This window comes from Mugil cephalus, chromosome 16 (assembly GCF_022458985.1).
Source record: "Mugil cephalus isolate CIBA_MC_2020 chromosome 16, CIBA_Mcephalus_1.1, whole genome shotgun sequence".
Taxonomy (NCBI): domain Eukaryota; kingdom Metazoa; phylum Chordata; class Actinopteri; order Mugiliformes; family Mugilidae; genus Mugil; species Mugil cephalus.
In genome coordinates, this window is record NC_061785.1 from 1,740,328 (window position 1) to 2,305,746 (window position 565,419).

General features: G+C 43.3%; 26 protein-coding genes, 1 long non-coding RNA gene and 1 pseudogene across 53 annotated transcripts; 11 read left to right on the forward strand and 17 right to left on the reverse strand.

Annotated features, from left to right (window-relative positions):
- Positions 1 to 11,977: 11,977 nt before the first annotated feature.
- Positions 11,978 to 13,927, reverse strand: ch25h (cholesterol 25-hydroxylase). Its single transcript, XM_047608126.1, has 2 exons — positions 13,457 to 13,927; positions 11,978 to 13,142 (listed from the first exon to the last, which is right to left on the reverse strand). Exons 1-2 carry the CDS (start codon positions 13,877 to 13,879, stop codon positions 12,810 to 12,812), a joined length of 756 nt encoding a protein of 251 aa, XP_047464082.1. The 5' UTR covers positions 13,880 to 13,927; the 3' UTR covers positions 11,978 to 12,809.
- A 1,842-nt stretch (positions 13,928 to 15,769) lies between these two features.
- Positions 15,770 to 27,689, forward strand: LOC125022318 (interferon-induced protein with tetratricopeptide repeats 5-like). The gene is made up of 14 exons (XM_047608855.1): positions 15,770 to 15,913; positions 16,714 to 16,884; positions 18,655 to 18,809; positions 19,616 to 19,786; positions 21,558 to 21,712; positions 22,518 to 22,688; positions 22,801 to 22,990; positions 23,121 to 23,312; positions 23,535 to 23,759; positions 24,087 to 24,210; positions 24,294 to 24,420; positions 24,519 to 24,660; positions 25,631 to 25,678; positions 25,864 to 27,689. Exons 5-14 carry the CDS (start codon positions 21,708 to 21,710, stop codon positions 26,056 to 26,058), a joined length of 1,419 nt encoding a protein of 472 aa, XP_047464811.1. The 5' UTR covers positions 15,770 to 15,913; positions 16,714 to 16,884; positions 18,655 to 18,809; positions 19,616 to 19,786; positions 21,558 to 21,707; the 3' UTR covers positions 26,059 to 27,689.
- A 121-nt stretch (positions 27,690 to 27,810) lies between these two features.
- On the forward strand, positions 27,811 to 36,029 carry LOC125022316 (interferon-induced protein with tetratricopeptide repeats 5-like). Its single transcript, XM_047608854.1, has 10 exons — positions 27,811 to 27,880; positions 31,295 to 31,474; positions 31,622 to 31,811; positions 31,898 to 32,089; positions 33,621 to 33,842; positions 33,995 to 34,136; positions 34,426 to 34,549; positions 34,669 to 34,810; positions 35,044 to 35,091; positions 35,395 to 36,029. The coding sequence occupies exons 1-10, from the start codon at positions 27,876 to 27,878 to the stop codon at positions 35,590 to 35,592; spliced, it is 1,443 nt and encodes a 480-aa protein (XP_047464810.1). The 5' UTR covers positions 27,811 to 27,875; the 3' UTR covers positions 35,593 to 36,029.
- Positions 36,030 to 38,258: 2,229 nt separating this feature from the next.
- On the forward strand, positions 38,259 to 43,498 carry LOC125022317 (annotated as a pseudogene).
- Positions 43,499 to 46,903: 3,405 nt separating this feature from the next.
- LOC125022315 (interferon-induced protein with tetratricopeptide repeats 5-like) lies at positions 46,904 to 55,142 on the forward strand. 3 transcript variants are annotated; one of them, XR_007114427.1, is made up of 11 exons: positions 46,904 to 46,956; positions 47,673 to 47,852; positions 48,000 to 48,189; positions 48,274 to 48,465; positions 48,874 to 49,107; positions 49,971 to 50,112; positions 50,583 to 50,706; positions 51,380 to 51,527; positions 51,669 to 51,716; positions 51,822 to 51,964; positions 53,821 to 53,933. XR_007114427.1 is itself a non-coding variant. In XM_047608852.1 (10 exons), the coding sequence occupies exons 1-10, from the start codon at positions 46,952 to 46,954 to the stop codon at positions 54,016 to 54,018; spliced, it is 1,461 nt and encodes a 486-aa protein (XP_047464808.1). In that variant the 5' UTR covers positions 46,904 to 46,951; the 3' UTR covers positions 54,019 to 55,142. The 3 variants fall into 3 exon arrangements, 2 of the variants coding, with proteins under 2 accessions (XP_047464808.1, XP_047464809.1); XM_047608852.1 differs by lacking the exon at positions 51,822 to 51,964 and having other exon boundaries at positions 53,821 to 55,142; XM_047608853.1 differs by lacking the exon at positions 51,822 to 51,964 and having other exon boundaries at positions 48,886 to 49,107; positions 53,821 to 55,142.
- noc3l (NOC3-like DNA replication regulator) lies at positions 55,019 to 65,802 on the reverse strand. Of its 2 annotated transcripts, none has more exons than XM_047608851.1 (21): positions 65,654 to 65,802; positions 64,780 to 64,984; positions 64,210 to 64,333; positions 63,962 to 64,116; positions 63,801 to 63,878; positions 63,584 to 63,714; positions 63,322 to 63,483; positions 63,024 to 63,117; positions 62,747 to 62,922; positions 62,533 to 62,661; positions 62,203 to 62,334; positions 61,043 to 61,123; positions 60,791 to 60,891; positions 58,605 to 58,677; positions 58,432 to 58,495; positions 58,088 to 58,159; positions 57,816 to 57,997; positions 57,589 to 57,717; positions 56,738 to 56,835; positions 56,082 to 56,166; positions 55,019 to 55,603 (listed from the first exon to the last, which is right to left on the reverse strand). In XM_047608851.1, exons 1-21 carry the CDS (start codon positions 65,660 to 65,662, stop codon positions 55,448 to 55,450), a joined length of 2,436 nt encoding a protein of 811 aa, XP_047464807.1. In that variant the 5' UTR covers positions 65,663 to 65,802; the 3' UTR covers positions 55,019 to 55,447. The 2 variants fall into 2 exon arrangements, with proteins under 2 accessions (XP_047464807.1, XP_047464806.1); XM_047608850.1 differs by having other exon boundaries at positions 64,210 to 64,336.
- A 762-nt stretch (positions 65,803 to 66,564) lies between these two features.
- On the reverse strand, positions 66,565 to 69,895 carry LOC125022659 (zinc finger protein OZF-like). The gene is made up of 5 exons (XM_047609507.1): positions 69,517 to 69,895; positions 68,929 to 69,088; positions 68,774 to 68,832; positions 68,587 to 68,689; positions 66,565 to 67,985 (listed from the first exon to the last, which is right to left on the reverse strand). Exons 1-5 carry the CDS (start codon positions 69,736 to 69,738, stop codon positions 66,964 to 66,966), a joined length of 1,566 nt encoding a protein of 521 aa, XP_047465463.1. The 5' UTR covers positions 69,739 to 69,895; the 3' UTR covers positions 66,565 to 66,963.
- A 358-nt stretch (positions 69,896 to 70,253) lies between these two features.
- LOC125022654 (zinc finger protein 665-like) lies at positions 70,254 to 75,586 on the forward strand. The gene is made up of 3 exons (XM_047609495.1): positions 70,254 to 70,641; positions 72,034 to 73,584; positions 74,095 to 75,586. Exons 1-3 carry the CDS (start codon positions 70,521 to 70,523, stop codon positions 75,324 to 75,326), a joined length of 2,904 nt encoding a protein of 967 aa, XP_047465451.1. The 5' UTR covers positions 70,254 to 70,520; the 3' UTR covers positions 75,327 to 75,586.
- A 282-nt stretch (positions 75,587 to 75,868) lies between these two features.
- Positions 75,869 to 220,251, reverse strand: LOC125022655 (zinc finger protein 37-like). Of its 3 annotated transcripts, none has more exons than XM_047609498.1 (3): positions 219,834 to 220,251; positions 80,357 to 80,887; positions 75,869 to 78,070 (listed from the first exon to the last, which is right to left on the reverse strand). In XM_047609498.1, exons 1-3 carry the CDS (start codon positions 219,952 to 219,954, stop codon positions 77,112 to 77,114), a joined length of 1,611 nt encoding a protein of 536 aa, XP_047465454.1. In that variant the 5' UTR covers positions 219,955 to 220,251; the 3' UTR covers positions 75,869 to 77,111. The 3 variants fall into 3 exon arrangements, with proteins under 3 accessions (XP_047465454.1, XP_047465452.1, XP_047465453.1); XM_047609496.1 differs by lacking the exon at positions 219,834 to 220,251 and adding an exon at positions 81,489 to 82,803 and having other exon boundaries at positions 75,875 to 78,070; XM_047609497.1 differs by lacking the exons at positions 75,869 to 78,070; positions 219,834 to 220,251 and adding exons at positions 78,820 to 79,913; positions 81,489 to 82,793.
- On the forward strand, positions 83,936 to 88,060 carry chmp6b (charged multivesicular body protein 6b). The gene is made up of 8 exons (XM_047609510.1): positions 83,936 to 84,153; positions 84,999 to 85,108; positions 85,529 to 85,616; positions 85,818 to 85,904; positions 85,988 to 86,053; positions 86,426 to 86,506; positions 86,605 to 86,677; positions 87,278 to 88,060. Exons 1-8 carry the CDS (start codon positions 84,091 to 84,093, stop codon positions 87,325 to 87,327), a joined length of 618 nt encoding a protein of 205 aa, XP_047465466.1. The 5' UTR covers positions 83,936 to 84,090; the 3' UTR covers positions 87,328 to 88,060.
- baiap2b (BAR/IMD domain containing adaptor protein 2b) lies at positions 89,669 to 155,381 on the forward strand. Of its 7 annotated transcripts, XM_047609505.1 has the most exons (17): positions 89,670 to 91,396; positions 92,807 to 93,212; positions 109,519 to 109,594; positions 113,482 to 113,568; positions 126,046 to 126,057; positions 126,583 to 126,644; positions 127,971 to 128,042; positions 129,920 to 130,057; positions 138,741 to 138,893; positions 141,358 to 141,594; positions 142,331 to 142,535; positions 143,916 to 144,117; positions 144,205 to 144,285; positions 145,420 to 145,588; positions 146,815 to 146,852; positions 152,593 to 152,634; positions 152,889 to 153,024. In XM_047609505.1, the coding sequence occupies exons 2-16, from the start codon at positions 93,138 to 93,140 to the stop codon at positions 152,612 to 152,614; spliced, it is 1,629 nt and encodes a 542-aa protein (XP_047465461.1). In that variant the 5' UTR covers positions 89,670 to 91,396; positions 92,807 to 93,137; the 3' UTR covers positions 152,615 to 152,634; positions 152,889 to 153,024. The 7 variants fall into 7 exon arrangements, with proteins under 7 accessions (XP_047465455.1, XP_047465461.1, XP_047465457.1 ...); XM_047609499.1 differs by lacking the exon at positions 152,593 to 152,634 and having other exon boundaries at positions 89,669 to 91,396; positions 152,889 to 155,381; XM_047609504.1 differs by lacking the exons at positions 152,593 to 152,634; positions 152,889 to 153,024 and adding an exon at positions 147,397 to 148,260 and having other exon boundaries at positions 89,671 to 91,396.
- aatkb (apoptosis-associated tyrosine kinase b) lies at positions 156,802 to 202,716 on the reverse strand. Of its 5 annotated transcripts, XM_047609489.1 has the most exons (14): positions 202,075 to 202,716; positions 178,774 to 178,907; positions 173,340 to 173,481; positions 167,291 to 167,370; positions 166,743 to 166,861; positions 166,486 to 166,573; positions 165,684 to 165,817; positions 165,290 to 165,374; positions 164,627 to 164,748; positions 164,172 to 164,321; positions 160,500 to 163,926; positions 159,317 to 159,446; positions 159,015 to 159,224; positions 156,802 to 157,633 (listed from the first exon to the last, which is right to left on the reverse strand). In XM_047609489.1, exons 1-14 carry the CDS (start codon positions 202,154 to 202,156, stop codon positions 157,605 to 157,607), a joined length of 4,932 nt encoding a protein of 1,643 aa, XP_047465445.1. In that variant the 5' UTR covers positions 202,157 to 202,716; the 3' UTR covers positions 156,802 to 157,604. The 5 variants fall into 5 exon arrangements, with proteins under 5 accessions (XP_047465445.1, XP_047465446.1, XP_047465448.1 ...); XM_047609490.1 differs by lacking the exons at positions 178,774 to 178,907; positions 202,075 to 202,716 and adding an exon at positions 174,818 to 175,010; XM_047609492.1 differs by lacking the exons at positions 173,340 to 173,481; positions 178,774 to 178,907; positions 202,075 to 202,716 and adding an exon at positions 168,662 to 168,924.
- A 1,100-nt stretch (positions 220,252 to 221,351) lies between the features above and the next one.
- LOC125022660 (zinc finger protein OZF-like) lies at positions 221,352 to 224,572 on the reverse strand. Its single transcript, XM_047609509.1, has 2 exons — positions 224,383 to 224,572; positions 221,352 to 223,986 (listed from the first exon to the last, which is right to left on the reverse strand). The coding sequence occupies exons 1-2, from the start codon at positions 224,501 to 224,503 to the stop codon at positions 222,893 to 222,895; spliced, it is 1,215 nt and encodes a 404-aa protein (XP_047465465.1). The 5' UTR covers positions 224,504 to 224,572; the 3' UTR covers positions 221,352 to 222,892.
- Positions 224,573 to 227,689: 3,117 nt separating this feature from the next.
- LOC125022658 (gastrula zinc finger protein XlCGF57.1-like) lies at positions 227,690 to 232,065 on the reverse strand. The gene is made up of 2 exons (XM_047609506.1): positions 231,158 to 232,065; positions 227,690 to 229,813 (listed from the first exon to the last, which is right to left on the reverse strand). Exons 1-2 carry the CDS (start codon positions 231,276 to 231,278, stop codon positions 228,171 to 228,173), a joined length of 1,764 nt encoding a protein of 587 aa, XP_047465462.1. The 5' UTR covers positions 231,279 to 232,065; the 3' UTR covers positions 227,690 to 228,170.
- Positions 232,066 to 232,393: 328 nt separating this feature from the next.
- st6galnac (ST6 (alpha-N-acetyl-neuraminyl-2,3-beta-galactosyl-1,3)-N-acetylgalactosaminide alpha-2,6-sialyltransferase) lies at positions 232,394 to 244,915 on the reverse strand. 2 transcript variants are annotated; one of them, XM_047609519.1, is made up of 10 exons: positions 244,466 to 244,915; positions 243,961 to 244,223; positions 240,378 to 240,657; positions 237,274 to 237,439; positions 236,477 to 236,708; positions 236,255 to 236,393; positions 236,068 to 236,171; positions 235,904 to 235,987; positions 234,749 to 234,848; positions 232,394 to 234,536 (listed from the first exon to the last, which is right to left on the reverse strand). In XM_047609519.1, the coding sequence occupies exons 2-10, from the start codon at positions 244,119 to 244,121 to the stop codon at positions 234,366 to 234,368; spliced, it is 1,437 nt and encodes a 478-aa protein (XP_047465475.1). In that variant the 5' UTR covers positions 244,122 to 244,223; positions 244,466 to 244,915; the 3' UTR covers positions 232,394 to 234,365. The 2 variants fall into 2 exon arrangements, with proteins under 2 accessions (XP_047465475.1, XP_047465477.1); XM_047609521.1 differs by having other exon boundaries at positions 236,477 to 236,651; positions 244,466 to 244,913.
- Positions 244,916 to 246,409: 1,494 nt separating this feature from the next.
- Positions 246,410 to 274,603, reverse strand: cep131 (centrosomal protein 131). Of its 5 annotated transcripts, none has more exons than XM_047609515.1 (30): positions 274,437 to 274,603; positions 273,463 to 273,657; positions 273,248 to 273,342; positions 271,797 to 271,908; positions 270,694 to 270,824; positions 270,264 to 270,368; positions 268,644 to 268,802; positions 268,431 to 268,548; positions 268,204 to 268,320; positions 266,214 to 266,406; positions 265,506 to 265,600; positions 265,195 to 265,320; positions 263,832 to 264,024; positions 263,641 to 263,735; positions 263,372 to 263,551; positions 262,352 to 262,543; positions 262,135 to 262,272; positions 261,917 to 262,042; positions 260,839 to 260,955; positions 260,602 to 260,631; positions 260,134 to 260,236; positions 257,552 to 257,753; positions 256,458 to 256,565; positions 255,681 to 255,798; positions 254,898 to 254,972; positions 254,406 to 254,548; positions 252,467 to 252,644; positions 251,664 to 251,860; positions 249,332 to 249,392; positions 246,410 to 248,178 (listed from the first exon to the last, which is right to left on the reverse strand). In XM_047609515.1, exons 2-30 carry the CDS (start codon positions 273,643 to 273,645, stop codon positions 248,107 to 248,109), a joined length of 3,762 nt encoding a protein of 1,253 aa, XP_047465471.1. In that variant the 5' UTR covers positions 273,646 to 273,657; positions 274,437 to 274,603; the 3' UTR covers positions 246,410 to 248,106. The 5 variants fall into 5 exon arrangements, with proteins under 5 accessions (XP_047465471.1, XP_047465469.1, XP_047465468.1 ...); XM_047609513.1 differs by having other exon boundaries at positions 263,832 to 264,015; positions 271,797 to 271,944; XM_047609512.1 differs by having other exon boundaries at positions 271,797 to 271,944.
- Positions 274,604 to 274,807: 204 nt separating this feature from the next.
- rnf213b (ring finger protein 213b) lies at positions 274,808 to 311,974 on the reverse strand. Its single transcript, XM_047609511.1, has 65 exons — positions 311,641 to 311,974; positions 310,788 to 310,939; positions 309,968 to 310,707; positions 309,713 to 309,868; positions 309,153 to 309,322; positions 308,780 to 309,063; positions 308,447 to 308,694; positions 307,859 to 308,059; positions 307,569 to 307,782; positions 307,435 to 307,490; positions 307,194 to 307,359; positions 306,959 to 307,108; positions 306,190 to 306,288; positions 305,627 to 305,758; positions 305,278 to 305,443; positions 305,023 to 305,190; positions 304,785 to 304,934; positions 304,074 to 304,702; positions 303,569 to 303,728; positions 303,269 to 303,486; positions 302,453 to 302,596; positions 302,216 to 302,368; positions 300,102 to 301,341; positions 299,409 to 299,593; positions 299,173 to 299,325; positions 295,159 to 298,947; positions 294,936 to 295,072; positions 294,581 to 294,679; positions 294,388 to 294,500; positions 294,177 to 294,290; positions 293,504 to 293,559; positions 293,256 to 293,409; positions 293,016 to 293,151; positions 292,215 to 292,403; positions 290,892 to 291,025; positions 290,627 to 290,802; positions 289,158 to 289,361; positions 288,871 to 289,058; positions 288,668 to 288,788; positions 288,015 to 288,115; positions 287,521 to 287,697; positions 287,290 to 287,435; positions 287,065 to 287,164; positions 286,860 to 286,971; positions 285,969 to 286,173; positions 285,691 to 285,878; positions 284,798 to 284,920; positions 284,399 to 284,500; positions 284,076 to 284,318; positions 283,207 to 283,291; positions 283,093 to 283,127; positions 282,897 to 283,000; positions 282,661 to 282,805; positions 281,556 to 281,712; positions 281,375 to 281,469; positions 281,051 to 281,290; positions 279,818 to 279,950; positions 279,649 to 279,732; positions 278,626 to 278,809; positions 278,309 to 278,510; positions 277,553 to 277,630; positions 276,820 to 277,017; positions 276,578 to 276,667; positions 275,921 to 276,099; positions 274,808 to 275,455 (listed from the first exon to the last, which is right to left on the reverse strand). Exons 2-65 carry the CDS (start codon positions 310,887 to 310,889, stop codon positions 275,320 to 275,322), a joined length of 15,336 nt encoding a protein of 5,111 aa, XP_047465467.1. The 5' UTR covers positions 310,890 to 310,939; positions 311,641 to 311,974; the 3' UTR covers positions 274,808 to 275,319.
- A 5,356-nt stretch (positions 311,975 to 317,330) lies between these two features.
- On the reverse strand, positions 317,331 to 333,565 carry nploc4 (NPL4 homolog, ubiquitin recognition factor). Its single transcript, XM_047609517.1, has 17 exons — positions 333,370 to 333,565; positions 330,906 to 330,986; positions 329,033 to 329,142; positions 327,795 to 328,055; positions 327,670 to 327,718; positions 327,495 to 327,589; positions 327,281 to 327,404; positions 325,973 to 326,152; positions 325,801 to 325,887; positions 324,326 to 324,397; positions 324,123 to 324,249; positions 322,057 to 322,217; positions 321,899 to 321,970; positions 321,716 to 321,808; positions 320,910 to 321,026; positions 320,715 to 320,817; positions 317,331 to 319,215 (listed from the first exon to the last, which is right to left on the reverse strand). Exons 1-17 carry the CDS (start codon positions 333,382 to 333,384, stop codon positions 319,049 to 319,051), a joined length of 1,914 nt encoding a protein of 637 aa, XP_047465473.1. The 5' UTR covers positions 333,385 to 333,565; the 3' UTR covers positions 317,331 to 319,048.
- A 1,136-nt stretch (positions 333,566 to 334,701) lies between these two features.
- LOC125022671 (gastrula zinc finger protein XlCGF46.1-like) lies at positions 334,702 to 339,387 on the forward strand. The gene is made up of 3 exons (XM_047609529.1): positions 334,702 to 334,830; positions 336,148 to 336,194; positions 337,865 to 339,387. The coding sequence occupies exons 2-3, from the start codon at positions 336,191 to 336,193 to the stop codon at positions 339,064 to 339,066; spliced, it is 1,206 nt and encodes a 401-aa protein (XP_047465485.1). The 5' UTR covers positions 334,702 to 334,830; positions 336,148 to 336,190; the 3' UTR covers positions 339,067 to 339,387.
- Positions 339,388 to 340,068: 681 nt separating this feature from the next.
- On the reverse strand, positions 340,069 to 343,027 carry pde6gb (phosphodiesterase 6G, cGMP-specific, rod, gamma, paralog b). Its single transcript, XM_047609534.1, has 4 exons — positions 342,907 to 343,027; positions 341,367 to 341,579; positions 341,244 to 341,284; positions 340,069 to 341,152 (listed from the first exon to the last, which is right to left on the reverse strand). Exons 2-4 carry the CDS (start codon positions 341,510 to 341,512, stop codon positions 341,076 to 341,078), a joined length of 264 nt encoding a protein of 87 aa, XP_047465490.1. The 5' UTR covers positions 341,513 to 341,579; positions 342,907 to 343,027; the 3' UTR covers positions 340,069 to 341,075.
- Positions 343,028 to 346,865: 3,838 nt separating this feature from the next.
- oxld1 (oxidoreductase-like domain containing 1) lies at positions 346,866 to 348,740 on the reverse strand. The gene is made up of 2 exons (XM_047609711.1): positions 348,722 to 348,740; positions 346,866 to 347,977 (listed from the first exon to the last, which is right to left on the reverse strand). The coding sequence occupies exons 1-2, from the start codon at positions 348,738 to 348,740 to the stop codon at positions 347,676 to 347,678; spliced, it is 321 nt and encodes a 106-aa protein (XP_047465667.1). The 3' UTR covers positions 346,866 to 347,675.
- Positions 348,741 to 362,108: 13,368 nt separating this feature from the next.
- Positions 362,109 to 373,286, reverse strand: gprc5c (G protein-coupled receptor, class C, group 5, member C). 5 transcript variants are annotated; one of them, XM_047609523.1, is made up of 6 exons: positions 373,007 to 373,285; positions 369,566 to 370,598; positions 366,260 to 366,379; positions 366,040 to 366,140; positions 364,353 to 364,450; positions 362,109 to 362,899 (listed from the first exon to the last, which is right to left on the reverse strand). In XM_047609523.1, the coding sequence occupies exons 2-5, from the start codon at positions 370,569 to 370,571 to the stop codon at positions 364,373 to 364,375; spliced, it is 1,305 nt and encodes a 434-aa protein (XP_047465479.1). In that variant the 5' UTR covers positions 370,572 to 370,598; positions 373,007 to 373,285; the 3' UTR covers positions 362,109 to 362,899; positions 364,353 to 364,372. The 5 variants fall into 5 exon arrangements, with proteins under 5 accessions (XP_047465479.1, XP_047465478.1, XP_047465480.1 ...); XM_047609522.1 differs by having other exon boundaries at positions 373,002 to 373,285; XM_047609524.1 differs by lacking the exon at positions 364,353 to 364,450 and having other exon boundaries at positions 373,002 to 373,286.
- Positions 373,287 to 378,779: 5,493 nt separating this feature from the next.
- On the reverse strand, positions 378,780 to 392,477 carry gpr142 (G protein-coupled receptor 142). Of its 2 annotated transcripts, none has more exons than XM_047609531.1 (3): positions 392,345 to 392,477; positions 385,780 to 385,934; positions 378,780 to 382,613 (listed from the first exon to the last, which is right to left on the reverse strand). In XM_047609531.1, the coding sequence occupies exons 2-3, from the start codon at positions 385,916 to 385,918 to the stop codon at positions 381,655 to 381,657; spliced, it is 1,098 nt and encodes a 365-aa protein (XP_047465487.1). In that variant the 5' UTR covers positions 385,919 to 385,934; positions 392,345 to 392,477; the 3' UTR covers positions 378,780 to 381,654. The 2 variants fall into 2 exon arrangements, with proteins under 2 accessions (XP_047465487.1, XP_047465486.1); XM_047609530.1 differs by lacking the exon at positions 392,345 to 392,477 and adding an exon at positions 391,190 to 391,357.
- Positions 392,478 to 398,786: 6,309 nt separating this feature from the next.
- btbd17a (BTB (POZ) domain containing 17a) lies at positions 398,787 to 404,265 on the forward strand. The gene is made up of 3 exons (XM_047609518.1): positions 398,787 to 398,921; positions 400,243 to 400,546; positions 402,527 to 404,265. The coding sequence occupies exons 1-3, from the start codon at positions 398,843 to 398,845 to the stop codon at positions 403,599 to 403,601; spliced, it is 1,458 nt and encodes a 485-aa protein (XP_047465474.1). The 5' UTR covers positions 398,787 to 398,842; the 3' UTR covers positions 403,602 to 404,265.
- Positions 404,266 to 404,945: 680 nt separating this feature from the next.
- Positions 404,946 to 438,163, forward strand: map2k6 (mitogen-activated protein kinase kinase 6). The gene is made up of 12 exons (XM_047609532.1): positions 404,946 to 405,798; positions 419,491 to 419,554; positions 420,511 to 420,559; positions 420,904 to 421,017; positions 421,735 to 421,854; positions 423,141 to 423,257; positions 423,372 to 423,423; positions 424,598 to 424,725; positions 426,031 to 426,108; positions 427,563 to 427,702; positions 428,986 to 429,031; positions 430,964 to 438,163. Exons 1-12 carry the CDS (start codon positions 405,708 to 405,710, stop codon positions 431,039 to 431,041), a joined length of 1,077 nt encoding a protein of 358 aa, XP_047465488.1. The 5' UTR covers positions 404,946 to 405,707; the 3' UTR covers positions 431,042 to 438,163.
- Positions 438,164 to 479,054: 40,891 nt separating this feature from the next.
- On the reverse strand, positions 479,055 to 485,177 carry kcnj2a (potassium inwardly rectifying channel subfamily J member 2a). The gene is made up of 2 exons (XM_047609527.1): positions 483,824 to 485,177; positions 479,055 to 482,106 (listed from the first exon to the last, which is right to left on the reverse strand). Exon 2 carries the CDS (start codon positions 481,881 to 481,883, stop codon positions 480,600 to 480,602), a length of 1,284 nt encoding a protein of 427 aa, XP_047465483.1. The 5' UTR covers positions 481,884 to 482,106; positions 483,824 to 485,177; the 3' UTR covers positions 479,055 to 480,599.
- A 2,748-nt stretch (positions 485,178 to 487,925) lies between these two features.
- kcnj16 (potassium inwardly rectifying channel subfamily J member 16) lies at positions 487,926 to 501,106 on the reverse strand. Its single transcript, XM_047609528.1, has 2 exons — positions 501,003 to 501,106; positions 487,926 to 491,560 (listed from the first exon to the last, which is right to left on the reverse strand). Exon 2 carries the CDS (start codon positions 491,548 to 491,550, stop codon positions 490,267 to 490,269), a length of 1,284 nt encoding a protein of 427 aa, XP_047465484.1. The 5' UTR covers positions 491,551 to 491,560; positions 501,003 to 501,106; the 3' UTR covers positions 487,926 to 490,266.
- Positions 501,107 to 553,068: 51,962 nt separating this feature from the next.
- Positions 553,069 to 554,393, forward strand: LOC125022766. Of its 2 annotated transcripts, none has more exons than XR_007114480.1 (2): positions 553,069 to 553,895; positions 553,985 to 554,393. It is a non-coding gene; the product is annotated as an uncharacterized LOC125022766 (long non-coding RNA). The 2 variants fall into 2 exon arrangements; XR_007114479.1 differs by having other exon boundaries at positions 553,069 to 553,823.
- Positions 554,394 to 565,419: the final 11,026 nt, after the last annotated feature.

Sequence of the window (565,419 nt, forward strand, 5' to 3'; positions counted from 1 at the left end):
CTGGAATGCAGTGTTGGTTCATCTCCAAACATTTAAACCAAACTATTCTACTCTGGTCTCATCTGTCCACTAAACATTGTCCCAAAGGTTCTTTTTGGACAGAGAGCAGTGTCTTTTCCAGCCTGATGAGGACTGATCCAACATATGTCATATGTTCTGGTCCCAGGTTGAAAAGGTTCTGGGCCACAAATTTTAGAACTTTCTCATCCATGTATAATAAAGATATGTAGCAAAGGGGGACTCAGTTAAAAGCTTAATTAAATGCTGGATCTTGAGCTTGCCCTTAAAAACATCAGCAGTCTCAGCAGCCCTGAGGTCCAGAGGCCCAGAGGCCCAGAGGTCCTGGCCCTGGTCCTGGTCCTGGTCCTGGTCCTGGTCCTGGTCCTCCTGCAGGCTGTTCCTCAAGCGTGGGTTGTGATAATAAATGAGGCTTTTCTATTAAAACGCATTTGTCAGTTTCCAGCTTGATGACTCATTGTTTCATTTTGTTGCTTTTGTTTATATATTGCTTTTCCCCAGTGGGCCTGTCCTTTTCCTTCCTTTTCCTTGGGAATTTTTTTGCTTTAGTGAAAACAGGATTTAGGTCCAAGTGAAAGTTGTTGCAGAAACATTGCACAAGAAAATATATATATATAAAACTAAGCTTGACTCTGATGAATTGATCAGATTAAGTACGATACGATGTCCATCACACCGTGGTTGTTGAGTGGATTCATCAACATGAACATCAGCCAATGTGAGAGAGGCCTTTAGCTGCTTAGAAGTTCCCCTGGGTTCCTCTGGTTCCTCTCCCACTATGATGGAGTGATGTTTGTTGGTGGACCACTCCTGTGGAGGGGAACAGTCGTCTTCAATCTGTCTGACTCTCTGTGGATTATTTGTGGCTTCCAGACTCTTTAGAGATGTTTGTGGAACCTTTTCCAGCCTGATGAGCACTGATCTGACTTGCCCTAGGTGTAAACAGGTGCCAGCCAACATATGTCATATGTTCTGGTCCCAGGTTGAAAGAGTTCTGGCCCAAAATGTTTAGAACGTTCTCATGCATGTATAATAAAGATATAGAGCCCAGTCCTCCTGCAGACATATTTGGTGCTGCACCAGGTGAAGCACAACTAAGAAAAGCAAGGAAAGCAACTGCATTCTCTTCATTGTTGGCCACGAGATTAATCTTATTTAAGTATTAAAGGCAACATCTCATAAAGGATCGGGAGAGGAGGTGATGGCCACCTTAAACTACAGCAGCTTAGATTTACGTTGCAGTAAGAGATACTCTAACGTCTGGCAGCCCTTTATTTCTCACTTTGAACATGAATTTCCATCAGCTCCAACATAATTCTGGTTAATTCTATTCTGGTGGTAGATGATGCATCTTGTTACTGTCTTGTCTGTAGTTTAGACCTGTATTAATGATGTACTGATGATGTATTAATGATGTGTGTTTTGAGTCCTATGTTGAATTGAATGATTGTCGTTTGAATTTCAAACTCACAAAGCTTCAACCGAGGCAAATCAAATCAAATTGAGACAAATCAAATTATTTAAAGGAACTAAACGAGGAACCGAGTCTCGTCACATTGATGTAAACTCTTCTGGAAACATGGACTCTGATTTGACCTTGAAATTAGCATGTCGAGCTGCGCCTCCCTGTTAGGTAATGTCTTGCTTTCCTTTCTTTGTCTCCCGTGTGAAAATCTGGTGATATGAATCATTTTAATGAAGACATGGATGTTATGTGATTGCGAAGGGCACAAAAACACCTTGAAGTTGACTCATTGAACATATTGTATCTTTGGCCTGTACCAGATAATGACAGTTGTTCTGGGTTGTTTCAACATGACTCTGGCTCTGTCATGTTGGCACTCATTTGATATCAAAAAAAAAAAAAAGAAAATAATAATAAAAAAAAACACACGTACACCTCTAGTCTGTGGGCGGAGCTCCTCCAGCTTTGACTCCATTGGTTCAATAAGAAGCTTCTACAGTATCACCAGATTTATTTCATCCAGTGAAGACGATGTCAGAGTCTGATCACTGATCAGAGCTTCTCTGTGGGGTTCAGGTCTGGACTCTGGTCTGGTCTCATGCTCCCTGAACCTCTTTCACCATCTGAGCCCCATGAATCCTGGTGTTGTCCTCCTGGAATATGGAAGAAAAACTCCACGGATGGAAGAACCTGGTCTTCAGCGTCCAGTCTTTGTGCTGCTCCCTAGCAGACTGGAGCCTTTTTTCCCGGTTGTCCTCCCTGATTAGTGGTTTTCTGTTCAGTCCCAGTCCCTTGAGTTCCCTTCACATTGTCCATGGTGTGAAATGCTCTTCCTTCCACTATTAAACACAGCCCTGAGTTCTACTGCTGTTTTTCTACATTTCACCATCAGTCAGGATTTATTTCTTCCTGGTAGACAATGATTCTCCACCATCCTTCCAGTCTGTCTCTGGCTCTGAATTATTAGCTCAATTAAATCCAGGTGTTTGTTTTGGCCAGACTGTGTATTTGACCACTAAATCTTTTATTATGTTATTTGTCAGTGAATCAGTGTTGCACTGGAACTCAATCTAAGTCCTCGGTACAGACGTCATCAGCTGCTCTTTGGTTTGAGAGAAACCGACAAAGAGTCATTTGTTTAATCCTGATTTCTCAACAGTTGCCTTTGTGCTCACGACCAGCTGCAGGAATTCTAATTTCTTTTTAAACAAATAGAAATCCATTTCTATCAAAGGCTCTGAGTCTTTCTGCAGCCACACATGAAGAATGATTGAAAGTATTTGATTATGTCAAACGTGGATGAATCTTCTCATCGTCCATCATGATTACTGTTTCAATATGTGTCTAATCAGATCAGTTGCAGCATCAAATTAGTTCTGTCACAAACGGAAAAACAACTGAGAAAAGAAAAAGACTTGAAGCCACAACGTGGGAGCGTTCCCTAGAAATCTGATACCACTATTTTCTTGAAATCCGCCTTCACTCAGCGCAGATTAAACTAATCAGCACTGTGTAAATCTCTCTGCATTTCTCTGAGCGTCAGCCTGGGTAAATGTTCCAGCGTCTGAGCATCAACAGACATGTCTGTTGTCTTACATGATCTCAACAATTAAACCAAAAATCCCCAGGACAGCAGCCCCGTAGCATAAAACATATGATATGAAAAAGCTTGAGCCTGCCCTTAAAAACATTCTCAGTGGCCCTGAGGTCCTGAGGTCCAAGCTGTTCCTCTGGGCCGTAAAAATAAAATGAGGCTTTGCCATTAAAATGCACTGAATTGTTTCCAGCTTGATGACTCACTGTGCATTAGTTCCTTTTATTTACAATTGCTTTTCCCCAGTGGACCTGTCCTTTTCCTTAGAAATTTATTTTTGTGTGTCCATAAAAGCGAAGACAGGGTTTAGGTCAAAGTGAAACTAATCACACAAGCATTTCACAAAGAGTAATTAAAACTAAACTTGACTCTCTGAGTGCTCATTAACTGACCAAATTCAATGTGATACGATACGATACGATACGATACGATACGATACAATGTGATACGATACGATACGATACGATACGATACGATACGATACGATACGATACGATACGATACGATACGATACGTTACGATACGATACGATACGATACGATACGATACGATACGATACGATGGGCAGATACCTGTTCACGAGTGTGAAGGACAGACTTAGTCCTGTGTCCAGAGCCAACATGCACAAGTACAAGGACCTGGACGTAAAGGTGAAACAAGTTACAATTAAAAATGAACCTGAGAGGCTACAGATAGAGAAAAACACCAGAATTCATTTTATTTATTTAAATAAGAAACAAATATTGCAGGCGTTTTTATTTTAAATTTGATTACTCATGTGTTTAGAACATTAAGCTTTATTAAGTTCCTTCCTGCCGTCTGGATTTGCTCTGAGGAAGTTTTTGAACTTTCATCTCATTACAGCCCAGTGACCCGTCCAGTTCCCTGCAGACTTCTCCTGTTTGTGAGCTGGCTTCCTCATATGCCCCTATCATTCTGCCTCCTGTCATCTCTGTAACCTTTTGTGTTTCCCGTAACTGATAAGTGATAAAGAATACACAGACTTTTTCTTAATCGCTCCTCCATAGAGCGCGGTGACTCACTGAAAGCCGTTGACTCAGAATGCGCTTGTCTCTAATCAATCTCTCTTCTGCATGGGGGCAAATAATAAAAGCACCGTAGGTTTCAAGGACATAATCGGAGTGATCTGCTTATTTGCTTCAGGTGATTCAAACACGCACAAACATGACCTTCTGCCCTGCTGACATCTGTGAGATAAAATGTTTTTCCACATTAAAACATTAGTTGGGACTTGTTGTCGTGCGCATGCATGATTACTTTCTTCTTTAATGTACGACAAAAGCTTGTGAGGAGAAGATTTGCAGCACAGCAGCAAGACGTCTGCTCACTCTGCTCCTCTAAACCTGCAGCCAAGTATCAAACGTAATAGACTTGTTATTTTAGTTTATCCACAGGAAGCAGAATTACGGCAGGAAACGACTGCGTCATGTCTCTGAAGAGTTTCTAAGTAACAGGAACACATTTTCATTCGTCTTCTTTAATCGCTCACATGCTTGAGTAATTTTTATCTCCACAGGAAGGTTAAAAAGATGAGTCAGTGTTCCTCTTCTCTATTTTAGATTCACTGCTGCTGATGGTCAACATAATTTTGTGTGACGATGGTCTAACAAATGGAAAATTGTGCGATTGGAATCTGTAACACGATGAGTCAATGTTTACAGCTCTGAGATATGAGATGATTTTATCCGTCGGCCTGTAGCTCAGTCTTATCTGGACATTTAGACGCGGTTCAGGTCCATCAGCTGATGACCCCAAAAAAAGTTTAAAAAGATTAATTTGAGACTATTATTATTATTATTATCATTGTTATTGTTATTGTTATTGTTATTATTATTATTGTTATTATCATCATCATCATCATCATCATCATTATTATTATTATTATTATTATTATTATTATTATTATTATTATTATTATTATATGACTTAAGTGACTTTGGATGTTGATCTCCTGGTGGGTTAACAGAGAAAGAGCAATGGAGATGAATGAATGAAAGAAATAATTATTAAAAACAAACCAGCAGGATAAAGCTCCACGAGTTTGTTTTAGTGCAAAAAAAGAACAAGTAACTTAGGAGAAAGTTTACATTCAATAAACTATCCTTTAAAAAAATGAAATCACTAAGTGTAAATAAGTGTAATTTGGGCTCATTTCTGTGGACGAATTAGACAAAGAAGTTATTTTAATTGGAAAATCGTAGTTTTTCATGTAACTTGCTGTGGGCCAGATTAGACCATCTGGAGGCCATGATAAGAATAAAGTTTGACATAAAATAATTAGTCTTTACTTTTAAACATATTACAATTTAAGACAAATAAAGAACAAAAATACAACCATCGCTCTATTTTAAACAAAGCAGTTAGAATCATTTCTTAAGATCCAAAATCCTGTTTCTTTTCTTGTCTCTTTTTAAGTTGTAACTTAGATGTTTGTTCCTCTCAGCCGTTCACTGAACTCATGGCTGAATAGTTTCATTTTCTTAAAAACGTGATGTTGCTGAGTGTCGTCCGTTTTCGTGTCAGAACAGATCCGATAATTCGTCTCCAAACAGGTTTTCCGGGCAAAGTGTCTTCATCTTGTTGACATTTAAGTTGTTGTGGTGTGACCACAGAGGTTTTCTCCACAAACCGAACGTGATCAGACACGAGACCTTTATGTAAACTAAGACATTTACATATCAAGATAAACAGCATCAGAGCAACAACTAAACCAAACTTCTCACCAGTGTCTCAGGCAGCGATGAGCACATTCATTTAATGCTGTCAGTCTGTTGACTTTAGTCTGTTTACTTGTCAGCACTAAAATACAAAAAGTGTTTTTGATGCTGAGTAGTTGTAAATGTTCCATATAAACACCACAGTGAAAATAAACAGGCCCAAACTGAGAGAGGCAGAATATTCGACCATGTAGACGGTGACTCTGAATGAAGCCAGGATCCGTTCTGTCCGGACGTTAACTCCCGTTTGAGGGACGTTTGTTTTTAACAACAACCCTTTATCTCACGCTTCGATGGTAGAAAAAAATACAAATATTAAATTGTTTAAAGGGTCCATCAAAAATGAATTGAAGCGGACATAAACTGAAGTGTGGAACAAGTTGAGAACCGTAGGAAAACCCTGAGGGCCGACTACTATGAGGGTCAACAGCACAGTAGCAAAAGTGGAAATGAGCCCACAAACTCTCCGAATCAAGCTGTTGCTTTAAAAGTGTAAAAACAATCGTAACCAATATGCAGATGAGACGAGGGATCAGTCACATGATGTTTTTACATGTCAGCATCAGATCAGAATATATCACCTCACATGTAAACAGCTGAAACCTTCCAACCCTGTGCAACAAAGCTGACAAACTGCTCTAACCTGAACGCCCACTTTTTATTTTAAATCACCGTCACTGTTACTTAAAACACCAACATCCTTTTGTCCCTCAATTCTGCAGAACTTTAATACTAATTAGTGCATTAATTAGTCAAACCATTAGAGTGTTTAATCAGATTAATCTCAGAGTTGCTGTGGATTAATTTAGATTCATGTTAAATCTCATGAGCAAACAGACTCCAGACAGAAGAGAATATATCTGCACTAATATGTTGATGAAACACCTTCAACAACATGTGTCCACATGAATGTGTCCCTGTTGCTACGGAGACAAACTAACTTGTGGACATTGTCCAACCAGAGGAGAGCTGACGCTTCTTATTGAGAACAGTGTCTCCCAGTGAACAGTGGCTGCAGGAGTGGACACATATTAGCAGCAGCATTGGCAGCTTGTCTTTGTCCTGGTTTGTCTTGGTTTGTCTCCAGCTGTTAGCCGCGTTAGCCCAAGTGCTAGCAGAATCCCCGGCTAACGTATGCTTGGCTTGGTTCATGTGCTGTTTGAAGCTGGAAAGAAAACTGTGATGATACTTTATGTGTCTCCACTGGTCCCTCTTTGTTTCTTTGTCCTCAAATGTCCCATGGAGAGGACCAACGTGCTGTTTAGCGTCTTCCATCTTTATGGGTTGGTTCTGCTGCCTGTCACTACCGGATCAGCTGGTGCTAACGCTAACGCTACTTGGACAAACTAAGACACGTGTCACACTTTCAACAAGGTGTTGGGAACATTCCTCCGAGGTTTTGGTCGTTCTGCTGCAGATGCTTCATTTACGAGGGATAAAGTAAAGTGTGTGTGTGTGTGTGTGTGTGTGTGTGTGTGTGTGTGTGTGTGTGTGTGGCGGCTTTAATCCAAATCTAGTGGCTGCTCCAGATACCAGAGCACTGACAGGACGAGGTTTCTTTCATAATGATGGATTTACTTTTTTGCAGCCGAGGGCTGGAATGTGGAGTCAACAAGCATGTGTGTGTGTGTGTGTGTGTGTGTGTGTGTGTGTGTGTGTGTGTGTGTGTGTGTGTGTGTGTGTGTGTGTGTGTGTGTGTGCGTCTGGTCTGTAATCACATGTTTTCTGAGAAATGAATCATCCAACTCCTACACATCTTGTCATTAGAGGAACTTTATCTGCTCTACTATTATTCTTGCAATTACAACCGAAGCCTGCTCCCAGTGCATCTAGACAGAAAAAAAAGATGAAAGAGCTTAAATAGGTCTATAAAGATAATTCTATTATATAAAGCTTCTGTATTAATGTATTTGACTTGTTTTAAGTGACAAGAGTTTCTTATTTCATCCCTGAACATGTTAAAAACACAGAGTTAAGTCTTTGGTTCTTTTACTTGTTTTAAAATATCTCAGGAAGTCAGATGTTTTCGTTCCGCTGTTGGATCCTTTAGCTCATTCCTTCCTTCTCTTTTTTGCAGTGTGTCGCAACAACTGAGGTTGAGCTGCATGCAGTGATGGTGCCGAATGTAGGTGTCTGGACGTAATTGTTTCCCGTATGTGCTGAGAGCTTCTCCTGATAAAATGTGTGTGGTCACTTCTGGTCAGTCGGAGGAATCTGATCCCGTTCCTCAGAACAGAACCAGTTGAGTTGTGAGATGTTGGTGGTTTCTGATGCTACAACATTTCTGTTGAATGAAGGTCATGACTTTGACTTGTTCCTAAACATTCATCTGGTTCTTCTTTAATTCAAACATTCATGGACATATATATAAAATCGTCCTCTGATTACACAATAGTCACAGAATAAAGCGACGATAGTTAATAAGAAGAAGAACAGAACAGAATCCGGTTTTCTACTGAACCATAATAACTCACATCTGAGACGTGTCTTTGAGACTTTGGTCCTTTTTACAGATTCTTTTTGCACAACAATCTGCTCTTATGCACTTAACAGTTACATTATATTCTATTCCTTTTTTTTTTTAGCATTATTTTCTAATACGTCCAGTCAGACTGCTCTTATATTTCTGTATATTTTGTACATTTTTGCAAATGTAATAATATCTCTTATTGTTTTTGTATATGTTTCTTATCAATGTTAACAACTAATGCAGCACTAACAGGAGAAATGAATAGTTATTGTGACAAAAAGGCAATAATTGGTTTTAATGTAGAACAAACTGTCACTGTTTTTCATCGTTAACAGAAACACTTCTGGACTCTGACTGTAATGACCTTGTGACCTACGAGTTGGTCGTCTCTGATTTGTAATATTGGCTCCGTCTTCCTCATGAATCATCAGGTTGAACAAAGCCGAGGCGAAGGGACCTTCCACGGATTTTATCACCACTGATGAAGCAACACCTGCAGTGACTGCGCCTTCCTTAGGTATGTTATGCTTTCAACAGGGAGTTCATAATGAGTAGAAACACAGCGTGTCGTCATCCGCCGCTCTAAACTCCAGAGCTCTGTCAGTTATTAAGGACACGCGTCAGGTTAGAGAAGAGAGAGATGGTTCAGTGAAGGAGGAAACGCCAGTGAAATAATCAGCAGCCGAATACTTAAAATGAAGCAGCAGCGTGACTGTGTGTTTCTGCAGAACTGGTTCATGTTGCTGCTGTAGTTGAGTCAACGCGACTCATAGAAGATCAGTTCTAATAAATGCATTTAATTGAATTAAATTATTAATTAATTAATAATTAATAATTAACATGTGTAACTGTGCATAGTTTACTTATCATTTACTTCTCTGAAGGACCTTATGAAGCACTGAAATAACCGGTTTGTAAATACTACAGATACCAATGAATAATTAGAAATAATTGAGAATATAAAGTCACCTCCGGAGGTTGTTGCCTTTGGCTCGACTTTTATTCTGCATTTTACTTAAAATTTATAAAAGCTTTTATGCGCTTTTTATATGTTATACAATCGTATGTCTGTGTGTGTGTATATATATATATATAGTTGTGTCTTTTGTGTGACTCTCAGGAAGCTCCTGTGTGTTTATGCACAAATAAAAGTTCTTGATTCTTAAATAAAGTGGATTTAACTGGAAGTGGAGCTTCATGAAGGATGAATTAAGCAGAAAACGTGTCAACACGGAGCCACATCGACTGAATCGATCTGAGGATGAAGCTGTTATTATTCATTGGTTTCACAGGCTATAAATAGACCTTTGGTTTGCATCATGCCGGATGTTTAGCAGCTGCTCTCGCGTGGGAGAAGGTGAGATTTAGTTTTTTATTGTGGGCAGCCTTGCCCAGATCATTAATGAGTTCAGGAGTAATTAGAGCAGAATGGGAGTGTGTCTGAAGTGTTTAATGAAGGCGTGACTCAGCCAACTGACAGATTTTAACACTCGGCTGAGGATGCAACTAATCGGCTGAGGATGGGAGAGGCTTCATTATCACTGTCACGTTTATTAGCATTAGCATTAGCATTATTATTAACCAGCCAAGTCTCAACCACAGATGAAACCTCCTCAGACGTTCTCATACTTACAGCTCCGTCTGTTGGGAACGTGTGTTGTTTTCAGAACCAGATTTGATCTTTGAGCAGTTTCTCACAAAAAAAGTTGAACACAATGAACACTTTCTGTTTCCAAAATGTCTGAAGGCGGAACGAGGAATTTACTGGAGGAACTCCAGAGAACAGGCACATACTTTAGTCTTATTGTAGATAGATAGATAGATAGATAGATAGATAGATAGATAGATAGATAGATAGATAGATAGATGGATGGATGGATGGATGGATGGATGGATAGATAGATAGATAGATAGATAGATAGATAGATAGATAGATAGATAGATAGATAGATAGATAGATAGATAGATATCTCTTTCCTTCCTTCCTTCCTTCCTTCCTTCCTTTAGAGATGAATCACAGCAGAAAGAAATTAAATGATAATTCTCCAGAACGTCTTCCAGATGTTTGCGGGTTTTTGTTTTGGGATGAAGCTCTGACAGAGCCGGGTTGTTCTGCTCAGGATGTTACGAAACCTCTTCCCAGAGGCGATGTGGGAGAAGGGACCATTGTGGAGCTGAGTGGGGTCTCGGATGATGAGGTGGACTCTTTCAGATTCTCATCACTCTCAGCGGCTCCGGTGTTAACGACAAACGATCGTAGCAGAGGGGAAATGACGGTAAACACCTCGGTGTCAGGTCTTATGTCAGGTGTTATCGGAGGTGGAGAAGCCTGAACACCCTCTCACCAGACGATAGACTCCACAGAACGCTACAGGAAGTGAAGCCATACGTCTGTGGCTTGTGACAGATGCGCCATGTGCCACTTTATTAGGTACACCTCGCTAGTAAAAGGTTGGACCCCCTTTTATCTTCAGAACTGCCTTAATTCTTGGTGTCACACTTTCAACAAGGTGTTGGGAACATTCCTCAGAGGTTTTGGTCCATATTCACATGATGACATCACACAGTTGATATTTGATCACATCTATGATGAGAATCTCCTGTTCCACCACATCCCAAAGGTTCCTCTGTTGGACTGAGATCTGGTGACTGCGGAGGCCGTTGGAGTACAGTGAACTCATCGTCATGTTCCAGAAACCAGTTTGAGATGATATGAGCTTTGTGACATGGTGCATTATCCTGCTGGAAGTAGCCGTCAGAAGATGGTCCACTGTGGTCATAAAGGGATGGACATGGTCAGCAACAACACTCAGGGAGGCTGTGGCATTTAAACCATGACCCCCCCCATCATTACACCACCACCACCACCAGCCTGAACCGTTGATACAAGGCAGGATGGATTCATGCTTTCATGTTGTTTAAATTCTGACCCTGACGTCTGAATGTAGCAGCTGAAATCGTCAGACCAGTCAACGTTTTTCCAGTCTTCTCTGAGCCTGTGTGAAGCGTAGTCTCAGTTTCCTGTTCTTAGCTGACGAAAGTGCAACATCCAACAACCAGACCACGTTCAGAGTCACTTAAATCCTTTTTCCTCCTCATTCTGACGCTCGGTTTGAACTTCATCACCTCTACATGAAAAAAAGCACTGAAATGCAGCCATGTGATTGGCTGATTGGCTGCTTGTGTTAACAAGCAACTGAACAGGTGTACCTAATAAAGTGGCAAGTAAGTGTAGAACGTATGGTGTTCTATCTGTGTTTATCTATCAATTTTATGATGTAGTTGTACCTTAAGCTGTGTTGAAGGGGTCAAATTATTGTACATTATGGGATTTTTGGATTTATTGATCATACAGAGATTATCGTACAAATACGATAATTATCGTACAAATACGATAATTATCGTGCGTCTGGAAACACTGAGGACTGTTCCAACCAGACAGAGACCGTTGATATGATTCAGACTCAGACGTGATATTAGAGACAGTTTGTCTGGTTTATTTTAATGATGAGCGATGAGGCAATAATGATTCCACACACTGGTCCGAGATAGAAATATTTAATTAGACTTTCACTTTCCACTCCGCTCTCCTCGTCTGTCTCATCTTTCCAAGCGTTCAGGTTTTTCCAGGTTTTGTGTCACATATTTGTTCAAAGTTAAGAGGAAAAAAAAAAAGAAAACAGGATCCGAGACCAGTTTGTTCATATTCTTCACTTGTTTTATTCTTGGATTAGATTTCACATTTATAAATATTAGAAAACAAACAAAAAGAAAAAAGAAAATATAAAAGAGAATTCAGGTTTGACATTCCACAGTCACATTTTACTTTTTACTTCAAACAAACCAACCAAGTCATGACGCATTCGTTTCCTTCTCATAGAAATATTCACACTTTCATTTTACTCTCTGTATATTCGTCCTCCATCTACGCCTCCATCTCTTCACACGTTCACTCTCTCTCGTTTCACTTTCCTCCTGCATCCTTCCATCCTTTCTTCAGCTTCGTACAATAAAACCAACTGCACATAAAATAAACACCTCTTTACAAACTGTGGCTCATGTGTAAGTTCAATATTCAGTAGATATGTTCAATGTGAAAATTTTTCTCTTGTTTAAACATCATCTTTGTCACTCATTTACAACGCGTTCGACTCATAACAGTTCAAAATTAATGCCCAAAGCTCACATCATCCCACACATTCATTCCCACCCTCCTTCTTCCACTCTAGTGGTATCTCCTAAACTTTAGTGCAGCGACGCGTCCAAACCGACACGACGCCAGGAGCTAAACGTTAAACATAAATATCTGAATAAATAATAGCTTTGAATATTCTGTATAAAAGTGTAAAAGTCTTTTAATGTAAAAGACGATGTGAGGTGAACCAGTTCATCTCATCAGTCCAGAAACTCCTCCAGGAAGAATCCAAGAACCTTTAAAGGAATCCGTGACTTTTCTCCGCCATCATCACACCAGTCCTTCAGAGTCCAGACCCCCCCCCCCCCCCCAACCTCGTCCTCATCGGTTCAGTCCTGTGTGCACAGGGTCCCAGCCAGCCGGTCCCAGTGGGTGAAGTAGGGGGCGTAGTTGCACTTGGACTTGAGGTGGTGGAGGTCGTGGTGGCGAGCACCCCCGTACAGCCCGAAGGGCACCAGGCGGTGAGTGGCCCAGGGCAGGTCGTAGCCGCAGTGGTCCTCCACCGACAGCCAGATGTTGACCACGAAGAAGGCCAGCTCGGTGAGGGGGTGGCAGCCCAGCAGGAGGGGGTTGGAGGCGGCGAAGAAGCCCAGGCTGAGGGTCTCCCAGGCTCCGGAGTACTCGGCTGTGAGGGCGGAGGTGGAGGTGTAGGTGTGGTGCACCTGGAGGAGGAGGAGGAGGAGGAGGAGAAACATGAGAAGCTGGACAAGAACACTTTAACTTTTTCTGTCTTTTTTATTTTATAAATAAACTTTACTTTATTTTACTTTATTCCAATAGATTTCTACCTATATTTATGCTACTTATTTATTTGATTATTTTTGTGCAATTATTACTGTCTTAATTTTTTTAACCACTGGCTGCAGATACTAAAATGCATTTTACGTGCATGTGACATTTTATCTAAAATCTAAATTCTAATCCAAGAAAATAAATCTCTTCATCATCATCATCGTCGTCATGGCGTGGTACCAACCTTGTGGAAGGTGCGGTAGAGCCAGGGTACTCTGTGGTGTAACAGGTGCCAGGCGAAGCTCTGGAAGTCGAAGAGGAGCAGGCAGACCAGCACCTGAGCCAGCAGGCTGGGCAGCCCCGGGGCGTCCCGGGGCAGGTGGACCGGCCGCAGGTACCAGTGCAGCACGGTGAGGGGGAAGATGAAGACCACGTGGTTGTAGAGCGTCAGAGCCAGGCAGGTGCGCACCGAGCTCCAGGACACCGCGCTGTCCGGCTGCAGCTTGAACCTGCGCACCAGGGAGCAGCGGGAGGACAGGACGTCCAGCAGCAGGAAGGGCAGACAGAAGGACAGATACACGGACAGAGAGAAGAGCACCGGGAAGAAAGGCGAGTGCAGCAGAGACGAGTGTCCCAGCAGGAAACTCCACAGAGGCTGTAGCATCATCGTCCTGTCGCTATGTCGGTTCAGTCTTTAGTGCTGCTCTGAGTGGGAGCGATGGGGATTTATTCCAGCTGAGGCCCGCCCCAAGACCATATATGTACTGCTACTCCTCTCACCCTCATGCAGACTGGAAACAGGGCAGAGCGACAGTTAAAGCCCTGAGACAAAGAGTCAAAAGCCCAGTTAATTAAAGTGAATTATCGTGGGTGCACAGTTTCTGTCTTTACCTCCCACATCATTTCAGCGACACTTTCTTTCATTTGTGACCTGAAACACTTGGTCTCCACTTGTGGTTCTTAGGAGTGTTTCTTATGCATTATTTCTTGTGGATGAATAAAGTCTAAGTCTAAGAGACTCAATTAAGAAATAAAGACAACTATGAAGAGTAGATGAGATGATCCCTCATTTGCGGTGCAGCAGCAGCAGCAAACAGTCTAAGCAGTGAAAGGAAAGTGAACATAAGCATTAGTTGCACATGTGTGATCTACTGGGAGCAGGAACGTGATAGATATGGTATCAGTGTGAGGGCTGGTTGACGGAGCTTACAATAAACACAGGGAGCATTTCTTTGTCTTGTTTCCTGGTTCTGTGTTTCCATGCAGCAGTTAAACATCTGTGACATTATCACGGTGATTTAAATAAATCCTGTTAAAACTGAAACGTGATTCTAGTCTCAGCCTGTCTCCAATGCAGTCTGCTCATCAATGCATATTAGAAACTAAAATCAGCTGTTAAATGCAGCTCAGACTGTTTCTGGTGAGTGTTTGCGCGGATGAAGAAGAGGATAGAAACTGTGCAGCACAGCGACACCTGGTGGTTCATTGAACTCACAGCCTCTCGGACTCCATTCATATAGTGTAACACAGAGACACTGACGCCAGAATCAATGAACCCAACCAGGATGTGTTGGGATGGTGGGAGGGAGCTGGAGAACCTGGAGGGAACCCACACCTACACGGGGAGGACACGGGAACTCCACAGAAATATGTGTTTTCATTCTCACCTGAAACTAAACCTGGGAAACCTGAACGACAAAAACAAGGAAAGTTTTCCAGAGTGGAAAATAAAATTTCATGTGTAATTAAATAACCATCAAACCGCAGCATTTAAAACCAGACAAACCAGCCTGTGTGATTATTATTGCATCAGCACTCGTCCCCTAAAGGAACCAGACAAACCGTGTCTAACATCACGTCTGAGGCTCATCCAGATCAGCCGCTTCTCTCTGCGTTTGTGTCCTGATGATCTAAAGTCATTTCTTCACTTCTTCCAATCAAAGGGTGTTTTGTTGTGTACTTCAGGGACTTGTGGTTTGTTTTGTTGCTTTTGTCTGTGGTGGAAACTGAGACGCTGCCGTCCAAGACTCCACAATGGTCAAAGAAAGACTCACAACGCTGAGCTGATTCAACTGTTGTGTAGAAGTTATCACCTCCTGCATTTAAAAAAAGGTTTATTGCATGAAAGAACAATGTGAAAAACTGGAATCTGAGGGAGCTTCAGGTGAGAATCTCCTCTCGCTCAGCTCCAACTCTCACACATGGTCAATGACCTTTAACCTAACAACTTTAGGAGGACAATATACTACACAACAAGAGAACCACAACCAGCCTGTGGGGTTTAATTTAATCTGTTTCACTGTGCGTCTTATGACCAGAAAGTGACTCAAGAGGTTACACAGACAGAAAAATGAGCTCAAATGACACAAAATAAGAATAAAGACACAAAAAAAGCAACCAAAGAGAGAAACGAAAAGATTTACAACAGACAAACAAAAGAAAAAGACCCAAAGAGGCAGAAAACAACCAAACATTTACTTATTTCTTAATTAATGACGTTACAATCTTCGTCCTCTCAGCAAAGTCTCGTCTTTACATGATTTCAGGGGGAGCCGTGAAGGCATCACCCGGCCATTCTTTTAGTTTCATTTCTTCGTGGGTCTGAGTTTCTGTGCAGCCTCTGATCATCACTAACTTCATAAACTCATCACCAGTGAGGAGGCCTCTGATTTCCAGCTGAGCCTGAACGTCTCAACATGAGGTCAGTTTGCTCCAGTTGTTAAATGAAATGAACCTTAAAGAAGTTGATTGTTTTACTATTATTATTACTGTTGTTATTTTTATCCTTGTTATTTTTAACCTAAACTGATCTAAAATCAATAACTTAACTCAGACCCAGGTGAACTCAGCTGTGGGTCTTTAATAAGGGATTTGAGTCATTATTCACTAATAATGTTACGGCTCACTTCCTGTTACAGCCTCGGTGCATGCTGGGAAACGTAGTCGTTTCCACAGGGAGAAAACTGGACCATTATCTAGATTATTCTGATTATCAGAGATTAAAAAACATGATTTCAGTCGGAAATGTAGATGATGTCGGTTTATAGAGCTGTAATTATTCTATAACTCCCCGTATATGAGTAATTATAATTAGTTATTATAATTAGTTATGCCAGAAATAAAGAGTTGTAGTGTTCAGTTAATGTTAAGTTTTTTCCACCCATTACTGCACATGTAAGTGAAATGTTATTTCATCTTTTGTGTCATTTCTTTTTTTATTTATATGTTTGTATCATTTGCATGTTTCATGTTTCCCCCTTTAGAAGACAAGTCTGTTCACATTATAAACGTGTGTAAAAACCATATTCCATTTTATTTTACTGGATAACACTTCTGTTTTATTTGATTTTAATCTTCTTTTTACCTGTGGTTTTTAATGTTGCTCTCTGCTCAGGTGCTGGATTTAGGGACGTGAGCATCAGCTCTGTTTGTAGATGGTGTCGGTGAATTGTCGTCACAGTGGAAACGTTTTTTTTAATCTTTTCCTCACACTAACTGCAGCAGCTCCCTGAAGTCCAGACTGGGGCGACTGCAGAGTCGGTTCACCTGGGATCTGAAGGGGGAGGACATGGACCTAGAAAACCTCAGCACTCGACTCCAGGAGCACATAGATCTCCGGTTAGGGAAGCGCGGAGCCGTGGCTCGATCTTACGGCTTCTTGGCCTACGTCAGGTACAGTGGACTTCAGCTTCTATACAGAGGTCTGCAGCTTCTCCATTTTTACAAAACATGGATTAAGATTATTTATTTCACTAGATTTTTACCTATAATTCTTTTTATTTTATTATTTATTTTCATTTTATTCTGTTGCATTCCTTTTTATTTTATCTTTCTTTGTACTTGTGGTTCTTAGGAGTGTTTCTTATGCATTATTTCTTGTGGATGAATAAAGTCTAAGTCTAAGAGACTCAATTAAGAAATAAAGACAACTATGAAGAGAAGATGAGATGATCCCTCATTGCGGTGCAGCAGCAGCAGCAGCAGCAGCAAACAGTCTAAGCAGTGAAAGGAAAGTGAACATAAGCATTAGTTGCAGATGTGTGATCTACTGGGAGCAGGAACGTGATAGATATGGTATCAGTGTGAGGGCTGGTTGACGGAGCTTACAATAAACACAGGGAGCATTTCTTTGTCTTGTTTCCTGGTTCTGTTTCCATGCAGCAGTTAAACATCTGTGACATTATCACAGTGATTTAAATAAATCCTGTTAAAACTGAAACGTGATTCTAGTCTCAGCCTGTCTCCAATGCAGTCTGCTCATCAATGCATATTAGAAACTAAAATCAGCTGTTAAATGCAGCTCAGGCTGTTTCTGGTGAGTGTTTGCGCGGATGAAGAAGAGGATAGACACTGTGCAGCACAGCGACACCTGGTGGTTTGTTGAACTCACAGCCTCTTGGACTCCATTCATATAGTGTAACACAGAGACACTGGCGCCAGAATCAATGAACCCAACCAGGATGTGTTGAGATGGTGGGAGGGAGCTGGAGAACCTGGAGGGAACCCACACCTACACGGGGAGGACACGGGAACTCCACAGAAATATGTGTTTTCATTCTCACCTGAAACTAAACCTGGGAAACCTGAACGACAAAAACAAGGAAAGTTTTCCAGAGTGGAAAATAAAATTTCTTGTGTAATTAAATAACCATCAAACCGCAGCATTTAAAACCAGACAAACCAGCCTGTGTGATTATTATTAGATCACCACTCGTCCTCTACAGGAACCAGACAAACCGTGTCTAACATCACGTCTGAGGCTCATCCAGATCAGCCGCTTCTCTCTGCGTTTGTGTCCTGATGATCTAAAGTCATTTCTTCACTTCTTCCAGGCAAAGCGTGTTTTGTTGTGTACTTCAGGGACTTGTGGTTTGTTTTGTTGCTTTTGTCTGTGGTGGAAACTGAGACGCTGCCGTCCAAGACTCCACAATGGTCAAGGAAAGACTCACAACGCTGAGCAGATTCAACTGTTGTGTAGAAGTTATCACCTCCTGCATTTAAAAAAAAGGTTTATTGCATGAAAGAACAATGTGAAAAACTGGAATCTGAGGGAGCTTCAGGTGAGAATCTCCTCTCGCTCAGCTCCAACTCTCACGCACAGTCAATGACCTTTAACCTAACACCTTTAGGAGGACAATATACTACACAACAAGAGAACCACAACCAGCCTGTGGGGTTTAATTTAATCTGTTTCACTGTGTGTCGTATGACCAGAAAGGGACTCAAGAGGTAAAACAGACAGAAAAATGAGCTCAAATGACACAGAATAAGAATAAAGACACAAAAAAAGCAACCAAAGAGAGAAGCGAAAAGATTTACAACAGACAAACAAAAGAAAAAGACTCAAAGAGGCAGAAAACAACCAAACATTTACTTATTTCTTAATCAATGACGTTACAATCTTCGTCCTCTCAGCAAAGTCTCGTCTTTACGTGATTTGAGGGGGAGCCGTGAAGGCATCACCCGGCCATTCTTTTAGTTTCATTTCTTCGTGGGTCTGAGTTTCTGTGCAGCCTCTGATCATCACTAACTTCATAAACTCATCACCAGTGAGGAGGCCTCTGATTTCCAGCTGAGCCTGAACGTCTCAACATGAGGTCAGTTTGCTCCAGTTGTTAAATGAAATGAACCTTAAAGAAGTTGATTGTTTTACTATTATTATTACTGTTGTTATTTTTATCCTTGTTATTTTTAACCTAAACTGATCTAAAATCAATAACTTAACTCAGACCCAGGTGAACTCAGCTGTGGGTCTTTAATAAGGGATTTGAGTCATTATTCACTAATAATGTTACGGCTCACTTCCTGTTACAGCCTCGGTGCATGCTGGGAAACGTAGTCGTTTCCACAGGGAGAAAACTGGACCATTATCTAGATTATTCTGATTATCAGAGATTAAAAAACATGATTTCAGTCGGAAATGTAGATGATGTCGGTTTATAGAGCTGTAATTATTCTATAACTCCCCGTATATGAGTAATTATAATTAGTTATTATAACTAGTTATGCCAAAAAATAAAGAGTTGTAGTGTTCAGTTAATGTTAAGTTCTTTCCACCCATTACTGCACATGTGAGTGAAATTTTATTTCAGTTTTTGTGTCATCATTTCTTTTTTTATTTATATGTTTGTATCATTTGCATGTTTCATGTTTCCCCCTTTAGAAGACAAGTCTGTTCACATTATAAACGTGTGTAAAAACCATATTCCATTTTATTTTACTGGATAACACTTCTGTTTTATTTGATTTTAATCTTCTTTTTACCTGTGGTTTTTAATGTTGCTCTCTGGTCAGGTGCTGGATTTAGGGACTTGAGCATCAGCTCTGTTTGTAGATGGTGTCGGTGAATTGTCGTCACAGTGGAAACGTTTTTTTTTTAATCTTTTCCTCACACTAACTGCAGCAGCTCCCTGAAGTCCAGACTGGGGCGACTGCAGAGTCGGTTCACCTGGGATCTGAAGGGGGAGGACATGGACCTAGAAAACCTCAGCACTCGACTCCAGGAGCACATAGATCTCCGGTTAGGGAAGCGCGGAGCCGTGGCTCGATCTTACGGCTTCTTGGCCTACGTCAGGTACGGTGGACTTCAGCTTCTATACAGAGGTCTGCAGCTTCTCCATTTTTACAAAACATGGATTAAGATTATTTATTTCACTAGATTTTTACCTATAATTCTTTTTATTTTATTATTTATTTTCATTTTATTCTGTTGCATTCCTTTTTATTTTATCTTTCTTTGTACTTGTGGTTCTTAGGAGTGTTTCTTATGCATTATTTCTTGTGGATGAATAAAGTCTAAGTCTAAGAGACTCAATTAAGAAATAAAGACAACTATGAAGAGAAGATGAGATGATCCCTCATTGCGGTGCAGCAGCAGCAGCAGCAGCAGCAAACAGTCTAAGCAGTGAAAGGAAAGTGAACATAAGCATTAGTTGCAGATGTGTGATCTACTGGGAGCAGGAACGTGATAGATATGGTATCAGTGTGAGGGCTGGTTGACGGAGCTTACAATAAACACAGGGAGCATTTCTTTGTCTTGTTTCCTGGTTCTGTTTCCATGCAGCAGTTAAACATCTGTGACATTATCACAGTGATTTAAATAAATCCTGTTAAAACTGAAACGTGATTCTAGTCTCAGCCTGTCTCCAATGCAGTCTGCTCATCAATGCATATTAGAAACTAAAATCAGCTGTTAAATGCAGCTCAGGCTGTTTCTGGTGAGTGTTTGCGCGGATGAAGAAGAAGATAGAGACTGTGCAGCACAGCGACACCTGGTGGTTCATTGAACTCACAGCCTCTTGGACTCCATTCATATAGTGTAACACAGAGACACTGGCGCCAGAATCAATGAACCCAACCAGGATGTGTTGAGATGGTGGGAGGGAGCTGGAGAACCTGGAGGGAACCCACACCTACACGGGGAGGACACGGGAACTCCACAGAAATATGTGTTTTCATTCTCACCTGAAACTAAACCTGGGAAACCTGAACGACAAAAACAAGGAAAGTTTTCCAGAGTGGAAAATAAAATTTCATGTGTAATTAAATAACCATCAAACCGCAGCATTTAAAACCAGACAAACCAGCCTGTGTGATTATTATTGCATCAGCACTCGTCCTCTACAGGAACCAGACAAACCGTGTCTAACATCAGGTCTGAGGCTCATCCAGATCAGCGGCTTCTCTCTGCGTTTGTGTCCTGATGATCTAAAGTCATTTCTTCACTTCTTCCAGGCAAAGCGTGTTTTGTTGTGTACTTCAGGGACTTGTGGTTTGTTTTGTTGCTTTTGTCTGTGGTGGAAACTGAGACGCTGCCGTCCAAGACTCCACAATGGTCAAAGAAAGACTCACAACGCTGAGCAGATTCAACTGTTGTGTAGAAGTTATCACCTCCTGCATTTAAAAAAAAAGGTTTATTGCATGAAAGAACAATGTTAAAAACTGGAATCTGAGGGAGCTTCAGGCGAGAATCTCCTCTCGCTCAGCTCCAACTCTCACGCACAGTCAATGACCTTTAACCTAACACCTTTAGGAGGACAATATACTACACAACAAGAGAACCACAACCAGCCTGTGGGGTTTAATTTAATCTGTTTCACTGTGCGTCTTATGACCAGAAAGGGACTCAAGAGGTAAAACAGACAGAAAAATGAGCTCAAATGACACAAAATAAGAATAAAGACACAAAAAAAGCAACCAAAGAGAGAAACAAAAAGATTTACAACAGACAAACAAAAGAAAAAGACTCAAAGAGGCAGAAAACAACCAAACATTTACTTATTTCTTAATTAATGACGTTACAATCTTCGTCCTCTCAGCAAAGTCTCGTCTTTACGTGATTTCAGGGGGAGCCGTGAAGGCATCACCCGGCCATTCTTTTAGTTTCATTTCTTCGTGGGTCTGAGTTTCTGTGCAGCCTCTGATCATCACTAACTTCATAAACTCATCACCAGTGAGGAGGCCTCTGATTTCCAGCTGAGCCTGAACGTCTCAACATGAGGTCAGTTTGCCCCAGTTGTTAAATGAAATGAACCTTAAAGAAGTTGATTGTTTTACTATTATTATTACTGTTGTTATTTTTATCCTTGTTATTTTTAACCTAAACTGATCTAAAATCAATAACTTAACTCAGACCCAGGTGAACTCAGCTGTGGGTCTTTAATAAGGGATTTGAGTCATTATTCACTAATAATGTTACGGCTCACTTCCTGTTACAGCCTCGGTGCATGCTGGGAAACGTAGTCGTTTCCACAGGTAGAAAACTGGACCATTATCTAGATTATTCTGATTATCAGAGATTAAAAAACATGATTTCAGTCGGAAATGTAGATGATGTCGGTTTATAGAGCTGTAATTATTCTATAACTCCCCGTATATGAGTAATTATAATTAGTTATTATAACTAGTTATGCCAAAAAATAAAGAGTTGTAGTGTTCAGTTAATGTTAAGTTTTTTCCACCTGTTACTGCACATGTAAGTGAAATTTTATTTCATCTTTTGTGTCATCATTTCTTTTTTTATTTATATGTTTGTATCATTTGCATGTTTCATGTTTCCCCCTTTAGAAGACAAGTCTGTTCACATTATAAACGTGTGTAAAAACCATATTCCATTTTATTTTACTGGATAACACTTCTGTTTTATTTGATTTTAATCTTCTTTTTACCTGTGGTTTTTAATGTTGCTCTCTGGTCAGGTGCTGGATTTAGGGACGTGAGCATCAGCTCTGTTTGTAGATGGTGTCGGTGAATTGTCGTCACAGTGGAAACGTTTTTTTTTAATCTTTTCCTCACACTAACTGCAGCAGCTCCCTGAAGTCCAGACTGGGGCGACTGCAGAGTCGGTTCACCTGGGATCTGAAGGGGGAGGACATGGACCTAGAAAACCTCAGCACTCGACTCCAGGAGCACATAGATCTCCGGTTAGGGAAGCGCGGAGCCGTGGCTCGATCTTACGGCTTCTTGGCCTACGTCAGGTACGGTGGACTTCAGCTTCTATACAGAGGTCTGCAGCTTCTCCATTTTTACAAAACATAGATTAAGATGCAGAAGTGATTATTTAAGGATTGAAACAACCCTTTTCCTCAGGCATCTCCAGGGTAAACCAGACGAGGCGCTGTCACTTCTCAGCCAATCAGAGGAGGAGACCAGGGAGTGTTATGGTGAGGACTGTGAGCGGAGGCTCATCGTGACGTACGGAGACATGGCCTGGCTCAAATACCACACCGGAGACTCCACACAGTCACAAAGCTACTGCCAGAGAGTGGAGGACATCCTGGTAGGAACTAGTGCTGGAAGGTTCAGCTCTTTATTTAGCATCATTCTCACTTTTGTTTAAAATTTAATTCACATTGAAAAGAATCGACCTCTGGTTTGAACTGTGATCTTCATCCTCTGTCTCTCTACAGGTGAAGCATCCCACCGCTTCCTCAGCAGATCTCCACCCAGAGGTGCTTGGGGAAAAAGGCTGGACCTACCTTAAGTTCTCCAGGCCCTATTACCCCAAAGCCGTGGACTGTTTCCGTGAAGCGGTGAAGCTGCAGCCTGAGGACAGCGAGTGGAACGCCGGCTATGCTATCGCCCTGTACCGCACAGAGAAGGTCAGAACACATTTCTCTTAGTAAAACAAACCGTGAGACATCCAGCGTCACTGGGCCTTCGCACGAAGCTGCACTTTTTTAACATTTTCTCTGTTCATATTAAGTGTTTTATCTTTGTGTGCCTTTAGGCGCAAAGGAGCAAAATTTCATTATGTTCTCCTCTTTGTTTTGTTTTTATCTGAGTAATTCTAAGCAGTGAACTGACAAGAGTTTAATTTACAGAGGGTTTCAGCAGCACGTGAAGATGAGGAGTCGCCTGCGATGAATCAGATTCGCCGAGCCCTGGAGATCAACCCTGAAGATGCTGTTCTGCTGTCCATGCTGGCTCTGAAGCTGGCCGCCTACCAACGATGCCAGGAGGCCGACAAGCTAGTGGAGCGAGCCCTGGAGATCGACCCCGAAAACCCTCATGTCACCCGCTACATAGCCATATACCTTCGTAACCAGGCACGTCAGACTTGAATCAACTCCTAAATGCTCAGAGGCTCTGTTTGTCGGTCCCAGTGGTCGCAGGCTAAACAGATCCTCACAATATCCCCAAACTAGATGAGAGGTAAAATCCTTCCAATGTTCAAAAGCAACTGAAACACTAAAATGTTCAAAACATTAAATAGCAAATCCAAACATTTCTGTTTGGAGCTGTTCCACCTTTATTTACAGTCTATGAGCCTGAATTCCCTCCAGGGATGCGCCACTAGGGGCCTCTGTTTCTATCTTTTCTGGCTGATCTGGTGTTGGAGTGAAACCTCTTTTGTTTCTGTCCTTTCACACCAGGGGAAATGCAATCGGTCTATTGATGTGCTGCAGCGAGCGCTGAAGAGGTCCAGTCAGTCAGCTTTCATCCACCATCAGCTGGCCCTCTGCTACATGATAAAGAAGCGCGGCCACAAACCAGGAAGTACATGCAAACATAACGTATAAATGTACTTTGTTATCACATGACGGATGCCACATGAACCACGTTTAATTACACTCCTCCAGATGATGTGCAGCAGTGGAGGCGTCAGAGTATTGAGCACCTCGAGGAGGCTGTCAAGATAAAACCCTCATTTCACATCGCATTGGCTGACCTGGCAGAGCTGTGTGTAGAAGACGGAGATTTCACCAGGTACTCACATCATGCACAAACACTGTAGTCCCTTTATTCTTGTCTTCTAGTTTGAAAAGAAACGCCTCTCAGGGCTTTTCTCTCTGTTTGTGTCCAAGAGCGGAGGCGTTGTTCCAGCAGGGACTTCAGATGGCACCAAAGTTAGAGAAAGACATCAGTCAAAAGTTCCACTTCCGCTATGCTAAATTCCATCACTACCACACCAATAACGAGGCTGACGCTATCTCTCACTACACCAAGGTAGGTTTCGAAGGGGCAGAGTCAGAGTGGGGGATAAAAACTCTGTGGGAAGTTAGTGCAGACATTTCTTACTGGAAAGTCAAAACATGACTACGTACATACCATCACTGCATCCTTTAGTGTCTCCTGCTGTCTGTTAGTTAAATGTGAGGGTTTTTAGATACATCATGTAGCTGTAGAATATTTGGAGCTACAAGCTGGAGCTTTCTATTTTAGAGAGTATTGATATGTTCTCAATTAAATTAAAGTTTGTTAATGTCATGATAACAGACAGTTCATAGGCGTTGAGTTTCAACGGACACAGAAAAAAAAAAAAAAACCTCTGCATAAACTGGATGTTCCTCCAGCCAATCAGAGACATTCAAACTAACATTCAGCCCAATTTGACGTCAGGGAGCCCAGAACGGTAACATCACGACACAACAATCTACCAACAACTCAAAATTCTTCCGTTTGTTCTTGGTGCAAAGACGAACAGGTACATAAAGTATTTACATTTAATGAACTGATCCTTTTACAAGACAAATCCCAGAGCACTGCTGCCATCTACTGTTCAGTTCTGGGTCTCACTGTCCTGTTATATTTACATCTTTTCATCATATTGAGAAAGTAACCACTACTACTAATATTCACAACACACGACATATCGTAAAATGGCAAAAATCAAAGAATTCATTATTCTCTTTCAGCATAAAAGTTGTCTTCTTCATGGCATAACATCTATTAATGTCTCTGAACCGCTGGCCCACATTAGGCCACATGTCCATGAGAGTTTATGTCTCAGTTTGACCGAGGTGGTTGGATATAACCCCAAAATTAAAGGTTCAGGATCAAAGGGAAGCTTTACGCCCAACACTTTTTCGTATAATTTGTGAGATCTTCCACCAGAAGCTTGGATGAATGACAGTCTTAACACTTTTCAACATGTTTTACAAACCAGTTCATCAGTTGTTTGTGTTTGAAATTTCAGGGTCTGCTTTTAGCAGCGGATACGGGGGACGGGCGACAATGTGCAAAGGTGAGGTGAATATTACAAATCCTGAGGGTGGACAAAAAACACAATCATCGTATCCCCAACCAGCTTTAACGCCATGGATCAAAGCTTCACGCTGCCATGAGTCAGGATTCATCTGAATTTCATCTGAAGACACCTTGAATAGACACAAATTAACCTTGAGATGTTTCTCTTCTATTCTCCTCCAGAAGCTAAAAGAGATTGCAGATCAACGCCTTGAAGGAGACAAGGATGATGGGAAGGCGTTCGCTCTGTTAGCTGTGGTGGCCAAAGCTCAGGGTGACAAGAAGGAGGCTGCAAACTTTTACGAGAAAGCTTTGGACTGCGAAGAAAACGACGAGTATCTGTCTGCTCTGTGTGAACTGAGGATGGAGCTGGACTGAGAAAAGTCGAGAGCCACTTTTAAGAGTAGATCTTCATCAGTTTGCTGTCATCGCTGCTCTGTGTCGTGGCTCTGTGTCTAGGGTTTCCCCCCTTTTGGTTGCTTCATTGGTTTCTCTTTGTGTGCTCTGCCCTGGTTCGTTTCACCTGTGTCTCACTGGTGTAGATATAGGCCTGTCTTTCAATTAGTTTCCCTTGGATCTGGGAGTTAAATAAAACTCCATGTTAATAAGCCATGCATGACTTTCTTTACCAAACACCAGAGGCCGGTATCACGAAGCAAGCTCAACTTATCCGGCTTTACTACAACTTATCCAGCTGAACCCATCCAGAAAAGTGACGATCTGGATATCATGACGCTGGTTATCAGCTCACTAACTCAATCCAGGTTTGTCTTGTTGTGAATCATATGAGGGCGGGTTCCAAGGCAGCAGAACAATCACAATCATGAGGCTGATCCACCAGCAAAAAGGAGCAAAGACTGATTCTCCTCAGATATGAAGAAGAAAAAGTAAATCTCACTCGAAATCTCGAAAAGTCAAACATTGCTGCTGCACTGAGGAGACGCCATAAGGCATGCTAAAGGACTGCCGATTGCATAAATGCGCAAATTACACATCAATGGCTCAATTAGTTTAGAGTTAATGAAGGCACGAATCCCAATCACTGCGCTGCATAGACGAATCATGTGTATGACAATTAGTGTCATTCCCCCAGATGTAAGAAGAACGTGGGAGCAGATAAAAACCAAGCACAAAAGCATCATTTCATCTACTTAATTCTATAATACTACATCGGTGATAATAAAGCTGGAAGCTGATGCCCCAGTTACATCATATCAATACATCAGGTTGTTGTCCTGAATGAAATGATCCTGGTTCTGAGCTGTGTTTGAGCTAAAACATCCTCTTCTTTGAGTGATTATCTCCTGGAAGATGCGTTCTTCTCGCTCTTCTCGGGGTTTGGGCTCATTGACTGCATATACTTTGGGCTTCAATCTCAATCGGGTTTTCGATGAAAGGGCACCTGATTCTTTTCCTGAACAGCTGATTGGCCGGTGGGTGGAGGAGCCTTTCATGGGATTCAGATAAATCCTGACAGTCATCCTGACCCGAAGCAGGTTAGCCGTTCGGAGTAGGTTACCGTGGTAACGTAGCTTGATAAGAATGAATTCAGTTTATCTGATACCGGAAACCCAGGCTTAACCCTGAAGTTACCTCGCTAAACCAGTAATCCTGCTTCCTGATACAGACCTCTGGTGATAACATAACAGACATGACAGCGCATCATTTGGCTATAATTATAGACTCCATGATTCCTACATCATCTGCACCGTGTTCATGCTTAGTGGGACCTTTTTGACCTATTATATGTGTCTTTGTGTCATTTCGCGTCTCCTTGCTACATTTTTGTCTTTTTTGGTTGTGGTTTGTCTGAGCTGTGTCTCTTTGTGTCATTGTGCCAGCTTTGTTGTTTTTCTCTAAGGCATCACTCTGAGCTTCGCCTCACTACCTTCAGTCACTCCGTTCATTCAGAGGTTCGTCTGAACATGACTCCAGTTACAAAAACATATACACTTGATATTTGTGCTAAATTGTACATGTTATAATTAAACTCAACTTATTTTAAGCTGTTTTGCTCCTGTTCTTGACTATTTTTACTTATCTGAGGCGACAGTGAACTCATCGTTACTTCTGTCATCATCTGCCCCAACCCTACTTAACTTTTAAGTTTCATTTCTCGCTCACTCTTCCTCAGTCATCGACTCAAATCACTGCACAAACTCCATATAAAGGAACCAGATTTTTCAATCATTAAAATGAGGTAAGTTTTCATGTTCCAGTCTCATCTTTATGTGTAACTGTCTCGTGTGTAATTATATTATTATATTATATTGTTATTAAATGTGTTACATTCAGTAGATGCTCAGTGGATGATTTAGATGACTTAATGTGTACTTGTGCATGTACATGGGTGTATCTGTTACTTTGTATATGATGTCTATGAATAAAACTTTGTTACGTTCTTCATGACTTTTTCCTTTAATAAAAAAATACGAGCTTTGTGGGTTCAGCTCTCCACACTGAGCCATTTTTCCTGACATGTCTGAGCATGAACGTTAGATGAAATAACAAACAATGGTATTAATTATTCAGCTTACCAACGGTTTGATCTGTCACGGGGCTGATTGTGTAACTTTTGTGAAATCACTCTGAGCATGGTTCCCACACATTTCAAATTAAATCATCTGGTGAAGAGCTTTATGTGCGTGTGAGTGATGAGTGATACGTATGCAGCGTTCCCAGTCTTCTCCTCGCCAATGTCCGATCACTGGCCAACAAAATGGACGAGATTCGGCTGAGGATTGTCTCGCGGAGGATGGACAGCTGTGTGGCCGTCATCACGGAAACCTGGCTGGACAACAACACACCCGACGCCGCGGTGGAGCTGGCGGGACGCTCTTTGTTCCGAGCAGACCGGACTGCAGCCTCTACTAAATCCAGAGGTGGAGGACTTGCGCTCTACGTACACAACTCCTGGTGTACAGCCACTCACGTCATCGGAACGCACTGCACACCTGATCTGGAATACCTGGCTGTGAAATGCAGGCCATTCAAGACGGTGAGAGAGTTCTGCTCCATCCTGATCATAGCTGTTTACATTCCACCGCGGGCTAACGCTAAGCTAGCGCTAGAGGAGCTGTACTGTCTGATCAGCAGGCAGATGAACTCCAACCCAGAGGCAGCTGTGATTGTGGCTGGAGACTTCAATCATGTGAATCTCAAAGCAGTGCTTCCAAAATTCTACAAGTCCATACACTTTCCAACCAGAGACATAACACACTGGATCAAGTTTACTGCAACATCTCAGGAGCTTACAAGGCTGCAGCAGCTCCTCACCTGGGCTCATCTGACCACATCTGCGTGCAGCTGATACCAGCATACAAACCTCTGATCCACAGGACAAAACCAACCACCAAAACAGTTCAGGTATGGACTGAGGAGGCTTCTTCAGCACTACAGGACTGTTTTGAACTCACTGACTGGGAAGTGTTCAAAGATGGCTCAGACCTGGAGGCCTACACATCATCTGTCCTGGACTATGTGCAGTTCTGCACTGATGCTGTCCTACCCACAAAGTCCATCAAGGTGTTTCCCAACCAGAAACCATGGTGTGACAGCACAGTGCGGTCTCTACTCAAAGCTAGAGACGCAGCCTACAGGTCAGGTGACAGGCTGGCCTATAGCAGGGCCCGGAGGGAGCTGAAGAAGGGCATCCAGCAGGCCAAACACAGATACAAACAGCGCATCGAGGAGCACTTCACCGACAACAACCCGCGTGAAATGTGGAGAGGCATCAGAACCATAACAGACTACAGGAACAGCAACCAGCAGTTCAACCACGACCCCCTTCTGCCTGACACTTTAAACAGTTTCTTTGCACGCTTCGACACACCTGGCAGCAGAGAGACTGTCCAACCTCCACAGCCAGAGGAGCAGCCCCAGCCCCTCGTCCTGCAGCAACACCAGGTCAGCGCCACGCTGAGGAGGATCAACATCAGCAAAGCTGCAGGACCAGATAAGGTGTCAGGTCGGGTCCTGAAGCTGTGTGCCCATCAGCTGGCTGGAGTCTTCCTGGACATTTTCAACCTGTCCCTGCAGCTCGCTTCAGTTCCTGTCTGCCTCAAGTCCTCCATCATGTGCCGGTGCCAAAAAAATCCGCTGTCACCTGCCTCAACGATTACCGTCCTGTTGCTTTAACACCGGTAATCATGAAGTGCTTTGAGAGGATGGTCTTAAGTCACATCAAGGACGTTATCCCTGCTACTCTGGACAGACATCAGTTCGCCTACAGGGAGAACCGATCGACAGAGGACGCAGTCTCATTAGCACTGCACACGGCCCTGACTCACCTGGAGCATCCTAACACCTACGTCAGGATGTTATTTGTGGATTTCAGCTCAGCTTTCAACACTGTGATCCCAGACAAGCTGACGCTGAAACTCCACAACCTTGGACTGTCTGCCTCTCTGTGCTCATGGATTAGAGACTTTCTCACCCACAGGCCACAAGTGGTGAGAATTGGGGACCGTACATCATCTACACTGGTCCTGAGCACAGGGACACCGCAGGGATGTGTGCTCAGCCCGGCCCTCTTCACCCTCTTCACACATGACTGCACTGCCGTTCACCCCACAAACATGGTTGTGAAGTTTGCAGATGACACCACCGTAGTGGGTCTCATATCGGACAACGACGAGACTCACTACAGAGAGGAGATCCAGCACCTGACAGGATGGTGTTCAGACAACAACCTTGTCCTGAACACCAGCAAGACCAAGGAGGTCATCGTGGACTTCAGGAGATCCAGGAGGAAGGAACACACCCCTCTCCTCATTCATGGGGAGGAGGTGGAGCGGGTGGACAACATCAAGTTCCTTGGCATCCACATCACATCTGACCTCACTTGGTCCACGCATACATCTCACCTGGTGAAGAAGGCCCAACAAAGGCTCTTCTTCCTCAGGAAGCTGAAAAGGACTGGACTCTCCTCTCAGCTTCTACAGAGCCACAATAGAGAGCATCCTCTGTCTGAGTGCAACAGTGTGGTATGGGAGCTGCACTGTACAGGACAGGAAGGACTTGGCCCGGGTGGTGAAAACCGCACAGGGGATTGTTGGGAGTCCTCTCCCACACCTGGACTCAATATATGACAGCCGGGTCCAAAGGAGGGCTGGCCGTATAGCTGCAGACCCCACCCACCCAGGCCACGAACTGTTTGTGCCTCTTCCCTCCAGGAAGAGGTTCAGGAAAATAAAGACCAACACAAACAGACTGAGACACAGCTTCTTCCCCAGAGCTGTGAAATCCATCACCCCATCTCCTCACATACCCCCCCATCCAGAGACTGAGCATTAAACCCCTGCAGATGCCAGATAGACTCTGATACTGCACTGCACCTTGTCTAAACATGCTGCTATACATGCAATATTCATACTGGTCACTTTAAATATCCTTGATTGCACTACTACCTCTCATCTCATCTTATTTTATTCTTAAATTCTATTTTTTATTTTAACTTGTTATTCTGTTTTATATTTCCTATTCTATATTTATATTATTTATATATCTCAGGTCTGTACATTTATACCAAGAGCTGCTGAACAGAATTTCGTTGTGCCTTGCATAATGACAATAAAGATTCTTGATTCTTGATTCTGTTGTGCTGGTGCTGCAGTGATGCTGCTGAGGATCTGGTCTGCAGGCTGGAGAAGCTGCAGAGTCGCTTCACGTGGGACCTGAAGGAGGAAGACCTGGAGCTGGACGACCTCAGCAATCAGCTGCAGCACGATAGAGACCTGAAGCTGGGGCAGCGGGGGGCCGTGGCCCACTACTACCGCTTCCTGGCTTATGTGAGGTATGCAAAGTTGTATTCTGATTCACAAATGGGTGGACGACCAAGTCCCCGACAGCCTCCAGATAAAGTGACTGTTCTGAAAGTGTTGAGAACGAAGAGAAAGAAAGACGAGGAAATGAGAAAGTGTGTCCTCCTCTTCCTCCTCAGGTATCTCCAGGGTAAACCAGACGAGGCGCTGTCACTTCTCAGCCAATCAGAGGAGAAGACCAGGGAGTGTTATGGTGAGGACTGTGAACGGAGGCTCATCGTGACGTACGGAGACATGGCCTGGCTCATATACCACACCGGAGACTCCACACAGTCACAAAGCTACTGCCAGAGAGTGGAGGACATCCTGGTAGGAACATAGACTCAGACCTCTGTCTGATAAACATGTTGCATCAAACAGAAATGTAAAAGCATGTTGGAACTGACTCTCTGCAGGAGAAGAATCCAGCCGATTCCCCTTCTGACCTCCTCCCAGAGGTGTATGGAGAGAAAGCCTGGACCTTCCTCAAGTTCTCCATGTCCTACTACAAAAAAGCCATTGCGTGTTCACTCAGGGCCTTGAAGCTGCAGCCGGACGACTGGGAGTGGAACAACTGCTACGCTATCGCCCTGTTTCGTACAGAACCGGTACTTTACTGACTCCTCTTATGGAGCCTCATCCATCCTAGTTCACGCTAAACACGAACTAGTTAATTTCAGTTTGTGACCTAGTTCAAGTTCATAGTTTTTCATAGTTTTTCACATTTTGTAATTTTTTAACATACAGGCCCCTCCAAAACTATTGGAACAACAAGGCGAATTCCCATGCTTTTGTTGTTCACTGAAGACATTTGGGTGGAAGATGAGTATAAGGCCAGAGTTCAGCTTTGATTTCCTGGTATTTTTCCTGCTCAGTTGGGTTAAGGTCAGGTGATTGACTTGGCCAGTCTAAAACCTTCCTTCCCCTGATGAAGTCCTTTGCTTTGTTGGCAGTTTTCTTTGAGTCATTGTCCTGCTGCATGATAACATTCCCCCCGATTAATTTGGATGCATTTCTCCGTAAACTGACAAAATGTTTCTGTACACTTCAGAATTCATTCTGCTGTTACCAGCATCAGTTACATCATCCGTAAATATTAATGAGCCTGTACCATCACGCCCAGGCCATGACATTACCTCCACCAGGCTTCACAGATGAGCTTATGCTTCGGATCATGAGCAGTTCCTTTCTTTCTCCACCCTTTGGCCTTTCCATCACTGTGGTGGAGATTAATCTTGGTCTCCATAAGACTGTGTTCCAGAACTATTGTGGCTCATCTCCGTTCTTTTTTGCATGCTTCAATCTGGCCTCTGATTCTTCCTACTGATCAGTGGTTTGCATCTTTTGGTTTGGCCTCTATATTTATGCTCTCAGAGTGTTCTTTTGTTCTTCTTTTGTCTTTTGATGTTTTGGGGTTTTTCTTCACAACTGTCACAACATTTCTGTCATCAACTACTGTTGTTTTCCTTGGCCGACCTGTTCCACGTCTGTTGCTCAGTTCACCAGTAGCTTCTTTCTTATTCAGGACATTCCACATTGTTGTGTAGCTTTACCCAATGTTTGTCCAATGGCTCTGATTGGTTTTCCTTCTTTTCTGACATAGACAGCTCTCTGGTCTTTATGTTGGTTTATCATCTTTAACAAGAAATTCATACTTTATAGGATTCAACCCAGGCCAAAAAGTAGACAAGTAATGCAGCCATTTAATGTTTGAACAATCAACCTTAAAGGCAACACCTGGTCAACAAGAAACACCTGTCAGTCACATGTTCCAATAGTTTTGCAACAAAAACAAGGGAATTTGCCTTGTTGTTCGAATACTTTTGGAGGGGACTATAGTTCATAATTACAAAATATGAACTGTGAACTTGAACCAGCATGCATTCATTTTTTTCCTTTTTGCTTTTTAAAAATAACCCTTCCCCTAATCCTAGCACTCCAGTGTTTGTGTGGGTCAGTGTATGTCCACAGTTGGCAAAATCATGTTCACAATTCACAAAAATACCAACACGTTCATGCACAACACTGTCCATCCCCATCAGTGAAATGATTTCACTGGCTAATTCTGCCTCATCTGTTGCATGAACTAATGTACTCATCAAATTGTCTCCAGCCGACTAACTGAGGTCTTTTATGCAGAACGATTTAAAACGGTATCCTGAAGAGTCGCCAGTCACCACACAGCTTCGTCGGGCTCTGGAGATGACCCCCAACGATGGCGTCCTGCTCTCCTTGCTGGCTCTGAAGCTGCTCCACTACCAGAAACATGAGGAGGCTGATGGTCTGGTGAAGAAGGCCCTGGAGGTCGGATCCAGGGACCCTCAAGTTATCTACCATGTGGCCAAATACTATTACAAGCGGGTAAATTCACACATCATCTGTAGTTTGGAAGTGGTCGTTGTTCCTGAGAAGCTGGATGGATGATGTTCTACACAGTCACTGAAGGAAGGAAAGTGGTCTTGTCTTTCTAATGAATGACCTCTCTGTTACCTTTAAAACCGCCTCTCTTCCAGCGCAAGCTGGATCAGGCTATAGATCTTCTGAAGGGAGCGCTGGAGAGAAATAGTCGGTCAGCATTCATCCACCATCAGCTGGCCCAGTGCTACAGAGATAAAAAGAAGGAACTGTTCTCAAAGAAGCCCAGACCAGAGGAAGGTACTGTACGACTACACTGTTCCACTTCACACTCTGTTCAGACCCAGACTCCTGACTTCTGCAGGCAACCAGACTGAAAGAGTGGTCGTCTCTTTGTGTCTCTTAGGGATGGGCAGGTTAAACGTTTATTTATTATATAATTTGTGGTTTTGATTATTTTATAAATGTTCTCAGTTAAAAATGTCTGAACCACAAGTTTCTCCACAAACAAGTAGTGTAACAACACAACATCTGTCACTAAATAATGTGTAATGAGTAACTGCTCAGTAAAAGTGTTCTTATCTACCAGAGCTGCAGCGTTTCAGGCGTCTCAGTATTTACCACCTGGAGGAAACAATCAAGCTGAGGAAGGGCTTTAACCACGCCAAGGCTGATCTGGCTCTGCAGTACGCAGAGGACTCTAACAGAAGGAGGTGAGTATTTGGTTCAGTATTAGACAGACAATCACAGAGACAAACAAAAATCCTGAAGACACAGGAGCTAAAACTATCAACGAGGTGTAGGTGTGTTATTTTGTATACTGTCTTTTCAGAGCTCAGGAAATGTTCAATGAAGTTTTGGAGACATTGGAAGAGGAGTCTGGGATCATCTACCAGTTCATCTGTCGGTCCTACGCTGAGTTCTGCCAATACCACATCACTGACTGGGATCTTGCCATCACCTACTATAAAAAGGTACAGCTGGCCCTAACCATAACTGGCCCTACCAGACCCTAACCCTACCAGACCCTAACCCTACCAGGCTCTAACCCTATCAGGCCCAAACCCTACCAGGCCCTAACCCTGTTACTGTGGGACTTTAAAGTCAATCCAGCACCCACAAAGAAGAAGACAATAAACAAAGACACAAGGCTAAAGGGATACACATATTCATCTCTCTCCATATTTTCCTGTGTTGTTTCCAACAGGCTCTTAAGTTCAACAGCTCCACTTCAGATGGACGATGGTGTGTCAAGGTTTGTCCCTTTCTTACTGCTGCTCACGCAATCTTTCATTATCTTTCTATAAAACACTTTAAAAACAACACAGTTGGCCAATGTTCTGTACACATACAGAACATCATAGATGTCAGAGTCTCTTGCTTTAGGCAAGAGACTCTGACATCTTGTTAAATGAGAAACCCCTCTATGATGCAAGCTGTGGCATCACAATGATTCTATTGAGAGAAGTTTTGAATGGCCCTCAACTGTCTTTGATAACATGCAAACATGTGACTCTAGCTCGTACCGTTAAACTGAACAGGAAGTATCATTCCACAGAAGCTGAAGCAGATAGCAGAGCGACGTCTCGATAGAAGGCCTGGAGACGCCATCGCCTACGGGATTCTGGGAGCTGTGGCCAAAGCAGAGGGTCACCTGAAGGAAGCAGTCAGATACTATGAGAGAGCTCTGGAAAGAGACGCAAGTAACACAGAGTATCTGTCGGAGCTGTGTGAGCTGCGTCTGAACCTGGACTGATTCCTCGAAGGGTCCAGAGTGAGAGGTTCGTTATCTCGTGTTTGACACCACTGCACAAACCAGTTATTAAAACATAGACTGCCACTTGCTGGAAGGCACATTTCAGGACAGGGATGACTGCAAATGAAATAAGTCTAAATTGACGCTAAATGATTGTATTCAGATAAAATGCCCCTTGCAGCATATTCATTGTGGTTGTGGCATATCTATGATTTTAGATTTTAGATCAGTGTCTCATTTCATTTAACAAGTTTTAAGTTTGCATGGAAATATTAACAAATCAATGTGATTTTATACATGTCATATATGATATTTACTATGGTTCTACATCATCTCTGGGTGATTGGCTTGTTGTGTGCTTCTCTTAATAGGTCAGATTGAAAAAATCTGTCAAAATGTTTAACCAACAAAATGAAATAAAGAAATTCTGTTTCATATGTTGTACTGTTCCATCTGGTCTTTGCTTCTTCCGGCCAATAAACACGACTCTGTCACGATGGTGGGTTTTATGGGAGAAAACATGTGACCAACAGATCGGGGCATGAAAAGCTGCTGGCCAGCAGACCTGCCTCCATGGCTGCCTCCCTGTTGGGGCCCTCGTGGCTCGGTGAGGGCCGACAAAAACTAGCTGGAATTCAAGTTCTTGGTAATAAGAAGTAACTCGGGACAAGAATGACGCAACAGCGGTTGGAGAGCTTCTCCTTTTAAAAAAAGTAAAAGTAAAAGTACCTTTTGCACTATGTATATACTTGTAAGAGAAAGTTAGAGAATTGCTTGCTCTAATACTTGTCTATCGATATGAGCTTTTTGTTTGTATAATCTGTCCCATCTGCCATTATATAAAATCACCACTTCCCATGGTCTCACAGAAAAACAAACCAAACAACAACAAACAAGAAAAAATAAAAATACCTTCTTAATTCAGTTGATTGTGTAGCTCTCTTTGTATTTGAGGATTTTGCGCAGGTCTTTGTGGTAGCGTTGTGTCTTTGGTTGTGATGATTCATCAGGGCAGTCCCTCCTGTCCCTGTGCGTGTTGTCAGACTTCCCCTGTTTGTTTCAATTCCACGTGTTTCTCTCCCCAGTCTGTGTTGTGGGTGTGCATTGGTTGTGGTTACTCTCCCCAGAGGCCGGTGTCACGAAGCAGGATTTCAGACTTACTTACGTTTCTGGTTTCATGAAGCTGGATTCATTCTTATGTAGCTACGTTACCATGGTAACTTACCCTGAAGAGCTAACCTGCTTCAGGTCAGGGTAACCTTCAGGATTTATCTGAATCCAATAAAAGGCTCCGCCCACCGGCCAATCAGCTGTTCAGGAAAGAATCAGTGCCCTTTAATTGAAGACCCGATTGAGATTGGAGCACAAATCATGAGAAGAACGTTTTGACATGAACGCATCTTTCAGGAGATAATCACACAAAGGATTTTTAGCCATTTGTCCCCGCTGAGCTCAAACACAGCTCAGAATCAGGATCATTTCATTCAGACCAACAACTTGATGTATTGATATGATGTAACTGTGGCATCAGCTTCCAGCTTTATTGTTGCCCAGGTAACATTATAGAATTAAGAAATTATGTTTTTGTGCTTGGTTTTTAGCTGCTCCCATGTTCTTTTTACTCCAGGGGGGTCACATCTGGGGGATGAGACTAATTCATCTATGCAGCGCAGTGATTGGGATTTGTGGCTTTGTTAAATGTAAACTAATTGAGCCACTGATGTGTAATTTAGACATTCATACAATCTGAATCCTTTAGCATGCCATTTGGCGTCTCCTCGATACAGCCGCAGTGTTTGACTTTTCAGTGAGATTTACTTTTTCTTCTTCATATCTGAGGAGAATCAGTCTTTGCTCCTTTTTGCTGGTGGATCAGCCTCATGATTATGATTGGTCTGCTGCCTTGGAACTCGCCCTCATACGATTCACAACAAGACAAACTGGGTTGAGTTAGCGAGTTTTAACCAGTGTCATGATACCGCTTATCCACAATGTCATTGTTGTGGATAGGTTCAGCTGGATAAGTTGGAGGAACCCCGGGTAAGTTGAGCTCGCTTCGTGATACAGGCCTCTAGTGTCTCTACATTCACCGTGTCACAACAAAATTCTTGAATTTGGGACTATTGGTTCTGATCACAGTGGAAACCATAACATTTGGTAACTTGTTGAGTCTTATTGTGTGTAGTTTTCTGTCTCTATTTTCATTTTGTGTCTCTTTCCAGTATCTTCTTTTGTGCCTTATTGGTTGCTCTCTTGGTTTTGTCCTCCTAATGTCTCTTTTGTGGTCTTTATGTGTCTCTTTGCAGACTTTTGTTGTCTCACGGTGCCAACATTGTGTCTTTTTGTGGTCTCCTTCCTATATGTTTTGTCTTTTTTGGTTGTGGTTTGTCTTAGCTGTGTCTCTTTGTGTTTCATTTTGCCTGTTTTGTTGTTTTTCTTTAAGGTATTACCCTCAATCACTCCATTCACTCAGAGGTTCGTCTGAACATGACTCCAGTTATAAACATTTACACTCAATATTTGTGATAAATTGTACATGTTATAATTAAACTCAAGCTATAATAAGCTGTTTTGCTCCTGATCTTTTTTTTTTTCTGAGGTGACAGTGAATGCATCATTACTTTTGTTTCTACCCCCACTCAACTAACTGTTCAGTTTCATTTCTCCTCACTCATCCTCACTCATCGTCTCACATCACTGCTCAAACTCCAAACGTAAAGGAACAAGATTATTCGGTTGTTAAGATGAGGTAAGTTTTCATGTTCCAGTCTCATCTTTATGTGTTATTATCTTATGTGTAATAGTACATTATTACTAGATGTATTATATATTATATATCAGTTTGAGAGAAGAGTAAAGGAAGACAAACCTCCCTCTGAATGAGGAAGGTGGATAGAGATACATTCACAGTAAATGAGAAATGAAACTTGATCAATCACAGTCCAGAATCTCCATGCCCTGGATGACTGTGATCTCATCTCATCTTCTACGGCTTAATCCTAGCTAGGGTCGCAGGGGTTGTTGGAGCCTATCCCACCTGTCATTGGGTGAGAGGTCTGGACAGGTCTCCAGTCCATTGCAGGGCTAACACATAGACAAACAACCATTCTCGCTCACACTCACACTTAGGGTCAATTTAGAGTCACCAATCAGCCTAACGAGCACGTCTTTGGAGGTGGGAGGAAACAACACGGACACAGGGAGAACATGCAGGGAGAAAGGCCCGAGCTGGACTCGAACCCTGTTATTCTCACTGGGAGGCATCAGCGCTAACCACTCATCCAATGTGCCGCCCATTATGACTTCAATTCAATTTTTTTTATATAGCGTCAACAACAATACAATTGTCTCAAGACACTTTACAAAAAACAACCTGAAACCTCCAGAGCAGCCTCAGGGCGACAGTGGCAGGAAGAAACCTTGAGTAGAACCAGCTCATATGGAGGAACCATCTGTCTAAGGCCAGCTGGGTAGAAACAGAGACTTCCTCAGAGTTGTTCGATGTTTTGCTGGACTGTCTGTAGGTACAGAGTCTCTGGCTGTCTGCGAATGTTCGGGTACCGCACCGCTTGAGGGAGAGTGATACTGTTCACCTGGTAACCTTGACGACCTTTAGCACCACCTGGTGTGATCGGTTGGGCCGGTCAAGGTGGACCTTTGCAGTTGGTGTGGTCACCATGTTGACACTGGTCTGGGTCTGCCGGATCGAGTCATGCAGAATGGTGAGGTCCAGTTCTTTGCACGTCTTGCAGGGGGGCCTCAAATTAGTAAGTGGCCAAGCTTCAAGTGGCCAAGAAGCACTTGATACTTATATTGCTCAGTCAGGCGTCCATGACTGCCCATCAGGTTATCCAGGGCCATCTTGAGAAAGACAAGGTCACTATCATGGTCATGTTCGAATACTGGCAGTTAACAGCACTGCTGGTAAGATGTGGTACTGCAGTGGGTCCTGAAGTGGGCTGTTGTGGGCCCAGATACCAGGAGTAGTCACAGAGACTTGGTGTGACATCGTAGGGAGCTCAGTGTGAGTAGGCATGATGTGTATCACCTGGTAGCGGGTGCATTGCAGGAGCAGTGACAGTATGTTGAGCTGATGGAGGCTGTATGTTATGTGGTGCAGGAGGAGGCACAAAAAGAGGCAGCTGGAGTAAGTGTCCTGGGTGTGATGACTTGGGCATGGAAGCTATGTGCCCAGGTCTTTCAGTTCTACAGGGCTGTGAGCTGGGTGGATTATAGGGCGACTCACAATGGCAGGATGGTTAGAAGGTGGTGAAGAGTTAGATGGTTGGATGATGAAATGCGTTTACTCACGTGACAAACTTTGGAACGTAGGAGGACTGGGTCAGGAGTATAATCCTCACTTGTTATCAATAACCTGTCATCCTGCTGTTGTGTTGGTGCTGCAGTGATGCTGCTGAGGATCTGGTCTGCAGGCTGGAGAAGCTGCAGAGTCGCTTCACGTGGGACCTGAAGGAGGAAGACCTGGAGCTGGACGACCTCAGCAATCAGCTGCAGCACGATATAGACCTGAAGCTGGGGCAGCGGGGGGCCGTGGCCCACTACTACCGCTTCCTGGCTTATGTGAGGTATGCAAAGTTGTATTCTGATTCACAAATGGGTGGACAACCAAGTCCCCGACAGCCTCCAGATAAAGTGACTGTTTTGAAAGTGTTGAGAATGAACAGAAAGAAGACGAGGAAATGAGAAAGTGTGTCCTCCTCTTCCTCCTCAGGTATCTCCAGGGTAAACCAGACGAGGCGCTGTCACTTCTCAGCCAATCAGAGGAGGAGACCAGGGAGTGTTATGGTGAGGACTGTGACGGAGGCTCATCGTGACGTACGGAGACATGGCCTGGCTCAAATACCACACCGGAGACTCCACACAGTCACACAGCTACTGCCAGAGAGTGGAGGACATCCTGGTAGGAGCATAGACTCAGACCTCTGTCTGATAAACATGTTGCATCAAACAGAAATGTAAAAGCGTGTTGGAACTGACTCTCTGCAGGAGAAGAATCCAGCCGATTCCCCTTCTGACCTCCTCCCAGAGGTGTATGGAGAGAAAGCCTGGACCTTCCTCAAGTTCTCCGTGTCCTACTACGACAAAGCCATCGAGTGTTCACTCAGGGCCTTGGAGCTGCAGCCGGACGACTGGGAGTGGAACAACTGCTACGCTATCGCCCTGTTTCATGGAGAAGTCTGTACAGCCACTCAGTCCATCTGACTCCTCTCACGGAGCCTCATCCATCCACAGTGTTGTGCAAGTTCACACTAAACAGGAAGTAGTTGAGTTCAGTTTGCACAGATTAAAGCGAACTAGTTCAAGATCATAAATCACATTTTTGAGTCTATGAACTATGTTCCTCTTTCATCTTTTAGCTGCATCAGTCATGATGTTTGCCTTAAAACCGCACATCAACTGGCAGCTGTCGTAAAACCTTTTGTGTTTTTCTTGAATGGTGGTGAACATCGTTATTTCCTCCAGATTGAGTGAAACTCACGTCCACGTTCACAATAGGAAAAACCATGCATTCAGTTCACAATTCAAACAAATACGGATGTGTTCATGCACAACACTGTCCATACCCATCAATGAATCTGGATTGAATCTGAATTCTGTCTCATCTGTGACTGTTGCATGAACTAATGTACTCATCAAATTGTCTCCAGCCGACTAACTGAGGTCTTATATGCAGAGGGATTTAAAACGGTATCCTGAAGAGTCGCCAGCCACCACACAGCTTCGTCGGGCTCTGGAGATGACCCCCAACGATGGCGTCCTGCTCTCCTTGCTGGCTATGAAGCTGCTCTTCTACCAGAAATATGAAGAGGCCGATGGTCTGGTGAAGAAGGCCCTGGAGGTCGGAACCAATGACCCTCAAGTTATCTACCATGTGGCCAAATACCTTCGCAAACAGGTAGGTTCACACATCACCTGTAGTTTCGAAGTGGTCGTTGTTCCTGAGAATCTGGATGGATGATGTTCTACACAGTCACTGAAGGAAGGAAAGTGGCCTTGTCTTTCTAATGAATGACCTCTTTGTTACCTTTAAAACCGCCTCTCTTCCAGCGCAAGCTGGATCAGGCTATAGATCTTCTGAAGGGAGCGCTGGAGAGAAATATTCGGACAGCTTTCATCCACCATCAGCTGGCCCAGTGCTACAGAGATAAGAGGAGGGAACTGTTCCCAAAGAAGCCCAGACCAGAGAAAGGTACTGTACGACTACACTGTTCCACTTCACACTCTGTTCAGAACCAGACTCCTGACTTCTGCAGGCAACCAGACTGGTTGGTCGTCATTTTGTGTCTCTTAGGGATGGGCAGGTTAAACGTTTATTTATTATATAATTGATGGTTTTGATTATTTTATAAATGTTCTCAGTTAAAAATGTCTGAACCACAAGTTTCTCCACAAACAAGTAGTGTAACAACACAACGTCTGTCACTAAATAATGTGTAATTAGTAACTGCTCAGTAAAAGTGTTCTTATCTACCAGAGCTGCAGCGTGTCAGGCGTCTCAGTATTTACCACCTGGAGGAAACAATCAAGCTAAGGAAGGGCTTTAACCACGCCAAGGCTGATCTGGCTCTGCAGTACGCAGAGGAATCTGACAATAGGAGGTGAATATTTGGTTCAGTATTAGACAGACAATCACAGAGGCAAACAACAATCCTGAAAACACAGGAGCTTAAACGTTCAACGAGGTGTAGGTGTGTTATTTTGTATACTGTCTTTTCAGAGCTCAAGAAATGTTCAATGAACTTTTGGAGACATTAGACGAGGAGTCTGGGAACATCTACCAGTTCATCTGTCGGTCCTACGCTGAGTTCTGCCAATACAACATCACTGACTGGGATCTTGCCATCACCTACTATAAAAAGGTACAGCTGGCCCTAACCATAACTGGCCCTACCAGACCCTAACCCTACCAGGCTCTAACCCTACCAGACCCTAACCCTACCAGGCCCTAACCCTACCAGGCCCTAACCCTATCAGGCCCAAACCCTACCAGGCCCTAACCCTGTTACTGTGGGACTTTAAAAGTCAATCCAGCACCCACAAAGAAGAAGACAATAAACAAAGACACAAGGCTAAAGGGATACACATATTCATCTCTCTCCATATTTTCCTGTGTTGTTTCCAACAGGCTCTTAAGTTCAACAGCTCCACTTCAGATGGACGATGGTGTGTCAAGGTTTGTCCCTTTCTTACTGCTGCTCACGCAATCTTTCATTATCTTTCAATCAATCTGTACTTATAAAACACTTTAAAAACAACACAGTTCTGTACACATACATCAGAGTCTCTTGCTTTAGTAACGACATCTTGTTAAATGAGATACCCCTCTATGATGCAAGCTGTGGCATCACAATGATTCTATTAAGAGAAATTTTGAATGACCCTCCACTGTCTTTACTAACATGCAGACATGTGCCTCTTGATCTCTTACTTTAAACTGAACGGGAAGTATCTTTCCACAGAAGCTGAAGCAGATACTAGAGAGGCATTTCAGAACACGTCCCGAACACAGCATCGCCTACGGGATTCTGGGAGCTGTGGCCAAAGCAGAGGGTCACCTGAAGGAAGCAGTCAGATACTACGAGACAGCTCTGGAAAGAGACGCGGGTAACGCCGAGTATCTGTCGGAGCTGTGTGAGCTGCGTCTGAACCTGGACTGATTCCTCGAAGGGTCCAGAGTGACCAGAGTACCTATCTATGAGTTTAGGTCATTTATCACTGATACATTTTAAGTTTTAAGTTTGCATGGAAACAAATAGATGTAATATTATACATGTCATTTATGATATTTACTGATATGATATTTACTACAACTACATATAAATGTATATTTATATGTATGTATTGTTCCATCTGATCTGTACTGCTTCAGGTCAATAAACACGACTTAACATGTAGTAACCCTGTAGCTGCAGCTTTATTTCTTCCTAATTCGTCCCATTTAATCGTTAAACACAGACTGAACGCAAAGATAGAGAAGGTGGACTGCGGTTTGGTTCACGGCCAGATAAAACGTGCGATTTAGTCGTGTAAGGGTTAAAAAGGGACTTGAGCAACATTATTATGCAACATCCTGGGATGCAGATATAACCCCCTACATCTGAGTTTCATGTGGGTAAACAAACTCTGTGTGCAGTATGTGGCTGGGTGTCCCCAGCCACCTGCAGACCCCCAGGTGGCTGGGGACACCCCCAACACTCCCCTGTGATCCCATGGACACAGCCTTTCAGGTAGAAGCTTCAGAGGCAGATGGGCCCCCACAAGGCTGTGGGCCCAGACAGCGTATCCCACATTTTTAAATCCTCCATCATTGTACCAGTTCCAAAAACAATGGACCACATGGTCCAAAGCACGACCGACCCCCTCCAGTTCACCCACCGCCCCAACCGATCAGTGGCCGTTAAGTCTACATCACATCCTGCAACATCTGGACAGCAAAGGGACGCTGTCAGGCAGGGGAGTGGAGGTTTTAGGTGAGGACCCAGATGCAGGACTATTGATGAGGCAGGATCTCCAAAACAAATGCAGGCATGGACTGCCGGTGTGGCGAAGGGCTCAGGAACGGTCCGGGGTGCAAGCCCTGGGACTGTGGGGGCAGGTGCAGGAGCAGTGATCTCCCTCACAGCGGGGAAAAGGTTAGCGGAGGCGGTCGGGTGGCAGGCAGATCGGCCTGTCCGGAGCTGCATGACCACAGGTCTGCCTTCCTGGCAGCTAAGAGGGATCTGCTTCCCAGTTGGAGCCCTGCTGGCCAGGCGAGTTCCCTTAGACAGGGGCTGGAACTCCGGCATGAGCCAGGGCTGGCTCCCGAGCATACGTTCTTTGTAGTACTCACCTCATTTGCTCTGCCTTATCAAAAATAAAGTCTGCTGGGTCCATACTGGTTGCGTCGTTTTGTCAGGTAGGGGAGTTGAGATTGTAGGTGAGGACCCAGATGCAGGGCTATTGATGAGGCAGGATCTCCAAAACAAAAAGATATTTAATGATTAACAAAAGGCGCTGCGCACAGCAAGTAAATTCAAAATCCAAAAACCAAAAGAAATCATCGAACATGGCTAGGTAACATGGAACAAGACGTGGAACAAGAACGAGGAAACATGGAACATGAGAAGGAACATGACAAGGAACGTGACAAGGAACATGACAAGGAACATGACAAGGAACATGACAAGGAACATGACGTGGAGACATGAAGGTAACATTAACGACACTACAAGGAACAAAGGGAAAGGCAGGGCTATAAATACACATGAGGACTGAGGGATGACAAGACACAGGTGAGACACATGAGGACAATCAACGCAGGTGAGACAAATTAACAATCAAGAGACAAGGAGGCACAAGACTTGAAACTAGGAAACATGACAAAATAAAACAGGAAACTTCTAAACGTGATCACAAAATAAAAGACAGACACAGAACCTTGACAGGCGCACGTTAGGACACTTTTAGTGGATCACAGATCTGCCTTTAATACCTGATGTAACTGTTATACTTAGTCATTAAAGTCTGACTTAGTCAGACTTTAATGATCCACAAGGGAAATGGCTTGGTCAAAGTAGCTTAGTCGTTATAAAAAGATGAGCTGTTCTCCAGCTGGACAGAGTTTGGTTTAAGAGAAGTTCTGTAGTGTTCACTTTGAATTAGTCTGATGGAGAATGAGCTCCTCTGACCCTCTAGTGTTTGTCCATAATGGAGTGCAGTTTATTCAGTGTCCTCCTGTCCCTCCCTGAGACAAGTGTCTCCAACTCTCTACCGATCACGTGTCCAGCCTTTAGGATCAATTTGAACTACTCCCCCAACAGACCACAGCAAAGAACAGGACACTCACTACAACAGACTGGTAGAAAGACTCTAGTAACTCACTGCACACGTTGAAAGACCTGAGCTTCCTGAGGAACTAGAGTCCACTCAGGTCCTTCTAGTCCACAGCATCACTGTTGTCCCTCCAGTCCAGTCTGTTGTCCATGTGGACTCCCAGGTTCTTGTAGGGGTCCACTACATCGACCTCCAGGCCCTGGATGGTGATGGGCTCCACTGGTGTCCTCTTCCTCCTGAAGTCAATGACCATCTCCTTTGTCTTGTCCCAAACTAGGAACACATGCAAGCCTTAGTCTGTTCACGCAAAGAGATTTAGTTTATCTGTATTATTCATTTATTATTTTTGGCGTGGTCATAGTTCTGTACGGTATGAAGAACACCTGCAGAAACAGAAAAAATAAATCTGGAACAGGTGGAGCTGGACATTAAAAGGAGACTTTAAGTACCACACAAGATCATTTATTGGCAAAAAATCTGAATTCAGCACTGAAGTTGAGGACAAGATATTGGTTATATATTACTCTCTGACCAATCGGTAGAATAGAATAGAATAGAATAGAATAGAATAGAATAGAATAGAATAGAATGTCCTTTATTTTCATTACAGTGTATAACCAGACTGGAGAGTTTCTTCTTTTCAGTGAAAAACACAAGTAGCTCTACACAAACTAGTGCAAAAAGGTTCTATGTACTTTACAAGAGAAGAGAGTTAAAATACTAATTAAATCGTGTGAAATATGTTTTTTTATATATATATATATAAGATGTAAACATGTCCTGGACACGGTTGGACAAGTGTGTGAGACTTCAGGTTGGCGATGGCTCTTAGAAACAAACGGTCTCTGATGTGTGTGCAGCGCCTCCTAGAGGGCAACAGCTCAAACAGCTGAGAACTGTCACCACTTCTCAACAACAAATATAAAACCAGCTTTCTAATTCAGTGTGTTGCTTTGATTGCGCAGGTTTTAATCTACTTGTGGACTTGACGCAGCTCTTTGTGGTAGGGTTGTGTCTTTGGCAACTTATTGTGTCTCATTGTGTGACATTTTGTGTCTTTTTTGGGTGCTCTCTGTCTCTTTGTGCCACAGTCATTCATTGTCTCATGCTGCCAACGTTGTGTCCTCTTGGTTGCTCTCTTGGTCTTTGTAGTCCTGATGTCTGTCTGTTTGTGGTCTTTATGTGTCTCTTTGTAGTCATTTGTTGTCTCACGGTGCCAGCATTGTGTCTGTTTTGACCTGCTGTGTCTCTTTTTGGTCATTGTACATCTTCTTGCTTTATTGTTTTGGTCGTTCTGGTTGTGGTTTGTCTTTTCAGTCTTGATATCTGTGTCTTTGTGTGTCATTTTGTCTGTTTTGTTGCATTTCTCTGAGTTGGGCTCCACCAACCTCAATCACTCAGCGGTTTGTCTGAACACGACTCAGTTAAAAACAGTTACAGGCGACAGCGAACGCTGTTCGTTTCCTGTTTCCTGTCCTCACACAGACTACACACACAACAGGAACCAGATTATTCAGTCATTAAAATGAGGTAAGTTCATGTTCCTGTTTTTAATTGAATTGTATTTATTTTTAACCTTTAGGTCATTACTAAATTTTAATTATAATTCATAAAGTTGTTTTAATCTCCTCAACTTCAAAGTGGTGAGGCTGGGATACCGTTACTCATTGTGTGTGTGTGTGTGCTTGTACAGCTATCTTTCTGAGAACCAATTTGTGCAAAGTGAGGACATTTTGGCCGGCCCTCACTTCTTTGGTTGTTTTGAAGGTTAAAACTCAGTTTTAGGGTAAAGGTTACAGTTAGGTTATGGTCATGGTTTATGGTTAGGGTTGGGGGCTAGAGAATGCATTATGCCAACGAGTACCCATACAAGAACGTGTGTGTTTACATACATGTGTGGCCTTTTTTGTTGTTGTGTTTATGCAAAGCATAAATCAACATCTTTTGTATGAAAAGTGCTTCTGAGGACAAGAATGTCCACTTGAAGGAGTAAAGGCAGATGAACCCCTCTCTGAACAGGGGGGGTGGATGGAGAATCATTCGCCGTAAAACATGATTATAGATGAGAAAGGAAACAATCACAGGCCAGAATCTCGTTAGCAGAGTCTCGTCTTTTAGAACCGAAGACAAGTCCAGTTGTCGTTGTTTTATCTTAATATTTCAATCTACCATGTCCTGGATGACATAACATCCATAGTCACATGTTATCAATAACCTGTCGTCCTGCTGTTGTGTTGGTGCTGCAGTGATGCTGCTGAGGATCTGGTCTGCAGGCTGGAGAAGCTGCAGAGTCGCTTCACGTGGGACCTGAAGGAGGAAGATCTGGAGCTGGACGACCTCAGCAATCAGCTGCAGCACGATATAGACCTGAAGCTTGGGCAGCGGGGGGCCGTGGCCCACTACTACCGCTTCCTGGCTTATGTGAGGTATGCAAAGTTGTATTCTGATTCACAAATGGGTGGACAACCAAGTCCCCGACAGCCTCCAGATAAAGTGACTATTCTGAAAGTGGTGAGAACAAAGAGAAAGAAAGACGAGGAAATGAGAAAGTGTGTCCTCCTCTTCCTCCTCAGGTATCTCCAGGGTAAACCAGACGAGGCGCTGTCACTTCTCAGCCAATCAGAGGAGGAGACCAGGGAGTGTTATGGTGAGGACTGTGAGCGGAGGCTCATCGTGACGTACGGAGACATGGCCTGGCTCAAATACCACACCGGAGACTCCACACAGTCACAAAGCTACTGCCAGAGAGTGGAGGACATCCTGGTAGGAACATAGACTCAGACCTCTGTCTGATAAACATGTTGCATCAAACAGAAATGTAAAAGCGTGTTGGAACTGACTCTGCAGGAGAAGAATCCAGCCGATTCCCCTTCTGACCTCCTCCCAGAGGTGTATGGAGAGAAAGCCTGGACCTTCCTCAAGTTCTCCATGTCCTACTACAACAAAGCCATCGAGTGTTCACTCAGGGCCTTGAAACTGCAGCCGGACGACTGGGAGTGGAACAACTGCTACGCTATCGCCCTGTTTCGTACAGAACCGGTACTTTACTGACTCCTCTTATGGAGCCTCATCCATGCCCAGTTGCAGTGTTTCCATCTAACATCTAGAGCTAAAACATTTTTACTATCTCATGAGGTGGTTTTTCAGACATATTGATATTACGTTAGTTGACCTCTTCTTGCATCTCTCTCGCTCTATAATTTCAACAACTTTGTTGTGGCGCCCCTGGGTAAGAGATATTTTGCACCGAGATATTTCATGTGTCAGCAGCCCACTTTTAGTTTTGTCCTAAGGCTGAACATCTTTAATACCTCCAGGCTGAATGAAACTCACGTCCACGTTCACAGATGGAAAAATTATGTGTTCAGTTCTCAATTCACAAAAATATGAGCATGCACAACATTGTCCATCCCGGTCACTAAAATAATTTCACCATCTAATTCTCAGTCACCTGTGCAGAGCGATTTAAAGCAGCATCCTGAAGAGTCGCCAGCCACCACACAGCTTCGTCGGGCTCTGGAGTTGACCCCCAACGATGGCGTCCTGCTCTCCTTGCTGGCTCTGAAGCTGCTCCACTACCACAAATACAAAGAGGCCGATGGTCTGGTGAAGAAGGCCCTGGAGGTCGGATCCAGGGACCCTCAAGTAATCTACCGTGTGGCTGAATACTATTACAAGCGGGTAAGTTCAACATGCAAACGTGCAGTACATAGATGACTGCAATTTTTCAATGCAGCTAACTTCTCGTTGTGATTTAGAGAAGTAACTTTGATCCCTTTCGGATGACCCCCTCAGGGAAACTGTATTTCCAGCAGGTATACACAAAAAAAGAAATAAGAGAAATAAACGATGTACAATAAACAGCCCCCTGCGACCCTAGTGAGGATATGCCGTAGTAGAAGATGAGATGAGATGAGATGAGAATAAATAGCAAACTCTTAACAGATTCAATTACAAATAACAAATATTGCACAGTAGGTGGGTGGATGGCTACCACTACTCCTTTCCTTCTGTCCTCTGTGGTCTATTTCCTCCTCCCACCGAGTGAGGAGTTGTAGAGCCTGATGGCATGAGGAACAAAGGAGTTCCAGAGTCTATTAGTCCTGCACTTGGGAAGGAGCATCTTGTAAACCCAACCCTAACCCTAACCCTAAGTACCTGAAGTGACATGCGTCGGCCAGTGCAAACCCTTAACTCGTCATTCCAAACACCTGCCCGGGGTGTAGCATCGAGATAATCTCTAAGACCTAACCTTAACCTCCAACCCCGTATTTGTAAACTGTTTTACTCAGATAAGTGGACAGAACACACACTGAGATCCAGGACTAAACAGCACCTAAAACAAAAGGAAAAATTTGGAGTTGTCCTCACTTATAGGTTATTATTCTGTTGTCTGGCCCACTTGAGATCAAACTGGGCTGAATGTGGCCCCCAAACTCTATAGTATAGTCTGTACATTCACTGAAGAGACACTTGGAAGGAAAGTGGTCTTGTCTTTCTAATGAGTGACCTCTCTGTTACCTTTGAACCCGCTTCTCTTCCAGCACCAGCTGGATCAGGCTATAGATCTTCTGAAGGGAGCGCTGGAGAGAAATAGTCGGTCAGCGTTCAACCACCACCGCCTGGCCGAGTGCTACAGAAAGAAGCAGAGGGAACTGTTCCCAAAGAAGCCCAGACCAGAGAAAGGTACTGTACGACTACACTGTTCCACTTCACACTCTGTTCAGACCCAGACTCCTGACTTCTGCAGGCAACCAGACTGAAAGAGACGCTATTGTGTGGTCGTCTCTTGATGGTCGTTTTGCATCTCTTTGGAAGTGGGCAGGATAAGTGTTTTTATTTACTACATAATTAATGTTTTTGATTATTTCACCAATGTGCTCAGTTAAAAATGTCTGAATCACAAGTTTCTCCACAACTCTGTCACCAAAGAATGTGTAATGAGTAACTGCGGGTAACTGTGGCATCTGGTGTTCTGGGCATGTCCCACCGGTAGGAGGCCATGATGGAGGGATTACATCTCCCGTCTGGCCTGTGAGTGCCTGGGTATTCCTCCAGAGGAGCTGGTGGAAGTGGCTGGTGAGAGGGCCTGGATAAGCAGAAGACGACGAGACGAGACAGGAGTAACTGCTCATTAGTGTGTTCTTATCTACCAGAGCTGCAGCGTTTGAGGAGTCTCAGTATTTACCACCTGGAGGAAACAATCAAGCTGAGGAAGGGCTTTAACCACGCCAAGGCTGATCTGGCTCTGCAGTACGCAGAGGACTCTAACAGAAGGAGGTGAGTATTTGGTTCAGGATTAGACAGATGCTGAGATTTGTTTCTTCTAGAAAGGCAATGAAGCCATCAGAGAAACCAATCCAATCCAATTTATTCACAAAGCACACTTTTAAATAAACCCGAAGGGTTACAATAAAGTAATTTACACACAATAAAACAAAGAGAGACCTGAGAGATCAGCTGGGTGTGTAGGGGTGCAGAAGCTCAGAGAGGTGCAATGGGGGAGGGCCATGTAGGGATTAAAAAGCCAATAGAGGGATTTTAAAATGAATTTTGGGATGGACTGGTAGGCACTTTAGTGAAGCTAAAATCAATTAAATGTGCTCAAACTTTCTTGTGCCAGTTAAAAGACGTACAGCTGCGTAGGCTAGATGCTGTACCAGTTGAAAGCATGCAATAGATCCATATAAAGGGCATTGCAGTGCACTTTGCAGTTTACTGGAAGCTACTTGCTCATTTTCACCACAGCTTTAATATGGCCTTCGAGCTTAAGATCTGCATCTACTTTACCCCCAGACCACATGCAATAAGTTTGATATACGGTGCCAAGGAACAGACAAAATAACCACGGAGGCAGACAAAGACACAGGAAGTGGTTTAAGAGAAGTGAAACTATAATCTGGGTGACTTTCAGTGTGGCAAAGGTGCATTAGTTTGTATACTGTCTTTTCAGAGCTCGAGAACTGTTCAATGAAGTATTGGAGACATTAGAGGAGGAGTCTGGGAACATCTACCAGTTCATCTGTCGGTGCTATGCTGAGTTCTGCCAGTACCACACCACTGACAGTGAAAAAGACCTTGCCATCACTTACTATAAAAAGGTACAGCTAACCCTAACTAACTCTAACCTTAACTGACCCCAACCCTGTTACTGTGGGATTGTTAACATTTGAAAAGAACAATAATAATAAGAAGACAGAGAAAGACATGAGGCTAGACGTTGTCTGTGTTGTTTCCAACAGGCTCTGAAGTGCAACAGCTGCAATTCTGAAGGAAAGTACTGTGCAAAGGTTTGTCAGCTTCTCTTTCCTTTATCATCTTTTTACATTTGAATATTTTCCCAGTTTTGATTCAGTGTAACTTTGCATCAGAGCTTTTTTCTGATCATATTTCAGCCCAGTGGTGATTTTGTCTTGGAAATTCTGATGGGGCCATGCAGAAAAATGTTATAATCCAGAAATGCCATAATCAACAGCCTCACAACAAAAAAACACAGTGGCAAGGGAGAGAGGGGTCCACAGCACCCAACAACAGACAGGTGACAACAAAATCGCAGCTGAATAATGCCATCACACAAACGACACTAATCTGATCACATAACATATTTGATCAGATTGGCGTATCAGTAGCACCACCAAATGGCATTGTTCAAAATCTCACTACAGTGGAGGAAATAATTATTTGATCCCTTGCTGATTTTGTAATTTCACCCACTGACATAGAAACAAACAGTCTATAATTTTAATGGTATGTTTATTCAAATAGTAAGACATAGAATATCAAAAAGAAAATCCAGGAAATCACTTTAAATAAAAGACATAAACACCAAACATTTTATCGAGTGAAAAACATGGCAAAACATGACTTAGTACTTGGTGGCAAAACCCTTGTTGGCAAGCACAGAGGTCAGACGTTTCTTGCAGTTAATTACCAGTTTTGTGCACATATCAGAAGGAATCTTGGTTCACTCCTCTTTGCAAATCATCTCCAAATCCTTAAGGTTTTGAGGCTGTCGCTTCGCAACTCAAAGCTTCAGCTCCCTCCACAGATTTTCTATGGGATTAAGGTCCGGAGACTGACTTGGCCACTCCATGACCTTAATCTGCTTCTTTTTGAGTCACTCCTTTGTTGCCTTGGCCGTATGTTTTGGGTCATTGTCGTGCTGGAAGACCATTGCACGACCCATTTTCAGTGCCCTGGCGGAGGGAAGAAGGTTGTCACTCAGGATTTTACAGTATGCCTGTAAGGGGTTGGTCCCGTCCATCTTTCCATGCGGTGAAGTCGTCCTATCCCCTTAGCAGAGAAACACCCCCAAAGCAAAATGTTTCCACCTCCATGCTTGATGGTAGGGACGGTGTTCTTGGGGTCATCGTCAGTATTTTTCTTCCTCCAACCACGGCGAGTTGAGTTGATGCCAAAGAGCTCAATTTTGGTTTCATCTGACCACAGCACTTTCTCCCAAGACTCTTCTGAATCATTCAGGTGATCGTTGGCAGACTTTAGATGGGCCTGTACATGTGCCTTGTTGAGCAGGGGGAGTGTGGGCACTGCAGGATTTTAATCCATTGCAGCATAGTGTGTTACCAATGGTTTTCTTGTGACTGTGGTCTCAGCTGCCTTGAGATCATTGGAAAGCTCCTCCCGTGTAGTTATTGGATGATTTCTCACCTTCCTCATCATCAGTGATACCCCACGAGGTGCGATCTTGCGTGAAGCACCAGAACGAGGTCGGTTGATGGTCATTTTGTGTTTCACGACAAATGGCAAACAAAGATTGATTTGGAGTGAATCCCAATCATGGATTTGTAACGTAATGACCCTGTTCCTTTAACCAGACACATCGATTTGGGGGGAACATCACCTTAGAAACATATTTTCACAGTGGACTTTGGAGCAGAAGCTCGATCTTGTGAGGAAGAGCCGGTACTAGCTAGTCTGACCCAGTTCTAATGTTCAACTTTTAAATATTCTGTCTAGAGAAAACATCTCAAAATCAAAGAGATGAAGTCCAATACCTCATTTGAATGGTGACACGTTAAAGCTGGCGGTCTTTGAATTACCGCAATTCACCAATATTTTGTACTATTGACAAAACTGTGTGGACTGTGTGACATCGCAAGGGCATAACTAACTTTGTTTTTTTTTTTTACCAACAAATTCCTCCAAAAAACTCTCTCTTCCTGTGGCTTTTTGTCCATTGGTGAGTTATGGTAATGTTTTTTATCTGCAGGTGGATGTGTAGGTCTTAAAGGGTTGAACGGTGTTTTGAATGAGGTTGGAGGTCATTGAAGGCCTAGGTGGAAAATTCATGGTCCTCCACCATCTTTAATGACGTGCAAACATCTGACTTTTGATCTCTTACCTTTAAACTGAACGGGAAGTATCTTTCCACAGAAGCTGAAGCAGATAGCAGAGCGACGTCTCGATAGAGATTCTGGAGACGCCACCGCCTACGGGATCCTGGGAGCTGTGGCCAAAGTAGAAGGTCACCTGAGGGGAGCAGTCAGATACTACGAGAGAGCTCAGGAAAGAGACGTGGGTAACGCCGAGTATCTGTCGGAGCTGTGTGAGCTGCGTCTGAACCTGAACTGATTCCTTGAAGAGTCCAGAGTGAGAGATTAGTTATGTTGTGTTTGACTCCACTGTATGAATCATAAATATCATGAACCTCTTCTCATTCCAGCCTGTTTAGGACGTAGCCAACGTAACTGAATGATGTTCATGAACATTTTGGAGCTCATTCATGGTCTTGGTCTCTTTGAAAGTCAAGACTGTTGTTGAGTAATCAAAGGTGGCACACAGTTAAAAAAACATTTTTAACATTTGTTTGTTTTGAAAAAATGTGTTGGTTGAATCTTATAATGACTTTCAGAAGAAAATCATGTATTCCATCATGACTATTTTTGAATGTTTGTATTCAGATAAAACATTCCTCGCAGCACATTTATTATCCATCCATCCACTTTATCCTTGATCTTAGATCAGAGTCTCATTGTCAACATCATTTATGACATTTATTATGGTTCTAAATCATTTCTGGGTGACTGGCTTGTTGTGGAGTTGCCTTTACAAGGTCAGATTAAAAATCTGTCAGAGAATGTTTGCCCAAAATAAATAAATAAACTCCCTGTTTTCTGTGTTGTATTGTTCCATCTGATCTTTACGGCTTCAGGCCAATAAACGCGACTCATCATGTGGCAACTCTGTAGCTGCAGCTTTACTCTGTGTTTTTACTCGAATCTACCGTCTTCTGACTGATAATAAGAAATATCTTTTTAAACATGAAGCATGATGTGATGAGATACTGAGCCCGGGAATAAATTATAAACAACCTGTCCTGTATTTAAATGAGCAGATGAGACATCTTTGATTTATTAAACATCCTTCATGATTCTCAAGAGACAAGACGCAGGAAAACGTTTGGTAAAAAAGTAAAAACAAACCCCAGAGACATGAGATACCAGAAATACGGTTCAGGTTATTTGTGGTGTAATTTTTACTACGATTCACACATTATTAGATTACCAGAGGTCCACATTAAACTAGTCCTGTGTTAAGAGGATTTTAAAAACATAAAACCAACCATGTGAGCTTTGGTACGCAGAGAGTTTCAGGTTTATTTTGTTGTTGGTTAAAAACAGAATCTGAAGCATGAATACTATAAAAAATAAGATTTATATCCTTATAATACAGAACCAGCTTCCATCCAAGTAAAACAAATATAATAAAAGATAAAAAGATGATTCTTTTACATCAATATAATTCTGTTTAAATATCAGACTTCATCGTAAGAACCCAACTCTTTATTAATACTGCGGCTGTTTCTTAACAGCTCCGAACTTTTGAATTGAAGTTGGTTTTGACTCCGTCAGGATAATAAAAGACAAATTAAATTATTCAAAATTGAAAACAGACATTTCAGTCTTTTGTTTTGTTAGTTGTTTAATTACCAAAACATTTCCTCTTTAGAATCTTTTTACAGAATCACTGATCCGGCCTGGATGCACCAGCGAGGGTGTCGCTACGACAGCGTGTGTGCGATTGTGTGTGCAGTTGTTTTCTTGGTGTGTGTTGCGGTAAAGTCCAGCTGTGCGTCCTCAGCCTCGGTCAGGACTCTGTTCACTCGCGTCTGCAGCTCGGCGTCCAGAAGCGAAGAAGCTCCGACCGAGAAACGATCCTGGTGGAGAGAAACAAACAAAAACACACTGAGAAAAGATTCACCCAGACGGTAAAATCCAGGTCTGAGCCATGAAGCCCAAACAAAAAACTGCAGTTCATCTAGTTGCCACTAGATGCTCCAAAAGGGAGCAAATCCCCATAGACCCCCATGTTAAAAAGCCCAACTTTATATTAACCATGATTACAGCCTGGTACAAAAAACGATTTTGGTGTCAGTGGTTAATTTCACTATGTGTGACGACTGTGCAGTCAGGCAGCTTTCTCAACATCCAGGCTGCTTAAGCTTGATGTCAGTGCAGAATTGAAGTTGCAGGAAGAAAATTTGTCAAATAGGCAATAATTACGCTTCAAAATGGGGCATAAAATGTTTGTTCATGCTTCAAGGATAGAGCAGAGGATTTGTAAACCTTGAGATGTGCCTTTCCTGCAACTACAACACTACAACCACCAGAATGTAGCGCGTTTGATTTTCCTACCTTCTTCTTGGAGCCGGGCGGTGCTACAGGGGGGTTAAATGTCATGTCTTTGACACTGTAGACATCAAACAGCTCCACCGGCGACCTGCAGAAGATCAGGGTCAAATTTAGATTCAAGATTCTTTCTGGTAAAAGACGTCACATCTACACAACTACTCATAAATATTCTACTGCATGATTCTTCACATCTGGATTCACATCGCTTTGTGTGTGGGGAAGGTTTGTATCCTGTACCGGTCCTTCTGAAATGTGTTTAAAGAATGAAAACATACAAACTCTGTCCAAAAGCTTATTTTTAAGGCATTTTATTACATGCATGTTGAGACTGAATAAAAATAAATGAACCAGCATAAAATAAATAATAAACCAGTGGTGTGGGGTCTGTCAGGCCTTTAATAAAACGCTATGCGTGGTCAGATGCTGAATCTAATTCCACGTTGACCAGTCTGCATCTTTAAAGCTGAAGTCCAGTCAAACTTTTGGCCTCAGACATTTTGAATGTTCACTTCCATCCATGCAGCTATAGAGCTAAGGAGGCTAAGCTAATTAAAAACTCACTGGCACCAGATCAGTCTGGTTATTAGCATTAGCATCAGCACCGTTAACATTATTTAATGTGTTTGTGGTTAAAGGTTGAGCCCCTGATGTGTCTGTACCTGCGACTCAGCTCCACGCTCAGCGCTGCCGATCCTTCACTGGGAGCGCCACGACTCAGGTGGGACGCGAACCGCCGCACCACCGGATGGTAATGTCTCTGGAAGGAACACACAGGGCGACGTCACACGCCAGTCTCACTTTATTTACGAGTCCACTTCCAGCCAGTAAAAACATCTCTGGACCAAAGCTCTCACAAATCAGCCACTTCTACAAACTCATTTCTATAAACTTGCTTTTATGTTTGTTTCATTTCTATTTTTAAATCACAGTAATAGATATTTGACAAACTCCTTAAATAAAAATCTGAAAACCTGCCAAAGAACAGAATCAAAGTCCTAATATGATTCTGTTCTATAGAATTTAAGAAAAATGGACGATTGGTCAAACTGATGCTAGTATCCTGGGGACACAGGTGGCGTCATCGTGATATCTTGATCAAAGCTATGTTGGATTATACGCTAAAAAGTCAACGTTGTCAACGGCAACTGTTGATCATGATGTCACAATCAAAACCCTTTAGAAAAAAAGGTGGTTTAACAAACATCGACTTTATATCAACTACCTAAAATGACAGAAACCATACTTGAAAAAAAGTGATTTGACGTGAATTTTAGTGTTTCAGTTTCTTTAGTCCTGCCCACTAACATGGAGGGGGCGGGGCTTATGCAGCAGATAATTCAGCTTCCTGCCACCAGGGGGAGCTTCACAGGAGCTGTCAGATCTTCTCAAGATAAATAGCAGTACGTAAATACATCGTGCATGTTTCCGTTCAGCAGGGTCACGGCTCTGGGATAAAAGCTGTTTCTTAATTTGTCCTGGTCTTGATATTTCCAGACGTGGCTGCGTTTACCTGCAGGGTGTGCAGCTCCCACAGCGCTGTGTTTTGAGCGTTGCAGTGTTCGGGTTCGTCCAACTCCGGCAGATAGAAGCCGCTGCCCTGAATCTCGTTGTCCAACAGGAAGTCGCACTTAGGGAAGGACTGAGGCACAAAAACACAACAAATAATAAACATTTACTCATCTCGCTGCCTAACTGTAGAACAGTCGCATCTAATCTGCTGACGCTCTCAGGACTCACGTGCATGGTGGCTCTGTTGGCGGCGAGGATTCCCACGCTGGCGTTGGGCAGTACGTGCAGACTGAGCATGCTCAGTCGCTTCGTAAACGCCATCGCCCTCTGCAGGCTCACCTGCTTCTTGCGGCGAGTCAACATGGCGTCCAGGCACCGCAGCACGATGGCGATGTCGTCATTGGACGCCCCTGAGAGACGCAGCAGGTTTAAAGGACTCAGAACACAGTCACTGAAATGTGAAGTCAGCTCATCTGGATGTTAGCGACGCCTGAACTGACCTGCGTGGAGCCTCGGCAGCATTTTGTAGAGCTGAGAGTAGAAGTTCAGAGGGTCGATGTTCAGGACGTCACCTGAAATAATGAAATAAAAACTTTAATCACCGACTGATCCAGGTCAGAAGCGTCAAATGTCCCTAAAAGGTCTGAAACTGGTTCCCCTCTGTGGTAAAGACTGTTTAAATCCAGTTTTCTGTTCCTCAGGGGAACCTGTGGTGATCAGAAGGATCCAATAATGATGGGCTGTGTAGTCTTTACTTTTTTCTGTCTCATTAGAGCTCAGTTTGGTGTTCTTAGGTTTCGGATCCTACGCTCCTTTTATGTGAGCGACCCATCTTGTTTCTGACCTTGTCCTGACAGGATGGTGAAGACGGTCTGGATGCAGTGGAGACTCTCCTTATGGGTCAGATCCTGCAGACATCAATCAACCAATCAATCAATCAACCAACCAACCAGTCGAGTTGAAAGAACAAATGAACCTTGTGGACTTGTGAGGAGGCGGGATGACATGAATACTCACTCCTGATTGGATGAGGTTCTGCAGCACGTTGAGCAGGTCATCAAAGAACTCCAGATTGATCAGGTGAGCAAAACTGACAGGAAGTGACATCACAGTCAGTATTACATACAATACATACAGTGGGGGAAATAAGTATTTGATCCCCTGCTGAATTTGTAAGTTTGCCCACTTCCATAGAAATGATCAGACTCTGGTTTTTATGGTTGTTTACTGGTTATGGGTATAGACAGAATATCAATCGAAAATGCATAAAAAACACACAATCTAAAAGTTATAAATTGTTATGTATTTTATTAAGGGAAATAAGTATTTGATCCCCAACAATTCACTTAGAATTCAGGCTCCTACAGATTGGCTGGTGCGCATGTGGCACACAGCTGTGCTCAGTCAACTAATTACCAATACTCCTGATCTTAACTCGTCATTTATATAAAGCACACCTGCTCTAAGAATCAGTTTCTTACATTCCAACTTCTACAGCACCATGGGCAAGACCAAAGAGCTGTCAAAAGATGTCAGGGACAAGATTGTAGACCTGCACAAGGCTGGTATAGGTTACAAAACCATCAGCAAAAGGCTTGGTGAGAAGGTGACAACTATTGGTGCCATTATTCGCAAGTGGAAGACCCATAAAAAGACCATCAACTGTCCTCGGTCTGGAGCTCCCCGCAAAATCTCGCCTCATGGAGTGAGGATGATGATGAGAAAGGTGAGGGAGCAGCCTAAAACAACACGGCAGGAGCTTGTTAATGATCTGGAAGCAGTTGGGACCTCCGTCACCAAGAAAACAGTTGGCAACACACTGCGCCGTTATGGTGGAACTCTTGCAGTGCCCGCAAGGTCCCCCTGCTCAAGAAGGCACATGTACAGGCCTGCCTTAAGTTTGCCAGTGAACATCTAAATGACTCAGAGAAGGCTTGGGAGAAAGTGCTGTGGTCTGACGAAACCAAAGTTGAGCTATTTGGCATTAACTCGACCCGCCGTGTTTGGAGGATGAAAAAACGTGAGTATGACCCAAAGAACACCATACCCACGGTTAAGCATGGAGGTGGAAACATCATGTTTTGGGGCTGTTTTTCAGCAAAGGGTACAGGGCAACTTCACCGCATTATGGGGCCAATGAATGCAGCCATGTACTGTAACATCTTGGACAAAAACCTTCTTTCCTCAGCAAGAACACTGAAGATGCCTCATGGGTGGGTTTTCCAACATGACAATGACCCAAAACATACTGCCAGGACAACAAAGGAGTGGCTCAAGAAGAAGCATATTAAGGTCATGGAGTGGCCTAGTCAGTCTCCAGACCTTAACCCGATCGAAAACCTGTGGAGGGAGCTGAAGCTCCGAGTTTCCAAGAGGCAGCCAAGAAACTTGAAGGATTTAGAGACTGTCTGTAAAGATGAATGGGCCAAAATCCCTCCTGCGCTGTGTGCAAACCTGGTGACCAACTACAAGAAACGTCTCATCGCTGTGCTTGCCAACAAAGGTTTCTCTACAAAGTACTGACTTGTGTTGTGCTTGGGGATCAAATACTTATTTCCCTTAATAAAATACATAACAATTTATAACTTTTAGATTGTGTGTTTTTTATGCATTTTCGACTGATATTCTGTCTATACCCATAACCAGTAAACAACCATAAAAACCAGAGTCTGATCATTTCTATGGAAGTGGGCAAACTTACAAATTCAGCAGGGGATCAAATACTTATTTCCCCCACTGTATATACAATATGACCTGTTTCATGTGGATATAAACAAACTCTTTATGTCTCTGCTGCAGGTCAGAGGATAATTTACACTTTCTGGCAGCTTTAATTCCAATAGATAATAAAAACATATTTTTGATGTTATTGTTCCCCAACATCTGTCCACACTCTGATTTATTAAACGTCCTTCGTGATTCTTAAGAGACAATAGGAAGAAAATAAACCAGAATCAAACAAAAGTCTCAGAAATCTCAGAGATGCTGATTCTCACTGGATTAGTTTTATCTGTGTTACTAGAAACAGAGTTCAGGTCATTTGTGGTGCATCATAAATATGGACAACATTTCTACAAATTACCAGAGGTCCCAGATTTAACTGGTCCCGTGAGAATAGGGCTTTAGCTTAGGAATGTGGTTAGAGTTCAGAGGTTTGGGTCTTTTCACAGAAAGAATGATGGGTTTGTGGGTGTGTGACGTACTTGGCCAGCCCCTCTAGTACAGCAGGTAGAAGGACCGATTTCTGAGCCTTCTTCAAAATCCTGAAGTAGCAGAGGAAGACGATGTTGAGAGTCTCCGTGTGCTGATCATGATGATGATGATGATGATGATGATGATGATGAGGAGGGAGGGGGAGGAGGAGGAGAGACAGAAGGTGGGAGCAGAGTTAAGTTTCCTGTGACTCCTGTGTAAATGTTCCTGTTCACATTTTGTCCTCGGTGTTTTCAACTCACCAGTTTGATCTTCTTGTCTTTGCTGTCCGAGGCTTCGGCCTCCATCAGCTCCTTCTCCAGCTTCTCCTCAGCCTTTTTCCACTGCACAAAACACACAGTCACAGCTGAGCTCCGACTTCAGTAGAAGATCTGCAGGCGGCTTCTACTTCTCTGCTTTCAAAGCATTTATCTTGCTGAATGTTCATCTCTGCTCCACACCAGGATTCAGCATGAAATCATTTTAATAAATAAATGAATAAATCTTTTATTCAGCACTTCTATCCAGCACGCATCCAGCATGTGCTAAGGTTCTAACTAAGTATTGAGGAGTTACAGTGACGTCGACCGCGTGGGAGGATTTTTCATTCAAGTCCAAAAAAGACGTTGCAGCTGAGTGCAAAGCTCGTCATGCACGAGTTTCCCGTGGTCGAGCAGCCGACCGACCTCATCGCACATTTGAAGCAGCATTTTCGCTTTTGCAAGACAACGGAGGTGAAGAAACAAACCTCTGTTGTCGTCTACTGTTCTCTGTTTAAAGCCTTTTCTAACATTCTACATGACAAAATAAGTAACAAAAGTGTGTACGATTTGTGGTCGTATCATATCGTATCGGTATCGGCCAACGCTCAAGGCCACAATATCGGTATCATATCAGAAGTGAAAACGTTGTATTGGGAGACTCCTGAACATCACACATAATAACACAGTAGAAAGTAATGAAATCTATATTCTTAACCTGAAAACATAATGTTACGTCTCACACAAAAGAAGCTACGGAGGATTTTCCTGAAAAGGAACTGAAGCCTGATGTCTCTCACATGGTGCATTCACTGACATCAAGGACAAAACACACACTCTACAACCACAGCAACAACAGAACTAATCAATACTGTGCTCTGCGGATATGTTTAGTCTTTAGTATAAATCAGCAGTAGTACCATCAGTAGCATTTACTAGTCCTCCACTTTAGTCGTATTTAAGGACTGACATGTCTCCTCACCTGTCTTCTAGGAAGCGTCCATGTTGTTACTGTCATGTCATCAGAAACTAGTCGACTCCCTGCTTAAAGCGCCCGTCTAATGTGCACAACCCCTAGTTTGGTTCTTGATCAGACCGGAGCTTCTGGTTATTACTTCAGTTAGAATGAAACCTGATGGATAAACTATGACTGGTCTCTTTACCTTCCTCTGCATCCTGGACAGGTTCTTCTTCTTCTCTTTGTGATTCATGAACTTCTTCTTTGGGGCTGTGGACTCTATGTCCTTCTTCATCTCCACCTCCTTAATCCTCAGGCTGAGCAGAGTCAGCAGCACCTAACGAGAGAGGGGTAAAAGTGAGTAAAAAGTCCAATATAGACACTAAATAAAAGCGGTAGATGTGAAAGAATAAAATTAAGTGATAAATGAAACGTAATGAATAAAAACAGCAACACAGCAGCTTGAGTTTGTTACAATTCACTCGGCTCCACCAGAGTTTAGCTTCTTCCACAGGTGTGAACCAGGATTCGTTACCTCGGGTCTGACGTTGTAGTTGAGGCTCTTCACGAGGCCGGAGATGACTCGCACCGTAGCCAGGGAGGCCACGCCCATTTTATCCTGCTTAAAGAGCTTCTTGACCGCATCGCAAGCCATATCCGACACCTGTAAGACGCAGACATGTAAACGCATCGCAGCACATCCGTGACACCTGAAAGCATCACGAAAGGAGAGGAGCAGCGTGTCTCACCTTCTTGGCCGAGTCGTTCATCAGCGGCACGAGGGCGACGATGATGTTGTTGTGGAAGTTGAAGTGAGGCATGGCGAGCAGCAGCTCACACAGGCAGCGGATGGCGACCTCGGCCAGGCCGCGGTACGACTGGAATCCCACCGCCTGGCTGCGCTTCTTCTTCTTCTGCTTCCAGTCTGGAGGCGAAAGGCGGCGGCCGTGAGTCTGCGTTCGCTCGGCAGCGTGAGGAGGAGGAGGAGGAGGAGGAGGAGGTCGGCGTGTTGCCGCGGTGACGTACCTTTGATGGTCTGCTCCAGGTCCTCCAGGTAGAACTTGTACTGACTCACGAGACCTTCTTCAAACTCTCTGAGCTGCTGAGTCTCCTTCTTCACCTGCAATACAACCACGATGTGAGAGGCTGAACAGAGGCTCATCTTAGCCCTCCTATCACCTTCAGATTTACACCTTTTATCCTTGGGCTCATTTGACTGCAGCAATTTACGTTCAGCTCAAGTTTACTGACGTCCCAGAGAACGCCCCCCCATGTACTGTTCAACACCAAATGTTGAAGAACAGCTGACGTGGATGACTGGTACCTTTGTGGCCTTCTCTTCGGCCGTCAGAGGTCGGATCCTGTAGGTGGGGGCGATGTCTTTGAAGATCTCCATGAGGGAAACCATCACCAGCTTCCTGACGGTCACCGCCACGCTGGGGTCGGCCTCCATCAGCATCCCCCTCAGCTCCTTCACACGCTTGATCTGTCACACATGGCGTCACGTTACTGCTGGGTAATACCACCAAGGGTCTACGCCCCCCGCCCGCCGCCGCCCCCCCAGCCAACGAGCCGCCCAGCCTTACGTTAACGATGGGGTCTGAGACGATGGCGGATCCCAGGCTGGCTATGGTCAGCCTCTTCTCACTGATCTTCTGAGCTCTAATCCGCTCCCTCTGTGCCTCTGTCAGCTGTGGGTAGATCTGTGGCGCCACCTCTGGACAGGAGGACACATTACAGCCGCATCAGTAAACCATAAATAGCTGGGACCATTGCGTTCAGATACTTTTACTCATCTCGTACCGTTTTCCACATGCTCATCTGCAGCAGCATCGTCATCCTCCTCCTCTTCTTCCTCCTCCTGCTGCTGGTTCGTAACAACTTGAATCAAACAGAACGATGTCATGTTTCCTGCATGATTCGGTTAAATCAATCGGAGGATAAAAGGTGTGTGTGTGTGTTACCTTTCTCCATGCTCTGCGGGATCAGACCCCTCTTGTCTTTGATTGGCAGCAGGTGGATGACCTCCTTCTCCTCCGTCCTCACCAGCTTCCTGGGAACCTTCTCGTAACTCCGGATGACGTCCGAGCTCCGCTTCTTTCCGCTGTGCACCGGTGCGCTAAAAAACGTTTAAAAAAAAATGTATCTCAGTGAATATCGGCGGACATGTAGTCTGATTCCAGTAAACGCGATGTGTTTGAGGCGGCGTTACCATGACGACAGGTCTCTGGTGATGAAGGAGGCTTTCCGAGCCATGGCGGCCATCTGATGCATGTCATCTTCCTCCAACATATCCGTCGGCAGAGTCTCCAGAAACTCGTCTTCATCCTCCTCCTCCTCTGTGAAGACATCAGTGAAGAGTTTCTGAACTTTTCAACTCTCGGGGTCCCAGGGGACGTTTCACTGAGCGGTCGGCATGGCAACTGGTGGTCGCCATTATGCCACATGCCACTATTGACACTTGAACATTCATCAACTTTATATTAATTACCTAAAATGACAGAAACCATTGTTCAAAAAAATGATTTTAAGTGTATTTTAGTGTTTTATTTTAGCCAACATGGAGTGGGCGGAGCTTATGACCTATACTGCAGCTTCCAGCCACCAGGGGGCGCTCCACTTGCTTTGGCTTCAATTTATTGGAGCTGTTTTCAGTCCATCTTTATTTACATTCTGTGATCAATACCAGAATAAAAAGTCAAAGGTCCCAGCAGTTTTCCAAAAGTTTGACGTGAATCTTTTTTAACGTTAGTTTCTCATCTCCATCGTGGCCAACTCTCACCAGGCCTCTTCCTGTACGTCTCCAGGGGGCGGGGCGTCCTGATGGAGGCGTCCTTCACCGCCTGCCTCAGCCTCTTCTGTTCCTTGCGTTGCTTCTTGGCGACGTTCTGCTGCTTCATCTGACGAGTCTTCAGCTTGTTGTCCAGCTTCATGCCGCTCGTCTTCAGCAGCCGCCGGAACGTCGGGCGACGCTTCTTGGAGCGAGGCTGCAGGACAGGAAGGAAACCACAGTCACAGTGTTTCTACTTTACCACAAATAACCAGTCAGGAAATCCACAAGCTGACTAAACAGGCAACTGGACCACTGAGTAACTTCTTCAGTGCTAAGGCTCTGGTGTGGAGTCAAGATGTTTCTGATCAACATCCACTGGACTGAGAGTCACAGTTACACCTCATGTTCTCACCCCATCATGTAACTCTGTCCCTAAACTCTTCAGCTTTTATTTGAAAAGATGACTTTGTTTTATCACTTTTTTTTTGTCTTACAGTCAATAACACACGTTGCAAAACCTGTTTAATAAGACACATGTCTGATTACTGCAGTCAGTAGTTCTCAGGTAGATATTGTGACAGAACTAAAACTAAAAATCTGTTTCCTTCCCTGAAAACACAAAAAACTTAAATTTGCAGAATTCTCTATGGAGTCTGGTGGCAGGCTGATCAGAAACACCTATCATTAACGTTACCCTTTGGTTCTCTAGTACAACAGTATTTAAGTTAACGCATGTGTAAATGAATAGTTTTTTCCACATTGAGGCTGGTGTCTGACTGGAGAAACACCAGAAGCTGATGTTTCTTTTTACTGGACTCGACCAGCGTGAAGCTCCTAAACCAGGCTCCGTTCTGTAAAACGTTGATTTAACGGTTTAACTCACCGGGCCCATGATGAGAGGTTTACGTCTGTCTCTGTGGGAGAAATACGAGCTTTATCGCTCCTGTTTCAGCGCAGAGAAGTGTGTCGGTGTGTTATGGTCAAAAGTCTCCGGTTTGTTGCCGCACGCGTGTTGACTGGAGACCCGGAAACATTAAATCAGAACCGGCAGTGTGGATTTACCGGCGCCCCCCAGCGGTGGGAGGACAAAGGGGGGAACGACACTGTAAAAAAAACAAGTAAGGATTTTACAAAAACTAAAACCTGCTCTACAGTCACAGAAAAATGTTAATAAACAAAATCCTCACCGCTTCGTTTCTCATATTTCACACCTCTTTGTATTTTAATATCTATTAAGTGATCAAATTCTTTAAGATATATTCCATTTTCAAAATGATAACACATTTCCTCTCCATTTTAACCCTTTACACTCCCTTTTCACCTTTTCGTTTGGGTCAATTTAAACCTCCAGAAAATGATTATAATTTAAAAACAAATTTATGTGTCAGGTACTTTAAATTGGAAAGAGATTTGTTCAAATGACTTCATGTCATTTCTTAGTAAATATGTTTGTTCTCTATAACATTTGAAAAACTATGATCATGATTAATATTATGTGTTATGACTTTTCCTCATCAAATTAGGAAAAGTCATTAAATATGAAGCAAAAAACAAAAAACATGTTAATTGTATATTTAGTGGCGTTAAACAATGAATGGGGTCAAATGGACGTCAAAGATAAATAAGAGGAGGATTAAAAGGTTTATTTCAACTTTATAGTTGAGGATATTTTCAGTAAATGTACTATCAGTTCTGCACTGGCTGTGGTGTATTTTGTATATTATTTGTAGGCAAAACACTATAATTGTGTCTTTGAAAATTGTAAATAATTCCCAAGTTAAAACAGCACCGAGCTCCTTCTTCAGATGTTCAAAAGGTTTAATTCATATTTTTCAAACACGTGAAAAATATAATTTATAAAATTACAAAATTCAACAATGTGCATATTTACACATTTACAGGTTTAATTTCATTTAATTTCACGGTTCCAACCAACAGAAGTCATCGTGTTTAAATGAGTGGGGTTCATATCGTCGTGCATAATAGTATTTAAACTGAGGGCACAAAAACTGGCCCCACCCACTTTGACAACATCATCTTTTTTTTTTCTTTTTCTCTTTTGATAATCTGGGGAAAAAAAATCTGCCTGAAACAAACATCATTTCGTGACATTCAACTCGTACATTGTGCTCTCCGCATGTTCCAAACTCCACTTCCTGATGTGCTCGACTGAGCCCTGGATGTGTGCGACAGTCACGCGTAGCCGCACTTGTGCATCTTCAGGTTGCGCTGGTCTGAGTATCTCTTTCCGCACTTGTCGCAGATGTACTGCTTTCCACCGGCGTGGACGTGTCTCTTGTGCGTCCTCAGGTGGCTGCCCTGGCTGAAGGTTTTCCCGCAGATGTCGCAGCTGTACGGTTTCTCCCCCGTGTGGACGCGCATGTGCAGCTTCAGGCTGTTAGTGTTGTTGAACTTCTTGTCACAGGAGTCGCACTCGAACGGCTTCTCTTTGGAGTGGGTGCGACCGTGGGAGATGAGGCTGCTCTGCTGGCTGAACGTCTTCCCGCACTCCTGGCAGCTGAAGGGACGCTCGCCGGTGTGAATCCTGCGGTGGATCTTCAGGTTCACCGCCTGGCGGAAGCTCTTCCCGCAGAGGTCACAGCTGAACGGACGCACGTCGCTGTGGATCCTCTGGTGGTTCCTGAGGTTGACGGCGTGGCGGAAGGTTTTGGGGCACTGCTCGCACTCGAAGGGTTTCTGCCCGGTGTGTATGAGCTGGTGCGTTTTGAGCGTGACTGCGCGCGTGAAGCCTTTGCCGCACACCTTGCAGACGAACATCTTCTCGCCCGTGTGGGTGTGCGCGTGGCGGTGCAGGTTCTGCAGCAGGTTGAAGCGGCGGCCGCACACTTCGCATCCGTGCGGCTTCTCTCCCGTGTGGATGATGGAGTGCGTCTTGAGCTGCGCCTGCTTAGAGAAGCGCTTCCCGCACTCCGGGCACTCGAACGGCCGCTCGCCGGTGTGCGTGCGCATGTGGCTCTGCATGCTCTGCCGCTGGCGGAAGGCTCGGCCGCAGACGACGCAGGAGAACGGCTTCTCCCCCGTGTGGATGAGATGGTGCGACTTCAGGTTGCTCTGCGACGTGAAGGACTTGCCGCAGGCCGTGCACATGAAGTATTTCCAGGTGACGCTCTGCAGAAGAAAGTCCGGTGGTTTTGGAACCTTCTGCGGCGACTTCTCCGGGTCAGTCACCGGCTGAGCGGCTTCGACTCGAGCTCCTGCAAGAAAACGCACCAACGCTGCGTTTTAACTATTGTCTGGAAATGCAGCCACAGGAGGAAGAACAACACAAAATAAACTATAATGTAAAAATGATTATTCCTGATGATTGACACTAGTTTAATTTACAGCAAATATCAGAATATTAGGAAATTATGAAAAAAACTCTCCAGCAAGCTGAGCTGGAAAATACAGAATCTGTAAAAACTATATATAAATACAGACATTTATCCTAAAAAATTGTCTTGCATGAAGATTATATTAACTACCGAAAATGACAGAAACCATCCTTGAAAATAAAATTATTTGACATGTATTTTAGTGTTTTAGTTTGGGACAAGTCCCGCCCACTAACATGGAGGGGGTGGAGCTTATGACCTATACTGCAGCCAGTCACCAGGGGGAGCTCTACTAGCTTTGGCTTCTGTCTGTGGTTGAAACGTGTTGATCTTTTGCTCTTGTGTCCAGTGTTTTCATTAGAACGAGACTTTCACAGCAGTACAACTAATCAATTAATGCTTCTGAAGGTTATAAAGTTATTATATATATTATAATATATTATTATATAATATATTGGTTATGTTCAGACATTAAACTCACTCTCAGCGATGGCTCCCAGGTTGATGTTTCCATGTTCATCTTTAACAGTGACTGCCAGGACAAACGGAGTCTCCACTCTCTCCTGCTCCTCTGCTTTGGTTCGCTGTAACACAGACAGACAGGCGTCACAGTCAGGTCAGTGAATGCACCACGGACGCCCCGGTGAGTCAGCAGTACGGAGTCTGACCTGAGATGACTGGTCTGAGCCGCTGGTCTTAAGAGGGACCCCGTACGAGTGTTCATGCTCTGTGGCAGACACATCACAGTTAGTACGACATCATCACGCCACAGCTCTCCTGATTGGCGTCTGACTGGCGAGGGGGGAGGAGCCCGCGTACGTACCGACTCGTGTGTCGTTGAGGACGTTGAGGACGCTGGTCTGCGGCCTCTTGCCGCCTCTTCCCGACTCCAACTCCACCAGCAGTTGGGCTTCACTCACAATGTTCACGATCTTCCCCAGAGCCTCGTTCCCCAGAGTCTCCATGATGGAGGCAAACAGCACCTGAGCAGATCACACACAATGAACCCTTCTACTCCTGGTATGACACAAAAGAGTCGAGGTCTGAGGTGCAGCCTGAGGGCCGAAGGGTCCCGGGGTCGTGCTCATGACCCCGGAGGCTGCAGTCCACCGCTCCAACTGTGCACACGACTGTGTGAATGCACGAGTGGCTCAAATGCAAAGAAGAAATTTCTCCATGAAGGATCAATAAAGGAATAATAACAAAAAATAAATAACTGCAAATGTCTCCCTTTGGTTTTGTGCAAACTGTGTGAAACTTTGGAATAGGAGTTACTTTTATTGGAAAAACCACAGTTAATGTTAGTTTTGCACTTTGCAAATTCATCCTGTCACGGGTTAAAATGTGAAAACAAACATCACGGACCTGAAAAATAAAAGCAGCTGATCTTCAGGAGACCAGTTTTCCTCACCGTGCACTGCCGGCTCTCCGCCCGCATTCTGGCCGGATCCTGTCCGCTGGTCCTGGAGCTCCCGGTCCCGGAGCCCCCGGTCCTGGACCCCCCGGTCCTGGAGCCCCCGGTCCTGGAGCTCGGGCCGTCCTCCACCAGCTTCTTGAGCTCGGCCACCGCAGCGTGGACCAGAGACTCCATGACCGTGGCCAGGCGGGTGTACAGCCCCACGGAGGAGGTCATCCTGCGGGAGCATGAGCTGCTTTCACCCGATGTTAGTAAAACGAGTAAGAATCCGACATGAAAATAACAGAAACTAGTGTTAAATAACCACAGTTTGTGGTCCCCGAATGACCACAGCCGTGAGAGACACACACGACAGGAAGTACTTCTTGTTTCTGATCCGGGTTGAACCGGAGACAGCTGAAGCTGGTTCCACCTGGGGCTCCCACACTCCAGCAAAATAAATAAATAAATAAATACTAGTACTAATAAAAATAAATGATACAAATAAAAAACAAATAAACTGATAAATAGTCATAATATAAATAAATACATAATATCAATAAAATTAAAAATACTACTCCTATAAAAATAAACAATACAAATAAATAACTAAATATATCTTGTTTTATACCTTCTTTATTAAAGATCGTTCAATAACAAATTGACATCAGCCACATCACACAGTCGAAACAATAATTCCAACCAGCAAGAACAAAAAAAAAAAAAAAAAAAAAATAGAAAATAAATAAATCCAAAATAAATACAATAAATGACAGGGGTTATACAATATATAAGTTAAAGAAGATTCGATCATTTTAAGCCACTTCTATTCTCCAATTTCAATAAAAGAATAAAAGAATAAATTTAAATCGGCTCTGTCCGACAGCGGTAAACAAACATGGCGGCCGTGCGTTGCCATGGTGACGCGGTGTAAAGGCGTCCGTGTCGGTGCCTGATGAGAACTCGTCAACAACTGACGATACTGTCCGGTTTATTTCTAAGGGGCGAGCGTGGACACCATGAACCAAGTGGATTATCTCCACCAGCTCGACACTGGGAGTCTGACTTTGGAGGAGAAGCTGGAGATTAAAGGTCTCGGTGTCCATCAGCCGCAGGATGTCGGTAGAAACCAGACCACTGGTAAGAAGAGCCTCACATTTAACGGGGCTAACGGCTACCTGCTAACACACTGAAGTCAGTGTTAAGTTCACTAACACACGTCCAGTTCCTCACTGCTACTGACAGGACATTAAAAAGATGTACAGGATTCCCTCTGTTCATGTTCACATCTTACACACATAGAGTCATGTTGACCAAAAACTACCATGAAGCTTAACCCAGGCCTTTCAGATCATTTTCCCTTCAGGTAAAATAAGTCAATCATTTACATGGATGGGTGGATAAATGGTTTATTCATCCTGAGGGGAATTCAGTGTCCAGGGGTTTGAAAACATAGGATTGAATAATAATTATAATGATTATTATTCATTAAATAAGTGAAAGAACATTCAATAAGTAGAAAATGAAAGGTTGGAAATTGTGAGTTTAGTTCCTGTAATTACATGTAGTTTTACCACAACACAACATCTGGATTGCAATAGTTGATTCCTGAGAAGGTTTCAGTCAGTGTTTAATCCAAAGGTCTCTTGAGTTTAGCTGGGTGCAGATCATACAAAGAGAAAAACAACAAGCATCTGACTAGACCACAGGTGTCAAAGATATGGCCTGTGGGCCAAAAGTGGTCCGTCTGAGGGTCTAATCCGGCCCGCAGGAAGAAAATGAGCCCAAATTACACCTACTTTTTTAAGGATAGTTTGTTAATTCTCATTAATTCCTATTTTATTTGTTCTTCTTTGCACTAAAATAAATGGAAAAAGTCTGGAGTTGTCGTCACTGACAGGTCATTATTCTGTTAAGTTATTGGTCTGACCCCTTGAGATTAAACTGGGCTGAATGTTGCCCCTGAACCAAAATGACTTTGACATCCGTGGGCTAGACACTTGTCGGGCTACAAGCTCCAGTCGTGTACTGCGGCTTGTTGCAGTTCACACTTTTTATTGCCTGAAAACAAGCAGCACAATACAAGGAAACAGAGGGTGGCAGGTCGGATAAGTTCGACTGACTTGCTGCTCGTTTTTTCTCGTTCTGCTTTGTGTCCTGTGGTTGTGTGATAGCTCAGATTTACTCAGTGATAATCTATGATTTGGTTCCCGACATGTCTCTTTCTGTTAAATCTTCTGGCATGTACCAGTAAAGATGGAGCTCCATGGTGATGTTTGGCATCTGTCCTGGATCCTGGCTTCCTATCACCCATATTCACCCATATTTACACTATGATGGTGTAGGCAACTTGTTTGGCCTCATTTTCCTCATGGTGAAGGAGTTTGACCTGAACCTGCTTCAAACCTTCAGGGTTCCTGCGACAGCGCTCTGTGAAATGTTCTCATGATGGCAGATAGCCAGTTAGTGCCCATGTCTCTGTGAGATTCAGATATAAGTCCATAACACATAGTGTGTTTGTGTTGCATGCAGATGTCCAGCAGCTGTCGGCGATTAAAGAAGAAGTTCCCCCCGATCTGGACCAGCAGGACCCAGAACTCCTCCACATAAAGGAGGAACAGGAGGAACTCTTGACCAGTCATGAGGAACGGTTCCCATTCGCTGTTGTTCAAGTGAAGAGTGAAGGTGATGAAGAGAAACCTCCTCTCTCACAGCTTCAACTAAGACAAACTGAAGACGAGAAGGAGACAGAGTCTCCAACCAGCAGCTCAGCTCCACAGATGAAAACAGAAGCTGATGAAGAAGAACCAGCTCGGAACCCAAATCCAAACAGCACTAATAAAAAGTCTTCGGACTCTTCTGAGACTGAAGTTAGTAATGATGATGAAGACGATGACGAAGGTGATGGTTGGCAGAACCCTTTGTCAGATTGTGAACTTGAAAATGGTGACAGCGTTAGGGTGAAAACGAATGCACCTGAGTCAGGTGAACGAAGAGATGTGGGCAGTCACGCAGTCAGAAAACCCTTTAGGTGCTCCGAGTGTGGTAAACAATTTCTGTACAAGCAGTCGCTTCAGAGGCACCTCACACGTCAGATCAAATCAAACAAGAGATCTTCCAGCAGCTTGGTCACTAAGAAGTGCACAGGAATATATCAAAATGTAGATCTACAGACGAGAGTCCACACAGAAGACAAGCCATTTGTCTGTGATGTTTGTGGACAAAGGTTTAACCAAAAGGCAAATCTGAAGACGCACACGAGAGTTCACACGGGAGAGAAACCCTTCCACTGCGAAGTCTGCGGCGAAAGATTTGGACATCACCATAGTTTTAAAACACATATGAGAGTCCACACAGGAGAGAAACCGTTCCATTGTGATGTTTGTGGTGAAAGATTCAGACATCAGTATAATTTTAAAACACACATGAGAGTCCACACAGGAGAGAAACCATTTGGCTGTGATGTCTGTGGACAAAGATTCAACAGAAACACACTTCTTAAAACACACATGAGAGTTCACACAGGAGAGAAACCATTCGGTTGTGATGTTTGTGGACAAAGGTTCTATCGAAACACGCACCTTAAGACACATATGAGTGTTCACACAGGAGAGAAACCATTTAACTGTAATGTTTGTGGACAAAGGTTTAACAGAAAAGGAGGCCTCAAGACTCACATGCGAGTTCACACAGGAGAGCAACCGTTCGGCTGTGATGTTTGTGGAAAAAGGTTTAAAAGGAAGGGAGGTCTCAATGCGCATACGAGAGTTCACACCGGAGAGAAACCGTTTTGTTGTAGCATCTGTGAGGAAAGATTTAGACATCAGTCAAATCTCATTCGACACAGAAGGCTTCACACGGGAGAGAAACCGTTTAGTTGCAGCGTTTGTGGTAAAACCTTTAACCAGAAGATTCATTTTAAGAGGCACCTGAGAGTCCACGCAGGAGAGGAAGTAAGCGCCAACACCGTGGACGAAGAGGACGATCAGCAGGACACTGACTCTCAGCAGGACGCTGAAAGTCAGGAGATTAAACACCTCAGTGTCCATCAGGCGCCGGACATTGTTGTCAACCAAATTTCCGGTGAGAGTAAATACAGATGTAATGTGGAATGTTTCTGTGGAAGAACCAATGAACTCGTGAACTTTATGTGACCAGAGTAGACCTGTGGTCAGGACGATTAGTCAGCATCTGAAGTCAGTGGTCTCCAGATCTCAGTGGTTCTCCATCAGTCTGGCCTCAATGGTCGCGCAGTTTAACAGAAAAAATGAAGAGTCAGAGATCGATGATGACTTTATCAAACAGAATTTAAGTGCACTGAGGGAATGAGGAATATTATTATGTTCTGATGAGAACCCAAAATTATTTTTGCATAAATTAGAGCATTATGTTTGTTATCTGACTAACACCATCCCATCAGTGAAGCACGGTGGTGACAGCATCATACTATAGAGTTTCTAAGGAGCAGAGACAAGGAGTTGGTTGAAAGTTGAAAGGCTGAATGCAGTTAAATGTTAGATTTCCTTCTCTCTGTGTGTTTTTATTGAAATTGCTTCATGTGCATTAACACATCTGTGTTTGTGTTTCCTGCAGACGTCCAGCAGCTCTTGGTCATTAAAGAAGAAGTTCCCTCTAACTTGAGCCCCAGTCTGGAGCAGCAGGGACCAGGACCCGTCCACATAAAGGAGGAACAGGAAGAAGTCTTGTCCAGCCAGGAGCAAGAACAGCTTCATGTGCTGGAGGAGGCTGATGTCACCAGGTTCAAAGACTCTGCTGTGAAAAGTGAAAGCGACCAAGACAAACCTCCGTCCTCACAGCTTAATCAGAGCCAAACTGGAGACACCGCGGAGACAGAGACTCCGACAAACATCTGGACTGAACGGATGAAATCAGAAAGAGGTGGAGAAGACGTCGGTGCACGGGAACCAGCCAGGAACTCAAACCCAAACACTCATTTCCAGCCACATGCTGATGAAACCTCTACTGAAACAGAAGGTAGCGATGAAGACGACTGGCAGGAACCTGTGTCAGATTCTGGACCTGAAAACCAACACAGTGACGATGACCTCTGGGAACCCGAGTCAAGTTTAAATAGTCAGAAATCCCAGAAAAACAAGTTGTCTCTTCAGAGATGTTTGGTTAATAAAAACGGTTTTAGATTTAAGAAAAATGTAGATTCACAGATGAACGTTCAGACGGAGGAAAAACGACTTGGCTGTGATTTGTGTGGACAACGATTTAACCAGAGCTGTCACCTTAAGGCTCATAAGAGACTTCACACAGGAGAAAAACCATTTGGCTGTGATGTTTGTGGACAACGATTCACCCGCAACACACATCTTAAGACTCACATGAGGGTTCACACCGGAGAAAAACCATTTAGCTGTAATGTTTGTGAAAAAAGCTTTGGACATCACTATAACCTTAGTAGACACATGATCGTCCACACAGGAGAGAAACCATTCGCATGTGATGTGTGTAAGCTAAGATTTACAAATCAAGGAAGTCTGAGGACGCACACAAGAGTTCACACCGGAGAGAAACCCTTCGGATGCACAGTCTGCGGCGAAAGATTCAACCGAAATGGAAATCTGAAGATCCACATGAGACTTCACGTGGGAGAGAAACTCTTTGGCTGTGACGTGTGCGCAAAGAAATTCACACAACAGGGGAATTTAAAGAGACACATGAGAGTCCACTCAACAGAGAAACCGTTCGGTTGTGACGTCTGCGGTTATCGATTTGTAAAAGAGAGTAATTTAAAGACACACATGAGAGTTCACACTTTAAAGAAAACATTTGATTGTGGTGAAATATTTCCGTGACACGTGGACTCTGTCACATGTGATCTGAGTGACTCAGAGATTTAAAACTAAATTAACTGAATGTGAAAACGTGAATGAACTAAAGCTGGTTGGTTTCTATTGTCCCGGGTGTTGATGTATTGGTTGAACTCCAGGCTTGTTCTGTTTGTTCAGTGGTGTTGTACAATCAGTCCATATAAGTAATATTGTTACCAGATGACTTATTATTGCAATAGTATTAATGAACAGCCTCATATCAATAAAGATCATTAAGTGAGAAACAATCTCGCAGCTTAATTTTTATTTACTGATTGAAAACCTGATCTTGACGAACGTATTTATTTAGTTTTATAATTTCCTGTTGTGTTTTTAGATCTGTTGTCTCTATATCTTCATGTACTCTATACCGCCCAAACTATACAGCATGGAAGTGCTCCCAAACAAACTTGTGGGACCAGTTTAGGGATGAACCTGTTCCTGTTCCAGAGCACGAACCAAGGTCCATAAAGACCTGGATGAGGAAGAACTGCTCAGAGTCCTGACCCCCGTAGGACCCCTTTGGGACGATTTAGATGAAGACTGTGATCCAGACCTTCTCCTCCTCAAACATCACTAATGAGCTTCTGGAAGAACGGTCCAAAAACTCCCATCGACACAATCCTGAATCTGTGGAAAACCTTCCTAGAAGATCTGAAGCTGTTAGAGCTGCAAAGGCTGGAGACGTCGTATTAAACCCTGTGGATTAAAGACGGGACGTCACTTAGATTCATACGTTTGACACATTTAACGAAACACATTCACTAACGGCCACGTGATGAACGTAAACTCAGCTTAAATTTGATACACATTCATTTGGTATCGTATACATTTAGGAAGAAATCAGCTTTGTTTCTGAGCCCAGAGATGGTCTCTGTCCCTCAGAAACAGGAATCATATGAACCTGGAATCGACTCCAGATCTTCTACCTGACTGAAATAGTTCACACCTGCCCATGAAACAGATTTAGACTTTGAGTCCCTGGAATAAGACCATCTATGCTTTAATCACAAATTTATTATAGTGTTTATGAGCCAGTAGCTCTCACAGTGTAAGAGTCAGTAGAGAGGCATCGTTTCATCAAGTAAGAAGCATCTTTAGAAAAGAGATAAAACTTTTGAACATTGTTATGATCAGACTCAGATAAGAAACTGATGGTTGACTCAGTCAGTGTGAGGTAGAGATTCATATTCAGAACATTTCATTGGTCCACAGGGAACGAAACACTTAAAGAAACAAACAAAAATATAGTAAAAACATGTTGTAGATGTTTAAACTTTGCAAACTGTCGATGTTTACGTGCGAGAGCAGCAGGACAGAATTATAATGCATTTAAATACTGGAGAACACAAACAATATGTCAAAATGTCAGAACGTGGCTGTGATAAGAGGACGAGGATCATGGAAATAAATCCATGTGTGGTCTCAAAGTCAGATTTCCTGAACAGACTTTAATCTTTAACATATTCTCTTAGTCTCCAAACCGAAAACAAAGACACAAAACATGAATTTGTCAAACTAAGAGAAAAATATATAGAAAACAAATGTTGATTTAATGTCTCGTTGTAGAACATTTTACCTCGTGGAGACTTCACCTGTTACGTATTCAGGTTATTAAACGCACTTCAGTGAACATGGTTCCATGAAAAACCCTCCTGCTGTGATTCTGCTGTTCGTTCAGTGAGAGAATAAAGAGTCGACTCAGAAAGAAACGGTTTCTCTCCTGCGTGAACGTTCGTGTGAACCCTGAGATCATGGTGGTGAATAAACTCACATCCACGGCGTTTTCCTCGTGTGAACAGTCATGTGAGTTTTAAGATGAGCCTCCCGGTTAAACGTCTTCCCACATATGCAGCAGCCGCATGGTCTCTGCTGTGAGTGGACTCTCATGTGTTTGGTCAGGTTTGACTTTACAGTGTAACTGTGACCACAAACGTCACAAGCAAACGGTTTCTCTCCCGTGTGGAGTCTCATGTGAATCTTCAGAGTTCCACTTCGGTTAAATCTTCCACCACAAACGACACATGCGAAGGGTTTGACTCCGGTGTGAACTCTCATGTGCATCTTCAGACTCGCTCGATGCTTAAATCTCAGATCGCACACGTGACACGCAAACGGTTTCTCTCTTGTGTGGACGATCATGTGTCTGCTGAGGTTACAATCACGGGCAAATGTTTTTTCACAAACATTACAACTGTATGGTTTCTCCCCAGTGTGTCCCCTCATGTGGCTGTTAAGGTTTACGCCCTGAGTGAAACTCTGTCCACAAATATCACACACAAGAGTTTTTTTTCTTCTGTGAAGTCTCATACAAGCCTTGTCACCACCTTCTGTTTCAGTGGAGGTTTCATCAGCATGTGGCTGGAAATGAGTGTTTGGGTTTGAGTTCCTGGCTGGTTCCCGTGCACCAACGTCTTCTCCACCTCTTTCTGATTTCATCCGTTCAGTCCAGATGTTTGTCGGAGTCTCTGTCTCCGCGGTGTCTCCAGTTTGGCTCTGATTAAGCTGTGAGGACGGAGGTTTGTCTTGGTCGCTTTCACTTTTCACAGCAGAGTCTTTGAACCTGGTGACATCAGCCTCCTCCAGCACATGAAGCTGTTCTTGCTCCTGGCTGGACAAGACTTCTTCCTGTTCCTCCTTTATGTGGACGGGTCCTGGTCCCTGCTGCTCCAGACTGGGGCTCAAGTTAGAGGGAACTTCTTCTTTAATGACCGAGAGCTGCTGGACGTCTGCAGGAAACACAAACACAGATGTGTTAATGCACATGAAGCATATTCTCACTGTCACTTTGTGTACGGTATTTTTTGTTGCTTGTTGCCTGTTTAATGTTGTTGTCCTATTTAATTCTTTAATTTCTTTCTGGTCGCTGTTGTGCTGCTGTAAAGTACTACCTGATTTTATCTTATCTTAAACTGCACAGACTGATGGCTCTGTTGAATGTCTCTCTATATCAATTCAGTTTTATTTATATAGCGCCAATAACAACACAAATCGTCTCAAGACGCTTCACAAAAACCAGCCTGAAACCTCCAGAGCAGCCTGAGGGAAAAACTCCCTTTAACAGGAAGAAACCTGGAGCAGAACCAGCTCATATGGAGGAACCATCTGCTGAAGACCAGCCGGGTAGAACCAGAGAAGAAGAACAGGAGGAATTAGTTTTCCTGGGTAGTGAACTTTCCACATGAGGCTCATGTGCTCCTTTGTTTTGCCAGAGTTCAATCTAGTTCTTGACAAAAGCCACTTTTTGACTAATTAATTACAAACAGGATAAACCTGATGACAAACTGTGATACAGCAAAGAGGTCTCAGGTTTAATGAGAACAATTTCTCATGATGAGCTACCGGAAAATTTCATTCATTTAAAACTAAATTCACATGAAGAAAACACAACAGGAAATTATAAAAACTCGTTCTAAAAACCACGATAGGTTCATCTGGATAAAGTTTTCAATGAATAAATGAAAACGAAACGAAGAGACTGTTTCTCACTTAATGATCTTTATTGATGTGAGGCTGTTCGTTAATACTACTGCAATAATAAGTAATCTGATTACTGCCAACGATGTCTCAGTAACCGTCCAAACACTATTACTTGTAGTGTAATGAGTAAATTTTATGGACTGATTGTAGAAACCAACCAGCGGCTCAGACAGCAGCTTCAGTTCATTCAAGTTTTCACATTGAGGTAATTAGGTTTTAAATCTCTGAGTCTCTCAGATCATATGTGAGAGTCCACGTGTCCCTACGAACAGACCGGTCACGTGATCGTCGTGTATATTTCACGACAATCAAATAGTTGGTTTATAGTGTGAACTCTCATGTGTATCTTTAAATGACTCAGTTGTTCATATCGATAACCGCAGATATCACAACCGTACGGGTTCCCTTGTGAGTGGACTTTCATGTGTCTCTTTAAATTTCCCCGATGTGTGAATTTCTTTGCGCACACGTCACAGTCGAGCAGTTTCTCTCCCACGTGAAGCTTCATGTGGGTCTTTAGATTTCCATTTCGGTTAAATCTCTCACCACAAACCGAGCATCCAAAGGGCGTCTGTGAACCTACAAGTCTGAAACCGTTTTTATTAACCAAACATCTCTGAGGAGACGACTTGTTTCTCTGGGATTTCTGACGATTTAAACTTGACTCAGGTTCCTTATTGACACTGTGTTGGTTTTCAGGTCCAGAGGTTTTATGAGCATGTGGCTGGAAATGAGTGTTTGGGTTTGAGTTCCTGGCTGGTTCCCGTGCACCAACGTCTTCTCCACCTCTTTCTGATTTCATCCGTTCAGTCCAGATGTTTGTCGGAGTCTCTGTCTCCGCGGTGTCTCCAGTTTGGCTCTGATTAAGCTGTGAGGACGGAGGTTTGTCTTGGTCGCTTTCACTTTTCACAGCAGAGTCTTTGAACCTGGTGACATCAGCCTCCTCCAGCACATGAAGCTGTTCTTGCTCCTGGCTGGACAAGACTTCTTCCTGTTCCTCCTTTATGTGGACGGGTCCTGGTCCCTGCTGCTCCAGACTGGGGCTCAAGTTAGAGGGAACTTCTTCTTTAATGACCAAGAGCTGCTGGACGTCTGCAGGAAACACAAACACAGATGTGTTAATGCACATGAAGCAATTTCAATAAAAACACAGAGAGAGAGAAGGAAATCTAACATTTAACTGCATTCAGCCTTTCAACTTTCAACCACCTCCTTGTCTCTGCTCCTTAGAAACTCTATAGTATGATGCTGTCACCACCGTGCTTCACTGATGGGATGGTTTTAGTCAGACAGTGAGCTCTGCTCGATGATAAACTAAAATAATGGTTGAATTTATGCAAAAAATACTATATATTCTGTGTAACATTTTGTTGATATTCCTATAAAATCATTACCGTGACATGAATGTGTAGCTAAATTCTATTCTTATATAAGATGAATTACTTTTAATTATCTAATTTCAAACATATTTCATTGGTCACTTTGCCTCATTCTCCCACAGAAACATTCCTTATTAAATCTGTTATCAATCCCACCTGAAATGTGCTTGATGGAAACGTCCTGCGCCTGATGGACACTGAGGTTTTTAATCTCAACATTCGAGTGGTGTCGATAATAATCCTCTTCGTCCGCCGTGTCTGTGCTTAGTTCCTCCTCCTCATCGTCACCATTTTCAAGTTTATAATCTGACGAAGGGCTCAGCCAACCATCGCCTTCATCATCAGCAACTTCAGTCTCAGAAGAGTCCGAAGACTTTTTATTAGTGCTGTTTGGATTTGGGTTCCGAGCTGGTTCTTCTCCATCAGCTTCTGTTTTCATCTGTGGAGCTGAGCTGCTGGTTGGAGACTCTGTCTCCTTCTCGTCTTCAGTTTGTCTTAGTTGAAGCTGTGAGAGAGGAGGTTTCTCTTCATCACCTTCACTCTTCACTTGAACCACAGCGAATGGGAACCGTTCCTCATGACTGGTCAAGAGTTCCTCCTGTTCCTCCTTTATGTGGAGCAGTTCTGGGTCCTGCTGGTCCAGATCGGGGGGAACTTCTTCTTTAATCGCCAACAGCTGCTGGACATCTGCATGCAACACAAACACACATATGTGCTATCGACCGTGACTTAAGGGATATCCATCGTAAGGTCACAGAGACATGGGCACTAACTGGCTATCTGCCATCATGAGAATCACAGAGCGCTGTCGCAGGAACCACGAAGGTTTGAAGCAGGTTCAGCTCAAAATGCAGCCAAACAACTGTTCTGCACCGTTTTTGGGGACTTTTTGTGTTTGGCTGTGCAGAGTGACCGTTGTGTCTGCTGGTGTATTCAAGAGATCAGCTGCTAGCGCACAACACTGAGACCCAGGACTAATACAGCAGAAAAGCAATGAGCCCAAACTAAAATTATTTTTATTAAAGGAAAAATAATTTTAGTTTAGTTTATTAATTCTTATTAGTTGCTAATAAAGTTGAATCAATTCTGAATCTGAATTGTCATATCTAACTTGTTTGAAACATTTTTAATATTAAAAAATAAATAAAATAAAAAAATACACACATGTGACGTCATCTGGAAGCGCCGGATAATCCTCTTGCCGATCTGATACTTACCTGCACCGTTACCGTGGTTTGTGACTCTACAGCGAGAAAAGTGGCTTTTTCCTTCAGCCTTTTCAATTTACCTGCGTAATTGTGGTCCAGAGTTATGCGGCGGTGAACATCTGCCGGATCCCACACGGCTTCATACATCCGAGCTGCTGCATCGGGCAGTTTGCACAGTAGCATGATCCCGTCCACCGTCTCCTTTCTCGGGCTTTTATGGGAGCGCTTCACCATCGCTTCCCGGGGCCTTTTAGAGTAGTTGTGTGGGAAGACCGTCGGCACAGCATTGTCTCTTAGCCTCCGTTTATCACCATCGGCCCCCGTCGGCTCATTTGGGGGTTGGTTAAAGGCCTGAAATGCGACCGGCACGAAGTGGAGAGAGTAGAGCCGCGGCTCCTCGGGACGCTGCGCATTTTCCAGCTCTATTTTCCTCTTATTGTCACTAGGAACTTTGTGGATACTCACGTCAGTATCTGCGTTGCCGTTGGTCTTGCAATTAGACCCAAAAACAGCAGAATGTGGCATTGTTTTACTAGCTTGTTTGTCTTCTTCTTTAGATTTGGAACCAGCTTTTAGGTGCCGCCACCTGCCGGACTGGAGTGTGGATTAGTAGTATTTGTAAAAGGGGGAAAAAAAACTTCAAAAGAAAAAACAAACAAGTAGAAATAAACTAAATCCTGTGCATTAGCCCTGTTTCCTTCTGGATCCTAATCAGATGTTTGTACGTTATCTTTCTCTTTTTCTCAGAAGGTTCTGTTCAGTAAAACCTAACTTAGCTTTTTGCGCTGTTGTTTTCAGCTCGTTTTTCTTCTTCTTCGTCTTCGCTTTCTTCTTCTTGGGTTTCTTGGCGGTAGCGAGGTGCAGGTCGATACTGAAATCTCGATACCTCCGATACCAGACCTTTATGCTCTAAAGTCGATTCTTAAATCAAAAATACTTTTGATACGTCAGTCATTTGAGGTAATGCGTGTCATTAACGGGGAAATAGTGGAAAGGAACTAAACTTTTGAGTTTTAGCAACACAACAAACCTTGGGAACCATCTCAGGTTAAACCACAACTCAGAGTACGAGGCATTTATGATGAGAACAGAAGAGGAGAGAACAGAGTTAAATTTCAGAACAAGTCTCCTTATTTTGTAGTAGTTCTTAATAATTAAATTGATTGAACCCTTTGTTTCCTTTTGTTGTTGTTGTTTTAGCTCGGCTATATAGTAAAGTACCTCACTATACCTCCGAGTTTAAAATAAATAAATAAATTACTCTGATGTCCTGTATTCTTTATGATGCTATGATTTTAAATACACGACTTTCTTTAGATTCATCAGTATCACCGACACCACCTGAATTTTACTCAGTATCGGATCAGAAAAGAAATCAGTGGTATCGAACATCACAACTTTTAGGTGCATTACCGCCACCTCCTGGACTGGAGTGTGGAACAGAATGTAATATGAACTAAAAATCAATTTACAAGCTCCGTTACTTCAAAAAACCTGAAAATCGCACCAAAACACACCACCCCCTGAATTTCTCCTCAATAAATCTGCTGCATTAAACGGTATCTTATTTCTTTAAAATGCTGCTTTTAGTGAGAGTGTCTGTGTTTGGACACTCGAAGAGGATATGTTCTACTGTTTCTCTTAGTCCACAATGTTCACAGTTTCCTGTTTCTATGGTGTGAATAATGTGCTATTTAACCCTGGATGTCCAATTCTCATGCCTTATATGATGCTGCATCTGTGATTTTCTCTAATTTCTCCAACACTCTTTTATATATTGTAAAACTGGCAACCTCTATTCTCTCTGTCCCATTGTTTTTGCCATTTTTTCTTCATCTCTGGCTTCACCATGTTTTTAATCTCAGCTTTACAGTAGACTAAGTCACAACCACATTCTTGGCATACTTATTTGCTAATTCGTTCCCCTCTGTTCCTCTATGTGCTGGTTTGTGGTATTTCCTGTTCTTCTTCTTGGGTTTATCATTATCATAATCAGATTTGCTAGTTTTACCAACACACAATATCTGGATTACAGTAGTTGATGCCTGAGAAGGTTTGAGTCAGTGTTTAGTCCAGAGGTTTCTTAAGTGTAGTTGGATTCAGTTCATATAAAAAGAGAAGCAGCAAGTCTCTGGCTGGACCACAGGTGTCAAACATGCGCCCACCAGAGGCTCTAATGTGGCCCACAGCATGAATTTGCAAAGTGCAAAAATAACACAGAAGAAAGAAAAGAGGAAAGTGGACAGAGCACAACACACAGGAGACCCAGGACTGAACAGCAGACTTATTTTTCTTAAGAAATTCCTTTTTTAAAGGATAATTTATGAATTCAAATTAATTCCTAATTTAGTTGTTCTTCTTTACTCTAAACCAAATGGGAAAAGTCTGAAGTTGTTGTTACGTATCTAGGTTATTATTCTGTATAAAATCTATAACAACAACAACAACACCAACATTAGTAATGAGTATACTAAATTATCTTTATAACAGAGTTTGTTTCCTCATTGAACATTTTTGTCCCTGCCCGGACCCCGTCCTTCCGGGTGTGGGTGTGGCTTACACAGATAATGGCGAAGGAGCTACAGGCGTTAGCGTCCTGAGAGAATAGTTGCAGCCAGAAACGGGTCAACACTCCTCCGCTGGTCCCCTGGTCGCTGCCGGTGGCTGGTATGCTGTGGCAGGATGGGAAACCTGTTTGGAAAGAAGAAACAAACCCGAGTGACGGAACAAGACAAAGCGATTTTAGTGAGTTTCACACGGCTAGCTGGCTAGCATTATGCTAACTAAAGTGATAGTGCTGCCCAGAGCAAACTGCGCCCAACCGCTTTGAGAACTCCGCTGATTTAACGACTTCAATCTTAGGAGTTATTCACAGACATCATAATGAACATAATTTCAACATTTAATTACTATTCCGGAGCTTCTCTTCAATTCGGCCTGGCTGTATTGGAAAAATAACTTAATTAAACTTGCATTTGCTGTCACAATCTGAGCCTTAGGTTGTTAGTTTGATATTTCTTTTATCAAACTTGAGCCTGGTTTTTCTGTCTCAACGTGACTGATGTTTAGTATGTTTGACGGTAAATATTCAGATGTGACAGCTTCAGCATTCAAACCTAAAATAATAATAACGATCAGCTGTTTACTAATGGATAAGCTCGCAGGTGGGTGTGTAAATATATATATATATGTACACAGCGGTGAGCCTGGTTTCTTATTCTTTTGCATGTTTGTCACACTTAAATGTTTCTGATCATAAAACCAATTAAATATGAGACATAGATAACACAAATCTACTCGAGTCCCAAAGCTTTAGAGATGTCTCTGTCACCTTTTCCAGATCAGAAATTGAACTCTGGTTTGATAAACCACAGTTAAGTTGTGCTTTAATAATAAAAACCTTAATTTAAAGACTGAATTTCGTGTTATCTTTGTCTTATATTTAAATTTGCCTGCTGATCTGAAACATTAAGGCGTGGCAAACATGCAAAAAGATAAGAAATCCGGAAGGAGCACTTTTTCACACCACTGCATATTATATGTATTTTCCAGGTTGATGATTGATTGTGGACTCTGTTCCCTCATTGCAGCAACTGAAACAGCAAAGAGATAAACTGAGGCAGTATCAGAAGAGGATCAACCTGCAGCTGGAGAAGGAGAGACTTTTAGCCAAGCAGCTGCTGAAGGATGGAAAGAAAGAGTGCGTATGAAACAAGAGATCAGAAATATTGTGTGTTTATTGCACCGAAAATATAAATTATCGCTCATCTTCACGTGAGACTAAAACTCTAGAGAAATTATCTTTATCTTCTTTTGTGACGGAAGCAGATAAAGAATCAGATAAATTAGTTGAAAATCCAAATGTTCAGGTTATTTGAACCGATTTTCGTCACATTTTAATTCAGTTTGCGTAGCGCAGTAAAGATCAGATCACGCTTTGCTGTGACCACACTTTAAAACCTCTGAATGAAGAAGGAGTCAGTCTAGTGGTGAAACCTTCTGCACATCCTGAAACAACTGAAACAGCAGTAGATTTTAAATAACTGGTATTAGTTTAAGGCTTTTCCTGTGTTTTTACTCATTCGTTTTTCATTTAATTTCTTATTTTTCCTCCAAACAGCAAAGCTCTCCTCCTCCTGAAGAAGAAGCGCTACCAGGATCAACTCCTGGACAAGACCGAGAACCAGATAAGCAACCTGGAGCGCATGGTGAGCGACGGCAGCGCTGCCCGGACCCACGGCCCGGACCCACGGCCCGGACCCTCGGCCCGGACCCTCGGCCCGGACCCACGGCCCGGACCCAGGGCCCGGACCCAGGGCCCGGAACCTCGGCCCGGACCCAGGGCCCGGACCCTCGGCCCGTAGCTGAGAACGGTCTTAACGCCTCCTCTCTTTGCTTCTCGTTTCCAGGTTCAGGACCTGGAGTTCGCTCAGATCGAGAGGAAAGTCATCGATGGGCTGAAGGTTGGAAATGAATGTCTGAAGAAAATGCACGAGGTCAGTGATGTGGAGGCAACGTTCCAGATGTGTTGAGCCTTTATTCCAGATGTGGAGCCGTGTCTGACTTGTTCTCTCCTCAGGTGATGTCGATTGAAGAAGTCGAACGGATCATGGATGAAACTCAAGACTCCATCGAGTACCAAAGGGTGAGTCCCTCATTCTGAACTCATGTCTGAAAAATAAAGAGCTCCTTCTTATTCAGTCAAAACGTTTGTACACATCAAATAATAATGAAACTGTGCAGGGAGGCAAAAAAACCCGGTGGGCTAATTTGAAGGCTCCACCTCATAATAATATTATAATATATTGACTAAACTAAAACAAGATTAAAATACTACAACAGTCAAACGGTAAAAACAATAAGAACAAACATCTCAAACTGAGTTAAAAACCAAAGAGACAAAATAAACGTGTTGTAAGAGAGGATTTAAAAAGAAGGGGTCGTTCTGGGGCAGATGTCTCCTCTCAGCTTCGTTCAGTGTCTGAACTTATACGTTTTCCTTCTTGTCGTCCTGCAGCAAATAGACGAGATGTTGGCCGGCTCCTTGTCCCAGGAGGACGAAGACGCTGTCCTGGCTGAGCTGGAGGCCATCACTCAGGTGAGTCTGATCACGTCTCATTACTGGACCTCGCGTCACCGACGGGACGTGAGACCAGGACCCGGTCTGATCTGTTTCCGCTCTGACCCGTGTCTCAGGGAGACGTGGAGCTTCCTGAGGTTCCTGAGGACGAGCTGCCAGACGTCCCGTTGGCCGTCGACGAGAAGCCAGGTGTGTTGTCTCAAGTTTTTCTCACAAGTCAGACTTTTAAAGCTGCTGCTGTCGTGTTATGAACCGGAAACAAACCTGCGACAGCGAGAAGACGAAGGACGGACCCACGGACAATCTTGATGTTTGTCTGTCTTTGTTTCTCTGACCTGTTCTGGTCGGTTTACATTCTTGTCTTCAGACGTCTCGTCTCACAGGTTCCCAGAAACTGAAACTTCTCTCTGCTGCATCTGATCCACTGATAATCTGGATGTTTCCAGAGTTTAGTCTGGTTGTCGGTTTCGTGGTCTGAGCCTGGGAGACGTTGTGTTGTTGTGTCTTCATCAGACTCCAGAGCAGGTGCTAATGGTGAAGCTAGCAGCTAGCATAGTTCTGCTCATACCGACCGCTAAAGCTAAAAAAAGGTAGATTTCCATGAACCTTCTGCACTGAGCGGTTGTTGGTAAGCGTTAGCAGTGGTTAGCATCACAGCTAAAGGTTGTGGGTTCAGTGCCCCCGGCTGCCTGGGTCTGGTTAGTCTCAGAATGTCTAATGTGCTCCAGGTTGGTCTCAGGTCTCAGGCCGTGGCCTTAAACTGACCCGTCGTGTTCTTTTTGTTTTCAGAGCGGGATCGTCCCAGGAAGAAGCCGGAGCGGGAGATGCTCGCCGCGTAGCCGCACGTCCCGACGTCGCCCGCTCGAGACGCTCGCCGCTGAAGAAACTTCACCACTCCACAACAGACAGCACCGACCATCAGCCGGAGATCTCTGCGCTTCAGCGGCCGGCCGCACAGATTCCCGGGCTCCCCTCAGGACGTCCCGGCCGAAGGGCCGTCCGGATCACGGCGGCCCCTCCACACATCGAACCATGAAGACCTGTGAGATCAGATACTTGTGCCTAACCTTAGCCTGATTAGTGTTCTCGCCCCGTGCCTGCATGTTCACGGAGCTCATTTTTAACTCGTTGCCTCAAGGGTCACGTCACCCAAATTACAAGACTTGAGTTTTATTGGGTCGTACTGTGGTTTTATTGCTCAACACACGAGGTGAATCCGGTTTAAATGAAAAGTGAAATAGAAAAGCTGCAGCAGAACAAACGTTAACAAACTCAGCTTTTAGTCTGTGGGTTGAACGGACGGTCGATGTCGACCTGGAGCTACAGCAGCAGCTTCTAGTTTCTTCATCTGCGTCCAGCCGGTAGAAACCAGATCATTGTCCCTTCTCTTCAGATTCAGATTTAATCGCCTCTGACCGCAGCACATCTCCTCTCTTTTATATTTATCTTTCAGATTTTGGTTTCTCTGAGGTTTTTCCCTTATCTTTGCATAATCAGAAGACATCAGATTTTCCCCCTTTTTTTTTAACTGTTTAATTATAATAACATAATAAAAAGACTATTGACAAGAAACCCTGACCCAGCTGCAGTGTTGACAGCTAATCGTGTTTCCTTGTGTTTTGTCTGAGCCGACTCTTTAAAGTCTCCTTCATCCCGTTCATACAGAACGACGGAGACGAAGAGTCTGCGTCCACACTTTAACGTTTTTCTGGCCGAAACGTTCACGTCCGAACCGTCTCTGGGCCTGACTCCTTCTCAAGCTGCTGAACTAATCTTTCTGTTTGGATTAGTTCGGTGTCATTGGAGAGAGGTCTGGTCGTATTGTGGGACGGTAACAGCTCAGGACAGACCCCGGGCAGAGGGAAGGGGGAGGGGGGTTGGTGGCGTCCACCTCCTGAGATGTTATTAGTGAAGGTTGTGGATATTTCGCTGAGCTCCTGTACGTTTGAATATCCATCATCAGATGAACTAATCTGTAAATCAGATAATCTGCCAGCGCGGTGAGTCACACCCTCGTCATTTCATCAGCGTCCAACTGGACAGACTGGATCTCAGACTGAAGTTGGTTTGAAGTTGTACCTCGATCTCTGTCCAAAGTTTCCACCAAGACTTAAAAAGTCTGAAATATGATAATCCCAATTTAAGGCCTTAAAAACTCTTAAATACGAGTATAGTTTGCATTGTAGGTCTTAAACTACTTTTAGTCAAGTGTTAAATCCTCACATACATTAATTACCTCTTCCTCTGCAGTATGACCCCCCCTCCCCCCGGCTTCTATTACGGCCCCCGCCCCCCCCCGGGGACGTCCTGAGGTGAATTACAATCAATATTCAATATTTTGAAAGTAATTCTCTGATTTTCCGTACTACTTGTATACGTATAAGTCTTAAATTTAACTCATAAAGGTCTTAAAAAGTCTTAAATTGCACTTGTTCAAACGCACTCCCCCACCCCGCACTCCCCCACCCCGCACTCCCCCTCTCTGTACATTCTTTTTACAATAAAAGTGTTTTTAGTGTCGCTGAGATTTACCCTTATTATTATTATTCATTGATTGAACACAAGGTGGCGACAGATCTCTGCGGATGCCGTTGTGTTGGGCAGACTTGGTTCCAGTGGTTGTGCAGTATCACACTCGCTCGCCAACTCATTAGGAACAGCACTGAGTCCATTCTGATGTGACAGTCCTGCAGTAAATCCTCCTTCATGATCGTTCTACTGTTCAGTTGAGGATGGAACAGGCACCTCCTTGGTCCTGGTCCTGGTCCTGGTCCTGGTCTAGGTGGGTGCTACATGTCTAACTAACATCCACATGAATGAATGTCAGGTCCAAAAGTTTCCCAGCAGAAACACTGAATTATCACCAGATGGTTTAAATTTTATTTATACCTCCTGTCAGTGGTCATAATGTTGTGGCTGACCGGTGCACAGCTACCAGTTGTGACCACTTTGTTAATTTATAACCGCATTAAATCCACAAACAGCATCCAAACAGGTGTTGATCAAAAACACAGCTCCACCTCAGCTCTTCCTCAGCTCTTCCTCAGCTCCACCTCAGATTCCTCCTCAGCTCCTCCTCAGCTCCTCCTCAGCTCCTCCTCAGCTCCACCTCAGCTCCTCCTCAGCTCCTCCTCAGCTCCTCCTCAGCTCCACCTCAGCTCCTCCTCCAGCGTCTTCGGGAAAATGAGGCTCTTACAAAGGTCGGGTTTCTCTAGAAAGACAGAAACTCAGACAATATGAACTCCCACTCTCTCTGGTTTCACCATAACTTTGCTTCATCATCAATAAATATTAATATAAATGTAGATGTAGATGTAGATGTCGAGGGGTATTTAACAGCAGCACAATAACAACGAGGAGACGAGAGGACGTTGTTTCTATCTATAACCAGATTTATTTCAGCTCCGTTGTTGAGGAGCCCAGAAATAGGCTGAATTCTGTCCACCACCACGCCACTTGAATCCACTTCACGTCGCTGTCGCCCCTTTGAATGGACCCACTCTGGACCCACTCTGGAGCCGGCTCTCTGCGAGCTGCTGTGTGGGAGTGGGCGGCTCACAGACAGGAACCTGAATGTCAGAGCGCTGATGAATCACAGACGTGGATCTGAGGCCGGCGCTGAGTGGGCTGAGCTCCGAGAGGAGAATAGACGTCTGTAGGTGTGTGAGTGTGGGCTGCCCACCCGGCTACGCCTCTGCTTCCTGCCACGGTAAACGAGGTCACGGTGACGTCCTCCAGGACACATTCAAGTGTCTTCATGCCTCACTATGATATGGATTTATGTGGAGCTGGGCCATGATGTCAGCTACCAAAATAACACGTCTCACTGATGAATATTTTAAAAAAATATCTATTTAAAACATGAGCTTGTCGTGATTTAACGTCCAAACTCATTTCATGTTTTGGGTGCAGGGACACAAAGTCCCAGTATTCAGTCCTGGTTCTTGTGACCTGTCGGGTCGTCGCTGTGGGACGGTTTATAACCAGGGGACACGTGCAGCTTTTGTAATTCTTCCGGGACAAATCCCAAGTCTCAGGTCCGGATCTTTCAGTTCCCCAAAAGCTGATTAAATACTTTGAGCTCGGCATAGTTTTGGTTTATTCATTGTCAAGTGGGAATTAGTGTCACAGCAACTAAAATATGAGTCATTGTGACTCGAGTCTGACTTGTGAACAGTTTTTAAAAGCTTGTTAAAAATGATCAGGTTTATGTTTCTTGGGGCTGCTTGTCCTCTGGAGGGTCAGGGTGAGGGGACTGAACCCAGAACCTTCCGGCAGTGAGGCGTTATTCTCATTATTAGTTTTAAACCCATCACTGCTAAGCCTCATCAACCATCAGGATCTTAATTGGCTGGTGTTTCTCTGAGATGTGTTGGCGTTCAATAGAGGAAACAGAGTGTGAGGACCCGGCTGGTCACAGGAGGATCGATGGGCTCCTTGATAGTCTCCAAACATGCCTGATTGATTTTCACTAACTGCCTCCAGCTACGGCCTCCTGGCTTTAATCAGAGGTGACGATCAAAACAAAACAAGTGTGTTCTGGAGGAGAGCGCCGTGCTCCCACTTTATTATCCGCTCCGCCAGATATATCTGAGTTATCTCGCTGCAGGAAAAGAAAAGAGAAGAGAAGAAGAGCCGGGCCTGGTCTCCTGTTGTCCTCTCTCATCCACGTCGTGATGCACTGAGATGAGTGGGATTCCCTCGGCCCACCACGCCGGCCTCTGAAGTCCAAGGAAACGTGGCTCCGTCCCACTCGTCCCAGCCAGAGCCCACTCAGCCAGAAACCACACAAACACAGAGCAGAGACGTGGAGCGTAAGAGTTTAAGCCCCGCTCACAAAAACAAACTGGATCCTCGTCCTCCTCACGCAGCTGATCACACAGCAGCTTTAAAATGGTCTCAATACATGTAGGTACCAGCTAAGTTTAATTTATTATGTTTTTCACATTTATACCTTGATAAGTATATGTTTTTATATTCCTACTGTGGTACCTGTAGTACTTTTATTTTACTACTGGATACAAAAATACATTTCGACTTAAAAACCTAAAATAAAATGTGGGAGGAGTTTTTTTTTTTTTTTTTTTAATAAATGAACATCCTGAATATGTTTTTGTTTTTTTTGTCGGAGTGGAGATACCCAGTCAGGTGAACGCTTCTCAATGGTTTCTGCGTGGCTTCTTTAAATGGTAGGCTGCGTTTACGGACTACCCTGTAAAGCGCGGAGAATCCAGCTTCGCACTTTCACAGGCTCATTTGTGAAGAACAAACCAGCTGAGTCAGAGAGACTGAACCCACGGATCAGGACTCGTTTAAAGACTGAACTGTTTGTTCGAAGCTGGATTACCTGTTGGGTAAAGGGATAAAACGGTGTTAACTTTAGGAAAAACTTCTAATATGGCCTCTGAGGCAGAATATAAATGCATTATTATCGGGAGCTGAGGTTGTTTTTTGAGGGTTGAGTTGTAGCTACTGATGTAAAAGTGACAAATTTCACATTTAAGATCTTTATTAATGAAATATTTTCCTTATTTGTTTGTAATCTATCTACCTTTACTAACTGTCCATGCTGCATATACCCATATATGTGTTAGTTTTACACCTTTTATTTACTGTTAATTTAAAATAATACAGTAGTAGCAGTTTATTTCTCATTACTGAGTTCATTTAGTTAAAAATCCAAGATGCAGCAGGGTCCATGTATCATTGCTGGACTTTTTCAGTTCATCACAGTTTTACACATTTTGTCTGTTTTCAGGCTTAAAATCAACACAGAAAGATTCTTCTAAATATTATATATACAATAAAGTAAATTGACACTGAAAGTTATTGATAAATATATTGTAGTAACACACGTGACATGTGATGAATCCACACCTGACTCACACACTGCTTTATGTTAAATTACTAATAAAAAGGAATAAGAAGAACCTGGAGCAGGTCATGTGATCTGGATTTAACCGGCTTGTTTCTAATGAGTAACTCAAGTTATTTCTAGGACACAGATACAAGCTGTTATTTTCCACATAAAATTCGATATATTGCCAAAAAAAAAGACACATCCGTCCATGATTATCTCAATTTAACAAAAACAACACAATCAAAACTGTGTGTGAATGATTGTTTAGCTGATTAGAAGGTGGTTGTTAGTGAATTCATTGACATCTCAGTGATATCTAGTTATTTTTTATTAATAAATTATCGTTTCCACTATAAATAACTATGGATTTTGTAAAGACACGATAATAATGAATTTACTTTTAATAAAAATGTATAAGATATATCCCATGGCCTTCAAATGTCCCTCTGTTTGTACAGACCGAGTGTCAACGAGGTGGCGTACACTCTGGTGTAGCTGAGGTCTCCAGTTCTTCCATTTCCCACCGCCAGTGAACGCAGCACCGCCCATCTCCGCCTCTGCGCTCCAACCGGGAGGCACCGACGGACTGAGTGGCTGCGTGGGGAGCCGGTGTGGGCGCAGCGGAGGACTTTCCTATAAAAGCAGGGATCCCACGGACAGACGTGTTCGTCTCTCTCAGTCCGCGGCAGACACGATCCACGCTCCACGAGCCACGAGCCACGCTGCCTCCCCTTTTCTCTCATCACCTCAGCCTCATCCAGAAACAAAAAGAGGAAAATCTTTAAGTCTATGGTTCTGACTGACGCACCGACAAGGATGTCCCGGACCGACGAGGTGCACCGCATCACGGAGAATGTCTACAAGGTAAGAAGCGGCTGCGGCGTCCGCGCGGCGAGTGTGTCTCCACGGACACCTGCTGCACGGGTGGACACACACACGCGTGGAGCAGAGAGCAGGGGACAACTTGGACTCGGATGACCCGACTGCTCTGTCCCTTTAGTCTTTACTCGTCTTTCCGCTCTGGACGCAGAACTGGTCTCGTTTAACGATGAGGGGGAAACTAAAGCGGGTTCATTCGGTGCGTAAAGGTTGAATTAGTCTGAAAAATGATTAAAAAGGGGCTAAATAAGGAGTCAGGGGTTTGATATTTTCAAAATCTACAAATCTAAAATCCTCTAATTCTTTCATTGGAGAGTGGAACTTCTCCATACAGGTGATTTGTTCTTTTTATGAGCAGTAACGCTGAGTGAACCCATCATTCAAGTTTCAGTCTGAACGTCTGGACCAGTTTGTTCCGGGGTTCAGCTCAGTTCAAAACCTTTTCTGAGCTGAAGTTTTCAGCACTAGAGGTTAAACCCTTCATTTATGGAGCATCTTAAGAGTCCTGAGCAGAGAGGACTGTGTGAGCTTCTCTGACTCTGAGATGTGAGAATAATCATCTGAATCAGTGACTGAGCTGAACCGTCCGGCACAAAGAGTCAAAAAGAGACGGACGCTGAGCCGGGGAGGAGTTGGTCTCAGCTCAGGGGCAGATCTCCAGAGACCAGGGCTTTTCCTTTAAGCTTCCTGGGCTTCAGAGCTGGAGGAGGAGGTGGAGGCGTTTGATGGGGGTCGAGTCAGTGGGAGTTCACGGTTCCTTGTGTGGCCGAGGACAGAGCAGGGTGCATGGATGAGTGTTTGCCGTTCTTAGCGTCTCGAGTGCCACAATTTTTACATGAGCAAGGAAAATGTTCAAAAAGGTGAGGTGACAGACGGCGCCGCTCAGGGGTCAAGTTTGAAGATGGCCTCATGCAGAAGAGCAGTGCTGGGCTGTCTTCCTGTCAGCAGCAGGACGCATCATTAAGGAGCCAGCGGGAGCCCGTCCTGCCGGCGGGAAACCTGCTGGGGGCCGAGTGCAGGAGCTCGTCGGTGGGTCCTCGAGCCCCGTGCTGGGGTGAGCTGGTCTGAGCTGGTCCAGAGAGGACGCGGAGCTTTGTGTCGGTTTTTACCGCTTCATTAAAAGACTCAACATATGTTTCTCCACCGAGGAGAGAATTAAATCCTGCAGCAACATAAATTACGCCCTGAGCTCCTGTTTGACCTTCATTAACTGTTCATCATAGATCATAAGTTCTGGTTCCTCTTCACCGAGGCAGAACCCTAATTCTGACCTTTAACCCCTCAAATAAACCTTTAAAAAGCTGCTTGTTATTCCAGGTTGCGTGGTGACCCCTCCCTGGAGGAACAGTGGCTTTTGTTTTTAATTGTGTTTTCAGTTTAGTTTGTCGGAGTATCGGCTGCCAGAATAACCTCAGCGCTCGGCTGCTGAGACGAGGGAAGCTGAATGTAATTTCTGGATGACTCACACGGCTGCATGTGTGTGTGTGTGTGGGCAGTAGTGTCTCACGACTGTGTGTGTGTGTTTCGCCTCGTTGCAGCACACATGCAGCACTGTAGCGCCGCTCTTCATCTTATCAGAGAATGCAAATTCCAGCGTGAATCTTCCGGCTGGTGTCGTCGTCCTCCTGGACTCACTGTGGAGGTTCAGACGCCGTGTGGAGACGCGTTCGGTAGCGTGGGTAAACTGCGTTCCCTCAGGTTGTCGTGGTTGCTGAACAAACAGCATCTGTGTGTGTTTGTTAGGGGAGTGTATTCAGCCGAGCTTTGTCATCTCTGCAGAACCGCCGGCTCAGTTTGTTGAATGAATGAAGCCGGAGAGATCACAGGGATGGATGGTGGACGCATCCTCCGTCACGTGGCTTCAGGTGTGGCTGCACTGACATCAACATGTCACAGCGTTCATTAGGTGCACTGATCATAAACTAAATGAACTAAATCCTCCTCGATGACTGATCTAATGCTGAGTTGATGTAGAACCAGAGTCAGGAAGGTGGTGATTGACCTGGAGGATCATGAATGCGTTTTATTTGTGGGTGCCTTTCAGAGCCCTTAAGGTCACCTTAAATAAAACATCGTGAGAATAGAAGCAGATTTAAGTACGTAGAAATGAGATGAGAGGGAAAGCGGGTTAGAAGAAGTAGGCAGTTTTAAAAAGATGTGTTTTGAGTCTGGATTTGAAATCTGTCAGAGTACGGGAGGGTTCGTACGATGGAAGACGGTGAGACGGATATGATGGAGCTTGGTTGTGAAGTTGCAGGATAAATAATCTACAAATTACGTCAAATCCACCCTTGGTATCAAGCATCAAAGTTGAGGAAAGATGTCAAACGTTTCCATGAATCCTGCTTCTCTAGAGTTGGCTTGACGCCACGGACACATTAATAGACTTGAGATGAATTAACAGTGGAAACAAATGACACCTGTGTCCCTGGATGCGCTGTAAGATAAATATTTTCTTGTGGGTTTGTGGCTTAATAACGTTCTTCGAGTGGCGTTTGTTTTCCTACTAAACATCCTTTGGCGATGCAGATTAATTATGTATGAATGCCTTCTTGAATAAACGAGGTTGTAATGTAGGAACCCCCGAGTTTCCCGGTAATAATTCAGCTGATGAAAGCAGCCCTCATTTCTCTGGTTATTGACGGAGGCTCTCAGTTCAGTTCAGGTGTCTCCAACAGCATCAATCTCTTCTAAAGAGGCTGCGTTGGTATTCAAATTGCCCGACTATCTCCGAGGAGCCTCCTCCAGCGAATGGAGTCATAATTCCTCCCGTAAATATTGTCATATTATCAAGTCCAACCTCTGCAAGACACGAGGCGGCGGTGGAAGCGCTCATGCAGAGCCAAAACTATTTGTTCTTTCTCCAGGGAGGGTTTGTGGTCCAATGTGTGTGGGGGGGCCGTGAGTAATGCTAGCGAACACTTTATCCCCACAGTCACACGAGTACAATCTGTTCAGGGTTTTTTTTTTTTTTTTTTTCTCGTAGAACGGCCTTTTTATTTTGTAGTGGAAAGAAATGATTGTGAACAGTTGTAGTTTTCCAGCTCTCTTCTGTACGGTTTCGTTAGACTCTCACTGGACCTGCGGTGTGTGTGCGTTATCTGTGACGCCGTCTTATCGGTTGTGTTCTCCAGCTCAGGCGCGAGCAGACAGATGTTGCTGGAGGATGAGCGCTGCAGGTGGGAGGCAGGGCATCTGGTGGGGGAATGACGAAGTGGAAGGAGGGAGGGGTGGAAAGAGGCTCCACTGTCAGGCAGGTGGAATCACTCTGGTCTGTTTGAGGTCGCATCAAATAATAAAACCCGAATTCTGACGCTTTGCTCGGCCAAGATTCCTCTTCCCTCATTGGTCGCGCTGCTTTTTCCTCCCGTCCTGAGTTCTTCCGCTGGCTTTCGTGCTCGTGTCCCTGCTGAAAGCCGAGCCCCCTCGAGCTCCAGGGGTCTTTCTAGCTTCGTGCCTGGCTGCTGATCTTTGAGCTGCAGCATCTGCGAGCGTCACGGTGACGCTGTGTGACAGTGGTGTGGGTTGCGTGCTTTGCGTTATGTAAGAAAGGGAGCAGTGCAGGTAGCGCAGGGCGCAGGGGTCCAGCCATGCAGATGTGCTCCTTAACCATTCCTGTTACGTGAATTCCTGATGATCAGCAACTTTACAGCTCCGCTCATCCGTGGCGCCGCATGGAGTCTGTGATTATGGTTCTTGGATGGTTGGTAGCTTTTAGCCACGAGATGCAAATGCGCTACGTCTGACTGAGATGGCGATGAAGCAGAACGTTACACAGCTGAGGAACCACAAGCTACGAAGGATTTTCTTCAAATTTATCGAAGCTTGAGCACAAACTGATGTCGGCCGTAGCCCACATCAACCCAAACTCTAGCGCTACCTAACTCTATCTCATGGTGCATTCACTGACATCAAGGACAACAACCACACCCTACAAACACAGCAAACTAATAGAACTGAACATAAAGACATGAGGTCATCGGTGCCGTGAGATGCAGATATGTTTAGTCTTTAGTATAAATCAGAAATCCAGTGTGTTATAAGGATAAAATACTGCAGCTAAAGCTCTAATAACTTTATCAAATAGCTGATGTGCACGTGATGTTCTCTCTGTTACCGCAGGATGTTTGTGGAAGTTAACTGACTGATGTCCAGAGGATTTGGACCGTTCCTCTGCTAGCGTTAGCCTTAGCATGTCTTCTTAGCAGTAGTTCTTTAGTTGTTTCAGGACTGACAGGCGTCATCTTTAGTGAAGAATTTCCACACACTTGATGAACCAACAACCTGCTGGATTCCTCACGTGTCTTCTAGGAGGCGTCAGAGTTGTTATTGTCACATGATCACTGACTAGTTGACGTGATGCTTAAAGCGTCATGGTGCAACAGTGAAGTCCACAAACTGACTAGTCCACTTTTTTATTTTATGCATTTGACAAAGGGAACAAACATTCTCACCTGCAGATGCTTCATTAATCAGAATAGTTTTCCGTTCTATAATATCACATTTTCTTGTACTGAATTAGTCCTTCATGTACCTGTTCATTTAGGGATTTCCTACATTTCCCAGAAAGCCTTTCACCAGCCTTCAGGCAGTGTCCTTGCGTTGAGTGACCATGTGGATGGATACTGATGAGATTATATTGACTATGTTAGCGTCTCTGTGTCATCTAAATTAGATGAGGTGAGGGAATATTCCTCTGTTTGTTTTTGTGCATATGTTTGACTGGAAACGAATGGAATTTAATCCCAGGTCAAGAAGAAAGATGTTTCTGTTTGTATTTGTGCTTCCAAGGAAACGAGGTATAGAGTTAAATCAGACAGTTTGAAGCTTATTCTGTGTCTTGCTACTTAACGTTCAGGGTTCTGAGCATACTTTACTTTACTTTACATATTAGTTGGACGTTTGCCTGTAAACCTTATGACACAGGTTCAACCAGCACACGGATGAATTCATGGAGCTATCCTTCATTATTCGGGTCCCTCCGACCGCTCTCTCTCTACACACAACACAACCGCTGGCATCGGCTGCACGTGTGCAAGACGTCAGCATCCTCTAACACATCAGTAAGTTATCTAACTTGAGCTGGAGGAAGGCTGAGGGGAGGGGAGGGGAGGGGAGGGGGGGGCAGGGTTTGGCAGAGGATGAAAGGAAAGTTACTGGGACGGATCTCCAAAGACAGACGAGAACGAATGAAAGCAAAGCGAGGAGACAAAGGCGTGCATCCACTGCTCCTCTCTGAATGTAATTAGACTGAAACGAAGGGGGAAAAGGCCTGAGAGGGGAAGGGAAGCAGGAAGTTCATGTGTGCGTTTAATTGGAGCTGCTGTACCTCCAGAGTGACATTTAAAACAGGAATCTGCACTGGGGAAGAGGGGGGAGAGGGGGAGAAGAAGGGATGAAGCTGCGCTCCGGGGATTAAAAGCAGGAACAGGCTGTTATCTCCCATGCACCAAACCTCCTGTAAGCTAAACAGCACCTCCTGGCACGGCAGCAGATACCTCCTCTGAGGGGACGACGCCAATGCTTGTGTTGGGCATATGTGTTTGCGAGAACACATGTTGCGTCACGTGTGAAAAGGAAGATGCATCACTGCGAGGGCGATGACGATAGCATCGCCTCGGTTCACGCGGCGGTTGTGGAGACTCCCTCCTCTCCTCTTTCCTCTCCTGTGGTATGAGCTGAACGTGAGGTGAATAAAGATGGGTTACCCCGTCAAGAGGAGGGTGGGAGATTCCAGCACTTCCAAATAAGGCACCCGGAAGTCCCCCCCCTCCCCTCCCCTCCATCATCCACCTCCTCCATCCACCTCCTCCTCCTTCTCCATCTACCTCTGAAGTCTGTGGAATAGGGGGCGCTGACTCTCCCTCCGCTCGCCTGCACACAGATAAGAGCTCATCTGAAAGGGAAATTAGTTGAGTACACACACACACACACACACACACACACACACACACACACACACACACACACACACACACCGGTGAGTGTTCGTCTCCTGAGGGCGTTGAAGCGTTGCAGCCTCAGCATGGTGATTGTCACACTGACTGAGCGGCAGCAGCAGCAGATGAAGTGAAGTCCAGGAGAAAAATAATAATAATAATAATGGTAATAAAAATGATGAGGATGATGGACACAATAACACCCCAACACAAAGCTGCTAATGCAGTGGAGATCCGGAAATTGTCTCTCTCACATTAGCAGTAATGCGTCTGCACCGCCTCTAATGCACAGGGGATTCACAAGGTGTACAGCCGTAACATTATGACCGCTGACGGGAGAAGTAACATTTAAACCTTTGGACCTGGTATTCATTCACTCACCTAGACCAGACCCCCCATCCTCCATCCACAGAAGCCCCTCCCCTCAAAGACCCATGTCCGTTCCCTGATGAGTCTCCACAATTAAGACCTACTCAATATCAGGCAGGTGGTCATAATGTTATGCCTGACCGGTGTGCACCATTACCAGGACAGATGTGAAATCTAATAACTGGAGCTGGTTTTTGTCGTCTGCTCGTGAGAAGAGTCCGTCAGCAGCTTTTTATTCTAATCAGTTCATTCTGTCTCGGTGAGAGTTAAACCACCTCTGAGGTTATCAGCAAAACTCTGAGATAAAGTTTCGCCCTAAACCGGAGGAATGTTTAACTAATGCTGGAGTTAGATAACACTCGGAGTAGAAGCTGACTTCTAGTGTGTTTCTTCGTGGCAATAATAATGGCAGTGTACGACTTATCCCAGGATTAACTAACAACTCTTTTGACTATGCTTCTTTCTTGGCTTTAGAATCGAACGTTTTATTGGTTATTTTACAATGAAATTAGAACCAGCACATCTGGATTAAAGGAAATCAGTGCATTGAGACATAAAACCAATAAATAAAACACATAAAACACTATGACGAGTACTTTTAGATTTAAACTAGTTTTAGATACGTCATTCTGTCCTTTTTTAATTTATAATAATAATTATTAATAATAATATCAGCGTTTGACTGAAACATCGTGCGGTGACGACAAACTGCTTCTGTGTTAGTGTGTGAGTGATGAGTTGTTGCACCAGCTGGTGTCAGGATGGAGGACGTTGTGCGTTTTCATGCCATCACACACAAACTTGATGACGAGAGGTCACCTTGACCCCGCCCCCCTCCATCCACCCCCACGCCGACACGGCATGAGCCCTCCCTGTTTCCATGGTGACCAGCGCATGACCTTACCCCGTGTGAGTGTGTCAGTGTGTAATCAGGTTATTCTTTAGTGCCTCGAGCAGAGGTCGCACACACACCTAAACGGCAGCAGCAGAACAAAGCGTGAACTTTGCGTTATCAGACCCGGAGCTTGTTGACTTTGTGGCGATGGCGGACGACGCTTTCAGAGGGGAAAAACAACCTCCGTCTCGGTCACGTGACGGGAATTCGAGACAGATGGAGCAGCATCCAGGCTTCGGTTCATCAAGCTGGCATCAGTGCGTCATTAATAGCCTGATATTTACTCCCAGATTAACGACGTTAAAGCCGTTTCAGTATCTGTCCAGACTTTCAGAGTCTTATGAGGCTTGTGTAGGTTTGAACTAGAGGAGAAAAGCTTTGGAAAATAAAATATATGCTTTTGAGAAACAGATTAAACACAGTCTGAAGACAAAAAGCCAGTAGAGCTCCCCCTGGTGGCTGGCTGCATTATAGGTCATTAGCTCCACCCCCTCCATGTTAGTGGGTGGGACTTGGGCCGAAATAAAGCAAGTCAAATATTTTTTTTCTGTCATTTAATATAATGTTGCTGGATGTTCAAGAGTCATTTTTTTTTTTTTTTGTAGAAGTTTCGTTTTAGTTTGTTATTCGTTGCTATAGAACAAGATGTGACATAATGGCGACGACCTGTTGCCATGCCAACCACTCTGTAAAACCAGGGGAACAGTAAAGTATCTTTAAAAATACATTCAATGTATAATCCAACATTTTCGTGTAGCTGGTGAAGGAAGAGCAGAGCGTAGGATTAATTAAATGAAAACACCAGTGAGTCTGGAGGAAGTGTGGGCGGGGCATCAATATCGTGGCTCCGCCCTCAGACCGTACTGATCAGACTTTGGCTACAAACTCACAGAGTGATGTCACCAGTATCCACGGGAAAATGGCATCAGTTTGACCAATGAGAGGAATTGGACACGTGGCGTCCATATTTATATACGGTCTATGGAGGAGACGTGTTTAGTCCATATTTTATCTAATCGGTCTATTGGGAGAGACGTGTTTGCTACAATCACAGGTATGTACAGTACCAGTCATATTTGATGAGAATGACGTGGTCCATATTTATATACGGTCTATGGAGACGTGTTTAGTCCATATTTATATACGGTCTATGGAGGAGACATGTTTAGTTCATATTTATATACAGTCTATGGAGGAGACGTGTTTAGTCCATATTTATATACGGTCTATGGAGGAGACGTGTTTAGTCCATATTTATATACAGTCTACGGTTAAAAGGTTTTCTAACTTTCCGTCTTCCTTCCAACTGGAACCTGTCGAACAGTGAAATGTTGAAAACAAATACAGCCCAAAAATTTACATACTGAGATGGGATCAAGTTGTGGACACGTGGCAGATAAGAAGAGCTCATTTACAAATGCAAAGACGACGCCCAAGCTGGACGTGGTCGGCATCCAGACTGGACTCCAGATACGGATCACATGTTAACGCCAGGTGTGAACGGAGTGGAAGCGTGAGCGTGTTATCTGCCCGTGCAGCATCCACTGCTCTGGCTTCCTGTTGGCTGTGCACACCCTCCAGTGGGCTGAGATAAAACAATCATTCAGCTCTGCTGCTTCCCAAATGTTACTGGACTGAAAGGATCAGTGGGAAATAATAACAGTGATTTTGCAGCTTGGACAAAAAAAAAAATGTCTTTATTGTTTTCTAGTGACTGTTTTTGGCCCAATGTTTGTCACAAAGTCATAATTACGTAGTTTGACTGCTACTCCACCATAATCTACCCAGAGTTTGTTCTGTAGTTAATTCCCAAAGCTCATCTTTGTTTAAATTCAGCTTACTGCAGTTTTAAGTTAGTGAGAAATGACACATGTGCTGTCAAAAACACTGGCATATAAAGGGTTAAAGGTCAAGAAATAATCAAACATTTGCTATTTATGATCAGGGCAGAAGTGGATTAAAAGATTTATGTAAAAAAAAAAAAGAGTAGAAAGTATTAACGTGCTATTTTTAGGACGTTTTTAATGGTAACAACGTAACAATTTTAAAATCAGGGAATGAGAGTTAATGTGAGAAATTAGGCCTGACGTGAATCCGTCATGTATTTGACTGATTGTTTATTAATGTGCACTGTCCTCATCAAATAAACCCAGCATCAGTGCCCATCCCAACCCCGACCAGAGACCTGAACCAGTACATGATACCTTATAAAAAGTAGATTTAAACTAGTAGTAGACGCCTCATTCGGTCTTTATTTAGTGACCACTGTATAAATACTGATCATTAATCCATTCTGTGAGCACAGTTTCCTCCTCTTTGTCGTTATTTTTACTTTCTTTCTCTCTTTCCTGTCCCCGTCCCTCCCTCCTCGGTGGTTCTGCCAGGTCTCCTCTCGCCGTTTAATCTGTTTGGCAGCGAGAGGCGCAGCAGGTCCTAATGGCGCCACATGGCCGGCTTGGCTTTACAGTAATTTACGCCCCGACGTGATATAAACCCGCTGCTGCTTGTGCAGGTTCTGACTCAGCCACACTGATACGTGAAGCCGGAGCCAGCCGGGTCACGGCGTTCACGACGCTGTACGGGCGTTGGTAACGGATACGATGGAGGTTTTATTTTCAACATTCCTTTTCTCTCTTCCTCCGTCTCTCATACTTCTGTCTAGTCTTTATTTCCTTTCCTTGATATAAACCAGGACATCCCTCTAGATCTGCAGAGATTTTAAAGTTTACCACTTTCAATGAGCTGTTGTTACTAATTCAGATCTTGTAAAGAATTCCTTCTCTGATGCATCTTAACCTTTATTCTTCGGTGCATTTGAATCCACCTGAACTACTTCTTTTTTTTTTTTTATCAGATAAGTGTCAGTTTCATCGGGTTCATCCCCCGGTTTGTTCTATTATTAATAGCTTGTATAACCTCTGGCTCCGGTCGCCATCGCCCGCCCGTCGTGGGACGTGGTGACCATGAGCTGCCATGTTGCTCTGATGGATCTATTAACCTTGGAGCTGAAGGGGGAGCCGCTACCTTTTCAATCTCCCCCCTCCTCATACGAGCCATCTGCTCCGGACACATCAGCTCTCAGGCTGAAATACGGCCGGATGGTTTCCACGTCTCACGGCTCGGACGGATCTGAAACGAGAGAGCGCGACTAACTCACCGCAGGATCTTTTCTCTCAGGATAAAGAGCTGCTCTCAGGCCGTGAATGTGGGAGTTATTTGACATGTTGGAAAGCTGGTTTAGATGTAGCGCGATAGAGGCCGAGGAGGATTGCATTTCATCGTCTCTCAGTAGCTGCACAAACTAAAAGTTCAGGTTCCAAAAAGACTCGTAAAAGAATCTCTCCAAAGCGAGTGTCGAGTTCTTTGAGATGTTTGGCTACTCGTCTGAGCAGCTTCAGTTCTTCTAAAAGAATCCGAGGCTGATGCTTTTAACCAGGAGGTCGACTGGTTCTGCATCAACTTCACCAACTTTGATCAGAGTCATTTTTCAGTCCTTTTCAGAGAGATGTTGGTGCAGAGCTGGTTTTACATGGAGCCAAATGTTCTGATTATAAATGGCTCAGAAGCTCAAACCGAATGAAACTTCATTCTAATACATTCATGGTGTCGTTGTTGTACCGTCACTCTTAAAGACGTGAGTTAAATGAACATTGACCACAAAGACAGAACTAGATTCATTTTAATTGAGTTTAATATCAAAAACTTTCATAGAGAGAATAAATATGTTGATATAAGTAAACAGGGCTGTGATGTTTTACAGTGTAGCCTCATCAACCCGTCCCGCCGCAGCATCAAACTCGATCTTATTCCAGAGTTGTTCTCGTACACAAACACTTTGTCGCGCTCCACCGACCCTCGACCGTCCGCGCAGGAGCTCGTTTCCTTCCCACCTCTAGATAAATATTTCAGACGCTGGACGGACCGAACACATGTCGGAGGATTATTCACGTGTCTCATAACGTCCCACGTGACCTGAACGCCTCGTGGGCTGAGACTGGGATCGTCTGATGAAACATTTTGCATAATCTGAACCTTTAAATTGTTTTAATAATGAAACAGTTTCCCTCTTAAATTAAAGGGCACTCATTGAAATGAATGAATGAATGAATAAATGAAAATGTATTTTTAAAAAGGAGATCAAACACACAGGATTCTTGTTTTGTTATCAGAGTCAGAATTAGTTGATTAACTCCAAAGGGAAATTAGTTTTTGTAACAGCAGCTTCTAGTCAAAGTGAACCAGTGATAGAGCCAAGCAGGAAATAAGAATAAGTAGGAATTAGACTGAGAATACACACATCAATATAAAAATATATAAAAATACGTACAACTATAAGTTCTGGATGTATAAACCAAATTATGGTAGAAAATAAGTAACTGGGAATATGAAACGTTCTAATAATATAATAAAATTCAACCTCCTAATTTCTATACTTGTCTAATGTGCAACTTTTAAACTGCTTCTTAAACAGAGCGAAACCCTAAATTGGTATTTATCGTAGAACATCAGAAAACTTTTTTATTTTTCTGAAATATTTCAAAGTTTTTAAGTTTCATGTATTAAATCCAGATGAATGAATGTCTCATGTCTGGTTCCTGGTCTCATGTCTGGTTCCTGGTCCTTAAACTAATGTAAACATGTATTTAGAGCAGAAGAACATCATCAACATCATAACATCAGACAACATTAGGACACTTGTTCTTCTTCATGGTTCCTAATAAACCCGTCAGAGGGGGACCTTGTAGACCACATTAGATCTTCTTGATCTTCTCTGATTGGCTCAATGAAAAACCACGTGACAACAAACCTCACTGAGAGGAACCAGGACATGGTTCCTGGTCTCTATAGAGGGTTAATGCATTCAGTCTGTTCCCGACCTGGAGCCAGAACATTAGAGATCAGAGTGTTCATGTTTGACCAGGACAGATGATGGTGTTGGTGTTTGTTACCGTGCTGATGTACTGGCTACGATCCTCGTGTTGTTATCCAGCTGTGGCGTTTATGATTAAGTGTCTGATTAGAGACTTGGAAGAAAGCTCAGCTGATTGAGTATGGATCAACCAGATTAATGATTCAATTAAACCAACTCTTGAGTTTCGTCCTCGTGCGGTTTGATATTCGCTCTGATGGTGATTGACGGGTGACCGGAGGAGTCTGTGGACTCGGCTGTAACGTGGTTTACGGCCGTGAAGGGCAGAGTTATAAAACTCTTCTCCTGACTGAGCGGAGTTTGGAATAAAGGTCGAGGACTTGGCTCTGAGCTCGTGTTCAGTGAACTTTCCTCCTCTGTTACTGGAGACATGGATATTAGAGGCTGCATAAGTTAGAGATAAGTTAATCTCCTGCTGAGAAAGTCCAGTTCCCAAATACACCGATCAGACATAACATTATGACCACCTTCCTAATATCGCGTAGATCACGTCCAAAACAGCTGTGACAGCTTATGACAGCTCCTCTAAAGTGAAGCCGAAGCTAGTAGAGCTCCCCCTGGTGGCTGGAGGCTGCAGTATAGGTCACAAGCTCCACCCCTTCCATGTTTGTGGGCGGGGCTTGGGGGAACTGACTAAAATATACATCAAATGCATTTTTTTTCAAGGATGGTTTCTGTCGTTTTAGGTAGTTAATACAGTATGGAGACTGTTTTTGTGGCTAGTCATTGCTATTGGGTGGAGGGTGGGGGGGTCTGGTCTGGTCTGGTCTGGTCTGGTCTGGTCCAGGTGGGGGCTACATGTCTAAGTAAATCCACATACCAGGTCCAAAAGTTTCCCAGCAGAAACACTGAATTGTCACCAGATCACCGGGTTTAAATGTGATTCACTTCTCCTGTCAGTGGTCGTAATGTTGTGGCTGATCTGTTCACATGAAAATATGCGGTTCACACGGGTTTTTCTTTGCTGTTTCTCGTGTGCCCTTCCTCTTTAGTCAACAGCTGCTGACATGTGAAACTCCAGAGGTATTTTAACTAGAGCCGCGGCACCATGACAGAAGAATGTGGCGCATGAAGCTGGACCAGTCTGACGGCGGTTACATAACTGCCTCCATCACTCAGCCGCTCACAGGCAACGAACAAACCTCCAACGCATGCATTCACACAATCACTCAGAGTCCTTCCCAGGTCTTCCTCGCGTACATCCGTTTATTTTTTATTGTCCCTTTCTATCGTCTCCACGGACTCGCTGACACCTCCCGTAAAATACACCCGTTAAAAAGCACTTTTAGTTTTTTCCATTTGCTAATCATGACATTTCTTTGTGGCAGTTGAGGCAAAAATTGGAAAAAATCCTCCCTAGAGTCCACAGCAGGGTGCTTTTAATCACAAGTTTGACCAGTTTTTCGTCCAGAAAACGAGCTCAGATGATTGTTTTCAGTCCGTGTTCGGTCGCTGCTGCTCTTCTTCACTTCTCCAAACCTTATTCTCGCACCTTGAAGTTGTCTTCAGTTACCGGGCACTCGGCCTGGTTTCCTTGCCCCCCCTGCGCCGTCCTGTCCCAGTTCCATCACTTTTTCTGAAGTCATGGTCACGTTTGTACAACAAGGTGACTGTTGTGCGTCAGCCGAGGTCACAGCCATGAAAATATGCGCCCTGCTCTCCCTCTGCCTTACACTCTTTAATCCAGCCTCTATTTCCCCTTGTGTTTACCTGGTTCATCCATAGACTGTATGTAAATATGGACGATGCATCCCCACTTCCTCTCATTGGCCAAACTGATGCCTTTTTTTTTTTTTTTTTTTTTGACAATTTTGCAACTTTGGAGCCAGAGTCTGATAATGATTGGTGCTGTGATATCGATGCCCCGCCCACACTTCCTCCAGACTCACTAAACTTATTCCTGTTACTACAACATCAAATAACGAATTAAAACTAAGCTTATCAGCCATTATAAGCCATTTATCAAAATTACATTAACAACCTGAAATGACAGAAACCAAACCTAAAATTATTTGACTTTAATATTTTAGTTTGGCCCAAGCCCCGCCCACTGTCATGGAGGGGGTGGAGCTTATGACCTATACTGCAGCCTCCAGCCACCAGGGGTTAGGGCCACTTTTCTTAGAAACAAGAAGGGGGACAAAAGTTTGTGAACCACTGCCCTAATACTTATCCCAGACTATGTCACTAAATGATTTTCCCTTCATGTGTTGCATGTTCTTGATCCTGACAACATTTATTTAAAAGAAATACGACCGTACAGGGATGAAACCCTTTAATAGGCTTACTAACCATGCCTTTCCCTCATGAGGAGGGCTAATGAGCGGAGATGACTTCCTTCACTCGAGCAGAGTTGGATGTGTCAGCTGCTCACCAGTGCTGTGGGAGGTGCTGTTTTTAAACGAGGTTGATTGATCCTCGAGGCTGCTGCTCGTTAGATATTTCTTGTTAAATCTCTCATCTTTTCTTCTGTTGTGGAGCCTCCTCTGACTCATCCCTTCGCTCGCTTCCTTCGCCGCCTCCCGGCGCTGCTTCTCCGACAGTCCTGCGAGTGAGGAGAGAAAGTCGCCTCGGAGTGGAAAGTTGTGTTGTTTTAAATTGTTGCTCTTGGACCAGAGATGCAGCAGGAGTGAAAAGGGCAGCTTGGACTGAGGGGGAGTTCTGACACACTTTGTGCTTCGTAACGAGGGCTCGGGCCTCTGCTCGTTGTTTGTTCCCATTGTGGACACACTTCCTGTGAGCTCACTGCTACTTTGCCATCTGTCGTAAAACTAAATGTCTTTATAGGACTTCGTATCTGTTGAGGAGTTGTGTTGCCTGAACCAGCCCGTCACTGCATCAACTGCATCTTCTTCATTAATTCATCTCTCTGCCAGAACCAAAGATTAAAAAACATTTAATTTGTCTTTGCCCTCTTTGCTGATCTCGATCGAGGATCAATTGCCCAGTTTTCTAATCTGATAATGTGTCTCAGATGCAGCAAAGCTTTTTTTTTTTTTTTTGCTTTTTTTAAAATTTCTTCGTACATTTTGGCCATAGACTGTGTGAAGATGGACGGTGGAACAGCTCCTCTAAAGTGAAGCCAGTACGAGTAGAGCTCCCCCTGGTGTCTGGAGGCTGCGGTATAGGTCATAAGCTCCGCCCCCTCCATGTTAGTGGGCGGACTTGGGACAAACTAAAGCACTAAAAAAAATACATGTGAAATATTTTTTTATTAAGGATGGATTGTGTGATTTCACATAGTTTGGATTTAATTTGTTATTTGACGCCATAGAAACAGGATGTGATGTAATGGCGACCATAGAGTTGCCATGCCAACATTTCGAAGTGGGGGCGGGGCATCGGTATCGTGGCTTTGGCTCCAAACTTACAAGATGGCGGCGCCCGTGTCCCCGGGAAAATACCGTCAGTTTGGCCAATGAGAGGAAGGGGAGACACATTTTATATCCATGTTTATATACGACCTGTGACTGTGACGGCCGCCTACTGCTCCTAGCTCCTCGTATGTGTCCAGAACAAGATGATGTATAATATAGTTTTAAATAGTGACCAACGCTTTTATTTTTTTATACATTTCATTAATTCAGATCACAGACTTCAGGGTTTGTTTGTTTCCTTGGTTGCGTCTATTAATGCAGATTTATGTTTAGATGGATCTGTCTCTGAGATATTCTATTTATAATCCAGGTGAGTTAAAAAAAAAAAAAAAAGCAATTAGCAGGAACAGTTTGCCAGAGTCCAGTGAGTGTTTGTGAGACCTGGGGAAACAGTGACGGGTCCAAGTCTGCTGCTGAGCTCAACGAGTCAGCAGCCAAAACCTGGTTTTATTTTAATAGATACAGCAGGGGAGGCGCCGTATCACCCCCCAACTCCTCCTCCCACACCCTCATCCCAACTCACCACCACACAGCCTCACCTATTTCATCCTCCAGTCGACATCGTTAGGACACGTCTGGTCCTTGCTGCTCTCCTCGTCCTCGTCCTCGTCCGCGTCCTCTTCCTCTGCTCATGTGTACCACTGTGTGCGTCCATGTCCCAGTAATGAGTGGCGCTCCGTCCCCGTCGCTCATGTCAGTGATGCTATCGATCTCTTTCCTGCTTCTTTTCTAACTAAACGTGCTGTGTGTGTTTTTTCTTCTTCCCCTCGTCCTCCTCCAGTCCATCATGGAGCAGTTCAACCCCTGCTTACGGAACTTCATAGCCATGGGGAAGAGCTACGAGAAGGCGCTCACCAGTGAGTACAGCAACCATTTTTCGTTCACTTGTCTCGTCTCCGTCCTCCGTTCACGCTCCCTGTCCCGATCCAGCCGTCCAGGCAGAGGGCCAGAGCTGACCCGATGCTTGGCGCTGCTTTCTCTTAGCCTCCTGATTTCTGTCGAGTAGGGAAGGAAAAGGCGTGTTGACGACACAGACGTTCACTCATTTCTGGGGGTGTTACGTCGGCGCTCATCAGTTACAGAAGCTAGTTTGTTGCTCTGTTGAGAAACTCGCTGCAGCCTCGTCCTTCTGCAGAGACGGCGGCGGAACAAGTGTCCGAAAATAGTTTAAATAGTTAATGAAGCCCTGTGAAGATGTTTGCTCCTCTGTGATGGTGTCCACACGTCTTCCTCCCTGCCCCCCCCCCGGCTCATTGATCTTAAATGTCTTTGTGTCATTGCTTTTTGTAGCTTGCACAGGTGCGTTTGCATGGTCACGTTTGTGTGTAAGTGTGTGTGTGTGTGAGACGGAGTTAGACTGAAACTGAGACGTACATGCAGCAGCAGTGAGTCAAGGTTGAGGACAAAGCACTGGAGATGTCTTGGGGGGGTGGGGGTGGGGGGGCTAAGTGGAGCATAAGCCAGTGGTAAGTAGAACAGGAGGAGTCGCAATAATAATAACACTCCCTCCCTCCCACCCACCACCCCCCCGGGGGCCGAGGAAACGAGAACAGGACGAGCCGGTATCCAGGACAAGAACGTACAGAGCAGGAAGATGGAGAAATGAGCCCAAACACAAATGGACTTTGAGAGGAAAATGTGTTGCGTGAACTTTAAATTAAAGTGACCGTGGTTGGTATTTGATCCACATCTCTTAGATAAGACGCCTCCGAGCATGTTGAGCTCATTTATTAGGAAGAAAATGTTAAAACCTGTTAAAAAATGGAGTGTTAAGAAGTGCAGTGTCTATTTGAGTGGCCGGTGGAACTGATGATGATGATGATGAGATTGTGAGGAGGGAGGAGGAGGAGGAGGTTATCAGGAGCCGGGTTATATTTCCAGTGATGCTGCAGCAGATGGTGCTTGGTGCGCTGCACCCGGGGTTGAGCCGACTCTCCGTCGTACGCTGGGAGGCGAGACGCAGGGAAGACTCAGCGGCGCACAAGACCAATAAAAGAGGCCTCACTCCAGTCTGATAGATAAGGCTAAAAATAGCCCTGCGACTCCCTGAGTGGGGATTACACTCCATCAATGCCAGGCAGCGGCACGCAGGCAGAGTTCAGAGTATGAGCGGTGCAGAGTGAGGCCCGGCGTCCAGCGAGGAGTATCATGTCGTCAGTGGAAAGATGCCAGGGCAGCCTCTGGTTTTAAGGAGATGTGGAGGGTGGGATGGGGGGGCATCGGCTTCACATCCCTGTGAGAAGCAGCGTGAAGCAGGAAGGAAGCTGGAAGACGACTGTTGGGTTTGAGTCTAGAGGCGTTTGGGTTTGATCACAGGGCGGTTAAATCCTTTACTGCAGCTCGGTGCAGACGTCTGGTTAAATACTGAGAGAAGAGAAGAGCAGCGTGAGATAAGACGAAACCGCACCTGACAAATGATTACTTCAGTCGTCTCTTTTTGTACCCAGGTCTAAAAAAATGATTAAAAAAAAGACTGTTTCTAATATTTATTGTTAACTAAACTGTTTCGACATGTTGTAGCAGGCAGCTGTGTGCGCTGACGCTAACGTACTCGCTAACTTTTACCTGATTATCAGCTGTAAGATGGTGGAGGACTGACTGGTCAGACTGATGTTTGATGAGGTGTTTCATCATGTTACAGAATATATTACACAGCTCAAATAACACTTGAATCTATTCACATGATTAAAAAGAAAAGAATCGAATGAAGTTCTCAGTTGGTGTCGGTATCGTTTTAAGGCTACTGGTACTGGTATCGGTACTGGTATCGGTACTGGTGTATTAGTGTTTGAACTGTTTCTCCAACCAGATGATTATTTTATCGTTAATGCTAAACATTTTCTCGAGGACCTGATGACGTCTGAAGGGTCTCAGTCATGGTACAAAGACAAAAACCTGCTTCTACAAGTCCATTTTTTGAATGTTCAGATGTGTTTTGAGCTCCATATTCTCACAGGGATGTATTTGATTGAGACTGTGGGCGGCTTGTTTGTGGTTTGCATATCACCAGTCTCAGCTGATTAAGACTTCTTTCTTGTTTCTGTTTCATTTCCTCTGACACTCTCCGCTCTCTGTCGGCTTTATATCGCTGGTCTAATCTATTCGCAGGCCTCCTCCTCCTGCTCCTGCTCCTCTGTCGTCTTCTTCTTCTCTCTCTTTTTTTTTGCTGCCTCCGTCACTCTCCGGCTGACAGACAAAGTCCTGGCTCACCTGGCGCCGCCGCTCGCCTCCTTCGCTGAGATTTCTCCAGACATCGATTAAATTAGCCTTTGCTCGCCCACAGCCGTCGTAGCTTCACCTCCATCCGCTCGCTCTCCGCTACATCCCACCCGGGCTTAACTCAAGCCCGGCTTCAGAAAAAGCAGGAAAGGGGTCTTGGCTTGTGTCTTTTTTTCTAGCTTACCAACGACGGCCGCTCCGTGTCTGTGTCAAGACTTAGCGGCTTTTATTCCAGTTCATGGTTTTTATAATAGAGTATGTTTACAGACGCCGTCTTCCCTCTCAGAACAATAACTTATATAGTGGTTTTTCAATCACTCAGTCTCTGCGGACTCCACCAGAACAACTAGAACTTAAACCCAGAATAGATTTCTATTGTTTTCCCTGTGGAGACGTTGTCATCTCCCCCTCCTCCTCATTGTGGGATGGTGCATGGCAGCGTTACAGAACAAACACGCATCAACCTGAAGGCCTTGTGGTAAACTCGGCCCTCATCCATACGTATCTCCTGACTGGACACGTGTCCTCTGTCATTATGGCTGTCGGTCCCATGCTCCGCTGACCCCTGACCTCCTCTAATTTACCGTCGCTGCTGCTCCAGTCCATTTTTAAAATCTGAGTCATTGTCATGTCTCAGCCATTGTCTCTGGCTTGTGTGGCAGCGCAACCGCAGAGAGAAACGCCTCATGTTCAGTGTTTGAGTTGCACAGTGAGTTCACGTCATGACATGTTGTCAAGTATTAGAGTTGGTAAGATGCGAGGTGCCATTAAGGGCTTTAAAGATTTAGCTCATGCATATAACACTTTGCAATGCTTCAGGTAGCACACATCAAACTCTGGGATCTAGAGTTCAGATTGGATTAGGGTTAGGACTAAATCTGCATCCTGTCATATCACAGCTCCAGTGTCAATGTTAAGCTTCTAACTTTCTCCAGATATGGAGAGGTCTGGCTCAGAAACGAGAGGTTATCTGGTAGATCTGAGGTAGGGAAGCTTACATCGTGATTGTCGAGTGGCGTTCATGTTCAGAGAGACCACACCACTGCTCTGTCTGCTTTAAATTACACGCCTCCATCTGTTTTTGTTCTGACTGCCAGCTCCAGTCAGGATAATTCTTGCCTCAAGCTTTGTTGGAGAGAATTCGCAAGCTCACACAGAGCAAATTATCTGGACTGTGAAGTTACTCAGTGGTTTAACACAGATGCATCATCAGGAAGCGAAAGTTTCCTTCTGTAATTTGGATAAATTGGTTCTTTAAAAAACATTTTACTCCCAGTAGTTTGTGCCAAAGCTTGAGTCCTTGAGGTTAGTCCCAGCAGCTTCCTCTCTGTTCGCTGTAGTTGTCTCCATAGAGCTTTTTCTTCTCCTGCCTGGTCTCCATTTCCGCCTTTCGCTCTTTATTTCCCATGCCCAAGCCTTGCCTCTCTGGGGGAGGGGAGGGTTCCAGGGGATGGTGCAGAGCTGAAGAAGACATCATTTCAACTCGGCACCCTTGATCTGATGCCCAATGCTTCCATGTTTCCAGGTGTCACATATGCTGCAAAGGGCTACTTCGACGCTCTGGTGCGGATGGGCGAGATGGCCAGCGAAAGTCAAGGCTCTAAGGATCTTGGTGAGTCCTTGTAGCGGCTGTAGCGCCCCTTGCTGGGGTGGAGGGGGGTTGAACAAGCAGATGGTGGATGGGATGGCCCGTGGTGTGGAGCAGAAGCAGCTGATGACCAACCTGAAACGGGACATGCACACAGACGCAGCCACCGTCCAGTCATTCCTCTCAAAGATGGTCTGAATCCTCACAACTTCATCTCAACCCCAGTTCACAAACTGATTTCCCGTTTGGTTAATCCCTCGTCTCCCTGACATTCAACAAAGATAATTGTTTTTAATAATAAATTCACAAATTCGTCTAGTATTTGATATTCAAATATTTGACACACACACACACACACTGAGGTGGATTTACTCTCTATTCATAGTAAACCCTCATTATATTTACTGTGGTAATTACATTCTCTCCGTTTGAATGCGGCTTCCAGAAACGTGTTCGCTCAGGTCTAAATATCGGCGTGTTGTCTGGTTTCGGTTGGGTCGGCTCTGGTTCTGCTCACTGTAGACGTACCTTAACTAAGGCAGAGGCGATGACACAGGAAGGAACATGTGTATGAACGCTTTAAACCGAAGGACGGTGGAGAATCGTCGGCATTAGTCCGGGATCGTTGCATCTCCTTCGTTCCTTGCCCGTACGCGACTCAAGGTAGCAGGAGTGGAGGGAGGGATGGAGAGATTGTGAGAGGAAGGTAAAACAGGGATGTCTGAGGCGAGGAGGAGGAGGGGGATATAAAAGCTGCATTCATTATTCATGGAGAGACCTTTTTCTTCTGGAGGGTCATCATCATTGTCTCTTTTTTTATTATTTTACCCCCGTTGTCTGTTTGATGAATGCTTCATTGAGCTTGTGTGTCCACTGTAATTTGGAAAAGTAAAAACCTCATTAGTTTAACATTTATTCAGCTTCACGGTTTGTTAAGTGATCCTGTCCAATCACGTCCAGATCTCTTAGACCTGAGAGGTTAAACGTGTGATTATGTCATTAGTTAACTTCCTGTGTTTAAAAACAACTGACAGGTTTCAAAAACCCTTCATGAGCACATTCCTGGACGAGATGTTCCATCATGCATCCATGCATCCATCAGCCATCCCATGTTTTCTGTGCTTCTCCAGTCTTTTGTCTGCACGCGTGCTGGAGTCGCTTGTTTTGTGTTCCTTTTTTTGGATTTTTCCGGCAGCCGAACCATGACTCAGCAGCCCTTTATCTGGGTAAAACCTCCCTCCGCCTCCAGAGAACTAGGCTGAGCAGAATGAATAGATATCAGCTGTGGTCTGTGCCGCTGCTTATTACTTTGTGGACGCTTTAGCATATTCCATCACTTGTGTTGATCCTCGCGGCCTCAATCAGCGACCTGACAACGAGACGGTAAATAGTAATTCTGCGAGGAGCCACAACTTGTTGATGGGAAGTCGGGCTCTTTTCAGAGATTCGGCTCTAATAGCTCAGCTCCCAAACGGCTCCTCACCTAGTTTCACTCTGAGACGTCTGTTTCAGCCTAATTTAGCCATTATGAATGGTTTGTGTGTCGGTAAGCGATTATTCATTGTTACCAAAATAAAAAATACTCTTACAGTTGTTTATCATTTAAATCAAAGCTTTAAATGAACGACAGAACCACAGCACAGCAAGCCAAAGTCTTAACATGATCACACTTTAGATGAAACTCTTTAGTGCAGGTTGGCCTTTGTTCATTTCTTCACCTTTTTCCGGCGCCTTTGCATTTAAATCCGTCAGGAATCGTCTGTTCTCGTTCGGTGCAAAGAGTCGTATCTGAAAGTCGGCTCGTTCACAAACGAGACATCACTAATCAGAACTCACGTTTTGGTTCGGTTTATATTGTTCGTCACGTACGTAGAAGCTCTCTCAGGAAAAGATAGATGACATTTGTCCTGTTGCTTTTTCCAGTCAGTGCAGGAACCAGCATCTTTAGTCGTTCAGTCGTTTCTAATAATACGGCTCAATGTCAGGAATAACGAGAGGACATCGTGGACATAATGACATCAAATATGGCAAAATAATGCATGGTTACAAAGTACATAGGGTGGGATGATGGGAGATAATATCCTAATTATGTCATTATGGCCTGTCAGTGATGTGTCAGGACACAAACAGCCTCTATAATGTCAGGCCGGGGTGGTGGTGGTGGTGGGGGCTAAAAGTCAGGGGGGGAAACTGAGCACTATTGTTCTGGTATAATGTGGAAAAATCCTCAAGCCTGCTGGCTTATTAATTAGCAGATAACGAGGATTGTGCATTTGGTTGCGTGTGAACTGAGTTTCTTCAGCACGTGTCTGTAGCTGTGACCAGAGCTGAGTGTTTGTCGGGGATAATCACTCACCCAGGGCTTTACCTCGCGCTCCATAGTGGATGAGGACGGAAGGCAGATTTGTAAAATCGGTCAGCTTGTAATTGTTCATTTAATTGGGTTTTTGCTGCAGGGGGGAAAACGTCCGAGCGGCAGCGGCGGCGGAGCTGAAATAACAAGAGTTGGACTTTAAACTGCTTGAACTCTCTGAGTGAATTCTGGCAGAAAGGCCGAACCACCTCAGACTGTACTCCCCGAAACAATGGGATTAATCAGAGCTTTACAGCGAACAGTGGCTAATGGCATTAGCACACAAACAGAGGATGTGTAGCTACATGTGACAGCGTGAAATAAGCAGAGGAGGAGGTGGATTTGAGAGATGGAGCTCAGTGGAGAAAGTGATAAATATCTACAACAGCTGATTGTCATTGATCTTCTTGGAGGAAATATTAGGGTTAGAGTTAGTTTTATACAGTATGAACTTTGGTAGTGAATTAAATTCAAGAAGATTAATACTGAGTCTGTAAACTGGGCAGCTGTAGTCCAGACTTTGCAGAATATGACTCCATGTGGATTTCATTATGAGGCGTATTTCAGACACAGAGGGAGTGAAACAACCTCTGCATCATCTGGACGGTTCTCCAGATGATGCAGAGACATTTTGTTGTGAACAAATTCAACTCCACGACTCCCGACTACGCTGCTTTCACAGTGTGATTGGGCAGATCTTTGCAGGAGTAGAATCAGTTCTCAACTGAGGATTTCTGGACCAATTTTCAAGTTGGTTTGACCCTAATAGACACTTTATACTTCTGAGTTATTTGAGGCTGTACCTGACGTATGCCTCCATAGAAATGTAATGTATTGGTCAGGATGTGAACTGAGGAGATTTGGAGATGGAGACATTTATATGACTCGTATTCGGAGGAATTTCGTCCGAATTTAGCAGATCCTCTAAAAGCACATTGAGATTTGACATTGTTTAGGTTTCATTGATTATTTTAAAAAGAAGAAGCTTTGTGGAAAGTGTCCAGGAACTTTGTCGTTACGCAATGACTCTGGTTTAAAAAATAATTTTCAGTTATTCTCTGCATAAGCAGGCGGGAGGAAGGCTACATTTCAGGCGCTGATCTTTGCTGGTGTGAAGACGGAAGCAGCACAGTTTCAGATCTGACCCAGGAACGCACATTTCCTTTCAGAAATTAAATAAGTATAGTTTAGCTCTGGATGTTCGTGAGTTGAGGCGAACTTCGGGAGAAGTCTGAGAAGCTTTTAGAGAGAAACGTCCGGGTCTAATTTTGTGCAGTGAGTGAGTTTAGGAACAGCAGCAAAGTCACTGAAACAGTTTAATGGTCGTTTACACACAAACACAATCTCACAAATACACGCCACGTGTTGTAGGAGCACACAGCCCACGCACGCCGGAGCCTAAACTGAGTAATTACATAAAAAAAAGAAAACCCTTACACGATTATTATCCACTTCTGCAGCCCAAAAATAAACTGACTCACATCTACTCGAGTGGACGCTCATTTGTGGATAACTGTGTTGTGTGTCACTTTGCACAGCTGACGCCACACGGAAGAGGAAACGATCGCTCCATGTGCTTCATTCACCTTTTCTTTTTAAAAAAAATAAAATAAAACATTCACACTGATGCTGACTCCCTGTGCAGAGTGGAGCATCGTCCCACTCGTCCACTCTCTGTTGTCTGCTAACGCCCCCGCATTGAAGTGGGAGCTCAGGCAGCCCTGGGAGAACACGCCAACTCTGCACACATTTCTAAAAATAGACCGAAAGAAACGCCGACTGGAGCAGCGCTGAAGGAGGAGGAGGAGAGACGGAGTACGATGCTCGAGCCGAAGCCCAAACATGGTGTGTCGGTGATGTCAGTACGGCAGAAAGCGGCGTGGTCCGTCTTCCGTTTCCTCGATATGGGCATAGCAGCGAGAAGAAAAAATGAAAAAAAATAGGAAGCTCCTGCAGTTCCGGTTCCCCTCTCTGACCAAATAAGGGCTTCGGCTTTCAAATGCAGGTTTTGGTGACTGATGGTGTTTGCTCAGGTCTGTGCTTCAAACCTGGAGGCAGCACAGGCACGAAGAGAAGCACCTATTAATAAAATCTATCATTATACTTCATTATAAACCAGTATTTACCACATCCAGACCGTTTGGCTCATACGTCTCCATCTTTCCTCTCACTGTGCAGGAGTCAGGTTGTTGCTTTTCGTTCATGTGCAGCAGCGACACTGAGTTAACAACATATAACACAAAACACCACATTAAACGATAAGACTCTATCAGGATTAATTAACTTATCTCAGGGAAATTTAAATGACTACAAACTCAAACTGCATCAGACCAAGGGCGACAGCTGTTCATTTATATTTATGTATTTTTCTCTTTACTCATTAAAATTATTAATAAAAACCAACAAAGTAAAAACGTTATGATTCTGCTGTTTCTGTTGGATTCTGCATGAGGATGTTAAGTATCCACATAATCCGTTTGTCTCATCGTATAAATATGGAGCCAAACTGTTCGTACTGCAGAGCTCCCCCTGGTGGCTGGACGCTGCCGTATAGGGCATAAGCTCCACCCCCTCCATGTTAGTGGGCGGGACTTGAGCCTAGCTAAAACACTACTTCTATAGTTAATATAATGTTGATGAATGTTCAAGTGTCAGTTTCTTGAAGCTATTGAAACAGGATGTGACATAATGGCGACCACCAGTTGCCACGGCAACAGCTCCGTAAATCTGGAGCGGGGCCCAAGTGTGGGCGGGGCATCGATATCATGGCTCCGCCCATATCTCCGGGAAAATGGCATCAGTCTGGTCAATGAGAGGAAGTGGAGACGTGTTCATGTTTCATATAAAATCATGAGTTTAAGATAATTCAACCTTTGGTTCATTGATTCAGTGCAGCGACTTTAAAGGCGTTTGTTTTCCTCCATTTCATCCCACGAAGGCTGAGATACAATCAGAGATATTACAGACTCCGTTAGACGGCAGCAGGGGAGAAAGTCTGAGGGGGTCAGAGAGACGTGGTTTTTCTTCCCCGCGGTTCAACGTTCATCGGTGGATTTGAGTCTGGAATTAGTTTTAAATGATTACCCTCGGTTTGAAGGAGCCGCTGCTTTGAATCACCTCTCATTGTTCACGGCAGCGACGGAAATATGAGAAATAACACCGAGGCAATAATGAACGAGACGTGAAAATCAACATCCTGTTATGATGTTGAGTCACCAAACATCTCGCTCTGGGAAATTCTTCCCCGGCATTCGTTGCTGCCGTCCGTCCAACTCTCCTGAAATCTGCTTCGGCTTCGGTACAAAACTTGTCGACCTCGTTATAACCTTCGTTTGTCTGAGGCAGCACAGACTGAATTTCCCCCGAGCGTCTTGGCCCGATCTGAATTCAGCCGGCATTTGTTCTGGGTGGAGGGAAACTGCAGCGAGAGCATTCTTTCAGAGGGTTGTTTTCTTTCTTTCCCTTCCCCTCCGGCTTTGTCATCGCGCTATTTAAAAATGCAGAAGCTCTCCCACACACTTATTATGACACATTAAATGGATTGATGGCTTCATTCTGACAGCGTAAACAAAGGGATATTCCTGGCGTTTGGGGGACAATGGACGCAGCGGCTCAGGTGATCATGAGTCCCACTTGGGTTTTTCCGTCATGTATTTTAATTTGTGTCTTGGGTCAACTCACTATTTAATTACCAAAACCCAAGTGACCGACGTGTGACGGGGTCTTCACTCATCAGAGCAGCGCTACCAATTTATCTTCCTCTCCGTGATTCTGCCCTTTTTTTTTTAGAAAAGTCCTTGTCCTCGAGTCACCCCTGGTGGTGCAGAGAGAGGAGAGGGACGAGGGAGGAAGGCGAGACGGAGAGCGATGTGTTCCCGGCTCATTAGCAGCCTTCAGTCTCTGGTCAAATCAAACCTCAGGGCCCTCGGAGCCGCGGCGCTTTGATCAGCCCGGCCTCCATTCATCACTACAGCCCACACCACCTGTCCACACTGCTCCGCTCATCAACCCTTTCAGACAAGCCCTCTTGTCAACAGTCTTTTCGAGTGCCAGTCAAGATGCACAAATAGATGAGTGAGGGCCTGTGTAGTGTTTAATTTACCTAATGAAGGTCACGGGGAGGTAATGTGGCTTTAATTACTTGATGGATTCTGTAAAACGTCCTTGAGGTGACGCGATGGCCTTGATGTGGAGCCTTCAGCCAAACGATGACTTAATGATGCTGATGATAATGTGAAGTATTCACGCCCTGATCTTGATGGATGGTTTTCCCTCTGCCCAGTCAGTACGTCGCCGCTGGACGTCCTGGTTCTCAGTGTTTGTTCGTTTCTCAACGTCTTGTCACCAAGCTGCAGCGTGAAGCTGTCGAGGAAACTTCACAGTTTGTTTTTTTTTGTCCGTGATGCTTTTTAAAACAAAGATTCTTTTTGTGGATGTAGTGGTTTGTTGGGACAGCCCCCAAAGTCGTGTTTTCTACTCGTAGAAATTGTAGAATCCAAGATTGCCACTATTAGCCCTTCTGATTAGTTTTTATTGCATTAAATAGACAGTATTCATCCACATACATATGTTGAAATGCTGTTATAGTATAATTCATGTGTTATATGGGAACTACAAGCCTATATCAAGCTAACAACGGCTAAAAACATTAGCCTGGTAAAACCAAAACAGAGCCAAACACCATCGTGGCAAACTGGGATTAAACTTTAATTTCACTCAAAAAATGTAAATACTGAACACACCAAGTTATATTCGGACATCGTAAGAGCTCTTATGGACACGGCCATTTTGTTTTCCGACTTCTGTAACTGGAACGCACCGTATGTCCTGCCTCTACTCTGCAGAGACTAAAAGCTGTTACGTATTCTGCGAGAGGACTAGGAGGACTGCAAGAATAAGAACAAAGTTCCTTTTGGTCAGGTAGTTTATATTTCACGAGGAACTCGATTGCTGAACTCTAGGAAGTCCTCACAGGCCCCTCCCACTGCAGCGTACATGCACTAAGCATTGTGGGAGAGACGCTTCTGATTATTTTCAGTTTCCGTCCAATCGCAGAAGAGCAACCAGACATGAAATGAGAAAAAAAGTTCTGTCCGGCCGATGTGTCGAGAACCAGCTGCAGGAACAAAATGACGTTTTCTTCTCGCAGAACAAACTTAACGTCTTAACAGTGATGAACCAGGTGATGAATCACTTAAAGAAAACCGTTTTAAAAAAATCTTTACTTGCTATTTTCCCCGCCTGGTGCCCAATTAGAGGCCAGAAATGATGAGTTTAACGCCAGGAGTTTGTATTGACCTGGTCAGGTCATTCACAACATAGACAGCGATCAGGTTTTACCTCCGTCACCCCCTCAAGCCCTCAGTCTTCATTTAATACTGACTCCAGCCAGTGATTCCTATTGATTCATTTTTCTTTGAAAGAAGCAGTAGAAGTGAAGACATCAGACGGAGCCCAGATAGGAAACTCTTTTTGTCCCCAGGCTGCGAGGATTTATGTTGGTGTAATTTATAAGAAGGAGCATGGAGGAAACATGCTTAGCCTGAACATCTGAGACTCCGGCGCTCTGCAGGATTACGTTTTCCTCATGCTAAGCAGCAGACGAGAGGCTGATAAGCCCAAACTGCAACGGCAGGAAAAAACTTATCGCCACTTTAAAGCCTCGTACAGTAGATGCTCACACTGTAAATACTAATGAGGCGTTGTAGCAACTTTTGTTGAAATCTGAGCGCGTGTCCTGGAGGGTGTTAATGTGTGCAGTGTTTAGCACATTTAAAGACCCAGTAACAATACCGGTGTCAATCACGGGGCTTTGAGGAGGACAAATCTCCCTGCAGCACCTTGTACTCCCTCCACTGCAGCTTTCTGGGGATTAGAGCTGCTTGTTTGCTTTCAGGCTTGTATAATACAGTCCCTGCAGAGATGCACACCGCATAAAACACCTTCCTTCATACGGCCATTAACTCCGGCTCGCCCCCTCTCACTCGCTCTCTGCTGAGCCCAGGAGTTGCATAGAGAGGAGGTGGTGGTAATAAACCCAGATGTTCGCACTGCCCTTGGGTTAGCCACGTACCATACCCGCAGTCAGAACTGTTCACGCTTCCCATTTACTCATGTGTGCACGGAGCAGGTGTGGCCTGGTAGTGGTGTAGTTAGGCTTTTAGCTGTTTTATATATATCTCTTTTTCTAGAATGAACTTCGCCCTGGTTTGTTTTGTCAGCGTTTCTATCCGAGTCATTATTTCTCAGCTGTAATTCTGCGAGCCGTTTTTTTGGAAGCTGCTGTTAAGTGCTTATTTTCTGCCCACGTGTGCTGTAAACCTCTGAACCTCAGACTTAATAATGGATCTTGTGGGCATTAGACAAACAATAACGTGCTTTAACTTAACTGGATTAGGTTGTTTTGCTGGTTTACTAGATGAATCTTTCAATTACAGTGTTACAGTCAATTCCAGACACTAGCGATGAAATGTCAGCTTCAGACCGGGTGAATAAATGTTCAGTGAGGAGCAGGGAGCTGGAGGGAAGCTTTAGCGTTGGTTTGCGTTCTTTGTTGTTGTTTTTTCGCTAAAACAAAAGCAGCCATTGTGCGTTGTTCGATCGATCCGGACCTTCGTGCACAGAGTGGCGACAACAATGTGCTTTGCTCCCGTTTAAGCCTCAGATGTTGTGATCTGCTCTGATTAACCGTAAGCAGCTTATTTCTGCTCGGTAGAAGTCTGATATTTCACAATGCACAAGGGGGACAGATTTTGGATTAGATGGGTGCAGTGAAACAAGAACATCCAGGAATTTGGGGATGTTCCAGGAGATGAAAACCTGCTGGACAACAGCGCTCATTCAGAACTAGTCCCACAGACCGACGCCATGTATTTCCACCTGTTATCATCACTCTTCACTGCGGGAGACAGAAGATGGATCAAAACAAAGTGATTCACCAAACTTATTTTTCAAGTAGTTGATAGTGGTTCAGCTTTGACCTTTTGTTCATGCATTTGATTGTGTCTTAGGGTTAAGATTAGGGTTATGGGTCAGGTTAGGGTTATGGTTTTGGGTTATGGGTTAGGGTTCAGCCCAGACCCTGATTCCGTAGCCTATAACCACTGCTTTCCAGCTGCTTCTCCATGTGCCCAATAAAGATGGAAAACATCGAGATCAGATTAACTGCGGAGGCTCGGAGATACAGAGATTTGTACGAATCGTCTTTGGCAAAATTTAAGCGAAAGTTTCAGTCGCCGTTGTTGAAAGTGAAGCAGGAAGTAGAAACAGAAATTAACCCGACTGGTAAAAAAAGACACAGCGCCAACTAGTGTTTGGGTGGAGTTGTTACAGAGTAAGACAGACCGACGAGGTGCAAGTAGAAAGGTCTCGCTCCGGCTTTGAATACATACGTAGAGTTACTCTCAAAGAAGAACGTAAACAGGTTTAAACTTCGTTCCACTAGAGCCTCAAACACATTTACATCAGATTTGAGTTGCGTTTCTCTTTGTGTCCCTTTGCTCCTGGACTGAAATCTGGTCTCCGTAGATAAATGATGGAACTGTGAAACTAAGACCCAGATAATTAACAACCAGAGCTACAGTTAGAAGCATAAATGATAAAAACTTGACTAAACCATCTACTGAGAGTGAACTGAAGAGGTGGAAGCTGATCTCTGACTTTCCAGAGGAGGAAGACAAAAGAAACGAGTGGTTTTCTCCTGAGGATCGATGCAGAATAAACGTTAATTAGTCTATGGATGAACACATGTGTTATAAAAGCCATAAATCACGACCCGTCCTCCATAGTGTGAAGTCCTTCGGCTGAAGATGGAGGAAGGATGAGACTCAACTGATGCATGAAAAAAGAATGAACAGACTTTGATCCGTTATTGTGTGTTCGTTTGCTTTCAGAAGCACATTTTAAAAGGAACAGTCCAGGAAACATCACACTTGTATTTAAATAAACCCACAACAGCAAAGAAGGCGTGCACCCTCTTTGACTCCCAAAAGAAGAAATGAGTTTTTATTCTAAAATGCGGCGCCCTGTTCGCCTCCTGGCTGGAATCAGGGTTTGTGTAATCGTGTGTGATAGAGTCATAGCTTTCTGGTGGCTGTGTGTGTGTGTGTGTGTGTGTGTGTGTGTGTGTGTGTGTGTGTGTGTGTGTGTGTGTTGGGTGCCCTCCAAGAATCAAAGGAGAGTTTGAAAATACCCGTCGGTGCATTTATGCCCCGTCCCACAGCGTCCAACACTTTCACGGTGTCACAGCGGCTCCATAAGCAGAATCAGAATCAGAATCAGAAGTCATTTCAAAGAAGATATGCAACGGACTTCGCAGTGAGCGTTTGGAGCCAGGTTAAGAAAGGAGCAGCATCATTTCACGGTGTCATAAAGAAGCCTGAAGGCCCCGGGGTGGGAACGGCTTTGAGTCCATTTGTCTGAGTTTTGAGGCGTCTTCTGTGTGAACTGTCCTCTACAAAGGCTGGAAGGATGGAGGTGCTGGTCTGTGGGATGAGGCCGCACACAGGAAAAGATTTCCCTGTGCAGATTTCACCCGTGTGCGTGTGATACATGTTTTTAGATGAAGGAAGCTGAGGGTCAAGTTCAGATGTGAACTTTTATCAACGCTCAAATATGACGAGTAAGAAAAAGCAGAAAGATGGAAAAAAAAGTTACTTCAGAAACGTGATGAATCACTTATTACTTGTTACTTGTAATTTCAAAGTAATTAGTTACTTTATGATATTACTGTCTTTGAATTGTGAGGCACTAAAATAGATCTCATCACATTCAGTGTAGCTCATTTCCAAATTTAGGTGCATTCACATTGGAATCAGTATTAATAGAAGCTACTGCTGGATATTATAACCGAGCACCTGAAGGAAGCTGCATGTTTAATTTAATCGTCTTGGTTCATGAGGCCCAGAGATGTTTTGGTTTCAAATTGAACTTAACTCTGATGATCTTCGTCTCCTGAAAATAAAGACGACTCGTCTTCTAACCAATCAGCTGTTCTCTAGCTCTAACCGGAAGTTAACGTTTGATTTCTTTTGTCCTCTGCTACAATTCGTATAAAAACACAACTTAATTAATTTAATTAATTTCAGGTTTAACTGACATTTGTACCAAGTAAAATATTACGTTATTATTACCAGGTTACATTACTTTTGTATTATTACACTGGATGGAGGGAACAGATAAATCCACCTTTCTGAAGTATCAGCAGCTCTGAACCAGACTCGAGTCCTTTCCTTCCCTCTGCCCCGACCTTTCCTAAATCCCTTCTTCTCCATCTGCGTGACCGCAGGGCTTCCATTAAGCCCATTAATCCTGTCCAGGCGGCCCACTCTCCGCGTCCCCTCTGCCTGTCCACTGTCCACTGTCCACTGTCCACAGGTCCAGTCAGAGCTGCAGCAGCGCTCTGCGTTATCTGACGCGGGACGAGGACGAGTCTTATTAATGTTTGACGCTGCTGCTGCTGCAGCTCCACAGTCTCAGAGACACAACACGACGTCCAGTTAACTGCATTAGATTAATATCATCTCTCAGCACATACAGTGTAAATACGTCCCATAAAAAAAGCCACAGTTTGTTCTATAAGATGTGATTTCATCCATAATTGAGCCTTATTTTATGAATAAGTTTGTATAAATAGTGATGTATAAATACCTACAGTTCATTTATTTTATGATATTTGTAACATTAGATGACCTGTTTCACTTGTATTAGCATATTAGCATATTAGCATATATTGTAGAGCTCAACAGAAACTGGATTCTCGTCACAGGAATGAACATTTGAGATTTTTAGATCTGGGCCATTTGTGTGAAAAGCACAGAATTCAATCAATCGCTGAGGTAGAAAAGGCAGGTTTGTCCTGAGTGTGAGGGTTCCAGTCTCTGTTGGGACTCGACCCGGACGTTACCGGCCGTGGACACTAGCGGCCGTGGACGTTACCGGCCGTGGACGCTAGCGGCCGTGGACGGTGTGTGTGCGCGGACGGGGCTCTGACTAACTTCCTGTCTCAGTGTGTTTCTGTGTGAAAACCTGTCGTGTCTCATGTTTCTCGGGGTAGTTTGATGTGTCTCTGTGTCTCCAGGTCTCTATCCCTCTGTTCTCTGCTCAAACTAGATCTTTTTGTTCCTTTTTTTTTTACATTGCATATTCAGAAGAGGCAGCATGTAGGTATCTTAAAACGACACGCTCCTCCCTGGCTGCATGAATCATCCTCCTTTTATTTTTACTTCCTCCTGGGTTCTGCTTCTTGATGTTCTGTCGTAGTTCTGACACATGATGAAACTCTACAGATGTTCTTTTCTCATGCTCCTCCTGTGTGTTTATCCTCAGTAGCTCTTGGTAAAATGGAAAAACTCTTCATCATTTACAGTAGTTTGGTTTTAGGATGAAACGTTCACTAGGATTCTTGATTAACTCTTTGCTTCGTTCTTCATTCGTTACGTCCGTGCTGCATCCTTTTTGATTTTGGAGTTTGCTTCGTCTGTGTCCCCTCGTCCATCGTCCTGCCTCCACTCAGACTCCTGTCTCTCATTTTTTCCATGTGGCTGCATGGTTTGGTATTTATTTTTTGCACGCTGAACGTTGCTCTCACAGACTTTGAAAAGATTTAATGCCACTCTCTCTCTTCTCTCCCCCCTCTCCCCTCCCTCCCGTTGTTTATTGTGCCTCTCTTTGTCTTCTCTGTGCAGGGGAGGTGCTCTTTCAGATGGCCGAGGTCCACAGACAGATCCAGATCCAGCTGGAGGAGATGGTGAGCATGTGGTGGTGGTGGTGGCGCTGCTAAAATCAGAACTTCTTAAGCCGCGAGTTGGAGGCTGAACAGACTGTGGGTCTGTCGACATATTTTAATATTTAATATTCATTCCTTACTGGGACTTAAGCGGCGTCGGCTGCTTCTCTTCCTGACGGCAGCGTCTCAGACTCACTTCACATTTATATGAAAATAACAGAATGATTCCTATTTGCATTTCTAATTTGTGTCCTTATTCTTTGTCATGGGCGTCGAACGTAACAGTCTAATATAGATTCAGGTTGAGATTTAACTAAACTTAAAAACTAAAAATAAAGGTATTAACTGTCCATGTAGGATGTAAACAGTAAAGTGAATGAAATGTAAACAGGAACTACAGGGATTATATATTTACATGGTTTGCAGAGATAGTATGAGTAATATAATAAAAATTATGATAAAAATGAAAATAAATAAAATTCTCAAATAAAAATGAAATTAATTAATTAATTAAAAATAAAAATAAATCAAAGTGCCTGGATGTAAACATGACTGAAGTGAATGAAGTGCAAATGTAAACAGGAATTACAGGGATTCACATGTTACTGCAAAGGTAACATAATAAAAATAATGATAAAATAAAAATAAAATAACCCTAATTAATAATTCATTTTTATTTTTCATTTTAATTCATTGAATTTATTTAAATAAATTATTAAAAACAGAATATAATGATTATATATTTGCATATTATTGCAGAGGCATCATGGGTAATAAATACAAATAAAAAAATAAAAAAGTAAGGTGCTTAATTTAATTTAAGTGGAAAAACTAACTTTAAAAACTCTGCGGTGGAGGATGGTGGAGGCTTGTTGAAGAGAATATAAATCAGGCGTAAAGCAGGTGGTCACATCTCATCTCCTCAGAAATGTGACTTTTATTACGTGAACCCTTGTGTGAAGGGTTCAAACCTCGTCGTGTAAATTATCTAAATTTTTAAATCTCTTGCTCAGTGATGAACAAATGGAGCAGATGTAACAGAAGGAAATGCAGCGAACTATCTGCACTTTGTTCTCTCTGCACACACACACACACAGCGCACATACCGTTCATACAAGACAACAAATTGCCTTGGCGTGCTCTGCACATGCCTGACATCCTCCCTTAACCCTCAGGGTGTGACGTTTCCGAGGGAAACGCAAATATGTCCCTCCGTGTTATTCTTGCACCGCAACGTTGAAACAAGCGCTTCATTCCCCTCTGAGCGCGATCAGCTGTGGTTGACAATGTTGTTCTTGGGTTTAGCCTGTTGTAAGCTTGTTGCGTTGTTGTTTGTGTGTCTTGCAGCTCAAGTCCTTCCACAACGAGCTGCTCACCGAACTGGAGAAGAAGGTGGAGCTGGATGCGCGCTACCTGAATGTGAGATTCTCTTCTTAATGCATGACTGTCCCTCCCTCGCACTAAAAACTAGGGCGGAGGACGAGCACGGTGACAAATCCAGAGGGTTTTCACTGAACTCAGCAGCTCTAAGGAGCCTTTGGCCTCTTTTAACCCTCTATTGTTCCTCTGTGTGGTTTACGGTGTTTGAGTAAATGCTGCATGAGGCAATATGTCATTTTATTCTGGTTTCATTGATAAAAATCATAATAGGATTCAACCAACACATTTATTCAAAATAACTTGTTATTTTTTTTAACTGTGTTTCAACTTTGATTCCTCCAGAACTAAACCACTTAGAGAGATTCTGACTTTTGTGATAGAAACTTCAGAGTCTTGTCTTTAAAAAGAGACCAAGACTATGAATGAGCTCCAACATGTTCATTAACAGCGTTCAGTTTACTTTGTCCTAAATAGGAGTTTTTTTTTGTTCTGGAGTACCACAGGGATGTGTCCTAGGCCCACTCCTCCCTCCACCTATAACACTAACACCACCACGTATTAACTGGTTAAATCACCATAATAGGCCTCATGTCAGACTGTAAAATGGAGGTTTATACTCAGCAGCGTTCTGTTTACTTTCCTAGATTGGTGTTTTTTTGCAAACAGGCTGGAATGATGAGAGGTTAAGTCACTGTTTTGCATTTACGACACATTAGCTTTAATTCAAACTGCACTCAGCAGCTATTCTGTTGCGCTGATAAACCTGCTGCTCATCACAGGTGCATTTAGAAAAGTAGCTGCTGGAGCAAGTGGAACATTTAGCCGCACAGATGTTTGGTGGAGAACAAATGAAAGCACGAAGGGGAGTGAACAGGTGTTACCCATGATCCCCTTTTATATACGTTCTTCTGCCCTCTAGTTTAAAAAATAAGAAGATAAAGTAGCTGTTTAGATTTAGATTTGAGTCCCTGCGTGTTGGATGTTCCTCATAACTAACGACTCCAGATGAAAGTATTCATGAGTTGCTGCTTAAGGAGCTCATGGCAGATTTATTATGTAACTGAGTACCTGATCCACTGTAAGCCTGAATAAAACTCCACCGCCGCTGTCTCTGCTCCACTTCAGCGGTACCCCGGGGGGGTGGGGTGGGGGGGTATAGTTAGAGGATACGGTGCGAACCAGGGCGCTCGTAAAAATCTTTGGCTTCGAGACAAAATGCAGCAACGAACGCTCTGCCTCTAATTTTCCAGCAGCTTTCATCCGAAGCACTGCAGCAAGTTACATAAATTACTTTGTGCTCTGACTCACAGTTCACGGGGCTTCCTGTGAAAATGAGGAGATCGAGGGAAAGAAAACAACTCATTTATGGCGACGAGGGGTTTGGAATCGGTCCCAAAACGTTTAGTAGCTCTGGACAGGTGTCTGAGGCTTTTAGATGAATGTTGTTCTGATCATTACAGGCTGCAGAGTTTTTAATGGACTCAGGCTTTAAATTCAGATTTAACCTGTTTGCTGTTGCTTCCTGTGCGTAATCCAGTCAACACAGACGGGGGGTTAATGCTGTGGTGTCAGTCCTTTGCTGATGAGTTGGTGGGAGGGAGATTTTGACACTAGAATAAAAAAAAAAACTAAATTTAGAGGTAAAATCAAGCAGGTTAGGATCATACATTGCTGCACTGTATGAAACTGTGACGCGTTAATTCCAGATTTGGTAATTATTGCAGATGATGGGTGCACGCCACCAGATTTAAATAAAGTTATCAAATGAAAGAAGGAGAAATGAGCTAAAAAGAGAAATAACATCCTAATCCCAGAGAACCGTCGGAGAGTAGAATATCATCTGCGGATGCTGACACTGTGTGAGCTGTGCTGAGCCCCCGCCGTTCCCCCCGCTGACTGTGTGCTGCCCCCCTCAGGCTGCCCTGAAGAAGTACCAGATGGAGCACAAGAGCAAAGGGGAGAGTCTGGAGAAATGCCAGGCGGAGCTGAAGAAGCTGCGCAGGAAGAGCCAGGGCAGCAAGCACCCGTCCAAGTACGGAGACAAGGAGATGCAGGTCAGTCTGTTCATGGTCCAACTAAATGATGATGATGATGATGATGATGCTCTTTCACTGGACAGTGAGGAATAAAACAGATCCCTGATTACAGCATGTCAACATGAGCACAGCTGATTTATTTTATATACAGGAACAGCGGCACAGCTCAGAGTGGGATAAGTCCCATTATGATCCCATTCCTGGATTCCTCCATTCGTCGCATAAATTTAAACTTTAAATTTCTTAAAACTGCTTTGAATGTGCTCAGTCCTGCACTGACAAACATCCGGCTGACTTTTTAAATCAATGTGCATGAAACTTTCAGCCTCTGTCTTTTGTAGCTTCACCACAAAAGTTACAAAAAAAGTGCTTATGCTCTACGATAACACTGTAGGTTTTTGCAAACATTTCAATGAGAAAAAAGAGTTAAAATCTAAATGAACAAAATGCAAAAAATGCATATTGCACAACAATGCAGAATAGTGTCAGACTAGAGTCTGTTTCATTCATTCCATTTGTATTTCTTGTGAGGGAACTCACGCTGTTGCTCCTCCTGATGAGGTTTTAGTTCGCCTCGTACTCCGCTGCTGCTGTTGCTGATGGGATGGGGTGCGTTGAGCTGAATGGGACGCGGCCTCTTCGTCAGTCTGCAGAGCTTCTCACAGCGAGAGGACGGTGGTGGAGGTTAGAGGCTCAGGGTGTCAAACATCCAAGAGACACTTGGTTTCCAGATGCATTAAACACAGGAGACGGGTTCACTGGCCGTGGCTTCATCTACGTCATCAGATAAAAATACTGCGGTTCAGCTACTGAAAAACAAAATGAAAATCTGAAAATGTGCAGGCTTTCTGACTCTGACGGTGCATTCGTTAAACTAATTCATTGTGAGCGTTGTGTAACGTTTGTTTGTGTGTGAGGCAGGTGAACAGGGAGGTGGGGGAGGCGTTTTTCTCTCATCTTCCGGTGACTGATTGAGCGGAGGAGTGATCAGACTCTGCGCGTCCTGTCTGTAGGTGTCGAGGTGACACATGGTGGGCGGACCCCTCTTACACAACCTGCACAGGAGATGCTGCTGTTAGCCGTTAGCCGCTAGCTGCTGGCATGTGTCGCCTGCGTGTTGGGATGTGACCCTCCGTGTTGTTAGCTCGGCCGGGGGAGGTGTTGATCTGAGCGCAGACGTCCATATGTTAACGGTGATTAGCATTCAAAACTGAACAAAAAGCAGCTAAATCCACGGGCTGAGATATTCAGCATGTCCACAGCTGCCTGCTCCTCATGCCCCGCGCTGGTTCTCACCTTCTGCACGTTTCTATGTGTGGCAGCAGGATAATTACCTCCGTGCATCTGGGGACGATGGCCTTTCTGAGCTCTATTGTTATATTTCAGCCTCGTCAGCACTCAACGTGTCAAATGTGACACAAACCATTAAATTTACATCGGAGCCGACCTGGACTGCACGATGCTACGTGCAGCTGCACTGGGGCGTCGTACGAGTGCAGAGCATGTTCCCCTTTAAAAACGAATTACTCTGTCATGTCAGCGACCGATGTTTGATGAGGAGGATTTTCGTTCCTTATTGTTAAAGTCAAGTAAAATGTTTTATTTTTTCAATTCTTATCTTTCTACTTAGTCCAAAAGGCTTTTAAAAAGGCAACTTAGCAGATTCTTCTGTTCTAAGAAATTAATGGAAAGTTTAAGTGTTTTAAATCAGAAACCCACAGAGTTTCTTATTTAAACCTCAAACTTCCCTCCAGTCTATTAGAACTGAAGAAGCTGCTCAGATGAAACGTCTTCTTAAAACTCTACAAGTCCAGTTGAGTTTTCAAACTCCTTTTGGATACAAACTGTGACCTGGACGACTGAGAACCTTCACAGACTTTCTTTCTACTTGATATTTTAGTAGACACATGGTCTAAATCACACAGGTATGACAGGGACGTTTTGTATGTGGTTGTTAAACTTCTCCTTCAGAAAGAGTCGCTTCCTGTGCCTTTGGGTTAAGGAATGGTTCTGATTGTTGTTTGCACTTATGCACTTGTACCCAACCTTTTGTTGGAGGCTCTAGGACGAACTTTGGATTGTGTCCTAACCGGGGACACCATTGTCCTGCTGGGAGACTTCAGCGCTCATGTTGGCAATTTCTGATATTTGCAAATTTCTACTCAAGAAATTGAATGTTTGTATTTTATTTGACAAACCTTAAAAATCTACTGTTCAGATCATTAGATATGATTCTCTGTTCCATTAAGGAGCACAGACATGATAAGTCTGACTCATTTTAAAAAAGTTCTTTTGAAAGTCTTCAGTCAACGTTGGACAAATCCGATCACTCTACGTTGATCTGAGATCCTGGATTCAGATCTCAGCTGATCGGTTTTCACATTGGTTCGTTCCATCGCGCCTTAGACGTAAACTGTCGGGGAGAAAGAGGCGTTCTGTATCTGAGGCCACTCTGAGGTTTTAACTCATCATTACAGATCGGAGGAAACGCGGTGTCAGAGGTTAAGGGCTAATTGTGCAGCACTTCCAGAGGCTGCAGCCGTCGGCCCACTCCGCTCTGCAGGAGCAGCAGGGGAGGTAATTATTGTGTAATTGTTAGTGTTGTTGCGGTGGGTGGCTGCTGGAGCGTAGTCGCTCCAAAAATCGATGCAAGGAGCCACGGTGGTGGTGGAAGGGCCCGACGTCCTGCAGGTCCTCTGGGCTTTAAACACTCACTGGGTGTGAACCATAATCTAGACTTTATTATCTGCAGCAAGAAAGTAATAACTTGTGTGTTTGCCAGACAGAAGGACATCTTAGAATCTGAACGGTGATCCTCGTACTCATGGTTTTTAATATCTTATCAGAGCTAATTTAAGGTACTTATCTTTTCCGCCAAGACGCCAGACTCCTGCTTCATGTGGGTCCTCATGAGAATTAGATGTTGGCAGGAAGTGGTGACACCAGTCAAAGACGAGCTCTGCCTCGTGGAGTATCCACAGAAGAGCGTGAAGCTCCAACGCGTCCTCTTCGCTTCATGTCCAACTTTTAATGAAGCGACGCCACAGCTCAGTGACTGGCGCCTTTAGGAGCAGCAGGAGGGAGGAAATAATTCACGCTCGCTTCTGCTGCTCATGACCGATGTTAATGTTGACGGTGCACGTGGAGCCGTGAATTTTAATTAGTTGCATCTAGATGGTGGAAAGTGTCGGGTTCCATCGTTTCTGCTGCAGAACGTTCTCTTTCCTGTTGAAGCTGGGTGCTCAGATACATGTAGAATATTAATCACTGGGTTTACAGCCTGGATTAATTAATTAAACATTCAAGGTAGTGGTTCCTGACCCCCAAGAGGTAAAATAATGGATCCAAGGCTCACACTGTACCTGGAATATGAAGTAAGATCATTTATCTGCTCATGATTATTTAGGGTTTTCTTCTAAAATGCATTTAACTCATGCAGGCCTGTAGTTTTTTTTCATTCTGCTTCTTTCCATCTACTAAAATATGAGGACTCGCTGCCTTTGTCTGTTTTATATCATATCAACCTGCAAAATTTCACAGAACAAAGACAATTCATCTCCAGTGCAGCCTCAGCTGAGTCATGTTAGCACCTGAGCTGTTAGCGGTGAAGTGGCGACGGGAGTCGATTACGAGGCTTCAAGGTGGAAGAAACGGTCTGATTTCTGTCCTCTTGTTCCGGCAGAAGACGCGGAGCTCCGGCAGCGTGTCCTCTAGTTTCACCAGAGACACCGAGCAGCTCTGCAGACGCTTTTTAACGAGACGTCTCTCCACATGAGGCGGCTTTATGGCTGATCTTAACATTTAATTACAGTTTCCAGCGTGTGAGTGCAGAGCAGCGGCACAGGTCAAACATCATCGCAGGGCTAGCGAGGGTTTGTTGGACTAATTAATCCTTTCTTTCTGCTGACAAGTCAGGTTCATGCAGATGTTGCCGAGTTAGTTTATAGCTGGATAAAAGTGTTGTTCTGTCGTATTCTGATACTTTTAATGAATTCGTCTTTGACTCGGCCCCAGACATTCAAACAAACATCAATCCGAGGCTACAGGCTGCAAATCTGCTCCAACGAATTCACTTACAGAAACGATTCGTCAGCTCGTGTCACTGGATGAATCTGTTCGGATGTTCATCGTTTACACTTTTATTTCAGTAACTGAAAGGTCGAAGGACTTCATGCAGGACTAACCCTAATGGGGGACGGAGGACTAATCCTGACCCTGACGTATCGATAGGAAACGTCTTAACCTCCTGAGACCACAGCTTTTGTTTGCTATGCGTTTTTAATTTCTCCCATGTGTTTGGGATTAGTTGAAAGCATAAAAACTAATCGTCACATTTGAACAGGAAGTTAAAAAGAATGATGTCCTCACATGTGGACACTGAGATTATTTCATTATTTTTATTAATATAATAAAGTTACCGTCATGTGTAAGTACAAAACTACTTATTTCAATACCTGAACCTGGCTGTGCAAAGACAGAATTAGAAACAATGAAATCCCAATGTCTTCATAGCTACTGGCTAGTTAGCGACTAGAAAAGTTAATCAGCACAAATAAACTGTAAAACTTGATGAGGCTTTGAACCTTTTCCCGTTTTGTCCCACGATCGCCTGCTGAATGAAACAGCATGAATTTTTAAATTTTCCCCCACAAATTTAAATTTCTTTAAATACACATTAACATGAATCCAACATATTTCAGTAAAGGGATAAATGGAGGCAGAAGACGTTACCGAAACCAAACCTAAACTTTACTGTCCCCATATGAGGACGCAGGGTCTCAGGAGGTTAAAGCTTCACATTCAACACTGAGGACTTCAGATGAAATAAAAATCTACATGCATGCACAGGAGTTACCTTCCAGACCGTCCTGAATCCAGGATGTGATTGAACTTCAGGACACTTTTTAAAGCAAATTTACACGATAGTCTGTTACTTTTCAGCCTTTTACCTTTTACTCTGTTTAACCCACCTCCACCACATCATAAAAGTCTTCAGCGTGTATAATTATGACGTGTTTTTTTTTTTTAATTGCTTGTTTCCACCGCTCTGTGAAAGGTTTCAGACTCAGCAGACTTGGTCTGCACCGACGGCTCCGACCATCTACAGCGTGAAAGGAGTCGATAAATAGCGGACAGGCTCCTTGTGCCTCCGAGCGGACTCTGAAACGCTGATCGCGTTCTCTGTCAGCAGAAACCACGAGCGGCCGCTGCTCACATTTATATTTTGTGTAAAGGAAGCACTTTAAGATGAGGAGTGGCTGATTGGCAGCAGCTTGAAAGGCCCGGTCGGAATCTAATTAGGGCTCCGTATCTGAGACTGATCGCAACATGTACTTAAGGCCTGATTTACTGGAGCCACATGAATCATGGGAAAGGAACCGGATGGTGGCGGATAAATGCACTTTAATGCACCTAATGTACTGGTTTAAACCGTGCTCTGCTTGGCCTAAACGTTGGTTCTTGGTTTTAGATCGTCTTTTAAATGCCCCGCCTCCAAACTCACGATGCCCCGCCCACACTTCCTCCTGCTCTACCTCCACCTTTTATAAGAAAATGTTGGATTATACACTGAACTTAATTTTACCAGTAGTTTTTTTGTTTTGTTCTTTGTTTTTTAGAAATCTCACAGTCTTATGGGATGTATTTCAGAGCGGTTGGCATGGCAACTGGTGGTCGCCATTATGTCACATCCTGTCTCTATAGCGTCAAATAACGAACTAAAACAACGTTTATCGTCCAAACTATGTAAAATGACTGAAACTTTATTTGGGGGGAAAAAAAGACAAAGAAATTGACGTGTTTTTTTAGTTCGGCCCAAGTCCCGCCCACCGACATGGAAGAAGGTGGAGCTTATGACCTATTAGGCAGCCTCCAGCCACCAGGGGAGGCTCTACCACTTTTTTAGGAGCTTAACTTTTTAAAAGCTTTTGTCTGTCTTGGACTAAGGAAAAATAAAATAAAAAACATGAATGTATAATAAATGCATTAAAGAGCCGCATTAAAGAGAGACACTAGCGCAAGAATAAAAAGCTCAGGATTTAAAAGAAGAAACGCAGTTTTCAGAGATGAAACAACTGGCCCACAGCCAAATATTCTGTTATATCCCACATCGTGTGAATAGCTTATATTTACTCGTAGAGAGACAGGTTGGGCAGCTTCTCCTTTCTGGTTGTGCTGCTACCGTAGTGTTTGGTTTCGTCGTTGGAGCCTGCAGGGCATTCCAGAGCGCTCGTATAATCGAGAGGAATTCAGCAAAACCAACAAACAACGTTTAGACATGAGCTCCGAGGGGTCGAGCCACCTATTAATCTCCTCCTCATGGCTCTGTGTCAGTCTGAGGGATGATGTAAAGGTGACTGCTGATACCTGAGAGACGCTCCACCTCCAGCGTTCGTTCCGGTGATTCATACCTGGGTTTCATTCTCCTCCGCTGCCTCTGCAGCTTGTCGCCGTTTAATATTTCAGTGTGGGGGATTTTAATGCATGTTCAGTCCCTCGTGTGCCCACGTGAAGGTGATTGTACTTTCCTGCCTCAGCCGACCATATTCAGACTTCCTTTAACTTTTCATCTGGTCGTATTTTGGTCTCTTGCTCCTACCAGAGGTTTGTGAGCGTCCAGCACTGAGAAGCAGGTTTTAAAGAAGTGTGACACTGTGGCTCCTCCAAGTGGCCCAGAGAGAAACCCACCAGCATCAGAGACGCTTTTCTTTTCTTTTCTTTTTAGATATTTATAGAAAACAAAATAATTCTCAATAATTTCTCATATAAACAGAAGAGCTGTGATTATTATCAGCTACAATTTAACACATTTTACTCTTTAAATACGATTCTGTGATTTAATTTGAGCACATAGAGACCTTGTAGAGATTATATATATATAAATAAATAAAAAAACTGACGTTATTTTCCCAGGACTTTACAGCAGCTGGTTGTGTTTCTATAGTGTCAAAAAACGAACTAAAACGCAACTTATCCTAAATACTGTCACTTTTACATGAATCAACGTCATGAATTACCTAAAACGACACAAACCATCCGTCTTCACGCTGTCTATGGTCCAGACTGGTTTTCCAGCTGTAATTAAAGGTTTATTTGGAGAAAACAAACCAACTGAAGATAGTTTCTAAAATGCACAAGAACAGATTCGACCTCTTCTCTGTCAGAAATTACGTTAGTATTTTACCCTTTTAATTCTACATAGAGTCTAAAAATGCCCAAACTTCTTATATACATCGCAGGGAAGTGAAACATTGCTCATGTCTGAGCTGTGTCTTTAATTAATTATTGTGTTTTTCACTTCTCTCGCTGTGACTGGTTTCGCATCGTGGAGCGAAAGAGATTAATTGCTGCGTCTCATCCGTCTCAACTGTTCCAGTCCATCGCTCCTGAAAACCAGCGTGTAACATCGTCGACAGACAAAACAAAAAAAAACGTCCTGATAAACCCTGCAGCAACTTTTTAGAGTGTAATGTTGTGGTTTAGGGAACATTTAATGAACTATACTGTAAAAATCTGCCAACATGAGCCCTCGGACCTGGAGAAAACCCAAACCCAGCTGTGTTGAGGCTGGTTCTTATGTGCATTAGATTACAGAGGATGGGTGATATTTATATCCACTGATGATCTTTTAATTACATCTCTCTGCATCCACAGCGCCACAGTTACGGTCTAATTAGCAAGCTTACTGTATGAAGGAGGACTTCGTGTCCTCGTGACGTGATCCAGACTTGATCCGTGTAGATCTTTCTGCACAGAAACGTGGATGCTGAGGAGGTAGATGTCTCCTAGATGAAGTTGGAGTTACTTATTCATCATAAAACTCAACAGATCTTTGTTTTTAATGATCTGGAACCGCATCTATTGCTGTGATTTCATGTTGGAGGGCTACAGATGAGCCTTTTTGGTGATTCAGATACTTATTCCTGGATATGTATGAGGCGGAGGCAGAAATATTTACCAGTGGATGATTGATTTAGATTAATTAGTTGTCTAATTAGCACATCTGGTGTTGCTTTACGTGTGTTGGTGGTTCTGGCTCAGTGTTGCGTAACTTAACTTTTGCCACTAGACTTCCTGGAGCCGAGCTGGTGTTAGTTTGATCCGTCAGTCACTTCTGACGGAGCGTAGGTTGTCCGTGCTCGGCCATTAACACCTCCCAGAGGAGCTCGGTGCTGTCTGGCACATGGAGAAAGATGCTTCACATGATCCGACACCGTGGGAACCTTCAAACGCTCTCGGTTATATAAACAAGATGAGCTCTGTAGCATTAATGTGCCTCGAGGTGGATGCGAGGTGAGGATGAGGAGTTCGCTTCCTCCTGCACCCTGATTCAAGCGCCAGACGATGGGCTGAATTATTGGTTTGAGTGGGGGCGTGGCTTCTTTTCTCTAATTCGCGGTTTTCAAGTGTGATGTGCTGTGACATTTTCCATTTAATTCTCGAGGCATCACATAAAAGCACCGTTAGTCCGCTCATGATTATGATGTTTGATTCCTTCACAGCACCGATTGTTCAAGAGTTTTACACAACAGATGCTTTTAGAGCATCCACAGAGATGATTCACATGAAGAGATGCTACCGCTGGATGTTTTAAATGTCACTTTAAATGCTTTATTTCTTAAGTTCAGGTCAGGTGAGATCACAGCTGCCCTTTAAATTCCAGATCTGTATCTCTAACCTCGAGGTGGGTTTCTCTCTGCAGTACGTGGAGGCCATCAGCAACAAGCAGGGCGAGCTGGACAGCTACATCGCCGAGGGCTACAAGAACGCTCTGTCTGAGGAGAGGAGGAGGTACTGCTTCCTGGTGGACCGTCAGTGCGCCGTGGCCAAGAACAGCAGCTCCTACCACGGCAAGGTGAGGAGCAACCGCTTTGTTACGAGCAATTTGTCTAAACCCCTTTATCGTTCCTTTGGGTGGTTTTTGTGACAGCAGCATCTTTATGAACCAATCAGAGCTCTGGACTCCATGAGTTGTGTTTGAGTAAATGCTGCATGATGAAATATGTAATTTTCTTCTGGTTTCAGTGATAAAAGTCATTATAGGATTCAACCAACAACTTCTTCTTTTTTTGAACCGTGTACTAACTTTGATTTCTCCAGAACTAAACCACTTAGAGAGATTCTGACTTCTGTGATAGAAACTTCAGAGTCTTGGCTTTAAATCGAGACCAAGACCATGAATGAGCTCCAACATCTTCATGAACAGCATTCAGTTTATTTTAGATATGTCCGAAATTTTTTTTTGTTCTGGAGTACCACAAGGACGTGTCCTGGGTCTTTTTTTTTTTTTTTTGAAAGAGGGCTGAAATGATAAAGGTTAAGAGCGTTATTTTAACATTTCAGTCGCTCTCTCATAAGGTCATTTGTCTCATAAATAAGGTGAGGGGAAGTCAACGGATCAGCCAAAACATTATGACCACTGATAGGAGAAGTAAATAACATTTAAACCATTTAAACCACAATTCAGGGTTCTGCTGTGAACCTTTTGGACCTGACATTCATTCTTGTGAATGCACGCTATAGCAATGAGACCATGTGTGTTCACATACATCACATACTTATAAATCTATACCCTCGCAGGATGGGAGCACTTCACAATGTGAGGGAGGGATGTGGAGGAGGAGGCGGTGGGAGAGAGAGAATGACCTACTTCTGCAGGAACACTTGGTTCAGACCGACTGTGTGTGGGTGCGAAAGTGTCTGAATGAGTGATTGATAGACGGAGGGAGGAAGGACAGGACACAAACTGTGGATGTGGTGATGGAACAGCAGGAAGAGAAGATTTAAAAAAACACTAATTACTGGCGAATATGTCGACTTTTTAATGTTTCTCTTCACCTCTCAGCGGAAGGATTTGGAGCTTGATTCATTGAGTAAAACAAAGAATCAAAAACCAGAGATGTGGGAGTCAATAGATGGATTCATAAACAACTTTCTGACAGTTCGATGACTAAAAGGAACCAAGAGAAAAATAGCACCTTCATTTATGATAAGTTGTACCCCTGACTCTGAATAAAAGTTAAAACTTAATATTTATATACCAAATTATGGATCATTTACTGTCGATGGCTTGTTGTCAGGTAGTTGCTTCAGGAGAACAGATACAAGTAGGATCAGCATGACAGTAGCTCCTTCAGTTCAGAAGCTCAACAACTTGAGGGTGAAGGTATCAAAAGAAAGAAACGAATAACCTTTAATAATGGAGAGAACTGTCACATATAGTCACTAAAACTAAAACAAGTCTGTGAACGGATTAAAAGAAAGAGTCTTCTATAGTTGATTCTCAATGTCTGGTGAAAGCGCCCACGCTCTACCTTCGCTGTCTGAGAAGCCAACCTGGGTCATAATGACTCATCCCCCCCCCAACCCCCCGAGCTGCAAGATGCACAGAGAAGGATGTTGTTAAGCACACGTAGAAATATACAGCTGATAATGGTTCTCATTATATTCACAAAAGACGGACGAACAATGTTGAATTTTCTCCTTCTGCTTCAGTATTTGACTAAATCTCTTTCTGAGGACGGACGTAGAGCACGGAGCTGAAGGAACGCTGCTCTATTTGTTGTTTGTCTTTGTTGTGCTTTGTTATTCGTGCATGTGTTATTTTATCTGATCATCCCGCCCACGTCCTGACACCTGACGCCCCGGCCCACGTACCCCCAGCAGGGGCCAGACAACCTTGGCGCCAACGCTGTGTTTGTCCTCCACGCCGGCCTGCTGCAGAGAAACAGAACCTCCTCGCTGCCTCCTCGTTATTCATGGATTCAGAATGCCATCATTTATTCACTCATTACGAATTCAGATGAGAAGCATCTTTACGTAACTGCCCCGCTGTGTAACGTACGTAGGGGATGCAGCTCGGCCCTTCGCGCATCAGCTGTGAGCTTCTCAGATGAGTGGATTCACAGAGGAGTCGTATCTCCGGCTTCATCTCGCCCTCTCATCCCTCTTCTCGTCTCTCGTGGCTTCTTCCTTTGCTCATCTTTTCTAAGTGTCATCACTTCTCTACTTCAGGATAATGTGTTCCACGGGGAGAATGGCTGAACGTCTAAAATGTGCCGGACATTTTGCTGCATTCGATGTAATTTAAAAAAATTAAACAAAACATCTTCAGTATTTATTTAAATGGTAAACATATGTTCACTGCCTGCACAGATGACCCACTTTAAGGATAAAAAACAATCATTAAAACCATTTATGAAAGTGAAAAGATTAATAATAAGTGTGAAGTTTTTGTGTGCTATGGAATGTAACAGTATCTTACGATAAAACACAAGCCCAGCCTTTAACCGTCCTCGTCCATCTTTTATCTTTTCCAGGGGAAGGAGCTTTTATCCCAGAAGATCCCTGTGTGGCAGCAGGCATGCGCCGAGCCTAACAAGCTGCCAGATCGTGCCATGTTTCTGGCCCAGCAGATGAGTGGTGCAGTGAGCACGCTGCCTCCTGGTGCTCATCATCCCGGCATGCCCATGTCTGAATCCATGCCAGGAGCCAAACCCCTGCCGGTGCCTCCAGAGCTGGCAGCCCTCAGGGCCAGTGGAGTCATGGGACAGCAGGTCAGTTCCTCTACTGTACCTAAGTGGACCTGAGCACCTTCTTCTCTTTATAGCCATTTTTTTGATGAGGGTGGTGCAGTGGGGTGCTGGTTAGTGCAACAAGGTTCTGGGTTCGAATCAGTCTCCTCCCATCGTCCAGAGTCATGCCTGTTAGGTTCGTTGATTCGAAATTGTCCGTAGATGTAAGTGTCTCTCCTGAGTTAGTCCTGAGATAGACTGGAGATCTGTCCCGAAATGTCCTTCCCACACACACACAGGGGTTTGGTTTCTAATAAGGAATACGTCAGGGGGTGTTGACCCCAAACATGGCCGCTGCATCCTGAAAAAACTTTGATGAGTGCAGATGAAGTCATTATGAAACCATGCTAATTAGCGTAAGCGGTGTGATGAGAGTCTTGAATTCCTTCCACCCCCCTACTCTCCTTTCTCCTGCTACTGGGAGGAAAAACTTTCAAGATTTACATGAAAGCCGGTTTGAGTTTGGTCCTAGATTCTAATTACCAACCGTGCTGCACATCTAGTGTTTTTGTTTTACTTTGAAGTCCTCCACTTGTTCCACATGTTTATCTTTCTAGCAGCATCCTCAAATATAGCATTTTCATTAATCAGCGTTCCATGCCCCAGATCCTCTCTCCTCCGTCTTCATTATTAATAACCATGAGCCGCAAGATGTTACGAAACGGCTTCGGTTGGTGTAAAGGGAGGAGAGAAGTGTTTTAATTCCTCATGTTTGCAGAGGCTGATGGGAGGTGTGGACGGAGGGATGCCGGTGATGAACGGCACCGCCGGCGCCCACGGAGGAGAGGACTACCAACAGTGGATGGAGGGCAAGATCGCCCAGGGCAAGGCCTCGCCTCAGACTCAGCGGCACGGAGGGGAGGTCTACTCCAACACCCTGCCCGTCCGCAAGGTCGCCCCGGCCAAGAGCAAGGCCACGCTAAGTAAGGACGCACACTGTCCACCAACATCCTGCACTAACATCCAGCACCAACATCCTGCACCAACATCCAACACCAACATCCTGCACCAACATCAGCATCCAGCACCAACATCCTGCACTAACATCCTGCACCAACATCCAACACCAACATCCTGCACCAACATCAGCATCCAGCACCAACATCCTGCACACTCACACACATCCTGCACCAACATCCAACACCAACATCAGCATCCAGCACCAACATCCAACACCAACATCCAACACCAACACCCAGCACCAACATCCAGCACCAACATCCAACACCAACATCCAGCACCAACATCAACATCCAGCACCAACATCCAACACCAACATCCTGCACCAACATCCAGCACCAACATCCTGCACCAACATCCAGCACCAACATCCTGCACCAACATCCTGCACCAACATCCAGCACCAACATCCTGCACCAACATCCTGCACCAACATCCAACACCAACATCCTGCACCAACATCCAGCACCAACACCAACATCCAGCACCAACATCCAGCACCAACATCCAGCACCAACATCCAGCACCAACATCAACATCCAGCACCAACATCCAACACCAACATCCTGCACCAACATCCAGCACCAACATCCAGCACCAACATCCTGCACCAACATCCTAACATATCCGAGTACAAATAAGCATTTTTAACTGGTCACTACAGGGACTTTATATCATGTAACTCCTGGTCTTCAACAGAACTTTTTAGCCAGTTGGTTTGTTTTGTTACAGTTCGTTTGTCTTTGGGTTCTATCTTGTGACTTTAATCTAGTTGATGTTTTCAGGAGTAAAGCACCAGAGAGAAGAAAGGAGACGTAATCTAGTCCCCAAACAGAGAGAGATATGTTTCCGAGGAGGAAAAAATCCTCATTATGTTCTGCAAATTTATTAAGTGGCAAAACCTGACTCAAAATGACAACCGCGTCTTTTTCTCATCTAGCAGACAGACAGAACAACCAGACATTTGCCTCTGTTCATTCTGCATAACAAGCTAATAAGCCAGAATCATTTCGAATGGAGCCCCCCGGCTCTGAGACGGCATTCGGTTTGCACGTTTCTTGCAGTCTATTGCAGCTCATCAGATGTAGAAGCTGAGAGGACGCATCCACCTGGTGCACATGTGTGTGGTTTTAATAAAAATGAGGCCAAAGCAAACAGGAAAAATATGCTTTGTATTAAAAATGAGAAAACTGACAGAGAACAGGGACAGAAAGTTCAGAGGATATTAGAGGAAGGATCTATTGAATCCATCGTATGGTTACGTGTTTGTAGCAGGAACTGAAATAGTTTGCGTCAGGCCAAATAAAGACCTAAACCCTTCCTGCTCCTGTCGTCTCTATCAGCCGAGACCCGTACGCTGCCCCGGTCCAGCTCCATGGCGGCAGGTCTGGAGAAGAACGGGAGGACCCGGGTCCAGGCCATCTTCTCCCACGCAGCCGGTGACAACAGCACGCTGCTCAGCTTCGCCGAGGGCGACGTGATAACCCTGCTGGTCCCGGAGGCTCGCGACGGCTGGCACTACGGAGAGAACGAGAAGACCAGGATGTGAGTGCAGCTCCTGTGTTGGTTTTTGGGATTTTCTCTTGTTAATGAATGAATTGTTGTTCACATCTGATGACCCCTCCCTTCCAGGCGTGGCTGGTTCCCCTTCTCCTACACACGGCTGATCTCTGACAGCGATGGCGACTCCATGAGGCAGCTACGAGTACACAAGTATGTGTTTGAGGTTTCGCTTTAGTCCTTGTTAGGGGCGAGGGAAGCAACATTAAACCAGACTGAAGGTTGACACAAAGCGCAGCACTAAGACTGGATCGAGTGAAACAAAATCTTTCTAAAAATGAAATCTCAAAAGAAAAACCAAAGCAAAACACATCAGTAAACAACACCCCAGTCATTAATGTGTTAAGTCAGAAGTCCAGTTCTTAGGCAACAAAGCAAAGTGCTTCAATAACAAAGTTCTACTTCTATTTGCACCTTCATGAAAGTTTCAATGAACCACTGGTCCTTCAACACCTGGGAAGATCTGAGCAGCAAAGTAACAAGGTTTCCTCTCAGAGGGAACTGTGTGATCCCTCATAGATCTAGAAAGGCCTTTAGTCGACCGAGAGCTTCTAAACTCTGGCATAAAAAACCCACTGATGTAAGAAACTGCACCTCTTACAATATATTTAGTGTTACCTGAAGGAAGGACCGGCTTCTGAAGAACCAAATATCTGATCATCATTAGTTGCTCTGAGCTAGCTTAATGGCTAATGGCTGGTTTTTATTTACTTTGTAATTTGAACATTTTTTTCTAATGTTTTTTGTTTGTTTCTGGTAATAGTTATTTTTTATTAATTTTATTATGCTGTGAGACAAGACAATGACATGACAAATACAGTGTGAACTGGATGGTGATGGCACTGACAAAAATATAATAATAATAATAATAATAATAATAATAACAACAACAACAATACTACCACTACAACTACTATCAATAATGAAGAAGAAGAAGATGATGATGATGACAATAAAGGGGGACTGAGGAGGAGGGGGTGGGAGAGGCAGCGTCTTTTATATTTACTTGAGTTGAATGTAAAGTTGCCCGAGAACCATGAAAAATGTTCTTAAATCCTCTCATCAAAAGCACTACAGTTGTAAATTAGGCATCAGGCCACTATCACGACCACAGGCACATTTACTATTAAACTGATTAATGAGCAAACAAATAAAATGATACGTCCAGATCTTCTACACAAACATCCAGAGAAACCACACAGTTGTTCCTGGGGAGTTTCTGCAGGTGACATCATGTTTCCTGTACCCTCATTTGTTTTTTGTTTTTTTGTACCTGTGCGTCTCCAGCCTCCACCACGGGAAAAGCAGCAGCACGGGCAACCTCTTAGAGAGAGAAGACGCGGCTCTGCCCCTCCCTGACTACGCCATCCACTCCCGTATGGCGGCACAGAGCGCCGCCACCCTGCACAGCAGACAGCAACGCCCCTACAGCGTGGCCGTGCCAGGCTTCTCACAGGTGGGGGGGGCCTGCAAAACAACAACAACACACACGCACGCACACTCTGGCATCTACCCACACACGAGTTCACACATGACACATGAACTGAGCCGTCGCATGAAGGCTGCCAGGGATCTGTCCTCGTCTGTCTCCGAGCGTCCTCGCCGCAGGAATAGTTCTGCTTTGACAGACAGTCTCCTGCTTCTCTGCAGCGTTCGTCTGCATAAACACAGGACTCGGTTCTACATCACTTCACACGTTCCCGGTCGCAGAGGCTCGGCTGTGAGACATAACGCTGCAGTCTTGTCTGTTTGCCTGCATGTAGCTTTGATCGTGTTGTCTGGAGCTTCAGCGGGTGTCACATCTCACATTTCACATATTACCAGCACAAACCCAAACGCGTTTTAAACTGACATGTGAATAAAAAGCGTAGAAAAGCAAAGATGTGGCCCGGCTCTGTCTCTCATGACGTCAGCGTTTCCCTCGGGCCAAGAGGAGGAGGCAGCGGCGTCAACGAGGGACCGAGGCTCTTTTTTTTTTTTTTTCACGAGGCAAAATCTGAAGTAGACTTACACAACGACAGAAACTCTTCTCCGTGGGCCCGGCTTCCTGCCCACGCTTCACCTGGAACATTACATGTGGGCGATGCCTAATTGCTCACTAGTCATAACTTGAAATGTTCTTTCCGTCGTCTCGGGCTGGCATTTAAGGAGAGCCGTGTGGCATTTGTAGATGTTGAAGTTTGCAAAATGAAACTTTACCACTGTTAAGACGTTCAAACACGTCTTAGAAACCACCACAGTGGATTAATTTCAGTAATAAAGTATTTATAAAGAGAGAGCCGTATCGTGGGCGCCATGTTTGACATCCAGTTCTTCCTTTTAATCTTCTGCTCCATAACTTTCTCTGTTTTTGTTCACTGGGGAAACGGTGGAGTTTCCTCCGTGTTTTCCTGTGCTGGAGCCGTAGGCTGAGCACTGTGGCATATTTTAACTTTTAATCCAACTTTATTCTCTGTTATTGCCACTTCTCTGTGGGTGAATATTGGTTAGATGTATCTAACATGGCGCCCATGAAACACGTGACCAGCCCAGAACCAATCAGCATAGAGGGACAGATCAGACACTCCATCCCCTGGTTGGACAAACTCTCTCTGATACACGTCTCTGGATACGACGTCTTTTTGGTGCCACCTGCTGGTCGTCCAGATGTACTGACGTTCTCTTCTTCTTCTGTCCTCACAGCAAGGAGCTGAAGAGTACGAACAACGCTTCCCCACGAGGTAAGAGCCACAGCTTTGACTTTATTCTGATGTCAGGTAAAGGTGTGTGGGGGGGTGAGGGACGTTTTCCTGTTGTCTTAGGTTCAGGAGAATTAGATGAATTAGACAGAAGAAGACGGAGGGAGAGGGAATGGGTCGGAGATAAGAAACTCAAACTCAACACACATTTGATTTGTGTTATTTTGTGTTGTTTTCTTTGTCCTCTTTTGTGTTTCCATCGCGTTCTGTTTGACAACAGGTTGTAGAGTTCACGTATGTTATTAGTTACTTTGCTTCCTGGGTTAAGTTTTCTTTGCTGTATTGGTTTATTAATATAGATCCATGCTTTGACCCCGTCCATCACCCCTGCCTCCCATGCACCATGCAGCTCTCACCCCTCCCCTCCCCTCCCCTCCCGCCTCATTCAGGGCAGGTTTCTTTTGGTTTGTGTGTCTGGAGTGCTGGAGGATAGACGTGGTCTCAGCGTGTCCGTGTCCTGGTTGTGTTTGCTGCTGTTTCTCTCGAGCCGGCCCACCAGGAAGCCTCTCCCTCTCTCTGTCCACAGTTCCACAGAGGGCAAATTGATTTCGACAGTGTGAGGACAGACAGACAAACAGGCCCAGACTCGGCCAGACGATGCGATAGGAAAGGCTCCTCGACCGGCCCCCGTCCCTCATCCTTAACCCCTCTTTCCTGCCTCCCCACCTCCTGCTTACGGCAATAAACCTATTGATTCCAGGAGGAGGAGGAGGAGGAGGAGGAGGAGGAGGCTCGGGTCTCTGTCCTCCCCCTTCCTCTTCCACTTCCCCTCTGATCTTCCCTCTTCCTCCTTCTTCCATCCGGCCCCGAGCGGCCAAACCAGACCAGACCAGAGCGGACTCATCCCAGTAATCACAGTCCAAGTGATGGATGCTTTCTTTCCTCCTTCCTTTCTTTCTCTGAGGAAAATGTATCTTTTGCTTGTCTTTCATGCATGTACATTTCTTTTACATATCACTGGGGGAAGGGGGGGGTCACTCCTCCCCACCAACGGGACCCTGGTTTATCACAAATGTCCGTGCTCTCCACTACAATGTAAAAGATATGTAAATGAAAGTTGTTGATCCCAAAGAGGATTTTCATAATGTAAAAAAAAAGAAAAGAAAACAACGTTAGAGTCAATATCTTTACTGGATCTTTCAGTATTTAACTTTCATGCTGTGAGGTTTTTATTCCTCTGAGATGACGAGGGAACGGCGGATGTTGTAAATGTTTTACCGGAGGAGATGTGAGGGGAATGTTTACTGTACATACATGTGTCATACGGAAGTGCTTGTCATACGATAATCTATGATCCGTGAGAAAAAAAAAAAAGAAGCGCACCTTATTGAAGTAACAGCCAACGCTTCTGAACCTGTGTGAACAGACTTTTCAGTGTCTTTTCAGTGACTTTGGGGGGGTGGGGTGGGGTGGGGTGGGCGGGGTCACTGTGCTCAGATCATAGGCTGTATATAAATATGGACGTGAAGCCAAAGCTAGTGGAGCTCCCCCTGGTGGCTGGAGGCTGCATAGCTCCACCTCCTCCACGGTAGTGGGCGGGAATTGTGTCAAACTAAAATTTTATTTTTTTTATCAATGATGGATTCAGTTATTTTAGGTAATTAATATAATGATGGATTTTTTGTATAAGTTTTGTTTTAGTTTGTTAATCGACACTATAGAAACAGTTGCCATGCCAACCGCTCCGTAAAAGAGTTGTAAAAATAACATTTTTTTAAATAATAAGTATTGTGTACAATCCAACATTTCCTTGTATCCGGTGCAGGTTGAGCAAAGCGTATATTGATTAAATGAAAATCAGATCCCGCCCGTATCCCCGGGAAAATATCATCAGTTTGGACCAATGAGAGACGTCTTTAGTCCATATTTATATACGGTCTATGTCTCAGAGACACCAGGTGCTCGGGGTCCTGACTTTGACTTTGTGTTGCGGTGAAAACCTGCCAAGGCTGAATGGGGTCATCATCTAACCCTCGTCCCCCAGAGACGTGCGAGGCTCCGAGTCACATTCAGAGCTGAAACTTTGTCCGTCTCTCGTGATGTGACGCGTCAGAGCTAATTTATAAAAACACAAATGCCAAACATTTGCTGCTTTTCTATGTTTTATATCACAGAGAAGTTCATTTTGGGGGTTTGGACTGTTGAAACAAGTAGAAGAAACTAGCGTTTCATTTTATTTAATTTATTTTTTGACAGAGTGAATAATAATTTTTTAAAAATCGTTCATGCATGAAAGAAAAGACAACAGGTACCTTTTTTTTTCTTCTCAGTGCAAACTTTTAAACCATTTTAAATATTTTTTTATTCATTATTTTTTTCAAAATAATTTCACATATGCAATTTTTTCAGCTCACGATGAGAATTAATAATCACATTTTCACAGCTATAAAAGTGTGGAATAAAATTAGATTTTTTTTAATTTTATTTTATTTTTTTTTGTATGTCTTTACATTCAGTGCCTCTACTCTCTGAACGTCAGTTCAAGTTCTTGTCATGCTGATGAACGTCTGGCTCCAGAGGTTCACATGAAGCGTGAGCAGTGTTGTGACGGTGACGCGTTAAAGTGGCGTTTAGACCCACAGACTCTGAAGCCTGCGAGGGGAGAGGAGGGACACCGCTGTCCAAACCTCATTCAGCCTTCCTGCACCGTCAGAGGCTCGGCTTTGAAGCCTCGGCGAGCGAAACCGCGTCGTGTTTTTGAAGATAAAAGACGTGTTTGAGTGATTCTCTCTCTGTGCTGAATAAAGACGCTGGTCTGCTTGTCTGTATGTCGGCCCAGTTTGTGCCTGTCTGTACTAACCGCTGTCACTCTGTCGACATCTGCCGTCCACTAACCGGCTCCCTGAGGACTGTTTTTAACCTAAAAATCTCCCCTGAGGATTTTCTTTGGGAAACAGAGGAGGTGAACGTTTAACTGTGCTCTTCTCTCATGGCTCCTACACTGCAAAAAGATTCTTTAACCCTTTAACATTCCTCTGGTGGTTTATGGGACAGCAGCAGCTTTTTTTAGCCAGTCAGAGTAAATGCTACGTGATGATATATGTAATTTTCTTCAAGCTTCACTGATAAAAGTTTTTTTTTTTTTATTTTTTTAAACCAACTTTGATTCCTCCAGAACTAAACCACTTAGAGTTATTCTGACTTTTGTGATAGAAACTTCAGAGTCTTGTCTTTAAAAAGACACCAAGACCATGAATGAGCTCCAACATGTTCATGAACAACACTCAGTTACTTTGTCCTAAATAGGATAATTTTTTTTCTTCTGGAGTACCACAAGGACGTGTCCTGGGCCCACTCCTCTACTCCCTCTTTACCCTGCACTGTTCCCCCACTTATGATGCTAACACCACGGCATATTAACTGGTTTAATCTCCATAATAGGACTCATGTAAAATGTAAAATGAAGTTCACTTTGACTACGTCCTAAATAGACATTTGTTTTTTGTTTTTTGCAAAAAGCCCAGCCCAAAAACTTTCTCATTTATAACGCATTTCTGTTGCATTAACTTAAATTCAAGCTGCAAGAGACCAAGACCAAGACCATGACTGAGCTAAATGTTCATCAACATCTGGAATGTTAAGAGGTTAAAGATTTGCCTTTTAAACAGTTTGACGTGGGGATGTGACGGAAAAACGAGCCTCTCTGCACTGTAGAAATGTCGTCTCTGCACATGTCTGCCGTCTCCTTGCTGTCTTCTCTGTTTTCTCTGTCGCCTTCCCGCTCAGCTTTTCCAACTCCCCTCTCTTTCGTTTCTGTTTTTTGGTGAATTTAGAGACAAAAGTCGAGTGCAAACGACTGGAAGCTGCCAGTGTTTCTTCTTTCTCCACTAAAATAAGAGTCCAAGGTATGAAGAGAGATAGCACCGATCACCTGTGGCCAAATAACTCCCACATCTGCTGGTGTGTTTTCATTCTGAGGGTTGTATTTTTATTTTATTTTTATTATTTTTTTTGTCAAGGAAAAACATTAACTCACTGTACAGAGACTCTTTATGGATTTGCATGCTTTGGGGGCACCAAGAAGTGTAAGATTGATGACCTCAAATGTATGGTGGATTTCTACTCTAAAAATCTATAAAATAAATTTATTCAGCTGGACGTTTTTGTCGTTTCTGCTCATTAGAACTGTTCAGTCAGAGAGAATTCGTCCTCTCTGAGGACAGAGTGTGTTTCCTTCCACTTATTCTAATCTCAGTGTAGTTCACACCAGAGGCAGCGCCTCTTTGAGCTCTTTCTTCTGAGTTTCATCCTCCTCCGAGAAGGTTTTGACGTCTTCCTAACAGAAGACTGAGCGCTGCCTCCTCGTCGTTAGCCGGCCAGCGAACATCATCCTCCGGCTCTAACTCATTAACCAGCGGCTCTTCTTCTTCTTCTTCTTCTTCACATTCAACGTCATCCCTCATGTCGGCATCACACCGAGAACCGAGAACACATCATAGCCTCCCACCGGCCTCGCTGCATGTCCACTGTGTTTGTTCTGTGCACGGTAGTAGTTACACTGCATCCTCCTCCTCCTCCTCCTCCTCCTCCTCCTGCTCCTCCTCCTCCTCCTCCTCCTCCTGCTCCTCCTCCTGCTAACAGCAAAGGTACATTTCTCAATCCTCATCCGTGAATGAGTCTCCTCATCACAGCAGAATCATCCTCTCCTTGTTCTGTTTTTATGTTGTTTTTTTTTTTTAATGTTTTCTGTTGTAAATGTCTGTTTTCTTTCAGTTCTCCTGCGTTTATATTAATATATATTTGCATTGTGATGTACGTGTGAGTTTAGTAGAGGTGTAATGTGTTTTATAAATGTATTCTTGTCTAATCTGATCCTCTGCACGACGTAACCTCGGCTACATTCGAGGTCGATGCCATGAACAGAGATCATCTCTGAGCGTGAGTGGCGGCTTCTGCACATCTACAAAAAAACAATAGCACTAAAAAACAGCTTCGATTTGAACTCGTACATATATTTAAAATGAGTAAAGTTCAGGCTGGTATCGGCGATACTGATCCGATACCGATACTAATGTGTCTGATAAACCTAAAAAAGTAGAGTATTTAAAACCATAGCTTCAAAAAGAATACAAGAAATCAGTCATTTATTTATTTATTTATATTGAGGCAGTGGCCTCATTTACTATGTAGCTGAGCTAATACAACAACAGAAAAACCAAACGGAGAAACAATCATACAACAAATAATAAGACCATTAAAATAAATGATGGTTTAACTATTAAGAACTACTGTAAAATAAAAGCTTGACCCTGTTCTCTCCTCATCATAAACGCCTCATATTCTGTGTTGTAGTTTAACCTGAGGAGTTTCACAAGGTTTGTTGTGTTGCCGGAACTCAATAGTTTAATTACTTTCCACTGTGTTAATATATCACCTCCAATGACTGAAGTTTCAAAAGTATCGATATTTTGATTTGAGAATCGATTTTAAAGCATAAAGACCTGGTATCAAGTATTTAGTCGACTTCTCTAGTTCGGTGGAAACATAAAACCTGGTTCAGTTCATCTCCTGGTTTTAAATTAACGGCCTAGTTTCAGTTTTCACAGATCAGGACCTTAAACGAGCTGGATACGTTTTAAAAGGAGGCCTCCAGTCACCTCAGTCATGGTTTCGTCTGTTTGCATCCTGTGGATTTAATAGTTTACAGCTGATGTGATGCAGAGAAGATCTCGGATCATGTTCAGAGTTTAACGTGTCAGCTGGGACTGTTTCTGCCTTTCAGCTCAGATTACGCCCGATTTTGAGCGACCGAACCCGCGGTTAAGTGAGTGACTTCATGCAGCCTCCCACCTCCTCTTTCACTTTCTCTCCATCACGTAAACCATTGTTGTGACTCTGGGAGTTTTGGGGACTTTCCTTCAGTGTTGGTTGTTGCATGCAGCGTCTTAACCTCCGTCTCTTCTGCACGACTCATCTGAACAAACCTGCTCCGTCCTCTTCACTCATTCGCCATTTTCCTTTACGTCTTTTTGCAGTTTTATGCGTATTTTTTTTACAACTTACTGTTTCCCCCCCCAGGGATGACCCCCCCATGGTGCCCACCGTGGAGGCCCCGGCCAAACCGCCCCTCTCTGATGACGAGGAGGAGGAGGAGGAGGAGGAGCAGGAGATGGAGGAGGAGCAGTTTGACGAGGTCCACTATGACTCGGTGGAGAAGGCCTCGACTCCTCCGGAGGATTTCTGAGTCCTGCTTCGCTTCAGACCAGCTGGGGAGGCTCTGGTTCAACCTCAGCGTTTAAAATGAGCATGAAACGATACCAGCTGCTTCATGACGCAGTGCCAGAAACATTAACGTTAACAGAGACAGAGGTTTATATCTGACCTTCTAGGGAGGAAGATGTGATCACTTTTAGATGTTAGGACGAGTTTCACGGAGCATGTGGTGTAGAATAAGAAGAAGAACAGATTAGTTCTAGTTTCACTGAATCATTGTTAAAACATGAATCCACATGACTCCTTGTAACCGAAGGGTTTTCCCGTCTTCACGCTGTAGATCTTCTCTGGTGTTTCCACCTTTTAGCCTCTTAATGCTGCCTTCTCTTCAGGGTTAAAGCACAGCAGCGAAACAGGAAGAAGAGACGTTCCTGAGCCAAAATGGCCGCTCTGCAGCAGGAAAACAGACCGATAGCGTGAGATGAGCTCACTACATCTAGACCTGCATCATCAGCTAACTACAGTATATTGTCTCCTGTTCAGTGTTTAGAAGTGAACCTGCAGAGGTTTCTACCCGAACATTCACATTGATTTTTAAAGTCGTCTTAGAGCAGAATGAATTCACTCGGAGCTGATTCTTGACTGAACTGCAGATATTTTCCTTTTAGCTCAAATCCTTTTGGTTTCTATTTGTTGGGTGATTATTTGTGATTCCATTCAAACAAAATGCATCGATGGATTTTAGGTCTTTGTTTCTTAAAGCGCAGAAGAAAATTGAATTTAAAAGTCTGTGGATGATTTTATTGCTGTTAGAATAAGATTCTGTGGAGACGTGTGGACTGAATCTGAACATCTGGAATAAAAAAATAAATGTTTAATGTTTTTTAATGTTTGCTGGATGTAAATCAGTTTATTTAAAAGAACTATGAGGTGAATTCTCCTTCACTGTTGATGATCTGAGGTCGAACTCATCTCACAACTCACAGAATAAACCAGAGACGTTCCCATTCGTTTTAGTGCAAAGACAAATGTTTTTAACGTTTATTTAACTTTTCTTTTAGAGAAGTTTTTATGAACCACTAGTTTTCTGCATCATGTCTTTAGTTCCTGGTCTGATGTTCACAGCTTTGACTAAAATGGGGCAAAATTATTGAATAACTACAGTGAATGTCTCCTATGTCATCTGACTGGACCCTCTGTGGGACCACGGGCCGCATGTTTGACCCCCAGATTTAAGGTTAATTAAAAACTTCTGAAACTGATTTTTAACATAAAAGATTTGAGCCTCTGATTTATATCTGAACATCAGCAGCGTGAAGGTGGATTCAGCTCATAATCTTTTTCTTTGTTGACTTTTTATTTTGCACTTTAAATCTGGTCGTGGAGAAGAAACGTTACTGAGCTACAGGTGAAATATGTTTGTGATCGTAGAGAAACTAACGTTCCACATGTTATTTGTTGAAATAACTCAGAAAAACATTTTATTTCAAGAGCTTCAGACTTTCCTCTTAATTGTATCATGTATATTTATATTGGAAAGTGTTTCCAAGAAACTCTTACAGTTTGGAAATTATAACTTTAATATTTATTATACTTAAATAATAATAATAATTTTTATACTTACATATTTTATATTTATACTATAATATATTATATTATATTTACACAATAATTATACGTTTAAGTGGCTGCAATTCTTAAGAAATTAAATTGTTCCTAATATTAATAAGTTAATATTTGTTTAACTTTTGGTCCAATCTCATGTTTCCTTAAAGTTTTTTTTTTTTTTTTATATAAAACAAACATACACTACATACTGGTTTAAAGTAGCGTGTCAATTATTCAATCTTTTTCATTTATATAGTAGATCATTTCCCCCAAGAACAACATGAATTTAATACTAATGATAATATAATAATAATAATAATAATGATAATAATTTATGTTGTTCTGAGGGAAAATGATCTACTATATAAATGAAAAACATTAAATAAGTGACACTCCTCCTAATCCTGTATCTAGTGTATATATGTTGGTTATTATAAACACTTTTTAAAACCACATTAGATTAGAAACATTAGAAACATTAGATTGACCCAAATATTATTATTATTATTATAAATAATATTAATTTCTTCGATGCCAATTTATGTTGAGAATTTCTTGGAAATATCGTCGTCTTTACAGCTGAACATAGTTGCCAGGAAACGATATGAGAACGTTTCCAAGAGATTATCTGAAAAATATATAAATATATGTGTGTGTACTGTATATTTCTATAAATGCTGTTAGAACCTGTTTAATGACACAGTGTCTGTTTTACAAGTTAATTTTGAGAATAAAGAATCAAGTATTTGACCACGTTGTGCTCCATGGTCTGTTTATACTCAGACACTACTACTACTACTACTACTACTACTACTACTAATACTACTACTAATACTGGTACTACTACCAATACTACTACTACTAGATGTGTAAACCAGAGTTTATTTATATTTGATCGACGGTACAGAAAGTGATGATGTGACCAGGTCAGATGTGACAGTTTCTCCAAATCAAACCTTCTCCGGCACATTTTCTACAATCAGTTCGAGGCCCGAGTCGCCTCCTCCGCCTCCTCCGCCTCCTCCTCCTCCTCCTCCTCCTCCTCCTCCTCCTCCTCCTCCTCCACCTCCTCCTCCTCCTCCGCCTCCAGTGACGTCGTTCCTGCTCCTGGACCACAACACAACATCTCTTTGGCAACAAGAAACATAAGAGATATCTTTTTAAACGCTTCCCTCCTTCACGGGTACAGTACAGCAATACTCTGAAAAGTATTTTTGTTCGAGATACAAAAATATTACGGACATCCATCGAGATGGTTCTATGCTAAACTGTTACAGAATATTAAAGCCTCTGGAGGCAAACAAACACTTAGAAGACAGCACGTGTCGATCGGCCGGTGTTTTCAGAGGCTTTGAAACAGCGGACCAGCAACCTGTCGCCTCCTCCACTTTAAAAACACGCAGAAAGCAAAGCATCAGACTCAACACGACATGATGCTCAACGGGTTCAGCCTCTAGATGGTTCAGATCCAGGCTCAGATTCCTCCTCCTCCTCCTCGTCGCCTCGTTACAAAGAAAGTATGAGGAACTGAAAGAAACCGAAGCAGAGGTTCTAAGGTTCTCGGCTCCTGACGTCACAGAACGGGTCTGTGTGAACTCAGAGTCGCCACAATCCAGCAAGTAACAGTAAAGTCAGGCTCGTCTCCTCCAAACACGGCAGAAATGAAGAAGATCTGGTGCGACGAGCAAATACACATAAATACATGAGAGCCGTTTAAATTCTCTGGTGTATTTCGGACCTGCGGGTTCAGGCAACGTGAGAACACACCTTCTACCTGGGCACCGCATCATCCACCACTTCATCATCACGGTGAACTCCACTGCTTCCTACCGACGCTGGACTTACACTCCTCATCAATGTGATGAAGAGCTTTGATTTGATTTTAAAATTTATTTCGTTCCTCAAAAGGAAGTTCCAGAAAATGTGCAACATCACTAATATAATATAAACCATGATAGAAGGTCTGGTCCATGTTGCCTGATCCTGCTGCTCTGCTCTTATTATTATTATCATCATCATTATTATTAGAGGGCTGGTGTCAATCCTCAAAGTTTCTTCTGGATGAGCAGCAAGAAAATGGATTCTCATCAAATTTACGTTTCATCGATGGTGTTTTTTAGTTGCTTGAGTCATGCATTTCAAATATATATGTATATAAAAAAACAAAAACTAAAATAAAAAACTTTTAATAAAAATTCAAATCTGAAATCCCTTCTTATGTTTGTAGGAGAGAGGATCTGGTGTTTGGTAGAGACAGAGGGAGAGGGCGATACAGTACAGTTCTGGTCCTGATGCAACAAAGAAGAATCAGAGTAAATTATTAGGTCGGGAGGGTTTGATCAGCTGTTTCCACCCCGAAAAGAAAAGACAAGAAAAGAAAAGAAAAGAAAAGAAAAGAAAAGAAAAGAAAAGAAAAGAAAAGAAAAGAAAAGAAAAAGGCAAACCTCCTTTCACACGTCTCCAAATTAACCCAAATATTACTTGTGATACCTCGAGAGTTCTTGTCTATATTCGTCGATACAAGTGAAACCATTTCCTAAAAAGTACAAAGTCTGTGGAGCTGCAGCGTCCGGGTCAAAGTGCTGAAAAAAGTCCAGGCGGCTCCACGCTTTTATGAACTCTACCGTCATAAATAAATAAATTAAAGAGATGTCAGATGCTTTTCCCTCCACGTCGTCCCTTTCATCCACTCAACAGACAAGTGTCCCCTGGTTTCATAAAGTCATTATACATACGGTTTATATATTAATACTCTGGAAACGTTATATATTAACCATTCTTCTTTTTTTTTTTTCTCTTTTTCTAAACAGCAGAGGTGGAGTCGTACCGAGCCGGGGTAGGACGGACCGGTCCAAAGTGTCCACAGGCGATTCGAGGCACTGTTTCTAAAACCTGACGTTAAAACTGAAATCAGAAGAAGTCATGCTAGTGGTCGGAGAAGAGGCAGTGGAGGCAGAGAGTCTCCACGGCTCCTTATTCTTTGTCCCCGTCCTCGCTGCTTCCTGCAGAAGACACAAGGCAAAAAAAATGAAATTTTATCGTTTCATTTCCTCTCACAGGAAACTGTTCATTCAGCTCTACTCCGTGTTTAATGTCACAGGCTGAGATTAAATCTAAATTAAATACAAGATTAAAATACTTTAAGCTTAAACCAAACCTTAAAAGAGTTAAACTGTAAAGTCCTGTTCTCTAATTCCATCTGGGACCCCTGGTACTCCCCTCCCACTCTCATGGACCCAACATCAAAGTAAAAAAAAGGTAAAAATACTTTGCTGCATCTTTTTAAAGGCAAACTCAAGACCTTTTAAATTTTAATTGAATCTCATTTACATATATTTTACTGTCTCAGCTTTTTCATAGTGTTTTTTATGATCTTAAGTTTGATTTTTATTTATTTTTCTAATTTAATGTTCTAAGTTCTATAAACTATTTTAAGTTTTCTCCCTCTGGTGTTTCCACAGTCTCTGCTCCCGTTCTGATGAATATCGTTATTGTATAGAGCAGCTACTTTTATTTTATTTTATTTTATTTTATTTTATTTTATTTTATTTTATTTTATTTTATTTTATTTTATTTTATTTTATGTCTTCTATTCTACTTGGCAGTAAAGTCTGTTCTGATTGGGATTCTGGTATTTATACTAATATTGTCCCTGATCTTAAACCAGTGTGAATCGTCCGTGTCTATGATTATTTGTAAAGTAAAAACACAGAGGCCCTGAGATAAAAGTGTGAATTTGTGTGGGAGGTGTTTTTACTTTTTCAAGTCTTTTGTTTGATTCTCTGCTTTTTTTTTTCTGCCTATTGTCTCTTAAGAACGAATTAACATGTTCATCTTCAAAGGTGGAGCTGGTTTAAATACTGAATGTTCATTCGTTATTTGTTCCCTCGGATCAATAGACTCAAAAGTATATTTTCTATTATCAATTAGTCTTTGCAAAGTAACTAAAGTTGTCAGAAAGTATAAATTATCTTGTGTGAATAGGATTAAAGAGTATTTTTATCATTTGCAGCGTTTAAAAGACTAACAACCAACACCAGCGTTTAATGACGACATTTCACAGCCACAGGATGAAATTAGTCAAATTATTTTAATCCTCTGCTCTGGAAATCAGGTCATTATTAGATTTTTGTGATTTCACAGCTTTTAATTGTGACTTGAGAGAAAATAAAAAGTTGATGATGGAAGAAATTAAATTATTTTCAAGTTCTTTTAATCTTCTAAGAGAACTCTCAGCTTAGTTTTTTTTTGTGAAATTGTTAGTTGTTGTTGTTTGTATGTTTCCATGTTTGACCTCTAGGTTTCTCCTGCAGCTTTGATCCTTTTAAAGCATTTTCAGATCTCACTAGTTATGAACCTGATATATCTGAGCCTCAGACCCACCTCCTGCAGACTCCATGTCAGAGTCGGAGATGTGAGTGATGGAGAACCTGGACACGGTGGAGGGCGACACGGTGAAGCGGGAGAACTGCACGGCCGGCCGGGGGTCCGGGGCTTTGGTGACGGAGCGAGGAGGCGGAGGGGAGTCGGACGATGCCGAGGACGTCGGCAGAGGGAGCAGAGGAAAGTCGTCCTCCCACTCATAACCTGCACCTGAGTGAAGACGGTGAGACACAGCTGATATGTTTTCTAGATGCTGACAGAAGTAGATGAATCTCATTCATTCATATATAAACTGTACTCACTCTCCTCGGAGACGTTCCCATCCGAGGAGTCGTCAGAAGCGTTAACCTTCTCTTGAGACTTCCCTCGGGAACTCTGGCCTTCTCCCCCTAAAGGGAAGCCATGCTCAGCCAGCTCCTTAGTGGGGCTCTCCTGGTGGTTTTCAGAGGGAGAAATTAATCCGTTAGATCCTTGTTCATTGATTTTGTTCAGTGGAGGAGCAGAAAAACATCAGAGCAGGCTGGTGAAACACATCCGCTGACAAACCACGTACTAACGACTACTAACAGATGCAGAGCCACGTTTCTGTTCCACTTACAAATGTTATTTAATGTCCAGACTTTTAAGTGACACAGGAAGTGTGAAGATATTTTAAATAGTCGCAACTGAAGGTTAATTAGAAAGGGACCATGTCTTTTCACGTGTGAGACATTTATACTTGTGCGCTCGTCAGTAGCTGCAAAGTAAATTAAATTGCGCTTTGTACGTGTTTCATAATATGTTTTAGCTTTAGATATTTGAGAGGTTTTTCGAAATGTAGGCGTCTCCATTACCAGTTATTTATTGATATTTGGGTTTTGCGCATTTCTGGGGGGAATGGAAACACAATAAGTCTGTCTCGCTCTGTAACAACTCCACCCAAGCACTAGATGGCGCTGTGTCCTTTTTGCCAACCAGCTTAATATTTGTTTGTACTTATTGCTTCACTATCAACAAAGCGACTGAAACCTTTGCTTGGAGAAGCAGCCAGAAATACTAAAGAGGAAACACGTGACTACCAAGCGGACCAATCACAGCTCTTGCGCTCACAGAAGCTAATGTGCAGTTTATCTAGCATCGTAATTTCAAGCAAGGGCGACAACACCACCAGCATGAAGTATTTGTGCATGATGCACGTATTAAATCCTGGAAGTAGTGAGGATCCAGTGACCAATTTCCTATTTGTTTTCTTACACAAGCTCTTATCTCTTGTTTAGAAACTCATTAAAATTTCTGTTGTTTACACGAAACCATGAACACCTACTTTTTCTAGACCAAACATTCACAGGAGGAATTAATGAGGGACTCAATAAAGAATCGGATCAATAAGCAGAATCGATAATGGAACTGGTATCAATAAAATCCAATTAATGCCCATCCCCAATCCTAGGTTTAATCAGTACTAAATGACTTTCACAACATCAGTGTTCCCCTCCTTCCACTCACCTGATCAAACAGATAGACGGTAACATCATCAAAGAAAGACACCGTCTTCTTCTTGCGCTCCAGCTCCTCCTCCAGACTCTCCGCCGTCAGCAGGGTCGGCATCTTCAGGAGGCTGCGGAGCTTGTGGGCCTCGGAGTCGTCGCTCACCACGACGGGCACCGGGTGACACTCGTCTTCGCTCTCCTCACCGCCACTCTGCTGCTGAACGCTGTAGGATCGCAGCTCCTCGTCTGACTCGTCGCTGTCGTCCGTGTCGGCGTCCTCCTCGTCGGCCTCCTCCCCGTCGCCTGAGGAAGCTCGGGCCTCCGTCGCGGGCAGCGGAGGGGAGGAAGGAGGCGGAGGAGAGGAAGAGGAGAAGCGTCTGGTGTTTGCCGTGTGCTGCAAGGCCACCTCATCTTTGGGTAAGGCATGCAGGGTTTCACCGGACATCCCCGATGGCCTGTGATGAATTGTTTTCACTGCTGGCTCTTCAGGGTCTTTTGGGTCCTCTGCTTTCTCTTCATCTATATTGGAGGCACAGTCTCCATTCAGCGCACCAAGAGCTTCTTCCATGGCCCCCACCACCTCGGCCGCCCAGTCTCCCATAGATGAGCTCTCTTCCTGGGACGGCCATTCATCCAGTCCTCCCTCTGTTACTGAAGCAGTGTCTGAGGTCTCCAGAGGAAACTCAGAGATCTGGCAGCACTCCCCAGCCTCTGGTGGAGAAGAGGATTCAGCTGAGTCCGTTGCTACTGCATCCTCCTCGTCATTCTCATTTTCTCCGCCGTGCTGGTCTTTTTCTTTTTCTTCGTCTGTCGTTTCTAACTGGAGCTCTTCTCCCTCGTCCTGAGACCGTCTCTCATTCTCATAGTCTGAAAAGTAGGCAGAATCTCTGTATGGCGTTTTATCACTCAGCGGTAAAAGAACGGGGTCACCTGTCTGTGAGGACCCTAAGGCCACATCTTCACCCACATTATCCTTGGCTTCATCCTGCACCTCCTCCTCCTCCTCCTCCTCCTCCTCCTCTTCCTCCTCCTCCTCCAGACTTGCATCAAGGGTTGTCTTTCCCTGAGCTTGTTCTCGGGGTTCATGAGGCTCTTTGGGGACAAACTCGGGGCTCTCGTTATTCTCTGTGTCATAGCCACTGTCCATAGCTTTGGGTGAGCTGGACGGGTGGGAGGATGCGGGGCTGAAGCCTTCACAGGACCCGGCTGCAGATGGCAGATCGATAGAATCCATGGAGTCAGGAGTTCCTATCTGCTTCTGCAGAGACTTAAAGGCAGGAGAAGCATTGAGCTCGCTGGACTCATCCACGAAGATTCCCGAGGTAACGTCGGTGATGTCGTCCGTGATATCGTCATCCTCGTCGTCGTCGCTGCAGTCGAGGATGTCGGCCAGGCTCACGCTGGAGCCGCCGCGGTCGACGCCACTGTCCCCGGTGGGACTCAGCTCTGACTGTGGATCCGTGAGGGCCACCATCACGTGCATGTTGTCGGCAGGAGGCGGAGTGGTTTTAGTCATTGTCATGGTCACCTCTTCTATCCTGGGCTCTGGTGGGTTTTGCATGATTACATTTTCCTTGATTACATCCTCCTTCTTCTCTTTGAGGGGGGTGTCGCCAGTGGTGAGATCAACATACTGGTCTACAGTCTCCTCCGACTTTCTCAAAACAGGTTTGGCGACAACGGGACCCCCCGGAGCCGGGGACAGATTGATCATCTCCTCGTTGCTTGGGATGTCAATGACCTTATCTCTGATGTAGTTGCTGTGATTATAGCTGTGACAGTAGTTGTTGTTTCTGACCAGTAAGCCAGTGAGTGGGTCAACAAACTGTGAGTGGCAGCACTCTCCGGAAGCTGGAACCTGAGTCTCACCTTCGTGGCACAGGTAGATGTAAGGGTTGCAGTTGTCAGAGGGAATTATAGGTGGATGTTTGCTCAGACTGAGGCAGGCACTGTTATCTTTAGCCTGGTGTGGCTCTAGATAGTCAATGGGTTTGGGTAGAGAGTGGAAGGCCCGGCTGTGGTCTTCAGGCCAGGAGTCTTCGATATCTGTACTCGGCATCGTGTAGTGGAAATCCGCGTACGTGTCCTGTCTGCAGCTGTGGCTCGCCCGTCGGTGGTGGCTGCTGTGGCGGTGTTTCGAAGGCCAGGTGTTGCAGGTGTGTCTCTCAACAAAAATGTCCTCCTCCTCGTCCTCCGTGTCGGTGTCTCTGTGTCCGATGAAGAGAGCTCCTTCGGTCTCCATGTTGATGCTGACCGAGTGGCTGTTGTGCCTTGTGTGGCTGGGCATGGTCTTCCTCAGGGAGCCCATCATGTCGTAGTAGCCCCCAGTCACGTTCTTTCCTATGACCGAGCCCTGACTTGTGTCCAGGTATGGGTCCCTGTAAGCCTGCTGAGGAGGGTTGTTCACAGAGGGGGATATACCTAAGGGGTGGTCCAGCTCCCCTAAAGCCTGACGCAGGCTTCTTGACCCCCAGCTCTCCTGATGAAACTCACTGGGCTCTCCTCCAATCAGATAGTGATCTATTCCCAAAGGTGGCGACTGTTCGTAGTAGTAACCCCCATCTCTGTCTTTATAGGACACGTAGTGACTCGACTCCCAGGGTTGGAGGGGGCTGCTGTCAGACACCTGCCCTAATAGGGGCTCCATTGTCAGAGAGATGGCAGGACTTGAGTCGTTGGAGTCGTACACATCAGATTTATGGATGTCTGCGGACCAGTAGGGACCCATGTTTTTGGTCAGGGATGGACAGGCCATGCACTCACCTGAGTCTGCACTCCCGGTTAGGAAGCTGCCACTGCTGCCCTGGTAGTCTGGGCTGTAGGAGCACATGGTGTAATCTGGATCAATGGTACAGTCTGCTGGTTCCTCGATGCGGATGTAGTACTCGCTGCTCACCGAGGGGCTGTGGGCACTGAGGACGGGGAGTACACCTGGAGCGTGTAGATGTTTAGCTTGATAGTAGGAAGGAGAAACTCCATGATTGAGGCCCTCCATGGGGCAGCCTCCAACAATACCCCCAGGAGGGTAAAACACATCCTGACAATGATGGTTGACCTGCCCCAGGGTGCTGGAGGAGTCTGCAGCTCTGTAGGACTGGTCTGCCCTGGCTTGCTCCCACTTGTACTCAAAGTTGAGGCCGTGGCTGGTCTCAGTGACGGTTAGGATGTCGTCTCCGGACTCCGAGTGGTAACCGTCACCAGCCGAAAACTGCTCCAGGAGAGGGAAAGAGGAGGAGGTCGACGAGGGGTGGTCTTGTGACAGCGCCAACGCACCACAGTGGCTGTTGAATCCCGTGTTGGGACGCATGGAGTTCCAGCGCCTCTCAAAGTCCTCCTCGGCCTCGCTGGCCCCCTTGGCGCACAGGTAGCTGAGCAGCAGGTGGACTTCCTCTGCATTGGGTCTCTGATCAGGCTGCAACCAGCAGAACTGCATCACCTCATACCTGTGGAGCCCAAAATTTAGAAGAGCTCACCGAAAAATACTGTAGATGACAAGTATCATTAAACTCCTCTAGACATCGGTTTCCTGTATGTAATAAAACAAATGATAAAACAACTAAAGAGAGATAAATCAAAATAAATCAACAAGGAAGGATTCAGAATCTGCAGGATTAGCATAATAATTTGAATCTGCATGAAGAATTTCCTGCTCTGCACATGGGCTGTTGGACATTTCACTTTGACTCACCATCTCTCAGCCAGCGGCACTTTGAGAAGTGGTTTGGGAAGTCTGAGCTGCTGCTCCCTCACAGTGTAGGTCAGTACTTGTCCATCAGAGTAGTGTCTGTAGGGCTGGTTCCCCAACTCAAACAGCTCCCAGATAGTCACACCCAGAGACCTGCGCCACAAGATAACACGCTAATCAGGACTCTGCATAAAATACTAATCAGAGAGAAGTGTGTCTGAGGGCAAACTCTAATTATTCTTCCATATTTTGTCATTCACAAACATACGTAGGACTGGGTTTGGTTATTTGCACCTTTTAAAACTGCTAAAATAATTCCTAAACCTGATTTAACACAAGTATACTGATTCATTTCTGTTATTTACACCTTTAATTTAAATGACAGGTTGATTGAATGTACTTGCAAAGTGTCTTTGTGAGGAATTAACTTCAGGTTAGAGGTGTGTTGCAGATTTTACCAGATGTTGCTCTGTTGGGTCTGATCCGCCACCAGAAGGTTTCCGTGAACCTCGTCCACCAGCTCCGGGGCGATCCAGCGCAGAGGTACGTACATCTGATCCGACGTCACGTAGTAATCATCCTGGCAGGAGGGTCGGGGATATTGTTAACAGGTCAGTACCTGCTGCCTTAAAAACGCCAGGACTGGATTGATTGTCACTGGCACATTTTGCACATGTTGTTGTGAATTAATTTCAAATGGTTTTATTATTCTTGCAGCCATTTTAAGTTAAGAGCATTAACACTTTTGTTTCTGTTTTTCTCACCTTAATGACAAGTTTCAGCTTCAGACAGATTCATCTCACGTCTTGTTTGTTCAGAAACTTAACATTTATTTTATTCAGGCCATTTAGAGCGGAGGAAATTAAAGTTTGATCCACCAAAAACAGATGCTTCGAAATTCATTCCTGGTAGGATCCACCCATCCATTACGCTCACAGTGCCAATATTTTATACCGTGGTTTAATTCTCTTTCGTAGAGTCTTGTTTCAAAGGTATATACGAAACAATAATAGAAAATGTGATACTTATGTTGGATACAGCAAATTAACACTGTGGCTTGAAATATTTTCTCCTTCTTCTTCTCTTTGGACATTACGTGTTGATGTGTTAAGCTGAGGTACCTTGTACTTGGTGTGGGCCAGACCATAATCTCCGATCTTCACCGAGACATCAGCAGTCAGCAAGCAGTTCCTCAAGGCCAGGTCGCTGGTGACGGAGGAGACAGGGGAGGGTAAACAGACGTTACATGTCTTCTCTAGGAGGAGGGAGGCTCGTATCTCTGAAGGAACAACTTATTACTTCCATCTTTTTGAAGAAAGTGCTGCGCTGGAGAGGAGCGGTCACCGCCTGCAACAAAATCACTGATGCTGGAGTCTATGAGGAGCACTCAGGCAGCACCAGGATATTGTTTCAGGCAGAAACCCAGGAGAAAATCAAGCAAATCAAAGTGTTCTGCAGTGGTCATTTGGTCATTTGAACATTTGTACAGCAGCAGAAGAAGAGGTGATTGTCTACCTATGGGTGAAGTTGTGTTTGTGCAGGTGTAGGAGTCCTGAGGCTACGTCACACGCCATCCGCTGAAGGATCAAGGGCTCCGGGGTCATGGTGTCAGAGCTCCTGCAGCTCCTCAGGTAACCCTTCACATCGCCCTGGACACAGCACAGAAAGAATCATGTTACAGCCACTGGCCACTGGAGGGCAGTCTTCTTCAAGCCTCTACACTATGAGCTCCCTCATGCCCTCTTCTTCTTCTTCTTCTTTTATGCAAATCTGGTTTGTTATTAGAGTCTGGAAGGAGCAGATGAGCTGAGTTTTACAAGTTCACTTAGATTATTAGAGATTTAAACAAACAAATCCGCCCATCTGAGTGAACTAAGCTCATAGTTGGAACGAAATCATTCATCTGTTCAGTTTTGAGTCTTAGTCCGCTTATTGTTTGGACTAATAACTGTTTAATGAGTCTAGTTTCGAGTTTCCTGACTTTGTTGAATATTATTCAGCTGAACATTCAATACATCTCATCAGATGACACCAGCTTCCTTCATTTAACACAGAGGATATGAAACCGGAGAACTTTTCACCTCCGCTGCTGTTTACGAGCTTTTAAACACAAGTGTTTAGTTTAGAGGTGATGGTGGATTTTTAAGCTGCAGCTGGAGCCATAGATTGACCTCGCTGCTCTTTATAAAATATCTTCCGTCGGTTTAATGCTCGCCGGATGAGTTACAAGAGATGAAATTAGAAGGTGAAATCTCGACAGGTGCAGTGTATCTCGTCTGGAGCCAGGGACACGTGTCCTCTGGGTGTAGATACCCACCAGTGGACAAAACTCCATCACCAGCAGGTAGGGGGTGACCTCGGTGCACTGGGCCAGGCAGTGCAGCAGGGCAGGATGCTGCAGGGCGCTGGAGAGCAGAGAGGAGGGATGCAACCACATGGATTAACCGAGAAAATAGTGCACATCCAGTCATTTATGTGTTAAGAGTAGTTCCTCTGCAGCTGATGTTACTGTATCTCTGTATCTCCAGCCATCAGGCTGACTAAGGAGGAGGGATGAAGGTGTAATAAAGGTACCGGTAGGGCTGGGCCTCCTCCAGGAAGTGCATCTGGTCCTGCACGCTGGCGCTGACTTTCAGCTCCTTGATCACCACTTGGGTGGTGTTCAGCCCCGCGTTCACCTCCCCCAGCAGAACCTGGAAGAACACAGGCAGAGACGAATACGTACGAGGAGAAGACGCACACGGATGTACGCGCACACACACACAAACCCAGGGAGCGTGGAGTGAGGACGGACCGTTACACAAAGACAGACGAGAAGCGGACATGCAGGGTTCAGCAGAACGCACAAAAACACATGGACATACCCGGTCAAGGTACACGGGGATGGAAAAGACGGATGTTTATTCATGAGTGAGCGTATGAATCAGGGAAGGAGGAGAAACAGAGGGGAGGGAGGAGGGAGGGGGGGATGAGAGAAAAGGACAACGTGTTATCTGGTTGTAAAAACATTTCACAATCATTTAAAAACTAGTTCTCAGGAGCTGAGTGTGTCACTGCTGTGACCAGTCGGCTTCAGTCCGGGTCTTATTACACACAGACCCAGACCCAGACCCAGAGCTCACCTTCCCGAACCAGCCATTCCCGATCTCCTTCAGGTAGAGCAGACTGTGGCGGCCGATGTCCGTGGATTTCAGGAGTTGCACTAAAGGGGGAGGACAGAGAGGACGGGTCACTCCGGATGCATCCTCCTCCACATCCTTACGAGAACTGTTTAAAACGTGTTTCAGAGAAGCTTTGACTTCACAGAAACAGCTCAGCAGCTGATCGACTCTCTGCCTTAAAAGCCACATGAGAACATTTAAAAACGAATAATCATATTAATATAAATGAGCTTATAATCTGTTTCTTCATCTGTTAGAAAACACACGAGTGAAAGATGCATTTTAAAGGTTTTCAAAACCTCAACCAGCAGCTATTTAATCACAGTAAGATTTAATTTTAATTCCATTAAGTCACATAAAACTAACAAATCAAATGAAGTCACTGTTTATTTCAGCCTCGTATCATCTCAGCCTTATTCCACTGTTAAATATTTCACAGTAAATTACCTGCTAATCATTCTATTACGTTCACAGTAGTTCTGCAGTAATTTACTTATTTATTGCACATATATCACAGTAAATCACTGTGAAAGTAAAGCATCTATTTCACAGTGATGCACTAAATGACAGCATTATATTGTGAATGTGAATGTCAGAATCTCTCTACGTGGTTTAGTTCTGGAAGAATCAAAGCTGGAACACAGTTAAAAATAATAAGAAGTTGTTGGGTTCGGCTGATTTCTTTTTGTTTTGATAAAATGTGTTGGTTGAATCTTTAATACCTTTATTTCACTAACTCTGGGCCGTTTGGCCTCAGGGCCCAAAAAAAACAAACACTTTTTTGGGAAAAGCTTCTGGTGAAATGATATAACTGTACCTGCATAAATGGTCTGAAAGTGTAAATGTTGTATCCTGACACATGGGGAAGTATCAGAGTCATATTCTGGGACTCAGTGTCTTTCATTTTATTCTACATATCACTGCCTCACATGGATTTAGAAAATAAAAAACATATTTATGAGCTTCATTTTAAGTCCAGGCTGATGTTTCTGTCTATTACACCCGTTATGACCCAAAGTCTCAGCACACGGTTAAAAATAAGAAGAAGTTGTCAAGTTCACCTGAATTATTCTGTTTTTTTTTTTTACAAATGTGTTGGTTGAATCCTAAAATGACTTTTATTAATGAAACCAGAGGAAAACGTCATATTGCATCATTTACTCAAACACACGTCAGAGCTGTGATTGGTTCGTAAAGACGCCGCTGTCCCATAAACCAGCAGAGGAACGATGGACGGTTAAATCATATATTTTAATGGATTAATTGTTTTATGAGAAAGATGTTAATGGTTATTTTTCTAACTCGTAGAAGGAACGTGAGAGAACCCACCACCTCCAGGCTGTTAAGTATCTGCTGTAGAGTCCATCCTCAGTCTAATCCAGGTCTTTCGTCCCTCTTTAAAGTGAATCGGTCCATGGTGGTGATGGACCCCGGTCGTCCACGGAGCTGCCTCTGTCTCTGCGTCTCCTCCAGCTCCATCCTCTGACCCCCCGGCTCCTTCCTGCCTCCTGGACATCCCCGACCGTCCCGCTCCGTCCTGCTCCGTCCCAGCTCGGCCGAATGAAACGGTCCGATGGTAACGTCCCCTCCTCTGTCCCTCCGTCTCCCCCTCCTCCTCCTCCTCACCATCCATCCATCCATCCATCCCTTTCTTTCCGTCTTCCTTTCTTCCTTTCTTCCTTTCTCTCTGCGTCTCCCACCATGACTCTCAGACTCTGGGCGTACAGGGACACAGGCAGGTCTTTGTGGAGCCGTCGTCCCCGTCCAGACGGCCACACAGTCCAGTCACTGTGTGGAGGCCATATTGGACACCCCTGTCCCCTTCCCCACGCTGGTCATTCCTTACACCCACTCACGCTCCCTCTGGCCCCGAGCAGAAAAGACGCCATTGTCCGGACGCTGAGGGCAGCATGGCACCAGTTAGGACCAGTTAGGAGACACACTGGGACCATTATCCTCCGGCTCCGTGACACAGGAACCGACTGATAACAGAGACAGGCAGCGGCTCCCACCTACACCCTCATGTTTACCTCATATTCATAACGCTCGTGGAACAATGAAATATAGAAAATATATCCACAAACACGAGAATAACACGTCTTATCCTCTGGGTCAGTTTGACTCAGTTTAAACCTTCAAAATGTTTGTTTGTTTATTTGTTTGTTTGTTTGTTGACGACCTAAATATGTCTTTAAATAAATCCACCCACACGTCCATCGATGATACTTATTCTACCAGTTATTATTATGTGTTTAAGTGGCTTTAAATAACTTCTAAGTTCATATTCTCGTTCTATATAATATTTGGTTTGAAAAACTATTGTCACAACTATTGTTAAAAATAATGTGTTGGTGTCAGTGTCTCCATTAAATTAGGATAAATAATTAAATATGAACATATAGGCAGAGACGTTAAACATTAAACGGGGTTAAATGATAAAAGGACGGTTAATATTTTATCAGCAGGACGTCTGAAGTGTCTGCGACTGTGAGATTTAATGGATGTTTATTCAGTTTAAAGTGAACAAGTCACAGCTGTAGGAGTTTATTTTATTTCTTGATGTTTTTCATCAAAAACTAGATGGAAAGTTTGAGAACGTGGAGTAAAGCTTCCTACAAGAACTCTCTGGAAGAAATTTGATTTCACTTTAGAAAGAGAAAATGTCACAAGTGTTTTCACGTTAAATCAGACAAAGGTGGTTTCAGGGATGAGTCCGAGGTTTAACCTTAAACATTTAAATAAAAAAGAAAGAAATACTGGAGCGTTGCAACTTATCAGGTGACATTTTTACTATAATTATCCTCTGACTTTAACATCATCATGACATATATGAGACATTTGTTTCATAAGAGAGATTTATATACAGACTCTTTAAAAAGAGTTAAACTGAATCATGTTTTTTTTTACTTTTACATTGAAGTTGTGACTCTTTCAAATCTTCTCGACCCTGAAACTTAAACCTTCTTCTGTTCCTTTCTGACATTTATTCATCAATGTTCTGGTAACATTAACGTTCACCAGAAGATAAACTGAGGAAAAAGGTTCATACCAATAAGTGTGATCATGTAGTAAATATGTAGAACTCACGCTGGTTTGAAGCTGCTTCCAAACTTCTCACCACAATAGATGAACTTTATCAGAACGCGCTCGTTTAAATTTCACTCTGTGCAACAAACTGAAAAACGTCCTCAGACCTCGTTAGAATAAATAACAGGTTTAGTGCAACATCTCACGGAACAAAAAGCATCTGGATTAATGCAGGAAACGTTAGGAGAGAAGCACTCAGGGCTAAATGGAGCTCCCATCATGCACCTCTGCGTCTGGCCCGTCATTAGAGGTGAACGTGAACATGAGACCTGGACTTGGTTCCTCTCTGGTTCCTCCCGTCTCCTCTGAGTGGGCGTGAGCTGCATTAGTCTTCAGCGCCCAGGACAGAGCAGCTGCTCCAGGGCGGCTCCGAGCTGCAGAGCCAAGCGCTGGCGTCTCGTTAGGAGCCGCACCTCAGAGATGCTGAGGAGCTCAGCTCTCAGGAATCGCTCCCGACTCCAGTAACCGGAGAACTTTACATCCTGATGCTCATAAAACGTTCTTCTCCTGAGCTCTGAGCTTCTCAGTCTGAACATTTCATCATCATCGTGTGAAAACACTTAAACCTGCTCTGGAGCGTTTGCAGGAGATGACGACAGCGTCCCGATGAAAGGACGCAGGGTTACTGAGGTAGTTAACGTATATTATAGCGGTGATGTCAGTGGGCGAGGTCGTCCTCAAGGTCCAGTAATGAATCTCTGACTGTCACTACAGTAAAACACATGGTTCCCATCATCCACACAGAACATGTGTTCTCAAGTCACGGAGAACAGTGGGAAAAGATTTCCTAGAGATTAATGTGAAACTTTCCATACAAGGAGCTGTTTGTTATTCTTTCATTCGTTCACATATTCTCTGTGATTTTGCTCCCTTTACGTTTCACTTCATGTTTCCCGTTGCGTTATCTGCTGGAGGCCGCGTGTGCGTGGGCACGATCCATTAAATCTCACCACACTCCAGGGTCACAAGTTTATCAGGGAGCAGCATCGGCCCATTAACACACAACCAGCGGCATTGTGACGAGGAGCAGGGAGGGAAAGAGCGAAGTGAAGCACCGGAGCGAAGGGGACGCTTCTCACTGGGGTTTTGTGCTCCGGCGTGCCTGACATACCGGCGCACAGCGGCGTGGGCCGGACGCCTGGATCATTATTATTATGCAACAGGCAGATGTTTGTGGGAGCGAAACGCTAAAGAGCACAGAGTTCACTCTGGAGGGACCTGCAGCGAGGGACTGTGGGATGGGAGGAGGCCCGGCCGACCCGGGCCAGGATCAGGGTGGTGCTCGCTCCGGGGACAATGTTTGGCCACGGACGCACAAACGAGACGTACGCACATATGTGAGAGGCTCTCGACCAGAGATCAGGATCAGTTCACGTCAACGGACCAGAGACATGAGAAATATTAATATTAAATATTTTACATTAGGCTACATCTGTGCACCTCTCATTTGTTGAACTTTATATTCTTCCTGTTATTCCTGACGCTCCTATTTGGAGGGGGGGAGCTCATGCTTGGTCCTGGCTCGCTTTGTCTTCGTCCACAGGTCTCATCTTCTTCTTCTTCTTCTTCTTCTACTTCTTCTTCTTCTTCTTCTTCTCCTCAGGCATCAGTTTCTGAGGGGTTGTTGTTCTCCAGGGTTCGGCTCCGTGGGACAGGACTGATTTTACATTTGAGTTGAAGATTCTTATGTTTGTTTATTCTGGTTCGTCTTTAGAGCGTCACATGTTCTTGAGTGATAGGAAATCTGCCCAGTGTCTCTCCTGCTTTGTCTCACGTTACATGAGGAGCACATTATAGATTGTGTATAATGTTTGCATGTTTTGTTTAGTTTGAAATGAGCTAAATCTAGTGCGTCTATTCACGTCTTTGACACTAATTAAGTTTAGACACGGCAGCGAAAACAGTCTTTTTGCAATATTTTGATATTTTGCTTCATTAACACGTCTTATATCAAACTAGTTGTGGTCAAAATGCTCATTTCTGTGTTAATTTCTCTGACTTTGTTTGTGTTGAGCCTCTAGTTTCCTCCTAAATTCTCTAAAGTCGTCGTTCTACTTTGAGCCTCGTCTCTGTCTGTATATGAGGAACCGTTGTGAAGCTTTTCATCTCCTACAGAAGTTTGTCACGTCCAAATATGGTCACATCCTGTCTACTGGAAACCAATGGTGACAGTATAAAAAACTCTAATTGGTTGGTGTCGATTTCTGATGACGTGATTCGTTCAAAAGTGTCACATGACCGGATATTCTCCTGGTCTGTGTTTATCTGAGAGACATTTAAAAATGAAATGTCTTCCAATAAAAAATATACATGATTTTACAGTGTAAAACTTTAAAATGAGTTTCTCCTCTTCAGCAGCTCTGACACAAACCAAACTTTACACATTTAATCCTAATGACATTCTGCAGGTTTTTACAGAGGAGATTCATCATATATCATTCAGAGTCTCATTTATAGAACATTTTACTCCTAAATCTTTTTTCTGGCCTGTTGACAGTATTTTGTGAGTTATGGAGCGGTAAAAGGAGATTCCCTCTGTATATACCTGGAAATCTAATACGTTAACGAAATGAAACAAGAATTTTGAACTTTACTTTAGTCGTTATTCAGATTTCTGGTCTGGAAATATATGTAAATGAGCGCATATTTAAGTAGATAAGTCCTCATTTGCATATTTAAATTTAAATTCACAGAAAACTTGTAATACAAAAATGTATTATATTTATGTAAGTAATAAACTGGAGAAGTTTCATGCTGATATCAGCTCCGATTCACCTGTTGTGCTGTAGTTTGTGGTGATTTTCCATGAACCTAATAAAGTTCTATGATTCTTAGATAATCAGTCTTAATCGAACCAGTGGAGTTTAACCCCAGATTTTTCCCCCTCAGACTCGACGTGTGGATTCATTTAAGAAGAACTCACCAGATCGAGACGGCTGTTTGGCCACCGGCAGGGAAACCTCAGTGAGCGGCAGGATGTAGACGTCCGGGCTGCCCTGGGAGGCCGGCGAGGCCAAGGTGGACATGTCTGCGTGGTACTCGTCCCCGTCCACATTCTTAAATTCCTGGAGAACACAGAGGACGCAAAGACGTCAAAATTACAAAAGAGGCCAAAGACACGAGCTGTTTGAGGCGTTAACGAGTTAACAGACGCAGTCGGGAAGAAGCAGGAGAAGCTGTCGTTGAAATCTTCTGTAGATTTTGTATAATTTTTGTTGCATTACGCTCTGATGTATGAAAACGTAGAATGATATCTTGGCGGCGGAGCTGAGATTAACTGAAGCAAGCTGTCCTGGCCCGGTCCAGAGGAAACGGAGCCAGGACGCTGATTATTAGCTCCGAGATTAATCCTCTGCTTCACAGATAGGCCGCGGGATTCTGACGCTAAGACACAACAGAACGTCTGGAAGGGAACGAGAACAAGTCGCTTAATTTCATGACATTTGACCCAAACTCCTCTCAGCTTCACCAGCTTTTAGCGGCTTCAGGTGTTTTTAAGAGATGAAAAATCTTCTAATTAAATATTAAACTGAGCTTATGAGAAAGAAATCACAGCCAAAATAATCACCTCAAACTTTAAAGTGGAGAATGTGACTTTGTAAACAGTGATAAATGAAAGTGAGGGCGGTGCAGTGGTGAGGTCTCACAGCGAGAAGACTTCCTCCAAATGCCCCAAACTTTTTATCCTTTTACTCCATCTGTGTTTAACTTGTGACTTAAGACTTAACCACTATCCTCATTATCAGGCTCGACTCTGGAATAAGTTCCTTTATCTGTGTCACATCGAGCTCCGGACAGAAAGATTCTGTGTCCGTCGCAGAGATGGAGCCGCAGCGAGGAGGGAGTTTGGACCGGATGTCAGAATAAAAGCCTCTTAGATGGGAGCTGGGGAGCGGAGGGGTCCCATCGCTGCTGGAAAAATGTGACCCGCTGCAGCCCCCCCACCTCCCCCCTCCTCCCTCCCTCCTCCCCCAACGCATCAACACCCCCGCACACACACACACACACACAGAAACACATGCTCACATAAACACCTCCGTCTCACGCTTCGCCCCTTCGTCCCCGTCTCCCCCCTCAACTCCCCCAAAGAAGAAGCAACCTCACGCATCTTCACACGGCCCCCGCTCGCCCTCCTTCAACATGTGGTTTCACTCTGCACACACACACACACACGCACACACACACACGCACACACACACACACACACACACAGAGAAGCTTCATCCTGCAGGAAAACGTGGTTTAAATGAAGGACGATCACAAACAGTTACAACATTTTCAACATGTTTCATCCTGAAAACGCACACGAGTTCTTTTTACATTTTAAAGAAGTTTTTTTTTTTAGATGATTAATTCTCAGCTGATATTAAAACTAGTTTAAACAGACGCCGTCCTTCTTACCTCTCTCCTCCTCAGAGTCGACTCAGGTGAAGAGCGGCTCAACGTTTCTCTCACAAACACACAAATAAAAGGAAACACACACACACACACACACTCGGCTTCGCCCTGATGTGACGGGTGGAGGTGGCAGCAGCAGAAAGAGGCTTCGGCCGCTCGGATCCAGGAGGAGGAGGAGGAGGAGGAGGAGGAGGAGGAGGAGGAGGAGGAGGAGATGCTTCGCTGATCACTGACCGTCCCCTGGACTGATGTGGATGTGGGGACGGTCAGGGAGGGAGGGAGGGAGGGGGGGAGGGAAAAAAAAGGGGGAGGGGGGAGGCAGTTCGGGGTGAAAGGAAGAGGGCGGAGCCAGGACAGAACCTCTGGTCATCTCGTGAGGGAGGGGAGGGGAGAAAAAAGGAGCCCCCGCAAAAATGTGAGAGAGAAAAATACAAGGAGGAGGGGTGAGGAGGGGTGAGGAGGGGTGAGGAGGGAGGAGTGGGGTGGGGTGGGGGGGGCTCACATACTAAACATGTGACATCACTCACACTCTTCCTCTCTCCCAAAAGTCAGAGAACATCTGCAGGGCAGCCCCCCCCCCCCCCCCCCCCCCCCTCACACCCCTCCTCCTCCCCTCTTCTCACCCCTCCTCACCCCTTCCTCACGCCTCCACGTTAAACCATGAACACACATATTTTATTAACTCTACTTGTGAGGACTCCTCTCACCACATTCTTTCCAGGGATCTGAGCCTGACCTTTGACCTCACGGACCCTGAGTTTAACCTCCATCGTTCACGAACCAATCAGCTCTGAGGGAAACGCTGCTTCATGAAATATGACGTTTTCTTCTGGTTCCACTGATAAAAGTCATTATAGGATTCAACAAACTTCTTCTTAATTTTCATCTTTGATTCCTCCAGAACTAAACCACTTTAAAACGAGACAAAGACCATGAATGATCCAACATGTTCATTAACACCATCCAGTTACTTTGTCTACGTCCTAAACAGACTCTGTAGCTTATTACCAGCACTTCATAACATTTACAATAAATTACTGTAACATTCACAGTATAATACTGTAATTTAGTTCATTACTGTGAATGTTGTGACAGTAAATGACCAGAAATGTACTTTACTGGCTGATAACTGCACATTAAATTACTATGAAATATCTGGTAAATTACTGCAGAGTTAATGTGATTATTAGCCTCTAATTTACTGTAAGTTGACTGGATATAAGAGGTGAATATAAACACGCGTTTCATTGGTTCATTTTATGTAACTTAATGACTTATCAGGACGTTAAACGTCAGAAATCAGAGTAAATGAAGTGTTTTTGTTCTAATAAATGAGTCGTTTACTGTTTCACTGTGATGAAGTAGTCGCTGGTTGAACTTTTGTTTCTGGAGTTTTGAAAAACTTTTAAATGCAGCTTTGAGCAGCGTTCAGTTGATTTTATGTTCGTCCTGAATAAATTAAATTTAAAGTTAAATGGTGAATGTGCATAAAGTCTCCTCCTCTGTTACTAGTGATCATCTGACAGGAATCAAACAGTCTGTGTTTGTGTTTTTAATCTCAGGTTTTGTTATTTCTAAGGGAAGACTGAGACACTGAGACACTGAGACACGGTCGTCTCCGTCTCTGTCTCTGTCTCCGTCTCCTGATGGACAGATCCACGTCCCGGCTCAGACCGTCCCACTAAGGACCAGTCCTCCTCTTTTTTCTTTTTTATTCCTTCTCTGGTTGGAGGGGCTGTGTCTGATTCCAGATGGGGCCCCGGGGCCGGATGCACCACGGACTCATGGGTTTGCCCTTCCTCACGCCCTCTCACCCCCCCCAACAGCTCCCCCCCTCCCTCACTACAGCCCCCGTCCTCAACACACCCTGACAGGTCTGAGCCGGGTGGTCCAGCCGGGGAGACGCTAAGCAGACACCAGGCGTCCATCCGTACACACCACCCCCCCTCCCTCACCGACACCCCCACACCACCCCCCCACCACCCCCGCCTCCTCCCGACTTTCTGCAGCGAACCTCGTACAGCGTTCAGGGGGGAGCAGGATGTTCTCTAACAGATCTAAAGTCATAAAACGCTGAGACTCGACGTAGACGCTGAGTGTAAACACAATCATGTTTGTTTAGAGGGAAACTCTCCGAGGTTAGAAGTTTAAACTCTGACGGTCACATGGACACGTCTCCGCACACCCACGCTCGTCTTTCTGTCCTGCTGAGGACCTTCCTGGAGGACTTCCTGTCCAACCTGACCAGCGATGACATGTCTAGTTTATGTCGTTATTCCACCGCTGGTTTGTCGACGTGGCCTCGGCCGATAACTGGAACACTTTCTGAAACACAACTAACAGGAAGAAACCTGGAACAGGACGGATGGAAAACCTGGTCTCTCCACCCCACTAACCCCCCACCAAACCCTGAGTTCAGACCAGGACACGGAGCAGTGGACGTCTCTGGGACTGTCTCACAAACTCCACAGATTATTCTGCTCCATTTAAATGTTTATCCTCTTAGCTAGATGCTAGTTGGTGTAAAAACCTGACAGTGGATTCATCCTGCAACCAATCACGTGACAAAAGAGCAAAAATGTGCAAAACCTCATTAAATTTTACAGTTGAAACTTTATGTTTATCAACTTTTCTAGTTTAATGTGACACGAAAACAAATTCCATCGACACTAACGAGCTGTAACTTCACTAATTAGCACGTACTCGTTTGAGGACGTTGGGACTTCATTGTTCTGCTCAGACATGTTCAGGTATTAAAATAAACAGATTCATATGTTGTCACGCTTTGGTGACGAAATAATCCCAGTGTCCACATATGAGGACAAGTACTACTTCCTGTTCAGAGATGATGCTTAGTTTTTATACGTCTTAGGCCCAACTGATCCCAAAAACTGTGGAGGATTTAAAACTACAGACCGAACCTAAGCTCAGGTCTATAGTCTGAAAAACTACATACAGCACATGTTTGCTCATGATATAAACTTATTTTAGTTTTGAGTTTCAAAGTGTTCGAGGACGTTGGGACTAAATTATTTACAATTCTGTCTTTGCACGACCATGTTCAGTTTTATATTTTGTTAAATACTGGTGACTTTATTATAATGTACAGTGAAATAATCCGTGTCCACATATGAGGACATCATTTTTTCCAACTTCTACTGTTTCGAAGCTGATGCTTAGTTTTTATAGATCTTAGGTCCTACTTATCCCAAATGAAGAGAAATTGAGAAACAGAAACATGCAAACCAAACTAAAGCTCAGGTCTCAGGAGGTTAAATGAAAAAACAACCAAAGAGGAGTTTGTTCAGGCAGGAATCAGGCACAGAGATCATGTTACTCCAGTTTTAGCTTCTCTTCGCTGGCTTCCTTTAACCTCCTGAGACCAAAGCATTTGTTTGAATTCATCTAAATTTCTTTAAAATAAGATTAAGATCTTTAGGTATTTGGGATCATTTTGACCTCAGAAGAATAAAAAATAATAAAAAATAAGCATCAACTTTGAACTGGAAGTAGTTTTTGAAAAAAATAAATAAATAAAACTATGTGGACACAGGGATTATTTCACTGTATATTACCATGAAATCCCAACGTCCTCAAACGAGTACATCTGAACTTGTTAAATTTTCATGTCAAATCAAACTAGAAAAGTTAATAAGAATAAATAAACAAGTGTATCGACCTTTCACTACCAGTATATGGCAGATAAAAGTGTCTCTTTATGAGGACGACAGGTCTAAACGAAGCAGAATAAACTGCAACAAACCTAAACCCGACTGTCCCCATATGAGGACGCCGGGTCTCAGGTGGTTAAAATATAACTAAAACTAAGAACATGAAGACACAGGCTTCTTCTTTATTCACCCGTCCTATTTTCTCCGGAGCTCTGACCCAGTTCACTTCAGCAGAGTTCACACCAGAGCCGGTGGTGACTGAGAGGCAGCTTTTCGTAACTCACACACCTTGAAGCCCAGTTTTCCCTTCTTGCAGCAGAGACACGCCAGCATGAGGAAGACGAAGGTGAACAGACCCGAGAGGGAGATGGCCACCACAGCCAGGGAGGACGACCAGGACAGCTCGCTCAGCGCAGCGCCATCTGCAGGACACGGGGAGACACCAGAGCAAAGGGTCCTGGGTTTAATTTTCATACAGTCATAAATCACTTTTCTAGTATCCTCAGATATTAACAGTTTGTTTTCTCTTTGTGTGTGTGTACACGTGCAATCTTCATTCACATGCAAGGACTCAGTTATGAATTATTATTATTAGTAGTAGTAATATTATATATATTAATTGGTTTATAGATATGCAAATACTTTTCCTTATTTTTACATTTATTTATTGTTATTTTAATGAGGGTAACTACAGGTAAGTAAAGTAAATATGTAAACTAAAGTGGAATAAAAATTAAAAAAACATTCACATTATTTATTTGTAGCTCAGCATCGTGTTTTTGCTGGAGATATCACACTTTGAATCATAATAGTTTGTAGCATTTACCCAGTTAACCAGGGAAAACATTTCTTCACAGAACAACGCTGTGAAGAAACGTCCTTAACTCTAAAATTAAACTTATTATTAGACGCTGCTGCAAAGTTAAATTGTGCTCATCTTTATTAGTTTTATCTGAATGAAAGGAAGATTAAAAACCGAGGATCCGCTGCTGCTGCTGGTTTTACTGTAGATGAAACGTTATTATTTCCATGTGTCACTGCTTCACTGCAGTGCCCCAGAAACACAGTTATGCAGCAGAAACCTGGCTGTGAGCTGATCACAAACCCCGACCAGGATGTGGATATTTATGGAGCTTCTGAAGTGGTTCCACGTGGAACTAAAGTACATTTACTCAGATGCACCAGATGTAACGTGATACTTGTTCATTCAAAATAATGCTTCAAAATTTAACTCACTCCCACTCATGCATAATGAACTTTAATCCTAAGGTTTTGTGTGCAGATTTTGCATTATTTATTTATTTATTTAAGAATCCAGGTGTTAACCGCTGCGGTTTAACGACGTTTAAATGTGGAATGAGGTCAGTTCACAGAGGAAGCTTACGGGTGGGCCTCAAACGTCTCAGCTCAGAACATTTCTCTGTGTTTAGAGGTTTTCTCCCGCACAAACAAACAGTCGGTGAGAATAGCAGCCGTTATAACATGATGAGACTTTTAGAGGAGGAAAAAGAGACGAGAGACGTTCAGAGGAACCAGGCGAGCGAGTCCCCGGCCGGGACGAGTCACTGGGCCGCGGGAATTACAAAAACAAACAGGTTTCAGACACGGTTCAGAGACACGCAACACAAAAACTGGAAGAGGAGGAACAGACCGAAGTAGACCACAGCGAAGACACGTTTTTCTCTATCGTTTATCTGCAGAACAATGAATGTGCAGCTTTAATTAAAAGGTAGAGGCACATGTAATCACGATGACAACGGTTTACTCTGAAATCTAATTAAATCATTTATTCATGCTCCTCTGGGGTCGTGGTTCTGTGTGGTGCCTGATTTCCTGTTTTATTTTGTTAAGTCCTTCCTTGGTTTCCTGCCTGTTACTCAGAGTGTCTTCATCCTTTCGTCATCCTGACATTTTTTTTTATAATCCTTCAGTGTTCAGGTTTCCCTGTGGGTTTTCTGTTCTTGTTTTGGAATCACCTGCCACCTCTTTTTTTTTGTTTTTAACAGAAAGACACTCACTCCTACAGCCAATTTAGAATCAATGATGTGTTTGGACGGTGGGAGGAGCCGGAGAACCTGGAGAAAGAACCTGCAAACTCCCCCCAGAACGGATCAGAACCCAGAACCTCCTGGCTGTGAGGTATCCACACCTCTGCACAGTTCTTGTTTCATTGCCCTGCATGTCCCCCCCCCTCCCCTCCCTCCTCCCCTCCTCGTGTCCATTCTCCATAAATAAATATCGCGTTCCTACTTCGCACATTTTTTCATGTGGTGGCTTTTGCAAAAGAAGAAACGGTTGCCACGGAAACGGATTGGACGGACAGCCGTGCAGGATTCGCCTTCAGCTGCAAATCTCTCACAGCGATTCCTGCCAGCAGCCGTGTCACCGGGCCTCTAACACACACACACACACACACATGCACACACACACACACTGAACACACACACACTGAACACACACACACACTGAACACACACCGCGTGGCCTCTGCTGCCAGTTTGTGCTGATCCTCTGAAAGCTGCTGCGACTGGCTCTGAGCGACTATCAGGCTCTTAGTGTAATTGGACGGAGGAGAGAACACTGTATCAGGAGGCCGGCTGCTGCCAGAGTGCAAGAACAAAAACACATGCAAATTTAACAGTTAAATACAGGATTAGCTGGCGGCCTGGGGGGATGTGGAGCGTCAAAGTCACGTTTTTTTTTTTAATCTAATGCAACAGAATAAAAGCCGTGGTTGAGTCTGTGAGGCCTCTGAGTCATTCAGGTCATGGTCAAAATGTATTTCATGGTATTTTTTAAAGTTCATGTCCACAACGGTTCCTACTGGTTGAGAGAGGAACTAATGCAGTAGATTGACTGAGGACTTTTTCACTGTGATGATGAGTAAATACTGTAGAATAATCTCACACTGGTAGTAAAACAGGTTTATCATGACCCCGTGTTAGAACCGTCTCGTCTTCTCGTTCTGCTTCTTGATTTTTCTGACCTTTCCATCTTCACCAGCCTCTCAGAGACTCAGTCATGATGCTGCAAGTATCGATCTAAATATCGATAGCATCGATACCGAGGCTGGTATCGGTGTCAGATCGATACTAACATGATGAGACAGAATGAATTTTGTTACAGTTTCTCTTCTATACATTCAAATTGTTACATTTATATTTTTGTTACATTGTTCCTTTTTTATTTTGCACTAATGATTTTTCTTCTTAAATAAATAAATAAATGATCAGATGATCAGAACAGAAACACACCAGTATTCGGTATGAACCATGTTACCACCCAACCCCAGGTAGAACCCAAAAAGCAAAGCCACAACTAAGGCCTTTAGTGTTTCTAGAAGACATTTCCTCCGAGTCTTGAGTGGCTCTAAAAGCCCTGAACAACCAGCTGCTGTAGGAGCTTGTTTTACTTTCATTGGTCCTTTAAAACTTAACACCTGGATGAAACATCTTTACTCCAGCTGCCTTAGTTTCAGCTGTGGAACCTGGATGACTGAGAACCTTCACAGACACCTGGACTTTCTTGAAGACCTTTCTTTATTTCTTCTCCCTGAGAACCCTACGAGTCCAGTCCTAACCCTAACCCTAACCAGCGACCCACTAACGGGGAGTATAAAAAGACAAATGAGTGGGAGGAAGGGGTAAAAAAAAAAATAAAGCCTTGAAACGTTACGATAAAAGACTGAGCTTTAATTACTCTTTATTCGTCAGGGGGATAATTAGACGAGAGGGAAACTCGAACTGTGTTGTGGTTTATTTAAAACTGCAGCCGCTCCAGTGGGACGGTGTGACTGCAGATATAAATATTAGAGGAACCACGTGATGTTGGGACGTAGTTACGTGTCATTCTGCTGAATCCTTAACTCAATCTTCAGACTAACAATAGGCGCGTTTCACGGCCGACACGTTAACACAGAAGTGATAGATCAGAGTTACTCCTTCCAGCGAGCCTGCGTGCACATCCTAATAATTTATCTCATCATTCATCTCAACGTGGCTGATGTGTTCGTATCCGATGTCTGATAAATTTTACTCATCGTGCATTTGACTTCATTACTGTCCTAAATAAAAAAAAAAATTAAATAAAAAGCTGCACTGGACGACGTGTTCCTTCGTTACCTGCAGAGGAAAAATAAAATCTCTAATTAATACTTCATTTCCCAGGTTTATCTCCAAACATCTTCTTTTACGCACAGAATTTACAGATCTATGAAACCAGACACTTCAGTTCGTGTGAGCTTTAAATAAGGATCCTGTGGAGGAAGAGTCTGAGGGAGAAAGTCAGAGTTTTCTGGTGCAGCGCCCGGAGCGATAATGGAAGCAGGAGAGGGCAGGAAGGAGAAGGATGTCTGAAATATGGTGCAGTCATGTGACGCCGCCGCCGTACAGGTCTCAGGTCAGACTGAATGTAAAAGCAGCAGCTAAAGCTTCATCCTGACAGAGAAACACAAAACACAGCGCTGCTGTTTCCCTCTCTGTGTAAAATCAATGCTGCTAATCCTGATTAAATGAGAGGACGCTGCCTCTGTTTAGCTGTAATGAACCCACGTCCAAAAAGACTAAAGGTTCACAAAGAGAGAACTTCATTACAGAGACACAGACCCAGAGTACAGCGAAGGCTCAGAGATGCTGCATTGTTTTTTAGCTACTCAGAGGTGGAAGCCATTTTTAGCCTCCGAGGCAGAAAGCTGGGGCACATCCCGATGAGTAAACGATGAAAAGGGAGCGAGACGAAGGAAGGAAGGAAGGACACGAGGAAGGAAGGCACAGAGAGGAAACGCTGAGACAGAACCTGCAGCATCGAGAGTCTGATTTCCAGTTTGATCAGAAGAAGAAACTCTCAGGAAACCTTTGCATCTCCATGAGTTAGTCGCCACAGATGTTTGAGTCCTTCAGCTGCAGAATCTGAGCATTCGACCACAGCACCAGCTCATAAAGACTCCGTGAACACACACGTCCTCTGCAGCTCTGACTCACTAAAGAAACACCAAACTAAGAGATTCAAACTTCGTCCTGGGGGCGTGTGGTTCCCAAAACTCAAAGAGCATTCAACCCCTGGTTTGATATTTCCCCTCTGGCTCTCTAGTTTCTCTCAGAATTTATTTTGGAGTCAGACTATTTTCAAGCAACTATTGTAAATATTGATAATAATAATAATAAATGAATGGATGAAGTGATCACCAGATACCACATCTACTTGATGTTCTCCTTCGACGAGGAAACATTTTCACCCATCTGTTGGAGGCGTGGTTAGGGCGCTCCTATTTCACCTGGCAACAACAAAACACTATTTTCTGATTGGCTGATTGGTCGCTGCCTTCTCCTCATCCACTCACACATTACTAATCTTCTTCTTTAATTTCAAAGTCAACGTGCAGCGAGTTTCATCATTTTTTGATGTGAGAGCGTGAACTTATTGAAATGCACGAGACACAACAGCCTCACCAACACCTGAGTTACTTCCTGGGTCGCTCAGATCTTAAATAGTGGCCTGATGGTACTGACTGACTGCACCTGCACCGTGGAGGTGTGTAGTCGGACCAAATGAACGATATCTCCACTACAGCTAAACGTGCACAGGTACCAGGATGTTAGAGTGGATTGTGGGGTTTAATAAAAGCACCGCCCCAGTCCGCTGAGTGGAAGAGGTGCTGTGTTGTTTTTTTAATTTGGTGTTTAATGGTTTGTCATCCTTTGTCTGGTTCCAGTGTCGGTTGTGTTAACCTCACCTGAGCCAGATGAGGTTAAGACGGACAGATGCACTCATGGTTAAACTTAAAGGAAGAGAGGACGATTCTTCCTCGTCAGGAATTGGAACCAACATGCGATAAGATTATCAGATTTCTGTCGCCGTCTCTCTCCCTCACAGCTACAGGATGTCCACTGTGCATCATCTCTTATTAACATCAGTATCTGTGTCTAAATAACCCAGACGAGACGTAGAGGATGGTTCATCGTTTCATTTTAGGCTTCAGATTTATCTTCTGTTAAACGTGTATCAGCTGTCTGCGGTTTTCCTGAAATGTCAGAGTATTCCTGGGAGGGAACTCTGGCTCGTAGCTCTGACAGCAGTCGCAGTCTGTGAGACGACCTTTCCTCGTACCAGAACTCTTCAGCGTCTCCACTAAACAAATGTTGGGTTCAGTTTTTTAACACGAAGGGACCGGAGGGAACCTCAGGGCGGTCAGACCCCGTCCCACCCCCACTCCACCCCACTCGATGGTCATGACTCCCTCTCACATGATAAGAACAGATCCACTTCAGACTTCAGGACACAAAGCGAAGTAATAACAGGCTGCTGGTGTTTCCTCTAATCCGTCGGCTGGATGGAGCCGGTCCATCCTCCTGTTCATCGTGTCATCATCCCTCAAAGCAACAGTTCAGCATTTAAGTTAAAGTTCTTATGTTTGCATCGTTGCGTGAGTTCTCCAGACCTCAGCGTGTCACTGCTCCGTCCAGATGAAGCTCTGTGCAGTAGCTCAGAGGGACAGTGTTCACGGTCTGAGCCAAAGCCACCGACTGAGGGGAGGAGTGCTGACACCCTTCACCCCTCATCAGCTCCGGCTAACGTCCACGAACAGCTGATCTATCTAAAGCTCAGAGGACACGAAGGTGAGAGAACCTGAAGGGCTGGAAACTGACCAGAGCCGAGCGTCTGATTCAAGATGAACGAGGGAGAGACTGGAAATTAAAAAGATATTTATTCTAAAATGCACTAACACACAGACACGCACACATATACCAGTGTTTAAGATAACAACACGGAGGACAGAGCGACACAAAGAGCAGTTTGTGTTGAATGCAAATGTGGCCTATAGCGTCTTGTAAAGGTCAGTGTCGTCCGCATACATCAAACGAGTGAACTCTGGCTCTGGATGAACGGCTCATTTCATGTTCCTGCAGAAAAACAAGCGTTTTAAATGTCTTGTTCTGGAGAAAATCTTTACTTTTGTCCTTTCTAATTCCTTATTTATTTATTTATTTATTTATTTATTGTGTGCGTGCTCCTGAGACTAAACCAAAGCTCCCGGTCTGTGTGAAGCCTCGTACATTTAAATCTGCCTGTGGTGGAAGCCAGTGATTTATCAGGATATCTACTTCCAGGAGTCTTGAGGCTGATGTGATGCTGACAGTCAGATGTCAGAGTGAGTGATGTTTACACGGCCACTGACATCCAGACTGAGACGAGACGATGGACGAGACGATGGACGTCTCTGGTTGTGAGAACAGCTTTGACCTCTGGAGTTCACTTACTGAGACACGCGTTTGTTTTTTTTTCTTTAACAGAAATAGAAGTAAAGTCACAGGTTGTGAGATATTAAATATAATTTATTAAACAATCTATTTGGTCTCTAGTGGTCAGGATTCCTGGGTTCAACTATGGAAACGTAGTTTAGTCCAGGGTGTCGTGGAGAAGTTAAGGCCTTAATACCAGATCATTTGTACAGATATAAATCCAGATCATGAAGGTCCTGATATTAAGCTTTAGTTTAAAATAAGTGACTGAGATGTTAGTCAGGGTTAGGGTTAAGATGAGCCTTAAGGTTAGAGGTTACATATTCTAGCTAAATGACAGAAACACGTTAGTATTTAATCCAACAGAATAAAAAACTCCCTCCTCCACCTTTCTGACTCAGTTTCTGCATCACCTCTACATCAAAACAGTCATGAAGGAGGATTTCTATTAAAATTAAAAGTCCACTCGTATCACTAATGCGTCAGTGAGTTTATATGTGCACTACAGGCCAAAAGAAGCAAGTGTTGGAAGCAACATCAAATTTAACATCATCATGACAAATAAGCCAAAGAGTAAAAGTGAATAATACAAACTGGGATTTTTTTACTTTTACCTTTGAACTGAAGTCGTGACTCTCGACCTTAAAACTAAACCTTCCTTCTTTTCTCTTGCTCACATTTATTCAGTGATGGTCTGGTGACGTTAATGTTCAGCTGAAAATGGTTCATACCAATAAAATGAAAGTGTGATCCTGCAGTAAATACATCCCAGAATAAACAGAACTCATGCTGGTTTTTCAGAAAGTCACTGTGAACAGAAACGTTCGGCCTGGTTGCTTTAGTGTAAATATGCAGTATAAAGATATAAATTCACATTTTCCACAACCTGCAGTATCAGCCAATTAAAACGTTGTCTCATTATCATGTGAAGAGCCCAGTGAGAAGCAGCGTTTGGTTCCTTGCTCTTGTCTGGGTAAGTGGCCTTTAGGGATTTGACTCCCTGAAAATATTTATTCCATTCACGTTACACCTAATACACCCTCGTGAATGCAGAGAGGAATCGTGCAGAGGGCTCAGACTGGGGCCACGATCAATAGCAGCTTCTCACACTGAGATATGTACAAATGTGTCCGGAGGCTCAACTCCAAGACAGAGACAAAGCTCCAGCTCCATCACAACCTCCTCTGGTGGAGGTAGAATAAATCTTTGCATCCTCTCCACCGTCCTCTGCTACGATGCGACGCTACTGCTGACACTATCAGACAGAGAGCGATGGGGGCGGGATGACACCGGGAAGAATCATCATTTTTAAAATAAACAGCCGTGGAGGAGAGCTGACAGGTGGAAACACAGACGGGTGGAGGAGGGGAGGCTGCTTAAACGCGAGGCGAACACATGTGAATCTGATCTGCTCATGAACAATCTGTGTCAGCGGACGAACACGAAACCGACCTGTCAATCGTTTGCAGAAAGTGACAAGAAAGCCGCGCCTCTGGTCATTCTTCACATCATTCTACGGAACAGAAGAGAACGACGGAAAAATCCTGCAGAAAAATGCATCAAAAAATCCAGGTCCAGGCATCTTTTTTTTAATGACTCCAGCCTGTTAAGTTAAAGGCTTTTTTCTGTGCATGGACCTGGATTATTTCTGCACATTGTTCCATTTCCAGTGCACCACTGGTTTGAGTGACACCAGACATTTTTCTTTTCTTTTGAATCGATTATTCATCGTCACTGTATAAATACTGGAAATGCTGGAGATGGTGCACGATGACACTCGCTGCATATTCTCACATGCACAAACAGTGAAAGTCGGATCTGGAGCAGCAGCTTTGAGGCGCAACAACACAAGACTATTGTGAGTTTAGTGATGAAGAAACTGTTTCTAAATCTGGACCTGGAATAAAGAGACTAAACGAACGTTGACTCAAAGAAGAGGCTGCAGCGATAAATAATAAATCAAATCTGCCGGTTGCCATGGCGACTCCTTCCACGTCCACACGTCTCATTCAAACGTCCTCCTCCTATTACTCTTGTTCACCTCACGCCAGAACACATGGAGCACGAGGAGTTTACTGGACAGAGGGAGAAATTAATCACTAGTGTCCGTAAAACGCGTCTACGGTAAAACAGCGCCCCCTGGTTGAGGTTCAGCAGAAACCAGAGTTAGTAGGAAAATATCCGGCCACTTTATTCCAGCTGGAAATTAACTGACACTTTGAGACTTTCTCACTTTCTACGATTAAATTCAACCTCGGCTTTGGAGGAAAATCTCAGTCAATAACGTTTCAAAGACAATAAATATGAATAATATGAATTAAACTTCATAATCCTTCCTGTGGATATAACATAATATTTATTTCTGTTTCTTGTGCATTTGTTCAAATCCTCCTCCTCTTTCTTTCCATTTTCCTCCTCTTCTTCTTCTTCTTCTGCTTCTAAAGGAATGTTTTGTAGCTTCGCTGCTTTTGTTTCTGCTCCGTTGCAGCTTTTTAACCCTCCATCGTTCCTCTGGTTTATGTGACAGCAGCATCTTTATGAACCAATCAGAGCTCTGGACACTGAGGGGGTGTTTGAGTAAATGCTGCTTTATGCAATATGTCATTTTATTCTGGTTTCCTTAATAAAAGTCATGATAGGATTCAACCAACACATTATTACAAAACAACTCTGTTCCATCTTTGATTCCTCCAGAACAAAACTACTTAGAGAGATTCTGACTGCTGTGGTAGAAACTTCAGAGTCTTGTCTTTAAAACGAGACCGAGACCATGAATGAGCTCCATCATGTTCATGAACAGCGTTCAGTTTCTTTGGATACGTCCTGAATAAACTGGAATAAGGTTAAAAAACTCAGCGTTTAGATTTAACGTCTCTTCTGTTTGTGAATAATTCAGCTTGAAACGCACACAGAGAAACGAGCGACTCGTGGATGTTTACACTCAGTCACAGGCCTCGGCATTTCATCCGACAGTGTGTGTGAGTGATTCGTTAAAGGTCACTACGCTGAGAGAATCGGCCGTGCGATCCCTCCTGAATGTCCTTCCTTTGTTTGCCTCCGTCTTCATGCGTTGCTGCATGCGTGCGCGTGGGCCCGTCGCAGCGAACACAGCTGAAGCCTTGTGATTTTATCCTGCGTGGGGACGAACAGCAGCCGTGTTGTTCTCTGCGGCTTCGCTTTGTCATGGGCGGCTGTGAGGATCTGAATACCCCCCGGAGTAAAAGAGGCGACACAGCGGAGGGCAGATTTATGCGGCTGTGTCGGCCGATAAGACGACACATGGACGTGAATATTAATGGAAAACTCTGAGGTCGATGATTTAAATGTTTGGCAGATTTCTGAGGAGACGGAAAGCAGCGAAGAGTGGAGCGATAAACATGAAGTTACAGCAGCAGCGTCTTATCTGTGAGGGAGACACAAATAGACACAAACAGAAAAGCTAATGCGGATAACGAGAGGCTAATTATAGGAGGACAGAGACTCCAATGCATTGTGGGAGTAGGGGGCAACTGGACGGTGTTTACGTTGTGCAACGCTGCACCTTTGTTGTTTTGTTGTCTGTTTAGCGTGTTAGCATTATTAGCATTCAGTCAGTGTGTTTACATGCAGAGTTTAATGGAGCTATGCTCAAAATTTCACTTTCTGACTTCAGTCCTCGTCCCAGTTTACAAGCAGCGGAGAAAATAGAATAACTGACGGGAATGTGTCCTCCTCCTCCTCCACACTAGGGGGCGATATGTGTCTTTTTTTAAGGCGTATACATAATACAATATTATCTGGTGTCTTCATCGGATAAAGAGAACTCTGATTTTAATCGGAGTAACGTGTTTACATGCACTAACGTTGTCCAGCTAGAGTCCCATTAAGGCAAAAATTAGCTTTTTTCACATGCATGTAAATGCACTTAGTGAGTCTGAAGGTGGCGCTCTTCTCTTCGGCCCAGACAACAAACCGATGTGTTCAACCATATTTGACTTCTTAACAGTTTTAGACTCAGACACAGATAATAATGCTACAGGAGACGTGTCGGGAAGAAGACAACGAAGAACTCGGCTGACGGTTTTAGCGTGAGATGAACATACGGAGACGTTCTTCTTTTACTGACGTGACTAATAATATGAACAGTTCATACACTGAATTTAACGACGCTCCTTAAAGTGGCAGATTTGTGAATAGAGTAATGGGTCAATCAGTTAGAAAAGAGGAGTGTAGAAGAAGAATCAGCAGCCGGACGGAGGAAACACACTGCCACCTAGTGGACCGATCACTAGTGACGTTCGATGCCACCGATTTCCTTTCCAATACGATACCGAATAAAATTCAGGCTGATACCGATGCAGCTACACAGAATGTGTTAAGTAAAGCATAGCTTCATAAATAATACAAGACGTCAGAGTATTTAATTTACAAACTGTTATTAGTCACGGATAACCCTGACCACCCTCTCCACCACACAGTTTTATTTTATTTATTTATTTATTTTATTTTATTTATTTATTTATTTATTGCATATTTACACGTGGTTGTTCAGTTACTGGTTGTAAGTGTCTGTTTATTGCTGCTGCAACAGTGACATTTCTATCTTGTGAAAATGCTGTTTTCTAAATAAATGAAGTAAAATAATACGATCATAAAATAAATTATTGTTTAATTGTTAAGAGCTACTATAAAATGAAACTGGCCACTTCATTAGGTATTAGAGAGAACAAGACTGTGCATCGGTCCTGCTCTGAATCCTCCTTCATGGTTCATTTAATGCTGAGTTGATGTTGAAACAGGTTTTAAAAAGCTGGTGCTGTTAAACTGGGTTCAAGTGTTTCTGTTTTTAAGCCTGAGAACTATGTCAAAATAATAGGAACAGCAACACAACACGACTGAGTGGTGCTACAAACCACGGCCTCCATAACAAAAACTCTCTCAGCTATTTTAAGTAAATGCAGGATAATAAAACTCAGATTTAGAGCTAATAAACATCAAGTCTCAATATTTACTATTTTTAATCATTTCTTTCCATTAAAATCCATAGTTTATTCTAAATATTACTAAAACCTGAAGCAAACATTTCATCAAAGTGAATAAATTACAGACAGTATAAAGAAGTCGGTCCTTGTTTTCCACTGAGCGTCGTATTTGTAAATGTGGGAGCAGCCATATGTGCACAGGCCTCCTCCAGGTCTGTAAACACTCAGTCAAGATGTTAAATGATTGAATATTATTCAGTGTAACGTCGGTGGAAGCCTCACGTTTATCCAGGCTCGGTAAAGACTGAGGGAGAGGAGAAGACCGAGGGTTCGGTTCACGTTTAGCTTCGCGGTTAAGACGAAGTGGAGAAAAACGTTGGAGACATGTGGGAACATCAGCCGGTTCAGGGAGGACGTGTCCCGCTGCTCAGGCCTCTTATCGGGATGAATCAGCTCAGACGCTGAGGCTTAATGGAGCAGAGGAAACACAAACCATCACAGATCACAGTGTGGAGCTGAGTTCTTCCTCTCCTCCATTTACGCCTTTAATCTCTGACATGCTCCTCTCTGCTCGGCCTCCTCCTAAAAAAAGCTTCCAGACTGTTGTGGCCTCTTTGCTTCTCCCAGCGTCGCTCACAGATTCCTGTTTCTCTGTCTCTGTTTGTCTGTGTGGATGAATCTCGAGAAGCTGCTGGAGCAGAATGAATTTCTCTCTGCACGCGCTCAGACGGGACCGAGGCCGTAACGTAACACACACTGTTTATATTCACAACGGTGACGTCACATGATCCAGTAAAATCATAAAAATCATGGGGGGAACTGGAAACATGGCAACAGTTCATTCAGCCACTCAGCCTTTTATGAGTAGGTTATGTTGGCTGGATAGTTTTTTATGTTTTTGTGTATTGGTTTTATTTTTTCTGTAATGTTTTTATGTTTTTATGTTCTTATTTTATGTTTTTTATATTTTTGTCTATTGTTTTATGTTTGCTGGATTGTTTTTTATGTTTTTGGGAATATTATTTTATGATTTTATGAATTGTTTTATGGCTTTGTTGTGAGGCACTTTGGGTGTCTTTCGTTATTGTAGAGGGCTACACAAATAAAATTTGATGCTGCTACCATTCAAACCTTCTTGCTGTGAGGCATCGACGCTAACCACCACCACACCACTGTCCAAAAACTAAACTGGTGTCTTTCTGGTGTCATGACCAGTAACGTCTTTAAACTAATTTGTTCACGTCTCACAGTTTATCGTCTTTGCTCTGACGTTAAAACATCGACTTCTGCAGAACCCACGACCCTGTTGGCATGTTCCCTGTCTCAGCCGGGACGTAAGGAATGTTTTCAAAAAGGCCGACGTGATGAAGAGCAGCGATGAAGAGCGTGAAGAGCAGTGATGAAGAGCAGCGATGAAGAGCAGCGATGAAGAGCAGTGATGAAGAGCATGAAGAGCAGTGATGAAGAGCAGTGATGAAGAGCAGCAATGAGGAGCAGCGATGAAGAGCAGTGATGAAGAGCATGAAGAGCAGTGATGAAGAGCAGTGATGAAGAGCAGCGATGAAGAGCAGTGATGAGGAGCACTGATGAAGAGCAGTGATAAGGAGCACTGATGAAGAGCAGCGATGAAGAGCAGAGATGAAGAGCAGCGATGAAGAGCAGTGATGAAGAGCAGTGAAAAGGAGCGGCTATGAAGAGCAGCGATGAAGAGCAGTGATGAAGAGCAGTGATGAAGAGCAATGATGAAGAGCAGCTATGAAGAGCAGAGATGAAGAGCAGCGATGAAGAGCAGCGATGAAGAGCAGTGATGAAGAGCATGAAGAGCAGTGATGAAGAGCAGTGATGAAGAGCATGAAGAGCAGTGATGAAGCACAGTGATGAAGAGCATGAAGAGCAGTGATGAAGAGCAGCGATGAAGAGCAGCGATGAAGAGCAGTGATGAAGAGCATGAAGAGCAGTGATGAAGAGCAGTGATGAAGAGCATGAAGAGCAGTGATGAAGCACAGTGATGAAGAGCAGTGATGAAGAGTGGTGATGAAGCACAGTGATGAAGCACAGTGATGAAGAGCAGCGATGAAGAGCAGTGATGAAGAGCAGCGATGAGTAGCACTGATGAAGAGCAGTAATGAAGAGCAGCGATGAAGAGCAGTGATGAAGAGCAGTGATGAAGAGCAGTGATGAAGAGCAGTGATGAAGCTCTGTCCTCTCAGCTCTTAATGAGAGACGCTGTGATATGCGTCCTCCATGATTATGCATGATCACAGGGAGCGGGTATTCTCTCTGAAGTGCCCCCTCCCCCCTGTGCAGAGCGAGGTTTTTTCGGAGCGCCGTTACCATGGAGACACTATTAGTATATCTGGCTGCATCCCTCCAGTGTGCGACTGTGTGTGAATGTCTTTGTAGTCGGGAACATTATGTATCTGAAGGGCTTTTAGCCAGAGATGCTACCTGAGTTTAGCGCTACCTGTGCAGAGATGAGGATTCGTGTAACCTGGATGTGAAGCGTCTTCTCTTTTCTGTCGACTTAATTGGTTTCTTACATAAGCAGCACTTGAAATGGGGCTGAATGCTCTCAGGAATACTGGCATGTCTGATTTACACGGACGTGATCGGCCGAGCTTCTTCTTCTTCTTCTTCTTCTACTCCCTCCTTCCTTTTCACATGTGAGCCTCGGTCCTTTCATCAGGACATGTTAAGTCACATGCTGGGCGCTGCGGTTCAAACACGGGCTACAGCGCTACGCTACAAAGAAGACCTGATGATTAATTGATGCTTCCTTCCTCCCAGAGTAACTCAGGGTCAAGGACTCTGCAGAAGTTTGTGAAGAGTTTGTCGGGAGCAGCCACATTAATGAATCATTAGCTGAAGACGTTTTTCAGATATCTCAGAAACAATAACGTTCAGTTTCCTCCTAATTTGCCCTGAAGTTTCCACAGAGCAGCACAAACCAGTGACAATCATTAACGACCGTTTCATAAAAATCATTTCATTTTTGTGACTCTCGAACCATAGCCTGTATAAATATGGACTGAACTGCTCCTCTAAAGAGAAGTCGAAGGAAGTAGCGATTAAAACACTAAAAATACACGTTAAAGTCGGTCATTTAAAGTTGTAAATATAATGTTGATGAATGTTCAAGTGTCAATTCTTCAATTTGTTTTAGGTTATTATTTGACGCCAGATAGAAGCGATGACCACCAGTTGCCGTGGCAACCGCTCTGTAAAGAGGGACCGTTAAAATAAGTTCAGTGTATAATCCAACATTTTACTTGTAGCTGGTTTCAGCATTACTTAAAACCAAAACGAGTCTGGAGGTAGTGTGGGCGGGGCTTCAACATCGTGACTCCGCCCTAGGACCGTACTGATCAGACTCTACAAACTCTATAAACTCACAAGATGGAAGCGCTTTTATCCCCGGGAAAACTGCATCAGTTTGACCAATGAGGGGATGCGGAGATGTGGCGTCCATATTTATATACAGTCTATGCGGTTTGTGTTTCTTTTTGCCGAATGGTGTCATTGTATCTTGCATTGTGTCCGCAGTGACTCATTATTGTAGACTTCAGTCAGGAAGGACTCACTAACAGCTCTTCATTTAAAGCCCTTCACATCTTCACATTGTCCCTTAAAGTGAACTGAACTTGAGTAAAATGAAGCTGAGGGCGATTCAGACCGGCCTGACTGACGTTCTAAATATTGGATGAGCTCATCTGTGACCGGGGGGGGGGGGGGGGGGTTGTTCCTGAGCTCATCCACCCACACAGCAGCTACACACACAGCCTCTTTATTTAGACTGTTCTCACTCGTTCTGTGACTCTGACAAACACAAAATAATTCAGTGTATGAAACTCCCTTGGAGGCGTAAGGCCGCCGGCTACAGCGCGTTATGAAGAGGGTAATGAAGCCATGAGGGAACGAGGGCCTGCCTCACCCCTCACTGTCATCATCATCATCCTCATCTTCATCCTCATCATCATCATCCTCATCAGCATCACATGCAGAGTCAGACTCCTCCGGCTGCAGCAGCAGCTTCACGTGCAAATTAAAAGCAGAAAGCATGAGGCTGGTTTAACCTCAGACCTGCTCAGACCTAGACCTGGACCTGGACCTGGACCTGGACCTGGACCTGGACCTGGGGCTTTTCTGAAGGAGCTTAATCAGCCTGTGAAGGATGACAACACGGAGCCTGGGAGACGCGTCGCCATGGAGACGGAGAGGCCGAGCATGTTGTGTTGTAGCTGCGGATGCATGCGAGGCTGCGTGGACGGACGAATGGACGGACGGACGGACGGACACCGGACATGTGTCAAAAAGTGGATCCACTCAGGGAACAAAAACAACAAGAAAACGACTCACAGAGGCACTCGATGCTGGACGCAAGGGAGGCCAGAGGCTCTGAGGTGGAGCAGTTTCTGAATTTAGAGACCATCAGCTGAACCAATGTGGAACTTTTCACCTCTTTACCTTTTTCTCTCGTAGCTTAAACTTTATTTAAATCACTGACTCACATTTAGGGAACAAAGAGGAGACATTTCAAGTGTGGGGTCGATTTAGAAATAAACTGAACGCTGTTCATGAACATGTTGGAGCTCATTCATGGTCTTGGTCTCGTTTTAAAGACAAGACTCTGAAGTTTCTGTCAGAAAAGTCAGAATCTAGAACTAGTGGTTTAGTTCTGGAGGAATCAAAGCTGGAACACAGTTAAAAATAAGGTTTGGTTGAATCCTAAAACGACGTTTATCAATGACATATTTCATCATGGAGCATTTCCTCAAACACAACTCAGAGCTGTGATTGGTTCATGAAGCTGCTGCTGCCCCATAAACCACCAGAGGAACGATGAAGCATCAATAACTGGACTCATCATCTCATCAGTCTATTGAAGCTTCCTATTAACCGCCATCTTATTAATCTAATAAACTAAACTAATCGTCCACTCTGTCCCACTATGTCCCAAACAGAGCGTCCCCCGTACAGGTGCTGGTCTAGAACATATAACAGTCTGGTTACTGAATGCTAACAGTGCCTCATAACACAGAGTCACCAGATGTCCCTGATTTCTGGGGACAGTCCCCGTCTTTGATGATCCAAAAATGTCTCTGATATTAGTGTTTTATGAATGAGAGAAAAAAAATGTTCTGCACAGACTCAGTTACTACAGCAGCAGATTAAATATGTTTAAATATGAATAAATACGTCAAAGTAAATGGAACCGTAACGGTTTCTGCTTCTTCATTTCATCTTGGAGCTGAAAACGTCCCCTGGTCAAAAGACAAGACATAGCTATGATGTTAGCATTACAGCTATGCATTAATTAGCCATAACTTAATGTTAGCATTACAGCTATGCATTAGCTAGCCATAACTTAATGTTAGCATTACAGCTATGCATCAGCTAGCCACAACTTAATGTTAGCATTACAGCTATGCATCAGCTAGCCACAACTTAATGTTAGCATTACAGCTATGCATTAGCTAGCCATAACTTAATGTGTGGTGGCAGTAGCAGCTAGCTAATGTCTAACCCGTCCTGTGAAGGGCTAGCTAGCTGTAGGCGCTTCAGCCTGTTTCCTCTGGGATGTAAAGCGTCAGCAGCAGTGGAGTCATGACGCTCGTATTAAGACGAGTTTTGAATAATGCCGGAGAACCACTGACTCATGGTTCTGTTTTCAAATACGACCTCTTTTCTTTCAATGATCTGGAAAAAACATGAAGAAAAGGACCTGGTAGCTCCAGTGTTTTCAGTATTTATTACTACATCGCTAACTCATTCCTTCACTGAGGACACCTCCCTCTGTCTCTCTGCCCCAGGACCCACTCCTGCACCTCCTCCCATTTCACAGCCAGATGATAAATCCATGTATATCACAGGCTCAACGGGACGACTAAGATCCTGCTGAGACGCTTCAGAGACGGAGCACAGTCCACGGAGAGAGGGACGTTCTAGAGGTTTAAAGAGAACGGAGAGAACTCAGCGCTGGTCAGAGAGAAGAACGACGGGGAAGTTGAGGGAGGACAGGAAGAAGGATTCAGATGAGTTCACGTCGTATTGATTGAATCAGGGAGTCTCCCCTCATCTGTTGACTCTTCTCCGTCCTGGAGTCCAGTCGACAGCAAACAGAGCAGAGATGATAACTGGATGATTCTCTAACGGAGCCGATCGATCTGCCATTAAAGCTCGAGCCGAGAGGTTAAAAGGAAACCGGTAAACGGAGCTATTCCCACGCTCACAATCACACAGACACACAAAGGCCGAGCTGAAATAACAGCTTCGCTCTTTCATGTCTCATCCGGGGACGTCGGCGTCGAAGGGACGAACGCATCGTGAAGCTTCAGCTTTACAGCGTCGCCGCTCAGATGGGAACCACTGACATTTTCCAGCTCGTATCCATCACACACAAACAAGAACACATTCATCCCAACGTTTTCACGCCGTTCTGCTCATCGACAGCTGGTGGAGACGACCTGCCAAGAAAAGCAGCAAAGCACCAGAAAAAGTCACGAGAAACGAGTGAAGCGCTAAAAAAAAAAAAGGTTTTACAACGAAGGGACTGAAACACTACGGAGCTGCTTTTTGATTTTATGTCACATACTTTGGTATAAACGTCGTCTATGAACCATGACTTTAAACAGAAGTCAACATTATATAGTAATTAGTTGAGAACAAGAATTAGATGTTATAGTATTTAGATTTATAATTGAAAAACTCTTTCTGTTAATGTGTTTTTTTGTCATTAACAGCACAAGATACTGAAATATTAATTCATAATATTGATTCAATCACTGTCAGTGCCACTAACTACTACACTTTACTGAAATGCAACGTATGCAAATAATTGTTTGCAACAAAGAAAAAACTTTCTCTTCTCTGACTCATTTCCTTCTTTGATTTCAGGGCTGCAGAAAACTTTCTCCTTTCTACGTTCTCTTCTGTTCTTCTGTTTCTTCTGACTCTGAGGGCAACGAACCCATCAGAGCTGCCATGTCCTCAGTCAACGCAACGCAACAGCCTCTCTGATCAAACGTGATGCGGAAACAGGCCTCATCATCAGACGGAGACGCAGAGACGGAGACGGAGGACGGGGCACGGCTGATTTAAACAGGTGTCACGCTCCATCATCCAGCCCGTTAGTCAGTGGAAACATGGAAATAAGAGGCGATAAAACCTTCGTCTGCAGAGACGCTGCATCAGAAACCAGAGGATGGTAGAAAGTAACTCCCATCAGTCTGTGACGGGTTTGGGATTAATTCAAATTTGCAAAATTTAGATAAACCGAACAGAGCTTAAAAAAGTTTGCGGAGACGTGAACGTTAAATCAGGAGGAGCTAAGTACATGTGAGGCATTAATCCCGTCCTCACTGTGTCACTATTATCACTCAGGCGTTGGTGTCGGCGTCTATTGACCCTTTGCACGTGACTTCCTGTTCCTCTCCAGCGACGTACGGACGCCAGGACGGACGGCGGAACAACAGTGGATGTCAAACTTAAAACAGGCTCATTGCAGCTGAGGACATTTGGTTTGGGAGGAGACGTGTCCAAGGATTTACATGAACCGTGGACACACTCAACGGTTCCATGCTTCCTCAAAGTCAAATGGTTTCAGACGGATCCTGAGACTATGATGCACCAGGAAATTACTGTTTTACTCGTTAGCTGCAGCACAACCAAACGCTGGCTGGCTGGTTAGTAGTCGATCCTAATCCCAGAGGACGCTCTGTTTGAGACGTAGTGGGACAGATCAGGAGGACTGAGCTCAGGCAGAGTGGACGATTAGTCTGTTGGAAGACGGTTTGGGTCGGTAGCTAACCCTGCTAACGCCATCGTCTCTGATTACGTCTCTTTGTTCTCCCACAAGGTGACTCACTTCACACGACATCATTCTGACTATTTGTAGCGTCACTTAAATTCAAAATAGATCAGCTGCTCATCTGTTATTTCAGTTTCCCATCCATCACGTGATAATTGGGACGTCTCTGTTCAAAGGGTCAGTGTCTATGGGAATATTAATATGATCCAGATGAATATTTCTATTTAAAACTATATAAATGTGTAAAAATATAAAGCATCAAAAATAAAGTTTAAACCTTGGTCCTGACAGAGCGATATTCACCGAAAGGTCATTTTATTTCTGGCAACAATCTGCTTCGTCCTTCTTGATACTTTCAGGATCCAAACCTCTCGCACACAAACACCGAACGACACACAACCTCGGTCTGGTGAAGGAGAAGCCAGAGAGCGTCTGTTCAAACAGGGAGAGCACTTCCACCGACAATCAATAAACGCGTGATTATCATTTTGTTAAATGTCCCTTTGTGTGTCTGGACTTATTCTGCTTCCATCAATGTCAAACATCCAGTTATTTCTCTTCGTTACGGATGTTTTCACTAATTAGAGACGTTTCAGTGACTCAGCAGTCCCTGGTTTAAACCAGGAAGTAAATAATAAATGGTATTTTAATCCGTGCATGTTCTGATAAAACTGGACGCTGATCAAAGCCTTTAAATTCAGAGACACTGCAGATTTGTGCGTTTCTGCGCTGACGGATGATTCTTTGTGTTGCATTAAGCCGTGAAAACATTATCTGATGTTTTCTTTCTGTCTGCTGCCAGCCCTGGAAATGAATCCAGCCGAGGTGGAGCCGGTTTGTTTCCTTCTAGAAAAACTAGTTTTGATGCAATCAGAGGTGATTATTATTTAGGGCCCTTGAAGGCAAACGCACACGACGACGCTCTGAGTGGTGAAGCTATTAGCAATCAGAGGCGCGTCTGCAGCAGCAGCAGCAGCAGCTTCACTCAAGACGCTGTCGGCCTTTCAGCCCTGGAATGATGTAATGATGTTATGTTCTGAGCCGGGGAGAGAAAACAGAAAAACAACAACGGCTGCTGGTGGATGATCGCAACCTAAAACCCCCATAACATGCCTCAGATCAGCACTGGACCGTTGGACAGTCGTTCTGTGGAGGACGTTTTTTAGAGGTTGTTTAATTGCTCTACATGGTGTGAATCCAGTAAATAGTCACATCCTCCATGTTGTCTACTTTCAATCTCTGTATTTTGGTTTAACCTAGTGTTCTGAAGATCAACACCCGCCCCCTCCCCCGGGTTTACCTGCTCCTCCGGATCCCTGCCCGAACCCGGTAGTTTATCCTGGAGAGAGGACGGTCCGCTGGGCTTTCAGACGCAGCAGCATGTCCTGCTCCCCCTTCTGCTTTGTGTCCATATAATTAGAGCGAGTTGCTGTATGCGCAGCCAGGAGCCCACTGAGAAATGTGAAATGGATAACCTGGGGCCTGGGAACGCAGCCAGCGCTGCCAGGAAAACCACCCGGCCCTGCCTCTCTGCCGGGCTCTGAGCTCATCCTCATCACGACCGCCCCCTTTACGCAGCAGCGAGGAACGTCCCAGACCCGTCGCTCTTTCACTTTGTCTGTTTCGTTTTCACAACCGGCTCCATTAGGCCGCTCTGGTGCTTTCCTCCCAGCGTTTCCATCGTCTGTAGTTCACGATTCATCTGACCAAACGGCTAAACCAGCAACTGAGAACCACTTTATTTCTGTTTCAACGCGACCACGGAGACAAACCTCAAAACCAGCTCAATCTGGCCCATGGGACGGAAATGGAAAGTGTGAAAATTACATATGTTTCTAATAACTTTGGCCCCTGTTTGTCCTGTTTTAGTAAAGAAACACGTCACTGAATCTCAGATGTTAACTTTGCCATAATGCACTGAAATATGTGGAATAATTTATAGGTTAATGTTCTATTGGCCCCTCGGGGTCAGATTGGGTTGAACTGAACTAAATCTGAATCCTTAAACAAAACCATAAAAACTTCCTGATCATCCAATAACTGGATAAGAAAATGGTGCAGAATCTTAAATATTTACACTCAGATCAACGCTCATCCAGTTTCTCAGTTGGCTCACAACCCTCACGTCTTCACACCAGCTAATTAATGAGTGTTTCCTGAAAAAATATAAATATATATATAATATTATCCACATCACAATTCATTTTCCTTCAGCATTGATTCCACATCAAAGCCTGACGTGTACGTCACAGTGATTCCAGCACCATGGTCAGCTCCATGACGACCACCGACTATTTATAACCTCAACATGTAGCGGCACTACCTCAACATCAGCACCGACAACTCAGCTATTAACTCCTGGACGTGAACCCATCCACCTTACATTCATCACATCAGAACAGAAAAGACGAACGGAGTCTGGTTCAGACTCTGCAGCAAAATGGGAGACACCAGAAAATAAATGAGAGTTAAAAAAAGAAAAGAAAAAGAAAAAGGTAGTTTTCTCATCTGGTCATTAGGTGCAAAAACCAAACTGCTGCAGAGACTGAGATGCTGGAGTGGAGGTGGTGGAGGAGGTGGTGGAGGTGGTGGAGGTGGTGGAGGGGGGGTTTATGCAGTTCAATTAATGTGTCAAGAAAAGAGCAGGAGGGGGGAGGTTTTATGAAACTGATGAAGCCGATGCAAGAAGAAGAGGAAGCAGAATAAACCAACGTGTGTGTGTTTTAAGTTCCCTCTAAAACAATGAATAAAATAAAATAGGGAGAGTGCTTTAGTGCTGGGGGGGTGGGGGTCCACTGTTGGACTGCTGCACCTTTCGGTTGCCATAGAAACCACCTGAATGACAGGGCCAGTAGCAGCTTCCCCTGCATCACAAAAATAAAACAACAACAAGCTTTTCGTCTCCACTGACTGTTCCATCGTGGAGCGAGCGAGATTCTCCTCTTCCTTCGCACTAACATGGGACAGAATAAGCATCACCTCCTCCTCCAGCCAGAGGAGCACCTCCTCACACCTGAGGAGGAGGTCACGGCCACACGACTCTTCACCTCCTCCCTCCGAGGACTCAACTCAACCGGACTGAGTGTTTGAGTTTGTGTAGCTCAGTTAAATTCATTGACTCCAAACTACCTGAGGAGCATTTATAGGATCCAGAGCAGAGAACATTTCACACATATGTCCTGGATCATGATTTATATATTATATATTATATATTATATATGATACTGATGCTTCAATGCTGATTTGTGCCGTCTCTCTGCCTTTCACCTGCTCCCCTGCCTGACCTCATCTCTGGAGAAATACTGAAACAGAGCCCTCAGCTGGAATAAATAAACAGAAATCATGTTCTTTGCTTTGGTCTTTCCTCACACATGCAGCCACACACACACGCACGCAAACAGAAAATGGAGATGAGAGGCATTACATCATTCCTACACGGGCTCAGTCTCATACAACACAAGCGAACAAGTGTTTTTTTTTTTTTTCCCCCTTTTTAACAAATGAATGACTCGGTTCGGATTAAGTGCGGAGAAAACCCCCGGACAGCAGCACAGAGGCGGCTCACGGCGGAATGTCGCCTCACCTGAGCTGAAATGGGAGCTGAGGGCAGATCCGGGGCTGAAAACAACCGAAGACATCATCACCAGCAGCAGCAGCGGCAGCATCTTCACAGCCGGTGTCACAAAACCGAAAGAAAAAGCGGCGGAGCTCGGGCTGGTGCGGCACTATTTCACCAACGAGGCTTCATGTCTCCGTTCCGAAGCGACCCCGGCTGGTTCGACGAGGACTCTCCTTCCATCCCTCCTCCTCGCCTCGGTGCGGTCAGGACAGATGCGCCGCGAAGAAGAAGAAGAAGTCACCGCAGGCCGAGATTTTGATTTATTCTGACTAATTCTCCTCCTGAACTCCTGCCTCTAGAATGTCGCTGCAGAGGAGGAGACTGAGTCCGGGCTCAAGTTGGATTTTTAACCTTCTTTCATTTATTTATATGCCTTTTTTTTTTTTTTTTTTTTTTTTTTTTGAGGGGGGTGCGGGCTGCAGGGAATAGAGCTCAGCTTCCAGCTGCACTTGGATGCAGTCACATCATCCGACTGAGACCAAACACTTCTGCAAAACCAGAACAAAATAATAAATCAAATCAAATCAAATAAAATGAAAAGAGTCAAAGCCTCAGAGCCGCCGGAGCTGTCCGAGGTGCTGACAGCCACAGCGCCATCTTCCTCAGTAATGCGCACAAATAGAATTTATGGAGCGTTTTTGCGCCCTGTCTGCAGGGAGGAGGGCGCATGAGGAGGAGGAGGAGGAGGAGGAGGAGGAGGCTGGGGATAGGCTACTGTGCTGCCTGAGCAGGTTCAGCTGACTGAAATATACTGTACTCTGGATGGGGTGAAGGGATGTGGAGCAGCACACGGGCAGAAAAATGAACCGTTTTCTATCCACAACCTCGAGGCTGAAGCTGCTTCTGCCTCAGTTACATAAGAACAGACGTGTGTGTATTTATATTTATATGTATTTATATATGTGTAAATCTCCCATGAACAGACTGTGATGTAACACGGGGAAAGGCACGCGGCAGGACTTGGCTCTGCTCACTCTAATCCCACTGTTCATACATGTTAGATGAGGCCCCCTCCCCCACCTGACAACATTCACCCTCTCCCAATCCTCCCTCCGCTTCCTGTTCTCCGTCCTCTCCTCTCGCCATCAGGTCGGATCCCTGGGAGTCACCTTTACCTCCCCAGCACCTCAGTAAGAGAGTCATTTTTCACCCTGCTCTGCTCCAGGCTTCATTCACTGCTGCTGTTGTGTGGATGAACAGTTGTGTAACGGCTCATGCATTTTTAAACATTAGACAACATTGGTTCTGAGCGCAGTGAAACACTGAGTCAGAAACTTTGCATCCCGTCCGTACTCCTGTTTCCGGACTAATGTGATTACCTCCCAGCCTGCAGCAAGCGCCCGTCACTGCGTCCACGGAAGAACCTTCATCACAACAAATGTTCCACCACCTCAAACAACTCAAGTCATTCACAAGTTCTACTGAAGCAGCAGCTGCAAAATCTACTACTGAAGCATCAAAGTCATAAAAGAAATCAAACTGTGCTGGTTTTCCTTGTTTTGTTCTGTAGATTTTAAAGAACTCGCACACATTAAAATATGTTTTAACCTCTCATCAGTTCATCTCATCCAGCTTTTGCAAAAAAACAAACAAACAACAAACAAACACCAAAACTCCTATTTATATATGTATCCAAAGTAACTGAACGCTGTTCATGAACATGACGGAGCTCATTCATGGTCTAAGTCTCTTTTTAAAGAAAAGACTCTGAAGTTTCTGTCACAAAAGTCAGAATCTCTCTAAGTGGTTTAGTTCTGGAGGAATTAAAGTTGGAACACGGTTAAAAAATAACAAGTTGTTGGATTCAGTTGGATTCACCTGTTCCATATCTGACTCATTGTGCTGAAGTCTGGGGAGATGAATGATGAGGCAAGAGAATAATTAGTAGAAAACAATATAGAGATCCAACAAATCCATTATTTCTTCAGTTAAAACTGTTAAAATTTCAAGAATTAGTAGATTACATTATTCTGCAAATTAAAAATAAAAAAACGTTACTGATCAACATTCAGAGAAGATTTGTTTAGTTTATGTAACAATCTGAACAAAGAAACCAGAGCCAGTATGTTCAGGAACTATAATGAAAGATGTTTGTGTTGCTGTTATACCCATTGTGTCGTCGTGAAAGGTCTTTGTGTTGAGTTTGTTGTTGTGATTGTATCTTGAGAACTAAAATGAAGCGTGTCTTTCAGTGTCGGCCAACAGCTGTTTTATTTCATTTTATTTCATTATCATCGTTATTTTGCTGCTTATCCTGTTGTTGTTCTTTGTAAATTGATTCTTGGGGTGAAGGGGCAGATTTTATCAGTTTATTCTTATTTCTGCTGTTTGATAAAGTTATCAGAGCTTCAGCTTCAGAGAAAGAACAACGTGATGTGGAGGACGAGGAAATGATCCTGATGGTTCTGATTTATACTGAAGACTAAACAAAGTACTGATAAACTCATTTAGTAACGCTGCCTTTTGGTTGACATTGTGACGTTGTTGCTGTGTTTATGGTTTTGTCCTTGATGTCAGTGAATGCACCATGTGAGAGATATTAGTTATAGTAGATCTGAGAGCTTCTTCTTTTGTGGGAGACGCTACAATATGAGGTCAAGAATCTAGATTTCATCGCTTTACTCTGTGCATTTATTATTTATTTATTTGTTTGTTTGTTTGTTTGTGTCACTACACTCATAAAGAAAGAGCTGAAAAAGAAACAGTTCAAAAATGAGCAGGAAATATCAAAAAGCCCAAAGGACGTTTAAGCTGAAACCTATAAACACACACACACACACACACACACGCACAAACACACACACACGCACAAACACACATGTGCATATCTTCGTCTCATACACACAGATATAAACCGTCATTTAACAATAACTAAAAGAAAGAAATCATTTCAAAACACAATAACACGAAGGCGACTAAAACATCTGTGGGGATTTAATTGTCTTAGTCTTAACTGTATTTAAAGAGGAACATGATTCTGTTTGATTTTTTATATTATCTAACAGACCCGCACCTTGATGGACAAATCATCCTTTGAGCCTGATGTAAATGCTGAGGTCTGATTAAAACACCTGGATCCTGGATGTATAAAGACGATGGGCGGAGCTTAAATAACTGATTCTGACTCATTCTGGTGCTTTAACATTAAAACTGTTTCCCCTCAGGCTGATTCTGACTTACCTTCATCCTTCATCCTTCATCCCTCCTCCTCCTCCTCCTCCTCTCCTCCTCTCCTCCTCTCCTCCTCCTCCTCCTCCTCCTCCTCCTCCTCCTCCTCCTCGTCCAGGTCAAATCCATTTACCTGAAGTTGTCCCTGTCGTCTCAAAGGAAAAGGACACTGAGTCAGAAAGTGATTCATAACAAGCCTTGTTGTCTTCTATTACTTATATTGATCTTTACGGTTTAAACGAGAAGAAGAAGAAGAAGAAGAAGAAGAAGAAGAAGAAGAAGAAGAAGAAGAAGAAGAAGAAGAAGAAGAAGAAGAAGAAGAAGGAGGAGGAGGAGGAGGAGGAGGAGGAGGAGGAGGAGGAGGAGGAGGTCTATGACTAAGGCCATGAGGTGAACAGGTGTTTGTTGGGTTTGTTGTTTTCTTCTTTTCATCTACGGGTGAGTGTTACTTGGTGACAGTGAGAGCAAAGGAACGAAGACGGATGATGTTTTACATGTCTGACGTGTGATGGCTCCTCTCGTTTCTCCGTCTCGTCTCGTCCTCTCGTCCTCTCAGAGACGCTGAGTCGCACGCTGCCGTTTCCCTGGAAACAGAAAGGAGAGGATAAGGTGGGTTTCTGGTGTGAGGAGACGGAGCTTTCCACTCACCGCACATCAAAGGAGACGCCATAAATGTGGACGACGGTTTCTGGCTGTAGGTTTTTATTTCTTTCGTTTTATTTATAATTATCGGTTAATTACATCCAGAGCGTCACACGGATCAGACCAAGCTGAGAGGTTTCTGAACTCTGAGGCGAGGAAGAAGTAAACTAATTACTCTGGTGGAATTTAAACAGCCTCCAGCTTGTCCATGTCTGTCCTCACCCCACAGTCCGAAGCTCTGCCCTGGGCGGAGGGTGGAGGGTGGAGGGCGGAGGGTGGAGGGTGGGTGGAGGGGTTAAACAGCTCCCTCTGGATCCTGGCTCAGTCTACACCAGGACAGCTGATCCTCTCTGGTTTCACTGTGAGACCTCGGAGCTTCTCCACCCTGATCATCATCTCCAGTGGTTCCACTGTCAGTTACAAACAGGCTTTTATTGTATTGACTGGGAGCATTTTATGATTCCTTGACTTTGTGAAAACCTGTGAAAACAGACGCAGATGCCTCCTCCATCCATTTACAGAAATATAGAAGTATGGACGGAGGAGGAACAGCTCCTCTAAAGTGAAGCCAAAGCTAGTTGGTGGCTGCAGTATAGGTCATAAGCTCCACCCCCTCCATGTTAGTGGGCGGGACTTGGGCCAAACTAAAACACTAAAACACTAATCAAATAATTTAGCTACTTAATATAATGTTGATGAATGTTCAAGTTCGAATTTTTTTTTGGATAAGTTGTGTTTTAGTTCGTTATTTGACGCTATAGAAACAGGATGTCTCGTAATGAGACCACTAGTTGCCATGCCAACCGTTCCATAAAGACATCCCGTTAAAAATTAGTTAATGTATTAAAACATTTCCTTGTATCTGGTGGAGGTGGAGCAGAGCGTAGGATTAATTAAATTAAAATGCCAGTGAGAGTGGAGGAAGAGTGGGCGGGGCATCGATATCGTGGCTCCGCCCTCGGACCGTACTGATCACTTGGCACAAATGAAGTTGGCGCCCGTATTCCGGAAAATAGCTCGTTGGCAGTTAGAGAAAGAAGACGTGGCGTCTATTTTATCGTTATGGACGGTTGTCCATTTACAGTATGGAGAGTTGTCCATATTATATCAGTTAGGGTGACGTGTTAGTCATATTTATATACGGTCTAGGAGGAGCTTTTGTCCAATTTATACGCTATGGAGGAGAAGTGTTTAGCCCATTTTCGTTATGGGGACGTTTGTCCATATTTATATACAGGTCTATGGAGGAGACGTGTTTAGTCCATATTTATTACAGTTATGGAGGGAGTGTTGTCCTATTTATATAGTTATGAGGAGACGTGTTTAGTCCATATTTATATACAGTCTACAACCATAGAGTCGTGCATTTAATCTGTGGCGTTTGCGTGAACTCAGACTTCAGTTTCCAGCCTTTAACTGACTCCATGAGGCTCAGTTAAAGCTTCATGAGGCCAAATATTTTGCCCCGTAACTGAGCAGCCATCTGTATTTACTACCTGTATTTGCTCTACAGATTATAAAACAAATAAAAATCCTAAGGCTTATAATCAGTCTGCACCAGATGTGTGACTAGTACATATCTCCCTCCTCTTGTTGGTCCCTGTGAGTTAGCAAACAAGTAACCAGCCTTAAAAAAAGAAATTAAAAAAAACATCTAAGACACATTTTATAGACGTGTCGATTATATTTTTATGGCATCTAAATATAGAACAGAGGGAGAAGATTTCTGCCTCATTTAACAAACATTTAGTATTAAATTTATAATGTTCTCTGTCGATCTGACAGAATATAAGTGGATATTAATTATTAAAATCCAATGCAAACCTAAACTCACACTCTCTGTCTTCATTTGAGACACGAACTCGCCTGAAATAAAACGATATCTGATGAATATCAGAGTCTGAGGAGAAGCTGAGCTACAACAAGACGAAGCACGTTGTAAGAGCTGATGATGTAGAGGAATAGGAGGAGGAGGAGGAGGAGGAGGAGGAGGAGGAGACCTTGAACCAGGGAAAAGAGAAAAGAGAAAAGAGGTGAGGTGGGTCGGTTCATTCATGAATCTTCCTGCCGGAGCCTGACGCTGGGAGAACAGACGGGGGGAGTAATTAGAAAGTCTAAATGTTTGTTTGTGCGTCTGTGTGGGTGTTGGAGTTACTCCTGAGTCCCGTGTGCAGACACAACGTCCACGGGGAAGACGAAGTGATTAAGCCACAGTCTGCAGGGACAAACAGGGAGTTTTAAAACCTCGTCTGGTGAATTAAGACCCAACTGTTCCTGTAACATGAACCGAAGAGGTTCCTCCCACTTTAATTTACCACTTTACAACTAATTAGGATCGTTCTCTGCGGCTGTGGAGCTCCAGACAAACATCCTGCGTTGTTTAACGTGACATGAAAACCTCTGGAAGACAATCGCTTCCTGGAAGTTAGTTTAAATGTCTCCACGTCCTCTTTCAACAGGAAATAAAACATTCATTCGTTCATTTGTTCTCAGTCGGACACAGAGACACTCAAACCTTACGGCCAATTTACAATCAATCAACCTTAACGAGCATGAAGGCGGAGGAAGCTGGAGAGAAGCTGGAGAGAAGCTGGAGACACAGGGAGAACATGGAAACTCCCCCCAGAACTGACTAGAACCCAGAACCTTCTGACAGAAACACCAAAAGGCTCTGACGTTAACAGGAGAAGTCATTTCCTGAACGTTGTCGGACTGAAACATTAAACATTTGTTCCTGGTAGAATTTAACCCGTGTTGAAGGGTCGTGTGTCTGTGGAGAATAAAACACTAAATCAAAGCCGTTAGCTTCGTAGCCGTTAGCTTCGTAGCCGTTAGCTTCGTAGCCATTTGTGTTGTTACTAATCGAAACCTTTATTTAACCAGGTTTGTCTCTGGCTTGTTGCTCAAGATTTAAAAGATAAAAAATAAATCATTTCCACTCATGAAGCCTGGATATAATGAGGTTAATCATGGACTTAAACACATTCAGAGGCTCTGAGTGATAAATGTTTCTGTTCTGACCTTAGTAAAGAATCAAATGTAAAACGTCCTGAGAACAGAGACTGTTTTACTGTTTCAAGTTCTTAGAATTAAAAGAGGTGGAACAGCCTCGTAAGTCAACACATATCAAACATATAAAGACCCAGTGATGAGTTTTGTAGTTATATATTTAAAACATAATTTATTTTATTTATGTATATAGTTTTTATACAACGTCCTTAAAGGTAAAAGATTCTCACCGGCCACTTTATTAGGAACACTAGACTCTAATACTACGACTCTTCATGAAAAGTTTATGAACATTTCCATCTAATGCATCTTAGCATCGTCCGCTAGCAGCTCAGTAATAAACTCAAACGATTCAAGTGATGAATCTAAACACGTTTATTCTGACGTATCATAAACTAAATGTAAAATCATCGGCCTCTGCTGCTCAGCTCCTCGTTTGTGTTTCTGTAAACACATGAAACACGTCGGGACCATTTAAAAGGTTCCTGTAACAGGATCCAGCTCCGCGTGTTCACACATCATTAGGAGGTCGTCTGCAGAAGTGTGTTGTGTTAATCCGCGGCGCTAATGTGCGTCTGCTCAGTGTCAGATGAGTGCGTCTTTACGGAGTTTCAATTAGGCTCAATGGACGAGTCCTTCAGCACCAAACTCTGGGATCTAACGGATTAAAACAGGCCGGTGGGACGGACGGACGCAGAGTTTAATGTGTTACCCTGAGTTTTATGTGTAAGAGCAGCCGTCGTAGCGTCTTATAAAGAGAGAAAACTGGACCTCGGATCAATAAGACAAGAGGAGCTTCACTCCCTGGTTCCACTGAAGAGGAACCAGACAAAGAGCAGCTGGATAGAACCGACCCACGGATCAGCGGCTCTGAGGAGGCGAGTTCACGCACACGTACCTGGATTCACTGGTCGTTTGTTTGAAGGATGAAGACGGAAACAGTTTCCTCTGGACGCAGCATCAGTGTCGATGCTCCGCATCATCCAGGAGATCTAGAACAACTCAAAGAGCAGAACATGAAAACTGTGCTCATCAGGAAAGACGCGGTTCCCTCCTTCACGACCCAGAACGGACCAGGACCAGGACCAGGACCAGGACCTGGACCAAGACCAGACCAGACCAGACCAGACCAGACCACAACAGACCAGACCAGACCAGACCAGCACAGACCACAACAGACCGGACCGGACCGGAACAGACCAGGACCAGGACCAGGACCAGGACCAGGACCAGACCAGACCAGACCAGACCAGCACAGACCACAACAGACCAGACCAGACCAGACCAGACCACAATAGACCAGGACCAGGACCAGGACCAGGACCAGACCAGACCAGACCAGCACAGACCACAACAGACCGGACCGGACCGGACCGGAACAGACCAGAGCAGACCAGACCACAACATACCAGACCAGACTAGACCAGACCAGACCAGGACCAGGACCAGGACCAGGACCAGGGCAGACCAGACCAGAGCAGACCAGACCAGACCAGACCAGACCAGACCAGGACCAGACCAGGACCAGACCAGACCAGACCAGACCAGACCAGACCAGGACCAGGATCAGGACCAGAACAGACCAGACCAGGACCAGGACCAGGACCAGGACCAGGACCAGGGCAGACCAGACCAGAGCAGACCAGACCACAACAGACCAGACAAGACCAGGACCAGGACCAGGACCAGGACCAGGACCAGGACCAGGACCAGGGCAGACCAGACCAGAGCAGACCAGACCAGACCAGACCAGACCAGGACCAGGACCAGGGCAGACCAGACCACAACAGACCAGACCAGACCAGGACCAGGACCAGGACCAGGACCAGATCAGACCAGACCAGACCAGGACCAGGACCAGGACCAGGACCATGGCCAGAGCGGACCAGACCACAACAGACCAGACCAGACCAGACTAGACCAGACCAGACCAGACCACAACAGACCAGACCAGACCAGACCAGACCAGCACAGTCCAGGACCAGGACCAGACCAGACCAGACCAGACCAGACCAGACCAGGACCAGGATCAGGACCAGGACCAGACCAGACCAGAGCAGACCAGACCACAACAGACCAGACCAGACCACAACAGACCAGACCAGACCAGACCAGACCAGACCAGACTAGACAAAATTAGATATGGTATAAGATATATTATATGTGTCCACATATTTCTGACCAGAGTCTAATGTGGCCTGAGATGAGTTTGTTAATTACACTGAATCTTTCTCCCCGTCACTGGGTTCACACAGGAGGAGATAACACAACACGAGACCTGGAACTAAACTCACACTGCTGACAATGTTTTTAAGAAACGTCCAGTTGTTCAACGTGTGGTTTCTAACTTAATAATCATCATGTTATTAAATCAGGATCCTTGAGATCAAACTGAACTAAAATGAGTTGGACGTCCCTGGTTTTAATGTGACAAATGATTAAAACGTGACCTGAACGCGTGCAGCAGTTAAAGAAGAGCCAAATAAATACTTTAAACTAAAGTTACAGCCTCATAACTTTTCTTACTCTGGGTTCTGGTCCTGCAGCAAATCTCTGAGGCGTAACCAGAACTGTTTTCCAGCCGGTGCAGCAGCTCAGGATTCAGAGCGCAGACAGGAATCATCAGACTCGCTGCAGTGGTCAGAGGCTGATTTCAGATTCTCTGGATCGATACGAGCAGCAGGACTCACAGTGTTTCTGCACACGAGCTTCAGCCGACGGATAAAAGCCTCCAGAGAAAACACGTCTGCACCAACACTTCAACAGATTCTTCAGATTAAACCTGAGAGCGCGGCGAGACGAGGCCGGTTTCCCACAAGTGTTTCAGGGCTCATCCTTTATTTAAAGCGCACGTTTGCTGGTTTATATAACTGTGTCTGTGGCTGTGTTTCTGTTTCTCCGGCCTGTGGTTCTTGTGTTCGTCCGTGAGCGGGACGGTTCTGAAGGACGGGACGGTTCTGAAGCCGGTAGCAGATCTCAGGAGCCTTGAGGACAGTTTGACACGTGGTAAAAGATCACGTCTCTGTGTAAAATATGTCCTGAAAATAGACACGACGGCGTGAAGGAGGAAACACAACAGAGATGATGGAAGATCTGAGTCACGTTGTTCATTCAGAGAAAATAAATGTTAAAGTTCAGACAAGTGGAACAAGTGGAACTGGAATAAATCACATTTCTCTTTAAGTGGAGGCTCCTCCTACTATATGTGTTCATTTATTAACACACTATTAGCATCATTTTGCATTTAATATGAACTTATTCAAACAATACACAGGTTCAAATATCATTATTTATCTGTTAACACTGCAGCATGAGTCTGAACAGACTCTGATGAGCAGTAATATACAGTAACAGTGATGAGCTGGAGAGATGTGATCTAGTCTGAAACAGACTTAATCAGACACTGAAAATCCTTCTGAACATTCACTGAATGTAAAACAAACCAAAATAAAACCTTCTTACAGGTAAATAAATTAATAAAAAGTATTAAATGTCAGTGACAGACTCAATAACTCAAACTTTACGTTAAAACATTTCTTTATTCTACTCGAGTGAAGACACCAGAGTGAGAGGATGGATGGGTGGAGGAGGAGGGAGGAGAGGAGGGGCTGAGGGGAGAGTAGGAGGGTGAGGAGGAGGAGGAGGAGGAGGCTGAGGAGAGGAGGGAGGGATGAGGGAGGAGGAAGGGTGAGGGAGGAGGGGGTGAGGGAGGAGGAAGGTGAGGGGGGAGGTGAGGGAGGAGGAGGTGAGGGAGGGGGGAGGAGGGAGGAGGAGGCTGAGGGGAGGAGGGAGGGGGAAGGAGGAGGAGGGTGAGGGAGGAGGAGGTGAGGGAGGAGGAGGAGGGTGAGGAGGAGGAGGGTGAGGAGAGGAGGTGAGGGAGGAGGAGGAGGAGGTGAGGAGGAGGTGAGGGAGGAGGAGGGAGGAGGAGGAGGTGAGGGAGGAGGAGGTGAGGGAGGAGGAAGGTGAGGGAGGAGGAGGAAGGTGAGGGAGGAGGAGGTGAGGGGGAGGAGGGAGGTGAGGGAGGAGGGAGGGAGAGAGGAGGAAGGTGAGGGAGGAGGAAGGTGAGGGAGGAGGAGGCTGAGGGAGGAGGAAGGGTGAGGGAGGAGGAGGTGAGGAGGAGGAAGGTGAGGAGGAGAGGCTGAGGGAGGAGGAGGAGGGTGAGGGAGGAGGGTGAGGGGAGGAGAGAGGCTGAGGTAGGAGGAGGAGGGTGAGGGAGGAGGAGGAGGGAGGAGGAGGTGAGGGAGGAGGAGGAGGGTGAGGGAGGAGGCTGAGGGAGGAGGAGGCTGAGGGAGGAGGGTGAGGGAGGAGGAGGAATGGTGAGGGAGGAGGAGGGTGAGGGAGGAGGAGGAGGAGGGAGGAGGAGGCTGAGGGAGGAGGAGGGTGAAGGAGGAGGAGGGTGAGGGAGGAGGAGGGTGAGGGAGGAGGAAGGTGAGGGAGGAGGAGGAATGGTGAGGGAGGAGGAGGGTGAGGGAGGAGGAGGCTGAGGGAGGAGGAAGGTGAGGGAGGAGGAAGGTGAGGGAGGAGGAAAGGTGTGTGAGGAGGAGGCTGAGGGAGGAGGAGGAAGGGTGAGGGAGGAGGAGGGTGAGGAAGGAGGAAGGTGAGCGAGGAGGAGGCTGAGGGAGGAGGAGGAGGGTGAGGGAGGAGGGTGAGGGAGGAGGAGGAGGGTGAGGGAGGAGGAGGAGGGTGAGGGAGGAGGGTGAGGGAGGAGGAGGGTGAGGGAGGAGGAGGAGGGTGAGGGAGGAGGAGGTGAGGGAGGAGGAGGAGGCTGAGGGAGGAGGGTGAGGGAGGAGGAGGTGAGGGAGGAGGAGGGTGAGGGAGGAGGAGGGTGAGGGAGGAGCACGTGTTGCTGCGGTGGTGGTTGAGAAGCTGCTGCACCGTCGTTACTTATTGATGAAATTCTGCTGCACAGACACGAACAAGAACAAGAACAAGAAAAGTTTGTTCACAACATCGTCCTCCAGTTCAACCCCATCAGCTGATCTCATGGGGGGATGGTGGGGGGGGGGGGCAGGTGCAAGGCCCCTGGAGGCCACGTCCTTCCCGTATATAACAGAGCAGTCCTGGGGGGGGAGGGGGTCAGTAAATGGAGTCGACCTTGGGACAGTAACAGGTAACGATTTCCAATACGCTGACTTTTTATTTTTCTTTTTGGTGTTAATTTGCTTCTTCTCTTCAGGACGGTTTGTTTTGATTCACGCTGTGTCTCTGTAAAAACTCTTCTTCTTCTTCTTCTTCTTCTTCTTCTTCTTCTTCTTCTTCTTGAGACGAGAGTTTCTTAAAGTGTAAACGACGGCGCGGGGACCGAGGGGGCGGAGCTTCACCTCTACCACACACACTCATATTCTCTGAGGTCACGCGTTATTATCAGTGACCCGGCTCTGACTAATCGCTGGAGCAGGTGATGATTCATGAAAGAAAAGAAACAAAGCGTCGCCTCCTTCGTTTGACACGAACCAGTGAAGCCGCTGGAGGAGTCACTGCGTGTTTTCACCTAAAAACCAGAGAAAAACAAACCAGAACATGGACACGGGGGAAGATTTAAAACACTGGTGGGAAACATACGGCCTGTGGACCAAAAGCGGCCCCATAGAGGGTCTAACCTGGGCCAAAGCCTGAATATGTTACACAGACAATAATCCCTTATTGTTCCTCTTGCTTAAAAAAACTAGTTCAACTAATATAAAATTTTTCCTATTGCTCAGAACGACATGAAACGAGTGTTAAACTAATTTTCCCATGTAGAGGCAGAAAGATCACGAGTCTTGGTGAAACTTTTGTTTTGGCCGCTGGTGGAGCGAAAGACGTCGTTTATCTGAGCAGATAAAACCTAAAGCGACGACTGCGCGGCAACGGGTCAGAGCCGAGATGAAGCTGCAGAATCAGAATCAGCCGATGACCTGCAGCTTCATCGCTCTCTGCTTCCACGTCTCCCGCTCAGGACACGGCTGCAGGACATGGAGGACGACTTTGGGCGCCAGGTGAAGAAAGTGGGCGTGGCCACGGGGGCGTGGCTCACCGAGAAGGACGTCGAGCGCGTGTCCCAGGGGATCACATGGCTGGTGAGCTGAGTCCTGATTGGACACGTGTGAGGGTTTAGGTTTTAGGATGAGCTGCTGCTGAAAAAGGGACGTCTGTGAGTCACCACATTTATTCATGACATCTCTGGTCTCATGTCCACAGGAGGAGGAGGAGAAGGAGGAGAAGGAGGAGGAGGAGGAGGAGGAGGAGGAGGCCGTCAGGAAGATCTTCACGGTGCTCGACAGAATCGGCAGCGGCTTCATCGAGTGGAACGAGATCAAGTTCGTCTTTCACTGCTTTTTTAAAAAAAAAACAAGAACAAATCAAACCATTTTATCAGGATTCACAGGTTCGAACATGTGAAGTTTAAGACCTGTATGAAAAATAAGGTGAATTAGAGACAGAATCACTTTTAAAATGTTTTACTGTCATTCAGACGTCAGAGTCGTTACTGCAGATGACGTGATAATAAACGGACGTAAGGATTTAACACTTGACTAAATGAAATATACTCGTATTTAGACTTTTAAGGCCTTAAATGATGATCAAATATGAGACGTTTCTTCAGTTATTCTACTGAAATGTTATTTGACGCTTTCATGAAGCTGCTGTGTCTGTGTTTATGTGTCGTGTCTGAAGATGGATGGAGACGGAAATGCAGGAAATAATAAAACACACGACCACGTGTAAACAACATTCACAGTAAATATTATTTAGCGTAATATAGAGTTCATTAATTTGATCCGTCCTCATCAAATAAATAAAGAATAAGTACGAGTTCATCCTCAGCCGCGTTTCTGTTCCACTTTCTCACAAAATAAAAGTTTTGATAAAGGTCTTTGTGCGTGAAAACTCTTCAGATGAACTGGTCACATGACCCGTGTGTCGTCTCCAGTGACGAGGAAACGCCAAAAAAAAGTGTTTCTGCTGCACGTTTGAGATAAACTTTTATATCGATACGTCTGAAAAAAATCACCTCATGAGAGAAGAAAAGGTTTAGCTTCAGATATTTGAGGTTTTTTTTTTTTTTTTTTTAAATGTTTCAGTTTTATTGCCATATTTAGGTTTTGTGCATTGCTACAGGGAACGGAAGAGTATTAGTAAAAAAATTAAAGAGCAAAGCAACAGTGTGACGATCTCCATTAATTAGGCCACAACTTCCAGGTTAAAGGTCGACTTTCTACTGTTTTCTCAAAATTTCAACTTTTTTCTCAAAAAATCGTCTTTTTTTCTTGAAATTTCGTCTTTTTTCTCAAAAAATCGTCTTTTTTTCTTGAAATTTCATCTTTTTTCTCAAAGTGCATGATGAAAAAACATCTTCCTCCTCTAATTTTCTTTTCTCATGGGCCCTGATACTCTGCTGTAGAATGGAAACACAGCAACTGAAGTAACTAAATAAAGCTGTAAATATTCTCAGGTACATCGTGTCCACGCCGTGATTCAGGCCGCAGACACAGACGGAGACGGAGACGGAGACGGACGCATCGACTACAGAGGTGAAGACACGTCCTCAGCACACGGACACGTTCGTGTCCTCAGGGTTCGTCCTGATTCTCCTGCTCTGAGCTCAGAATCAGAATCACGGAGCAAACATTTTAGAAGAAGATGCACAAACACAAATCACCTTTTGGAGAATGAGGTTCTTGTAGCTTTTTCAGAAACTCTTCATGTTTCTCCCTCGTGTCCTGGCAGAGTTTTCAGACATGGTGAAGATGGAGAAGAAACCCAGGAAGTAGAGGTCACACTGTAAAAGGACGGACGCTCTGAGAATAAATTCACTTCTCCTGCCACCAAGGTTGTTGCTACAGACGCTGGTTTAGACATAAACTGACTTCATCAGGTTTAGCAATAAAAATTCCTACCTGTGTATCATCATAAAACATCTGACACTGTAGCGGCTGCTGATCTTTTTCTTCTGGTTCCTTTTTCGTTCTCGGTGGAGACGTTAATTCATTAAATGAAACAGAGAAATACCTGCTTCTTCCAGCTCAGCTCAGTTTTAATCTGTTTTTTTTTTTTTTTCTCATCAAACAGAAACTTCTACTAATCTTATAAAGTGAATTCAGATTAAATTCATGAAACATTCTTTCATTTTGTTCTCAAATACTGACGGTCACATTCAGCTTTTCTGCTGCACATTTAAAGTAAATCCTCAATAATAATAAAACACAGAAACACAGTCTGTAACTGGAGCTGAAGTCAGCGAGGCCACAACTTAAAGTGCAGTAGTTATAAGAACCGTACGTTCTACAGGTTATATGTAAACTAGACGGAGCTCAAAGCACCAGGACGTGTCTGCCTCATGTTAATAACACATGTATCAGTTTAAAGAGTTTAACATCACTCTAACACAGTAAGAAATAACACAAATAGGTTCATTCTGAGGTTTGTGAAGTGCTACATGTCGGCTCTATGTTAATTTAACCACTGATCACACATGAAACTGCAGCATAGACTCATTAAACTCACACAAAGTGTCAAACAAAGTCATAATATACCAGAAAAAAAAGGTAAGAGCTCATCTTCATCTAAGAGAAGAGTTCGTCTTCTAGTTCATGAACAAAATCCGTCACATCTACGACGTGTTTAAAAGTCTCAAACAAACTTAAAGAATCTCTCCAAATAAAATCAAGCCTCTAACTTTAATAATTTTATAACAAAACCAAACGTAACTACGTTTCTACACTATGTGGAACCTCATGTGTCTGTTCAAACTTCCTGGTTGTGTGAACTCTTGACCACAAACAGCGCAACCGAACGGTTTCTCTCCGGTGTGAACGGTGACGTGCGTCATCAGATGCGTCCTCCGTTTAAATCTTTTCCCGCAGTCGTCACAACCGAACGGTTTCTCCCCCGTGTGAATCGCTGCATGCGTCGCCAGATGCGTCTTCCTTTTAAATCCTTTCCCGCAGTCGTCGCAGGTAAACGGTTTCTCCTCCGTGTGAACCGTGATGTGCGTCCTAAGAAGCGCCTTCCGGTTGAATCTTTTCCCGCAGTCGTTGCAGGCGTACGGTTTCTCTCCCGTGTGAACTCTCATGTGAGTCTTAAGGTTGTATTGATTCCTGGCTCTTTTCCCACAAATGTCACAAACGTACGGTTTCTCTCCCGTGTGGATCCTAATGTGCGTCTTCAGATTTTGCTTATGTCTGAACCTTTGTCCACAAACATCGCAGCCGAATGATTTCTCTCCCGTGTGAACTCTCATGTGCGTCGTCAGATTATACTGATACTTAACTCTTTTACCGCAAATGTCACAACTGAACGATTTCTCTCCCGCGTCGACTCTCGTCTCTGAATCTTCACTTTGCTTCTGTCCAGAACATGAATTGTGTGTCATGTGCCGTTGAAGCGACTGCTTGTAGAGGAAACGTTTGCCACACTCGGAGCAGCTGAAGGTTTTTTTGGCTCCATTACTCGTCTCATCTGGTTTTACACCCGACTCTGAAAGTCCGACCTCTTTCCAACCCCCGTCTGTGACTTCAGCGTCAGACCCAGGATCTGATAAAGGCTCCTGCCATTCGTCTTCACTCACGTCGGTTTCAGAAGAGTCTGAAGTCTCAGGATCGGTGTTTGTTTGAAAGTGACTGTTTGGTTCTGGAAGATCTGCGTCTCTGTCCGTTTGGATCCAGTTTGGTACTTGAAGCTGTGAGGACTGAGGCTCCTCTTCATCGTCCTCACTCTTCACATGAACAACAGTGAAGGGGAAGCTGGTGACGTCCGCCTCCTCCAGCCCATGAAGCTGCTCTCCTTCCTGACTGGACCAGAACTCCTCCTGTTCCTCCTTCACATATAGGTCCTGTTCTTCCAGACCGGGGCTCCACGGAAACTCTTCTTTAATCACGATCAGCTGATGCACGTCTGCAGGTAATGATATAAAGACACACACAAGTTCACCATGGACACCTGGGACAGTGGATATACACTTCCTGGTCAAAAAACAAGAACAAAAGAAGCTGGATTTAACTGAGCTACTAGTTCAGAGCCTCCTATTGGATAATCAGTGCACGGGAAATTATCTTTCAGCTGGTAAAAGCTATTTAAGACCAACTGATGCAATGAGGAGCTTCTCATTTCTTCAACAACCATGTTGCTGCATCAAGCAGAGGAAACATCTAGAAACTAGGCAGGACTTTTTCTTCCCTGATGCTACAGGTTTATTCCAGGATTCATGGGGCTCAGATGGTGAAAGAGGTTCAGACCAGAGTCCAGACCTGAACCCCAGAGAGAAGCTCTGATCAGGGGTCAGACTCTGACGTCATCAATACAAGATCTGACCTAAAAACACTGGATGAAATGAATCTGGTGAAACTGTAGAAGCTTCTTATTGAACCAATAACACAGCGAATGCTTCTGGAATCTAAACTTGAGGAAGTGCAGTGAGAGACCTTATACATTTTTTTTGGTGAGGTGGTGCATTTAAACAGTTCAAGCTTAAGGGCCACGCTTCAATACACGAGGACCCAAAACATGAACATGGTCAGTTTAGATCAATTAGCATCAGAAATTACTACAACTAAAATCTAAATGCAATGTTTTCATGAAACAGCTGCTAATTATAAGAACAAAACACACAACTTCCAACATATTTAATGTTTACTTTTTTACCTCCTGTGTGAACTGTCTTTAAACTGTGGGATAAATTTAGATGGTTTTATTTCAGATGAAGGGAAAATGATCTGAAAGGCCTGGGTTAAGCTTCATGGTAGTTTTTGGTCAACATGACTCTATGTGTGTAAGATGTGAACATGAACAGAGGGAATCCTGTACATCTTTTTAATGTCCTGTCAGTAGCAGTAAGGAACTGGATGTGTGTTAATGAACTTAACACTGACTTCAGTGTGTTAGCAGGTAGCCGTTAGCCCCGTTAAATGTGAGGCTCTTCTTACCAGTGGTCTGGTTTCTACCGACATCCTGCGGCTGATGGACACCGAGACCTTTAATCTCCAGCTTCTCCTCCAAAGTCAGACTCCCAGTGTCGAGCTGGTGGAGATAATCCACTTGGTTCATGGTGTCCACGCTCGTCCTTCAGGAATAAACCGGAGAGGATCGTTGTAGATGATTCGGGCCTGCGCAGAACCGATCACCGCCGACCTCCGCTCAGAACCGGGTCCATCCTGTCCCCCCTGGATCCGTAGGGGGTTCTAGGAGCTGGATACGAACTCTAACAGAGAAACGCTCTCTGGATCCATCCTGCAAAACGACTTGTTGACGAATTCTCATCAGGCACCGGCACGGACGCCTTTACAGCGCGTCACCATGGCAACGCACAGCCTCCAGGACACTTCCGGGTTTTTCCCCCCAACTTCCAATAAACAAACAAACAAAATTAAAAATATATATGTAATATATTTAGAAAGGCTTAAACGAACAGTTGTAGTGTTTTTTAAGTCGAATATATAATAAATTATAATAATCATCATCATCGCTGTAATTATACTGCGTCACCATAGCAACCACGAGTCCAGCTGTGCAGTTCAGTCATCGTGAAGGTAGATCTACTTTATTTATGTTCAGTGTCCTTCATCACATAATAACAATAATAATAATAATAAAGATAATAATAATAATAATAATAATAATAATAATCTACAACTCCGCCCTGTGAGGAAGCATTTGGACGATTAAAGTTTCATTATTATATTATTATTATTGGTTATTATTACATTATATTATATGTGACACTGAATTTCTGTCAGGACAAATAAGGCATCTGATAATAATGTTAAAAAATAATAATAAAGCTATGAATATATAATCACAGTCCGGTTGGTTCCTCATAAGGAGGCGTAGAGTCTCACAGCTCAATGGAGTTCATTGTGTCTTTACAATTAATAATAGGTTCCTGTTTCCTTTTTTCAGACATGGACGTCTTAGAGTCTTATGTCCTGAGGGACAAACGTCCTCCTCGAGCAGCAGCCTGTCTCTGAAGAGCGTCTCTGTCTGACTACGGTGTCGTGTAAAGAGCGGTGGACGTTGTTCCTCATGTTCCTGGCATCTTATATTTAAAACCATTCATACGTATCTAAGTAGGAATAAACTGTAAATGTTTACATCAATAATTCAAACAGATGTGGGACTAGACTGAGAATCTAAGAGGAAACAGTTTGTAGTTCTGAGAACCAGCGGCGTCACACAGATTTCTTGTTCTTCTTGTTGCACGAGTTTGGAATCAGAGAAACAGCACGTTTGTTCCAACTCATCTGAGCTCATCAAGTAAAACTTGGACCAATCGTACAAAAATAAATTCATAAAATATTGTTTCTCTAATATGAGCTCAAACATTGTCTGTCACACTCAGCTTCCTGCTTCACAATTAAAGTAAACTGAGAATAACATTACACAGAGTCACACTGTCGCCTCCAGGCTGTAAACACCTCGGCCTTGAGCTGACGTCAGTGCAGCTGTAACTTCAATAATAATCATTTTATTTATAAAGATCTTTCAATCAGACTGAGGAACATGCAGTTTAAACAGATCATCAGAAATAAAACACAGGCTAAAACGACAAAAACAGTTAAAAAAAAACACATTAAGTCTCATAAGAATCGGTAAAGAAGTGGATCTTTACCTCAGCTTTGATCCGTCAGTAGAACATGTCAGGAACCATTTCACTGCTGCACAGGAAGCTGAAGCCTTTTTAGTGACTTTGTGAACACTGAACAGATCAGTTCGTTGGGGGCAAAGAGTCACCAGGTCATTCAAATAACACGGTGCAACGTCATTTACAGTTTCAAACGTTAGCAGGAGCAACTGAAGAGAGGTCAACACAGCAGTGATGTGTTCATATTTACTGCTCCGCTCAGAATATGAGCTGCACCGTCTGCTCCACCGGCACAAAACTTTTTCTTTTTAAAACCAATAACTGCATAAGTACCGTACGTCCTACACGTTACATGTAAACTAGACGTAGCTCAAAGCACCACGACGTGTCTGCCTCATGTTAATAACACATGTAAGTTCACAGACTGGGAGAAAACCCATAGGTCAAAGTCTAACAGCGCCATCTACTGGTGGAAGCCAGAACTCTGTCTGTGGAGTCGGGACATGTCCAGACTCTGATGAACAGTGTGAAGCTTTTAGCAGGTGTGGACTTTTTGCACGTTTCCCTAGTTGTGCATTCATTGTTGAGGAAATGTAAGTGTTTATTCTCCCTAGTTACAGATAATTTGATCAATGTTCTGGTTTCTGCTTTGACGAGAAATGTGTCGTGTGAGTCTGAGTTAGTCAAGTAGCCGGTGTCTCAGAAGTCGGAAGCTCTGCCTCTTGCTAGCACCGCTTCTTTATTTTCAGACGCACACACACACACGTTGTTGAATCGTGTTGATTAAAGAAGATAAATCAGATCTCTCTCTCCAAGTGCCTTGATTTTCTAATCCTAGTTCATAATCCAGCGCCTCAGCCAGCGATTCTTCTACCGAGGCTTCGCCTCAAACACAGATCCTCTCACCTCATCTTCTGCTCCCACGTATCCTCTGTAGGGCTGTGATTTACTGGAGCCTATAGCAGCAGTCACCAGGCGACAGACGGGTTATAGGTTCTCAGCCCGTCACAGGACTCAAACATAGATCATTTCTTCAAGTAATGCAACAGAGGAGAACACGACTTTAACACAGTGAAATAAAAATACAAGACTGGATCATTCTGAGGTCAACTTCTGTTAACTTTACGTTCAGCTTTGTGGCTGGTGAAGTGCTTCATGTCGGCCACATGTTCATTTACCCTTTAACCTGTTAATGAGCAGCTGCATGAGTCATTAAATCCAAACAAAGTGCCAAACAAAGTCATAATATACCAGAAAAAAAGGTAATAGCTCATCGTCCAGTTCATGAACAAACTCAGTCACATCTACGACGTGTTTAAAAGTCTCAAACAAACTTAAAGAACCAAATGAAATCAAGCCTCTAAGTTGAATAATTTTATAACAAAACCAAATATAGCTACGTTTCTACACTATGTGGAACCTCATGTGTCTGTTCAAACTTCCCGGTTGTGTGAACTCTTGACCACAAACAGCGCAACCGAACGGTTTCTCTCCGGTGTGAACGGTGACGTGCGTCATCAGATGCGTCCTCCGTTTAAACCTTTTCCCGCAGTCGTCACAACCGAACGGTTTCTCCCCCGTGTGAATCGCTGCATGCGTCGCCAGATGCGTTTTCCTTTTAAATCCTTTCCCGCAGTCGTCGCAAGCAAACGGTTTCTCTCCTGTGTGTATTGTTGCATGTGTCGCGAGATGCGTTTTCCGTTTAAATCTTTTCCCACAGTCGTCGCAGGTAAACGGTTTCTCTTCCGTGTGAATAGTTGTGTGTTTCCTTAGAAGTTCCTTCCGGTTGAAACTTTTCCCACAGTCGTTGCAGGCGTACGGTTTCTCTCCCGTGTGAACTCTCATGTGAGTCTTAAGACTGTATTGATTCCTGGCTCTTTTACCACAAATGTCACAACTGAACGATTTCTCTCCCGCGTCGACTCTCGTCTCTGAATCTTCACTTTGCTTCTGTCCAGAACATGAATTGTGTGTCATGTGCCGTTGAAGCGACTGCTTGTAGAGGAAACGTTTGCCACACTCGGAGCAGCTGAAGGTTTTCTTGGCTCCGTTACTCGTCTCATCTGGTTTTACACCCGACTCTGAAAGTCCGACCTCTTTCCAACCCCCGTCTGTGACTTCAGCGTCAGACCCAGGATCTGATAAAGGCTCCTGCCATTCGTCTTCACTCACGTCGGTTTCAGGAGAGTCTGAAGTCTCAGGATCGGTGTTTGTTTGAAAATGACTGTTTGGTTCTGGAAGATCTGCGTCTCTGTCCGTTTGGATCCAGTTTGGTACTTGAAGCTGTGAGGACTGAGGCTCCTCTTCATCGTCCTCACTCTTCACATGAACAACAGTGAAGGGGAAGCTGGTGACGTCCGCCTCCTCCAGTCCATGAAGCTGCTCTCCTTCCTGACTGGACCAGAACTCCTCCTGTTCCTCCTTCACATATAGGTCCTGTTCTTCCAGACCGGGGCTCCACGGAAACTCTTCTTTAATCACGATCAGCTGATGCACGTCTGCAGGTAATGATATAAAGACACACACAAGTTCACGATGGACACCTGGGACAGTGAATATACACTTCCTGGTCAAAAAAATGTCACCAATCCTTCTATTGGATAATTAGTTTATGGTGATTATCTTTCTGCTGATATATATACTTGAGTAGTTACTAGTACAGATACCTTTACTTGAGTATTGTTCCCGTTTACTCTGTTTAAGCTTCATGGTAGTTTTTAGTCAACATGACTCTATGTGTGTAAGATGTGAACATGAACAGAGGGAATCCTGTACATCTTTTTAATGTCCTGTCAGTAGCAGTAAGGAACTGGATGTGTGTTAATGAACTTAACACTGACTTCAGTGTGTTAGCAGGTAGCCGTTAGCCCCGTTAAATGTGAGGCTCTTCTTACCAGTGGTCTGGTTTCTACCGACATCCTGCGGCTGATGGACACCGAGACCTTTAATCTCCAGCTTCTCCTCCAAAGTCAGACTCCCAGTGTCGAGCTGGTGGAGATAATCCACTTGGTTCATGGTGTCCACGCTCGTCCTTTAGGAATAAACCGGAGAGGACCGTTAGTTGTTTACGAGTTTTCATCAGGCACCGACACGGACGCCTTTACAGGGCGTCACCAACACACAGGACCCTTCGTTCTTTTTTCTTTTTTTTTTTCAATCCCAAATAAACAAAGAAATAAAATAACTCTGTGGTGCGTTTATAAAGATAGAGATAGAGAGAAATAATATAGAAAGATATAAAGATTCATTTATAGTGTTTTCTATCAGGATTTTTAAGACGAATACATAAATACAAATTATTAGAATCGTTATAATTATACTGCGTCACCATAGCAACGGTTCTGAGCGCCAAGCATCACTCAGCGCTGTCTGATGACGTAATCTTTATATATCTTATTTATCTTTCTTCTTACATGCGGCTTTTGAGTGTTTTTATATTATTTCCCCTTTGAATCATTAAAGTATATTTTATTATATTATTATTACTGTTATTACTATATTCTAAAAAATATTTTTAATTAATTACCGCACATCCTTATACATTATTCACAAGGTCTTATTTCAATGTTGCGCACACACGTTTGTATTTCTGTTCCAATCCTGGTGTTACCATCTTATAACCCGTCTAGACCATAACACCATGGTCCATAACCTCTATGTACAGTTACCACCTTCTTGTTTTGTCAAAAAACAGCCCGTCTCACAAATAAACACGCTACTTTCAATAACACACAACAGTGTTGTACTTTCACTGCAAACTAAACCTTTATTGAAATAACACAAACACATTTTCAGTGAAGAGCACACAATGTTGACAGAAGTGCGATTTTTGCACTTAAAAAAAAGAGCATTACAGAACATCTACTAAATAAAAGCACACACATACTGAATATGTACTGAAGTGTAACAGATTTCCATATCGAGCCACAGCGTCTTCATGGGCGTCTGTTTGGTCCTGCTGAGTCCTGCCCGGACACATGTCCCACAGGCTGCTGCCCTGGGTCAGTATCAGTCTAGACAAGTCTAATGGAGGTGATGATGTTGGCACATCCACCAGGCTACATCCCCATCTGGTCTGTGGCAAACTTCACCACAGCAGCTTTGTTCAGCTGCAGCCACAGGTTCACTGTGCCACTGCACCATGCAAAATAAATGCCCTTTAACGTGAACATCCTGCACTTTTGACCACGCTGGCGTAAGGACGTGACATTTAAGTCCTGCTGTAAACCACAGCACATGCCACAGTAATAATTAGCAATAAAACGCCTATAAAACGTCCACACAGCGTCATCGTGTCCGTCACTTGTTGTTGTCTGCTCAGCGCATCTTCTGGTCTTCAGCTTCCTAAACCACCAGGACTTTCCCACTTCCACCAGCGAGATGTTCTCCTCCCACAGTCAGCGTGGTCTGTCCACTCTGGTCACAGACGTGAAAAGTCTTCAGTTCCCTCAGGAACCTGCAGCCTCCAGCTGATCACGGCACCAGGTTAATATCTTCACCTGCACCTGTTTAAAAAACCACAAACAATCATAACCAAATACAACCCAGTGACCATTTCACTGCTTTACTAACCAGACACAGCACTTGGATCGGAACGCTCTTACATTTAGAAATCATGACATACTCCACTTTTCTAAAAAACAAAAACAAACAAAGAAACTTACCTGTAAAATAACTAAGGGACACTTTCTCCAATCTGGCCACGAACTGCTGCGACACACGGTCACGTCTTCAAGGCCTCTGACTTTCACCGTCTGCTGCACGGTCACGGTTATTTACTGTCAAACACAAAGAGCCCACGTCCTCACACAGGTGGTCCTGTCTGTCCCGCCCTGTGGACACGTTCCTACAGAACTCACCGTGGTCAATGTGAATGTTCCGAGCATTAAACAGGTACATTTTTTTACACCCATTGTATGTAAACTCTATTCCAGGAAATACTGGCTTTTCCTTTAAACAATCATATAGAGTAGAGTGCGCATACAATGTGTGTAAAACGTGTGTGTGGTTGGTTCTACACAGGAGAACTATTCTGCATTGATTTGGAGTCACTGGGTCACATGACACATGAGGAGGTATTGAAAAAAAGACACTGTTTCTTATTTTGAATATGAAACCAACTTCACCTCGTTTTCAGGTCAGTTACTATCAGGATGTCAAACACACATCTCACACTCATCCTCCTCATTAACACTACGTCACTTCATAGACATAATTATCTCCAAACCATCATTTTTTACAACTAAACCTGATTTCATACTTACTTTCCCTCTATTTTATCTTTCTTTTCTCTATTTCATCTATTTTCTCAACCGTTAAACTGTCGCTGAGACTTTTCTATAGTTATGCTATAATTCATTTGTGTGTATTTGCATATTAATTAGTAATAATTTAATGTCGTTTTGCTGAGCAAGGAAACCAGGTTTCAGTCTAACACACCGACTTTCTGCCAAACTATCACTGATAAATCACACTTTAGCATCAGTCTTTACACATCTTTACTGCTTTCACTGCATCATTTCTATTTCCACCTCCATATACACAAACTTCACAGCCTTTTCACCACGGTTACATGAGTGAGTGCTTTTCATTGTAACATAACCTCTGTCAGTCTCTGTTAAAACACTTCATCACCTAAACTCCTGCTCTGCGCGAACACACAACCAATACACAACCACCTTTACGTCTCAGTCAGTTTCCACGTTGGTACAAAACCCCGACTCTACTCCCCACGTCATGAAACACATCATTCATTCTAAATGCGCTTAACATCGATACATATTTATGCCTTTTTTTTAATGAACGTCCTTAGAACAGAAGCTTTTATTTACACAAAACCAGATGTTTACTCACCACATGGACTGAACCTTTTCATGCTTCATTCATTTTCACCTTAATGAAACTTCACACTGTCCTGATTTACCATTACACACATGACAGCACAAGCACAATAGATTATTATTATCATCTTCATTATTATTATTATCACAGGCCTAGTTTTAAAGGCCCTGAGGAAAAGTGTTTCCTCTTGTTACTCAGTTTGTGTCAGAGTCTTTTGTTGACAGGTAGTTGAGAATAATTTCTTCCTAATTATTGAAACATTAAAACTTTATTATTTTCTTTAAGAGAATGTCCAATAAATGAAATATATAAATGTTTTCTGACAGACTATAAGAACTAATCCTTCTAAATCACTTTGGGTTTTCAATTTGAATGATGTTTCAAAGCTTTTTATTCCTGACTTTCATACTTGTGTAAATCACACACACTTTGTTTTCACACACCGACAATGATGAAAAGCTTCGAGTTATTTCTTCCAGATTTCCACCGTCCTGAAAGAGGAAGAATCTCTGCAAACAGTTTTACAGCAAAGACACAAAGACAGAATAAATAGTCGGGGATGTTTTAAACTCCCCACAAGAAAAATCTAACGAGACAAAATGAAGACAAACACAGAGGGTGGGTGAGTCTCTTACTGACGTTTATGTAACAAACTTTCCACAGCAGATCCTCCAGTCACACAGTCACACAGTCATACAGTGATACAGTCATACAGATACAGTCATACAGTGATACAGTCATACAGTGATACAGTCATACAGATACAGTCATACAGTGATACAGTCATACAGATACAGTCATACAGTCATACAGATACAGTGATACAGTCATTCAGCACCCATCATGTGTGGACTCTCATGTGTCTCTTCAGGTTCCCTTGTCGAGTGAACCTTTCGCCACAGACTGCACATGTAAACGGTTTCTCCCCGGTGTGGACAGTTGTGTGTCTTTTTAAAGTGTAGTGATGTCTGAATGTTTTCCCACAGACGTCACAGCCGAAGGGTTTCTCCCCGGTGTGGACTCTGAGGTGACCCTTCAGGACGCCCTGTTCGGTGAATCTTTCCCCACAAACGTCGCAGCCGAACGGCCTCTCCCCCGTGTGCACTCGCACGTGTCTTTTCAGATGTGTGCTGCGACTGAACGTTTTCCCACAGTCGCCACAGCTGAAGGGTTTCTCTCCCGTGTGAACGCCGCTGTGCCGCTTCAGACTCCCCTGTTCCGTGAATCTTTCCCCGCACACGTCGCAGTCAAAGGGTTTTTCTCCCGTGTGGACTCTCATGTGTCTCTTCAGATTGTACTGGAGCCCAAACGTTTTTCCACAAGCGTCACAGCTGAAGGGTTTCTCTCCCGTGTGGACTCTCACGTGGATCTTATAATGAGTTTTCTGGCTAAACTTCTTCCCACAGAAGCCGCATTCGAACGGTTTCTCCCCCGTGTGAACCGTCATGTGCGTCTCGAAGTGCGTCTTCCGGCTGAACCTTTTACCACAGAAACCGCATCCGAACGGTTTCTCCCCCGTGTGAAGTCCTTCGTGTCTCTTTAAACTCCCCTGTTCAGTAAATCTTTTCCCACAAACACCACAAGCGAACGGCTTCTCCCCCGTGTGGACTCTGGCGTGTGACTTCAGGTTGGATTGGTGTATGAATCTTTTCCCGCAGACGTCGCAGCCAAACGGTTTCTCCCCCGTGTGAATCCTCATGTGACTCGTCAGAACTCCCTGTTGTTTAAACTGTTTCCCACATATACAGCAGCTGAAGGGCGTCTCTCCCGTGTGGACCCTCATGTGTCTCTTCAGATCTCCCCGTCTCGTGAAGATTTTCCCACAAACACCACAGTCTCCGCTTTGAATGTTCCCGTCTCTCTTCAGATTCGCCTTTTTCGGGAATCGTCCGTCACCAGCGTTGGTACCGAACCCAGACTCTGATGCTCTGGTTTTCTTCCCATTATTGTCACTATCTCCAGTTTCAGGGGCAGAATCCGACAGTGGTTCCTGCCAGTCATCATCATCATCATCATCATCTTCATCGTCATCACTGAGATCGGTGTGAGATGAGTCTGTGGCCTTTTCATCAGTGTTTGGTGGTAAATGTTGCTTGAGATCAGGGTTCTTGCCTGGTTCTCGGTCTCTAACGTCGTCTTCTTCTGTTTCTATTTTCATTTGTCCGTTTAAGCTGCTGGTTGGAGACTCTACGTCTGAGTTACCTTCAGTTTGTTGAAGCTGTGAGGACTGAGGATTCTCTTCATCGCCTTCACTCTTCACAGGAGCAGCAGTGAATGGGACGCTGGCCTCCTCCTCCTCCTCCTCCTCCTGCTCCTCCTGCTCCTCCTCCTCCTCCCCACTGAGCCGCTCTCTCTCCTGGCTGGTCAACAGTTCCTCCTGCTCCTCCTTTATATGGAGGAGCTGTGGTTCCTGCTCCTCATGTCTGGGGCTCCAGGGAAACTCTTCTTTAATCACGATCAGCTGCTGGACGTCTGCAGGTAACACTGAAACATGCACATTCATTAGAGACAGCGACGACTTCACATGCAGCATATTCCATCAGAGCGAAGTTACGCCTTCTTTCATTAAACTACGTCCGTTAGAAACATGTTCTGTGTTAAAACAGGAACGTTTTCTTATCACGACTAAAGGAACCTGTGTGTGGATGTTTGTAATGAGACAAATGATGCATAGAAACGTCACATCAACCAGTCAACATGAAGAAATCAGAAATGGCTTCAGGTTTAAAACATTTTTCTAATTCCCTACAGGTGTGTTTACGTTTTTATTTAACTTTAAAGTAAAACCACGTAGAAACAGACGTGTCAGAATACGTTTCAGTGAAGTAGTACAGTAGTTGTAGTAACAGTACTTGTACTTATATTTAACACAGTAGGACCTGGAGTATTACATGGTTTCACACTCTATATTTATTTATTAACATATTAACTTCATTCATCCCATTCTCAATCCAGCTGTATTCATCATTTTATAACAGATGTTACATGTTAATTATTGGCGTTTATTAAACTTTCCTATAGATATAACATCTATGTTAATTTCCCACTGGTTCATCAGAACTGAAGAAGTTACTCGGATGAGCGGCCAAACGTCTTCAAGAAATCCTACAAGGCCAGTCGACCTTAGTCAAGCTTTGTGGAACATCTATGTTATTTCTGTCTCTGTTTCTTATATATTTTTGTTCATATGCTAAGTTTGCACATATTTTTGCTTATATTATTTTATTTTACTAGATTTCTACTTAGATTTTAATTTTATTTTAATATTTTTATTTATTTTATTAGATTTTTTATTTTATTTTAATGTTTTTATTTGTGTTTCTCGAGTGTTATTCCTCTGTAAATGATGGGATGGGATGGATGGATGGATGCTTTCTTTCTTTCTTTATCCCGATGGAAATTCACTGTCCAGTAGCTTCACCTCATAGAAATAGACTTGGAAGAATAAATACAAAAATATTCACAAAATACACGAGCTTTTCCTTGTACAGCAAAGTATTTATGACTTATTTTAACTCAAAATTAGCCTTTGAGACATTTGTTTGAAGCTGAACATGATTTCTCATTGGTGCGCTCACTCTAACCGTCCGGGTGCTGCACGGTCCCACCGCTCTTCAGTTCCGCCTTTTGCCAATTAGTCCATTCCTTTAAAGCCCAGTCACTGGTTGGCACTGAATTACTAATTAAATAATTCTACTAACTAGGTTGTTTTATGTGAATATAAATAAGAAGCTGATTATTGTTTTTGTTCTGTGTGTTTTTTTCACTCTCCGCTACAACAGGCTAGCAGGTAGCCGTTAGCCCCGTTAAATGTGAGGCTCTTCTTACCAGTGGTCTGGTTTCTACCGACATCCTGCGGCTGATGGACACCGAGACCTTTAATCTCCAGCTTCTCCTCCAAAGTCAGACTCCCAGTGTCGAGCTGGTGGAGATAATCCACTTGGTTCATGGTGTCCACGCTCGTCCTTTAGGAATAAACCGGAGAGGACCGTTGTAGATGATTCGGGCCTGCGCAGAACCGATCACCGCCGACCTCCGCTCAGAACCGGGTCCATCCTGTCCCCCCTGGATCCGTGGGGGGGTTCTAGGAGCTGGATACGAACTCTAACAGAGAAACGCTCTCTGGATCCATCCTGCAAAACGACTTGTTGACGAATTCTCATCAGGCGCCGGCACGGACGCCTTTACGGCGTCACCATGGCAACACACAGCCTCCAGGACACTTCCGTTTTTTTTGGTTTTTTTAAAACAAATAAAATAACTTTGTGATCTGTTTATGAAGTTTTAAAGACACGTTTGTAGTGTTTCTGTCAGGATTTTTAAGGCAAATATATAATAAATTATTATAATAATCAATCATAATTATAACGTGTCACCATGGCAACACAGCCTCTTTTCCGTTTTTCCCGTTTATGAAATCTTAAAGAGATTAAAAACTAGCAAAACTGAAAAAAACATTTGGGAAACATTTAAAATGTATATTTTAAATTATTATTATTTTTAAATTTTATTTGTTTTATTTTAATTAATGCCAAACGTGTCTTCTTTCCATTTTTCAAACCCTTATTCATGTATTTATTTGCTAGGGACATTAATGAACATTAATAAACATCTGTTCAGGCAGCAATAGATGTAAATATGCCAGATTATAGCAACAATGCTGATATGATCTTGAGTTTGGAGTCAGACTCTAGCGTAGTGTTTGCCCGTCCTGGTCCTCAGTGAACGCTGCCCTGCGTGTTTTATATGTTTCCTGCTCCAACACACCTGATTCCAATGATCATCCATCTCTGCAGAGGCCTGATAACGAGCCTCTCGTTTGAATCAGGTGTGCTGGAGCAGGAAACATCTAAAACATGCAGGGCAGCGCTCCCTGAGGACCAGGACGGGGAAACACTGCTGTACTGGACGCTGTGTAGGTCAGAGAACAGACATGGACATTGTGAATGTGTCCTGTGGCGTCTGACTCATCCCATCATCCTTCACTGTCTCTCAGACCATAACTCAACACAAAGTCTCCCATCACACATCAACAATCCTCATCCTGAGCCAAACCACAAATGATTTAACGACTCTTTCTTAATGTTTAATTGCAAAAAAAAAATTAAATTCCTGAAATGTTTGTGGGACAGATTCTCAGAAGAAGAAGTTGGACCACAACGATTTCCTAATGAAGGGAAGACGTCCCCATGGAGACTAAACACCATAATCAGGCATAACATTATGACCCCTTCCTAACCTGGCCTGAGCCGTTCTGTCCACTGAGGGGCAGCAGAGAGACACGAACCCGTCCGGCCGGAGGCTGCAGTGTGGAGCTGTGACGTCTGGTAAAGCCTGACTCACGACTCTAACTCCCTGCTGCAGCCTCCACCCCGACCACAGCAGCCTCCACCCCAACCACGGCGGCCCCACCCCAACCACAGCGGCCCCCACCTCGACCACGGCAGCTCTGAGACATAAAGATGGAGAAGGAACCAGAGAGGCCTCGTGGTTCATCTGTGTTTAAGAAGCCGGGACAGAAAGGCCCTAAAGAGCTGGAGGAATGTTTTAGCTCGATGCCTTAAACCTTAAACCAGCCATAGATTCTGATTCTGTGTTTTATTTAACCCCAACGTTTAAACAAAAACCATAAAACCCCTGAAAAATGATGTGATTTATGAGATAATTTTTTTTAGGACTCAGTATAAATATAAAGATTCACTATAAAACATCACAACCTGTCAGATTTGTCATGATCCTCTGAATCCTGGATTCACAGAAATGACACAAACACGAACCTGTAAAAATAAAGTGTGAGCAAAACAAAACATATCTCAGCCAAACCGAGATTAAATCACAGCTTCCTTCTAAAAAATAAAAAACGAAAACAAAGCCATCGTACCAAACAGCGTCTCTTCCTCTGCTACAGTTTGAAAACAGACGCGTCAGTGATTCCGGTTAAATATTAAACATAAAAGCTGGTTTTAAATGCACATGTTCCCTGATGTGTGACGTGTTTATTTGGTTTCTTTAATCGTCCGTCTGTGTCGGACCTACAGTAAAAGTTGCATCCGTTTTAAATCCAAACCCCAATCAATCACTGAAACAAGTGGTTCACATTAAAAAGGCACTGAGAGTCCAGCAGAGGTGTCACAGCGTTCAGGTCGCCACGCTGCACTCAAACACAACACGAACAAATAAGTTAAGTCCCTTAATGGAAGTGTCTGCATGTCAGCGTTTGGTTATTTGGTGTTAAAGGTGAGAGGAGGCCGCTGCCAGCAGAGCTCTGCTCAGGGCCGGTTAAAAGCAAACGTCCTCTCCTTTATCCGCTCACATCCAGCAAACAGCTTCGCTTTGGCAGGAAACATTAAGATCCGTTACAGTGGCCTCACGTCCCGTCTCTGAATCCACCACTAACAGCAGGACTAAGGCACGAGTGAGGATTAAAGACACACACACGGCTACATGAAGCTTCTACAGTTTCTCTTTTACAACAAGACGCTTTAAAGCTGGTAAAATCCTCCTCCTCCTCTTCCTGGTTAAAGCTTCCGGAGTTTCTCCTTTTTTTTTTATGGCGTCGTTTTTACTCTAATTCCTCTGAGACGTGTCAGAAAACTCTGGAAACCTGCACAACAACCACAAACCTGATCTGGTTTTACTTTAAGGACGTGAAGGTTTGGATGCAGGACGAGATGCTGGTTTGTTGTCGGATATTAACTCAAAGATGGCGCGGTGTCGGTTTCTCCTTTTAGCAGCGGCTGCCGGCGACGATGCTTCGAGCTCATGAACGTGTTAACGTGACATTAAATAGGAACCCTCCACCCAGGATTTCAGACGTCTAAATATTTAGACTCAATAGTTTCATAAATAAAAGAAGGAAAAAAAAGAAATCGTCCATGTGGAACAACGGGAGCAGCGTCCAGGAATCATCGTGTCCTTCCTGAACAGAAACCGTCTCCTGACTCTGACCGGGGCTCCGGTGATGTGGACCCCCCCCCCTCCCTCCTCCGTGAGGCTCAGTATCAGGTGTCGGGTGTAGACCCCCCCCCCCCGTGGTTCAGTGTCGGGTGTAGAGCCGGATGAGACCCGCCTGGTTCAGCTGCTGCCACAGGTTCATCTCCATGCGCAGGTCGTGGTTGATGAAGAAGCCGACGGGCCGGTAGCTGCTGTCGTAGTAGTGGTCCGAGTAGTTCTTATAGTCCGGGGTCATGAAGCCGTACGCGCTCACCTTCACACACACACACACACACACACACACACACACAACAAAAACACAAAACACACAAATCTCTGTTAAACACGTGGAAAACAAAGCGCTTCAGTTGCAGCTCGTCGTGTTTGGACTTGATTTTCGTTTCCAGGAGAAACTGGTTCTGACACAGAGGAGTGAAGCCAAACAGCCAAACAGCCGGCGGGAGAGAGCGGAGCCGGAGGATCTACCTGGTCGCAGGTGTGCAGAGCGGCCAGCAGCATCACGGCCCCCGTGGACGGACGGTAGATGTCCTTGTATTTGGTGTTCAGAGCGTGTGAACGAAGGAATCTGAAATAAAAATAAAATAAATGAAGGGTGAGACACGACAGGTGAAAACTTTTAACCGTGAAACTTCAGCTGATTACTCACGTTAGTACAGTAATGTCTGTGAATGTGTATTTAAATATGCAAATGAGGGCATATCTACGTAAATCTGCACTAATTTGCATACACGTCCAGAACAGAAATCTGAATAACGGATAGAGTGAGGTGCAAAATTCTTGTTCATTAGATTTCCAGGTATTTTCAGAGAGTTTTAGATTTTATCACTTAATATAAATCACAAATACTGAGCTCTGAATGATATATGATAAATCTCTGTAAAAACCTGCAGGACGTCGTTAGGAATAAATGTAACGTTTGGTTTGTGTCAGAGCTGAAGACGAGATTATGAAGAAAAACCCATTTTTATACAGATACACGTCAAAGTCATGTATATTTTTATTAGAAACCACTATGAACTAAAACCAGATCGACTCAAACCCTTCAAACACATCATATAATCACATCAACACGTTTAAAACATAAGATGATTAAAGTATGAATCATGAATCATGACCCGCGGCTGAGTCCTCTCCTCCGTCCGGCTTCTCCTCAACTTTCCTTCAGTCTCAGAATGATCAGTGTTTATCGCCTTAAACATCTGAGGCTGTGGTGCTTTCAGGGACACGGAGACTAAACGTCTCTGTGCAGGAACTGTGTGAGGAGACGTTCACGACAACAAACCTGATGCTCGGACACTTTAATAAGCATCACATTAGGCTTTTCTGGTGTTCTCCTTTTCATTTAGTGCGTTATGAAAGTTTCAGGAAAGTTCACATGTTGTGACGTTTTAAGAACCAGTGGAGGCTGATATAGATTTAGTCGTGTAGAGTTTTATTTGTAGAATAAGTGATAATAAGCCTCGTTCGTCTTAACATAAGAGGCTAAAGTGCGTACAGTGGCAGGAGTTAATGTGGAGAAGACAAAGTGAAAAGAAGGAGGAAACACTGTTTCACATTCTCACTGTGTGACTGTGTCCATGTGCAGGAGATGATGACTATAAATTAGCTTTAGCATCTCACCTGTTCCTGAGGTAACGGATGAAATCCGGGTGGTACATCTTCAGCTTCTCTGCTGACACGTCCTCTCCGAAGTATTTCAGCGGGCTGAGGAGGAGACACAGCGTTAGACAGGAAACCCAGAGGGCTGTAAACATGGTCTGGTCCTGGTGGGAGGTGGGTCTTACTCCTTGTAGCGCTCCGGCCCCCTCTCCACCGCGGTGCGCGTCGCCGCCGCCTTCATCAGCAGATAATCCCGGTCGTGGTCCGGCAGGAAGACGTATCTGGTTTCCTGTCGGGGAGAAGAAGAACGTGTGAATCTCCCCGCGTCTCATCCGTCTAACCAGGGAAAAGCTGCTGTGCTGTTGTCCTCACCTCGGACACGGGGGGGCCTCGGTACCCGGCGCCGGCGTAGCTCCTCAGGGAGTTCATCAGGGTGTTGGTGGAGAAGGTGTAGTGAGTCGTGCGGGCGCCCACGTCCTGCTCGAAGCCCTTCAGGATCGCACCGTTCGTCCTGAGACACGGGGAGACGCGTTTAGTCCGCGAGGACGAAGTGGAATCATTCAGAAAAATACATAAAAATCCCGCAACATCCACCTGAAGACGTAGTGGTGGCCGTCGATCTCCGGCCCTTTCCCGGAGTCCTTCAGGATCCCTCCGTTCCCCACCACGGCGCAGCGGCTGCACTCGGACCCGTTGCCGCGACGCGTCCAGTCGTCCAACATCTGCCAGTTGGCGGAAGAGTTGAGGACGGACAGAGTGTCCAGGAGCGCTGTCCACAGAGGAGACACCCGGGTTAGTTCAGTGGTTAATCCCTCGACTCGGGCGCCTGGTGGACGTAAACACCACAAACTGCCTCATCTCCTGAGAGGAAACCTTTATCTAACTTTATTTATTTCATGTGTGAATGTGGTTTTAACCTCCCACACATCTGTGCAGATTAGATCATGAGCAGAGGATCCTGCACCGACCAGGACGACGTCTTAGCGTCAATATTATTCTAAACTTCAGCTGAAGTCGACAGAAAGCAGCCGAGTGTGTGTCTCTCAGGAGACGCTCCGGTTTCATTACAGACCCAGGACACAGCTGTGGAGGAGCTGCAGGAAAACACCAGTAATGAGGTGTAACCAGGTTCCACAATAACGTCTTTAAATAATTATGAAGCTACGTCCCATTTAGCTGCTGCTGGTGGGTCCTTGTTTTCTGGATGTATTTAGTTCGCATGAAAACAGGAGAGCAGGAGGTCTGGGACCAAGAAACATCAAAAATAAATGTGACAATCACTGAGACGAAGGATTAATCACCAATGTTAATAATTAAGTCAAGCTTTTCTTCAGAATCTGACAGAAAATAGAGGAAAATGAAGTGAGAAAATGAAAGTGATCGGAGCTCACTCTTGTAGTCGACGCCCCCCCAGCCGTGGGTCCCTGGGTATCTGCTGAGACGCTGGTACTGCTCGGGCGTGGCGTGTTTGGCCGCCTGCAGGACGGGGACTCGCTCCAGGACCCGCCCCCCGAACTCGCTGGCTCTGAGCCGACCCCGGACGCCGGCGGGGCAGGTCTGTGGGCGGCAGATAAGGAAGGAAGCGGGGACAGTTATCAAACCGCAGGCAGCGTTTCCTGAGCAAACAATGTCGGCCTGAACCTCCCCGTCCTCGACCGTTTCTACGACGACCAACGGCAGAGGAGGAGCTCAGAGAGATGGTTTCAGCTTTTAAAAGGTTTATTTAACTTCCAGCTTATTCTGCTTCATTTAGACCCGTTGTCCTCGTAGGTGGACACAGGCAGCAGGCGTCTCAGGATTCATTCTACAGCCAATCACGGGACTTTTCTGCTAATGAACAGGGTCTGAAGACATTTGTAATCCTGTCTCTGCAAAGCCGTGTCCAGGTATTAAACAGCTGTGGATTTATTGACTTTGTTGTAAAACTAATGAATGAATCCCAGTGTCCACATACGAGGACGTCGTTCTTTTCATGGACGGCGCTGAGAGCGAATACACGGGGATGAGAAGATTAAGTGTTAAAATACTTCACGCTGACCTGAGTTTAAAACGAGCTGCAGCTCAGTACCTCTCACACCGTAAGTTCTCCTCTGATGATGCAGATAAACACAGACTCTGAGCTAATTTCCTCCAGTAACAGACCGTCACCGTGGGCGACGCCCAGACACATTCCCCAGAAACCTCCCGCTTCCCACGGGTCATCGAGAACAGAAGAAACTATTTGGATGAAACGCCCTCGAGAACCCAACAAAGGGAAGAAATGAACAGACGGAGCAGAGACCGAGCCGCCTGTGTGATAAACAACCACGTATTAGGATCATAATAAATAGACACATTAAAAGGAGAAGTTCATTTTCCATGAACAGATTTTCCAGAGAAGTGACTGATTCATCCGGCGTCAGAGCAGCTGGATCTTTTCTCCCTTTAAACGCCTTCATCCTCAAACCTCTTTGGTCAAATATAAAGTGGCATAAAATGTAAAAGTTCTACCGATCAACAGCTTTATTCTGTTTATTCAGTCTCGGTCTTTAGTCACAATCTTTAAAAATGTGATGTGACCTGGTTCCATCCTTTTCCTTCCCTCCAACATTAAGTTCCTCTTAATGTAATAAAGATGAAAATAAATGATCAATAAAAAGCTCATTAGTGCGTAAGTGCAGGAGTCACCAGGTCACATGAAACAGGCCGTGAGTCAGCACACGGACGCGTTATCGCATTAAACCTGTGATGTCTCCCAGCGCGAGGCGTTCAAAGACAGTCAGAGGAAAAAGTCGGTCTAAACAGACTAAACGCTCGCTAACGGAGAGACTGACACAGGTCTGATACCTGCTGCCTCTTCTTCTTCTTCTTCTTCTTCTTCTTCTTCTTCTTCCTGACGCGTCCTAATAAATAATAAACCTGCATAAACCAAACGTTCCTCCTTTTTCCACAGTTTGTATTAATCCTTCCTGTTTAACATTAACCAGCTGTTACTAAAAAACTAAACTATTTCTGACCTGAACCAGGTTCTTCTTTCATGTTGTTTTTTTCTTACAGTGGAAATAATAGAAAATATAACTCATCCTTTAATCTTTAGTAAGAAGAACTTTTAATTCTGATTAAATTAAAGTAATGAATCTGTCTCTGTGGAGTCACTGTTCATCTCTAAACTCTTTTATCAGCCTGTTAATGTGTAACTGACTCGTTTCCATGGAGACGTGTCCAGTGAAGCAGATACTCAAATTAAACGTTTGCACAACAAACCCAGTTACGTCCTGTGACACTAGAGTCACGGTTCGTCCAGAAAAGGAAAAGAAACTCGTGTGAACTTGTTTGTGTTTGTGTTGAGCTCTAAATAAAATAAAGAACCCGGATCATCAGACCGGTCCCACTCAGAACCACTCAGAACCACATCCGTCCGTCCCCCGTCTCCTCTCTGACGCCAGCAAACACCTGCAGCGTGTCGCTGTGTTTCCGTTAATGTGTGTGTGTGTGTGTGTGTGTGTGTGTGTTTTCTCCTGACGTGTGTGTGTGTGTGTGTTTTCTCCTGACGTGTGTGTGTGTGTGTGTGTGTGTGTGTGTGTGTGTTTTCTCCTGACGTGTGTGTGTGTGTGTGTGTGTGCGTGTGTGTGTGTGTGTGTGTCGAGTCCTGTCAACGATGAATTTCGGGCGAACAATAAAACTTTATCTCATCTCTTATCTAAAAGTGTGTTAATGTGCAACATAATTCGTTTTCTGTGGAAGTGTGTGTGTGTGTGTGTGTGTGTGTGTATATTTATATATATAACGTTTTTATTGAAGCCAAACTTTCGTCCTGTCTGACCCCAGTTACGTCTTAACATTAGAATAAAGTCACAGTTTGTACAGATCAACTGAACCGACACAGACGCATCTGGAGCTGTTGTGTTTGCAGGAATTTCATTTTAATCAGGAGCATGTGTGTGTGTGTGTGTGTGTGTGTGTGTGTGTGTGTGTGGGCGTCTGTTAACAACATGTAACACGACTTGTTTCCCTGAGCAGTAACATATGTGCACGTTATGAAGAAAGCATCAGTATTTTCATAGATTTTATGATTTGCCTTTTTTTTAACGGGTTATAAAAAATAAAACGAATCTGAGACAAACTCGTCTGGATTCTTGTGTTTGTAGAAGATATTTCCTCTAAGTGTTCGGCTCTAAATGACTGGAGGTGGTTTCCTGTAACTGGAGGATGTTGCTCTGATTAAACACGGATTTGTTTTGAACTCGACGCAGGTTCATTGAGCTCTGAGGCGACAACGTGGAGACGACAGAAACAAAAGTTCAGGCGGCAGAAAACAAAACAAGACGTGAGACAGAGAAGGTCTGGTTCCTCGTTTGACGCGGGAATAAAGAAAAGTCAGAAGTTTCAGTTCTAAATGAGAAACATGAAGCATCTGTGGGAGCGACGTGCATGAAGCATCGTGTAGAAACACAACAGGTCCAGAGGATCTGGGCCGTGAGTCCTGACGCCGGCTGCTCTTTATTTCCTGACTCACCGTTTGTGGAGCGACGTCTTCGCTCATGTACGCGTCTCCGATGAAGGGGGGCTCTGTGGGCGTGGCCGCCGTGGTGGGGGGCGGAGCTTCACCTGCAGCAGCAGCGTCAGCATCGGAGCTGGACCCGTTCAGAGGCAGATGTGGAGGCTTCACGGTGGAGGTGGCCTGAGTTTTTAAAAATTGGGGCTGTGGGAGTCTTTCCGGGGGAGGGGGGGAGGTCGGGGGGGAGGTCGGGGGAGGCTGGTCCCGCTGGCGTGAGGTGACCTTTCTGGGAGGAGGGCTGTGGAGGACAGGACAACATTTAGGGATGATAAGACATGAAGGAAAAGCTTCCAGCTAAAATGAAACGAAGCACAGAAAAGTTGGTCAGACGCTGACGCTGCTCAGTCTCCATGTGTCACATCTCTTTTCTCTTAGGAGGAATGTAAACGCCGACACGCGACATAAACCAGCTCCGTTCGTGTCAAAACGAATCCAGTTTCCCTTCGACGCCGACAGGAATTATTACGCACACGTGTGTTCAATCCACGGAACCAGATGTCGGCGCTGGAAACATCCACTTTTACTACTTTGTTCCTACAAGTGTTGAAACAGCCTTTGATAAAAGTCTAATAAATCTGAGCGACTGTGATTATAACTAAAAAAAAAAATAAAGTAAAACCTTTTAAAGAGGATTTTAAAGAGAAAGGCTGAATAAATGAACCAAAGTGATTATTCTCCGTTTGATTGTGTATCTCAGTGGGCGTCGCCTGGTGTGACATGACACCAGGCGACGCTTCTTTTATTTAAATCAGACCGAGTGCAGATATGAAGTTATTAATATGATTGAAAGACGTGTCAACGCTCTCGTTTCCCCGTGAGGACACATGCAAACTGAACGTTGACTCAGTGCAGAGGAAGCAGAGCTCAGCGTTAATGACCTGAGCAGCTGATGTCGTTTCTGTTCGAGGGCGTGAGCGTGAAACAACAGCAAAGAGTCCAGGAAATAACCTGAAAAACACCATCGCACACACACGGATCTGCTGCTGGAAGAGTTTAGAGTGAAACTCATTTAAAAAAGATGCATCAAAACGTCAGAAAAGACACACAAAACTACAAAAAACAGACAAACTTCACAGAGACATATCCAGGCTTTTATTTTGAAGGGGCTCCTTGTGTTTGTGCAGGACTCAGATTCAGGAGGAAAAGTCTGTGAGCTGTGACCCCCCACCCCCCCCCAACAGAACGGATGGAGCCAACACAGCTTCCATTTCACATACATGTGTGGGACGGGGGGGGGGGGGGGGTCAGTGGAATAACTCCAGGGGATTTTTTTCATTAGTGCAGCCGAGTGTTGTGTGGCTCCTTTGTTGAAACCACAATGATACAAGTGTAGGAAGGAGAGGGGGGGGGGGGGGGGGGGATAAGTGCTGGTTACACAAAACTCCTCATACTCATGATCTAAGAGTTTAACCCTTCAACCCGTCCTCCTCTGGTTCCTCCTCCACGGACCCGAATCAGGACAAAACTCACTCTAACACAAACACAACACAAACTAAGGAGCTTCTAATTATAAAGTAAAGTCCAGTTGTTCTTTGTTCGTGTTTCCAGTGAAAGATGTTCTGCGAATGAGCCTTAATTCTCGTAAAGTCCCGACTTTACGATTCTCTTAAATGATTCACATCGAACGAACCGTCGCCTCCTGATCCAGCATCAAACCACCAACACTTTGTCTCCACTGACACACAACCGCCACAAAAACACACGCAATAAACGCAGACAATGGACACGAGACCCACAACGACCAGAAACACGACACTTTCACAAAACACACAAAACTACAACAAAGAGACAAAAGAAGCAGAGACGCACTAAGTTGTTACCAACACCTCAAACACGTTTTTATGAGCAGTGATTTATCTGTTATCCTGTACTTTATAAAGTTTTATCCGTACGTTTGTACAGAGTGTTTCTGTCCAGGATTCCCGCCCTGAGCCACTGCACCCAAATCTCATTTTGATCTAAATCAAATGAATGACCAATAAAGATGAGATAAGATGAGATAAGATGAGATAAGATGAGATAAAGCTTCATGAATCATGTAACGGGAAAATTCTCAGAAACAGCAGCAGAGACATTCAGCATCATAAAGTCTGAGTCTCTTTTAAAACCTTTTGTCATTTGTTCCTTAAATTTTTATTATATTTTTATCTGAGTGTTGTTTTTTTATCCCATTTTTTTTGACTTCTTCTTCTTCTTTTTAACCGTTTAATCTTTGATTCCTCCAGAACTAAACCACGTTGTGACAGAAACTTCTGTAAAAGTCTGTAAAAAGAGGCCGAGACCGTGAATAAACTCCAACGTGTTCACGGACACGATTCAACGTCCTAAAAAAAGTCTGATTGGCAGCAGGTTAATGTGCTGCTGGTAAACGGGTGGCGCCTGGTCAGAGATTAATCATCCACCGCCCATTTATTATTAGACGCTCCCGTAACAAGAGTCCAGATAAAAGAAATAAAGAAATGAATAATCAGACCCGAGCGACGTTTAAGTCGAGTTTGTGTCCAGAGAAACGAGCAGTGAAGCGCGACAGTTTGAGGTTTATGAAGCTGAGAATAAGCGGCGCAGAGACGAAGCCACACAGGTGCATTGTGGGACATTTCTGGTGAGGAGGTGATGCAGAATCTGGAACATGACGCAGAGAAGAGAAGGAAAGAGCTGCATATTTTCTGCAGCTTTAAAAGGGAAATTTAAGGCTTTTTAAGAAGATTACGGGTTAAATTTAAGGCTCCACTGCACAAAGTAAAAGAGACGATAAACCTGAGACCAGAATTACTTTCAAAATAACAAACTCAGGACGTCTCCACTGCTGAGGAAACATAAGAGGCCGGGACAGAGGAGGTCACTGACGAACCTGTAATCAGAATATGCTGGAATTTAACGCCTCCTAAAGCTTAATCTGAGATTATCCAGACTCTGCACTAACCCTCTATTACAGCCATTAGACGCATTGTTACCACAGTTTCACGTTTCATTCTCCATCAGATTCTCCTAACGCAGACATTTTAAATCAGGTTCAACGATGAAATAAAAACTCTGGTGTCGGATTCTCTGGGTTTTTTTGTGCGTTTCCTCAGATCGACACTTAGAGGACGGGAGTTAAAGAACAACTAACCTAAACCCAGGAGGCAGAGCCGTCGCTAGGTTTTTTAGGGACGAGGAGGCTCAGGCCCCGGGAGACTCACGGGATGTGAGCGAACGCAACAAAAAAACTGAATATTTAATATTATTTCAGTAATAAATAAAAACAAAAGTGACAGTTAATGAAAAGTTTTACTAAAAGTGCAACGACAGCAGAGACAGGAGGCGATTTATGATGCGTGACCCGGAAGAAAGAAAGAAAGAAATGTTTGTTACTTCTTCTTTTATCCTTGAAGCTGCTGATCTGAGAATATTTTAAAGCTTAATATCTTGTATTATTTCTTCTTTTTTACTCGTGTCGTTTCATGTGAACCAGCGACTCTAAACAGCTTGTGGGGAAACTTAGAAGTGAAGTGAAACCCGTGAACTCGAAAGTGACAAACAAAGTGTTGCGCGCTCTCACCTGCTGATGCTGGGCACGAGGCCGTGGAAGCAGCCGAGCGGCTGGTCGAAGCAGGACGGGCGCCACTCGGCGCTCAGACACAGGACGTAGGCGCCGAGGACCAGGGCGACGGCCAGAGCGCCGACCTGCAGCCGCCGGGACAGAGCCATCGCCGTCATCATCGGCAGAGCCCGGGGGCCGCGAGCGCTCGCACAACCCTCAGCCCCGCCCACGGGGACATGAGGCGGATTTAACAAACAGGACCCGGGTTCTTCTCAGCACATCTACAGCAGCAGGAGGGAGATGGAGAGAATAATCCCTTTTTAATGAAACGGGGTCACAAACTTCATGTCCTTTTACGTCCTGCTTTTATTTCCCTTCCCTCCGTCGTTTCCTCTCCACACACGGGAGATAATATACGACACAACACAACACAACACGACACAGGAAACCACAAACTCAACTGTCAGCAAACTTCTTCTAATCTTCTGCGTCCTGTAACTCGAAGCCGTTCACACGCTCTCACCTCCCTGTGATGAACTCAGCAGAAGTTTCCCTCAGAACCCGGAACAGGGCGAATAACGGTGACACTCGGGTTCCCAGGCGGCGGGGAGAAGGTTCCTCCTGGCTCCGGCTGAACGGGGGAATGGAAAGAATGCGCCGCTTTGATCCGCTGATAAAGTCCTCGGCAGCTTCCTGCTCTGAAACTCTTTTTGGAGGCGCCTGACGGAGAATCAGAGCAGGAACACGATGAGCAAACACATGCATCAGACGCTGTGACAAACCATGAGTCAGTCTCTTTAGTCTCTCAGCCTGAAGCCTGAAGGGGAAACACTTCTACTCTCAGGCCTCATCTAACAGCAGCAGCACAGATCTGAAGCGCAGACAAAGAGTTGAAATGAAAGCAAACAGAGCTGCTCTCACCGTCCACAGACCCTCTACGTCCTCCTCCTCCTCCTCCTCCTTCCAGCTACTGCTGCTCATCTACTGAGTTGCGGCTGAGTCGGCAGCGTATGGGCGGGACCATTGTGAAATGAGCAACAGCTGCTGGCAATCGGTCAACTCCCCCCCCCACCTCCCTCTCTCTCTGCCTTTCCACTCCACAGAGGAGGAGGAGGAGGAGGAGGAGGAGGGAGGGGGAGCAGTAGTAAAGTTAGTTAGACATGAGCAGGCAGCTCTGAAATGTTCAAACACACACAGGCTGGTGTGTTGATGTGGAGCCACATGCAGGGACACGTCGCCCCCCCCTCAGGGTTTCCTCCGAGAGCAGAAAGGAAACACAGGCCGAGAGCAGAGACACGTCTCAGTGCACATCACCGGTCACTCGGAGGAGGAGGAGGAGGAGGAGGAGGAGGAAGTGGGTCAGCGGCACCAGATGTGCACAGATATCGTCTGTTCATTTTATCTGTTGTGTTTTAATGTGACTCCAGGAAGAACAATGAGAATCAGATATAAAGAGACATTTAAACTCCCGGCTGAAGCTACAGCAGAAACACTAAAAGCGTCGTCCTCTGTGGTTCACAGACGTTCATTCACATCTGTCTGAGGTGCATCTTCACAGTCAGAGACACAGTCAGAGACACAGAGAGGAAGCGATGGGCCGGCAGCACAGAGTCAGACCCAGAGATGGAAGCGGGGATGGATTAGACACATCTCACGGTAAAAAACCAGCAGTGACCATCACATGTTGGGCCCAGACTTAGAAACTTAGAGACTTAGAGACTTACAACCCCCGGGGGAAGCGGAGGAGATGAAGGCCCAACAACAAAACAACAAAAAAAAACAGCTGGAGGCGAAGATGCAGGATGGAAAAGAGTCACTGACGCAGACCCACAACACTTTAGGAACAACTAAAAAAACACATGATGAACAGCACAAGGCGTTGACCTGGTCTCCAACTTCCCTAGATCCCAAACTGATCAACCCCCCCCAAAAAAAAGAAAAATAACATCCAACACCCTCTTTAGGCCTATGTCCATTCTCCAGGGAGACATTATAGGTAAGGTGGTCATAATGTTATGGCTGCTCAAACAGAGTCCGTTTAAATGACATCAGAATTAGGGGGCGTGGCTGCTTTGATTGACAGGTGGGCGTCCTGGCAGGTAGCTAGCTGCCTTTAGCCTCGGCTCCACCTCGGTGACCGTTACCATGACATTCATCGGTCGTAATGTTATGGCTGATCTCCGTGAAGGCGTCTGAAGAGGAGGAACCTTCGTTAGCTCATCGCTGCGGTCGAACTCTCTGGGAACCAGCTCAAAAAAAAACATTTCACGGACGCAGATTTTTTTTGCAATTAAACAATTAGAGAAAAGTCGTTAAATCATTTCTGGTTTGGATCAAGACGAGTTTGTCAAGATGTGATTGAAGACTTGTGGTCTGAGGAGGAAAGAGGGACAGGGGGGGGGGGGGGGTGCAGGAGACAGAAACAATCAAACGGTTGTTTTTCCCACAGTGAACAGACACCAGGACGTCGTCCAAACAGTCTTTATTCTCTCTTTTGCCGATGGATCCGTCTCCATCACATTCACAGTTTTTCGAACCGTCATCAAAAGCAACAATAATGATAAAAAAAAAAAAAAAACATTAAACAGGAAAACGATGCGTTCGAGGGCCGAGTGAACCGGTGACGGCTGGAATGATGCGTTCGAGTGAGTGAAAGTGTGGGTCGTTTCAGGCCCCAGTGGGAGGAACAGTGGGAGGAACAGTGGGAGGAACAGTGGGGGAGGCGGGTGGACGGGAGGAATGTCGGCAGCACGTCGCCGCCTCACATGGTCCGGCCTCCGAACCCAAGACCAAGACTAAGTCTGAGTCCTGTTCTGGTTTCTGAGGATTAACTGGACCCGACCCAAACATCGCTGTCAGAACAACCTGACGTACTGAGTTAATCCATCTAACAATGGCACAAGTATAAATGTGACTTCACATGATCGGCCTCTTCGTGGACCAGCGGCGCCACCAAGGTCCTGTTAAATAAATAAAGGAGGGGGGGGGGGGGAATGAATATGTTCTGGTTCCGCCCCGGTGGAGCTAAATTAGAGGCCTCGCGTTCAGGTTCAGGTTCAGGTTCAGAGTGAACGCCGCTCTGAGTGGAGTCTAAGGAAACGCTGCCGAACCAGAGGGATGAGTCTGGTCCCAGTGGGGGGGCCCGGACCCCCGGACCCCGGACCCCCGACCCAGACTAAGAGCTTTAAATGTGGACCACCTCGACCCGCTCTGCTTCCTGCACAAACCTTCCCTTCCTCCTTCCTCTCTCTCTCCCTACGTCCAGAAACTTTCTGTCTGTAATCATCCGACCTCAAACGCGTCGTCATCACTTCCTCCACTCGTCTCCTCTTTCTAGTCACGTCCCACTCGCTCGCTCTCTAACTCTGCAGATCCACACTTTGCTCAGAGCCTGTGGCCTGAGGGGGGGGGATATAGATCCTGTAATTAGCACAAGTCTGGAAGGTTGGGGGGGGGGGGGGGGGGGGGGGCACTGGGACAAAACACATGACTCAACTAATGAAAGGCTGCACCACCAACGAGCTCGGCTTCTTCCAGGTCTGGAGCTCCACGGATCTGGTCTCTGGAGTCCAGGTGTGAACAGGGATCTGGTCTCAGTGTGTGTGTGTCTGTGTGTGTGTGTGTGTGTGTGGTGGGGGGGGGGGGCAAACTGACATCAGGTCTCCACATAGTTCTTACACTAAGACTCTGGAGACCAGGTCTCGGGGAGGAACGACCCCCACATCCACATCCTCACCACCACCACAGGCCTGGGCTGGTTTCAGGAACATCTGGAAGTGTTATTTTGGGGGGAAGGGGTGGAACACGGGCACATTCCTGCTGTGTGTGTGTGTGTGTGTGTGTGTGTGTGTGTTGGTGTGGTGTGGGGGGGGGGGGGCAACAGTCATGCACAACATAGCAACGCTCCTCTAGAAAGAGGAGAAGAAGAAGAAGAATGGGAAGAAAAAGTCCATTCGTAGTGTCTCAACTGGTCTGAGGCAACTTCCCAAACACAACGTGGTCCTTCATGTCCGGGGGGTCTGGGGGACATCAGTGAGGTAGGACGACCGTCAGGAGTTCCTCAGGTCCAGCCTCGCCAGGAGGAACGACGTCCACCGAGGAAAGAAGAAGAAGGAGGAGGAGGAGGAGGAGGAGGAGGAGGTGAAACCTGGAGGTTCCCGTCAGTCATTTCTCCAGCAGCTGCTTCCTCTGCTGCTCCCATAGAGCCTCCAGATGCTCCGCCCTCTTCAGAGCAGCCTATCAGAGGACAGGACACGTTCACTCAACCTGTCAATCATCTCTGTGATGTCACACACCAGGACACGGAGACCTGGTCTCTACAGTCCAGGTGTGAACAAGGATCTGGTCTCACTCCACCTCCCTCCCTTCCTTCCTTCCTTCCTTCCTTCTCATCCTCCCTCCCTTCCTTCCTTTCTTCCTTCCTTCCTTCTCATCCTCCCTTCTTCTTTCCTTCCTTCGTTTCCTCCCTCCTCTGTCCTTCCTTCCATCCTTCCTCCCTTCTTTCTTTTTTCCTTCCCTCCGTCCTCATTGCTTCCCCCATTGCTTCCGTCTTCGTTCCTTCCTTCCTCCTTTTCCTCCCTCCCTCCTTCCTTCTTTCTTTCCATCCCTCAGTCTCTCCTTCCCCATTTCCTTCCTTCCTTCCCTTCTTCCTTCCATTTTTCTTTCCGTCCTTCTTCCCTCCCTATTTCCTTCCTTCCTTTCTTCCTTCCCTCTCTCCCTCCCTCCCTTCCTTCCTTCCTTCTTTCCATTCCTTCCTTCTGTCCTTCCTTCCGTCCTCCCTCCTTCCCTCTTTCCTTCCTTCCCTCCCTCCCTCCTGTTTCCTTCCTTCCTTCTTTCCTTCCTTCCTTCCCATTTCCTTCTCTCCCTCCCTCCATCCTGTTTCCTTCCTTCCTTCCTTTCTTCCTTCCCTCTCTCCCTCCCTCCCTCCCTCCCTCCCTCCCTCCCTCCGTCACTCCCCACCTCCCTTCCTTCCTTCCTTCCTTCATTCTCATCCTCCCTCCCTTCTTTCCTTCCTTCCGTCCTCCCTCCTTCCTTCCTTCCCTCCCTCCCTCCGTCCTGCTTCCTTCCTTCCTTCCTTCCTTCCTTCCCTCCCTCCATCCTGTTTCCTTCCTTCCTTCCTTCACTCCCTCCCTCCTCTTTCCATCTGGTTCCTAAATCTGGATCATGTCTCCAAGTCTCCTTCCATGTGTCCCTGGTTCTGGTCCAGTTGTAGGTAGAGATCCATCAGAGGCAGCAGCTGGTACAGTATTATACTGACCACATGGTGGCGCTGCAGCTCGTTTACACTCAGACTGAGACCAGATCTCCAGTTCTGGCTTGAGACGAGTTAATGGAGACACATTTTTTATCACGTGAGACCAGATCGGATGAACCAGGACGGATTTCTCACCTCGTGCTGCTTCCGGAGATTATTGACCGTTTCTTCCTTCTTCAAGATGGCCGCCTTCACCCTGAAACCACAAGACCAGACGACATTTAAAAAAATAAAATAAATAAAAAAACAAACAGCTGCAGTTTTCGATTTGCTGCTTTCACTTCCCGTCTGAAAAGTTTACAACCTGCTGATTCTGAAATATGTCCTCGTGTTCTGTCTAATTTCTGCCTCATGTGTCTTGGGACGTAAATTATAAACAAAGAAAAGAAAGAAAAGGGGGAGAATTATATAATTATATGCTAATTTCCTTTAATAAATCATGGACCAACCCCAAACCCAGAAGGAATAAATCTGTCAAACCAACGCTCTGTGTGTATGTGTTCTTCTTCTTCTGCTTCGTTATTGTTCATAAAATATTAAAAACACATTAGTGAGCCGCACTGATGCACTCTGGGACCAGTTGCTTCATTGGGATGATGAACACACACTTTATTACTCTAACTCGACTCCACTTACTCCACCCTGCAGCTGGGAAGAAAAATCACTACAGCACCAAAGCTGATTAATTTACGACTAAAAAAACAAAAAACAAAAACAAGTGTTTACTTGTTCTTAAGAGATGTTTTCTTAAAGCTACAGTCTCCAGCTTCATCAGCAGCTTTAAAGAAGATTTAAACTATTTGTGCTGAACGCAGAGAAAAAACGCTGCAGACGGAGAAGAAGACACTGATCTGTGGTTTGTCTTTGTTCGTGCTGGAAATAAGAATTCATGCTCATACTTGTGATGCTGCATCTGACGCGGCATTTCCTCTGAAAACAAACTCAGCCTGAGCTTCCAAGTTTTCACTGAACCGAGCAGTGAAATGAGGAGGGAACACGCAAAAATGTAGTTCCTTCCTCTAATGTCGGCGCGATGCTCATACAGACCCTCAAAGACCCAAACACCTCCATGTTGACCCCCATGTTGACTTTAGACCAGATATAAACTTTGGTCTCTAAGGTAATGAACTGTACAGGGAGGATGTTTTATAAGTAATTAATGGCGCGGCCTCTTTGAGGGACATGGTTGGTGTCCTCAGCGGACGCTCGCTGCCTTTAGCACGTGTTTGGAGTCGGACACAACACTGAGGGTCCATCGTCTTTATTCACTCCGTGTTCTGAATGTTCAGGTGTCCGTTAACTTTTGGTTCAGTCAGACTGAACTTTGTGTCGACAATAATCTGCTTCAACCCTCCATCCTCCTCCGATTCCTCCACTTTCACAACCTGGCAGACGCCCGGCAGTCTGAAAGGACCACCAAGGACCACCAGGGACCACCGAGGACCACCGAGGAACACTAAGGACTACTGAAGACCACAGAGGACCACAGAGGACCACTGAGGACCACTGAAGACCACTAAGGACCACCAAGGACCACCAATGACCACCAAGGACCACCAAGGACCACCAATGACCACCAAGGACCACCAAGGACCACCAAGGACCGCTGAGGATCACCAATGACCACTGAGAATCACTAAGGACCACCAAGGACCACCAATGACCACCAAGGACCACCAAGGACCACTGAGGACCACGGAGGACCACGGAGGACTACCGAGGACCACCAATGACCACCAAGGACCACCAAGGACCACCGAGGACCACTGAAAACCACTGAAGACCACTGAAGACCACCAAGGACCACCAAGGACCACCGAGGGCCACTGAAAACCACTGAGGACCACTGAAGACCACTGAAGACCACTGAGGACCACTAAGGACCACCGAGGACCATCAAGGACCACCAAGGACCACCGAGGACCACTGAAAACCACTGAGGACCACTGAAGACCACTGAGGACCATCAAGGACCACTGAAGACCACTGAAGACCACCAAGGGCCACTAAGGACCACTAAAGACCACTGAGGACCATCAAGGACCACTGAAGACCACTGAAGACCACCAAGGGCCACTAAGGACCACTGAAGACCACTGAGGACCACTGAAGACCACTGAGGACCACTGAGGACCACCAAGGACCACTGAAGACCACCAAGGACTACCAAGGACCACCGAAGACCACCAATGACCACCAAGGACCACCAAGGACCACTGAAGACCACCAAGGACCACTAAGGACCACTGAAGACCACTGAGGACCACTACAGACACTTAGCCAAGGGCAGCTACAGTGCCTGGCTAGTCTGCCGATCCATGTGTTCCAACGTTCCTTTTTAAGGTGGATGTTTCAGATTCCTCCAACAACGTTAACTGTTTGCTGAGTGTTTCCGGTCTGAATTCATCCACACAGAGCAGAGAAGATGATTGAACCGGTCTGAAGACCTGGTTCCCGTCCCCCTTACCGTTGGTGGACCTCAGCCAGCTCCTCCTCCTTCTCCCGGGTGACCCTCTCCACCTCCAGCCGGAGCCTCGCCCGGACCTCCGACACCTCCACTTTCATCCGGCGGTTCTCCTCCTCCGTCACCACCAGCCGCTCGGCAAACTCCTGCCTTATCACCTCGGCCAGGCGGCGGCGCTCGTCGGCCAGTTTGTCCCTGGTCTGAGCACAGACGTCAGTCAACACAAACCAAAAACACTGCGCTGATGAAACAGGAACAGGAAACTTCATATTCACCATGAAGAAATAAAGTGTCAACATCTTTTCTCGGGTATTTTTAGGTTTGTCTGCAAAGAGTTCACAAAGTCTCTTGGGATTCTAAGAAAAATAAGAGATTCATGTTTCCTCATGTTACATCATATGTTTTATTATATTATTTATTTATTTGGTATTTGACTGACTCTGATATTGTGCAGGCAAGTACTTTTCCATCTTATTTGCACAAAACATTACTTGTTGCAAAAGCAAAGCGTCTTTTATTTATAACTATTGGAAACTAAACTAACCGTTGGAGCCGTGTTGTGTAAAGCACCTAAAGGTCACACTTTAGTATAAGTTTAGTAGTTTCCCAGTGTTGAATTTCATGTCCATTTAAACTGATGGACCATTTGTTATTTGGTAGTTCATATGGTCCTTAATTTCACCTGATAATCCACATTTTCACCACGTTTTTATCCATATGTGAAACCAATAAATGAGATGTCATGATGAAAAGGAGCCTGTGGCGGTTTGATAGCTCCAGGTAAACTGAGAGAGGGGGCTCCTCACCTGAGTGACGTCCTCGACCTCCTGCTCCTTCTGTCGGAGCGCAGCCTGAAGTCGGATCAACTCTCCCTCCGACTCCATCTGCTGCTTCCTCAGCTCCTGTTGTTTCTCCACGGCCGTTTTCTCCGAGCGCTCCAGCTCCGCCAGCTCCGCCTCGTACTTCTCCCGCACACGCTTCACCCTGGAAACACACGGCGAAACTTACACCTTAGTCTGGACACTTGGTGGCAACTGCTGGAGTTGTTACCGGGTTTGAACAAGTGAAATAGTTTTAAGACCATTATGGGTTAAATTTTAGACCTACTAAATAGATGACGAAAATAGGAAAATCAGAATCCAGAATTACTTTAAAAATAACCTCTATTGTCAGTAAACTATGAACTCGGGAACAGAAACATAAAAGGCTCCTTCATGGCCTCCGTCACTGTGACGTCACAGCTTTAGCTGGAGGCGAAAATGTCCTCGTCTTGCTGTATTTTTGGTGCCAAAACCCCCCAAAAAAAACCCAAAAACACCAGGTTGAAGTTTTATCACGTAGCAGCCAACAACGCTTGTGTTTGCGGTGCAAACTAGATATCAGATAAGATTAATATGTAACTGAAATTACATTTAGTTAATCATTATTTGGGAAATTCTTGTTACTAGTTAACGCTAATGCTAACCGCTAGCTAACTTAGCACTCTTCAGTTTTTTGTTTTTTTTTTGTGTAGATGCTCGGTTTCTCAAATTTGAGTCATTGAGATTTGAGAAACATTTGAGAAATTGTGGGTTTTCCTCACCTGTTCTTGCCAAAACAGTGAGTTGAGACACGCTAACCAGCGTTTACAAGTATATTTTTGGATGTTTTGCCTCCAGCTAAGCCCCGCCCCCTCAAGATATATCACACTGTTTACAAGCTGTGAAGGAGCCTACAGACCGGGGCCAGAGGGGGTCATGCTGCAAATTAAATGACTTGACTAAATGTAAATTAAGACCTATGCTCATATTCCAGACTTTTTAAGGCCTTGAATTGGGATTATCAACCTTTAGACCTCATAAAACCCTGTGTTATTTACAAAACGTAAACATTGTCCTGCCACGATTTGCAAAAAAAAAGAAAAAGATATATATTTTTTTAATACTTTCACATGTGCACTTCAACACACGCCCTGTATTTAACCACCAGAAATACCCCAGAATGACACGTTGTAACACATCCATCACACACACAGACCATTTCAATGAAAGGCCTCTGGGATCCAGTTAAAGTCTATCCAGAGCTGCAGCCATCAACCCGTCATTACTGGCAGACAAGCGCTCGTGTTGAACATGTTCTAAACTCGTCTCTTTGTTTGTTGCGGGCGGCCGGACACTGATTTCATCGCACAAACACGGCGCTAAGTATAAACGGTGAAATGTACTTTAATGAGTGTTTGCTGATGCCAATCCGGGCACTGGTGACGGTGATGAGGAAATGAGCTGCGGGTGCAGTTGTGAGTCGCGTTCACTGGACACTGCTTCTACAGCCGGCAGTGTGTTTCTCTGTGCTGTACAATTAAGGGGAGAACACACAGTGGCTTTGTAGGCAGTGAACTGCATTCGTTTATGTGTCAAAACAGAAAATGTTTTTTTATCATTAGCATGTTAGCAGGGAATCGCTTTAAGGCTGGAGGCTCTTTGTGATCCTCATGAGGCCTGTTCACACCTGGTTGGCCTGAGGGATCTGGTCTCTAGAGTCCAGGTTAGAGTCCAGGTTAGAGTCCAGGTTAGAGTCCAGGTTAGAGTCCAGGTGTGAACACTGATCTGGTCTCTAGAGTCCAGGTTAGAGTCCAGGTGTGAACCCTGATCTGGTCTCTAGAGTCCAGGTTAGAGTCCAGGTGTGAACCCTGATCTGGTCTCTAGAGTCCAGGTGTGAACCCTGATCTGGTCTCTAGGGTCCAGGTGTGAACCCCTGTAGACTCACCTGTTGTCCGCTGCCCTCTCACACTCCTCTTTGTCCTTGCTGGTCTCCTCCTCCAGCGTCCAGATTGCGAGCTCGATCTCTTTGTCGCGTTCCCGTCGCAGCTCTTCTTTCAGCTCGCGCTCGCGGCTCAGCAGCCACGCTTCCTGTGGACGCACTCGCTGTCAGTCGGCCGTAACATTATGACCACCTTACGGCTTTAAAAATGCCTCTCACTTCGCGGTAATAATGTTCGGTGGCGTTAATAAGGTTGTGGCAGATCATTCACATTTATTCACCTCGCTGGGAACCTGACACCTGCCTGAGTTGCAACATCTACAAAACAACACGGTTTATATCAGAAACACTCGGGTCTGTTCACCTTTTGAATCTCTGCCTCACATCGACCTGCAAACACGACTCAGCGGATGAGTCAGACGTCTGCACGGCTGCAGCACAATACCTGATATTTACCGAGTGTTCAGTGGGTTGTTACACTTCACTGTGAACACACACCTCTTTCTTCTTGTAGTTCTCTTCCCAGGTCTGTTTCTCGATGTCCAGACGTTCCTGCAGGGCCTTCATCTCCACCTGGCCACACAAACACAGGTGAGCGTGAGCGGCCGCCCGGCCTCTCCTCTGATAACAGTTATCATCTGCACCGAGAACCGCTCCCAACATTACACGACGCTCTAATCGGGGTTCTGTCCTTGGATTCCTGAACAAACAGGGGATGATTTGAACGTTGCCACGTTCAGGTACAGCTGCCCAGTAACAGTAAATGTAGTCATGCATGAGTGGGAAGCGGTGCAGACTATGTACCTTAAACACCTGCTGTAGTTTCTAACAGGTCCCATTGGTCCAGGATGCGGCCGCTTGAACCTGGGCCAATTTAAATTCCCCTCAGCCAACGCAAACAGCAGCAGTTTGTCTTATCGTTTTGGACACGTAGGTGAAATTATTACGCTGCTTTTTTTAAAATTTCATTGCTTTATTTTATTCTATTTATTTTTAAGATTGTATCGACTGTCAGTTTTGTATCTGTATCTTTTATTGCTAATCTGTGGCCTATCCAAGACTCCAGTTACCACCAACACCTCATCATCCTACTGTTGTGTTTTCAGACTGGCATTCAAAGGGTTAAAACCCTGAAAACTCTTCAAATGTTGGTATTTTTTTGATGCAAAAAAAGTATAAATGACACGTGAGAGGAAAAGAACAAACGTGTTCCTGCAGAAGTTCAAGGCGTACGCTCCAAATGAAAAGACATGAACCAAAATAAGGGTTGAAGGCTGTGACCTGGTGCCTCCTCTCCTGCTCCTCCCTGCTCTTGTCCAGCTCCTCTCTGAGAGCTCGACCAGCCAGAGAACTGTTCTCCTCCAGCTGCCGACGCAGATCCTCCAGCTCCGAGCGCTGCCTGCACAACAACAACAACGCAAAGGAAGGAAGAAAGACACATATTTATCCCGTGGGAGAGTCCGTATCCAGCAGCTTCATCGCATAGAAACATAAAAAACACTGCTCCTCGTTCCTCTCTGCTGGTTCTAAGTAGAGATGGTCACATAAACCAGAAGCCAGCGCTTTAAAAGGAACAGTTTTTATCTGTAAAGTCGGTTTTAAAAATGAACTGAGAACAGGAGTAATTCACAGGGAGACTGTTTTAGGTTGTGTGCTTTATTTGTAACTGTAATAATACCTTTTTGCTTTGTTTCTATCTCGGCTTGAGTCAGTTTTTACACATTTAGGATAATTGTTGGTTTTGTTTTTGCGTGAAGATGTTATTTGTTAGTTTTGTCTGCACTATAAGTGTATTTTAAGGTGACCCCAGGAGGCTGCTGAGGAGGTGACTAATGGGGATCAGAAATAAACTGATACGAAACAAGTTACATAAATTAATATATGATGCTTTGTAAAAAAAATTAAAATAAATACAGTCATGGAATGAATGAATGAATGAATGAATGAATGAATGAATGAATGGCCACAGTCCAGTTGTTTGATATAACGTATGAACACACTGTTGTTAGTTTCCGTTGGTCTTAAATCTAAAAGTTAAAGTTATAATGACTTATTCACCTTGAAGCCAGCTGAGCCAGCCGCTCCTTCTCCTCAGCCACCTCCTTGTAGAGGCGCCTCCTCTGCTGCTGCAGCGACAGCTCCTCCTCCTGAAGCTGCTTCTCATACCTGGGGGGGGGAATTATTAGCAAATTAGCAATTAGCAAACAGCTGCAAACATCTGCACTGCAAAAAATAAAAAAAAATGACGTGCTGGGCCATCTGCATGGACATTTTTAACCTCCTGAGACCCGGCGTCCTCATATGGGGACATTTCAGGTTGTTGCAACTTATCCTGTATTATTTAGACCCGTCGTCCTCTTAAGGGGACACTTTAATCTGCCATCCACTGTCAGTAGTAGCGAGCCACAACGCCGCTAATTTGAGGACGTTGTGATTTCATTGTTTGGTGACTTTCTTATAATATATAGTGAAATAATCCCCATGTCCACATACGAGGACACTTTCTTCGTTTCCAAAAACTACTTCCTGTTCAAAGATGATGCTCAGTTTTTATTCTTCTTGGGTCCTAATAATATCAAATACTAAACTCAATTACTTTAGTATAAGTTGTCCTCTTTTTAAGGTAAAGAAACTTAATTTTATTTATTTATTTTGTGTTAAAATAAAATATATATGAGTCTTTATCAGTTACTGCACGACTGTTCTACCTCCTGAGCTATTTTAACTCATTTCTTTTCCTTTTATTCTACTCAAAAATGTTTTTTTAGTGCAATAACTCACTGATCAAATAAATCAGAATAAAGTTTAAGGGGCAGAAATGTCTGTTTAATATTCATGTACCTTTGAGTATTTTATGTATTTTCATTTAAAGCCATATATATATATATATACTTACTAACCCATGAATCACTCTGTGGAGGGTGGTGGCTGCAGACGGAGGATTTGTTGAGGAAGTAAAATGAAGAATGTCACTTCTTCCAGTAATAGCTAACAGCTGATTAAAGTGTTGACCTTCCAGTGTTTGTTTTGGTCCAGATCTTCTGTCGTCACACTGATAATTAATTTCTCAGGCTAATGACTAACATCCAGTGACCCTGCACTGGGTTTAGTCATAAAGCGTGAGACGTTCCTGCAGGTGTAACTGTGCTCACCTCTGTTTAGCGAGCTCCTTCTCCCGCTGGCACTGCTCCTCCTTCTCCTTCTCCAGCTGCTGCCGGAGCTCCTCGCTCTGACGGACGTATCTCTGAGCCGCTCGCTCGTCCGCCTGCAGCAGCTCGGCCTCATGGAGCGTTCGCAGCTTCTTCAGCTCCTGCTTGTGTTTGGAGATCAGCTTCTGGATCTCAGGCTCCAGACCTGAGGGGGGAGGAGGGGGAGGAGGAGGAGGAGGGGGAGGAGGAGGAGGAGGAGGAGGAGGTGGAGGAGGAGGAGGAGGGGGTGGAGGAGGGGAGGAGGAGGTGGAGGAGAGAGGAGGAGAGGAGGAGGAGGAGGAGGAGAGGGGAGGAGGAAGAGGAGGAGGAGGTGGAGGAGGTGGAGGGGAGGAGGAGGAGGAGGGGGAGGAGGAGAAGGGGGAGGAGGATGGGGGAGGAGGAGAAGGAGGGAGGAGGAGGAGAGGAGGAGGTGGAGGAGGTGGAGGGGGAGGAGGGAGAGGAGGAGGAGGAGGTGGAGGAGGAGGTGAGGAGGAGAGGAGGAGGAGGAGGGGGAGGAGGAGAGAGGGGGGAGGAGGAGGAGGTGGAGGAGGAGGAGGAGGACGAGGAGGGAGAGGAGGAGGAGGGAGAGGAGGAGGGAGAGGAGGAGGTGGAGGGGGGAGGAGGAGGTGGAGGTGGAGGAGGAGGAGGTGGAGGACGAGGAGGGGGAGGAGGAGGGGGAGGTGGAGGAGGAGAAGGAGGTGGAGGAGGAGGAAGAGGAGGGGGAGGAGGTAGAGGGGGAGGAGGAGGAGGAGGAAGAGGAGAAGGAGGGGGAGGAGGGGGTGGAGGAGGTGGGGGAGGGAGAGGAGGAGGACGTGGATGAGGGAGAGGAGGAGGTGGAGCAGGTGGAGGTCGAGGAGGAGGGAGAGGAGGAGGGAGAGGTGGAGGAGGAGGAGGAAGAGGTGGAGGAGGAGGTGGAGGTGGAGGAGGAGGAGGTGGAGGAGGTGAAGGAGGAGGAGGGAGAGGAGGGGAGAGGTGGGAGGAGGAGGAGGAGGGAGGTGGAGGAGGGGAGAGGAGGTGGAGGGGAGGGAGAGGAGGGAGAGGAGGAGGGGAGGAGAGGAGGAGGTGGAGGAGGTAGGAGGAGAGAGGGAGGAGGAGGAGGAGGAGGAGGAGGGAGGTGGAGGAGGAGGAGGAGGAGGGGAGGAGGAGGAGGAGGAGGAGGAGGAGGAGGAGGTGGAGGGAGGAGGGGGAGGAGGAGGAGGAGGAGGGAGGAGGAGGAGGAGGTGGAGGAGGTGGAGGAGGTGGAGGAGGAGGGGAGGAGGGAGAGGAGGAGGAGGAGGGAGAGGAGGTGGAGGAGGTGGAGGAGGAGGAGGAGGAACATTAGGGAACTACTCTGAGCTCTTCACTCAGTACGTTTACATGCACGTGAAAAAAAAAAACTAATTGTTGCCTTAATCCGACTTTAACTGGACGACAACATGTGAACACGTTTCTCCGACTAAAACCAGAGTTTATCCAGTAAAGACGCCAGATAATGAGATTGGAATTCTTTTTCTCCACCATGTAAACGTTTTATCGGACTATCAGATTATATCGTTCATGCTCCACCACCGCTGCGCTGGCGCGTGACCCCGGAACAAAAACATCCAAGAAAGACGGTCGCAGAAGAAGAAGAAGAAGAAGAAGAAGAAGGTAAACGGAGCCGGTAGAAGAACCACCTGAGGGACAGCGCCACCTACCTGCACGCAATTAAAAAAGCTGAACTATTCTCCATCTGGTTACTGAAATAAACGACTCGTGTTTATTATATGACTTAATAAGTCAACGGGAAAGGAGCCGTATCAATGTGGTATTAACCCACTGAAAATACACATATCGCCCCCTAGTGTGGAGGAGGAGGAGATGTTCCTGTCAGTGATTTGATTCTCTCTGTAAACTGGGACAAGGACCAGATTCAGAAAGTCAAAATTCAACGGGAAGAAGAACAACAACTCGTTCAGCTTCGTTTAACCCCCTTTTTACAAAAAAAACAAAAAAAAAACGCCAATTTAGGACGTAGCCAAAGTAACTGAACACTGTTCATGAACATGTTGGAGCTCATTCATGGTCTTTGTCTCTTTTTAAAGACCAGACTCTGAAGTTTCTATCACAAAAGTGGTTTAGTTCTGGAGGAATCAGAGTTAGAACACTGTTTTGCTTGCATCTTCTTGTTGAATCCTATAATGACTTTTATCAGTGAAATCAAACACAACTGGTGCCAGAGCTCTGCCTGGTTCACAGAAAACGTACTTCGCTCCCGTAAACCACCCAGCAGGACGTTACAGCCGCAAGCTGTTTACGTTTCTCCGTCACTGCAGTGAAACTACGGAGCAAATGGACGTTCTGAGGGTTTAGTTTCACGGCTCGTTCCAAAATAAATAATCGTCTCCCCGAGATGCTCGTGGCTCTGATCCAGCAGCAGGTACAGATCCAGAGTTCAGTGCAAGAAGGACTTAAAACCGACACGTCTCGTATCTCTGGGGGAAATTAAGGGAGTTATAAAAGACGGACGTTTAACTGGATCTCGTGACTGTGTAACCATGTAATATATGTATTACGCTCTAAACTACCTTTGACCGTGATCTCTTTGATCTTCTTGGTTTTCTCGTCGATCCATTTCTCGCGGCGGATCTTCTCGGTGGCGCTCATCAGGTCTTTTAACTTCTTGATCTCCTGTGGAGGCAGGAAGGGGAGAACGGGGGGTAAATTATGGGACGCCAGTGAACTGAGGAGGACATTTACTGCACCGGTGGTTCAGTGTCCGACCTATTCGACGAAAAGGCGACGACTCTGTGCAGATAATAAGAAGAGGAGGAGGAGGAGGAGGAGGAGGAGGAGGAGCTGGCACTGATGTTAGAGGGAGGAAACTAAGCTAATAAGATTGGTTTGGAGGTGGAGGTGAATAAAAACGAACCGAGGAGACTCACATGCAGACAGACCGTCCACGAGGAGACGCGTGGGACGGACACATGAGATGAGAAATCAAACGGGAGGATGAGGAGGATTTGAGGAGTAAAGAGGAGGAAAAAAAAAGTTACCTCGCACAACGGACCGAGAATTTGCCACACCTAAAGACAAGGACGCGGTGAGACGGAGACGAGAGAGAGAAGGGAGGAGGAGGGGGAGGGAAGAGAGAGGGGCAGTTAAACAAAAGCAGAACCCCGAGAACAAAACAAAAAAACAAAAAAACTGGAGACGCAAAGCGGACGCAGAGAAGCAGGAGCTGGACGAGAAAAAACACGGAGGCGTGAAAACGCAGGAGCGCGGCTCCTCACCAGCTCGTGCTGCTCCTGCATCTGCGCCATCTTCTTGGTGTATTTCTGGTCCACCTGCTTCAGCTCCCCCACCACGTCTTCACACCGCTCGCTCAGAGCCTTCTTATCGCTGATGAGCTGCACACAGGGACGACAACACGACAACGACCACATGACCGACACTTCCAGCGCCTCCTGACTCCAAACAGCAACATTCAACGTCAGGTAAACACGGAGAAATGGAACGACACACTGGAGATTTCCTTTCACTGCGTCAGTTTTGCAGTTTGTACGGACACATATGTGATATATTTACTTTCAGTCATAAGGATTAATACTGACAAGGTAACGTCTCATACGTGGGATAAACAAACAACGTGTTTTTCTTTTAATTTTTCTTGTGTTACGGGTTCAGGCCCCTTGAGAGTAAGATAAGCGAGAGAATAACGAGTTAATTATCTTCTTATCTCGGGAAAAGAAACGGCCTGTTAGCTTATTATTATTATTCATTCGTCAGGCAGCTCACGTGGGAATTAAGGAAAACAGCAACATTCAACGTCAGGTAACACGGAGAAATGGAACGACGCACTGGAGATTTCCTTTCACTGCATCAGTTTTGCAGTTTGTACGGACACATATGTGATATATTTACCTTCAGTCATAAGGATTAATACATTCCTGCCTGATTCTGTGTCTGACAAGGTAACGTCTCATACGTGGTATAAATAAACACTGTGTTTTGTGAGTTAATCATCTTCTCATCTCGGGAAAACGAGCTTTGTTTTCTTGATATCAACATTAAAGCACAGAACAAGCGGCTCAGCGTACGTAGGCCTGTTAGGTTACTATTATTCATTCATTCGTCAGGCAGCTCACTGGGAATTGAGGAAAACAGCTGTTTTTCCAGAGATGACGAGATAAATAAAAGCTTGAGATCTTGAGGAAATGAACTCGTTATCAGGAAATAATATGTCCACGTTTATCCCACGATGCGCTGGAGAAACTTTCACACAAACAGAAGCACATATAGGTGGACTAAGTATAAAATACAAAGCTGAACATAGAAACGCTTTGGAAAGACATTTCAGGCGCCTCCCACCTGGTCGATGAAGGTGAGGTGTCTCTGGATGGTGGCTTCGTATTGTTCCTTCTGGAGCTGGAAGTTCCTGCTCAGCTCCTTCTCCGTCTCCTTCACGTGTCTGACGCTCAGCTCCCTCTGCTGGGCCTGGGACAGGGACGAGACAGACACAGAGCTGAGGGGACGAGGACAAGGAAGCGCGTCTCTGCTTTAAGGACCGCGTGGACGCCCCCACCTACCAGCGCCGTCTGCAGCATGTGGACGGTTCGCTTCTTCTCCTCCAGCTCCATCTTGGTCCTCATCATGGAGCCCGTGAGCTCGGCGGCGGTGGCCGACGCCTGCTCCGCCCCGGTCAGCTCCTCCTCGGAGAGGACGGCCTGAAAACACAGGAGACGGCGTCTGCGTTCAGAAAAAGATCCCGATCTGAAATGTCGGAGTCCGACGCCGGGCGCTGACCTCTCTGTGCGACCCCGAGGTGACCGACCGCGGCCGCTCCTGCTCGGACTTCTCCATCTCGTCCAGGAAGCTCATGATGCTCTGCAGCTTGGCCTCGGAGAGCAGGGCGCCCCCGTCTGGCAGGGCCGGGTGGTGGCTGAGCTGCCCGTGGCGCTCCAGGTTGTCGGTGGTCAGGGAGTTGGAGTCTCCGTCCTTTAAACGAGGAGCAGGGTGGAGTTTGACACAGATTACACTTAGATAAAGGCGAAAGGAAGGTTATAGTTATGTACAAACTTTGTCCAAAAACAGAGCCTTTTTATTTTTAGTTGAACAGAATATTAATTTAAATAATATAAATACAACTAAGACTAAGAAATGAATGAACCAGTATAAAATAAATAATAAACCAGTGTCGTGGGGTCTGTCTCATCAGAGACGCTACATCTCTGGTCTTTTACTAAAATGCTAATGCTAATGCTAATGCTATGTGTTGCCAGATGTTGAATCTAATTCCAGGTGTTTCCTCCCTTGTTGCATCAAACTTTTGAGAAAACGTTTTGTCCTTAAGACATTTTGAAGGTTCACTTCCATCCACGCAGGTTAAAAGCTGATGTGACGTCACAGGAATAGAGCTAAGGATGCTAAGCTAATTAAAAACTCACTGGCACCACATGAAGCACCCAGATCAGTCTGGTCACTACCGTTAGCATCAGCACCGTTAGCGTCAGCACCGTTAGCGTCATCAGCATCATCAGCATCATCCTCTCCAGACTTGTTTTAACACAGTGACACCCACCGTGGGAAATCATCCAATTTCACTTAACTGGTCAGAAAATTATGATCTAATAATGAGTCTTGGTTCGTCTATGTCCACTAGAGGGCAGAAGGTGGATTATTCCGTCAACAAACAACAGAGTAAGTCATGATGCTTGGAGTGAGACAAAGACAGGAAAAGAAAGTTCTGACGCAGGAAGTTGTGACATGTTTACGTGGCGTCGTGGGATTTCTCTGATCTAAAACACGTGGGACGGAGACACTGACCTCGTCTATCCAGGCGTACTTCTCCTTGCGGTAGCTCTTCGGCTCCGACAGCCTCTCGGGCTCCTCCTCCAGCAGCTTCAGGGTGTCCAGCAGCTCGGTGAGGGTGGTTTTAGACTGAGCCCGGCTGGACACAGCTCCCTGCCGCTGGTCCTCCACGCTCACAGACCTCTGCAGGATTTCCTTTAACAACCAGACGGGTTCAGGCGGTTAAAGACTAATACTTTACACGGGAGTGATTGGGATGGAGCGGGACATGCTGAGCCGGTCACCTGTGAACACTGGGAGCCTCTGCGATTGGACAGAGCTGGAGAAACGGCTCTGAAGCTCAGCTCTCCGAAATCAGCCACCACGTTCAGATTGGAGTCTGCGGAAAGAAAAAAAAAAACATGAAACAACTTCACAAAGGCCTTTTTCTGTGCAGCCAACGCCGTCATTCAGGACAGAGACACTCGGGACGCACCTGTGTTCTTAGTTTTGGCGTCTGTCGGGGACGTGGGGCTGTTGTTGCTCGGTGAGGACGGACCTTTGTTGCTCGGTGAAATCCTGGGAGGCTTCTTACGGCCGGCGGCGCCGCTCGGCCTCAGGTCGTCCAGCTCCGCCTCGTCTGCTCGGTTCACGTCTGCAGCGGCGTGAGCTCCGGGCGGCTGCAGCCCCTACGTCACACCACCAGGGGGGGACAGAGGACAAAGAGACAAGACTTCAGAACGATTCAAATCCAGGCGTCACAGCGAGCGAAGTCTCCGTGGTTATGGAGATTAGCAGCATTAGTTTGAGTCGAAGGCTTTAACAGCGGCTAAAGTGTGAAACTAAATTAAAAAAAAAGGGGAAAAGCTGTCGTGCGATTGACCAACATATCTGAAAAACAGGCAAAGAACAGAAAAGTAAATGGATCATCTGCCATAAGGTGACGTTTATTTATCTAACGTTTAGGAAATTATATATATATATACGATAAAAAACAATAAAAGACAGCATCAAATATGGCAGAAAGTTCAAAATATAAAGAAAATAGCAGCACTCTGACGGTCGGTTTACACAGTGTCGACTGGGAATTAAAAACAGACGCTAAGATGGTGAACGTGGTTCACATTTAGCGTCAGTTAATATTAATTTACACTGTTTTTTTTTGATGAAGTCAAACCTTAAGTCACGCTCTGGAGGGTTAAGATCAGTTTGTGGATGTCACTGTTTCAGCTCTAATAATAAACAGACTGAATATCTGTGATTATTCCTTCTCATCATTTTAACGGCGCAGTATTTTATGTTGAACTAACTTCACTTTCATAACCAAGAAACAGAGTTTCAACATGTTTTTTGAGGTATTATAACTGATGGTTGGTTCTGTCTGCAAAGAGTGATGCTGAGAAAACTTTCTTTACTTTATATTATATTATATTTATCATTTATCTGTATTTGACTCTAATATTATGCGTCAGGTACTTTTCTATCTTATTTGCATGAAACATTACTTGTTGATTACCAACTTTTCCAACGTTACGTCTCAGTGTAGCTCTTAGCGTTAGCATCTCTTATTTAGCTACTTTCATCATAAAGAAATTACCTAAAAATAACTTTTCCAAATAAGGGCGGGTCCTCCAGTACAAAGCTGCTGGATCTGTGCTGTATAAAGAACCCAAAGATGAGAAGTGATTTCTGGCCACGTGTCAGTTCATGGACCATTTGTTATTTATTAGTTTGTGTGGATCAGTGTCGAGTCCAGTTTTCTGTATTTACTGACACATTTCACCGTGTTTTCGCCGCGATATCCTTCCATTTAACCAACGTTTTGAGCCGTGATGTGAATGTAAATGTAAAGTACGTACGTTAGACGTGTTGACCTGGGCGCTGGCGAGTCGGGCCAGACGAGCTTTCTCTCTGCGAACCAGTTTCCTGTCGCTCTCCTGCTGCAGCTCCACAGAAACAACTTCGTCTGCTCGGTCGCCGTGGTCCTACGAGCAAAGAGCAAGAAGACGGTGTCACACCACGATATAATATCACAGAATATCATATCACAGCAGGGACGGAGACAGGGGGTTACATGTCCTAAAGTCTGTTTATATTCTTCTATGATCTTTGTTTTCTTGTACGCTAGGCGACCATCATTAAAACAAACATGAGGCAGGAGCTCATTTACCTGTGAACACTGAGATCCTCTGTGACCGGACGACGCCGGAGAAACGGCTCTGAAGATCATCTCGCTCACGTCGGCCACGACGTTTAGGTTGGAGTCTGTGGAAACATCGACGCGTTTATCTCAACGTACACGGGTTCGTTTTCTAACCTTCTATGAAAACACCCAAAGAAATCAAAACTAAACAAAACGTGTGATGGGTGATGTTGAAATAAATCCACGGGCAGCGACTGCTTTTCTCAACAAGATTCTGTTCATCATCAAGAAGAAACTTTGTGCCAAAAAGATTGATTCTTTTAATCTGTTTTCAGTTTCAAATGTTCCAAACCCGTGTTAAGTGTGTACATTTTCCTCACATCATAAAAGACATGACGTGACTTTTATTTACCCTGTTGCCAGACTTGTCTTAATCAAAACGCCGTTAAACACAGAGGAGTCATTATTTAAAAAACATAAAAAATTATTTAAAATATCATTGTCCAGCAAAGAGTTGTAGCTTTTAAATCATCCATTAACATTTAATATCGTTATATATAATGAATTTTTGTACTTCAATTTTATATTTTACTTTTTTCTTTCTGATTTTGCACCTTCTTTCCCTATTTTAATTGTATTTTATTTTTACTTTACGTTTGTAGATACAATACGACGTCATATTCTCCTGAAGGTGGAGTGAGCAGAGCGACGGCTGCAAAGCGCCGACACACTGACCTGTGTTCTTGGTTTTGACGCCTGTCGGTGACGTCGGGCTGTTGTTGCTCGGTGAAGCCGGACTCTTGTTGGGTTGTGAAGTCCTGGGCGTCTTCTTGCGGCCGGTCGCCGCCGGCGGCCTCGCGCTCTCCGGCTCGGCCTCGGCCGCTCGGTGCACGTCGGCAGCGCGCTGAGACCTTTTCTGCTGCAGCTCCTGTGAGACGCCAGCAGGGGGAGACACACGACTAAATATCATCATTGGCTGATGGATGAAATTCTGATTCAGGTGACGTATTATATTATATATTTTAGGTGAACGTAATTTACAGCAAACTTGAGCTGGTTCCAGACGTCTCCAAAACCTTGAGTTAAGTTAAGTTTCACCACAGAAGAAGAATCTAAACCATGATGCTTCTCTCTGAGTTTCCGTCCTTTCCATTTCATCTTGTTTGGTTTATTATGTTCAGCATCAGCTCAACATCACATGTGTGACTTTACAGTTAAATTAAGATTATTATTATTATTTAAAGTCATTTTCTGTCCAACTATTTGGGACCATGTCCAAAACTATCAGGTGTCCAACCAGTAATAATGTCTAAATGTCTCTAAACTGTCTCCTGTCTCCATAGACTGAATATAGCCTTTACTGTTGCTTAGCAACCACTGACACATCATGTCCTGATTGGCTGATGGATGCATGTTTCCACCAATAGGAAAGAGGCTGTTATGTTGTGTTTCTTTCTATCATGTGTAGCTGGCTAGCTCTCTCCTCCTGCTAGCTCTCTCCTCCTGCTAGCTCTCTCCTCCTGCTAGCTCTCTGCTCCTGCTAGCTCTCTCCTCCTGCTAGCTCTCTGCTCCTGCTAGCTCTCTCCTCCTGCTAGCTCTCTCCTCTCCTCTTGCTAGCTCTCTCCTCTTGCTAGCTCTCTCCCCCTGCTAGCTCTCTCCTCTTGCTAGCTCTCTCCTCCTGCTAGCTCTCTCCTCCTGCTAGCTCTCTCCTCCTGCTAGCTCTCTCCTCTCCTCCTGCTAGCTCTCTCCTCTCCTCTTGCTAGCTCTCTCCTCCTGCTAGCTCTCTCCTCCTGCTAGCTCTCTCCTCTTGCTAGCTCTCTCCTCCTGCTAGCTCTCTCCTCCTGCTAACTCTCTCCTCCTGCTAGCTCTCTCCTCTTGCTAGCTCTCTCCTCCTGCTAGCTCTCTCCTCTGGCTAGCTCTCTCCTCCTGCTAGCTCTCTCCTCTTGCTAGCTCTCTCCTCCTGCTAACTCTCTCCTCTCCTCTTGCTAGCTCTCTCCTCCTGCTAACTCTCTCCTCTCCTCCTGCTAGCTCTCTCCTCTCCTCTTGCTAGCTCTCTCCTCCTGCTAGCTCTCTCCGTGCTAGCTTCTCCCTCATTGCTAGCTCTTCTCTGCTTGTCTCTTCTCATCTCCTCTTGCTAGCTCTCTCCCCTTGCTAGCTCTCTCCCCCTGCTAGCTCTCTCCTCCTGCTAGCTCTCTCCTCTGGCTAGCTCTCTCCTCCTGCTAGCTCTCTCCTCTTGCTAGCTCTCTCCTCCTGCTTGCTCTCTCCTCTCCTCTTGCTAGCTCTCTCCTCTTGCTAACTCTCTCCTCCTGCTAGCTCTCTCCTCTCCTCTTGCTAGCTCTCTCCTTCTGGCTAGCTCTCTCCTCTTGCTAGCTCTCTCCTCTTGCTAGCTCTCTCCTCTGTAGCTCTCTCCTTGGCTACTCTCTCCTCTGGCTACTCTCTCCTCTGCTAGTTCTCTCCTCCTGCTAGCTCTTCCTCTGCTAGCTCTTCTCTTGCTGCTCTCTCCTCTGGCTGCTCCTCCTCTGCTAGCTCTTCTCGGCTAACTCTCTCTCCTGCTAGTCTCTCTTGCTAGCTTCCTTAGCGTTCCTCATGACAATAGACAACAACATTCAGGAAAATCCTCAGTTATTTAGAACCAGTCTAGTTTTACTTGGTCTAGAAACACAAGTTAAAAACTGATCTATTTCCTGCTGGAAATAAACCAGTGGTCCAGCCAGATGTTTTTCACCTTGATGGCAGCGAGGCGGGCGAGTCGAGCCTTCTCCTCACGAATGCGTTTCCTGTCCTCGTCTTTCTTCTTCTGCTGCTCCAGCCGACCGTCCTCCTCCGGCCTCTCGTCCCATTCCTGCGAAGGCAGAGATACAGACGGAGTCAACGCAGGAGAAAGAAAACCACCTAAAGCCATGAAGGACGGAGGGAAGTAAGGACCGGAGCGGCCCGGCCGCAGAGCGCCACCTTTCTTTTAGAGGCGAGGATGCGCCGGAGCTCGGCCTGGTTGGCGAGGCGTCTGCTGGCGTGGCGTCTGTACCAGCGCTGGATGGTGACGGCCGCCTGGTTCACCTGCTGAATGAACCTACAGATGCACAAGAGAGTTCATGTAAGACGCACGGTAACGGCCGGAGAACTGTCGGCGTGGAAACAGCCGGGTCCCGGTTTGGTGGGTCCGACCTTTCAGCCTCCTCCTCCGTGACCTCCCTCCGCCGGGACAGGACGTGGGCCGACACCGGGGATCGGTTGTTGGAGGGCGACGAGAAATTCTTCTGGGACTTGGCGAGGGAGCCGTTGTCCAGGGAAACCTCATCGTTGGCCGTGGCCTTCAGGATGTTACTGGAGGAAAAATATCGAGTTCAGAGAAGCATCAAACCACTGTAACTATAACCTCCTGAGGCCCGAGCGCCGGTTCGCTGTGCATTTTTAATATCTGCAAAGGCTTTTAGTAGGATTAGTAGGAACAACTAAGCATTATCTTTGAAGCAGAACGTCCTCATATGTGGACACAGGGATTATTTTGCTGGATAAGTGTGTAAGAACATTCTCAAACGAGTATTTATTTCAGTTCCCAAACGTGGCTGAGCAAAAACAGAATGAAGTCCCAACATCCTCAAACGAGTACTTGCTAATTAGCAACGTCATAGCTCGTTACTAGCGATGAAATTCGTTAAATGTGCACGTTATATTGGCATAAATAGCATAAAGGTTTTGTAAGGTTTTGGGTAAGGTTTTGTACCTGCAGAATGAATCAGCTCGCTGTCATGTTCCCTTTGCTGCCACTAGATGGCAGACTAAAGCGTCCACTTATGAGGACAACGGGTCTGAATGGAGCAGAATAAGAAGCTGCCACAAACCCTAAAGCTTAACGCGCCCTTATGAGAACAACAGGAGGTCAAAATATCTGGCATTTGCACAACTCCTCACTCTGTGCGTCAGACACTAATCAGTTGGTTGGATAAATTCCTTCTTGTGCAACAACCCATATTTTTACTGAGATTGTGCAATAACTCATGTTCACTTTCTCGTCACGTACTTGCACATATTTTTTTGCTTAATTTATTTATTGGACCATGTGCAATCATTTCATTTCACTTAAACTTGTACATATTTTTATATATTTTTTTACATTGATGTGTGTTTTCCTATTCTAACTTATTCTACATATTCTTATTGCCTACATTGCTCTTTCTTCTTCTACACTTTGAGCAGGAGCTGCTGCAACGAAAACCTAATTTGCCCCTGGGATAAATAAGGTAATTGTGATTACACGATATAAGAGAAGCTGTAGAGTAGAGAACATCTCAGCTTTCAGAAACCACCGTAATTTTTCTGGCAGCTCAAACTGTGACATAATTAACCTGAGACCTGAGCTTTTTGGTTTGTTTGGTACCTGAGAACTATAAAAACTATGCGTCGTCTTTGAACAGGAAGTAGTTTTTAAAAAAGAATTATGTCCTCATGTGTGGACACATATATAATTAGTATAAATATTATATCAATAATGTGCAAATAGCAAAACTGTAAATAATGAAGTCCCTGAGTGAGTACTTGGCTAATTACTAATTACGTTACTATTTACTACTATTTATATGAACATAAATAAACAAGAAGAGGTTTTGTGCCTCGTGCACTTTTGTTTTCACACCAACTAGTATCTAGTCATGAGGATAAAAGTTCAAATGAACCAGAATAAGAAGCTGAAACAAACCTAAAACTTAACGTCCCCGTGCGAGGACGCAGGGTCTGAACGACTGAACCCAGGTGAGAGTTTAGTTTTTTTTTATTTCGGGGACGTACTTGAAGGTCGGCTTCTGGTTGGAGCTCTTCGGCGTCAGCGGCTTCTCCGAGTAATTGTTGTGCAGGATGGTGGTGACGGAGTTGCCCACGGCTCCTTTGTTGCTCCTGGGAAACACAAAGCGAAACGGACGATGAGGAGGCGGACGGGAGACAGAAGTGAAACCCCACACACTGGCCCTCCTCCACCCCGGCCTCCTCCACCCCGGCCTCCTCCACCCCGGCCTCCTCCACCCCGGCCTCCTCCGGGCGTCGTGGTAACCGACACCGCGCACAGATTCCCTCCTCTGGCTGCGTTCGTGGGAGACGAGCTCTGGAGTGTGTGGGTGGAATTCCTGGCGCTCGTATCAGCTGTGGTGATCAGACACCTGGACGTCGTGTGTCCGTGGGACAGAGAGACAGAGACAGACAGAGACATAGAGACGCTTCCCACCTGTTGTTGGCGGTGAAGGTGGCGGCCAGAGCGATGCCCGGCTCCCGTCTCTTCGGGCCCGTGGGCGAGTCCACGCTGCCGGTGCTGCGGGAGCTGGACTGGACGGGGGGGAAGGTTCTGGGCTGGTCGTCCTGGAGACGAAGAGGAAACTCTTTGAAAAGAAAATCCCATCTCGCGCCGTTCTTTAGTTGCACATATGTAACTACAGAAACTGGAGAGAAACTGGTTTCGCGTGACTAGTCCTGCAAGACCGAAAAACCCAAAACGTGACAGAAGCTTCAACTGTGACGACAGAGAAGAGACGACACACGAGAAAAGTGATAACAGACGATAAAACCAGCTGGAAGTCTCAGATTAAACATTTCAAGATGCGTCGCAGAAAAGTCTGTTTAATGAAGCAAAACAGACTCTGGATCATAAATTAGAAGTCGCATAAGGACAATATATTCACTGATCACGTTACAAACGAACACGGATTATTGATTTATGGAGCAGGACACCGGCGTCACACACACTCATTATTCTCATTATTCTCACAGTCAAGACTCATAAAACTCAAACATGTCTCGGAATTTCCCAAAACAAATCCTATTCAAAGCAAAAACCAATGTCCTACCACAAAACTTCCAAAAACTATTCACTGGAGGAAGGAGGGGTCATAATTTAAGGGGAAAATTAAACTACAGAAAACTTAGGAAACGCACAACGAGGAGCAAGGAGGACGTTCTGTGTTTCAATCTGTGGCGTTAAATTATGGAAGAGTTTGGAGGCGACGCTGCAGGAATGTGAAGCAAATATAAAACAGCTTAAAAACAAATATTTATATATTTTTATAGAGAGAGAGAGGATTTTTACACGGTTCATAAAATGAAGACAGTGTTTGACCAACACTCAGCGTCTACTGTCATTTATTTATTTTATTATTTTAATGTGTGTATGTGCTTATAAATATGTATTTTTAATTTACTGTTGTAAATGTTCACTGTGTCTGTTCCTGTTGGATAATTTTGTTTCCTTTTGTTTGTTTTTTTTACATATTTGAAATAAGGAAGGAGGGAACTCTCTGTACGTTGTGCAGTCTTGGGGTTTGTGTTGGTCAGTACCAGGATGTTCCAGGTGGTTCTGTCCGGCGACGTCTTGCTGAGACTCGCCAGCTTCTTGCGTCCGTCCGAGCCGCTGTCAAACAGGGCCAGGTAGTCCTCGCTCTGGTCCTGACTGAGACGCACAAACCACACACTGTTATCTGGGAGTCTGGGATGAGAAAATAAAAAAAAACAAAGCATTCGCGTGGACAGATTCTCCCGGGACGAGGACGAGGACGAGGAAACATATTTGGTCAGATGAAGCCAAACCATGAAATTCTCCGGGTTTAACATTCATGCAAACAGGTCATTTAAACACCTCAACAAGAAGCAGAATGTCATCCCCTCCTCTTCTACCCACAAGCTCTGGGATTCAGTATGTAGCAGCTGAGCGTGTGTTGTGTGTGTGTTTTTTTTTTGGGGGGGGGGTTAGTCCATGTAAATGCGTGCACATGTTGATCCCGATGTCATCGAGCCTTCAAATAGCCTCCTCACATCCCGAGGCACAGATGCAGGGTGACCTCCTGTCTGGCCGGGCCTCTGCTGGTATCTGGTCTGAGCCGGGGGGGGGGGGGGGGGGGGGGGCAGCTGGCCCCACCACTGAAAAGCAATCTGACAACACTATTCAGGACGCACATTCCTCTACTTTCTGCTTTACAAGTGAGTGATGCACGGAGGGGAGGAAGCCGAGGAGGGAGGGAGGGGGGGAGGGGGGGTATTTAGAATCTCTTTAAATTTAAAACCCCTCGGCTCTGCATCCTCAGAGGCAGCGAGTGGAGGGAGGAGGGGGGGGGGGAGGGGGGGTGACGGCAGCAGCTGCCGGACAATAGACCCAGACCGTGCACACGCACACACACTTTTTCTTTCACCGGCTCCCGTTGGAGGGGGTAACCTGACCCCGAAGGTCCGGGGCCCTCCCCCCCTCCCTCTCCAAAAAGGGGGACAAAGAAAGTCCCTGCAACCCTGCAACCCACGACCCCGGCGACAGCCACCCAGCCTCCCTCCCTCCAGCCTTTATGATGCGGGAGCTGCCATTGTTCCGGGTCGATGCTGCAGCTCCGGGGCCGCCAGCTGTTGCTCGTCGCCGGGGCGGAGAGAGGCCCTCGGGTTTTAAAGAGCAAAAGGCTCCACGCGGAGACACTTTATCGAAAAAGAGACATGGCCGCATTCTTTCCCGTCGTTTTTACACAAAAACACGTCCTTCGTGTTTCAGAGGCGCGTGCGCGTTACTGTAAAGGTCACGGAGCAGCAGCAGCAGATCTTGCATCAGCACATACTGTACTATATACAACTCAGTGTGTCAATGTCGGCGATAAGAAGTGAGGAAGGTCGGTTAAACCGGGGGGGGGGGGCTGTCAAACGCACAGGCCGACCTGCAAAGTGCAAAAACGTTAAAGAAACTCTCTAAATGCATGTGCTCTTCTTGGCACTAAAGCAAATGTAAATGCTCTTATGTGACTGGTCCTTTGCACCTCAGACTGATGTTGGCCGGCTGGTTGACCTGCGTGGTGCTGTTGGACCTCCTCAGGTTCTTGACGGAGCGGGAGCCGCCGAAGCCGGCGTCGCCCTGTGGACGCCGAGACAAAAATCACAATCTGAATATGGTGCACACATGTGGACAAATCCTCACCCGTGCATCTTTACTCGATCACACGAAAAACAATGTGCAGCTGTGGACGGTTCCTACCAGCGTGTTGCGTTTCCCTCTGCCGTCGCTCGCCACAGACACAGACACAGAGCGGGAGAAGAACTTCCCCGTCGAGGAGCCGCCGCCGCCGGGACGCCTGCTCATGGGGAGCTGGGAGCCCGACAGGCTGAGGTCCAGGGCATCGCCTGCAGGGATGGAGGACGGGCTGCGCGTCGTATGCATCCTCTAGAAGAGCTGCAAGACACGTCAAATCACATTAAAAACTGTGCCCTGGGAGTTCAGTTCAATTCAACCACAGCAACAACCACAACAACAACAGAGGAAATTACAGCCACTTTCCCACTGACTGTGTTGTCTCCCACGGTAACTAACAACAAAACCACCAGTGGTATTTATACAACAGCTGGGAGATGCACAAACTGTTGTTCTATGCTTTAATTACAACAATACAATAAAAAAAAAAATAGAAATCTGTAAGTAAAAGCCACAGAATCCTACTTAGTGTTTCCATAGTTTATATATTAGCAGGTGGATAATAACAATAATAACAACCATACATTTTATTTTAGGAGCCTTTCTGGGACTCAGAGTCGCCACACATTAAAACAAAGAAGCTCTGTGTTCTGTCTGTTATCTTGCATCTATCCCATTTGAATAAACAAGCCTGATATTGGGGCAAAGTGAAGCTTATTAATACAAACAAGGCAGAAATTCGTAGCCTTTAAAACAAGCTAACAGTCGTTACTGACGCGTTATTTGGCCCCAAACTTGGCAACGACTTGTTTTTTCCCCAAATATCGCAAATTGGAAGGAGCAGAACAATAGCCTAAATTATCATTAAACCCCCCAAGACATCGATAAAGGTTATTTTTAATCGTTATTACAGATTAAGTGACAGAGATTTAAAAACCGCTGTTTTTTTAAATGGACTCTGGTCTGAGCCTTTTTAAGCTAACAGTTTATCTGGAAATAACCGCTGCTGCTGAGAAAAAAGACAGTTTATAAGTACTTACTTCAAAATCTGGATGTCCCCATAACTGAAAAGACGTAGGTTGTGTTTTTATTGATTTGTTTTTCTTGCTCAGTGAAAGTCCTCCGCTCTCAACGGGAATCCAAATAACGCGTAACCTCATCTCTGTGGTAACAACACAGATAGTCCCCGCCCCTCTCCCCCAGTCATGACCACTGATTGGTGGAATCAAACTAGCGTTTTTCTATACGTGCCCCTTATTGGCTGCGGAGGGCTGTCAATCTTATCCTCTTGCTTCCAAGGGGCGTGCCTCCACCCACGGTTTGGTTGACTTTTCAAAAGGGAGGCGTGATGGTGAATTTTTTAGCGTTGCCAGTGATGGAAAACACAGGACAAAAAAGAAAAGAAAAGCCGTTCATTTATTTATTATTTATTTATTATTCCCTCTTTAACGGATTGGACATGATAATGATTTAGTCCACAAGTCCCAAACATACGTCCAGCCAGTGTAATTTTCACACTGAAACTGTGAAACTTACACAGAAAACTGTAATTTTTAAAAGAAAAAGAACTTCTATTTGTCCTAATTTGTCCACTGTTTTAGAAAGTGGACAGAGCATTCACACTGAGGCCAGGGACTAAACAGGAGACAACAATGACCCCTAATTGCACTTATTATTCTTAAATTCTCTTTCATTAAGTGTCTCAAGTTTCTTAAATGTAAATATTTTTCTATTTTACTGGTTCTTCAGCACTAAAACAAAAAAAAAAACTATTACTATTTGGTCATCATCGTCTCATCTTCCTGGTCCGGCCTCGCTTTGCAACAAAATGAGATTTAATCTAAAAACCGTCATCATTTGCAATATTTACACATCAGAAAGGCACATTTGAGGAGAGTCTCTTCATTAATCTGGAATCTATTTCTATCTTTTGAACTCCACGGCCGCCCTCCACACGTCAGCTCCTCGTCCCAGGGTGATGTCCTCCGGGAAAGAGTCCAGCTCCAGCAGAGGTGGAAGGTTCTTCTTGTCCATGTGGTTCTCTAAGGTGGATCTGATGCTGATGGAGGGAGAGAAAACAACTGTTAGCGCTGCTATCCATTGTTTCCCCGACATGCATTCCTATTCACATCCCAGCCCAGCTGCAGCTTCAATGGGAGCGACCTGTGGCAGATACAACTTAAGCTGCTTTCCCCTGACAGATGGACGCCCGGAGGGGTCACGCTCTGCTCCTGGAAGTCAAAAGGCTCCGAATCCCCTGGGGGAGCGTGGGGGGGGCGAGACCTCCACACTTTACTCTGATTAAAGCTGTCAATGCATTCCTGTAGACTAAGGGTGGAGGCGTCTGAAGTGACAACAGGCACACTTTGGCTAAACCGGGGGAATAAACGTCAATGACGGGAATGTTTTGTGATGATTGTTTTACCTTTTGGTTTGTTACCTCCCACAAAAAAAAAACACAAACTAACAAATGGTGGATTAGTTTTTCCCTGCAGAGGGGTGAATGCAAATGGCTTGTGCTTACTCCCAGTGTGGCTGGTAATCCCCGTCGGGCACGGCCGTGTTCGTCTTCAGCAGCAGAATCTCGTGCAGCTCCAAGCAGAAAGCGTCCACATCTGTTCGCGAGAGGAAAACCTTCAGCTCTTTCCTCTGCTCCTCCGACAGCTTCTCCTGGAACGACGGGGGCAGCTTCTGAAACGGGTCCTGGAAACACAACACGAGTTACATGCAACTGGAGTTTGTGTTCACTCTCCTTAATAATCATGCATTCTTCACGTGTCATTCCCATTTGGACCAGAAGAATTTCATTGAACAGAGAAACATGTTTCTACTCTGTGCACAAGACAACAAACTCTTTGACTCTTGACTCTTGAAAACACATCGCGCTCTTCTTCCGAACCTGAATCTCTTTCCCAGTGAGGAATTCTTCACGCTGCGTTTTTATTGGGGTCAAACTGTGGGCGCCTGGCGTGTCGGGCGGACACACTTCCAACGGATTACGGCCCGGGGAGAATTTAACTCTGTGCTGTGGTTTGGGGTCACGAGTGAAAGCACACACTCGCAAAAGCAAATCACGTGGGCGTCGTGGGTGGAGTTTCTCTCACGCATTCATTTATTCTTATTATATTTAAGGACGCTGTGTGTTACAGCTCATTTTTCTGATATTTTTATTAGTACTTACTTGCTTCCTGTTCAGCATAAGCTCAGACTTCCAACAAGTCAGGAGCTGCCAGGTGTATATGCTGTGTTCCAGTTTGCTCTCCCCGAGACTCTGAAATCAAACAGCAGTTTAAACGTTATTCAGGTCTCCTGTCCGTGGTCATAATGCTATGGCTGATCTGACCGCCAGCTGTGACTCTGCCTCCGTCTGTATGTGTCAAGCTAACGGAGCGTCTGACCGAGGGCTAGACTGAGGCTCGGTACCTTGTCCACGGTGTTTGAGATCTGGCTGCCCATGTGCAGGGAGTCGGTGAGGAAGGACAGGAGCTTGGTCTGGCCCCCCCCGCCCGCCTTCCCCAGGAACCGGAGTCCGATCTCCACCACGAACACGGCGTCGCACACGTCGGTGTAGGAACGCAGGACGGTCTTCATGGCTCCGCTCACCGAACCCTTCAGAGGCTCCTGAAGCACAGAGACACAGAGACCGGAGGGGTCAGTCTACTTCCTGGAAGTTCAGGCTTGGTTATAGACTCGAAAAGGGGGTCAGTCTACTTCTTGGAAGTTCAGGCTTGGTTCTAGACTCTAAAAAGGGGTCAGTCTACGTCCTGGAAGTTCAGGTTTGGTTCTAGACTCTAAAATTAAAATGTAAATTAAAGTTTATTTGATTTACTAAACGTAAAGTGGATTAACGTTTGGGCCTTTAATGTAACAGAGAGAGACGTGAAGGAGAAACCAGTGGTTATTGGGTTCATGGAAAAGAACGAGTTCTTGCAAATGAAGAAGAAGAAGGAGGAGGAAAAAGGAGAGAGGGATGGAGGAGAAGACGGGTAATGAAAGAAAGAAGAAGACTGACATTAACAGTAAAAGAAAGGCTCCTTTTTCCATTTTTCTTCAGTTCTGGGTTTAAAAATAAAAAATCTAACGTCAGTTGTTCTCACAGGTTTTGTTTCTGGTTTTAAAAGCAAACTTTAAAAATTAAAAAACTTGTTGATTTTACCTGATGAATCTTTTTTCGGACCTCGTCTAGAACCACAGAGAAGTCCTGCAGGTGTCTGTTCAGGTACCTCGACGTGTCCTGATGCAGATCAGAGAGGACAGAGAGTGTTGGTCAGAAGAATATTACCCCCCCTCCCAAAATAAAAATAAATAAAGATGGAATAAAGATGGAATAAAGATGGATCTTTAGGGTCTGAATAGGAACGTATATGAGGTGTCCTCCTAAAACTGTTCACGTCCAGAGACTCAAGGTTTGATTCAAGGGTGAAACCTTCTAGAGACGGATGTTAAGACTGAAAAAGAAAATCCTAATTCATCCCCTAGATGTCATACGGGGTCAGTCATGCATTGTTTCTTGGGAATCCAGAAAATGAAAACATTTCTGGAAGGTGGTGCATGATCTGGTGCATGATCTGACTGTCAATGAGGTGGAAACTCCTCTTGATAATAAACCAAGTCCTCTTTGGTTCAGAGGAATCGCAATAATATCCTACCGAGCAAAGATATGCATCCTACTCAGCTGGTATCAGCAAAGACCAAAAGTCTTGAATGAAAGTTTGTGCATGCGGCTCAGATCTTTGGGAGGTTATGGGAACAGCTTATGGACTCATCATAGCAGGGTTCAGTCTGGAAACTACATAAAAACGACGAACTGTGGCCATGGACCGACTGGATTTACTTCTCTTATTTTGTGGAAAAGATAAAAGAAGAAAAGAAAAGAAACATGTGCAGCCGTGCGACTGGTTCAGGTCTTTACCGCCTGGATGAGTGGTTTTCCAGCCAGGAAGCGACGGACCAGCTGGGTCTGGACGGCCGTCAGGTCGTAGCTTCTGTCCGTCTCGCCGCCTTTCTTCAAAGTGTAGTGGCAGTTTGCTAAAACCAGCGGCAGCAGCTCCCGCTCTGGGTGGCACAGAGTCAGCTGGGTCTCTGAGATCCTCTCGAGGGGAAGGCTGTAGTCACTGAGGACGCGAAACAGCAGAATGACGCTTAGGCTCATTGGTGATTCTAAATCCTCGTTAAAGATGCAGCTTTGAGGCTTTAGATCAACACCAGCTCCCCAAAGAGACCCCTCACCTGTCCTCGTGGCGGCTCACTCTCCTGGCTTCCCTCACCAAACTGTTGTGAGCCTCCGACAGGAAGTCGATGAGCGTTATGAGGCAGGAGCCCGGTCCGCGACGACTCGGCGTCAGATACTCCCCGGAGCTCTCGACCGTCACCTCCACGTCGCACAGGTTCACGTCCACGCCCAGATCTGCTGCTGTAAACATATAACATATATGCAAACACAGAGGCGTGGATTATTCTCAATAAAACAGGACCCGTGGGAACAGAGAAGCAAATCATGCACATGTTTTTTGGGGGAATTGCCATAAACTGCAGCCATTTAGGAACGATATGCAGTAACTGAGGATATTTTGGGTTATGCAGTACCTGAGGAATACAAAGTTCTGAATCTAGGACACATAAAAGTTTGTTATGAGACAGAAACTTTCCACTAGATGTTTCTTTTAATTGAATTTAGAGCTGAGAGCAAACTTAAGTCTGCATAGAGAAGCACAGAAAAGATGGTGGACACAATAGACTGTATATAAATATGGACGCCACAGCTCCTGCATAGACTGTATATAAATATGGACGCCACAGCTCCTGCATAGACCGTATATAAATATGGACGCCACAGCTCCTGCATAGACCGTATATAAATATGGACGCCACAGCTCCTGCATAGACTGTATATAAATATGGACGCCACAGCTCCTGCATAGACTGTATATAAATATGGACACCACAGCTCCTGCATAGACCGTATATAAATATGGACGCCACAGCTCCTGCATAGACCGTATATAAATATGGACTAAATATGGACTAAATACGTCTAAAACCAAGTTTCTAACATTTAGCTTTTTTTATTTTATGTTTTTATTTTTCTAGCTAAGAAATATGCCTCATAAGAGAAACTAGTGGGTAGTAGCGGTAGTAGAAGCTTTAATGTTTACTATTAAGTCAGCGCACAGTAGCTTATGATCTACTCTGTGATAAGACTGAGGCATCTACAGATTAGTGAGAGTTAAATGTTTGCAGGCTCATGCTTACAGTTGTTTTCCACCTCTTTTCTGAGGCTGTTCCACACGTCGAAGAACCTGTGGACTCTCTCCACCAGCATCTTCTTCTGGAAGCCTGAAGACGGCGAGAAGAGACAGTTTGTGTTTTTGTTTCTGCTGCTGGTGTGTGCGTCGGGTGTGAAGGTGAAATGTTGACATACCTGCTGGTATCTGCTGTAACATCTGTGCTATGGTTGGAGCCGTAGAATCTGACTTCAGGGGAAACACCCTCAGCAGGTCTGACTGTAAAGCTGCCAGCTCAGGTAATTGATGCAAATGCCTCACGCATGGTATCTAAACACACACAAACTCTTCAGGTCAGGTGATGAAAACACAACTTGACACCAGTTTCTGAAGCAGATAACATGAAAAGATTAAAACCGGTATATTCACTGACAAAAGACGGCCTCAGCCTCAGTTTCAGTAAAGCCGTGGACTCAGGTTTGAATTGAGATTTTATTGTATTTTTGTCTCTGTTTTTTTTTTTATTTCTTTTTATTAACGTTTTATAAGTAATCATATTTTTCTAGCCTCCCAGCTAACAGTAGTTCTTCCTAGCTTACTAGCCTCGCAGCTAATAGTAACCCTTCCTAGCCTCCCAGCTAATAGTAGCTCTTCATAGCCTTCCAGCTAATAGTAGCCCTTCTTAGCCTCCCAGACAACAGTAGCTCTCCCTAGCCCCAAAGCTAATAATAGCTCTTCCTAGCTCCCCAGCCTCCCAGTTAACAGTAGCTCCTCCTAGCCTCCCAGGTAAGAGTAGTTCTTCCTAGCTCCCCAGCCTCCCAGCTAATAGTAGCTCCTCCTAGCCTCCCAGCTAAGAGTAGTTCTTCTTAGCTTACTAGCATTGCAGCTAATAGTAGCTCTTCATAGCCTTCCAGCTAATAGTAGCCCTTCTTAGCCTCCCAGCTAATAGTAGCTCTCCCTAGCCCCAAAGCTAATAATAGCTCTTCCTAGCTCCCCAGCCTCCCAGCTAACAGTAGCTCCTCCTAGCCTCCCAGGTAAGAGTAGTTCTTCCTAGTTTACTAGCCTTGCAGCTAATAATAGCTTTTTTCTAGCTTACTAGCTAATAGTAGCTCTTCAAAGCTTCCCAGCCAACAGTAGCCCTTCCTAGCCTCCCAGCTAATAGTAGCTCTTCCTAGCTTCCTAGCCTCCCAGCTAATGGTTTTTCTTCAAGGCTTCGGAGCTAAAGCAAGTGCAACTTTTTGGTCCAGGCACAGGAGACAACCCACTCTCCACCACCAGAGTCAAACCGATCAGAAAATACTGCACGACTATTTCACTTCTCCCACAAAGAATAAAGAATAATCTTGCTTCAAAAGATGATTTAAACCTTTGCCAGAGAATCAGGGGCAAAGCTAATCAGTTGATCTGATATATCATAAAATAATCGATACCTTCTTAAGGAACAAGTTGAGCAGAGGTACGCAGTCACGTTCTCCCACGAGCTGAGTGAAACGCTCCACGGTCATGGTTTCGGGCAGAGACCAGATTGAGGAGTGATTCGTGGGGCAGTCTGAGGGGAGGTGCAACATCTCCCCAGGGTCCTTGAAGAGCAGAGTCACGAGGGGACCTGGATTGAGTCCATCATCACCACTGATACTCTCCTGAGCGTCACTCAGATTCTTCTGCAGGTTCTAAAAGCAGACAGAGGAAACAAGAAATGTCAAAATGTCTTCCTTCCACTTGTAGCTTGGACTGATTTAAACTGAACTCCTTACTTTGACCACGGGGTTGATGAAAGAATCACAGACGAGCTTTTCCCACTGCCGCCGTTCTTGTCTGGAGGAGAAGTCGTGTCTTGCACCGCGGGAACCTTCACCAACGTTCAGCAAACTTAATATCACATATTTTTTTTTTTTTTACATGCCACATGGAAACAGAAGGATAAAGGTGACTGACCTGCGGTGAATCTGGTCAGAATCAGATGGACTGTAACCGCCGTGTTGTCTATGTTCTGACTCAAAGTCTTCCCCAGCTCCGTCATGTCCTTCTCAAGGTGAGCCCACAGGAAGCTGAAGACATCGTTTGGCCTGGGGTGGATCATTTCACCAACTCCCTACAACAACAAAAAAAAGCAACAAAAGAGCATGATGGGATCTTTCAAAAACCAGTGTTGACTTTTTCTATAACCTGTTTGCTTTTCTTGCTTTACTTCCTGTGTTTTCCCGCCAAGGATTGTTTGGTTTCTCCTTGTGTGCTCCACCCTCGGTCTCACCTGTGCCTCATTAAGGCACCTTTAAAGTACTGCAGGACCTTGATGCAGACGGATTTTTCTGTGACTTGAACCACACCAGACGAATAAAGAGTCTGTGCGGTTTCTTTTTTTCACTTGTGTGGACGCCTGATATGAAAACGATGATGTCATCGCCTCGTTCCTATAGCCTCCAACGTCTCATAACAACAACAAACTACATCAGTGATGGACTACAGACTTGTGACTGTGCTGCATCGGATATTGATGCTTGTTGGGCGGTTAGGCCGTGCAGGGTTGATGTGCATGCTCTGCCTCTCCTTCCTCTTCTTTTTAGCTGGGTTTTTGTAGCAGGAACAGCGCCACACATAGGCCTGGGGAAAGTACTACCACTGTCTAAAACTAGATGTGGTTTTGCAATAGAAACAATGCCAAGGAAAACCTGAGACGATAAGATTGTTTTGGTATGTGTGGACTTTACTATTCTATTTACACCTCTCAGTCGGGTTAATTTCTGTTTCCACTTCCTGCTGCACTTTCAACGATGGCAAATAAATCGTCTGCACTTGTCTGCATCTCTAAATTCCCTCAGTGAACCTTAATGATTCTTCAATGATCCAAAACAACCACTTCAAAAATTGCAGACACGAAGATGCAGCTGGAAATACTAAACTGAAAGCACACTACTACCAAGTGGTGCCAGGTGGACGTCAGCTACAGTGTTGGGTTGGGCGAAGGTGTGTGAATGTATTGTCCTGCCCTTCCCTGTATCAGTTTGCTTCTCTATGAGCTCAGATTCAGATGAAGTCTCACTCTCTGGTGTCTTGTGGCGCCCTGAAGCATGGCGAGGTGCGTCAGCAGTCGCAGGATGCACGACTGAGTCAAGGTCATCTGTCTCTCGGGGGCTTCGGACCTTCGATGAGCGTCTCCCAGAATGTGTCCGGTCCGAGTCTGATCGCTGACAATTCACACAAACATGCAGATACTAAATTAAACACAAGGATCTGAAAGAAACATCTTATCAGCTGCTTCGTGGAACATGGTGATACCTGTTGTCTGTGTGTTGAGTAAAGCCTTGGACTGGATTATGTTGTAATCCACCAATTTGAATCCCACAGTCAGGGCATCTTGATGTGACAACAGGTCTTCCACACTAAGGGACAGCATATGTAATATGATTTTAATTCATGTTATTTATTTATTTATTTATTTGTCAATGCTTGATGTTAAGAAAAGACTCCTTACCTCTCCCACAAAGCAAGGGTGTCCCTTTGCGCAGGCTAAAAAAATAATGAAACAGACGTCATTTTTAAAATCTGTTAAAGTCAATTAGTTAGTTTCATATTGTAAGATACTTACTGTACATCTGCAGTCTCTGGTCTTTGCTCAACCACTGTCTGGCTTCGTTTGTGTGATCGTCTGCCATGGTTGGCAGGAAGGAGTTCTTGGAGGAAAAGATTAGAAGAAGTCAGATAAACATTCACCCTTCGACTAAAGAAGCTAAAAACCTGAAATCATTTTGGCCGGCGGACTCTCAAGAGTGAAAACTGTGTTGTCTTATAAGGAATCCTAAAAGTAGATCACAGAATAAAAGAGAGGTTCCTTTATTTCTGTTGTTTGTTTTTTTCAGTTTAATTTCTTGAAAAATGCACGGAACCTGGTCGAATCACGCAAAAAATCTTTATCGGCTTCGGTTGTTAATGACACAAATTCCTTCTAAAAGTTATGATCCTGACCCGTAACATTGTGGATATGAAGCATAATTTGAAGTGCATGGTTGTAGTATAATTTGAGGCTGCAGAGGGCAGTAATACAACCTGTAGCGTCACATGTCTAGATATCCCCAAAGAAGAAGGAAAAGAAGACGACTAAAAACAGGCGTTAACTCTGTAAAAGGTGATGAAATATTTAAATCACAGCCCTAATTTCTATGAAACGTTTACATTACAAAAACAACGAAAACCTACATTTCCCATAATGCAACACAGCTGCATTTTTAGTCTGATGCTCTTTGCCCTTTTTTTTAAACTTTCTAAAGCAGACTTCTGTAATAAATCAGCTTATTATGACGTGATCCAGGTTTTGTTGTCATTCAGAGCCACAGAGGAAACCACAGAACTGTCCACACCCTGAGAATTACTCGTCATCACATGTAAACTGACTTTTTACGCAGAAGAAATAGTGGATATAGCCCCTTTAAGAGCCAGCGTGAGCGGACGAGGCCTTACCGTGACGTTTTGCGGCTGGAAGGCTATCTGCTGAAGAGGAACCAGGAGAGCGTTTCCACTGAGAAGCACCGAGGTCAGATGGACCAGCAGCTCCAGGAGGGTTTGCCTCCGAGCCGACATATCAGGGCCGACGCGTAACCCTGAGGACGCGCTGCCGATCTGATTGGACAGAAGTGAGGTGCAGAACTCCCTGAACTCTGCAGCTCTGATGTTCCTGAGGAGACCTTTGAGCGCTGTCGTCTCCTGTAGATTCAGACGGAGGGTTTGGTGTTAATTTAATGATCATGTTTAAATCGGTAACCGTGGACAGGGTGAACACAGACCTGTGGCGTCGGGTGAATGTTGGGTTCATGGGATCTGAAGCGACAGGTGACTTGTCTGAACAAGGCCAACGCCACCAGGTTGTACTGAGGACCAGTCAGATCCTACAGAGAAAGAGACAGACGTGTATTATGAACAGACAGAAACAAACACAAACACAAAACACAAACAAACACCTCTTTATAGAGCGGTTGGCATGGCAACTGGTGGTCGCCATTATGTCACATCCTGTTTCTCTAGCATCAAAACTGACCCTCCAACATCCATCAACAACATGACTGAAACCATCCCTTTAAAAAACATGGAGGGGGTGGATCTTATCAGCATAAAACAAAAATGTATAATAATTTTATTAAATGTTAGAAAGTCTGAGACTTCCTGTTACCTCCGGACTCTCTCACCTTTAGCAGTGTCACAAAAGTGTCGGATTTGTTTTCCAGCAGAACCTGGCACACTACGTTTCTCATGGTTCTGTAAGGTTCCCCACAGCAGAGGAACTGGTCCACGGTAGCTGGAGTCATCCTCTTTGAGATCATTAAAAAAAAAAAAAAAAGGATTTTTAGAAAAGTTTCAAACCGCAAACACTGAACGTTGCATTTATAAGCAGAGAAGGGTACAGATACTGGCTAGCATGATGCTAACGGTGCTGATGCTAATGGTAGTAACCAGACTGATTTGGGTGCTTCACTTGGTACCAGTGAGATTATAATTAGCTTAGCCCCGGATGCTACACATGATGTCAGTGTCTCAGACCAAACGTTTGTCTAAAGTTTGTCTGGACTTCACCTCTAAAGATGCAACAAGGAGGAAACACCTGGAATTAGATTCAACATCTGTTTAGGATCAGATCAGGACTCAGAGTCAAAAACACTTGATCGGGATCAGGACGTCCCTGGTTGTGACTGTTGTCCAGATCATAGTATATTAAAAAAAAAAGGTGCACAAATGGGAAACCTCTGACTTTCTTGAAGGTTTCTTCCAGGCAACGTCTTCTAAATCAGCAGTTCCCAACGTGACGTAACCAGTGTGTCTCCCTGCATGTACAAGATGCAGGTTTCTAATGTGCACTGTTCTGGGATTCAACAGGAACGTCTTTAAGCAACTTGTTTGGGTCTCATGGATTAAACTAAGACCTGAAGAAGGTGCTTGGGTGAAGCGTCTTTGAGAATCTCTAGTTGGGTTTTGATAAAGTCTAGTCGGCCTCGTTTCAACACAAACACCTTTTTAAAGACTATCTGCTGCAGATCTACAGGAAAGAACCAAAGTGACCTAAGGGTCCTGGTTTGGGATTTACCTGAAGTCGAAGCAGCTCTGCCGGGAAGACCCACCTCCAGGCCGGACTGTTCATCAGGGTCAGTATATAGTCAGTGCTCGAGTACCTGTTCAGGGCTCTGAGCAGATAAACCCTGAACCAGTCATTACCGCTGTACTCACACACGGCCTTCACCTGCTGCAGGTACGGATCTGATGCCAACCCTGCACCTTTAAAAGCATCCCAGACACAAACAAGAAGTTAAAAAGCTTGTTCCACCTGTAATTCTCGGACAGTAAACATGTAGAACAGGCGCTGACCTGGAGCCGTGGCTTTCTCCAGCCGCTGGGCAGCAGAGCTCAGGCAGATTCTCAGCCTGGCTATGTTGAGGAGGAACTCTGACGGGTCCTCGTGTCTGTCCGGAGTCTGTTTCCTGGCGACTCTGCTCAGGAACCGGATTTCTTCTTGCGTTTGCTCTTCTCTTTGCTTCTCACCGTCCTTCGCTTGCGAGCACAAAAGAGAGTCCTGGTGCAGCGATAAACAAATGAATTACTATGACCTACAAACTTCCTGCAGAGGCAATGATCCACAGCAGTGGTTCCCAGCCTTACTTAGTAGGGAGGAACTATTCTGCAAACTTTACATCATAAACTGTTGTATTAGTTATTGTTATTTTTACTGACACATTCTCCCAGCTTCATAAATTCACTCCATCTTTCCGACTTCGATGAAGAAACGTCACCTTAGATGACGCCTTTGGGAAAACTCGACTTCTGATATCACAGTGTTCACGTTACAGTTCAACTCGAAGGATAAAAGATGAAGTTTGGTTCATTGTCACCGTTTCCTGAACATTTAAATACGTGCAGCAGATGTTTATTTTTATTTTGGAAGCAGTCATTTCTGAGTTTGACAACCCAAAGCTCTTTTTTCCCCAAGGTGTCATGAATGCAGCATCAGCCGGATCTCAAACAAGTTTTGAGACCCTACTTCTGATTGGCTGGTGATGTGAGCTTGGCGGGAAAGCTGCGTTACTCTCATTCCATTGGTGGATGAACTCGATTGACTGAACCTGACAATATCTCGCATCAACATTTCTTTTCTAAATGTTGTTGGTGACCTCAGATCAGACAGGATTCGGTGCAACCCCTGTGATCTCTAGCACCACTGATCTAAGGGACTAAGGGAGAAATTATTCTTTAATCGTTCACCTGGAAGCAGTTGACAAACAGCAGGTAGAGTTCAGTGTGGTCGTCTTGGTCCAGAAGATTCTCCTGCAGATTCTCCAGGTAGATCCGAATGTGAGCCTTGGCCTGGTCAAAACTGACAGACACAGAGACTTCAGAACGCGCTTGTTTCTTGTGTTTTCGTCCCTGTTTTCGAGCTCATCTGAATCAACCATTTAAACGTAGATACCTGTACTGCAGCAGCAGCTTGGGCAGCACCGACCGGACCACCGGGCTGTTATCAACACACTCCAGGAAGGGCGTGAGGTCTCTGGTCCTGTACTCGTCTCCTGCATCACACGCAAACAACGGGCAAACGTCTGGTCAGTCGCTGAATCGAGAACGTTTTTTTATCAGCGACTTATTCACCACCACTGACTGACTGAAAGATTGACTGACTGACTGACTGACTGACCGCTGGCGGAGACGAGCAGAGAGAAGAGCAGCTCCACCACGCCCTCTCCGGGCCGGTGGTTCTCCGAGAGACAGAACCGGGACACCACGTCCAGGAAGAAGGAGTTACAGCAGCGTCGGACGGCCGCCTGCTGCTGGAGCGCTGCCCTGAGGTCAGAAACAGACGTCACATACCGGCCTTAAAAGACACCTGCTTCTTTATTCCTAAAACGTGTCATTTTCTCGGACTCACTTGACGGCGCTGGACACAGTCGGGGTGAAGTCGGCGGGGAGGTCGTTCCTGCATTTAGGGCACGAGCGCGAGCGCTCAAGGCAGCGCCGGAGACATGGGCGGCAGAAGACGTGCTGGCAGGGGAGAACGCACGGATCCTCGAACTCCGACAGGCAAACGGAGCACTTAATGTCAAACCTTCAGAGGAAGAAAACACACGCTCATTAGTTTTATACGTTAGAAATTCTTCTTCTGTAAGTGCTTGTCCTCTAGATCTTTAGTTCAGGGGCCAGATGAGCTATAAATAACAAAAGAACTGCATTAGAAAACATTTTATTTTATTTATTAAGAAAAAGAAATGTTGTTCCTGCTTAGTTCTTGGCCTCATTGTTGGAATAGCAGTTTCTTTTACTGGAAAAATAATTCACTGTGATTTTTCTCCCTTTGCACATTGATCTGTACGTGGCCCCTGAACTAAAACGAGTGGAGTGAATGATGAATGTTTGGAGTCTGACCTCAGGTCTCTGCTGATACACTTTTTATGGAAAGAGTTGAGGATTCGGATCAGCTGCCGCAACGTCTCCTCGCTCCCGACATCAGGCCACTCCTCCATCAGCTGGAAGGAAGAGAAACCGTTCAAACATATAAATAAAGGTTTGTGTAAAAATAAAAGTTGCTTTTAGTTGGGATTTTCCAACAGAGGTCGTCTCTGAGAGTCCGTGTGCTTTTTCAAGTTATATATACTGTATGTATTTCAGGTTTGGACTCTAAATTAAATAAATAAATCTGTAAAGCAATGAATGAATAAGAGTTTGTATGATTTACTGAACAAGTAAATTAACGCTGGTGCTTTAATGTATGAAAAACTAAAGAGACGTAAAGGAGAAACAGTTTGATTCGTATAAAAGCAGAAGTTTTGGTAGCTGAATGTCTCTCTCAGCGTTTGTCTTGTGAATCTGGAGAAGCTCCAGGTTCATTTAGAGCTGAACACGATGATCAAACTTAGGCTCAGTAATAACGTTTTCTTATTAGTTTTACACTGAGGATTAAAAGCTTTTGTTTCTGGTTTTAAAAGGAAACGTGAAAATATCAAAAATAAATAAATAAAAAAACACAAACATTTTAAACTTTCCAGAAACATAAACTGAGGTAAAACACTTTAACGTACGTTCAGGTGAAAGTTAGAGTGTTGCAGAGCCAGATCCTTTAATTTCTGATCCTCCTGTTTAACTTTCAAAACCACGTGCTGGATGAAAGATGCGACCACCAGCATCCCACGCCAGAGTGACCTGACAGGAAATACATCGGATTATGAATGGAACCAAAGAAACTATTATTAATCTTCTTCTTTTAAATGTTGCAGACTCTGACCTGATGGAGTCCAGATGCTGCAGACAGCCAGGGCTGCAGAGGGCGCTGTACTTCTGACTGAACGCTCTGTCCAGACAGGGCTGCAGTAACTCCACCCTGCTCACAAACGACTCACACTCATCCAGAGAGGTCAGAGTCTGAAGTTTGGTCTGTTCAACACAGATACCGAGAGCTAAAACATCCTCCACCTGCAAAAAAAGAAAAATAAAAACAAAAAAAAGTTGTGAGTGGCTTCACAGTGCAACACATAAATAATCAGCTTACACAGGTGATGGGGGACGTCTCACCATATCCCGAGCGTCGCTCTGCGCCGCCCGCTGACAGACGTGTGCGGGGAGTTCGGGCTGGAGCTGGAATATGTGGCTGAGGGTGTCCAGTCTGGGGGCGACATGTTTGGCAGCTGCCATTATCCAGGCAGGAGACAGGGAGACGGCGGCGCCCGTGGACGTCTGGAGCTCGGAGACGCAGCCCAGCAAAGCTCTGGAGAACACCTGCGATTAAAGCGTTTAAAAGAGTCAATGCTTTTCTGAAAGAACACGCAATTCTTAGATCTGTTTCTTAAGTCCTTCACAGATTTAAAACGTGACAGAAGCTCCAACTCAGACCAGAAAACACAAAGATGTGCAACGGTACGATACCAGAGGACACCAGAGAAACCAGAGGTTCCACAAATCACTGGAGACCAACGAGGAACTTAAAAAGCTAAAGCTAAAAATTCTAAATCTGCATTTTGTCCTTGAATCTATGGAAATGAAGAAGAAGAAGAAGAAGAAGAAGAAGAAGAAGAAGAAGAAGAAGAAGAAGAAGAAGAAGAACTTTCTGACAGAGTTTGTCTTGTGGATCTGGAGGAGAACCAGGTTTATTTAGACCTGGACCAGTGTTCACGTTCTCTTTTTGGTTTAAGACTAGAGAATAAAAGAAATGTCTTTTTTTGTTGTTGTTTTTGGATTTAAAAATAAAACTCAAATAACCATTCGATTTTCTCTCTTTCGTTTCTGGTTTTAAAAGCAAACTGCAAATGCACCGAGTCAATAAAAAAAACATCAGTTTGAAGAACATCTCTTTCATAACTAAGCAAAATTATTTCAAAACTGACAAATCTCTGCTAAGGAGGTCAGATGTACTGAAGGTTTGTGTATAAAAATGTGTGCAAACTCATTGCATGTGCAAAAAAAAAAGTACAAAAACTGATTTAAACTGATTTACTAACGAATGAACACGGGACGTTTCAAATATGTCGACTTATCAGACCTGCTGCTCATAGAAACTGTGTCTGTATTAAAGACGTCTCAAAAGGACGACGGTTCGTTCTATGCGTAATTACACGCACATGGAATTCACTCAATTTCATTTTGCAACTAAACATTTCCCCACAAAACACATTCTTTTTTTATTTTTTTTGGTAAATATCCAAACGGATCAGACGTGTCCACTAAATAACGTGAGCTTATTACACAGCTTACTACAGTGACTGTTCCGCTGTGTGGGGCCTCATTTCTTTATCAGTCGTGTCTCATAATCCTATTCACTCTGTAACACTGCAAAACCCTCATTTACAGACGCCTGACATTTATCAGTCTCGGTCAATCACCTGCAAACTGCAGTTCAAGCCGACTCGCACAATTCTAGGTTGTGCATGCAAATCAGGATCTTAGTAGATCCGACCCAGGAAGTTTAATCACAGACGTGAAACTAATCTGGTACGAGAGGCGAGCACCAAGCCAGTCGGCTTCATGCCTAAACACAAAGGCCGTACCTTGAGCTCGTCCTTTGACCTGATCTTCTGTGAAAGCAGCAGGAAGTCTTGCAGGAAGTGGCGGCCGTACTCCACCTGCTCGTCCTCGGACAGTTTCTGGAAGTGAGCGCCGAGCAGGCTGCTGCTGAATGTGCTCACAAACTGGAGGATCCTCTCGGAGCCGCCCTCTTTGGTCGCTGAGGACAGCGGAGAAGGACGGTTTGTTTTAATCCACAGTATGTGGACGCAGCGTGGTCAGGTGTGCAGGTGTGTGTTTGAGTTGTACCTCGCATGAACTCAGACTCCTCCCAGATGCTGTCGAGGTGCCTGGTGACCAGCCAGCTGAACGGGGCGGAGCAGGGATGTTCTTCCCCGTCCAACGAGAAGTGATGCTGAACGAGCACCTCCTGGTCTGAACCACTGGAAACACAACAAGAATGATGTGTTTAGGGACGATTCAACGGTTTCACTGAGTTTTAATCTCGTCGACGAAGACGATGTGGAGCTAAAACTAAAGGAAATGTTCTTCTTATTTATTATTGATTCAGGTCAGAACACATCAATGAACATATGATAATATCATGTAAATGATCCAGCGCCACTGGAACATCTGTTTTCTTCCATTCTACTTTTATTTCGAGTGTAATTCATCTCACAAAAGAGAGAAAATGACATAAAGTTAAAGATGCGTTTCCTGGATATTGTTAACTTTTCGTTATCTATCTAATACAACTCAACACCAAACAAAGAAGCACACAGGACAGAAAAAGAAAAAAGACGGGACAGAAATAAAAAAATAAATAAATTAAAAAAAATATTATCCCTTTGAAATTCAAGAAATCAAACTGACGACAGCGTCCCATCAAGAAACACTGCAGAGGAAATTCTCTCCCATTTAAAACTATGTACTTTACAGTTATTTTCAGAAATAATCTTTTCCAAAAGTAACTGGCTTCACAATATACAATATTCTAAAGAATCTTCTGTCTCAGCTGGTTCTTGATTGGACTGTTAGTATTATATAGAACATATATATATATATATATATATGTATATATATATATATATATTAATATATATATATATATATATATATATATATATATATACATAATACATATATATATATATATTATAAAATAACTGTATTTATTATCTGAGGGAAGTTCTCGTCCAAATCCCCCAACACAATGTTTAAAAGTGTAAATAAAGACAGATATTCAGTGGCCTTGGCCTGTTTTAGATACTGGTCAATACGAGGACAGTACATCAACTCAGAGACCAGAGTCCATACAGCCTGTTAGAAGTCAGATTAATATTTGGTCTAAAGACTGCACAACATGTACATGACAAATCAACGAAAACCTATAAAATATAAAATATAAAATGGCTAAAATGTGACACTTCAGAATTCTCTTGGACGTGTTGACCAATGTGACGTGTTGAGCTCGGTTGCAGACATCGTGTTGTTTCCATCTGCTTGCAACTACAACCTGCTCAAAAGTATTTGGACCACAAACCTGTTGAGCTGAGTTTTGCTTTGGAGTCCACAACTTAAATAACTTGGACAACAACCAGTATCTCAGTATTTGTGCGAACCCCACAGTACCTTGGCGTCTGAGGAGGCGTTAGGTCTAAGACCTTCGAGTCTTCCAGGATGTCCAGCCACAGCTGTGTCAGTCCCTGGCTCAGCCTGTCATCGGACAGCATGTCCAGATTGGCGTATCTGTCCATGACCTCCAGCATGTTGGCCAAGACGGGCGTCACGGTGGACTGCAGGCAGCGCCACAGGGTGTGTCTGCCAGACAAACACCAGACAGTCAGGATCATTTAACACATTCATTTAGACGCATTAACATCCTGGGAACATTATTTACATCCATTATCATCAAAACTTAAACAATAATTCTCTTACCTCCTGAGACATGAGCTTTTATTTGGTCTGCGTTTTTAATTTCTCCAAGGTATTTGGGATCAATAAGACCTAAGACGTAGAATGTGATGTCCTCACATGTGGACAGTGGGATCACTTCATCATTTATATTATAAAGAAGTCTGAAACTGTTTATTTTAATACCTGAACATGGCTGAGCAAAGACAGAAGTATGAAGTCCCAACACCCTCAAACAAGTACTTGCTAATTAGCAAAAGTTGCTAATTGGAGTTTAAATATGCACGTCATATCAAACTAGAAATATTAATAAGCATAAATAAATAAGTTTTAACCTTTGCTACCACTAGATGGCAGACTAGAGTGTCCACTAATGGGGACAATGTGTTTAAATGGTGCAGAATAAGCTGCAGTAAAAACTTATTGTCCTCATATGGGGACGCAGGGTCTCAGGAGGTTAAATGTCTTCTTCTGTCCTGCCATATTCTGAATTCACTGGAAGTGAGAATCAGACTTTACCTCAGAGTCCCTCCTTCTTGCAGAGCCTGGTGTTTCTTGGCCTCTAAGCTCACCCAGTCTTTAGGATTAGCGCACATCTCTTCTCTCTGCGCCAAAGCCTCGGCCAGTCGACCCAGCAACACCCTCTGAAAGTGAGCTTTAGCAAAGATCACACTTTTATCAGAAACAACTGAAGCCACTCCACTTAAAAGTGTAGTGCATTAATAAATAAACTCAAATTCACTTCAGGTGTTTACTTACCTGTGTTCTTTTGAGAATTCCCCAGAAGAGACAGAAGGACGGTCATCCTCTGCATGCTTCTTGATTTAACATTGATGGGGTCTCTGAGCAAACCCACCGCTTTCTGGATGCAAGACGTCACTAAGGACAGACTGTGGAGGTGGGCTCTCTCTGCCTGCACACAATTACAATGGACATTTTTATTCCTTTAATTGTTTTACATTATCACAAGTAAACGGAAGAAAATTCTTGTTGATTGTTAAACTCACATTTCTGTCAATGTCGGAGTCTTTTCTTGTGACTGTTTTTCCGTCTTCGTGGTTTTCTTTTTCAGGACAAAACAAAGAGGTTGAGAAACTTCAAGTCTAGTACTTCAACATTTTTTTAAGAAGCCATGAAGAGCTACTATTTGCTGGTAGGCTAGGAAGTTAGGAAGAGCTACTATTAGCAGGGAGGCTAGGAAGTTAGGAAGAGCTACTGTTAGCAGGGAGGCTAGGAAGTTAGGAAGAGCTACTATTAGCTGGAAAGCTAGGAAGTTAGGAAGAGCTACTATTAGCAGGGAAGCTAGGCTAGCCTTCAATTTTTGTCATGTTTTTCACTTTAGATCATCATCTCATATCCTGAAATATTTGTGGATTTCAATGTTCATCAGAGATGAAAATGAAAACCCAGATTAGTCTTCTGTGTGACGTGAACTTCTTTTGTTTACTTTCATTACTTCCTGTTTCTCTCAATCGATCAACCAGTCAGAGAGGAGACGTCGGCACAATGAATTTACCGAAAAGACTGAGGCCCAATACCAGAAAATGTCTGGCCTTTGGTTTGAAGGCGTATGATGGACGTATTTCTCAAACTGTATCTGTTTTTTGCTTTTGCAGGGTAGTGGTCTCTACTACCCATTTTTAATACACCTGTTAATGGACATACATTGCATCTTTGTACCTGATTGTGCCGGGATGAGCAGGCTGCTAATGAGAGTTCCACAGAAAACCAACAGGTTCAGGCTCATGTCCTCTGAATCCCTCAGATCATCAATATGCACTGAGTTCCAGACTCCTTTTGATGCAAAACACAGAACATGGTTTTAGTCCAGGATGATGCTGTCAACAAATAACTGCATCGTAGTAATGATCTCATTCCTCTTGTTCCTCACCTCCCTGGAAGCCGATGTACTGGGAGTGACTCGAGATCCTAGAAACCTTCACAATGAAAATCACCCAGCAGGTCTGGTCCTCCAGTGATGTCAAATAATTCATTGTGCAATATCTGTTAGCAGACAGGGAAAACATATCTGTAATGTCTGCAATATCCATTAATGTCCATGTTTCCGTGACTTTGAACCGTACTTTGCTGATGCTATGAGCTCATCGCTGCAGTGGGATTCCTCGAGATCCATCTGGATTAAGAGGATGCGAAGGGAGTTGCCGGCATCTTGAAGGAAGCCTCTGATAAACATGGATGAGAAAGAAGATTAGTCATCAAATATATCATTCTGAAAACTGTTTGGCATACCTATGTATAAATACACTTTTAAAAGGATTAAACCATTTGGTTTTACAGTCGTTTGTTAGAAAACAAATCCATCATGGGAAGCCTTTGTACCCTGCTGGAGATAAGGGAGCTGAATACTTAGAGGGTCACATTAGAGGGTTAAAAACAAACATAAAGAAGCCATGCTGTTGTTATCTAAATGATTAGTACCGTATTTTATTGCAGAAGGAGACTTCAGTGTCAAACTGGTGCAGTGACAGCAGGAGGATCCGGTCCGTATGCTGTCCCAGAGCGTGGGCAACAACCCTGACATCGGATCTGGTTAACAAGCTCGAGAATGTAGTAATCTATGCAAAACCACAAAGCAGGCAGTGCTGTCAACAAAGTTCTATAGTTTGGGACGAAATAGTCTGAGCAGTACTTAGAGCCTCACCTCTAGAAACTTGCAGGACTCCTCATGCTTATTTAGGCAATCTTTCAGGAAGTCTCGGAGTGAGTGGTGATGCTGTTGCTGGAAGTACAGCTTCTGGAGTTTATCCTTCTCTTGTTTTGCTAAATCCGAATACTTGAGCCTCACCACGGCATCAGGTGTGGCGCAGTTCAACAAGAGACATTTGGCTAGAGCCAAGACTTCTTCTTCCTCGTTTTCTGTAGCAGTACCAACTTCGTTTTCTGTCTCCATCCTCTCTTCCCTTTCTGCCATTGGTGTGTTGTCATCACGCATCTCAGTGGATTCATCGTCATTCCCTACCACTGCCTCAGTTTCCTGCTCTTTTTCAGGAACATCTACGTCCATCACTTCTTCCAGCGGCTCATCCTCCATCTCAGTCACTTCTTTTTCTGTTGTTGCATTGAGCGTTTTGTCTGATTGATCCTGAAGTCCTACTGGACTGTCTTCAAGCCTTTGAGCTCTCCTTTCTAATGCTTGCAATAAAGCACTGGCACAGGCGTCATCATGGAAGCCAATGAAAATGTCAGACAGCTTGAACCCTTCCGTGGCTTCGCCAGTGAATTCCTTCACCCACTCCTTCAGTTTGCGGAGAACGCTGCGTTGCCATGTTTCCAGATCAGTGCTCCTATCCACCCTGTGTTTTTCCAGCCTGTTGATGAGGGGAACAGGAAAGTGCTCGTAGACTTTCTTCTGGTCCTCTATAACCACCAGTCTGAAGCTTGGATTAACACGACATTTGACTCTGTGGGAGCCGAGACCCAGATCAACGTACTGCTGCCCACTGAGGTAGACATAGTACTGGTTCAGGGCATCATACAGGCTTTCATAAAGATTTTGCATGTTGAGGAGGATGACAGTACGTCCCGTCTCCATGCATGTTTTCACTCGGTTCACATTACGGCAGATTTGGGCGTATTCCTGGTCCTTCGGGAATCCTGACCCAAAAATGATTTCAGGCAGTGAATAGTCTCCTTTGGCAAAAACTTGTTGTTGCAGGATATGAAGAGCTGCATTGTTGGTTGTCAGCAGAAGGAGGTAACGGCACTCCTCGCTGGTGCTATGATCAAGATTATTTTTCACCATTTGCAAGGTGCTTGGTCTGGGAATCTGTGTAAGGTCTTTAAGAACCTCTTGGAAGAATATGACAGGGTCAAACCCCTCAGGCTGTCCACTGAAGTTGCGCAAGATAGCCTCTGCCAGCTGTTCACCATTAGGCTCTTGTTCAGTGGATTTCACATCAGCAAAGAGCATTTTCACAAGGCTGTAAAAATCCCTCAAACCAAAGAACTGATTCTTTGAGGTCTCTTTGCAGATGTTCAAGAAGGCCTTCGCCAAAGATGGGAAAAGGTGGTTGATTTTCAGTTGAATTGGGTTGGAGGATGAACAAATTCCCTTAGCGGTTTCCACCAGCTCATTCTCACTTGGATCCCATCTGGACACAAATATCCCTCTGTTCATCTTTGCTGGGTCCAGAGCCCAGTTGGAGATCCCAACAAAGCCAACCTTCATGTGTGGATCTGGCTTGTCGTCAATGCACCCATCCTCCAAAAGTGGGTGAAGAGTTTTTAGTGGCATCTGAGGAGAATCTTCGGCGAGTCCTATCTCATCGAGCACCACCACTGACACATACTCATCCATGTTTTTGTCCTTTTGGAAACGGGCACAGTTCCTGAACGTCCCGATGATGCCCTCTGGACTTGAGTGAGGACTGCACTGGAAGGAGACCATATGGACTTGCTTGAGGTTCTTGAACAGGTCATAGTGGGAGTTCTTGCCCTGCATGGCATCAGCAACCACGGTTTTAGCAAGCGACTTAGAGCTGCCTGGTTTGCCAACCAGGAAGAGTGGGATCCTGAGCTCTATGCAAACAACCATGAGAAACACGTTCTCTTTGAGAGCAACATTTTTGGCAATGGTCTCTCTTGTATTTATGTTCTCAAGGAAGAAGTCTTGACAGGATGAAATCTCTTTCTGCAATACAGCCGAATAGCAGAGAGGTATTGGAAAGTACTCACAGATTTCCTCGAGGTACTCCTCTTTGTCCACCAGAGATGGGTAGTAACACACTCCAATGGCCAGAATCAGGCACTTCAGCGTTTTATAACTGTCACTGAGACGAGCGTTGTTCCTGAAAAGCAACGTGCTATGCTTGTAAAACCAAATTAGCACTTTCATTGACCTCTCCACGTCTCTGAGACTCACAAAACTGCACTCATTTTTCCGACTTCGCATATATTTCTGGGAGGCTGCCAGAACGTTTGAAATGGTGTTTGTGCAGTCCACTGGCAACGAATGGTCTTTGACTTTCTTCTGGACAATCTGTTTGATGTAGGAAAGCTCGGTTGCATCACTCAGTTGACCAAAGTCCCACACCAAAGACGCCATGCTTGGAGGCAGAGGGTGGACCCTGTACACCAGCTGCCTCAGAGGGACTTTGCCAAGTCGGTCTTGGGTTTCATCTGCCTTCACTCTGTATCCCAATCCTGCCCGTTCCAAACGTTCCACCATTTCAGGCGAGTGCTTCCTGTAAGGATTGCAGGCAGCTATTATTTTCAAACCACTGTTGGTGTTGAGAGGTTCCCCTTTCATCGTTCGATCACACAAGATTTCCTTGATGGCAAAAATAGCCTCTGTGGTGTTGGCTTCATCAAAGAACAAAATGGTGTCAAGGTTGTGCAATCTACGGTTCTCACGAGCAAGCATCTCAGCCTCTCTCACCTTTCTATAGATCATGTCTGCAGTAGTTCCTCCATGTACCTTGACCAGCACCATGTTCTCTAGTTGTTTCCCTTCACGCTGCAGCGTACACAGGAAACGGACTAATCTGGTTTTCCCACAGCCAGTCTCCCCCATGATGACAACTGGAATTCCACATCGAAATCGCATTTGTATGGCTAGCATCTTCATCACATTGTCAGCAGTGAGCTCGTATGTTGGGTCTGGATCAAATGTTCTGTCTATGATTCCTTTGTTTGCACCAACAACACATGAAATCCTTTTGATTTTGTCTGGTCGGGGCAACTCATCAAAGTTTTCAGTGAGGGAAATCCTTTGCCGTTGCAACCCTTCAAAAAGTTCATGTGTCATAACCTGTGGTATCAGGACCTTTTGACTGTGAGGATCAACTGCATCGAGTGTGTTTTGTCTTGAAATTATCACACTGAATCCGAGGAAAGACATCGAGAAATGGTCTGCGTTAAAGAAAATGTAGGGATGTGACTCATTTTCCCAGTGCTTACGAATCGTCAGACGGGCAAGAAGGTCATCCTCCTGATTGTTTTCAATGCGCAGCATGGGACTTTCATCAGATGTGTTCAGAGAAGGTGAGGCAAAATCTCTTGCCATCAGAATCATGAACTTCACAATGAAGCCTTTGAATCCCAGGAGCTGGTCAGCAAGAAATTCTCGATCACAGAAAACAGAGTTCTCACAGTCCTTCAGCTGCATGTTCAGGAACCAGGAGAAGTTCTTGAGCTCTCCCCAGGATGGGTCTTTCATTCCACAGTGTCTCAGGAAGTGGTTGAGACAATCGATGTAATCGCCATCTACAGATCCTTCCTGGTATTTAAAAGGATCCAGGTTCTGATTCAAGCTGTAGAGTCTCAAGTACTGGTAGGGTCTTTGAATTCCCTCACTGCGAAACTCCTGCACGTCCATGAGTGGATCAAAGGTCGTTTTTGTTGATGGTCTTCGTCCAGCCAAAATCTGACTCACCTCTCTCGGAGGTCTACAGTGAATAGTGGGCAGAATGTCAAGAAGTCCAAGCCTCATCTGTGTAAACATAGAATATTTATTAAATCATTCTTGAGCTTTGCCTTTACAAAGAGGCAAACCACTATTTTAAAAATTATTTAAGCGGTGCTTGCAAATTATGGAAATATTTAAGGTAGTGAATTCAAAGATCTAAGAGACTTTTCCCATCTACGATGCCTCCATGTCGTTCTAAAAAATGCCATGTCGTTCTAGGAAATGATGTTCTAAAATCTATATTTTTACCTCCTTCGTCTGAGTTTGAGGGAATGTTTGTGTCTTCAGGACCTCGACAGTGATCAGGTGAGCTTCATTCCTTCTCCACAGCACACCATGGCTGTCACTCAAACAGCCCAGGACTAACAAATGGAAGAGGAGCTCCTCAAGACCTGAAAATACCTGACAAACACCAACAATATCATATAAAGCAAAAGCAACAAGAGATGAAACATACTTGCAGCTATACATGAGTGTATTCTTACCCCTGCAGGGTCTATGTGCAGTAGGACTGGGTCCTGTTCTCTTAAGGGAGCCAGTCTTTCTGACAGACTCTTGATCAATGAGTCCGTGTCAACACATGGTTCTATCAGTCTGATCCGGATGTGTTTTGCTCTGGGAGACGTCTGCTGGAACTTCTCAAACAAACGGTCCACATAAAGTGATTTTCCTAATAGTGGAAAGATGTGTAGAAAATTATTGTATAGAATAAATTTAATATCCATTGAAAACTAGGGATGTCCCGATCCAATGCTGCTGTTGTTTTAATATTCAGTATCCGCCGATAGGAGTCCCAATCAGATTTTAACTAAATTTATAAATTTCTGTCTGACTGATTCATTTTCCAGACTACAGTTTAGTCTGTCATACATGTTTTGGTTCCGCTTCTTCTTCTTCTGGTTTATAGCAGACCTAAGATAAATAACTACAAATGCTCCGGTTTTGCCGAAGTTTGATACGCATTCGATCATTTTAAAAATGCAGATATCGATCAGAACATCCTTGCACAAAACCCCACTTTGTAAACAATCTGTGTATGGTTTTGTTAGAATAAAAAGGATAAGGTTTATTAACATTTAGGATTCTAGAAATGTGCAAAGGGGCAGCACATAACATACCAAGTTAATTCCATACTTAAGTATTTCTATAAAGAGATGCCAGTAAGGGGCTATCCTTACCAACTGCAGGCCGTTCAGATGACACTATCCACACTGAGAGCCGAGCAGGAGAAACTAGCGAGACGGGATCTGGCTGGGGGGTGTTTCGTGTGAAGTGGTGTTGTAGGTATTTCCGGGCAGTATCTGCTGTTAGACTCACTCCAGCCTGTACTTTGTGACTGCTGAAGAAAGAGGGCACATACCTGTGCTGGTGCACAACTGGACTGACCACTACTAACCGATAACAAGGACCGGTACTCCTCTCGAGAGCATCAAAACGATCCCCTAAAGCCACACTGACATCATATCCCAGAAGCCCTGGGTTGACCAGACAGTATATCTTCAAACAGGCTTGTGCGGTGTCTTGACCAAGAGCTCTGCGCAGGAAGATCTCCACCTCCTCTTCTGTGGTTTCCTCTCTGCAGACTAGAACCTCGTCAGCAGACGGCAGAGGCTGCTCTGGACTGTGCATGTAAAATGACAGGGTGGTGGTGTAAACCTCTGCAGCAGGACAAAGGACAAGATTGGGCTTTCCTTCCTGCAGAGCCGGTGGGAGGTTTCTGATCATGTGTTGCTGGTTCATTTCAGAGAGACATGAGAGGAAGTGGGCTAGAGTTAAGATGTCCAGGGATTCACTGAGGTACTGCGGCATGTCTCTCTTGAATCGCTTCCAGAGGTTCTCAAGCTCGCTGTCGCCAGGGTGATCGCATTTCATGACGTCGTCATCGTCTGAGGAAAACTCCATCAAATCACGAGCCTCTTCGATGTCCTCTTCAATGTCCTCTTCGGAGTCCGTATGTGGGTCGTAATACTCATCTTCATACTCCATACTTTCTGCATTAGTGTAAGCGGCTCTGACATCAGTTAGCGTGCACTGAGGCTTGATGGGAAAAAGTAGGTGCCACAGCTGTTGAGGAACCGTCACATGCCGTTGACACACCTTCTTTACCCAGTGACACAGGTAGACCATCTGCTCCGAGGTGTAGTGGTTGAGCAAGCTGAACTTGGAGCGCATCTCGCTGACGAAGGAGCACCATTCTTTCTGGCAGCTGTCCATGGAGTGGGCCAGGTTTTCCAGCTGCTCGGTCACCTCGCCGTAGTACGAGATCTGTTTGGCGTTCAGGGATTGGAAGGTGACTGTGATGCACGGTTGCTGTTGAGGGCGACACTGGATCTCAGCACGCCAGTCCCTGAAGAGCATGTTGCCGGATGTTTGCATCTGAACAAGGATGGTCCCCAATCTCTGAACTCCCTCAAAAACCTGCAGGGCAAGTGGACACAAGTTAAACTAGTGCAGGTTAGAGCAGAAATCTTTTTTATTTATTTAACCAGAGAGAGCTTGTTCTGATCGAGATCTCGTTTTCAAGGGTGACCTGGCCAAGAAGTCGGCATCATACGTTGTTAACAAACATTGATAAGTTACAGATATAGTGCAATAAATAGAGCAACATAAGTAAAGACAGAGTGTGATGGGGTCGTGGTAGCAGAAATACTTCAAAACAGACGCACTGCCCAGTTAGTACATGCTGACAACTCTTTAGGAGACGATGGAAGTCATTAAGAGATACAAGTTCCGTCATTTTCAGGTCTGTCTGAAGTCAGTCAGCTCCATGTTGATGGAGCAGCAAAACTGAATGCTTTTTTACCCTGTTCAGTCCAAACTTGTGAAATGTTCAAACAGTAAATATCATCAGTTCTCTGGTCTCCAAAGGGGCGGACATAAATAAGGAGGGACCAGACCAAGGAGAGTAGTTCAAATTTCAAAGTTAAGTAAGTCTTAACATGAAAGCAAAATAACTGTTCATAGGTAGGTGTAGCTGCTGGAAGAGACATTCTCTAAGAAGTGGCTTAAACCAGACCCGTCCACTTTAAGTGCAAAATAATCCATGAAATATTCATAATGTTAAGGATCAGTTTCTCTACAAAGTTGCAGGAAACTAAATTTGATCAAATCTAGAAGAGGGATTCCACAATCTCTTCCAGGACTTTCCGGATTTCACAAAGTTAAAGACGATTTCAATCTGAGTTGAGTAACGATTGATAATGATCCCTGACTGATCTCATTTATGAATCCTCTCCAAAGAGTTTCATTTGCTGCCAAGGTTTCCTTTTTAAGTGTAATGAAAGCCACTGACCTCTGTGAACCTGTTGACTTGTTCCCGGCCGTGCTCCCCCTTGGACGACATCAGCATGAGTTTGTTTTGCAGCTCCAGTAGCTCCTCGAGCTTGTAGCTCTTGTCCACTCGGTCTTTCTTCACTATGACTTGCACCATGTTTTGCAGACATCTCTGAAATCACCAGAAAAGAAACGTGGGAAATGATTTATCTGAATTCAGGCAGCTATGTTTCATCTTGTTTTGGAGACTACTTGCCTTCTCTGTGTTTTCATCAGACCATCCTACGAGATAAACTCCATCAGCATTAATAGATGAAGCCAAGGAGAGGGAGGACTGCTCCACAGAGCCGTGAGTCTCCTTCAGCGCCATCAGCCAGTTCAGCAGTCGGGTAGACTCTCTCTGGAAAACAGACCCAGCAACATCATTAGCTGGAGTTTTTCCATAAAATAAAAGCGGTATTTCTGAAATTCCAATTAAGCTTTGTACTGAAAGGTGTTTTGTGAATGAGTTGTAACTCTCGTAAAGTCACAATTCTCTTAAATTCTCGTCACATAGCGAGACTTCACTTTGAGGAAGATGGACTTTAGCTGAACTGGAGCTAAATCAAAGTGTGGCTGAACACTGGGAAGTTGCGTTTTCTGGAAAAAAAAGCTGGTTGGTAAAAGAAAAGTTGGTTGTACCCTTGAGATGTCACGAATGTCTTCCAGGCACAAGTACAACTTCCCAGTGTTCAGCCACCCTTTGAATATTGTTAATAGAGCAAACAGTTACGGTAATTTAAAATCGCTGTGCTTTGACAGATTGCCAGCAATCCCTTCAGGCTTTAAAGGGTCCAACAAATAGAACAGTAAAGAGGTTCTGGAGGTAGTCCTAGTGTTCTCGTAGGGATTTTGAAGTCATTTAAGAGGTCCTGTAGCATTTGTTTATGGGATCCAAACATCCTTAATTATAGGGTTCTGTTAGTTTTCGTGTTAGTTATTGTGTCCACAGCGTATTAATCTATAACTAACGACAACTCCAGATGCTTCCCTTGTGTTTTGTGCCTAAACATGAAGGAGGAGGTGTACACACCAGTTTGTCGGGGAGCTTCTCATCTCTACTCTGGGTCTCCCACACCTGCTGAGCAGATCTCATGAACTCGTCAAAGCCGGCGTGAGGTGTGAGGGAGTAGAACAGGGGAGCGTAGCCCATCACTGCGTCGTGGAAGCAGGCCACCTGGTCGATCTCCTTGTCATTCTCTCCAGCGGATATGGAGGCCAGGTCCACGTAAACCTTCACATCGCTCATATCTGTGGACGGGACAGAGAAACGTGAGCAGGCGAGCGGCAAAAGTAAAAAAGTGATGGGGTTTGTTTCACGAAAGCGTCTCACTCTTGAGGTTTTCTTTGACCCAGCGGATGAGGGTCTGGCTCTCTAGGAACTGCTCCAGACAGGCCGTGTTCTGCTTGGTGACCTTGGAGAGCTGCCGCCCGGCACGAAACAGGTCATCGCTGAGAGTCTCCAGGGCACGCTGCTTAAAGCTGTCTTCCTCCTGTTAAACAGTCAAGAACATCAATTAACCCACAAGCTCCCTGGAAGCCTCATGAGGCTAGCTGGAGAAAGCTTCTTTCAAAGGAGCATTTCTTTCAAGAGCATTTAAAACTTTAAAAGTGAGGCACACATCCATGAAAATTTGGTAGCTGTCTAGGTCAAGAACATCAAACTTTTTTTAGGATATTACAGTAATGAAAATGAAGAAAATTTTAACAGTGACTGTGTGAATGGGTGTGAATCTTTTATGTAATTTATCTAATGCACAGTTCAGATGTATAATTTCGTTGTGCTGATGTGAAATGACAATGAATTCAAAGTTTAATGTCAGACTATGAGACTTTACCAGTTGGCTGAGGGTTTCAATTTGAGAGAAGTTTCCAGAGAGCTTCATTTTCTCAGCAATCTTCAGCACGGCGCTGGCTGCAGCCGCCGCCTCATGCAGCTTCCGATACTTCTGGATCTGATCGAGTCTCCGTTTCACCCAGTTCCTCTCGGCCCTGAACCCTCCTGCCTCAGAAAACGTCTCAGACATCAGTTCCAGCTCCTTCCTCATCAGCTTCCCGTCCCCGCGGTCGTCAGACTCCTTCAAAACCTGATCGAGCTGCATGAATGTGATGGTTGCTTCTGCGATGCTGACGCCGAGCTCACGGAACTCCGCCACCAGGGGGCTCCAGATGCGGTTGTAGATTTGAATTAGGTCCACATGGACCGGCGCCGGGGAGGTATGCCCTTGTGCCAAGGATGCCGCTCCCTTCGCCCAGGAGGACAGAATGAGGTTGCTGTGCTGCAGTCTGTGCATCTCCCGGGCCATTGTTAAGTTATTCATGCTGATTTTGTACCAGAGGACCACAGGAGGACCCGACATCTTCGTCTTCCCCTCACCGTCAAAGGACTGAGTCTTCACCAGTTGGTTCAGACTTACAGACTGGAGATCGGCATCATGGTGCTCCTTCAGATTCACTATATCAGGAACTGGTCCAAAGAAAATACATGTCAGTATAGATAGATAGATGGATGGATGGATGGATGGATAAATAGGGAGGTAGGTAGATACCTGTGATGCTTTCTGTAACCTTTGCTACCATCTTTATCAGTGCATCTATCTGATCTTTCTTCTCCATGAACGCTTTCAAATCCCCCTCTCTCCGAGCCAAAACGTCGCCTGCAGAGACAGGCGCCGTCTCAGATTTGGTGTTTTTCTTGTCTGTGGAAAACACAGCGCAGCCATTAATATTAATCATCACCATCTCTGTGAAGCCGTAAATGATGCTGAAGCCTGTGGAGGTTCCTACACTGCTGGTAGAGCTTCTTAAACTGCTCTCTGTATTCCAGGCAGGTCTGGAGGTGACCCAGCGGGATGTCTCCTCGAAGCAAAGACTCCACCAGAGACCGTACCCCCTCCACAGAGCTGTGGACCACCTGCCCCGCAACGTCATCCACCTGGATCGACTTCCATTCACCTGCACAAAACCATAACACGGCGGTTGTTGAATAGCCGTTAAGAAAGGTGACATAAAACAACATAAACAAGCGATTAAAGAGTGTACCGTGAGACAGTAAGTGGTTCACAGCCGACTGTGGATTGAGAAGCTGTGCCACCATGTTGTCTTTGAATCGCGCTGCTGACTCGACCACGATGGCAGACAAGATGGCAACATGAAGATCTTTCCTGTTAGAGCTGAGACGTTGCATCAGGTCTCCCTCCTTCTCTGCCTAAATACAGAGTAAACACAAACTAAAAAAACAACACCAAAAATGTGGAGCTCCCCCTGGTGGCTGGAGGCTGCAGTACAGGTCGTTCAAGGAAGTGACATCATGATGACTGTTGTTTGTTTGAGGGAATATTTTAAATTCGATACAGCGCAGCTTTAGAAAAACAGAAGACGTGATCCGTACCTGGCAGATTGTCTTGATCGCTGAGTGACACATCTCGTCGAAACATGTCCGTACAACCTCGGCGCTTTTCGTTATAGCTGCCAGGGACGACGACTCACGACAGTAGAGGAAAACTTTGTCCTCATCGCTTGTCTGTAAATTAAAAATAAAAACTCAAATGAAAAGGTAAACATCAACTTCCTGTGCCTCGTTAAAACGTCCGATAATACTTTGACTTTGATTAACACAAAGGATATCAAAATGAACACGTTAATGCAGATTAATCCATCATCATGATTAATCTGATAAATAATTTCAATGCAATGAACCTGGAATCTCTGGCATTTTGGGCATTTTGTCCAAGTAGAGTTACCAATGGCCATGTTATACAATACAATAAAAATACATAGATTCCCTTCTTTCTTGAGTCTGTTTGCTCATGCAAAACAAAACGTGATTAATAGAGATTAAAAATTTACAATATTTAATCGCGATTAATCGAAATTAAACCACAGCAACCGTGTGATTATTCTGATTAAAAAGTTTAATCGTTTGACAGAACTAATTAACACATATTTACTGACCTTTGAAATTCTCTTCTTCAGGTCTTTTTTCAGGCTTTCCGTCCAGCGGGAGGAAACGTCCTCAAAAGAGCAATCCACCTTCAGCAGCGCATCCCACATCTGATAATTCAACAGACTTTATTACAAGAGGCAACATAGTAAACAGAACGTACTGAGAATACAAGGTTTCAAGGTTTATATTTGTCACATGATCGAATTAGAAATGTTTGTGCAAGTCTATTCAAGTCAAGTAAAAGATTAATCCCCATTAATGTACAAATAAATACGAGCTAAAATAGGCAATAAAACTTCAAATAAAACAAAAGTAAAGCTGTCAATAAAAAAAGGAGTTTGCATGATAAAATCCAAGATGCTCTACTTGGACTGAAGATATTATCTGTGCAGATATTTCATATACTGCGTAAATTGTTTTTAAATGATGGCGTAGCATGATAATTAGGGATTTGAATTTCCCCAATGGGGATCAATAAAGTATAATAAAGTATTATCTTATCTTAAGATAAAGTATTGTATCAGAAACTCACATGACTAGAGTCTATTAATGACCAGATAACCACCTGTTGTTGGAGGAGACTGTTTTGAACCTGTTATTTAAGCCCTAACTCCTCATTGGTCTTTAAGACCCAAAGATTTGAATGAAACGTCTTGAAAAAATCCTGGTGTCTCTGTTTTTATTTTTTGTTTTTTGGCTACAAGATGCCGTGGATGACTGTGAACATCCACAAGTATAAATAAACATTATTACAGTGTAATTGTGTCGTCTGTGTACCTCTATTTCCTTTGGGTAGGTGAGTAGCTTTGAAGGTATCACAAAAGGTTTCTCCAGCAGTTCATCTCTGAACTTGTGGATTTGCTGTTGCACGTTAAACAGTTCCTCAAACAACTTCTGCTTTAAGTTTTCGAACTCATCTTCTTTGGACTAAAAGACAAAGAATGATATGTATTTGTAGTTAATGGTTCACACTGTAGAAGCAAAGCAACAACAACAAAAAAAATATTGTCACCTCTTTTCTTAGGTTGGATTCCATGATCTCTGCCAACTTCAACAGCAGCTGGTAGGACAGGACTACGGCCGGGTACCCTGGGACAAGACGCACAATATCGCAGGAACTCTTCACCACATTGATGCTGCTGAGGAACACCAGCTTGATGTCTGCAAACTGAGTCATTCTGTGGACACAGAGCTGAAGTTACAGGTTGTAAATGGAATGAGTGGAAGACGAGGCGTATTTGAGATGTTGTTACCTGTCCTTCTCTTTGTCCACCTTCTGCAGTATGTGGGTTAAGGCTTGTTGAGCAAGCTGCACAAAAAAAGAAGAAACATTGTCAAGACAATCATCATTTTAAAGATAAATATCATAATTTATTGATTGCTGCACCTTTGTGTTCTCCTCCCATCTACTGAAGTCCTTTATCTCTCTACATCTTCGCAGTCTGTACATCAGACTCTGGATCAGGTGTTCTGAGTGTATTCCTGTCACTTCTGAAAATTCAGGGAGATCCTCAAATGCGACCAGAGCTAACCAGCTTATCAGGAGCAGAGGACTCTCTTTAGCCTTTGATGAGTGGGTCTTGATCAAGCTGAGCATCCTCCTGCAACAACAAAAAAAGGTCCTTTGATAAATTCAATTTGGGAAAAATAAAGAAAGTGGTTTAGAGGTGGACTCACTGTCTTTTGTCAGGGTAGAGCCGTATAGTTTCTCTGAATCTGGTGAAATTGAAGTCATTAAGTCCTGACCAGTCCTCTTCCTCAACAGCTGGACCCACTTTTTGTGCGTTAGCTCCTGGTTGTCTGAGTCTGAAGAGCAGAGGAACGAGGAGGACGAGCTCAGACACTTTGGCGCAGTGGTTCATCAAACCCAACACGGTACTGAAGAGAAGAAACAAAAATCAGTCAGATCATTAAACAGAGATCATGTCTGGAGGGTTTAATTCCTTTAATTAAAGGTTTACAAGGTAAAACGTGTCAAATAAATGCTAGCTGTGGTTTAGTTTTTCAAAACCACGTTCTTTAGTTGTTTACGTTGGCTTCAAAAAGCTGAATGGTGCTGCTTTGAATTTACTTCTTAATATAAATGAGTGTCTGCACTTCTCAACTGCCGCATAAAGCTTTGATTTAGCTTTGATTTGCTGGAAATGCTAAGTAGCTGCTAAATGCTAGCTAATAAAAACTGACTAAAAGTACAAGCTGCTCAAACTTGGCCGTTTCCCATGACAAGTGTTAAGGAAGACCAAGAGGAATGACTTTAAAACTTACTATTGTGCATTTTCCAGAGAAGAACACAACTCCTCCAGTTTTTTCTTGTCCATCGCAGTCTCTGAGGACACTAGGTGACACAGCTGAGCCAAGCCTCTAACTCCCAGGTTGATTTCACATTTTCTTGTAACCATGAAAATAGAAAGGCCCAGAATGAGAGGATTCGCGCTCCTGCAGCTCTCTGGGATTTTCTCCTTGGGCTCTCCTTTTAAAATCTGCACCAGATGCTCTGAGATCAAGTCTCCTGTCTGTAAATACAAACATTTGGTCACCGGTGGAATAGTGTGGGTATTAAAAGCATGCTCTAAAACACAGTCTTCACACTGTACAAACCTTGACCATGGGAGGCTGTGAATTATCTGGGTAGTTAATCCTTGTATGAGCAGAACCGAGGCTCCAATAGAAATAATTCAAGTCGCGACAGAGTTCCTCAGTGCTGCGTTTATCTGATGGAGTCCATTTCTGGAAGATTCTGTCCAGCAGAGTTGTAGCTGAAGTCTGCCAGGTGTCTGAAATCTCCACACCTTTCGATCTCGTCAGGCCCACCATTTGAAGGCCAGCTCGGACCAAACTTGGTGGGTCATAACGACAAATGAAGCCTTCGTAAAGATGCAGCTCTAGATACAACACAAGCATGATCATGATCAGTTTATGTAAAAAGCCAGCAGCAGAGTCTTGGCATTATCAAGTGGGTAGTTTGCCTCACCTTTAATGTTGGCTTGTGAAGGGGTTAGAACATGTCTTGTAGCAGTTTCTGTAAGTTCTTTGTGTCTTTGCTTTACACCATACCTATATTTGAACCATGTTCCTCTCTGTATGGTGCTTTCCAGAACAGAAAGTCTTGCTTCTATGATATAGCCTTCCTTTTTTTGACCACTAAACATAAAACAATAAACATTTGTTATGGTTTTATTGAAGCAGACAATCTCACTGCACTCTGAAGATATATGGACAGGATTTTAAATGAAACTGGAGACAATAGTTTGGGCAACAAGACAACCATGACTAGGCTGAGTTTTAGCTTAGTTGTCACTACAGATCTCAAACCTATAACTGAAGGAATTATGACCAAAAATACCAATGTCAAATACAAACTGTAGTAAATCGTTGTAACTGGGCCAAATATTTTCTGTCTAATAAAATTGGGCAATGTAATAATAAGGACTACTGTTAAGTTGGTTAAAGCTAGCGTGCAAAGCTATTACAAAATCACTTCTGTCTGTATTGTACAGCACACTGAAGTGGATGACCACCTTTAATACTCACAGAAAATATGTCATTTCAAGGGGGACACATCTTTGATCATGATACAGCACAAGTGTGTCAGTTTCGTTGTTGAATCTGAACTTCTTGTCCAGCACAGCGTAGATGTAAAAGGTGAACATGGGAGCACCAGGTGGAGCTCTCACTGGGCTTCGATCACTGTTCAGATATCAAAAATAAAATAATAACACGTTAAGCCGCCAGGTTCAGACTGGTTCAGACTCCCAGTGTTGGATATAATGTTGATGTCAGTCTTACCGTGTGCTTGCTGGCGTTTTGTCTGAGGCTTTTTTTCCTGACACAGCTTTGGCGTAGGTCGAAGGTTTGGAGGCTGTTTGTGACTGAGATGCTGCAGCATCATCACCAGAGGCTCCGGCAGCAGGTTTCTCCTCCTCAGGCTTCGACTCGCTCTCAGGTTTCTGGTCGTTGGCTGGTTCTGCTGCTGCCTCGTCTTTTTTCTCTGACAGCGTCTGAACAGCGTTGTCGTCGCTTGGTTCCGACGTCTGTTTGTCTTGTTTTGGCGCTGTCTTCTCTTTGTTGGTGTCGTCTTGTTTTGGCGCTGTCTTCTCTTTGCTGGCGTCGTCTTGTTTCAGCTCTGTCTTCTCTTTGCTGGCGTCGTCTTGTTTCGGCTCTGTCTTCTCTTTGTTGGTGTCGTCTTGCTTTGGCTCCTGGGCGTCCGTCTGAGTTTCCTGGTCCCTCTGACTGATTCCAGTCTGTGTGGATTTGTTGATGCCTTGGTGTTTCTTCGTTTGAGTATGAACCGCTACCATCTTGGAAACTCGTTGGTGTGGTGCAGCTCGCTCTTCTTCTTTCTGCTGAGGCACGTCGGCCTGAGTCTGGCTGCTTGAAGTCTCCCCAACCTCCATCTTGTCTTTTCCTGTGTCTTCTCTTTGGACATTTTGTTTTGCTTTTGAAATGTCCCTTTTCCTCCTTTGGTTCCTCCTTCTTCTCTTCTCTTTCTCTTTGTCTTTCTTGCTGCGGTTTCCTGCACCGTCCTCCTGCAAAATAAAAGAAAACATTAGCAACATGACGACTCAGATACACGCAGGAAGTTGTTCTTGTGACTGCGCGTCTCTACATTATCTTTATTCCGTGGTCTTTTGGTTGCAACATCCTCTGTTCCCTTGGAGTTGTCCTGTGGTCCAGAGGAACCGCGGAGACTTCCGGCTCCGTCCTCCATCTGAAGGGACAACTGTCTCCGGAGAGTTCCTGGTCCACTGCAAACGTTCTCTAAATATAAAAACAAAAAGCTGCAGTTACATCCTCCGGGAAACTCACTATTCAAGTTAAGTGAGTTGCTTTACAGTCAGTGAGGGAGTGGCCAAACGAGTGCACGTCTCAAGATAATTTTAAAAATTAAAAAAAAAATTAAATTCACAGATGAGGATTAAAATGTTAAAATTAATATAATATTTAAAAAATATATATATATATAAATTATAAATACATACATTTATTAAATAATCGATATAATAAAAAAATAAACAAAAAACATTATTATATCTATTTATTATATTAACTGAATTATTTTATTGTATTAAAATAGTAAAAAAAAAATGTGTAAAACTTTTTTATTCCTCTGGCCAAGTATATATATATATATATATATATATATATATATATATATATATATATATATATATATACAATAATAATAAATTGCATAACCAAAATTATTATTAATTTTGACAAGCAAAAAAAAATAGTAGTTACTTTCCTGAGTGATCATTTTATTTTATTTTATTTTATTTATTTATTATATTTATTTTATTTTAGAAAATGTTGCATTTCTCTGCAGCAAATAAATAAATAAATAAATACTTTTTTTCCCCATCCTCCTGTGAGACTTTGTACAGTCATAAATAACTGCAAATAATTGATCAAATTAAAACATTTTTTGCAAGAAGTTTCCCATAAAATCCTCGACTTACCATAAAATAATAAAATAATCAGAACAGAGAGAAGCAGCAAAAAGGCTGATGACAGTTTAACGGCTGGAAGCAGCAGATGTTTAATCGATCCATAACTTGGCTATTGGTCCAATATTAATTCAAAACCAGCACAAAGCAGCAGCGACGCATCTGTTTGTGCAGCTACTGAGACACTGAACCAGGAAAAACCATCTAATTTAAGCTAACTCATCCCAAACTAGCGCCACTTCTCCGTCAGTAAAATAAACGTATTATTCGTAATATTCTGCTGGAACATTCACTACATCCAGACATGAATGCGTTGATTTAAGTGGTAAAAGAGAAGTTTTGTGCTGCTTCCTCTTACCTTGTCTGTCAGTTTGTTTTTATCGGACTCTACCTGCTCGTCCCTCCTAGTGCCAGATTCAGGGACCGTCCGCTAATTCAGCGCCTATTACACAAGCGTTAATCTGTCTTTACCTCCAGTTTATTACCGGTTACTTAACTGTACATCATAATAATATTGTAATATTATTATAATTATCTATTTGTTTAGTTATTGTTTATTGAATGTGCTGTTTTGTAGTTTTTTTCTCTTTTTATTTAGGACGTAACTTTGAGACGGTCCCTAAAATGAAAACGTTTCGTTTCTGTTTTCGTCAAATCAAACAAGAAACTTATGCTGCGTTTACGTATTAGTTTCGATAGCAGTGAAGAAGAATCCCAGAGACTTTTTTTGTTAATTTAGAAATATAAAAATAAATATTTTCGAGCTAACTTTCAGATTTACCCAGAGATGAGGGTCAAGAGGGATAAAAATGCTTCTTAGACGATGATTAGTTCCTGTTGTTGGCTGAAACGAAACTTATAAAGGTTTTATTTTGATGGAATAAATGAAAAAGTATGAGATGCATGTGGAAAATACACAGCACTTATTTAATTTATTTATGTGATTTTATTTTAGTTTAGTTTATTGGTTTTATTTTACTTATTTTATTTTATTTTATTCACTTTATTTTAGTTTCATTGATTTATTTATGTTAGTGTATTTTATTTTGTTTTATTTTAGTTTTTTTCATTTTATTTTATTTTATTTTACTTTGTTTATTCATTTTATTTTATTTCCAAAATAAGAGCTTAAAACAGGAAAGAAAACATTTTAAATTTAGGGGCTTTTATTTTGAAGAAACAGACCAAAACACGTTTTTCTATTTCTAAACTACACAAAGACAAACATACAAAAAGAACCAGTGAAGATCAGCTGTATTTGGAGTGTAGATTTTATCACAAACCTTTTTCAGACTCAGAAACGATAATAAAAAGAAAAAATCAACAGGATAAAAGTAAAAGAGCAGAAAGTTATTTATCAGATTTAAGAAACTGTACATCATACAGATTCAGATTCTGATTCAGATACAGATTATACAGATACAGATACAGATACAGATACAGGTTATAAAGTAGCGTTTTTCTAAAGCTTCGTCTCTAATAATTCCACCGTGTATGTGGGACGTCTTCAGTCCTGTTTGGTCGCAGGTTTCATGACCCTCCGGACCACGACCCTGGTCCTCCTCCTCCCCTGAACCCGAGGCTCCTCCCCCTCCAGCGGGGGCCGCGGGGGCCGGGGTTTGTTCCTTCCCGACCGCACCTCGTCCACGAAGGCCTCCACCCCCTCGAAGTTGGCGCTGAGCTCGGACAGACGCTCCTTCAGGGCGTTGAACTCCTTGTAGAGGTCACCGAGGGCGTCGGACAGGGGCTGGATCCTGGAGGGAGGGGCGGGGGGGCAAAAAGACATGGGTTAGGGTTCGGGGGGGGTTAGAGAGGAGATCATTAGATTTATTCACATCAAGGTTAAGGTTAGGCTGTAATTTGAGCAGATTTACTCAAAAACAACACAAATACACATCATCATCAGCCTGTTTCTACGTAAACCTGCTCAGACCGGAGCCCCCGTGTTAACATGCTAACGTGCTAACGTGCTAACATGCCGGAGGCGGAGAGGCTCCTGACCGGCCGTAGTCGGGCAGCACCGTGTTGTGGTCGTGCAGCAGCAGATCTTTGACCTGCGTCATGATGGCGTATTTCCAGTTGTCTAAAACCAGCGTGAGGTTGGCGCATCCTCTGGGGTTCGTCTTCTCCTCTGCATGGAAATAAAGCAGCAGCAGCATCATCAACTCAAACCTGTGACAGGCTCAAGAAAAACACATCAGAAATACAATGAACCTCTTTCTGGGCTATTTTATTCTGTTTCATTCATCTGTCAAAAGAGCAAAAGAGCAAAAGAACTCAGATCAGTTCCTTCAGAAAAAGTAAAACTACTCAGTAATATGTAGATGTCTTTTTAATGAAAAGTAAAAAATAAAGTAGGTTTATTCCACGAAACATAAAGTATAAAAGTGTTGTTTTAAAACTAGTGATCATGTTAAGGTCAGATCATTTCTTTGACTGACTGATTGATTGGCGAGTTCGTACGAATCTAAACTTCAAAATGTCAGATTTAAGAAGCTGTAAATCTACAGAAAGTTTCATCTGTCTGGTAGTTTAGTTCATAACAAAGCAAAATGTTTAAATATGTGTTTGGTTCATTTATAACTGGTAAATAAACGTGAAAAGTGAAGCAGAAGCAAGTGGTAGAGCTCCCCCTGGTGGCTGGAGGCTGCAGTATAGCTCATAAGCTCCGCCCCCTGCCCCCTACATGTTAAAGACGGTTTCTGTCATTTTAGCTGGTTATTATAATGTTGATGAATGTTTAAGTGACAGAATAAAAACAGGATGTGACATAACTGTGACCATCTGTTGCCATGACGAAGTTTATCTGGAGTCCCTCCGTCCAGCTGAGTTTGATTGAGTTTTTTTAGTTTTTTTTTCACTCATCAGAATAAAATCCAGATGTTACCAGATGAGGCAACAACATAAAACTGAAGAAATCAATCCAGATGTAAATTAGAGGTAAATTACTGGCTCTCACACACAGATGCATGCAACATGTACACACATATATATATAAATCTAAAATCTAAAAACAAAATGACTCATTATCAGTGACTCAGAGCTGAAAACATTTCAGCATCAGCTTAGAACTAAAGTTACTGATACTTGACTTATTCTTGATGCATCCAGGAGGGTTTTTTCCTACAGTTCCTACCTTCGTTCCTGTCGTCCCACTTGGTCTTCGGGCTGATTTTCTGTTTCTGAGCGACGCTCAGAGCAACGACCACGACGAGCAGAGCTGCAGCCGTCCTCATCCTGGAGACACGGACCATCGCTCCAGCTTCATCTGGCTCCCAGATAAAAACCTCTGGACCAGAGGGAGGGGTCTCACATATCAGGATTTAACTGAAACCTTTTCCATCCGTCTTAACGCGAAGGGGGTGGAAAAGGAGGAGAAAAATGGGCCGAGCTGTCGGTTCAGGATCAAGATTTAATGGCGAGGAAAGAGCTCGGTCCTCTGGGAGCGACGGCGCCGAACGTTTGATGTTTGAGGGTCAAGGCCGGCGTTCGCATTCCTGCTCTTCATCTGTCGTCCATGTGCAGAGAGACGGAGACAAACAGGAGACAAACGCAGATCCTTCCTTCCCTCCTTCCTTCCTTCCTTCCTTCCTTCCTTCCTTCCTTCCTTCTCCATCAGTCAGGATTTATTTCTTCCTGGTAGAACATGGTTCTCCACTGTCCTTCCAGTCTGGAATAAAGGTCTTAAGCCAGTTTTAGTAGTTTCTAGATGTTTCCTCTGCTTGATGCAGCCAATGATTTGACCCTTCTCCACCAGACTAACATCTCCTCCACCAGACTAACATCTCCTCCTCCACCAGACTAACATCTCCTCCACCAGACTAACATCTCCTCCATCAGACTAACATCTCCTCCACCAGACTAACATCTCCTCCTCCACCAGACTAACATCTCCACCACCAGACTAACATCTCCTCCACCAGACTAACATCTCCTCCACCAGACTAACATCTCCTCCTCCAGACTAACATCTTCTCCACCAGACTAACATCTCCTCCTCCACCAGACTAACATCTCCTCCTCCAGACTAACATCTTCTCCTCCACCAGACTAACATCTCCTCCTCCAGACTAACATCTTCTCCTCCACCAGACTAACATCTCCTCCTCCAGACTAACATCTTCTCCACCACCAGACTAACATCATCTCCTCCACCAGACTAACATCTCCTCCACCAGACTAACATCTCCTCCTCCAGACTAACATCTTCTCCTCCACCAGACTAACATCTCCTCCTCCAGACTAACATCTCCTCCATGTGTCTTTACACATGGTTGGTGAAGAAATGAGAAGCTCCTCATAAATAACTTGTTGAATAGCAGCAGAAAGATAATCACCATGAACTGATGATCCACCAGGAGGCGCTGGACTATGAGCTCAGTTACATCCAGGAGACCTTTATTTGAGTGTGGTTCAATCTTCACAAGATTCCCAGAAATAAACATGGTGTATTGTTTGTGGTGGAAGACGGAGAAGAAAGGAATGAGAGTTAAACCAGGTTCATTAACTGCTCATTAAAATTCTGACCCAACGATGGTTCTGGAGAATAATTGTATAAACTGTTCGTCCTCAGAGGAATGAAGACGCTGGAGTTAATGTCAGTGTGATGGACGGTGAGTTCAGCCTTTGACCTGCTGTCAGGAGCTTTAATCATCAGGACTCATCCTCTGGGGAACAGAGGATTTCATGCTTTAAGTTTGTTAATTGAAAACACTTGATGTCCAGATGTTGATATCACCAAACAGACGTACAGTTAATATGAAACGCTAGACGCATTCGAGTCGTTTGGATTCATCCTCTGAGGAACCTTTTTATTCACAGGTTTATTAGTTTTTCAGAGATATCACGAGTTTAAACTTTGAAATCCTGGAAACTCATTAAAAGTCGCCAGGATTCAGTTTTCTTGGTGCATTAATTTTAATTTAAATGAAAATCTTTGGCATTTTTAATTTTCTTTTTCTAAAAGGATCCTAATCTGCGTCATAGGATCAGTTTGAACCGTGCGTCTACATTTAATTAAACATTCTTCTCTCATTCATTCATTTTTTTTTTTTCCAGCAAGATTTTCTAAATCCTGATTCTTGGTCTTAATATTTATTTCATCTTTCTTTCTCTTGTACATTATTTGCTTTGCTTCAAGTCCTTTATGGAAGAACATGATTATTTGGCACTGTGGCATTTTTAATTTTCAAGATGAATATGAACCTGCAGGTGGCGCTAAAAATGTTTTTATGTTCATGTTTTTACAAAATCCTTAATTATTTATCATGGAAACAAATAAAAAAATGACTGATTTCTACTAAAATGTCAACGAATTCAATAACAACCACCTTCTAATTGGCTAAACAATAATAAAATGTTGAGATATTTTTTTGTTAAGTTGAGATAATCATGACCGACGATTCTTTTTGGCAACATATCAACTTTTTATGTGGAAAATAACGAACTGTATCCGAGTCCTGGAAATAACTTTCAGCTGAGTTCCTCATTATAAACAAGTTAAACCCAGATCATGACCTGATCCGAGGTTTGTTCTTCCTCCTCTTTAGTTATTTAAAATGAATTAATGTGGATTTATCGCATCTTTTATCGGCGGCCATGTTGGTTTTAGGCCTGAAAACAGGCACAATGTGTGAAACATGACAAACTACAGGAAATAAAACCCCGAATAGAAACAGACCAATAAAATCAAACACATCGTCTGGTTTTTCTTTCTCTGTTGATTTTGTTTTTTATTGTTTTGTTTCAAATCCAGGTCAACAGCATTTAACGTTCAGGGTTTCGTCCGTTCAGCTCCACGTTCAGTCCAAAGAGCATCAGCTCGCTCAGCAAACGGCCCCTCGGATCAATACAAAAGGAAAAATAAAGGTCGGCGTCCGTTAGCGTTGACATCAGAGGAAAAAAAAAAAAAAAACAATAATAATAATCAACTCTGCAAATCCACACGAGGGGCGAGAGCGACGGCCACCGCTTCGTTTCCCGCTCGCTTCTCTTTTTTTTTTTACCAGGCAAATGAATCTAAAACTAAAAAGATTTTCTCACTTCATCGATGGAATCAGCACACGTCTCATAAATAGCAACCAAACAAAAAAAAAAGGCCCGTTTCCTCCCTGTCAGCGTCTGACTGGTTTGGATCATCGCAGCAGAATGAAGAGAGATCAGGGAACACGAGGAGATTCAGAAATAATGAAATTAAATAAAAACATGAGCTCACAGGTTTTGGTCCCAGTGTTTTAACCTTTAAGTGCCTCTGCAGCCTGGATGTGTTAAAGGGTCGGACACAGCTGGACTTTAATCAGGTGGTTTTGTGTTTTTTTAAGAGCGAAGAAGAAGAAGAAGAAGAAGAAGAAGAAGAAGAAGAAGAAGAAGAAGAAGAAGAAGAAGCGTCTCAGGCCTCGTCCTGGAGGGTTTCAGATCCGCCACCATCACAGCTTTCAGAGGCAAAACGTTTGAGTCTGTAAAGGCTGAACGATGGGATAAAAACCTGCAGGGGGCGCTCCGTCGGCGGAGAGAAGAAGAAGAAGAAGAAGAAGAAGAACGATGGGGGGGAAGGTGAGAGCAGCGAGCACCAGTTATTTCTAAAGCACCTCACGATGACGAGGATGAAGTTTAAGCTACATATCGAGTTCAAAGCTCCAAATCCAAACGCTACGAATCCAACAAACCAGCAGGAACCTTCAGGGACCTGCTCGAAAAACCTTCCACATCTGGGACACGTTTCAAATTTAATACTGAAAATATAAACTCTACCAAAAGAGGGAAGCGCTCGGGAGCGACTTCAGGTCCGAGCTCTGACCCGTGATTGTACTTTCTCTTTTTTTTTGTGTGTTTTTTTTTTAAGGGGCTTCGTCAAAGAGACCTAGAAAAAACCTGACTGAGCAGAGTCCACGCGGAGGATTCAGAACTTTAAGGAACACGCTACAATCGGATCATAAGAAAAATTAAAAAAAAAAAAAAAAAAGGAGAAGAAGAAGAAACTTAATTAAATAACAGCGTCGATCCTCCGATGGGTTCAGATTATTTTCCAGGAGACGTGGTGAGAAAACGTCCAGACACTGTGAGTCTTTGCTGTCGTCCTGAGTCACAGCAGGATTTATTTATGGGGGTGGAGGAGGTGGGTGGAGGAGGAGGGTGGAGGAGGGAGGAGGGCAGGGACCAAAAAAAGTGCTTCACCTAAACTCGTACCCCGCCTCTCACAGGAGCGGCCGCGTGGAAGGACGCAAAAAAAAAAACAAAAAAAAAAAAACAACATCAGTCTGGTTAACTTTATTTTAATTGGATGTAAACGAGCGCATCCGTCCGAGAGTCGCAGCCCTCAGCGAGGTGGGGGGGGGGGGGTGGGCGAAGGGAAACACAGAGGACCCCCCCTCGCCGCCCCCCCCCCTCGCCCCAGTGATGACGGGGGGTGGGGGGGGGCGTCCTAACTGCGCGGCAGGCTGCACATCTCGCAGTGCTCGGTGCCCGGCTGGTTCATGAAGGTGCAGTGGAGGCAGGACCACATGGCCGAGGAGGAGGCGGGGGCCGACGGGCCCCCCCCCCCCATGGCCCCGTAACCCAGGGAGCTGGAGGGCTGCCCCCCCACGGTACCTGGGAGGACGGCAGAGGACACACCGTCAGACAAACACACACTCACCTGGACAATGTGACTTCAAGTTTCTGTTAAAAGTCGATAAATTCATCCGTTTAGACCAGAGATGAAATGATTAAAGAATTATTTAAGCATATATGTGTGAATGTGGAGCTGATTTAAATATTTGTGTGTGTATGTTGATGTTTGGATGCATGTGGGTTTATTTTTTTTATTTACTTATTTATATATTTACTTTTTTTAATGTTTTTTTTTTTACTGGTAACTTTACTGCTACACGGCCGATAATTAATTTATTATGTCAAGTCATATTTTATCCTTTTTATTTATTTACTTTTTTAATTTATTTGTTTATTTTTATTTATTTATTTATTTTTTCATGATAACTTATACAACTATATGACCTGTCATTCATTTATTATATGAAGTCATATTTATTTTTTTATTTATTTATTTTATATGGTAACTTATACTATATATATATATATATATATAGTCATACTTTTTTAAATTTATTTTATTTATTTCCTTTTTTATAGTAATGTAAACTGATAAACTGCCTGTAATTTAAAAAAAAAAAAAATCATATTTTTATTTATTTATTTATTTATTTACATGGTAACTTGTATACTGATACACGGTCTGTAATTTTTTATAGATTTATATTTTTATGTTTTTATTTATTTATTTACTCATTTTATTGATTTATTTTATTATTTTTTATTTATTTATTTTATATGGTAACTTATACAACTATGTGGCCTGTCATTCATTTATTATATTGTCATATTTTATTTTTTTATTTCCTTTATTTTAATGTATACTGATACACAGTCTGTAATTTCTTATAGATTCATATTTTTATTTATTTATTTATTTTTTCATGGTAACTTATACTACTATATGGCCTATCATTCATTTATTATATAGTCATTTTTTATTTTTTATTTTATTTATTTCCTTTTTATAGTAATGTATACTGATACATGGCCTGTAATTTTGAAAAAAAAATCATATTTTTTTTATTTATTTACTTGTTTTATTTATTTATTTATTTTATATGGTAACTTATACAACTATATGGCCTTTCATTCATTTATTATATAGTCATATTTTATTTTTTTATTTCCTTTTTTATTTTAATGTATACTTATACACGGCCTGTAATTTCTTATAGATTCATATTTTTATTTTTTATTTATTTACTTGTTTTATTTATATATTTTTATTAATTAATTTATTTTTTCATGGTAACTTATACTATTATATTATATATTATTTTATTTTTTATAGTAATTTATACTGACAGACGGTCTGTAGTTTCTTATAGATTCATATTTTTATTTATTTATTTTTTTTATTCCTTTTATATGGTAACGTATATTGTTTCACAGCCTGTCATTCATTCATTATATTTTAACAACATCTATATTAATAATATATATATATATATATTCTAATTAAGGTAATAAACGTGGGCGTGTGGCTGTGAACTCACTGCAGAGCTGCTCGATCGTCGCCCACTGCTCCGACTTCTTCCAGGTCTGAGCCAGGTCCTCGTTGGACGTCTTCACGGCGTCCAGCAGCAGCCCGATGCTGTCCTGCAAAAAACACACAACGACGACAACAACAACAACAACAACAATCAGCCACGAGGAACCGGGGGAGGAAAAGTCTGAGGCCCGACACTCACTCCCAGAGGCATCACTTCGTTGGTGACGAGGAAGAGCAGCAGGTGGAAGTCGGACACGATGTCCAGGAATGAGGTGGACGTGCACTGAGACAGGTACGTCGCTAAGCTGTGGAAATCCTGCACAAAAAAAAAACACAGAAGAAGAGCTCAGCGACACGTTTACCTGCACGTCTGATCCGTTACGATTTAATTTAAGTCATTTATTCATTATTATTTTATTCATCATTCGTCCTGTGACTCAGATTTTTTCTCCTGCGTCTGAGTTTAATTTGGCTCCTTCACATAAATAAACTGTTTCTCCTCTAATTTACTACATATTTACACTTTAACGTTTAATAAAATGAAACTGATCTTTGAGACGATTGATCCCTGAGAATAAACAAGTATTTAAACTGGTTAAAGGCAGAAAAAAAAACAGAGAATCAAACTAAAACGTCTCGACACAAACACGTCACTTCACTTTATTCCATCACTCACACGTCCCAGTGTTTTATTTCCTGGTGGATCCTGTGTGAAGCTGTAAAGGTTTTTCATTTCATTTAGTTTAATCTTTACATTTTATTTAGATTTTATTTTATTGCCGATTTGTTATTATTATTTTTTTCAATGTGCAACTCAGACTTTAATGATCGTGAGGGAAACGACTCGGTCACAGTTTAAATAAAATAAGATTCTTTTCACTGATTTATATGGATCTAATAAGAGGTTAAAATCATCCTGATGATGTAGTTTTTCTACAGTGTAGTTGACGTCCACATGTATATTATTATTAATAATAATGATGATAATGAACATGTGGCTGTTACTTGTGTCTCTCCCAGGATCTCGCGGTTCTCGATGGGGAAGCGTTGTGTGGAGGAGAACGTGTACTGTGGGTCCTTTGGGAAAGTTGTTGTTATCTGCAGAAGAAAAGGAGATAAAATAAAATAAAAATGTTGTTGGTGATTTAAAAGAAACGACCTTAAACGGTTTAAACGTGAACGTCTTACGTCTATGATCAGATACTCGACAGGAAGCGGCCGAGCCAGAAACGTGACGTCGTTTCCAAACTTGTCTTTGTCCTGTTGGATGAAGCATTAAAACGTCGTCATCATCATGAGACGTGTGAATGAAATGAGGACGTGTCCTCGGGGACGGACGGTCTCACCTTGTAGAAGACGTCCGGGACGTACTGCTCGGGACAGGACTCCTTAGCGAAGCCCAGCTCGGGGGCGTCTTTGCAGGGCAGGAGACAGTCGTCCCTCACCAGAGCCATGCACTGGTTGGACACCTGGTAGCCTTCAAAGTGCACCTGGTTATCTGGACCACCTGGGACACGGGGACACGGGGACGCAGAGACACGGGGACACGGGGACACAGGGACACAGGGACACAGAGACACGGGGACAGAGGGACACGGGGACAGAGGGACACGGGGACAGAGGGACACGGGGACACAGGGAGACAGGGACACAGAGACACAGGGACACAGGGAGAGAGACACACAGACACAGAGACAAAGGGACACAGAGAAAGAGAGACACAGGGACACGGGGACACAGAGACACGGGGACACAGACACAGAGACACAGGGACACAGGGACACAGGGACACAGAGACACAGAGACAGATGGACACAGGGACACAGGGACAGAGACACAGAGACAGAGACACAGAGACAGAGACACAGAGACAGAGACACAGGCACGCAGAGACACAGAGACACAGGGACAGAGACACAGAGACACAGAGACACAGGGACACAGAGACACAGAGACACGGGGACAGAGACACAGAGACAGAGGGACGCAGAGACACAGAGACAGACAGACACAGGGACACAGAGACAGAGAGACACAGGGACACAGAGACAGAGACACAGGGACAGATGGACACAGAGACAGATGGACACAGAGACACAGGGACAGAGACAGAGACACAGAGACACAGGGACACAGGGACAGAGACAGAGACACAGGGACAGAGACACAGGCACGCAGAGACACAGAGACACAGAGACACAGGGACAGAGACACAGAGACACAGGGACACAGAGACACAGAGACACAGGGACACAGGGACACGGGGACACGGGGACAGAGACACAGAGACAGAGGGACGCAGAGACACAGAGACAGACAGACACAGGGACACAGAGACAGAGAGACACAGGGACACAGAGACAGAGACACAGGGACAGAGGGACGCAGAGACACAGAGACAGACAGACACAGGGACACAGAGACAGAGAGACACAGGGACACAGAGACAGAGACACAGGGACAGATGGACACAGAGACAGATGGACACAGAGACACAGGGACAGAGACAGAGACACAGAGACACAGGGACACAGAGACACAGAGACACAGAGACACAGGGACACAGAGACACAGGCTTCAGTTCTGTCCTTCAGGACAAAGACAGGAAACTGAAACGTCTTTGTGGCTCAAGAGTCGTCATCCTGTTAAAGTCACGTTTCATTGTAACAGAACCAAACAGAGAATAAGTTGTGATGATGTGAGTCTCACGCTGACGCTAACGCGCCTGTTTTTAATTAGCTTAATTAGCTTAATTAGCTTAGCTTCCTTAGCTCTAATGCTGCACGGACGGAAGAGACAAAACGTTTGTCACGTCTAAAGAGGCGACGAGGAGGAAACACCTGGAATTAGACTCAACACCTGAGCACACGTAGCATTAGCATTAGCATTAGCATAAGCATAGCATTTCATTAAAGAGCAGAGATGTAGCGTCTCTGATGAGACAGACCCACCACACTGGTTTAACATTTATTTCTTAGTCTTAGTTGTATTTATATTATTTAAATTAATATTCTGTTTAACAAATAACTTAGAAATAAAAAGAAACAGTTTTTAGACAAAGTTTCCAAAATAAATAAAACCTTAACGCTGCCACAGAGAGTGTGTGATTATTCTCAAACCACAGCTCTTTATTAACTGTAAATACCTGAGTTCGTTCTTCTCTAATGTCTTTATTCTGATTTAATCTGAATAATTATTTAAGTGCTTGGTCTGGAGTTAAATTCCTTCGTCCCACATACGAGGAGCCACGAAATAAAAAGGAAGCGTCACATGACTCATGTTTAGACCGGTTCATTGGGTCTAAAGGCTGCGACGCGCCGAGCTAACAGGAGGCGTGTCTTTGGTGCTAGCTCGTCTGTAGCTACGTCAGTTAGCTTGTGTGTTTCATTGCTGACGTCCTTCTGAGACGTACCTGTCGCCACCACCGTCACAAACTTGGACCCGAAGTGTCCGTCTCGGGAAAGTCTGCAGGGGTTCGAGTATTTGTTCTGGAAGTGTCCGGCCGTGATGCACTCCTCCGCACTCAGGTAGTGAGAGTCCTGGCGTGAGACAAGGACGTTAGAGACACGCGGGGGGAGGACGAGGACGAGGACGAGGAGCCGTCCCCCGACTCACCTGGTTCCTGGTGTAGCGGACGGTTCCTATCCTCGTGTCCTCAGACAGCAGGTCCGTGAAGATCCAGCCCACCTGCAAAACCAGCAGCAACAATCAGCTCCACAACCTTCCACTAACTTCTTTAAACTGTTCCCTGCAGAGCTTCAGGTGTTATTTACGTCTCTATATTAATATTAATTAATAACGGCTACAGATGGAGACTCTCTGAAAGGTGTTAAAGGCTCATTTTCTGTCCTACTGAATTAACTTCACAGCATTTTGTTATTTGTTTGATTCTCTGCTGTAACATTCAGTGTGAAGCTGCCTCTGAAATCGCTTCATGTGTCATTTAACTGCCTCCTTTCCTTAAGAAAAACTGGTTTTTCACATCAAACCTCCAGCTCTGAGAGCAGCAACTAGAGGGAGACGATGTAGAAGTAAATATCTCTAAACGAATCACATCCAATCAGGAACTCGTGGTGAGACTTTGCAGGAATAAATCCTAGTCTCAGTTTAAAGTGAGACACAGAAGCTAAAACACTTGTTTTCACCCACTGATCAATTCTGATATTTTGCTTCATTAACTTGTCTTATATCAAACTAGTTTTTTTTTTAAAAAAAAAGTGGTCAAAATGCTCATTTCTCTGCACTTTGTCTGTGTTACGGCTCGAATTTCCTCCTAAATTCATTAAAAGTCGTTTCTGCTTTGAGCCTCGTCTCTGTCTGTAAATGAGGAACTTTTGTGAAGCTCTTTATCTCCTGCAGACGTTTGTCACGTCCAAATATGGTCACATCCTTTTATCGGTGAATGGTGAAAGTAGAAAGACGTCTCATTGGTTGGTGATTAATTAAAAAGTGACCGGATATTCTCCTGATATTCTGTGTTTATCTGAGAGCGACATTTAAAAAATGTCACGACGTCTTCCAATAAAAATATACATGATTTTACAATGTAAAACTTTAGTTTTTCTGCTGCTCTGACTCAGAAATCTCCTCTGACACAAACCAAACGTTACACTTTTATTCCTAACGACGTCCTGCAGGTTTTATTATATATCATTCAGAGCCTCATTTATAGAACATTTTACTCCTAAAAACATGTAAAAATCAGATTTTTCTTTAGACTGTTGACAGTATTTTGTGATTAATGTAGTAATGTTAAAATCCCCTCTGGAAATACCTGGAAATCTAATATGTTAACAAAATGAAACAAGAATTTTGAACCTCACTTTGCCCATTATTCAGATTTATGGTCTGGAAAAATATGCAAATTAGTGCATATTTAAATATAAATTCACAGGAAACTTGTATTTATGTAAGTAATCAACTGTAGAAGTGTCATGTTGATATCGATTAGTTGAAATTTTTATCCGAATGAAGTGAAATTTTGCAAAGAAAAAAAAGAAACACTGCAGCATCTGAACTCGTGCAGAGAGAAGAACCAGTTTTGAAGCTCAAACTTCAGCCTCTGTGAGAGAAAAGCAGTAAAAACGGACCTTGCACAGCCCCAGTTTGGCGGCGATTTCGTCCACGGCTGCAGCTTTGGGGTCGTCCACCAGCTCCAGGCTGTTCTGGGTGGCGTTCTGAAAGCGGGACACGACACCACGTTTAAACCACCAGGTTTTTAAAACCTGAGCGGGACGTCTACACCGGGGCCGAGGCTCTGACCTGCGGGGGCTCGTAGATGGCGGCCACCTCGGCGCGGACGCCCAGCGGGATGTCCGTGTGCTCCGTGTACCGGCCGTACAGGTAGCCCATCCGCTGGCTGCCCGTCTTCCTCCAGAAGTCCAGGAAGCGGTCGGCGATGGTGTGGTTCTCAAACATGATGTTGTCCACGTGTCTGTATTTCTGGGAGGACGGAAGACAAACGTACGTGTTGAGTGAAATCTCTCGTACGATGGAAACACTAGAGCGGCGTCTGATTTACTCCACGTCTCACCAGCTCCAACTCAAAGACACAGAGGAAAGATTCAACCCAGATCCAGTTCATCAAAGCTTCTTAATTTAGAAAAGACTCAATGGTTTCAGTCACATGTTTCCTTGGCTTGTTTATCAGATTGACTGTGTTTGGGTTTACTGTGCATGTTAGCATGTTAGCATGTGGAAAAGCTGCAAATGAATGAAGGGATAAATAAAGTTCTCTGGATCTCAGTTTCTATACGTGATAGTTTAAATTTACAAAAAGGTTTTAGTTAGTTTTGGTTAAAGTATGAGTCTTTTATGGGGTGAAAAATAATAATTCTCTCAGTAATTTAACCATTTAATTCAGTTTCAGACTGTGGATCATATTCTAACTCTAAACTTACATCCTAACATTTAATATTAGTCGTTGTTTTTAACACATTCAGTGACTTCGATGAAAATAAACGCGCTCGGATGTTGCGTTCACTGAAACTCAGAAATTCTATTTTCCAACTCGAAACATTTCCTGCTTCCATGATCAGAGCATTAACTCAGGAGATAAGATCAGTTTGTTAAACTGTCACTAAAACATGTTCAGCACAGATTTATTTATTTTTTATTCTGGAAGCAGTAATTTCCAGGTTTGACAACTCAGAGCTCATTTTTTCCCACGTTGCCTGAATGTTGCATGACCCACCCGACCCTTTCTTCTGATTGGCTACTGATGTTAGTTACTCTCGTTCTATTGGTGGATGAACATCACTAACTGCTCCAACCTGTTTTTTTTTTTTTTTTTTATTGTAATCTAACGCCACATGCTGGAGATTTAATACTTTTTTTTTATAATCCACTAAAATCTTCTAAATTAAACACATACTCAAAGAGTAATTAGAGTAATTAGAGTAATTAGTTAATGCTTCACCAAAGGATTAATCAGGGATTAATCGAGATATTAATCGAGATAAAGCCATGAATAAAATCCCGGCTCCGTCCACACGCTAGCAACAGAAACATGAGGGGTTACCTAGGCAACCAGAGTCCGAACCTGTATGTGTGTTTAGTTCAGGGACCCACCTGTCTGTTGAGGGTGATGGCGCTGGGCTGACACTTGGTGCAGATGCCCTCGGGCCAGGGGGGGTGGCCCTCGCAGCCCGACTTTATCTTACAGCTGATGTTCTCCAGAGCTGCAAACTTCCCCCTGGAAGAGGATCAGAGCTCCGCTCTCATTCTGTCACCAGGATCAGAAGATAAAAATAAAAACAACAAACATTTAAATCGAAGCGCTCACTTGTCGGCGCCGCCCGTCAGCTTGCGAAGGTACGCGTGGAATGACATGTGCTTCACTGGCGGGTCCAGGTGATTCAGGTAGTCTTCGTCAAAAGGCTGCAGAAGAAAAAAGAAGCTCCGTTAACTCTGCACGAGGATGAATAATCTGAGAAACAACACGTTTAAACGCCTCTTACCTCTAACGGTACACAGTGCACACACTTTCCAAGGGCACTATGGCGACATCTGGAACGAGAGGAGGAGCGTTTAGAAACAACACCTGCATTTAACCTGCGTCTAACCCGCGCTCGCTCGCTCTTACAGCTGAGGGTCTTTGTTCCTGTAGATCTTCCCGTCCTGCTTGGCCAGATACTGATCGATCTCGTCCTCCTGGACCTGGGGAGCCGAGAAGGAGCGAGGGATCATGGAGGAGGACGACGAGGAAGAGTGCGACGACGAGGAGGACGAGGAGGAGACGGACGGTAGCGAGGAGGACGTGTGCGGGGTGGCCGTGTCCATCACCTCCCCGGAGGAGGAGGAGGAGGAGGAGGCCGAAGGGAACAGGAACAACATGTCGCCGTGCCTGCGAAACCAAAGAGACGGAACCAGATCATTAAAAACGCCTGTTTTTAGCAGCAAAAACTACACAAATAATCGGCTTCACGGCTCCAGTCAGACCCTGTTATGATATTAGCAGAAGTTTTGATGCCTGAATGAACGGAGACAAACATCCCTATGACGAACTCAGCACAAAAAAAGAAGTTTTGCCACTTATCCACCAAGGTTTGGAAAGATGTTGGAAGCAGCAGAAAAACGAATGAAATAAACCTTTTATTCCCCTGTAACCGGGATATGGTTCATTTTTAGTGTTGGACACTAAAAATGACAAATTTGACCATTTTTCTCATAAACTAAACTGGAATATTTCATTACATGTCGTTATAATGGGACATTTTTGTCGTAAATTTAAAAATTTTCATGTTTTTCTTCGTAAAAAACAACAGTGACTTCGATGAATCAAACTGGGATTTAAAGGGTTAAAACTTTTTGGTAGTTTTTAAAGCGACGCGCTGGTTTAACACACAGACACAGAGAGATAATACAAACTCATCTGACGATTATTTCCATCGGTATCATCTGTATTTTTATTGCACTACTTTTAAGCAAACGAACTGTTTTCAGTGAAAAATTTAACTTTAATGATAAAAAATGAAATTTACACAGACGTGGATTTGGCCTTTGCCCACATTCATTCCTCGTACTTTAGTTTGTGGTGTTTTTTTAGGGGATTAATTGTGTTATTTTACGGCGCAGACACGTTTCTGACGCAGTCTGCTGCATAAAACCTGTTCTCGTTTCACGTCACTCGCCCTAAATCCAGAACAAGTCCAGACAACGGACGTGGATCCTTGTTATTCAGGCGGCTGAACGAAGCCTGACCCACGCGTTCGCCCCCTGGTGGTTGGATGACCACTGGAGACGCAGCCGAGGCTTCATTTTAAACGTGAATAATGAATTAAATCGTGTCAGTCGCAAACATTGAACGTGTGTCTTACTCACTTGATCTTCAGCAGACTCAGCGCTTTGTTCTGGGAAACCACCTCTCCGGTCTTGTCGCGGTTCACGTACACAGAGAACCCGTTGGAGTTGAACCCAAACTCTTTGGCCACCTGAAGGAGCCGACATGTTTTTATTCCATAACTGGAGACAAACAAACCGGTGCTTTTAAAACGGTGCCTTTTTTTTTAAATTTTATGGCATTTTGTGACGTGCAAGTTGAACAGAATTAAACAGAAACAGAATTAAAATAATATAAATACAACTAAGACAGAAATTCACAACAAACCGTCATAATTCCATAACCATAATAAACTATAAACCCTAATTCTCCTAATTAAAGCAGTGGCCTGGCAGCAAAGACGGTTCATTTCTAAGCTTTAAAAAAATGTTTATTCAGATTCGAGGTGTTAACACACACACACACACACACACACACACACACACACACACACACACACACACACACACACACACACACACACACACACACACCTCCTTCAAGCACTTGTTGCAAGTTGCCAAGTCTGCATCTTTTGACTATTTCACTTTATCCCACATTTGCACCGGATGGCACAGCAACAGAGCTAAAGGTGCTAAGCTAATCAAAAAATGAAGCACCTAAATCAGAGCAGCTTCTCAGTGTGTTTACCAGCGTCTGTGTCCATCTCTGACCATGTTGTCGAACTGTCTCATCACACATGCTCGTGTGAAAAGCTCTTCTCTCTCCTCTCTACTCCAGATTAGCACCAGAGAAACTCAACTTGCAGGAACAAACTCGTTCTGATTTTCCAGGCCCAGTGATTAAAAACAGTCTGAGCCTATATGTGCTTATTGTCCTGGATTAACTTTGTTCAACAAACCATTAGAGGACGTTTGGTTTGTTATCAATTTATCCACGTTTTCTTTTTTTTCCTCCAAACCCTGAGACGTTCCAGACACAACATCAGCCTCTTTTTTATTCGTGTTCGGCTGCAGAAACGTGACCTGCAGAGCTCGTCCTGCCTCCTCCCGTGGGTTTCGGGCTCCACCCGGAATGAAAACGACTCCTTCCATCGATCTGCAGGCTACACCGTCCTTCCTCCACGCATCCATTTTTGATGAGCTGCTGCTGCTGCTGCTGCGGCAACGCTCCACTGTTACCAGCGCTCTGCTTCTATTTTAGGTGTTTCCCGACACTTTAAATGCCTCTGTCATTATTTTAAGAGCTCACGTACGAGTGGAGCAGACGGAAACAAGTATTAGACCGTAACTAATCATGACTCCCAGAGATGTTTTGCTCTAAATGAGTGCGTTTATTTTTCTAATGCAAATAAAAACCAAAACAGTGACTTCTCTGCTCGCCGCTAATTAATGCAGATAATTTAGTTCTTGTCGAGAGAAGCTTTCAAGAGACGTTTTATTGTTTACTAGAATTTTATTGTAATTTAATTATCTTCTTACTTCTCTTTTCTACTTTGACTGACTGCTGTCGTCTTAAAGCTACTTTATAAATAAAGCTATGGAGATTTGATGCCAGGTATTACTGCACTATTCGTTTCATATTCTGGTGGCTTTCCACGGGTACTTGCTAGTTTTCCCTCGCATCAAGTGCATCAAGGTCATAGCGACAGAACGAGATTGTGTTAATCGCACATTAAAAAACAGCACTAAGTTTGAAAAACTAAAACGTTTCAGAACAACAGCACACGTAGTAAATCTCAGCCTGTCTGTCTAAAACTAAAACCTCCTGCAGTTTTCATGTCTCCTGCACCAAACTGCTCATGCAAACTGTCCTTCATTACACAACATGAGCCAAACATGAGCAGCTGCAGGTATAAAACGCACATTTAACCTGGAACAAATGTGTGAACTGTGTTGTGATTAGTTCAGGTACCTTTTTCAGGAAAGCAGCGGCGGTTTCCCTCTTGGTAGCAGGGATCTTCTTCATCCCGTCTGGGGATTGTACCCTGATGATCTGAACAACACGCACAGAAAACAAACAAACAAAAACAAACAAATTAAGCTGCATTCAGTTGTAATTTCTGTAAAACTCTGTGTATTAGATGTGTGTGTCTGCAAAATTTCTGATCCTTGATTTAACACAACGATGACAGTGCAACTTTTATAAGACATTTTTATTCCAGCGTCTGAGCTTCAGTCAGTAATGAAATGTTTTGTTTTCTGGTAGATTCCTTAATATGCACCTCAGACATATTTAAAACTCGTCTTAAAACTCATTTTCACTCACGTTGTTTGGTGCATTTAGTGTTTTTATGTCTGATGTTGTTATTTCTCCTGTGTGCAGCACTTTACTTTGGCTGTGATCGTCCTTAAAGCGCTTTACAAATAAAGATGAGTTGAGTATGTGCAATATTATCAGACCATATTACAACACTTTCTCTATTCACCACAGTAACTTGTCCCACTACGCTGCAGGACTGAGACGTTCAGGACGTCCTTCGCCCTCACAGACATCAAACTCTTTAAATGTTCCCTTTTAAAATCGCCCGAGTACCTGAACATAGTTTGGAACCACCGTCTTTTTTTGCACTCATACGTTCAAGCTTTTTCACAGCCACATCTTTTTCTGTTTCTGCACATATATTCACAATCTAACGTTACATATTCAGCCTATTTTAACTCACGGCTAAATGTTGTTGTAGTTCTCCAGACACTGTTCTCTTCTCTCTGTTTTAGATGATTTATTTTAAGTTCAAGTGGTTATAAAACTGCTGTTTTTGATGTTAGAAACTTCAGCGAAGCTTTAACAGGAAAGAAATGATCCTCTTTGTAAAAAAACAAACAAAAAAACAAAAAAAACAACTGATGTTGACATTGTTTTCTTGTAAGAAACTCACTCTTGTGATACAGACGGTAAATTCAATGGGAGGATAGAGCGTATTTTTATTATCTCTCACTCTGCAGGTGTTGCTCTTTTATTTAATAAGTTTACAGGATATATTGTAGACAAATTAATTTCTGATGATGGCAGGTGGATTATAGTGATTGTAAATGTAGAGGTCTGTTCCTTTTTAAAAACGCCTGCTTACCTGTGGATAGTTTGAAACCACCAACACTTATTTTGCTCTTTATTTTCCCACTCTGGCTTTTTCACAGCCATATATTTATTTCTTTTATTACATAAATATATACGTATACATATATATATATATTAGCTGCTATTACTTATGTTATGTTGTGTTGGTGTTGATGTCTGTGTATGTTTGTGTACAAGCTCCTGGAAGCTCAAACTTCCTCCCGGGGCCATGAACGAAGTATTTTCTATTTTATTCTATTTCTATTTACTGTGTTTATCTTTATAACCTAGTTACAGCTGGTGTATCAATACTGTCTGTATATATATATGTATATCTTTACTATTTTATACCCTACACTCTTTACTCTTCACGTTATTCTTCTATTAAATTGTCATTTCCCCACTGAGGGATAAATAAAGGTTTATTTCTAATTCTCATTCAGATGCCGTCAGTTAGCCTCGGAGCTAACGTTAGCTCCCTGTTAGCATCACAGGCCCCGCTCACTCATAAAGCCTTTTCACACGGGACTGGTTTCATTTGGGACCTCTGGTAATTTAGAACAATGTCTGGGCTCGTCTGTGATCTTAACCCTGTGTGAATCATATGTGTCTGTAATTTGTAGTAAGTCAAAAAAAAAAAAAAAATGACACCGCAAATGACCTGAACCCTGTTTGTAGTAACACAGATAAAAACTAATCCAGTGTGAATCAGCATCTCTGTCATTTAAGGGGGAGTGTGTTTACTTTTTAGAGACTTTTTTCTGCCTCTTTCCACTTAGGAATTACAGATAAACATCTGCCCAGGTTATAATTCAAAGTCTGGACAAATGTTTCTGTGTTTAGTGAAAATATCTCTGACTCATTCACCCATTTAGAGCAGGGCTGAAATCATTACATCAAGTATTTACATGTTAATCTGCGAATAACGGAGACGATTTAAATACGGACAGGTCGTTCGTAATTTCTTCCCCGGGATAAATAGCATCAAATATATATATGTTTTATTAACAATTAGAATTTGCAAAGTAATTAAAGCTGTTTGTGACATGTAGCAGAGACAGAACTATGGATCGTAAATTAGTATGAAACACGTTTAGTTTGTTTGTGTGAATGAGCCGCGTTAAACTCAGACGTAGGGGCCGATATGTGAATCACAGGACGTCCTCAGGTAAAAATAATCCCGTGTGAATGGGGCTTTTGCCAATGGGAGCTAGTTAGCCGTTAGCTGCTAATTCTGCTGCCTCATCACTCCGGACTTCGGCTACGAAGCTAACTAGCGGTTAGCCTCGTTAGCTTCACTACGACCGGCCGTTGTACTCACAATAGCGTCCGCCATCTTGTTCGGCTCCGTCTAGATATTTATTTCTGTGTTCGCAGACAAACACGTTGAATATGAAAAAAAATAAAGAAATCGCGCAGTGTTACTGTCCCGACTCTCAGCGAAACTCCATCACACAAACTCAAACACCGGGTGTTGCAGATATGACTGTCCGACTGGTATCTTTCCCCTCACCGGTCCCACGCCGGAGTGACCACGACCATAAACAAGGAGATGAACCGGGAAGGTTCCGCGTTTTATTTATTTTATTTATCTTGTGTTAAACGTGTACAAATAACATATAGTAATCATAGCATGATAAGTAAACAAACAACGTGATAATATTATGCAACAATAACACAAATAAGTCTTCAAACATCGGGATTAAAGAATAATTACACTCATTTGTAAAATTCCCTAAAATGTAAATATAGAACAGAATATTTGGGGGAAAAAAGAACAATGAGAAAATGGATAATTAATAATTCGATTAAAAAAAATACAGGAGGTCAGGATAAATCCATTTTTTTATATATATAAATTTGTACAGTCTATTTGCCTGGATCTGGACACCTTTGTAGAGAGACTGTGACTAAACACTGCCTGGACAAAATAAATAAATAAATAAACAAATATCCACATGTATATATTGCATATAATGTTCAGTTATTGTGCTACTCATCACATTTTTTTTTCTTCTCATTTATTTCATGTATATATTTATTCCAGTTTGTTTATCCCATGTTACTTAAATTTTTAACTGAGCTTTTCCACTCAGTCTTATGAAGTTGTTGCTCTGTTTGTCCTCACTTGCCTCCGGGGAACAAATAAAGTGTTGTGAATATGAATTATCTATATGTAAATGCATGTAAACAGAGATGTACACATGAGTTACTGTGCTAAATAAATAAATAACCCCGTAAGTAAACAAGACGATGATTAAATTAGATTAGATTCAACTTTATTGTCATTACACATGTGCAGGTTCACAGCAACTAAATGCAGTTTCTTATCTAACCGGAAGTGCAATGGTACAGGTTGTTTTTATAGCATCTGGACAATATTTACAGATGGAAACCTGTGCACAGATGAGACCATGTGCATCATGACTGATATGAACATATTATAAAGATGTATCTGTGCATTAAATGTAAGTAGACTATACACAGGAAGTAAATGGCAGATGATTAAATAAACCATAAGAGTTTCTACATTATTGACGTGATGATGGGGAAATTTTTAATTTTAATTTTATTCTGTGCTAAACTGTGACCCAGTAGATGGTGGTAATGCGCATTTAAGACGGTTAAACAGCATAAAATAAAGAAGAAGAAAAGCTAGAAGCAGAAGAAGAAACAGGAAGTGGATCAAAAAGCAGAAGTGTTTTAAAAATCTAAAAAAGTGTTTGTTGGAGTTGAGCTGCAGTAGAAACAAGCGAGGAGACGACATTTATACAAGAATGAGGTTTGGAAAACAGGATTAAAACGATACGTTAGTTTTAATAAATACGCATAATGATGGTTTATGTGTTTTAGTCCAGAAACTATAAAACATGTTTATAGAGGAGTTTTACGCGTCATCATTCCGGAAGTTGCGATGTTGGAGGCGCTTGGTCATTATTGACTAATATCACATTTATTAATAACATGGTTCTTAAAATGTAGAGAATCTAAAATCAGATGTATTTGTCATTTTATAAAAAGTCTGATCTTTATCTAAAGGACGTATTTATTAGATTAGATTTTACGCTGCAGGCAGGAAATGCTGCTTTAGTTGAGACCGGAAGAAGCTGTATTATTATTATTATTATTATTATTATTATTATTATTATTATTCTAACAAATCAGGTATCATTAAAAATTTTAATTACACTTTACAAAACACATTCAGTAAAACTATAAGAATAGTTAAATTTAACATTGTAAAGCAGGTAAACAATCTTAAAGTGATGGGTCTTTATGTACGTTATATATATACATATATTATATTATATATATAATGCAAATGTCATTATTATTATTATACTGACAGGAAGCAGAGATTTATATATATATATTATCATTGATCTATTATGAAGGGGAGGGATAAAATAAGTCTTTTCTTCCTCCGACTCCTTTTCTCCTGAACATGTAGAATGTGAAATATTCAGGTTATGTTCACTTTATTTTTATTTTGTGTTATTTATGTCCACTGTGTTTATTCCTGTATTTGATTATTTTGTTGCTTTTCACATGACCAAAATTAACCAAACATTGTTTTCACTGTGCTGTGAGGGATCACAGTTACTTTTCTTTCTTTGTATCCTTATTACTTAATACCATTACATGTAATCTGTTACTCTTAGATTCACTAAACACGAGCGCCTCCTTCCTTCTGAAAACTTTCGTCTATAAAATTCCAAATGTTTTCCATATTCTGCCCGGTTGGTTCAGCCGACACACGTCAATAATTCAGCATTTCCACCTTCAGTCTGTGCGCTTTGTTACCGAGTGCCTCCAACATGGAGACTTCCACAACAGATCTCATCGCTTTATCACTGAAAGAAAAGTTAGACTGAAAATATCTGACCTGTTGTAAAGATACACTGAAGAAAATAGTTCTTTCTTCGGGGTTTTATTTTTTGTTAATCCAGGTCCACACTTAGTGGCCCAGTAGGTGTCGGTAAATGCGCCTGAAAGTTGCTTTTAAACCGTTATTTAAAAGAGGAAGAAGAGGAAGTAGAAGCAGCTGAGACAGAATAAAGTCCTGGTTGATGGTTGATAAATGTTTATTTCCCTTCAGGTCGTGACGGACGTGGACAGAGTCCTGGGATCACGGCTCCAACATGGGTACGTGCTTTTAGTCCTTAATAAATGTAATAATAATATAATAAAGTCATTTTATTTGTCATTATTTACATAATCTCACACACAAAAAAACAGCTGAGAGTGTAAATGCAATAATAATATTAACTCCTGATTTAGTTCAGAGGGACTTTATAAAACACACTGTTCTCTGTTTTATTTATGTTTTATTTTTTCAGAAAATAGTTTATTTTAACGTTAGAGGCCTTCAGGATAGATTTAAAAGCAATGTTCCTCTTTTTACTCTCTTTTAAATATGTAAAGTTTATGGTCACAATGAGACGACACATGAAAAAAAAAAGTCTGCTCAAGTTTATTCAAAGTGAAATATTTCACAAGAAAAATACAAATATTTAATTATAGGACGTTAATGATGCTACAAATGATTTGCCACAACTTATGTGAGTGAGAAATTCTCTTTAACCTCAAAGGCAACTTATATCTGAAGTTATCTGATAATAAGATGATGTCAATACATTTACTAATAATAATTAAACTAATAAACTGTTGATATGATACATGTTTAAGGAGGAATAATGCACAAGTTTCCATTTTATCTTTCTAGTCTGTGATTATTTCATATTCTTGTTATTTTAGAATTTATTTTATTTTATTCTCACTTATACAAGTTTTTTATTATTTTATTATTTTAAAATAAAAATGATGTAGTTCACACACAGTCTGTTTTGTAGGATATTTAATGCAACTATTTAAATCCATAATGAGCATTTATCCCTTTAAAAACTGCATTTTTACTAAAACAGTCTCAATGAAATATACACAAAATAACCTGCAGTTCAGATTCTATTTCAGCAAGTTTCATTATACGTGTCTAAACAAACTTTAAGAAATATGAAAAACTAAAAAGAAAAGAAAAGAAAGAAAGAAAGAAATGTCTGCTGTCAGTTCTTCCAGGTGTATATATGTTTATATATCTGTCAGGATGTTTAAGGGACATTCAGCCAGAACCACGGTAATAATAATGTGGTAATAATAGTAATAATGTAAATGTGAAGGTGCAGTCTGGGAATGTTCATGTTTTCCACAGATATATTATAAAATAATGCTTCATACGACTAAACAGAAATCATGTTTCAACTTTTCACAACTCGTAAACAGCTTGAGAGACGCCTCCTTTCATCCTTTCACCTTTGAACGTCATGTAATTGATGCTTCATTAGGATTTAAAGTCCTTTAGTGACGTGACTCTAGTTTCTCTAAGTTAAACACATATTTTAATCTACACACGTTTATTTAGTTTGTTATTTGGACATTTAAGTTTGACTTGTTTCTGGAGAATCTGAAACCTTTTTGTTTTGAGGTGTTTAGATGAAAGTGACGTCTCCACGTTTCGCTGTTGTTTCCCTGTTGTTTCCCTGTTGTTTCCGTGTTGTTTCCCTGTTGTTTCCGTGTTGTTTCCCTGTTGTTTCCCTGTTGTTTCCCTGTTGTTTCGCTGTTGTTTCCTGTTGTTTCCCTGTTGTTTCCCTGTTGTTTCCCTGTTGTTTCCCTGTTGTTTCGCTGTTGTTTCCCTGTTGTTTCCCTGTTGTTTCTGTGTTGTTTCCCTGTTGTTTCCATGTTGTTTCTGTGTTGTTTCCCTGTTGTTTCCCTGTTGTTTCGCTGTTGTTTCCTGTTGTTTCCCTGTTGTTTCCCTGCAGACGTCCAGCATCTCCCTGTGATCAAGGACGAGTTTCCCGTCCACATAAAGGAGGAAGAGGAGGACGTGTGGACCGGTCAGCGAGGAGAACATCTCACCGCTGCCGGCGTGAAGAGTGAAGATGACGAGGATAAACCTCAGGTTTTACTCCATCAAAGCCAAACTGAAGCCAGAAGCGAAGCCAGCAGCTCGCTTCAACCGGCGAAAACCGAGCGTGAAGACGTCGACTGTGGAGGAACCGGAACAACCAGGAACCCAGATCCAGACGTACGAGCAGATACCGACAGAGACGCTTCAGACTCTTCTGACACCGACGCCACCGATGACGACGACGACTGGGACGAAGCTCTGTCAGATTCTGCGTCTGAAAGCGAAGAGAGCGACGACGACTGGAAGGACACGGGGATAACGCGGAACTCAAGAAAACCTTCCTCCAGCTCCTCGGTTGATAAGAAACGTTCGAGGCGAAACGTCGACGCAAAGAAGGGAGCTCACGCACAAGAGCAGCCGTTTCACTGTGACGATTGCGGTAAAAGATTCAAGCAGAAGACGCAGTTCGTCACGCACTTGGCGGCGCACACGGGAGAGAAACCGTACGGCTGCGACGAGTGCGGGAAAAGATTCTGTACCTCGTATTACCTGAAGCTGCACAAGGCGTCGCACAAGGAGGAGAGACCGTACGGCTGCAGCGAGTGCGGGAAGAAGTTCAACACGCAGTCGGTTCTGAACATGCACATGACGATTCACACGGGAGAAAAACCTTTCAGCTGCAGCAGCTGTGGCAGGAAGTTCAGACTGAAAGGTGACCTGACGTTACACATGATCACACACTCAGGGATCAAACCGTTCGGCTGTGGCGACTGTGGCGCCAGGTTCAGCCGACAGAGCAGCCTGCAGAGACACGCCCGGCTTCACGCCGGAGAGGACGGCAAAAGGTTCGTCTGCGACGACTGCGGGAGGAAGTTTTACCGGAACTCGCACCTGAAGAGGCACGTGGTGCTTCACAAAGCGGCGCCAAGAGTCGACACGGGAAAGAGGCCGTTCTCCTGCGACGACTGTGGGAAAAAGTTCAAGCGGAAGACGCATCTCAACGCGCACACGGCGCTTCACTCGGGAGAGAAACCGTTCGGCTGCACGGTTTGTGACGCAAAGTTTTCCCGACCGGACAGTCTGAGGAGACACGCGAAAATCCACGCGGAGTAGAAGCTAATGTGGTGAACGACAGAATAAACACCAAACAGCTGCAGCTTTTTTTTATCGTCTCGCTTTATTGTGCTTCATTTTCATATTATATTTGCAGCCACGAGAACTTTTAGCTTTGACTGAAGTCTTCCCAGTTTATTTAAAAGTCAACTATCGATTGATTTCACAGGATTATCATGATGTTTATGTCGTCTGATGTGTACAGCATTTAAATTGGTTTTTAAAATGAATGCTTCACTACTTGGCCATCAAGTCATGACCAGTGTTACGTTCACAGACAATAAAGTATAATAATGTCAATAAATTTATTATTTTTAAAAACATCTTTTGTACAAGTTGTTGTTTTTTTTTGTCCCACAAAAATGAGAAATTCTAATTATCAGACAGACGTGTTTAATTTGGGCGAGTTATTTTGTATTTGCTAACAGCTACTCCACCTAGCTTCCCGGCTAATAGCTCTTCATAGTCTCCCAGCTAATAGTAGGTACTCCTAGCATCCAAGCCTCCTGGCTAATAGTAGCTACTCCTAGCCTCCAAGCTAATAGTAACGCTCCATAGCCTCCCAGTTAATAGTAGCTTCTCCTAGCTTCCTAGCCTCTCAGCTAGCAGTACCTTTTCCTAACTTCTTTGCTTTTTTTCCTCTTTTGAATAATGAATACCGACTACTGCCACCTGCTGTTATAAAGAGTTATTTCCTCTCAGGTGCAGAGTTTATGTACGAGCTGTCTCTAGTCTCTGTGGTGCATTCAAGTGCAACTTTCTGGGCGACTGCATTTAAACCTCTTTGATTCTGGTGGCGTCTCTTTGGCGTCGCTGCTCTGGCCGTTAGCTGCAGTATCTACGGTGAAGCACGGCGGTGGCAGCATCATGTTACGGGGCTGTTCTCCAGCAGCTTTTGTGTACGAATGATGCGTGAACTGGAAAGTTTGATGTGTGTGAAGATCTACTGAAGCTGTAGCGACACCAAGGATGGATTTGACTGGAAGAAACAAAATCTCCTTATTTATTTTCCTGTTTTTATGCTTTATTGTTTTTTTTCCCTCGTCCTGTAGAGAGGACAAAAGCTCCGTCACACATCTGTGCAGATGTGACGGCGGCGCTGAAACATCCGACCGCTCCTCGTCCCTCTGCCGCCTTTAAACACCTCCTCTAACCTCTGACCATGAAGAGGGCAGCAAAATAAAACAAGCACTGAACAACTGGTGATAGATGAAGGACAGCGAGGGAAAAGTTGGAAAAAAAAAAAAAAAACGGCTTAAAAAGACAAATATAAACACACATGGTACAATAGTGTCGCATTTGAGACAGAAACAGCAAATAACACACAACATATATGAATCAAATATGGTACAAATACGAAGAGACGCTGATGTTGGAACAAGCTTGAATGGAAGTGCGACGTGTTTGGATAATTTGAGACCCAGGATTTGGAGACGGAGGGAGAAGAAGACGAGCTGGTGTCGTCTCTCTACAGAAGTCAGGGCTTTAGTTTTTTTGTTTTTTTTCACTTCTTCGGTGTGGATGGAGAAGCCTCCGCGACGGCGTCAGGATGCACCGAAGCACGCGCAGTGGGAACCCACCCACTCCACGGGTTCGTCACTTAAACTCAACGTGAGGCTGCCTTGCTTGCGTAGGTTTCTGGTTTGGTTTCGTGAAGAGAACAGAGGAAGAAGAAGAAGAAGAAGAAGAAGAAGAAGAACAGAGCGTGAGAGGAAAGAGAAGAGAGCGGCTTATTTATTCATGTTTTTCTTTGAGGGAGCGACGGAGCGGATCCTAAGTACGAGCAGATGTTTGTGTGTGAGAGCGACAGAATCAGAATCCAGAGATAGAAAAACAGAAAGTTTTTTTTTTTTTTGTAGAATTCTTTTTTCTCTTTTTCCATTTTTTTTTTTAGTGTTTGTTACAGTTTGTTTCGGAGTAGTTCCACGTGAAGCCTGAGGCAGACGGTTTGAAGAGCAGCATGGGCCTTTAAATCCTCGGAGGAGGTGGGAGGAGGAGATGCAGGAGGCTCAGATGATGCCGTACTGAGCCAGCTCGTGCAGCTCCAGGTGGTTGAAGGCCTCCCAGGGGCAGATGACGGTGATGTCTGCAAAAACAGAGAGAAGACGAGGGATGTTGAATTCGTTCGGGCGCCGAACGGGTGAAAAACGCGTAAAAGCCGGGAAACGTGAGCTCACCTGTGCCTAAGCCCTCCATCCCAGGGATGTCGTCTCCAAAGCTGCAAAGAGAAGAAACCGTTACACACCAGAACGTCTAGAAGCTGCAGAGTAAAGAAAAGGATGCGCGGTTTGGAGGCGTACCCCTGGATGCCTTTCTTCGGGGGCTTGCTCTTGAACTGGCGGGTCTGCCTCTGCTTGAACTTGGGGGGCCCCTTGCGTGGGGTGGCGGGGCCGCCGGTGACGCGGGTGGCCGACTTGATCTCGGGTTTGGGCGGCTCGAGGTTCATGTTGGGCGCGAGTGCGGAGCGTTGGCCTCAGAGACGCCTCTCTGGAGCGCAGTCGTCGTGGTGAAACCTGGAGACGGAAGCGTTTTGATTTAAGAACGAAGCTCCCGTCACCTCTGTCTGACATTACAGCCTCTAATCCTCTTACCGACGCTTCCAGCTCCAGATTTATGCTCTGTGTATTTCTGTGGAACCGTGGACTGAGAGGATGACCCAGTTTTCCCCCGTAATCCCCAGGTCGAGTTAATAAGAGCTGCACCTTCTCACTTTCAATCAATCAGTTCGTGCAGATAATCTCGTTAAAGCAAGGACGACGCACCAGAAACGCTGAGCTACGCACCCAGAGTCTAAACGATCAATCCTCTCAGAGCGTCCCAGGACAAATGACGACCTCCTCCCCACGACGTGGAAACGCACCACAGAAGAAGAAGAAAATAAAACTTTGATGCTGCGTTTCCTGATTTAAATCTGCAACTTTTTTAGGACGTTTTGTTTCTGGCAGCGAGTTACTAGTTTACAAGCTGGTGAAAATATCCATGAAGCCACTGAATCAAACTCATATTATTATAAATATTAATCAGATGTTTGTTCACACTAACTCATTTACTTCCACTTGTCTGAGGCCAGAAGCATTTAGCACAAAACTGAAGACAAAATCTATTTTCTCGTGTTTAATCTCGTGTTTAAAATCCCGCTGGTATTTTATCATGAGATTAAACACATCCAGCGTATAAATAAATAAATAATAAATAAATCCCTCTTGTCTCTAAACCTTAAGTAACAAATCATTTCAGAAGCAGAGATACTGTGTAAAACACAACAGCTACATTAAGTGAATGTTCCCTTTAACTCCAACAGTCGTGGCAGTTTTGTTTATTTTTAATATTTCTTGTCTGTGTTTGATGTTTATTTAACTCATGAAATCTAGAGGCTGCTGCACTTTCACATTCTTTAATCAGACACAACTATTGCCATAAATAAAAGTGGTGATATCAGACCGTTGAACCTGGACTCTACAAAAGAGGATTAAACCGCGATGTTACAACGTCAGCACAAATACTGGCACCACAAGCAGAATGGATGAAAATTTAAATCTCCTCCTCTCTAAGTAAAACAAGTGATGAATTTCTGTCGAGACGTGAGTTGAATTTAAATAGTTCACACAAACACAAATGAACCATTAGTCGGCAAAATGAGAAATAAAGGCAGAAACAAAAACACTGACTTTAAAAGACTAATTTAATTTGCTATAGCTGAATTAAGCTGATATAAATAACGTGACCTGATATTAGTGACTAATACGTCTTAGCGTTCTGAACTTCCTTCAGCTTGAGTTTCCTCACATCTTTAAGTTTTATTTCTAAGCTGCACTGACTCCAAACTGTTGGTCTACTCACCGGCTGATTGGGTGAAGAACAGCCAGACGAGCGGGTGTGAACGCAGCACTGGTCGGTCTAGCAGATGAGTGGACTTCTATGCTAGGCTTTGCTGTGAGGGCCAGCGGGGGCTGAGGGCCCCTCTTATACGCTGCACGAGTCCTGCAGGAGATTAGGAAGACGCCGCCTCCCTGCGCCGGCGTCAGCGCCTCACACGTTTCAGATAAAGTAACCGAGCAGTTCATACACATGGCACATATACAAACATGTGACATTTACCCACATGAAAACATCCAGCACATATAATATATATCCACCACCGTCACCGTACAAGCTGCACAAAAACAGCTGCAGACGGTCACAGGGTCAGCGCTCGTCTCTGGAAGGTGGTTTTTTGTTCTCAGCTCTGAAGTAGCAGTAAGGACAGTCAACGTAAATCATCCCACAAGAACCATCACAACCGTTTAGGATGACGTCTGGGACTTCTGCTGCTCTCCTGTCCATCGCCACATTAAGCCACAGAGAAAAGGGTTTCACTGGCCTCATCAGGTCTTTGCTGGAGCAGGATCAGTTCCCAGCGGAGAGACACCAGACCAGTGCTCATCAGGAGAAACTACACAAACGTTTAGACTCATAAACAGTAGCTTTACCTGAGGAAATGCATTCTGGGAAATCTGACTCCTCCACCCTCCAGGCAGGTCCTCGATGAAACGGGACGGAGGACGAGAGGACACCGGGGCGTCTGGACCAGGATTTACATCGTTTTATTATTACATTTATTCAGTGTTTATCTCCGTCAGATCCTCCGTCCAATGAGGATTATTTACCTGGTGATGCTGTGATTAAAGTGGATGTTCTGCTTCATTAACAGGTTTATTATTCAGGTTTAACAACATCCCGATGCACAGAACCTAGAACCTGAGCCGGTTCTGACTGGAAACTGAAATAAAATAACTTCTTATGAGTGTTTCTTATATTTTAAATGCAACATTTGCGTGTTTTTGCAGAGTGATGCCAGTTCCTGATCCTACATTTCATAAAGTCTAATTTAACCTTTAACTGGAACCATTTAATGTTTGAGCTTCAGTTTGTAGACGTCTGGAAAACGTCTTCAACCTGAGAATAGAACCAGCAGCTGCATGTGTGCGATATTTGTGTGATGGTTTTGGTTCATTCTCACACTGTAAAGTTTAATCATATTATTGGCGCGTTGTAATTTTAATTAATTTTTAAGTATTTATGTAGATAAACATTACATTACATTAGGAGCACGTTACACACTGGGTTTGTGTCTAGTGTTTGTGTGTTTTGTGCGACGCTCGTAGCATGGTGAACTTAGAATTACTAAAATACATATATATATATATATTATACTTTAGGTATACTTGTAAGTTTGCTTAGCTTGTTACTTGTAGCATATTATATATATATACTTGAAATATACTTGTTAAAGTATTTCTAAACACATATTATGTGTACACTAGACTGCAGCGTATTTACAATATCACAACACACACATCTACAAATACCTGCTTAAGTCATTAAAGATGTGAATTACTACCTAGTACTGCAACTACTACTGTAAAACTGTAACTCTAAACGTTTAAACTCTGTTTGATTTGATCTTGAACGTGTGCGTTTATATCAGGTAATATCTCAAAGTAAATGTGTTCAGGTAACACAAGTAAACTTCATGTAAACTGCCTCAGTTTTACTATAAAATTACTTGTAGTAAACTTGAATAAACTACTTTTTGCTCATTGTCCATAAACTTAATAAAGTATTGAAATAAAGGAGACGCCAGAATTCTGCAGAGTCATGAATTATTTCATTTCTTAATATTTGTGATGCGTCTCTTCCAGAAACGTCTCCAGGAACCTCGAGTCTAATTAAACCAGAGGCCTGAGGAGGAATGTGTCGCTGCAGATTATGGATGCGACGGGAAGATTCCCTGTTATGCAACGGTCTCACCACCTGCCTCCAATCCTCCTGATAATGATCATATGAGTCTAATAATCTGCAGCAGGGAGGCATCATCCAACCTGAGGCCGAGGAAAAGAAACAGAGTTCAGCACCTTCACATGCTTAATATCTGATTATTGATTAATGCTTAAATATCAGGTCATTAAATGTACAACAGAATAAAATAAAAAAAATAAACTATAAGTAGCACAAACAACACGTTAAGTTTGAGAAGAGGTTGAATGACAACCTGCAGAGATGGACAACAGCTGTAGCCTAGTCTACTGCTAACTAAACCGCTAACTTTAGCTTATTCTACTGCTAATTAAACAGCTAACTGTAGCTTATTCTACTGCTAATTAAACAGCTAACTGTAGCTTATTCTACTGCTAACTAACCCGTTAACTGTAGCTTATTCTACTACTAACTAACCCGTTAACTGTAGCTTATTCTACTGCTAACTAAACCGCTAACTGTAGCTTATTCTACTGCTAACTAAACCGCTAACTGTAGCTTATTCTACTGCTAACTAAACCGCTAACTGTAGCTTACTCTACTGCTAATTAAACCGCTAACTGTAGCTTATTCTACTGCTAATTAAACCGCTAACTGTAGCTTATTCTACTGCTAACTGTAGCTTATTCTACTGCTAATTAAACCGCTAACTGTAGCTTTTTCTACTGCTAATTAAACCGCTAACTGTAGCTTATTCTACTGCTAACTAAACCGCTAACTGTAGCTTATTCTACTGCTAACTAAACCGCTAACTGTAGCTTATTCTACTGCTAACTAAACCGCTAACTGTAGCTTACTCTACTGCTAATTAAACCGCTAACTGTAGCTTATTCTACTGCTAATTAAACCGCTAACTGTAGCTTATTCTACTGCTAACTGTAGCTTATTCTACTGCTAATTAAACCGCTAACTGTAGCTTATTCTACTGCTAACTAAACCGCTAACTGTAGCTTATTCTACTGCTAACTAAACCGCTAACTGTAGCTTACTCTACTGCTAATTAAACCGCTAACTGTAGCTTATTCTACTGCTAATTAAACCGCTAACTGTAGCTTATTCTACTGCTAACTAAACCGCTAACTGTAGATTATTCTACTGCTAATTAAACCGCCAACTGAGAACCATCAATCAACAGATCAGAAGCCAGCAGAGAAATGCTTTTTACTATTATTATTTTAATGCAAATACAAAAAGGAAAATCCCCAAATAAATATAATCAGTGATATAAAATATTAAATTACGTTCTGTGGAATCATGGTGCACGTTTTACACCAATGTCCTGATGCAGAGTGACTGCAGCCTTCAGGCGTTTCCATGGCGTCAGAGTCACAGGGTTCAGGGTTGTGAGTGAAAGGCCTCCATCATAATCCAAAGCATAACCCAGACCCAGTCATCAGGACCGGTCCCTAAAACCAGCCGAGTGCTGAGTCCGTCAGAGAGATCGGACTGAACGTGTCCTGCTTGTTCTCTGACATGTTCATCAGGTCTTTACTGGACTAATTCATGTTCACCTCATCTCTGAAACACTGGTTTCACTTCACTTACACTTGTACATATTGTTATATATATATATTTCCTATGTTTTTTATATTTGCTTACGTATCCTTATTGTCTCCTATTTATTCTGATTGCTCTTTGTAAAACTATCACACGTTGGGTTGTAGCTGCTGTAACGAAAAGTAATTTCCTCCTGGGATCAATAAAGTGATTCTGATTCTTTTGACATAAATCATAAACTGGACCTCGACATATTTAACCTCTTCTCATTCTTATCATTCCAGCTTTAAGCTCATTTTAAATTGTGGTTATTTTAACATAATTGTGGTTATTTTAACATAATAAACAGTAAAAACTGAGAGAGCACGTGCAGCATGAGTAGTTAAATAAGGTGCAGTAATTTAATGCGCGAGCGGCGCCACCTGGTGTCAATCACACAAACTCAGAAGATTGTCATTTAGTTTTGACCGATCACTGTGGAAAACAACAACGACAGGAAAACAAAGTGATTTAAACTGAACAGAAAGAGCATTTATTTAAACATTTCAAGCACATTATTTAAATAAACTCTTAAATACAGAAACGGATCTGACAGGCGAATAAATTGTGCGTTTTCAGTTCAAACTTCAAATGTGCAAATGTGCAGTAAAGAAAAGTGATGAATGAATGAATGAATGAATGAATCTGGTCCTGGACGTGATATATATTATTCATAAAACAAACACCTGTTGCACCACATATGTGTAACTGGGATGGATGGATGCTGAGTTTTTTTGTTTTTTAAATGTTTGCACGCTGGGAGAGAGAGGCAGGTGTCCAGGTCAGTGTCCAGGTACCTGAAGGACTCAGACCCTGGTTTAATTGGTTGGTTTAAACTGTAGGTACTGACTCTCTGTTTAGGAGACATTTAACTCCAGGGAGAGCGGGTTAAATGTCTGGGTTCCAGGTTTCAGACTGGATTGGCATATTTAAAAAGGTTCAGTCCCTCACTGTCACAGGTGAAGAGATAAAAAGAGATAAAAGGGATAAAACACAACATCTGTGTTTATCGTCAGCTTGTCTGATTTAAAACCATTAAGAAGGACCAGTTGTGGCGTCTCTTTTTAAAAAGGTCCTGATCCATAACCAGTGAGGGATGAACATGAAGGTCTACAAGGCCAAACAGCAGCGTATCTATGCGCCACATCTGGCAGCTCGCATCAGCTTCCTAAAATACTCTCCACATGTTAACACAGTGTGAACCACAGCAGCAAAGGTCTAAAGAGAAGGAGGAACAACGACTGGTGAACGTGTGACGTTCTACTGCCACGAATCCTTCACGTCTTCCTTCGGAGTCTGATCTCCATCTTCAGGTAGGCTTTAAGATTCTCATCCAGGACGTTCTCCTCGATGGCGGCGAGCGCTCGGTCTCCCCCGTCCTGGTAGAACGCCAGCAGCTGCTCCGCATGTTCGATCCACACACAGTTGTGGCAGCCGCTCATGCAGCAGTGGGTGGGGGCCGGCGGGGGCCCCTGATCCGGGGACCACGGCGGGGGCCCCTGATCCGGGGACCAGGCGGGGGCCCCTGATGCGGGGACCAGGGCGGGGGCCCCTGATCCGGGGACCACGGCGGGGGCCCCTGATCCGGGGACTCAGAGGACTCGGAGGACTCGGCCGCCGCGAGGGGGGAGGACGGGGAGCCGTGAGCGTCCGAGAGGCAGCGGACGAGAAGACGAGTCGTCCATGGACGCTGAGGACAACGACAGAAGGGATGTGGGGACATGTGGGACAGCGAGAGGAGGCACAGCTGGAAAACAGAAAAACAATACAATTACATTAAAATGGATTAGAAAGCATCAAAAACACAAACTGATTTCATTTACACACTTATACACCACAAGTTTTAGATCAGCATCAGTGACCTCTGGTATTGTTGCTTCATCCTACAGCGAAATAATGACACAAAACTTTAGTAGACAAAGATGGCTACTGTTCTGAGCTCCCTGTCTCCTCCGTATATATTTACATATATTCTGTCAATATATATATATGAATAAACAAATAAGACACGTTTCGGTGTTAAAATAGCACTAATAGAGCAGGATATTTATTAAAATATTAACAACAGAGCTGCTAAGTGCCTAGCTACCGTTAGCTTAGCTACCGTTAACTTAGCTACCGTTAGCTTAGCTACCGACCTTTTGTAAGGTTACCGACGATCTCGCGGCATTTACAGCCACACACAGCATCGTCGGAGCCGACGAGGCGCAGACTTTATGTGATAAAAGTCACATTTTAATCTAAACCAAAGGTTTAATTAAGTCGCTTCCTCCTCTGATTCGTTTTAGTCCAGTTGGAGATGATTTACAGACAGTTACGTCACTTCGACCTCTGCGCGTCATCGTAAACAGAGAAGTTGATTGGCTGAGGGGAAATACAGTAACCAATCAAATAGCAGTCTTTTAGTTTGTGGGCGGGTCAAAAACGAGTTGTAGCTTCCGCCTCTGGCCGCTAAGTGTCCGCATCGTACATCTACTTCCAACGTAAAGACACAACGGCAACAGGATCTCACAAATAAATACACACATTAAAGAAGAACAACAACATATTTAAACTATTATGTAGAATCGTGTAAAACTCGCTATTTATCCTCATAACTAAGTGAATTTACTGCAGGTAAAAAGTTGTCCACGTTGAGCAGCTCTAAGGAAATGCAAATAATTTACAGTAATAAATCCTTCACATCTGCATTTGTCTACAGGATATTAGACACACTTTGAATATTCCTTTAAATACATTATTCACCGTGGCTACAAAAGAGGTCACTGTAATCCAGCTCCATGTTTATTTTCTAACATTTCCATCGTGCTTGTATTTCCAGTGAGGAGAGGAAATGGAAACAGGATCTCACAAATAACAACTTTGACTAAACATCATAATGTAACACGGCTATTTACCCTCATAGCTCATAACTGAGTGCGTTTATGGATTACTGTTGTGTAACTTTAATAAAATGCAAATTATTCTCAATAATAAATCCCTCATGGGGGCAATTTGTCTGCAGAATATTAACTCTGAACATTTCCTTTAATATATAACACACAAAAGAAGTCAGTGTAACCCAGCTCCATGTTTATTTTCTATCATTTCCATGCAACGCTTAACAGTTCAGGTAATTGCCCTGCGCTTGCTAAACACAATGCGCAGTCATCAAGCAGGCGAGCGAGCAAACAATTTCTATTCTGCTAAGATCAACACTTCGTCCCGGGCCTACCTGGTCTGTGTTTGCAGTTTCCTTTACTGTACATGCATCGTGCTCCTTTCCTCACACTGTTTCCAGTTTATTTTCATTTAAAGACGCAGCAAGGGAGAGGTTTTCTGGGGGAGGTTAAGGTCAGGGGTCATAAAACGCAGCCCCTCAGTCTGAGACATGTCAACTTTAGAGCAGCAAGAACAGCGGATATGATTTATCAGCTTAATTATTTTTAAATGTTTGTTTTTCATCCGACTGAACGTAAAAACAGAAACGATCCACTTGGACTGGCTGGTTTTGCTAACTAGCCTTTTATAGTGAGTGAACGTCCTGCAGAGGACAGAGGTGTGAACTGGAATCATCTGATGACTGTAAACACAGTCACACAATCCAAGAAAAGGTTCGGCCATTAGCTCATAACGTCACACAGACATTAGCCGTGTGAATCAGAATTGACTTCATTACCAGCCCCAGAAATAAGAACTTGTGACATGAATAAGTGAACAGGGAGTGAAATCATTAGCGTCCTGCAGCAGCTACCAGACCAGAATAATCAGAGGTGAACTTGAAGAGTCTGAAACATGAAAAATATTCAAAGTTAAAACATTTTCAGGGCTTAAATCAGAGAGAAGGGGACCGGTTTATGACTTGGAGCAGATTAGATTAGATTCATCTTTATTGTCATTACACAAGAAACAGGGTTTAGAATATTTCCATTAGTGTGTTATATAAGATGTGACCATATCATACAGGTGGATCTATAGACTATAAATAGGAACTATGACATAATTTACAATAAAGGTAATGGGCAGATGACACAACGCTGAAACTTGGCTTGAAACTTGTCATGTTACATAACTAACTGTTACCTAAATCTGACCCAGATACGGATGCAGTATGTTTTACAGAGTATTTTAAAGCAGTAAAGCAGATCTGGAGCATGAAACGGCTCCTTCATGTCCCTCCTCGTGTCGTTCTTCTTTGTGGGATCTAATCACGCTGCAGCTTTCTGAAGAATCCGACCGAGTCTCCGATGCACAAAGAGCCGCATGTGTCGCGTCCCCGCAGACCTCAGTGTTTGCAGACCTCGCCCATGGTAACCTGGTGTGGAAACACAGCAGCTGCTCCGCCTGGCAGCAGATACCAGGTGTGTGGTGGAGCATGTTGTCTCACCGGAGATTCCCCCCGGGACAATCCCAAAGACAGGCGCTCCCTCTTCATTCTTTAAAGGCAGCAAACAATCACTGAACGGCAACAATAAGACTCCGCAGGGCTGATGTTTCAACAGTGAGTCGCACCAGTGACAATGTCCCTGTTGTCTCCATAATCCATAACATAACATAACATAACATAATATAATATAATATAATGTACAGTGGTCTGTTAGAACCAGGCAACGTGGCTGAGGGCTCATGTTTCAACGTAAATATACAAAGAACAGAAGAGATTTAAGTCTATTCATAATAGATAGGCTACAGTTAGCAGCTTAGTTAGCAATCAGTTAGCAGTACAGTAGACAGTTAAGTTAGCAGTTTAGTTAGCAGCAGCAGCAGAGGCTACAGTTAGCAGTATAGTTAGCAATCAGTTAGCAGTACAGTAGACAGTTAAGTTAGCAGTTCAGTTAGCTGTAGAGTAGGCTACAGTTAGCAGTATAGTTAGCGGTTTAGTTAGCAGTAGACTAGGCTACAGTTAGCAGTTTAATTAGCAGTAGCGGAGGCTATAGTTAGCAGTATAGTTAGCAGTAGACTATTGTACAGTTAGCGGTTTTTTAGCAGTAGCGGAGGCTACAGTTAGCAGTATAGTTAGCGGTTTAGTTAGCAGTAGACTAGGCTACAGTTAGCAGTTTAATTAGCAGTAGCGGAGGCTACAGTTAGCAGTATAGTTAGCGGTTTAGTTAGCAGTAGAGTAGGCTACAGTTAGTATAGTTAGCGGTTTAGTTAGCAGTAGAGTAGGCTACAGTTAGCAGTTTAGTTAGCAGTAGAGTAGGCTACAGTTAGCAGTATAGTTAGCAGTATAGTTAGCGGTTAAGTTAGCAGTAGACTATGCTACAGTTAGCGGTTTTTTAGCAGTAGCGGAGGCTACAGTTAGCAGCATAGTTAGCAGTAGAGTAGGCTACAGTTAGCAGTTTAGTTAGCATTAGAGTAGGCTACAGTTAGCAGTTTAGTTAGCAGTAGACTAGGCTACAGTTAGCAGTTTAGTTAGCAGTAGAGTAGGCTACAGTTAGCAGTATAGTTAGCGGTTTAGTTAGCAGTAGACTAGGCTACAGTTAGCAGTTTAGTTAGCAGTAGAGGCTACAGTTAGCAGTTTAATTCATAGCAGAGTTAGCATTTAATCAGTACAGTTAGCAGTTTAGTTAGCAGTAGACTAGGCTACAGTTAGCAGTTAAGTTAGCAGTAGAGTTAGCGGCAGTGTTGAGGTAGTTACTGAGAAAGTAAACCATTACACATTACTATTTAAAAATGCAATGCCTTACCCGGTTACTTGCTGCTTACTGTAATTAGTTACACTGCTAGTTACATTACTTTTGTATTTTCACTCCATGACATCACATGAAGTGCACCACACCTTAATTACCAATTAACACTATAAAATTAAACAATATGCCTAAAGAAGCATTAATCTTTATTCTACAAAGAGAACATGAACACCATCTCTTTAACGCTCTTTAATTTAAACAAACTTTTACTGAAATGTGTCAGTACAAGGCTACAGCACTAACAGGTCGCTTCATTTCAATCAGCATTTATTTCGTGTCCATTAGATGTGAATCATCAGACTTAACCGAACTTTAATTTCTTTACAATAGAACATTTAGTGTAATTATGCATTTGTTAAAAATAAATTGAAGATAAAGAAACATAGAACGCTCGTGAACTCTACCAGTGACTGACAGTAATTAATAATGTTCTATATTGAATCTAGTGGAGGTTCAGCTTGTTAGAATCTCTGAGTTATTCCAGGTATGTGAGGAGGCCGGCGACGGGTCAGTTTTCTTACCACCGACACCCCCACCCCTCCAAAACACCAGCGGCACCACCTGAGGTCGGCTCCTGGATTAGGTTTCTCTCAGCACCTTTTCCTTTGAGAATCCTGGAGCCCTGCGTTACCTCCGCCAGGCGTTTCCTGGGGGCCCCAGCTCTTACAGACCCAGGCAAACGTAGCTTAATACCACTAATACTAGGGCACATGACAAATACTTTAAGAAAAGACACTCGGGGGGGAACGGGGCTATTTTAGAATCAGTTTTATACTATTGGAAAGTTTCACACGACCTGAAGTGCAGCCTGGAGACTCCCTGGGGCTTCATGGGAACTCCTGGAGGACGCATTCAGCATTAGCTTTCTCCCTCTCGGACATTTACAGTTGAGTGAAACTTGAGTGCAATTTTAATATCTGGAGGCGACAAAGCTGCAGAAAAAGTTTTTAGTGAGATGAAAATGCTGCGACATAAACAACACGGCTCTGCCCTGGTCGCAGGCTTTCTGCAGGATTAGCTTCATAATCCTGCCCAAAGCCTGCACGCACAAAGAGCCCGGCAGCTTTTCTAACAACTTGTCAAACATTCACCAGCTCTGCACCGTCCCTCTACGTATGTGGGAAAGATTTGCCAAGCTTGCAATGTAAATCAGAATCTCAGACGTCCACCACTTTGTTTTCTGACCTCAGCTTATGAGACAAATCACGCGTTTTCCGTGTTTCAGGGTTTTCCCGGCTCAGCTATCGTGTAAAGCAGCTGTGATACAGCAGAGGTGTCTGGATGGAGTTTGTGTGTTTTCATGCTGCAGCTGTGTCAACACTGTGGTCAAAAAGCTTCCCCTGCAAAACGGGAAGAAAAGTGGAAAAAGTTGCTTCAGTTTCTCTGCGACTCGTCCTAGAAGTGAAGCGTCGTGATAACTGCTGCTCTGAAACCTCAGAGCTGTGAGGATGAGCTGAGGCGCCGCTGAAAAGGAAGCAGGGAGGTGTTTCGCTGCTCAGGTGTCCTTCGCCGAGGTAACTCCTGGCCCGACTCACAGCGCCGGCTTTGTCCCGAGCGCACAAAGAAAACACTGTTCACACTCAGCAACAGAAACGACAAAGTCAGCGACGCACCTCCTCTGACTCGTCATCACGGGCCCGAAAACATCAACGGGGGCGAAATCAGTTTGTGACCCAAAAACATGAACCCAGCGAGTCCTGACAGGTGTAAATGAACAACTAAAACCCAATCAGCCGTTACATTATGACCGCTGACTCTGTAGGACACAGAAAACTGAACCCTGTTCATGAACATGTTGGAGCTCATTCGTGGTCTTGGTCTCTTTTTAAAGACAAGATTCTGAAGTTTCTATCACAAAAGTTGGAACACGGTTAAAAAATAACAAGTTATTTTGAAAAGAAAAATGTGTTGGTTGAATCCTATAATGACTTTTATCAATGAAACTAGAAGAAAAAGACATATTACATCATGCAGCATTTACTCAAACACAGCTGGTGTCCAGAGCTCTGATTGGTTCATAAAGCTGCTGCTGTCCCTTATAGACCCAGTCACCGTTTGTAAACAATGTGGCGTTTTTTGAGGGGCGGGGCTTAACTGGAGGCAAAACATCTCAAACACTGTAGCCTGTAAACGGTAGTTAGCATATTTCAATGGACGAGGGAAACGCATATTTTAGAGAATATACTTATGAACTCACTCTCTGAGACCGTGAGTGTTATTTTAAATAGTTGACTGATGGGACTATATTCACCGACTCCTACACTCTCACTCAATAGATGGACAATTTGACCAAAGGACACAGAGGGGACGAAGTCTGGTCTGTCTTTAACAAGTGAAGCCTCTAGAACAAAGATATTACAAGAAGTAAGAGGAACCACTGTGGAGGGGAACGTAGTAAATGCAACTTCTGCTTGGACACCCCTGAAACACACAGCTAAGCCGTTAGCATTAGCATCAACATGTAACAATTTATTGTAACCTATAACAGGTGGTTGTTGATTGTCTCTCTCCAATCCTTTTTTTTAAAGTCACTGTGACTTAGACTTAGACTTTTACTAACTTTATTGTCATTTTGTTTGCACAGGGTGTAAACAGAACAAAATTTCATTTCAACGCGGCTCGGGACAAAAAATACAATATAAAGTGCAGCAGTTAATTTACCCCCCAAATTTTTCTATCACAAATTTAAATTTCTTAAAATACACATTAACATGAATCCAACGTACGAGGTCCAATTTTACACTGACTCTGTCCATTCAGTCCTCAGGTAAAACCCCGGAGGCTGCAGCATTAGCAAGGGAGAAGCTAACAGAGCAGCTAACTACTGAGGTCAAAGTGTTTTGGTGATTCACTGTCCTGCTACATTCAGCTGTGTTTAACGATAAAACCTGAACCTGTCAATTATTGTCTTTAAAATACACCAGACAGACAAAAATAAAAGTGATTTGTCAGGTTTGGTCTGTTTGAACGTCTCCGTGGAGATGAACTAGAGATATGTAATAAACATACTTATATGTGAAGTATATTGTTTATCTTGTATATATTTTATGTTTACCTTATACATTCTAAGCTTCTATGCTCTAATTATTATGTTTTTTTCATGACTGGATAAATAACCGGTGGGTTGATGTGTTTGTTTGTCAGAAATCTAAAATCTAAACAAGGCAAAGGACAAAAATAACTCGGTAATTTGGATAAATATTTGAATAAAAATGTCCAACGTAAGTGCAAAAATAAAAATGACACCACAAACTTCACCACTCACATTGCAGCACACTGTAACCATGGCGACGCTCTGCTTCTACTGTTCACATGAGTCCAGACGAGATAAAACAAATCACTTCCACGTTCCTCTTTGAGATTCTCAGTCAGATGTTTGAATCGACACAGATGATTAAAAATGTTCAGGAACAAGAGTTTACAGGTTTGTTTCAGTTTGTCTCACACCTTAAAAAAAAACGTGAAGCCTTCGTGTCCTCACGGCCTCAGCGCTGAGCTGTGGTGTGATAACCTTCACAACATGAGGAAGACTTCGTCCTCTGAGGACGAGGCCGTAATGAGGCAAACAAGGACGAGCCGTCGGTGGAAGCGTCTAATTAAAACCGAACGAACTGGAGGCTGTTCCAGGAAAGTCAGGTCAATGTAGGAGAAATGAAACTGGAAGATTCACCTGGAAACTCCTGGAAAAAACATTTATGGTAATAAGATGAAGAGTTAAACGGAAATGTAAATAATCTAGAACAAACAATGAAAAATAGGGACCTCATTCAGACGCTTTTAATAATCTCACACTCAAAAGAGACAAATTATATTGACCGTGATTCAAAACATCCAATTTTGTTTTTTGCACAGAAGCCAGCCTTGTATTTGGTGTCACTTTTATTCATCCTGTCTTCAGAGATCTACAGCAGTAAGTGCATCGACGGGTTAAAGGATGGACCATTGCAAGTTTTGTAAGGAACTGTGTCGCTGCAGACTAGCTATGGTGTAAAGGCTCTTTTATAGGACTTTAGGACATAGACGCTGTAACTTATGCACTGAAACATTTGACACAAACACTAGTCAAACCAAACTTCCAAACCTCGTCTGGGTTCCATCTTTATTGATTCAGAACAACCAGATAATGGCAGAGATGGAGAAGCAGCTGGAAATATGATGCGCTCTGTGTAGTAGTTAAATGTCAGGGTAGATGTGTTATGGTCTAGATTTTGTGTTTCATCCAAAACTGAGAAGAAAAATCCCTGCACACTATTGGAGACGACTCCAGCCAATCAGAGCATCAAACTACGTCACATTAACGTCTGATCGCTTCATCCTTTCTGCAAAGAAAAAACAACAAACTCTTATTTAGGGCAAAGTACTGTTGCTCTTCTGTCCATCACTACATCAAGCCCCGCCCCCAACGCGATCTGATTGGCCGAACAGATCTTTACTGGTCCCAGCGGAGAGAGTCCAGACAAACCTCTGACATAAAAAGTATTTGTGGGTCTGATGAGAAGAATATGAAGACGGGGGTCATAATGTTATGGCTGATTTTTACAACAACCCAAAACAGCTGAAAATTTGAAATAAATAAATAAATAAATAAAAACATCCACAAAGAAGAAGTGACAGTTGTGAGCCGCTGAGATTAAAACCACAAACCCACTTATTTTTCTCTGGTCGTCCTGTAAATGTTTAACTGGGGAGAAACCGTGCGGATAATTCAGAGTGAACCAAACTGTTTACCCCGAGAGCGGTCAATCATTCTCTAGTTCAGCTGCAGAGGTCAGGTGGAGGTGTGCAGGGGACGGGGAGGGTCCTGAACGCATCGTCCGGTTAAAGGTTAATCTGTGGGGCCGCGGTTTTAACACAAACGTGAACGTGAGTCTCCGGCGCTGCAGGGTCTGGATGGGGGGGTGGAGGGTCTGGATGGGGGTGGAGGGTGGAGGTGGGTGGAGTAGGGGGGTGGGGGGGTGACTTTTGGATGTGTTTTGACTGTGAATTTCCAGAGCTCGGGGCTCTGGTGCTGCTGCCAACTATGCAGAGTCTATCAGTCAGGACGGAGATAAACAACGGACGGAGCTGAACGTGGCAGCGGAAAATAACAGGAAGCACTTTCTGCTCTGAAGCTGCACAAGTTGCACTCTGCTATTTAACATTCTCACACGTTATTTATATCATTAGTTTGGCTTCGACTTATCATCTCACACGAGGTTTCTGCATAAAAACGACTCGTAAGCGCGTCCGGTCGATGCCTATTCAGTGGATATGCAAAGATTATTCATTGAGCTGAAGTCGAATATTCCAGCGTCATGTGTTTGACTCTTTGTCTACATCTACCGCACCACTTCTCAAACCTTTACCTATAAACTGCTGCTTTACAAAAGTGCGGAAGAGTAATTATTCATTGATTAAATCGTTATGACGCCCTGAGGACGACAAACTGCTGCTCAAACTCTTTAATCAGTTCAGATTTCAGACTCATGAACGTTGCTCCAATGTTATCTCTGTTCTACTTATTCATTATTCGTCATTTTCCTTGTTTAAATACTTTTTTTTTGCATATTTTTCCAATGAATGACTGTTTCATTGTGCCGGGAGTTAAATAAAAGGGAAAAGTTTCCTGAACTGAACTGAAATTGTTTACGTCTGGAACTTTTCTGACGTCAAGGAGATTTCCACAAAAAGTCCCAGAACACGTCAGGACACATGAAAGAAAAGAACGATCTATCTATCTATCTATCTATCTATCTATCTATCTATCTATCTATCTATCTATCTATCTATCTATCTTTTATATGAAAATAACTTCTATCCAGTGTTTTAGTCACAGAAATGAACAGACCACAGGACTGAACGACAGACAGACTGCGTTTTAAATCTCTCTGAGGTATTTAGGATCAGTGGGACATAAGATGTATAAAAACTAAGCATCATCATCATATTATAATAAAGTTACCAATGTAAAAATGTATATTTTAATGCCTGATCATGGCCGAGCAAAGACTGAACAGTAAAGTCCCAACGTCCTCAAACGAGTACTTGCTAATTAGCGACATCGTAGCTCGTTGTTATTGATAAAATTGTTAAATGTTTGAGTTGTATCAAACAAAATAAACAGAAATAAATAAGTCCAACCGTAAACTTCTAATGAATCGTGTTTTTAGACCGACGACTGTATTGACCCTTTTCCACCACTAGGTGACAGACTAAAGCGTCCACTAATGAGGACAACAGGTTTAAATGAAGCGGAATCAGCTGATATAAAACCTAAAACTTAACGTATGAGGACGCTGAGGCTGGTCTGTGTGTTCATGTTCAGGATGCGTTCATGTTCAGGATGTGTTCATGTTCAGGATGTGTTCATGTTCAGGATGTGTTCATGTTCAGGATGTGTTCATGTTCAGGATGTGTTCATGCCCCGGAGGCTTCCTCTGCATCCTGGGAAAAAAAAAAGATAAAATATTAGCAAGCGGCAAAACAAATGTTTAAATCTTAGACAAATATACGAAACACAAACAACAAAGCCGAGAGTCACGAAGCAAAATATTGGACTTAAATACTGGTTTTTAGCTCCGGGACAAACTGAAGAAATCCTCAACGTGGTGTGAAAGAGAAACCGTCACCAGAAAAGAAAAGAACAGGATTTAGGAAAAGTTAAAAAAATAAATAAATAAATAAAAACAAGGGTTGAACTACGACAACTAACATCTGAGGTTTAGAGTTTAGTAAATTAGCAAATATTAAACATTTTCTGTTCGTTGCTGTAAGTCAGGATGTTGTGATTTCATTATTACAGTCACACATCACAAAACCTTTGGTTGATTCGACTTTATTTATATAGTTTTTTTTATTTTACCCCATATTTTTTATCTTTTTTTTTTTTTAAATACACATTAACACGAATTCAGGAGCTGAAATCAAAAGGCAACAAGAGCGTTTTGCGAGATTTATTTGTGTTTTAAAATTTTTTTATTTAATTGCAGATTTGCACTTGTTTGTTAAGAACTTTGTGATTGTGATACAATAGAAATAAAATTAGTTTCTTACTATTTTTATTGTTCCTTGTTACATTTATTATTATCATTACTTTAATCTTTTCTTCTTGTGCTGTGACTGGATCCCACTGCTTAGTTTCATTCCCGTGGAAGAGCTGCACCAGTTTTCAGTGAAACATTATCGTTGTGCATCTAATTCCATCGTGAAGTATTTTCAGTGTTTTCTGAGAGAAGCAGGAGCAGCTCGTTGTTCTAATACAAACAGAGGCCGAGTCTCAGGGTCGTCGTAACCCGACATCATCACGGAGGAGGCGTTTTCCATCGGTTTTGTCACGTGTCTTATCTGCTCTGCAGCTGCACCTATTTAAGACTTATTTTCCTTTAACAGGATCATGTGTAAGTGAGAATCTCTGATAAAACCCGTGTGAGAGTCGAGGCCCTGTGAGCCTGAAATAGACGTAGCATCAGCTCCTGAGAACACTCGGAGGTTATCAGGCCGCAGCAGTCGGCTCGGTCGTAAATCAGAGAGCAGCTTCGGTAAAGACCAGTGAAACACGAGGCGACGCGTTCAGGACCCGCAGGGAAACTCTCAGAACGACACAATGAATAATGTATTAACCAACAGTCGCTGATAATAACTGAAAACAGAGTTAAATACATGTAATATCAGTTTTATCTTCACATCTGTCACTAAAATGAATAAACCCTCAACATTGACCGTCTGGACTCTTGGTTTTACCTTCACATTTCCTCTTAAAAACAGTTTGGTTTAATTCTTTTCAACATAACCTCGTCTGTGTCATTTTACACTTATTTTCTCATTCTGACAAACTGTTTTAACACTAAAACCAAAAGAAAAGGTTTAATTTTTCTCTGTGAAAACCGTAAACATGGTGCATGAACCGTTTTTATAGCAATAAAGTGTAAATCTAAAGTGTAAATTTCAAAAGCTCACGTACAAATTCAGCAAACAACAAAGTTATTTTTAACTATTTACATTAAAATGCAGGAAAAGCATCGCAAACTGTCCTTAGTAACTATGGACTGATGCATTTTTTCCACCAATATTTTATTTTTTAGGCTGGGGATCTCCTCTTGCCAGCTTTTTGCTTTTCATCATTTTCTCCCGTGCACCAACATGATGGAGATATTCAGGAAAAAGTTTGGCGTAAATTATTTATAATGAGTCTCAGTTTAAAACTGGTTTATAGTTTGAAGTTTTCACTTCAGATTCAGTGACGCTGCGTTTTGCTGCTACGTCGTCTTAAACTGGTCGTGTGATTTTGACGCATTTAACAGTAAAAAGGACTCAAACTGAGTCAGGTCTCCATCATGTCAATGATACTAGCGCACAGACACATAAAAACACATCTTATTTATGCCAGTTCATTAAGTACACGAGTTAAATACATTTAATATAAGAGCCTTGCACTAAATATTATCCTCACATCTGTCACTAAAATGAATATAAACCCTCAACTTTAAAAAACAACATTTAAATAAAGAGGACTATATTTATACGATTTTGCCAGTTCATTAGGTACGCTAGTGAAATGCATTCTAATATAAGAGTCCTGTTTATTTTATGTCACTCTGGATGAACCTGCATGAAACACCCACCGGCCAGTTTATTAGGTACGCTAGGTAGAACAGATCTAATGTAACGTGTCCTGCTCTAAAATCCTCCTTCATGACTCTTCAAATGTGCAGCTGATGTTGAAACAGCGTCAAAAAGGTGCTAATCCCATTAGCTTAGCTCCGCTAAATACAACACGTGTCAATTCAAACCACAATGAAAACGCACACACAAGAACTTTCATGTAAATGTGATTTAGTGCAGGACGGTTATATTTCTGCTCTAATTTATATGATCTGGCAAATAAAACAGCTTTCACAGCTTATTCTAAAATATGTATCATGTCCCCAAGTCATGACACCGTGTGTCTGTTATTCTGAACTAACACTGAGCTGCAGACCTTTCATGGAGCTCGTGTTGTGTGTATACAGTCTTTTAAATGACACATGGTGTGTTCGCACAGTGTTATTGTATTTCAGCTTTGAATAAATTGTGATGTTTGGCTCGTGTGTGTGTGTGTGTGTGTTTGTGTGTGTGGTTTGATTTCTTCCAGGTCTAAAATCCATCTGTCAGCACGTCAACAACACCAGCGACGCTCTGACTCTGGACTTCACCACGTTTTGTTTTGTGAAGGATCTGAGGTGAAGATGAGTTATTTCCCAGAGAACATGTAGCAGCTGAGACGACGCTGACCTCCTCTCAAACAGACGTCCTCTGAGTCTATTCGATGGAAAATGTCTTGGTGTTTAAATAAACGCTCTCTGCTCTGCATCATTCCCCCCTCAGCGCTGAGAGGACGTGCAGTGATTTAAATGCAGCGGCAGCAAAGAGCAGAACGTTGCAGCTCATCTGATCTCGTGGGAAACCAGATAACTGATCAATTATTTCCTCCGATAACCTCGGTGAGTTCTGCCCACGGACGTCGGCATCGATCAAACCGCCTCATGAACATGATTGAGTTTGACGTCCTGCTGTTATTTCCTCTCAGGTCTCGACCACACGGACCGATGCTGTTAATGTTGTTTAATTCTATGCAAAACACGCAGTCATGCAGCGACACATCTCCTCAGTCAGGGATTATTTTCTATTATACAAATAGATCAAACATATAAACAGAAAACTTTTCTTTAACTAAACTGAACTATAAATCATTTATTATTTAGACTATTCTCCACACTGACCTATAAAGTGTCTTCATCCTCTCTCTTTCTATGTCTCTCTCTTTATTTCTTTCTCGTCCACCGTTCATTACAGGAACCAAGGAAACGCACCTTTTTAATCCATTTCTCTCATGACCCGTCTACAATAAATGCATTTGTATGAATGAAGATGTGGTCGTTGTTGGTGAATTATGAATAAATATCTATGATCTGCTGTTTGTCGAGTGTCGCTCAAACACAGCATTAAAGGATCAACAAACCTTCACACTTTCTGCAAGTTAAAGCCAGAAATACACAATAATCTGCAAAGAAACAGACACAACGCTGGGGTACCATGTTCTGTATTTCAGAAATACTTGGAAATAAAAGAAACCTACGCGGAATTAAAGATGTGCATCGTGGTAAGTGAGTGAAACAGACTGGATTTCATCTAATCTCGTGTTTGTTATAAATTATTTCAAATAATCGAACAGCACATAGAAGTGCTTTAAATATCAAGTACACACATTCACACAATACTTGGATGCAGTGGAGGCCACAGAAGTGACATCGTACTAATTCATTCAGCTTTATGTGTTTGTGGTTATTAACAATATTCACACAAAAAAAAAAAAAACACATTGAAAATTTAAACTTAACTGTGCAATAATCTTAAAGTTAACTGAATGCATGACTTCTCATAGCTTGGTGCCACGTTTACCCCGTCAGTCCCGACATTAGCAAGGATTTTCTCTGCCATTGTTTCTGTGCCATCAGCAGGTCGAGGTCCAGCAAAGCGCTCACGGTTTAACTGTCAGCAAACGTTCGACCATTGTAAAAATAAAACAAAACAAAACAAAAAAAAACTCTTTGTTCTGCAGCAAAGCCACAGCTTCATCCCCGCGCTTCGACTTCCAAATGAACCGCGTCGCTGTCTGATACCACGCGGAGAGTCGGTCAATAGGAGGTTTATCTGTTATTCATCGTGCGGAGGCTGGAGGTTCCCCTCAGATCCAGCTTAGGGAACCACCAGCAACGGCAAACGTGCACAGTCACAGGCAGCAGATCAGAAGACGCGAAGTTGTTTCGACTTGAAGTTGTTCACCACCGAGTGTTTGTCCTGTGCACATCATGACCCTGCAGGAGAGAAAAACAGTGGATGAGTTTCATCTTTTTTTTTTTTTTTTATGCATTAAATAAAGGTTTAAAATGTGGACATGAAAGTGCAGCTCGCTCAGGAGTGGAGGACTAAAAACATTCTCATTTTCACACACTGTGACACGTTTCCTCCGTTTGACTTCTGCTAATAGACGTAAAAACGACAAATGTGACCATTAATTCATCCTAACAATGAATCAGTTCAGTGTCATCGTTCATCCAGTGAAACAAAAGCTGGAATTGAACTCGTTAAGATGTTTTCATCCACGTAGCTTCTTCAGTTCTGAGAAACATCAACTGAACTTAGATTCAAGAAGTTGCTTTTGATTCAGGTTGTTTCAGGTTGTTTCAGGTTGTTCCAGGTTGTGTCAGGTTGTTTCAGGTTGTACTGCCTGCACAAAGATGGACGAACCCTAAATGAAGGTGGTTTTGAAGCGAAGTGGTGTCACTGGTTGTCGCCATCTTGTGACTCCACTGAAACAAAGGCATCTGGTCTCCAGTCGATGTTTTTGAGAACTGAAGAAGCTGCTTGGATGAAACATCTTGAAGGATCTTATTTGAGGAACGACAAACCCTCCATGAGGACGGTTTGAAGCTCAGTGTGGTGCCTCCAGGCGTCGCCATCTTGTTTCACCCCATGTAGCTCCATGAGGCTAACGTTAGCTAACACCTCTCGTTTAAATCAACCGCTGCCTTAATTATGCACAATTTAAATTTAATTGAAATAGGTGAATTCTCTACAAATTAATCACAAGTAGAGAAAGTTTTTAACCTGGGGGTCAGACTCTAGTAAACAATAGTGGAACTGCAACCTTTGCTACTTCCGCCCGGTGGTTTTTGCCTGGTTTATGCTGCATTGTTGCAGTTCTATCTTAAAACATGGGATTTACGAGCAACCAGGCCAATAATCAGGTTGATCTGGTGATAGATAAGCAAATGAATCTGAATGAATGAGAATACACAGACACAGTCTGTTAGAGTCAGCGCTGACCTCCTCCACGCATGAGAGCTGCAAACCTTCCAGAACCACATTAAAACCTTTAAAACCTACAGAACATGTGAAGAGAACGAGTCGAACCCTTTTTCACTGCTTCTCGCATTTTTAGCAAGAATAAATAAATCAGCCGGTCGAACCCGGCGCGTTGCACAGAAGAGGTGTAAGACACAAGGCCTTGAGAGAGCGAGCGGCAGACAAAGGAGTGATTCATGGTCAACCTGTGGAGGGACGTTGCCATGGTTACGGCAGGAGCCGAGAGGTCGAGACACAGAGGCAGGAAACGAGGAAACAGAGAAGCATCTGGAGGCAGGAGAGTGATAACGAGGAGGACAGTGGAGGAGGAGGAGAGCTGACGAGGCTAGAAGAGAGGAGGAGGTGGAGGAGGAGGAGGTGGGTGGAGGAAGAGGAGGTGGAGGAGGTGGGTGGTTGACCTACGTTGGACTCTGAGTGTGTGTTCAGTGGGTGTAGGGGGCTGAAGGGCCGGTGGATGCTCGGGGAATGGTCAGGTCCTGGGGCGAGTCCGAGGCGAAGCGCTGCGTGGAGTAAAACACGAAACACATGCGTCAGGTCCTGGTTCTGATCCGTTCTGATCGGTTCTGATCGGTTCTGATCGGTTCTGATCGGTTCTCCTCTGCTTTACGGAGCTCTGGTTCTGTCTCTTCACTAAACAGCTTGTGAACTGTTTCACACAGATGTTGACTTCCCGTTTTGTTGGCTGGAGACAGTTGTGTTCTCTGTGACATTTATTTATAACCTGACATTTATACAGGATATATACAGGGACGTGTAAGGTTCAGGTTTTATCTGGTACCGGCGGCAAAACAGTTTAAAGAATCAAAATCAGAGCCTTTTCATTTTAAAGGCATTAAAAAAATATAAATACAACTAAGATTAAGACATAAATGAACCAATATAAAATAAAATTCATAATTATCCTAATAAAAACAGTGGCTTCTATCAGAGACGCTACATTTCTCTAAATGCTGTGAGTCGCCAGATGCTGAATCTAATTCCAGGTGTTGGCTCCTGGTTGCAGGTTGAAGCCCAGTCAACATCTTCTGAGGTGAATCCAGACAAACTTTAGACATTTTAGACTAAAGTCACTGCCACAGAAATGAATGAACCAAAATCTGTGTTGCTTTTTGGCCTGGTTACTTCTGTTTGCATAGTGTGTTTGCATAGCGCCGCCGCCATTATGGCAGCGAGTATCGGTACCGTTCCCTGGATATAGGCACGGAAAGTACAAAGGTGGCTCATTAGGGATTCTAGTTTTTGTGCCACCTACACATGCAGAACAACCAGTAGTATCTGTTAAATGCAAAACATTTGGCGGATGCTTCTTCTGCTTCGGTACAGGAAATGGTAAGATTGAGCTATTGCAGGTTTATGATGCATCATCTCAACAGGCCTCAGTTCACTGCGAACTAAAAATACATTTTACGACGGCAGCAAATGCAGAAGTGCAAATGTCCTGTTGGTCTGTACATGGAGAGTTAAGAACCTTAAACCAGCCGCGTGAATGAAGGGCATTGATGCAGAGGCCTGAGACGACACTGTTCAGCTTTGAGTAAATAATTAAATGTCATTAAACTGTAAATGCCATCACATCATTTGAATTAACAAGCTGATAAAAGGTTGTCAAGGCAAATACTAACAGCAGGTGAGTTTTTAGGGTGTTTCTTCAGTTGCAGTGTGTTGAGGTTTCTCTGCCGCCGTTATATTCACTCTAAGAAGTGTCCAGGAAACCAAACTTATATCTGAACCAGTGACATGTAAACTGATTTTCACACATCTGACGTAAACCTGTATCTTTACTATGACACAAAACCTACACATACGAACCCTGCAGCTGCTGAGACACACTTCATTTATTTCGAGCAGGAGCCTGAGAACGTGCATCCGATTTATTCCTCCGCGACATGTTCACCTCATAATTTCCATTTTGAAACACCCTTAATGTTGTCTTGTTTACTTTAATTTTGCTGAACATGTGTTCTTTCCCAGCGGCCCTCATTTCCATGATGATTTGCCTACAGTGGGAAGTGTGTACGCGGGTCGTCTGGGAAGCGCGTCACCATTAATATCATATTCAAATGTCTCAACAAACCACTTTTATACTCACATTTCCCACCGCTTTGGTGATGAGGGCGATCTCCGTCGGCTGGTAGACGGAGCTGCGCATCTGACCCGTGTAGCCGCTGTACGGAGACACGGGCTTGGACACTGTGATGGACGGAAGAAAAACAGAAAAGGGGACAAAGGTTTTACATTTCACCGGTATTTAGTCCCTCTGAGAGAAACCTCTCAGGTCTGTTAAGCTGCTGAGTAATGTCGTCCTCCACCTTGTGCGAAGGACCCAGAGCGATGACTGGCGTCGCTCTTTTGGGCTCCTGACGCCAAATATTTCCCCTCAGACGAGACCGTTGCCGGGGGGATGAGTGCAAACGCAGGACGTGATGTTACTGGTGGGAATCAGAGAGTGTTTGCCGTGATACAGCGGTTAGGGATGTAGGTAGGAACTCGTTAACAGGCTGCGAAGAAACGCTGACTAAACACTCATCACATCTTCTGGACGTTTCAACACCGGCTTTAGCTTAGTCATTTATCATGTAATACACTCAACTCATAGCATTTTTACGTCACACACGAAAGGTGCATGAAACATACGCCCTCTTACGTTTATTAGGTACAATAGTCCGCTCTAAGCAGAGATTAATTATCGGCTTATCTGATCTTAAATAAACAAAGAGCGCCTCCCTGTAGATTTCTGAAGTCTCTCCTCGTCTCCTCCTGGAGTCGACTGGATTCAGTCCAATAAATCTTTCTTTTAGTCTGAGTTAATGTGGAGAGAGGAGCTCGTACCTCGTGTTCTCTGCTCCAGAAATGTTCTGGTTCTGCAGCGCTGCCATAAACTCCCTGACTCTCTCTGGAAGATTAGTCTCCAGGGAACGTTTCTCTTAAACGTTCAGTGTTTGTTTGGCTGCAGCCTTTTAACCTGAGCCGACTCCTAAATGGATTAAATTTATTGTTGGGAGTATCGAATGATTGAATGATGACCGACTACTTCCAGCTCACTTTGTTTTATGGCAGAGCTGCTGGTGGTGATTCAACGGGATGATCATGATGGAGGACGGAGGTTTGAGGTGTTGTTAATCTGGGTTTGATTAAGCCTGAATACCAGAACCTTAGTGAGGATATTGTAAAGTAAAATATTGTTAAATTGTTTGTCCTCAGTAATGACTGGAGTCTTTTTTTTTCTTTGACTATAAAGAGCTTGTTCTACAACATCTTCATCAACAACAACAGCCTCCGAGATGAAAACACATTGAATCATCATCACTCTCGGTTATTTTAAAATAAATCTATGCTAACACCCTTACACCCTAAACCCTAACACCCTAACCTCCTAACATCCTAACTCCCTAACATCCTAACCCCCTATCACCCTTACACCCTAAATCCTAACCCCCTTACACCCTAACCCCCTAAGGCTTCATGAAAACCAGATTTAGAGCAGGACCGTTTACATCAGATTCTGTTCACTAGCACCTAATGAACTGACCAGAACTGAATCAGGATTATGAGACTCCATTAGCGTACAGACGATAAAAACATCCCATCCCTGTGGGTGTGGCGACTCTTTAAGCGTTTGAACCTCTTCCCTGCAGCTTTCTAAGAAAACTTGTTTGTTTTCAGTCGGACTCAAAGCAAAGAAAGTAAATTAACAACCTTGAACGGCCCCTTTGCTGGAAGCTGCCTCTGGGGACACTTTCCTTCCAAACTACTTTCATCTCGATTCGTTTTTTATCTCAACTCTAAAACTTTTGAGGGACTGACCACCTTCATGAAAACACCCAGAAGCAAACGCTGATACTCAGCTCAGCTCAGGGTGAATATCACATTCACTGCCGTCATCATTCAGACTGAAAACGACCCTTTGAGGGTATTTTCCTGATGTTTTTGTGCGTTTGAACCCACTGTCTTTCTGTAAACTCTGGTGTATTAGTCTTTGCACATCAGGAAGGCAACAGAATGACTAAATGCAAAGTAAATGTACTTCACCGCTTTCCATTTTCAGTTTGCTCACAAATAAACTTTTCAAGTATGTCGACCGGGGGGCAAATATTTGCTTTAGAGGAAACAGTGGGAGTGAAATTGCTTCTGGCCCAAAGAGATTATGGAGCTTTGCGTCACGTCCAAGTCACATCAGAGAAAATGACGGATGGGAAATCTCCATCACTGACTGCTGAACACGAATTCACTCAACCTTAAGCAAATTAACGTCGTAAATGTTTGCTTACAATGTGGCTTTTAGACGCTTTATAGCTTTTAGACGAGATAAAAACTCACATCAATCACCAGGAATGTCAAAGGTGTGTTCAAATAAACATCCTTTCTTTGTTCCTATCATGTTCAGCTGATTGTAAACCATTTACGACAGAACATATTGCTCATCAGTCAAGAGGTGTGTTCTGCTGTGATGCTTTAAGAGGTTTATGAAGGTGTTTTGCTAGAAATCCTCTAATTTCCAGGTTACCGTTATTGAACGTAGATTAACTACAGGTGGATCTAAAACAAAGCCAAAACAAAGGCAGCTGAGTTTTCTGTCTCTACAGTGATAAACGGCTGGTGAGGAGTTCAGGTGTTTGTGTCAGAATGACACAAAATGAGGATATTATTCAAATTAACCTGCGTTTCCCTTTTTTTTCCACCCAGGTTGATTTGAACAACATCCTCTAATGCGTCAGGCAGAGATTTTCTGAAAACCATGTGTCCTTTACTGGAACAATTTCACGTGAACTGACTGGCAGCTCCTCCTGAGAGGCGTTCGTCTTTGTAATCATTGACCGTACGGGTGCAACGCTTCATCTGACCGCGGGAAAGTGCAGCGAAGCCTAAACGGTTCATCGCAATAAAGGCGAAGACTCTTTCAACGATGGATAATGTAGGAAACTATGACTTATGTGCCGATCTGTCTGTAAAATAATAAAATTCTGGCTGGATTCTTTAAAAAACATTTAAACATTTAACATTTAAAGCAAAGGTCTTTAACGTCTTCTACCTCCTATACCTGCTCTATATTAAACTCAGCCTATATACATAATATACATGATTAGCATCATTTTGCATCAATATTAAGCTATTGAAATCATACACAGGTTAAAATTTAGTGGCCGTGCAACTGCCGTAAACTGAACATAAACATATATAAACATAAACATATATATATATAATATTGCAGTGTGCTTCTGGATTTCACTGAATAGACTCTGGGCTAATAGCAGGGAACCTGACAGAGTCAGTGTGAAATATGCAGCAGCGTGATTGGCTCAAAAAAACTTAATCTATGGGGGAAATTAAAAAAATATAAATAAAAAATGTCTAATCAACCAAAAATCTGCAGTACCTCTGTGGAATCACTCTGTCGAAGACTTAAAAACTTAAATTTGTTCTAATCCTGTGATTGTGGAACAAAGAATCTACCTGGAATATGTCAATAACCAATCGTTTTGAATCAACAAGTGTGATTAGCATAAAACACTAAAGAATACTTCTGTTCTAGTTCTAGTTCATTGACCGACTTCCTTCCAGACTGAGCTCACACATTATCTATCTCTACACTTGAACCTACGAACTTTTCCGTGTACCTTGGCTCGGCTCGTCCATGGTGAAAGCCTTGTTCTCCACATACATGTTGTGGGCGCTCTGCTCCTTCAGGATGGTCTCGTAGCCGACCACCCCCGTGCTCGGGTACAGGACGTCGTTGTACACCTGCTCGCTCTGGTTGCTGCTGCTGCCGCTGCTGCTGGTCAAGCCGCAGATTTCGGGAATGGCGTAGAGGATGGTGAAGACCCAGGCGTTCGCCACCAGAGCGATGGCCAAGGTCGGGTCGTCCCACGTGGGCTCACGGCTCTGAGCGTTCCCGAAAACGTACATGACGATCCACGCCACCCAAATGCACACGGAGAGGAAGCTGGTCAGGAGGATGAAGGCGCCGGACGCCTTCCAGTGCGAGTGTTTGCCGGCCAGGACGGACGCGCTCGCCACCACCACGGCCAGGATCAGGGTCATGACGTAGATCAGCGCCATCACGAAGTCCTGGTTGTAGATGTTGCACGGCGTGGACGCGGCCCTGCCGGCGTCGGCCGTGCCGTTCAGCGGCCCCAGAGGGTGGCGCACGATCGTGATGATCAGCCACTCGGTGTTGATGACCACCTCCACGAGCCACAGCCCCAACGCCCCCAGACACAAGGCCCAGGCCCTGGGCGCCCGGTCGCACCGGGACAGGACGTTCAGCCTCACGCTCTGCATCAGGAGGCAGGAGAAGCAGCCGCCGAACAGCACCCCGAAGAGGAACCGCCGCGAGGCGCAGGTGGAGAAGTCCTTGCCCACGATGAAGGCGAAGGTCAGGCAGAAGAGGCCCGTGACGAAGACCAGGAAGGCGGCGAGGAGCGCGATGGAGCTCTTCTGGTTCCTGTCCTTGACGAAGGGGATGCTGGCCAGGAGCGAGACGAGGAAGACGAAGGAGAAGACGATGCCGGCCGCCGCGAAGGCCTCCAGCACGATGCCCCACACAGCCTCGAGGTCGCACAGATTGAAATAGAGAGAGTCCACTCTGTCGCCGCAGCCCCGCGGGATCATGACGGCGGCCATGACTTCGTCCTGAGTCTCTGACGGCACCTGTTCACACGGACAAACCAGGGAGCGAATGATGAACAATCGAAACCATGTGGAAAGATATTAACAAAGGCTCCGGATACGTCACCAGGGCTGCATCGGAGTAATGTGGTCTACACCCAGTCGAGCAAACATCGCACCGCATGAGTCAACACACAACGCACGGTGACAAAATAAGCAACATGTTGTAATGATTAGCTTTGAAGCATGTACAGTGATAGAAAACTGCATTCAGGCACCAAAAATACCAGAGGAATGTCAAACACTCTGACGTGAATCATTAACAGCAGCAGATATGGTTTCTGTACATTATGATTCACAAATCAAACCTGGAGTTCTATATGTGCACGTATACATAAATACATATTCACATAAAATCTGCTTTGAGAAGCAAAGTCTCCACAGTCCAGTCTTGTCTTTCTGCTGCGTCTGACTCTTTCTCTTTGTCCCCGTCAGATCCAATTACAGCGAACTGAGGACAGTCTCAGAGACAAATCAATAGACGTGTGCTGGCCGACGCTCAGTCTTCCTGAACCCTGTTACTCAATCAGCACACGGATCGTTCTGGAACAAAGAGGCCGTCCTCTTCAGCTCCTCTAATACGTTTAATTTAAAATAAAAAAGCTGAAAACAGAAGCAGAGAGACGTTTCATCCCAGCATCTTCTTTACTTCGCTGAGGAGGAAGCGTCTCTACATGTCCTCCTGCCCTCGTTTCAGCTTTGTCTCCAGGATAAAACCGCGACCTGGATGAATGAGAACCTTCACTCAAACGTCCGCTTTCATCTCAGGGCGTGACTGACGATCACTCAGGGTTCATTTCGAGATGCCTTGTGTTGTTTTTACAGCCGTTGCCACGGAGACAACACGCTCAAGATAGAAACTCAAGGTTCATTTTCATTCCAGGGTAATAAAAAAAAAAATCCAAATATCTAACATACTCCACCACTAATGAACCAGAAATAAATCAAGATTAGAACAAGGACTCTGAGCTGGAGCGAAGGTGAAGTTCTGGTGAAAGACAAACTTTTTTCTCAGCCAAAAAAAAAACAACTCAAGCTGTTTTTTGAAGTCATTTTGAAGTGGGACGCTCCATAAGTTCTGTAAAGTCACCTGATTCGTTTCAAACAGCAGAACTTTTCTACCAGTAAAGACCAAAATAAAAACAAAAATGATTGTAAAAAAACGTGTTGTATGAATGAAAAGTGTTTTGATGTGATTGAAACATTTTGATCCAAAGTCCTAATCGTGACACAATAACTTTAAAATCCCAAACGCAGGTTTAACAGTCAGAGTTTTAACACAAAGTCAAAGTTTCACATAATAAACCAACGTTTTCAGTTCATATATCGAACCAATAAGATGGACGATAGATTTAAGTTTTCATTTTAACCCTAAAGGCAAGTTTGTCATCTCATTACTGAGACACAATAACCCAAAGTTTTTACCTTTAAATGTTAAAACATTGAGATAAAAAGTTGTAAATCTGAGATAATGAGTGAATTTTAACCTTCAAAGACATAAAAATCTCACTTTAGGTTTTTTAAGGCAAAAATTCTGTCTCTGAGGTTTAAAATTCACTTTTTTATTCTTCTCAATGTTTTGACGTATTAAGGGAAGATTTTAGGTTATTGTGTCATAATAACTTTTAAAACAACTTTAGGTTTAGAAAATTCTGTCTTTGAGGGTTAAAATTCACTTTTTTGTTTCAAAATTCCAACTTTTTTTTTAAAAAAAATTGTTTGGCCAATTATGTAACGATGAATAAAACAATACAGGGACTGTTAAGATCACAATTTTTACTTTGATGGTTAAAATTCACATTTTTATCTCAAAATTCCAACTTTTTATTCCCATGTTTTAATGTTTTCAGCTGAACGTTTGGTTTATTGTGTCACTAATGATGATGAATAAAGACAATTTAGACTCTGAGGGTTAAAATTCACAGTTCTAACTGTTTTTTCTCATCGTTTTGATGGAGGATTTAAGTTACTGTGTCATAATAGTGTCTTTTATTCCACTTTGGGGTTTTTAAAAGTTGTTACTACGACACAAAAACTAAAAAAAACAAACAAACAAACAAACAAACAACAACAACAAAAACGCTTAATACGTTTAAACAATAAGAGCAAATGTCTAAATGTTGAACTGAACTAAAATTCTAAGATAAAAGTCATAATAATGAAATGATGGCGCAAAATATTTCATTAATATATCAAAATAAGAAGATAAAAGTATTGACTCATCATCAACATATATCAACTGGTGTTTTAGTGTCTTTTGTTACTGGCACTAATGTTCTTCCATATGTGAACCTCGGTTTGTCCGACAGACAGAAAACAACCAAACAACCAAACAAACACACAAAAAAACATCCGTAAATCTGCTTTAACCTCTGAACTACTCACCACACCTGCAGGTCGTGAAGTATCCGTGTGCGCTGAGGCGTTCAGGTACCTGGATGTGGCGGAGACTTCACCTGGGAGCGGCTGCTAGATCGTCACCTGGAGAGAACACGAGAGCTCAGGTGGACGAAACCATCCGCGGTGGAGACGAAGCTTTCCGATAAAAAAAGGAGAGAGACGCGCGAGCTCACAGCGACCACGCGCCGTGACGACACAACTTTGACCGAGATCCACGAGATCCACGAGATCCGTTCAGGAGCGTCGTTCAGCCCGATGTGACGTCGTGATGCTCTCTCTCTCCCTCCCTCCCTCTCTCCCCCTAACACACACACACACACACACACACACACACACACACACACACACACACACACTTCCCTGAACATGACCTCAAACATCACATTTAAATAACGAGGACGAGGCTTTTGTCCCCAAACAGACGCAGGTTTGTCAGCTCACACTTTAAAATACATTCACTGGCCACTTTATTAGGTACACTAACGGAAATGAATCCATTTTTCTAAAATACCAGGAAATGTGCATGAACCACACACTCATTAAAACACATTATATTTACCACCAGTCACCAGTTTATCACACGGACACATTCTAATGTAAATATATCCAGTTTTTGTGAAGTTAAAACTACATTTCCACCAGGGAAGCTGCATAAACCAAACACCTGCTTTAAAATCCATCATATTTACCATCAGTCACCAGTTTATTAATGGACGTTCAGGTGCATGAAGCGAACACCCATTTGCCAGTTTATTAGGAACACTTGTGGACGTATTCTAGTATAAGAATCCTGCACTAAATCGTCCTTCATGACTGATGCTGAAACAGAATCAGAGAGATGGTGATTCACCTCCATGTAGTTTGTGATGTTTGAATTAAAAGTGTTTCTGTTATTAATCTAATCTAATCTAATCTAATCTAATCTAATCTAATCTAATCTAATCTAATATAATATAATCTAATCTAAAATCGTATCTAATCTAAATTCAGTACATTTATTTGAGGTTGTACTTCTTTGTTGACAGTTGTGGTTAAAACACAGACTATTTAGACATGTGTGGTGTGTAGCGACATCTGGTGGTGAATGAGTGTTGAATTAAATCAGGAATAACTTGGCTGCTGCTTAACAAAGACTTTTATATATATCAGGTCAAGTCAACTTTATTGTATGTTCTGACAACATAACACAGGATTGAAATGACGTTCCTCAAAGGCTAAAACAAATGGAAACAAAATGTGCAAACATTTAAGAATATATAGAAATATATATAAAGAAATATATCTTGTATACACAAAGTAGACTAAAGAGAACATGACAATATACATATACATATACATGAAGTGGCTGATGCAACCCTGAGTTGAATAATGCAGAAAAGAATGAATAAAGAATGAATTTATACACACACACACACACACACACACACACACACACAATATGACACAGATGAACTATGGCTTTTATACAAGGTACAAAACATCATCAGATTTTACAGTTATAACTTGTTAATTTGTGTTTATTTTCTCAGCCATGTTCATGGATTTAAATAAATGCTTTTATAATTTGTTACACATTTTATTATACAGTGAAATAATCCCTGTGTCCACACATGAGGACATTACTATTTTTTATTAAACTACTTCCTGTTTCGAGGATGATGCTTAAAATCTTGGATCCTATTAATCCTCAATATCTTAGACAAAAGAATTAATTAATCACATCACAGTCAAGGTGATGAGAAACGTTGAGTTACTGAGTCACAATATCAGATGTCAGATTAGTGAGATACTTTAATAAAGTATCTACTTTATCTCGAGAAATACACAATAATAATAATGGAATTTTTAAATTTTTTATTCAAAATAAATTAGCAGTGTTAAAAGTCTTAATTCAAGAATATCTTTGTGTTTAGTATTTTATTTGTGAAATAATAACTGTGACGTTGCATGAATCCTTTTTATTCTGAGATTAACTGTAGCTATAATTTATTGCATGACTTTTATTCGCTCAGCTTGAGTGATATTACACTGAGTGTTTTATTATGACCAGTAGCCGACAGCGCCCCCATGAGGACGACTTTAGCAGCAGCACTTTCTTCTTTACCTCCAATCATGTTGACCAAGTTTAGTGGAGATAAAATAATTGAAAATCATTAATAACTTTATTTCTTTTGTAGTTAAAAAAAACAAATTCCAGCAGATGTGGAGCGAAGTAAATGTAAACAGTGTCCAGGTGCCAACAGGTGGCGCTGTAGCAGCATGTCACAGCCTCTTTAGTTCAGGTCTTTGATTTAAAAATTCATTTCATTTATTTATTCCTTGTAAAGCTCTTTTTTGTAGTTTAATTATTGGATCTAGATTTGATTTATAAACCGTTAAACCAGCCTCTGCTCAGTCACGCATGTTATTATTAATAGATATAAGTTAGTAAATGCTTTTATAAAGAACAGCAACTGTTCTGGATCATTTAAGTTTTGTTTTGTTTCCAACAGAGTTTGTGATCTATAATCGCTCCCAAGACTTTATTTTATACGCTCTATTCATTTCCACTCTTTTTAAATTTAATTTTATTTCACGTTTTTTTTTTTTTTTCCTAGCTCCACTAAACAACATGAATTTTGTTTTTCTATTGTGGTTAAACCAAAGGCCTTTTTTATTACTTCCTCCAGGTCTGAGTAAAATATATTTCATATCATTTGAGACACATTTTGGGTAAATGGGTAAAAAAAAAAGAGACTAAAATCCATCTGGAATATTTAATATTTACACTTTGATTTTTATTATTTATATATGTTATTATCATTTTAACCATGTCTCAAATATGCATATTAATATTAATATCTACATTTAGTTAAAGGTAATGAGAAATAATCGGAGAATAAATACATTTTCTCTGGGAACTATGTGGTCATGATGTTGCTGCGTAAACAAACGCTGGTGGATGTGATGTAATAATCCACTCTCCTGGATCCAGGTCACATGTTCAGGTAGATCCAGGCAGATATTTCATGTCTAAGAGGCTTCGGTCAATGATTGAAGGTCCAGTCGACGCTGAGACTCACACTTGTTGCTCAAGAGCTGCTTTATCCTGCTTCATTTGCCTGATCGAGGTCACTCGCTCATTCTCTCTTTTCAGCTCCTCCATCTGGCCAAGTCCAGCTCTTAGCTTTCCACTCTCAGTAATTAAGTCCTCCACCCGGCCCTGGAACCTGGACGCTCTCATAGCGGATGAGTTCCTCCCTCCTCGTTCCCATCGGTCCGGCTCCTCGCGGCCCTCATTGGTCCACTTCCAGCTACAGATCACATGACCTCTCCTCCACTTCCACTTTGGTCCAAATTGGACAAATTCATCACTTGAGTTTTCTGCATAATTCAAAAGGAAACGTGAGAATAGAAGAAGACACAAAGAAAGAAGAAAACTGAGAGGAAATAACCCTTCATACCAGCAGGTGGCAGTGGTATTCATCATTCAAACGGGGCAAATATGAAGAGCTAGCCTCCTAGCCTACCTAGCTGGTAGGCTGGGAGGAATTACTATCATCTGGGAGCCTAGGACGCTAGGAAGAGCTACTATTAGCTGGAAGACTGGGGGGAATAACTATCATCTAGGAAGCTAGGGAGAGCTGCTATTAGCTTGGAGGCAAGAAAGAGTTAGAAAGAGCTATTTTCTGGTAGGCTAGGAAGAGCTGCTGTTATCTCTTCAGGCCTCTTCAGCCAGGTCAGGTTAGTTCAGATTAATTAAGGCCACTGACCAGGCAAAGATACTGCAAATGCTAGTCGAGAAGCATAAGAGCTGTAATCTCCAATGTCACCAGTAGATGGCACTGAATTCTACACAGTGGTCCTTTAAGAAATCTATCCAGAGGATTCCATAAACCTGAACTTTATCTGCAATATACAGACGTAACGTTTCCATTTAAATTAAAGTTTCTATTAAAAGAACTTACATTTCGGGTTCTTTTAGCGGCTGTTTGATTATTTCAACACCCAAAGAGTTTCATTTATGTAAAATCTGAATGTGTTCACATTCATCATCAACTCAAACACCTGTGCTCTGAACTTTATTTATAGATAATCTTCCAGGCAGAAAACACAGAAGAAACAGCTTCAGTCCTGTGTTAAACATTTATTAGTTCTTCATATAAACCTCTGCTTTACAGAAACATTTAAAATGACAACAGATGATGTAAAAACAATGTTTAAACAATGTAAACACGTCATTATACATTAAATCACAGGTTTACCTCTTTTTTTTTATCTGTAAGTTTAGTTTGTTGTGTTGAACTCTGTGAGTTAATGCAGCTACGATCAGACTCAGATCTTCAGAATCCAAACTGAACAAAGCGTCTCAATTCTTCGACAGCAGCTGTTTTGTTTTCACTACATAAAACCACGCCCCCAAACTATTCGATTGACCCAGTAGATCTTTGCAGGAGAATATTTCCAAAGAAAAAGAGACTCCAGAACAAAATATCTGCCACAATAAATTGGTAAGAGTTGGCAAAAGTTGGTTAGTTAGCAGCAACTACTGGAGCTTGAAGCTTGACTGGTGTGCAATCAGCGTTAGCGGCGGTAACAAGGCAGCAAAGATGGTGACGGCTGGGCTGCGAAAAAAAGCTCAAATAGGTGCAGAAAGCAGGAAATCAATGCTCTGTGTCGCCACCTGTTGGTTGCTACTGCACATACAGAATAACTGGAGGAAGTGAAGAAGAAATGAAGATGTGTCGTCCATCTTTATGTGCATTCTGAGTAGTGAACTCAAACTATTGGCTTGAAGCATCTTTGTGACTTTTTGAGATTATCAACAAAAACAGCAAATCAGCTAAATCGTAACTGAGTGTCCTCTACTGAGTGAGGATATTTGGTGGATTCCAATTCACCGTCCTTGAAGTTTAAGCTCCCTGTCTAAGTCCACGCCCACACAAATACGATTTTTAGTTGAAAACTACATAAATCTTGCATGTTTTTCTGTCGACCATCATGATGGATCCATATTTTTCCACACTTCTATGAAACCAGGTCCCAGGGTCAAAAAGACAAATATGGAGCCTGTGCGCTTTCTTTTTTTTCATTCGTGTGGATGCCTGAATATCAACGCAACGATCACTTCACCCCTATAGCCCCCGACGTCTCACAACAACAGCATCATCAGTGGTGGACTACAGGCTTGTGACGGTGCTGCATCAGATATTGACCCTTGTCGGTGGCTTGGTCCATTATTACTGATACTTCACCACTACCACGAGCCAAAAAGGATTATGGACTGTAATCTGGACTGTATGTTGAAGTGAAGTGAAATGAAGTGGTAACCTCCAGGTCCGAACGATGAAGACCATGTGAAGTGCAACAAACTGCAGTTCATCTAGTGGCCACTAGAGGCTCCAGAATGGAGCAAATCCCCATAGAGACCCATGTTAAAAAGCCCAACTTTACAGCATCACTAAGCATGTTTACAGCCTGGTACAGAAACGATTTTGGTCTCAGTAGTTTATTTCACTATTCATGACGACTGTACGGGGTGTGAATTTTTTTTAATTTAGGTTTAAAATTCTGCATGATTAAGGACGTTCCTGCTTTGAGTGACAGGTGTTAGCCTGAGCTAACAGGTAAAAGGAGAGTTGGCTGGGCGGGTCTCAACGTACGACAGGACCCCCCCATGTCCATATTTGGACTATCCAAGTGTGGGCGGAGTAAAGCTCATCCAACATGTCGACCTTTGGCTCCGCCCACTTCAGGCTTCATTGTCAATGAAGTGACGTCACGATGGGTTTGTCCGTAGCATAAACATACACTTGTTGACAGTCAGGGTTGATGCACATGCTCCGTCTCTCCTTCTTCTTCCGTCTGAGTTCTGTAGCAGAAACAGCGCCACACACAGGCCTGGTACATGTACTACAGCCTTTATACAGCTAGATCTGGTTCTGCAGTGGATCCATCTTTACGTAGAAATTCTCCAAACGACGCCAAGGAAAAACAGAAAGAAAGGTAGTTCTGGTCCGTGTGGACGTGGCCTGAGTGCATCTGACAGGACTCATTCATGTGATGCCCTGTGACACCTGCTGAGCAACAGGAAGCGCTGAGTGGAGTCGAGTCGTGGGGGTGTTTGAACAGGGACAAAGGACAGGTGGGAGGCGGACAGAGGACGTGTGGTTTTATCTGATTATGTCCTCTCCACACATCCCAGCGTCAAATCACGGCTTTCATTCATCTCCCCCGTCCCCCGCCGTCCTCTCCGGAGTAAAGTCGCCACCTCTCCACGCTCCCTCAACCCGCTCTGTTTTTGTCCGGCAGCAGGAGGCGTCTTCAAAGAGACGTCTGGGTACGAGCTCTCAGAACTTAGCTCAGGGCCTCAGGACATGAGCGGACGGACACGGGGACTCGGAGAAGGACCTGACCCGGCGTCTCAAACTGTGACTATAAACAGGACGAGAGGGACGGAGGACGGAGGACGGAGGAGGGGGCTTGTATGAGACACTTTAAACCTGAATGGGAGTAAATGTGCACTAATATTATTTATATAACGTACAGTTTGTGGAACAACATATCAGACATGACACGTTATTGACTTTTGTTAAACGTGTTTCAAATATAAAAAAATACAGAAATATGTCCATTTATTTAGATGTTACTTAAACTTTCTTTGTTTTTCTCTGCAAATGTGTTTATGAAACGTATATAGTTTAAAATAATGAAGTTCCACGTTAGTGAAACACGTTGGAGTCAGCGGGCTGGAGGATGTTGGGGTGGATGGAGGGTGCACAGAGCACGAAGCACAACACTCCATTCATTCAGACTCATGTTTGAGGTTTTTGTGTCTCAAATATTAAAGATGTTATTAAGGAACGAGCTAAAGGACGTGTTAGAAGGAAGAGTTTGCTCATATTTATTCATTTTTTTGCTGTTGACAAGAAAAATGATCTGGATCTATTTAAAGCGACTTCACACTAGTTACATTTATGTACAGAAAACCAATTTGTCTGAGTTAAGTTCAATTGAAGTGTTAAATACTGAAGTGTTGTTAAACGTATTAAAGTAGGCAGGAGGGTGTTGGGGTTGATGGAGGGCAAACAAAGCACTAAGCACCTACTATAGCTTCCATCACTTTTACTGAAGACGTTTCACCTTTTTTTTAGATCATAAAGGCAAAACCACTTTATTAGATTCAGTTTAACTTAAGAACAGAAACAATAAAAACACTGTTGTCTCCATTCTTTTCTTTTCTTTTTTCCTAATAATCTTAAACACAGAAGAATCATTTGTTCAAGTGAAGCTAAAATAGAGTCTCTCTGGATCAGAGGTAAAATAACTCCTCCTGAACTCAAACTAAATTATAATTATCATTATTATTGTTGTTGAATCTGTTCTGAGATGCTTCCTCTGTTTTAAGTGAAGTTAAACCAGGCGCTGGCTTTTCTCTGACTTCTTTCATATAAATTCATTCAACCTTTTAAAACTCATATAATCAAATAAATCTCACTCGGTTTTGAAACATCAAAGCGAATTAAAGGTTAAGACGATAAATAAGAATAATTTATATCATCTGTTCATATTTTGTGGATGGCGGCACAGAACATGAAATTAGATTTAGTGGTTGGATAGAAAGGCTCAGTTCTGTGTCCGAACTTCATCAGATGAGGCTTCAGGATTATTTAAAGTGAGGAACAGAAGTCAGCGCATTTACCTCTAAACTCTGAGATCACACGTGTGTGTGCGTTAGCAGCAAGTGAGTTTAAGTGCGGCTGCAGCTGGTGCAGTAAAGTTTAATTTCACCGGTTCAGGCCTCAGTGGAAATGTACCAGCTGACGGCTGCGTTCATGCTCATGTCCGTGCATGCGTGAGAGTGTGTAGTCCTGTGTTGTGCGCTGTTTAAGTGCGTGTTTGTTCAGACCATCCGGTTTAATCTGGGGGGTTTGTTTAGCCAGACCTGAGGCCACGCTGGTCGGCGATACAGCGGAGGGTTGTGTTTGAAGAGCGGAGTCTTCGCTCCCGCAGCTTAAACAGCGCGCGTTCATTTAAGGCTCCATCCAGTTGCACTTGGTGAAAAATAAACAGTGGCCTTAGCAGCTGAGGGTTTCGGCCGTAGAAACGATTTCTTTGCTCGGCTGGCTTCGCTCAGCGCGGTGAGGACTTCAGCGTCTTTACACGACGGCTGAAAATGCAGAAACTACAACTTCAGAGTCTTCTTCCTCCGGAGTTCACAGAAAGAACATGGACTAATGAATCACTCGTAGTAGCATGCAGCTGATCCTCCGGTCCATCTGAGCACAAACCGTGGACGTGTCGAAACAAACACTGTGTCAGCTCTCAAAAGAAAATGTTTCCTTCACATTTTTGCCATTTATGGAAAAGAGTAAAATACCTTCTTTTATTTTGTCACATTCTTCTCCGGAAAATAAATACGCCGCCGTCTTATCTGATTTACACGGACAAACAACAGCAGGTCACATGATACGAGACAAAAAAAAAAACAAAAAAAAAACATAGTTCTTGTGAGTGAAGTTCATTTCAGGCCCTTGGAGACGGCTCCGGGGCCGACTGGCTGGTGTCCACGCTCGTAGCTGGAACACAGTGCACGTCTCTGGGGTCGGCGCCGCGGCGGGACCGTGGGACGGCGGCGGCGGCGGGGAGGGGGGAGGGGTCACGAGGGCTTTCGGGCCCGGCGCGGCGACAGGGGCGTGGTCTCCCGCTGCGAGCGCTTGTGGTTCCCGCTGTACAGGGAGGAGATGGAGGCGTTGGCCGGGGCCAGCTGCTGGGGCAGGGCCCGGCGGGGGTACAGGGGCCCCCCCCTGAGCAGGACCACGTCCCTCACGGCGCCGCGGAACGGTTTGCTGACGAAGCAGTAGAGGAAGAAGTTGACGGCCGTGTTGAGCATGGCCAGCATGTTGGACAGGTCGTAGGCCAGGTGGACGCGCCAGTCCCGGTGGACGGAGGACACGTACAGGTGGTAGATGACCACCACGGTCCTGGGGGCCCACAGGACGGAGAACACGGAGGTGATGGCCAGGAGCATGGCCGTGGTTTTCCCGAGCCGCCGCGGAGGCGCCGACGTGGGCCCTCGCTCGTCCTGGCTGCACTGCTGCCTCTTCCTCATCCTCAGCGTGTGGATGATCAGAGAGTTCAGCACCAAGAAGATGCTGCACGGCAGGAAGTAGATGATGGTGACGTGGGTCCAGATGAGGACGGTGTCCAGCGCCGTGGGCGGGTGGCTGTTCCTCCACATGTCGGACCACCAGAAGAACGGGACGCCCGACACCAGCGACAGCGTCAGCACGGCGGCGATGATCCGCCGGGTCCGCGCCGGGTAGCTGACCTGCCGGTGGAGGAGCGGGTGGCACAGCGCCACGTAGCGGTCCACCGTCAGCGGCACCGTGGACCAGATGGAGGCGTGGTTGGCGGCGAACTCGGCGGCGCTCACCGTGTGCAGCAGGAGCGCCGGGACGTCGCGGTGGAAAACCGCCGTCTCCAGCAGGAAGCCGACGAAGATGATGAAGAGCTGGGAGAGGATGTCGGAGCCCGTCACGGCCAGGAGGTAGTAGTACAGAGCCTTCTTGGTGCGGCACGCCAGCCTGGACAAGGCCACGGCCGTCAGGATGTTCACTGCAACAACACGTTCAAGTTAAAGCTACAGACACGACATTAGCATTAGCATTAGCAACATGTATATAGCCAGTTCATTAGGTACTAGGCCTGTCACACTATAGCGGTATTGACGATAATCACGGTATTAAAAATTTTAATTTCAGCATTAAAAATGCACATTTCCCACCGTGGACGCTGCTTCAGTTATGTAGCATATTATCTTCTTGTTCTCTCTTCTGTCCCTTTTCCTGTTTTGGGGGTTTGTGGAGTTTGTACAAAGTTTAAAGGTCAAGAGGTTATTTACCAGATTCCAGCTCGTAAAACCAACTAGACATAAGGAGAGTTCTCTTTGTTAATGAACGGGGTTTTTTTGAGGATGAGCAGCAAATATAATGTGACTGTGCTGAACGAGAGAGAGGATTCGATGATTGGCCAGAAGCTCAGAGCTCAGAGTTTTTGACATTGTTCTTTCTTGTAATAAACCTTTTTTCAATACAAGATAAGATTTGTCAGCAGTGATCACTTCTTTCTACAGCACATCAAATATACAACACTTATTTTTCTTATTTAATACTTTAAAGCCTGAACGTATCACCGGCGATCCATTAAAAGTCGCTGTTTTTAAATTACCGTAACTCACAGTTATTGAGAAAATTCAAAGTGTGTCTGAAAACTGGGAGGCTTTTCTCCTGGGAGACTTTCATGTCATCTCAAGGGTGTAACTAACTTAGCTTTTACCAATAAATTCCTCCAAACTTCTCTCTCTTCATGGGTCTCCCCGGTATTACATGAAGCCTCATTAACTTTTCAAAACTAATTTGATATAATGTGCTACAAAATTAACATTTTTCCACCTGTGAAAATTAAAATGAAATATTAGATCACACAGTAGAGCTGCATAAATCCTACATGCACTCACCAGTTTATTAGGTAGTTAAACCAATACCATCTAACACGACGATATACAATTTGCATATTTTTTTATATAAAATATTTTTAGACCATTTTTACTGACTGTAATTTCCCGTCTCTGAATTTCCCAAAGAAAGAAAGAAAGAATAGCTGAACAGAAAGTGTTTTGCCCACCTCTCTGTCTATCTATCCGAATATTCATCTTATCTATTTATTTTTACTCTCTTGCACTAAATCCTTTCGTCGTGTTCAGCTGATGGAGAAAAGGCTTTGCCAGAATAATAGGAACAGGTGTCAGTTATTTGACGCTGAACCTTCATGAGGACGAGGTTTAGTTCAGGCTTCTTATATTAAAAAGCACTGACGTGTGCACGTGACATGTACCTAATAAACTGGCGAGTGAGTGGACTCGTTTTTCTTGCGTCTACTGTGTCTGTACTTTCTGTTCTCGTCCTTTGTGTAAGAACTGGATGTACAGCGGTGTAAGTTACACAGCATTGATTTTAGTCGCCTCCGTATCACATCTTTCAGACGTCTCGTCTGCGCCGAGATGTTTTCGCTCTGGTTGCGTCTTCTTCGTCAAACATGCAGCTGTCGCCTCGTGGCCTTTACATTTATGACCCTTAGGGGACAATTACGTGACGCCACCCAGAGGTCGTCCCAACACTGTGGTGATGCTTGTTTTGACCGACGCTGTCTAAATCAGATCAATACCGGGTCATCACCGAGACAAGAAGAGCGATGAGAGTCGTGAGAACGCTGCAGCACATTAAGGGCTGGTGAGGGGTTGGTTTTAATGCAGGGACGGAGACGGCGGCTGGAAGATGATGGATGAACCTCGTCCACTCAAACAAACTGATTATCATAAGGTTGTGCATCAATGTGTGGTTGGTTGTGTGCCTGCAGCGTTGTTACTCGCTGGTCCATTAAAGCACCAGTAACGTCCCTCTAACTCACTTCTTATTGATTTCTTCAGTCTTATGTGGTTCCTTCACCTGCAGCATCCAGACTCACTTCTTATTACAACATGAGTCGAGTAACACGCAGTTCAGAACATTTCATTATGAGGCAAGTTTCAACCAACAGAGAGAAAAATCAGCAAAATGTTGATATCACAACTCTGGTGGAGCTCATGCTGCTACGTTGCTGTTTGTTTATCTTTTAATTTATTTTTATTTTACCTATATCCAGTAGTTACTTATGGTAGAGCCATTTATTATAGAGAGTCTGTCCAACCAGAGAACAGAGCGTCTGATCTGTCCCTCTATGCTGATTGGTTCTGAGCTGGTCACATGTTTCATGGGCGCCATGTTGGATCCATCTAACCAATATTCATCCATAGAGAAGTGGCAATAACAGAGAATAAAACTGGATTAAAAGTTAAAATATGCCACAAGTCATCCCATCATTAATGTGAACCTTGATCTCTTTACAAATGAATGAAGCTTGAAGTTAGCCTAGCCTTATGCTAGCCGTATGCTAGCTAGTTATCTAGGCTAAAGTCTTATAAAAATAGCAGCTAGTGTCATATTTACTGTGAAACCCATGTGTTCATGTGATTTATGTCCATGTAGACAGACACATTTAACTGACACGTAACTTTACCTCAGTTACTACTAAGTTTATCATCATCAGTTTATTATGGCTAGCATGCTAATGCTATAATGCTAACACTAAATAACAGTGAGACTAGTTTAATAGTAATTTGAACCTTTTAACGGTGATGGATGAACACGGAGACTGAGGAGAAGGTAAACACAGCTCCATGACTGATGAGGTGATTGGGCTACGAAGCATTTTACAGCTCATTGAAGATATTTTAAGGAAGTAGACGCTGGGATATTTAAGTGAGGACCTTTTACATATTAATAACATTAATAGGAACGTTAATGGTGGAAATAAGAAATTTCAACATACGGTTACACTGTAGAGTCTAACCTCTGATGTAGCAAACATGGCGCCCATGGTTAGAGTTGACCAGACTCTCTCTGATATACGATACGATACGATACGATACGATACGATACGATACAATACGATATACTGACTTATGGGGTATAATCTGGACCTGAGTGCGTTTTTATTATAATAAAAATTAACAAGATTCTCAGTTTTAACTGATACAGAGAAAAAAAATGCTGCATTTAAGCTAATTCAGACGATATGTATGACCACATGCAATCTGATTGGCCCGGTAGATGTTTGCTATAGAGACTCCAAACTAACTTTCTCCACACGCCAAAAAAAACATTTTTAGAGCAGTTTCGTGTACCTGGTACTCCCACGCAGAGCAGGATGCTGTAGTAAACAACCGGGATGAAGCCCAGGACACATTTGGACTTCTGCAGCTCCTCCGGTGTCAGGTCCAGCTCCTGGTGGCCGGACGCTGTCACATTGGACCAGTTGATCATGACCTTGGTGCTTCACCTGGAGAATAAAAATGAAAGAAAAATGAAGACAAAACACAACTTCACAAAGTAGAAGATGAGTACTGTAAAAGTTCAGTTTACTTTTTTCGATGTGGTCTCAGATTTTACACCCTGGACCGACTGAAACCCTTTCCACACTGGATGCCCTTGTACTTGGACCAGACTGTATCTGTTATCAAAATAAAACCAACCACTATTTTCAAAGTAAACTGAGCGTGACAATGAAGAGGCCTTCGTGATCTATTATGACTCAGTGGATGGAGTTTATCGCTGCCCACCTTAAAATACAAGACACATTTGACTGATCTGGTGTGAGTCCATGTGTGGAGGTCGTCTAGGACACATGTGATCTCATTCCTTTGGTTAGTGTGAACGCACAATAAGTGCTGGGTCACATTAAAGACCACCTGCCTCTGTTAAGTTACATAGTTTTGTCTAATATTCGACTTTAATCCAAATGAGTTAATGTTTATTTACATACAGAGAAACTGAGATCAGATCTCAAGAGCCGGCTGTGGACGAATGTGGAGAATCACTTGCAGTCAGATCGGATGTTAATAAAAGGCCAAATGTTTAGAGTCTAGGGATCTAAGGTTGTTCAGTTTGTGTTATATTTGTGGAGATGTTTATTTAGGTTAACAATGGTTTTATAGATAAAGTCCTGTTTCCAGGACTCAAAGTCGAGGTTCCTGCCACAGTCAGGTTTATACTTCTGCTACAGATCTGCGCAGAACCCACTGCCAAGTATCCTACGCTGTCGTAAACATTTATACTTCGAACTATATCAAAAACAAACCGGTCTGGAGTTAAACCCAATAAACGCTGAGCAACTGTTACTTTGACTGAAACCACTGCAACAAGAAGAGGCAGTGTGAGAGGACGGTCTGTCGGAGGAAGGACTCGTCTGGCCGCTGAGAGATGAGGAGATAACTTTTATTTTATTATAGGAGCAAAGAGGCAAGTACAGTTATTTTAGAATTAAATTAAAGTCTGGTTCCTGCAGGATGGACATAGGTTTGGGTAAATATCAGAGTTTGGCATTACGATAAAAAACAAAAATGTATTAAGATTACGAAAGGGTAATATTTTAAAGAAACAATAACAAAAGAAACAGTGATCTCTTGTGTTAAAGGGCAATGTTTTGTCCACCCATCCATCAGCCTTGACCTCCTCTTGTCTGAGAGGCCACTGTTACAATAATGAGCTGCTTTCGTAGACGCGATGCAGAGGAAACTTATTTATTTGTTTATTTGTTATAATAAATGATGCAACTGTAATTTAATTTTTTTTGTGTGGTAGAGTTTCCAGGCTGTGGATGAAATGCAGGTTACAACTATAACTATGACATAAACAATGAAATGAAACCAAAAATACTCAATGAGCCAAACATAACTATTGAAATGTCATCTAAATATAGTGTTGGGATCTGATAATTAAATCATTTTATGCACAAACTCAATCTGCAAAGTCCTAAAACAACACTTCACAATGTAATAAACTCGTGTAATAGCTTAAAATAATGCATGAAAGCATGTGCAGATTAATTTAGGTTACAGTACTAGCAAGTATTCAGTGTATCAGAGCCATTATTTATTCCTCTGTGCCATAAAGCTCCATTGTTTTTAAAAACACATCAGTGCATCATGCTGTAGCTCGAGGTTATATCATCTTCTTTCACCATCAGCACACAAACAAACCAGCCCTCACTAGAGCAACATGTGTAGATTAATCTGCTGCTGGAAAAAAATAGTCCCCGACAGAAGCTCGTGTTTGACTAAAACCTCAGCTGTTCTGTACAAAAAAAAAATTACTGGAAAAATATATATGTGTGAAATGTTTTCATTTAAAGAGTTGGACGCTGCGGCGTTTGGGCTGAGAGCCACAGACCGTTGTGTTGTTAGTGTTGAGAGACAGAGTGATGCATTGTTGTTTTTGGTCTTTTCATGTGATTTAAGGTTCCAGATTTAAGTCGTGTCTATGTTTGCAGTTTGGCAGAGGAAGAGGGTGAAATACGATGAAAATATGACAAAAATTCAACTTCAACATCCAATGTCCTGTGAGATAATTTTATATCTGCAAACGTCTTCTTTAAATTTAAAAGGTCGTGTCTGATGATGAAAAACAAATTCTTACTTTTGAGAAGCTGCAACCAGATAATCTACAGTTGCACTAAAATTTATTTTAACATTTATCAAACTGGCTGTTGATAATTTTTTATTTTTTTTTTATCAAACTGTTGCAGAGCCTGGATTGGATAGAGGATCGGATGAACAATTTATCCAGATGATGTTATATGTACAGAAGCTGCAGGGAAATCTCTATCATATCACAGAATTAAAGACTAATGTACAACATGCATCTATTCATTAGTCAGATTTTATCACTAATCATCGTTTGCAGACGATGAGCCGCTTCATGTTGCTGCATAAACCAAAAAGAAAATCTGCTGAGTTTGGCCTGAGTCGGTTAAACTGCAGCTTCACAACAACAGATGGACGGACCATCCACCTCCACCCTCCACCCTCCACCCCCACCACATCAGCCATTATCCTCCTCCCGTCTCCCTAATTTAACCTTTTCACCTGGGTTACATCCATCTTGTTTTGCCTTATCTGCCTGCTCTCCTAATTTACTCCACTCACCCATGAGGCCATATTTGGACCCTGTTATCTTTGCAGCTTTCAGTGACAAACCATTTGTAGGAGGTCAGCCAACGTAAACATCATCGCGGAGCCACGCTCACCCTATTCACAAAAGTGCCCCGATGATGTGAGCGCTGCAATCACCACCACCGGCAGTTGGTCATATTTAATTACTGCCATTGTAAAGGCTATTTATGCGGCAGAGCTGTGCATGTGAACTACATGACTGGTACGTTTTATGGCCTGTAGCAGGAATGTGATTGTAAAATTGAGAAGCATTGAATAACTGAGTGCTTGGATGCTTTAATTCACCTGAGCACAATAAACCTACAGAAAAGCCTGGAATGAAAAGCAGTCATCTTGATCAATGGTGTAATTAACTGTGTAGACACGGAGGAGGTCAGTATGACAATTACTCCTTCATGCCTGTCTTCACAATCTCTCTCATGTAGAAAGATACTGTGCGTGCATGCAGAGGGCAATAACAACAGCTTCTGACCAGACTGATGACAAATAAAGCTTCAGGCAGATTTCCTCCTAGGACTAAATCCAGGGACTAATATGGAGAAACTTTCCAAGGAACGATTTTCTCTTTTAACATTTCTAAAGTTCCACACAGACTTTGAAAAAGCTCAAACAGTTTTTGTTACAGTTACCAAAAAAGGTTTTGGTAATGAAACACTAAGAAATGACTTGTGGCTTGAGATGGGAATCAAACAGTGGCTTCTTGTGATTAAGACCAATGTTTTGTCCACCCATCCGTCCACCTTGACCTCCTCCTTTCTGAGACACAACTGTTGCAATTAAACTCAGCACTGGGTCAAAATGAGCTGCTTGGAAAAATGATTAAATTTTCATGACCAGTTGTTTGTCACAACTTCTACAAACACTCGACTAAAGCCACAACGGTCCATGGTCTACACTGCTACGACTTCAGTTTTAGCGTCTTCCCAAGAACCATCGAGCTGCTGCCCAATGTTCTGTTCAAGGATGAAAGATTTGAATTCACTTGTCTTCAGGAGTTGACAGATTAATTCTCTACAAGGGTGAACCCTATGGTGCGTTGGTGGGCTTTGGAACCAGGAATCGACTCTAAACATGACCCAGCAACAAGCCAAGTGCGGCAATCCAGTCAGAGGAGCAACAAATAAAATTTGAAGCCAGCTCAACCCTCATTTCATGTGTCTCTTCCTACATGTAGGGACTAGTGTTGGAAGTCATATCAATGGCTTTCATTGGAAACATGAAACACACCATTAGAGACAAGGGAGTATATTTGAGATTTGCATCAAAAGAGGCCAGTTGAGGTGGTTCGGCAACTCAACTTTGGAGGATTTTCCAGGCACAAAAAATTTGAACCAGAATTTGCTTGAGAAATGACATATCTCTCCTGGCCTGCGAATGACTAGTCATGAATAGATGGAATATGTTGCTGAGGAGAGAGATGTTTGGATGGTTGGTTTTCTCAATAAGGTCCATGCTCTGGATCAGAGCACATAAGCTTCCTCTGCAGATTTTCCACCGAACTATAACAACCTTCTCTCAATGTTGGCCTAAACATTCATTGAGCTTCATAGAAACAGAACGGTCACAAAATCATCTGGAACATCTAATTTTCAGTGACTAATAGGAAAACCTGCAGATAAGGTTTTATAATTTTGCCGTTATGATCTGCTTCAAAGCTCCAGAATGAACTTCCACAAACTCTTAAATCCTCCTCCTTCATGTGAACTTTGACGTGTGCAGTATGAAGTGAGTCAACTTTTCAAGTCCCTTTTTGTTATCAATAAAAACATTCTCATGTTCCAGTCCTTGTTGTGAAACAAGAGCCCTCGTGCACAGATAGGATGTCCTATTCAGTATTAATAGGTCCTCAGCTCCCATGGAAGGCTTCTGTTATCTGGACTGTCCAAAATAAACAGGGATTTAATTTAATACAACTGGTTAACAGAAGAAAAATCAGTAAATATTCGATTACTTTTTAGTCTGACGTAGCCAGACTCAGCTCTTATCAAAATATGAGTCTGGTCACAAACAAACACACAAACACAGACACACAAAAAAAAACTCAGCTGGATCATCAACAACCAATCAGAGAGTTTTACTTGTAAACCAACTCAACTCCACGATGCTCAGGTGATGTGTATGAGTGCCACTACTCTTTTGTCCATCAACACATAAATCCAGGGATCTTTGCTGGAGCTGAATCAGTTTCCAACAGAGAGACTCCAGATAAACTTTCTGTCACATATAAATTTGCAGGTGAAGAAGTTAGTATAGCTTCCAGGCTAATTTCTTGCATCCTTGCTAACTCAGAAAATAAAAACTGAAAGGTGTCAATGTATTTGTTTTTGTATCCTGGAATTGCGTCTTAAAAAAGTCCAGCACTGGATTAAATTTCAATTTATTTATTTCCATATTATTCACGTTTAAGATTCTGACAATGTGTGACGGTAAAGTGTCACCTCTACCTTGAATATACAGTTTTGTTTAATATTCTTGAACCTCTATGTCACATTATTACTGCAGTGAGTAAATGGAGAGTGAACCCGAAACAAAAATAGGAAAACTGTGACGGTTGAAGCTTTGCGTCAGTGCTGCATAAAATTACCCAGAAAAACAAGTTGAAATGGCTCCTGTAGATCTGCAAGGTCGACTCCTCGGTCTCATCAGACACACGATCTGTTTCCTCATCTGTTCTCGCTCAGGACCAGCACAGAGAAAGATAATCGTTACGAACCAGAGGGTTTTGAGTTTGTCAGCAAAACACACCACAAGGGACCAGTAATTACTCCGACCAATCAATGACCCGAGGCGTCTTTTAAATCCTTAAGATTTCTTCTTCTCGCCACCTGAGACGTCCCTTGTAGATTGGCTCAAATCTTCAGACACCGACAGTCCCGTGGGTGCTGCAGATCCTCGAGCTGAATATGAAGCTGTTCTCACCTCAGAGGTGTTTTATTAAATCCATCTCTGAGGCAGCGATGCTGGTACCCAAGGGAAATGAAACATATTGACGTGATGACAGGATGGAAAGTAGCAGAGCTGCTGCAGATCAGAGGCATGTTTCTGATTAAGACCCTTTGGTGTTTGTTTTTGTGGACGGTTTTCCCAGGGTCCGCATGCAGCTGGAGGCTGTAGGATGCAGCTCTGCAGGGGTTACTGTGCCCAGGAAGCTGAAATGAACTTTATCTGTGCTCTGCTTAATTATTCATGTGCACCTGAAACAACAGCTCTGAGAGATAAAGGGTCCTGCCAGGCGTAGCTGCACAGCAAACATATCATGGCTTCACGTGATGGCAAGGCGGAGGCGTTTGGATGTTTATGAGTAAAGTGAGAGGATTCCTTTGAAAGTCTGCAGCTGACACGCAACAGAAGGAGGAAATCTCTTCATCCTGCAGATCGTGAGAGGAGTTTCTGCTCCGAGTTTGTGTGTGAGGCCAAACTCTTGACCCGTGGTCAGAGTAGTTAGGAAGACTGAGTCCAGAAGTGAATTCTGGCAGAAGAAATGACAGAAATGATGATGACAAATCCCCGATCCTTAGAAGATTCATGGAGGAATAGGAAGAAAACACTTCAGATCATCACAAAGTGAATTATGAAACAACTGGACTTGAGACAACCCAGACCTGCTTCCTTAAATAACTTTTCTAATGAGATCCTGATCCAGCATCAGTGATGTGTATCAGCTCTGGCTGCACATGTTCAGAATCAGAGGATGCAGAGTTTTCCTAGTTTGCCCTTGTATGGCGGGTCTCAGTCTTACCTTCTCGTCCAGTTTGTAGAGCGACTCTCCGCCGGCGTCACAGCCGATCCCCCGGGCGGCCGCCGGCCCCGGAGACTCCCACAGAGTCCCTGCTGGAGGACAGAGAGGACGGAGAGGGGACGGTTAGTCCAGGCAGACGGGACATCACTGCAACGACTGAGCCGAGGGGAGAGGGGAGAAAGGAGGCTGAGGGGAGTCAGGAGAGAAGAGGGTGAGGGAGGGGTCTGTGAACGAGGGAGGAAACGGATCAGAGAGAAATGAAGGAAAAGTACCCGAGAATAAAAAGAGGAACGGTGACAAAATAAACATTTAAAGCTCTCAGACTCATGCTGTGAACACTAATATCAACAGATTAGGAAAATGATGTTTTCCATATTATTATTTTCAAATAATGAATTTCTTAGAAAAAAATCTGAACCTATTAAGGTAGATTTCTCGGGATTATTGATTCGAGTATGATGAAAAACAGCATGGAACGTAACAGGGTTTCATCTGTCAGACTATTTGCATGAAGACTGAAATTAATTGGAAACAAAAAACAGCACCAACGTATTCAAATCTTGGCAGAGACGTTATGAGACGTTTAGAGCTGCAGAAAATCTGATTTTCACTGAAAAATCATGAAAGAAAGTTCTATAGAACGAACTTTTATATAGAAAGAACTTTTATTTTTCATCATTACTCATCGAACTGAAAACCTCTCATGGTCAATTTTAAAGTCAGAGACTTATATAATGTTTATGTTTGTGCCTTATTGTCTTTCTCTTTAATATTCATTCATAGTAGTTGTAGTTGTTATTGTAATGTATCAATGAGGTAGTTGTCGTACGTATAATGTTTGTAATGTTTGTGATCATTTGTAAAATTAAGTTGTGAGCAAAGTTGAGACGGACACAAAGAAATCTGGTATAAAATCTTGTGTTAGATAAGTTTAGAGAGTGAATATCTGGTCTTTACTGTTGAATTATCTTGGATTTTCATAATGTAATAATAAATAAATGGGGTGAAATTAAGATTTATTATTATATAAGTTTCTTGAAAGATTGCAAAGCAGCAGACATTAGACATAAATACAAACTACTACCTCGATGTCTAGCTTTTATAATCTTAGTGTTTCTTAAATAACGATCAATATTTATGACAGAAGTGGGACTCACAGAAGAAAGAACAAAGACACCCAGCAGCAGCAGCTTTATAATTTCATGCATTTATTCTTAACGTGAAGTCAAACTAACTCAATTATCAGAGAAATTGTTGGACCTGGAAGACAAATATGTATTTAATTTAGATAAATCCACGTCTCGTAACTTCAACTAGCTGAACGACAGCGAACAGAGCGTTAAACGAGGTGATCGGAAAAACTAATTCGTCTTAAGTCTGTTGACAAACCATCTGAGAAACCCGACGCGTACATGAGCTCGCTGTGGCCCAACATGGCCGCCCTCACCATGCAGCCGCATATCATTGAGAGTTTATCTGATGTACGGTGCTGGACCTCTGGCCGTGCTCTGCAGCAGGAGGGGACTCAAGCAAATAATGAACTCGGTGGCAGATTGTTATGCACGGACACGACTTGTTATCAACTGGACCTGAGGACCGGAAACACAACTTCATGGTGCATCAGCAGACATCAAATTATCCTTTTATAGACAAGAATCAGCTTATGACACCAAGAACTCTGTCGGTACCGACACAAAAGTACTTTAAAAATAAGATAATGTTCCAAAAATTCTAAAAAAATTTCAATTTATTTTTTAAATAAACATGTATACAGTGGTGGCATTGACTTCTCATATATAATTAAAAGATGACATATTTCTAGAGTTTCCAGACATGCTAACAGGACTCACTGCTGGTTACGATCATTGTCCAACTCCCACATGTGCTCCAAGGTTGGGCTACAACGGGCTAAAGCCATAGTGACAGCTAGCTAGTTACTGTCGAGCTAGCAAGACAAGGTGATATAGACAAAACTGTAAAACTTTGTGACTAACTAACAACTTAATGTTAGTTAGGTAGCTAGCGAGTTCACGTTAGCTAGCTAGTTTTAGCTGTTGCGTTGGGTCTCAATGCTATTTGTTGCATATTTTAATATTTTGCATACTGTATATCCCTCCACTGCGTACTGAACCCCTTTTTACCTCGATCTGGAGGAGAAGAATCACTGACACTCACCTGCAAAACCCGTCCCCGACATGACACAGAGCTCAGACTCCGTCAGGAAGCTTGACGGGCTAGCAACAGTAACTAAGGGGGCGGGGCCAACTAGCGAAATGTTCTATATTAGCCTACAGGGTAACACTTCGAGCTAATACTAGTCCAGGTAACCAGTTACCTGCTTCATTTGGTCCAAGGACAATACTGAGCAAAGCACTGGCAAAATATTTTTATTTTTGATCTTTGGGCAGACGGGTCCGTCCATGTGTTCTGGATCTGGTTCTGCTCCAAGTTTCTTCCTTCATGCTGCTCTGGATGTTTCAGACCAGATTTCTGAATTGAACTGAATAAACCAATGATCAGTTAATGAAGCTCAGACTGTAAATAAAGATGGACCAATGTTTCCTGGAGAGATGTTTTGAAGCTCAGTGTTTCTCAGTGCGTCTCCATCTTGGCAGTGACAGACTCCTCCTTTTAACTCCCAGCTGATTCAGAAATGGTCAGAAATGAAGCTGAATAACATTAGCGTGTGTGGCTAGCTAGAAATTAGTTACCACATAAATGAATTATAAATGAATTATAATCCTCTCTCGTAGATATGGAGTTCTTTTTACATCCCTTTGGTCTTAGATTCTTCTTGTTTCTGTCGGTCTCAAATAAACTGGCGCCTCCTCTGCAGAGATGATATAAACTCATGGAGCCAATTTCACGCCTGCAGAGTCTATCGGCAGCTCAGATTTACAGTCGGCCTCTATCTGCACACATCTACCACCTGAAAAAAACAAAACAAAACAAAACAGCTGCAGCTGCTGGACGAGGACAAAAAGAAAGAGTGAGAGGAGCTAACGGGGCTAGAGGAGCGATCACATTGATGCTGAGGCTGAGCTCATCTCACGGGTCACCTCGGCCTGGGACTCCGAGCATCTGTAACACGAGCAGCTCTCCAGATAAACGTTATCTCACACAGCATGACTTCATGCTCAGAACAAATCTATTTATATTACACTTTTTTTTTGCTGCTTTATATGTGAAATAAATGTGTGCGTTGTTTAGCATCTACCTCACAGAGCTGCTCCATTAAGGCAGTAACTCTGGCTGAGCTTCCATCTCTGTATTATTTGTTCATACCAAAGCAGTGACGCTTATCTGGCACCGATGCTGCTTTATTTATTTAATAAAGACCCGTATTTGACATTTAGAAGCAAAGCAAACAAGAACTTAAGGCCAGAATCATTATTTAAGTTCATGTGATTACAGAGTCAAAACTAAACGCTTCCATACGGGAGGTCAGACTGGAGACAATTATATGAAATAATCATTTCTACTTACAGTGTGCTTTTTATTGAAAACGACCTGAATGAGCCAATACTTTTTTAAAAACAAAAAAAAATCCACGGGCTGCTGCAAAATATTACATCTGTGTTTGATCTGAATTCAGATTATTGTTCGTCCACGAGAGGAACAAACAAACTGACGCAGTTAATGAATAAACAGTGGATAATGTAAGAGTCGTCTCCAGGTTAAGTCTCTGAGCGTCGTTCTGTGATGTTGACATGAGAAGCTGTGAAAGGCGTCTGCTGATCTCCTGCTGCAGGGCGCGACTAATGAACCAGTAAATCAGAGCGTCCATGTTGACCCGTGTCCTCTGATGGAAGCTCCTACAGGACCAGAGCATCAGGACGGGACCAAGCAGACATGGGAGGAGGTGGCTCGGGACATTTACCCAGAAATTAAGAATCAAGAGTCTTTATTGTCATTATGAGAACACAACCTAATTTTGCTTAAAAGACACATGTGTAAATATGAAGCACCAGTAAGAACACATGGCACCAGGATGCATCATGGGCTGACTCTAAGCATCGCTGTAAACCACGTAAACCAGGATCGGCCTCTTCCAGCTGGATGATGTTCTCCGCTTCAGAAACGAGTTCGAGGTGTCGACTTTTCCTCCAAATTCAACCAGATCTCAGTCCAAATCATGCATCTGTGGGACGTTCTGGACCAACAGTTCTGATCCATGGAGGCCTCCACCCTTTAACTTAAAGAAGGACTTAATGTCTTTCAGCCAGATGCCACAGCTCCACGTCTACAGAGTCTGGAGGAGTCCAGGAAGCACTCGTGGGTCTGTACAGGTTTTTGTTTAGCAGAGTTCAAAGTTCTCCAGCCAAGCAGTTGCCTCCTGGTCGACTGAGTGGTTTTTGGCTAATCGTCCTCTCTGGGACACTGGGAGTCGATGATGTCCACAAGCATGTAGTGGGCTAAGGCTACTGTCCCATCTGTGAAGAAGATGTGGAAGATGGACCGAGTCTTCAAACTTGTGGAGCATCCTTTGGGTAGATGCTGAATGCCGGATATGTGGAGGAGCAATGTTTAACAATACAGGGAGTCAGAGGACTGGTGTGGAGTGAATTGTCCTGGTTATGATTCTCATGGTTGTATTGAGCTGCATGTCAACGAGTATGTAAGGGCCAATGCTGAGCTGTGAACTGTGGAGGTTGATGTGCACCAATTTTGCACCAGTAAGTTTGCAGAACAGGTTGTTTCGGGACTTTACTTCGGCCTCCGTCAGTTTCACATGCTCCTCATGCTCCTTATGGTCTGTACAGTGATCTATAACTCTAAACATGGACCTGGCCCAGGCAGAGAATCAGAGTTCAAGCTCTCAACCAGATCTCAGTCAGTCCAGAATCTGTGGGACGTTCTGGTGCTGCCAACGTTTTGGAGCCAGATACCACAGCTTCAAAACTTCAGCGTTCTAGCAAAAGGTTGACATTTTTCTCTCTGACCTTATAATAATAAGTAAGAAATCGAACAATAACTCTAGAAAAATAAAATAAAACGTATAAAATGAAACTGTGGCGGTAGTGCAGCGTGGGAGCAGCTTGTTGAGACGTGCATGGACATTAGTGATGATAGTAATAGTTCAATGAGGTGCAGGATCGTTTGCAGATCGTAGTAAATTAATTGCACATTTTCACATTGTGTCAGGTTCTGTTTTCGTGTTCGTACTAACACCAGAACTGATCAGACTCTGATAAAGTCTTGGACGTGTCTCCATGAAGCTGGAGCTGCAGCCAGTCTGACCTCTAGTGGAGACAATACGTGACTACAGGCAGAGTCTGAGGGTGGAATCTAAGTACTTTTACTCGAGTAGTGAACTTAAGCTGTTTATAGGTGCTTTATTTGACTATATATATATATATATATTTGCTAATTCTCTCGTATTGGACCATGTGCACTAATGTCCATGCACGTCCCCAAGCTGCTCCCATGATGCACTATCATACAAAGTTTAATAAACAATATATTTAACTGTATTTTTCTAGAGGGTTTATTTTACATCTTTACTGTTTATTTTAAGACGAGAGGGAAATATCTTCTCGATTCTTCTGCTGCACTGGATGTTCTCTTCTACATTTATCTAAGAGCTTCAGCTATTTCACAAATTACGGTTTTAAACCATAAAACACAGGAGCTGCTCATAAAAATGTACAACTTTATATTAAATGGCACAAACTTCAGATAAACCGACAGTGAAACGTGAAACTCGCTGATGTTTCCTCATTGGACTCACATTGAAGACACTCATCGATCGCACAACTTGAAGCTGCCATAGCCTGAAGCTCGGTATTAATTGCTCGTGTCACGCACTGACACACATTTCTGCAGAGATCAGGAGTGACGACAAACAGCTCACAACAACTATACTGGAGGCTATTGTACTTAAAAAGGATTTTGACACAAGTCCTGAAAGTGGACAAAGAGAAGCCAAGCAAACACACGTGCATGTGCATTTGTTTTTTCAGGAAAACGAATCATTTGTTGGTATCGGTGAGTCCTCGTCTCCTCCGGGTTTTGCTGTGAGCTCCTCATAACTAAATGTTGGAGGAAACTGATGATCAGTGGGTGGAATCTGATCCCACTCCTCAGAACAGATCCACTTCAGCTCTGAGATGTTGGTGGTTTCAAGTCCTCCCACCACATTCACGAAGAAAACAATTGGCAAAACACCAGAAACTAAACAGACTAACTCTGACTTGTGTCAGCTTCATCCCTCCTGCAGACGTGGGGTCAGATCCAGCCCCCCCCGTCTCAGCCGTCTGAGGCCCCCCCCTCCTCATCGGATCGGTGTCGATATTCACCCAAGGATAGGAAAGTCGGGATCAAAGCGGTCGTCGTGGAAACGACCCTGGCCTGTTTCCGCCCACCGATCGATGGCCGCGGGTCAGATGTGTCCCACATTCAGACCCGGACGCCCCCCTACGTCCCCCACAGCCGACTGGGACGGACGGCGGGGGAAGCGGGACGTCCAGAGGCAGAGAGGACAGGCTGGGAGAGAAGATGGTGAAACAGGTCGCTCACGTCCGGGCCGGGATGCTGCTCGTGGCCGTCTGCCTCCGTCTGCAGGCCGACGCTGCAGGTAGGAAAACGCTCGTCCTGTTTGACTCAGCGTGAGTCAGTTCACACAGTTAGAAACTGTGTGGGAATCAGGAACCCTTTGTGTCTGAGTGTCTGAGTAAATGCTGCATGATGCAATGTGTCATTTTCTTCTGGTTTCATTGATAAAAATCATTACAGGATTCAATAACACAAAACAAAAAACAACTTCTTCTTTTTTTCTTTTTTTTTTAGTTGTGTTCCAACTTTGATTCCTCCAGAACTAAACCACTTAGAGAGATTCTGACTTTTGTGATAGAAACTTCAGAGTCTTGTCTTTAAAATGAGACCGAGACCATGAATGAGCTCCAACATGTTCATGAACAATATTCAGTTACTTTGGCCTAAAGAGGATGTAAGGGAAGGAAGAAGGGTCAAAAAGGGGAGAGTTTGCCCTTTTTCTTGACTGAAAGGTCAAGGTCAAGTCCTTCTGTTTGAACTGAGCCTAATTACTTGAAATACTTATAGTTATTTATGTGTTTACAGTGATTCATAGCTGAGCTCTTTGCAATAGTCATGTCTGTTCATAGTAGCCTGATATTGAACCAAATATTTTATTTCTAAAAGGTGAAGGTGATGTAAGTATGAAATAATTTGCGTACACTCCCTAAGAAACCTTCATTTTTAAAAATCTGTGAACGTGCAACAAAAAAAGTAGTTTCTTTCATCTTTACACTTTCCTTTTTTAGTTTTTGGTCTTTATTACTGTCTGTATAGTTTGTTAATGTAGCTAATTTAAATGTTTTAAAGGTGAATTTGTGTGCACTCCCTAATGAAAGCTTCATTATAAAACCCGACTAGACATTTACAAATGTGCAACAGAAGCAAAATATTTGCAAACATGACTTCATGCTTTCGTTTTTTTTTAGTTATTGTCTTTATTAATCTGTGTGCAGTTGTTTGAGCTGTGATTCAAGTAAAAGTGAAAGTCGGCGCTTCGCTCCGTTTGCGTCCTGGGCGGGTGGGTGGAAGGAAGTGTCAGATATTTAGTGAGAATCCGAAAGAGGAAGCTCACTTCTGCTCATATGAATCAGGGCTCACATCCCAGCAGCTACAGAAACCGTACAGTCTGGTGGAGGAGGAGGAGGAGGAGGAGGAGGAGGAGGGGGGAGGAGGAGACAACGCTTTAATTAAACATGACCCACAATCCCTCATTATCCAGACACTGCAGCTGGGCTGATCAATGGCATGGATCTGGATGATACTGCCCCACTCTCTGCCCCAGTGAACACTCACATGACACTGTTTTGATTCACTGAGCTGCATTTACAGTTTCTATGTATCTTCCTGTTGCCTGGACCCAGGCATGCTGAAAGTGGACGGGGCCCAGGATGGAGGAGGAGGAGGAGGAGGCGACGTGGACACCATCAGCCACTCCCTGGTCCTGGTGCAGCGTCTGGAGGCCCTGCTGGTCCAGGGCAACGCCAGCGACGTGTCCCTGCGCGTGGAGACGCCCAACGCGGACGAGGTGAAGGTGATCCAGGCTCACTCCCTGGTCCTCGCCCTGCAGAGTCCGGCGTTCGAGGAGCTGCTGCTGGGCCGTAACAGCAGCACTGTGGTCCTGAGAGAGAGCTCAGACTGCGCCGCCGTGTTTGACAAGTTCATCAGGTGAGACGGGACACGGTCCGTCCCTCGGTGTCAGGGACAATCAGAGAGTCTGTCCGACTCAAACCATGGGCTACTTTGAAATAAATGTCTTATTTCCACCATTAACGTTCCTATAAATGTTATTAATATGTAAAAGGTCCTCACTGAAATGTCCCAGCGTCTACTTCCTTTAAACATCTTAAATACTCATCAGTCATGGAGCTGTGTTTACCTTCTCCTCAGTCTCCGTGTTCATCCATCACCGTTAAAAGGTTGAAATTACCCAGAAAAATTATAAATACTATTAAACTAGTCTCACTGTTATTTAGTATTAGCATTATAGCATTAGCATGCTAGCCATAATAACTTAGTAGTAACGGAGGTAAAGTTACGTGTGTTTATCTACATGGACATAAATTACATGCACACATGGGTTTCACAGTTTATATGATGCTAGCTGCTATTTTTCTAAGCCTTTAGTCTAGATAACTAGCTAGCATAAGGCTAACATACGGCTAGGCTAACTTCAAACTTCATTCATGTGTAAAGTGGTGTTGGGTGTTTTTCAGATCAAGGTTCATTAATGATGATGTGACTTTATTTTTCTACAAAAAATCTTGACAAACGTCAAACAGAGACATTGACATTTACCTCATCACATAATAGAGAGAAACCAGCTGACGTCCAGTTCTTCCTTTTAATCTTCTGCTCCATAACTTTCTCTGTTTTTGTTCACTGGGGAAACGGTGGAGTTTCCTCCGTGTTTTCCTGATCCTGTGGCATATTTTAACTTTTAATCCAACTTTATTCTCTGTTATTGCCACTTCTCTATGGGTGAATATTGGTTAGATGGATCCAACATGGCGCCCATGAAACATGTGACCAGCTCAGAACCAATCAGCACAGAGGGACAGATCAGACGCTCTATAATATCGCCCTCTAGATGGATGAGCCGTGAAACTGCAGCTGTGCATCATGTTGACGGCCATCTTTGGTTTAGCCTCAGTCACATTTTAGTCACTTTCATCTTTCATAATAATTAATTTGTTGAACCTACTGAAGTCTTTTTCGCTGGTGCTACTCCCCCAACAAACCACAGCAGAGAACAGGACCCTCACTACAGCAGACGGGTAGAAAGACTCGAGTAACCTGAGCTTCCTGAGGAACTAGAATCTACTCATGTCCTTGTAGAACATCAGAGAACGTCTGCAGGTGTCAGGACCCAGAGCTGTGTTGGAAATCAGAGGTGGAAAGAGTGAACAGAGAAGGAGACAGGACAGTCCCCTGAGGTGCCCCCACATTACTGGTGTCTGACAGGGACCCCCCCACCCCACTCGCCCCCCTTCCCCCCCCATCATCTTTTATAAGGTCAGATCAGAGGATGGATTCTTTCCAGAAACTACATGAACTACTAATCCGTTATCCACTTACTGAGTAAATATGTGTGAGTGAAAAGTCAATAACATGTTTAGTGCAAAACGCCACCTATTAGTTTGCCAGTATTTAGATGAGACTTCTACACTTCACACACTGCACTGGTGGCAGGTTGATAGTTTAGGTCGACTGGCGTCAACTGAGACCAGATCAGAAAATCAAACACATGACAGAGATGAAGAAATCATGTGTTTTGAATGTCCGATATTCAAATAACTCTCGTTAACATTTCTTTATTGTTTTTATCTTTAGATATTAGTGTTATCTCGTCGACGTCTCGTCTTAGTCCCAGAAAAAATGGTTGCTGACGAATGTTTTTTGCCATCGTCTTCATTGTTCGGTGAAACATAAACTAAGAAATGGATGAACGAGGTCCATCCAAAGCTAAACTTCGTCTCTTTCTGCGGTTTTTGAGAATCACTTTCCCGAAAGTTGCTGCAGCTTTTATCAGAAGCTGATGGGTTCTGACCCTAATACAGACTCAAGTGGAGGCCGGGACGGGACCTGAAAATGGCTTCAGGCTGAAATGTGCAAATGTTTCTCCAACTTTTCCTCCTCTGTCTGCAGGTATCTTTACTGTGGAGAGGTTTCTCTGCGTCTGGACCAGGCTACACCTCTGCACAAGCTGGCCACCAAGTACCAGGTGCTGGTCCTGCAGCAGGGCATCACCCAGTACATGACCCAGAACCTGGCCCGGGACTCGCCTTCAGGCCACGTGGCGGGCTGGTACGAGTACGCCCTGCAGGCCGGGGACGCGACCCTGAGGGACAGCTGTCTCCAGTACCTGTCCTGGAACTTGTCGTCGGTGCTGCAGAGCAAAGAGTGGGTGACCATCAGCAGCCAGCTGCTCATGTCCCTGCTGCAGCGCTCGGACCTCGTCCTGCAGAGCGAGATGGAGCTGTTCGCGGGGCTGGAGGCGTGGATCATCCAGAACGAGCCGGACGGCCTGACGGCGGAGAACGCTCTGAGGGCCGTGCGCTACGCCATGATGCCCCCGCGGGAGCTGTTCCGCCTGCAGACCCAGTCCTCGGTCCTGGCCCGCTACCAGGAGTCGGTGCGCGACCTGCTCTACATGTCGTACCAGTTCCACTCGGCCTCGCCGCTGCAGATGGCCAAACACTTCGACGTGAACTGCAGCCTCTTCGTGCCCAGGAACTACCTGTCCCTGGCGTGGGGGGCGCCCTGGGTCATCAACAACCCGACGCGGGACGACCGCAGCACCAGCTTCCAGACGCAGCTGGGCCCCAGCAGCCACGACGCCAGCAAGAGGGTGACGTGGAACGCCCTGTTCTCCCCCCGCTGGTTGCCCCTCAGCATGAGGCCCATGTACACGGAGACGGGCGCCATGCAGCCCACGCGCGTGGAAGGCGGGCGCCCGCGCATCATCATCACGCCGGCCACGTCCAGCGCCGACTTCGCCGGCGTGAACTTCCAGAAGACGGTGCTGGTGATGGCTCAGCAGAGGGGAAGGCTGGTGGTGAGGCACGTCTACAACTTCCACCAGAGCACGGAGGAAAACGGAGACTTCCTGGCCGAGGCCGACCTGCACCGCCGAGCGTCCGAGTACCTGGTCGACAGCTCCCTCGTCCTCCACATCGTGGTGAAGCCCCTGTACCAAACCCTCATCGCCGCCAAGAACTGACCTCACGCCGGCGACGTGGGTCTGAATCCTCCTCGACGTGACGTTGGTCTCAAACAGCTGCTGTTCTCAGCCTGATTCACGACTGTAAAACCCAGAAGGAACGTCTCTCGGAGGGAAAGCGTGCTTCTACGCTTCGTCTCTGAATTTTTCTCACTGTCCACGAATCCCAAGGTGGATTATTTCCGCCAAGAAATTTCCTCTTGTTTGAGCAACATCTGCTATAAACTACCAGCCAATGGGACAAAAGACTTGCAGAACTTCCATCACCACGTTAAGCCCCGTGTCCAAACTATCTATCAGTTCCTCAACGGAGAGACTCAAAAACTACTTTCCACCACGAAAAAAGAAAAAAGAAAACGACTTCCAGGCTAAAAATCTACAATATCCAGCTGTTTTAGAAAGTTCCCGTCCCCTTTAACACGTCTTCATCGTCGACCGTGAGAAAAATCACCAGCCTCCTTCTTCATTCTCGAGGTTCTGCTCCCGTTTCTTTCTTCAGTATTGGTGCTATTTAACCCGTTTACACTCAAAGCGTCTCAAACGTTTTACATTCTTCTTCTTTCATTTATTTAAAAGCCCTTCGCTCCTCAGGTAGTTAGTTCAGTGACGTGATGTTGTTGTTGTTGTTACCTTCATTCAATAATAAAGATTTTTAAGAAAACTGCATATTGTTCTGTTTTTGTTTCATAATATGCAAATAATTATGTCAAATGTATAATGTTTGATCCTCTAGCACATAAATCAATACTTCCCTGACAAACAGCTCCTCCAAACTGAAGCCAAAGCGAGTAGAGCTCCCCCTGGTGGCTGGAGGCTGTAGTGTAGGTCATTGTGTTACAAGACACACTGACACTTTGACACATTACATCAATTAAAATCTGAAACTTTCATTTCTCCTGCAGTTGATTAGATAAAGTTTCTAGTTTCTAGATGATTAGACAGAAAACACGTCCACAAACGTGTTGTGAAGATTTGACTGAGATAAATCCCTGATTTGATCTGATTTTACCTTGAAATGAACTCGTAATCCCAGAAGTGAACCTCTCTGATGTGTAATATTGGCTCATTTCAAACGGTATCATATTTACGTTACGTTATTTGTATTTGACTGGGTTCTCGTTGTCTACTTTCAGGAGTCGTGTGAAAATCTGTTGATGTTCTGAGTCACTTTTATGAAGAAATGTAGAAAATGAACCCAGTTCACATTTATTCATTCATATTTATTCATGTCTTCATCCTCCAACAGTTTAAACCCACAGGGGTCAATATTCACCAAGAATCAGGGATGAGAAACTATGATGACTAAGCTAATTCCCATTTGAAAAAAAGACCTGTTCCTCTTTGACATATTTTACAAAAAATACTTAATAGACACAGATTAACCGAGTAAATCTTTAAAATTTGGTGCAATACATTTAATATTTATTCTGGTCTTAGTATTACAGTGCACTCATTAGAGTATTTTTAGTTTTTAATTTAATGTGGGTTTGTATTTTATTCTTCTTAAAACCACTGCTGTGATGGATCTTATCATTTCGTTGTATCATGCATTCAGTCACTATAATTCCTTCATTTTTATGTATTTATTCTTTAATAAAATATATATTTTTAATTTCTATTCTCTTATCTAATTTAAAATAATGAAATAAGAAATATGAGCTAATTTAATGTTTTGTATAAATACATTTGTCAGGTCTGAGCAGCATTTATTTTTAAACTAAATGGACACAACAGGTTTTGACTCTTCGCAAACTCGCAGCTCTGAGTCGCACCTTAACGCTGCCGGGACCACATTTCCCATAGTGCATTGCGCCCCAAGCAGGAAGAACGTTCTCTCTCGCAGGGCTCACACTGATCCAAGTTAGGAGCTTTCAGCTGCCAGCCTTTGGCCCATCATGTAAGTGCTGCGGAGGATTCTTTGCAGTGCGATTGCAGAAATTCCCCGTTTTCCCGACGCCTGCGGGGCCCGTGCATCCGGACCGGAGCTCTGTGCACGGACACGCACGCCACGGACCCGAAACGGCTCCAAGTGCATGAGGATCGAGGCTTGTATTTTGCATCTTTGTTTTGCAAGAGCGAGCCGCTTGACGCTCCACGGCGAGGGCGATGGAGGGAGGGAGCGAGAAAGAAGGCAAAGTCTTTTGTGCTTCCCCTCCCCCTCATCAAAGCAAAGGGGAAATGTCTCAGCCGAAGGGAGGTAAGAACACGAACCCCGATCCGTGCAAAAAACCCAAACGGCACCGACGTGCAATCACGGCTGCACGGCTTGCACCATGCACCGCTGCAGCTCGAGCACGGCCGGTGCATTTTAAAGTTAGACGGCTTTAGGAGGGTCAGTTGCATTTCCTGTTTGAAGATCTTCCCCTTTGCACAGTTCCTGGTAAGACGATGCTGCGTGTGCGCCCCCTCTCCCTCTCGCTATTAGCACAGGGGCGCCTTTTAACAGTCACGAGATAGACAAGGACACTGCAACTCTTTATTAGAAACTCTGCAACTCAGCTGATGCACGGGCCCCGTGCACGCGGCTCAAGGTAAATCGTGAAACGCGTGCACGGTCGGCTGCAGCTGTCATGAGTGTTCACTGGCTGCAGGTTTGTTTCTGCTGAACGGGGAGAAAACGAAAAGCTAAGAATAGCTTTAAGGTGGCGGTGCGTTCAGGAGCAGCGGATTGTGTCAGCCGCTGCTCCCGTGTGTCAAACCTCTGGGGGTGCGCTGATGTGCAGCCTCTCACCTTTGACCCCGACTCTACCACCCTGCAGCAGCAGCAGCAGCAGGAGGAGGAGGAGGAGTAGGAGGAGGAGGAGGCCGAGCTGTGCAGCGACTCCCTGCAGCTCTTTAATATCACCAGTGAACGCAGCCTTGCAGGGGGAGAAGCAGCTGCAGCGAAAAGCAGCTCGGGCCTTTTTCCTCCCCTTGCTCTGCATTTTCCAAGAAGTCCAAAGTGAGGCTGGTTTATTGCACAACATGCACACACACAGGGAGGAGGTGAACAGGTAGCAGAGAGCCTGTTTATCTGCTGCAGTCAAGTGTCCACCTACACGAAAGAGGAGCCTCTGATGAGTAGGTTTTTTATTTGCTCGCTACATGAATGAGTCGCGCTGGGACTTTCCTGAGCAGAAGTGGGTTTCTGTTGTAGTCCGCTGACGTTGTTTTTCTGCAGAAACCTGAACGGTGGAGAGGAGTCGGTTAAGGTTGTGACTTGGCATCGGCCACCTTGAGGCCGAATCTGCTCGTCTGCAGCTGTGAAAGCAGCGACCCTGAGCAGATCTGGTTCACCGTGTATTTATGTGCATGTAAAGGAGTTCAAGTCGGTTTGTTCAACCACAGCTGTAATAATGGTGATTAAAGGGCCCAATAGGTGCTTTGACTTTTTTGAGAGCAGCACGTTTTTTTGTAGTGTAGAGCTGCTGGAGGAGAAAATGTCCAGGGTCATTTCGTTGAACACAGATTGTGCAAATCAGTTTGTGTCTTTGGAATTTTTAAGGAACTCAGTTGGAATAAGCTAAAAAATGAGCATCAGGTCTTTGTAACTTCATAAGTAGCAGCTGTTGTCTCTAATGGATCTCTACCTACCGCTGCTTCAGAACCACTAACAGCTGGTTGTTGACTTGGAGACATGAAGTCTCCCACATGTTAAGTCCTTCTTTTATTTTTTCGAGACAAAGACTCAGATTAGAAGCTTCTTCTGTCCTCAGAGGAACCAGGTCACTGCTGAGCCGTCTGCACCAGCCGCTTATCTTTGAATTTTTTAAGGATATCTGGTGGAATAAGCTAAAAATAAGCCACAGATCTTTGCGCCGCTTCATGCTGCTGGTTTCCTCGGACTCTCGTTTGGCTCGGACGCCTGGTCAGAGTCGTCTCTGAGCCGTGTCACGGCGGCCCTCCCAGCTGCACAGATACTAAATTTGCAGTTTGGACGGGCTGATTGTCGGCCTGCAAAAACCCAGCGGAGTTTTTGAGAGCATTGTTCAGATGATCCTCTACATCCAGATAACAAATCATTCCTTTCTAAGCCGGCGCTGCTGCACCGAGAGCAGCGAGATGTTCCTGTGAGAGCGCGGCGCTGGAAACGAGAGACATAAATCCAGGTCTGGTCTCGATGGCAGCAGGTTTCCAGACTTCGCTGCTGAGATGTGATGGGAGTAAGTGGGGAGGGAGGGAGGTGGTGTTGCACTGTAACGCAGCAGCCTTGTAATGCAAGATAGTGGACGCAAGTGCTGCGGCTGGATGTTAATGTGCTCCATGAGTTGCATGTTTTCACCCATCAGCTGCAACTCTTCTGTGCGTGCTGCTAAATTTAGAGTTGTCTGAAAGACGAATGGAGATTGATGCTGAAACGCGGCCGCGTTGCCTTCAAACCAAACGCTGAGCAGCAGCAGCAGCAGCAGCAGAAGAAGAAGGACGGTTGACTGCATGGATGTGACTGAACGTCGGCTTCAGGATAATTTAATTACTGTGCAACACTCCACATTTAGATGGAGATGCAGGAAAGTGATTATTGCGCTGGCAGCTTTTTTCTCTCTCTGCCTCGAATTTTTCAAGCTGCTCTAATTGTACGAGATGAGTCTGATGGCGCCGATATTACCCAGCATTCAGCAGTTTTTACACCTTTTTTTTTTCCCCCTCTCCAGGCAATTGTTTTTAACTTGTGTTGAATAAACCCATCACCAGCTCCAATTAACACCTTAGCAGCAATGAGGGGGAAACGAAAATACAAGAAAATGGTGATTTATCTTCGCTTGTGAGTGTAGAAAGAAAATAAACCGTCCCAAAGCCCAATTAGACTCAGGAATACAGAAAATCTGCAGAGATCATATCTGCAGTCACCTACTACACAAACTGACCTCTTTGATTAGTAAATACAAAACGAGAACATAGAGAAACATCATTTATTTACTGATCGTGTCCTAAAACTCAAGGATAGTCGAATAAAAATGACGCTAAATAGAGAAAAGCAGCAAATCATCATGTTTTACTCCATAAATTTCCACATTTTCCCCGATGTCGACAGCAAACTCGACACGGGCTTGATTATTTGTTTTTACGACGTGTGTCTGCATTATTTAAAGTTCACTCTGCACCAGTGACTCAGTCTTTTGTAGTTGAAGGCCATGAAACCGTCTAAATATCCTTTTCTCACTGGAGGATCGTGTGTTGTGAAGTTTGAGTTGAGCTGGAAATGCTGCAGACGTGTTTGTTGGCTGCTTTGCGCAAAAAGTGTCGAGCACAAGGTTGAAAGTGGCGTCAGAATTTATGTAATGGAGTCTGAAAAAGACCCGAGGAAACTGTCTGGACTGTAAAAGCTGCGACATGGGTTTAAGCAAATCATTTGAGATTTAGGGATGGGCTGTGGTTTCAGGAAAGGTTCTCGCTCCATGATGTGTGGTCGGAATAAATGTGTCTTTAGTCCAGGGACTCTGGGGAGATGCTGGATCCGAGCGCAGCTATTCCACCTCTAAGTGGCCTCAGCCAGAACTGGAGACATGATCCAGATTTAGGACCGAGCTGTGAAACCTTGTTCATTGTTAATTTATTTATTTAACCACAGGAAGTGTGCTCCCACGTAATAATTCATGTGCTGATTCTAGTTTAAATTTATTTCTTCTTTTTCTCGTGTGTTAGTGGACTTCACGATACGATATGTATCACGATACTTGGCCCACGATACGATACATTGTTGGGATATTATGATATTGCGATATATTGTAATATTCTACGTAGTTCACTGAGAAATTTTAAATGCAGCTTAAAGTAAACGTTGTATATATGTACATCAGTGATAATTTACAGAAAAAGTTGTGGTGAAGTTGTTGACAATCGGCTCAAAACATGACTTTTATATATTAAAGACTTAATTAAGATGTTCAGAATCGATTTTGTATCGGAAGAAAAAGTATCACGTATATATTTTGCCACATAAATGTTTTTTCTCCACCTCTGAGTGGGTGGTCCAAACCAAAGCAACCAAAGGAATTAGGTCCCATGAATCCCAGACCACCTCCACATGTGAACCGAGACCAGATAAATAATAAATACAATAAATTGTTCCCTTATTGTTCCCTCATGGGGAAATTCCATCTCTGCATTTTGACCCGTCCACAGTGTTTAAACTTCAGCCTGAACGTTTGTGATCCCAGGACGACTGGTAATACGAAGTTTGAATATACCGGTAACAAGTTAAGCTGAGGAGTTTGAATGTGGCATAAACTGGAGCAGATTAGCTCGCGGGGCCTTTAGGAACATATTGAGTGTGTTGACTCGTGGTCTGTGGAATTTGTTCAGTAGCGTTCGTTCTCTGAGGCGACCTGACGCTACGCCAGGACTTCGTGTTTGGACCGTGCATGATTCCTGCACGTTCTTGTCACCTGCCAGGAATCCAGCTGTGAATTAAAATGTGTGCTGTGCTTCTGCACGGATGGACGTGTTGTTGGGTCATGTTTTGAAACGTGTCTTTTTATCCAGGGAGGTGTTGAATGAGTCGTGCACCGTCTCCAGTTAAAATAAAAACCAACAAATTGGAGGGTTTGAATATTACTGCTGAGTTGAAGTCGAGCCAGTGCAACATTTTCTGGAATTAGCTCAGATTTCCTGCAAAACCAACCAGTTTGTTAAAACCGAAGCGGGTGACGGGTTTGGTCCGGGCCTTCAGGTTCGCCGTGGTGCAGGGGGGGGGGGGGGGCGACCTGAAGACGACACCCTGCACAGGAAGCGTAGCGTGAGCCGGTGACGGCATGGTTCCCAAAGGAGCGTCTAACAGCTGTCACCTAAAGGAGCTGCCATCTTTGGAAGTGTGGAGTATCTCACTGAGAGGGGGCAAACGGCCGAGGACTCTGACTGGAGTTATTTTCAAATGCCGTTACTACCCCCCCCCCCTCTTTCCCCTCTGCTGTCTCTCCCTGTCCTTGCTTGTGTCACTGTTTGCGGTCGGCCGCCTCCCTCCCTCCCTCCCTCCCTCCCTCCCTCCCTGTGCGATTGATCTGTCTTCCTCTGGCTCTGTGGAATTCCGCTGAGGAACTCTTGGGATTGTTGGAATTCCAGCCGGAGTGCATGTGTGGGTTAGCAGCTGGCACGCCGTGTTCCCCCGTCATCCGGGCTCATTATCCCTCAGCACGGCCACCGCCTGGCCTCCCACAACGAGCCTCTCTGCAACAGCCTTCAGCGTTTATTCTCCCTTTTACCACCCTGAGCTGACGTGCACGCATGACGAGGCGGATTGCACACTCATGCTGGGTGTGGCAGAAACTGGCAGCATTGTGTCCCTCAGCTGTTCTGTTCTCACTTGAGGAAACTGTAATCGCAGGCGGTAAACTCACCTTCCTTGTTCTCGCTGGTTTCGCCGAGAACAAGGAGTGTCCCCGGCGCAAGGCGCCCGGTCTCCCGTGGCCTCCCTCTGGCATTTTCACCGCATGCTTGAAAGCTCATGTGCTGCAAATCACTGGGAATTATATGTACGGCTGCTTTGAATTAACCCACGCTGCCCTACCACAGTGTGCGAGTTTGACTCTGAGCTCGGCTCGAATTAAAAGAAAGAATCGTGCGTTAGAGTTATGCAACGTAATCTGGAGACGGCCGTGATATTTTTAGATTACCCACCATGTTTCCTGATCTACTTGCTGAGCGTAGTACTATCCTTCTACTCACTTTTCAGACACAAGTGTAGATCTTTCTTGCCTCTGCATTGATTAGAAATCTGGTAGCTGGCACCAAAAACCTCTGAAATTCCAACCAGTCTGAATATGTCATAGAATGAAGCGGATGAACTTGAAAGACCAGTCGGTTCACGACATATTGAGTCATATTGAGGAGTTTGTTCAGCTACGATACTTTAAACCAGAAAAATGTGAAATTATGGATTTTAACATTAATACTGCAATAAAACGTGCAGCACATAATGTTGTATTTTGACCGCTGACTGATGTACAACCCTCTCCGTGCCGTTACCCGTGAAGCTCAGTGAGGCGTCTCCGGCCGTCGCCATCTTGGATTCAGCACGCTGATAGCTTAGCATCGGGTTAGCCTCGTGTCTCCAAACACTCGGAGAAGCAGTGGAGGGTGGGACGTTCAGCGGTTAATGCGTTCTTGATAAGCAGTTTGGTTTGAGTTGATGAGACAACGTTTATTTATTGAAATTATGGGAAATACATACAAAAAAAAAGACAGTATCACATTTGAAATAATGTACAAAATATACAAGAATCTGCAGCCGTCTGACAGTCACTACACACAGTGTCGGCTGGGAAACTTTGCTGGAGCAGAATTCAGACTCCACAACAAAACTGCAGGTGGGGAAAGTTGGTGTGACGTCCAGGACGGAGAGTTTAATGAAATTATTGATCCCCAGACTCAGCTTCTGGTTTTTAGTCTCTGTTGTCGACTCAGTCCGAGGTCCGACCTCCCGCTGTTACTCATCATCACACACTGTGAGGTAAACCACGGGCAGCATGGACATCAGAGAGGGGAATGTTAGCGTTGTTGTTGTAGCGTGCGTTCCAGTTTTGTGCTGCCGTGATCGATAAAAAACTCCTAACATCTGTGCAAACTCTGAATCATAGACAGAAAAAAAGCTGCAAACTAAAAGTGACCTGACCTGCAGCCGAGGCGTTAAAATCCCGGCCGGTTTCAGGGTCATTTGACCTGTGGTGAAATGCAGCACGATGCAGCATTTTCACGCAGAGTTTTAAACGGGCTGAAGAAAGTTTCCGTTGCAATGTGTTTGTTGGCAGGGAAGTGAGTCTGACTTCCAGGCTGTGTTGTGTTGTGTTGTGTTGTGCAAAGCTAAAACAAAACTGGTTAACGAACTGTTGACTGGAGCGTTGGATCTGTGCATTAATCTAATCGCTTCCCAACGGAGAGACTCCAGACCAACGCTCAGTACTAGAAGCTCTGACTTCCAGACTCCAGTCGGGCTGAACCCAGGTGCAGCGACGACATTTTAAAGCCGCGTTCGTGCACAGAACAGAAATAAACAGGAGGTTTACCAAGGCAACCAGATCCTGAAACACCCACTAGAGAACAACTGTCAGGCGCAGAAAGATGGACGACGAGTCGGCCGCTGTGTTTTGTGAGCCGGGAGCCGGTCAGGATGACATTTTGTGGTGCTGCCTGAACACTTCCTCTATCACCGCCTCCCGTTATTATAGAAAGCAGAGCTCACGCTTATTCCTTCCAGCCGTGCAGATTACATAATCCCGCGCCCCTCCGACCCCCCACCACCTCCTCTCAGCTCCTCCGGCTCCGCTCGCCTCGTCCTTCCAGGTTTGGAGCGGCTGCACATCCCGTGCATGCAGCCGTTTTTACAGTGGAATCAGGTGTGCAGAGGTTGGGAGGATAAACCTTCGGGGAGCATGCCGCCTCTTGTCTCATGATCTCAGAGCGGCTCAGAGACGGAAGCGTTTGCTCAGTCAGTCATCGGGAGGAGGGAGAAGGCCACACAGCCGGCCTTTTGTTCCCACATTGTTTGAGGTCAATCATCTGACAAACTTCCAGGTCTGGTTAATGCGAACGAGCGCGGAGAAGATTCCGGCTCTGCATGCGGAACTGGTCGTCACTTCTGCTACTGAGGTTAATTCAGAGGTTAAATGCGGCGTCCAGATATTCGGCTGCTGCAGATGTGAACGTGGGCCGGGGCTGGTTACAGATTTCAAAACTATAGTCGTCGCTTCCAGAGATTTGTTTTGTTTCCCTCTAGTTTCTCATCTTTGCTTCTCTGTCGTCACACGTTTTAAATCCAGTCGGTTTAGAAAGTCCTCCCTGGTAAATCTTTTTAGAGGCGTTAAAATCAGGTGTTTTTACCTAATATTTTATCCCAACAGGAGCTCGTACCTCGTGTTCTGGTTCTCCAACGCTGCCATAAACTAACCTCTCTGGAAGATCAGTCTCCAGGAAACGTTCTCTTCTCTTAAACATTTGTTGTTGTTGTTGTTGTTGTTGTTTGGCTGCAGCCTTTGACCCGAGTGTTAAATCAAGTTCGACCAAACATCCGACTGTTCATTAACTGCTGTTAACTCACTTCATTTATGCAGCGGACGTGTTTAGTCACAGGATTCTAGTTCTTCTTCCTTTTTTGCTGCGTTGACACTCGCCAATCACCACCAAAATAGAAAAAGAAGAAATTTTGACATTTAATGGACATGGTTTTGGTTTGTGTCAGACCTAAAATAAATAAGTGCAAAAGATGAGACGTGACTGAAGCCTGATAGCGACGGTTTAAAAAACGCCCTGATCGGCCCAGACGCCCCGTTTAACTCCGGCCGACCTCTGAGCGCGTCTTTAAAAACCCGGCGGCCCGGTTCCTCTGGTGATTCCTCGCTTTCAGTTCAGGTTCATCTGGAGCAGGTCGGGCTTTTTCACCACTTCTAGGAAACAAAGTTTGTTTAAAAGATTTCTTGGAGGATTTTATGAAACACTCAGGAATGTTTTGACTCGAATTCAATTGGAATTTTTTGTTTTTTCTTCAAACTCTAATTTTAACGTAGACTCGGATCATCTGTTTTTCCCTTTTTCTAAACTTGCGCATGTTTTATTTTGCTCCGCGTTTTCACGCCACCCATTCATGCCAGTAAATCTACACTTAGTTTTAGATCAGTTTGATAAATGGACTTAATCAGAATAACATCAGTTATTTTTTTGACATATTTGCGTCCTCAGACTTTGGATTAATCACCTTAACAAGGCTTAATATTTCCTTCTGTTTCTTATTTTGCATATTTTCCTCCTCCTGTCAGTTTTCCGTTTTATTTCTTTTGGCACTTTTATTTCCTAAATGTATTAATCACAAATCTCGTCCAAAACCTGATTAAACGGCGTCTGCTCGTTGAGATGAAATGATCCACGTCCTCTCAGCCCTCACTGTTTGTTTTTGCTCTCAGTTGCTGTAACAGCAGGAGCTGGAGGTTTTCTCTGTGAGTGATTGTGGCAGGTTAGCAGCTGTGTTTTGGTTTCTGCTTTCCCGCTACTACTGAATTTTTTTTTTTCACCCGATAGCACTAATGTCCTCGAACCGTTGGACGCTGGTTTTGAGAAACGCTGTGCGCAGAGCAGGTCTGACGTTAAAGATCATTTCTTCCAGATGAGCTGTTTTGCTTTTGGGCAGATGTAAGTGATAAGACTCACGATTACTGTAAAAGGCAAGAAAACGTTTTCATTTCACCTCCTGAGAACCGACGTCCTCATATGGGGACGTGACGTTTTAGGTTTGTTGCAGCTTCTTATTCGGCTTCATTTAGACCTGTTGTCCTCATAAAGAGACGCTTTAGTCGTGCAGCCATGTGCACTGGTTTATTTACGCTTATTAGCTTTTCTAGTTTGGTGCGACATGAAAATTTAACAAATTAACAAGAACTCGTTTGAGGACGTTGAGATCGTTTCCAGTTTTATCTTTTGGTTCACATACTTTCTTTTTCAAAAACTACTTTCAGTTCAAAGATGATGCTTATTTTTTAGATTTTTTATTTTTTTTAAACTCATTTTAAAGAAATTCCAAGCAAATGCTTGTCTCTCAGGAGGTTGAATGTTAAATGTTTTTGTTATGTGACCAAGCCCACGGCTGGAATCAACCGCTCTCTGAGCGCCAGAGTGAGTTCTGTGCAGGATTTGTCTTGTAAAATGCATGCACTATGTACCTAATGAAGTGGCAAGTGGGTGTATAACCACATGCACCTCTTGAACTGATACAACACTATCATCAGCAGAAGGTGTATTACTTGGTCGTGACTCATTTACCACGTTTCCTACAATTCCCGGACGAGAGTGAAGTGGTTTCCAAAATAATCACAGATGCCGTGAGTCAAACTGCACATTAAAAAAAACAAACAAACAAACAAAAAAAAACCCGTTGTCCACTATATATAAAGCAGCTCGGTTAAAGCAGCGTGCAGGCTCTGTGCAGGTGTTATGTCTCTGACTGTTTTGTGGTTTCCAGTGTGAGTTGGTAGCACAGTGCTGGTTTCCAGTTACTATTGTTGTCTGTGTAAATGCATGTAGGAGGGGCTCAAACTGACATTTTAGTGCAACAAAGCTGCTTTGGAAAGTGGAGACCAGGAGGCTGGCAACAAGAGGCCACCAGTGGAGGGACGCATAGCAGAGCAGCGTCACACCCAGCGCTGTTTGGACAAACCAGGACACGCTGGTGTGCATGTGTGCATGTGATCAGCCTTCAGGAAAGCTTTCTGAATCACAGATCCGTCCGGTTCTGTTTTGCACGTACAAAGAGAGCAATGTGAAAAATGCTCGTTCCTCCCCTGGTGCTGCTCCTCGTCTTTTGCAGGGACACACCTTGGGTTATTCTTTTAATAGCACGTTATGTCACGGGAGGGTGTGGACGCCGTGGTTACCTTAAATGTTACAGCAAAGCATGCATCAGCTGCTCGCGGAGTCACATGTTTCCACTGGATAGTAAACAAGCTGATACAGATCCAACATGGCCGATCGTCCGCCTGCAGCTGCACCTCACCTGCATGTGCTGGAAAACAGGGTTTCTGCAGGTTTGAACTGTGACATTTGAGACTTTTTAAGACCATTATGGGTTAAATTTAAGACCTGCACAGAGTATGAAAAATACTTTTGTCATAGAGCCAGAATTACCTTCAAAATAACCAAATGTACTGTCATTCATCTATGAATCAGGACGTCCCCGGGGCTCCACTAATGAGGAACAGAAACATAATAGGCATTTATAGTTTTATTTCTGCATACTGCTAATAGTCGTACTTCATAAAGAACTGCACCAACACACACTTGACTAAATGTAATTTACGACTTAGGATGTAAAATATGCTGGTATTTAAGGCTTTTTAAGGCCTTAAATTGGGATCATCAAATTGTGGACTTTTTAAGACTCTGGGAAAACCCTGGGGAAGAACTACTGGGTCCAACTGAGCAGATTAACTCCATATTAGCCAGGTCTTCCTAATTTCATTAACCAGACATCGAAGCACACGGTGCAAAGGTTCACACAGGGGATAAAACAAGAGTAAGATGCCAAATAAATACAAAAAAATTTAAATTGATTATAAAATAGTATATAAAATGTTATTATTAGTAACATATACTATACAGAAAGGCAGGAAACTAGTAAATAATCACAATAAATCAATTACACATGTGATTTAAAGGCTGCATGAAAATGAGATTTGCTAAGCTAACTGCTAGCATAAGATTAGCGTTTTTTTGTTCTGCATTATTTAACTGTTGTGGAATGACAGCTTATTAAGTGCTGCTATCTGCTAGCAGCTAACATTCCCTTGATCTAGCTTCGTGACTTTAGCTGTGTCATTAGCTTGACTTTAACTTCATATGTAGCTGTCTGTTAGCTGTGTTGTAGACAGGCTTTCTCTGATTTTGTAGTTAGCTGTTTTCCTTTGACGTTAGCTGTCTTTGACTTTAAGATTCTTAGCTAGCTGTCTATTAGCTGTGTAGTTAGCTGTATTTCTTTGACTTCAGCTGCGTCTTTATCTTTCTGTTAGCTGTGTAATAGGCTGTCTGTTAGCTTTAAGTGCCTTTCTTTGACATAACTGTGCAGCTGTCTGTTAGCTATGTAGTTAGCTGTCTGTTAGCTGTGTTGTGAGCTGTCTGTTAGCTATGTCGTTAGCTGTCTGTTAGGTCTGTAGTTAGCTGCCTGTTAGCTGTGCTGTGAGCTGTTTGTTAGCTCTGTAGTTAGCTGTCTTTCTTTGACATAACTGTGCAGTTAACGCTCTGTTAGCTGTGTGGTTAGCTGTCTGTTAGCTGTGTAGTTAGCTGTCTGTTAACTGTGTAGTTAGCTTTCTCTTAGCTGTGTAGTTATTTTCTGTTAGCTGTGCAATAGGCTGTCTGTTAGCTTTAACTGCCTTTCTTTGACATAACTGTGCAGCTGTCTGTTAGCTATGTTGTGAGCTGTTTGTTAGCTCTGTAGTTAGCTGTCTGTTAGCTCTGTAGTTAGCTGTCTATTAGCTGTGTTGTGAGCTGTTTGTTAGCTTTGTAGTTAGCTGTCTTTCTTTGACATAATTGTGCAATTAATTGTGTTAGCTGTGTTATTAACTGTCTGTTAGCTCTGTAGTTAGCTGTCTATTAGCTGTGTTGTGAGCTGTTTGTTAGCTTTGTAGTTAGCTGTCTTTCTTTGACATAATTGTGCAATTAATTGTGTTAGCTGTGTTATTAACCGTCTGTTAGCTGTGTTGTTAGCTGTCTGTTAGCTGTGTAGTTATTTTCTGTTTGCTGTGCAATTAGCCGTCTGTTGGTTGTATTTTCAGCTGTATTAGCTGTGTAGTTAGCTTTCTGTTAGCTGTGTGGTTAGCTGCCTTTCTTTGACATAACTGTGCAGTCAACTGTCTGTTAGCTGTCTGTTAGCTGTCTGTTAGCTGTGTTGTTAGCTGTCTGTTAGCTCTGTAGTTAGCTGTCTTTCTTTGACATAACTGTGCAATCAACTGTCTCTTAGCTGTGTAGTTATTTTCTGTTTACTATGCAATTAGCTGTCTGTTGGTTGTATTTTTAGCTGTATTAGCTGTGTAGTTAGCTTTCTGTTAGCTGTGTGGTTAGCTGTCTCTGACTTTGTAGTTAAACGTGTTTATGTGACATTAGCTGCGTGGTTCTTTTGATCATGTACCTTTGTAGTTTTTATTTATTTATCCGTGCAAAGTTGCAGTGGCGTCACATTTAAACAGCAGTTTTCCCCGAGGATCAGGTTACGTGGGCAGTCGCTTTTTAGTTTTTTTATCTTTTTTTTTTTTTTAAACGTCCATGTGCAGACTGCGTGTCTCTGCAGACCTGTGTCACATTAACCAAGCCTTTAAACCTCCACATGGAGTCACTCAGCAAAGGGTTGTGTGTATCAATACTTCTGCTTCACGTCAAAATATCACATGACAAATATTTGTAATCACTTCTAAAAAAATATGTTGTTTCTAACAAATACATATAAATGGGAAACGCACAGATTCTGATATTTGGCAGCTTGTTTACTTCTCATACAGAGGTATCTATAAGTACCGGTATCGGGATATTAGCCTTGGTATTTGTTGGTATCGGATCGAGAGGAGCCAGGGAGTGAAGGCTGCAGGATGTTTGGGTCGTCTTTTACAGATTTAGGCAGCTTCTGCTGTAGCTGAAAGTAAAAAAACAGTGAAAGGTTGAGCAGGACGATCAACTGATCTCTCGTCCTGAGCTATCTTAAGAAGCTGCTTTCATCTCGTGGTGTCCTCTGCCGTCCTCTGGGGTCCCATCAGTCTACGGTTACACAGGTTTGGATCCGACCAAAAATGTTTGCGGGTTCCAGCTTCTTAAATCTGATGACGTGCGCCTTTTTTTTTCTGCTTTTTAGGTGGTATTTGAGACGTGGAGTTTGTGGGACTGTGCAGACTGTTTGAGAGGCGATTCGGTTTTATTTATAGACGAGATGAGACGAGATACGTCTTTATTCGCCCTATAATGGAGAGACGTTCAGAACATGCGGGTGGACTAAAATAAGAGTAAAAATAAGAGTATAAAAAATATACAAACAAACAAGGCAGCGTTCAATTAAGAGAAGTAAGAAAATTTAGAAAAATGCTTTTATATAAATACATCTACCGTTGTGAATGATGCACACGGAGCTGAATCCATCCATGATAACTCAGATAACTCATTTAACGTCCTGATCCTTCACCAGTCGTTTGGTTTGTTGTCGTCGATCTGTGGCTGCAGCTGTAACATCTGAACATTTTTAGCTTTTACACATTAAAAAGACGCCATCGTGTTTCTTGTTTCTGGTTTTTGCAGCACGTGTGCGGCTACAACATGTTGTGTTGTAGGTTTTTATGACGTCTATAGTATCAGAACAGGAATCTGCTCATAGTGACGTGTGTTGTTAAAGCTGATGGAAAACTCACTAGAGAAGAGATAAAACTAATTCTTCTTTCTTTCGTTCTTTGTCGTTCAGGTAAGAAGAAGCCGGCGCTGAAGCTCCCTAAGGAGGTGTTCGTGCAGCCCACTCCCCCCCCAGCGTGAGTTTCTTTTTCCTGCTCGTTCTTATTATCAGTATCTTTATCTGAGCTGATGCATCATTTTGCTTCATTGATCGTTGCTTCCTGGTTTGAACACACCTGATTATATCGTAGCTTTTAAACCAAATTCAAACCGGACGTTGGATGTGACAGTTAAAACCTTCTGCATTATGTGTTTGGTTATTTAAATATACTTTTAAGGTAATGTCCCCACGTATTTTGACTACATTTTAATAATCGTATTAGTATCTATTCATTGATTTTTTTAAATTATTTTTAAATATTTAATAACAGCATATATAATTTTTTTATTAGAATTATATAATGATTTTATATTTATATAAATTATATTGTAAGGTAATGTCAACATATATATTTTGAATACATTGTAATAAATTTCTATTAATATCTATTTATCTTTTTTGTTGTTTTTTTAAAATATTCAATATTTAATAATAAAATATTTTTATTTTATTAGAATTATTTAATATTTTATTTTATATAAATTATATTTTTATGGTAATGTTACCAAATATATTGAGACTACTTTTCAATAATTTTATTAATATATGTTCATTGATTTTTATATTTTTTAAATATTCAATATTTAATCATAGTATATTTTTATTTCATTAAAATGATTGAATTATTTTGATATTTATATAAATTATATTTTTATGGTAATGTCACAACATATATTTAACTACATTTTATATATTAAAATATTCAATATTTGATAATAATTTATTTTGTTAAATTATTATATATCCAATCATTTTATTCTTTTATAATAATAATAATAATAATAATGATGCCAAATCTGATTTGCACATCACTAATGAGAAGTTGATTTATTTTTCATTATTGACGAGATGATGATTTTTAAATGTGTTTTACTGAGGTTGTTTTTATCTCCTGAACCTGTTCGTATAATAAAGTGTCTGTGTGTGTTTCAGACCCCCCAGAGATCTGGACTCTAAAGCTTGTGTAACAATCGGAGAAAAGGTATTCGCACTTATTCCATCTCTTCAGGGCCTTTAATATTTATTTATGTATTTGTGTGTGTTTGTGACGGTCGGTGCAGGTTTGGCTTCATAAAGCGTGCGCTCGCTGTAAAGAAACGCCCGGCTGAACATTACGGCCGAATCGAACACGTCTAATTGTGAGGAGGCTGGAACGTTTTTTACTGCCCTTCAGGCCGTAAAAATATTTATTTTAAACTCATCAAATAAGCGGAATTTTCCATTGGCAGCGGCGTCTGATTCCTCTCGGCTCCAGTTCGACCAAAAGTCAAAGATTTTTTTTGCTTTTTTTTTTTAATGTTAAAAAACAAACGCATGGTTGTGCAGAACTTCGAGGTGAAGGCCGACGACCTGGAGCAGATCTGCGAGCTGGGCCGCGGCGCGTACGGCGTGGTGGAAAAGATGAGGCACGTCCCCAGCGGCCTCATCATGGCTGTGAAGGTGAGCGAAGTGTTGATGTCGTTGTAGAAGATCCAAAACGTGACGGGAGCTTTCGTCCTTTACTTTTAATGTGTTTACGTTCCCGAGCATAAAAAACCAAAAGGTTCCTGAACCAAAGTGACGACGGACGAGCTGGAAACTTCTCCTTAAAAATATTTCTTTGAGCGTTGCCAAACTTCATCAGACCCAAACGGATTTGTTTGCACAGTTATTACAACTTGATTTTTCATCAAATTCAGATTTTAAAAAGTCTGAGCAAATAAAAAACTAAAGAACTGAAGCTGCTTCTCTGCAGGTTTTTCTCCGACACGTTAAATTCTGCAAACAGCCATAAAAAGACTTAAAGTCATAAAGTCTAAACCAGATTCGACTCATTGATTTGTTTCCATTCCAACTTTTCCTGTGAAGTCGCTTCAGTTCTGAGAACCTGCATGTGACAATGAGGCGAAATGTGATAAACGTAATGAGACTCATGAGAAATGAGCAAAAAATGTGCATGAAAATCAGCTTCTATCATCCAATCGTCTGATTCTTGCCAATAAACCAATAAACCTCAGGCTCCAAATTTGAGAATTTGTGAGAGAAGCAAAGAGACGTGACAGAAAATCGTTTCCTTAACTGAGCCGGAGGACGGAGGATTATGAGCTGAGGTGTGAGAGGAAGAGGAAGATGAAGGATGAGGATGCTGATGTATCTTTTATTTTTCCTTCCTCTCAGCGGATCCGAGCCACAGTCAACACTCAGGAGCAGAAGAGGCTCCTGATGGACCTGGACATCTCCATGAGGACGGTCGACTGTTTCTACACCGTCACCTTCTACGGGGCCTTATTCAGAGAGGTACTCGCTCACTACATCAGTGCATCCGTTATTTCTCTTTTCTGAACAGCAAATATGCATCTTTTATGCAAATCTGTGTTATTATTATTGTTATTGTTATTGCAACGACAAATACTTGAACTTAAATGCTCTAAAACTGCGTCTAAACAGGTGTCAAACACACATTTGAAAAGTGCAAAAATCTCATAGAAGACTGAACATTACACATAATTTATCCACTGTTTTAGTTCATTAAATGTGCATTTTCCTAATTTACTTGTTCTTCTTTGCACTAAACCAGAGTTCTTCAATGTTTTCAGGCCAAAGCTGATGGAGGGATTAATTAGGAGCCTCTTATCTACTGTTTGTGTTCTAGATTAAACTAGTTCTGTTTATAAATTTAAATTATTATCATCATTTTGCATTCAATATTAATCTTTTCAAATTATATACAGGTCTTCTGCCTCCATTTATCTCTTCACTAAAATATGTTGGATTCATGTTAATGTGTCTTTAAACAAATTTAAATGTGTGGGGAAAATTTTAAATATATATGTGCACATATATGTATGTATATATATATATATATGTGTGCACACTAAAAAGGATCATATCATATCATATCATATCATATCATATCATATCATATCATATCATATCATATCATATCATATCATATCATATCATATACGTCCATGGACGCCCTGTTGAAAACCTTTGCACTAAAACAAACAGGAAAAAAGTCTTAATTAGAGTTTATTCTGCTGTTGTGTTTCTGATCCGGCTCCTTGAGATCAAACTGGGCTGAACTAGACCTAAATAATCAATGAAAAAAGATCAGAGACAAAATAGAAAGAAGTCAATGGGTACAAAGAGTAGAAGAATTTAAAATGATTCTAATTAAAAAAAAATAAAACAATAAAAGCTGCATCTGTAAATATTTCAGACGCTCGTAGAGTGAGACGTGATCAGAGCCTCAAAGTTCTTCACGTCTTTACATCCAATGAATCTGTGTCGACTGTGTGAACCTGCCTGAGCAGAAAGTCAGAGGAAAGATAAATGAGAATATGTGATAAAAGCAGTCGGACCTTATAGTGGTTTTAAAGAGCGGGAAGCGGCGCCAACATGCGTGTGATGACAAACACCTCAAAAAAACTTCCTGCAGCCGTGAGTGGATGCTCAGGATTTCCTCCTCTCCGCGGCTGAATAACACTTCCTGTCTGTTTGGAATCCGTCCGGCTGCTTTTTCTTCTTCTTCCTGCTATTTTTAATCCGTATTATTTTTTTTTTTCCATCCCCGTTGCCAGGGCGACGTGTGGATCTGCATGGAGCTGATGGACACGTCCCTGGACAAGTTCTACAAGCAGGTGATCGAGAGGGGACGGACCATCCCCGAGGACATCCTGGGAAAGATCGCCGTCTCGGTGGGTGTCACCCCCCCCCCCCCCCCCCCCCCTCCCCCCCGTCTGTGCCGCGCCCCCCTGTGCGTTGTCATGACGACCGCTGTCTGACTGACTGATGCTCTTCTGTTGTTGCAGATAGTGAAAGCTCTGGAGCATCTGCACAGCAATCTGCAAGTCATACACAGAGGTAGGAGGCGCCTGAGCGGGAAGACATTAACGCCTCCTTCCTCCAGACTCCTCCAGATCTGAGAGGAGAGGAGGAGGAGGAGGAGGAGGAGGAGGAGGAGGAGGATCTGGTGTCTGGTGTCTGAAACGATGCTTCACTGGAGTTTATAAAATGATGTGATCTGAACTTTATCGGTGAAGAGGAGCAAGAGCATCTACTGGATGAACAGCAGAGAGAGAGAGGAGGGTGGAGGAGGAGAGAGGAGAAAGAGGACGACAGAGGTGAAGGAGGAGGGATAAACAGAAAAGGAGGAGAGGAGAGGGAGGAGAGAGGAAAAGGAGCGAAAAAGGAGGGGATGATAGAAACAGAAGGAAAATAAGGAGGGAGGAGAGGTGGAGGAGAGGAGAGGAAAGGGAAGTAAGAAGGAGGAGGAAGAGAAGGAGGAAGGAGGAGGAGGAGGAGGAGGGAGGAAGAGGGGAGAAGGGGAGGAGAGAAGGGAGAGGAAGGAGAGGAGGAGAGAAAGAAGGAGGAGAGAGGAGAAGGGAGGAGGAAGAGGGGAGGAGGAGAGGAGGAGGAGAGGAGGAGGAGGAGAGGAGAGATGGAGAGGAGAGGAGGAGGAGAGGGGAGGAGGAGAGGAGGAGGAGGAGAGGAAGAGGAGGAGGAGAGGAAGAGGAGGAGGAGGAGGAGGAGAGGGGAGGAGGAGGAGGAGGAGAATAAGAAAGGTGGAGAAGGAGAACTGGAAGGAGGTGAAAGAAGAAAGGAAGAGATAAGAAGACAAGCAAAATAAGAAGGAAGATGAGGAGAATATGAATAAAGAGGAGGAGGAGGAGGAGGAGGAAAAGGGGGATGTGGAGGTGATAGGACAAGGAGGAGGAGGTGGAGGTCAAGGAAAATAAGGTGAAGGATGAAGAGAATAGGAAAAAAGGAGAATAAGGAAGGGCGAGAAGGAAAACTGGAAGTAGGTGGATTGATTGATTGATTGATTGATTGATGGATTGATGGGTTCAGATATTAACTGGAGATGAGGAGCAGCTCAGACTCTTTATCAGTGAATCGTTCCTGTGTCAAACCTTCCTGAAAACCGTCCTCGTCTGTTCAGTCAGAGCCGTTAAAAAATAAATAAATCACCAAACTAAAGCAGCAGGAACAAACGTCCTCTGTCCTCTGAATTCATGACCTCGTTCTTCCTCTCCAGATGTGAAGCCCTCCAACGTGCTGATCAACACTCAGGGTCAGGTGAAGATGTGCGACTTCGGCATCAGCGGGTACCTGGTCGACTCCGTGGCTAAAACCATGGACGCCGGCTGCAAACCGTACATGGCGGTGAGAGGAGTCGACTTTTTAGATCCACCTTAAAGCTCGGCCGAAATCTGAGGATCGAAGTTTGTTATAAATATTTAAAGTTTCATTTCTTCAGATTTGAATTTATGTTGGCCGTCCAGCTAATAGTAGCTCTTCTTAGCCTCCAAGCTAATAGTAGCTCTTCTTAGCCTCCAAGCTAATAGTAGCTCTTCTTAGCCTCCAAGCTAATAGTAGCTCTTCTTAGCTTACCAGCTAATAGTAGCTCTTCATACCCTCCCAGCTAATAGTAGCTCTTCCTAGCCTCCAAGCTAATAGTAGTTCTATCTAGCCATCAGCTAATCGTAGCTGTTCCTTGCGTCCTAGCATCCCAGATAATAGTAGCTCTTCATAGCTTCCCTGCTAATATCGGCTCTTCCTAGCCTCCCAGCTAATAGTAGCTCTTGTTAGCCTCCCAGCTAATGGTAGTTCTATCTAGCCATCAGCTAATCGTAGCTGTTCCTTGCGTCCTAGCATCCCAGCTAATAGTAGCTCTTCCTTGCTTACCTGCTAATATCGGCTCTTCCTAGCCTCCCAGCTAATAGTAGCTCTTCCTTGTGTCCTAGCTTACCTGCTGATAGTAGCTCTTCCTAGCCTCCCAGCTAATAGTAGCTCTTCCTTGTGTCCTAGCCTCCCAGCTAATAGTAGCTCTTGTTAGCATCCCATCTAATAGAAGCTCTACCTAGCCTCCCTAAGAGTAGCTCTTCCTTGCTTACCTGCGAACAGTAGCTCTTTGTAGCTTCCCAGCTAATATTGGCTCTTCTTAGCCTCCCTGCTAATAGTAGCTCTCCTTTTCGTCCTAGCCTCCAAGCTAATAGTAGCACTTTCTAGTTTCCTATGTTCCCTGCTAATTGTAGCTCTTTCTAGCCTCCCAGATAATAGTAGCACTTCCTAGCATCCCTGCTGATTTAGATCAGATTAGCGGATTAAAACTTTCTATCTTTGTGTAACTGTTGGATGTTTTGATGATTAAACCATTTAAGCATCTAAATAAAGATTTAATATCTATTTAACATGTAAAGTAAAGAATTAATGATAAACTCCAGAAGAAGATCCGGGGAAAACTGATGATCACTGGTCTGAACTAAGTGGATCAAAGAGCATTAGCGACGCCACGAGAACAAGCTAACAGCACTAAAAGCTGTTTTATTAGCCACCATACATTTAATGAGGCGGCTGCTGATTGGTCGAGTAGCTTTTAGGACCAGGAAGTTTAAGATGACGGCCGAGCCCTCGCGTCGCCCCTGACAACCTCATCCTCTGAATCTTCTGTCTGTCTTCTCTCTTCAGCCGGAGAGGATCAACCCCGAGACCAACCAGAAAGGCTACAACGTCAAGTCCGACATCTGGAGTTTAGGAATCACGATGGTGAGTCAGGTTTAACATTTAATCATTTAAAACAGCGAATGAAAAAAGAGTTGTTAAATATTCATAGTCAACGTTTGACCTCCATCATTTCTACATTTCCTCCTGCTTCTTGTCATCATTTTTCTCCTCCTTTTTTCCTGCTTATTCCTCATCTTTTAATTTATTTTATTCATCTTATTTTCTCCTCCTGTTTCTTCTTGTCCGCCTCCTCATCCTCCTTCCTTTACTCCGTTGTCTTCTTAATACATCTTCCCTTTCTCTTCATCCTCCTCCATCTTTCTCATCCACCTACTGTCTATTCTTCTTCTTTTGTTATATTTCCTGCAGATAACTCGTGTGTGTTTCCAGACGCGCTGACAGACTTTTGATTTCTTGCGATTAAAAACATTCATTTTTAATCTGTTGTGTATTAATCACGTTCCATGTAGCAAACACACTCCAGAGAAATAAGAATATACCTGAATATATCTGCACTTAACATGTTGATTAAACACAACTTCAACTAAACAACTTGAAACAACTCAACAACTTTGTCGATTCCTAATTAATGAAGCCGTTAGCTTGACGCTCCGATGCCTCCACGTCCGCTTCAACGGCGAAAACAAAAAAACAATTCACTTTAAAAATTATAAATCAACTATACAAACAGTTAAAGAGACACCATGTGTCCCTGTTGCTGCGGAGACAAACTAACTTGTGGACATTGTCCAACCAGAGGAGAGCTGACGCTTCTTATTGAGAACAGTGTCTCCCAGTGAACAGTGGCTGCAGGAGTGGACACATATTAGCAGCAGCATTGGCAGCTTGTCTTTGTCTTGGTTTGTCTTGGTTTGTCTCCAGCTGTTAGCCGCGTTAGCCCAAGTGCTAGCAGAATCCCCGACTAACGTATGCTTGGCTTGGTTCATGTGCTGTTTGAAGCTGGAAAGAAAACTCCTTCCTGCAGAGTGTGATGATACTTTATGTGTCTCCACTGGTCCCTCTTGGTGTCTTTGTCCTCAAATGTCCCATGGAGAGGACCAACGTGCTGTTTAGCATCTTCCATCTTTATGGGTCTTCCTAGCCTCCCAGCTAATAGTAGCTGTCCTTTTCATCCTAGCCTCCAGGGTAATAGCAGCTCGTTCTAGCCTCCATGTTAATAGTAGCTCTTCCTAGTTTCCTATGCTCCCTGCTAATTGTAGCTCTTCCTAGCCTCTCAGCTAATACTAGCTCTCCCTAGCCTTCGAGCTAATAGTAGCTGTTCTTTTCGTCGTAGCCTCCAAGCTAATAGCAGCTCTTTCTTGTGTTCTCTGGGCTGGTTCTTCTTCTTCTGCCCGTCAACAACCGGATCAACTGCACATTTGTTCATGCAGCGTTTCCAGACTCAGTTGTTGTGCTGTTGTTGTTGCTGTTGTTGTTGTTGTTGTTGTGGTGTCTGGCTTGTTGTGAACCGTCTCTCTTCTTCCCGCGTGGCTCAGATCGAACTCGCCATCCTGCGCTTCCCGTACGACTCGTGGGGGACGCCCTTCCAGCAGCTGAAGCAGGTGGTGGAAGAACCTTCGCCCCAGCTTCCTGCCGACCAGTTCTCCCCCGACTTTGTGGACTTCACCTCTCAGTGGTACGTCTCTTTCTAGTTCTCTGCAGGATGGAACGTACCTGAACACGTCACGCGACGCTGCAGCTTAAGCATCGCATTGTTTTACTTGCTGCAACTCATGAAAGTGACTCATGAAAAGCTTCAGACTGAATTATCTAACTCACATCATCAGTACGTCCCTTAAATCTGCCCCCTGGTGGATTTTTCTGTGCTCTGCAGGTAGAAGTTTTTGGCAGCCATTTCCAAAAATTTTGCAAATTTTTGAAAAGGTTAAGAATCTCATTAATATTGTTGTTGATATTTCATTATAAATATTCCCCTTATTGAAGCGGCCCTTATTACATACACTTTATTACTTTATTATGCTATTATATGAGGTCCTGTATTAAACCTGCCATGATGCCATTTTTTTCTAATTAAAATGTATTTAATTTTAATTATTTAAAAGATTAAAATGTCAAATTAAATGATGCATTAATTTTTTCTATATCAGTTTAATTTTTAGATATTTATGTGCTTTTGAACCTGGTCATAAAAATGAACCATTTTGGGGCAAAACAACAAAATGTCTGAAATATAAGTTTGTGTTTGTGGTCAGTAAATCATAAATGCACTATGTAATAAATGTAATTTAAAAAAATAAAATAAAATTAAAAATAGTACTAAATTTGAAATTACTATAAATTTTTTTTTATGATTTTATTATAATTATAATATAAACATAAAATAAATTCCTAAAATATATTTAAACATAAAATTATTATTTTTATTTTATTTTTTTAATTATTATTCATTATTTCGTATGCCAGGCTTCATTATAGGGTTATTTAAAGGGTGTTTATGAACACTTCTCCTTCTAGAAATTTAAATGTTCCAGACTAGTTTGTCTTCAAAGCTGAATCGTTCTCCTGGAATCTGTCTGTCTTTTCAGATGTTTTCCTATTTCTTCTTTAAATCATTTTCACTCTATAGTCTGACACATTCTCGATGCTCCGTCTCTGCAGGTCTGAGGAAGATGCTGCTGCTGCTCTGAATAATATTCTGAATGTATTCATGGTCGTCTTTTTACTGGCAGACGCTCTGACGTGAATGTTTTGTCTGCGTCTCTGACTCAGGATCCTCGGCTGCTTTTTAAAATTTATTTTTCATTCAACTTCCTGTGCTTTAATTCCCGAGAATCTAAACCGAATCCCAGACTTTCCGTCGGGTTCCTTATAATTTGAGTCAGTTTAGAGTCGCGTGTCCGTTGTGCTCATGGTGCTGACTTACTTACATCGGTGGGTTTTCTCATTTTGTTTTTTCAGCTTAAAGAAAGTTTCCAAAGAGCGGCCAACGTACACAGAACTCATGGTGAGTGTTTTCCTCCCTCCCCGCTGTGTAAACGTATCCGATGCATGAATCACCTGCAGGCGCCTTGTGATGCTGCCACTCAGCCACCGGAGGGCGCACTCAGACTGTAGTGATACCCCCGCCCCCCCGACCCCCCTCCACCTCCTCACATCTGAGCAGAAAGGAAGGATTCCTGAAGGTTTTATTAGTGGTGCATGAAAAGAAAGAGAAGTGACGTCTAGAGGAAGCTGAATAGAAACAAAAACATCCGTGATTCGATGGAACAAACCTTTTAATTACTTCATACTTTAGATATTATGTTACGAAGTCCTCTATCAAACCTGCGACGATGCCATTTTTGTAATTAGAATGAATGAAACTTGAAATTATTTATCCTCCTGAGACCTGAGCTTTTGTTTGGTCTGTATATTTAATTTCTCTGAGGTTTGTGGGATCAGTTGGACCTAAGACGTATAAAAACTAATCATCTTTGAACAGGAAGTAGTAGTTTTTGAAACAGCTGATGTCCTCATATGTGGACACTGGAATTATAAAACATAACTAAAATATAAAACATACCTGAACATGGCTGAGCAAAGACAGAACAGTGAAGTCCCAACGTCCTCAAACGAGTACTTGCTAATTAGCGTTGTTGTAGCTCTTTGCTGTTGATAAAACTTGTTAAATTTTAGCTTCATATCCAAAAAGAAACATTAATAAACATAAATAAATAAGTTTCAACCGTTAAAATTCAATGATGTTTTCCACCTCGTCCACGTTTGTCTTGTGATCGTCTGTAGAATGAATCATGTTTTTACACCGACTGGTGTATTGACCCTTCGCTCCCACTAGATGGCAGACTAGAGCGTCCACTAATGAGGACGACGGGTTTAAATGAAGCAGAATAAGCTGCAATAAAACCTCAAACTTAACGTCCCCATATGAGGACGCAGGGTCTCAGGAGGTTAAAAGATTAAAATGTTTCTGCATTAATAAGTTGAATTTATAAATATATTTATAAATAAATATTTAATTTATAAATATATACATTGATGATTTTTAACTTGTTCTCACAATATTCAACATGGAAACTAAAGGGTCATTAAAAAAATTATCCTGTTTGAGGAGAAAAATAAAACCAAACCAACTAAATGTATCTGTAGTTTGTCCTGCTTCCATGGAGGAGCTGATGTCTCAAATTCAAAATACATTCTTATTTAAAAATAGAACATGTAAAGCTAATAGATAAACAGCCGGCTGCCACTTCATTAGGTACACTAGTGAGTACAGAACAGAAAACAGGAAAGAAACACAGTTTTTAGCAGCATGTTGGTATTTTTATTGATATTGTAACAGTAAGTCAAAAAAATAACTTGGGCAGTTGTGCTTTTAGGCAAATGAAATTTAAAATATGGAAGAAAACCATTTTAATTACTTCATACTTGACCTGTATCAAACCTGTTAGTTTGAAATAATGATTTTTGGTGTTCCTAATATTTTGGCATCCTCACCTCATTCAAAATCACTTTAAAGACCCATCTATTCACAAACTGATTTAATCATCTTTACGTATTATTGTTTTCACGTGTATTTATTGTTGTATTTTGTATCCAATCTACATTTTTAGTTACAAAAGGTGCTTATAACTAAAATGTATAATATTTTAACTTTGTACCTAATGATTTGGAAACGAAGAGTGTTGGATGTTGGCTTCAAATTACCAACGTATGACACAGACTAAACATGACATCATAGGGTTAATGTCAGGTGATATGTGCAGGTTACACACTCACTTTCTTGCCACTTCATTAGGTACACCAGTGAATACATTAGTTTGAAATAACACTGTTGATTTATTTTCACCAATGTACCTAATGTTTTGGCAGGTGAGTGCACATACAAGGTGAAATCAGAGTGATATTCAAAGTATCTCTGACTCTGTTTCCTCCTCAGCAACATCTCTTCTTCACCTCCCACGAGGCCAAAGAAACCGATGTGGCCAGCTTTGTGAAAGTCATCCTGGGGGACTGAGCTCCACTGGGCTGCACAGGAGGGAGGGAGGGATGGAGGAGGGAGGGATGGAGGGATGGATGGAGGGATGGATGGAGGAGGAGGAAAGAATCCAACAAACGACAAGCAAGCACCAACCACAGCCCCCCCCCCACCCACACCCACCCATCCCGTCTCCTTCCTCCCTTCGGATGAACGGGGGAGACAAAGCGGAGCGAGGAGTTTACCTCCACCCACCTGTACCTGTACCTGTACCTCCTCCACATCCTCTGTACATTTACCGGACGCGGTGGCAGCTGCGGTGGAGGTGGAGGGTTAACCTGGAATCATTTAAAGATGTCTGTATGCAAAAAAACAAAAAAAAAAAAACACAAAAAAAACACAAAAACACAACTCCTTCTCCAGTTAGATCTGCTCCACCTCGGTGCACCACCTACTACTTTGTTAGTCAGTGAGTCGAGCTTTTCTATTCTTTTTTTATTTTATTTTTTTGTTTTCCGGAGTGACAAGAGGTGCAGAATATATAAATATAAATATATATAAAGATATATATATATAAATATATATATACACTACCAGTCAAACGTTTGGACGCCAACGAGAAGATGCATCCAAACCTTTGAATGGTTGTGTATAAAAAAAAGAAGATGAATGATATAATGCTATCTGTGTATAATCTAAATGTTTGCATACTCAAAGCAAGTGTTGCATTGGATTATTAATTATTTAATTAATTGACTGCATGTACAGAATTATATTTCTGGATAAAAGCGGCGGCCGGTGAGGACTTCAGTGCGCCCCCTAGTGGCCGTGAATAGGTACTGCACTTCAACTGCTTTCCCCTGATTACAGGTCTACTACAGGTTTTGGGCTCGTGGCTACCTGTGTGTGTGTGTGTGTGTGTGTGTGTGTGTGTGTGTGTGTGTGTGTGTGTGTGTGTGTGTGTGTGTGTATGCGTGCAGGTGCATGAAGTGTGTGTTCGGAGGGCTCCTCGGTTGGTCGTGCAGTTTGAATCCGCCGCCGTCTCCTCGTCCCCGTAGCAACACAATGAATTTATTCGCATTTCAGGTGGTTTCGAGCTGCAACTGTGACTTCAAATCCAAAAAAAAAAAAAAAAAACACTCAGTGGGTTGGACTCACTACAGTTCTGCTGATGTCCACTGGGTCCAAAAGCGCTAAAGGTGACTTGTTTACAGTCTGGTACAAAAACAGTTTTGGTCTCTAGGGCTAATTCCTCCTTTCATAATGATTTTTTATTTTTTTTTTCACCTATTTGACATTAAGATTAATTAAGGGGCGTGGCTACTTTGAGTGACATCTTCACATGCAGTTAATGGATGTCGGACGACGGTTTTTAATGGCACCAGCTGGAGAATTGGCGCCACCTACTGTTTCTGAAGCAGCCTTTAATGAACCCAAACACACGTTTTGCTTTCAGACTCGTTCTCTTGTGAATCTTTCCCAGAGAAATTCCCGATCGTTGTCGTATAATCTCCAGTTTCCCGGCTCTGTTGCAGCTCGCCCGTCCTGCTAATGCGAATCATCCCGAGGACGAATTTGCTCAAAGGAACGAGACTAACGTGCGATTCGGTTGCAGCCGCGCCGCCCGCCATCTTTAAGTGATTGTGTGTTGGTGTGTGTTGACATTTGTTGCGGGAGAAGTTCGCCCATATTCCCTGCTTTGTCGTCTGTACTGAGCCAATCACAACCCTCTCCACTCCACGTTCAACACGAAAAGAACTGGATATTATTACTATTCTATTATTCTATTAATTATTGTTGTTATTATTCAGGTCCAGGTTTTTCCCGCCCTCCAGACATATTCGCCGCAGTTTCTCTTATTTATTACGACTGCTGTTTTCCCTCTGAAAACTTGACCGATCCATTTAGAGACTTTTCTCTCGTGTGTTTGTGTTTTTGTCGTGTTCTTCTTGGCTCAAACACGTAAATGCTTTTAAACTGTACCTTTGCCTTCTATGTGCCTCTATATAGAAAAGGAACATAATGTGCTGTAATAAGGACGACGCAGGGATCAGCTCCCTCCCTCTTCACATGCTGCATGGCATCGTAATTCCACTTCCTGTCTGCTTCCGTCACCTTTCCGTCGTTTCTCTTCTCGTCTCAGTCGTTTTTTATTTTTATTTTTTTTTTATTTTTCCCTCTCTAGTGGTGGAAGATAGTGTTGAGGCCCAGCTTACGCTTTTGGTTGTTATGCAAGAATGAGTCAAACACTTGAAACAGTTTCATTTTACTCTCGTGCTCCTCTCGGCCTTTTAAAGGTTTTCTCTCTGGGTTGTCACTTGATAGACGTCTGTGTTTGTGTCTTCAGTCCGGTTTTGTTAAAGTCACTTAAAGGCTCAATCTGTTTCAACTTTTTTGTTTTTTTTGGCCACCTGGGGGCAGCAGAGCTCATATTTTGGTCTCAGAATACATATCTATGTTTAGCTGCTAGCTGCATCATGCTAACATATGGATAGTGAAGCAGAACAACAAACACAAACTGGTTCATAGACTGAATATAAATATGGATTAAACACGTCTGCGCTTCCTCTCGTCGGTAACATCTGACGCCCACTCTTCCTTCCTGCGTTTTCATTTAATTAATCCTGCGTTCTGCTCTACCTCCACCAGCTACACGGAAATACTGGATTATACACTGAACGTATTTTAAAAACTCTCACATGGCAACAGAAAAATGTGATTCGATGTGTAGTTTAGTGTTTTATTTTGGCCCAAGTCCCGCCCACTAACATAGAGGAGGTGGAGCCTATACTGCAGCGTCCTGCCACCAGGGGGAGCTCTGCTAGATTTGGCATCTTTATTTACAGTCTATGGGCCGGTTACTTTCAGTAATGTATCATTTTTTTTTTTAATTCCAGTCCGAGGACCATGAAACATCAAGCTGAAGGTCGACACGTTGATCTAGAATGAATCAAGTATATTTCAACTGATCGACATAATTTATTAGAGACCAGGTCTGTGCAATGGAGTGGCTTAGCTTCCTAGCCTCCCAGCTAATAATAGCTAATAATAGTCTCCCTTTATGAGCGATGCATACAGATACTGCCACCTACTGGTGCAGAGCATATGTACCACCAGGCTGTTGGCTGGAGTCTGTGTGGTGCTTTCAAATGCAGCCTTTTGGTCCAGACACCAGAAATTTGGTACGTCCATAGGTCCATAGGTCCATAGGTTAGGGTTTTGTTCTCACAATTTCACTTGAATTGTCCAGATTTTTTGCACAAAAGAAACACACAAATTAGACCTGATGCAACAACACAAATACTAATCAATTAACAAGCGACAGGAGAGGGAATATAAGACACATAATTAACTAATAACTAGTGAAAATGTTTGGGTCTAATCAGGTTTTTGAAAATATTAAAGCACAAACTTGAGACCTGCTGCAGAAAATCAAGAGCGTGGATCTTGGTTCCTCATTGTTTTGTGGCTTAATTCCTCCAGTAAACGTCGTTCTAATAAACCGACGGGCGGATTGAACCTTTACCAGACTTTTCGTTCTCTCTAATCACATCCTCTTGTCACACTCAGACGTTGCTGTTTTGTTAAAAAAAAACAAACAAAAAAAAAAAAACGCCGCCCTCGGTCCAGAACACTCATTGAATCAAGAGGTTTCCTGTTTTGTGGCAGATTAATAACTTTCCTTTTCACCCTTCACCCTGTCACCTGTCTGGTCTCAGCCGCTGCCTTTGGCTCAGATATCGAACGTCGAGCTTCCTCCTCTGTTTGTGTCCTGTACTAAACTGTCATCAGGGGTTACAAAGGGTTTCGCTGCAGCAGCTGACGTGCGGTGGATGCTGTTGCATTCTTACATCACATTTTACCACTGTGCCAACTCCTCCTCCTTTGTAGTGAAGGGTTGGCGACGACATTAAGCCTCATTAGTACGTCTCTGTACCAAAGGTCGAAGTTTGCTTCAGAACTCTAGAGTGTGATGAAATTTGCAAAAAGAAATTTTTTTTGCCACTAATTTAGCAAATGTGACTTCAGAGAGCCGGGCTCAGAGGGTGGGGGGAGTCGCCTTGTGGTAACGTCCAACCTGGGGAATCCGATCACAAGTGTCCATCTTAAAGTCTCACATTTTCAGGACCGTCTCCACCGTTGGCAACAATAACTAAAAGGCTGTAGCCTGAAAACGCACAAACTAGACAAGTTTCCTGGGGTGACACGCAGAACTGAGGCCTTTGCACTTTACACAACTGCAGCTCCAGAGCCTCTTGCCCAGTGCATGCTGGGATTGATTCGTTCCTGTCGTATCTATGCAAAGGCTGAAAGGTTAATTTGGTAAATAGGCGACTTTTGACTAGAAAAATTGGTTCAGTTTTACTTGGTGCAGCTTTTCTAACCTGCCACACAGTCTAATCCGGAAAGTGTTGTGAAGAAAAGTTATGCAGTTCATGAAGTGGCCACTAGAGGCTCCAAAATGGAGCAAATCCCCATAGACGCCCATGTTAAGAAGCCCAACTTTACAGCATCATTAAACGTGTTTACAGCCTGTTATAGTTTATTTCACTATTCATGACAACTGTCGTTTACTTTTTATCAAGATTAAAATTGTGCATAACTAGTTCCAGCTTTGAGTGACAGGTGTTAGCCTGAGCTAACAGCTAGCAGAGAGCTGGGTGGGCGGGTCCTAACGTCCAGGCTGCTTTAGCTCCGCCCCAACACGACCCCCACCATGTCCATGTTTGGAGAATCCCAGTGTGGGCGGAGTGAAGCTCATCCAACATGGAGACCGCAGGCTCCGCCCACTTCAGGCTTCATTTTTTTGAGGTTCAGAATCCACTGGGTGACGTCACGATGGGTTTGTCTGTAGCGTATATAACACGGGGGCTCAGAGATGGACCAGGTTCGATGGATTAACCCAGGTCGGATGTTAGCATGAGGTCTGAACGGGGTCATTCATCCTCGCATGCATGCACAGCGGTTTAGGTGTGTGTAGTGTTTGTAGATGTTCTTTTTTTTTTTTTTAAGTGCCTGACGATTCATTTAAACACTTGTCTGTCGTTGTGAATGATGCTCAAACACTGGTTCGGTTCCTGTAGCGGACCCGCCGACACTGCATGTTGCTGTGATGTTTTGCACTGTACCGAGGAGTCATATCACATATTCACCATTGATTGTGTTACTGTAACGGAAACATTTAGTCTGTGTGGTCGTTGTTTCAACTTTAACGAGAGCTTGAAGGTTCTGACTTAATAGCATAAATAAAAACTGTGATGCTGAAAATTGTCAAATCATAGCCGATAGATGTGTCGTTAGCCTGTTGAGGCTTTTATTGTGAAATATCTTGGCTCAAAGTGTTCGGTTCCACTAACAGCAGGTTAAAGGAAGTCTACATCTTTACTTTGCATTATGTTTGTGCACATTAGTCAGAGAGGAATCTTTTGATTTCAACATTTTCTGGTCGCTCTAGTTAAAAGAAGACGACTCAACAGCGCTACTAGTGGTCAAAAACTCCACAGCGTGCCTTTAAAAAAAAATAGAACCAGTCAAATTAAATCAAACTGCTGCTTTGTCTGTGTTTCCTTTCACAGGTTAGTGTTTTTAGAGTTACAGCTGCAGATTATTTAACTGAATTAGTTCTTTCTCTTTATTAAGTTTGATTAACAGCGGCTTTTTACGTCAAAGTGGTTTGACTCGTCTAAATGCATCCGAACTGGAAAGATGCTGGCTCTTCACAATGTTTATGCACAAATTTAAGGACTAGTTTTTAAGATGCTGCAAAAAATATCTTATAAATAACAAAACAAAAAAAAGAAAGGGTAAAAACAACTGCAGTTCCTCTAATGACCACTTGAGGGTGGCAGCAAAAACAAAGGCTATTATTTGAGAATTCACAGTATCATACTTTTACCAATGATATAAAGCAATTTACTTGAAGGATAGATCTGATATATTTCAACCCGGTGTATGTTTTCTAAGCATCTGTTGTTTCATGGAAATGAGGAGTTGCACTAAATGGAATATATCAGGCTGGAAAATGTAGCTTTCTGCAGCTTTGCAAAAAAAACAAACAAACACACAAAACTAATTGAGTTTTAAATTATTTTTCAGTCCAAACACGAGAATGTTGGCTAATTGTTTCGTCGTTTTTGAGAATCTCTACAACGGAAGAGACACAAGAGACAAGTTAAAAAGGTTTAAAATAGACCAGAATTATGAGCTCACGGTAACAACACGGCTTCCGACTCGTCTGGTCTCAGTTGACTCAGCGGTTGAGTTTCCCAGTCGACGTTATCTTAACCCCGTCGTCCCTGCCTGGGGACGCGAGGGCAGATAAACGCTCAGAAAGCTGCATCATGAAAAAGTATTGTTTCTTTTTTTCTTCGTGACGTCTCGTGTCTGTCTGCTCTGCATGTGTGAATTCCTGCCTCGCCTGAGTCTATTTGCGGCGTCCGTCACCTGCTGAGCGAACACCGGGGCAGGACGTCCGAGTGGAAGCTGTCCTTAGCGGGTGATTAATCTCACGTCCCATCACGGACTCCTTTCTCAACCTCTTGGGTTTATCTTGAGTTTAGCCGGCAACGGGCACGTACTTCGGCTTTTACTGGAAGAGCATTTGTAATTATTAAGTTTGAAGGTCGGGAAGGATCGGAAGGATACTTTGCTCACCTTCCTCCTCCAAAAATGTGTCAGCGGATGAATAAAATCTGTCTGAGAGGACGACCCTGGCCCTTTGATTCAGTGTCGTTTTAACGCTACAACACGACTTGTGAAGCTTTTTGTGTTTCTCTGTGGCAGGTGCACACAGCAGCTGTGTGTGACGCCTGATGTTGCCGTGTTGTGTGTGTTTGATTTATTCAGAGTAATCCAGAGATGCTACTGTACGTGGAAGAGGGCCTTTTTTTTCACGTCGCTGACGGTTGTGGGTGTTTTATTCTATTTTATTTTATTTTATTTTTTTTTATTATTTTTCCCGTTACCGTGGCCACAGCTCCGTGCCCCATGGGAAGTGAAGTTCTCAGCATAGTTACACGTTATCTTAAAGCCTCTGCTAAAGACTGATGACTGTTCATTTAGAGCTCAATGAATTTCTATGAATATTTTAGATTGCTCAGAACTGATTGTGTGCAATTGTAATGATGGAAATTCAATAAAAAAAGAGGTATTTTTACACAACACGCTCTCGAGTCTGATCTGTTGTTTCACAAATTGTCTTTGTGCTGACATTAGTGAAATTTAGTCACTCACAGTTTTCACCAGAGTTGGATAAGTGAGAAAAAGCGTTTTTAAATCGGTCCAGGCATTGTCCTAATCCAGCAGCTGTTAGCTTTAGCTTAGCATAGGCGTTGTAATGTAGAGTTAGCCAGTCGGTCGCAAAAGTGATTAATAAACTGAAGAATTTCCTAATTACTAAAGCACCTGAAAAACCTCTAACTTCCATCAACCTGCCTGGTTTTCAGGTGCTTTGCTGGAACATATTCCTGAGTCAGTACCTGCTCTGGGTGTTAATCCCTTCACGTTATCCAATTTATCCACCTCTGACTGACTACATTTCACACAGTGGTGCCGTGTCCCTTTAAATGTGGAACCTTTAAATGTTGGTATGCAAAATGCTAGCACTGAAAAGTGAAGCCAAAAACTAACTGCAGTTCCACTAATGGCCACTAGATGTTGGTTCCAAAAGTCAGTAAAAATCATATTAAAAAAAACTTTACAGCCTGGTACAGAAACAGCTCTGGTGTCTTTAGCGACTGTACGTGGGGAATTTGTTGATCAAACTCGTCTGTTTAAATTATATCAAGGCCAACAGGCGGGTGTCCTCTCAGGTAGCTAGCTAGCTAGCTAGCTAGCTGTCTGTAGCCTCACCCTTCACCTCTTTGATGGTTTTGCTCTTAGCTGGGAGCTGGGTGGAGTCAGGAACTCTTCATTTACAGACCATGATGCTAACTTCAGGCTGGACGTAAAGATGGACGACGTGATGTCGACGCCTCCTCCGGAACAAGATGGCAGCGCCAGTTTCGCCTGTAACGTACAATCTATACACTAACATGCTGCATGTACGCGATGTTCATCAACCTGCTCTGCTTTGTTTTAGACCAAACAATTTTTTTTAATTAAAAATTGTTTGTGGTTTTAAAAGCAAACAAACTCCAACCCAATGCAACTGACTTACAAGATAGAAAATGATCACAAAGAGACACAAAGTCACTACAAAATTGTGGACTGGATTTTTGTTTTTTAGTTGTTACTGGTTTTAAAAGTAAACTTAAAATGCACCAACCATCAAACCACACAGATCACAAATCTAATCTTAACTTTATCTTACTCTTTTCTTTTTTTTTTGTTTTGTTTGGTTTTAGATAAAAAACAAACAAACAAATCAGTTGTTATCAGTGATTTTAGTGCAACTCTTTCTTTCTTCTGCAAACTTTATAGTTTGTAAATGGCGAGAACGGAGTATGTTTGATTTCACTTGGTTTGATTTCATTTAAATGCATTAATTTAATGTGTGAAGACTGGATCTACGTTTCTACACTTCGGCCTGGGACCGCTTTGTTCTGGAGGTAAAACTCAGAGGAGTCACGCTGCGTTTTTCTGCTGCAAAGCTCTGGGAAACGGACTCGATGAACTTCCCTGTATGTACAGTACCAGGATATGGGCTGGAAAAAAAAAGGCAGAGAAAACGAAAACACTGAAACACCCTGAGATGAGAGCGGCTCAGTGAAACCAAACAAGAGGCCGAGTGGCGGGAGACGACTGGAGGAGGAGCCTCGCAACAAAGAGAACTACCTGCGACGCACATCCCTTTAAACTTCGGTATTTTTAGGGACACAACACAACGTCTTCCTTCCCTTCACAACATCTCTCGGACCCGACGGACCAAAGTTCAGCCTTCGGTTTGGAGAAAAGCTCGTCCGCCTTTCGTAGAAAGTCAAACAGACCTGACATGTGACGTGTCCATGTTTACGGTAACAGGCGGAGGTCAAGGTCTGAGAGGTGCTCGGGTTCGTCTTTAAAACCCTCTGAAGGTTCCAGCTTCACGGACGTAAAGACGTTCTGACTGTGGGAATGAAACACACCAAACACTTCAGGACCAACTTAAACTTTAAACACAAAAGCACGTGAATCTGTTCGTGGGGTGATTTAGTGGAACGAACTGGCGGAGGAAACTTTGCCGTATAAAGAGATGATTTTAGGTGTAGGAGTGAAGAAGAACCACTTTAAATATTATTAGGTTATTATTATTATTATTTTGTGCTTATATTGTGTAAATAACTTCATCGGAGGAGGACTTAAACGTTGAAGAATGAAATAGGTTATTACACATTTAAAATTTCAAAAACTCATACGTTTTCCAGAACCTGCAGGAAATTATCATTTTAAAATAAATAAATAAAATATGGCATTTGAGTAAATAGTTGTGTATCATACAAATGAATCGTTTACTTTCATTATTCTGGATATTTCTGCTGTTATACAGTAATGTAAAGATCTATAAATAAGTTAAGATCAAACCCTACGTAGCCAAGAGCCTTAAAAAAAACATATTTATAATTTTATATTTTAGAAACTTGAACAGTGGTAACAGTCATGAAAACATGAATATTTTTCACACTACTTTTCATTTTTCATATTTTTCCAGGCCGACGTAGGAACATTCATTCATTTATGTTATTTACTGGAGGTCTTTTTATTTATTTTTTTATTTGTTTTGTTTCTCTTTCAATTGTATTTGATGCATTTATTTTCTTGTAAATGTCCCAAACAAATAAATAAATAAATAAACCTGGAAACCAAACCAATCTGACCACAATCTCTCTGTAAAGGAAAGTTGATCTGGAGTCTCTGCTGGAAATTCAGAAGGAATCAAAAGTGGTGATGAACACGAGATCTATTACAGAAATACACAAATTACAAATTACAGAGCTACACAAAATAACTACAAAGTGAACATAAATACAAAGACTCAATGTGACTACAAAAAGACACAAGTTGACTACGTATAGATACAAGAAGACACAACATAACTACAAAGAGACACAAAATTACTACAAAGAGACACAAAATTACTACAAAGAGACACACACATGTCTGTTGGGAGCTGGTTCTGATGTCCTGGACCAATCAGATCAGTGGGCGGGGCTTAATGTGTTGATGGTCAGAATAGTAACGGGGGGCGGAGCTACGCCCTGGACTGGACACCATAGATATAATATGTGTATATGTATGACTGGACACGGCTACAACCAGTTCATCCTCACCAGTTAACCCGGTGAGCAGTGACCTGCTCTTCACAACATAAATGGATAAAAATAAAGGTTTTATCCAGTCTACAAGTTCCCACTAGGGGGCACTACACCTATATAAACTACATGAGCTCTGTTCAGACTCCATGAATTAATAATAGAACTGAATGAAATAAAATGCTTTAAAATAGTCCTTGACTTGATAAAGACCCTGACACCGTTCAGAACCTTCTTCTTCTTCTGGTTTGAGTTTCTGACTATAAGGGACCAGCTTCTCATAGCGACAGCTCATGATGTCATGGAAACTCCTCTGAGCACTTAAACAATGATTTATAATGAAACACAGACCCTCGGCTTTTTTTTTTTTTTTTGTGGATATGAGTTTGGGTTCAGCTCCGAGAATCAATGGAAAATATTTTCAAGTTCATTAAATGTTTATGATTCAATGTAACAAAATAAATTAATAAAATAAAAGAACCGCTACTTCCTGTCAACCACAGCCACGAGCTTCACAATCTGAACGCCAGCCGTCTGGTTTCTCTCAGGAGGCGCAAAGCCACTGCAAAGACACACAAAATGACTACAAAGAGATACAAAGAGACACACAATGACTACAAAGAGACACATACAATGACTACAAAGAGATACAAATGCAATGAAACACAAAGACAGATAAAATTGCTACAAAGAGATACAAAGAGACACATACAATGACTACAAAGAGATACAAAGAGACACAAAGTGACCACAAACAGATACAAATAGACGCAAATTGACTACGAAGAGACACAAATACAATACACTGACACACAAAATGAGTACGAATAGACACAATGAGACACAAAATGTCTACAAGGAGACACAAAGAGACACAAAATGACTACAAAGAGACAGAAAGTGATCACAGTGCGATGGCAGCCTGTGCACCTGCGTTAGCGTAGCAGCTCGGGAAAAACAGGATCTGAAACTCGAACAACATCCTGCCCCCCCCCCTCATCCCCATCCCAGAAGTGTTTATGCTGCTTTTCCTGCTTCTCTCGGAAGAAGCTGGGAGAGAGATGAATCAGTCGGGGTGAGGCTGGGGGGGAGGACGGCCTGGGTGAGGCTGGGTGAGGCTGGGTGAGGGACACTTCCTCCTCCCAACCCTCATTTCCCCGCTGACACATTCATTCATCCTTTTTATTCAAATCGGGTGGAGCTTATCGGATCCGGCCGATAACACGTCGCCAGCCTCCTCCAATATAACCGCTGACGTTCTCTACTTGTGGAAGGGAGGGAATTCCCTAAAAATAATAATAAAAACCCCAGAATAAGGTGCCGTAGTGACTCACATCGCATCACACGCTTCCTGCTGCCGACGTGTCGCCTTCTTCCTTCCTTTACGTTTTATTTTTGCGATAAAAGTAAAAGCAGCGATTGATGATACGTGCTCCAGGTCACTTCCTGCCCAGTGCAGAGCTCTGGATTCCAGTTAAAGCTCCGACTGTTTGAAAACCTCGTTGTTTCACGCGCTTCAGGAGAAACCGGATGGATGTTCTTCCTCACAGCCTCAAACCAGCACACGACACAGGACGGTGTTTGGATCATCCACGTCTCTTTGTAGTCACTTTGTGCTTCTTTGTGGCCACGTTGGCCTTGTTGTGTCTCTTTGTGGCCACGTTGTGTCTCTTTGAAGTCACTTTGTGCTTCTTTGTGGCCACGTTGTGTCTTTCTGTAGACACTTTGTGTCTTTTTGTAGTCATCAGTTGTGTCAAAACAGTCTACAAAGAGAAACAGACTGCAAAGAGATACAAACTGACTACAAAGAGACAAAAAGTCGCTACAAAGAAATACAAATTACTACAAAGAGACACAAAGTGATTACAGAAAGACACAAATCAACTACAAAGAGACACCAATAGACTACAAACACACTCAAATTACTACAAAGAGACACAAAGTGGCTACAAAGAAACACGTTACAAAGTGACTACAATGAGACACAACCTGACAACAAAGAGAAACAAAGTGACCACAAAGAGACACAACCTGACAACAAAGGGACACAAAGTGACTACAAAGAGACACAAAGTGGCTACAAAGAAACACATGTTACAAAGTGACTACAAAGAGACACAACCTGACAACAAAGAGAAACAAAGTGACCACAAAGAATTACAAATTACTACAAAGAGACACAAACGACCACAAAGTGAGTTGTGTCTCTTTCACAAACAGACTTTACTCCTTCCATCAGTCAGAAACACATTTGCAAAGAAAAGACATTAAACAACACAATGTGACCTAATAATTCTCACACATTTCCTAACTGTTGTGTATTTAATAAAATCAAACATTCTTTAATAATTAAAATAACTGCAGTAAACGCAGCTGAGGTGCTTCTTTGTGTATTAGCACATGCTCAGTGATGATAAGTTGTTCATTCATTGTCGGCGTCGTGTTTAAAATCACTAAATTTCAGATGGAAAAAGCCAAACACGACTTCCTCGTCCCTGGAGAGACTCGACTTGCATAAGACAATGTCTGACCACACACTCTCAGAGCGAACCTCGTGCCTGCCGACCACACAGGAAGTGACTGCCAGAGAGGAAGTGCCGTTTGTGTGCGCTGCCAAGGGGAAGAAGAAGTGTTAAAGTTATTAGCCGAGTGGGAGCGGCGCGTTCAGGATGCATCCTGTGCACAACAAACGCTTCCTGCTCCTGAATGCGACGCGAGAAAACAAGCGCAGGGGGAGGCGGAGTGGAACCGGCGTCCTAAACCTCCCGGCATGTGAACCTGCCAGCAGCTGCACTCAGGTGGAAACTAAACGCAGCCACAGGAAGATACGCTGAGCTCCTATAGAGCTGCGTTCGGGCCTCGCTCCACAGAGGAGCTGCTCATTAAAACCCCTCAACATTATCCAATCAGCTGAGCCAAAGCTGTGACACAAAGCTGTGACACAAAGCTGGTACCTGGCTCCTCGCCGGCCTCTGATCTGACGAGGCTCATCACAATCGAGGTAATAAGAGAGGCATGTTTTCCTCCCGGATCGGGATCTGGATCTGGATCCTGATCCTGAATCAGATCAGAGCGCCGGGTTCAGGACCCGGAAGATTAAACGTCTCTCTGATAAATAAATGAATTAATCATCAGACACTGCTGCCACGTTCACAGGAGATTTATGACGTAAGGTAACACAACAGCCTCTCATCCACATCTTTGTATTCGCTTTGTGTTGCTTTGGTGCCCAGACTACAAAGAGACACAACCCAACTACAAAGAGACAAAAAGCAACTACAAAGAGACACAAAGTGAGAGACAGGCCAAATCCAATGAGACACAAAAAGACTACAAAGTCACAACAAAGAGACACAACCCAACTACAAAGAGACACAAAACAACTATAAAGAGACACAAACCGAATACAGAGACACAACCCAACTACAAAGAGACAAAAAGCAACTACAAAGAGACACAAACTGACTACAAAGAGACAGAAACCCAGGGGTTAATTTGAGCCTCTTAATTTTGGCCTCTCTGGGTTCTGGTACTTATTTGGGCAGATCCGGTAACTCTCATATAAAAAAAAAAAAAAAAAAAAAAAAAAAAAAACACATACAAAAATGTTTAAAATAAAATAATAATATGCATATAACAATTTTACAGAACAAGAATGTCATGTTGTTTATTAAGATTTAACGATTTAACGTCATTTGAAAGAGTCGTAGATCCGTTGACGCACTGAAAAGTTGGGCCAACAAGCCACGCCCCCTCGCACAGGTAAAAAACGTTTGAAATTCGCCGCATCTGAGGAGCGAGCAATAAAGGAAAAAAACGGTTACTATTTAAACACAAACACGTCAGAAAGAAGGAAGAGTTACATGACACTTTAAAACGAGTCAGAAAAGCCTCCACAAGCGGCGACTAGGGCAAATGTAGCGGTCATGTTGATGGTCAAAACCGGCAGCAGCAGGAGGCTAGCGCCGCAACAGCTAAGTTAGCATGGTTCACCGACAGTTAGCATGGTTCACCGACAGCTAGCCAAGCCGGGGCAGGAGGCTGGCACCGTGGAAGCAGCTGGTCAGGTTCAACGCTAGCCGAGCAGGAGCAGGAGCAGCTACAGTCCGACAGGTGGACCAGCAACAGGCGGGAACCGGAATCCGGACATGGTCGTGATGTGGGTGTTTTGGACAACTACATATGGTGAGCATACTGTCTGTTAATAGGCCGCCGTGCCAATCTTTGAATAATAATAATGGAAGATATGTGTGATTTATTTAAAGTTTTGTTTTGTTTAGAAATTAATTGCTGACTGTATAACTTACTGTAAGTCCCACCTGGGGTGATGTGGGCATTTGCCTGTGCTGTGCGGAGTAATTTATAGCCTAAAATAATTGTAAATTACCACCATAACATTTATACCATGGATATTATTTGAAATTGAGGCTTGTAAGTCCCACAGTGTAAGGTAAGTGGGCATTTTCATGTTGTTTTTAGTATGTTTTCTGTGTATGTTCCGGGACCTGTGTCCGTCTCATCTGTGTCATGTGTAGTTTGCGTTCTGGCACCTCATGATTTACAAATTAAGTACTGCACAAACCGAATACAAAGAGACACAAACCGAATACAAAGAGACACAAACCGAATACAAAGAGACACAAAAAGAGTACAAAGTGACTACAAAGTCACAACAAAGAAACACAAACCTACTACAAAGTGACACAAACCAACTGCAAAGAGACACAAATCTGCTACAAAAAGACACAAACCTACTACAAATACTACAAAGAGACAAAAAACAACTATAAAGAGTCACAAACCAACTACAAAGAGACACAAATCTGCTACAAAAAGACACAAACCTACTACAAATACTACAAAGAGACAAAAAACAACTACAAAGTGACACAAACCTACTACAAAGAAACACAGTGACTACAAAGAAACACAGTGACTACAAAGAGACACAAACCACACAAAGACACAAACTGCACAAAGACACAAACTCAAATACTACAAAGAGACAAAAAACAACTACAAAGACACAAACCTACTACAAAGAGTCACAAAAAGACTACAAAGTGACTACAAAGTCACAACAAAGTGACTACAAAGTCACAACAAAGACACACAAACCGACTGCAAAGAGGCACAAACCTAGCAGGTATGTCCATTCTTGCCCCCCCCCGGTCCAGTGTGGGTGTGTAGTGTGTGTAGTTGCCCCCCCCAGCCACCCTACCCCCACACCCCCCCGCCCCAGGCCAGTTGGGTGTATGTGTGTGTAGTTGCCCCCCCCCCCGGCCCAGTGTGGGTGTGTAGTGTGTGTAGTTGCCCCCCCTCAGGGCCTACGTGCGGTGCTGATGTGCCCCGGTGCCAAACATGTGCACCACTCACTCCGTCCCTTGAAAGCTCCTCTCTGGCTTTTGTTTGGCCGATTGACTCTGACAGGCTCAGCTGTCACTAGGAATCTAGTGGCGCTCTCACCTCTGGTGTCATCTACCGCCCTGAACACAACACATACCAGACACCAGCCCCCCCCCCCCCCCCCCCACTACATGTAAATAACAGCAACTTAAACCTCAGGTCACCTCCCTCCACCTCCTGCTGCTTTACCACATTAATACACCTCAATAAACCTTAAACATTTTAAAGTAAATAAATAAATTAATTACTCTGATGTCTCGTGTTCTACTTTTATTTTTTAGGTTCATCAGACACATTAGGGGTATTTGCACAAAGTATCGATATCGGATCGGTATCGCCGATACCAGCCTGAATTTTACTCAGTGTCGGATCGAAAAGGAAATCAGTGGTATCGGACTTAATTAATAAGAGTCTGGTAATTTTATTCAAGTCTTATTCATTAGTGTCGTAATATTATTTTTGCCCACAGCCCGTCTCCAAACGGCTGCAGGGACAGCACAGAATGATTATTATTCTGATAGGATTATTCAGACATATATTTTAATAATGAATATGTTTATTAATTTTGAATATTGTATTGGTTTTGCATTCGCTACAACACACGTATTTATGTGAAAAGCTTTTAAAATAATGTGGATTAAAAGCAGCATAATTATATGTAATAAGCAAACGTGGAAATATGGGCTAATATCGCCTGTGTATACATATAACGGGGAGTAGCATTTAATCAGATTTTTGCTTCAAACCAATTTTACTTGAAATTAAAAATATTGTTGTCATTGTTTCCATATATGTGTTGTACCTCCATGTTTCTTTGCTTTTGTCCAGCTCTTCTCTGTCGTCATGATTTTAAGTTCAATCGTCTTTCAGTCCCAATTCTGCCACAATTAAAAATAAACGAAAAGCTGACTGGCTGTGAAAAGTTGATCCGTGCACTCGCCGATAACCAGTAGGCGAAAAGTTCAGCCAGTGTGGACAAAATCAGAATCAGAAAGACTTTATTGCCAAGTATCTTTCTACATATATGAATTTGCCTCGGCATTTGTTGCATAAAAAAAATATAAGATAGGATAGAATAAAATAAATGCAAACATATACGCACTAAAATATACAAAATATACAAATATATATATTCACTGTACAATACAACAAAAGGAACATTTACAGTGGGGTCATAGTGGGTTTCATGTGTTTCTTTGTGCATGCTGAGGCGTGTGCATGACATTTTATTTATTTATTCATTTATTGTTGAAATATTTACGGCATGTATATTTATGTATTAAGTGATTTATTTACTAGTTTATTTATTTTTAATTATAGCAGAGTTGTTCCTCCATACAGATTCAGTCTTCAGCTTCAATCACATTTAAAATATGACTCAAAACATTAGCCTAGTTTCCAGTGTGAGACAAATGTTTGTGGTGCTGATCAGATCGGAGATGTTCGCGGGTTTCCTCACATGAACTACTGACATATTTCTTCAAACCTGCGTCGCTGGTAAACAGCCTCCATCAGCACTGACCTTCACACTGTCGACTGACCGACCGCCATGTGCGACCAACCCGATACGTCCGCTGAGCCCTGCTGAGACATGGGGAGAGTTCATGGCCGCTGGCGGAGGAACCGAGGATTAACTCCTCCCCTCCAAAAATTCGACACAATGCGGCCGTGCTATGTTTTGAATGAGAAACTCTACCCGGGAACAACGAGGCATCTCTGGGGCCTCGTAGCGACAAGATGTCGAGGTCACACCCATAGAGTAGGTCAGGAGCCTCCAGAAGTGTCCCCAGGCTTTAAAACGTAAACAACTTATAAAGCTAGTCTCGTGCTAACGTCCCGTACAAGGGCAGAGACTGGATATAGAAGCATGACGGCACGGGTCAAACACAGGAGACGGCCAGGCTTTATTTACACAAAAAAACAACATGTCATATAAAATATTCACAAATTTAATGTGAAAATTATATATTTTTTTTCCTCCTGAAACAAGATTTCCAGGTGATTTATTACAGATGTCATCAGTAATGATACGAACGGTGTCAGGAAGCTTCACAGAACCCAGAGGGGAAACAAAGCATAGAGAAGGAGCGCTTGATGCACGGTGCAAAGGCCAATATACAGTAAAATGGATTGTGCAGATCATATAATATGCAGATGACGTGATCATTAACATGGGAATACGGCTGCACAATTTATTTCTGGAGGAGGAGGCTTCCCATCAATACAGGACCAAGAGTTATCAGGCACAACGCACTTCCTTAAACTCTGGTTTTAATTTTACTCCTGCACCTTGTTTTTAGTCTGGTTTTTATATTTCTTTCTTTTTAATTATTGCTTTTAGTGAGGGTGACTTGTATGGACTTAGCTGCTGTTGTTCCTGTAAATCTTCAGTCTAGTGGACTAACTAGAGACTGGGAACACTGAAGAGTCTGGTGCAATAATTCTAGGGATGTCTTAACCTCCTGGGATGCTTGTCCTCATATGGAGACACTGTTGTCCACCATGTACTGGTAGCGAAGGGTCAATACACTTGGTGGTTTCCAATTCTGCATTAAAATAAACAGTTTTAAAAACCTCTATGGATCATCTTTAAAATAACAGACTGCTCACACTGGTCAAAGCAAAAGCTTCATGAATTATTTCCCTCAGTAGATCCTTCATGTGACAGATGTGGACTCGGACCAGCAACGCTGGGTCGCATGTTTTGTAGATGCCAGAACCTATTGATTTACTGGGGCGACATGTTTCAGACTCTATCAAATATTCTATATAGATCTGCTAACGTAGATCCATCGGTGGTGGTTCTGGGAATTATTGATTCGAGTATGATGAAAAACAACGTGGAACGTAGCACGGTTTCGTTTGTCAGACTACTTGAATAAAGACTGATATTAATTGGAAAACAAACAGCACCAACTTATCCAAATCTTATGACAGATGTTATGAGACATTTAGAGCTGGAGAAAATCAGATTAAGAAAGTTCTACAGAATCTGGCAACTGTTTATTGATTATCAGTGGAGGGAAATAACCTATATTTTGGTTACACATTAGTGGCTTAAATTGTAATATACAGTGAAATAATCCCTGTGTCCATTTATTTTTTTTGCAAAAACTACTTCCATTTCAAAGATGATGCTTATTTTTTTTTCTACTTCTTACGTCCCACTGATCCCAAATACCTAAAGATCTGAATCGTACGTTAAAGAATCGAAATGCTTGGATCTCAGGAGGTTAATTAAGCCGGTTTCAGCCAAGTCTGATCTTTATTAGTAATTTATTTTAAGTCTTTCATAAATCAAATCCACGTCCCCAATAGCATCAAAACTGCTTCTGTTGTAAAGGTGGATGGAGTCAAAGCTGCCAAAAATTGAATAATAATAATAATAACTAAAATCCTGTCTGCACATCAGGCTGCACATAAAACAACAACGACAACCAGTGAACGTCTAAAATAAGAGACAAGTTTCCTGGAGACTAATCTTCCAGAGAGTGTTAGAGAACACAAGGTACGAGCTCCTCTCTCCACATTAACTCTGACTGAAAGAAAGGTTTATTGGACTGAATCCAGTCGACTCCAGGAGACGACGAGGAGAAACTTTAGAAATCTGCAGGAGACCAAACTCTAGGACGTTTAACTTCAGATCAGATCTTGACTGGGTCGTCCCTGGGAAGTGATTCTATCAGGAGGTCGAATTTAATAAAAGACGGACAAACTGCTGTAAATGGACGAAGCGGAGCAGAGAGTTGATTCACACTGTGTAAACTGAAGATGGGAAGGAAGGCAGGCGTAGATGTTGGCAGCCTCTCTCGGTTTCTCCCATTGTATCGTGTGTCTCCCGCCGTCCTTTCTTTCCACTCGCTCTTCCTCTGGGTAATTTAAGGCTGCGATCCACGACGGGTCTCGGGGTAGAATTGAGACATCAAAGTGTCTGACTGGATAAAAACAGACAACAGATCTGGTATTTTTCCTCCCTCCTCCCGCTTCTTTGACTCGTCAGATTGTTTCCGTCTGAAAAGCCGATCGTGTTCCTTGATTGCGGCGTGTTTCCCCTCGTTAAATCAGAAGGGGGTAAATTTAGATTTACTGATCTCCATCTGCCGGGGTCGGTGCATCTGTCTCAGTGTCTTTATCTGCATCCCTGCAAATAGCAGCTGAGCAGAGGCACGTTTAATCATGACTGATGGTTTCAATCCACCACAGACGGCTGCTTTTCAGGTCACAGAGGTTCATTCAAACCAGTTAAACACGTGGAAATTGGGATTTTCTTGATATTGATAATTCATATTTTACCCCAAAATAGTTATTATAATGGTGTTTACTTGGAATTTACATAAATAAATCTACTTATCAGGTGATTATGGCCCAAAACTGTGACTGTTAATATAAACCTACAATTAGAGTTGAGTGTTCGTGCAGAAAGGCAAACATTTGCACAGCTGGCAAAGCTCAGTTTCTTTGACTTGGATGGAACCTATTCCTATTTTTTTTTCCTGACACGATAACTTTAAATAAAAAAAAGAAATTAGCATAATTTATCAAGCAATGGACACATTCCTCGTCTGTTCGTCTGACAAAACATTTCTGTTTTTTTTTTTTGGATCATTTAAGAACCAAGAAATTTAATCGGCTTTAAATCAGTGAGGAAGCAAAATGACGAATACGGTTTTCATATGGAATTAATGCTTCGACGATAAACCGTGATGGACTCTGAGCTCCTGGTGACACCTGAGGGTTTCATCACTGCTACGTTTCCATGGAGACCAAGTAAAGTGATGTGATCAGACGTGACTGCGTTGACATGACGACATCAATCATAGCAGGAGATTAGTGATGAAGAAGAGGTGAAGGAGGAGGAGGAGGAGGATGGAGGAGGATGGATTCCAGCTTTGATTAGTTTTCTTCTTCCCGTGCTTCTGTTTTACCTCACACAGATGAAAACCTGTTCAGAGAGAAACCAGAACATCCAGAGTCCACATCCTCCATCCTTTATCCTGAACCAGTGGAGTCTCCAGGTTTAAGACTGATCATATGCTTTTATTTTGTAGTCGAGTAAAGACGCTCTCAGCCAGTTCGTTTACATGCACATGGAAAGAACTAATTCCTGCTGTAATCTGACTTTAACTAGACAAATTAAGCGCGTTACTCCGACTAATATCCTCCTCATCAGACTAAGACACCCAGATAATGTGATTTTCCACGGCATGTAAACGCCTTAATCTGAGTTAAACTAGACAACGTGTGCTGCATGTATTACCCCGGAACAAAAACTCCACAAAAGATGTTTGCAGAAAAGACTTTAGTCACTAATTAACTAATAACACAGTAACTGCCCCATTCACTGACTCCTCATCCTGCATCTTCTGGGTTCTGTGGATCTTTCTGACGACATGTTTTTCTGCAAAGCACTGGAGTGAACACTTTTCTTACATATTTGTAAAGATCTGAAATAGTAACAACTGTTAGACTTTTTTCCAGAGTTTATTGAATAAAAGAGCAGCAACAGCCCTAAGTGTAGTGTTGAAGTAGGGCTGTGAAGTATGACCAGAAATGTATATCAGGGTATTTTCCATAATTCTGACGGTGTCACAGTAAATCACAGTATTCTGTTTTACGCGTTCACAACATTTTCATTGGTTGAGAGAGGAATTACTGCAGTAGATTGACTAAGGATGGACTATTTTACTGTGATGATGAGTAAATATTGTAGCACAGTTCCATTAAACTGAGTCTGAGGGTCATAAAATTTGTGTTTTATTATTTTATTGTGATCTCTGAAGAGTCGTGGTTGAGTTCTACAGCTGGACTTTAGTTCTCTCTTCAGATAAATGCCAGTAAACTCTTTGCTAACACTTTTCTTACTCCGTTTAAATCAGAAGAAGAAGAAGAAGAGGAGACGTTTCTGTGCATTTATCTGCAGCTTCCCAGAAATCCACCAGCAGCCCCCGTAAAACTCCCATGATTCATAGCTGACCTCTGCTTGTTGTGTACGGCCTGTGGCCGGGCAGCTGTTCCCGGCTTCGTGACAGGTATATATTGTTAGTCAAAGGGTCAATTCAAAAATAGTCCTCCTTAAAATGAGCCAGAGATAGCTGGGCTTGTGTTACTGGAGCTGCTGTTTCCTTCCTGAATCCCATTAAAGACCTCGGATGGGAATCATGAAATATGTGCACCTCTCGTTACGCATCAGTGTTTTCCACAGACACGTGCAGGGTGTCATGTGTTGTCTTTTTTTTTCATCGTTCACTCCGTCCGTATTAACGAAGGCTCAGCACATTAGTCACTGGAAGCTGCTGAGTCAGTGGATTCGCTCACGTTTGGAGCGAATCCACTAAGAATCAGAGTAAAAACCTCCTGGATCAGACCAGACTGATCCATCTAAATATCAATACAACACAAATATATCGGTTTATCTTCCAGTTTCTCTTCTATCGTCCAGTAAATTACTCCTCACAGAGTCATGAGGAGCTTCTCCACCTCCACCTGTAGTTTATGTTTGATACTGGATCCTTTCATCACAGCAGCATCACACACCTGGAACTGAGCTGCTACTCGGAAGAGACGACAATTACACGGGATGCAGACTCACTTCTGTGGTGGAAAATAAACGGGCCAACGTTTCCCTCTATGAGCAACTTTTATATTTATTGTTTTACCGTTGTTGCTTTTGTTTGCTTATTTAGCTCAACTGTTGTGTTGTTATAGTTTTGTTCCTTTTTCTTATTTTGCACTAATGAATTTTTTTCTAAAACATCTGTGTGTAGTAAAATTACTTAATTTTTATGATGTTAATTTTTTATTATTGTAATTATTTAATAGAAACGTGTTTATTTGTTTAATCTAATTAATCATAATCACAATCAACTAATTAAAGGGAAACTTACCAAGTATTTAATGATCATGACATTTCAAAGAAAGTGTCACTTTACTTGGTATCGGATCGATACCAAAGTTCCCAGTATCGCCCAGCCCTAGTAGACTGATGGAGGAGGAGGAGGAGGAGGTGGAGGTGGAGGTGGAGGTGGAGGAGTGGAGGAGGAAGAGTAGAGGAGGAGGAGGTGTAGGAGTGGAGGAGGAAGAGTAGAGGAGGAGGAGGAAGAGGAGGAGGTAACCTTTGCTAGTCATCTACTAATAAATAAGGAGGAACAGAAACATGGAGGTAGAAAAACAACCAGTTCCTCCTCTTTCTTTCTCTCTTATTCCTCTTTTCCTCCTCCATCTGCTTCTTATTCTCCTAATTTTATTTCTCTCTATTTCTCTCATTCTTCTCCTCCTCTTCCTTTTTATTAGTTCTTTTTATTCTACACCTCCTTTTATCTCATTAGTCTCCTTCTCCTTCTTCTTCACCTTCTTTTTTCATGATCCTCCTCCCTGTGTTAAAATAAACTAACTTGGACTTAGACGAGTTAAATCACTTACAGTAGTTTAGTTTAGTAAAAAGAAAGATGAAATGATATTAAAATAAAATGAAAGTATTATCTAGACAAATGGAAAAAGATCATGAGACCAGTTTGAATTCCTGCTGTTGACCTTAGAGACGTGTGAGTTGTGTGAGGGCAGGTTTTCTTCTATCTGAAAGTGACCGGCTGAGCGAGTGTTTGGTCCTGGTCCTTCCTGACAGATTGAGATGAATATTGTGCCAGAGGAGCTCGGGTCGCCGTGGGGACACCCCTGAGAGGTGTCGCCGTGCGCCCGGTGACGCTTTCCCTGGAAGAGCCGAACAATGGGCGGAACCAGCTGCTGCAGGAGTCGCTGTGACACGGTGGAGGAGCTGTTTACAAGCAGCCGGCCTGCGTCAGCTCTCCCACGGTTTGCCACCGCGCCGCCGTGGACCTGCAGCGCTGCAGAGACTGCAGAGACTGCAGAGACTGCAGAGCGGCCGCCGGCGCCCAGGGAAAGTCCACCGTTATCGCAAGGCAAGGTCCCCGGAGCTGCAAGGTCCCCGCGACACACAATGGACGTTATCTGCAGCATCTGATGGAATATCAGGCCTGAGAACCGGAGACTCGGAGGTCGGCTCTTTACGTCCACACAACAACATCAGTCCTCCTGGTTTTATATTAGAAGGTGCACGCAAATAAGATTCAGACACACAACTCTGATAACCAGACACCTTAAAACATCAGTCAGGTCCACATCAACACAAGTCTACATGTCTGTTCAACTGGCTCAGCACCAAACTTAAAATATCCAGCCGTAAACTAACCATGTGTAAAAGCTGATGATAAAATATACATGAAACTACATGAACAAATTCAGCAAAACTAGCAGAAATGAAAATAAAATACAAATAAAATATGCAAATAAAATCCAGTCACACAACTTTCACACAACTCTCATGTGATCAGATCTGACAGCAGGTAGAACTGAGTCTGGTTAAACAGAGACAAACTTTGTTATTGTTCAGGAAAACAAGTGAACACACTTTTTAAAATGTGCATAAGTGGACGAGTTATTAGTGGACGACAGCGGCTCCAGTGTTTGTATTTGATGATGGAAAAAAGTATTTGTCAAAAATCAAAATAGATGTAAAAATTTTATTTTTTTTAGTTACACTTTTAATTTAGGACATTTATTTTTTTAAATAGTCGTTGTTCAATTATCCATTATAATAATTAAGGATGTATATTCAGTATTGGTTTGTACTTTAAACCTTAAACATTAAATGCAGTGAATGGAGGTGATTCAGGCGACTCTGTAGTTTTAGTATTAGTGCATTTAGTCTGTATGAATTAGTCTGATAACAGTAAATAAACTGTGAAACCAGAATACAGGACCACATGCAGCGCATGACTACGGACGATTTTAAATAATAATAATAATAAATGTTTAGAGAGCAGCGTATTTCAGACTATAGAGTCAAATATAGAGTCAAATAAAAATAAATAATGATGGAAACAAACAAATGTAATTAAATTAAAACACTTTAAGGAAATGTTTTTATTTAGGTAATTAGGGAAAAAAAAAAAAATAATTTTTTCCTCCAGTTACATTAAATAAATAATAATTCTTGCTTTATTCCTCCTCTGATCGTGTGAAGCTGCAGCTCGGAAGCAGATTCAGCTTCTCTAACGTCAACAGATGCGTGATGTCGATGTTTATCGCGTGTTTATCGTGTGTGACGCTGCAGCAGCTCCTCGTTTCCAGCAGGATTTCTAATCAAACGCTAAAAAACAGACCTGGTCCGCGCCGCGCCTCCGTGTTTACCGCCTGTTTTTCTTCGCTCGCTGAGAGACGCTATTACAGGAAGTTTGCAGGAGGATCTGACTCGGGCGCTTCCTTCTATCTTTTTCCTGAAGTGAGGAAGTCCCGCTGTATATTTAGATCACAGCTGTCCACAGTGGAAATATCCAAGGCCCCCGCGGAGGCCGAGAGCCACTGAAAGTAAAGGATGAACTCCAGAGCCGGACGAACCGTCCAACTCACCTTCTTTTGTCTTCTATACGTTTCTGTACATTTTACCTAATTGTTCCAGTTGTATTATGTCTGAACACCTGTAAATATGATCATTAACCTCGTGAACACACAGACTGGAGGTAATATTTTCATGGTACAATTTCATATCCGTTTCACTGCCACATTTTTAATGCACGTTTTATTTTATTTTATTTTATTGCACTATTTTTAGATTCTTTATGTTCTTTATGTGTGTTTGCTCCTGGTCCCGAGAAACACATCTTTTTAGCATGTCCAACATATAAATAACGTTGAACCTTGGCGATATATAACATTATAATAACAGTGTGAACATTCCCTCTGTAGTGGGAATCAGATTCTCTTTCAGGATTTAAAAAATAAAACGACGTTTGACCCAGTTTGACGCTTTGGTTTGATCCAAATGTCCAAATGGAGACTGAGCCTGGATCTGTTTTTAATAAAACCTTTGTGGTATTTCTATAGATTTGTGGAACAGTTCTAGTTGAGCGGTTGCAAAGATCTCATCCTCCTCCACCGGATCATTACAAATAAAATAAAATATAAACGGAATGACAGGACGTAGCAGCTTTATGTCATGAACATGTTTTAATTTTGTGTTTGAATGAATCACGTTAGTTCTAAAATGTTTTTAAATTAAAGCAGAATAAAAATCAGATTAGACAAAGACGGGAAGATGAAACTAATAAGAAGAATTAAACACAACACACTAAACCAGGGGTCAAAGTCATTTCAGTTCAGGAGTCACATCGAGCCCAATTAGATCCCAAGGGACCAGTAACAGAATAATAACCTATAAATAACGACAGCAAGAACGAGTGCATTTTAAAAAATGTTTACATTTAAATTTCTCTTCATGAGCAGCTTGAAATTTAAGAAAAATAAGTGTAAGTTTGTCTCATTGCTGCCTTTGCTCTTTAGTTCTTCGTCTCAGTGTCGTGCAAATTAAAGATGGCAGCTTCTTTAAACGAAGAATTGCTCCTAATCTCTTCAATTTAATTACAAACTCATCCCTGGAGGGGCCTGTTTTGGCCCCCGAGCCGTACGTTTGGCCCCCGTCTTCTAGACGCCGCGGTGCAGCCAAACGCCCAGAATTATGCCGAGAAGCCAGAAATCGAGAGGGGAAACAAAAGTGGTTCATGTTTAACGTTTAAAGAGCTGACGGACACTTCAGAAGCTCCCGCCCTGGGATTTCCCACAGTGCACTCTGCTTCCTCGCCACCCTGACCTCGCTAATGTGGACGTTCCCCGCAGCCAGCTGTCATGTTCCTCGCGTGAAACAGCTGTGTGTGTGCGTGTGTGTGCGACGGGGGGAAAAAGGGTGTGACGGACGGGAGACAATAACTGTTGGAGGGCTTGCGTCCGTTTTTAGACTGACCCGTTTCCAGTGACATCCACGGATTCCAGAAGAGCTGGGAGCGTTTGGGTGGGAGCGCTGCTGCTGCAGGAGGAGGAGGAGGAGGAGGAGGAGGACGAGGAGGAGGAGGACGAAGGGCAGGACAACTGCGCCGCAACTCGACACTCCATCAAAGAGCGCTCTGAAAATAAAGGTTTCATCCTCTGGTAATAGAGGTGTTTCTATGCAGAGGTTAGCGAGGCTGCGTGCCCCCTTCACCCCCTCCGCCCCCTCCACCCCCTCCACCCCCTCCACCCCCTCCAGCCCACGAGTCTTCCTGTAATTGTCCCGGTCGTGCTCCTGTTTCCATGACCGAGCAGAAATCCAGCAGAAGCTGCGAGTGATGCAGGTGAACAACTGGGAGAAAAACAATTCAACTTCTTCACTGAAGAACGATCCGTTTTTTAAATCTGGAGCCAGAACGAGAGGAAGAGGTTTTAACTTTCCACCAAACTACAGCTGCTCCCGTCAGGATTTCTGCAGAAAGTCACAGACGCTCGACACCCGTCAGGATCCGTCTGAAAGTGTCTTATATCACCGGGGTCAAACAAACTGACCCAGAGCATGAACGTGCAAAGCGCAAAAACTACATAATGCTGCAATATTTCAATGAACTTTTTCTACTTTATCCACAGTTTTATCCAGAGAAGTGGCAGAACTGAGAACCAGGACTAAACAGCACAGACATGACTCCACTTTACACTGAGATCTAAATCTTTTTGCAGGATAGTTTATTAAATGTAGAGATTTGTCTGTGCACTACCACAAAAAAATCAAAAAAGTCTGGAGTTGTTGTTACTAATAGGTTATTATTCTGTAACTAAAATGAGTCTGACCCACTTCTATATAAAAGTGTGATTCCAGTAAAGAGATGAAAGTTCCTCAGACATACTGTATCTGAATAGAAGGGCAGCGCACATATAAATCACCCTGTTTTCCTCAGGTATAAAGTAAATATTTGTTATGTTAATTAAAAAAAGACGAAAGTAGACGATATTTATTCTACAGAAGCAACACTAGAAAGTTCCAGTAGGAAAAGAGTGTGTTTACTCCTTAATCAGGCTGAGTATCGCTGCTGATAAAATTCAGATTCATTTAGAGGAAACTATTTTAAAAAAACGAAAACATTCAAAATTTGTTCAGAGATGGTGCCTATTTATTTTTAAGGCATTTTGTGACATGCAAGTTGAACAGAATATTAATTTAAATAACATAAATACAACTAAGACATAAATAAATAAGAAATAAATGAACCAATATGAAATAAACTGTCATAAATGTCCCAATGAAACCAGTGTTGTGTTCAAATATGCTTTTAATAAAATGCGTGGTCAGATGTTGAATCTTTTTCCAGGTGTTTCCTCCCTTGTTGCATCTTTTGAATAGAGCTAACCAGGCTAAGCTAATTAAAAATTCACTGGTACCCAATTCTGTCTGTTTACTACCGTTAGCATCAGCACCATTAGCATTATAGTACCCAGTATCGGTATCCATTCTTTGTAGCACCAGACAGACAAGAGGACACATTGATCAAAATAAAAAGTAAAATGAATAGAAATGTATATTCAAGCATAAATGTGCATATATATATATATATATATATATATATATATATATATATATTATATATATATATATATATGTATCCTTGACACGTTGACTGAAGTCTCTGCACCACCGTGTATTAAACGAGTGAGGTTTTGGCATCAGCTCCTTCTCCTGGACGTCCACAGGGTGATGTGGTTTCTGGAGTGTGTATCCCGGGTTACCCTCTGATCCCAGGGACGAGTGGAAAAGTACAACAGGTCTGTGTGGAAGCGCTGATAGAGGCCCACTGGCTAATCTCCAAAAACACCACAAGGAACAAAAGCAGAGGAGATTATTTCTACCATGTGGCCTCGGGATTTTAACGCTCAACGTTTGCGGAGGTATTTATTAGTCACTTCGGTCTCTGGTGGATGTTTGAGTAATTCACATTATTTCTCCTGTTGTTTAATCTCTTTAATCTCACATTTAATCATATGTCAGATCTGACAAAAGAAATCAGGAAATAATCACATCTGGGAAAAGTTTGGAATTATTGCTTGAGAAATGAGGATATCTTTAACTGACGCGTCATTTTCTGCAAATTTAATTATGAATTATTTGACGTTATTATGTTATGCAACACATCTCGGCTGTACTTGGTTCTTTAGTCTGGATCTGCAAATCTTCATAGCATAGCATAGCATTGCATAGCATACTAAAGCCAAGAATGTGAAAAATGTTAAACATACTGGCTAAAATCATCACATTTGATCAATTTTGACCAGTAAAAGTTAAAAGTTTGACTTGAAGAATATCTGAAACTTTAGACTGATTAACAAGTTAGTATCTGAATTCTATGTTTTAGCTTTGGTCTCAGTCTGCAAGTGTTAGCATAGTAGCATGCTAAGTACAAGAAAGTGAAAATGCTAAATACACCAGCAAAGGTCGGAAAAATCTCGTAATCCTCATGAAACTGTTGCATAATGATGTTTATGCAGCGTCACACTTCTTCACTTCTCCAGGCATTAACTGTGGATTTGTGATTAATTATTCAGGAGCAGTTTGTGAAACAGCTGCTGCAGGAAGACGTTGTTTTTAAGCAACTTGCAATCTTTCATAACGAGGACACAAAGTACAGATGCCAGCTTCATTTTGCAACGTAACCCTGAGCCGAGCCGGGAGTCGTTCTTACCCACGATGTTATCTCTGATTGTGTCACAGACAAACACGGATGTTGGTGATTGATTGAGAGGAACTTCTCTTTCCTTCCCGTCCTTATCTCAGGACGCATCGTAAGCTTTTCCTAGTACCTGCCAACCTGATTTGAAACCTCCGTGCTATCCTTCCTCCTTTAATCGGATCATTTGGTTTGATCAACCTGAGATTAAATTATATAATAATTATAATATAATAGAGATTTGATATGAGATGCCCAAAGATGGAAACTTGGTGCATCTGTAACCCATTTCCCCAAAGAATCATATCTACTTCTTAATTTTAATGGTTTTTAAGGGTCTTATTTACTTTTGTGTTCTCCATCAGCAGGAAACACACAAGGTAGAAATATGACGTCATGTGAATTGTGTTTGTGAAAGCAAAACAAAGGTTCTGACCAGTGTTTCTTTGAGGTAAAACTCTGTGTCTGCATCATGTTAATCAATAGTTGCTCCCATTTGTCGTCACCTAAAAGTTGAGATTAGTCAAACTTCCCATCTCTGAAGATTTTTCTACAACTCTCTGAGCCGCTGTTGTTTCACGAGGCTTTAAGCATCATGTCGACTGGTCACTTGTTGCGTTTCCATCGCCCAAAGAAATGCGCAAAATATAAAAACCTTTCAAATATCTAAAGCTGAAACATTTTTACGCTCTCATGAGGTGGTTTTTCAGACGTATTGATATTAAAATTTATCACAAAAGTGCAGTGGAAACACTTAATTTCACAGGCATTTACCTGGAGATGATGTGATCAGTTCATTTGAAGTCGATCTTCCTCAAAGTGACGAGAATTTAAGAAAATTATGGGATATCGCGAGATGAAACTTTACAAGAGTTACAGCTCATTCGTAAAACACCTTTTAATGTAAACGCATACAAAAACTGTATCGACATTTCAGAAATATCACTGGAGTCCAGTGGGTCGTTGGTTCATGAAGTGTGTAGAAATTCTTCACTAAAGCTGAAGCCCATAGTACCGCGACATGTCAGTCCTGAAATACAACCAAAGTACTACTGCACTGCATCTGAAAAGACATGCTAACGCTAACGCTAGCTGAGGAATGGTCCAAATCGTCTGGACATCAATTAGTTAACAACTTCCCCAAATGTCCTGTGGCAACAGAGAGAAGGAGAATCCACATCAACTCTTTGATGCTGCAGATAAACGCCTGCTCCACTGTCCTGTATCTACTGGGTTTTTATTAGTGACGTCATGCAAGACATGATTCATCACATCAGCAGCTCACATCGGCTGAGAAAACACGTACAAGAATGTTCAGTTACAGTATTTCCTCAAGTAAACTGCCACTCTGCACCGTTTGAGGAAGTGCTGGAAGTTGTTGCAGGACGTGACACACTGACTTACAAAATTTGCCGGTTGTGTTTTTTGACACCGTGACAAACCACAAGCGGCAAGCGTTCTGACCTGCAGTTTACCTGAAGCTACCTCACACATCCTCTGCATCATAGCTGGATCTTAGCAGTCGAGTGCATTCTGATATTTATTAATCCGCTCAAATATAACAGGGCATCATCCACTGTGGAGGAAAGTATAGCCAAGCAGAGAGAATGTGGTTAAAACCTAACATAAATGCTGAAGATGTGTTTGTCTGATCCACTCTCCCCTGGTTTCCATGGAGAGGCGAAAGCTGCGAGACGACGACTCTGTGACTAAGGACTCGGGCTGAGGCAACAGCGGGGGCATCGGTCCAGGTGACGGGGGCAAACACACACGGCTCCATTAGCATCCATAAAAAGCCAGGGCCTGTCGGCATTAATCACCCCTGGGCTGTTATGGTGAACGGTTTGGCGGCGGTGTACACGGACGTCTAACAGCAGGTTCTTTCCCATCACCGTTGTGTGCACAGCCCATTTGGTCCAAGGGGACAGCAGGGTCCCTGAGACCTGTTGTCCTCCAGCAGGAAACACCAGGTTTCTTTTAAGAGAGGAGGTTAATCACTTACTACTTGGAAAATAGGTGTGATTAGACCTCTAATTCACCCAAGATACTTTTATAAGATAAATAGTTAAAAGGATCTGGATTATATTAACACAGCTCTGTGTTTACCTGTTATGTAACAGGTAATTTTAGACGTTTCTGTCATGTTTTTATTAAAAATGTAAAATAAAAAGAGGTAGAAGTTGAACTTTTGAGCTTGTTGACTTTTGAACAGTTTTGCACAAAATTGATTGATTGATGTTAGAAATGTGTTAAGTGGACGGAGTTCAGATGCTGCTTTTGACCCTTTTTAAAATATTTTTCTTGTGCACAAGTACTTTTTGGACGCTACGTTAGAGTCTTTTGTTTCACCAAGCAATTATTAGCTTCCTCGTAGTGTTGCTGATATTTTACTACTTTCCGTTCAGCAACATTTCTCCTGAAATAATCTCTGCAAGTGTGTTTGTGTGAAGTTCCGAGTCGAAAATAAGACTTGAACTTGTCAGTTTTTTTCTTTAAATGCTTAAATACGTTAATGTGTGAAAATAACTTTTGTGGTTAAGGTCATAAAAACACAGACGCATGACATCATATTTCAGTGTGGAATCTGTGGGTGTGCCACAAGGCTCCGCCCTGGGCCCACTGCTCTTCAACAATAATACTGTCAGACGCACTTTAGGAGCAGCTCACCAGAAACATGAAGAACAGCACAAGGTGTTGACCTGGTCTCTAAATTCTCCAGAGCCCAAACTGATCAAGAGAACCCTCCCCTCAAAGAACCCTGCTAACAACAGTCAACACCCTCAGAAGACTCATGTACATTCTCTAATGAGTCACTACAAGTAAGACCTACACAATATTAGGAAGGTGGTCGGTCTTATGCCTGATTGGTGTATCTGCAACACTATGTAAAAGTAAATGGAATAATGTTTGTGGAAAAACTCATTACACACATTAACATTAGCCTGGAAGCCAGATCAACTTCCACCACCCATAAACTGGTATATTTACTGTAGTTTTGCATTTTAAGCGTTAGCATGCTAATGTCAGCTAGTAAAAATGGTAACCTGATGGCAGTGCGGTGCAAATATCTGCAAGTCAGACCAGCATCTCAGATCTCTACACATTTATTGTGGTAGAAGGTTGTTCTGGGGTCTTTTCATTCATACGTCTGCAAAGATCTCCGTGGCTAATCAGATAGTCGGGATGGGGCTTAATGTGGATGATGGGCAGAAGACTAACAGCACTGGAGTTGAATTAGTTTACAACAACATGGCTCTGATTGGCTGAAAGAAGTCCCATAATGAAATCCAGATGGCGTGTTACCAGAGTCAGACACCAACACTTCAAATCCAAAGTTTTCACTTCATAATCGTAGAACCAGAAAGACTTGATGAGTCCTTACACCTGAGAGCCTTGAACAGTCAAATGTTTGGTATTTTTGGTTCTAAATGATTCATTTACCATCTCTTGAATAAAAATTGGCAAAGGAAGAAGGCCTGTTCACTGGGATTTGATTTTTTTCCTGAGAAAACGAATCCAAATAAACCTCAGAAAGTCATAAATTTTAAGCCCTTTGGTGAAATGCTGGAGAGATCTTTTGATCTGCAGCGTTGATCAGAGGGAATTGGCTGTGATGACATAATCCCGTCAGGCAAAGGGCCAGTCCTGGCACAACGGTGAGGCTGAGAATCAAGGTTTGTACAGCTCATTTCTGTCCTCTACATTCTTTTAATATGAAACAAAGAGTCACTCTAACTATTTACACCTTGTGGAAACTAAATCTTTTTGACGGTTTGCGTCAACCGGCAGCAACCAAACCAAACAGTCGACCACGCAAATTACAGTCACTCAGCTCACGAAAACAGCCAGGTATTTTTGGCGAATTAATTCTTTGTGCTCCCTTTTAACTCGAGTGCTTGTATCTGTTCCTTTGGTTGTCTGGCTTTCTCTCTGGGGTGTAAACTCAGAGCTGACGTTGTCGGTTGTCAGCGTCCTCCTACTCCAGGCTGAGTGTGCCCATGGCAACAGCTGGGCGCTGTGGGGAGGGAGCCACATCTCTGGTGTATGGACATAGAGGAAAAAAGAAAATGCATGATGTGCCCTGTGCAAACTCACTGCAAGGTGTGCTGCCACGATCCCGAGCAACTACTACAACGTGTTCTATTTGTTCTTTCAGCTTGGAAGAAGAGAATTTGATAAATGCAGTTTTATTGATTTTTTTTTTTTGCATTTAAATAATTAATGATGCAGTGAAATCAGTTGCAAGATCACACCCAATAGTTGGTGCTGAAAATCTGCAGAATGCTCCAAGTTTATAAGAAGGCTTGTTAACCCTAAGCCTCCAACAAGTCAGAAAAACAGATTTTGCTTTTCACTATTACTTTTCTGTCCATCACCACATCAAGCCCCAAATGATTTGAAGTACCATTTCAGATCAACTCCGGAACAAGTCTCTGCCCAAACATTTGTGGGTGTAGAATTTGCGCCATCTTCAGAGATTCCCACGATATCCAAGGTTTTCTGGAGCTTATGGAAATCTGTGTTTGAATTTCTTTGAGTGAGTTGGCCCTTTAAAGACCTAATTTCCTCCATGGATGTTTCATCCTAACTGTGATCTTTTGAGGTCAGAGAGATGTATCCCGGATGCTGCTGCTCTTAGAAAAAGGTGAGAAAAGCCAAGTGTTTGCCAGACTTCTGCCAGTGCAGCGCTCACTCTGTAAAACAATACTTTCCTGCCCACAGCTGTTGTTTTCTCTCCTCCCTGCCCCAGTCCCCTGATTAGCCGCACCGACCATTGAATAAGCCGTCCTCCCTCACCCTGAATAGGTAATCCCCTCCTCTGTTTGTCTGCAGATATCTGGTGCACACAGCGATGCAGCCTTGTCCCGAGCTTCTGTGGTGTCCATTTAATCATTGACAATGTCTTTGTGTATCTTGCATCCTGTGCAATAAAATCACCATGCTAATAAAACCATCAGCCCTCCTGACTAAATTAAAATGAATAGCACTGTATACGTAGCCCGGGAGTTATCGCTGTCATTGCTAATTGTTGACTTAGCTCACCTGCTGTAGTGACGAATGTACTTCACCCACGTCATGCATGATTTGTTGTTACAGGAAAGCCTGTTTTTAATTAAACTGTAGAGCTGCAGCTAGTCTGTTGTGATAAGTTAGAACAGGGGTGTCAAACTCATGTTAGTTCAGGGGCCACGTACAGAACAACATGATCTCAAGGGGGCCAGACCTTCAAATAATGACAACTTCAAATATTTCCCTTTGTTTTAGCACAAAGAGGTACATTATGAAAGTGTTCACATTTAATGACCTGCGCTATTACAAAATCTTTTATGAACAATCAGATGTTTCTTAAGAAAAAGAAGTGCAATTTCTGTATGTCTCAATGTTGTGTTATGTCCACAGCTCCTACTAAAATTGTGTGAAACCTAAGAAAACTAGTTACCTCGATTGGAAAATTTGCAGTTGATGTCTTCAATGTAAATTTTACACTTTGCAAATTCATCCTGCGGGCCAGATTGGACCCTCTGGCGGGCCGCCTTTGGCCCGCGGGCCATTTGTTTGACACCTGTGAATCAGAATATGTCAAAAAAAAAAAAAAATCAAAGGGATTCAATTTAAAAATCAACAAAGCTTTGGACAAGCCACAGGACCATTGGGACCATGTTTAATGGACAGATGAGACCAAAGTAGAATAGTTTGGTTTAAATGAGAGGCGTTATGTTTGGAAACAACACTACTTTGCTGCATCTGGTTCCAGGATTGCTTGTAATTTTCCACAAGTCCAGTTGCCCTTTTCTTTTAGATGCCTTTTGGACTTGTTGTCAATACCTGAGTTAACATGGAGCCAAATATTCCGATTAGAATCAGTTTAGAATTGCAAACCGAATAAACATGCTCCATATAAACACCTCGTTTGGAATACACAGGCCCAAACCGAATGGAATTTCATTCATTCACTCTCTGTCGAACGGGCAAACATCTCAAACACCAACAAAAACTTCTTCTGAACGCCTTCTCCTCTTCATTGCTTCCAGTAGGAGCACCTTAGAATCCAGCTGTTCCTTCATGTCTCCATGTAAACCCAGTGATTGATGGGCCCATTAATTCTGAATTCTACCAGTGAACTCTAAAAGAAAATGTCAGGACATGAGTCCAGAAACTGGGTCATGCAGCAAGACAACGAGTCCAAGAACATGAGTTGTTCTCCAAAAGAACGTTCAAAGATAAATGTTTAGGAACATGTCAAAGTCCTGACCTTAATCCAATAGAAATGTTGTAGCATCAGTTCATGTGAGGAAACCACCAACATCTCTGAACTGAAGTGGTTCTGATCTGAGGAATGGGATTAGATTCCTCCAAGCTGCTCTAGACACTGATCACCAGTTACCACAAACATTTAGCAGCAGATACTGGACACAAGGCTTCATGTACTATTACAACTCACAGAATACATAAATGCACAAATATAATATTTCTGAGTTCTTTACTTTTAGGACTTGGGTGAAATTCCATTGATGTTTTTGGGTCATTTCTTCACAGAAATGTAAAAAATTCTGAAGGGGGCAAAAAATGTTTAAGCAGCACTGTATACTGTGTTAATCTATATGTAATTGTACTCGTGTAAAGTCAAGGAAAGCAACTGCACGCATTCCCTGACACACAAAATACAAGAGACTCGCAACTAAGCCTCTGGGATGAAGATACATGGAGCTTGTTGCATTTTTGTTCCCATAATAGCAATTTAAATCTTAAACGGCATCACGGGACGTGAAAAGCCGACCTTTCTCCTTTGGGGTTAAACCCATAAGAACTAGATGAGCTGAGATCGTCACTCTGCAGACTCATCATAACCTAGATTTTGTAAAAACAAATTTTTAGCTCAGCAAAGGATTGAAGTATGGCTGTCACCGTGACGTTAACCAGACACCAAGAGGCACCAATCTTCTGATGGATCCTCAGGTCAAAGTGAAACAGCTTGGCCTGCACTTGACCCCCCTCCTAGAAGAGGAAGAGTCACCTATGAGCTGTAAAACCTTGAGTAAACAGTCGGTAGATTGTGGGAGGATACAACTATAATCCAGCTCGTTACTGAAACCACAGCGTGAAGAAGGAGCTGGTGTAAAAGCGTGAAACGTGATGATTCAAGGCAGCCGGTTGGCATGTGATGGTGTGACACGACTCTGAGCCCCGTGGAAAGTCTGACAGCTCAAAGCTCCGGCCTCCTGGTCAAATATGTTGGATAGCAACTGAGTCATATCTGAGTGTAATTACGGTTGTGCCAGTTAGAACCATCCTGAAATATATCATATGTCAACAAGGAGTTTCTACACCAAGTTTGGATTGGTGTCCTAAATTTTCACGTCTAAAATTAAGTATGACCTCATGTTTACTTACAGACTCAGAAACCTTTGTGCGTCATTAAAGTTTTTGGAACAGATTCAATTATCTGTTTGTGATCTCTCAGAGCCACCAACGCCACCATCCACAATGGCGTCACATAACATACGGCCAGACACACTACAGGGTTAATTGGATTGGATTGACCTTGATATAATTTCTTTATTCAATCGGACTTGGAGATGACCCAATTCCAACTTTTCACGTTGGCCTAACAAAACTTGTTTTTAGCCTTAAGTCAGCATGCAGCAGATAAAATGTCAACATTTTATGTCCTAAAGGGAAAAGATAACTTCACTGTGACATTATGTTTTGGGACAAGTTCTCGAACTCTCACGCAAAATGGCAGGATTGTAAAGACGCTGCCAGTTTAGTCAGATCATCTTCAACACTTTATTAAAATCACCTTTAATGCTGCAGACAAGCTTTCTTTGCACCGTGCTCTAGAGAGGTTACTTAGCCTATCCTAAGCACTATTACCACATTCGGAAACCTCAACAATTACTCTGTTGAGTGCAGCCATAGTAGCTAGCAACTGATGGCTGGAGGAACTAAAATAAAAGCCACTCTGTGCCCAACATTCACTCTCCAACATCTCTGCTGACAGTCAGGAATGAAGCCCTCACAGAGGACCCAGCAGGTTGAGTGCTGTCAGAGCTGCTATTGTGTTTGACATCACCCATCGAGCTATGATCAACAGCCACGTTCCAGTCGGTGCCACAGTCGCCTGTGCCAAGGCCTCTTCTAACTCCAGACTTGAGTAGATCTGCAGCCATCAAACATTACACAATATGATTTAGTTGCCCGGCAGCTGCTGCACAGGATGCAGGCAGTGTCCATATTTAGGAGGAGCACAGAGAAAAGACAGGGGAAGCTCTTTTACTGACAAGCCCTTCCAGTGGTCCATGACTGACCTTAGATATACCTCATGTAGGAGCCTATCAGTGCCGCACATTATTGATGCATAAATGGCACTTGTAACTAACCAGACGGCTGGAAAACTGGCTGATAATTTAATGAGTTGTGACGCTTTTAGTTGAAAATAGACTTGTCTTAATTGTCTTGATGCGTTTAGGTGTGACTTCCCTAAATGAATATGGTGACCATGTTGATAAAAAACAAAAAACATTGTGTTCACATCAAATCACAGCAAGACATGCCGTGATCGGTTGTTTTAGGTCTTCCATCAAACAAAATCACAGTGTCGGAACTTCTAAAGCAGAAAAAGCAAAAGAAGGAGAAGAAGAACCACCAGAAGAAGAAAAAGAAGAACTACTAGTAGAAGAACTAGAACAAGAACCATCAGAAGAAGATGGAGAAGAAGAACCACCAGAAGAAGATCCAGCAGAAGAACTAATGCTAGATGAAGAACACCAGAAGAACTGCTAGAAGAAGAAGAATTGCCCGGAGAAGAAGCACAACAAGACAAATCACCACAAGAAGCAAAAGAACAACCACTACTAGAAGAACCACCAGAAGAAGAAGAACCACCAGAACCAATAGAGGGTGTATTGATTCCCTGAGAAATTCAACATACAGCAGCATCAGTGCAGAGATGCAAGAACACAAATCAGCGTGCAAACATCTAAAGCAGATATGTTTAGCTTTTAATTAAGAGATTTCTCCTGCACATTTTAGGTTTCACGTTCCCTTTTATCTCAAAAATCTGTCTTAATGAGTGGGAGCACAAAGGTTTCCACAGGTCACAGTCAAAAGTAACACATCAGGGAGGATGCACTGAGCTGCATACAGGACAATAAAAGACATATTGCTGCTTTAAAACCCCTCACGGTGCAGTATGTGTTGAACGAAGAAGTAAAATGAGGTGACCCAGTGTGACTTTGTGGTTTGCTGCACACCTTCCTATCTGCTTGTTGTTGTGTTGCAGACCTGTGTGAGAGAGACTCTGCTCTGATTTGATTTGTTTCTCACTGTGTCTGTGTCATGCTCTATAAAAAGAACAAGTGAGGCCAGATTGAATTAACGAAACGATTCGGCCTCGTAATGATGATGGTGATGATGATGGGAACGCTTCCTAATTGGTTGTTAGAGACTGTGTGTGTTTGTGTGGTTTTCAGAGATCCGAGTGTATTAACCCGTACCGTGCATTGATCACGCTGTTGTGATCCACCACAAAAGGCCAAATGACTCCGGCTGCATCGCATCTCTCACATTCTTCGGCTCTTTTGCCAACCTGACATCCTGGTGGTGGTTTGATCGGCAGAGAATAGGAGGATCACAGCTGGAATTTGTTGAACAAACGGTGGCGCTTTGACCTGGAAAAGGTTATTGTGGGTCTGCGATGCTGCATTCTTCACCCAGGTGAAACAAAGGGATCCTGGTATGAGATTGGACACCACTCAACTCTCTGCTCAAGTTGCCTTTGTTTGCAGTGAAATAAGGCACTGAACCAAGTAAGCAGAGAAGTTCTGCATGAATGCAAAGCCAAGACCTGGACCTGCACCTCGGAGATCCAAACCTGAGGCCTGAAGGCAGCGTTTGCTTTGCTTTGTCTGCAAAGTTCTCTTTCTGATGCATAAAAATGAATTTGGCCAACATGAAACCACCCACAAGTCATGAAAGGTACCTGCATTGCATGTTGCCGCTAAACCTTCCATCTTTCCATTAATATGACGAGTTGTGTAAAGTTTCTAGGATTTTTCTGTTGTCACAACGGAGTCATTGAGGATTTTATGGCTCTTCCACTTTAATTAATTCACTACCGACACAGCAGTCACTCTACTCCAATAAAACAACAGCTATATCCAACCTACAACTCTAGAATACATTAGATCTTCTGGGACTCGTCACATTTTCCATCCGACTTTACGTCTTGATACGTTCCTGAAATTTTCCTTGTCTGTCAGCATGCGTGAAGAGACTAATCTCTCCTGCAAAACGCTCTGAGCTAAATATGAAGACAACCCAACAGTCAAAGAATAAAGCCCCCCTGCCACCACTACATACCCTCCACCCCTCCAGTGTCCCATTAACCTCCCTCCTGTTGCCCAAGAGCCACCGGAAAGGTCAAGGTTGGACTGCCTCTGGTGGGTCAAATGTAGCTCTAATCCTGTCACAACAGACACATGCACAACCTCCTTGGGGATCGCCTCTACCCAAAATTAACTCTAAATTATACTTAGCTCAGCATTCAGGTTGTGCTCTAGTTGGATGAAGTTTAATGTTCTCCATTTTATTTATGAAGCCCCCTTTTTCTTGTTTTGAAATTTGGAACAAACTACTTGAATGTTTATAACCTGATTGGCCGTGCAGAGCAGCGACTCAATGTTAATCTGACATATACTGGACCCGAGTTAATCTGGGCGATGGTTCAGTTTTTGGTCCAGAAAATTCAAGCATCTGCAAAAGTCTGGTTTACAAGATTTAAATCGGGCTGTGGCATTATAATGTTGAGAATAATTCATATGTGCACATCGGGAGCCTTTTTTGATTTCAGTGTGAAGTGTAAAGTTTTCTTGTATCTGGTTGCTGCCTCTGGACGAACAGATGCAGGAAATGGAGACACCTCTTTTGGGATATGATTCATCTGGTCAGCAGCACACCGAGATCTATTTTTGCCTTCAAAGAGGGACAGTAAACGAGGCAGAAAACGATCAGGAAGGCTGATGAATTATTCAGGATGTGACAGCGTGTTGTTTACTAACCTCTTCCCTTCTGTTTAAACTGTTTGAAAGTGGAAAAGAGTTTAGTGTGAGGAGAAATCAGGACACGGGGCTCTCACTCTTCCCTTCCCTTTGACATTGGCTTTGACCGACCAGAGACAAAGCACTGGCCTGTAAACCGCCCACTGCTCTGGCTTTTGCCAAATAATGCCACCAATGCAAACAGACCTCTGCAGAATGCCAGTTACTCCACAGCGGCCTCTAAAAGACGTCGAGTTGTTTGCGGTTAGAAATGTCAGCGATGAGAATAAAACTCCAGTGAATGCGAAGCAGGAGAAAACGATTATGTCTCGACTGGTGACAGGAGGGGTTTTGTCTCTTACGTGGACATCGTTTGGCATCGGAGGTGGGGGGGGCAGGTCAACCACATTTGGCAGGACTTCAAAGTAAAGCGACGCGGCGTTGGACGCACGAGTCCGTGGAAAATTCCTCTCTGCAGGTCTGTTATCGACAGTGTAGTACTAATCCACCAACTGTACTGCTAATATTAGCTGATTGAAATGATTCAACATGAATTAAAATGTTTTAAAAACTTGTACGCAACAGAAACTAGAGCACTGCTCCGAGGGATGAGTTTTATCTGGGGGTTGTCATGTGTACTCGTTTTTCAGAACATCTGTCGCCAAGAAGTTTCATTCACACCTTGAGGCTTGTTACATTACATTTGCTCTCGCTAGGGCTGTGGGAACAAGAACAAAGTTTGTTCTGGCCACGTAGTTTATACTTCACGAGGAACTGAGGTGCCGAACTCCAGGGACATCCTCATAAGCACCACCCACTGCAGCATACGTCAGCATTATACCGTAACACTGTTTCAGATGGGACCGTTTTCAGTGTAGAGCTTCTTAACACGCACGGTGCAGCTGTGTCAATGTGAAGCCTAGTGAAGATAGAAAGGTCCGAAAAATGAAGAAGCAGAATGAGAAGAACTTTAAGACATGGAAGAACCTGTCGGGGTCGACCAACAAAAAACATTTATTGCGAGTGTTGTCGGGCTAAAGTTGCAGCGCTAACATGAGGCCATGCCAACCTGTTTTACTGCTAGTGTGGAATTATTCTACAATATTTACTCATCGACACAGTAAAATAGTCCATCCTTAGTCAATCTGCTGCATTAATGTCTCTCTCAACCAGTGGGAAATGTTGCGAACACGTGATTATGAGTGAAAAAAAATTAAAAAATACCGTGATACCATCAGAATTTGTAGAGACACCATGATATATATTTTTGGTCGTACTGCCCGGCCCTAATTCATGTTCTCCACCCAGGAGAGATTAGCCATAGTCATAGTGGGAATATTAGCATCTGAATTAACCACTTCTAATTTGTGACCAATCGCAGAATAGTTTCCAGACACCACACAGTTAAACTGCAAGGGCAAAATGACGTCATTTTACCACAACAAACTTCTGGCGGTGTATGAAACCACCTTGAGACCAGAGTCTCTGGACATTAGCGGTTCATTAGAGAACAATTCACTGGAGACAAGTGCAGGATCCATGCAAGTGCATGGAGTGTCGGGTCTTGAATGTCTAGAGAAGAAGAAGATGAACCAAGATGTCTCCAACGTACACATGGATTCCAGCTTTTATCATCTTTTTAAACACTTTATGTTTCTGCTCCTCCTTGAAACTCTTCCCCTGATGTTTTACCTACACGGAGCAGATACATGCTCAAAGAGAATGGACTCATTCCAATAACCAGATAGTTTACATGGTTATTAGAGGTTCAGGCCAGACCTCTGCAGCTGGTGGATTCATTTTTGCTTCAGCTTTCAGTTTGTTTGTTTGTTTTTTGTTTTGTTTTTTTGCATCTGACTCTTATTGTTAGTGACTTTTTTCATGTCAATCAGGCCGTAACAAACAAGAAGTCCACTCCATCTAAAGCTTCGTAACTGGACCAGACCCTGGTGCGCTCTGAGGCGTCCACCTTTGCGTGGGGATGGTTTTGTCTGGCCTGGCAGGGGTCCGTGTGAAGCAGGAAGACTCTGCTTCAGCCCGAGACAAAACACAGCGAGGATCACAGGTCTGGACGAGAGCTGAGTCCGTTTGAACGCCAGGTTCCCAGAAGCTTCGATATAAAGCCGCGGGTTCCGGTCATAGTTCAGGAGCTCATGGTGTGTTTGTGTTGCAGCTCTGCAGCTTTTTGCCCGGTGAGCTGTGCAGCATGATGTATAAAACACAAATAAATAAGCGATAAAAAAAAACTGTTGGGATGCTTGATATCTCAGGCGTCTACTCAGAAATAACGAAACCAGGCCTAACATTTACCTTTGGATGTTTACTCCCTCATACACAGTCTTATTGTTTTCATAAACAGCCGGCGAGTGGAGCCGCACAATAGAAACTTCACCTAGAGCTGAACGAGCTGCCACACAGCGCTCAACAATGAGCCACTATTCTTCCTCTCGAACAGGAAGTAACCTCAATGTGCCTTTCCTGGTCACAACTTTAAATTAATATCCAATAAATAAATGCAATATGAAATGGTGTGACCGGAAAGTCGCTCCTTACTTTCCCACCAGTGACGCCCTGCAGGGACCAGCCGCTGCCAAGCTCTTTTCTTTACAAAGAAATAAACAAATAAGGTGAATTCCTTCTATCAGTAGCTTTCCAAATGCTCCACTTGACGTATAGTTTTCACTTGAATGCCGTCCGTTGTGGAGCTGAGCTTGATGTCTTGTGGAGGAAATGTGAGAGAGAGTCGGATCCTGATTACAGACTCATTTTCTCTCTGTTCCCCTTTGAATGAGATTGAGAGTCAGATACTGTAACTGCTTTATGGTTGATGAATGAAACACAAACACGAAAACTTGACATTACTTATTCCCGAACTCTTTAGACCTCGTAGCAAGAAGGTTCTAGGTTCTTGTCCTACTGGGAAAGAGCAGCAATAGATCGTGGATGGATCCTCTGGTTTCTTGAAAAACTGTATCCTGTCCAGGTCACCCAGTCATAGCTGGGATATTCTCCATCCCTACCTACCAGGAGATACAGAAAATGAATGAATAACCCCCTTAACCAGAACCCTGACCCCTTTAAACCAATCCTAACTATAACCTATGACCCAACTATAACAGTTGTTGCTTGACTCTCGTAGATGTAACCACCATCACCTCCCTGCTAGCCTGCTAGCCTAAAAGCTAATTCACTGTACCTTCTTTATTATTTTCTTTATCTAGCTATTTTTTCCATCTTTTTCTTTCATTGCTCGTCCCAGAGACTGAAGCAGGTCAATGATAAGTCAATGTACACAATTTGCTTTTAAGCACTACAGTCTTTTCTGAAAAGCATGACTTTGATTTTATTTTAAGGACCATTTTTGCGTTTTTTTTATAGCCTCAAACCCATTTTTCTAGAGTGCCTTCCTTGGTTCTCTAACTTTAAATTAAAAGTCTAAAAACAAATCACACAAAAACAGGATTGACCAACCCTTGGTTCCTACAATGAGTACATTAGACGAGGACCGAGGAGGCGGCTGGAACTTCTTTACAAACCAAACCCTATTAAACCTTCTCCTAACCCCATTAACTATAACCTAATCAGAACCTTTAATCAAAATCGAGTCTCAACAGGTTTTAACCCTCAAATAGTCGTTGTGGAAAGTTTCGCCAGCTGCAGCTCTCTAGTTTGACCCCTTAATTCCACGTCTTTATATATAAACAGTGTATTTATAAGACAGGTCTTTACGTCCCCGCTGCAGAATAAATCCGATGACTCCCCGATGAAACGTCCGAACTGTTCTTAGAGAGCAGAGACGTGTAGCTACAGCTCTTCCGGCTTTATTTGACTGCACAGACACGCGCGTTTTAAATAAAGAAATAAATGGACGTCCAGCTCATTGGAAAATTCCTTGGCTGCGCCGCTGAAGAAGACCAACGCTAATAGGAGCGGGTGGAGTCAGAGCTCAGTCGGCTTTGAACGTGATGCTGCATGTTATTGAATACCAGACTTCTCCCTGTCTTCCATCACGTCCCCTCCTCTGTCTCTGCTCTTTATATAAAACATGGTCCATAACGCTGTCCAGTCTACATGTAGTTTTAGGGACTCGTGCAGCACAGGAACAACACAGCTCGTAGAACAATGAATCAATCAGAGCTGGAATAAATCAACCCTGCTGAACTTCCCGGCCTCCTTTAGCTCCGGGGGTTTAGCCACACTAGCAGCGTTGGCTCTGAAAGTCTAGGTCACATATGTCCAGGTTGTTATGGAGACACTGTCCAGACTTTGAGGTGAGTTTTTTTCCTCTGACGGCGTCGAGGTTGTCATTTCTGGTTCTGAGCTCATGTCTTAAGTTTAGAGATGAGACGACACGGCGTTAACGTTCGAAGTGTTTCGACGACAGGGTGGAGCTTCGGCTGGTTAAAGATGGCGTCCGCCTCATTTTAACTTATTCTTGATCAGCCCGTCGCCTCGAAACAAATAACTGATGATCAGCCTGAATAAACGCTTCTTCCATTGACTAAATCAGATGATGTGTTTACATCAGAACATCGACCACTGAAGAAGTTTAGGAGCATCACATCTACTGGAAATACAGCAGGAGGAGAAGAAGAAGTGGAAGAAGGAGCAGATCAATGGAGAAGAAGAAACCAATTTATGGAGGAGAAGAAGAAGAAGAACAAGATAGAAGGAGAATGAGCAAAAGAAGGAGGACAAAAATAAGAAACAGACAGAGGAGAAGAAGAAGAATAGTTATATTGTTGTATCTCCAGCCCTGAATTGTTTCAGTAGAAGAAGACTTGACCCGTTTCATCTCATCTCTTCTTAAGAAATGACCTCAAAACCAGAAATGACAACCTCGACAGTGTCAGAGGAAAAAAACTCACCTCAAAGTCTGGACAGTGTCTCCATAACAACCTGGACATATGTGACCTAGACTTTCAGAGCCAACGCTGCTAGTGTGGCTAAACCCCCGGAGCTAAAGGAGGCCGGGAAGTTCAGCAGGGTTGATTTATTCCAGCTCTGATTGATTCATTGTTCTACGAGCTGTGTTGTTCCTGTGCTGCACGAGTCCCTAAAACTACATGTAGACTGGACAGCGTTATGGACCATGTTTTATATAAAGAGCAGAGACAGAGGAGGGGACGTGATGGAAGACAGGGAGAAGTCTGAGAGAGCGCAGGAGGAGAGAGAAGGTGTTAATCCGTCCTGTGCCAGAGGACGAGGCGGCTGGTTAGTGTCACGGCTCGTTGCCGCCTCCACTGAGTCACCAACACAACCCCAACACAACCACCGCCACCATGTCCTGGTACAAACCTGAGATAAACAAAACACGGACGATAAATCCGCAACGTGAAAACGTGCAGAACGATGAACCTGCATTTTATCATCATTATTATAATATTTATTGTTCTGCATCCACCAAATGTTTCAAATGCTTCATTTATGGGACATTTTCTTAAATATCATAAGAGTTGTAGTTGTCTGTCCTGGTTTTATCATGATATACAATTTTATTTAACTTTTTTAAAGTATAAACTCTCATTTCTTTGTTCATTCTTGCAGCATAATCAAGTATTTGTTGTGTTTTTTTTTTTTTTAAGTTAACAGTAAATGTTCTTAAAAAGCACATTGGGTTTAATCATTAAAATATAAAAACTGTTCAGTTAAATTATAAATAAATGATGCGTCTTTGAGAAGAAATCAGTTTCCTTTAAAACACATTCACTAATTTTAATCATCATCATTAAATATGAAATTGAATAAGGACGTGTTTTAATAACCAAGTATTTACTGATAATGTACTTTGTTTAGATAAGAGTAAAGATTCCTACATTAAAATTCATTTTTTTATTATTCAATTTTAATTCATTATCAAATAAATCTTGTGGAGTTAAAGCATAAAAAACAGTAAAATGTTTCAAAACTATCTGCCAGTAACCTACAGATACATATATATATATACATATAATATAAACTTGCCACTTCATTAGGTACATCAGTGAATGTATTTTAATCTGAATCCTCCTTCATGACTTGTTCTAATGTTCGGTTGATGTAGAAACTGCTTCAGATTCACCAGGATGGACATAGTGGAGGATGGACATTTAATTGTGTTATTTAGCTTCACCCAGTGACTACGATGTCAAAATAATAGGAACATGTGTCAATTCAATGGACCCCTTCACAATTTGTAAACAGTGTGACGTTGTTGAGGGGCGGAGCTTAGCTGGAGGCAAAACATCTCAAACACTGTAGCCTGTAAACGTTGGTTAGCATATTTCCATGGACTGTTTTGGCAAGAATGACGAGGAAAACGTATATTTTAGAGAATATACTGATACACTCACTGCCTGATAACGTGACTGTTATTTTAAAAGTTGACTCTGACTGATGGGACTTTATTCACCGACCTCTACACTCTCACTCACTGGATGGGGACAAAGTCTGGTCTGTCTTTATCAAGTGAAGCTTCTCCAACAAAGATATTACAAGAAGTAAGTGGAACCACTGTGGAGGGGAACGTAGTAAATGCAACTTATTTTTTATTTTTTTTTTGCTTGGACACCCCTGAAACACGCAACTAATGTTGAGTTAGCTAGCGGTTAGCATTAGCATTTACATTTAACAATGTAATTTCAGTCATGATGTGGTCTAATCCATAACTGTATTATAGTTTATTAATCTTAATCTCATCTGACATCACTGCAAATAGAGAGATGGTGATGATTGTCTCACTCCAATTTGTTTCTTTTAATCATTTTCAACCAAATTTGTCTATGACTGGCAGTCGCTGGTAAAAGCTCAAGTTAGTGTTTCTGCTTTCCGTATTTTTGTTTCTCCAAAAGAAAACAACAAGACGACATTTTCATGGTTGAAAGTGACAGCGTTCGCCTCCAGCTTCCCTCTGTTTTGCCTCCAGCTAACGTAGACCTTTAAGGGGTCTATGGTGTTAAATTACAGCTTGTTCTACAATAATGTCTCATCTCCCCAAGTCATGACAACACCTCTCTGAGTTACTTGAAGATAAGATTTAGAGCAGGACTGTTTATATTAGCAGACTAATGTTCCTAATGAACTGGCAAGAGAATGTATAATCCTATAAAATCTACATCACACTTTAACCTTGTAATAACTTGGTCATTTGAGGCTCCAACAAGATTATGTATTATATATACACTTACTCCAAAACATTAGGTACGTTAGTGTTAAGAAACGTATAATAACAGACCTGCACTAAATCCTTGTTCATGACCTGTGGATGGAGGATGTTTCTGGTGTTTAGCCTATAACTCACTCACTGCAACGTCAAAATAATAGGAACATTAAGAAAGTCCAGTAGTTCCACAAACCACAGCCTCCAAAAAAAACAAAATAGAAACATTTTTTTTGCTCTCATTACAGCTCGTTCCAAAATGATGTGTCATTTCATTTAAGTCATGGCCTCCACAAGGAAAACACAGCTGAACTAAAGCAGATTACTGGAACCGTTACTGCAGGATAGTGACGTGTGGATCGATACTGAAACATCGATACCAGGTCTTTTTGCTCTAAAATCGATTCAGTGTCAATACTTAAGTCATTGGAGGTGATGTATAAACACAGTGGTAAGAAACTAAACTATTGAGTTGTGGCAACACAACAAACCTTGTGAAACACCTCACAAAGCATCACGTCTGCAGGACTCTTGTATTAGAATTCATTCACCTTCCTAATAAACTGGCCACTCGGCGTAAATTTAATAAAATGTCTTTGTATATGTTCTACAATCATATATCTCATCACGTTCACTAGCGTACCTAATAAACTGGCCAACTGAGCACTGTTGACGAGTGGAAATGATCCGGAGGCGACGCAGGCCTGGTTCTGATCGTCCACGGACATTTTATTGAAAAAAGAACAATATAATATCATGTACAATAATAATAACAATAATAATATTAATACAAAAAAACAAAAACAAACAAACTCTGTACATTCTGTGGTTTTGCAGTACATTTGGAAGACTGATACAAAATAACTGCAGCAGGGAGGGAGGTATTTACACATGTAGTTTCTATGGAGCCGAGCGGCTTTCCGTCTTTTTTTTTTATAAAAACAAAAAACATAATAATAAAAGGATATAAATTTAAAATTGATGTGCAGTACACCTTCACGTGCCACGGTTACAGTACGTCTGGCTTTGAACGAGGCTTCCTTCCTTCCTTCCTTTTTCTTTCTCGTCTTACATTCTCCAGTAAAGTGACAGAGAATGAAAACTCAAGTAGTGTTGATAGCGACGAAGGCAGCACGAGTCGTATTCTTAAAACCTTTTCAAAGCGAATCGTCTCTTTTATTCGCCTTAAAAAGAAACATCATTGGCCCTTTGATTATAGTTTTTTTTTCTATTTTTCTTTTTTTTTATTTTAGTTCAGCAAACACTACAGAACATGTCATTAAGTTAATTTAAACGTCCTCGTGTGTTTGATTGTCCAGATTTGATGAAGTGGCTCGAGAAGAGAAAACAAAAAAAAAAACTAAATATATATAAAAATTAAAACTATACACACGTTCTTCAAAAACAAACTGTATTAAAACTCCCTAAATGCTCTACTGTCTTCTCTGTACCAAATCTAATCAGGAGTTCTTTTTTTTTATTTTATTTTTTTATTTTATTTAAGGAGAAACATGATAATAATACTCTTTGGCATTTTTTATCAACCGTAAAAAGAAAAAGAAGCAACATCTTAGCAGCACTTTTTTTTTTTTTAAGAACATTCGGACCCCCCCACCCCATCCCACCCCCCTCACCCCTCAGGTCTCAGTTTAAATTAAGGGCTCTCCGTCTAACCCTGATCTGATCTGATCTGATCTGATCTGTGGGGCAGGCATGTTTCTATCAGTCTGACCAGCTCTCAACAGTCAGTTTATTGCGTAAAGACACTTCTCTCACTGTCTGCAATGAGGCCAGCTCATGAACAAATACTTGTACCTTCTTTGTTCCAGACTTCCTTTGCTCTTTGGCGCTCTGCTCAAAACGAAACCTTTTACTTTTTCTCTTTCGTGTAACTTCCTCTATTTTCTAGCAGCATTAAAGAAAAACTCGTGAGGTTCTTGCTGGACAGAGCGACGGAGACATGCCTGCTGCAGGTTTAACGTCCTCCTCTTTGCAGCCGCCAGACGCTGAGCCCACATTCACGGGGACTTTGTGGAGAATTCATTCTGCAATATGCACATGCTTCGTAGTGCTGTGTTTTGTCGTGCTGTGTGCGGTCAGAGTTCAGACGGACTCCCGCCGCCGCAGCAGCAGCATCAGTACCGTTCGGCTTGTCCTCTGCTCGAGGCCCAGCTCGGCGTCTTTGAGCCTTCCGGAGCAGAGAGGTGATTTTTGTTTTCAGAAACGCTCTCACGCGTGAGGCGTGGACAGTCATATCTCGGACTCTCGCCTCAGAGGCCGGGGCTCGAGCGGCACCGTGGCCTGGCTGTGCTCGGTCTCTGAGATGTTGTCCGTCTGCGTGCCGTCGGGCCCCACGCTGCCCCCGTTCCCCTCGTCCGTGTCCTCCTTGTTCTCCAGCGCCATCTCGTTCTCGTAGCAGAAGGAGTTGGAGTTGGAGAGGATGTACTTTTTCTCGGCGAGGTCCCGAGCGCTGCACAGGGGAGTGCTCGGCACCTCGTACGTCTTGTGGAAGCGGGAGTAGTCCACCTTGTAGTAGCTCTTCTCCTCGAAGAGCACGGGCTCGAAGCGGTGGCCCCAGAGGATCTCGCCGGCGACGTACGAGCTGCGGCACTGCGTGGTCATCGCCGTCGCCTCCACCATCCCCTCCAGGATCACCACGATCTCAAAGTCGGAGGTCTCCAGGTCCTGCTTGCTCATGTCGTAGAAGGGGCTGTCCTCGTCGATCTCGTGGACGATGGTGATCGGGGAGACCAGGAAGATGCGGTCGACGCCGCTGTCGAAGCCCACGTCTATGTCCATCTGGTCCAGGGGGATGTACTCCCCCTCGGCCGTCGTTCTGGATTTGAGGAGCTGAGCCCGAACGTGCGCCTCCACCAGGTGGCTCTTCCTCAAGTTGCCCACGCGCCACATCAGGCAGAGCTTGTTGTCCCTCATGGCCACCGTGGCGTTGTGGCTGAAAACCAGAGTCTCGTTCCTTTTCTTGGGCTTGGCCATTTTCGCCATGACGGCGCCGATGATGAAGGCGTCGATGATGCAGCCGATGATGCTCTGGAAAACCACCATGAAGACGGCGACCGGGCACTCGTCCGTCACGTATCTGTAGCCGTAGCCGATGGTGGTTTGCGTCTCGATGGAGAACAGGAAGGCGGCGGTGAAGCTGCTCACGTTGGAGACGCACTTCTGGCCGTCGCTCTCCAAGTCCCCGTGGAAGATGGCCACCAGCCAGAAGACGCAGCCGAAGAAGAGCCACGACAGGAGGAAGGCGAGGCAGAAGATGACGAACATCCACCTCCAGCGGATGTCCACGCACGTGGTGAAGATGTCGGCCAGGTACCGCTGGCCCTTCTCGCTCACGTTGATGAACTGCACGTTGCAGTGGCCGTCCTTCTTCACGAACCTGCTCTGCGGCTGGTGCCTCGTGTGCACTTTGCCTTTGCCGCTGCCGTAGCCGTTGGGCACTGCCATGGTGGCGAGCTTCATGCCGTCCTCCTCTGATGACACAATGCTGTAGCGGCTGGCTCGCACGCTTCCCATCACCTCAGTCTGGGAGGGCTGTGCTGCTTCTGCTTTGGAAAACAGTCTGAGTTTCTGGAAGAAGCGTTGGAGAAACAGTTTTGAAACACTTCTGGGGACCAGCTCGGAGAGGAAATGGTGACAAAACGAGGCGGGCCTCGCTGGGCCCTAGATGGAGTGAAACAAGAGGAGGATGAAGTGGTCACTCCTCTCTCATCAGGCGACTGGACCTCATCAACGTCATCTGCTCGGAAGAAAACGGAGACAGAAAATGTCCGTTAGAGAAACTAGAACATAAATCCAAAATGATTTATCGCTCCGACATAAAATCTCTCGTCAGAAGCGAAGACTTTCTCGCTGTAAAGGCAGACATGCGTGCAGCCTGAGAAAAACCTCCAAGAACTTTATACCCCTGAGTCAGAGGAGCCTGTCTCCCAGTGCCAACAATATTTCATCCAGTTATGACAAACAACAACAGTGATATTTAACCCCGCGCTAACATTTCAACCTTCACTGAGAGAGGCCGCGCAGTAATTACACTCAGGTCCCGTCGACTTATTTTTCTTGGCTGCGCCGCTCCGACCTGATCTCTCCTCCACCGACTGCCAGTTGCAGCGTTTCTATGGGATCTCATGCATGGCCGGTTCTGTTCTACCGATGGATTATGTAAACAGTTTACACTGAGAAAGATTAGACGTGCAGACCCCCCCCCCCCCCCCCCCCCACTGTCGTCTTTTTAAATAATATGCAACAAAGAATAAAAAGGCAGCTTTGAAGATTTCATTCCTGCTTCTAGAAACTTTAAATGATTTAGCTGCAAGATAAGAAAGATTGGACCGAGTCTGTGATGTTTCTGTCTGTGCACAGAAGATGTGTCATGTGCGTCTTAATCGGTTAAAGAACCTTTAGGGGAAAGTGTTGGATGTGCAGAAGAGATGCAGAGCTTGTTGACTCTCACAGGGCCCCCGGGGGACCTGGTCTCCTGCTGGCAGTAATGGCCGCCCCGGGAGGATCGTGCCCTGCACGTCTAAAACACCTCTCATTAGTTCTGGCTGTCCTAGCAACCTGCCGCACACTCGCAGCGCTCGGCTGCTGTTGTGCCGTGAGGGTTAAAGACGAAGGACGAGGCTTCGGGTGAAAGCTAGAAAGCTTCCCCACACTTTGAAAACACACGGTCTGTGGATATGAGTCACGGTGTAGTTTCACACATGCAGAGCGCTGATCTTGGCTGATGCAATTTGTGTGCAGGACTTTGTCATTTCACATGCAATGTGTGTAAAAGTTGTGTAAAGTTTGGAAAACCACATTTACCAAATGCATTTCATTCTGATTACAGAGCAAGTTGCACCATGAGAGGATATTTTAGGAAAAGCTGCTGCAGGTTTTTTTTTTTCTAATTCATGCACAAAAATCTAAAGGTTTGTGTTTAGATTATCTGCACACAAAAAAAAAAAAAAAAAAGACAAGTTTCTAAATGAAGGAGACCGTAGTAATCACTTGTAGTGCCAGTGTTGGTTCGCTCCTGTGGCTTTTGCTCGGGTTCCTGGGGAGAGTTCATGTGTGGAAGGAGACAGAGCTGCCCTCAGAATGCACCAAATGCCAGCGACAAATGTTAACAGGTGCGGAGGGGAAACAAGGAGCTGACTTCTGATGCAATCATCCACTCACACAACACAACACGCACCACTCATCCCTCCACACACACACACACACACGCTTTCCCCAGTACTTTTTCTTTCTTTTAGAAAATCTGGACGTCGTGTTAAAATACGAGCCGGATAAAGAGAAACATTTTTTTTTTTTTGGCGGGCCATCTGACAGAGCTGTGCGTAAAAGCCAGGAAGTCTGCGCGTCACGGAGGAGAAGAAGAGCGGCAGTTTGCCAGAAAGATAACTCTTATAAAAGCATCACATGTCACGTAAAAAGCAGGAAAGTCGTGTAAAAAGAAGAGTTTCCTCTACCTGTTTCTCATTTGTGGACCGGTTGAAATCAGCTTGGAGGAAAATAATCCAGGGGTTTGCTTTTAGTTTTTTTTTTTTTTTCTCTTTTTCTTTTAGTTTTTATCCTCAGCTGCTGTCCTCCAGAGGCGCTTGTTTTATATTTATTATTTTCTGTTACTTTTTTGGCTTGAACAAGGTGAAGTGCGAGACTCCCCTCATGTCTCCGGAGGACCGGTGTCGGGTAAATGTGCTTCGCAGTGAGTTCCCCCGGAGCGTTTTAAACCTCACGCACCGGCACGGACCCGCCCTCGGCTGCGCGCCCGGCCAATGAGTGGGGGGAGAGGAAAAGGGAGCGCGCACTGAGAAGCAGGCGCAATTAAAGCTTTTGTGTCCTTCTTTTCTTTTTTTTTTCTTTAGTTTTGTTATATATGTGTGTGTTTGTATGAGCGTGGTGGAGGTTAACGGAGAAGACTTTGACACTTTGACAGACTTTTTTGGAGCTAAAGCCTGAAACACGAGCAGAAAACTAAACCTTTAAAGCGATTATGTCTTTAATATCCTCACATGATGCATTTATAACAAACATATGGCTGGAACAAAGTGCGTGAAATGTGGTTTAGGTCTGCAAAAAGTTCAAATTACCCTCCAATTTAGATAAAAATGAAACCCCAGGAATCCTAATTAGTTGATTTCACCTCCTCAGACCCACATTTAATCTCTAATGATGCAGAAAATGCTGCAAAACCTCAGCCCGGTCCCACCTGCTGTTGACAACCCAACTGGCCGCCGTCCCCATTTCAGTGATGTCCGTTGTTTTCATAGATCTTATTCTTCTTTTTTTTTTTTTTTTTTCTAATGTGGGTATGGAAAATGTGTTCTGTCGGAAAGAATGACTCACTCAATAAAGGCCTACATGCCTGTATTATGATATGACTGTCTTTCTCCACTGAGCTATCGAGTTGCTTCGGATGTTTAGACTATGCATCTGCGGCCCTATAATTTTAGGTCAGGCCGTGGCCGCGTTGTCTTAAAGCCACTGACTAAATCATTCTTCCTGCTCACTTATTCATGATAAACATTAACCCCCCAGCTACATGTTTTCCACAGGTTTCTTTTTCTTCTCCTCCTCCAGTCTCCTTTCTTTCTTTCTTTCTTTCTTTCTTTTTTTTCCCTCCTTTTTCTTTTTTCTTTTTTTGTATATTTTTAGTTTGGGTTATTTATAGCAGCACATATATTTAGCCCCGACCACCTGTGTCAGTGAACTGTGCTGGTTGTGTGTGTTTGTTTTCCATGCCCAATTTCCAGCAATAAAGAGAGCGACGCATGCAGCCGGACCACAAGGTGGAGAGCTGGGGTCTGGATCTGACACACACACACACACACACACACACACACACACACACACACACACACACACACACACACACACACACACGAGGAAGGAAAGCGAATGCAACAGGAGTCTCTGCAGCAGCATCTGCAGGAAGAACAATATTCCTGTTTGCATGAATAAGGATCAAGTTAAATTTAACATTAAAACTCTCGGTGTCGTGCATGTTCTTGACAGGACGTCTTAACCTTCCACCATGTTGCCTTCAGGTGCCTTAAACCATTTTTGCAAATACTAATTAGTGGGAATGCAGAAAAAAAAAAAAAAAAAAACAGTGATCAGATGAGCCACAGGCTTCGGCTGTGTTTCCTCTTTCAGCACATGTCTCATACGACGCCACCGCGGCCAAAATCTGAGTCACCTCAGTGGAAATAAAGAAGCATTTTTATAAAGTTTACATGATGTGTCATCAAATGCCTCTTAGGAAATTACAAAAAAACCCTGAAACAAAATGTTGATGTCTATTCTACACTGAGCCCAGCTGGAGGAAAAGTTTCTATTAAACATGGAATGTACTACATCAAAATAAAACCCAAGGTGAAGAATGTTCTTCATTTTGAATGAAAATGTTTATTTCTGCTTAAAATATATTGAAACGTTTGTGTCGTTTCATTTTTATTCTGTATTTAATTTCATTCTTATATCTTCCTAACTTTTTATATTTTATCAATTTTCTGTATTTATTTATTTATCCATGGCTTTTTTTTAATATATATTTTTGTCATTTATATGTGAAGCACTTTAAATGGTGCTTTGAATAAAATAAAATTTGATTGATTCATTAATTATTCAGTAAAATAGGATCAAAAACTAAAACTTTAGTACATTTACGTCTTTAATATGTAAATATTAGCACCACATTATATGTTTATAACAAATATGTGGCTGAAAAAATACCAAATTACCTTAAATATTTTTTGTAGAAAGGTATGTATTATTATTATTGTTCAGCTGGGCCCAATATTTTAATTTGAGATTTTAATTAGATATAAAATATATTATATAAATATAGAAAATTAGTAAAATTGGTTTTAGAATATATGTTTTCAATAAATATTTCTTTTTCCCCACATAAAAAATATAAATTTTTCAGATTTGGTTGAGTCAACAAAGGTTTTAATAAATTAATCATATCAAATATAATTAAAATGTTTGATATTATTAAAGTGTTTTAAGCAGGAGAACATCACAGAGTGGATCATATTTGTTCTTAAGTTCCCTCTGAGCACCAGGTGAGTTATGGACTTTATTTAAACTTATACACGGATGAGAATCGTTCTTCGCGTTTGTCGTTGACTTTCTGAGTAGAACATTAAGAATTTAGACCAGTTGTTCAGAAATCTGGGACGAGCTGAAGCGTTTGTTACGTCACATGTTTGCAGGACGTTTGATGAGCTAAGTTAGCTTAGCTAAGCTAACTGAATAGCTAGCTAAGTATCTTGGTTCATGTTCTGCTTCGAGGTAGACTCGTGTTTAGCGTGAACATGAATAGCGCCCTCTTGTGGCATTTTCAACCTCGTACATGGAGATTTGTGACTAAAAAGCTGGAGGTGGATGTAAAGTTAACATACTGGATATGTAAAATATAATCCTAAAATTAGTTTGTAAAATGCTAAAGTCAATAGTTTTACAGCTCAGATTTACGACTTGAACCTCAAATATTTAACGTAACGAAGAACCGCGTCTCTAGTGGACATTTAAAGAAGTGCAGTTCCTCTCATGTCCACTAGAGGCAACCTCCATGTTAGCAAAATGTTAAATGTTGAGTTTCCAAAATGCTAAATGTTGACTTCGAGCACAGATTTATGACTTTAACCAAGATCTCAGGACTTAATCACAGGGTCACGAGGTCCGATTCCAGTTTCCTCCGAGAGGGAAAAGTAGCAAACATGCACAAGGATGTGTTTTCCCAACATGGACGTATTTATTTTGGTAGCTACATCATCATTGAGCTGTTACATCATCATTCAGTTGGATGAGGAGGTACCTGCTAAACCAAACCATGGGATTCCTGGAAGACGTGGTTCATCTGAGAACAAACTCCGGACCCATATCTAATCTATCACATAGAACCATCCGGTGATAAGCAGCTGCAGGAAAAAAAAAAGTTTCCTCGGTTTCTGGAGGAAGTAGATTGTGTTGTGGAGGTGGTGACTCAGGTTGTTGTTGGTTTGTTAGATTATAATTCTCTCGCTCTAACGTTTATTCATTCTAGATGAAGATGAAAACCAGAAGAAGCTTCTCTGTGACCTTTGAACTTCATCCTTTTACTTGTTCTCATCACTTCCTGTTTCCTTCCTCTCCGATCAACCAATCAGATTGATCGCTCTCCACCAGGAAGGAACAACTGATGTCATCACTGAGGGACACGTTAAAAAAGCCAACGCCATCTTTGGTGTTGAAGTATTGTAATATATAAATCTTCTTAATGTCAATTCTTAATTTCTGTCTATTATTTATTGCATTTAAATCTTTGTCCTTTCTTACAAAGGTTGTCCTATAAAATAAGACGCAGACATCTAATAAAACGCGGATCCAGAGTTAAACGTGAGCGAAGGAGCCGGTTGAATCCAGTCGTCTGATCTGGGACCTGAACGACACCGTGAGCTCTGGACGGATCCGTCCTGGATAGTTGATGGTTGTTTTAATGTGATTACAGGCGGCTCTGGTTTCTTTTCTTATTTGACATCAAAGCGTCGTCTCGACTCATTAGTGAGAGTGAAGGAACAGACCTCAGGTTTCAAACATGACTTTATTCAAACACTCGTCTTACAAGCAGATTTCATTCAAACAGATGCTTCACACGATGCCTTCATTATTAATATTATTATTATTTCTAGAAATATAGAATATGATGTGACATTTATGACTATTTCTTTTTTATATATATATATATATATATATATATATATATATATATATATATATGTATGTATATATATATATATGTATGTATATATATACTAAACGTTCCACCACCACAATCACAAAACTTCATACAACGTGTTAGTTTCCTAACAGTGTTGACTAAGAGTTTAATCTAAAAATGTGAAAGTTTGAATCACACATGAGAATAAAATAAAGAGCTCCTCTTAGTTCTTGTTCTGGAGAACGTCACAGATCGTATCTGTGATTAACCAAATCTTCCAACGTCAAAAACGAAGGGAAAGAAAGTAAATATTGATCTACACTGAACCCACCGACTGTGACATTAAGAACAGATGAATTTCTTTAGTGACACTTTTACCTTCAGGTCTTAACTGGAATCCACCTCTGGTAACACTTTTATTTTTTCTGTTTGGATGGAAACATTTTTAAAAAGTTTTTTTAATTCTGTAATTAAGTCCCAGGTTGCTAATGACCTAATATATTTATTTAAAGGTATGAGTGGCACACACAGCCCCAGGATCTGCCACTAGAAGATGCAAACCAAGCAGTAGTTTGAGGCCCCATGATAACCACTGGGAAAGGAGGCCCATTGATGCATAATGACAATAAACCACAACCCTCTTATATCTACTCTTCTATCTAATGGACACTTAACCTCTCATCATTCCAGACTTTCTGCAAAAAAAATAAAAAATCTTATTAAGGACATGGAGAATGAGGTCGTCAGGTCCAGAGGGAGGTTGATCCCATGTTCATGTTGGATCTGTTTGACTCATTATGGTTTGGGTTGAACCGTCCACGTGCCTGTTTGGTTCTGGTCTCAGACTCTGGAATATAATGGCTGTTTTTAATATGATTTTTTATTGTTTTTTTTGTTTTCTTTTTGGCCAATCCAGTTCAAATCATGAACCTCTGAACTTTTATTTGGGGAAATTTGACCAATTTATTTTGCATTTTCCAAGACGAAGCAGCAAAGTCGCCAATGGAGGCGACTGTTGACAGCAACACAGTGGAGTCGTATCATTCCAGCCTCTTTAGGACATAGACGAAGTAAAGTGAAAGCTGTTCATGAACATGTTGGAGCTCATTCATGGTCTTGGTCTCTTTTCAAAGACGAGACTCTGAAGTTTCTACCACAAAAGTCAGAATCACTCTAAGTGGTTTAGTTCTAGAGGAATGAAAGTTGGAACATAGTTTAAAATAAGTAGTTGTTGGGTTCGTTTTGAAAAAAACAATGTGCTGGTTGACCAGAAGTAAATGACATATTGCATCATGCAGCTCTGGTTGGTTCAAAAAGATGCTGGTGTCCCATAAACCACCCAGAGGAATGTTAGAGGGTTAAATGCAGTTCCTCTCATGTCCACTAGAGGCTTGGCTTGGAAGTTACAATTTCTCACCTTACAGCAGAATAAACATGTTTACAGTCTCTTTGGCTAATTTCTCAGTTCATGAGAAATTAGACAAAGATGTCCTCATAGGTTGATTTTAGTTAGATGGAGTCAGACAAAGATGGAGATGACCACAGGCGTTTCTAACCCATTTTTAAACCTAAACTTTGTCCCAGCACCTCTGATAATAAGAAGTGAAAACCTTTTGGTTTGTCTATAATAAGATGACAAGAATAAATCAGCACAATTGTAGAAAATATGTGGTTTAAACATAATATTTTTTCAAGGTCTGTTCAGTCTGAAAGGATGTCATCTCTTTATTGACCTTCATATCTTTAAGTTTGTTTGTTCCTACCTCATCTTCTCATTTAAATTAAATTTCTTTCCTTCATTTTTCAATGATAGCTTTGTGATACATTGGTTTGACGTTAAACCACCTTAAAGCTCCAAGCCTAGAATCAACCCTGAAGACGAACATCCTGACAGTGCAGTATTTTGCTTCCATGTTTATAATGTTTGACTTTATTTGACTGGAACAGTGATAAGTTGGTATGAAATTTGTCTAAAACTACATCTTTTATAACTACAAGAACAAACAATGGTAATTATGTAATGTTTTGAAACCCAGATCTCTTCAGGATCCTTTGTGATGCTGAGAGATGAATTCTTGGTTCTCTCAAAAGAAAGATTTTGGTTGAGAAACAGATCTAAAACTCGGACGTTATGTTTATTGAATGTCTTCAATAAGTGTCCTCGACGGTTTCCCCCGAAGAAGAAAATTCTCAACGTCTATGTTTTTATATCTCTTCACTCGTCAGGTCACTTGGTAGAGTCAGAGTGTCTTGGTGTTGACTTTCTGTTTGAGACGGGTGAGCGCTCGGTTCAGGGTGGCCGTCGTTCACTAGCTCCACCATCACCGTCGGTGGTTTCAGGAGTTTTTCCTGCTCATTTTCCTTCTTCAATCTTGGTGACGGCCGTGGGGAACATCTGGGAGAACACCTGGAAGAGCATCTGGGAGAACATCTGGGGGAACATCTGGGTGAAGGTCGAGGAGACGGCCGCAGCTGCTTCTTGAGTTCGTAGCCCTCGGCGCTGATCTCCGGCACCAGAACCTTAGCGGTGTGATTGAACAAGGTGTAGTCCACCCTGTAGTTCCTCTTGGTGACCCTGATCATCTCCTGGAACAGGTGACCCCAGAGGATCTCGGGCGGCGTGTAAGAGGTTCGGGTCTGGTGCAGAATCCCCGTGTAGTCGTCCGTGTAGGTGAACGACACCACTAGCTCAAAGTCCGCTTTGCGCAGATCCACCAGACTCATGGTGTAGAGTGGGCTGCTGGGTTCGATTCTGTGGAAGACGGTGGTGGGCGTGACCAGGATGATTTCCCTCTGGTGGATGACGAGGTCTTCGTAGGTCACGTCCACCTTCCCCGTGGCGTGCACCGTGGAGCGGACGATCTGAGCGCGAGCCGTCCCCTCCACCAGGTGGTGCTTGCGGAAGTCGCCGACTCTCCAGGAAAGACACAGGAAACCGTCGCGAAGGTTGATGACCGCACAGCTGCTGAAGCCCACGGTCTGCGCCCTCTTCCTCGCCGACGCCATCTTGGAAACAACGATCCCGATGACGAAGGTGTCTATGAAGCAGCTGATGACGTCCTGTATGGTAACGACGATGATGGCGACCATGCAGTTCTCGGACATGCCTCTGAAGCCGTACCCGATCGTGGTTTGAGTTTCGAGCGAGAAGAGGAAGGCCGCCGTGAAGCTGCGCACCTCGTACACGCAGGGGTCGTTGTTGAGGTCTTTGACGTCGCCGTGAGCGAGAGCGATGACCCAGAAGATGACGCCGAAGAAGAGCCAGGACAGGATGTAGGACAGGGCAAAAATGAGGAACATCACCCTCCACCTGATTTCCACCAAGGTGGTAAAGATGTCGGTCACAAAGAGCATCCACTCCTCAGGAACGTGGCGGAACACCACGTTACAGCTGCCTTCTTTCCGCACATAGCGGTTTTTCTTGGTTTCATTTTCAGTCTTCACACTGAATTCCTCAGCGGGGCTCACAGACGTATACTGCTTACGCATCTTCCAGAGTCTGTAGGGAAGACGACAGAGAACGTTGAGCTGTAGTTTAGTTCAACAGACCAGTAATAATCAGAAGAAACACACCATCATAAAATCTTGTTGATGATGGGCATCAACAAGATTTTATTGATACCGATGCCTCTTTGACATGAGGATTCTTCTTCTTTCGTTTTATGGCGGTTAGCAAACAACTTTTAGGTGCATTACCGCCACCATCTAAACTGGGATGTAAAGATTCGTCAGAAAAAGTATTGATGAGGGGAATCGATAAGCATGAAGGCGGATGATATTGATGAATTTGGATGTGGTTATCGATGCCCATCCCTACGTGTGCATCCCGTCCACGACATTATGGCTTTATTTTGACCTGACGAGCACCAAAAACACAAACACTACCAGCTCTGATTGGTTTGAAATGCTATTTCTTGTTCAGTCTCCTACAGACCATCTACTTGGACGTCTTCTCTACGCTCTTAGAGGCAGTGATTTCAGTAAAAACATTTTGGTTCATGTTTGTTAAGCTTTGTTCCAATGTGGTTTTGCTCACTTGAATTAGCTTTTGGCAACGTAGGAGGGACTATCCACATGTTTCCTCAGAACTCCGTGGGAATTGCCATGAAAGAATTCTACTTCCGGTTGCCGGTTTCTAGTGTCCACACCAGACTACAACCAACTACGCCCTGCACCCCATGCAACGAGGAAGCGAAAGCTGGACATTCATATCATAAATGAAAGTTTTACTACATTTACTATTTGCAGCTTTTTTAAACTTTCTACTTCTGGTCCACTACATCTCACAGGTAAATATTCTGCTGCAGTTAACAGTGTAGCTAACGTCTGAGCATGACTTCAGGTCATCTACCCGGTCCATGAGAAGTGACGGATGAGGCACTGTCCCCAGAACTATCCCCACGACTTTTTATGTATCCACCTCCGATTTTTCCCCTTTATGTGCCACCCACAGCTAAAAGCCAACGTTTACCACGATGTTGTCAGCTCCTGAAACCATGGAAATGTAATGCTACCGGAAGAGCAAAAAAGGTGGATAAACCAAGCTCACCTCATGCTAGTCTGGAAGCTAACGAACTACCCCTGACTGGGGCTGGGTGGTGCACGGGTTTGAATTTTTACACTGCGACACACGACACTGCTTCAGACCATTTTCAATGTTGCACTTCTAAAAACATACATGGTGCGAGAGTGTCGCTGCGCGGCGTGGTGAGGGTGAAGTCATGAAATAAAAATGAGCTGTGTCTGACGTCAACCAAACAACTATTTTACGCTAAAGTTGTCGCCAGTGTTTGGTTTGTAAATTATAAGTTTTTTAATTTTTACAAAAGATGTTTGAAAGTAAAAGTTTGTTCTGTAATTTGACTCCATTTGTCTTTGATTTCTAATTCTTCACTTCATTAGAATCATAATTGACTCTACTGCAAACTTGTATTAGTGTTAGCGTAGAATTATTCTACAGTATTTACTGGTCTTACCGCCCAGCCCCTCCCCCTCTACACTGTTGGGAACTGATTCAGCTCCTGCAGAAATCCACTGGGCCAATCACGTTGGGTTGGGGGCGGGGCTTAAGAAGAGTAACAGTAGTCAAAGGAGTCTTCTGATTAGTTTAAATGTCTCTGATTGGTTGGAGGACTACCTAGTTGCATTTTGAAGCATTGCAAACTGCTAATGCAAACTGATGTTTTGCACATTTTTTGTAATATCGTAAAAAATGAAAAGAAATTCCAAACTTCTGCTGGTTGTTGCTCAAATTTTTGCTTTTCTTGCTTAACTTTAAGCTGTAAATGAACAGTTTCACAGTCAAACTAATAGAGCCAGAGACAGTTTTCAGTCTCAGCTGTTATTGTTTGTTTTTTGTTCTCTCTTTGTAATAAACTGTGCTTAGCTTGTGACCCAGGTGTGAATCAGTCCCATGGACTGGGAGCTGCGCTGTTTGTTGTTGTCTTTCTATGGTTAATCTGACCCACAACTTTGCCCGAGTGGAGGTCAGTGGAGTAATGGAGGTCAGGACAGACGGCCTGAGCAGACAGACGGCACCCAAACAGCCACTGAAAGCCGTCTGACCTCCGACCCACATCGAGAAGCAGGAGTCCACAAATGTGACACACATTAGGCTTAATTCTTCATTTCTACAGTTTAAACAAGCAGCAGATTGCATGCAGCTCTCGGAACATGTGAAGCTTGTTCAGTAATGATCAGTTCATTTATGTTTTGATGCTGTCTCCTCAGTGTAGCTCGTTCAAAACATCCCAAAAGAACTTTTCCTGTTGCTCTGATACAGAAAACATTCATCCACGTGCCCATTTTCCAAGTTTTTTCCCTCCCAGCTGCTGTTGTTGAAGGAAACAATTAAGATCAGACTCTTAGTGTATCAAAAAACATCCTCACCCTCCTGTAATATATAATAGAAACACCTAATGAGCACAGCTTTCTGACACCAATAACAACCGACAAAGGAAAAAAAGGTTATTTTTGGTTAGTTGTTTTCCTATTATGGGTTTTTATTTAATATTCTGTCAGTTTTTCCTGTTCTGTTTTTAAGAAACCAATCTGGGAATGTTTACCATGTATGACTCTCTTTTTCCTGCCTGTGTCAATACGTTTAATCGTAATGGGGCAGTTGCCTGGAGATGCAAAACCCACCGCAACAGTCCTTGCTGGTGGGCGCTCTGTTTATCCACTGATTCAGGTTTTTTTTTTCCTTGCACTGGGAACTCGCGCTATTTAAGGAAATCTCTAGACTCCTTCTGGGCAGGGGTTGGAGTGGAACAAGCACGTTAAAAGGTTTATTGTCTTATCTTCGTATCTTATGTCTTATGTCAAGACAACTCTCAAAATTTGGAACCAATTCAGGCGCCACTTTCGTTTCCTGAACATAGGAACCTCGATTTCCTTCCCTCCTTGAGGATAGAGCTTTGTCAGTATGGGTTGGTCTTTTTTGCTTCCTTCCAGCAGATTTCAGATGAAATAAACATCCCACAAACACAGGTCTTTCCATCGAAAGAAATTTGCACTTTGGTTCGGAGGTCAATTGCTCCAACTACCTCCAAGCCGCCGCGCTGACGCCTTTTTACTAGCGCCCCCAACCTCGAAGAGCATCACCTCATGTGGATGTGAAAGGATCTTTGTCATCCAGGTCATGGTATGTCCAAAGAAGATAAAACAAGGACAACTGGACTTCTTGAAGAATACTGAATATTGATTCCATTCGGTCTAAACCTCCTGAGACTCTGCGTCCTCATATGGGGACATTAAGTTTTAGGTTTTATTTACAGCTTCATTTGATCTACGATCTAAGGAGGGCAAAGGTTAAAATTTATTTATTTGTTATTATTCATGTTTCTAGTTTCATAGGATGCATAAATTTAACAAATTTTATCACGTCGCTAATTAGCAAGTACTCGTTTGAGGACGTTGGGACTTACAGATTAGTGGCACCAGTTTCCGGTTGTTACAGAAACAAGTCAAGCAACTTTCCAACTGGTTTCACAACAGAGTTTTCCAATTTAAACCTCAAATTTCCTCCAGTCTCTCAAAACTGATGAAGCTCGGATGAGTGGCGAAATGTCTTCAAGAAAATTCCTCAGTCCGCTTGCCTTTCTCCAATGACTGATCCCAAATACCTTGGATCAGTGAAAAATTCGGACCAAATAAAAGCTGGGGTCTCAGGAGGCTAAAAGCTACTAATGAGAAAGACGTTTCAACTAATTCATAATTTCTGAAAGACTCTTGGGGGACATCTGTGAGTATTATTCACGTGACTAAAGTCTGTTAATGACCACATACTTACCTGTAGTTGGAGGAAATTCTTTTGATCCTGCTTCCAGTGAATGGCACTTATTAACTAGACTCCAGTTTTAAGATGTTGACATGGATTAAACTTCTAGTTGAAAACAGGATTAATAGTTTTCTCCATCTACGGGCGAGTTGCTGCATGGTCATTAACAGACTCTAGGAACCAAGGATTAGACGAAATAATTGTGTCTGATGAGGATTTGTGATGTAACAAAAGGTGCTGCAAGGTGTGGCAGGTTAATCCAACCAAATATCCAGACAGAAGACAGAGCTCAGAAAACAAGGAAGCTGAGAACAAGTGAATGAACAAACTGACCCAGAGATGTTCAAATGTAAACCTGAAACACCCACACCAGTTTATTAGAAACAAATACTTGGAGGAAATGTCTTCAAGAAAGTAAAGTTGCCCTTGTTTCAGCTCGTTTTTGGTTCACAGTTTGTCATGTAAAGAAAATATTGTTTGAGTCGACTCTTTGTTCAAATGTGGAAAACATAAATTAAATCCCTTTGGAGAGTTTAAGGAAGCAGTGGGGACAAATGTTTCTTTCCTGTACTACTACTAGTACAGGAAGACCAGAGTTTGGGCAAAAAAAAGTTTATTTTCTGTAGCTGTAGCAGTTTCTCTTTTTTTAATGAATGGGCATCATAGTCCGCGGAGGTTGAACCCTTCTCCATCTACCCTTAGGGATTCCTCTACCTTTCCAGAGATTTATGAATTGGCAACACATGAAACAACACATTCAGGATCTTCAGAGGATGAACCCTACCCCCTGACCTTTGGTACCAAGAGATTAAAGTATCTCCATATTTACCACCAAAGTAATGGATTAACCCTACTCCACTACTTTGCAGTTCGCTAAGTTTTCTTCAAGCAGCACCACATCAGCAGTTGCATTTTCTTCTTCATAAATTAGTGCAAAACAATCCTGTGCAAACATTCGTTGTCCTCAGAAGATGAATCCTAAGCTAGCTAGCATGTGTTGTATGACATTGTTTGTGCATGTGATTGCCATTCTGATGCTACTGGGGAAGCTTTTGTGGTCTGAATGGCTCTAACAGCCAACTCCAGGCTTGGTGCTGTGTTCTTTCTTAAATGTGCACTACTGTGTCTCTCATGCTCTTCTGTGATGGCCTGACCTGGACTGTATTTGTAAATCTTCACTTTTCAAATGCCTTTTATCACCTGGCTAACGACTACAGCTGGAAATGAGCTTAATTAGCTAAAGCAAATGATACCAGCCGGTCAGTTTTGTTGCTCCTTTTCATGGTTCTCAGAGGTTGAACCTTACACAATTCACTAACTTTTCCTCAAACAGCACCACATCAGCAGATCACAGTCTGTCAGTTATCTCAAAATCTTGTGCAGACGTTCCCGGTCCTTAGAGGATAAATCCCAAAATGCTGCATTTGTATCTGTATTAGTGGTGATAAACTGCTCTGTAAAATGCATCAGTGCAGGTACAGAACATTTTGAACACTTGGACGTGTTTCGGGATGTGTTGTGTTGCAGTCGGATTTCTTCTGCCCCGGTAACGTTAAGCTCTAACATTATTTCCATGCAGATGTTTGCTGTTGTCCAAAAGTAATGGCCCAAGACCTTTTTTTTTTTTCTTTTCTTTTCTGGGTGGAGGTCAAAGAACTGTCAGAGGGCCAACAAAGGAAGCGCCACTGGACTGAACTGGTCTAAGTTAGCAGGGGAAAAATGAATGTGGAAACTGGAATAGTGTCACGGTGCGATCACGGGCAGAGGAAGGATCAATCACAGCCAAACCACTGAGAGCATCCTCTACGCCCAAAACAAATGGGGTTTGAATCACCGCTATCTGACTGTGAGTGAACTGGGCTCCACTCACAGACTCCACTTTCTCCTGGCCACAGCAAACATCCCCACTGCCAGTAGCTCACTCCATGAAGTCATAGCAATAATGTCCTATTAGCTTCCCATAATCCCCCTCCTAAATATCCTGATATGTGCAGAGGGTCAGAAGAAAAGCAGCATCCCTCTGGAAAACCAGCAACCGATGCTGAGTTACTGTCTCTGTCGTTGGTCTGAAATCTCATGCGGTTTGTTTGCAGCTTTTGTGGACGAACAAAGCAAAACTCGCCCGTTTGGTTCACGTCAAGACATCTCAGCAACTACCGCAATCATTTCTTTGCAGATATTCATTGTCCCCAGGAGATGAATCCTAGTCCAGATTGGTACAAATCAAGCAAAACTTTTGCTTTAAAAATTGGCACCTTTCGTTGTCCTCAGAGGCTGAACTCAACTCCATCTACCTTCCATCCTCAAGCATGTATTCAATATTAAGCTTCCCCGTAGCCCTGTACTGAAATATGTTGGATTCATGTTAATGTGTATTTAAAGAAATTTAAATTTGTGGGGAAAAAATATATAAAAACATCTAATCAACCAACGATTTTTGTGACCCACCTGCAGTACCTCCACTGAACCCCTAGGGGTCCCCCTTTTGAAGACCTATGTATTACTGGGTGTTTGTTTTATGGCTCGACTCCTTTCATGATCCTCAGAGGGTGAACATTACTACGTCTAACCCTGATCCTCCTCCTTTGCTGCTCTCAATCCTTTATGAACTGTCACTTTTCATTGTCCTCAGAGGTTGGACCGTCCTCCATATACCTAAAGATTCTCTTAAAACCTTGGTCCTCAGAGGATGAATCCTTCCTACTTCAATGACCCTCCGACCTTTTGTTTTCTAGAAGTCTTTTCATCAGGAGAAACATTTCAACATTCGTGAAATATGCGTCGGCACTTTTCATGGTCCTCAGAGGATGAACACTTAGCGCTTCCTTCACTTTTCTCCCAAATTCTCATCCAGTGCTTTACATAATTCAAAATACATTCATGGTCCACAGAGGAGGAACCCTACTCCATCTGTTTTCATCACCAGATTGGAGATGTTATCACTTATCAAGTGAAATCTATTACCAAGTGAAATGTTTTAACATTTGGTTCAAGTTTAAGGACTTTTCATGGTCCTCAGGGGATGAACCTTAACACATTCACCCATGTGATTCTGAGTCTTTGACTAGTGGCTACCAGACGAAAAATGATCTCAACACTTGCTTTAAATGCTAATCTCTTAATGTTGTACTAGCTCCTCTTTAGCCTCAGAGGATGAACATCACTCCACTGGTACCAAGAGGATCAAATGTGCTTCTCCTACTTTGCTGCTCCTTTATCAATTGTCCTCAGAGGTTGGACCGTTCTCCAAATACCTTAAGATTCTCTTAAAATCTTGTCCAGACATTCATCGTCCTCAGAGGATGAGCCCTAAGCTACTTTCTTTGTTAATCTCTTTGACCTTTCTTATACCAGTCGGTCAGTTTTCACTCGAGAAATATTATGACATTCGTTTTATGGACCTTTCATGATCCTCAGGGGATGAACCTTAATGCATCCACCCATGTGATGGTGGCTCCCGGGAGAAAAAAGATCTCATCATTAGCTTTAAATGCTAATCTACAACTCTTAATGTTGTACTCACTCCTCATGGTCCTCAGAGGATGGACCCTAATAACTTCAGTTAGACTGTGAAGACGTTTCTGTGTATACGGCGCAATATTTCAATCGGCTACAGCTCTGTTTTTAGTGGTAATTAGCGATCTTGTTAGCATGTTTAGCGTACACGTTAGCATTCAGCTCAAAGCTCGAGGAGAGCCTGCGCTGAACCAGAACACTATTTCTTCTTGATTGTTGGCTTCTTATCTGATAAATGTTACTCGCAGCCTAATTAATCACAATAATATTTATCTGAATATTTCAGAGTCCAGAGCTGCAGCTACAGTTCATACGGTAGTTCAGCTGTGTTAGCGCCTCTAATTTACCTTCCAGCGTCTGGATTAAGACATGATGAAGACGAATGCTCTGGCAGTCTGCGTAGAATTTGTAATAAAGACGGCAGAGAAGTAAAATCAGGATGCTTCCATCTTCCATAACCTCAAAAGAATTAATCCTCTATTAATTTGTCATTTTATTATGTAATGTACTGATTCTGACCATAAAAGACATTTTAATTAGAACTGAATGTGTTTTTAAACGGTTCAAGGCCCAGAAGAGGAATTTCCACCACTTATTACACTGTAACATATCAGATTCCTCTGTTTCCTCAATAAATGGACAATCATCAGAATATTGTGAGCAATAAAAACTAATGGTTTTTATTCCACTCCGTTCCCTGTGTGCCGGTTTTATTTATGGAGCTCATGACCTGAAACAAGCTGCTCTGTGTACAAAACAAGGCTTCACACCAAACCAAGCGCTTACAACCAAAACACTTCCCGACCTTTGGCGTGAAGTTTCCACCCACAGCTACGAGGCTTTTTTACATTTCTGAGGCCGGTCCGGTTCTTTCCGCAGAGCCTCGTGTCCCCTTTGTGTTCTAAAGTTAGACTAAAGGACCCGTCATCCACGGCCGACCGCGAGGATCGAGGGATGAACTCTGGAAACAACTTGGGCAATTGGCTTGTTTCCTCTCCTGCTCGGGGCACTTACAACTCCATTACATGCTCACTTACTGCAAATGACACTGTGCCACCCATCTGTGGTTCACTGGGACAGAACCGCGTACACGGGCGGCTAAGCCCAGCGCTGCCCCGGGGCTTTCTGCCACCTCTAATGACCTTCACAAAAACCTCCGTCCTGCACCATGTTTCCACCCGGCGTTCGCCTGCGAAACGAACCGAACCTCTGGCTCCGGAGTCTTTCTTAAGAAGTTTAAAGTGTCGGTCTGAGCCGGACGTCCCGTGGGTAGAAGGGTTTTTTTTTTTATTAATGCAGTTTAAAGTTTAAAGGTCAGAATATGTTTTTACACGGGAACGTTTGGGCCTCCTGCTCCCGAGGGTTAATGTTTTACCCGAGCTGCAGCGAGCCAGGTGAACCGGAGCACGTGTTTTAGTTTTGCATCCTCAGAAAAAAACAAAAGATTAAGATTGATTTTTTTGGAAAGGTCCTATTGGTGTGTTCACTCGTCTAATTTATGTTACTTGCTTTAATAGCTGCATCTCTGAGTCGATCCTTTCTTATAATATTCATAGTTATTCTTCAGTTTCAGATTTTTGTTCCGATCTCTCCTCAGGACCAACGTGACCTTCAGAGTCTCCTCTGTTTAAACAATCAATAGACACTTATTTATGAAACAGAGCTGTTCTTGTTGTGTCAGCAGTCGTGTCGCCTCCACCACAAAAAAAAAAAAAAAAATCTAATTACTTAAAGGACTATTTCAAATCAGAGCAACGTTACCGAGAACTTAAACACTTTTCAGCGTGAAACATGATCACATCATGACACTTATCACCTTGACCACATCTCGTGTTGTTTTTTTTTTTTTTTGTTGCACCATTCAGGCATTGTGTTACTGCTCTTAATACTGTAGCTCACATTACCAGTTGTCCTGGTTGCTACTCTGTGAGACCTTCAAACAACCTGTAACATCTAGTCTCACCGAGGAGCCAAAAAGTTTTTATTATACTTTAAATCTGGTACCTTTTAAAAAGTTAATATTTTCCAGAGCATTAACTCAGACATCGTTTCATATCCTTTTACAGGTCCTTTCCAGATTTCCCTTTGATTTAATCATCCTGACATTGTTCTCATTGATTTATAAAAGACTCAGATCGGTTCCTACCTTGTCTGTTTTCTGTTTTTTTGTGCAGAGAGAAGCTGGAGCGTCTGCAGGAGCGTCTGTACCTGGGCTGAGGATCTCCGAGCAGTCACCTGCTGGAATGAGCCGGCCCCCTGTTCACAGCAAAAACTAAAGATTAACACCTCCCTTCAGCATCACATGGCGTCACACAGGCAGGTGAGAGGTAAACGTGGACCTGCAGGGCGGCTTTGGTCATCATCCTCCTCTGGGTTTTAAACATCGGCCACAGTTAACCTGCTGACACACAAGCATCTGTTTGGAATGCATCTTAATTTCTTTAAGATAACGTTAAGATCTTTAGGTATTTGGGATTAATTAGGACCTAAGACGCATCAACATGGAACTGGAAGTAGGTTTAGAAAAACTTATGTGGACACAGGGATTATTTCACTTTATTTAACTGTTTAAGTCCCCAATGTGCAACCAAACTATAAAACTGTGTGTTTTAAAACCAAAACTGGAAACGATGAAATTCCAAGGTCCTCAAACGAGCACTTTTCCATGTCATATTAAACTAGTTAATAAGCATAAACAACTGTATTGACCCTTTGCTACCACTAGATTTCAGACAAAAGTGTCCTTTTATGAGGACAACGGGTCTAAATGGAACAGAATAAGGTGCAACAAACCTAAGTCCTAATGTCCCCATTTGAGGACGCCAGGTCTCAGGAGGTTGAACATGGTTTAAAAGGTTAGAAAGGCTTTTTAATTGATTAAATGTGTCAAGTGTTTGAATTCTTTAAAGACGGGCAGAGTAAGTTGCACACTTTTTAAAAACTGTAGGACGTCCATTGACTATATGAGCGTTAGTATCTGGACACGTTTTAATAAGTTCAGTCCATAGACTGTATATAAATATGGACACACTTCTAAAGTAAAGCCAAAGCAAGTAGAGCTCCCCCTGGCAGTTAACTGCGGTATAGGTCATAAGCTCCGCCCCCTCAATTTTAGTGGGCGGGACTTGGGCCAAACTAAAAACACACATCAAATAATTGTTTCACTTATGGTTTCTGTCATTTTATGTTGTTTATATAATATTGATGAATTTTCAAAAAGTTTTATTTGGAGGAAGTTTTATTTGGAAAACGTGTGGGCGGGGCATCAATGTCATGGCTCCGCCCTCAAACTGTACTGATCACACTCTGGATCTGAACAATTTTTCCCCCAGGAAAATAGCATCAGTTTGACCAGTGAGAGGAAGTGGAGACGTGGCGTTCATATTTATATACAGTCTGTGCTTCAGTCTGATGTGTGTTGGAGCTGCTGTCGTGTTCTCATGATGTTTCATGGTCATTAGCATTAAAAGTTGTAACATGGCTCTTTTATAGAAGCGGGACCAGTTTGTTTCTGCATATTAGCCAGGAGGAGACGCTGTCTTTGTAAAACTTTATTTATTCTTTGGCTTTTAATTCATTTTTCAGACCTGCTCCTATTTATTCATCTATTTATTTATTACCATTTTTTTACCTCTTCATCGTCTTTGCATGTTCACGTTTTATATGTTTTTCTGTGCTTTGACTACTCGGTGCAGCGCTTTGCTCAACATTCGCTGTTTTTAGATGAAGTTTGTAAATAAACTGACATCGGCAGCATGATGAAGTAAAACCAGACTGATCAGTCCAGTCAGAACTGAACTTTTTCTACTTTGGTAACCGGTTTATAAGCTAAGCTTTTTATTAGATTTTAGATTTTATTACACGTTATTAGTTTTACATTGTGCTGCAAAACAAACCTGATATTCGGCTTCTAATGTCCGGATGTGACTGACAGTGCTGCTAACTGGGGATACATTACTCTACACCCGATGCTAATGGTGATGCTAATGGCTAGCATGGCAGTGCTGCTTTCCAACACTTTGTTTCTGCACAGTTAGACTCTGAAACTGAACCACGTAAACTTCCATTTACTGAAAGACACTAGTCTCCCCCCCTCCCCTCCACCCCAGCAGTTTTGTTTCAGCTTGTTTTTTGTTTTTTGGGTAAATTTCCATTAACCTTATGTTGTGAGTGAGTGGAAGGAATCGCTGGTGAACTGACCAAAGATTGACCAACTACTCAGAAAATGAAGGGTTTCTAGCAGCTTTATTTTAGGGACCTGACGTCCTCTTTTTCCTGGACACGTCGTCTCTTTGAGACCTGAAAATGTGTCAAACTCAAACTTTTAAACAATTTCAAACTTTTTGTTTGGATTTTGTTCTACAAGTTTATTTTTTGTTTGTAGGACAAAAAGCCTGAATTATTTCTGAGATGGATGTTTGTATTATTTCTAAGATAATCTGACCCAAACAGCTGAGCAGTTGTGAAGGTAGAAAACATTTCACCAGACGTCTAAAGTCACCGTGCAGTAAAATATTCAGCCATTCATAAAACTAATCCACAAATTGTAAATCGCTGAGCGCTCTCCCTCCTTTTGTGCCTCCCGGCCTGAAACTCCTCCGAGAGCTTAACTCTCATGTCTCCTCTTTTACTTAATAACCGCTCTGCAACCGAACTCTGCTCTTTGTCTGGGAGCAGAAAGCTTCACTCGGGTTTCAGACGTGGACGTCGTCTATTGACTGTCAGCTCATGTGGTGGTGCAGGAAAAAAAAAAAAAATAATGCTCGTGGGTCTTTCATATTGTGCTAAACACAACACGGCCTTGTGTTTCCTTACGTACCTACAAACAGATCTGGGCCAGTGGAAGGGAGAGACCACAGCTTTGAGGTCAGCGCGACTTTTCCGTGGTGCTGGTGTTAATGTTTACTGTGTGAAAAGTGTGCAGACGACAGACAAACAGCCACTGAAGAGAGTTACGTAAGAGAGCGATGTTCCTGTGAGTAAAAGCCGTCATCTCACTTCCTCAATGAGGGAAAGAAGCTGGAGACACTGGCAAAAATAAAATGATTTCTGGATGTTTAGTCATTTATAGCGAACAAAAACAAAAAAGGGAAAAAATGAAAGAATTCACAAAGATCAGGTGGAAAAGAAACTGAATCAACACGTTAACTTATTAATTAACAAATAATTAATTAATTAACTTATTTATCACCCTGTAAATAATGAATGGGTTTAATAAACAAAATGCACTGATATATAATGAATAAACCAATATACAGCATATAATTAACAATATACATCATCAATCAGCCAACTTCATTATAACAGATATATGATGCTAATTACTAATAAATAATAGTCATCACTATAAACATATTATAACAGTTCATTCACATATACACATACATACCAACACATTAACAAACAATGATTTAATATAAACTATAGTCTCCTTCAGTATTAACAATTCTATCTTATTCTAATTTAATCTTCCTCCTTGAACCTGTTGAATAAAAGTCTTTTCTATTTCCTCTTGAAGTGATTCATGTAATTAATTTATTTAAATTGGATAAAAATGTTTAATATCCTAATGGAGACATTAGGGCTGATAATAAAAACATATATTATTTTATTTAAGCTCATTTTGGTTCATGGAGCTGGATCATTAACATAATAACAGATTAACCAATAAATAACAGCAGCTCTGAACGTTTCCCTTTGATTTCCTGCAAAGAAATTATGAAAAAGAAAAAATAAGAGAAACTTCTGTTTAGTTTTCTGTCTCGTTGTTTCTGTTCATGACTCTTATTAAACTTGTGTGAACCCTGGAGCAAATACTTTTAATGGAAAAGATGCTCAGCTGTTTAGATTCACTTCCCTCTGGTTTAAAATCTGAATCATTTAAAAGATTTAAAATCCATTCATAGAATATGTTTTGCTTTTTAAATAGACGCCACTTCCTGTCCTCCGCTCATTAAAAACCTCTGTGTGAATAATATCGTGTTATGATACTAATGTGAGACACAAGAAAGATGAGAAACTAGAAGATGGAGGAGAAAACCACAGATCGTCTGTGCTGCTTCACGTCCTGTTTGTTAGTGAAACTCTGAGATTCTTTGACGCTGTTTTGGGTCATTGGTCAGTTTTCATCACTAACTGATCTCATATCAGGTCGAATCCTGGGATCAGGACCTCACATTTCTTCAGTTTGTTTGCAGCTTCATCATTTATGCTGTTCCTGTCTGTTCACATGTGGTTCTTTCACGTGTTCCCTGTGTTTTGCGGATGACGCTGTGTTCGTCTCCATACGTTTTCCTGCTGTTACAGGATGATCTGGGAAGTTTCTGCTCTTCATAATAGACGTGTATGATGATATGGCCGCTGTTGTTTGCTGCAGAGCTGCAGCTCGTTTTATGTTTCTGAGCCTTTATCTGCCCCCAGACCCTCGACCTGCCCCACTACTGCAGGAATAATACCTCAGGAAGCCCCGCCCCTCATATAGGGTCCACTGGATCAGCCGTAACATTATGACCAAAAAAACTATCCACTCAAAATCTGAAGCTTTTTCTGCATAAAAAAGTAAGTTTGTTATTTTGCGTATACGTTAAAAAGCGTTAATAACTGAACAGGTTTGTCTAAATAAAATAAAGAACACAGTCTTAACTCAGTTGTACGTGAATCTTAAAGTTTAACTCAACACATATTAATCACTATTGGGGGTAATGCATTAATGAGGTAATGCACGGGGGTCGCAAAATCTTTGGTTGATTAGACATTTTTTTATATATTTTTTATATTTTTTTCCCCCAAAATTTAAATTTCTAAATACATTTTTAAATAAACATTAACATGAATCCAACATATTTTAGTAAAGGGATGAGGGAGAGCTTGGTACTGAATAATAATAATGTATATTTGTATGTATATATTTAATCTCTCCATCTGTTTGGGTCCTTGAAGGCCCCTGGTCTAGATGTCATTTACGCCCCGTCTCAGTGGTCATAATGTTGTGGCTGATTGGTTGTACGTTGCCGTATGGTCGTCAGGTCGCCTAAAGCCACGCCCCCAAACGACGTGATTGGCCCAGGAGATACAGGTTAAACAGGTTCCGTCGTCCGATGATCTTTGCTCCTCTAGAAAATAACGAGTTCAAGTTAACGAGCTGAAAGTTCGACGTCTTTCCTCCAATTTTTAAAGGAACACGTTAAATTTAAACCTGTAAATCTGCACGTTATAAAGTCACATTCGTCCTGGATGAGAAACGTTTGAGGTTCATGAACCAGTGACCGAAGCTCCATCGGCTCCCGCTGCAGAAAATAAAGCAACGCAAGCTGTTTGAAATCTCTGCAGAAATCTGCAGAGTAAGAGAGCGGAGCAGCAGAAATGACTCAGTGGTTTTATTTTTCTCGCCGGGCTCAGCGGGGGGTCCTCACAGTAAATTCCTCTGGGTGTCTCAGAGTATTTCTGTGAACCGGCGCCAGCGCTTATGTTTATGAAGCTCAATGCATTTTTTAAAAGTGAACACATTTTAGGGTTGTGTTAGTGTGTGTGTTAGTGTGTGTGTGTGTGTGTTGGTGGGTTAACAGGGGTCTCAGCTTTAAAAAAAAAAAAAAAAAAAAATACTAATAATAAAAAAAAATAAAAAATAGAAAAAATAAAAATGAACCCATAACAAATCACCTCATTTCCAGGAAAAAGAAATAATTTGTTCCCAATAAAAATGATCCACAAAAAATAGCCGAGCACAATGTGCGCTGAGGTCTGATCAAACGTCGGGGGAAGAAGCCAAGGCACAAAATTAAAGAGGCCAGAAAGATTTGAGGGTGTGAAACACAGACACTAAGAAACTCGGCCAAGAAATAAAACGGAAGATGTTGTGGAATAACAACAGATGAGCCAGACGATGAGTCGCATCACAGACGGACCTGAACTGGTCTTCGTCTTTATTATCATCAGGTCTGGAGCTGCACTCACGCCCTGAACGTCCTCCTGAAACGTGATGCAGAACCTGGATCAGACCCGATCAGAACCTGGATCAGAACCTGATCAGAACCTGGATCAGAACCTGGATCAGAACCTGGATCAGACCCGATCAGACCCGATCAGACCCGATCAGAACCTGGATCAGACCCGGTCAGACCCGATCAGACCCAATCAGACCTGATCAGATCCTGATAAGACCCGATCAGAACCGATCATACCTGGTCAGACCTGGATCAGACCTAATCAGACTTGATCAGACCCGATCAGACCTGATCAGACGCTGGATCAGACCCGATCAGACCTGATCAGAACCGATCAGACCCGATCAGACCCGATCAGACCTGGATCAGACTGAATCAGACCCGATCAGAACCTGGATCAGACCCGATCAGACGCTGGATCAGATCCAATCAGAACCTGGATCAGACCCGATCAGAACCTGACGGCTGAAGCCTCCTTTGCACAGATGCATTGACAGATTACGTTAAAGTTCTTCTCCCTGTTTTTTTGGTTCTAAACATGAACCGTGTTTACATCTGTTCCGTCTCTTTGATGCTTCCAGACTTAAACCTTATCGGAGCTTGATTCTGGTAACATCTGGATTTCATCATGAGCCGTGTTTTAAAATCCTTCTGCATCATCTGGACGGTTCAACCAGTCAGAGACGTTTAGGCTGAATCAGGCGACACATCGGAGAAACTGGTCTGGTCTGAAAGCAGAGTCATATATAAAAGAGAGTCTGATCTGTCCCTCTGTGCTGATTGGTTCTGAGCTGGTCACATGTTACATGGCGCCATGTTGGATCCATCTAACCAATATTCACCCACAGAGAAGTGACAACAACAGAGAATAAAGTCAGATTAAAAGTAAAAATATGCCACAGTGATCTCAAAAACACCCAACACCACTTTACAAACGAGTGAAGTTTGAAGTTAGCCTAGCCTTATGCTAGCCTTATGCTAACCTTATGCTAGCCTTATGCTAGCCTCATGCTAGCTAGTTATCTAGACTAAAGGCTTAGACAAATAGCAGCTAGCGTCATATATACTGTGAAACCCATGTGTTCATGTAATTTATGTCCACGTAGACACATTTAACTGACACGTAACTTTACCTCCGTTACTACTAAGTTATTATAGCTAGCATGCTAATGCTATAATGATAATACTAAATACCAGTGAGACTAGTTTAATAGTTTACTCAGTTTAAAGCAGCTTCATGGGCAAGATCAAAAATGACTAAGGACTTTATATTTACACGTTACAAATAAATGACAGTAAATATCAGCTGGAGGCTGTTTGGTGATGAAAGTCTCTAATTGTTGCGCGAGTAAAACTGATTTTAAGTCAATTAAATAACGTCCGTACGCAGTGAAGAAGGTTTCTATTCTAAAACTGTCCTGGTTTAGATGAGTGAGGTCGTCTCTGGATGAATGAGTGAATTATTTTATTTTATTTCTGGGGGGATGAAGCTGAAGCTGCCCACACCACAGCCCTTTGGTGTCCACTCCACTCAGGAAGTTGTGTTGGTAAATCCGGCCGTGTCCCCATCCCATTTACTTCCTGTGTGTTTGTGTTTGTGTGCTTCACGGCCATCTGTGCAGCGTGTGTGTGTGTGTGTGTGTGTGTGTGTGTGTGTCTTTGTGCGGTTGGCATGAAATGATTCAGAGTGTATCTTCTGCTAAAAGGCAGAACAAGCAAACAAACAGCTCTGCAGTAGGAAGTCACTCGGCTGTTTAACAGCTGCTGAGGTTTGGTTCACTGCAGCCTGAGAGGAGGAGGAGGAGGAGGAGGAGGAGGAGGAGGAGGAGGAGGACGGGGAGGAGGAGCAGGAGGACGAGGAGGAGGAGGAGGAGGAGGACGAGGAGGAGGAGGAGGAGGAGGACGAGGAGGAGGAGGAGGAGGAGGAGGAGGAGGCCGGATCTTTACCTGCATCAGACCCACAGGTTCCTCATCTCAGGTCTGACAAACACTTAAAGTTAAGAGTCCAGAGTTTAATGGTTTGTTTTTGACTCCTTCTGGTTTTATGTTTCTGTTTCATTCTGTTCAGCTCAACATCACATGTGTGACTTTTTCCATTCTGACAAACTGCATTAACACATCGGACTTTAAAACCAGACTAAAAGCATCAGATCCCAGAAGGAACAAGTTCAGTTTCTTACTGTGAAAACCACAAACGTTTTTAGAAATGAGAAGTTGTTCACAACTATTTCCATTAAAACTATTTAGGACCATGTCCAAAACTATCAGGCGTCCAATCAGTAATAATGTCTAAATGTCTCTAAACTGTCTCCTGTCTCCATAGACTGAATATAGCCTCACTGTTGCTTAGCAACCACTGACACATCATGTCCTGATTGGTTGATGGATCCATGTTTCCACCAATAGGAAAGAGGCTGTTATGTTGTGTTTCTTTCTATCATGTGTAGCTGGCTAGCTCTCTCCTCCTGCTAGCTCTCTCCTCCTGCTAGCTCTCTCCTCTTGCTAGCTCTCTCCTCCTGCTAGCTCTCTCCTCTTGCTAGCTCTCTCCTCTGCTACGCCTCATCTCTGCTAGACTCATCTCTCCTGCTAGACCATCTCTCTCTACTCTGTCCTGACTGCTAAAACTCTCATCTACTGCTGCTCATCTGTCCTCTTTGTCTTTACATTTCCAACGACGACAACATTCAGGAGAAAGACTCAGTTATTTAGAACCAGTCTAGTTTTACTTGGTCTAGAAACACGAGTTAAAAACTGATCTATAGGCTGAAATTGTCTCTTTGTTTCCATTTAAAGTGAATAAACTGTAACTCTTGTAAAGTCTCATCTGGTGAAATCCCATAATTCTCTAAAACTATTTTTGAAGAAGATGAACTGGTCACATGACCCCCTGGTGACGGGGAAATGTGAAAAAACTGCTCCTCCTCCTCCTCCTCCTCCTCCTCCTCCTCCTCCTCTCTCTTCGATGACTCAGTCTCTCTCAGATGACTCCTCCCACCCAGAGTCCCAGAGAGGAGCCGACTCTTCTGTTTCATTCAGAAGTGACTGTGTTGTGTGACTTTCATAAACATTCTTGTGTCGTGGCTCATGAGGCTGTGATGTGACATTAATCTAACCCAGCAGCGCCGCGGGAAACAGCTGCTTCGTCCTGGAAAACCTCTGCACGTTTCCATCTTTTCCACTTTTCTGTTCTCGTCTCACAGCTTCACGGCTCCTTCTCCTCTTTCTAATTCCTCTCGTCCTCAGCTTCACCACATTAAAACAAAATGTCCCGAACGCCTTGATCCAACCTAGAACCGGCTCTTAGGGCTCCACCGAAACCTCCTCGCGCCTTGAGCCAAAGAGGGAAACAGGGAGGAGATTATTTTATTCTGTGTGGACATTTAGAAACTCTTAGTAATGACCAAGAGCCAAAGGTCAGGTCTCACCAGAGAAACTGAACTTCAGAGGAAAACTCAGCGAAATGTGAATATTATGTAAACTGAACTGATGACCTCCATGAAATATTCACTTCTCAGTGTTGTGATGTAAAACACGGAGGCTGAACCCAAATATAGACACAAGAGGAGACAGAACGAAACCTAAAAATCAGGGACAAGAAACTCTGAGCTGTCAGGGTACGAGGAGAGACACGAACACAGGTCCAAACACAGAGAGACGAACTGACGAGGGACAAACTACTTTATATATAATCACACTCTGAGACTAACGAGGTACAGGTGAGGTACAGGTGAGGTACAGAGTGGGCGGAGCATACGAGGCGGGAAAAACGCCAAGGAAGCATGAACTTTACAAAATAAAAACAGGAAATAATTTAATTAAACTGCACATTTTAAAAGATTAAAATGTCTGCTGGGTTTATTTATTTTTTATTTTTGGTTTCTCTTGTATTGCATGAGGTATAAATAAATTTGCTTATGTAATTGAGAAATAATCGCTTTAACTAACAACTAATTAAATTATGCTGATTTATGGAGGAGTTGGATTGAAGGAGTTTTTAACTTTACTCCTTTTTGAGCGCGTGAACTTAGTAGTGGATGATTTTGTTTGTTTGTTTGTATAAACACATATTTGCTTTTCTTGTTTGTTTACTTTTAACATGTTCAGTATAAAGTTAAAATCATCTAAAAATTTGCACTTATTTATTCCGTCTTGGTGGGATTTTTTTTATATTAATGAGTGATTTTTCTATGAAACCTGGTGGTTGAGTTTTACTAACTCAACTAAATGTCCATCATAACCTTCAAAATATATATTTACACGTTCAGAGCATAAATTTAAGTCCGTCTTTGACTGATCCAGGACATTTCTACCAAAAATATAAAAATGAAAAGGTCATAAAAACGATGCGGTTTAGATATTAAAATATTAAAATCATTTTCTAACTATTATTTTATTCTTCAGGCTTCACAGGATTAAAATAAAAGTCCTAAAACATGGACGTTAGCTTCTTTCTGCTGGACTCTGTTCCCTGAAGAACAGTCCATGACCCTGAAAGCAGCTAGAACAACAAAAAGGAAGTTTTAGTGTCTGACTAATGTAGTTTTGAGCTCTTTGATTTTCATTGTACCATATATTTTTACTCTCTTTCTTTCCTAAAAGCTAAATTGAACGTTTGGTGCTAATGGTCCCGTCTGGCTCCCGTCCAGCTGAACATCGTAACAGTTTCCCAGCAGATCATCGTAAGAATTAGCCTCGTAATCTACCTGTTACAGCTTTAAGGCTTTAAGACTTGATTGAGCAGACTCATAAACGATTAAAATCTCCATCAACCTATTTGGTTTTAATCACAGATGAAATAGTTTATAAAACCCTGTTTTATGGCGCCATTTTTAGCGTTTGGATCTATAAAATTAAGGCGTCTGAAACCGACAGAACAACAGTTTCCTTCATGTGTTTGTGCTGTTTACTGGCGATTATACAGGCAGCGTAAACAGCCTCTTAGGTACCTCAATAAAAACAGGCCTGTGTTCTCTCAGCTCGTACTAAACTGTCAGCGAGGAGGGAGACGCCGCCGCCGCCGCCGCCGCTGCCACGCCGTCCCGGGTTTGTTCTGTTCCCTCCTGCTCAGTTATGTCATTTATTTGATGTTCAAGAAACACAACGTGTGATTTAACATCCAGCTTTTGAGCGGCCAAAAAAAAAAAAAAAAAAAATGATTCAACTCCTCAGAATCTCTTGGAAATACTTTTGTTGAAACAATCTCATTCCAGCTGCACTAAAAATATCCTCGACTTCAAGCGTTGTCCTGCGGTCTCGGGCTACACGAGCTCGGTTTGAGCATCAGCTCCAGAGTTTCCAATCAGATTGACAGCGTTCTGCAGGGTGAGTGTTCAGATCTTAGCATGAGGTCGAAATTCAATAATACGACTACAGCTTGCTTATTTAGCCTTTAATTCAGCCACAATCTCCATCAAGAAAGCCTTGGCTCCGTCTCGCTTCAAACTCTGAGCCGAGGTAAAAATAGTTTTTAACGCAGCCAAAGAGTTGAGAGACAGGAAAGCGGCGTTGTTTAGAAAGCTTAATGAGACCTGAAGCTCATTCACAAACTGATGCTCGAGGAGGAAAAAACACTCGACCACAAATGGATTTCCTTATCTCCTCGAGACAACAACAATACTGAAGCGTCTGCGAGGAGGCTCTGGCTTTTTGTTCAGCTCAGGAAAACTGGGAGAACACGCTGACACCGACGAGGCACTCAAAATATAAAGCCTGCCAAAAGAGAAAGTACACGGCTCAGAGTTCGTTGGACATTAAACACGTCTGACTGACCTGGTGGCATGTGAGGACAAAGTCCCGTCAGAGCGGCCGGTCAAGGTTTAACTGGTGGCGCTGGGGCTGAGGGACGGGACCAGTGGAGAATAAACGTAATCTAATAAAGAGAGGTCGTCACCGGTGCATCAGGTCCAGAGGGAGGTTGATCCCATGTTCATGTTGGATCTGTTTGACTCATTATGGTTTGGGTTGAACCGTCCACGTGCCTCTTTGGGTCTGGTCTTGGACTTTTGAATATAATGGCTGTTTTGGTTAGTTTTTGTTTTTTGGCCAATCCAGTTCAAATCGTGAACCTCTGAACTTTTATTTGGGGAAATTTGACCAATTTATTTTGCATTTTCCAAGACGAAGCAGCAAAGTCGCCAATGGAGGCGACTGTTGACAGCAACACAGTGGAGTCGTGTCATTCCAGCCTCTTTGGGACAGAGACGAAGTAAAGTGGAAGCTGTTCATGGACATTTAGGAGCTCAGTCGTGGTCTTGGTGTTTTTTCAAAGACAAGACTCTGAAGTTTCTGTCGCAAAAGTCAGAATCGCTCTAAGTGGTTTAGTTCTGGAGGAAACAAAGTTAAAAAATAATAAGTTGTTGGTTGAATTGGTTGAATCCTATAATGACTTTTATCAGTGAAACCAGAGGAAAATTACATGTTGCATCATGCAGCGTTTACTCAAACACACTCAGAGCTCTGATTGGTTCAAAAAGCTGCTGCTGCCCCATAAACCACCCAGAGGAACGATTCATAAGTTTCATAAGTTAAGATTAACTTGACGAGCATCTCCTCAGAAATATAAACACGCCCTCTGTGATGCAGAGAAATATTGACATGGCAATATATCAGGATACTTTTACTTCCAATACAATATCGATTTTAAATGAACTACTTCCTCCACTTTTTCTCTACAAGAGCAATAAACTGGGAATGGATCATTTGGATTAATATTGATTTTTGACATCTGATGCACATATATGCACTGGTTATTTTAAGCTGCATTTAAAAGAAATCAGTGAACTATGTAAAATATCGCAATATCGTAATAAGGCATCGTATCGTGACTCAAGTATCGTGATACGTATCGTGAAATCCTTGTGTACAGAACGATGCAGACGAACCAGTGCACGGGTAGAAACGTTGACTTCAACGACGTAGCTCCGGCTCAACGTCGACGAACGGTTGCAGGAGGATAAATTTTACAAGCAAATCTACATGAGAGGATCGGATTTAGTTTACGTCCTGTGACAAGTCGCAATTAATGAGCAGAGCTGCGGTTGGATCATTAACGAATGTCCTTTACAGGAGTTATCGATCATAGGTTGAGCTCAGCTGTATCTGGCAGCAGCGTCCCCCGAGCTAACTGCTAGCTCAGCGGTCTGAAACATGTCGTCACTTGGTCCTGTCTTGTACACCATAAATGCACATAGCCTGAGAAAGGCAAATTAAAGGTCAGTTTTTCTTTCCGCGCCGTCTCATTTTCTCTTTCTCTTCATTTCTACACAGCTTTGGAAAATTCTCTGGAGTTTATTTGTAGATTGAAACAGTGGAGGAGAATAGCTTGTAAGTGTTTCCAGCCATTTGGGTTTTTCCACGGTTTCCACTGGCTGTTTCGCCGAGTCAGCACCTTTAGGACATATACCTCCTCTTTTTTTTTGTATGTTTTGCGTCGCCGCCTCTCATTTCTGTAATCGGATTGTGAAATCGTGGATATTTTCTGCTGTGAGAGACGGCCGCGTCTGTCAAACGGTCATAAAGAGGACGAGAAGCAGATAATGGTTATTTGTTCTGGCCGCTGCAAAAAGAAAGGAAGCATCAGAGGCCGAATGAAGAGCCGCACGGTGAAGGACTGAAGCAGAGTAAGACGAGAGGTGCCGTGGGACTTGGGAGTATTAGGCAGCTGGATAACAAGCAAGAGAAACTCTGTGAACTCAGGCACTTCAGAGCCTCAGTCAAGTTGAAACCAAAATAAAAGGAGTATATCTTCCCTTTCTGGAAGCGCTGAAGTGGGTGTTGAGTGACTGCAGAGAGGATGAGGAAGTGTCGAGAAGCTGTGCCTGCGTGAAAACGCGAGGGAACGCTCATAAAGACGTTGCTGAAAGGCCTCGAGATTTATGGGCTTTGGACAACGATCGGCTCGGAGATGCTCCGCTGCAGGAAAGAGGAAAAACCGCCGCGGCCCCCGTCACCGAGTCCCTTTCCAGTGCGTGGTGGTCTGGCAGGACCAGCAGAGGGGGGTCAGAAGGCAGCCGGCAGGTCAGCACAGTTCACTGCAGTCAATTCCCCTCCACGTCACTCTGCAGCGTCTTGGCAGATCCTCCTCTTTGCCTCAAAGCTGCACTCTGCTGCTCCAAATGGCAGCGAGAGGCACGACCGCGTCTTTACGACCTGACATTTTATAGACCGCAGTCCTCTGGTGCTTTCTTCCGCCGATGACAAGCTGATGGAAAGTCACATCAGAGCAGAACAAGCTCCAACAACCGTGTGTTTGGTGGTGGGAGCAGGTTTCAACAGCGTGTTCACTTTATAGCAGCTTTAAATCAGAGCTTCAACACAAATGACATTAAACCAATGTGTGTCCATGCGTGGATTTGTCCTGTTTGGTGTCATTTAAATAAATTCACGCTGTTTTCCTGCTAATTAACGTTCATATCAAAGCTTCTGGAGGCTCTTAAGGCGAGACCCTTATAGATAGATAGATAGATAGATAGATAGATAGATAGATAGATAGATAGATAGATAGATAGATAGATAGATGTTTGTATTACAAGTTTTCTGTAAATTTATATTTAAATATGCAAATTAGGTGTTATCTACTTAAATATGCATACTAATTTGCATAAACTTCCAGAACAAAAATCTGAATAATGGCTAAAATTCTTGGTTCATTTTGTTAACATATTAGATTTCCAGGTATTTACACTCCATTAATCACAAAATACTGTAAACAGTCCAAAAACAAAATATATATATATATATATATATATATTTGCCATGTAGTAAAATGTTCTATAAATCAGACTCTGAATGATATATGATAAATCTCCTCTGTAAAAACCTTTAGAATGTAGTTGGGAATCAAAGCGTACGGTTTGGTTTGTGTCAGAGCTGCTGAAGTGGAGATTTCTGGCTCAGAGTGTGAAGAAAAACTCATGCAAAGTCATGTATATTTTTATTGGAAACCGCTATGAACCAAAACCAAGTCTACTCAAATCCCTCAAAACACATCATATAATCATATCAGCATGTTTAACATCAAAGTATCGGATTAAATTATGTGTATATATAATTAGCAGCTGGGGGTAGCGACTCTGTGAATGTTCCCTGGAGAGCAGATTTGAAGCTCAGTGTGGCATCTATGAATGTTGCCATCTTGGCTAATTACCAGCTAACCTCCAGCTAACCTCCAGCTAACTCAAAAATGGTCAAAGGGGGTGGAGCTACAGACAGCTAGCACCCAACAACCTTTAACCTCCCGAGGCCCAAGTTTTTGTTTCCTATGCATTTTTAATTTCTCCAATATATTTTTGGGATTAGTAGAATCAAAGACATATAAAAACTAAGCATCATCTTTGAACAGGAAGTCCAAACTATTTCATGGTATATTATGATCAAGTCACAATGTTTAAATACTTATTTTAATACCTGAGCAAAAGCAGATATGAAGACAAGTCCCAATGACCTCAAATACGAGTACTTCAGCTAGCTAACGTGCTAATTATCTGTAGCTCGTTACTATTGACAGAATTTGCTAAATTTGAGATTCAAACTGCAGAAGTTAATAAGCATAAATGTACAAGTTTCAATTGTGAAATTTGATGATTGTTTTGTCCCGTGATTGGCTGTAGAATGAATCCGCTAAAATGTCCCTGTATGTGGACGTAGGGTCTCAGGAGGAAAACTCAAAACATATAATTTAAACAGTTATTAGAAGAAAAAAAAAGACAGAGAGCAAAGAGTTTCTGCTGTAAATTCTCTTGTGGACATTTCAGGAACTGTATTTTATCCTTTTTCCTGCACAAAAGCTTATTATTATTATAATCATCATTATTATTCTTATTATTGTTGTTGTTGTTGTTGTTGTTATTATTATTATGAGGGTGAATAAACCTCCCGTGGAGCGTTAGCAGCTCTGAAACGTTAGCGTCTCACTTTGTGTTCATATAATTCATATAATACTGTATATTATATTTCCATTCTGTCCCTTTTTTGCACAATGTCATGTTTTTCTTTTTAATCGAATTGTATATACAGGTTATATTCTATACACACACACACACACACACACACACATATATATATCTTGCAACGTCTGCACATTTTCTATTCATATTTTTTTTTTACTTGCTGCACCTTAGATCTTTGAGGAGTATGATTTCAGTCCTGTATATGTGTTGCACATGTGTCAGAACTGACAGTAAAGTTGACTTTGTCCACTCAGCTACTCAGGGAGGTGTTTCAGGGAGTTTAAAGTCAGAACGTGGACCTACCAGTTAATGTGTCCTCGTTCTTTCGCTGCGGTCACATGTCCGGTTGATCATGAAACGGGCCCTCGGGCTCGGCCCGGACGGGGGCTTCGTCCTGAACGCCGCTGGTTCCTCCAGCTGGGCCGACAACCTCGACAGCATCGCGCACTCTGCCCCACCTGTGACAATAAACAGCTTTATTACCTCCTCCCGTCCACTGACGCCGTTTAAAGCTTCGCCTGGGATCATCCCGGGGACAGATCCTCACACGGAGACATGCTGCTCTACCCATGCATTCACACTGACCTCCTATAGCCGCTTAACTTAAAGTATGTACTTTTATCTGCGTATGTGTATTTATTAGAGCACCGTGTGGATATTTTCTCTTTTACTTTGTAAACCCTAGAGATGGTTGTGCATGAAAACCTCAGGCACCAACAACCAAACCACGTTTCAAAGTCTCTTAAATCCTCTTTCTTCCTCATTCTGATGCTCGGTTTGAACTTCATCAAGTTGTCTTAATCTCCTCTACATGAATAAATACAGTGAACTGGAGCCGTGTGATTGGCTGATTAGCTATTCGTGTTAACAAGCGATTGGACAGGTGTACCTAATAAAGTGGCTAGTGAGTGTAAATCCAAACAGTGCTCTGATATAATGTGATGTCTTGATGTCTCCACGTCTTCGTCTCCAGGCCCTGGTCACGTACGTTCACCGTGAACCAGCGAGACGTCCGCTGCAGAGTAAACGAGTGGTCAGACGCATTAATTGATCTCAGATGTGTGAATGGTTCCAGTCCTGGTGAGAAACTTAATTCTTGCTCTTTCTTTTACTGCCCCTGGCTTGTTCATGCATTACTATATTTGTGTTTTTATTTCTTTTATTTCTTTTGCGAGGCCACGTTCTGCCCAGTCCTCATAACTCCTTCTAGTTCCACAGACTCGTTAAGTTGATTGATTGGCTGCTCACCGCTTTGTTTTTTTCCATCGGGGGTTATTTACCTGCTTTTCTTGGACTGCGTTTCGGTTTGAACTCGCACGACGTTGTGACCTTTGCGTTGAAATGTACGCGACACAGAGGACGTGGAAATGCTGTGTCCTGATTGGACGGCAGCTTTTTTTTTTTTACTTTTTTTTTCCGAGGCAGCGTGAAAGACTACGGCTGTGTAGGTTAAGGAGTGTTAAAGAGCCACACACATGCTTTTCCTAAGCTGTAAATTTTATGGATAATTTCTGATGTGGTTACAGATTTATGCCCCCCAACTAAGCACAGCAGCAGCTGCAGGTAATTTACTCCCTCTGAGAGCTCTCCTCCTTCTTGTTAACTTCTTCCACTTTAATCCTGACAAACACTCGGGGTTGAATTTTAGCTACAATTAAGAACAGTAATGTACATTTACTGGAGCACTTCAGTTCAGTTCAGTTTCATTCATATAGTGTCACTAACAAACACAAACTGTCTCCGGTCTGAAACCCCCGGAGCAGGCATGAATAGTAATAAGACATTAGAGGAAAGGAGCCAAAGGGAAGAGAGTAGAGGATAGGAGCAGGGGGCGGGAAAAAGTATCCCATATGGCGAAATATCGTGATATTTTTTCTTCTGACACTCATGTTTTGGGTCGATCTAAACGACTTCTTCTACTTTCTCGGTACAAGTGCAATAAATTGAAAATGGTTCGTTTTGGTTAATGTTGTTATTTTTGACGCAATTTGTCCAATTAATCATCACTGATGTCATCCGTGTAATTTTAGGTGCATTGAAAATTTCTCAGTGAACTATGTAGAACATTGCAATATATCGCATGATATCACGATAATGTATCATATCGTGACTCAAGTATCGTGATACGTATCGTATCGTGAAGTCCTAGACGATACCCAGCCCTAGACAGGAGCATCAGTTCAACCTCAACTCTAAGCTTTATATAAACTTTAGTGAAGTGAGCACAGCATTAACAAACAAACAGGACTTTTCTTTGAGAGTTTTCACTTTTTTTTAATCAACGTGTATCAAACTAAAAGCAGAAAAAATTAGGATAATTGGATATGCAGTTTAAGGTGGGTGTTGTGTTTCTAATTCCTCTATTTTCAGACCTTTCAGCCACTTGTGATCAGATCGCCCCAGACAGATGCTGGAGGATCTGTTCTCTGGTCAGTTGAGCTTAAGTGAAGGGTCCTGACTTTGTACGATAGCTTGAACTCAAGGATAAATAGAAGTGAAGGATGTGACTATTTCCTGCAAAAAAAAAAAAAAAACAGGAACCGAAAAACTAAACTGGAAATGCAACATTTGGGGTTTTTGGAGATGATAAAAATGATAAAAATCTGGACATTTTGTTGGTTTCATTCTGCAGAATGACTTTATGAACTGACAATTTTGAAAGGAGGAGTTGTGGACTAGTCGCGAATCCATTTTACCTTCTACGTCCACGGCATGACTTCTGGTCAGTAGTTGTTCTTTAATGGGACCCAGGACTCATGGTAGGTTCACTCTAACCTGTGTATGTTTTGGTCATTAGATTTTTTGTTCACTTACATTGAAAACGACAACTTCTGGTCACACAATATGTGAAAAGGGTGTTTTTTTTTCTATTTCTGAGTAATAATAATTTTGTTTTTAGAAACAACCGTTTCTTAAAGTTTTGTTTATCAATTCTTGACTCTGCTGAAGTTTTCCTATTTATAGCTCAATTTCCCTCTAGTCTCTCAGAACTGAAGAAGCTACTTGGATGAAACGTCTTCAAGAAAAGTCCAGATGCCTTTATTCAACGCATTTCGGACTTGAATTTAAATTAAAATTTTTGAATTTTTTTAAAATGAAAATCAAATAACTGCTCATTTTTGTTTTTTTTTTAATATGCTTTTCTGAATCCAACGACCAAAACGTACACGGAAATCGCCTTGTTGTACTTCATGGCCCCAAGTACCTCAGTAAGTGTTAGAATCCATATAAGGTCACTTTGTTGATCTTGATTTTCTACATGAAAATGACAATTTTTGAAAACCAGTAATGAACCGACCCTTCAGCCTTTGGCCAATCAAGGAGTGGGGTCCAATGTGACTTTTTTTTTTTTTTTCACGGGGCCCTAAATTCCTGGCGCCGCCCCTGGTCCTGACTTTGGTACGAGAGCTTTGATACATTCGTTCTCTTTATCGCACCAGCTGCAGCACAGGTCTAGTTTCAGGTCAGACTCGGAGTGAAGGATGTGACTATTTCCTGCAAGCTTCTTGTGGCCGGGTCACGGCAGCCGTGTCGCCGCGGCCTCATCAGCGGACGGTTGCGTGGCGATAAATCAGTCGGTACAGGACCTTGGCAGCGCGTGGCGTTAGGTGCACTCAGTACACTCTCTCAGGCTGCGCTGGGGTGAGGTCCCACCATGCGCTCATGCCCATAACTCAACTGCAGCCAAACCAACTCATTAGTGAAACAATCCTCGCCACGCACTCGTCTGTGTGTGTGTGAATGAGCAAATGAAAGAGCAAGGGGTGAGATTTCGTGTTGTTCTGGAAGATTTGTCATCACAAGCTCAGAACGCATTATATTGTTACAATATCTCTCGTATTCCAACTACCTGTAACATTTTCCGATTTGCTAATATTTTCCATGATATTTTCCCACATTCCCCCGATCGCTCCCAACACATTATCCACACATTATCCACTCTTTGCTTGCACAATATTAATCCACGGTACACAATATTCCAAATGAGCCCCCCACCCCAACCCCACCACTCCTCTTATTTAACGTGCTTATTAACCTTTATAAAAACATGAAAGACATGTTATGATTGTGTGTGTACGAGCAACACCTCAAAACTGACTGAGAAGACTTTAACGAGGAACGTTAGCAGTCCAGCCGGCCTCGCTGGCAAATCCAACGTGCGATCCACGTCTGCGCAGTTTTCCTTTGTGTCAGATGTGGCGACTAAATGATTAAAACGTGTGGATTTGGCGACTCCGGCGCCGTGTGACGAAGTGCTCGTTAGCATCGCATGTGGTCGCGTGAGCGGAGACGTGAACACGAGGCTCGCAGAGTTTATTTGTCTCACGTATCTGAGAGACACAAGACTTTGAGGAGTGGGAAACGTCCTCCAGCTCCACTGTTAGCAACAATAACTGAAAGGTTGTAGCCTAAAAACTAGACAAGTTTCCTGGGGTTACATGCAGAACTGGGGCCTTTGCACTTCAAACAACTGCAGCTCCAGAGCCTCTTGCCCAGTGCATGCTGGGATTGATTTGTCCCTGTCGTATCTATGCAAAGGCTGAAAGGTGAATTTGGTAAATACTTTTGTAACCTGCCACACAGTCTAATCTGGAAAGTATTGTGATGAAAAGTTACGATAAACACTGCTATGAACGACCAGACGCTAACCTCCAGGTCTGAGTGATGAAGTCGTGTAGAAGTGCAAAAAGTTGCAGTTCATCAAGTGGCCACTAGAGGCTCCAAACAAACGGGAATAAATCCCCATAGACCCCGATGTTGCAAAGCCCAACTTTACTATTCATGACTGTTCATTAGTTTACTTCTTATTAACGTTTAAATTTTTTGCATAATTAAGGGTGTTCCAGCTTTAAGTGACAGGTGTTAGCCTAAGCTAACAGGTAGCGGGGAGTTGAGTGGGTGGGCTCCGTCCCAACACGTCCAGATTTGGGGAATCTGAGTAAAGCTCAGCCAACATGGCGACCAAAGGCTCCGCCCAGTTCAGGCTTCATTTTCTAGGTTCAGAATCCAACAGGTGACGTTACGATGGGTTTGTCCATAGTTTATACAGTAGTTTTTTTTTTTTTTTTTAGCCCCCATCCCATCCCAATTCTTTAATACTGAGTATTCATGGCTGGGTAGAAGTCGTCTTCTTCTTCTTCTTCTCTGCAACTATGAAGCTAGCCAACCACAATGAAACATGTGGAGGTGGTCTGGGACCCATGTGACCTCGTTCCTTTGGTTGGTGTGAACCCGCAATGAGTCCTGGGTCCCATTAAAGACCAACTACCGACCAGAAGAGGAGCGGATTTATTCATCCACTGGTAGAAATGATCACCTGAATAAGACTTTACAGCTCAGCAGTGACCTGGTTCCTCTGAGGATGGAAGAAGCTACAATTCAAGAAGAATTTATCTTCTTGTCTTTACAGCTCGTTCCAAAACATCTAGAAGGTCAGAAGATAAGGGAAGGAAGCAGGCTGTCATAGATCTGTGTGAGGTGATTAGAGTTCAGCTAATCATCCAACGCCGACATGTGTCCAACATGACCTCAGAGCCTGAGCGCCGACAAAAAAAAAACAACAAAAATCCAATTTTTCATATGTAATTTCTTTTGTTAGTTTTATGGATGCGAGGTGCAGAACAGTCCAGACCTGACATCAAGGGTGTTCCAGTTCTCCTCTTATTAATCTGCAGCTATAAAGGAGGAAAATCAAATCATAACCAGGGTACAGTTCGTTTCTCCTGTCCTGACTACGTGAAGAATTTACAGCTCTAGGCCTTTGAACTAACAACCAACCAGTTAATCTTACCTACTCGAACCAGAGCGGAGGAACGCTGCAGGCAACCAGAGTGGGTAGGTGTTCATCTCATTAGAACGAGCTTGTTATATTGCGTTTCTCGCAGACACATTATTGTGTGGAGTAATGCTTCGCCGCGGTGCAGTTTAATTGAATCCTTGCCTTCTGTTGCAGCTCGATAGCCATTATTGAATGATTATAGACGTTTCAGTGAGTAAATCAATTCGGCTTTCTCCCTCTCGCTCACACATTCAGGGCTGGACTCAATTATTCAGCCCAGTCGGGTTGATTTTGATTGTTGAACAAGCAAATGAGACATGACATGGAAAAACACATATCCCTTTTATATGAACCTGAAACTCCTTTAAGTGTGAGCTGCGCCTGAACGTTTGACTTGATGTATGCTTTGGGAAATTGATTCAATCTTTTCATTCTTTAAAAAAAAAAAAAAAAAAAAGCCGTCCGAGCCTCTGCTTCTCGCTCTGTTTTTTTATTATTATTATTTTTTATTCATTGTTATGTATTTCTTGGCACGAACGGAGCTGAGCAGCAAATACTTTGTTGATACAGTCACCAGACAAATAAAAGTAGTCGTGAAATGATCTCTGCTTATGGTTATGGTCTGCGCTGGTTGGTTTCATTGATCTGTTGGGATACCGAGCGCCACTCGCCACGTTACTCATTTAAAAGGATTTGCAGCTGTCCGTGTGTAAAAATACACTTTCATTAGGCATTTTTTACATCCATTATATTTTATTATTAGAGGGCAAACCAGGTGCGTTGGAGGGATACTGGAGGTGAAAAGACTTGAAATTGTTCTGGGACACATTTTGATTTAGTTTATATTCTACTTCTGTCTATTAAAGTTGTGCTTTTTGACACTTTATCATATTTGAGTGGCTGCACCTGAGATGTGTAATCAACTAAATTAACAGTTAGTCAGGCTGTCATCATCTTGTGTTGTTATCAAACGACAACATACAGGTCTGAGCCATGAAGCCCATGTGGAAGTGCAAAAAACTGCAGTTCATCAAGTGGCCACTAGAGGCTCCAAAAAGGAGCAAATCTCCTCAGACCCCCCACGTTAAAAAGCCCAACTTTACAGCATTATTAAACATGTTTAAGCCTGGTTCACTATTCATGACAACTGTACGAGGGGGGATGAAGTTTTTCTAACTAACTTTTTTATTAAGGTCTAAAATTCTGCATAATTAAGGTCGTTCCCACTTTGATTGTAGGTGTTAGTCTGAGCTAACAGGTAGCGGAGAGTGGGTGGAGTAAAGCTCATCCAACATGGCGACCACAGGCTCCACCCACTTCGGGCTGCATTTTCAAGGTTCAGAATCCAACAGGTGACGTCACGATGTCCATAGTTTAAACTGTTCATTTTTATTTTTTTATTATAGAAACTTTATTTAATGGGTAAATGGTGAGATTTGGTCATCAACGGTAAAATTGCAAAATTTGAACCCTTCTGAACAGGAGAAATCACCAGGATGGTGAAATGTATTGTTATTTAGTGTCATTTCTGTGCTTTCAAAAAATGTAGTTATAATGGGAGTCAATGGGGCAAAAACAGCCACGAACGACACAAGAGGGAGTTTTTATGGAAAAACTAAAACTAAATATGCACGAAAGTAAATTATGTCACTAATCTTTGACATATCCAAGACTGTGATAACAGGTAAAAAAAATCTCCTGTTTCTGATAATTTCTCTGTGACTTTTTTTTTTTTAAATAATATTTAAAAGGTTAAATTTTGAACCTGAATTTTGACTAAATTTTTAGTGTTTTTTTAATATTTAGTAGTTTTGATCAGTCCTGAGGCTTATTAACAGATTTAAGCAAAAAAAAAAAAAAAATTTATTTGATATATTTTTACATTAGCCAAAGTCAATGGCTGAACGCTAATGAAAGGAAGTTTATATTGCCTACAGTGTATTATTGACCTGAAATCATATTTTCAAAATGTATGTGAAATTAAGGTTCCTCACCAAAAATCATTCCATTTGCTGCTAAACAGTGTTAGTTATAAGGAACAGGAAACTCCTCGTGCGTGTTGCCAACAGTACATAAACAACCAGTCGCCCAATATTAGCCGAGCCATACCTAGCCTAGCCTAGCCTAGCCTAGCGCACCAAGAAGTAGGACAAAGACTAGCATGTCTTTCTGGTAATCCAGCATCAGTTTACTTAGCATAAGTTAGCGTAATGTTAGCGTATTAGGAAGCTCCTGCTCATGCTGCTGCTGCTCAGACAGGGGCTTTGTACAATTTAAATCACCATAATAATTTTCAGGAAAGTTCAAGCGCGATATAAATCTTGACGTGCGGTTAATTGAAGAAACAATAGTAGTAGGCTACTTCCCAAAGAACCCGGCCAGTTTCCTGCCTAGCGTGACCTAATGCAGCGGACTGCCAGAAACTTTAGCTGGCCCACAGTGACAGTAAATCTCAGCTGGGATGATGCACAGCTCTGTTCACTACTGTGTTTCAGGCTCGACTTCTTGGCAAGAGTTGCCGGGAAGCTCATAATGCGATGGACGTTTGCCAGCATCCTGAGAGAGATGACATGCAGAAAAATGGAGCGAATGTTTTCGTTTTATTTTTACTCCGTCAAGCTCTGTGTCCTCCTGTCTCCGCGTCTCAACGGGGGGGGGTATGATGGACGTAATCCTTTGCTTAATGAGCTGGGGAAAGTAATTATCTCTCACGTCCTCTGTCTGTGTTTGTTGTGCCGGTTTGATCTCCAAAGAGCGGAGATGCTGCAGAAGAGGCCGAAGCCGCTGTGGAGGCTGGGTCCTGTCCAGGCAGAACAAAAATTGTGGTTTTCTATTCGCATGAAGTGGAGCTGGTCCACATTCTGGTGGGTAAAAATAATGAGAGGCTGACCGGGACAGAGTGTGCGGTGAAGATGCTGAGGTGAGGAAGGGAGGGGAGCGAGGGAAGCAGGAAAGGAGACGGAAAAGGGAGTGGCCGAAAGAGAAAGGACACAGGGTGACACACGGGCCGCACACCGATGCGACGACTGAAGGTGTCGAAGAAGCCGTGGCTTTAGTCTCCGGCAAAATGAAAATAAAATTAAACGCGTCCGCGGGCGTTTTGGATCGATGCTGGAAATTCCACAAGACACAAAACAGCTATAAAAGGTACAAAACAACCACAAAGAGACGACAGCAAGCACTAAGAGACACAAATCAGCTACAAGGAGACATAACATGGACTACTACGACACACAACGAGGACAGAAAACACTTAGAGAGACACAAATAGACGTAAAATAGCCTTAAAGGCACAAAAACAATCAAGATATGATAAACGCACACTGTAAAAAAAACTTAACTTACTAAAACAAACAACAGTGACACAAAACACACAAAAACACACAAGTAGACATAAAACTGCAATGACAAAACTAAACAGCTATAGGGTGACGACAAAGATGAACAAAAAGGCCACAAAGTGAAGCAAAATGACCAAAAAACGCGGGAAAAAAAAATATAAAAATAGACATGAAATAGCTTTAAAGACACAAAACAAATACACAAAGAGACGTAAAATGACCACTAAAACATTCAACGACGACACAAAACAACTAGAAACACATGAAACTGTCACAAAGACGCACAAAAAGAGAATAAGGTGAAACAAAACAACCGGAAACGCAAGAAAAAAAAATACAAAAATAGATACAAAATAGATCTAAAGACACAACAAAAACATCCACAGAGACACAAAAACAACAATAAAAAGACATTCAATGAGTTTTAAGACACACACAGGAAGGCCACAGACATGCTACTACAAACAGACATAACAACGACCACAAAGAGACACACAACATTTAGCTGTGGTTTTGTCTCAATCTGACTTTAAATCAGAGTTTTACAACTTTCTGAAGTGTGAAGTTTTTTTTTTTTTTGTCGTACTTAAGTGAAACACAAAAACAAGTGAATTGTCGTGCGGTGCTGATTTGTTGCTGCTCCAGACGCACACTAACACACATGAACTCTTCATGACTCGTCATCTGTTTTGAAACGAAACTGAATCTCGTTCTCAAAAATCATCTATAAACAAACAACAGTTATTATTTCATCACGTTGTCAAGTCTCTGCTCAGCTGTTTGTGTTGGTCAGAGGTAACACAACAACAACAGAGGTAACACAACAACAACAGAGGTAACACAACAACAACAGAGGTAACACAACAACACAACAACAACAGAGGCTGATAGAAGACATCTCTGTCCCTTTAAGAGGCTTCCACTCAGAATAAGATGTGTGTGTGTGTGTGTGTGTGTGTGTGTACATATGGCATCATGCATACAACACACAATTAACTACAGCCTCACAAAACAACTACAAGATAGAAAATGATCGAAAGAAGAAGAATAAAACAACTGATAGGAGACCATGAAACTAGAAATACACAAATTTAAATACAATAACTACAGTGTCACAAAACAACTACAACAACTACTGCACAAGAGCTACAAATAGACAAAAAACCACTACACAGACACAAAACAACTACTACAACTACAATGAGACAAAAAACAACGAGAAAAAGTATAACCAATAGACATTAAACAACCACTGTACAACAACTACAAAGAGACACAAAACATCTACAACAACTACACAGAGACAATAAATGACTACAAAGACACAAAACAACCACAAAGACACAAAACAACTACAAGATACAAAGAGACACACAACAACTACAAAGAATCACAAAACAACAACTATAAAGAGACACAAAACAACAACAACTACAAAGAGACACAAAACAACAACTATAAAGAGACACAAAACAACAACAACTACAAAGAGACAAAAAACAACGACAAAGAGACAAAAACAACTACAAAGAAACACTAAACAACAACGACTACAAGAGACACAAAACAACTACAACAACTTTAAAGAGACACAAAACAACAACTATAAAGAGACACAACAACAACAACTAGAAAGAGACACAAAACAAGTACAACAACTACAAAGAGACACAAAACAACAACTAGAAAGAGACACAGAACAGCTACAACAACTACAAAGAGACACAAAACAACAACCACAAAGACACGCAAAACAACAACAACAAGAGACACAAAACAACAACTACAAAGAGACACAAAACAACAACTACAAACAGACACAAAACTACAACAACTACAAAGAGACACAAAACAACAACCACAAAGACACACAAAACAAATACAACAACTACAAAGAGACACAAAACAACTACGAGGTCAGCTGACCTCCCGGTGGCGACGCCTCTCGCGTGTAGCCTTCGTAGCCTTAGCCCATCTCTTAGCCACATGCTAACAGCCCCGCCCCCCTGCAGCGAGGGGGCCGGACTCCGCATAGTTTCCACTCACTTGTTCACTTACACTTATAAAAATAATTAAAGGGCGTGTTTGCTGAGGGGCTCCAGCGCGGCCCCGACGTCTCGTCTGTCTGATCTCAGCTGGGCTCTAATCAGAGGGACCACCGAGTCCGGCCCCCGGCGGCTTAGAGGGACAAACAGTCCTGACCCCGGAGCGATGGAGGCCACTAGTCTGGATCGGAGCCTGGTGAGGGGGGAAAAAGGCCTGAAAATCCCAAGATGTTATGAGCAGGAAAACTTTGTCAGATATTGTTTCAAGATGATGGGAAAGACATTTTCTTTGTTTTCATTTAGAATTTCTTTCATTAGTTTGGAAATGTGATCACGAGGCCAAGTGTTTACAGACTGCTGTTATGTCTCTGGCTGCATAACGTGCAGATGTCACAGCAGAGGAAAGGGTTTGTCTGCAGAGCATCATGGCCTAGTTTAAGAACCAATTATTCTGCAGATCACTGACTCCCTCACAAATACCTGCAGCCATTGGGAACGCATTAGGAAGCAATGTGTTCATTCTTTCCGATGCACTCGTCTGGTTGGGGCGGTTGTGTTTGGTGGGCGGCCTCAGTCAAACCCTCTTCAGAGGGAGCAGAAGAAGCCGAGAGAGAGGCTCTGCTGCTAGTTAGCATACATCTGTAGCTCCGCTCTGGACCAGAGCTGCAGCCCAAAGGCCCCGAGAACAACCACCGACGAGACGCACAACGACCACACACACAAATCAACTACGGGGGGATGCGAAAAAATGATCGCGAAGGAAAGCAAAACAGCCATAAAGAGGGCGTAAACACGAGGAACACAAAACAAGTGAAGAGGCGTGCAAGAAAAATACACAAATAGACACGACATGACCGCAGAGACACAAAACAAATACAAAGAGAGGCAGCACTACACAGAGTACACAGAAAACTGCAAGGTGACGTAAAATTACTGCAAAGACACACAAAAGAACTACAAGGAGACATAGGAACAACTACAAAGATGCGCCAAACGACTACAAAGACACAAACGACTGCAAAGAGACATAGGAACAACTACAAAGACACGCAAAATGACTACAAAGACGCGCAAAACAACTACAAAGACACAAACGACTACAAAGAGACATAGGAACAACTACAAAGACACGCAAAACAACTACAAAACAACATAGGAACAACTACAAAGACACGCAAAATGACTACAAAGACACAAACGACTACAAGGAGACATAGGAACAACTACAAAGACACGCAAAACGACTACAAAGACACACAAAATGACTACAATTCACAAACGACTACAAGGAGACATAGGAACAAGTACAAAGACACGCAAAACGACTACAAAGATGCGCAAAACAACTACAAAGACACAAACGACTACAAGGAGACATAGGAACAACTACAAAGACACACAAAGATACAAAACAACTACTAGGAGATGCAAATACATAAAGAACTACAACGGAGGACAAAATAACTACAAAAGAGACACAAAGACATAGAAACAACTACAAGGAGACATAAAACTACAAGGAAACACACAGCAACTACAAAGACACACAAAACAACTTCAAAGACACACAAACAATTACAAGGAGATGCATAAATGTAAAACAGCCAGAAGGAAACACACAACAACCACACAGAGACAAATTACGAAGACGCACAAAACTACAAGGAGATTAAGAACAATTACAATTAGAGAAGTAGATATAGACACATCTATAAAGACACACAACAGAACTACAAGGAGACACAGAAACAACTACAGAGACGCACAAAACTACAAAGACACACAAAACTACAAGGAGATTAAAAACAATTACAATTAGGGAAGTAGATGTAGACACAAAACAACTACTAGGAGATGCAAAGACACAGAAACAACTACAGAGACGCACAAAACTACAAAGACACACAAAACAACTACAAAGAGACACAAAAACAGCTACGCATGGACACATGGACACAGACATGACCATGAGGAGACACCAGACAAAGGCGGCGGCGCGGGAAGATAAATGTTGTAAAGATGAAAACCAGCGGCCGCTCTCCAGAGACGCCCAGCGAGCCGGCATCCGTTTGCGTGTCTGGTTTCTCGTGCTTTCATAAACTTGTGCGAGCGAGCGAGCCAAGGTGCGTTGCTGCCATGTGTTCTGCCTCCATGCCATACGTTAATATCGGCGTTTAACCCCGGGGGCCAGCCCTTCCTGCCTTGTGCGTCTTGTTTACGCGTGCTCTCGGTGACGGCGGTGAACTCGGGGTAATTCAATTTAATTCTCCGGCTCAACACATGGGATGAAGACGGCTACTTTACCCACAAATATGTCTCCGTCTCCTCCTTTCTGCAGGAGGACAGTTTTCAGTTTTAATTTGTTTTCACTTCTCTCACGTCTCCCAATTTGCCGTCTAGAACAAACACCGTTGTTGTTGTTGTCATTTTTGTGTGTGTGTGTGTGTGTCTTCACACGAGTTGGTTTTTTGATTTAGGATTTATTATATAAGTGAAAGTCTCCGGAGGAACTTAACGCGTCACAGCTCCTCCGTGAACATGAGGCCTCCTCCACCAAACACTGTATGTGACCACACAACCGGGCGGCTCGGTGGGGAACGCTGATCAACTCCAGATGCCTTTTTGCATGAACACAGACGCTCTATCTCATTCACTTCTGCACACACACGCTCCCTCACGCATCTGTAACAAGCATCTCTCTCTGGAGAGACGTTTTTTCCTTTGAAACCCACATGTTATCAAATTGTTTCATCTGTCTTTTTTTTTTTTTTTTTGGAATTTCTCTCGAGTAGCATGAGATCTCTTTGAGCACAAGATATTGAAACAGCTTGATTTTGGCATTTTTGTGTACACTTCTTGATGCACTGTGAAACTTTTTTTTTTTTTTTTCTCCCTGTGGCCTGTGAAGTGTTTAAGCTCTGCCTGCTGGGAGCTACAGTAGTTAGCCATAGATACTAATTAGATGGCAGACAGCATGTTAAAAGCCCAGAGAGCTCTTGTTAAATCACACACTCTCGGCTGAACGCTCTGAACCGGAGCGACCGCACTCCAGAACCGGAGCCAGGGTTTGCCTCGCCGTCCGTCCGTCCGTCCGATCGCGAGCATGCGAAAGGCCGACCTCTCCGCTGATGGCAGGGTTCGAAATAGAGTCTTGACTCTGATCTATTTTGGCAGCTGAGGGGGCCCCATTATGATTGGCGAGGAGATTGTTTTCTCTTATATCGTGAGCGGGCTTATTTTTAGTCGAGAGAATTTCTCATGAAAGAAAATTAGCCGCCGACTCGCTCAGGTTTCCTTAAATAAATCGAATATGCTGAGAGGTGAAGCCAGGGAACGCGGGGGAGGCAGGAATGCGCCGTTCGTCCCGATTAATCGGTGGCAAACACACAGCATTTGTATTTTATATCATTATCTCCGTTTAGCTCCTTTAGGCGTCTGACTTCTAGGTTTTTCGCTCATCCTCTCCAGGCTGGCCCACATGAGCGTCGCTCTGCAGCACTCGCTGAGGAGGGAGGTGTTTTCTCAGCTGTCTGTGGCTGCGTGCACTTGCAGCCCCACATGTAGACGACACACGAACGCACACGAAACAGACTCGCGTTGCACACGCTCGCCACTTCCTGCCAAAGTTTCCCGGCGAACACATCAGAGGGCAGAGGCAGCTCCAAGCTGTTCCACGTCAAGATGGAGGATGATAAAGACACACAACGATGATGATGATGATGTAGATGCAACCGTAACAATTCCCGTCAACGATGTGTAACGATATTACTAATACAAATTGCCTTAAGATGTTTTACAAAATCTGGTCTGAAACCTCCAGGAAATCTCCCTTTAAACAAGAAGAAACTGTGAGAACCCCAAGAGGGGAACACACAGCAGTTAGCATGCTACACAGTAGTAGCATGAAAAGTAATTAGATTAAAAGAAATTAGAGGACAGGAGCTCAGTGCATCGTCCTCCAGCAGCCAAGGCCTCTAGCAGCTTAACTAAGGTGGTTAAGTCTGGCTCTAACTATCAGCTTTATCAAAAAGTCTTAATCCTGACTTTAAAAGCAGAGACGGCGTCCGCCTCCCGAACCCAAACTGGGAGCTGGTTCCACTTCAGAGGAACCGTAGGAACTTTGCGATGGCAGTGATCTGTTGGGACGACACGGTTCAATGAGGTCTTCCAGATATGATGGAGCTCGGCCTTTAAGAGCCTTGTATGTAAGGAGGAGGATTTTAAATTCAATTCTAGATTTTAAAGGGAGCCAAACTGGAGTAATATGATCTCGCTCGCTAATTCCTGTCAGTGCTCTCGCTGCAGCGTTTTGAATCAGTTGGAGGTTTTTTAAAGACATATTTGGACAGTAATGAGTAACGATAATCCAGCCTGGAAGACACAAATGCATGAACTATTTTTACAGCATCACTCTGAGACACGATATTAGCTTCATGTGAATGCGAATGAAAGGACATATCCTCGTCAAATATATCACCAATCTCTGATGTTTGGGGCAAAAAACAATGTTTATGTTTGAGTTTCAGAGCAGGAAGTCATCGAGTCCTTTAACCAGCAGATTAGTATAAATTAAATACTACCACTTGTGTCTGAGTCATGACAACCTATCTGCAACCACATGCAAACAAGGAGTCATAAATCTACAGGAGATCAAGATCTTCCTCAAGACCTGGGGACTTGATCTTCTAGATAGTCCGGTTGCTCTAGTTCCAGCTTTGTTTTCTGGATATACGTGACCCCGATGACGTGTCCACAGAGCAACAGTAGCAAAGAACTGACCTGGAGCTCCTTTGAAAGCGAACTGAATTCACTTTTAGTGCATAAAAGCTTTGCATAACTCTGCATGCGAAGTGTTTCCTTCACATCTGACCTGTGTGAAGGTTGTTTAGTTCCCCAGAGATGCTCCTTCAACGGGTTTAGTTTTTATTTAGCTCCAATCTGGAGGAGTTACATAATCCATCCAGTCTGAGCTGTCTCAAGTGAATGCAAGTGGACTTTCCGTTGACTGGGTTTTGGGGGTGGGGGGTCCGTTGGTGGTGCTAAGTGTTGACCTGTTTGTGTGAAGCTCCAGTGCAACCATGAAGCCACATTCCAGGGAGCGGCACCGGTTTAATTTTGGACATTTATAAGCAACGTGATTGAGAACAGAGCGCGGACGGATGAGGGACGCCGTATCCTGCCATGCGTGTTGTATTTGTCACAGTGTTATTTCATGCTCCTGACTGGAATGATCTGGAAAGAGACTTTGATGTCGGCGGGTCGTCATGGCTGGGTGGCCGAAGCCACTGTGGCGAAAGTCTGTGTGTAAACACGATGAATCACAACCACACATTCAACAGTGAAACACATCCTGAAAAGAAATGTGGAAAATGTTCCTGCTGGATGAGATAAGGAATTCCAGGTTGTCACATTCACAGCCTCCAGCCTCCAGCCCAACGTCCCCGTGCTGGTCTGCCAGCCCTCACCTTGGGCTCGTAGGTGTGTGGCTGAGCATGTGTTGAGTGGGTGTGTGGGATCCAGTGTGTAGCGTACGCAGGAATAGCTGTGGAATTCAAGCCACACTCAGGAATGTGGCTTCAATTAGATCCGTCTGATTGAGTCCGCAGTGAGTCAGGAGCATTCGGCCTCCGCTATCCAGCTTCCCATCGGCCCGACCCACAACGTTTCCTGTGCGTTCGGTGTTGAATGTGGCAGCCAATCCGGAAAAATGGCATTTCACGATTAAGACTTTTTTCCACCAGAGGGACCCTTCACCTGAACGTCAAGTCTGGTCCTGGGACCCGGCTGTAACGTTCCTGCTAGAAAACATGTGAGTGGAGTTTACGGGGGCCTGAGCATAGCTGAGTAGTCGACCGCAAACCTTGAGACTGCAAAACTGTTCTGTGGAATTCAAACAAACATTGTTTCATCACTCTGATCAACATTAGGATTAGGAGCTGGGGTTTCTTAACTCCCATGTTTGTGCTGCCGACGTAGGACATGCCTCAAAACCTTTGTTTTTATGTTTGAACCCAAACACCGTTACAGTCTGACGAGTGTTGCTGCGTCAACATGACTACTGTCTGTAACGTCCGGTGTCGGCGTGTTATGTCTCCAAAAAAACAAAACTGAAACAACTGTGGAGTTTCTTGAGGACGTTTCATTCAAGTCTTCATTTCTAAAAAAAAACTGCCGGGGTTTAAACAGGAACATATGTGGATGTCGACCGTCAGAAACTCACATGACTGGAGTCTGTTAACAACCAGATACTCACCTGTAGATGGAGGGAAATGTTTTGATCCCGATCTCCTTCTAACGACCCATTATGAGAAATGAACAAGCTGCTTGGATGAAAATGTCTTCAAAACAGATGTTCCAGATGTTCCTAAAGACCCAAACTCTCCACCATCAGTCTTTTAAGACGTAAGACAAGTCCAGTTGACCTTGTTTCAGCCTGTTTATATATAAACTATGACCTGGAGGACTGAGACGCTTCACAAACATGTTCTGTTACATCTGTTAACAGTGGGCAACAAAGAGAAGGAATGAAGCTTAAGATAAGATAACAGAAAACAAGACGAGATAAATATAGAAAAGGTATTTAAAATAGATAATATATAAAGGTTACAGTAAAGCTTAAGTAACTCACTAACTATGTTAGGTATGTAGGTAGAGTTAAGTAGAAACAAAAGTTGAAGTTTCCAACCATGGACAATACTGAGGTCAAAGCTTGTAGAGTTCCCCCTGGTGGCTGGAGGCTGCAATGTAGGTCATAAGCTCCACCCCCTTCGTTTTAGTAGGCTAAAATTAATCTAATCAGTCAGACTTGGGCCTAACACTAAAATACATGTCAGATAATATATTTTTTAAGGATGATTTCAGTCATTTTAGGCGGTTAATAAAGTGTCATTAAGTTTCATTTTGTTATTTGACACTATAGAAACAGGATGTGACATAACATAACACAACTGAATAAATGAAAACGCAGGTGAGTCTGGGGGAAGTTTGGAGTCGCGAAGATGGTGCCGCCCATATCCCTGGGAAGATAGGGTCAATTTGGACAATGAGAGGAGGTGGAGACATGTAGTCCATATTTATATACAGTCTATGCATGAATAATGACGCCATGAGCATCGCTTAAAAATAAATATTACAAATCCCTGAGATGTGTTGAACTTGAGCAAATACCAAAAATAAACCAAATTGAACAATTCAGTTGTGTCTGTGAGACTTCAGTTGTGGAGGAAATGATGATGTGAAAGAGTGTGAGTGGACCTCAGGAAACAGCTGTCTCAGTCTGCCTTAAAACATGTTCACACTAACGCTAGGTAAGCAGCAGAAGTCTGAAGGCTGTGACGCAGGTAAACTGATCAGAGTGATTCATGAAAAGGCCAACTGGAACAAAATACGTCTGAAAACACTGTTGCTCCATCAGGACGCCTGAGTTCTGCTGCTGTGAGGCGGTCAGCGGTGCAACATTGTTGGGCTGGATCCATCTCTCATGCAAAACAAAGCACCAGGACAGGAAAACACCTTCCATGAAGTCAGGAAACAGAGATGGCTTCGTCTTCAGACCGCGTCGACTAGCGGACAGGCCTGTGGTCGAGGTGCTCTGTTTCACCGCCATCATTCCTCTAATACCATTTCCTATGACGACAACCCAAACCTCAAAAAATGATATAAACCATTTGCTTCTCACCAAAGCAGCGGGGCTGTCAGGAGCGCCGAGGCACAGAGGAGCGCTGCGAGAGGAAAATGACCTAATGCCTCACACGACAATATTTACCAATTTAAATTATCGATTCGGCTGGCAACAGATGACAGGAGGTTCGCCGTCCAGAAATTACACTTCATTTACGTTTCCTCCATCCAAACATCAACACCGTGTGACGGGCCAGAGACATGAGCGGCCTCCGATGGCAGCGGCCCCAGAGTGGATCCAGAGACCTCTGCATGACCGGCGCTCGGGGCCTCGTCTGCATGCGAAGGCCTCTCACCTCAGACATAATCCCACACAGCTGAGTCCAGTCACCGGGAGACCTTCGATAACACCGCTGCACCGAGCTAAAAATAATATTCCAGAGGATTAAATCTGAAACTTCTGGGCACGTCCTCAGCCGTCCAACTCGAGGTGACCTCCGTCTCCTCCTTGTTTTCCATCGTCCAATCTCACTTGATCGGAATAATTTCTGCACTTTTTCCTGTTTCCTGTTTGGGATTTCTGGCCTGCTTTGCATTGACCGCTACAATTACTCAAAGAGGGCTGGCTGGGAATGTGTTGGAAAAGCTCGGGGAGTGGTTCGACACGGCAGTGACAGAGGTGTGGGTGAACGGGTGGTGATTCTGTTGTTGCCTGGGAAGAATACAACAAACAAACCCGTGGAAAAAAAGATGATGTTGACACTCATAGACCCAAATCGCTTCTTTGTGTTCTTCAAAAGGTGTTAAACCTTGGAGTTTTCTGTTATAGGAATATTTTGGAAAGTGGACGTGGAAAATGGGCCTTTTTCTATTATTATTATTTAATTTTTTTTCCATCCAGCTATCACACCTGATTTATTTGAGATATTCCTGGAAGGTCCCGCCACTGCTGCTGTCTCTGCTGCCGGACTTTTGGGTTTTTTGCCAGACGCCCTTAATCACACACCGCGCAAAAACACTCCTGAGTGGTCTATTTCCAGATATTAACACGACCGCGAGAGGAAACAGTTATGATTAAAAATAATAATAAAATTTAGGGGCCAAATTAGATGCAGCTGGAATGTCGGCGGTGGAGTCGACGGCTGGCTGCGGCAGGCGCTGTGGTCGGGGGAGGGAGGGCTGGGCCGGTTTATAGTGTGCAACCATTATTCTGATGTACAGTACTGAGGAATCTCAGCCCGAGGATGTTACGTCTTGAGATGTTTGTCTGCTTTGTTTTTCTGGCCTTCGGGCAGCGAGACCACGCCAACGTTTTCTGCGTCCACGTCCAAAGACAGCTGCGGACTCCCGTGTGTTTCAGTGTGCGTTCACACACTATAAAACACGACGGCGGCCGGTGACAGCGAAGAGAAGAGCTGCCTTCTTCAAAGTATTTGGCTGCACGGCGTGAAAATGTCAGAGAGCGAAGAACACGGCCGATAATGTGGAAGACAGAACTTTCAACTTTCCATGAGCAGTCTCATACTTTAGACTTCCTCCATTTGACTTAGCTCTTAAGGCAAATTAAAGGCTGAACCATAAATCTGTATCACTGTCTTTGTGTCCAGTGTTCGCTCTCCTTTTAGCTGTGGTTTGGGCTCCACCAACTTCTTGGGCTGCTTCTCGAAGTTCTCCTGCAGCTCCAAATCCACCCTTATGCTCTGTTTTCCTGTGTAGTTTGCTTCAAATGTTGTATTTCTGGATTTAGATCATGTTTTCTATGATGTCTCTGCCTCAGAAGACAACTTAAGACGTCTTGTTGTCTTTGTTTCCAATGTTAGCGCTCCCTTTTAACTCTGCGTTGGACTCCTCCAACTTCTTGGGATCCTTCTATTAGTTTTCTTGTTACAGGTTTGATCAGAAAAGTTGATCAGTGATGTCTTATTGAAACCTTTGTGAAAGATAAGGAAATGTCCCACTGATGCAGTTCCACAAATGTCCACTAGAGTCTGGCTCCAAAGGCGAATGAATCCCGCAGACCTCCATGTTAAAATGTCCAAGTTCACAGCAGAAATAATCTCTGTAATGTTGAAATACATCCAAATCTAGCCCCGTGCTCCTTTTTTTGTTTTAGATGTTGTATTTCTGGATTTAGATCATGTTTTCTATAATGTCTCTGTCTCAGAAGACAACTTAGGATGTCTTGTTGTCTTTGTTTCTAACACTCCCTTTGACCGGGATCAAGAAAACAAAGTCCGGCTGGTGCAATTTCACTAATGTCCACTAGAGTCAGTCCCCATAGACTTCAATTATAAAGGTTTTATAGACAAAATAAACATATTTACAGCCTTGTACAAAAAACAGTTTTGTTGTCTGTAGCCTAGCCTAGTGTAGATAAACCCAATTCTTCTTCAAATATGGGAAGTTTGTTTAAATTGCTAAATTATATAAACTGATGTCAAGGCTTAAAGTTTTAAGTAATTAATTGCATGACTGCTTTGAGTGACAGGTGGGTGTCGTCGCAGGTCGCTGTGGAGGTGGGTGGAGTCAGATACTACCAAGATGGCGGTGACCAGATACACCACACTGAGCTTCAAAACCATTTATCCATCTTTATACACAAAAAATAATCATTCTTCTCCTTCTAATGTTGTTCTGCATTAGGGAACGTCTGAAATGACTTATATTTTTTTATATATAAGCTAGCATTTACTGTCTTAACAGCTTAACAGACCTCTACGTACTAACTCACAACAAAGATGTTGCACAAGGAGATTTATATTAATCTCTGACAGTTCAGTCTTAAATGGTGCTGGTTTTATAGAAACACTTCACTGGAGGTCAGAGGGAAAACTGTAAGTAAAGATGGATTTTAAGAAACAGCTTTTAGTGATTAAAATGTCACAAAAATATTCAGAATTGACATTGTTAAAAAGGTGGAAAAGATGCAGGAACGTTAACTGAAATGACTTTGATTTTTTTATGCACACCGTGAGCCTGCAATGCGACTTCTGCAGAAACCAAAGATATTTCAAATCTGCACTCGGATCCAGATGTGTGCACAGAATGAAACCTGAAGGAAGGTCGTCCCCCGAGAGCAAAGTGTCGGGTCATGGACCCAGGCGTCTATTTAAAGATGTTTTATGAAGACCTGAGTGTTGTGTCATCCGTCCTAATCCACCTCAGGAGTTCTCAATCTTCTCTGTCACACCAGCGGACGTTGGAGGGAGGAAACGTGGCTTTGATGACAGTCCAGACCCGACAGGAGACTTTTATCTTCTCCCTTACCAACAGCGTGTATTTTAGTAACCAAACACACACATTTGGATGATGAAGTTGTTCAAAGTTTTTTCGGTCATGCACGATCGAGAGGAAGCAGAGGTGTCAGTTTGGGCCGGGATGTGAAGAAGGTGTGGAGCAGATTGTTGGGCTGAAACCAGGAAGTCAGAGGTCAGGGCCGACACACGACCCCAACATTTGTCTATATTTTTAGCATCTTAACCACAGAAATAACTCTTTTGCCTCTCAGTCCCTGAACTTTCACTGAGTTACATTTAAAATGAGCCATAATAAACAGGTTGAAGAACTGTAAACTGCAGTTCCTCTAATTACCACTTGTAGCGTTTTCATTTAATCAGAATTTTTATTCCCTTAGCAAGGCTTTTTCATGAGCATTAAACAAGTTTCTATTTTGCTTTTCTTCATATACATTTTCTGCAACAACTGGGTTGAAAAAAGTTTTTACATTTCCTTATGAGATTAAATATTTAGTTGAATGAAAATAGTCTGGGAAATAACATAAAAATAAGTTATGTAATGAATGTTTAACAAGCATCAACATCTGAGGTGGAAAATTAAGCCAGCGCTAAAATACCAAAAACTGCAGTCCCTTAAATGTCCACTAGAGGCAGGCTCCAAAAGACGTTTAGGGGTTTAACCTATATCAGAGACACGCTGAGCTTCAAAACTGTTTGTGCATCTTTTAAATTCTTCTTCTTCTTCTAATGTTATTCTTGGCATTAGAATTCATTCTAGAGAATGTCTGAAATTAGTTTTATTTTAGCAGATTATTGGAAAGTGATGCTAACATTAAGCGCTAACGCTAGGCTAACCGCTAACCTTGTAGGACAAAAAGCTTTTATTTTGTTTGGTCTTTTTGTCTTAAAACTTCCTGTTGAAGCATTAGCTCTCGTGGCAGCAGGTCTCCTTGCTTCATTTAAATGTATTTATCTTTTATATTCATTAGAAGCAGCAAAGATGGCGACGACCAGAGAAGCCACATTGAGCTTCAAAATTGTTTGTCCATCCTTTTCATTCTTTTTCTTCTTATATTATTCTTGTTCATTCTAGAGAATATCTGAAATTATATTTTTTTTAAAATAGATTATTGGAAATTGATGCTAAAGCTAAGCTCATGGCTAACCTTGTAGGGAAAAAGGCCTTTGGAAAGTGATGCTAACATCCTGTTGAAGTGTTAGCGCTCATGGCAACACTTCATTAGAACACTAATGCCCAACCTGTTTGCTGCTAAATCTTCTCATTTGATATTTTGGTTTTAGTTGTGTTGTGGACCCTGAGTTGGAAAAAGTTGGGACTCACTGGATTAGAAGGAAGAGTCGTGGGGGAGGTAGGTGGATTCAGAGAACTGCCAAGATGGCGACGACCAGAGACGCAACGCTGAGCTTCAAAACAGCTCTTTGAGAAACCTATTGGTGACTTTCTGGATGGCTGCTTTCTCTACATATATCGACTGTCTCCAAATGTCCTGTTCTCAGACGTGCTGGATCCTATGTTCTATTTTAAAAACCTGTTTTGGAAAAAATTGTGCGTAGTTTAACCTGTCAACACGAAGAAGGAACATGCTCCTGAACAGTCGGCGTTTCGTAGCCGATGTCAAACGTCATGAATGTATAATTAGCAGCACACGTTATTGTTACAGTCGGGAGGAGCTGGTCACTCTCGGGTGGTAGCCTTTCTTTAGTTTCCCTTCAGCACTCGCCAAGGAAGGAAGCAGCTCCATGCTATCAGATGGTTAGTTATACCCTTTTCTGTGTGTAGGAAATAAAAAGAAAGTGTGGGCATTGATTCCCAGGCATCTGATTGGTGCAGCTCAGCACTGTTCCCTGGAAGCTGCGAGTGGTCCATTGTCCCGACAGATGAGTCGGTTCCTGAACAACATGACCTCATTCCTCTCGCAGGGGAGAGGTCCGAGCAGAAAGGCAGGGTGTTGAAAAACACACCTTACCAGCTCGATGTGTGATAATACATGTGATCGTAAATAACAGAATCGAACACATTCTTCAGTGAGTTGTGTTGCTCAGCTTCCTCTCGCCACCCCAGGACAGGCCAGGGACTGACTGGCGGCTGGAGGACACACGGACCAGCCTGCTGCAGCTTTTAAAGCTTTTCAATCGACCGTCGCTCAAAGATGAAGCCAATGAGGAGCCCGGCTGAGAGCGAGGTGAGTGCCGTGTGTTCAGTGCAGAGCATTATCGCCTTTTCCCCCGGAGACTGGGTCATTGACCTGCTGTGCCATCTCCCAGGGGCCGGACCTGTTCAGGGACTCCGTGACGTCCCAGGAGGAAGCAGCATGTGCTGCAGAGGACACGTGTCGGCGGGACACCACGGACGATGTTCAGACTCTCAGACTGAACTGAATGCAGGCTGATATAAAAGGACTCATTCAATCCAGAGAGAGAAAAGAAAATCACCTCTGCACCAACTGGGTACAATTCTAACCAATCAGAGACATTTAGTTGGAAACTAATTCGGCTCTGCAGTGTTCAGGTGGAATGTATGACTACTGGTCATTACCACATCTAGCCCCACCCAAACTATTTGATTGGCCCAGCAGATCGTTGCAGGATCATAATAATTGCAGGCAGAGTAATCCCTAAGTGGTCATCCATTCACACACATTCTCCTCTGTTTTCCTGTGATAATGAGTTAATATCCTCTGTTATTTTTCTCGTTATCACCAAAAAACAAAGCTTTGTTGAGCTGTCACGCTGACTGATGGATGCCCTTAACACGTTTACATGCATTACTGCCTTAAACCGACTTTAACTGGACAACTTAAGTGCATGTAAACACATGTACATCATATCATAAATCATATGTGTGAATGCATGATTTAGGGATTACTCCGTGAGTCTGGCCTCCAGGCTACGAGCCTCCATGTCCAGAGAAATAGTTATTGGTTCTTGAAACGAATCAACAAAAGCAAATGTTATATGGTTTAACCACAAAAAAGAGCAAAAAGCTCTTACTCTCTGCAGGATCTTTTAAAAAAAATAATGTTTTCACACTATTCTCTTCAAGTCAATTCAGTTTTATTTATATAGCGTCAATAACAACACAAATTGTCTCAAGACGCTTTACAAAAAGTCTACCTGAACGTACTCAGACAAATTAGCCACCTGAGACCGTTTGCTGACTCCAGTCGGGATTTTCAACCAAGACAAGTTTCCACACCTGTTTAATTATCTCCACACACCAGCGGCAGGTTTTCATTTGGAAACCAGCGTTAACCTTCAACTGGATTTTCTAAAATCTTGCAAGTCTTTGAAAACTGGTGGAAGGAAAATGCATTTAGTGACCATGAATTAACGTCCATCTGGGGCGATCTGATCACAAATGGCCAGATTTAGTTACAACCGTGAACACACCCAGATGTGGAGGTGGTCTGGGACCCATGTGACCTCACTCCTTTGTTAGTGTGAACACACAATGAGTCCTGGGTCTCATTAAAGACCACCTACCTACTGACCAGAGCAGGAGTTGAATTCATTCATTCATCCACTGGTAGAAATGAACCTTTAAAAGGTTGATAAATAAAAAGATTGAGTGATAAAAACTGAGAACCAAACAGTTCCTGCTGGGAGACTTTACAGCTTGTTCCTGAATCTGGATCATGTCTCCAAGTCAACAACCAGCTGTTAAAGGTTCTGATCCGATGAGAGACACACAAACTGAGATAAGATCTGAAGTTCTGGCTGGTACAGAAGCCCTAAGCAGCCATGAATTCATACTTATTGTTCCATCTGTTTTCCCATGATAACAAGCTGATTTTGTCTGTTTTCCCAAGATCTCGAGTTATTTATCTCATGAGAAAAACTCTGTTTTCCCAAGATCACCAGAAACTTATCTTTTGTTAATTGTTATGTAACAAACATTAAAGCCCAAACAAACGGGAAAACAGAAATAAATAAATAAATATGTGGACACATGGCCGTTTCTGTAGGCGGGGACGCATGTGGATTCGCATTTTAATTAGGACCAGGTGTGAACACAGGTGTGATCAGACTGACCAGGCTGGACGCTGATGGAAGGTTAGAGAAGCTGTGACATAAATGTTTTGTAAAAGTTAAACTTTGATACTTTGATCACGTTTGTAGTTTAAAAAAGTTTAAGAAAGGAACATTTAAACTCATCAAAAATGATGCACAGTTAAATGCAAGTTATGTTTAAGAGCAAAGAAAACTTGTAATACAACTTGTCCTTAATAATGGAACCTGTAATAGTTTCAAATAAATCGTGTGACCTCAGGCTGTTAAGTTTCTACTCACAGCTAAGTCTCAGAAACACGTTGTCACAGCGGTGGATCTGTGGAAAAAGCTGCCCTTGTTTTCAGGATAGAAATAGGAAATCAACTGGTGACCTTTAAACGGCGGAGGTAAAGAAAATAAAAGACGAGGAGGAGAGGGACAACGCAAATAAACAAAGCTGTAGACGACTGTAGTAACAGCGACATGTGATCCCACGAGTTACAAAATCAGCAGAGAGACGTGTCCGTTGGGTTTATGGTGCACAGAATAATGTGTCATCTCAAAAGACAAAACATGAGACACTGGGTTTGATGACGAGACAAAATGCTGGTTTGTAAAGTCTGTTTGCTGTAAAAAAAAGAAGCATCAGCAGATTTTCATTCACGTCCTGAAAGTAGACGAAGTAGAACCCAATGAAACACATCAAACTAGCTATTCTGATTACAACTGGAGGAAATGTCATTGGGTTTTCGTTTAGTATTTGGGAAACACTGAACGGTTTGAAAAGGTCCATCACAAATGAATTTAAGTCGGGATAGAACGAAGTGTGGAACAAATTCAGAACTGCTGGAAAACCTTTGAAGATCGGCTACGTGGATATGACCCCACAAACAAACCGAATCAAACTGTTTCTTTAATAATAAAAGAGTAAGAACAATAGTAACTACCGCTGATTAGACAGAGACGTCCATCTTTGATCAGTCATGTGAAGTTTTCATCGATGTGTCACATGTCTGTTAAAAGTAGAGGTTCATGTCAACATCAGATCAGAATTTATCACCTCACATGTAAACAGCTGACGTGAAACCTTCAATCGGAATGAGAAGAAAGTCTCCATGTGAACCTGGCCAGTGAAATATTATACCTGTGCATGTGTTTATAGAAGAAAACCCACCATCTGTTCATATCTGTGAGTTGTAATAGTAAATGATTTTGTATTTCAGCAACTAAATGTTTCACTTGTGAGATGTTGGTGTCGGTTTCCTCTCATGAACTGATGCTTCAGGTCCTTCCACAACATTTCTATTTGTCAGACTGAGACAGATCCCAGATTTTCTAAACTAAACGAGGCACTGAACCACGCCTGGGTCTCATTATTAATGATTAGAAACACTTCTTCTGAACACACGGCCTCTAATCTGGCCTAATTTATAATCCCAGATGTGCTCTTACTGTAACACCTTAGAAAATGTTCCTGAGCTGTATAATATTTTGGTTTTATTGGATTCTCTTTGCCTGACTTTCAGGACTTCTGAGAGGAGAATAAACTTTCAAACAATGAGTAAATTCTCTGACATTATATCATCACATCATTATTACTAATACATCCATGTGTAAGAAGTGTGTTGATGCTAACTCCTTGGATGAGGCTCCGACTAATGATTGCTTTCTCAAAGAAGCAGCCAGACGACACGTTAGATGTATTTATCGTATATATTAGACGTAATCAGGCTCTAATGAGACTTGATGACTTTAAATTCCCGGTAGCTGTGACATGTTGTTTGTACATGTGCCTGAAGACGCCTTGGTTGATGTCTGAGATGCCCTCCATGTGGAGCCAGATGTACTTTTGAACCACTTTTTTTTTCTTCTTGAATGTTCAGTACCATTGTTTGAGTCAGAGCGTTTTCATTATGAAACTGTGTTAAATTCTTCACCGCAACGGCAGGAATGTGCCTCGACTGTGATCTGATTTAAGCTGATTTATTGGGAGTGAGCAGTGACTCAGAGTTTCCTTCATGTGAGAGAGATCTACAGAGCTTCCTATGCTGAAGGGTGGTCTTTTGTGTGTGTGTTGTGCAAATCTGTGTGATTGGTGAGACGGCTCCGTGGCGTCCGCCCAGATACCTCTGGACCCGTTCCTCCGTTTCAACACAATTATTATGATGTAAAAGCTGCTCGGCGGGAACGTGGCCAAACGTCCTGAGGATCCCAGGTAACGTTTCCCGCCGCCGCCGACCCCGGTCACATGTTCGGGTCTGTTCCAGGACAACGTTCGCCGGCGACACCGGATCAAACGGGCGCCTATGCAGCTCGTAAATAAGAACACGGGCCGGGAGGACGTGAGCGTCGGGACCCGGAGCTCAGCTGTGAGGGTTGCAACCTCTCAGAAGAAGGTTAGCGCCGGGGGCCCGATGCAGGTCTCCGGCCCCCCTCTCTTCGGGGGCTGTTGTCGAGCCCTCGGGGGGAAGGCAACTGTATCAACACGGTCTGGGGCTCCGTGTGGTCCGGTTCACCCGGACCCCTCCAAACCGTCACCGGGGACAAACAGCAGAAGTGGAATAACCGTCGCCGTCGGGGGGCAGCAGCTTTTTGAGGTTGAGGAAAGAGTTCAGAAATGGACGGATAGAGTTCTTCAAACGCAGGTGGAGAAAATTAAACCGTCAGCTGTGCTGCTCAAACATCATAATTCCATGTCTTGTTTTGTTAGTTTGCTGAAGCTCCACCCACTCTACACCTCTTTGAGCATTTTTGAATTAGCTAAAACTGTTTATCCATCTTTACATATGTGGAAAAAAAATACATTCTTCTTCTTCTAATGTTGTTCTTGGCATCAAAGTTCATTCTAGCAAATGTCTGAAATAAGTTTTATTTCAGTAGATTCATTTTCCCACTGTCAAGGAATGCTAAAGCTACACGCTAATACGCTAGCAACCTGGTGGGAAAGAAATGGCTTTTGTTTTGTGTGGTTAATGTCGGAAAACAGCAAAGAACTCATCGCAAATATGCTGCACAAAGAAACGTGAATTAGTTGGCTATAGTTTCCTCTAAAGTGAAGCTAGTAGAGCTCCCCCTGGTGGCTGGAGGCTCCTCCCTGTTAGTGGGCGGGACTAAAACTAAAACACTAAAATAAATCAAATCAATCAAATACATTTTTTTCAAGGATGGTTTCTGTCATTTTAGGTGGTTAATATAATGTTAATGAATGTTTAGGTGTAATTTTTTTTGGATAAGTTTCCTTTCAGTTAGTTATTTGGTGCAATAGAAACAGGATGTGACATAACGGCCGTGGTCCCATGGGACTGTGAGAGGTGTAGAATGTTTTGCAGGTAGAGAAGAGAGTAGTATTAAAGGGCAACGTGAGTCTGGAGGAAGTGTGGGCGGGGCATCATGAGTCTGGAGGGAGTGTGGGCGGGGCATCATGAGTCTGGAGGGAGTGTGGGCGGGGCATCATGAGTCTGGAGGAAGTGTGGGCAGGGCATCGATATCGCAAGATGGTGCCACCCATGTTCCTGGGAAAATAAACGTTGGTTTATGCCATTTTAGGTAGTTAATATAATGTTGATGAATGTTCAAGAGTAATTTTTTTGTTTAAGTTTTGTTTTGGCTCAGGTAGAGCAGAGCGTAGTATTAATTAAATGAAAACATGAGTGAGTCTGGAGGAAGTGTGGGTAAGGAATCAACATTGTGGCTCCGCCCTCTGACCGTACTGATCAGACTCTGATGGATCCGCACGTATCTCCGGGAAATAGCATCAGTTTGGACCAATGAGAGGAAGTGCAGATGCATCCATATTTACATACAGTCTATGGACGTCACTAAGGGTTCACTGATCTTAACGTGGAGATGTCGTGTTGTTTGTGGCCGTCTGGTTGATTTTAGCTAAACGTCCGACCGGTGACACAAAGAGGAATGCAAACATTAAACCAGATGATTAGCGGCGCACAAGCTGATGAGACATGCATGAAGTCCAACATTAAGCAGGATGTTCCACTTTCTAACCAGCTGGTGTCCGTGGAGGTGTTGGGTGGCGCTCAGGAACAACACACATCTCCCTCAGGCGTGGCCACAGCGTTTTCTGAGCATGCTCCTTTGTTATGAGCCCATTCAAACGTCTGAGGTCTAGTTTACACAACAGCAGCAGGAGGTGGTGTTCCTATTGTGCGCCGCTGTGGGCAGCACGCCGATGACAGAGATGTCGTGTTGGTTCTTTGCCCGTAAACAGAGTCACGCTGACTTGACAGGCGGCTCGTGTGTTATGGCATCACACACATCAACGTGCAGCATTGGTCATCGCGCAGCGTGCACGTATTCTGGAAACCTCTTTATGTTGTTTGAATCTGTCAGGATGAACTGAGAGACGTGACGTCTGCGTCATGTCCTGATAAATGCTGAGGGGTTTCAGTCGGGCTCAACACGTGCTGCACTGAGGAGACTTTACAAGTTCGTTGTGAGTCGGGCTGCGTCGAAGCTTTTAAACTTTTATTAAAACATACCAGTGACATGATATCAGCAAATTAACCCCTTTTCACCTAATGATGCCGTTCAACTTTTTTGTATGGAATATACTTTTTTTTTTTTACTATATTCTGTCATTAATTCAAAATTATAATCCATAGTTTTGTTTTTTTAACTTGTAATTATCCTGTAGAGAGTCATCAGTCACTCTAACATGAACGTTAATGCCTGTGTGAGAGGAAACAGCAGCAAACAAAGACAGACTGAACGTAGACAGACCCCATCATGTTAGAACCCACGACCCTCAGGCTGTGATGCTAACCACTGCTAAAGGACGCTAACATCCACCTGGTTTAGTTTTATATAGGTCTATATGTGTAAGAAAGAAGCTTTAGCCTCTGCTCTTGAGTCTCTATTGAATTATTTCCTCAAAAACAACTGATGGTGCATTTCAAAACAAGATTAAGTGCCAATTAATTTTCCTAAATGTGCGTTAACTCTGCACATTGTGCAATTAATCACGATTACATATTTTAATCCATTGACACTGTTGCTACTGAAACAGGAAGAAATGTCACAGTGGCCGTTGTTGATTGACAGCTGCTCTGAGGGAAGGGGAGTAGCCGAGTTTCTTTGGCTTTTGCATAAAGTGAATATGTCCTTTTGTTTGCGATATATTTACTCTGAGTAATTTCCGTTGCCTGTTGTTGCTCCTGTTGTTTGTATATTGCTGTTGGTTTAATCTGAGCTGAGCTCCATCATAATCTGCAGTCCTCTAGTTTATTGATTCAAGGTTTAAGCCACGTTCACGCGTAGCAAAACCATATTTTTTACTCTGGTTTTTCTTGGCGCTGTGTCAAGAATTTCTCCATAAAGATGGATCCACTGCAAAACCACATGTAGTTGTAGAGACGCTGTAGTTCATATCCCAGGCCCATGTGTCACCAACCCCAGCGACTACGTGACATCATCTGAAGGTGCCGGATCCTCCCTGAGCAGATGTGGTACCTACACCATCACAAGCCTGTAGTCCACCACTGATGCTGTGGTTGTTATGTGGCGTCGGGGGCTTGAGGGGTCAAAGGTGAGGGCTGGGACGATGACATCATAGTGGTTTAATCAGGCGTCCACACCAGCCTCCAGGTCTGAGCCATGAAGCCCACGCAGATGTACGAAGAGCTGCAGTTCATATAGTGGCCACTAGAGGCTCCAAAAGGGAGCAAATCCCCATAGAAGCCCAACTTTACAGCATCATTAAACATGTTTACAGCCTGGTACAAAACACTATGTTGGTTCAATAGTTTATTTCACTAGTTGTGTTTTCGAAAGTTTTTTCTAACTCACTCGTTTATTTTTTATTAAGGTTTAAAATTCTGCATTATTAAGCTATTATTAAGCTGAGCTAAGAGGTAGCTGAGAGCCCGTGCCCATATTTGGAGTTGAAAGCTCATCCAACATGGCGACCGTGGGCTCCACCCACTTTGAGCTTCATTTTGTAGGTTCAGAAGCCAATGGGTGACGTCACGATGGGTTTGTCCATAGTATAAACAGTCAATGGTTCACACGGACACAGCACAGTCTCTGTATTTGTCTTTTTCACCTTTTTCAACCTGGATTCATAAAAGTGCGGTTTCAGTCACCGAAAGTCCGGATCCGTCATGACGGTCGGCCTGAACGTGCGAAGCTTATGCGGCTTCCCCCAGAAATCGTATTAAACCGCAGTCAGGTTAGATTCTACCTGGAGAACTTTTCCCCTCAGGCCTCAGGTTCTGTTATTCCTGCAGTTAAGTCTGAGTGAGTCTGCAGCTCTGGGCCTGGTATGAGTTTGCCGCTGCGTGCTATCGACTTCCCACCGCTCAGACCTCGGGTCACGAACCAGCAGCTCTGATCCCGTCCAGCCGCGGGGATCTGTCATCGGCAGCGGCTCCGACGTCTGAGAACATCTCGCTTCGGGTTCGCGGCCCTGGAGGCCTGACGTGACCTCAGGATGTACAGCAGGCCTTGGCAGCGCCGGCGGTTCCCGTGCAACCGTTTGCTAATGACCTGCACAGCTGTGAGATCAGGAGGAAACGTGTTGAATAACGTAACATCGCAGGCCAAGCTCTCTCTCTCCCTCAGACCCAAAACATTTCGAAGTATTTTATTTTTTATGATCTCATCGAGTCCGTTTGTTCCTTCAGAGCTCTGCTTCGTGTAATAGATCATATTCTGTGCTTACTTTACGACTTCCCATCGCCCGCCGCGGACATGACAAAAACCTGGCAGCTGCTCACAGACATAACATTTACATGGACGGTAATATTTCCAGTATTAACTTGATTAAGGCAACACCCACAATAAGAAACTCATGCAAACAGCATTTTCTGATTACTGCTTATAACTGAATTAAGACTTGGAGTAGTCCAGCGTTCACATCAATGACGGGAGGTTTAGAAACACAAACAGTTTAAGTCTTTAATGGCGTTCTGGATCACGTACAGGGAGCCACCTGCTGCCAGATGTGTCAGTTCGTGCACCTTTTGATCGCGTTCTGCAGGATATAAATACAGAGCTCCTTTTATCTACTTCATATCGCATGTAAACGCTGCTCTCTGGTCACAGATTGGGTAACTCGTAGCTTCGTGGAGGAGACTGTGAGGTTTCAGGACAGGAAACCGAGCTGTCAAACCTGCTGTCAGTCTGCAGAGCTCTCATGTAACAGGTCAAACCAGCGTCGGTGCAAAAAATAGACACAGCGGTGAACCACAGTGGGCGAATTACAAAAAGTTTGGGGGTGAGAGTTGGAACATTTTAATGAAGCGTGGAGGCGGCTAGAAAACAGAGTAGAGCAGCTCTTCAGCGACTTCATTATCTCTGCTTTGTCTCTTTCCACTGAAACATTTTCCTTCTTCTTATTTCTACGTGCAATGTATCCGGTCTAAAAAAATATCTATCGAGTTTCATGACGCAAACCAGGCACAGAGGAGACGCTCTGACCTCGTTATTGGACGTCCTGCAGTGGCAGAGTCGATCCTCTGAGTGGCGTCGGTCCACAAACGTGAAGCAAATCCGTCCGTTTGCAATCATCAAAATAACTGAAAAGCATCAAAGTAGACGATGGAACCAGTGGAAGCTAAAGGCCTTTGTGTGTTTTATTTTATACGATTTATATGCGTCGTGTGGTTTTTTAAAAAAACATAAAATAATCAGGACAAGTCTGAGATTTAAAAGAGGTCACGGACTCGTCTGACCTCACTTCTTTCCTATTTGCCACGTCAGCGCCGCAGGTTTTTGTGTGCGTCGGTTGATTTTTGTCGCTAACTTTTCCACCTCAGACCAGAGAAAAACTTTTTATGTGACATTATGTTTCCATTCAGGGACCTTGGTGAACACTCAGCATATGTTTATGTTGGTGACACTTACTCTCATTTTACTCTGAATAAAATTATCATATAGAATCATCCAATAGATGCACAGCAACACAACTTCCAATGATATTTGTTATGTTTTGTTCGTTATTACAACAACTTTTCCACCAAAAGCAAACATTAAAACATTTTTCTTTTCATTCATTCATTTTAATCTCAGATAAGTGCAGAGTTTCTCTGATTTTGCTTGTCATTTTTAATAACTTTCACACAACAATGAATGAATGAAAGTTTATTTGAACACAGGAAGAAGAAATGATCATAAGACAACAACACAAAGTAAAACAAAACCTAACAGATTTTTATGTTCCTAAGAAGTCAAAGATAATTCAATATATAAGAAGTTATAAAATAGTCTTTTTCAAAAGATATTGACAGGAAGTAACTTTAAAGGACCAGCGCCTTGATGATTATTAACTATCTGATAGATGTGGAGGTATTTTTTTCTTTGTATCATTTGAAACGTCTTTCTCACATTGTGTCATTAACTTTTCCACACAAGACAAACATGAAAACATTTTTTTGGGGGGCTAAATTTCAGTTCTATTCTATATTTGTTCTTAAATCATTTCACCCAAAGACGCTCTCAATTTTACCGGTCATTTTTCGGACTTTAATGTTCATTGTCCTGAACACAACAAACCATGAGAGAACTGAGACATTTACAGTCCATACGTTTTATCTGCTTCCGTTAATCTCACACCACCTTTCTGGAATTGCCGTCCATTGTTACATGGATGTTTTGCAGCTCTACAGTGACTCTCACACATGGCTCTGACGTGGCCAAACTTCAGCTGGTTGATGATGGTTATTAGACCTCAGAAACTACATCTTCTGTTTTACACTAGACCGGCAGGTTCTATAGAAACAGTCACAGCGAAGCTGAAGTCCCACGTTTACTGCTTCATATGAGTCCTGACATGTTTTAAACTGATTCATTTGTTTTATTTCTTATTATCTGTTCAAAGCACTTTGATGAAAAGAATAAAGTTATTACTATTATCTTTGTTGCATTAAGTCGCTTTTTTGTCATTATTGCATTGTTCACCAGTGGCGTGAATTTACCGAGACCGAGAATTTACTTATTATTTCAATCATTTTACACTCTAACACACTATGAAGTGAATCATAATTAAGTTATCGTACATAATTATTTATCTAAACTCAAATTCTGGACACATTACATTTCATTTTATCTGCACTTTTTTGTAAAAAAAAAAAAAAAAGAAAGAAAGAAAGAAAACACCAAATTATTTAGGGGCACTTCAGAATATTTTATGGACACACACTTTTATGTAGGTAAAACTTTCATGTTCATGGTTCTGAAACAACACAAAGAAACATGTCAGTCTGAGAATGATGCTGTTGATCCTGACAAAATAAATAACTTAAATAATAAATAAGGCCTGAACATCTGCCTGCGCATAGAAAACAGCTTGCAGTATTTGAATTACCGTAACTCAACCATGGACAAAATTCTGAGTCTGTCTGGACGCTGGGAAGTTGCTCTTTCTGGAAGAAAAAGTTGCCATTACGGTAAAGATGACGCAGCAATATCAGGAAACCATAGGAAGAGAGAGTAGTTTGGAGGAATTAGTTGGTAAAAACAAAGTTAGTTATACCTTTGAGATGTCACAAAGGTCTTCCAGAAAAAAACTTCCAGGTTTTCAGCCACATTTTGAATATTGCCAATAGCACAAACCTTTGTGAGTTACAGTAATTCAAAAAACGCACACTTTAACATGTTGCCAGCGATGAGTTCAGGCTTTAAAGTGTTAAAGAGATTCAGACATTTGTCACATACTTTGTTGCTGTGATTGTCCAGTTGCATGTAGAAGTATTTTTTACTCTGCGTTGGTTGCACTGAAATGAAGATGAGTCTTCTGGGAGGGATGAGAGGGATGAGAGGGATGAGAGGGATGAGAGGGATGTGATCCCTCCTCCCGGTCCTGGATAGATTTCATACTACTCTGTTTGTTTTGTGTCTCTAAACGATGGAACTGGACGGATCCTGGAAATGTTTCTTGTTGGTTGTAGGATTACCCAGTCGACGCGGAGAGATTTATTTCCCGTCACATAATCAAATCCAAACTCCTCTCTCAGTTTGTCTTTTGTCTTTTTAGGCTTTGATATCACAACATCAGACGTCACGGTTTTAGGTCACGACGCCCTGAAACAGTCAGAGGCATCATTCATCGACAGCTGGAGTTCAGCTCCGGGTCTCTCTCATCTCTACTCCTGTATGTTGATGACTAGGTCTCTGAGGAGGGGAGGCTGCCCACCCGGACTCTGAGCGTCCAACACAACAGGAAGACGAGAGGACGAGCCGAGGTCAGCCGGAGAGATTAAGGGTAAAAGCAGGTGTATGGCTGCTGTTTGGTAAATAGTGAGCTCCAGTCTGTGACGGGGTCTTCCCGTTCCGCCGTCTGTTTGAGGGTAAATACCAGCATGTGTCCCGCAGCGTAAATAGAGGAACTACTGTTAACAACAACCCAGAATTAGAGCCGCCGCCGCCGTCGTAGCAGCTATGAAATATCCTGCAGTGCTCGGCAGCTCCGTCTGTCATCATAGCTCATTACGGAGAAATCCAAACAGTCAAGTACCCGATGTTTGGGTGTTTTTACGCCACCAGTCTTGGCCTCGCAGATGTGCGAGCGGCCGGTTGCATGCAAAATGACATAACGTTGACAGCACATGCACCACGCTGGTGTGTTTGGGGAGTGTTGTTGCACTGAAGCGGATTACGCTCATTTTCCATGCTGCTCATCCCTGTGATGTATTACCCGGCTAATTCAGCTGATTATGAAGCCTTGTTTAATGTATTTAATCAGCGGCTTAAGATGAGTCTGATTCCACTTTGCGACTCTTGTTGTGCGGTTTTTTGCTGAGGAGCGGCTTTGAAGTGGAAAAGCCTTCCGTCCCTGGGTGCACCTTGCAGGGGCGGCGGCTTTACTGATGACAAAAGACAAACAGGAGGTAAACACGCAGTGATTTACTGTTTCATTAAGGCTTCATTACGCATGGACCCGGAGGAAGGACGGCCCGTTTGAGTCTGGACGCTGAACTGAGAGGATGACGCTCGCTGCCTCCAGGAGGACGAGGACGAACCTTTTATATCCAACAAGATCAAAGCTTTGAGAGTTTTAACTGACCTCCACGTCGACGGGAGAATGTGGGGATGTGAGTCTTTCCCTGGATTAACGTGATTGGATTTGACTTATTTGTGACTGAAGAAGAAAGAAAAAAAAGCAGGTTTCTAATTAAAGTTACCTGCCAAACATTTATTTCACTCATAAATTGTCGCATAAACCATAGATTTTCTGTCTTTTGTTCTTTTAAAGGGAGGAGGCCACTAAACATGTGGAGGTCCAGGGTCCTGGTGCAGGTCCACATGAAACCGTTCATTTATTCTGACGGGACTTCAGGTTTATTTGGTTGTTCAGTTATTTAGGATAAAGGAAGAAATGAAATGAAGCTTGATGTTAGTGTTAGAAAACGTCCAAGATGTGTCCATCAGCCACCTGATAGCTTAAATACTGACATGTAAAATTGTAAATTGGTCACAACTGCACACAGTTTTTACACATTAATACAAGTTAAAACAGTCTTGTACACATCAATTCTTCCTTCTCCTTTCCACAGTTGATTCTGTTGATTTTGTTGGTGTTTTATGTTGATGTCTGTGTATGTTTGTAGCTACTGGACGCTCAACTTTCCCCCTGAGGATGAATAAAGTATTTTTCTATTCTATTCTATTCTATGTGGATGGTAAGGCAGCTTTTTGCATCACTTTATCCCGTAGTACGTTTTTCAACTCACTTTTGGGAGTAAAATTAGCTTGTAAAAGTAAATTGACTTTATTTTCAGGATTAATGTTGTACCAACAACAGTGGTGGTTTCATCAGTGCATGGTCGACTTAAAACCCCTTGCTAACGTTAGCTAACGTTAGCTAACGGCTAACCTGCGTTAGCTCCGTAAGCTAACATATGTAAAGGAATTTAACACATCTGCTCACTTTAAATTACAGTCATTTGCAAACAATAACTCGAAATTTAATTTGAATCAAGTATTTTAAAACCACGTGCTAACATTAGCTTCTCATAAAAAGTCTTCTGCGGTTATTAATTCCAAATTACATCAAGAGTCTCCAGTTATTTTACTTATTCACTTCAACAACAGTGTAAAACCTGAAAGTAATTAACCAACTATATCACTAACACCAACTTAATTCTTACCTTAAAGTCCAGTCTCCCACTTATTCCACTTATTCCAGTTTCTTTTTTGCGGAGCCAGTTGGTTGGTGGGTTACGGAGCTAACACCGGTTAGCCGTTAGCTAACGCCGTTAGCAAGAGGTTTTAACTGTAAATCGCACTAATGAAAATATGGTGCTTCATCAACTTAATAAAGATGAACTTTTTTCATCATTTTATCCCGTAGTAAAGTAGTCTTTGTTGGTACAACATTAATTCTGTAAGTCAAGTCAATTTACTTTTGCAGATGATGTCATATTACTTTAACAAGTTGACTTTACTCATAAAAGTGAGTTGAAAAACTTACTTTTATGAGTAAAGTCAACTTGTAAAAGCAATTAAAGAAATGAAATCAAAAGTAAATAGAATAAACACTACTCTTGTTTGATCTATGGGATAAAATGTTGCAAATAGTTTCCTTACTTTCTTTACGTAGACGGAGCATCATATTTTTATCAGTGCACAGAGGCAGGATCAGAATGAAACGGTATAAAATTATATAAAAAGTAAAAATACAAAAGGTCTGTGTGCGTGTATGTGATATGGTAAAAATTATAATAACAATAAAGATTAATTACAACTGGAAATTAAAAATATATTTTTTAAACCATATTATATCGTAGACTACATTTACATTCACATGGTTTCTGAGGAAATGAATTCAGGGACACGTGTGACAACCAGGAACTAAATTCCTGTGAACGTTACCATCCTGGTTTCTAATGTGTTTCCTCCTCCTCTCTCCTCGTGCAGGTTCTGCAGCGGCGACATAGACTAAGCACAATTAAGGGACTTGCATTCCTCTCGTTTTTCTATAAATACCCAGCACATTTCCTCCCTCGCTGCGATTCTCGTTAAAAACCAGTGGAAAATCTGCCGAGACCCCCTCCACTCCACTTCACTCCACTTCACTCCATCGTGGCCTCTGAGAATGGGACAAAGTTGGGTGGTGGTGGTGGTGGTGGTGGTGGTGGTGGTGGGGGGATAATGGAGCCTTTATAGAGGTGGTAGAGTAAGAACGAAAACATTAATTCACCTGCTGCATGGGAAAAACTTCCAGTTCACTGAGTTCATGTGACCTGGAGGAGCCATGTAGTCGTTTTCCTTTAAAAGTAAATAATGAAACCAAAAAGTTACTTTGAGTCTGATCAATGAGATCATAGAGGAGACGTTTCTATGGAGACGGAATCAAATGATGTGACCAGATACACGAGTCGGTTTATGTGGAAACGTCAACAACAACTGTGGAAGTTTATAGACGAAGAGAAGCCTCACATCTACAGGAAATAGAACAGGAGAAGAAGAACGGTGGTGGTGGTGATGATGATGTAGAAGAAGGAGGAAGAGTAGAAAGAATTATAAGATAAGATGGAGAAGAATAAGATGGAGGAGTAGGAGGAAGAAGAAGAAGAAGAAGAAGAAGAAGTCTTAGAAGACGCTTTGGTTCATCCTGATGTTTCACCCCACGTGGGGGAAAGGTTTTCTCTGGTCACATGAGCTAAGAGCAACGGCATCTGGAGGTCTGATGATTACAGAGGCTGTGAGTGGAGTGGGGGGTGGGGGTGGAGGGTGGGGGGGGCATGGAAGTGTCCCATTAGGCCACAGACATTAGGTAATGATGATGATGTGGTAAAGAGGAAGTTGTGCCTCCTCCGGTAACGACAGGAAGTGAGGATTTCACACCAGAACGTTCTGTAGCATCGATTAACACAACAGAAATCAGTCACTGCGCACAACAACACAATAGATGGAACACAATACATAGAACACAATAGATGGAACACAATAGATAGAACACAATAGATGTAGCACAGTAGACGCCTTTGTTGTTGTCGTTTATCAGGATAAAACATAAACTCTGCTGTAGAGTCAGAGGGAGGAGGTCCTAATAACTCCAGTGTGTGTGTGTGTGTGTGTGTGTGTGTGTGTGTGTGTCTGTGTGTGTGTGTGTGTGTGTGTGTGTGTTAAACCATAACGTTCCCTCCTGTCACTCCTCGACCAGAAGGTATTCGTAGTGTTTTTATGGTTTGACTGGGGTCAGTCTGGTCCCATATGGACACAATAATAATATAATAAGTGCATACAAGCAAACGCTCGATAGCACATCATCATCAGGCCGGGGTGGATCATAAACTGTTGGACGCGAGGCCGGCGTTAATGAGACGAGGAGAGACTGATCGATCCACCCGCCGATATCTGAGGTCCAGCTCACGCCGCTCTGACGTCAACGGAGAACCGAGACAGGTCCTGTGGTCTCGCTGCTTTAAAAGGGGGACGGGGCAGAGTCCTCACGAAATCCCCTCCGAGGAGCTGTACCGCTGCTCCCTCGGTTCTGGCTGTCCTCTGAGTGGCTGCTCTGAACTTTCTCAGAACCCGATCCTGCACCCACAGGAAGGGCTTCATGAATGAGACTGAGAAATAATAAGATGGAGGTCTGGACGGACACTAGAGAGAGAGAGTAGACAGTGGTTCAGTGTTTACCTTCTTCATTTCTGCCTTTCATCCACTTCCACTCTGAGTGACTCGTTTGAAGAACTGTGCAAATGTTTGAGACTCTGAAAGTGAAACGCAGATGAAAAGAAATATATTTAATAAACATCTAAAACAATTGCACGGTTCTCACAAAGCAAATGAATTAGTGGCCACTTGTGATCAGATCACCTGATACTAAAGAAAACTCAAAAACGTGACATTTCTCAAGCAACTTCTGAATGGTCTTCAGAGCCAAACATCCAGATACGTCACAAACAGTTGCTTCCAGTGAACTATAACAATCAAACCAGCTGGTGTGTTCATGTCTGTACTTTTAATTTAAAGGCCACTTGTGATCAGATCCTCGGGTTAGAACTGTTTCTGACTTATCATACTGCAGAATGATTCACTTTACATGATGCATCTTATGATAAACTCTCATTTAATCAACGTTAACGAATGAAGCTTATGAGAAGAAATATTCAAAGATTTGTTTTGCATGAAAACTAAATGAAAAGACCTAAACTGTGCGGCTGCTCCTCGGCGCAGAGAGTTTGTTCAGCTTATAACAAAACTATATGTAAAGAGGATTTCCTGAAGCACAGCCCTGCTCTCTTTCCTGCGTCGTCTCTTCTCGTCGTCTGCAGCTGCACACGCTGTGGACGAGAGGCTGTTTTCTCCACAGTCGAGGTCATTAAGCCTCAATTTTCCAAAATCCGTCCTTTGAACTTGCGTTTTCTCAGCCCGAGGGCTTCGCTCTGCTCGCATTTCTCGTTGCTCAGCTGCCAAGTGTCCTTTAGCCTCCATCTCCTCCACCTGATGACGCCACCCGCCGCCGCCGCCGCCTCGTTGCTGTTAGCGCTGGCGACGCGAGGCCACACCTGCGCTCTTGTCATCGAGACCTGGAAAGGCTCACTCGCACGACACGGCTCTTTCGGTTCATTACCCTCCCTCGGCCAGCGTTCCCCGCTTCCTCAAATACCCCGTCTGCCACACATGCAGCAGACTTCCCTCCGAGGAGACCTTCCTCGCGCTGTAATTACGCCAAAATCGAGGGCAGCGTAATTCCACACTGCCCGAATATCACCCACAGGTCTGCGGCTGTGGCAGTGGGGTGAAGAGTGAGGTGACATAATGTGTGGGCGGATGTGTGTGTTTTTTCTTGGTTCTGCAGGGGAAACTTGTGCTGAATCAAGAGGGGCCCTCGGCTTTGTTGATACAAGCAGCATTCCTCACGCTATGTCACCGTGAGCTCGTTTCTCGACGTTCACACTCACAGAGAACATGGAAGGAACATGCAGGAACATCTGCAGAGCCAAAATACGCTTCGGTGTTCACTCTAGCAGCTAGTCGATGCTAATGCTACTGTAGCTAATCCGCTCTGAACTAAAAGCACAGTCCAGCAGGTCCTTCTGAGGATTATGAAAAATAAAAAAAACTATCATGAGGAGGAGATCTGAGTCTTTTTCCTTTGAGACATTTTTGTTAATTTGGGCAAAATTTTAGTTGTGTTAGTGCATATGGCACATTTTTTCTTTCTCTACACAAATTTCTCTACACACGTCCATATGCAAAAACTGATGTAAAAACTTAACTGATTAATATTTTTTCTGCATAAATCTCTTAAACCACTTAAGCACAAAAAAAAAAAAAAAAAAAATCTGGAAAAATTTACTATTTTCAATAAAACTAATGTTGTGTGACCGGTGCATTTTTTTCAAATTTTTTTTTTCTTTATTTTTTTTTTCAGATCAGTGTTGGGTATGACCAAGGTTATATAAGATATAGCATAGCATCATATTTAACATTTCCCACAAAAGTGCCCCATTGACTTCCATTTTAACTATTTTTTTAAATCTCTCAGCCATGACACAATAAAATCATTCATTCTGAAACATTAAGCTTTTATTTATGAGAAAATTTTTAGTGTTCAGCACTAAAATCAGCCCATTACACGCTTTGTGCATAAAATGTTATTTAGTTTGTTTTTGTGCTTGTGTTATTGAGGATATTATGAGTGTGTGTGTGTATTCAAAGCCATATATGCATATCCATATATGGCCATATATTGCATTTCCCTGTGGAGAAACCCAGCAGTTAGTGAGTTCATGCACCTGGATGGAGTCCTGTAAAATGTGTTGGATTCATGTTAATGTGTATTTAAAGAAATTTAAATTCGTGGGGGAAAAGTTTTTTTTAAAAAAATGTATAAAAAATGTTTAATCAACCAAACCAAATGTTGAATCCACCCTGCAGTACCTCTGTGGACCCCTAGGGGTCGTGGTCCCCCTGATGAAGACCTAAGCCCTCGAGTCACTAGAAGAAGAAAAGTCAAGCTAGAAATTAGCCTGGTTCGTCCTCTGGGATGTTAATTATGTTAAAATGTGCTCGTATTTGGCTAATTCTCAGTATTTGTGGGCGTTTCTTGACGGGTCGACGGTTTAATTGCCTGGAGTAGAGTTTCATTGCTGGACAGATGTTGCTGATGCAGATTCCTCCGGTTGCAGAGCGCCTGTATTTTCCGGCCGCTGAGTCCAGCTGCTGAGCGTTGACACCAGACTGCCCGGCCAGACGGACTCCGCTACCGCTTCTTTCTTTCTTTCTTTTTTTTTTTATGAGTCTCCACCGCTGTTGAGCTGCCGTCTGGTAGAATCATTTTGGTGTATTATTACCAAACCGTGTGCATGTGCCGTGCATGTGTGTAATATTTAAGTAGCTCCAAGAAGAAGCAGAAAAGGGGAAGGGGGTCTCCATGGCCTTGCAAATCGGAGCTTTTAATGGGATGACAGTTGGCTGACTTTAAACACCGTGGGAAGTTTGAGACGTTTAAAGCGTGTGTTGACGCCTCCATTAGCCGCGGATCGATCTGCGTGTTTCCTAGACGGGGTTGTTGTTTGCGATCGGTTGTTTGCGTCCTCTGAAATGAGAGGAAAAAGTGACGTTTGGTGAAGTCAGTTTGTGGTCGGACATGTTTTTCAGTAGTCACAGAAGCCTGAGTCGCGTGTGCTGCCTCCTTTGTGAATCATCTCTATTTGACAGCGTTCATTTTCTGTTTAACAGTTTTTGTTTGTGGATTTTTACTTGATTTTGTTGCAGCTGTTTTTTTTTTTTTTTTTTTCCACCAGATCTTGTGGCTTCCTTCACATGACGAAAGTCCGCAGACCTTTCTTTTTTTTTTTTCCGGACCGGGTTGAACGCGCTCGGCCAACGGGTCTTTGAGTTTCCACCGCATAACAACAATGTTTCAATTTGTCTAATCGGGGGTATTTAGGCTAAGTAAACTATCACTCTGCAGGATTTTGTCTGTAGCCGCAGCCCAGTCATGCAGACCTCTTATTCAAACCATTTGTGTGCGGTCGAGAGTTGGGGGAGTCGGGGGGAGGGAGTAGCGGGGGAGGCAGATGACAGGGGGATTGGATCAGGGAGAAAGTCTGGGATGCAGAGAGTGAGAGGTCTTGGCGAGAAGCTGGAAACCACACTCGGCTTTGCGTGATTGTGGTTCTCTCTGCTTTTCCCCCTCTTCACTTCCTCCACGAAGCACCTGCATGCTTCAATTAACCCCGACGACCTCTGACCTCGTTACGTCACCTCGTTTAAAGAGTCCACTCTGGGTTAAAGAGCCACTCTGGGGTTTGAATCAGGACAAAAATAAAATTGATGCTAATTTTTTTAATGAAAATTAAAAATATTCATTAACTAAGACGTTAACGAGCTAAAGATAATAAATGAAACGAGACTAGAACAGTATTTGATGTGGTGAGATGTTATTTCAGTATCAGAGTGTGTGTCATGTGATTGGATAAGACCCAGAGAGTTTGATCTCAGCTGACTAACGAGTCCTGTGGCTGCAAATTATGTTGAAGAATCTGATATTTATGCAGCTTCCGTCACGGTAAAACGTTTCCATGCACAGTTTAATGGACCTATGATCAAAATTCAACTTTCTGAAAAGTTGCAACGAACAACTGGCGGGAACATGTCGTCCTCCTCCACACTAGGTGGCGATATGTGTCTTTCTAGAGGGTTAATACATAATAAAATGACACAATAATTCGGGTTCAATCCATTCATTTGTATAGAAGCCGCAAAAAGATTTAAGAAGAAAAATTATATGAATCCAGTAACGTACGTAACATACGGACACGATACATTATGACTGAGAACTTTCGTCTTCCTTTGTCTTTTGACTTTTCATTCAGTTTGAGGTTTAATGTCTGTTGTTGGTTCTCATACGTTTAATACTGCACATATATAAAGGCTCATTTATGGTACTGTAGGACATAGATGCATTATTCATCAGTCTGGTTCACTCTGTAACATCTCCCCCCAAACACTAGGTGGTGCTGTGTCTTTTTTACCAGTTGGGTTAATGTTTGTTTCTACTTCCTGCTTCACTTTCAACAATGACGACTGAAACTTTCGCAGAAATTTTGCTGAACTCAAGTCGTACAAATGTCTGTGTCTCTAAACCTCCTAAACAATCCTTTACTGATCAAAAAAAAATATGAATTTGAAAATTGCAGAGTTGGAGAAGCAGCTGGAGATACCAACGAGGAAACACGCTGCCACCAAGAGAACCAATCACAGCTCTTGGATTCAGCGTAGCCGTGATGCGTCGTTACGTTTTTGGGGAAGTGAAGTTGGAGTATGTTTATCAGGATCTGGACCAAATACACAACTAAAGGTTTCGTCTTTTAACTTCTTATCATTTCAGGTTTTTTCCAACAAAACCCTCCTATTTAGGACGTAGCCAAAGTAACCGAAAGCTGTTGATGAACATGTTGGAGCTCACTCATGGTCTTGGTCTCGTTTTAAAGACCAGACTCTGAAGTTTCTATCACACAAATCAGAATCTCTCTAAGTGGTTTAGTTCTGGAGGAATCAAAGTTGGAACACAGTTAAAAACAAGAACACGTTGTAAATGTGTTGGTTGAATCCTATAATGACTTTTATCAATGAAACCAGGAGAAATGACATATTGCATCATGCAGCATTTACTCAAACACAACTCAAAGCTCTGATTTTATCCTGTTTTATGTAGATTTTTGTCTATTTCCATTAATCTTTGTTGCATTTTGTTCATCGATGCACCAACTTTCCACTCAAGGCACTAAATCTTTTTCTGGATTCATTATTTTACTGCTGTATTTCTATAATTGTACACACATAGAGGCTGTTTTTACAACTCTAATAAGAGCAAACTTTGACTCAGATGCCATTTTCTCTTTTTTATTTCTACTACACGCAGACGACTAAGCCTTAAAGAACGTAACACGCGACGGTGCAAACAGCCGCACAATCACCGGCACTACCTTTTATTCCCGAGGTCACGGCCCCCGCTTACCTCGGCCAACTCCCGCATCTCAGTTTCCTGCATCGATTTGGGATCATAACTGGCCTCGTAAAAAACTTTGAGAGGGGGACGTGAGAGCCAAAAGCCAGACCCAGCCAGCAGCTTTTAATGGTACAGGTTTATAATGAAACACTCCTTGAGCCTCTCTCCCAAAGCGCTGACGTTATCCACTGGACACATGAGCATATTAAAAGCTCACGCTATTTATAAAGTGTGGGACTATTGACATGCATGTGCGTGTGTGCATGTAGGCATGTAGGTATGTGTGTGTGTGTGTGTGTGTGTGTGTGTGTGTGTGTGTGTGTGTGTGTGTGTTAGCAGCAGGTCTATCACTGGGGTTTGGTCGAGAGGGTTTTTGGAGGCAGCAGATGTTTTGATGTACGAGTGGATGCTCACATCTCTAATCAGCCTGGCCTCGCATTGCAGTTTTGCTTTTGCACCGTCATGTTCGGACATGAAATAGTTACATTTTGTTCTTTGTTATAATATTGAATGAAATAATCCCCGTGGCCACACACGAGGACGTATGTTCTTCCTAAAACAACTTCCTGTTGATGCTTAATTTTCATAGTTCCTACTAATCACAAATATGAAAAATGGAGAAATGAAACACGTAGAGCAAAAAACAGCTCAGGTCTCAGGAAGTTAAGACTTTTTAAGACGACAATGGTTTAAATTTAAGACCTACAAGACAAATAAGACAAATCAGAGACACAGAAATACTTTCAACATAACAACATTTACTGTCTTATGACATAACTGGGGCGTTCTCCACTAATAATGAGGAACAGAAACATAATAGGCCGATGAAGTGGTAATAAATGGACGTATGGAGGATTTAAGACTTGACTAAATGTAATTTAATCTCATATTTAAAGTGTCATTACTATAGGGTGTGGGTGGGGGTGGGGTGGGGGGGTCTGATCTGGTGTAGGTGGGGGCTACATGTCTAATTAACATCCACATTAATTAAATACCAGGTCCAAAAGTTTCCCAGCAGAACTTGAATCGAGACGTTAATTTTCTCCTCCTGTCGGTGGTCATAATGTTGTGGCTGATCCGCGTATACTTTATTCAGATCATGCGTTTTAAATGTTTTCTGAAAACATCCATCCAACAGCGACTGTTGTATTTTATAAATCACTCTAACTAATCGTTTGTTGATACGAAGCATCATCTGATTAAAGTCAAAGGTCAACGCAACGAAATTTAACAAAATAAAAGCCGAGTGTCAGATGAGGTAATCCTTCCTTCCTTCCTTCCTTCCTTCCTTTATCTGCACGTTCACTCCGTCCATGTTGATGTTTCCTGGTCAGAGCTCATTGCCTCCACCTGCTGCTCCGCTCTCTAATGATTCCTAATGATTAAAGTTCAAATATTCCCATGTGTCCGTCTCTGCTGCCTGGTCACCAGCCAGGGTCCCACGTCTCACGCCCATGTTTCCTCTCCAGGATAAATCTCTAACATGACTCAGGTTGGTCTCCATCTGACCCCTCGAAACCAACTCCCCGAGCTTCCCCGAGCCTGAGAATACCCAGTGATGAATTATGTGTGAGGCACGCGATGCTCCCACAGCTGGGAGCCGGCCCCCGGCTTTAATCTGGTCTCATTTCTTACGCGTCACTGGCTTTGACTAAACGCTCTCAGGAGAGCGTCGTGTCTCAGTTGTGAGTTTTATCACCGGCCAGTCACCGGCCAGCAGGACGGACTCACGGGAGGGAGAAGAGAGAGAAACCACAGCGACGTGATGCATGGCAGCGGTTTAAAAGGCCACGCTGCTGCTGCTGCTGCTGCTGGATGCTGAGATAGTGATGGAGTAAACACAGAGCAGCAGCTGGAGCTTTTATGAGGCAGCATCCGTTCATTCATGAAGTTTGTCTGGGAGGAAAAAGCGAATAAAGGCCAAGGCTCCTTCACTGAGCTGCTGCTGCCACCTGCTGGTGAAGTGGAGCAAACCGCACAGAACATTAACAGAGGACGCTGCTTTATTTATTCTAATATTATTTCAACTGTATGTGAAGATGGATGATGTATTTTGGGTATTTGGGATTAGTAGGAACTGTAAAAATGTATAAAAATCAATTATTTATTTTATAACTATTCTGTGCAAGGACAGAAATAATGAAATCCCAATGTCCTCAAACGAGTACTAGCTAATTAGCGACACTGTAGCTCATTACTTTGCAGGCTGGTTTTTGTGAAGCTATATAAATGAAACTGAATTGAATTGAATTGAATTACTGTTGACAGAATTAGCTTAATCTGCTATCAAACTATAAATGTTAAATAAACTTATTTCAACTGTAGAATTCGATGAGGTTTTGTCCATATTTTAAGAGCTCGCTGTCCCCATATGAGGACACGGGGTAGATTTGAAGCTCAGCGTGGCGTCTCCGACCGTCGCCATCTTGTTTAACTCCACCTATAAAAGCTGCCACGATTTTAATTATTCAAAACTCGAAGCCTCAAGAGTCTGACAGAAAGAAGTAGGTTTGAATTTTACAAGAAAAAAAAAAAGGCTTCAAAGCTGCATGAAGATTAGAGGTCGATTTCTCTGAGTGAAACAGAAGGTGGCGCCATTTCTCCACTTGAGGCCGTTAAATCTAGACGGTATAAAGACGGGACAGCTCCTCTAAAGTGAAGCCAAAGCTAGTAGAGCTCCCCCTGGTGGCTGGAGGCCGCAGCATGGGTCATAACCC

Bases quoted from the DNA above. Each gene is read 5' to 3' on its own strand.
- ch25h (XM_047608126.1), bottom strand. From the start codon at position 13,879: ATGATGCTACAGCCTCTGTGGAGTTTCCTGCTGGGACACTCGTCTCTG. The intron at 13,143-13,456 runs GTTGGTACCACG...CTCCTCCTCCAG, and splicing joins TCTACCGCACCTTCCACAAG to GTGCACCACACCTACACCTC.
- LOC125022318 (XM_047608855.1), top strand. The intron at 23,760-24,086 runs GCACGTCAGACT...CTTTCACACCAG, and splicing joins CCATATACCTTCGTAACCAG to GGGAAATGCAATCGGTCTAT. The intron at 25,679-25,863 runs GTGAGGTGAATA...ATTCTCCTCCAG, and splicing joins ACGGGCGACAATGTGCAAAG to AAGCTAAAAGAGATTGCAGA.
- LOC125022316 (XM_047608854.1), top strand. The intron at 34,550-34,668 runs GTGAGTATTTGG...CTGTCTTTTCAG, and splicing joins GAGGACTCTAACAGAAGGAG to AGCTCAGGAAATGTTCAATG. The intron at 34,811-35,043 runs GTACAGCTGGCC...TGTTTCCAACAG, and splicing joins CCATCACCTACTATAAAAAG to GCTCTTAAGTTCAACAGCTC.
- LOC125022315 (XM_047608852.1), top strand. The intron at 49,108-49,970 runs GTAAGTTCAACA...CTTCTCTTCCAG, and splicing joins CTGAATACTATTACAAGCGG to CACCAGCTGGATCAGGCTAT. The intron at 50,707-51,379 runs GTGAGTATTTGG...CTGTCTTTTCAG, and splicing joins GAGGACTCTAACAGAAGGAG to AGCTCGAGAACTGTTCAATG.
- noc3l (XM_047608850.1), bottom strand. The intron at 58,160-58,431 runs GTCAGAAACAAG...TCATTATTTCAG, and splicing joins CACCATCCTGTCAGGACAAG to GTGACGTCCTGAACATCGAC. The intron at 57,718-57,815 runs GTGAGTCCTGAG...TTTGTGCCTCAG, and splicing joins CCAACAGAGCCACCATGCAC to TCCTTCCCTAAGTGCGACTT.
- LOC125022659 (XM_047609507.1), bottom strand. From the start codon at position 69,738: ATGACCTCCTCCGTGGGGCTGTACACCCGCCTGGCCACGGTCATGGAG. The intron at 68,833-68,928 runs GTACGTACGCGG...TGTCTGCCACAG, and splicing joins CCTCAACGACACACGAGTCG to AGCATGAACACTCGTACGGG. The intron at 67,986-68,586 runs GTGAGTTTAATG...GTTTTCTTGCAG, and splicing joins CCTGGGAGCCATCGCTGAGA to GAGCTCGAGTCGAAGCCGCT.
- LOC125022654 (XM_047609495.1), top strand. From the start codon at position 70,521: ATGAACCAAGTGGATTATCTCCACCAGCTCGACACTGGGAGTCTGACT. The intron at 70,642-72,033 runs GTAAGAAGAGCC...TGTTGCATGCAG, and splicing joins CGGTAGAAACCAGACCACTG to ATGTCCAGCAGCTGTCGGCG. The intron at 73,585-74,094 runs GTGAGAGTAAAT...TGTTTCCTGCAG, and splicing joins TGTTGTCAACCAAATTTCCG to ACGTCCAGCAGCTCTTGGTC.
- LOC125022655 (XM_047609496.1), bottom strand. From the start codon at position 81,933: ATGCCACATTCTGCTGTTTTTGGGTCTAATTGCAAGACCAACGGCAAC. The intron at 80,888-81,488 runs GTAAATTGAAAA...TGTTGCATGCAG, and splicing joins TCTGGACCACAATTACGCAG to ATGTCCAGCAGCTGTTGGCG. The intron at 78,071-80,356 runs GTGGGATTGATA...TGTTTCCTGCAG, and splicing joins TTCCATCAAGCACATTTCAG to ACGTCCAGCAGCTCTCGGTC.
- chmp6b (XM_047609510.1), top strand. From the start codon at position 84,091: ATGGGAAACCTGTTTGGAAAGAAGAAACAAACCCGAGTGACGGAACAA. The intron at 85,109-85,528 runs GTGCGTATGAAA...TCCTCCAAACAG, and splicing joins CTGAAGGATGGAAAGAAAGA to CAAAGCTCTCCTCCTCCTGA. The intron at 85,905-85,987 runs GTCAGTGATGTG...TTCTCTCCTCAG, and splicing joins GTCTGAAGAAAATGCACGAG to GTGATGTCGATTGAAGAAGT.
- baiap2b (XM_047609499.1), top strand. From the start codon at position 93,138: ATGGTTCTGACTGACGCACCGACAAGGATGTCCCGGACCGACGAGGTG. The intron at 128,043-129,919 runs GTGAGATTCTCT...TGCCCCCCTCAG, and splicing joins TGGATGCGCGCTACCTGAAT to GCTGCCCTGAAGAAGTACCA. The intron at 142,536-143,915 runs GTAAGGACGCAC...CGTCTCTATCAG, and splicing joins CAAGAGCAAGGCCACGCTAA to CCGAGACCCGTACGCTGCCC.
- aatkb (XM_047609489.1), bottom strand. From the start codon at position 202,156: ATGCTGCCGCTGCTGCTGCTGGTGATGATGTCTTCGGTTGTTTTCAGC. The intron at 167,371-173,339 runs GTGAGTTCTTCT...CTCCCCCTTTAG, and splicing joins CAAACAGCCGTCTCGATCTG to TGCAACTCCTGAAATCCACG. The intron at 166,574-166,742 runs GTACCTTTATTA...TCTGCTCTCCAG, and splicing joins GAGGAGGCCCAGCCCTACCG to CGCCCTGCAGCATCCTGCCC.
- LOC125022660 (XM_047609509.1), bottom strand. From the start codon at position 224,503: ATGAACCAAGTGGATTATCTCCACCAGCTCGACACTGGGAGTCTGACT. The intron at 223,987-224,382 runs GTAAGAAGAGCC...CATTACCTGCAG, and splicing joins CGGTAGAAACCAGACCACTG to ACGTGCATCAGCTGATCGTG.
- LOC125022658 (XM_047609506.1), bottom strand. From the start codon at position 231,278: ATGAACCAAGTGGATTATCTCCACCAGCTCGACACTGGGAGTCTGACT. The intron at 229,814-231,157 runs GTAAGAAGAGCC...TGCATGTTTCAG, and splicing joins CGGTAGAAACCAGACCACTG to TGTTACCTGCAGACGTCCAG.
- st6galnac (XM_047609519.1), bottom strand. From the start codon at position 244,121: ATGATGACGGCGATGGCTCTGTCCCGGCGGCTGCAGGTCGGCGCTCTG. The intron at 237,440-240,377 runs GTGAGTCAGGAA...TGCCGCCCACAG, and splicing joins AAGACGTCGCTCCACAAACG to ACCTGCCCCGCCGGCGTCCG. The intron at 236,709-237,273 runs GTGAGCTCCGAT...TACGTCCACCAG, and splicing joins GGGGGGCGTCGACTACAAGA to GCGCCCGAGTCGAGGGATTA.
- cep131 (XM_047609512.1), bottom strand. From the start codon at position 273,645: ATGCATACGACGCGCAGCCCGTCCTCCATCCCTGCAGGCGATGCCCTG. The intron at 257,754-260,133 runs GTAGTTTAGAGC...CTCCCCCCTCAG, and splicing joins CAAAGAGATCACGGTCAAAG to GTCTGGAGCCTGAGATCCAG. The intron at 254,549-254,897 runs GTGTGTGTTCAC...GTGCGTCCACAG, and splicing joins AGAACTACAAGAAGAAAGAG to GAAGCGTGGCTGCTGAGCCG.
- rnf213b (XM_047609511.1), bottom strand. From the start codon at position 310,889: ATGGAGGACGGAGCCGGAAGTCTCCGCGGTTCCTCTGGACCACAGGAC. The intron at 304,935-305,022 runs GTAGGAACCTCC...TGTTTTCCACAG, and splicing joins TAAGAAGCTCTACCAGCAGT to ACAAGAAAAACACCAAATCT. The intron at 299,594-300,101 runs GTAAGGATAGCC...TTCCACTATTAG, and splicing joins ATCTGAACGGCCTGCAGTTG to GAAAATCACTTTATGTGGAC.
- nploc4 (XM_047609517.1), bottom strand. The intron at 328,056-329,032 runs GTGAGTAAGACA...TTGGTTTCGCAG, and splicing joins CTGAGTCTGCTGAAGATCAA to GCACGGCGACATGTTGTTCC. The intron at 324,398-325,800 runs GTCCGTTTTTAC...CTGGTTTTGCAG, and splicing joins CCAAACTGGGGCTGTGCAAG to GTGGGCTGGATCTTCACGGA.
- pde6gb (XM_047609534.1), bottom strand. From the start codon at position 341,512: ATGAACCTCGAGCCGCCCAAACCCGAGATCAAGTCGGCCACCCGCGTC. The intron at 341,285-341,366 runs GTACGCCTCCAA...TTCTCTTTGCAG, and splicing joins CCGAAGAAAGGCATCCAGGG to CTTTGGAGACGACATCCCTG. The intron at 341,153-341,243 runs GTGAGCTCACGT...CTGTTTTTGCAG, and splicing joins GATGGAGGGCTTAGGCACAG to ACATCACCGTCATCTGCCCC.
- gprc5c (XM_047609523.1), bottom strand. From the start codon at position 370,571: ATGGCCGCCGTCATGATCCCGCGGGGCTGCGGCGACAGAGTGGACTCT. The intron at 366,380-369,565 runs GTACACGGAAAA...GATTCCCACCAG, and splicing joins CATGGACGAGCCGAGCCAAG to TAACATCACGTCCTGCGTTT. The intron at 366,141-366,259 runs GTGGAGGACGAC...CGTCCATCACAG, and splicing joins CTCTGGGTCCTTCGCACAAG to TGTCCAAGCCCGTGTCTCCG.
- gpr142 (XM_047609531.1), bottom strand. From the start codon at position 385,918: ATGATCAACTGGTCCAATGTGACAGCGTCCGGCCACCAGGAGCTGGAC. The intron at 382,614-385,779 runs GTACACGAAACT...GTGTTGTTGCAG, and splicing joins GCTCTGCGTGGGAGTACCAG to TGAACATCCTGACGGCCGTG.
- btbd17a (XM_047609518.1), top strand. From the start codon at position 398,843: ATGGTGAAACAGGTCGCTCACGTCCGGGCCGGGATGCTGCTCGTGGCC. The intron at 398,922-400,242 runs GTAGGAAAACGC...GCCTGGACCCAG, and splicing joins TCTGCAGGCCGACGCTGCAG to GCATGCTGAAAGTGGACGGG. The intron at 400,547-402,526 runs GTGAGACGGGAC...CTCTGTCTGCAG, and splicing joins GTGTTTGACAAGTTCATCAG to GTATCTTTACTGTGGAGAGG.
- map2k6 (XM_047609532.1), top strand. From the start codon at position 405,708: ATGGAGGGAGGGAGCGAGAAAGAAGGCAAAGTCTTTTGTGCTTCCCCT. The intron at 423,258-423,371 runs GTGGGTGTCACC...CTGTTGTTGCAG, and splicing joins TGGGAAAGATCGCCGTCTCG to ATAGTGAAAGCTCTGGAGCA. The intron at 426,109-427,562 runs GTGAGTCAGGTT...CGCGTGGCTCAG, and splicing joins GGAGTTTAGGAATCACGATG to ATCGAACTCGCCATCCTGCG.
- kcnj2a (XM_047609527.1), bottom strand. From the start codon at position 481,883: ATGGGAAGCGTGCGAGCCAGCCGCTACAGCATTGTGTCATCAGAGGAG.
- kcnj16 (XM_047609528.1), bottom strand. From the start codon at position 491,550: ATGCGTAAGCAGTATACGTCTGTGAGCCCCGCTGAGGAATTCAGTGTG.